Raw genomic sequence first — 489,334 nt, 5'->3', positions numbered from 1 at the left:
ATCAGCACATACTTATTGAGTGCCTACTTTGTCACAAGGACTGTTCTGGTCATTGGATAAATGCTGGTGAGTAAAATAGATTGGTCCTTGGAACTTTATAGAATTTATAGTTTAAAGATAACCTGGGAAATGGCTACAAAATAATGTTGACTATTCTAATGAGGATGAAATGGAGTGATAAGCACGTATGGAAACCGGCTGATGGCTGTGTGCTGCTCCTCAAAGTAAAACCTGCTCTTGACTGTCTACTAGACTTGAGATCGGTGCTGAGTTGGGTCTGTTTTTTAAAACAATCACCAACTTACAGAAAATTTGGAAGTCCTGTATGAAGAACATATTTTTCTCTGAGCCATTTGAAAGTAAGTTGCCAACCTGATGCTTAGCCCTAAGTACTTCAGTGTGAATTTTCTATAAACAGGACTTTCTCCTACTGAACCATAACACACCATCAACATGAGGAAGCTGACATGAATCCTCAGAGCCTGCTATGGTTTGAATGTATGTGTCCCTCCAAAATTCATCTGTTGGAACCTAAGACCCAATGTGATAGTTTTAAGATGTGGGGCCTTTGGGAAAGTGGAAAGTCCTGATGGTTCTGCCCTCATGAATGGATTAGTGAGTGCCCTTGTAATAGGGCTGGAGAGTACTATCTAGTAGGCCCTCTTTGCCTCTTTTTTTTTTTTTTTTTTTTTTGCCTTTCTCTCGAAGTCACCATGTGAGGACTCAGTGTTGTGGAGCCACTGGAAGCTGAAAGGGGCAGGGAAGGATTCTCCCCTAGAACTTTCGGGGATTATGGCCCTGCCAGCACCTTGAGTTCAGACATCTGGGCTCTGGAACTGTGGGAGAATCAATTTTTGTCTTAAGCCCCACAGTCTGTGGCAATTTGTTACAGCAGCCATAGGAAATGAACATACCATCTACCTAGAAAACCACCAGTTCAGATGGGTGCGTCAGATACCAGCTCCATCTGTAGGGGTCATTCCAGTTTTCTCCCTCCCCATATTTTTAACTCCGTTTTCTGACAAGAAACCTGGCTTCTGTGATGCTTAATAGATTGACTTCTTTGGTCAGTACCCCATATGACAGTGAACTCCCAGCTCCTCTGCCACCCTTGCCCCTGAGGGGGTCCCTCCCGACCTCCCCACTGGACTCAGGGCAGTGTCCTGCTCTGGGCACACACTCATATCCTCTGTCTTACCTAATGGCTAGACACGCATTACTCAGAGGGGCAGGGAAGGAGAAGTGTAGAGGAAGACCAGCCCTAGTTTATGCTCACCCTTCCTGGAGCACCTCGACTCTTGGGACACTGCCCTGCTCCCCTGGGAGGTGCCAGGTGTCCACCATGCCAGGCTGGAATGCGGGTGCCCCTGCAGGAGGGGGAGCCTGTATGTGATCATGCAGTGGCAGGGCTCAGGCTTCAGTGAGAGAGTGGCAGGAGTGCATGTCACTGTCTTACCCTCTCCTCCTCAGAGCGTCGTGATGCACCTGCAAAACCCAGTGTGTCTTTCTACACATGTGGTGTCATCAGCCAGGCCAGGGCTTGGTTCCCGTGAGTGGTGCTGTAGGCAAACTGGGGAGAATTGAGATCCTTCATTTCATTTAGGATGAGGCATGCACCTAAACGTCAGGCATTTCCTGGTGGCATAATGGATATTTTCCCCTATTAGAAAGGAAGCAATCTGCACTAAAGAAGCCTTCAGATTAAATTTCAGGGATGAAGCAAGATTCATCCTGACAGGTATATAGATCCTCAAAGAATAAGTCCTCATAAAACAGCCTAAAAATATTCCTTATGGCAGTTAGATACTTTGTAAAGAGCCCTTATTATTTGTGCTTGATAATGTACTGAGTTAAATTTAAGAATTGTTTAATACAAGCGTGTACGTTCTCCCTAAAGTGATTCACTCATTCATTCATTCAGTCACACAGATTTTTCTAAATATCTAATATTGCCCAGACACTGAGCTAAGCATAAGCTAAGTACCCTGTTTTTAGAGAGCTCAGTAGGCTGGGGAACACAGATTGCTAAGTCAGTAGTATAACGTTTATCGATATGGGCACATCAAAAGATATGATACTTGGTGCCCTGGGTACACAAGGTGGGAGGCTCTCCTTTGCACAGGCTTTCCTGGAAAGGCTCTGTTGCTCTATAAATCAAACAGCAGGACATAGACAATCTAAGCAAAGGAAAATGCTTGTAGGACTTCCAGGAGTGATTAGATATGGACAGCAGGCTTGATAGTGGGGAGGAGCAAAGGCTATGCTGCAGGGCTGCCCCTGTTCCTTACATCCTGTGGAACTCTGACAGGATCCAAAGTCCGGAAGACAGCATCTACCTGACCAAGCTTAAGTCATATGTCTGCTCATAAGCTTAGGGATGGGGGAGGGAAGGGAAGGGCAAACGGAGAGGTGAAATCTGTTTCTTTCGCTTTCAGTAGAGATGAGACTGGTGCCTGGAATAATTAACTTCTTACTAAGATTAAACACAGTAGTGAGTTGTTCTCCAAAAGGAAAATAAACTCAGATTAGGAATGAAGAATGGAAGCTGGACAAATCTTTACAATGACCAATGACTCTTACCTGGACATTCAGGCATGGCGAAGAATATGGGTAAAGGCAAGTCCTTGGTAATATTGCTGAACTGGTGGATCAAGCCTTACCTGAAACTAACTGACTTTGGAGCTTTCCGGTTATGTGAACAAGTAAGCATCCCCTATGCCCTCCCATTTTTTGCTCTAAGCCCATTTGAATTTGGTTATCTGTCAGTGTAACTAAAATATTTCTAACTGATAGATCCCCAGAATGTTTTTTAATGAGATTCTAGGCAGTCTTTTTTTTAATTTCCTATGAAATTGATTTTTACTCATTTTTCAGTCTCTGAGTGACATTTGTGCTGCACATTTATAGCTCATATCAGATGAGTGATCCAGCTGATAATATCACATTTTCAAGTCATTTATCTCAGATAGGTAGTATACTATTATAATGATGTTTGTACCATGTAGGCTAATTTTTAAAATTGTTTTTGTAGAGACTAGATCTCACTATGTTGCCCAGGCTGGTCTTGAACTTCTGGGCTGAAGCAATCCTTCTACCTTGGCCTCCTAAAGTATTAGGATTGCTTGTGTAGGCCACCAGGCCCCGCCACATTCTTGTTTCCATAATTAATCTGAAATTTGTTTTATGCTTAAGAGTTGTTTTTAGGTAATTTTAAGTGCAGAAATTCAGCATAGTTTATCAAAATATTTTTTGTAAAATGGAACTTTATTCTAAAACGTATCCAAAATTGTAAGACACAAGTACCATTGAAACAGGTAAAGGTTTATTATATAGAATGGTGAAACATACAGAATATAATTTTATTCTTTTTAAAGAGCCTTCATTAAGAAAACCCAATTTAAAGCTATTTGTTTCCAAATAATTTATATATATTAGTTGTAGCATAATTCTCCAAACATACCTAATGTAAAATACAAAACTATTTGAAACTGAATTCAAATATAAAATATATATGTGTGTATATATACACACATATGTATGTACATATATGTACATGCACACATATATACATATATATGTATAATAGCTATACATGACTGTGCTAAAGATGCAGAAACCTGCAGACTCATCAGTGTGTCCTCAAATCAGGCAGGTTGGTCAGCCACCAACAAGCTTCACCTTTTCAAGTCCTTGCCCACCAATTAAGCAAAAATGTCCATAATGAACCATAGACTAACAAAGATTTTATAAAATGACTTTCAAAGGATTTTTTCCCCAAAATCTCCTGTGTGATCTGGCAACTGCCCCCTTGTCCTCTTTTTCCCCTACCTCTAAAATAAATCAGATTCTGTGACGTTTGATGCTAAACCATAATTAGGCTTTGGGCATTTTAATTAAGATATTTTGTGAAATTCACTTGTCTGTGACATCTTTTTTCTTCTTTTTCTAAATTCATATTCTAAACATTTGAGGAACTAAAACCTCAATACTACATCAATGGTATTATTATGCTAGCTTTCTTCCTTTTAGTGGACATTTAAAGTTCTCTTCAAAGAAATGAAGAAGAATGGCAAATAATCTCCACAAGAATGAGTTCATATGAATATGTTTTGATATTTCAATACCTCTGTTCTTGAAATACTACTAGCAACTCACCGGGTCAGTCTTAGAGCTTAGACAAAGTAAAGCTCAGACTGCAATCAAGGGGACAAAAGTCCTGTAGACTAGGCATTAAAAAAACCTTTTTTTTTTTTTTTTTTTTTTGAGACAGTGTCTTGCTCTGTTGCCTAGGCTGGAGTGCAGTGGCGTGATCCCGGCTCACTGCAACCTCTACCTCCTGGGTTCAAGCAATTCCCCTGCCTCAGCCTCCCATAAAAAATATTCTTGTTAGTTAGTACGTGAATGGGATAAATTCACTGGGCAGATGACATATTTTTTCACATTACTCCTGTCATCATTCCTTAGTTGCTTTTTTCTTTAGGATCCTGGAGTTGTCTGAAAAGACTGACATTATTCGACTATTTCTCTGGCATTTCAGTGAGAATTGACTATTAATAAAGGAAAGTGAGCTCAAAAATAGTAAATTAGACCCCTTAACTTGCTTGTATCAGCAGAAAATAGATTAACAATTATTTTTTCAGGTTCTTTCTCTACACTGATAGTTTTCCAGCTACTTATAAGATCTCATCTTGATATCAACAGTGTTAGATATTAACAAAATACGATAGCATTAAGAAGACATATTTCATCATTCCACTTTATTGAGAACCTAAACAACCAGTTGAGAGTTATGTAGGGAAAGCAAGATTAGAACCCACATTTTCTGTCTGCTGATACTGTGCTTTGCCATTCTGTGACACTACACTGCTTCTAATAAAAGCCTTTTTATTTCTTAATTTTTAAGAGTATAAATATATCTTAAGCAAAATTAATATGTTGAAAACAAATCTCGTGGGGGGTTCTTTTTTTTTCTTTTTGCTAGATGTTACACATACTTCTTATTAGGAATACATTTCTATCTTTCTGTTTGGAGTGAATCACATTTGAATGTTTTGTTTCAGTATTTGAATCTGGAGGATGAATGAAGATATAGTATGGCATAAAGGCTAAACAGAGCTGTTAATGCTGATGCTGATAATCCCCTGGGAATATACTAGTGCTGAGATTTATGGAGCCCCTTAGGCTCCTACAGACTCTCAGCTTCAGGGAAAGGAAGGCTCACTCCAGAGAACAATGTGCATCTATTAATTCTGCTGCCCCGCAGCACAGCCCAGCCTGCTAACCTGGTCCCCTTCTGCCTCACTCTTCAGTCTTAGTTTTTGCGTTTACGTACACATAAATCACTTGGGACACAGAGTGGAAACACAGTATTTCATCAGCATACTCACTGGTCAATTTTACTTGCCTCCTTGCAAAGAAGCAGGTCTTATTTCAGAGCTCTGAGCTGTTAATTATTGTAAGGGACCCATCAAATTCGCAGGTTTCTGAAATATGTTGGACTATGATTTAATTCTTTTCCTCAATTTTATTTTCCAGTATTTTAATTTTTGAAGGCCATAAAACTAATCAGTTATAACTGGGTATGAGCGCCTTTCCACCAATTCATGACCCCCAGCACCTGCATCGGATGCGGAAATAATGGGATAAATGTGTTTGGATGAAGAAATACTGTGGTGGCATGTTTGGAAGAATCAAGTTCACAGAAATGGTAAAATAGATGGAATGAGCATGCAAGCTACCATAGATTTATATTGCTTATGTTTACAGATTTGTGCAAGTCTTAGAAGCCTAGATACATTTACTGTGCACTGTATTTAAGAACTGTTGATTGAAGAGGTGGACAGTAAAACAATCAAGTCATATTTCCTGCATGCAAAGGACCAGTAATTAAGGATGAAGGGGCATGTTCTCTTCCTCCTCTGCTTTCCCCTATTGTTACCAAACATTAAATATTGAAAAGCACTTGACTAAAAATGTCACTACACATTTATAATATTCCATTAAAGCTAATATATAAAATATTAATAGACATTTGTTATGGTATTATAGCATAAAAAAGCTGCAGCATAAAAAAGCTGAGCAAACTCAAGATCTAACACAATCAAATGTCTACCTAATATGACATGCCTAACATTTATCAGAAACCAGTTATTATGTTTAATAAAAATAATCAGCTTGTTTTTGAACTATCATTTTCTATCATTGAACACTTTCTTGTTTCTTCCTTTAAAAACTGCTAAAACTCAGACAAGTAAAAAAAAATTTTTTTTTTTTTTTTTTTTTTTTTTTTTTGAGACAGAGTCTCTGTAGCCCAGGCTAGAGTGCGGTGCCTCGATCTCGGCTCACTGCAAGCTCCGCCTCCTGATTTCACACCATTCTCCTGCCTCAGCCTCTGGAGTAGCTGGGACTACACGTGCCCGCCACCACACTGGGCTAATTTTTTATTTTTTAGTAGAGATGGGGTTTCACCGTATTAGCCAGGTCTCGATCTCCTGACCTCGTGATCCGCCCGCCTCGGCCTCCCAAAGTGCTGGGATTACAGGCGTGAGACACTGCGCTCGGCCTTTTTTATTTTATTTTATTTTGAGACGGAGTCTGGCTCTGTCGCCTGGGCTGGAGTGCAATGGCACGATCTCGGCTCGCCGCAACCTCCGCCTTCCAGGTTCAAGCGATTCTCCTGCCTCAGCCTCCCGAGTAGCTGGGATTACAGGCGCCTGCCACCATGCCTGGCTAATTTTTTGTATTTTTAGTAGAAACGGGGTTTCACTATGTTGGTCGGGTTGGTCTTGAAACCTGACCTCGTGATCCACCCACCTCGGCCTCCCAAAGTGCTAGGATTACAGGCGTGAGCCACAGTGCCCTGCCGCCAAGTAAAAAATTTTAAAGAAAAGCTGAGAACACAAACTATAAAATTTCTAATACGTTGATAAAGAATTAGAAGTTGAAGGTAAAATTTGCAATAGCTAAAAGTTTCATGGGTCTCTATAGAAACCAACAGAGGCAAGGGGATTGTTGCAGGGGAGCCACCCTGGTGGTTCCTTCTTTCATTCTAACTGCTACTGCGTGCTATATTGACTTGAGGAACCACCTGTTGCCTATTCAGTGATAAGTGTTTACTAACACTGCTCCTGTAAAAGGACTCCGCGGACCAATGGGGAGAGATAGGAGAAGGAAGAGATTGAGAAAGATTGCGGCCAATTGTCTTGAATGCGAACAACAGGTCTTATGGTAGAAATGAGGAATATGGTTACCCTAAAGCAAAATATAAGATTGTTTAATGGAAAAATAGAATTCTTTCTTATGAAATGTAATCATTCATTACAGGAAAGATTATAGTAATTGTGAGATGCCATTACCACTTGCTACAGTAGTTTAAGCTATGTATTGACTTGGCTTTTAGTTACCTATGTTTTCCTGGAGTCTTTTTGTCTTAATAATGTTCCAAAGACAATTGGACTCTGTTCTTAACCAGTGCGTAAGTTACTCCTTAACGAATAAAGTAGGTGTTTCAAGAGCCACATTAATTGTTTTTAAGCTAATAGCTGCTTATGAAGGTGAATTAAGTCTTCAATAATTCTATATAGTACCATAACTATGAGAGAGAGAGAGAATGTTACATTGCTCTAAGGAAATATCTGAGATTGGGTAATTTATAAAGAAAAGAAGCTTAATTGACTCACAGTTCTTCATGGCTGGAGAGGCCTCAGGAAACTTCCAATCATGGTGGAAGGTACCTCTTCACAGGGTGGCAGGAGAATGCGCGTTAGCAGGCGAAATGACAGACGCTTATAAAACCATTGGATCTCGTGAGAACTCACTCACTATCACCAGAGCAGCATGGGGGAAACTGCTCCCATGATCCAATCACCTCCTACCAGGTCCCTCCCATGACACGTGGGGATTATGAGGATTACAATTCAAGATGAGATTTGGGTAGAGACACAGCTGAACCACATCAGAGAGAGAGAGAAAGAAAGGGAGGAGGAGGAGAAGGAGGAAGGGGAAGGGGAGGGGGAGGGGGAAGGGGAGGAGGAGGAGGAGAGTGGGGGAAGAGAAGAATGGGGGAGGAGGAGGAGAGGAGTGGGGGAGGAGGAGGAGGAGGGAAAGGGAGAGAATGAATTTGCACTCACAAAAATTATGGAAATTTCTTATTGAGCATGTTATGTTTCAGTTAATCAAGATAATGCATGATTGGCTAATTTCTTCACTGACTTCTAAGAGTATTTTCCATGTACTCTTTTCATTGTGAAACGAAAATGGGCCTTTTTTGGTCCCTTTTTTGAAGTTTTCATCCTGTCTTCCCATGATAATTGAAGTTCTTTTGCCTTAAACATGGCTTAAGAAATGAGTTCTTGTTGTGATGCAGGTTGTCAAACTTACAGCTGCAGGAAAAGGAGTGTTGTGCTTACGTTGGGTAAGCAAATAGAATTCTTGCAAAGGAAGACAGGGGAACCAGCCCTGCAAATAAATGGTCCTTTGCAGCAAGATTCCTCTTCTGGCCTCATCCTTTCTGAATTTAAAGGTCAGAGGAAGCTTCACACAGCCACTTTCATATCTCAGTGCCCTGGCTAAATGTCTCAGGAGAATAAAGATACCCTAATGGGAAAGCAATTTTATAATTCTGGGCTTGCATTCCAGAATCGTGCAGACTGTTTTCCAGTTGAAACAGCTCTACATACAAACATCCTTGGAAGCAAGTTCTTTTACCTCTCTGATCTGTCTTATAATTAAGTCTGAATATTTTAAATATGCTTTTAATACAATCACTGAGAATAAAAATCTGTAGCCAAGTAACTAATGAATGTCTTGAACGCTAAGCAAATTCTGAATATTTAATTATCATTTAAACAAATGAGAAAATATAAATTCAATTTGCAAAATAAGAAAATATTTACTCAAGAGTTTGAAAATTGAAATATATTAATCAATCAGTGCACATACATACTGTCTCTCCAAACTCAAAATTACTGAGTTTTTTTTTTTCTTTGCAACTCTTTTGGTGAAGTCCCTACGTTCTCAACTCTTACACCTTTTGTGTACAGTTTTTTTTCTGCCAGAAATATATTTGAAGTGTTTTAGTTGTCATTTGTATCTGAAAATGGTTGGAATCATATAGCTTATTTTTGGCAAGCAGAATCAAGATGACCACAAAGGGATCTATAATATAAAGCCTACAGCATAAATTTTTATCTTCAGCAGGAAGAAATCCCCCAAAGTAGGTTAGGAATTTACTGCATGCATTTAACTTCTGAACTGGAAATTTATGTGGCAGTTCAGTGATTAATCATTAATCTTGGTAAATGTCAATTTCTACTCATTAGGATGGAAATGATTTCTGATTTAATCACTTGTCTGCTCCAAAGCTCCTCTTCAATTGGATAAGTTCACATATTTCCAGTGCCGCTTTAATTTACAAGTGGGGTGAACAGAACCTCATATTTTGAGGCCTGATGTAAGCGCTCAAGTCATAGTGAACTTGATGAGAATCAATACTGCCAAATAAACCAGAAAGATAGTCAAATGAATGTGAAAGTTTTCTGAAACATATACCTTTCCAATCTGTATTTCATGTCTTCTAAAGTGCCTGTTTCCAGGGCAAAACAGCAAAACACTTCTGGTTACTTGAAGGAAAAAATTTCACATTAGTTACTCATTTTTGCAAGTGCATAGTTCAGTAACTCTCTTGCACATAAACAACAGGCAAATCTTTTTACAACTTGAAAATACAGTAGTTAAATACCTTTCCAAACAAGGTTTTAAATAATCTGGGAAGTGAAGTAACCAGAGATAGCTTGTCAGATTTCTGTTCACCCTGGACCACTTCCCATCTGAAATGATTTAAGAGGCTGATTTTAGAGATACTCATGACATTCAAGTTCTACAGAGATTTGGACTTTGAATGCTTTATATTCTACACTGAGCTTCCTATGACCATGTAATTCTGCAACCAGATATCTTCTGGCAAGATGACAATTTCTGAGAAGAGCCTGAGGTTATTGTGCTGCCTATTTGAAATGGTATTTTTGCTAAATGGATGGAATTTTAAACTCTTAGGATGCAGTACTGAGAATTTCATTATAGTCTGATTTTTCAGAGATAACTAACTTAGAGATACTGGCAGTGGGTTTACTAATCCACCTTTGTTGTAAATTAGATATGGCCTTTATGTTAGTTTTGGTTTTGGTTATTTGGTTCAGTAGATTTCTTCTTATAAGTACCTGTCATACTGAGCATTTTAATTTTGAATTTGGGCATTACTTTGAAAACTTTTGTATGAGAGGGATCTCTTGCAATAGCTAGTGCTTCTATTTTCATTAACACTTTTATATGTGGCATATACATACATACATACACATACATACATATTTTATGTATGTATATGCCACATATAAAAGTGTTGTTTTTTATGAAATGTTATGTTTTTTTATCAAATGTTCATGTTTTCTATGACAGAGGGTCTTGCTCTGTCGCCCAGGCTGGAGTGCAGTGGCACAATCATAGTTCACTGTAACCTTGAACTCAGCGGGCTCAAGTGATCTTCCTGTCTCAGCCTCCCTAGTAGCTACTACTACAGGCACAGGCCACTATGCCTGGCTGCCTTTTAAAAAAACTTTGGAGGGCGGGGGTGGGGTGTGACCAGGGTGGGGGCTCCCTATGTTGTCTGGGCTTGTCTTGAACTCCTGGCTTCAAGCAATCCTCCTGCCTCGACCTCCCAAAGTGCTGAGATTACAGGTGTGAGCCACCGAACCGAGCCATGTTTTATATATTTTTAAAAGTGTTGGCCGGGCGTGGTGGCTCACGCCTGTAATCCCAGCACTTTGGGAGGCCGAGGCAGGTGAATCACGAGATCAGGAGATCAAGACCATCCTGGCTAACATGATGAAACCCTGTTCTACTAAAAATAGAAAAAATTAGCTGGGCATGGTGGCGGGCGCCTGCAGTCCTAGCTACTCGGGAGGCTGAGGCAGGAGATGGTGTGAACCCGGGAGGCGGAGCTTGCAGTGAGCCGAGATTGCACCACTGCACTCCAGCCTGGGCAACAAAGCAGACTCTGTCTCAAAAAAAAAAAAAAAAGTGTTAAGTGATTTATCTTTTTGCAAATGGATTAAAGTTCAGCTCTCTGGGTTTTTCATTGAATCAAAATATATGCCTAGGTAAGTACTTCTCAAATAAATATTAAGTAAATACTGTGTATAAAATGTGACTAGTAACTACTTGTAATAGTATGCTGAGTTCTCTAAATTAATATTACTTTCAATGATAGGTGTGTTCTGTTGAAGCAATTTTGAGACCATTACGTCTGTATAATATCCCTTCAGTCAGAAGTGAATAATGGCTAACCTATGACAAAACAGTAGCACTGTAATATAAAAGACTATATAAAGAATACATTTGACTTTTCAATTCATAAACCATTTCTTTCTCTGCAACAAATACGTACATAAGTAATGCTGAATTCCTTAATATAACGAATACTAATTTACATAATACACATGATTACTGGTATTTTATTGAAAGCACATTTAAAATTAGCAATGTTTTCCATGGGACATGACTAAATATAAAGAGTTCCATCCCTATTCCCATCAAGAATTGTGAGTTGTAGGATGCAAAAGCAATTTTGTGAGAAAATTTGAGGTTATTCACTGAGAAACGCAGCTACAGCCAAGCAGCGCCCAATATTTACTTCAAGGGAAGCTTCCCAAACTGAATGTGACAACTAAACATTTACAATGTTGACTCGGCAGGGCGCGGTGGCTCATGCCTGTAATCCCACCACTTTGGGAGGCCGAGGTGGGCAGATCACCGGAGGTTGGGAGTTTGAGACCAGCCTGACCAACATGGAGAAACCCTGTCTCCACTAAAAATACAAAATTAGCCAGGCGTGTTGGCGCATGCCTGTAATCCCAGCTACTCGGGAGGCTGAGGCAGGAGAATCGCTTGAACCTGGGAGGAGAAGGTTGCGGTGAGCCGAGATCGCGCCATTGCATTCCAGCCTGGGCAACAAAAGCAAAACTCCATCTCAAAAACAAACAAAAACAAAAAAACAAAAAAAAAAACCCAAAAAAAACAATGTTAATACAGAATTTTCTACAAGGCTGCACCATATTCTCAACAATTTGTGTAGGGAATAAAACATCTAGAATTTCTTTCATTTAATTTTTATGACTCTTTGACATTAAGAGTTTCTTCACTTTTAAGGATACACTGAGCTATGAGAACAAACCCTTGATTATTCAGATTGCTTGGGGGCTGGGTCTGCAGACACTCTCATCTCTTTTTCCCTTCATTTTGGAATCTTTCACTCTTTGTTATCTCATTCACCAAGAGGAGCTCACAGGGATTAAACCAATTCTGTTGGCTTTTATTTATGTATGCTACGCCTGCCCTGAATCTACATAATGCTACCACCACTAAGAGTCATTTTTGCACAATTAGAAATAATTTAAATAATAAGTAAGTTCCAGCAAAGTTCTTAGTTATATGACTTCTACCTGTTTTAAGGTCAGGGACTTATCAGCTGCCTTGCTATCTACCCTCTATCCCCCAGTAATCCAGATACCTTGCGAAAATTGCCTGGCAAGTTATTTGAGGTAATCTGGCTCAAACTGTCTGGCCAATGGAATTTATAAATTTTTGTTTCTAATCATTATGTACAAATGTGCTTGTGTTATTGGACTAGAAGATTCCACTTGGATCAAAGCCATAATAAATAATGTGGAACCATTATTTAAAAACTGATTGAAAAGATGATTTGTTTCCATTGATATCTAAGGATGAATCACTAATCGCAATTGTAGACCCTCCTCCTCCTATATTCTCATTTATCTATATACTAGCATGCAGCACTTACTTCAGAATCTTAATTTGGGCAAATGTTCATGGTGAACTGAGGCAATCATCTGTATAGTTCATGGGAAAGATGAACGTAATTGACGAGAAGCATAGTTTTGTATGAATTACCTGGATAACTGCTTCAGATAACCACATTATGTATAGTTATAGTCATATTTGGAGTAAAATACCAAAGTTTAATTCATTAACATATCTATTTGCCAATAACATTAGTAATTTTTTTGGCATTCCATGTTTAGTTATCTGACCACATAGAGCCAGCCATTCATATATACATTGTAGCCTCTTCTTCAATGCATATACATCCTTTGATATTAGAGCCTCCTGAATTTTATATAAGGCATGTCTAATTCAATTATATACGCAGATGTCCATGTTAGTTATATTTTGACTTTATATTTTGATGTTTATACTGGCTTCATACAAACTTGACTTTTTCAATAAGTAATGAAGTACAGACTAGAAATGAAAGGGTAGAAACTGTGTATGAAAAGCTGTATTTAAAAAAATTAAATGTGTAAACGTGCCAAATTAAGGGTCATTTATGTACATCTTTATGGCAACTTATCCCATTACATGAATAGTTCAAGTACTTGTACAAAAGCACTAAATTATAAATCCATCTGAGAATAAATGCAGTAATGTGCACATGCACGCACACACACATACACGAACACACATACACAGATACTAAATTTACAAAATGTGGCAGGTAGCTGGTGGCCATCACTGAATTAAGAATAGTAGATTACTAAGAGTCATCCCAGATTCCGATTATATTTATACATAAATTGTGCATTTATAAAAACCTTACAAATACTTCTATTTTTCCAGGAAGATATTATAGGTAACAATTTAACACATGTAGTAAGAAAACATCTTAAATTCGGAAAATCACAATTAGGTAAATTAAACAATTCAATATGTAGATGGCTATCATAAGTATTCTATTTATAAAGACTTTTCCATTTTTTATGTTGAAACAACAGGATGTCCTTTAAATTATTCATCCTAACATGTAGTTTGTGTCTTTAATTGCCTTAATGCAAGGAAAGTAAAACATTTTGAAATATGATAGAAAGTATAAACACATTTCAATCAGTAGTTTATATTACGAAAATTTCTAAGGTGGTGCTAAATTTAAAGTAATTTGTTGTCAAATTATGGTAACTGTACAGATTATTTGAATTCTTTTTTAATAAGTAGATGGCCAATTACATTTAACTGAGCAATTTTACCAGGACATGATGGAAAGTTAGCTGACAAATATCATATTGTGTTCTGAGAGTACTGTGAGGAATCCAAATTTCACTCTCTTGGCAATGTACTGAGGCCATTTGGTGGAAAAAAGAAAGTGGGATTAAGTGTTAATATTGACTGGGAGGGAATAAGTCCTTTACATCACTGTTTCTGGGAACATTAATAGTTACCTTTGTTATGATAATGGCACATTTCATTTTAAAAATGAAATGCTAAATATGTTAGAAACAGATCATAACATTTTAATGACTGAGATAAGCAAAATGAGTCCAACCTTTGTTCTGCTGATAGCCAGTAAATGTGCAAAGAGAGAAGAGACAAACTGTAATTGTATACATAAAAACACCTAGTCCCACTTAAAAATTTTAATATCTATATAAAGTACTGTAATTTTTAAAGATGAAGACATCAAAAATATTCACATTAAAATATCTTACAGAAATCATTATTCTTCTATTCAAGAAAACCAATTATACTAAGTTAACAGGGAAAATTTAACAGAGGAAATTCTCCTTGGGACACTTATTTAACTGAGGATTTCACTTCATAGTTTAAAAAAGTAAACGGGCCTCAAGTGTCTTTTTCATGGGTAGGTCACCTTATCAATCTGAATTACAGTTCATGGGTAAAGCTAACTTATTTTTTTGTAATAAGTTAATAATGCCAATTCAGTTTCTTGTAAACAAATGTCTATATCAAACCACCATAATTACTGTGTAACTCCTAGTAGTATCAGTGAAGTGGCTGAGAATTAAATGATCATTTATGCCTTTATCTTTAGATACAGAACCTTCAAAAGAAGGCCTAATGTGGACAAGCTAACATGGGTGTGCTAAAGCTAGGCATAGGAGACTCCATCTGCTTATGTCTTGTATTACTCTTTCCATCCCAAATAACTTTCATCAGCTGTTTTATCACTGAAATGAAAAGCAGTCAAAGGAAATCATTATATTTAATCATTATTGGTTGTGCTACAAGATAATGTGAATCACAGTGGGAGTGTTTTGTGAGCAAACTTCATATTACTATTCCCAACACACACACACACAGGTACACACAACATATTTAGTATGCAAAATGCAAGTATTATTAATAGCAGTTCGCCATTTTTTCACTTTTCTAGTTATTTCTCAAGGTATGGTTCACAGACCCAGGGAGACCCTTACACATGCTTAAGATTGGGTACCGTTGCTTTAAACAAACACAGACTCTGGCTCCACATAGCAAACAATAAACGTATTCCACCAGGAGGGAAAAATAGAAATAAGATTAATTTGCTTTTGGCAAATATATGGCAACCTTGTCCCCAACACTGGATTTCTCCCTCCCATACTATACATTCACTGGCCACTTGTATTGATTAGTGTTTTCAAAGAGAACTATAGTCGTCCCTACGCATCCAAGGGAGACCGGTTCCAGGACGGCTGCACATGCCAAGATCCACAGATGCTTAAGTCCCTTACATAAAATGACATAGTATAACCTATGCATATCCTCCAATATACTTTAAATCATCTCTAGATTACTTATAATACCTAATACAATGTATTATAAATGCCATGGAAATAGTTGTTATAATGTATTATTTGTAATTATTGTTGTATTATTGGTTTTTATTGTTTTTAAATTTTTTCCCAATATTTCTGACCAGGAGTTGATTGAATCGGGGATGTGGAACCTGCGGATATGGAGGGTCGACTCTGTTTTACAGAAGACATAAAAAAAAGAAAGGAAAACTTGGGCTGGGTGCAGTGGCTCACGCCTGTAATCCCAACACTTTGGGAGGCCGAGGCAGATGGATCACGAGGTCAGGAGATTAAGACCATCCTGGCTAACACGGTGAAACCCCTCTCTCCTAAAAATACAAAAAATTAGCTGTGCATGCACCTGTAGTCCCAGCCACTCAGGACGCTGAGGCAGGAGAATTGCATGAACCCGGGAGGTGGAGGTTGCAGTGAGCTAAGATCACACCACTGCACTAGAGCCTGGGCGACAGAGTGAGACTCCGTCTCAAAAAAAAAAAAAAAAAAAAAAAAAAAAAGAGGAAAACTTGATCAGGCATAGCGGCTCACGCCTGTAATCCCAGCACCTTGGGGGGCTGAGGTGGGCAGGTCACTTGAAGTCAGGAGTTCCAGACCAGCCTGGCCAACATGGTGAAACCCTGTCTCTACTAAAAATACGAAAATTAGCCTGTGATGCATGCCTGTAATCCAGCTACTCTGGAGGCTGAGGCAGGAGAATCGCTGAAACCTGGGAGGCGGAGACTGCAGGATTGTGCCACTGCACTCCAGCCTGGGTGACAGAGCAAGACTGTCTCAAAAAAAAAAAAAAAAAAAAAAAAAAGGAAAACCAGTGTCAAAACACTAAAATGCATTCCAAAATCAAGTGGCTATGATTTGTGGCACTCCTTCAAATTAGCAGTGATAATCAAGAAATGAAAATTGCAATTATTTCTCCTGGGAAAACCATTCTTACTACTATACACTATATGCAGATGAAAATGGTAACGGCTGAGAAGGTAACAGTGTTCAGTTGGTATTTATTCCTCCTGGAAGATGCAGGGATTGGGAGGGAGGCAAGGATAAAGCCACGGAAGAACTAATCAAGACTTCATAGTATTAAGGACGGTGGAAAACTTCCCCAGCCAAGGGAGCAGTTCTGAATGCTTTGCTATACATTCCTAGGACAATATGATGAAGAAAAGATATAGACAGATGTGGGACTTCTTCATGCCCCAAACTGAACTTACTTATTTTCATTTGTTGTCTTTTAAACCACAGAAGTGCTAACTGAATAACCCTATGAAATGCAATGGAGTTCAGATATCTTAGAGAATCATAAAAATAGAAATAGAAGTTTTCTTTATTTTATTCTGGAGGGAAAGGGCTGTTTTGGGCACTTTTCATGGCTGGAGGAGCAGAACTGATTTACTTGTTAATCTTTTGGCAATTGAGAAATCTTTTTTATTTTTGAAATGGAGTCTTGCTCCATCACCCAGGCTGGAGTGCAGTGGCACAATCTCGGCTCACTGCAACCTCCATCTCCTGGGTTCAAGTGATTCTCCTGCCTCAGCCTCCTGAGTAGGTGGGATTACAGGCACCCACCACTACGCCTGGCTAATTTTTGTATTTTTAGTAGAGATGGGGGTTTCACCATGTTGGCCAGGCTGGTCTTGAACTCCCAATCTCAGGTGATCTGCCCACCTTGGCCTCCCAAGTGCTGGGATTATAGGCGTGAGTGCCCAGCTGGCAATTGAGAAATCTTAACCTCGGATTCCTACCTGTGAACTTCCTCTTCATCAGCAACTGAGTCCACACTGGAACATATTCAAAGGAGTACTAGTAAGATTCACCCATCAAATATGTGGTGTATTACAAGATCAGTGACACCCTATAGCTTTTGTTCCCATGGGCAACTTTGCTGTAAGACACGTAGTTAAGGATCAAAAATACCTAAGAAAGAATCTGACGTGTATTTTCAAATGCAGTGAGTTAGGCAGAATGCAAAGCAGAGTAGCAAGAGTTAATGTTTTTACCTACTGCTTACTTTTGCCTTTTACATGTGTATTTAATATGTTCAATGTAGCAAGAATTGCTGATATTATTACTGTGAGGTGACATATGTAAAAAATAACCCTAGGAACAGGTAGTATACATCAAGACCAACACAAATGCATTGATAAAGATGGAAAACACAAGAGAAAAACATTAAATAGTCTTATTACAAGGAAAAAGGACAAGGGTTAAATGATTCAAAATCTAAACAAAAATTAATATACAGATATACTGTCCTCCATTCAGTGCATGAAAGAATTATCTGGTTCTAAAAATCAAGTATCCTTATATTCTGGGTTTCTTGGATACAATTTTCTCCTCAAAAATAATTTTTCAACTATTCCAGGAAAATTTTAAATCTAAAATAACTCTTTTTAATCTGGGCTCCAAGAAGAAAAAAGAAATAAATACTTACAATGAATTGACTGCTCTGCCTTGAAAAAAAAAAAAAAACGAATTTTACTTTTAGGTTACAAATAATGGGGATCATGATGCAATTCATATTTTAGTATTACCCCCAAAATAAGGGCAGATAAAATCAGATTCATCCTTCTTTGTGATAAGAAATAATACCTTCTCAGAAGGCAAAGAAAAGAACTTCAAGATCAGTAATAATGGAGAAGAGTTAACAAAATGTTTGAAAATTCTAGCATTATAAGATTAAACTTAATAATCAAAGGACTGTCAGTTTTTATACGATTGTCATAAAAAATGAAAGTCAAAATTCTTCTTGGTAAAGTAAGGTGTCTGCACAAACTGTCACCTTCATTCAGGTTACCTTCGCTTGAGGTAAAGACCTTTTCATCTGAATTTGCATGAAAGGTTTCTGCAGGTTGACAGCATGAGGCTCTTCTCCGGTGTGCACTCCTAGGCATCTGAATGCTGTGTGTGATTAACTGAGGCTCATTTTATTATAGTTTAAATCTGCAACATACACTCAATTCAGCTTTTTTTTTTTTCTCAACAGTTCTGCCTAGTATCCCTGTTAGGCACAGGCAAAATCTTTATTTTTACAAGGACTAAATCATTATGAATTTGAGAGAAATAAGTCATAAGGAACCAGCAAATACAGTCATGTGTTACTTAATGACAAGTATACATTCTGAGAAATGCACTGTCAGGCAGTATTTTCCTTGTCCGAACATCACAGAGTGTACTTACACAAACCCAGATGGTATAGGCTCCTACACACCTAGGCTATATAATATAACTAGTGCTCCCAGACTACAAACCTGTACAGCATGTTACTGTACTCAATACTGAAGGCAACTGTAATACAATGGTATTTGTGTTTCTAAGCATAGAAAAGATACAGTAAAAATATGGTATTATCATCTTATAGGACCACTGTTGTATATGCATTCTGTGGTTGATTGAAATGTCATTATGAGCTACATGACTATATACTGCCAAATTTTCACTTTAGAGACTATAAGCCAAAAGGAAAGAGAAAGTCTCTTACCTCCGATTAAACAATGCTTTTCAGTCGCTGGAGTTTGGATTCATAGTTGGTATTTATCAACGGTTGCTTGTATCACAATTTTAACATAAAGGATCAGTTATCTTTCAGAGTCTAAAATTAAAGTCTTCATATCATTCTATTGTGATTTTGGTGTATGTATGTATTATTAAGCACAAAACCCCAAAAGATTTGGAAAGTGCCATAGAGCAAGGTGCTTTCATAAGGGAAGTAGATTTTTTTTTTTATTAAAATATTTACTCATTCTTTTTTGAACAGGCAGTTACACAACGTAGTTTTAGCCTGCTGAAGTCAGTGGCTAGATAAAGCAAAGTTACTATCAATGATTTGCTTCTGAATAAAAGCCTTATATCCCAGGAACAGAGCAGGCGCTCCCTGGCCAGTGAGAACCAATACCAGTCAATTCTGCTGGTAGCAAGCAAGATACCTGGATAGAAAAGTAGCACTCCAGAGGCCTCAGGAGTGCTAACAACTCTCTTCTCCCTTGTGCTCAAAGTCTCATTCAATGTATTTACTTCTAGTGTCTACATGAATATGCTCACAAAAAGTCTGAATAAAAACCAGATACCATTTAACATTAGTATGTTATTAAAATTTTACCTCTAGTATTCCTGGTGAGAAGTGACAAATTCAAGCAAATGGTTTTGTTATCACTTTGGGGCTTCATCGTGTTAAAGAGAAAAGATGTTGCTAAAAATACGACAACCCCTGTCACTTTATTGCTATGGTCTAAGTGATTTGGGCTATTTAGTGATTTCTGTATCATCTAAGACAAACAAATCAAGAACTCCGTTTAAAGCAGTTATTGCAGAAATACACTGTGTGAGGCCCCAGTTAAGCTTTTACTGATTTGAAGTGTTTTTCTCAAATAAAAATTAAAAAAATACTTTTCACTGAAGGTAACTGAGAAATTGTTTGATTCAACATAAAGACAAAGACACATTTTCTTCTATTTTTTGAGACAGTACACTTTGTGATTCACAGGATAACTTGCATCAGACGCAATTTAATGAAAGCTCTCAAATAAGCGATTTTATTCCTATCCATGATTGCAGACATTTACAAAACCATAACATCTGAGTTCACCTTAAAAAATAACTTATATAAAGCAGTGATATACACAGCACAAAATAGTTCAGGGAGGGGGCAGGAGCAACTTGTAATAATTAAAATGTAAACGTGAAAAAAAGGATGGAATAAAAGTCCCTACTTATTTCTACTTAAGATGTCATGTGATAATATTTTACAATGTCCTGTGGGTCAATGTATGTATGTGTATATGTCTGTATAACATACACATATACAGTACATTCTCTTTCCCACACATATACATACACACATAACTATTTGCAGTTCAGTTTAGGGCAATTCTAATATGCCACTCCGTACAGTTGTTTGAATCACGTTTGGACCCGCTTTCTTCACAAAAGAGGGGAGAGAGCAGGAAATAAAAAGGTTGGTTTGGTGTGACTGAGATTCCTTTGTTTAACTGTACACTGTGATGAATAATTTTCTTCCGTAGTAGTTCTGTGAAGGGCTGACTCACTGTGGTTTTCATGAGGAGACTTGGTAATGGATCACACGCTCATTGTCATGCTAGGGGAGTACTAGAAAGAAAGAAGAATCCATATTTTAACAACAATTCTTTTAGAGATCACTAAGGTTCTTCTTGGTACAACAGAAATGAAGAATTCTAATTTCTTATCATCTTTTATGTGCAAGCTTTTCATCTCATACAACATAAAATAAGAAACTATAAAAAAAGTAAACTGATACAGACTTAACCTAATAATGAAATTTTAAATATTTCCCCTGTAAAGCATCAAGTCCTATTCTCTCCCTGAACCCAGAAGGCTGATCATTACCCAGTCCCTCTGCCTCCTCCTTCCAGACAGATTTATGTTTTGCAGGCACTTGTAAAAACCTTGGGTAAATTTAGTCCAAGGCTGGATCATAACTAAGTATGAGGACTAGTCTTTGCTACCTACTAGGTTGTAAACTGAGGAGGCTACCTAACCTGTCTTGACTTCAGTTTCCCTATCTGTAAAGGGGCTTGGGGAAGATGAGATATAAAATCCCTAAACCAAGTATTTACTGAATACATAGAAAGTGCTCAGCAAGTGTTAGGTTAATATTGTAGGGAAACAAAACAAAAACAACTGCAAGCTGGCCCTGGGAAGCTCTCATTAAAGCACTGAAAATACTTAAGAAACTAATTTATACTGCAGCATTTAAGCATCTTGCCCATAATCTGTGACTGTAATCTTTTTTGTCTGAAACAGGGTCTCACTCTGTCACTCAGGCTGGAGTGCAGTGATCTCAGCTCACTGCAACCTTGACTTCCCTGGGCTCAGGTGATCCCCCCACCTCAGCCTCCCTAGTAGCTGGGAGTACAGGCACAAGCCACCACACGTGGCTAATTTTTGTATTTTTTGTAGAGATGGGGTTTCACCACGTTGCCCAGGCTGGTCTCAAACTCCTGGGCTCGAGCATTCTGCTCGCCTTGGCCTCCCCAAAGTGCTGAAATTACAGGCGTGAGCCCCTGTGCTCGTGACTTTAACTGTAATCCAGTCATTTTTGCACGTGAGTAGGAACATCATTGTTACATGCTGACTTGTCAGTTGGATGAGGCTGACAAATGATAAAAGGTGAGGGTTTCAGAGGTTTGGGAAAAAATGGTTTCAAAAATGATTTAGAGAGAAATAAAGAGCAATTATTTTGCTAATTGTGCCACTGTACCCTCATATTCTTGGGGAATAGACTGTGACAGAACAGTTCTACAGTAGCACCATGCAAGAGAACTTTCTTCAACGACGTATCTGTTCTGTGGTCTGTGCCGTTCCACTCGGAGGTCACTAGCCATATGTGCCTACTGAGCACATGCCATGTGATTAGTGCAGTCAAGACACTAAATGTTTAATGTTATTTACTTTTAATTTATTTAAGTTTGAGCATCCACATGTGGCTAGTGGTTACATTTTGAACAACACAGCTCTAGACTATCTGAGCTGTGGGGAGAGGCATCTAATCCCACATGTGGGATTGAAGACTCTTTGGATGAAGACATTTTCTAAATTAAAATATAAATGTGGACCCTGAAATGGGAAATGTTTTAAATGTTTTATTGGAAACTCATGAGGACCAGGGTAAAAGGCAATTCCTTTCAACATGCTAATAACAATTGTGCCTCCCGGAAAAAGGCAGATAAAGGCAAAGGGACTGGTCCCAGGCTCCAGGAACCTAACCAGAAGCTGTGATAATTCTGGGTAGGGGAGCACAAATTTTTCAGAAAGTTGGCAGAAAGAGAATAAAATGAAGTGAATTCTAGACAAGCTGAGACCGGCTGCAGAAATCAGAAAGGACATATAGGTGTATACTGATGTAAGGACGGATTATAGTGTGGAAGCAGGACTCCCCAGGGAAAAGCACAGAGGGGCAATGGCTCAGCACATGTGTGGGCCAGATGTCATTAGGGCTCAAACCAAAAGCATGCACTGTTCCTGAGGAAAGGTGGGTGATTAGGCCTGGAAAAGGGTCACTGGACTATAGGAAGAGGATTGTTTAATCCTTTAAACATGCATTACATCAAGGAAAATCTATTAATACTTGTTAATCACTTCACAGCCTACAGTGTTTCAGTACAGGAAAGTGAAATTACATACTTGAACTGATCCTGTAGGTAGGATTATAGTGAGTATATGGTGATTAAAAGGGCAAACTTTTAGACAGATCATAGGAGAACAAAAAAAAGAGGGAGGCTACCAGAAACAAGAAAACAGATTCAGTTTAGACAATCTTTCCCCTTGATCATAGCAGCAGAAAAGCAAAGCAAAGCAAACCCCCCAGTTACAGACAAATGCTGATGACATGGAACTGATCCCTGACCCTGTGTCAGAGGGGAACTTACTACCATTTCATCACATCACATTTCATCCTACCATTTCATCATCACAAACATCATACCATTTAATATGTTTACTCAATTGATCCCATGCACATAATGTGATTCCACGTCTCATTATAAACAATGACAGCACGCTTCAACTATCTAGAGCCTGTGGCTAAACAGAACTATATTTTGGTATTTAAAAGTTTAGAGGCAAGAATAAATAAAAAGAAAATAAGTGGATAGCAAGGTTTTATTAAAGTAGAAAAAATCAGATAATATGGCAAAATGGGCACAGATCAATTTAATCTATGCTTTCTGCAGCTACTGTTACTTACAATAAATACTGGTGATTCCATCAGCACTGTCTAATATAACTTTCTGTGATGATGATGTTCTAATTCTGTGCTGTTTAGTGCAACAGCCATTGGCCACACGTTGCTACTGAGTCCATGAAATGTAGCTAGTACAACTCAGGAACTGAAATTTTTGTTGTATGTAATTTTAGTTAATTTAATAGGGTAGATAATAAAGATAATCATTCTTTTAAAACAAAGATTTTTTTGAGTATACTGTGTCAATAATATAAAACAGTAAAAGATACTAAGCATTTCAGAAAGGACCTCAAAGGAAATGCTTTTTAAAAAAGTTTCTGGGGCCAGGCGCGGTGGCTCATTCCTGTAATCCCAGCACTTTGGGAGGCCAAGGCAGATGGATCATGAGGTCAGGAGATTGAGACCATCCTGGCTAACCCGGTGAAACCCCATCTCTACTAAAAATACAAAAAATTAGCCGGGCATGGTGGTGGGTGCCTATAGTCCCAGCTACTCGAGAGGCACGAACCCGGAGGTAGAGGTTGCAGTGAGCCAATATGGCGCCACTGCACTCCAGCCTGGGCGACAGAGCAAGACTCTGTCTCAAAAAAAAACACAAAAAATTATTCCAGTTAATTCATATGTCAGGTAATGTTAGGAAATAGCGTTGAAAATATAGAATCGCCTTCATTCTACTATACATTGTTAAGAGTGTGTATATATGTAAAGCTATGCATATGCATATACTCTATTATCAAGCATTTTTATTTGTTGTTATCATCTCAACACTGGCAACTGTTAACATTTTTTATCTGTGATATTTCAAATGTTTTAAGTCAATCTTACAGAAAAATGTTACTTTGTTACTGATTTGTTGGGAAGTTAAAAAGCAAGGTTGCCCCACAGAGGAAACTGAGTGAAAAAATAGAGAAAATGAGGGCCCAATTCAGTCAAAATGGAAGCATCAGCTCCACGCAATACAACTCAGAAAAAGGAGTAACCGGCCAGGCATGGTGGCTCACGCCTGTAATCCCAGCACTTTGGGAGGCTGAGGTGGGTGGATCACCAGGTCAGGAGTTCGAGACAAGCCTGACCAACATGGTGAAACCCCGTCTCTACCAAAAATACAAAAATTAGCCAGGCGTGGTGGCACACACTTGTAATCCCAGCTACTCAGGAGGCTGCGTTGGGAGAACTGCTTGAACCTGGCAGGTGGAGGTTGCAGTGAGCCGAGATTGTACCATTGCACTCCAGCCTGGGCGAGAGAGTGAGAATCCGGTCTCAAAAAGAAAGGAAAAATGAGCAATCATCTAATAAAGTCTAATTTTTGAGTAGTACAAATAACTATAAGATGGTATGCTAAACGTATTTGGTACAGTAAAATAGTTTGTATTTATGCCTGGGTGTCTACATATGCAAAGTGTTATTTACACTCCTAAGGCTGTAAACTGCTCATCTTCGGCCGCCATTACTGAAACTACTTCAAAAAATGAAATAAGGGGAAATAACAAAGTTTCTAGGAAAACTCATAGAATGGGCAAGTAAAAAGGAATTTTGCTATAGATTACTATTCTTCAAAGTAGTAGAAAAGTGGCTTACAATTTTCCAGAAGTAAAGGAAGAGTAGGTGTTAAATGGAGTATCATATTTAGAGACATAAAATATTCATGGTGTACTGTACTGAGACCACACTTCAATGTTTCTATTGTACTGCTGCATCAATATGTGATGACATATTGTAATGTTTATGCCAAAATGCTATGATATCAGGTTGCCCTGTTTCAAAACTATTCTGTGAGTCTGGCTCTCCTTAACCAGATGGTAAAATGGCTCTTACAAAGCAGTCAACAGCATTACAGTTTGATTTAGTTAAAAATGTAACCCTTGAAGATATTATTTTAAATGTACATCAACTTATTTTATCTTTTAATGTGAAATGAGATAGCATGCCTTGCTGTGAACTTGTGATTTTTTCCTTATTATGCCAAGTTCATGTACCATAAAATCCAGAGATTTCCATGAAGTCTTTGAACAATGTGTATAAATTTCTGTTTATACATGTCAAGAACACTTTAATTCTTACTATATTTCTGTTTAAGCATCTGTATACTTTATTTTCTTAATGAGAGAGAAATAAAGAACAGTTCCTCTACCCTGAGCTAAACAAAAGTGAAATAAATTTAGTATTTATATGATTACGTACAAAAATTGGGGCTGATGTGACTTCTTTACAATAGCAGAAAATGGCAAAGGGAGGGTAAGGGAACAAGAGATAATCTACCATCTTGTTTGTAATTCCTATTTGATGCCATTATTTTAACATCATGTTTACTCAATTGATTATATTTCAGTGCCATGGGAAAATACTTTGTTAAATTAATTCAGGAAATAAGACCAGCTACTTTCTTCACTTGAGAAGCATGAAAAACTATTTTTTTGAACTAAGGTTTTTTGTAGTCTGTACTTTCCAAAACAAACATTTTACAGTTTGAACACTAGGGGGCATCTTTGTTTCTTGAAATAAAGGGTCTTGGTTGTGATTTAAAAGAAAAAAAAACTAAGCAGTGAAATATTTTTTGATTCGCATTTTGTTTGTCAAGCATGTTGGCGCCGCAAGGTTTATGACTTTGGGCTGGGCATTTTTGTTTCTATATTAATTGAATGAAGCAGCATGTGTGAGTGTGAAGAGAGTAGGATAGTATCTAGTACATAAAGAGTACTCAATAGATATTTGCTCCCTTCTCAGGCCTCCTTCTGTGATTTAACTTCAAGATAAAACCCGACAGATCCTTAAAAGGCAGACTGCTCAAAAATATGTGCTTTCAGACTTATGTGTATTAAACACTAGAACTTGCATGTTCATTTATTGAAAAATGTTTTCTTTCTGAATTCATTAAGGGTTCTGCTTTTCCTTGATTATAGCAAAGCTAACTTATTGGGGATAACAAGATTATTTACTTCTTCAAAGCCTTACATTTGTCAGCACCAAATCTCTTTTGCCTTTCTTCCTCTCTCCTCTTATTGCTTGACTTTATAAAAAGGTCTAAACAAAAATGTATGGTAGTATGACAGAGAAAGCCACAGATAACAATGATATCATTCATAACAAGTCCCTTCTTCTCAGGAGACAGAAGAACGGAGAAGCCAGTGTGGACCTGCTTCCAAGGCTGGACTACCTTCCAGCGTGGTGGTGCAGTTTCTCAGTCCACCATCAAATTATTTTTCCTTTTACAACGTTTCTGGTGGGGACTGGAGACAAGGAGGGAAGAGAAAGCAGGGAACTTCTGTTTGCCGCTAACTCTGCTGGCAGTCTAGCATTGAACCCACTTAGGTTCAGGGGCAGGGAGGGTGGGCCAGACGTTATGGGTGGAAGAAGCCCTGTTCCAGCTGTTCTCGTTTCTAAATACACATAGTCACAAGAATCTGTTGTCTGCCATGTGCATAGTTCATTAGGGATTGAAGGGAGAAGCTGGTGCTTATTTTGTGTAAGGAAGTTCTCCACATCCTGTCATATCTGATTCTTTGCCTCAGTGAGTTTTCTGATGCCAGTTCTGAATTGGCACCCCTCTTTCAACTGTTAAACAAGACAGCAGTCACTAATGACAAATTTGGGAAGGAAGGAGAGGGGAGAGTTCCCTCTTTTCACTGCCCATAAGTGAAAGTCATGTGGAATCTTTTTTAAAAAGTTTTTTTCCAACTACAAATTAATCATTTCCTCTGACTTTTAAAATACCTGGCTTATATGTACATTATAGCACTCATTAATCTGACATGTGTTAGTTAAATAAACATCTGTTTTTCCTATTGGGTTGCATTCTTTGAAAGTAGGTGTTATATTTATTTCAGAATACCTTGGTCTTAACCTGATGCTTTGCATATAATAGGCTCAATAAATGTTAAACTGAATTGAATTATCAAATACCTCACTGAATTATGCCATTTTATTGCTGGTAAAATTACTTGAAAAGGAAATCAATGGCTTTAATTAGATAAAAGTGAACATAGGAAAATTAATTTGTCCATAGTTTTGAAGCAAACCACTCAAAGAACCAGGATCTAAAAAATAATTCCCATAATCTTAAGCATTATGACTTAAATTATGCAGCTTCTCATGTTTTTCCTTATCACTGACAGACTAAATTTTTTTTTACTGTAAATTGTTACACATAAAAAAATTATTTGTCCTCACTAATCATATATAGCCTGCAAGTAAAACAAACTACAGATCAGCATAATTTTAACAGAGATGAAGTCTAAAAACAGGGGAAGCCTTGTCCCCAGCAAAGGTCCTACGTGGATATCAGAACTAAAAGAATCCACAGAGCACTCCATCTTGTGTTCTGTTTTGGGAATGGAACAGTTACTCTGTATAAAGCAGCCACTCTGTATAAATGTAGACGTGCTATTAGCCAGTGTTTTAAATTCTGATGGTATAACCTCTGGTAAATGCTGAGTTAGGCAAAATGAGGGTAGTCTCTCTTCTGATTCTGACTGCAGTTTGGTAGGTCCTCCCCCATAAATTTTAAGGATGGCATGAATCCTATGAAGATGAAATTCATTTGGGTTTCAAAATCTTTTATGCTACATTCCAATTCAGTGGTTCTTAGCAGAGAATGTACACCAGCTTCAGTAACAAAGCTTTTCCACATTCAAGTATGCCCAGCCCCACTCCTGGAAATTCTGATTCACTAAGTCTAGGGAGAGTTCTGGGAAACTGTATTTTAAAAAATTCCTCTGGGGTTTCTAATGTGAAATATTAATGTAAAAAAATCATTACATTATGTAGAACTCCTTGAGAAAAGGCACCATTTTGTCTTTTTGGTCTCTGCAATACCTAGCCTATTGCCTTGGCATGTGGTAAGTGCTCAGTAATTGCTTGTTAAATGAATGAATTTTATTGCTTCTCTTTTTGGTTCTGTCTACTTCTATGGAGAAATGGAATGAACTTTTGTGTAACAGTACAATCACACGCAAGCAGTGACTTGGGTATTTAGCTCAGGTTAACAGACCGCCAATTTGGCCCTCAGTCCAGTGAGGTCTACTATATAAAGTAAGAACAGACTTTTTAGACTTTGAGGACAGCGCTGAAACAGACCTAGTTTTGCAGCAACCTGAGACACTTTAGTAGCATGAAAACTTATAAAAAGTATCAAATAGGCAACCTGTTTCCAGTTTGTTCCTTTACAGTGGAGGTTCTCAATGAGAAAATTGTTATTATGGTTTTTCTAACTATGTACACAAAATAGAAGTAAAAAAGTTTGTTTTAAAAATTATTTTCAAAGATATTCCACTTAAAGGTTCTCCTGACTTCTAAAAGATAAACCTGTTGAACTCTAGATAAACAGCAGTAAAAGTGGCTTTATGCATTTATTCTAGCAGAAGAGCTTCAGAAATAAAATCTGGGTATAATATAGTCAAGGGAATACTTACACTCTCACTCTGAAAAGGATTTAAGAAATTTCCCCCCATTTCGCCATCATCCCTTGGAGTGCCCGGTTGATTACTCAGGCTCATATTATTGGGAGAATTCTGTAAACAAGATTTAGAAAACAAGGCATTGTTGAAGATTTTAATTTCCCTCTTGCATTGTACTGTTTCGAATATTGAATCTATAGCAGCATCCCTAAGGACAAATCATACTTATAATTTTAATCTTAGACTTCTACCACGTATTCTATTTCATTCTTTGCACTTTGACAAGTACTAATGCCTTCCCAAATGAAAATCTAAAAAACAAACAAAAAAAACCCCAATAACCTACCACAACTATTTTCTTAGGTTCAGAATCAATATTTATTCAATTTCCCACCCTCAGCTTATACAGTTCCTAAAACTCTGGAGAGTTTAAAACATTCCCAGCAGGGGCATGATGAAGAGATCCTACCCACTGATAAGACAAGATGGAACAATAACTCCCTTAGTCATTTCACTAACCAAACTTTGAAAGGTCACTGTTTTAATAAACATTTCCTTTTAATTCTACATGCAGTATACAGATAACACTATTTCAACCATTTTTACATGAACTTTAAGGAAAAGAGAAAGATAGCTAACAACTGTAGTTAAGAACAAGAGACACCTTAGGACTTGAAAATTTATTATGTACTTTTAGAGGAAAAGGGGGCTCAAAACAAAACTGCTTTAGAACATTTTCCTATCATTAGTTTAAGAGTAGATTTACTTTGGAACTTTCCTTGAAGATAAAATGACTGCTATTAGCAATCTAATCAAACACCAAGTTAGCAGTGCATTGCTTCATATTCTATTTAAATTTGCTAGTCTCACTACTACTGCACAATTTTAGCCATGGCAGGATACCTGATACTCCACATCAACAGGAAATATAGAATAACATTGGACTATAAACCATGTTTACACAGTAGTATAACTGTAATTCTTTCAAGGTCCAATTTATTAACTTGTAAAAAAAAAGCTTCAGAGTTAAACATTTTTATTTATTATTTCAGATGGAAGAAAGAGTTCAGATACTTTTTCCTAAGCTATTCCTATTTATATTGTTTCAGAATTAGTTTTTAGATTTTTTGTTTTAAAGAAATTTGCTCAGAGAATTTTGTCTTAACCACAATAATTTGCATCACAAAAATTAACATTTCATGAATGAGCTATTCCCAGAAGAAAATGGTTAAAATGTAAAGCAGAGACAGGTAGATGAGCTGGTAGAAATGCACTGTGTCTTGTCTTGCTGTGTACCCCGCAGGGAGGATCTGAGAACAAGGATCCTCTGAAGTCCATTGGAGCTCTCTATGTCAAGAAACCCCAAGGACTTGGGAAACATACTTTAATAGCATAAAGAGGATTCTGGTTTTTTTGATAAATTTTTCTCTGAAAATGTTAGTTACCCAAGTATATAGAAAAGCAACTATACGTTGAAATGAATCTAAATATCTTGATTTCCTGGGAAAAAAATTAAGTAAAATTTAACTAACTGCATTATTTTAGAATTCATTAATTATTAAAGTTACTAGTTAAATAAACTGTACCTTGAAAATAGGAATGATAATGCTTACTCAGCTCAAAAAGGAAACTGAATTTATAAAAAATATTATAAGATTTACTCATAATTTATAAATTCTTTTGGATTTCTGTCATTTTATATATAATGGGGAAACTGGTAATACTACAATAAAATACAATCTAATATATATATACATATATATAAGAAAACTCAAGGATGCAGTCGGAAGCCGCATATTTTACACAGTCAAACAAAAGAGTGAAATGAACCCTCTTATGCTTGTGTAACATTCATACCCCCTGTGGTATACAAGGTGCCACGAGAGAAGCAGCATACCTCAGACTCAGTTAGGGTGCTTTAAATCTTTGCTGCACATTTGCCATGTATCATTTCTTGATTTATAATTCTGAAAGTTTGGCTAACTTCAAACCTGATTCCTAACTCAAAGTGTTTATTTTTAAATATTTAGAATTTGAAAGTAACGTTGCATTGCTAATATTTAAATACATACAAAATACTTCCAATGTTATTATTTCTGTTTTACATGCAACCTCTTCATAGCATGGTGGCTCAGCATTATACTCTTTTGTGTGTGTGTGTGTGTGTGTGTGTGTGTGTGGTGGGGATGGGTATTTAAGGACACTGAGAGGAACATTAAAAGGATACATTCAACATACAAAACTGAGATAAAATCAGATCTCTGAAACCTATTCCTATTCAGCCTACTGGACCATATTTGAAAAGCTTGAAGTGATAGGACAATCGGGTTTTTTTGGTTTGTTTGTTTTTAACTAGAGTAATCTTTGCAAAATTGGAAAACAACAGAAGCTCCTCAGTGGGAAGTCTTAAGAAAACTGTGCTGTCCGTAATCACTGAGTGACATGATGATACGGGCTAAAGGGCACATTCAATATTGGCATCTGAGGGACAGCTAAGATAGTGGTACCAAAAACCATCCCAGAACAGGTTAGGAGGGTGGGTGGCAATGAATTGTGTGTATGCTTCATTTAACTGTAGCTGTATTTGTGTAATATGTCCAGTAGGTTTCATCAACAAGGCAAGAATATGATGTACAAAAAGGACTTAGGTTGGTCAAAAAGTCACTCTACTTGCTTCAGCACAAAAGAGTAACAAGATTACTTTTAGATACATTAGGCTCATCGGTTACAGTTATTTCAATGAATATGTACTTTATTCCCTACTTTAAGAGTTTTGCTTGAAAAAATATGGTTAGGATTATACTGATTCCAACTTCAAGAAATTTTATTACATTCTCACTAATCATTTCTTCAAGCTGGAAATTCTTTCTCTTAAGCTATGATGTCATACATGAATTATACACACACACACACATATGCACACACATACACACATAATACACTGCAAACACAATTTCCTCTGACTGCCGTGTTTAACCCTGTTAGACTTCCTGGTCTGATTTCATCTAGCAGGTATTTCATATCTTCTTTTTTTTTTTTTTTGAGACATGGTCTCTGTCACCTAGGCTGAAATACAGTGGTGAGATCATAGCTCACTGCAGCCTTGGACTCTTGGGCTCAAGTGATGCTTCTGCCTCAGCCTCCTGGGTAACTAGGACTGCAGATGTTTGCCACCACATCTGGCTAATTTTTAAAATGTTCTGCAGAGATGAGATCTCACTATGTTGCTCAGGCTGGTCATGAATTCCTGGACTCAAGCAATCCTCCCCATTTGACCTTCCAAAGTGCTGGGATTACAGGTGTGGACCACTGCGCCCAGCTCATATCTTCTCTTAATTAGTAAGTTATTATCCCTTCTCCCATCCTTAAAAATTGTTCCAAACCTTCTAAAACTTTATAAATTCTAAATTTTTCCATTTTCAAATTTAAAAAGTGAACATTTATAGAAACTGTGGCTCTGCCTATAATTAGAATAAAATAATAATGACATTATTCTAAGTAGTGGATTTTGAACTGCTTTCTCACAGGCTGCCAACAGTGAGTTTTCTAGAGTGTTGTTTTGACTCTGCTAGCTCCCTCAAAGAACAAACTGTCAGTCATTCTCCCAGTGAGTACAACTGAGCTAGAACTCAGGTCAGCACACCTGAGATGATGGTATAGATCTCTAGTCATCTACCAGCTCCCTTGTGAATGGCGTAGGATCTCTAACTGGAACCAAAGTTCTTGAGGTCAGAATGCTTCAGGTTGAAAATACTTTCTTGATAATTTATTAAACATGATATGATCAGAGCTTGTCTTCTCACATACATGTTTTTTTCAAACTCAAAAATATAAATGTGAGATATGTTAATGTGAACTGCAGAATTTCTTTAGCTGCTTTTCTTCTAAAAAAACTAACCGGCTGGGTACGGTGGCTCATGCCTGTAATCTTAGCACTTTGGAAGGCAGAGGCAGGTGGATCACGATGTCAGGAGTTCGAGACTAGCCTGGCCAGCCTGGTGAAACGCTGTCTCTACTAAAAATACAAAAATTAGCCAGGCATGGTGGTGCATGCCTGTAATCCCAGCTACTCAGGAGGCTGAGGCAGGAGAATTGCTTGAACCTGGAAGGCAGAGGTTGCAGTGAGCCGAGATTGTGCCACTGTACTCCAGCCTGGGCTACAGAGTGAGACTCTGAGTCAAATAAAAAAAAAAAGAAAACAAACCATATACTTCTCTCTACCCTCAACCCCAACTCCAAGGAAAAAGATTTTTTGTTTCATTGATTAAATGGGTGACCCCTCAGTTATTAAAGGCATGAAAGGAATTTCATATATCATCTTTAAAAGTCTTCTAAATTAAAGATAAATTCTGCATTCTCAGAAAGAGGCACATGAGTTTTACTAGGTAATGCTCAACTGAGCAAGAAATAATTTTGAAACTTCATTGGAAGCTTTGAATTCATTTTGCTTACTGAAACAGTGCCATCAAAGTACAATTGATAGTGTGAGTTCCTAGCCTTGTCCACAAAAGATTGTGTAGCTAATGAGAAGAAAGATATTCAATGTCTGCATAGCACTTCATAGCCCTTAACATATGTTCACACTCGATTCTCAACAATTTTATGAAGCAGGCAGGGAATGAACTACAAGTTTTATGTTACAGCTAAGCAAACTATGCCTATGAGAGATTAAGTAATGTGTTCCTGCAACTTGTAAGTACTGTAGTAGCACCAGGCTTTCTGATTCTCAATTCAGTACTCTATCTCACATATAAAGTGGATAAAATAGAGTATCTATGCAATAAAAAGTAGAAAAACAATTGAAGTAGTACTTATACACAACATTTAAAATGGAGTAAAAATTTTTTAAAAAAATATGTGATACTGGTGCTGACAAAATACAGATTTAACTGGAGAACTACAGAGCTGTGGCTAGAGACCTAAGAGGGACTTTAAAAATTACTAAGTGATGGCTGGGCGGGGTGGCTCACATCTGTAATCCCAGCACTTTGGGAGGCCGAGGTGGGTGGATCACCCAAGGTCAGGAGTTTCAGACCGGCCTGACCAACATGGAGAAACCCCATCTCTACAGGCACATGCCTATAATCCCAGCTACTTGGGAGGCTGAGGCAGGAGAATCACTTGAACCCGGGAGGTGGAGGTTGGGGTAAGCTGAGATGGTGCCATTGCACTCCAGCCTGGGCAACAAAAGCAAAACTCCAACTCAAAAAAAAAAAAAAAATTACTAAGCAATAATGGTCAAGGCTGTCTTTTTGATTCACAAATAAAATTACTAGAAAAAAACAGGATGGAAATGAACGATAATGAATGATGCCAGGAAAACAAAAGGAAGAAGAAAGCTTCTTGAGATAGGTGAACATGTGTTGGAAAAGGAAGAAATGTGGGAAAAGCAGAGTTAGACTGTGACTATGCATACCTCAGAGTCAAAGACTGAAAAAATTAGGCTGGGAGTGGAAAGAGGCAGGGAGAGAAAGAATCTGGGGCAGCGGGTATACAATGTGCACGATGCTGCCAATGCATCTTAGGAGAAAAAATGACTATGGTGCGACAGGCACTAATGGTACCATCACCCAGGGTCGGCCAGCTTAGAGCCCAGAGCCAATGAACCTGGAGCAGATGTGGTGTAGAAATGAGATGCATAGGAACTCATTTGAAGGCAGATTTAACTAGTCAATTCTAGCACATTGTTAAGTGGCACGTTTATTACTGGGGGATAAATCTTATGTTAATTTAAATGCATATTAACTTTGCTTTATAAAAGTTTTTATTTATCCTATTTGTTCGAGTTCCTCTGTTAAACTGAACTTCTTGAGGGCAGAGAACGTATCTTGTTTATCTTTGGACTTTTAGAGCCCAGCATAATGCCTCAGTGCATCAACATTTACTGAATGAAGGAACTCCTGCCTAAGAATAAACCACCTGAGCATAGAAATCATGTTTGTTGTTAAAGAAGTCTTTTCTATGTCCCCATAGTGCGGAAGGCAGCACCCAGCACACACAGGTACACACTGGATGGTCAGTTACTGCTTAGAGCACAAGCAATGTATCATTAGGTAAGAGAGTGTTATGAGGACTGGGCACGGTATGGTGGAAAAACTTGTATCCAAAAACAGGCATGGGAAAGTAAGCACAGAAGGAATAGCAACCGATCTGATATGAGGGCAGATTAGAAGACGACATTTAATTCACCATTATGACTTTAAAAATTTTTTAAACTTTTACAAATTATAAAGTACTTTCCCATATAGAATTTTGTTTATATCTATCTTATGTAAAAGGTTTTAGGTAGTTAGTAAAAATTTTAGGAAGATGGCCTAAAACTAACTGGATGATTCTATTTTTCTGTAATTAAGAATCCATCTGTAGATACAAGAATATGCTTCTCAAATATGGCATCAGAAATTTCACTGGTGACCACAAAGCACAATTCGGCTAATTAAATTGTTGGAAATACCTGAGATGCTGGGTGCAGTGGGTCATGCCTGTAATCCGAGCACTTTGGGAGGCCGAGACAGGTAGAGTACCTGAGGTCAGGAGTTCGAGACCAGCCTGACCAATATGGTGAAACACCATCTCTACTAAAAATACGAAAATTAGCTAGGCTTGGTGGTATGAGCCTTTAGTCCCAGCTACTCAGGAGGCTGAGACAGGAGAATTGCTTGAATCCAGAAAGGGGAGGTTGCAGTGAGCCTGGATTGCACCACTGCACTCTAGCGTGGGCGACGACAGAGCAAGACTCCTCAAAATAAAATAAAATTAAATTAAAATTAAAAAATAAAAAAAAAATAAAAGAAGTATCTGAGAGCCAACACATTCATGGTAATCTGACTTGCAAGGTCCAGAGAGAATGCTCTAATAAAGTTACATAGGGAATTCTGTTTTGAAAACCGGCTTCATAAATACCATTTCTCACAGAGGTAAGCTAGTATTCATTATAAATATTTATCTATTTTTAGAAAAGAAAAAGACCTTTCTGATTTTTTCTAAACATGATTGTTTCTAAACATAGACATCCAAAATACATGTGGAGCTTGTGAGGCAAAGCAGCCAGGCAACAGAGTTATAATGCCAGAATTCCAATTAAATATTTTTTAAAACTTGAAGTCTTAATTTAAAATGTTTTTTAGCTCAATCAATCTTATTTTATTTTTCCTGGCAGCAGGAATTTTACACTATTACACATAAATATAAAGTCATCCCTTAATGAATTTCTCTATTTATTGATATAGAGCAGACTTCTAAGAGAGTCATTCTGGTGGTAGCAAATAATTAGTTCTCATCAGTTAGTAGATATATTTGACTCACTGAGAACTATTTTAAATTCATCATGACCTAAATAGTATTTAGATACTATTCTTCAAAAATATAAGGCATTTTAGTAAAGGATTCACTTTAGATAAACTATTGAAAGAGGGAAAATGCAAACACATACTAATGGAAGGCTCACTTTCCTGCTTGTACTAATATAATTTTCCTCTAATCACTTTCTTACTCTATTTTGGGAACTAGAACAATTATTGTGGAAATCAGCATTTCCTAATGAAGGTTTGCAAGATGAACTGGATATGTAAATGCAATGTCCTTATGATATATAATAACCACTTTTTCAAATTTATCTCTCCTCACATTTCTTTAGACATCTTTACATTTTCAAAAGATTATCTAAATTCTGTAAGTTTGCTTTACAAATAAGTAACATCTTAATGTGATTAAATCTGTTATTACTTGAGTGTCAATTAATAATGTATAGTATGTCCTGTTAATTAATCTTAGTATATTTAGAAATATTCTTAAAAGACTTATTTTACCCTTTCCTGCAGAAAATATGCATTAGTATTCTTAACTTCCAATTAATTATACCTGGTCTTCTACTTTCAAACTATTGTCAAAGAACAAAATTCTGATTAAAAACAACACAGAATATACAGCACTCACCTTGGAAATACTGTCCATATCTCCTGAGCCTGAAACAAAATATAAAAATAAAGCCTTTATTAGGTAGGATTTCATTTATAAATTAAACACTCCTTTAATTTAAATAAGTGAAGTATATTATATGTATTTTCCAGTGTATAGCTCCTGAGTTTTTAAATCTGAAAAAGTTCCTCTTCTTTTATGCAGTATAGTGAATCAGTACCATCTGATGGAAAATGCAAGGAGTTCTTTCTTTAGTTCCCAATCATTTTTTTTATGGAAGCATGAAGAAAACTGTTGTTATCATAGAACCTGAATGTGAAATTTTAGAAAGACCATTTATATACCCTACCCAATTAAAAATATAAAATGTATATATAACATATAGATATCTACATATATTTTTTGAAAATGATGCTGTAAATCTGATAAAATATAAAATGAACACTTGCAACAATGTTTGACAATATTTTAAACCATACTTTACTATAATAACCAAAAGCTAAGTATTAATATTAAAAAGTTGATAGCAATGAATATTCATGACAATTCTTCAAAATTAAAAATGTCTTTAAATATTATATTTTTATTTTGATCCTTGGAAGAAATAAACAATCAATATTATTTTCTTTTCTTATGTAAGAAATAGAGACCGGGCACAGTGGTTCGGGTCTGTAATCCTAGCACTTTGGGAGGCCAAGGTGGGTGGATCATTTGAGGTCCGGAGTTCGAGACGACCCTGGCCAAACATGGTGAAACTGCACCTCTACTAAAAATACAAAAATTAGCTGGGCATGGTGGTGGGCCCCTGTAGTCCCAGCTACTTGGGAGGTTGAGGCGGGAAATTCATTTGAACCTGGGAGGCGGAAGTTGCAGTGAGCCGAGATCACACCACTGCACTTCAGTGTACGTGACAGAATGAGACTGTCTCAAAAAAAAAAAAAAAAAAAAAAGAGAAATAGAATCATACATTAGGTAACAGAACAATAATCAGATCTTTGCCACAATATTAACTTTATTTTAAACAATTTTACTTCTGACAATTTTCCTAGCATAAAAATAATATAACATTTTAGTGGCACAGCATCAGTCAGCATTACTAATAAAGCTAGGCCTTATTAACCTAAGTTGCAAATAAACAGGCATAATAAATGATTAAATACTGAATGCATATATGCAATCATATATATGTGTATATATAATATGTACAGTAATGTTCATTATAGAAAGCAATGAGCCAGTTGCCAAGCATAGGTAAAAATCTTCTGAAAATTATATTCTGGTGACTAAGATAACGAGAGCCTTTTAACTATACCAAATATCTTTTTGTGAATAGTTCTACAAATAACAATATTGCAAAGTGAATTATTTTGCAATAAATTGGAAAATAAAATCCAAGAATGGTGCTGTCCAACAGAATTTTGTGCAATAACTGAAATGTTTCTCTGTGATGTTCATTAAGGTAGTTATTAGCTACAAGTGGCTGCTGTGTACCTGATATGTGGCAGTGCAAATGAAGAACTGAATTTTAAAATTTTCTTAATTTAAAATCAAATAGTCACACATGGCTAGTGGCTAATGCAATTGGACAGTGCAAATCAAGACTTTGCAATCTAGGCAAAATAAGTACGAATTCTTAAAAGCTCAAAAGTCTCTTAGTGTACTGCAAATAATTTCTTGATTATTGATTTTCCAAGTATCAGAGGGAGGCATTTCCTGACCTTAGGTGGGGAAGCGAAATCTGTATATAACCTAAATTACTCATGAACATATTTTTTCCAACTCAAGTAAAAGATGAACATTTTCCAAAAGAAAAAAAAATCTTAACTCTCACCCCCATTGTCAACTTTTAAATTAGTTTATGGTCATGTTACTTAAACATATACGAACATAAAAAGTGTTTTTTTTTTGGTTTGTTTTGCATCTAACTTATGTGAATGCAAAACAAATATAACTATAGTGTGTGGTATGACCCAGTCAATTTTGCAACACTTGTCTGTATTTCTCACTAGTGTTAGAGTTTTCATTCACCTTGTAGCTATTTAGATTCACATGGTAAGAAGGCATCGTTTATAAAGTATGTTTTCTTTTTCTTTTTGAGATGGAGTTTTGCTCTTGTCACCCAGGCTGGAGTGCAATGGAGCAATCTCGGTTCACTGCAACCTCCGCCTCCTGGGTTCAAGCGATTCTCCACCTTACCCTCTCGAGTAACTGGGATTACACGCACCCGGCATCCTGCCCAGCTAATTTTTTTTTTTTTTTTTTTCTTTCTTTTTGAGACAGAGTCTTGCTCTGTCACCCAGGCCGGACTGCAGTGGTGCGATCTCGGCTCACTGCAAGCTCTGCCCCCCGGGTTCACACCATTCTCCTGCCTCAGCCTCCTGAGTAGCTGGGACTACAGGCACTCACTAGTGTGCCTGGCTAATTTTTTGTATTTTTAGTAGAGACGGGGTTTCACCGTGTTAGCCAGGATGGTCTCCATCTCCTGACCTCGTGATCCGCCCGTCTCGGCCTCCCAAAGTGCTGGGATTACAGATGTGAGCCATGGCGCCTGGCCTATAAAGTATGTTTTCAACCATCAGTCACATACTTGAAATGGTCTTTATCACGAAGACAATGTAGGCAGTGTTCTCTTAAAAGAGAATCATTGAAATTATCCAGAATATGAACAACAATTTTATGTTAAAAAGGAGGCAAACATAAAAATTCAAAAACAAAATTAAGAAATTCTTGGAGAGAACTGAAGTTCTTCTGAGACTGTGTCCATAGAACTCTAGAGACAAAACAACAACAACAACAAAACAGCTGCAAGAATACTGCAGCCTTCTGGGTTGGGCAAGCATGACACGTGCCCACAGCAGCAATGTCTCCTTTTATGGTGAGACATGAGATTTCTATAGGTTAAAGTAAATAACTGTGAATATGAACTAGAACAATTCTCACACTTCTGATCTTCACGTGATCTATAGTTATAACCAATAAAATGTTGATTAAACTATCTGTTTGAGGTAAAAGCTGAAGTGTTTAAAAATGAGTATCTGGCTATGGAAGAACTTTGGAAACTGTAATATCCACTATGTAGAATTAAGGTTTTCTTCTGAATTTATTCTAAACATCAAATTGAAAAGCCTTACCTAAAGAGCCATTCATGTGATGTGACTCCATTCCTCCTAATCCACCCATGGGACCATCTGACCCAGGGCCCATTGGAAACTATTTTAAAAATGAAGAAAATCACTGTAATCACACTGAAAACAATGGCTTATCTCAATTTTACAATATATTTAACATTACAAGACACTGCCACAACTTATTTTTACTTTCAAGCTATGGAGATCTTTTACTTGATGTTTTTCAGCCTTGTGGATTCTCTAACTGGACTGTTCACCTCTCTCATATCATTTTCTCTGTGTTCCACATATAGATGTTTAGCTTAATCCTCAATCGTCTCCAAATTTTTCTTCTTCAGATATACTCAGAAACTGTATAAATTCCAGTGCAAATTAGAAGATAAGCATTTTCCTCTATGATATTGACAAATTTTCTATTGAAAACCAAAAGTGGTTCTTAAGAAGCTGTTAAGGATATTGGCTTATTAATAAGAAAAATTCAATGCCATTATGACAACATTAACATTTTTCTTAGCAGGCAATCTGTCTTTGTTTAAATGGACATAATAAATAACTTCATCTTATAGGTTAAATACATTTCACTCCTTGGGGATGGCTGAATATAGCTAATTCTTCTTGGCAGTCTCAACCATGTTACTTCAATGACACTCAGACGTTCCACAGCAATTCTGCTTAACATTTTTTAAAGTAGTGGAATTCTTTTCTTCTTTCCTTTCTTTTCAGGTGAAATATTACATTAGAAGCCTGGTACAAAACAGGTGTGCTATGATGGGGTTGGTGATAGAGAACCCATGGCCCGCCCACTCAGTCTTCCTCTCATCTCTCTAGAACACTGAGGAAACCTGGAGCCCAGTTCAAAGACAAGTTACCCATGATTACCTTACACTTACAGGTAAGACAGCCCACTGAAAACACTTTCTCTTCAAATTTCCCATGCCAAAAGCATTTTTACCATGTTGTATGGTGCAGAATATTGACTATGGTGTGTGGATGGAGTGGTGGTGGTGAGTAATCATGAAGGCTTTTAGGGAGAAATAACTGCCTTTGGCAGGCAACCCTGCACTTCACCACCTCTGTGTGGGAATAAAATGGCCTTCTATCACTGTGGGCAATACAAACCACATGCTTATAACATTCCCCAAGAGAATGCCAATTTTGCTTGGTAAAATGGAGTATCTAAAAGCACACAGGCTGGTGTTCAGTAAACAAATTGGAATATGTATGCCTCACTGATGTAAGACATATATAAGTCAAAGAAATTGATTTAAACTTATTGCTATTATTTAGCTTTTATCAAAAGCATAGTTTAGATATGGGTTGAGAAACTGGTGCTGGTAGGCCTAGTAGACTGTGAACTTTTATCTGGCTCCTACAGTGTTTTAAAAGATGCTAAAACTATAGGTATATATATTTGGTCAGTTTAGCATATAACATATATATCTTCTGATTTTTCTTTGATTTCTGCTACCCTATATACACATGTATATATGTATTAACTATAATCTGTTATAAATATTTTTGTAAACATGTAGGCCTTATAGATAAATAAAATGTTTTCCTGTGAGCTTCTGTGGAAAAATCACAACCATACGCTTTATTAAGAACACCCAAGTTCTTCCTGTAATAACTGCTTTAGCTCCATATTTAAACTCTAGATTTCATATTCTTAAAAAAACAAGCATAACCAACTTCCTCCTTTATTTTCAAGTTTATCAGGACAAAAAAGATCACAATGAAAGAGCTTAGTGGTGCTAAAAATGAGGTTAATATAAATGATTATATATAACCTGTCATTTTCAAGTAGTATATATCATTATTTACAATAAAATAAGATGAAACTAACGTATAATTACTTTTAAATTATATTGATATAAAGTCTCTGTTATATATGTGTACTATTTTTTTAACCGAGCTCAGAGAAAAGAATTTGACTTTTTGAATATCTAATAAGCTCTTGGATAATAAAATATAAAGTTTAAACAATATACAGGACATGGAATGCACTCAGAGTTTGAAAGTCTTCAAATATATTCCAAAAATTTAAAAAATTCATATTTACATTAGGTCTGTTAGGTCCAGGAGGTACTGCATTCATTAAAGTATACATGTTATCGCCAGAGTTGGTTGAATCTGAAACAAAATATTACTTAATTAAAATATTTCTTCAGAATCTATACCCAATTCATCACAAAGTAACGATCAAAGATGGTTTGCATACATACACTCTCTATATAAGCTGCAACACTTGAAACTGTCATTACTAAAAACAAATACCCAGTCATTTTCTGACCCCAAAATTATCATTCTGAGGCCATAAATTAGGTATGAGGAATAATCACTTCAATAATTAATGTAAAAGGAATATTAGAAATTTTAGTAAAGTTTTTCTTTTAAAAAAAAGATACTTCTTCACTTCAAGCAATTATATGTGTGTGTATGTGTGTATATATAATATATAATATCTCTTAAAATTCAGATTCAGTCGCTTTTCAGTTTTGTTTCCTTAAGTTTCCTATATACAAATTTAAAAACCAGCTTTTTTACTTAATAATTAGTGAAAACTGGTGGACTATCCTGGCTTAATTCCAAAAGAAAAAGATTAGAGTAAGAGTATACAATTAGAATAATGTAATTCTCTTGCTTGAACTAAAAGCCAGCTTCTTCCAGCAAAATTTCTGATGAAATGTTTTCACTCACTTTATTTTTGATTTATTGTAGTAAAAATATCTGTACTACATATCCATATAAATATATGTAACATTGTGCAGTATTTAAAAAATTTATGTTTCATGCCTGTTAGCTAATTCTAATTAAGTCTCTGAGCATACATGTTTTTATAATATAAAACCTAGAGTGAAAGGCTAAATATTTTACACTGAAAAAATATAAATGATAAATTATGGTGTTCTATGTTTCCATATTATATAATTTTCTTAAATATAATGTAGTAGGCCTATTTTATTTTGTTTTTTAGACGGAGTTTTGCTCTATTGCCCAGGCTGGAGTGCAGTGGCATGATCTTGGCTCACTGCAACCTCTGCCTCCCGGGTTCAAGCGATTCTCTTGCCTCAGCCTCCCATGTAGCTGGGACTACAGGTGCGTGCCACCACATCCGGCTGATTTTTTGTACTTTTAGTAGAGACGGGGTTTCACTGTGTTAGCTAGGAGGGTCTTGGTCTCCTGACCCTGTGATCTGTCCATCTCGGCCTCCCAAAGTGCTGGGATTACAGGCATGGGCCACTGCGCCTGGCCAGTAGGCCCATTTTGAGAAAAAGATGTGTTTAAAATTTTTGTGCTGATTCGAGACAGAAGGTAAGTATCATTTACTTTCTCATGGCAGTAACCATAGAGTGGCAATTACTTTTCCTTTTACTATGTGATTACTCATTAGACATTAATACGTTTATTATTTTAGTGTGCACTACTTACAGAGTAGGTCTCATGTCATTTATTGGTTGGCTGTCAACAATGACCCATAAATCTAAATACTGTATTTTACTTCTATTTGAATACAACATAATGTTGAAAAAGTTGGAGTGCCCACCTCAGGTTGACCCTATTTGTTTATTCTAAGGAAGTTCCCAACCTACTTTTGTGGCCTTAACTGTTTTTACATCCTTGTGTGTGCTGTATTCCTGTCAACCCAGGCTACTGGTTTTTTCCTGCAGGTGACCAGCCTTTCCACCTCCATGATTTTGTTCTTTCTTCCTCCAAACAGCCCAGTCTCTACACACTGCAATTCTACTCACTGCTGAAGGGCTATCTCAAATGTTATGTGTTCTGTGAGGTTTTTTTCCTGGTAGTTGCAAGTGCATGAGTGCTCCCCTCCCACTGAGTTCTGCCTTCCATTATAGGAATATTTTACTGCTTTATTCTTTCCTCCTGCTTCCAACTAGGATATAATAAGCTCATAGAGAGAAGGAAAGGGACCATGCCTTACTCATCTTGTGTACTAAAGACAGTAAGTACTGCTAACTTAAATTTAACTGTTGGATCACACACACGATTAATTTAAAAAAATCTTGGATTGCTTTTTAAACATAGGAAATCTTCAAATGGGTTTTCAACTGTATTGGCCTTACTCTTGGTGAAAGGAAGATGGGTTATGTATTTTAAATATGCAGAAAGAAAAGAAATTTATCATTTTAAAGACTAATCAATAATATAATTTCACCTGCTACAGAAAAAATTTGAGAGGGATAAGATTGGCATTTATGGCCGGGCGAGGTGGCTCACACCTGTAATCCCAGCACTTTGGGAAGCCAAGGCAGGTTGAATCACTTGAAGTTGGGAGTTCCAGACCAGCCTGGCCAACATGGTGAAACCCTGTCTCTACTAAAAATACAAAAATTAGCCAGGTATGGTGGTGCATGCCTGTAATCCCAGCTACTCGGGAGGCTGCAGCAGGAGAATCGCTTGAATCCGGGAGGCTGAGGTTACAGTGAGCTGAGATTGTGCCACTGCACTCCAGCCTGGGTGACAGAGACTCTGTCTCAACAAAGAAAAATATATGTGTGTATGTGTGTGTGTATATATATATGTGTGTGTGTGTATATATATATGTGTGTGTGTATATATATGTGTGTGTGTGTGTATATATATTTACTGGAAAATGTCTGACTTCTTTTTATGTACAGAAAAACTTTACAATAAAGTGGACCTCCTGGGACCTCTTTTCTTGTGGGTGGGGTGCTGGCTGAGTATTATAGGAGTGACTGTGACACAGGATGAACACATAAAAGAGTACGCAAAAAGACTAGGAAGATGTACTTGTGGCAATTTCTGGTTTGAAAGGAAGATGTAGTAAGATTACTTATTGCCTGCAATGTTCAGTGTTGCTCCAAAAACATGTTTTTAGTCTTGTAGTGAAGCATTTATTATTCACATGCTACCTTCATAAATTAAACATTAACTTCACCATATAAGAATGTAAATATGGGCAAAATGATCAGGTGATATAATTCTATCTTCAATGAATTGTATCATTTTCAATGAAGATGCCTTCAGGACACAGACCATTAAACATCCAAGGAGTTAGTGAAGCAAAGTAAAATTTTGTATTAAGTTTTGTTTTTTCTAAATTAAAAGGGCTCAAAATTAAAAATTTTTATTGGTATGATCAATGATACTGAATTTCAAGCTTCCATCTTAATTTCAACAAGCCAGTTAAAAACATATGAGTTTAACAGTAAAACATCATAATCGAACATATTTTATAATTATTAATATTCCCCATCTACTTAATCATCCCATATAATAACTGATAGAGTTTTAGCCTATTTCTTTGTTTTCTACTTTCTAGATTTGTGTTATAGTTTCAAATGAAACTGTGATTATATTGCTGAATCATGAGATTTTATTTTTCCATGTCATTACAAATTCTTTGATAATAATAATAATGGCTCTATTATACTCCATCTTACACCTTAAACATTAATTTAATAGTTCCACTAAAATTGAATTAGGCATGAAGTTTGTGTCTACTGTTTTATTCTTGAGTATAACAAATAAACATTCTTCTACATAAATCTTGGGTTGTATCTCTGTCTAATTTCTAGTATTAGAATTATAGAGTCACATGGTATGAACCTTTTCATGGCTCTTGACACATTTTATCATAGCACTTTCTAAGAGAGGTGTGCCAATTTAGTCTACTGTTAACAACCTCAAAACACATTTAATAGTCTGTGTTAAAGTCTCAAAAATAAAGGATAAAATTATTTAATTATATAAAATGATTATGAAAACATTGATGTTTCAGTTTAGAAGATAAAAAACTTTTATTATTACACAGTGAATTTATTAGCTGACTAATAAATACTTATAGACATGTAGGGTAAATAATACTGTAAATACGTCTTCATCCTTCATTCATCTTAGTAAGATAATAGATCTCATGACTCTGATTTGGCATTTGAAACCTAACGAATCCATGTATTTAATGTTTTATTTATTCAGAAAATTTTCTGAATTCTAGAATATTTGGATAGTTTTCTCAGTCTCAATAAATCTTTAAGTTTGACACATTTTGGGCAATTCGTATAGATCAGCAGTTTTCATCCTGATTAAATCTGACACCCACACCATAGGAATTTTCTAAATGCTTAACTGGATAATAGTTATTTAAGAACACTATATTTCTTCCTACCCTGCTGCCTCTACTCCTTTAACCATCATGACAACATGACTACTACTACCTTTATTTCATGCACAATTTCTATAGTCTGTGATTTTATTCTAATAATCAAATACCCATGTGGCTAGTTTGATTACAATACCTGCTGGACTAGGCATGATGGGTGTTCCTGGTGGTCCTCCACCTCCTGGAGGACCCTAAATAATTACACAAAATTTCAGTAAAAATAAGGCATTGCATAAGAAAAAACAGAAGTTAGACTTATATCTATAACAATCCAATTTGAAAATAAGAACAGAAATACATTTTCTCTATACTTTATTTTCTTTGAATGCACAATCATTTAAATATTCTACAAAACATAATTTAGCTTAAATATGTTGAGATTGTTTTGACAAATTTCCAAAAACAATGAGCCTGTAACATTAATTCATTATTCATGACTTAATTATATCAGTTACAATGAAGTTAAGAAGAAACCATTCAACAGGGCCTTTAAAAATCCATACAACAGAAATAATTCATATGTATTTTTAGTTTTATAGAAAACTAAAATGATATTGACTCAGAAAATATCTTTAACAATGAAGATATCTGCTTATTGATTCATATTTTTTTAAAAATGCACAGATGTCATTTCTTTCTTCTGTCAGCATCAATTGCAATGTTTCTGGAGCACTGTACCTTCCACTATCACATCAATTAGAAATGAAAGGCAAAGTTGACTAATGCTGTGGGTTACTGAGGCTGTAGCTACACAATCAAACTGAAATGGAGATTAGGTAATTCTAAAGTTAATTCAATAATTTCACATAACCAAAATAGATAAGTCAGGCAATGGGTTTTAGGCTTTTTCAGATGCTCTATATACAGCAATCAAATTAACTTTTAAATGGCAAAATTTTAACTTAATTCTGAAGGAACAGATACAGCCTGCCAATTATTTCAGATGAGATTGGGCACATTCAGGGTGGTATGGCTATAGATCTGCCGATTATTTCAAATAATATCTGTATTTGCACAACTTAAAATTTATTTTAAATAAATGTCTATAATTTCATAAAATGATGTATCAGCCTTATTCATTAGTGACTTTAAGAAAAAATAGGTTTTATACAAATTTTCTTACTTTCATTTTTATTTCATAGAAAATGCAAAGAAAGACTTGCTTAATTTTATAGCTTACATGAACACCGAACACTAAGTTCACAGGTCCAAAGCAGTGTGTGCTTTTCACTATGTTAATAAAACACTATTTCCATGGAGAGTGACATGCTCACTGATTTTCTTCTTATGCATTCCTTTTTTCCCCTCCAGCTAGCCACCACTTCTGAACATTTCTGTAGGAAAGATTTCCCTTGTTATCATTTTATCCTTGTTTCCCTGTTAGGCGTTTCCCTCTAAATGGTGTAACATATTTTCCTCTATGTTGACCTTGAGATGTGGCTAGGATCATAATGTGATGATGATTAAAAGGTCACTTGTAAGCTCAGGAGGCCATATAAAACTTGTTAATTTGGCTTCACACTGATATGAATTTTTGGAAACTTTTAATGTGTACTAAATAGTAATAATGACAAAAATAAGTGTTCTCAATTTCAAAGAATGACCAAAAAATGAAATGATTCCTCTAAATTATTAGTCACTATTCTGCCATCTAATTCATTTGTGATTGGGGGAAAGTTTAATGTCTTAGACACTACGTGTGGTGCATAGGGTTGCATGGGGGTGTAGATTATTCTCCAGGAGAACTGCAATTTCAAGCATATTATTGTGTAACTAGGGATTACTCTCTTCATGATTGGACAGAGTGTATTGTACTGGTTTTCAGAAACATATGCTGAAGTAAAACACAGTACTCAGGGCAATTCTGGCCAGATTGATAACTGTTTCACTAATGAACATCAACATATGTACTGAGGTTGGCAGATGAAACAACTCAAGATGTTCACTTCTTGGCCAATACACAGGGGTCTTCTTAACATCTGGACAACTATTTCATTGCCCAAATAAAATGTAACATCAATTCTTATGAGCAAACAAACCCAAATGTACTTACTACGTAATTCCCAGGAGATGCTGAGGAGTATGGTATCTGGAACACGAATAGGACAAAAACATTTTTGATTCATGTAGCAATATGGACACTGACCTAAAATGAATTTATTTCATGATTTTTTTTGTCAAGTTTTAAAATGTATCACAAAGCATAGTAAAGGATAAAAAAATTTATATCTGTTTAAGTACTGGAAAACTGAATAATAATAACTTGGATTTACACAAAAGAAGATAGATTTTAGTCAAGAGGATTTTAGACAGAATAACTGCTTTAAGTTACATTGGTTTCAGGTAAGTTGTACACATTGCATGATACTAATTACTTATTCTGTAAGTAGAAATATATATATATATATATTTGTGTACATAAAAAATGGGAAACCAGAATTTTTCAAATCAGTAGTCTTTACACACACAATTTCTAAGCTATGTACTTTTTTTTTTTTTAAGACAAGTTCAGGCTACTACATTCATGCAGTATGGGTCAATACTTGATAAACAGCCCTTACCACTTCTCCATCCTTTTCTAATTAGATACTAGAAAACAATATAATAAATGCAAAAAAAGTTTGTTAATACGAGTCTCCAAAGACTATTAATTTGTGGGGATCAGATGTGGGTAACGAACTCCCTCTTTCTCTTCAAATCAAGCTTTTCACCAAGCTCTTTTCTAGAGATGATAAGGTATTAGTACCACATTGCTGTGATAATTTAAGAAATGAAACACCAGAAAACCTATGTTTAAAAGTAAGCCCTTGAGTGTGTATGTTAATAGTGAAAGTTAAATCCAACTATTTTCTTTTTTCACACAAGCTCACTAACTCACTTGCATGAAGATGCTGTATATCTATAACAGATATTTTTGTCTTATTCTGAAGAACACCAATAGATTACTCTCTACTTGAAGTCAGACAGCCAGGGCCAGAACAGGACCCTTAGAGTAGTGAAAAGATTAGTGCTTGTACTATTTTAAACCCTCTATCCCAATACCTGCCATATAATTAAACATAAAAATAATATGAAACCATAAAGTAATTATAAGGAAGTACAACCAAGTTGTGATTTCCTCTTGATAAATAATTACTTGATTTTTTGGAAATATTTAATATTAAGTTATTTGAAAAGCTTTTCTCCTCCGTATTTGGTGTTCCTGCTTTGCCTTAAGCACAGAACACATATCCCCGAGGCCCTGCTTGGTCTGCCTATGAGTAATTCAGCACTGCAGATGGCCACTGATAGAATGCCCAGCATTACTAGGGATGAGAATTAATTCTGCTGAGTACCGAGATTTTTTTAAGGCAGTAAACGTTTACTTCATTTAGTGAATGAATACAACTTTGCTCTCTTGGGTCCCCTTCAGTTCATTATCTACCTACCATTCATCCTCTGCTTCTTATTTTTTTGGAGGGGACAAGGTCTTTTTTGTCACCCAGGCTGGAGTGCAATGGGACAAACACGGCTCAATGCAGTCTCGACTTCCTGAGCTCAAGAAATCCTCCTACTTTGGCCCCACAAGTAGTTGGGACTAAGGCGTGCTCCACCGCACCTGGCTAATTTTTAATTTTTTGTAGAGATGCAGTTTTTCTATGTTGCCCACGCTGGTCTCAAACTCCTGAGCCAAACGATCCACCTGCCTTGACCTCCCAAAGTGTCAGGATTATAGGTGTGAGCCGCTGTGCCGGGCCTACTTCTCCTTATTTAAATTTGAGTCTGCCTTTTCCAAATCACCAATTTATCTATTGGCTCCTGGGACCAATTTCATCTCTCTCTGTTTTTAGCACTTGGCTCATGTTCTTCTGTCACTCTATATTGCCTATCATCGTTCTTAAGCAACTTTAAGATACAATCTAATTAGCCTTTAGATCTTTGGAATTTACAGTTCACTACCTTCCTTAACTTTACAGTATACTCCCCTCTCCTCCATTTATGAGTATGGTCATATCCTAGGACTCTTTACTGAACATCTAACTCCCTTGCCTGACATCTTTCTTATTCCTCATGACACTTACAAAAATTACTCTATATTCCAACCAGGGTTTTCTAGGATCACAATTCCACCATGTTTACTTAGTACATTATTTCTCTATTAGTTTATGACTAAATTGCCTCTGCCCCTGCTTTGTGGCACTGTCAACATTTTATTTCTCACTCCAATGTCTTAAATTTATATCATAAAGCCTACTTTGTTAATTTCCATTTCTTTGATCACCCTCTAGCCAGCCAATCTTTCTGTTTTAAAGCACAGATTTCCTGGAGAGAAACACAGAACAAGGTTGACAAGATCCAAAATGTAATCGTGCTCTCCAACTTCCACCTCATCTTAACTAATATCTGGAAGCATTTTTGGCTCAGCCTTTATGAAAGCCTTGAAGCTTACTGGTAATGTGTCAGTAAACCCAGTAAACTTCATGGGGGACAAAAAGCCCTGATTTATAGTATTTGCCAGTTACTGTGGTATAAATATTTCCACATGGCAGATTTTAAGCTAACAGTGGTTTAACAAACAGCTCATGAAATTCCTGAATATTTAACAATGGACTCTTGTGAGCTGGCACTCATGGTGATGACACCATCCTGAGTAAATATTCTGTCTTCCTGTCATACACTGAAGCTATTGCGCTCTTGCTTTACTTTCATTTTCAGCTCAACATTCCATTATTTATAGATTTAAATTTTCAAGTATTCATCCCAGATAGGAAAAAGCAAACTTTCTATTTATTTCCAAAGGTAGCTTTTTCCCAAGTATTTCCTTCTTAAGTCCTTGCTCCTTTTATATTATTTATTTTATTCTTTTCATTTATTTTTTGAGATGGAATTTCGCTCTTGTTGCCCAGGCTGGAGTGAAGTGGCGCGATCTTGGCTCACTGTAACCTCTGCCTCCTGGGTTCAAGCAATTGTCCAGGCTCAGCCTCCCAAGTAGTTGGGATTACAGGTGTCTGCTATCATGCCCGGCTAATTTTTGTATTTTTAGTAGAGATGGGGTTTCACCATGTTGGCCAGGTTGGTCTTGAACTCCTGACCTCAGGTGATCCACCCGCCTTGGCCTCCCGAAGTGTTGGGATATACAGGCATGAGCCACTGCACCTGGCCTCCTTTTATATTTTTAATTTCTCCTTCTTCATGATTCCTTCAAACAGTTAAATATAATAAACATTTTAAAATACTTTTTAAAATGTTATCTCAACTAGTTGTTCAATTTCTTTCAATTTTTTGCCCTGTCAAGCTCTTTAATTTTGGCATATGCTGTTTCTATTTCATAGTCTTTGATGTCTTTATTAAAAATCAGCATTTGGGCTCCTAGCCCTAGGACTAGTAGTGTAAAGGACGTAAAATATAACAATATAGGTAGAAGTACCATGTGGGTACAGAAGACATATTTGAGCTGGACAGCTGGGACTTACAGAGAGTAGATGCCCATCAGAAAGACAAAGAGAAGAACTGCTATAAAAAAACAAAGAAAGAAAGAAAAGAAATCATGGTTTATTCGGAAAATGCTATGCTATGGTATATAGCTGCTATAGTGTGGGGCTTATAGGGGGTTGTGGTAAAGGGTGAGGCTGCACAGTCAGACTATGAATGAATTTATGCTGTAGGAAGTAAGGAGTCATGGGTTTTATAGAGACACGTTCAAATGTATGTTTTTAACATCTTTTTTTTATTTTTAAATGTTTTGTACAGACAGAGCCTCATTTTGTTGTCCAAGCTGGACTCAAACTCTTGGCCTCAAGATATCCTCCTGACTCAGCTTCCTGAAGTGCTGGGATTATAGGCATGACCCACCACACCTGGCCCTAAATTTATGTTTTGGAGAAATAAATCTAGAGGCATCATGGAATATGAATACAAGTTAGAAGACCATTGGAAAAAATCCAGGCAAGAGATGATAAAGAGTGATAGGCAGTGCTGATGAAGATAAGCAGGAGTAGGAGAATCTGAGGGTCATTTCACAAAGTACTTGGCAGAGCTTGGTGATAGACTGGGTATGGCAGACAAAGAAAGGAAGAAGTTAAGATAATTCCTAGGTTTTCAACTTGGTGACTGGGTAGATGATGGTGCTACTCATTTATACATAGGGAATTCAGGAAGTGGGGCAGGTTTGGGGAAATGTCTGATTATTGGATTTGAAGGCACCAGTAGACACTGAGGTAGATATGATAAACAAACTTTTAGAAACACAGGTCTAGAACATACCAGAGACCAGGGCTAAGGATACAGCTTCAACTGAATAAATTTCTACTTTGTGCTGGACAAGATACTTGATCTAGGATTCAACTAGATTTTTGGTAGTTGAAACAACATGGTAACATTAAAAAAAAAAAAAAAAAAAAAAGCAGCCAAGAAATATAATTAGAAAACATTGCCAATTAAGAATGGGTGGAGACCAGGCATGGCAGTTCACACATGTCATCCCAGTATTTTGGGAGCTGAGGCGGGAGGATTACCTGAGCCCAGGAGTTTGAGACCAGCCTGGGCAATATGGCAAAACCTTGTCTCTGCAAAAAAACAAAACAAAACAAAAATTAGCCAACCATGGTGGCATGTGCCTCTAGTCCCAGCTACTCAGGAGGCTGAGGTGGGAGGATTGCTTAAGCCCAGGAGGTGGAGGTTGCAGTAAGCTGAGACTGCAACCACTTGCACCACTGCACTCCAGCCTGGGCAACAGAGTGAGACGCTGTCCTGACCCACTCCCTCAAAAAAAAAAAAAAAAAAAAAAAGAGAGAGAGAGAGAAAATGGTGGATATGTGATTGCATGAAAATCAGGAGAAATATAAAAAGTCAAGCAAGCTAGATTTTTTAAGAAGGAGGTGGATGCAGTGATTAGGAAATATCTAAACTGGGTTTATTCTTGAACGCTAACAGGCTTTTAAGCTTTTTACGTTTCTGTGATACACCTAAAAGTAAATAATAAAAAAGTAATAAATATATGGAAAACTAAAGAAACATTATTAAACTGAAAAAAGAAAAGATATTAAGACAAAACCAAGGAGTCAAATATCTCAAAAGTTCGGTACGATGAGGACAGAAAGTAAGTCACTGTGTTTGGTTGGGAAGTAGAAAGTCACTAATAACCTTCAGAATAGGACTTTCATGGGAATTGAAATGGGTTGAGAAGTAAATTCAATAAACTTCCATTCATTACCTGTTATGTTTCAGGCACTTCATTGCCACATGGTGATGAAAAAGATAGAAAGGCCAAGAAATTAATTATCTAGGAGAAGGTGGTGAGGGAGTGGAAGTGTGGGAGACATGGGATGGTGGCTGGAGACTGAGGAAGGGTTGAGAGAAGTTTTGTAGTGGTAACCCCTCCCAACTCTAGAGGAGTGGAGAACTAGGGCTTTCAGGTTGTCTTGGGATTTTGTTCACGGCACGGCACTAGAGGAAAGTTCCAGTCAATGGAAAGGAATATAGACTAAAGACTCATCTGAAAGAGTGAATGAGTAGGATATGCAAAGAAGTAACAAGAAATAGAATAAAGAGAATAGATAGGGACAGGCGTAGTGGCTCACATCTGTAATCCCAGCACTTCGGGAGGCCGAGGTGGGTGGATCACCTGAGGTCAGGAGTTTGAGACCAGCCTGGCCAACATGGTGAAACCTTGTCTCTACTAAGAATACAAAACTTAACTGGGCATGGAGGTTGGTGCCTATAATCCTAGCTACTCGGGAGGCTGAGGCAAGAGAATCGTTTGAACCTGGGAGGTGGAGGTTGCAGTGAGCCGAGATTGTGCCACTGCACTTCAGTCTGGGTGACATGAGCAAAATTACATCTAAAAATAAATAAATAAATGACAGAGAGAGAACAGATAGAAGGGTCAGAATTGAAAAGAAAAAAATATATATATTTCTATTTCGGAGGTAAGAGGGAAGAAGGGTGACTAAAGGTCTGATAACATTGGAAGTAAGGGGCAGAATCTGAAGAAATTTGGATCTAATGGTCTCTTCTCCTCTGTAAAATATGACACAATTTTAGCCTATAGAGAAGGGGCCAAACATAATGTAGGTGCAGAATGAGAATAAAGAATTGCAATAGTATTCACTGAGGAGGACAAGAAAAGTAGCTAGGGAAGAGTGAAAAAAACAAACTGCTGGTAAAGCATCAGGGAGGACCTGGCTGAGGTTGAACATCACAGATCCTAATTATAACGTGTCAAGCATAAGGAAAGAAATACGCATTAGACATTGTGGAAGAAGCAAAGGTGTCCTACAAATACTTCAAATTTAACGTTCAAAAAAACAAAAACCAAAGCCCCCAAACCTCATTGCCTACCTCTACACCTGCTGCTTTTCCTATGATCCTAGCTCAGTTGTGTTATTCCCATTCTCCCAGCTACCTGGATTCAAAGAGTTGAAATCACCTTCAACTCTTTCCTTCTCTTTATCCTAAATCCTCCTTCTAACCCTACCCTATACTTTATATCAAATACCCATTAAGATGAAGTGAAAGGTAAAAATGAAGATGTAGAAGATAAGCAAATTTAGAGGACTAGAAAGTCAGAAACACAGAATTTGAAGAACTTATTATTTGACAGAGAATAAAATTAAGGGCCACACATACTGTCTGGCTAATCTAGACAGATCACTCAAAAGCTGTGATGAGAATCCAAATATTCTGAAATGTTCTGAGTCCCAATACCCATAATTGTGGTGCTCTGGTAGAGGGCAGAGGGCTTTCATTTTGTTAAATGATCTGTAACATTTTAGATAAGTGCCTTTCTTCAACTGTGAAGTTTAAAGCTATCTCACAAGCACTGGTGTAATTACTAGAAATAAGGGAAGATAATATCAAGATATTATCTGTGCCACATGAAATTAAAAAATTCTACTACATTTTAGTGCTTTTTTAAAAAAATGAGCACGTATTTGTATAGAGCAGAGCCTACTTGGAGTAATGTGTTCATATTTCCTTTAGGCTTAATCACTATTAATAGATTCTTATATTTTCCTTAAAGGAATTTCTCTTTTTCCTCTGACAAGTAAGCGAATTAATGAATACAATGCTACACTGAACATTCGTTGTTTCTGCCTATCCCCTCTTTTACTATCCATTCCTTTAATTTTCTTTGGTGAACTATTTCTGCCTTATTTTTTCTCCATGTGGCTTGGGTGGGACTCAGGATGACATTATTTAAACTTCTGGAACCAAATGTGCTCAAAACCAAAAATATACCTGGACTTTTCAGAGATATGATCCAGTAATACTCTTTTTCAGTACAAGTCTAGTTTGGTTGGTTTTCCGGACCTTGTAATCAAAAGTGTCTATTTTCAATAAAATGCTTGATAATGATCAGAACCTGCTGCTTAGCCAAACCAAAGATCACAATCCTTTGTAATAAAGATAAAAAATGAAAAGTTATAATTAGGGAGTTTGTAAATAAACCTCTAAGTAAGAATCTGAGACCAATACTGGCTATAATGCTCAGAGGTAAGAAAATTAAAAATAAAAATCATAACTTTTATTCGGAATTAAAAATATGAGTTTGCCCTTAAAAATGTTTTTCCTGCTGTCATATAAAAGAGTGCCAAAAATATTTTTGACCAAAACACTTTTATATGACAAAATTGTGGACAAAGATTAGGCAATAAACACATATATTATGGATAATGACAAACAGGTTTCATACTTTCAGAGAAGTGACTTATAAACATGGAAAGTAGAAAGGCTAGACCGAACCCTGTAGGGATGGACTGAAATGGAAGCATCAGTGTGCACTCATGCACATTAGGTAAAGGTATAGATATGTGTGGCTATGTGTATACACATAGATATATTTCCTAGTTCTGTTAGTTGAGAGGGTCTAAAAGTTGTATTACTCTAGTGGGTTCTAAATACCAATATCCACTGAAAGAACCCCAAGCTCCTTAAAGAAGTGGCTGTTTCCAGGGCTAAAACTGGGAAAATATAAGAAGAGCTTCAAAGTGCTCAGAAAATAATAGGGACATGTTAAAAGGTTAAGTGATCCAGCTTAAAAGGGAAAACTTGGAACAATTTTAGCATCCTAAACACAGAGAATAAAATAATTCATGAATATATCTTATATACATAAATGAATATGAATGGAAAAGAAAAAACAACTGTTATAGTTAGCTAACTAATAAATGGAGAAGAAAAGACAGAATTCAAAATATCCATTTGACAACCAATGAAGTAAAAAAGTGATTCAGGTAAGAATCATCAATAGATGTCCAAAACAGCAGATGAAAGTATAAGGAGGAAGAGGAGACTTACTATACATTCAAAGTGTGTCTCTAAGTTAATAAGTATAAGAGGAAAAATAAAATAGTGATTTTATAGTGGAGAAGCCTGACAAGCACCGCCTTAACTAAATGATCAAAATTAAGATTAACAATAATGGGACAAATCATCATGTGTCTCCTGAAATGATGAGAAAAACACATTTTTTTTCTTTTTTTGTTGTTGGAGACGGAATTTCACTCTTGTTGCCCAGGCTGGAATGCAATGGCAAAATCTCGGCTCACTGTAACCTCTGCCTCCTGGGTTCAAGTGATTCTCCTGCCTCAGTCTCCAGAGTAGCTGGAATTACAGGCGCCTGCTACCACACCCGGTGTATTTTTAGTAGAGATGGGGTTTCACCATGTTGGCCAGGCTGGTCTCGAACTTCTGACGTCAGGTGATCCACCTGCCTCTGCCTCCCAAAGTGCTGGGATTACAGGTGTGAGCCACCGCGCCTGGCCAAAAACTACAAAATTACTTCTGTAGTATCCCTGACAAATATGTATAAACTAAATCTAATCAGGAGGAAATAGATAAAACCAAATTATAGACATTCTAAATAATCTTGCTTGGAGTTTTTTAACTCTAAGGTTAAGAAAGACCAAAACAAACAAACCTCCCGCCCTAAACAAAAACAAGCTGAGAAACTGCTCCAAGTTAAAGGAGACAAAGAGACATGAAGGATGAATGTAACAAGTAAATTTAGATTTTCTTTTGTTAGAAAAGATTATTGGGCCAATTAGTGAAATCTGAATAAGATCTATAGATTAGAAAATAGCATTACATCAAAGTTGATTTCCTGGCCGGGCGCGGTGGCTCACGCCTGTAATCCCAGCACTTTGGGAGGCCGAGGCGGGCGGATCACGAGGTCAGGAGATGGAGACCCTCCTGGCTAACACGGTGAAACTCCGTCTCTACTAAAAATGCAAAAAATTAGCCGGGCGTGGCGGTCCGCGCCTGGCTGGGAGGCTGAGGCAGGAGAATGGCGTGAACGCGGGAGGCGAAGCTTGCAGTGAGCCGAGATCTCGCCACTGCACTCCAGCCTGGGCGACAAAGCGAGACTCCGCCTCAAAAAAAAAAAAAGTTGATTTCCTTATTTTGATCATTTTACTGGGGTTATAAAAATTATGTGTTAGTTTTTTAGGAAATATACATGCAAGCATTTAGGGATAACGTTTCAGGAAATTTAAACAGTTTAAAAATATGTTTATGTAAAGAGAGAAAATCATAAAGCAAATGTGGTAAGACATTAACAATTGGGAATCTGGGTGAAGGGCATATGGAAATTCTTTGTAGTACTCTTGCAATGTTTAAATCTGAAGTTATTTCAAAATAAACATTTAAAAGAGAAAATAGTAAACAAAACATTTGAAAACAGCAAAAACAAAACAACTACTTTAATATGCTGCCTTGAGGAGTCAGAGACTAACTGTAGTGATAGAAACTGAAAAGTGTCTTAATATTAAATATGGGCAGGAAGTCTAAGAAACTTGGAATTCAACATAATTTGGATAAGTTGTCACCACAAAATGATCAATGGTTTTGGGGGAAAAATACCTCCTTAATACTTTTTGCTTCTGTTTCATAGAAGCCCTATGTCTTTGCTAGAAAGTCATCCGTTATCTATGATTTTTTTTTCCTTGTTCTTATAATGGTCATTTTCAGAGGCATACTTTTCCTTTGCATGCTCAGAATGATGACTACTTTCTCTTTGTAAAAGAAAACGATAGGCCTCCCTCACTTCTTTTCCCTATTCACATACTTTGAGTAAGGGTAGATGTTTGCACAGTTGATATATATTCATGGAGGAGACTGCTTTCAGCTCCATTACTTGCCTACACGTGTGCTGATCAAATGCCCATTTCAGACTGGTGGACAGCAGGTGGATGTGTACAGCTTTTACCCTAATTGCTAATGTTTCTCAGGGTCTAAAATAATGCAGAACTGCTAATGTGTTACAGCGCATTCTCCTACTTACAGTGCCCAGCGCTATGAAATCCTAAAGAGATGGAGTACCTAAAAAACTAAAAGTCATCAGAATACAGAGCTCTCTTCTCATTTATACTGTTTACTTGGATAATATACCCCATTGGTACGATGCAACATCCTTGTCAATATCAACTGCTCAAACCCTGTCTACCTTCCTAGGTGCCTTGTGGGAGATATAATCTTTGGATGAGTATGTAAAAGAAAGTACTTATAGAGGTGGGTAGTGGTGGGTGTGATTTGTACTCTGGTTGCCTGCAATGGGCAGTAAAGCGATGACTGGCTGATCTGACAATGAGGAATATGAGAAGGGTTTTTGTGCTTCTAGGTGGGAAGATTTACACAGTTAAGGTGAGCCACTGGTTGTGCTTTTCCATCTAGCTTCATAAGACATGCAGATAATGGATATTCTTTCCAGATTCTGGCACTGGGAAGACTGTTGGAGCTTTCTGTGTTACAAAAAATATTTTCTCGAATTCTTATTATGGGTATTTAAATACGAAGTTAAAATAAATTATCTTGACCTGCTAGACACTTTTCATTTTAAAGTGAAATCTTGAATGAATTCGTTAAGTCAAATAGTAAGAAGCTAACAGATAGTAAGAAGCAAACTCTTCTAAAGCATATAAGCAAACTAAAAGAATTTTGAAGGTGTAAAGGTATTCTATTCCAACACAATCTGGCAAGACACTATTTTAGAAGAAAGGTTTGTTGAAATTAAATAGTACACTGAAGACTCAAATGGAAGCAACATCATTCTTTTCACTTCAAATAATTTCAGTTACTTAGCAAACATCACAGCTATTAAAATTAAGAGAAAAGCAGAGAACATAAATTAACATTTTAAAAAATATATGACAGTTATTTATTTGAGCTGAAAGTGATTCCCGCTTTAAAATAGTAATGGATTTAGGATGATTCTTCCTATACCCTAACCTTAAACATTGGATCAGTTTGATATTCATTTAACATGAAGGCCACTGCTAGCCAATGAAGATACCTTTGTACATATTAGCAAAAGGCATCCTCTTTGGGTAGATGACCACTGACTTCACAAGGGGATCACAGGTTGTATTTCATTCTCCTACTGACTCCCTTGACCCAGGAACCTTTGTGCAGTGCACATACTACACAGATGTACACGGCAGGCTTCTCTCACATATCGAAGAACTCAAGGTTTAAAGACAAGAAGGAAAAACATCTCCAGGATCACAACATTAAAATCGTATTAATTTTAAGACCGATAGCTTAATTTTCAACCTGTGCATATATTTCTGTGACATTATTAAGATAGATAAATATTTGTGCCATCAAACCACTGCAACAAATATATAAAGAAAATTCCCAAGATATCAGGTATACATAGAGATGTACAAGGATGGCAATTTAGCTAACAGGTACAAGGTAAATGTGCGAATGCTTTCTGGGGCAACAAGAAAGTAAACCTAGATGTAACTGATATAGCAAATGAATTCATAATAATTTGACTTCTTGTAACAGAAGTTGATAGTATTTGGCAACTTAGTGATTATTAATAGTTATTTTAGGAGATGAAACCATTTTGTGACACAGATCGCTATTTATAGGCTATTGTGGTATATACTTAAGTCACACTATTTCAATTTTTATTTTTGAAAGGCTTGTTGACAATAGAATGCATGTTTATATTAGACCTTGAAGTGAAAGAAAATTATGTAATTTCAAAAAATTATGCATCTTTTTCTAAAATATATATTAAACTTCTTTTTGAATGATTACTTAAAAAAAGGTTACTACAACCACCTGCAAGGTTTTCAAAAAGCAAAATGTTTTTGTGATTTTTGTTAAATGTTACAAAATGCAAAATACTTTAAAAAATATATATATATATACTCACTGAATTGGCATTTGTTGGGTTTGGCCAAGGTCTACCACCACCTGGACCCCTACAAAACAATTTGATAAATGAAATTTTAACCTATGCTTTGAATGTTTCACAATAATCAATGACAAATCATAAAATATTAACATTTACAATTCGGTTACCATACAGTTCTAGTTTGGCACTGAAATTACTCTCTTTATATTTATTTTAATAGCTTTTTATATTAATTAAGTCCCCCAATTTTATCCTCCCATGGAAAAAGTTTTCTTCCCAAATTGAACTGCTTTTAGAAAGCCCAGTCTTATTTTAATATTAAATGGTTATTGTTATAAAGATGGTAATCACTCATAGGAGTAAATACATACATATATTGAAATTATAAAACACACTTCTGTAGTGAAAAGTGTTATGAACTAAATATAAACTATAATCTTGTGATATCAATATAAGAGCTTCCTGTATCTCATTCAAAATAAAATTTGTAAAACATCAATATATGTGAAATGATTGCTCTTATTAAGCGATAAGCAAATAAAAATACATAAAAGGTATCTAAAGTTGACACCTTTTAAAAAAACCAGAGTATCACAGATTACTTTATATATTTATTAATCTATCTTTCAATGCTACTGATGATTTAGTTACTATTAAATGGGAAATCTCATTTCTTGTTCTCATAATTTCAGTCCAGATAGTGGCCAGAGTAAATCCTAGAAAAAATGGGAGATAATCTACGCCAATATATTACTTCATTTTAGAGTAAAGGAGAATGTTCTGTATTCCACAGCTTATAAGGACACAGAGCTTTTGAAGCAAAATTAATGCCCAATTAGTTAAATCAAAAAGGTCTCTTGTCCTCATGCTTTAGTACTAAGTTGTGTACCTGAATAAATACTGTTTTATGAAAAGCAGACTACTGTCAGTCTCCTCTAATTAGGGTCATTTAAAATTCCCCTTCCTTTGAATCACTATGACAATGAAAATTTTTAATTAAAAAATCCCTTGATTCTAGAGACTTTAAACCTAAAATTCTAAATCAGGAGTGTCCAATCTTTTGGCTTCCTTGGGCCACACTGGAAGAAGAATTGTCTTGGGTTACACACAAGATACACTTAACACTAATGACAGCTGATGAGCTAATAAAAAAAAAAAGAATCACAAATAAAATCTTGTAATGTTTTAGGAAAGTTTAAAAATTTGTGTTGGGTCACATTCAAAGCCATCCTGGGCCATATGTGGCCCACAGGCCACGGGTTGGACAAGCTAGTTCTAAATGTTAGATAAAGAGGCTGTGCAAGTTAGTTATTATATTACCCATATTTGCATGGAATATTTAGAACTATTTTTAGTTTCGTTTTGAGATTCCCTAGGGGTGTGAGCAGCAGGGAAGGGAATGAGTCCTGTCCCTGGGCTCTATTAGGAAAGCCCAAGTGGAATTTTTTCCCAATTCAGTTTAAGGTATAGAAGATACCAGTGGGGACTTGATAAAATTTTGTGCATAGGGAGAAAGAAGGTGAGGGGCATTTGTATTGATTTTCTTTGGAAATTGTTGCCTCTCCAAGATGATGATGATGATGATGATGATTTTACAATTAATTACTGGAACACTTTAGAAAAATGATTTTACCTATAGGATTCAGTGTCCTAATGGATAGAATCTAAGGTAAAACATAAGATATGTGTTGACCAAGTAAAACATTTGGGTAGTAAGGTACATTCATATGATTTCTTTAATGTTAAATAAAACACAGTAAAAAAAACTTGAGAACATTTATCTTAAAACAACATAAAAGTACACCATATGCAGATCCTGGCAAAATTTATATGTAATAATGTTATGTAGATAACCTTATAATTTTGAAATATCATAACCAAACAAGTACTGTATGAATAAGATGCATAAATATAATAAAGTATTTTTATTTTCAAATTTGTCTAATGTTAAACATGCTAACCTAAATGTTAAAATATTAAATATTTAATTTAATTGTATTAAATTAAATGTTACATTTATGTCATAACATTATATATTTCAATTTGATAAATACCAATCTAGTTCCAACATACTATGTATTTCATAATAAATTTCATTTTACTATTAAGTATTAATAATTCACATGGATAAGTTAAATTTCTCCTAACATTATCATTGTGTTTGAAAATACTTTAAGTTTCACAAGTGTTTTATATAAAGTGAGGGTTACAGTAGGGAGCAGTTCTATTAGAACAACTACTTAAGCTCAGTAATTCCCACTCCTTTTGAGGGCCCTCAGTATTATTAAGAAAGTAATTTATAAACTATAACATAGGAATCATTTTGAATGAAAATTTCTATATAAGTATGGTTTGAAGTAGAATCATGTTAGCCTCATTTAAAAATGAAGAGAGGCTGGACATGGTAGTTTATGTATGTAATCCCAAAGCTTTGGGAGGCCGAGGCGGGTGGATCACTTGAGCTCAGGAGTTCAAGACCATTCTGAGCAACATGTCAAAACTCCATCTATACAAAAATACAAAAATTAGCCGGGCATGGTGGCACATGCCTGTGCTCCCAGCCACTCAGGAGGCTGAGGCAGGAGAATTGCTTGAACTGGACAGGCAGAAGTTGCAGAGAGCTGAGATCGTGCTACAGCACTCCGACCTGGGTGGAGAAGCCTGAAGTTTTTGGTAAGGAGGTTGATTTTGATGAAACCAAATCAATCACTATTACCAAAGAGAAAAATTCTCTTTTCTTTTTTTTGTTTTTGGTTTGGGTTCTTTCACCTAGGCTTGAGTGCAGTGACAGGATCTCGGCTCACTACAGCCTCCACCTCCCGGGCTCAAGCTATTCTCGTGCCTCAGCCTCTCAAGAAGCTGGGATTACAGACACCTGTCAACATGCCTGGCTCATTTTTGTATTTTTAGTAGAGATGGGGTCTCCATATATGTTGCCCAGGCTGGTCTCAAACTCCTGACCTCAAGTGATCCGCCTGTCTTGACCTCCCAAAGTGCTCGGATTACAGGCATGAGCCACCATGCCTGGCCTGAAAAATCCTCTTTCTTCTGTTATTCATTATCATTTTATTTCAAAATGATAACTACACAACCTTCATAATTCTGTAGGATATAATACAGAACAAGAAGATCCTCTGAAATCCTTTTGGCTTCTTAGTATTGCTTAATAGAAACGTATACAAAGTTGAGTTAGGGGTGCTTTAATACTAAATCCTAACTTCTTTTGCAACTTGTAAAAATGTATTTAATTTAGAACTACATGATTATTCAAATTTCCTTTAAACAATTATCTACAATGCATTAAAAATTTATATTTTGGTCATAACTTATAAATGCTACTTTAAATTACTTAAATTTAGCTTTTGCTTCTAAGATACTAGTTACTAGTAAGTTTTTAAGTGACACAATATAATTTATCCTAAGTTTAGAGCATGAAAACAAAGTTTTTTAAACAATAAAGTTACCAAATTTAGTTCCAAATGATTTATTCTGCAATAAACAAAAACAGCTGTCAGTTAGAATACAGTATTTAATTACTTTAGTGACCAGGGTTGGGAATTTTTTATTGTCATCCTACTTTTATGGCAAATGAGAAAAAATGACAAGCTAAAGAAAAATTATCCAGATATGAGTCTCTGGCATGTTCCTCCTAACTCCTAACACATACATATTTTTGTTATTTAAATAGTTTAGTTAGTTCAAGACAGAGCTTAAGGTAACACCCTTCTAATGCCTTTTTCTTCAATTTTTAAGGAATATGCAAAATTCCTTAATGACATGAAGCTACAAATACGTTAGGAATACTGTGTGTATGCATTACAGTTAGACTTTGTTTTAAAGATAATAAATTACAAAGTGAATTTCAATAAAGCTTACCCTATTGAGTGCAATGGAGATCATGTGTTTCACTTTTTATGTCTCTAAACAAACCTTTGCTTTTTTGGGGCCGATATCAATATAATAGTTATACTCTTATAGAGCGTTCATGCTTGAGAAGTTTCCCTACTAGAGGAAAATATTTAAAAGTGTAAAAATGTAAATATTCACATTTCATTGTCCTTGAAGGAATCCTGATTTATAGAAAACTAAAAATGGTATATAGAACCTTACATAAAAGAAAATAGTAACAAAAAACGGAGATCAGAGTCTGCCAGGCTTAAAGGTTCTTTACAAAGAAATATTATATTAATAGTAAAATATTATGTAATCAAAAATACTTAAAAGTATCTGGGCATTAAACTTAAATAAGACACCCAAACCTAAATATCAACAAAAAGTAATATTAAAAATTTCGGCCATATTTTTAGTCTCCATAGTCTAGGAAATTAAATGCATGTACATGTATATGCTTAAGTATATCTGAGAAAGAAACTAGACAGTTGGAAGCAGTTATTTTAATCTCTCAATGGTCACATAAAAACAATTTTTTTTCTCTGAACAAGCAAAACTAAGTGGATTTAAAGTTGGCTGTATGACCAATTATAATGCAGAGTAATGTACAAATGATATTAGATACATTCTTATTGAATGATCATTCTGGGGTGATCATGGTATTCAAAATACATACTCCTTACATTTATACCTAGTATTCAACATTATACCCCTTAACATCTGCATTTTAAAGTAAGAATCTCAAGTGAGTACATTTTATATATATCTCCATCCTATTGGTAAGAGCTTCAGCTTTTGACATAATAAGCAGAAAATGCCACTCACTCTTTTTTGAAGCAACCATTAATACAAGGCCAAGCCTTTGAGGAATTTAAGAAGAGTCAGATTTCATGTGTATCCATTTTTACTTTAAAAGTAAAAAGACGTGATAGGAAAATCTGACCTACTTTCCCCCTGTTCTGTTAGTTTTAAGCCTAGCTGGTACCCACCTATTAACCTATTTTCTATTTCAGGCAAATTTGCTTTCCATGAAAATGGTTTCAGAAGCTTAAAAAAAATCCTACATAGATCAAAAGCGCTTATTTCACAGTGTATCTTCAATGCCATTAAATGATGGCAGAGTTGTTTAATTTGATATATAAGTAATCAGAACACGAACTGATGGAAACATATTTGAGGAGACACCCACAAACATATATGGAACACTTTCCTTATTTTTGGTAAATTTTCTTTAGGCCACAACATGAAACTGATCCTCTTGTGAATTAATGAAAGTCACTAACAAGCACCTTGTGTATATAAGACTTGGAGGGCAAGCTGGAATGAAAAATAAAAATTTCTTAACAAACTACATTATATTGGCTGATAGAAACAAACTACTCTCTTTGGGTTGGAAAGACGATTCCAATAAATATTTTAGTTTACTCCTTATCTAAGTGTGTCTGGAATTTTTCAAAACAAAATTCATCCTATACTATGGAAAGTTCTTTAATAGAGATTATAGTATATCACCAGAGAGAATTCTTCCTGTGTTGACAGTAGTCCCAACAAAGCAAAAGATATATAGATATATAGATAGATAGATAGATAGATAGATAGATAGATAGATAGATATAGATATAGATATATATGAGTTAAAATCCCCACTCATAGAATCACTATGTATCTGTTAAAAATGAGGATAACGGTATTCAATTATCTACTTCTACAGAGTTAAGTCAAAGTCCTGGTGTCAGCATCTCTTCATACTTTATATAATATATGGAGACTCTGTACTTATCAAAATGAAATAGACTAAAAGCTGTTATTTATAGCACTTGAGATGAAAAAAAGTAAAGGTTGCAAGGGAATAAAGAAAGCGTAAGAGATTATATTGTGAAAATGAAGCAAACACTACAGCTCATGTTTAGTTCATTTTTATACCACACAGAGACTGAGGTGCTTAAATTGTTTTACAAATTAATGTCATTTTAGAAGTTAGAAAATAGAACACTTTACTAAATAGAATAATATGGTATTATTTATATATATAAAAATCATCTACATAATAATGTAATATATAATATAACATTGCTTACATGTTCATTCCAGGCATTCCAGGGCCACCTAAAGCATTCAGTGGGGGTCTCATTGCACCTCCATAGTTCTGTAATGATAACCAAGGGTCAGACTACCACAAAACAAAAAAACAAAACCAAAGAGGAGGGGGGAAAGAAAGGAGAGCACGTTAATGATTTCCCTACATAACTCCAATTGGATAAGGCCTGTGTAATTCATTCTCTGAGGGGTCCACTCTTGTATTTTTGCTTGTATTTTAGCAATTACTTTGGTCTACGTCTTTTTAAAATCATGTGAATATGTATGACCACTGGAGCATGTTAAATGATTAAGGTATAGTTGCAATTATATTTCGATATATTTTATTAATATCCTAAGATATGTACAATAGTAAACATTTTCAAATGAAAAATATCATAAATCCAAAATTCAATTTTGAAAGAAAAGATTTATTCAATGTTTGAAATTGTCAGACCCAGAACAATGACATAAAGTCTGAAAACAAAACAAAACAGGTGAACCCAACACAAAAGAGTTAAATGCAAACTTCTATTCACAAAATAACATGTCCAACACAGAAATGCATTAATATACAAATACACAAAAATGTATAAAAACTAATATATACTCAAAATATGTATGCATGAATTATATGACTCAATCAGCTTCTGTTAATATCTATAATGTGTATTCAACAGATAAAAACATTTTAATGTTTTAACATGTACATCTTATTAGATTAGTTTAGTTGCCATAGGGACAAAAAAGTTAATTTTATCATTATTATCTTAATGTATTTTGACATTATCAACAACTTTCACACTTGGCTTTCTGATACCAATATTCCTCCAACTCTTCTGAGTACTCTTTTTCAATTTCCTTTGCTAGCTCTTTTTTATTTTGCTAACCCTTTAAATGTTGCTTTTCTCCAAGTTCTAGCTATAGCATTCTTTTTAATAAAACACATTTATGAGTAATCTTATCTGCCACCATTTGTTCAACAACTACTTATATGTGAGGAATCTCAGATCTTTATATCTTATCATGTTGTCTTTCCTAAGCTCCCAGATAACTCATACATTGAACTTCACAGGATTTGTTTCCAACTGGATACCATCTTACTCACATCATATCTAAAAGTAAACTCAACATTATCTTCTCATGACTGAGTACTTTGTACTGCCTTCCTCAGTGACTTCTGTGCTATCACCTTCCACACAATAGCCCAAGCTAAGAATTTCCAGGAGCTCCTTGATGTTTCTTCCTTTTCTTTCAAATTCCCATATCTAGTCAGTTACCAAAGTCCATTGATTCTACTTATGAAATAGCTCTTGAAATAGTTCTCTCCTCTTGTTACTAATCTTTGTCACTTACTGAGACTACTGCACTGTCTTAATTGGTCTCTCTGATTTAGTCTCTCCTGGTCCCAATCTATTCTCCAAACTGCCTCAAGAGCTATCTTTCTAAAACTCAGTCTTCTTCAAGTCACTTAGAAGCTGTGATGACCCACACTACCTGTCAAGTAAATTTAAACTTCTCAGCATGGCTCTATGAGGTTATTGGAGGCTCAGCCCCAGCCTATCTTTCCTGTTCTCATTTTCTATAATTTTCACCTTTATTCCCTCCTCCCAACCATACCCTACAGACTACTGGATTTAAGTTCAGAAGCACATAATAGACTTGTATACTCATGTTAACTCATCTTCCCTGGCCTTTAAGTAGTAGGTGCTCAGATGATAAGGAAATAAATCAAAGAGAGCAGGTCTATTGACTCCAGAGTGTAAGCCTCAATTGATAAATGACATTACCTAGTTACATGCTATTCTCATTATTTATTTACTTTTACTTTAAGGAAATCTTATTTAAATATCCAAATTTGTGAGCTATGGGACAACAGAATGATTTCTGTTCACACTTGAGACACTGGTTAAAAGGATAGCTATTTCCCCTAACTTCTGGATCAGGCATGGTGGTGGCAGCAGCAGTACGAGCAAGGGGTCTCTGAGATAAAGGTTAGTCATTGGAAACAAAATCTGAATGGTAAAATATAATAGAAATGCTTCACAAGGAAAGTCTCCCCTCTTTTTTGGTCTTAGAAGATCTCTGTTTTATTTCCCCTCATTTTTGATCTTAGAAGATCTCCGTTTTATTTTATCAAGGAAAACGTTAATTTTCCTTATAGCTCTGGACACAGGTAGACAATGGTTTCAATCTCTGTTGCCACTGCCCCATTTCCTCTGCACCTCTCTCTCTATGTGTGTGATCTTGGACAAATGATTCTCCCAATGATTTCCTAATCTTAATTTCCTTATTTGTAAAGTGATAGTATTATCTCCCTTATAGGCTTGTTGGAGAATAAAATGAAATATAAAGCACCTGTCATAGTACTTAGTGAATTAAAAGCACGGTATTTGGTGCTCAAAAATTGTAACTGCTAATTCTTTTTTTTTCTTTTAGCACTGTTAATAGGAAACCAACTTAAATGAGTCCTCTTTTCACTAGCTTCCATAGCCCTCAACTCTAACAGAATTACTTGCCTCTTTATGTAATGGCTCCACAAAAAGTATGTATAGTTATTATCTAGAGTTTTCCCATTATGTAACAGTTTTTCTTTGTGTATCTACACATCCTGCTAAACAATAAGTACCTTGAAGGCAGCATATCTAAGTTACTCATCTTTGTATACCCAGTGTTCAAGTATGGTGCCTGGCACACAGTAGGCCTTCCATGAATGATGAGCTAGTTGAACTGAATTGTCCCAGTAAATGAGTAAAAATTTTTCAATATATGCTTGATAGATTTGCAAAATATTTTCATTTAGTGAATAATCTAAAGCAAAAAGAAAGAAAAGAAAGAATAACAACTTGCTTTCCAAGTGCTATCAACAAAGGCAGAATGGGAAGACCTAATTTAGAATCACTGAATTTTAAAAGCCGATGGCAACTATACAATTCCATCTGGTCTAATCTCTCTCCCACTGCAATGTTCCTGACAAAATGGCTATTCAGATTCTGCTTGGAAAGTTTATGAAGTCTTTCCATGGTTGGACAATTTAATTTCTAGAAAGTTCTTCCCTGTACTGAGCTAAATTCTACTGCCCATCATAGATCTGAAAATACAGAATCAGTTTACTCTCTCCTTACCTGAGAGCCTATCATACATATATTGCCACCTCACCATTTTTCCACTCCAAGTATCTTATTTGGAAATCATATGTTCCTAGTTGTATATAACTTCTTTATCCTTCAGATTTCTAGAGAAACTAAAACTAGTTGGGTAGTTTTGGTTAATCACACGGCACTTACTGCCCGTAAGAACACAGGTTAGCTAAGTACGTCTTATTACAAAACCAAGTAGAAAACTGGTTTCATACATGACATTAGAAAAGATATTTTTCTTGATTAAATAGGTAGTTTTGTTTTTTTATTGAAAGGATACTAATATACTTTCACTTTAAAAATAATGTTGCACCACTGTATTTAGATTTAAAACAGATTAAGGGGTAGGGAAAAATATGCCTAGATTTGGAGCAAACCTTTTTTTCTTCATACATGCAATAAGTATTAATCATATGTTAACTATATTCTATGTATGCACTTTGCTCAAATCAACATAATCTAAGAATAATTAGATTTACATATTTCTTTGTTTTAGGAATTCAGTTGTTCTAATAGATAACTACTGTCCCCCTGTACCACACTGATCTTAAGTTCAAAAAGTTATGGAAGTAATATCTATGATAAAAAAGAAATGTGTATTTTGTTTGTGCATAAATCTAGAGACAATATTTCAGAGACTTTTTCTACAATACAACTAAAAATAAGGCAGATATCTTCTGCTCTTGGACAGCATCGGTATGATTAAATGTCTGTTATGACAGTTGTTTTTCCATTATCTCTCAAGAAACACAGCTAACCATTATTACAAATTTCATAGTTTATAATGTATATGTTTACATGTTTTATATACCAGGTCTTACGAAATAAATACGTCACAAGATTCTCCTGATTCCAAATTATTTTACCTGACCCTTTTTTATTGTACCATCATATAAATATGACTCCTGCTTTCACTTAAACATGATATGTATGTATAAATAATTTCCTTTAATCCTTATACTTTTTGTATTGTGATTTTAAAAAGTTACTGTAGGCATTTCTTATTTCTGAGGTAAATTCATACCAGAACACTTAATTTCCATCATATTATATAGAAATAGTAAGAACACTGCCAATCCACATGAAATAAACCACTCTCTCTGGTTTTAAAAATCCAAAAAATTGTCATCAATAAGAGCTTACCAGAAATAGAAACTTTCTTATTTTCTATTGTAATTTACTGTGCTGTAAATACTGTAAAACTGATTTTTAAATCAGACTCTAGTTTTTGAAGTATTAAAACCTAATACTAATAATAGAGGTATGATAACAATTTAAAGAGCAGCTAGCTGAAAAATAAGTGAATAAAGAATAACAAAATTAAAGGCATGAAGTTTTTGTGTATATTTAAATGTATTTATTAAGAAAATCTTTTGGAAAAAAAATCCTTTAACAGCCAGATTGGTTGGCTTAGTTTATTAAAGACTAAAAGTATACTTAGCCAATAAAATGCCTATAGAACTTATAAATTCTTATTACTAATAGCTTAATGATGATTGGTTAACATATATCATCATTCCTAATATGAATAGAAATAGGTAAGAATAATTCAAATATCTAAATGAGAGTTTCATTAGCTCTTAAGAAAATCCATTGAAAATAACTGAGCGTAAATAAAAGAAATTGGTTTCTTTTGGCTTTGAGGCTGCCACATATATTTATGTGACACCATTTGTTCCTCTTTCCTTGGAACTATATTTATATAGTGGGTTTTTTTCATATAATATGGCATCTCCAAAAAGTCTGGCTAAATGAACCCCATGTTTCAATATAGTTAATATATATAATTATATGTTGTTAGAAACAATACATATATACAATACGAACACATAATACAACATGTACTATTGTATGTAGGTCTGAGTCACATTATCTGGGTGTTGAGTTCTCAATTTTTTTAGTCTGTTGGGAGCACAGCAAAACATCAACTTAACTTTTAAAAAGTAGATAGGCCGGGCGCGGTGGCTCATGCCTGTAATCCCAGCACTTTGGGAGGCCAAGGCGGGTGGATCACCAGGTCAGGAGATTGAGACCATCCTGGCTAACATGGTGAAACCCCGTCTCTACTAAAAGTACAGAAAACTAGCTGGGCGTGGTGGCGGGCGCCCGTAATCCCAGCTACTCAGGAAGCTGAGGCAGGAGAATGGTGTGAACCCGGGAGGTGGAGCTTGCAGTGAGCTGAGATCGCGCCACTGCCCTCCAGCCTGGGCAACACAGCAAGACTCTGTCTCCAAAAAATAAAAATTAAAAAAAAATAAACAGTAGATATACAAAACAAGCTCCAAAGTACTGCTCATAATGCTCTTTCTTGGAAAGGAAAAATGAGTAAGTTCATTCTTTTAACCAGCTTTATGACATGTTAATCTCTGACCCACGAGGTAGAAATTTAAAATTCTGGATTTTAAATTAGTTTCTTTGAAAAATGACATTATAAAATTAATTTCTACCCCAAGCAATTTTCCTAAGAGAGACAAAAGGATGTTTTGGCTAAAATGGATGATATCCTGGAACAGCACACTTAAAATGTCACCAACAGCTAGAACAGGTTCAACCTCAGTGTATACTTCTGGGAAATTTTATAGAGAAGTCATCTAACATCTGATATATACTGAGAGTATTATGCTTGTTCAGTAAGACTCATTTTAATGTTTATTTCTAAGTAGTCTTCTACTGTTTTCCCATTCTACAGTGAAATGGTTGTACAGAGCAAATTGTCAATGACAATCTTTAAGATTTATGGAAATATATTTTATACTTACTCTTTAATATTTTCAATCAACTGGGTTTTATTTATTTATGTGTTATTTTTATTATTATTTTTTTGAGACGGAGTTTTTGCTATTGTTCCCCAGGCTGGAGTGCAATGGCGCAATCTCTGATGACTGCAAACTCCGCCTCCCAGGTTTAAGTGATTCTCCTGCCTCAGCCTCCCGAGTAGCTGGGATTACAGGCACCTGCCACCTCGCCTGGCTTACTTTTTGCATTTTTAGTAGAGACAGGGTTTCACCATGTTGGCCAGGCTGGTCTCAAACTCCTGACCTCAAGTGATCCGCCCGCCTCGGCCTCCCAAAGTGCTGGGATTATAGGCGTGAGCCACTGCGCCCAGCCAATTGGGTTTTATTTAACCTGACCATCTCCTCAGCATAACTAAGAAAAGGGTAACAGTTACCTTTTGAATAGTAATTATTATAATGTATTTCCATACAGTGTATTTTCTCAAATAAATTAAAGGCTTCAATGATAGCACGCTGTTAAAGTATGGTTTGCTGTTATATTGATTTGGCATGTCACAAATGTTATGCCCTCATGAGTCTAACAACTATGTTATATGAAGCCTATAATGCATATTATCATAGCCAGCAAATAATATAGTTTGTTTATATATATGAAGGAGGCAAAAAGCTCAGCATCTAGGTTTCTGCACTAATTTTTTTTCAGTGTTCAGTTTTATTATTTATTTATTTATTTTACTTTAAGTTTCGGGATACAAGTGCAGAACGTGTAGGTTTGTTACATAGGTATACGTACACCACGGTAGTTTGCTGCACCTATTAACCTGTCATCTAGGTTTTAAGCCCCGCATGCATTAGTGATTTGTCCTAATGCACTCCCTCCCCTTGCTTTCCACCCTCCTGACTGGCCCTGGTGTGTGTTGTTCCCCTCCCTGTGTCCATGTGTTCTCGTTGTGAGAATGTGCGGTGCTTGGTTTCCTGTTTCTGTTATAGTTTGTTGAGGATGATGGCTTCCAGCTTCATCCATGTCCCTGCAAAGGACATAATCGCATTCCTTTTTATGGCTGCATGGTATTCCATGGTATATATGTACCACATTTTCTTTACCCAGTCTATCATTGATGGGCATTTGGGTTGGTTCCATGTCTTTGCTATTGTAAATATGCACTGCTTATTTACCTGTGGTCCTAAGGGCACCATTCCTCTTGGAGGAGTCATTCTCTGCATTGGCCCACCCATATTTGGATGTCCTAAAAAAAGTATGAAGATATTAGCCAAGTAATGAGCATGACTACTAAACCAGAGGCTAGCAGCTTCCTCCCTCCTGGGTGTTATTGTCTCATTTACCAAGTGTCTGAGTACTGACACCATCTTACCTTGCATTCCAGACCACTTTTCCACCTCTTACCACTACCTACCCACACTCTCTATTAATGTCTTCACTGAAATTTTCTCCCTATTCTGTGGTGAATCAATTCTCTAACACCATTTGCTCCTCTTTCCATGGAACAGTACAGCAGAGCATTACATATCTGTGGTTACTAAGTATCTCTGGAAGGATTTGATTTTTAAGACTGTTAAACTAATCAAGCCCCTTGCTGCTTAGCACCTTCTTTCCTTCTGCTCATCTTTCAGATGGGCTAAAGCCTGTATCTGAAAAAGGCAAAAGAAATAATAAGTGATATTATCACTTAGCTTCCTATTTGTTAGATGTTATATAAAAGGTTTTAGAATTATTAATTAAAATATGGATTTTTGGATCTTCATGTATTCTTTTTCTTATGTTATCACTACCCTCACTATCATGCATAATTAAGTGAGCTGGAAATATAAATCATTTGGTCATGTTACCTAGAAAAATGCAACTGGTATAACTATAGGAGATTTACTTATACAAATACAATTTTCCTTAATTCCACGCTTCTGCACATCAATTTCCCTTTTACTTTAGAGTAGTCACCTTGTTGTCGAGTTGGATCCATTCCACTGGGGAGTAATGGCTGACTTCCTGGGACACCTCCAAGCGCCTAGCAATTTTTTAAGAAAAATAAAGAGCAATATTTTAAGTATTTATAAAATAAGTGCTTTAACAATTTCCTTTTAAATGCTTGTATGATAATTACAAGAATGCATTTGAGCATTTCTCAAGATTTCTTATATTTCACATTCATTTATGAGTTTTGCAGGTTTATATACCTTAAATAAGTTCTTAATTCTAAAAAGATTCTACTTTGTCCAATTTTGTGACAAATAAAATAAGCATTTTGAGGGAGCAAAAATCTATGCAAAAACTATCCTATTTCTTGCTGAGAAGTATTATGCCTTTTCCAAAAATTAATTTACTAAGAATACTGGAATAACTAAATTTTCCTTCTTATATGTAAATTCCCTATTTCTACAGAATATCTTAGTCACTTGAGATTACATAGCAGCAGGACCATTGAAAATTGTTTTGTAGTCACATTTTCCCTAAGAAATTATTTAGTGAAATAATACTTAAAAATAAGTTAAGCAGGCCGGGCGCGGTGGCTCAAGCCTGTAATCCCAGCACTTTGGGAGGCCGAGACGGGCGGATCACGAGGTCAGGAGATCGAGACCATCCTGGCTAACACGGTGAAACCCCATCTCTACTAAAAATACAAAAAACTAGCCGGGCGAGGTGGCGGCGCCTGTAGTCCCAGCTACTCGGGAGGCTGAGGCAGGAGAATGGCGTGAACCTGGGAGGCGGAGCTTGCAGTGAGCTGAGATCTGGCCACTGCACTCCAGCCTGGGTGACAGAGCGAGACTCCGTCTCAAAAAAAAAAAAAAAAAAAAAAAAAAAAAAAAAAAAAAAAAAAAAAAAAAAAATAAGTTAAGCAATTTGGGTATATGGAAAAAGGAAAGTAGAACTGACAAAGGTAGATATGAACTTAACAGGGTTTGTTTCCTGGAATATATACTGAACCATAAGTTTCTAACAGTTGTCTCAGCAGCACTTAAAGCTGGATTAAGGTATAAATGATTTAAACCTACTGATATTAAGTATATAAGCATACACATATATGAAAAATCCTGACAACTGGTGAGAATTTCCAAAAAAATTCACTAATTTAACTTAAAGCATGAAAGTTCTATCTAATTAGTTAACATATTCAACTATTTCAAAAGAAATTTAACACTAACTAATTTACATGGCCAGATCAGAACTGTTTCCTAACTTGTTATCACTTGGGATGAAGTAGATAGCTTCCATTTCCCAAGCTATTTGTGTAATTTTTCAAAATTTTTGTTTATAAGCACACCAAATACATATTTCTTGAGACCCTACTACATTGTCTGTTCCCGAATTACCTCTCCAGCCTAATTTCTTGCCACTACCCCACTCATGTTCTAACTTCCAGCCATACCAAACTTCTTTCAGTTTCTTTTTTCCTATTCATGCATTCAGTCAACAACGTTTAAATGCCAACCACTAACAACAAGACAAAATAAAAACTAAACTGAAAAAAATCTCTCCTCTCAGGAAGCTTACAGACCCTTAAGTAGTTATTGGTGACATTGTTTAGATCTCAGTTTAGGGATCACTTCCTAACAAAATTATTCCCTGTAGCCTCAATCTGGGATAAGTCCTCCTTCCATTTGTGTGTTTGTATATATACATACGCAAGTTACATTGAACAAATAACTACGCTGATTGAATAATTGTGTGTGTATACACATACACACAAAGAAATAATCCCAGATTGTGTGTGTATATATGTGTGTATACATATGCGTGTGTGTGTGCATGCATGTGTAATTTCACATGCATAATTTCAAACTTCCAGAAACTGCACAAAAAATTTCCAAATACCTTGACTCAGATTGCCAACTGTTAACATTTTTTACTGCATCTGCCTTATCAGCCTTTTCTCCTTTCTTTCTCTCTATAAATATATACCTATTATCATAAATCTTTTTCAGAACTACTTAATAGCAAGCTGAAGACATGATACCTCATTACCCCTAAATACTGCAAAGTATAGTTCCCCCAAGAATAACATTTCCTACATAACCACCATACAGCCTTTCAAGTCAGGAAATCAACATTGATAGCAACACGACCCTCCAAGTCCAAGGCTTCATTTAATTTTGCCATTTGTCTCAATGTTTCTTTTTCCTTTCTGGTACCAGAACATCATGGAAGACATGTTAAATTTAGCTGTCCTGTCTCTTCATGTTCTTCTAAGCAGGAATAATTCCTATTGTTGCTATCTATGTCTGTTCTATCCCTACCTGTCATGTCCTCGACTATTTTAAAGCGAACAGGTCTTAAATTCTACAGCACGGTGTCTGATGTTTCTTTATGATCTAGACTCAAGTCGTATTTTCTTAGCAGGAATACCAGAGAAATGATGCTATGCCTTTCTCAGTGTATCACATCAGAGGGCAAATGATGTTGATCTATCCCACTACTGGCTGATGGTAACCTTGATCATCTGAATTGTGTTGTTGTCTGCAGGTTTCTACACAGTAATTGATTACTTTTAGTATAAGAGCTATTCTGAGATTGTCAATATTCCATTCCTGATCAATCGTTTATCAGCCCATCAGCTGTAGCCTCCACTAACAACTAACCACTATGATAGTTGTCAAACAGAGATATTCCATGTCCATCATTCTTTTTATATTTATTAGTTGGTGTTTCACTATAAGGAAAAGCTTTCCTTATTTATTCACTTATTTACTCAGTCATAGATTTCTGTATTGTTCAATGGGTTGTAATCTATTACTATCATCATTTATTTCAATAGTCAAATTATCTCAGATTTAGCAAGAAGTCTTTCAGGTGTGTGTGTGTGTGTGCATGTGTGTGTGTGTGTGGTGTGTGTGTTATAACATACCCACATCAATTTTTGAGCTTTCCTTAATTTATGGCATAAGATGTTCCAGGTTCACCTCATACTTCTTCTGACCTAGTCTTGGAATCAGCCCTTTCCCCAAAAGGCCCTAATTCCTTTTAGTGGAGGACAGCATTTAGGTATAAAGATCTTGCATCTCAGGGTGTTCTTGTTACTTGGGTGCATCATTTTTAGGCTCTCTCAGTAAACACCGAGCTTGAAAATCTGTGCAGGTGTATACGTACATGCGTATATGCACACACATGCACCTGTGACTAATTCTATATCTATTTGTGTGTGTATAGCATATACATCTACCATAAATGCATACTTTCCAACATCAATGCAACAACTCCAATCTGATACTTCAGGATTATTTTTAGCCTTCTTCCTTTCTAGGTTTGTAGATACTTCCTTCTTCAACAGTGGGAAATCTGGCCTATGTTAATTATTTATTACCCCTCAATACAATTACTTATTTATTCAATCAGCGTATTTATTTGTTCAACATAACCAGTCTCTCAACCACACTGGCCACTTCATTTTGCCATCTCTGCATGGCTACCCCCTGCCCTATCCCCCACACCTGCCATGTCTTGGCAATGCAGAGAAGGTAAGGGCTTTTTACGTGTTTTTATAGGATCATATACCTCACTTTCATAGAACTTAAATACTACCATTACTTGTTTTCTTCTCTGTATCTCCAGACTGTAAACTCCGCAAAAGTAGGGATCCTATCTGTGCCTTCTGTCACAGAATAATAAATGTGTACTGAGGGAATAGAGAAAAGGAATAGGGTTTAGACTGACAATTTTAGGAATCATTAGTGATAAAGTCATAAGAATGAAACAGAGTTCAAAGAATGAGAAGATAAAAGATTTAATTCTTTGAAAATACCAAGAAGAAGTAAAAAAAGAAACTGAAATTGAATAGGCATGAAATTAGCAAGGAGACTAAGACCAACATCTCAGAATGCCCCAGGAGAGTTTCAAAAAGGAAAAAGTAGCCAACACTGTCAAAAGTTATAAATAAATGATGTAGGAGGAAGACTAAAAATGTATGACTAGTCGATATTATATTCAATTGTGAACCTAAAGTTCTTGCTTTCTAAAAAAATTAATTTTTTTTTTTTTTTACTTTTCAGAGGAAAAGTCTCCCTCAGCTGCCCAGGCTGCAGTGCAGTGGTGTGATCATAGGTCACTGCAGCCACAAATTCCTGGGCTCAAGCTATCCTCTGCCGCAGCCTCCCGAGCAGCTGGAGCTACAGATGCATGCCCCCACATCCGTTTAATTTTTAATTTTTATTTATTTATTTTTTCCAAGACAGAGTCTTGCACTGTCACCCAGGCTGGAGTGCAGTGGTGCAATCTCGGCTCACCGCAACTTCCACCTGCCAGGTTCAAGCGATTCTCTTGCCTCAGCCTCCCAAATAGCTGTGATTATAGGCGCCCACCACTGCGCCCAGATAATTTTTGTATTTTTAGTAGAGACGGGGTTTCACCATGTTGGCCAGGCTGGTCTCAAACTCTTGACCTCATGATCAGCCCGTCTCAGCCTCCCAAAGTGTTGGGATTACAGGCGTGAGCCACTGCACCCAGCCTATTTTTATTTTTTTATGCAGATGGGGTCTCACTATGTTGCTCAGGCTGGTCTTGAAGAAGTCCTAGCCTCAAGCGATCATCCTGCCTTGGGCTCCCAAAGTGCTGGGATTATAGGTATAAACCACCATGCCTGGCCAGATTCTTGCTTTTTTTAAGTCTTCAAATGGTTAGAGTTATACACTCTGAACTTTGACACTTCTGTCTCATTATAGACAATAATGATTTATCACTGGCAGCAACCATTTTCTTCAAAACTTTACTGTTTCTAGCTTATCTTGGAATATCAGAACAATTGACCACCCTTTCTTATTTCTGTTCATCACTTAAAAATATGACATAATCTTACAGAAGTCTTAACCAATATCAAATTGGTTTTCAAAATGAATGTTTTAATCTAAATTTAACTCTTCACTCATCACTGTTTGTCTTTTAGAATAAGTCAAATCTCTAACTTTTAAAACATTTTTATCAGCCTTGGGATGACCGGATAGTAGCTTTGTGCATCAATAGTGATGTAATCACTGCATTCTTTAAACCTTTAATATCAGAAAAATGTATATATCTGTGACATCTTATTTCTATATTTATGACGTTAAAGGTATTCCACTCGGATTCGTTTAGTCACAAATTTTGGCATTCATTCTTTGTTTTTGTTTTTGTTTTCGAGACAGTGTCTCCCTCTGTCGCCCAGGCTGGAGTGCAGTGGTGTGATCTTCACTCACTTCAACCTGTACCTACCAGGTTCAAGTGATTCTCCTGCCTCAGCCTCCTTAGTAGCTGGGATTATAGGCATCCACTACCTCGCCCGGCTAATTTGTGTATTTTTAGTAGAGATAGTGTTTCACCATTTTGGACCAGGCTGGTCTTGAACTCCTGACCTCAAGTGATCCACCCACCTCAGCATCCCCCCCAAAATGCTGGGATTACAAGTGTGAGCCACCGTGCCCAGCTGCATTCTTTATTTTATAAAAGATCTACACACAGGAAAAAAATAATACTAATGAGGAGGGTACTTAATAAAAACAAACAAAATCTACATGGTAATATACACTTGTGAGCCAGTGCATTTGCGCCAGGAATTGTGCTAAGTCCTTTAGTATTTCTTTCAATGTTTATAAAAATCTTATAAAGTTATTATTATTCATCCTTTTTAATGATAAAAAATCGAGGTTTCATATGTCACTAATTAGTTAATTTGTCCATGGTTATTCTATTTTTAAAAAGGTTTTATTGATGCATGATTTACATACCACAAAATTTGCCCATTTTCTAATGTTAGAACGTTGCCCACCTACAGTCATTTCCCATTCCCCATGACCAGTACCCTTCAACAGCCCTAGGCATTCACTAATTTTCACTAATTTCACCATTTTCTGTCTTCCATGGTTATACTATTCACAAGTAGCAGTGTCAGGGCTCAAGACTGGATTAACATATTGCAAAAGTTCTGAAAGATGTGCCTTAAATCCTAGGATTTAAAATAAATGAAATAATATAAAAATTTATTAAAACAAATAATTAAATGTGGGAACTGCCTGCTTCATAAAAGAATTATTTAGTTCAAAAGAATTTATCGTAACTTCAATGGCAAGACCCTCTAGGCACTTATGAACTGATGTACAGGCACACCTCAGAGATATTGCTGGTTTAGCTCAAGACCACTGCAATAAAAGTGAGTATCACATTAAGTGAGTCATATAAATTTTTTTTTTTTTTTTTTTTTTTTTTTTTTTTTTTTTTTTTTTTGAGACGGAGTCTTGCTCTGCCGCCCAGGCTGGAGTGCAGTGGCCAGCTCTCAGCTCACTGCAAGCTCCGCCTCCCGGGTTCACGCCATTCTCCTGTCTCAGCCTCCCCAGTAGCTGGGACTACAGGCGCCCGCCTCGTCGCCCGGCTAGTTTTTTGTATTTTTTAGTAGAGACGGGGTTTCACCATATTAGCCAGGATGGTCTCGATCTCCTGACCTCGTGATCCGCCCGTCTCGGCCTCCCAAAGTGCTGGGATTACAGGCTTGAGCCACCGCGCCCGGCCAGAGTCATATAAATTTTTTGATTTCCCAGTGAATGTTTTGTTTACACTATACTGTAGTCTATTAAGTGTACAATAGCATTATGTCTAAAAACACAATGTATATACCTGAATTTAAAAATATTTTATTGGTAAAAAATGCTAATAATCATCTGAGGCCTTCAGTTAGCTGTAATCTTTTGGCCTGTAGAAGTCTTGATGGCTGCTGACTGATAGGGGAGGTGTTTGCTGAAGGCTGGGATGGCTCTGGTAATTTCTTATAGAGACGGTTTTACCATGTTGCCCAGGCTGGTCTCAAACTTCTGGACTCAAGCAATCCACCCGCCTCGGCCTCCTAAAGTGTTGGGATTACAGGTGTGAGCCACTGTGCCCAGCCAGCTGTGGCAATTTCTTATAATAGATAACAATGTTTATTGCATTGATGGACTCTTCCTTTCACAAATGATTTCTCTGTAGCATGTGATGCTGTTTGTATACCATGGTAGAACTTCTTTCAAAATTGGAGGCAATGCTCTCAAACCTTGAAGCTGTTTTGTAAACTAAGTTTATGTAAAATTCTAAATCATTTGTTGCCATTTCAGCAGTGTTCATAGCATCCTTACCAGGAAAGAGTAGATTGCATATCAACAAATCATTTTTATTGCTCATCCATGAGAAGTAACTCCTTATCTGTTAAAGTTTCATTACGAGAATGTGGCAATTCAGTCACATCTTCAGGCTCCACTTCTGATTCTAGTTTTCCCTCTGTTTTTACCGCATCTGTAGTGACTTCCTTCACTCAGGTCTTGAACCTCTCAGAGTCATCAACAAGGGTTTGAATCAGCTTCTTCCAAACTCCTGTTAATGCTGATATTTTGACCTCTTTCCATGAATCACAAACGGACTTAATGGCATTTAGAATGGTGAATTATTTCCAGAAGGTTTTCAATGTACTTTCCCCAGATTCATCAAAGAAATCACTACGGATGGCAACTACAGCTTTATGGAATATACTTCTTAAATAATAAGAACTGGATGGGTGCAGTGGCTCACGCCTGTAATCCCAACATTTTGGGAGACCGAGGCGGGTGGATCACCTGAAGTCAGGAGTTCAAGAAGAGCCTGGCCAACATGACGAAACCCTGTCTCTACTAAAAATACAAAAATTAGCCGGGCATGATGGTGGGCGCTTGTAATCCCAGCTACTGGGGAGGCTAAGGCAGAAGAATCGCTTGAACCTGGGAGGTGGAGGTTGCAGTGAGCCAAGATCGCGCCACTGCACTCCAGCCTGAGTGACAAGAGCAAAACTAAATCTCAAAAAAAAAAAAAAAAAAAAAAAGTAAAATTACTCCTTGATTCATGGGCTGCAGAATGGATGCTATGTTACCTTATACACGAGAACTCTGATGCAGTTGTCCAAGATTAATGAAAACAACATTAATGAAAACAAAATTAATCTTGGACAACTGCATCAGAGCTCTTGGGTATAAGATGTGTTGTCAAGGAACAGTAAAAAAGAAAGGAATCTTTTTCTCTGAGTAGTAGGTCTCAACACTGGGCTTAAAATAGTCAGTAAATCATGCTGTAAAAAAGATGCACTATTATTCAGGCTTTGTTGTTCCATTTATAAAGGACAGGCAGAGTAGATTTAGTATAAATTTTTTTTTTGAGACAGGGTCTCACTCTGTTGCCCAGGCTGGGGTGCAATGGTGCAATCTTGGCTCACTGCAACCTCTGCCTCCTGAGTTCAAGCAATTCTCCCACCTCAGTCTCCTGAGTAGCTGGGACTACAGGTGTGTGCTAACAAGTCCAGCTAATCTTCTGTATTTTTTGGTAGAGATGGGGTTTCACCATGTTGGCCAGGCTGGTCTTGAACTCTTGATCTCAAGTTATCCATGTGCCTCAGCCTCCCAGAGTGCTGGGATTACAGGTGTGAGCCACTGCACCTGGCCAGATTTAGTTAAGTTTTAAGGGACCAAGGATTTTTCAGAATGGTACATGAGCACTGGCTTCAACTTACAGTTAGCAGTTGTATTAACCCCTAATAAGAGAATCAACCTGCCCTTTAAAGCCCTAAAGGAAGGCATTGACTGAGTATGGCTATGAAAATTCTAGATGGCATCTTCTTCCAACAGTTTAGTGTAGTCATCTCCATCAATTATCTTAGCTAGATTTTCTGGGTTACTTTCTGCAGTAGAATCATCAGCACTTGCAGCTTCACCTTGCATGTATATGTTCTGGAGACAACTTCTTTTCTAAACTTCATGAACAGATCTCAGCCTGCCGGCTTCAGGCTTTTCTTCTGCAGCTTTCTCAGTTCTCTCAGTCTTCACAGAACTGAAGAGACTAAAGACCTTACTCTGGGTTAGGCTTTGGCTTAAGGGAATATTGTGGTTGGTTTTATCTTCTATTCAGACCATAAAAACTTTCTTCTCTCAGCAATAAGGTTGTTTTGCTTTCTTATCATTTCTGTGTTCACTGGAGTAGCACTTTCCATTCTTTCAAGAACTTTTCCTTTGCATTCCTAACATGGCTGTCTGGCACAAGAGGCCTAGCTTTTGGCTTATCTCGGCTTTTGACTGCCTTCCTCACTAAATGTAATCATTTTTAGCTTCTGATTTAAAGTGAGTGATGTGTGACTCTTCTTTTCACTTGAACACTTAGAGGCCATTTTAGGGTTATCAGTTGGCCTGATTTCAATACTGTTGTGTCTCAGGGATTAGGGAAGTCAAGGAGAGGAATAGCGATCAGGGAGTGGTTGGTTGGTGGAGCAGTCAGAACATACAGAATTATGAATTAAGTTCACTGTCTTGTATGGGCATGGTTTGTGGCACCCCAAAACAATCACAATAGTCAGATCAAAATCAGTGATCACTGTTAAGAGATATAATGAAAAAATTTTAATATTATGAGAATTACCAAAATGTGACACAGAGATACAAAGTGAGCACGTGCTGTTGGCTAAATGGCACTTACTGACTTGCTCAATGCAGGGGTGCCATAAAACTTAATTTGTAAAAACCGTATCTGTGAAGCATAGTAAAATGAGGTATGCCTGTGTATCTCCTTGACTACCATTATATAGTTTACTCATGGAGACTAAATGCTCACTGATGATGAAAAAATGGTGAATTTCTCAAAGCTTTAAGATTTAATTTAGTAACAATTTTGAGGTAACAAATTCTTTATGGGCCCGTGATGATATAAAATGGAGGAGAATCATTTAATCAATAAATATCAGAACTAGAAGAGACTTTAGAAACACCCACATCCACTCCTATTTTACAGGTAAGAAAACCAAAACCCAGAAAGTCTAAGCGACTTGTTCAAAGTTATACATTGCTGACTTTTTGAACCTAAGATGCTGGACGCATTTAGGTCCTTTCAACACCACTGTCATTTTATTCCTCTAAAACAACAATATTAACACAAAAGATATTAAATTTAGTGTAGGAAGATGTTTGTCTCTATAACACAGCTCACCATTTGACATATATATGTGTGTATATATACACACACACATTTATACCTTTCTTTTTTCTATATTTCAACAACTGCAACTGTGCTGTTCAAATTAATAGCCCTTTACCACACGCAGCTATTTAAATTTAATTAAAATTAATTAAAAATTTAGTTCTTCACTAACGCTAGTCCTATCTCAAGTGCTCAAAGTACTAAAACTACTGCATATGATAAATGCAGGTATAAAATATTTCCATTATCCCAGAAAGTTCTATTGGGCAGTGCTGCATTAGAATGTCAGTTCCACAAGAGAGATTTTCATTAGTTTGTTCACCAGTGTATCTCCCACATCTAGAATGGTACCTGGGGCACAGTAAACCTCAACAAGTATCTGTTGAATGATTCAGTATTTCGGAGAGTGATTTTGGATAGCCCTGTGAAGTTTCTATCCAAATACATGGCAATGTATTCTATGTATTGACTTGCCCAAAAAGGGTATATCTATGATGAAATGACTATAAGACAATGAGGTATGTTTTGGCAAAAGAAGTGAACGTTGTATCAAAAACTTCCATAAAACTATAACTTAATTGTATCATAAAACCTCCATAAAACTGTAACTTAAATTGGGTAAGACTGAATAGGATTCACTATGCAAAATTTTCTTGGTTTGAGAAGGATAAGAATAAATTTGTTAATTTTCTTTCCCTACAAAGGTAGAACATAATTAGAAAAAGATATATATCTCAGGATAAACTCAAAATTCAAAGTTATATTAAGAAAATAATATATTTTAATCTTGCCTTGTTGGATTTGAAATAGTAACTTAAATATATTAGTGTAATTATCATTAAAAACAAAAAATAAGGAGCTCCCAATGATAGAAAGGGGTATTCTAAACCGGCCAAAGAGGCTACTTTATGCCTTTAATCATTAATCACTAACATATTAAACAGGTACAACATTTTATCGTCTCAATAAATTTAACTCTATAACATGATTTTTAATATGTACAAAATATTTCATCATTTCAGTATACCATAATTTATTTAACCACTCATCTATTATTGGACAAATATCTGAAGATTTCAGTAGAATGGTCAGATGTAGTGTGTTCTTTCCTTAGAACACCAAATTTAGCTTTAGAGTACAAAATGGACAACAGAATTAACAATGTTTTTCATTCCATATATCTGTTGACAGTGTTTCAGGAATCTTAAGAAACAGAGGATAAAGTTTCTAAATCCTATAGGATCAATAGATCAATAGTTAAATTATTTTTGGTGTCACTCATATCATTAACATTATCTGTATTTCTGGCTGTCTTGATTTCCTCAAGATAGTGTTGAACGAATACTGTGAATTTTTCTGATTGGATATTTTATCCATGAGAAGGATAACGACTTGCTCTGTTCCAGGTTATAGATGCTTCAATACCAAAGACCCCTTCTGTGAGTTGAACCAATTCCAATGTAAAATGTATAGTCAAATATAGATTTAACTTCTATGTTTCATGTTTTGTCACATATATTTATCCTCTGCTACAATGCACAGTTTTGTAAGTGTATTTTCCTTTCATCATTTTAGACACTATTACCTCTTCCTATATTTTTACAACATAATGACATTATACCATATTCCAATACCCGGTACTATACATATACAAAGAATATACACCCTTATGGATTTAATCCAGAACTATAAAAATGGTTTCAGGGGAACTCAAATTTAAATCTGTAGTCTAATCATTAGTAATTACAAGTTGAATAAAATCCGTTTATTAAAGAGATGTCTTTTACATATTCAAAATGATTAGTCAACACTGCGGAAGAGGTTACTATTTCTGTTTCCTTAGATACAAACTCTTAATAAAGCATAATTTCATTAGTTTATGACCCATTAACATGAAAACCAAATTAAAAAATAAACACAGTTGTGGATTTTAAAATTTTATTATTTGTTTATTTTTTAGAGACCAGGTCTTCCTATGCTGCCCAGGCTGATTGCAACCTTCTGGGCTCAGGTGATTCTCCTGCTTCAGCCTCCTGAAGTGCTGGGATTACAGATGTGAGCTACCATGTCTGGCCACATTTGTGTTTTTATCTACATCATTCCAATTAATCACCAAAAACAGTTTTGCCCATTCTACCTTAATGACTACATAACAAAATTGAGAAACCATGTTTTATGCTTGAAAAGTTTATGCTCTTAAGTAAAACATTTCCTAAAACAATATTATATTATTAACACAACTCTTTTTTTTAAAAAACAGGATAAATTATTATAAGTTTGGATGATAGCTGTTTGAATTAATGAAGCTTAACTAAATGTGTATGTATGTGTGTGCATTGGAGTGGTGGTGGGAATGGACAAAAAGAATCCCTGAGAGAAGAGTACAATTGTTTTAAAATACATTTTGGTAAAGACTGCTTACGATTCTTGAGGAAAGAGACCCTATACAAAAACTTTCTATTATCTTTAACTTTTTTCTACTTTTTTTTTTTTTTCTTTTTTTTTGAGACGGAGTCTCGCTGTGTCGCCCAGGCTGGAGTGCAGTGGCACGATCTCAGCTCACTGCAAGCTCCGCCTCCCAGGTTCACGCCATTCTCCTGCCTCAGCCTCCCGAGTAGCTGGGACTACAGGTGCCCGCCACCTCGCCTGGCTTGTTTTTTGTATTTTTTAGTATAGACGGGGTTTCACCATGTTAGCCAGGATGGTCTCTATCTCCTGACCTCGTGATCCGCCTGCCTCGGCTTCCCAAAGTGCTGGGATTACAGGTGTGAGCCACCGCGCCTGGCCTATCTTTAACTTTTTAATTGTCTCTAGACATTAAATACCTGTTCTTAAAATTTGTCAAACTAGATTGGTTTACAATTTCACATTCCCACCACCAACCTCATCCTGAAAGTGTTCATTTTGTGAGTCTCTACGGAACCTAGGATAGTATCTTATATATGGCAGGCATTTCAATAATGTCACTTGAATGCAATTCCAATAATTTTATCACATTTTCATCATTGGTACACAATATATGAGGTTGAAAATTCTAATAACACACTTATACTACAATTTCACATTTCCCTAATTCAGATTTTTAGGAACTTCCTAGACTTATATAATATACAAAGCTATGGACGGAATGTCTAAAAAGCCATGAAGCCTCCAATAAGAGATGCATATTTCTTTAAAAAGAAATTTAAAAGACTTAGGCACCTATATAAGTAGATCTGACTGTCAATATATACAGGTTTACCCACAGAGAAAATAAAATTCCCATATGTTGTAACACTTGGCATCTGTGCACTTCCCTCTCATATTTCATGCCATCTTCCCCTGGCCCGGGGTACTGAATGCAGATTCACTCTACAGGAGAAAAATGCTCCAGCTGTAATGTGAGGAGGACTGCCAAGCACTGTCATCATGAGATGACCCAGCACTGCTTCCTACTGAAAGTTCTCCCCTGGGGGTGAATCTGGATGCTGGCACTTTCTGCTGTGCACTACAAGCAGAGAGCACCAGCAGATTGAGACACCTCAAAGACAGCATAATTTCAGTAAGAGTTAGGAGAGGAGAAGCAGAATTCTGCTGCCGTCAAGTAAATTAGTAATTTTAACTTTCTTGTTCCATTTTTGGTAGGGAAGAAATTGGAAATGGAAAGAGAGTATGAATGAAAAAGAAAACTTACTGTAATAACAGGGTTTACTTTAAACATAGGATAAAGCTAGGTATACAAATAAGAGAATCAGAGAAAGTGACAAGACAATTATCTTGACACAAGTACTCCATAGTGTTAAGCATTTAATTTCTTCTCGGGTTATACACATGCACACAGTGCCTATATCCTAAAACTAAACTACAAACTCTTTGTGAGTAAAAATTGTATTTTATTCTCTTCAGTAAATAAATACTTACGATATTAATAAAAAGCTATTTGAGAACAAAACATTATGAAATTTTAGAGCTCTTGTAGATTAAAATGTTGGAAGATTTTTATTGTTAAATATTTATTTATTAACAGATCTATCTCTTCCAGAAGCAGCTAATTATTTGCTTAATCTGCCATTATAACTGGGTAAAATTTATATGAATGCTAGAGTCATGATATTGAAACTATATTATATGAAAGTAAACAAAAATATGTTCATGGAAAATTTTATTGCCATTCTTTAAATGGGAGGATAATCAGCATTTACCAGAACTGTACAAGTTTTTAAAATTAGGTTCAAAGTGTAAGGTAGACTCCAAGAATGGGCAAACATTTTTCTGTAAAAGATCCAAATAGTAAATATTTTAGGGTTGCCGGCCACATATGGTCTCTGCCATGACCACTTAAATCTGTATTGTAGTGTAAAAGTAGTCACAGACAATACATAAATGGATCTGTGTGGATGTTTTTCAGTAAAACTTTATTTACAAAAAATAGCTAGCTATGAGCTGTAGTTTGCCAACCCTTGAAGCAGATGATATATGACTAGAAATAGCATTAAATGGGACAGAAAAAGGAAAATTTCGTATTTTTATAGGATGATAAACATATGTGACATTTTCAAGATCTTTGAGTCTTACAAAAACTTAAATAGCACATAAATCTTACCTGATTAGGTATCCTCAATGGGGGCCTTGGACCTCCAGGGTACCGAGGTGACATAAAAGGCTATTGAAGTAAAACAAACAAATAAACAAAACAAAAAACAGTAAAATGTAAAATACAGATCTGAAAATAAACTACTTAAAAATTTTAGAATTAATCAAATCACAAATCAATGTACTTTGGGCTGCTTTCAGTATAATAAATACTTTTAAGAAAAATTACCATCCCATTATTTATTTTGCAGATTATCTAGAAAATTTTCCAAAGAAAATGTAAAAACATAAAAGCTGACTAAAGTAACTGTAGCAACATCTTTTAAATATGTGAATTATTAAGGCAATAATATCTAGTGGCAAAATATAAAGTTAAGAAGCAGGCATTTTAATCTTGAAAAGGACCTCTGGATGCAGCTAACTGCCTGTGTTATTAGGTTCTAAATAGATACTTCTGATTGAATTGTTTGGTTTAGTTATCAATTCCTTTAATAATTTTAAAATTGCCAAATTTCATCTTTTATATCTTTGTTTAAAATGATAAATAAATTTCTTTTCCAAGGGTCATTTGTAGTCAAAAAAGATTTGGCTTTTCCTCATCATGGGTTTCTTATAGTTCAAAATGGACTCTATGGGTGTGGCAGCACACACCTACAGTCCCACCTACTTAGGAGGCTGAGGCCAAAGGACTGCTTGAGCTCAACAGTTAAGAGGCTGTGGTGCATGATGAGCATGCCTGTAAATAGCCACTGCACTCCAGGCTGGGCAACACAATAAGATTTCATTTCTTTAAAAAAAAAATTGGCTACAAATTTTAAAGTTGAAATTTCTTTGCATATTTTGACCCTAGTTGATTATGAAGTGTATATTTTTAACACAAGAAAAAAATGATCTTGTATTAAAAGTCAAGTTAATTTATGTTGCTGGATGAGTCAGAGGCTCCTAAGATGTACTGAATCTGTCAGTCTGGAAATTGTCTGAAAAGTACCCTAAAAGCAACATTGTAGTGAAATGTTTAGGTAAAAAGAGACCATTTTGATCATCCAGACTTAGGCACCAAAATTTTATGTTTATTAAATTATTTAAAATTTGATTTATTTATTTTTCTAGAAACAACAGAAAGATTATAATTTTAATTATGTCTCAACATATAATTACTTAAATGTAAGATGTTCCTTACATGTAATATAAGCAAATATCAAATCTAAAGGGTTGAGTGTTATTAAGATATTAAGAATGAATTAACATGAATTAAGAATATATAGCAAGTAGACAAAGATTTGGGGAAATCACATTTATAGTGCATTACAGAATTAAATCCTACATGTAGAATGTATTTTCTACAAATATTTTTAGAAATTAGGCTTGGAGGACATGGCTACTCATGTTTTCCAGAGCTATTTTAAAAGGAGCCTCTAAAAAATAAAATCCTAATTAATGCTGTATAGATTTTTCCTATTGTATCTTTTGTGGAGCCTGACAAACCAACAAAAGGAACTTCACAATTAAGCGATCAATTTTGCTTTTTGCTCACTGTGTTCTTATACGTAAATGTGCTCCCAGCAGTTCATTTTATATGGACAGAAACAGATTATTCAGGTAGTACTGTCACCTCCACCTGATAAAACTTAAGTAGATTTTCCAATTTTAACAAAGTTGATTTTTAAAATGTTTAGTTTTCACATATTTGATTAAAGTTGTCTCTATCATTTTAAACTGTACCGTAAACTGGTAAGTTAGTTATGTACTGTCAACTAGAAGCTTATTCTAATATTCACACTCTCCCTGTTTTTTTCTCTTTCCTTTATAAATCACCTAATTTCACCTATGAAGCTGTCTTTTTAATTCTGGACTCATTTAAAAAATTTAATAAATATTGTGTCATTGGTTTTGTAATGGCTGTCTTTCTTTTACAAAATGATGTTTTATGACATAGTCATTAATTCAAAATATAGTATCAATTTAGTTTTTGAAACATGGAGACATAAAAATAGGTTGCTAATAATTTTTGTCTGTAATACAACCGCTTTGAAGTAGAATACAAGGTAAAATTATGTGAAAAATATTACTAAATACCAAATGTTGAGATAAATATTTAGAAGGGCCTCACTTGAAATAGAACACTTGAGATTTGCATGTTGATCTGAATGTAAGAAGATGATATAGTGTTCATTTAATGGAATATGTGAAAGGAGAATTTTTTTTCCCCAAATGAATGGCATTGTGAATGAGCGTGTTAATGGAACTGTCTATACCTTCCTACCTAACTGAGGCCCTATGAAGGAGCTGCTGTGAGGAAGAGTCAGTGTATGTGCTAGCTGGGAACCTGCAGGTTACTACAAAATGAGATTGAGAGAAAAAGACAGATTCTGTTTTTAGTCAATTTATTGCTCTTATATGTCCTCCTTTAAGAAGTTCAAATTTGTATGTTTTTTTGGAGGCCAAAAAAACAAAAAAAACCAGAAATAGAAAACCGCTTACAAACTCTAATCTTTACACAAAGCACCAGAAGACAAAACAATCGGTTAATATAGCTAAAAACTACTACCTTTACCTGAAATATAAGATTACTATGGTTAAAGTATTTTTAATATAAAATTAGTGCTATTATAACATACGGCTTAGTATTCAGATTGATCCTTACCTTAAGTTATCTAGATAACCACCTAAGTCCTCAACTGCCTAGTGAATTAGCTTGTATAGACACAGCAACAGAATCCAAGAGTCTGCATACTAGCAACTGAGAATAATCTGCACTAATATCTGTACTTCACTATTCAGAAGTCAATTTGCTTTCAAATGAAATTCAAAATGTTAACCCCAATTTTAATTATTTTATGGTAAAATGCTAATCTAAGAGATTATGCTAATATAAATTATATCTATTGACAGACATGTCAGTATTCCCTGCTTTAGCAATCTGAGAAGAACAGGTTCTTTAAGAGTCTTTGGGCTGGGCGAGGTGGCTCATGCCTGTAATCCCAGCACTTTGGGAGGCCAAGGTGGGCAGATAACTTGAGGCCAGGAGTTTGAAACCAGCCTGGCCAACATGATGAAACCCTATCTCTACTAAAAATACAAAAAATTAGCTGGGCTTGGTGGCACATGCCTGTAATCCCAGATACTTGGGAGGCTGAGGGAGGAGAATTGCTTGAACCCAGGAGGCAGAGGTTGCAGTAAGCCGAGGTCGCACCACTGCACTTCAGCCTGGGTGACAGACCAAGACTCTTTCTCAAAACAAAACAAAACAAAACAAAACAAAACAATAGACAGAAAAGAGTCTTTGGCTCTTAAAATGTGTTTACTCTTGATGTTTGGGGCAATATTCTTTTTCCTTTTTTTTTTTATGTTTGAGTAACGAATACTTGCCTGAAGGTATCATGATGGTGAATCAGTGTTTTAACTGGAAAAAAGCCTTCCCCAGAAAGGATTATTTGTAACATGCGTGGAAATAACATTTGACTGGGAGTCAAATACCTGGGTTTTAGTTTCTGTACCTCTATTAATTAACAGTGTCCCTGAGCTAATCATCTTTCAGGGCTTTAGTTTCCTCAACCTTAAAATGAGAGAGTTAAACCAGGTGATTTCTAAAGTCCCTTTGAAAATAAGGGACCCATGGTTCTGTGTTAATTATTTTTAGTATTACATTTAAATATAAAGATTAGTATAATGTAGATAGCTATAAATATTTGAAGTGTGTGTGGGTGAGGCAGGGAGTAGGGATAAAGGCATATGTTCCTAAGGCACAAACCATTTTCATCAAGGCGCTGAAGAAAATTATTACCATGCTTCATAGAGAAAAAGAAAAACTTAAAGATTAAATACCCCAAAACACAACAGTGCTCTTCATTGTGTCAGATTAAAGGTCAATTAGGAGAATAAAAAAGCTACACTTATCAATGAGAAAGTATGGTAGAAATTTGTTCATTCAAAAACAATATATATATATGTTTGAATGTACAAAACAGATAGGTAGATAGATAGATAGATAGATAGATAGATAGATAGATAAACAGAGTCTTGCTCCATTGTCCATGCTGGAGTGCAGTACCATGATCATGGCTCCCTGCAGCCTCAACCTCCCAGGCTCAATCCTCCCACCTCAGCCTCCTGAGTAGCTGGGACTACAGGTGTGGTACACAACACCACACCTGGGTATTAAAAAAAAAAAAAAATTGTAGGCTGGGCATGGTGATGCACGCCACGGGCAGATCATGAGGTCAGGAGTTCACACCTGGGTGTTAAAAAAAAAAAAAATTATTGGCCGGGCATGGTGACTCACGCCATGGGCAGATCATGAGGTCAGGAGTTCAAGACCATCCTGGCCAACATAGTGAAACCCCATCTCTAGTAAAAAATTCAAAAAATCAGCCAGGTGTGGTGGCACGTGCCTGTAGTCCCAGCTACTTGGGAGGCTGAGGCAGGAGAATTGCTTGAACCTGGGAGGCAGGGGTTGCAGTGAGCCAAGACCACGCCATTGCATTCCAAGTCTCGGTGACAGGGTGAGACTCCGTCTCAAAAAAAAAAAAAAAAAAATGCAGAGATGGGGTCTTGCTCTGTTGCTCAGGCTGGTCTGAAACTCCTGGGCTCAAATGATTCTCCTGCCTTGACCTCCCAAAATGCTGGAATTACAGACATGAACCGTCATGTCCTGCTCATTAAATATCTATTAAACACCCACAAGGCACTGTTCTAAGTGGCTAGATACATCAGTGAACAAGGCAGATAAAAATGACTGCCCTCTAATTAGGATTTTTCAAGATTCATAGTCTTATAATTAATAGGAAACAATTTTCTATAAAAATTGTTTTCTACATCAGTCCACTAATCTGAGACAAATAGAATGTTCTCCTCACCAAATGGCGAGATTCAATGCAAACCTAGGGAAAATAATATTTCAATCTGGTGTCTTTCCTCAAAAGTCATATTACATCATCCCTATTTGATAGAACATGTAGTGCTATGAATACTGAAGATCAAGGCTATGCTTTTAAAAAAGTTTCAAAATTAGGAAAAACTCATAAGGTAAGCTTATTTACTTTATAAGAGAAATTGGGTAGCATAGTTAGTACTCTGACATACGGAAACTACATTTATAGGTATAAATTCTCATTTCTACATGTTCTAGTGATCTGTGTATGCTATGGACCGAATGTTTATGTCTCCGTAAAGTTCATATGTTGAAATCCTAATCTCCAAAGTGATGGTATCTGGAGGTGGGACCTTTGAGGGGTAATTAAGTCATGAGGGTGGAGCCTTCATGAATGGGATTAGCACTCCTATAAAAAGACGCACAAGAGAGATGATCTCTTTCTTTCTGCCATGTGAGCATTATGGCCATCTGCCAGCCAGGAGGAGGGTCCTCTCCAGGAGTCAAATTGGTTGGCACCTTGATCTTGGACTTCCCAGCCTTCGGAACTCCAAAGAATACATTTCTGTTGATTAAATTTCCCCATCTATGGCATTTTATTATAGCAGCCCAAACTTAAACAGTCTAAAATAAACAGAATAACCCAAAGTAGAAGAAATAAAAGTATATACAAGTCAAGAAAATCAATAAATATTTGGTGACAAAATGAAAAAAAAAATTCTCCAATAGAAACACAAACCAAATGTTCAGAACAGCTCATTTCCTCCAAGTAGTCTTTTGGAGAAAAAAATTACACCACTTAGAATCATAATTTACTTCAGAATAAATGCCATTATGGTTTAAATAATTATTTTTCTATTACATCAAGAATCATTCATGGAATTTTAGACTTCTATTTTCCTAAAAGAGAGATTTTCCTTTATTTCTTGTCCTTTCTGCTAGCACAAAAGCAGTAGTTTCCCCTCCCCTTATTTTGAACTTTCATAAGCCCTTAGCTTTTTATCTCAATTCCCTAAGAATTAGAAGGAACCAGCTCTTTCTCATCCTCATATTAGGTAAAGGTAGATCCGTCAGTCCAAATCTTTTCCTTCTGAAGGTCCCAGACCCCTTAATGAAACTGTTTTATAAATTATTTACCTGAAATTACTGGTGATACAAACTATTTTAAGCCCTAACTGCTTTTTAGATATATATGATAAAACTGTACATCTTAAATGACACCTTGCTCAAATGTTAATTTTGTTAATATTTTCTAACACTGTCAATAGAATCTGAAAATCCCATATAAATATGATTCTCCAACACCAGAATATTCTTTATTCCTTGAGATTACACTGTACTCTCCTTTCTCTGCCAAGTAAATTAATTCCCCAAGGGCCAGTTTTGAAATACCCCTTTCTCTTTAAATAATTTCAATAGGCTCCATTTCCCCTATTTCCTCAGCACTTTATACCACTTATCATAGAGGATTTAGTACACTGTGGTATAACATATACTCCGATATGAAGGCACTACACTTTAGAGGAAAGAATACAAAATACTATCAGAGCAACAACTATCTTAATGTCAAGATAATTAATTCTTAAAATAAGACCAGCATTTCTTGGAATACCTAAAATTGATGTAGCAATACATAAATCACCTTATATCTCATTATATCTTACCTTATATCTCATTATATCTCACCTTGTATCTCATTATATCTCATCTTGGCTTTAAAAGTTCTTTAAATCTTAATCTTTCAGTATAAATTAATAATAAAGAAAATTAAAAATCATTAAAAAGTAAAAAAAACCCTCTAAAATGTCAATCGCTAAGCATTTTCTATATTCTATCTTTTATTTTAGAGCACAATTTGGAACAATCAATGATGAAGAAAAGAGTAACACTAATTTCGTTAGAATGAACAAATTAACATTTAAGACAGCTTACACATCAGAAAACTTAGAAGTCTGAGGTACAATTCTAAAGCACACAATTATACAGGACTTAATTAATTTAAAGTAACTTTGGACTTTTTTGAGGATAAAATTATTCATGTGAAATTAGCTTCTAAATTTGAAAACCTAGAAGTTTTAAAACTTTTTTTTTTTTTTTTTTTGAGAGAGTCTCACTCTGTCACCCAGACTGAAGTGCAGTGGCACAATCTCAGTCACTGCAACCTCCGCCTCCTGAGTTCAAGCAATTCTCCTGCCTCAGTCTCCCGAGTAGCTGGGACTACAGGTATGTGCCACCACGGCCCAGTTAATTTTTGTAATTTTAGTAGAGACAAGGTTTCACCATGTTGGCCAGGCTGGTCTCGAACTCCTGACCTTAGGTGATCCGCCTGCCTAGGCCTCCCAAAATACTGGGATTACAGGTGTGAGCCACAGCACCTGGCCAAAACTTTTTTTTTTTTTTTTTTTGAGACGGAGTCTTGCTCTGTCGCCCAGGCTGGAGTGCAGTGGCCGGATCTCAGCTCACTGCAAGCTCCGCCTCCTGGGTTTATGCCATTCTCCTGCCTCAGGCCTCCCCAGTAGCTGGGACTACAGGCGCCCGCCACCTCGCCCGGCTAGTTTTTTGTATTTTTTAGTAGAGACGGGGTTTCACCGTGTTAGCCAGGATGGTCTCGATCTTCTGACCTCGTGATCCGCCCGTCTCGGCCTCCCAAAGTGCTGGGATTACAGGCTTGAGCCACTGCGCCCGGCCGGCCAAAACTTTTTAAATGACTATAAGAAATATATAATTACCAGGTTTAAGAAAATATAAACTTACAAAACAATTTAGCAAGTGACCATTTACTTAACAAAAGACTTCTTCACAAAATTACTCATTTGAAGTTTTGCAAGTTCTGTTATACATATATAATAAAATACTATTTATGCAATTTTATTTGAATATGCCTTTTAGAAACATGTTCAAGAAAGAAGTTTAACTTTTTAAAGTTTACTAGATCATCCTCCTGATTTTATGTAAAAGAAAACCAAAGACCAAATTTCTTAACCGCCATTTTAGTCTTCTTTTCTTTATAACACCCTGCTATAGGAATACCTTTAGAATAATGGCAGGTACACACTTAGGTACCGGGCGCATTTTATGGTCAGTTGGTCATAAGAAGTATGTGGTACATAAATAAATTGCTTGATCTGGCACTTTCAGTCCCCCAGCAACTGTGCAACCATTTATTAAATACTTAATGTGGAATTCTTTAGTTACCACTCAAACACGAAAGGAGAAAAAGTAGTGGCATTTCAGGAAAGCAAGCTAATTTGCACATAAAGCACTAACTAGCATATGCTCTTGATTCACCAGACTAAAAAGAAATGCAACAACTGAATAAAATAAATTTCAAAAGCTCTATCTCTCTTTTCTTGAACATTTTTGGTGGAGTTTTGACAATATATGCAGTCTTTAGTCCACTTATTTGTGTTTTTAAGGGAATAGTAGAGGATGAGTAGAGAATGGTGGTCAATGGGTACGGTATTAAGTATTATCATTATAACAAAGCTGTTCATTATAATGTAGTTCATGAAGAATGGAAGAAAGCAGTTAGCACACTCGAAGAGAGAATGTATGAAGCAAATGTTCAGTAAACATTTGGTTGGTTCAGTAGCTGGCCCATTGATCAAGTGATCAACAACCCTAATGGAAGACTAAAAGCCTGCAAAAGATATAATAAAGCTTGGTCCTCCTGTATAAAATCTCACCTGACCAATTTATTTGTCTTGTTAAAAATAGGCAGTATCTGTTGATGTGGTAAAGAGTAAATCAGACTATTGGTATAACATATCTGGTTGTCTGATGAGAAAATGCTTATAACATATGTCTAGAGGAGGAAATCCTGCTTGCTTAACTAGGATAAATTGTATCTTCCAGAGGTCCTAATAAGAGTAAGTAAAAAACAAAGAGCTGGGGACGCCAAATATCCATACTAACAATATACAAGAGAACTTACAATTTAGATGACTAATAAGGCCCTTCATTCTCTCCTGCTTTCAGGTTTCTCTTATTGTTTCTGGGGTGACAGGGTTGAAAATAATGAGTCTTAGGTAGTTTTACAGAATAGCAGTATTTAGTAACCATGATTTAGAACAAAAGGATATAAGGTTGATTTATATACCATTTTGTAAGAAAAGTGTGGTAACTTATTGATCTTTTTCTGAAGCATACACCAGTCACAAGAACTGCTAACAATTCTATATAGCAGTTTGCCTCTCAGGTGTGTCTTATATAAGGCCATGTTTATACATGGGATCCTAACGTTTTAGGTTGAAATATATTTTAAAAACTATAATCTTCAGGTCTGAGAAACAACTTATTTTAGTTGAAATATTTTCTTTCCATTAAGAAAAGGCTCAGCGTTTGAGTAAAAACATAAAACATTCTGCTTTCTTAATACCATATTGTCTTTAGCACATATCCATCTTTACATTAAAAACCTGTAAGTAAATGGTTATTTGCCAAAAAGTAATTTTCTTCCCTCAACATTTAGGTAACAACACAAGGTATAAAGTGAAATACAGCCTGGAAAAATATGGGTTATCTTCAGTAATTATATTAACTACATAAACACCAAATCTATCTTACGTGGACTTGTGTAAACATGGCTTTAGACAGATTTAATCTTTCCTCTGGTATTTTCTATGCACTGTTTGAAACAGTGTTGAATTCTGTTGAAGACAGAATTCCATGACATAAAAATTATTCTAGAATCTAAAACATAATTTTAGAAAATGATAAAAATGACTGTAAAATTATTTATTCATAGTTCTGCAAAAGTAATAAAAATACATTTGCTATAAGATTTAACCAAAAGCATAAACATTCTTTAAAAAGGTAGTACTTATTATTCATGATGTACCCTTTTTTAGTTAAATTATCTTTACCGTATATGATTTTCTCTATATAGATTTCTATTCTGTATGTTGCTATTCTATATTTTACTTACAAGCAAATCATTTTTTAAACTTATATGTGTTAACTCTCTTGAAGTCATATGCTATCAATAAGTATTAAATAAACAATATTGAGAATATTACTTTGAAAAATCACTGGAGTATTGTGACATCCTTATTTCAGCCATCTTTCATTAAAGAATGTTCACATATTTTTAGTTTTATCATTCCATGAGATACTTCATACATTTTCTGTAGAAAAGTAATGATGCATAAATTATACATCAAATGAATTTTGTCAAAGTTACTTTACAATTCATATATCTTAATTTGTTTAGTTTCCTTTCTGTTTTTCATGAACATCTCCATCAGACACTACTGACACCCCAGTGGATAAGACATTCCTGATTAACACATTTTAATTCCAACTAGTACTAAACTAATTTAGCTCATAAGATGACATACTTGTGCTGGCATATTCTGCTGATAAGCATAAGTATGCAGTTTATCTCCCATACATCTTAGATATTCTATCATCAACACTTAATTAAAATAACTAACATAAAATAACTGTAAAGCAATGACAGATCGTTTTCTTGACGTTATTTTGGCAAGGCTAACCCAACAGAGCAGAGTTACAAACAAGTGGATTCTTCTATATGGATTTAGTCTAAGCATCAATATTGGTCACTGACATTATGAGCCTTTTCAAGAAGATGAGACTTTTTCTCAAGTCTTCATTACTATGTACTCATTTGATAAAGGTGTGTAGCAACAGAGAGTAGGATTGTGAATGGCAGACTAAGCTGTCTGCTGGTCTAATAAACTGTGAATGGTTTAATAATATTCTATAACAATTTTAAATTGTTTAAATCCATTTATATTCAGAAAAATTCGGTGTGAGGCAAGTATCTGGAGTTACTGTGCTCCTGTGCTGCCTCCTACTACTGATTAAAATGACAGTGACAGATTAACTGATATTTAAAAAAATACCAGTTTGGGTAAGAAAATAAGGATTTGAGATTTATAACTTAGGATAAAATATCAGGCTGACTTAATCAAAAAGAGGCTAAAACACTAATTCTTAAAAATCACCTTAACTTTTCATTAAAGAATGCAAAATTATTCCTCTTGTCTCCCTTTTCCCTACTTTATATTCCTACTTTCATGTAAACTTGCTCCAGATGAAGTCTGGAAGACAGATACTTCAATTTATTTAAATGTATCACTGCAGAAAAGCACAGCATTTTGTTCTTAAGTTTCTGATATCTTGATATGCTTAGGAAGTTTCTACTGATTAAGTGGTAGTCCTTTCAAATTCCCATGCAGAGATAACAGCATTTGTTATAGAAACTGGCCTGTGGGCTTGGTCTTCTGATATAACTGGCTGGTTATATATATGTTTTTACTTATTTAGGAATGAAAAAATACTCTCACATTCATTTGGTTACTTACAGACATGACGTTTATACTTAAAGCCACTCAACTCATATCTGAACTATGTAACACGGTATTTCTATAAAACAGTTTTTTTTTTTTTTTTTTTTTTTGAGATGAAGTATTGCTTTGTTGCCCAGACTGGAGTACAGTGGCACTCACTACAACCTCCACCACCCGGGTTCAAGTGATTTTCCTGCCTCAGCCTCCCAAGCAGCTGGGACTACAGGCACCCGCCATCACGCCCAACTAATTTTTGTATTTTTAGTAGAGACAGAGTTTCACCATATCGACCAGGCTGGTCTTGAACTCTTGACTTTGTGATCCTCCCGCCTCAGCCTCCCAAAGTGCTGGACTGGAGTCTCGCTCTGTTGTCAGGCTGGAGTACAGTGATGCAATCTCGGCTCACTTCAACCTCCGCCTCCTGGGTTCAAGAGAGTCTCCTGCCTCAGCCTCCCAAGTAGCTGGGATTACAGGTGTGCGCCACCATGCCCAGCTAATTTTTGTATTTTAATTTTTTTTTTATTATACTTTAAGTTCTAGGGTACGTGTGCATAACGTGCAGGTTTGTTACATATGTATACTTGTGCCATGTTGGTGTGCTGCACCCATCAACTCGTCAGCACCCATCAATTCATCATTTATATCAGGTATAACTCCCAATGCAGTCCCTCCCCCCTCCCCCCTCCCCATGATAGGCCCCGGTGTGTGATGTTCCCCTTCCCGAGTCCAAGTGATCTCATTGTTCAGTTCCCACCTATGAGTGAGAACATGCGGTGTTTGGTTTTCTGTTCTTGTGATAGCTTGCTAAGAATGATGGTCTCCAGCTGCATCCATGTCCCTACAAAGGACGCAAACTCATCCTTTTTTATGGCTGCATAGTATTCCATGGTGTATATGTGCCACATTTTCTTAATCCAGTCTGTCACAGATGGACATTTGGGTTGATTCCAAGTCTTTGCTATTGTGAATAGTGCCGCAATAAACATATGTGTGCATGTGTCTTTATAGCAGCATGATTTATAATCCTTTGGGTATATACCCAGTAGTGGGATGGCTGGGTCATATGGTACATCTAGTTCTAGATCCTTGAGGAATTGCCATACTGTTTTCCATAATGGTTGAACTAGTTTACAATCCCACCAACAGTGTAAAAGTGTTCCTATTTCTCCACATCCTCTCCAACACCTGTTGTTTCCTGACTTTTTAATGATTGCCATTCTAAATGTTAGACCTAATACCATAAAAACCCTAGAAGAAAACCTAGGTAGTACCATTCAGGACATAGGCATAAGCAAGGACTTCATGTCTAAAACACCACAAGCAAGGGCAGCAAAAGCCAAAATTGACAAATGGGATCTAATTAAACTAAAGAGCTTCTGCACAGCAAAAGAAACTACCATCAGAGTGAACAGGCAACCTACAGAATGGGAGAAAATTTTTGCAATCTACTCATCTGACAAAGGGCTAATATCCAGAATCTACAAAGAACTCAAACAAATATACAAGAAAAAAACAAACAACCCCATCAAAAAGTGGGCAAAGGATATGAACAGACATTTCTCAAAAGAAGACATTCATACAGCCAACAGACACATGAAAAAATGCTCATCATCACTCGCCATCGGAGAAATGCAAATCAAAACCACAATGAGATACCATCTAATTTTTGTATTTTTAGTAGAGTTTCACCATGTTGGCCAGGATGGTCTTGATATTTTGACCTTGTGATCCGCCCACCTCAGCCTCCCAAAGTGCTGGGATTATAGGCGTGAGTCACTGCACCCAGCACAGATTTTTATATTTTATAGAACTGAGAAATTATTACAGTGTCCGGAGCCATGAGGCCCGGAAATTGCCGCGGCCTCTGTTGCTTAAGCTCCGCATTGTGGAGACAAGATGGCGCACTTCCTGGTTCTTCATCATCAACTTTTCCCGCCCGCGCGAACTTTTCCCGCACGCCCTAGATAACTTCCCGCGCCTGGGAAAGACTAAGTCTACCTAGCATGCGCCTGGTGACTTCTCTCATTATTCTCCTCCCCGCCTGCTCTGCCGCCCTTCCTCTTTCTTACCAGCCTATATAAGCTGTACCAACGCCCTCAATAAACGAGACTTGATCAGGATACTGTCTTGTCTCCATTTCTTGTGTCTCTTGTCTCTCTAAATTCCCACCCCCTCCTCCAAGGTCTGTGTTAACGATCCCGCTGGACGGGACATTACAGCACCAAGAAGTCTGTTTTGACACTAGAGCTTACTAATTTGACCAATGCTAAAAGTATAAATATAAGCAAAATGAGAATTCAAATTGCACAAATTAAAGTTATTTCTGAATCTCCATTTAAAACACACATCTTGAGGCCAGGCACTGTGGCTCACGTCTGTAATCCCAGCATTTTGGGAGGCCAAGGCAGGGAGATCACCTGAGGTCAGGAGTTCGAAACCAGCCTGGCCAACATGGTGAAACCCCATCTCTAGTAAAAATACAAAAATTAGCTGGGTGTGGTGGCAGGCACCTGTAATCCCAGCTACTTGGGAGGCTGAGGCAGGAGAATTGCTTGAATCCGGGAGGCATATGTTGCACTGAGCTGAGATCGTGCCACTGCACTCCAGTCTGGATGACAGAGGGAGACTCCATCTCAAATATATATATGAATATATAAAAATAGATATGTAAATATATTTAAAATATATAAATACATATGTAAATATATAAAATAGGTATAAATATACATAAAATATGTATAAATATATAAATATATACATATATAAATATATGCACATACACACACACGCATACATTTTGAAATATATGCATCTTAAATACATATATACACAATAGTTGATAAAAATCCAATGGATGTCAAAGGTATTTGTGATATTAGAGATTATTTATAGAATACAAAAATGACATAGAGAAGGTAGTATTCACATTTGCAGGCATTCTAAGTAATTATACTTTACTCTTTTTTCCTTTCTTTTTCTTTTTTTTTTGAGACGGGGTCTCACTCTGTCACCCAGGCTGGAGTGCAGTGGCCGGATCTCAGCTCACTGCAAGCTCCGCCTCCCGGGTTTACACCATTCTCCTGCCTCAGCCTCCCGAGTAGCTGGGACTACAGGCGCCCGCCACCTCGCCCGGCTAGTTTTTTTTCGTTTTTTTTTTTTAGTAGAGACGGGGTTTCATCGTGTTAGTCAGGATGGTCTCGATCTCCTGACCTCGTGATCCGCTCGTCTCGGCCTCCCAAAGTGCTGGGATTACAGGCTTGAGCCATCGCGCCCGGCCGGGTACTCTCTTTTGATAAGCATCTTACTGTGTACAAAGGGTATTCAATTACTGTATTCTCTATTCCCTGGTGGTGTTTCTTTTCCCTTTTTTTTTTTTTTTTTTTTTTTGAGATGTTGTCTCGCTCTATCGCCTAGGCTGGAGTGCAGTGGCGCGATCTCTGCTCATTGCAAGCTCCGCCTCCTGGGTTCACGCCATTCTCCTGCCTCAGCCTCCCGAGTAGCTGGGACTACAGGTGCCCACCACCACACCCGGCTAATTTTTTGTATTTTTAATAGCGACAGGGTTTCAACGTGTTAGCCAGGATGGTCTCGATCTCCTGACCTCGGGATCCATCTGCCTCAGTCTCCCAAAGTGCTGGGATTACAGGCGTGAGCGACTGCGCATGGCCCCCTAGCACTGTTTCTTATACTGAAAATGGTACGCGATTGCTTGGGAGGATGGGAATAGCAGATACTCTTTTCCCACAGTTGCCAACAGGGCCGTTTTTCTCTGTTCCTCAATATAGTTTGTAAGAGCCAACATTTCACTCCTAGCAGCATTTCTCTGATCTCCCTTGACTTCTCCCTCCAGCTACTGCCTCATGTCTCACTTTCCTTTAAAGCAAAACTCCTTGAATTGGCCATACTCATTGCCTCTAATTTCTCTCTTCTCAGCTTAACCTAGATGCACTTTTATGAGGCTTTCACCCCCAGCACTGCATTGAACAAGGCCACTAATGACTTCCTTATTGTTAAATCCAATGGTCAACTGTGAGTCACTGACTCATCTGACCTATCAGCAGTACTGGACACAGCTGATCATTCTTCTCCTCAAAGCATTTTCCTCATTTGACTTCCAGCATACTTCCTTGCCTGGTTATCTTCCTGTCTCAAGGGTTGCTTTTTTTTGGCTGGTTCCTCTTCATTTTCCTAATTTCTTAACATTCGAGTGTCCTGGGATCCATCATTGCACAGCTTCTTGTTCCATCTATGCTCACTATCTTGTTGATGTCATCCAGGCTCATAGCTTCAAATATAATCCATATGCTAGTGACTCTCAGAGTTATATCTCTAGCTCAAGCCTCAAACATAAAAGTCCAGCCTCTCACATCTTGTTCCCTACTCAAAACCTCTTGCATGTCTAACAGCCATCTCAATTTTAACAAGTTCACAATCAAGCTTCTAATAGTCCATCTCACACCTCCTCTTGAAGTTTTATGCACATCAGTAAACAACTCCATTTTTCCAGCTGCATAGGACAAAAGCCTTGCATTCATCCTTGACTTGTCTTTTTACCTCGCCAACACATATCCAAACTATCATAAAAATCTGTTGGATCAAAATTGACAAATGGCATCTAATTAAACGTAAGAGCTTCTGCACAGCAGAAGAAACTATCAAAAGAGTAAACAGACAACCTATAGAATGGGAGAAAATATTTGCAAACTATGCATCTGACAAAGGTCTAATATCCACCAGCATCTATTAATATACGGTATTTATACAAGATTACAAGGAAAAACAAACAACCCCATTAAAAAGTGGGCAAAGGACATTGACGGACACTTTTCAGAAGAAGACATACATGTGGCCAGCAAGCATATGAAAAAAAGGCTCATCACTGATCATTACAGAAATGCAAGTCAAAACCACAATGAGATACCATCTCACACCAGTCAGAATGGCTACTATTAAAATGTCAAAAAATAACAGATGCAGCTGGGCGCCGTGGCTCACGCCTGTAATCCCAGCACTTTTAGAGGCTGAGGCAGGCGGATCATGAGGTCAGGAGACCTCATGATCATCCTGGTTAACACGGTGAAACCCCATGTCTATTAAAAATACAAAAAATTAGCCGGGTGTGGTGGTGCATGTCTGTAATCTCAGCTACTTGGGAGGCTGAGGCAGGAGAATCGCTTGGACCCAGGAGGGGGAGGTTGCAGTGAGCCGAGATCACGCCAATGCACTCCAGCCTGGGTGACAGAGTGAGACTCCATCTCAAAACAAACAAACAAACAAAACAAACAAACAACAAAACCATAACAAAAACCAAAGGATTTGTGGCCCCATCCTCCCTACCCCCAAGAATTCTAGTCCCCTAAGAGTTGGGTGGCTCCTAGGACTCTCGTATTAGTATTCCACAGAACCCCCTTAGAGAAACTCTGGTCCTTACCCTTTGGATCTCTCATAGGCTACCTTTTATCACATTCATGTAGAACAGAAGTAGGCAAATTATGGCTCACGGGCCAAATATTGCCCACAACCTGTTTTTTTTTTTTTTTTTTGTAAGTGAAGTTTTACTAAAACACAGCCATGCTCTTTAATTTACATAATGTCTTTGGTTGCTTTTATGCTACAACCGAGTTGAGTGGTTGTGAGAAACCGGGTGACCTGCAAAGCCTACAATATTTTCTATCTGGCCTTTCACAGAAACATTTTGTTGACCCCTGACATAGAACATAAGACAAATTGTTCCTGAACACTACCTAGTAATAAGTTATTCTTCTAAAAAGCTAATGTCTTTCTAATACATGCTTAAGACAAATCTATTCCCCCTAAATAGGTAATTAATAATATAGTTAATAACCTGTTCCTTATCTTTAATTCCCCAAAGAATGTGGAGCATTTTTGTTGCTGTAACCAATACTAAAATAAAACCTAAACTAAACTGTGTTATAAATAGCCTTTGCATATTTACAATTTGCTCTCTATATACATTTTTTTTTTAATCAAGAAACTTCAATAAAAACTACAGCACTCTGGGAAGAATTTTCAATAATATTTTCAAAAGAAAAACTATAATTTCAAATGATCTCAACAACAGCTAAGCTCTTAGATGTGATTTTAAACTATGATGCTTTATTGTTTCATACTAAATGTCCTGGACATCTTTGGCTTGCAGGAGTAGCATGAAAGTGAAAGGAAAACCTAATACTGGTCTAGAATGACCAACCTACGTTTCTCCTAAATACTCGGTATGGCAAACAAATAAAAAATAAAAAATTGGGTTTCTAATAGGAAAGTGTTTCATTTGATTCTAACTGGAAAACCCAAGTAAAGACTCTGAATAACTGACACTCCCTTCTTTGCTCTCTGTCCATCCAGTTACTACTGTAGGGTCTTTAGTTGCCTGAACTGCAATTTTTTAAAAAGCTTACTTAGTTACTCAAGCTGAGCAGTTTTAATGTGTTCTAATAGTTGAGGCCAGAAAAACTATTACCACAACTGTAGGACAGCATTATCAAAGCCAGCAGCTGTTAGGCACCTTTTTTTTTTAGTTGCTTTTATCTTTATAACAGGGAAAGATTTGCTCGATTTTCAACATTTAGAATCTCTGTTCTTTAAAGATTCAAAATTATATTTTTAAGAAAATTAAACTTAGTTTTTATTTCTTGAGGTTTGATAAATAAGCCAACTTCCTCACCTCCACTATCTAAACCCTGGGTGTATTTAATTCTGAGAAATACTATTTCTAATGTCTGAATTTTTTGAACTATATATATTAATGCTGTTAGATATTCCAGTCTAATAAATTAATTCTACTTCAGATTTTCAGTACCCTACTCATTCAAACTAAGAAGGATATAACAAGTAATCTTTTGGTTCATTTATCTAAGATCTAAGATGGTATCTATAACTTCCTGAGAGGGAAAGGGAGTTTCTCCTGGCTCAGAGTACTTTCTGAGACTAATTTCTGAAACAGCCATAGTGAGGAAAGATAAGAGGAAAGGCAAACCACTGGAAGTGAAGGTAATGCCAAGACTAATAACAGAAGGAAATTGAGAAGCCATGTAGATTATGTAACTATATGTATATAAATGGCTGGATTTACAAAGTCTGAATAGGAATAGCAGAGTAGATGAATATAGTTACTAAGGTATCTTCAAAATGCAGAATTTATTTTCAGAAATAAATTAAACATCTATCTCCCAAAAACATTTAACTAGGACTTGTAAAACCATATATTACTGGTTTTCTTTTTCAGTTTCGAGTGTTATATTAAATAATTATTTTTCTCATTTTTGATTCTTTTTCTTTTAAAATATCAAAAATATTGTACACTATGAGCTTTTTGTCCTTGTTGCTTTATGAATGTCATTTATATTGAGCCTTTCCTAGTCAATAATACCACCACAGAGAAAAGAGGAAATTTTTACTATTTTTTTTTCTTATTGCGTTATTACTATGTCAAAGCATTAGGTCAGCTTGCTACAGTGCAGCCTTGCTAAAAATAGAAATTCTGGAAAAAGGCCCTGAACAAGTGGAGATATCTGCAAACTACCACTAGATGGCAAGGCAGCTTTACCACTGCCAATCTTAGGCCTGCAAACAAAATGTGACTTAAAACCTGCTGTCACATATTTTCTACTATATCCGAGTTTCATTCTACTTAGATTTTAAAATATGAATGATCACCTTGGTCTGAAACTAAATTACTTGGTATCCTTTATCATTAACATGTATTTATAATCTTATCCATGTCAAAGTCTTAAATTTACAACCCAACATCAACATATTATCAGTTTTTCAACAGTTTCAGCTAATAAAACTAAAGATCTAGTGACTAAAATATAGTAAATATAGCCAAGATAAAAATCAAAATACATGATAAAAGAGAACAAAGGTCTATACAGAGTTCAAAATTACATATTTATGAGTATATCCCAGATTAGTTACAGACTCAAAGATATTATCCACATTAGCACCTATTAAAAGATTATGTTGTGTTTTTATATAAAGGATATGAATATATTTAGTTATTAGAGTGATAAGTTATAGTTTCCTTCTTAAAAGTTTTCTTGTAGTAAAGAATATAAAGTAGGAAAAAGCATTTTTACCCGCCTCAATATTTTTTTGGTTAAAATAAGAAATGTCCATTGCATTAATGTTCTATAAGTTATAGTAAATTCACGAGAGAAGCTTCCTTGTTACTTACTCATCCATAAAATTATAGAACTTTACAAGGTAACAGAGTTAATACTCTAATTTTTTAAAGAAAAGAATTAGTACTTTTGTGTTATTTAATGCATTTTATTAGTAGTAAATTATTTTGATCATTATACACAAGTGAGAAGAAAATCCACTTGGTATAAGGAAGGCTGCTACCTATTTATATTACAGGACTCAAAGTCCTTTGCCTGTCCTTTTGTATGAATGCCATGAGAATGAATAAACAGCAGATCAATGCTTTTAATACATAACTCAAATTTCTTAGCATACTATGAAATCTTTGAATAAGACAGGGATATAAAAGAGTACAAACTCAGTTCTGGGTGCCCACAATGGATGTGTATTCACACCACATCAAGATACTTGATTCCACAAAAACTGCCAAACTTTTAGTTAGATCAATGGCCATGTCTACTCTCTTCCCTCTGGATCCCAAAAAGCAGGACTTCCCAATTTAAGTGAACAGGCAACCTACAGAATGGGAGAAAATGTTTACAACCTACTCATCTGACAAAGGGCTAATATCCAGAATCTACAAAGAACTCAAACAAATTTACAAGAAAAAAACAAACAACCCCATCAAAAAGTGGGCAAAGGATATGAACAGACATTTCTCAAAAGAAGACATGCATACAGCCAACAGACACATGAAAAAATGCTCATCATCACTTGCCATCAGAGAAATGCAAATCAAAACCACAATGAGATACCATCTCACACCAGTTAGAATGGCAATCATTAAAAAATCAGGAAACAACAGGTGTTGGAGAGGTTGTGGAGAAATAGGAACACTTTTACACTGTTGGTGGGATTGTAAACTAGTTCAACCATTATGGAAAACAGTATGGCAATTCCTCAAGGATCTAGAACTAGATGTACCATATGACCCAGCCATCCCACTACTGGGTATATACCCAAAGGATTATAAATTATTCTACTACAAAGACACATGCACACGTATGTTTATTGCGGCACTATTCACAATAGCAAAGACTTGGAATCAACCCAAATGTCCATCTGTGACAGACTGGATTAAGAAAATGTGGCACATATACACCATGGAATACTATGCAGCCATAAAAAAGGATGAGTTTGCGTCCTTTGTAGGGACATGGATGCACCTGGAAACCATCATTCTTAGCAAACTATCACAAGAACAGAAAACCAAACACCACATGTTCTCACTCATAGGTGGGAACTGAACAATGAGGAAACTTGGACTCGGGAAGGGGAACATCACACACTGGGGCCTATCATGGGCAGGGGGAAGGGGGGAGGAATTGCATTGGGGAGTTATACATGATATAAATGATGACTTGATGGGTGCTGACGAGTTGATGGGTGCAGCACACCAACATGGCACAAGTATACATATGTAACAAACTTGCACGTTATGCACATGTACCCTAGAACTTAAAGTATAATAAAAAAAAAAAAAAAAAAAAAGAAAGAGCAGAAAAAAAAAAAAAAAGAAAGCTGCTCTAAAGTCATTCATCAGTTCCATGGTGTCACTCTGAGGACTTACAGGGTTTCTTATACAAATTATTCATTTGAAAACAGACTCCAAGTAAATAACTACATGTCATACTTTAAATGGCTTTATTTTACTAACTTTATACCTCCTTTTGCATGTCTGACTAGTCCCACTGATTTTACTTAATTGGTTTCCTGCTCAGCAACAGAGGCTCTCTCATTTCAATAAAAACATCAAAGTTTAAGTACGAACAATGTCACAAATAGAAAGACACTAAAGACTGCCTTTCAGAATGGACTTATTAAGTGTATGAAGTCATATCATAATTATTTATTTTAGAGTTTAATTCATTGTATTTTTCAAATGTAGTTGTTATGGATTCACAAGTTCAGAGTTTGTGATCATTCTACTTGGTAATGAATTTAAGTCTATACTTACAGTCAAAGAGGGAGCTTGTTCTGTAATGTAAACAGGATAAAAGGGAGTATGTTTGTCTATTTAGGAGAAATGTTTCAATGTAATTTTTACAGTACGATCACAAAGTAAGGAGAGCTCGGAAATACTTAGGTGGGACTTCATTTGCTAGTTATAAATTCTTCTTTACTTTCATTTATTCACTAATTCTAACAGGCTAAATTCTTTTTCGGTCTAGTCCATTCAAGCTATCTCCAAATAAGCTTTGCATTTACTAAGAATATAAGTTACAAAATATTATCATTATCTAAAAGTCAAAGGCAATAGGAGGTAACCACCCTTCATAATTTCTAACTGCAACGAGGAGAGGCTGGAAAAACTATTTAACACCATTTTGACTAAGTTTCTTTTGAACCAGGAATTCCCTGATATCCAAGTCTGGCTTTTTGGAGAATCTGAGTCTTTATCCCAGCCAGCCTTCTGGACCTTGTCACTTGAAGGAGCCACACCCAGCTCTTTTCCAGTTGCTTCTATTCCTCTTTGCCTTGTCCTGAACTAATAATCAGGATTGTGCCTGATCTTGGGTATTAGAGTTTATGAACTATGAACTGATACTCCATTACAGGTTCTCCAGATTTGGATCATTCTTGGAGATCAACATCTCTTTGGAATTAGATTAGAAACGGGGGTCTGAACTTGAATTATGATTGTCTGCTGCTATTTCTACTCATGGAAGGCAGCTACTCCTCACTAACTATATGTATTTTGACATTACGGCCAGAATCACACTGTAGTTCAGCAACTGCAGGAAACCAGTGGATATTTAGGACATACTTGAGTCATTTGATCCCATCATTATATGTACCAAAAGATAATAATATCATATGTCTTTTCTAAATTTTTGGTACTTTGAGTTAATACTTTAAAGAGGCATTTATAGGGAGACATATTTAAATGTTGAATAGAGGAAAAAAGTACTTGGGATTAGCTGAAATAGTCTGCCTAGAGAAAGAGAAATGACTTGTGTATCAAATTCAAACATATCTGAAACTTTTCCAATCTCCTGTCTTTCATTACTCAGATAAAGACACTAAACTTATCCAGAGACCCAAAGTAGAAATCTCAGAATCATCCTTGATTCTTCTCTTTCTCTTCTACCCCAACTTTAGTTAATTAAGGCCTATCAAACATAACTATGAACTGTTTATTCCTTTCTAATTCTACTGCCAATGATCTTGAATCAGTTCAGAAAGTCTCTTCCTTGAGCTGCTATCATAGCCAACCTACTAACAGGGCTGCATCTGTAATGGATTCTTCTTTTTAAATATTAGTGTTTTTGGTAGTTCAGTTGTATATTCTCTTACCCTCTCATTCTGTACTTTCTCCCCAGACAATTCATCCACCCCTGAGGATTCAAGTACCCTTAATATGATATGGCCCTGCAATTTTTATCTCTAGTTTAGATTACCATCCTAGAACTCAAACCTAGGACAGGTCTATCAGCTTAATAGATATGTCTAATTGGAGGACTCATGGGAACCTCATCTGTACACCTCAAACGTATTCCCCATTCTGTAGTCTGTAGCTCAGAAAATGGTACCTACATCTGCCCAGATTAGAGCCAGAAACCAGAATTATTATCCTTGAATTCCCTTATTTTGCATTATCCTGCATTTATTTCTGTCTCTCAAATCTATTTCATATCTCCCCATACTTACTACCACTATCTTAGTTAAGGCCACCATTACGTTTCACTTGGAGTACTGTAAAGGCTCCTAAATTCTCTCCCTATCTTCAGACTTGTTCCTCTGCAATTCTGGCTACACAATGTAGCTGGACTGATTTTTCTAAAAATGCAAATACGAACATGTTTGTCTCCTGCTTAAAATCCTCCAGTAGTTTAGTACTGCCTTTAGGATCAAGTTCAAACTCTACTAACCTACAAGGGCCCTACAGTCCCTCTCAAGCTTCATCACCAGCTACTCTCCCTTTAGCTAATTAAGCTCCAGTTTTCCTTGGTCTCTCTCTTCTCTCCTTTTCCCGCTGGATCTTTGTAAATTATTTTCCCTCTTCCTAGAAAGTTCTTCCCCTCTTTTCCTTTGCCTAACTCATAACTCATCCTTAAGTGCCAAATTGGATTTCATTTACTATTTTGACAATACTTTTTACGCATCTCCCAAGATTTGGTTTGGTGGCCTTCTGATTTGCTCTAAGAGAACACTACAGCCATTTTCTTTCTATGCTGTAACGGCCTCTTCTCTCATTCATCACATTGTAGGGCTTCTTGAGGGCAGGGATTTTGGATACAACTCTCTCACAGGTGCCTACGAGAGCCTGAATCTACCATTTAGTATGAATTCAGGTCATTGCCCTTCCTAAGGATCTCTGATGGCTCCTACTGAATAAAGACTCAAGTTCTTAACATGTGGCATGCTAGAGCATATCTTTCCAATTTTATGTCTTGGAACTCCTGCCTACCCTCCCCCCTACCTTCTGTATGTATTACTCTGAACACCTCTGCACAGATCATTTTGATGTAGTCACACTTTTGCTTATACTCTTCTGACTTTCTGAAATGTAATTCCCCTGCTTATTTTGGTGGACAATGTTTTCCATACTACTCTTATCTCCAACTCAGGTAGATTTAATGGCTCTCTCATCCAGGTCATCACAGAACTTTAAACTTTACTCTGTTAAAACACATATTTCACTGTATTATAGTTATTTATTTTTAATAATGCCTCACGGACTATACAATAAGCTTCAGAAAGGTACACACTACACCTGCTCGTTTTTTAGATGCCTACTACAGTGCCTGGCATACAGCAGTACTCAAATATTTATCACGTTGGAAAAACTAAAAGCTAACTGTTTCAATTACCCTTACCGAGACTGAGACAAAAGATAGGGAAAGGGAGAACAGTTCATTCTACAAAATGTGAAAGTGAAAATGTATGGATTTATACATCTTCGCTTAACCCTAGAATGAAAGAACGTGGCTTCCTCCCCAACCTGCTCCCTCTTTTAAAAGTGCCTCTTAGAGACTTTCAGTAACTCTCAAATATACATTATTCTGATTTACTCTGTTAACTCCTACCCATCTTTGGCAAGAGAAATAAGGGGATGAGGAAAAAATAAAATGAACTGGAAATATTTCATGAATAACAATCAACTACGAGACTTAAAAGATAAATTCAATGGCAAAAGTCCAGACTACTTTGATTTGAATGCAAGCCCTGTAACTTTCTGACTTTGTATAAATCACTTAGCTATCAATGCCTTGGTTTCTCTATCTGTACAGTGGGAATGATAATAATACATATTTTACATCTAGGGATATTTTGAGGATTAGAGTTTATATATGTAAAGCATTTAGAATGAAGCATGGCATGTAGTTAGCAGTTGTTAAGTGTTAGTTGTATTATCAATATCTGAAACGGTGGTGGTTTAATAAATAATCAAGAGTTATAGTCTATTCCTAGATTATAAGATAGGGCCCCCATGACAGAATGTGAGCTCTAAGAAGACTTTTCTGGACTACTTGGGTATTAATACAGAGTAGTTGAATAAATAAGCATGTTCTAAAGGACTACAGCTGGAACTCTGTTTTAATTAAGACCTTTTATTCAATTGATATATTTTGGAAAATTATTCATAATTTTATTTCTTTATTTTCACATTTATAAGTACATTGATGACCCTGCAATGATGGTGTGAATTAGCTAACAAATGATTATGAAGAACTCTGAAAATACAAAACTGAGCCGACAAATTAGTTTATAAGTACCTAATGTAATTCATTAACAATACAGCATATTACCTTAGGTCCTGTAATGCCTTTCAACTCTAGTTCTTAGTTCCTAAGTTCTTAATTTTCTTAAAGGGTATCATAAAATTAACTATAATTAATTTAAAAATAAATTTTGGAATTTATGTTGGTTTGAGTTAGAAAACTGTCAGATTTAAGAAGTGGATGCTGTGAAATTTTAAAAAGTTAAATACTGTATTGTCATTATAAAATTGTTATCATCATTGCTAAAATAAGTGGTCTTGTTGAAATTTAAGAATACTCACATATATTTGAAATCTGGTCTTAAAATGTTATATAATATTAATAAAAATTCCAGCTTAAAAGCCCCAAAGATAATTCTCAAACATATTTTGATATAGCCTGTAATTCTTGATAAATTAATGTTATAATTTAGTTATATTTTGAAAGTACAGCCAAATCTTAATTATCTTGTCTATGGAGATATGAATAGCTTGTATAGTTAATATCCGTTTCTTTTCAGAACCTCATATTTAGTCTGTTCTCCCACAAAATATTTACCACAGTTAATTTAATGTGCTAATTTGTATTTCTCAACTCCTTTTCTTTCTTAATTAACAACAAAATGACTAAGTAAATAAATACAAAATCTAACAACATATAAAACATAAGAAGAAAGGGATATAATTGATAACCAGTCTGAATAATCAAGAGTTGGCTACACATTATTGTTTACCTTAAGAATTAAAATAGCCTTATCTTCCTTCATATCTTTAATAAAATCAAACAGGAGTTCCTATGCCTTAACATTCCTAGTCAGAGTTTCTCTGAGTACCTGAAAGAACCCTGGTGGTACAGGACCTACTGGCATGCCATCTCCTGGGGGAATGTTTCCTAGCACTGGACTGGGAGCTGCTGCAGCACTCTGCAAAGAATAAAGGAGAAACAAACCTATATCATTACAGAGAAGGCACAAAACCAAAGACTAATGATAATAGATTGCAGGACGGGATGCTCTTTCATGCCTGGGAACAAATACTGGTAATTTTCCCCATCCTAGAAGTAAACTAAGATACAATAGTTTAGTATATGACTGGTTTAATTAGTTGGTTTTAACAAGTCTCTTTAAACTTTGTGAAGTCAAATAACTTTAATAATGGATATTTTGATGATATAGTAAATGCAAATAGTACTATGACAAAATAATAAAAGCCTTAGTAAATGCTTTAATACTTTATTTTAAGGCACAGGCATCTGAAATGGCAACATCAAAAACACATAGGTGAATAAATTGGTAAAAAGTTTGCAGATGGTGAGGTGGATTGTAGGAGTTGACAAAAATAATTCTCTTTTTTTAAGATTATGCTTTTATGTCATAAACAAGTATAATTAAATTTCCTGCCCATAGGTGGCAACACTCACATTATTCACTTTCCGATATACTGTAACTGGTAGCCAAAATATATAGGGTGGTGAGGACAAAAAAGTAAATAAAGGATTGAATAGGAGAAAAAAATTAGATTTGGAGAGAATAGTCTCATACAAATTATGAAAAAAATCAAATTGAAAAATTCAAAGTCTGCTTCACTTGCAAATTATTTCATGGAATCCTGGCATTTTATAAAATAGGAGTATGAAAAACTTTGGGTTAGACTCTTTGTAATAAAATCAACATTATAGATTTAATACTTACATAGGGAAGTTACACATACAACTGTTCTACAATCATAGATTTCATCCCTCAACCTGATCAGACATATTACAAATACTAAAAACAGTCAAGAAAGGATCAGAAATATGCTGAAGATAGATCAGTTTGAATTGAACAGTTCTGCTATGAAGAGAAATCAAAGCAAAACTTGTATCTAGGGTATCTCTTGCACTATTTTCACCTATATTTCAGTGTATTCATTCATGCATTAATATTCCATTATAAGATGGAAAATCTCAGTATGTTTGTAGCACTCATTTCCCAGTATATAAATTGATAAAAAATACTAAATATGTTTATTTTATAGTACTGACAGTTGTTAATAATTAAGGCCAATGATTTTAGTATTTCCTGATGAAGTCTAGATTTAAATGTGATTATCTGAAATGTTGCTTACCTATCAATGTCAAAATTTTAAACTTCTGATAAGGCATATGAATATAAAAGAAGAAATAGTATTTCTTAGATTTTAAGATGAAACATGAGTCTATTATTCTAAAAAAAACATGCAATTTCAATTAGTGCACATTAATGGAATACCTACCATTTGTCAGTTATTGCTCTATTGAGCTTTATATAGAAACACTCATGTTTTAAAAAAATGAGAAGCAAATTGCTTTTTTCATTTTAACTAAATTTGTGTAAAATTTTAATACAACAATGTTAGGGTAAGAAGGAAAAAGTATCATCGAACACAACCTCTTTCAGTTTAAATAAATATCATTACAGCCAGATCTAGGAAGAAAGATTTGATCTGTATCTTTGTGGCTGAAATTACTGTCATGTAGAAGTTGCTCTTAGTATGAAAAGCTAGACATAGCCTATCACTATTGTTATAATTAACTGCAGAATAGAAAATTGTTTTGCAATAAAAAGACATATTAAAAAAGACAAATTTGGAAATCACACTCACCTGTACTTTCAAATGTATACTATAACACTGAGCATGTGTACAAAGTGACAAAACAGAATTTACTGAGTTACTAAAACTTTTTAGTGTAGTTCAGAGATATAATTTCTCCCTCAATTCCAGTTGCCTAAGAAGTACATAAAATATGTTTTTTTCTCTATTCAAAGGAATAGGCATTTGTATTCATTTGTGCTGAACTAAAATTCAACAGGTAAGGATGCTGGTAAAGAAACATGTAAAATTCACAGTTAAATATTTGACTGATTGCTTATTTATTTTTTTCTTTTTTGGCAGGCTACATTGTTTAAAGGTATATCATATGCTAGGTAGGTAGGGTTTTCTTCAAAGTTCTTAATTATATATGTTTCCTGGGTTTTTTTCTTGCTATTATGTAAAAGCAAAATAAAATAAATCATTTGGATAAAGATTTAAGCAAGTTAAACCTTTAAAATGGCGTCTGAATTTTCATCTTATGCCTTTAAACATATTTAATAAATTCAATAAGAATACTGAATTTATTCTCTCTTCTTACATGTAGTCAAGGATTTTTAAGTTTTGTAATATAGTAGTTAATGTAATAGGAAAAAAAATCTTTGCCCTCATAAAGTCAGCATTCTAGTGAGGGAAGAAAGACAATGGGTACAACAAACTAAATATATTTATCCACGATCTAAGAAGAAAAAAGGATGGGGAATAGAGAATTCCCAGTAAAACAGGCAAGGATTGTAATTTTAAATAGGATAGTCAAGCAATCAACAAATCAAACAAATGAATGAATCCAGTTACAGTGACTACTAACTGATTTCCCTTCCTACATTTCAAGATGTACCACATTTTTACAGTTTGCACCTATTCCTTCACAGCGGCATGATAATTTTGTGGAAGTTCCTCTTTCTTAATATTCATACTTTAGGCACAACAATAGAAGTGTCTTGAAAATAAGGATTTTTATAGCTAGATGATTCATCGTATACAACATGATGAGTTATCTGATGTGACAGCAACTTCTAGCCTTGACCTAAGGACACAAAGTGAAGTGTGCTGAATGCAGGTAATTATCCAGTATACCCAGTACAAAGCACTAGTCCACAGCATTTTGGCCCAAACTTCACTTTTTGGACCACATTTTTTTAAAAAGCTAAATTATCCATTCACTCTGCTGGGATTTATTGGCAAAAGATAATTCCCTCTTTACTGTATTATGCGGACTCAGCTTAGGGTACCATTTGGTTGGCACACATTGTTGATCATTAACATGTGCTGATAATAAACACCATAGAGGTACACTAAATGGTGCTCTCAGCATTGTAAAAGAATATATTTCTCAAACTGCCTAAGTTGCTAATTTATATACAGTAGCAAATAAATAATGCATGCTTTGAAATTGTAAGGTAAATAAGAAGTTTTTGGAATTAGAAATTTATTTAGATGGGAGAAGTACCACATTTCTTGGGTTATATTGCTGAAATTTCTGAGACTTCTCTCAAGTTTACTTCCAACTCATGAGTCAAATTTGTGCGTGATCCACAGAAAGTTGTTGTTGGGCCTGAATCATAAAGCATGTATTATTACTCTAAGATGTTGTGACAAAATCACAAAAGGAGAGCAAACAGTTTAATTATAGTTAAGAACTACTAGAAAGCATTAGTTTCACTGAATTTATGTGAATTCCCATTGGAGTAGCATAGAAAATCCTTTACTATATAATATATCCATGACTACTTAGGATTGAGTTTTCATTATAGCTCTCTCTTGAAAGAGAAAAACATACAAATAATATGGGTTTACAATATTTCCTCTAACTAAACTGAATATATAAGACTTCAGTGCAGATATAACAATATTATCATTAAAAGTGTTTTGTTTCTTCTAACAGATCAATTTGCATGCTTTTATCATGCACTGCCAGATAATGTATTTTCTAACTGCTCTTGAAGCATTTACTTAGCCATCTGTCCTAAATTTCAAGTTTCTTTTTTTTGTGTGACAACTTTTTTATTGCTTTTCCATTTTCCCAAATCACAAATATAATTTTACTGACTTTTTATAAATCCAATATTTTAAATTTGGTGTTCTCAAATCAACTAAAGTATGGAACAATTACTTGTTTTCTTATTGTTTTCTCAAGGAAATATTAAAATGAACTTACAGAGCTATGAAAGTTCATATCTTTCTTCATGTTTCTATGTAGTTACATTTTGTTCAGTTTGTGTGATCATCTTCTTCTCTGGAACTTTTGGCACTTACATCATTCTACCCTCTAAGAAGGCATAAGTCAATATGTTTATGTTATTTATTTCATCATTTCCCATTTTCCTGTTTCTCTGAAATGCTATTATATGACTGATTTTTTAAAAATATTTTATTCTAATTCCCTATTTTCTGAATTTCAAGAACACAGAAATATACTCTTATTTTATATTTTTCTCCTGTTAAATAAAAACTTGAAATAAAAGTTAAAAACCTTCTTATTTTAAATTCAGTTATTATCACTGTTGGTTTCTGGTGGGAAAAAAGTTGTATATACTCTGTATGAAAGTTTCAAAGCAACAGGCATTAAATACAAATTTGTTTAAAAATAAAATTAGGATGCAATTTATTACTAAACACAATTAGCATTTATCAAGATTCTACACATTGAATAACAATTTATTTACTAAGAATGCTAGAGAACTGTTTGCCTAATTATACAGTGAAGAATCAAGACAGTCTATATTTGGTAAAATAGGAAAAATAATTTTATGTGTATGAAAAGCATTTTAAGTACATGAAGATAATAATATATTATTATTCACATATATGAAGATAATATGTTATTATTCATATATATATGAAGATAATAGAGGAATTAAAATAGTGCTATGATTATTAGAAACTGGAAAGGGGATTAAAGGGAGGGGTGAGTAGGAAGAGGCTGAGCAGGGGATTACAGATTTTCCTTATTTAGCCATCTGTACTGTTTTTAAGCTGCTATGGTACGAATGTGTCCCCTCCAAAATTCAGGTGTTGCCAGTGTGATAGTATTATGAGGTGGGCCCTTTAGGAGGTGAATAGGTCTTGTGGGTTCCACCCTTGCGAATGATATTAGGTGTCCTTACAAAAGGGCTTGCTTGATGGAAGGAGTTCATTGTACTTTCCCTCTGCCACATGAGGATGCTGCAAGAAAGCCCTCACCAGATCCAGATGCTGGTGCCTTAATCTTGGACTTCCCTGCCTCCACAACTATGAGAAATAAGTTTATGTTCTTTATTTTTATTTTTATTTATTTATTTTATTTTATTTATTTTTTTTTTTTGAGACGGAGTCTCGCTCTGTCTCCCGGGCTGGAGTGCAGTGGCCGGATCTCAGCTCACTGCAAGCTCCGCCTCCCAGGTTCACGCCATTCTCCTGCCTCAGCCTCCCAAGTAGCTGGGACTACAGGCGTCCGCGACCTCGCCCGGCTAGTTTTTTGTATTTTTTTAGTAGAGACGGGGTTTCACCGTGTTAGCCAGGATGGTCTCGATCTCCTGACCTCGTGATCCAGCCATCTCGGCCTCCCAAAGTGCTGGGATTACAGGCTTGAGCCACCGCGCCCGGCCAGTTTATGTTCTTTATAAACTACCCAGTCTCGGGTATTCTGTTAGAGTAGCACAGAATGAGCTAAGACATAAGCCATAGGTAGGTACTTTTTGAGAAACATTTAAAATAATGATAGTAGGTATCGTATGTTGGCAACTTTAGTGTAAAGCACAGTAAAATATTTTGGCTATTGGTTGAGGACATATTATTTATCATACTAAAAAATCATCCTTTGCCTAGTACTATAAAAAACAATTTTCAAAGAGACCAGGAATAAGAAAAGATGCTTTTGCCTTTTCATTTTTTGAGTAGTATTATTTAGTATTTCTTTTGGGAAGCATGAGATAAGTAATCACATATTGATAGTTTTCTTAAATCATCATTGTATTTCTGAGATAAGTCATGCTTGATCATCATGCATGATGCATTTAATAGGCTACTGAATTATATTTGGTAACATTTTATGTAGGAGTTTTACATCTCTATTCTCAATGAGACAGGTCTAGAATGTCCTTTGATGTATTATATTTTTCAAGCTTGAGCATCAGAATTATTCTACCTTTTCAAAAGGAATTGATGGCAAATTGTTTTTTATAATGCTTTGAAGAAGTTTATATAATATGGTATTTATCTACTTATTGAAAGTTAAAAGACACAGCAGTAAAGCAGTAAAACTGCCTAAGACAAAGGCAATTTTGGAAAGAATTATTATCTTTTTATATTTTCTACCTCTCTTTTCTTCAATTTGGTTCATTTACATTTTCTCAGAACACTTCATTTCATTGAAATATTTATTTTATCCATATATACACTACTTTTACATAATTTATAAAAGTCCTCTGTAGCAGGTGTGAGAGACACTGCTAAGTAGACCACAAAAATATGTTTTTCCTTTCTTCTACCAGTCAGGCACATGGCATCCCAGCTGTATTACATTTCTCAGTCCCCTGTGTTCTCACCAAATACCAGGTTCTTACTGATGGAATATAAGCAGAAGAGACACATGTCACTTCTAGAACTTTGGTCGTAAGATCTGGTTTGTAATGCTCCCTCCTTTCCTTCTCTTCCTATTGTCTGGAACACAAATGTTTCAGAGATCTAATTTCTGCCACACAGACCAAAAAAAAAGGATGCCTTATACAATGGCAGAGCACCTGTTAGTTTCAATCTCTGGGTGACTTCGTGGAACAGAGTCTGCCCACCTGCCCTGGACTGTCTTTCTGAATTGTAGGCCCCCAGAAATGATTATTTATTTTCTCCGTCCTAAACTGAATTAGCATTCTCATCATCTTTGCCAGGAATTGGTCTATTAATTTACTTTTTATCTGTTTCATTAACATGTTTACTTCTCTTTAACAAATTATTTGCATTCTCCTGCCTTTTTAAGGTTTTATTATTTATTTTCAAACATCTTAATTAAATTAGTAGCTATTTTCCCCCCTCTTTTTTTTCTTTTTTTGAGATGGAGTCTCACTCTGTTGCCCAGGCTGGAGTGCAGTGGTGCTGTCCTGGCTCACTGCAACCTCTGCCTCCCAGGTTCAAGTAATTCTCCTGTCTCAGCCTCCCAATTAGCTGGGACTACAGGCACCTGCCACCACACCAGCTATTTTTTGTATTTTTAATAGAGACAGGGTTTCACCATGTTGGCCAGGCTGGTCTCGAACTCCTAACCTCAAGTGATCCACCCACCTTAGCATCCCAAAGTGCTGGGATTATAGGCGTGAGCCACCACGCTGCTCTATTTTCCCCTCTTTTTAAAATCCAAAGAAAATAAAACTACAAATTTGGCTCTGGATCTACCCTTGGTTGCATCTGCAAAGTTTGACATTGGTGTTCACAATTTTTTTCTTAAGCCATCTAATGATTATAATTTATTTGCCAAATAGTTATTGAATGCAACTAGCAATGGATATTACCGTAATTCAATGATTTACAAAAAAAATGAGAACACCAATATCAAGTTTGCAGATGTAATAAAAGATGCACTTTAATTCACAAATAGTTGAAGGTTTTATTTTTTAATTTGCTTTTTCCTAGTTTTCCAGTTGTGGCCAGGTAAGACGTATTATGCAATTTTTGTATTTAGAAATGTATTGAACAATTTTTGTGGTCTAATCAATGATTGTTATAATTTCCCATGGATACTTAGTAAATATCCTTATTCTCTGCCTACATTTTTATCTATTGGCTTAATATCTTCATATTGCCTCTAATTTTTGTCCCTTGCTCTTTCAAATATATATACAATGCCCACATTGTTGTCTGTCCATTTCTCCTTGTGCTTCTACCAATGTTTGCCTTACATATTTTAATTCTGTGTTCATTAGCACAATGTTTATCTTTACTGTGGATTCTATCCTTTATTAAAAGTCACTTTCTTTTTCATGTTTAGTAATCACTGCCTTGAATCTATTTTGTCCAAAATTAATATTGCAAGCTCAGCTTTCCTTTTGTGTTTGCATAATAAATCATCTCCTATCCATTTATTTTTAAAATTTATGGCTATATTTTATTTAACTGTTTTACTTCTTAGTAGAAAAATTTCTAAAATGCATCTAATGAGATGTCCTTTAAAATTAGAAAAAAAAAACTTTCTTTATCCTAAGCTTTAAAGGTATTAAAGTTAAGACAAACAATATTGTATGCCTTTCCCTATGAAAAATGAAGAAGCTAGCTTATTTTTCCTATTCTACATCTCCCTGTTCCGCTTCCCAATCCTTATTATAAACATCTGGTGTTTTAGGCATACATTTTTGTTTTTATCATCTCTTCTTCATTAATTTTTAACTTTTACCTTCAGTTTTGTAACCATACTCTTAGCATCCAAAATAATAACTTCAATTTTATCTAATTTTTTAATAACGTAACTTCACTATGCTTGAGTTTTCATTTTTATACATTTCTTAGTTGGACAGAGAGTGTATGGATGTTGTTTTCCAAATCCTTATATGCAGGCAAGTGTCTTTGACGACTTTCATCAACACTATAGTTAACTACTGTTGTCTAGTCCTTAGTGGTACAGAGAAGTCTGATACCATCTTTATTTTCGTTCCTTGGGATATAATCTGCTTTTACCTTCTAAAGATTTGAAGGACATTTTCTTGATACTTTTAATTCTCAAATGTTTCAATTCTGTATCTAGGTATTGGTCTCTTTAAATTACTTGCCTGGAATAAGGTGAACCTTTCCAGTGTTCATACTTAAGTTTCCTTTTTGTTGTAATGTTGGAAAGTTGGGGAAAAATCTTTTTAGTTAATAGGTGTAAAGCAAAGATCTGGTAAACCTCAGAAGGGTCATCTTTTGCAAATGTTATTAACAACTAGATAAACAGTTGCAATGTTATTGATGACTGGGGAAATATGCTTAAGAATCTTGCCAGAAGGATTTTTACAGGTTATTGGTATCATGGGAAACTAGTACACTTGTAGATAGAAATCACATTACATATATATATATAATGTGCTATAAAATATTAATAAATTTGACTAAGTGACCCTTCCTTTCCGATACTATCCAAATATAAATTCTGAACTATGAGAAAAACAGTATACATAAAGTATGTTCTGTGATATATTTACAGTAAGAAACATTCAAAGTAACCCAAAAATTCAGTAGTAATACAACGCTTAAATTGAAGTACATCTAAATTATGGAACATGATTCAACCATTACAAATAATGGTTACAAATGGCATTATTTGAGAAATGTGGGAACCCTTTGGTGATACAATGCCGTGGGAAGCACACCAAATACAGAATTGAGTGTAACATGATTTTAATTATGCAAATGATAAAAGGTAATATATAAAAGAGTGAATACATAGTATTAGCTTAGAGTAATGTACCTGAGTGATTTTTAAAATACAATTTTAATAAACTTTCTGGAATGTCTTATTTCTAACATAAATGAAAATGACTGTTTACTCACATACACCCACAAACCCAGTTTTGTCAAGAGCTAGAAAATATGACCACATATTAACTTTACTTCAAATAAACCCAATCCCTAAAATTTAAGGTTAAATAAAATGCCGATATTTCTAACTTTAAAATAACTCATTTCAATAAAGTAAGATTTGAAGCATTTTAATTTTCAGACTATGAAAAACAAGTTTTTCTATTTTGGAAAGTTAGGTACTAGAAATAACCTAGAAATCATTTACATTATTCCTGGGCATTTGTTTGCACAGGGACACAAGTTTATTTTTAGCACCACATACTCTACCCTGGGCCACCTCACTTAGTCACCCACTCACAGTCTGGAGAACCAGCATCATTGACTGTGCTACTTTTTTTGGTCTGTTTTTAGATCACAAAAATATTTTACATGTTATTTTCACAAAGTATCCACAGAATAGTATTCAATCCCTTAGGCTTCCAAAAGAGCAAGAGAGACCCAGAAATAACATCAAAAACAAAATCAAATAAACAATACCAAAATATTCCATGAAGAAGTAGATCCTGGGCATCTAAAAACATGTAAAGGGCCAAAGATTTCGTGACCTAAATATTACAGCTGATATTTGCCATGCAGAAGAAAAAAAGAATGCTCTGATTGGCTGGTGATTTCTACAAAATGCAAACTTTTCATATGGAAGCCATGAAGCATGGGAAGTCTGATAGATAAGAGAAGCAACCACTCTTGCCAAATAAATGTTTTAATGGCAAGAGAAAGGCAACAGGACTCTGATAAAAACAATTAAAATTTCATTAAAAGAATGAAAACACTGTAGGATGTGGCCTTTGATTTTCAGTGTTAATTTTCAGAATAAGCAGCCATGTTTCATGGTGCAGAACCTGGGCTTCTTGCATTCTGTATTCAGCTTAATCAGAAAAGGCAGATAACAAGAAAGAGTGTAACATTAGCAATTTGTTTCGAGAAAAAAAAAATCTCTGTGTGATATATTCACATTTGTACATGCAACCCAAAGAGTAGGTGCCTTCTATGTGCCTGAGGCTAAGACGTAATGATTCATTATCGCACAAAATTCAGAATTCAGTGCAATTACCTCTCAAAATGAGTTATTAAAAAAGTTAAATAGCATATAAAACTTTGTTGAAAAATGAAATATAATTGAGATATTTTCACATTCATGTTATATATTCAGCTCTCAAGAAGCACTTATTATCTTCATATGAATTTCAGAGGTTGGGTAAATTTTTACTAGAGCAATAAATCAGCGTTATGGCCACATGATCAAACTCTAGGTCTATATGTGAGCTTTTCCATTAAACACTCCCTACCGCCCACACACAGACAAATAACATTTAACCAAATACTTAATAAAATAACCTTAAAGAGCATTTCAAAATACCACAGTTTAAAGAGAAACACAAGGAAAAGGTGTTAGAAATATTAACATTGTCTCCACTTTCACAAGTTGTAAACCATTACATATTCTGGTCTTTCCCTACTTTCTCCTTTTTGACCTAAAAGATGGAAGCCTTTGTCTCTTTCCAATAAACAATTTGATTCATTGTAAAAATCCCAGGGCTTCTATTTGAGAGTCTAGGTACAGTTCTTACTATTCTTACTACCACCTAGTAAGATAAACTGGATAATTACAGTCATCCCTTAGGAAAATATTTTTTCCCCTCTGTGGCAGGCAGAATGGCCCCTCAAAAGATATCCATGTTCTAATCCCCAGAGCCTGTGAATGTGGGGCTTCTAAATCCCCTAAGCCTGTGAAGCTTAGGGCAGCCCCCACTGATTTCTACAACTACAAGAAACTGAATTTTGCCCACAACAAATAAATAAGCTTGAAAGAGAATTCTTCTCAGAGCCTCTAGGTAAGAGGCTGGCAGGCCCACACCTTGATTTCAACCTTGTGAAACTTGGAGCAAAGAAATCAGCCCAGCAAACCCAGACTTCTGACCTACAAAACTGTGAGATAATAAACTCATTGTTTTAAGCTGCTAAATTTGTGGTAATCTGCTATGGCAGCAATTGAAAACTAATATTCTCCCACTCCTGCTCCTAAATGACTATTTCATTTTGGATAATATTTTTTCATGAGGCATCTAGAAACTAGGAAACTATGGATCCTAAAAGGTTACTGTACTTGGCCTATTGAAGAGTATGTACTTGCCAATTCTATCATTTTGATTACATCAACTCTCCTTCTGGTTAAAAATAATCCCAGGTTTTACAAAGCTAAGTTTTGTGGTTCCCCTGGTCTCATGGTTCTTTTAGTGGCTTTGAATTGTGCCTTGCATGAATCAGTTTTTTCCCTTCCACAGTTAAGAGGAGGGAAGCACAGGGAGGGGAAGAAGAATGGCACATACTGCATCTTTTCTTTGGCTGTTTTGCCAGCCAGGCCTCTAACTCTGCCTTCCTCTCATTCACAAAGGAATGACTCTTTAATCGTTGACAAGTTCCCACCAATTCCATCTAGACTGTAGCGAAGCCAGTTCCTATGGCAGGGAAAATATACATACAACTGAAACCATAATTGAGGATTCATGATTCATATCAACTTGCTGATGGTCTCTATTTTGACCTTGTACTCTAATTCAAAGTAATCAGGATCTAGCTTTAATCCTTGTGCCAAAAGAGGGTCCATTTCTTTCTTTTATTTGTTAGATTCCCTGAGTCGGTTCCCATTCAACTAGATCTGAATGTCTCAGAGACTAGTGCTCACATTAAAAAAAAAAAAAAAAAAAAAAAACTTTTAGGTGCAGGGGTACATGTCCAAGTTTGTTATATAGATAATTTCATGTCTCAGGGGTTTGTTGTACAAATTATTTCATCACTCAGGTACTAAGCCTAGTAGCCAGTAGTTATTTTTTCTGATCATCTCCCTCCTCCCACCCTCTACCCTCAAGGAGGCCCCAGTGTCTGTTGTTCCCCTCTGTGTCCACATCTTTTAATCATTTAGTACTCACTTATAACTGAGAACATGTGGTATTCGGTTTTCTGCTCCTGCATTAGTTTGCTAAGGATAATGGTCTTCAGTAGAGCTAACATTCTTGAGAGTTCTTTCCTCATATTAATTCTAAGGGACTGTATCTGCCACTGGACTTTCATTTCCACTGCTGAGTCTGCACTACCTGCAGTTGGATTCCCTAGATATCAATAGTTAGTTCAACTGCCTAGATCACCACTCATTTTTTTTATTGCCATCTACTCCCGGTGCATAGTTTTTCCTACCTGTAAAGCATTCCCACTGTTCATTTTATACCATCCTAATGGTGACTACTTACACATACCTCTGCCTATTACCTGTACCAGTCTATAAGCTCTCCAAGGCAGATCTACTTCTTGCCAATGTTCTGCTGTGGGACCTCTCTCATCTGCTTCCTCTGTCATCCTAGAATGGCCCTATATTAGACTCCAAAGCACATTTGTTCTGATTGCATAAGCACAGAACTTCTATTTAAGAAGTTCTTTAAAACATCTTTGTTACAGAACAGATTACAATCATGGAGGTACAGCTTTGCATCAATAGCATGAATCATTGTAATTTTTGTTTGTGTGTTGATTTTTCCAGGAAGAAGGTCATCATTACATACTCATCTTCTAAAAATATCATATCACCTATACGTCAGTAAAAAGTTTACACAAAAAGGTACATCTCCTCTGAAAGAACTTAAAACTTCTGCTTAAGCATATTTAACAATTTGTTTCACTGTTTCACCTTTTTCTTCTGAAATTTACAGAAATTAAACCCATAAGAAGAAATTTAAAGTCAAAAAATTCAGTTTTTTTCCCTTAACACTATTGTTAGCACAGATCTGAAACAGTATGCATCTAATATAACAGATTTCAAAAAGTTCGTAAATTTTATCTAGAACAAATTGTTAAATATTAATATGTTTCACTAAAAATTTTAAGTTATTTCACTATATCATAATATTTTACTATTTTAGGGTGATATGCCTTCACATACTGCAGTACATTCTTTTGGATATTCTCAAAATAATAAACCTTCATCCTAAAAGAGTTAGTTTATTTTTTTGGAAACAGACAAAATTCATTTGGTATGGTGTTATGAAATACTGAGTAATAAGACTGGATAAAATATTTTGAAGTAAAAAATTTAAATATGACAGTTATTCATATAAAATGGCTTTGAATTTAATTTCAAAAATCATAGCATTAAAAATTATATAATTAAGATGTTTTAGGTCTTTATATATTTTTAAATCAACCTTTTGAATTCATTATTTTCATTAATTAATGCAAGTTTTTTAATCCAACAAATATTTGCATCTACTATAGATGTGACATTGTGGTGAGCAGACCTTGTTCTTGTTCTCAGGCGCTTATAATCTTAGAGGTGGAAAAGACAATGACATATATATTTGCCAGTGTGATAAAAATTAGAAAAAGGAAGAATAAGGTGTTCTTTAGAGGGTTAAAGAAGGTTTCCTCTAAGTAACAAATATTCTTCAGGCTGAGACCTGAAGAATTGGTCATAAGGAGGCCAAAAAAACAAACAAACCTACAAACAAAAAACAAAAAAACAAAGAAAGAAAAAGTAAGGCAACAGAATTAAAAGTATTACAAATTAAAATAATTCAAAAGTAAAGAGCATAGGGTGGGGAGGGGAGCGACACAATACAAGATATATTAAGAAAAGTCAATGTGGCTAAATCACAGGGATTTCAAAGCATGACCTGAGATGATTTTATTATAGGATCAATATGAAGTTATCAAAAAGTTTTGAGAAAGTAAGCACATGATCATCAGATGTACAATTTTAAATAGATAACTCTGGTGGCTCTTTGAGAAAATGAAATAGATAAGAGATAAGGCAAGAGAAGATGCCTTCTGGAGTAGTACAGGTGAAAAGTGAAGGAACTTGGGCAGTAGTGGAGAAGAAATGCAGATGGACTGAAAATGTATTCAAAGTAAAAACTGCCAGGATTTGATGAAGGCCAATCAAAAGGGGGTTAGGAAGCAGGATGTATCACGGATGGCTTCTGGATTTCTAGCATAAGCATTGCAGGCTTCTGGATTTCTAGCGTAAGCACTGCAGTAGTGCAATGAAAAGGTAACAGGATATGAATCAAGTCTGAGGGAAGGAGTGAAAGACAGGCATGGGAGAAGCATAAGTTCAATTTAGAATATGTAAAACATTCAGCAAGAATATTTACTAATAACTATTTTTAGAAGGTATTTCCAGAAAGGAAATTTCACACCCCCTAATTTGTTTAATAGCTTTATTGACTTTGTGTGTTAAATTAATGTGTTCTAATGAGAACACATGGACACAGGGAGGGGAACATCACACACTGGGGCCTGTCAGGGGGTGGGGGACAAGAGGGAAGGAGAACGTTAGGACAAATACCTAATGCATGCAGGGCTTAAAAGCTAAATGATGGGTTGGTAGGTGCAGCAAACCACCATGGCACATGTATACCTCTGTAATAAACCTACGCATTCTACATATGTATCCCAGAACTTAAAGTAGGAAAAAAAATAAAAAATCATGTGTTCTAATTTAAGTCCCTCTTTTATATTTTTTTCTGTATTACAGAAAAAGCAATTGACCACCATCTTAGATATGTAATTATAGCAGCACCATTAGTAAACTATGAATAAGAATGTATGGTTTCTGTAACTCTTGCATAAATTCTATTGTGTTACCTACCATATTATATTGAGATTTTGTTTTCAGTCCGAAAATAACACTAAAGGGACAGGCCCGCTTTCTTCCTTTGTATATATAGTGCTTAGCAGTGCCTGACATGAGATCAGTAGAAGCTGGCTGAACTTAATATATTATGATGATATGTTTTGTTTCTGGCTAAAATAAATGGTATGTCATTTATAGAATTATTAAGTGTCTTAAATCTAAAGTAGCTTGTGCTATTTTATGTCAAGTAAGTATATCAAGTTCTCAGAAGACAAAGTGACAGAAGTCAATGTAGTTGATACTTGCTTCACTATCTTCTAAACAGGCTTGGATAGTTTTAAAGGACATTAAACTAGAATAAATTACACAACCTTTATGTTAACATTCAATGTTAAGTGATGAACATGAATCAATGGTGCTATTAAATATGAAATGTCAACTGTTTTTAACATCATTTCATCTGAATAGCAATTTGACTACTGTAAGATGCCCACATAATTCATTTTCAAGATCAAGTTCTAATATATGGTTGCCAATCACATATACCCACTATGTTAACATGGTTTTAAACACCATTTTGAAAATGGAGCCATAAAATAATCATTTCTTTCATTGTGAAACCACTACTGATGCGTACTTAATTAGATAAGATTAGATGCACTGTTTAGCAAAATAAAATTTAAGGCAAAAGGCATTAGTAGATACAAAGAAGGTCTTTACTCTATAATGAAAGGAACAATTTACAAGCAAGTTATAACAATCTTTAATCCATACAGCAATATAACTTCAAGATTCATCAAGCAAACCTGACAAAATTGCAAAGAGAAATGAACAAATCAATAATCACAGTGAGAGATTAGAAGACCTCCTAGAAACTGATTTATTAAATAGACTGAAAATCAGATTTTCCCACAATTAATAAGCTTCATTTAATGGACACTTATAAAGCCCCGTACTCACAAATTAAAAATACACATTCTTTTCAAGCACTCTTTTAACCTGAGACTTGGCAAGTGCCAAGTTGAGTGGAGTGGAATGTAAGATACTATTCCTAAATTTTTGGTAGTACCGAAAAAGAAAGAAATTATTATTTAACACTGTAAGGTAATATGTAGAATCAAGTATAATATAGAGTAGTAAAAACATAGCTATGGGGTAAAATCAATCATATGATGGTCTTTCTGACTCCTTAAATTGCATTTATTGGAAAGTAAAAAGAAATCTCTCTGAAGGAAATAACATTCTGGTTGGAGGTGAAGTTATCATAAGTTGTAGTACATTTCATTGCCTTGGTAAAAATATTACATATTCTTTATATGTTTGTGAGAAACTTGCATATTTATGCCTAAGCAGAGACATTGCCACCTATCCTCCACACACTAACAGCTTGATGCAGCTCAGGTCAGTTAAGCTGGTCATGAGGGCAGGCTCAACCCTCTTCATATTACCTGGGAGACTAGTGCTCTACTAAAGGCATAGATAGGTCAGAACACACCTTATTATAAGTGGTGAAGAATTCACAGAAAGGGGAAAACAACCACACATTGGTTTAATTTCATGGAAGAGAGTCTTGGTTAAGCCACATCTTGAAGAAAAGTTGAAGTGATGGAAAAGAATAAAAAACAATTCAACTTAGAACAACACAGATATGCACAAAGGAAGCAATGATTTTGGAACTACAGAAAAAAGGAAACTGTTCTCTCCTTGGTAATTTGGGGACCGTAGAGTTGGATTCATGATATGAGCCCAATTACTGGGAATTCTTGAATACTATGACATATTTGATTCAATGAGTGATAGAGAATTATTACATCTTTCCAAGACATGAATCAACTCAATAACATGATGATAGTGATATTTCTCTGGCAGTAAAAAGAAGAGGAATAAGGGAAAATTGAAAGCAAAGAAACCAGCATTTAAAATGATGCAGACTGCCAGGTTAGGAAGAAAAGTCGACAGTAGAGATAGCGATACAGAGAAATGAAGGCAAATAGGAGAGAAGGTAAGATAAATGATCAAGCCGGGTTTCAGACAATATAGCATTATGCTTTTTAAAAAACAGAGGAAGAATAAGGGTTCTGTGTGACACTGGTCAGTTACTGAAACTCTACAATGGTTCCTTCTTCAGATAATGTGTATATTAACAGCACCTGCCTTATAGAGTTGCTGGGGGATTAAATGAGTTAATATAGATAAAGCAATTAGAACAATGTCTACCACAAAGTAAGGTATCAATAAATATTGGCTATTATTTTCATTACTTAGTTGAATTTGAGTTGATATATAATTAGAGGTATTTTAGAGACCAGTGAGAAACATACAACTGAAACATGGATGAAAAGACAAGGCTGGATAAATATCTTTGGTATTTTTGCCATCCTTGCCCACTGCCACTATCAAAATCAAGTGTTTTCATCATCTTATTGATGACCGTTACACAACCCTGTTTGTTTTTTTTCTCCTGTTTCTTCTCCCTCAGATCTATCTTTCAGGCTGCCAACAGTTATCTTTTCATAAGCATAAATGTATTCAAATCACTTCTTCAAGTGAACACTTTAAAACAAATGAAGATACCTTACTTCCTATAGGAGAAAACACAAACTATTCAGAATAGTATAGTGTACATATTACAATCTTTTGAGTGTTCTTCTCTCCTTTGAGTCAATGAAAGAGCTGTGCCTTATTCCTCCTGGAATCTCTTGCACCTAAGTGCACAGTAGCTGTTATAGATGCATTCACTGAAAGCTGTATAAACATACAGAATCATAATTTTATGGTGCCAAACACTTGCAAAAAGTAGGTTTTCCAAAAAGAGTTTGTGGACATAAACCAAACAAGTGTAGAAGTCAAGAAAGAATATAATTTCAGGCTGCCCATGGTGGCTCACGCCTGTAATTTGGCAATTTGGGAGGCCCAGGTGGGAGGACTGCTTGCATCCAGTTCAGCCTCAGAAACATAGTAAGAACCTATTTCTACAAAACAAAAATTAGGTAGGCATGGTGGTGCATGCCTATAGTCCCAGCTACTAGGAAGGCTGAAGTGGGTGAATCACTTGAGCCCAGGAGGTCAAGACTGCAGTCAGTGAGCCATGGCTACGCCACTGCACTCTGCCTGAGTGGCAGAGTGAGACCCTGTCTGGAAAAAAAAAAAAAAAAAAAGAAATAAGATAATTTCAACTGGAAGATTAAAAATCTTGAATGATACACTGATCAAATTTTTTAGAGAGGAAAAGATAATGAATTTCAGTTAAACTAAAAAAAATTAATTGTGGGCTTATATACCAGACACTGGCAGAATATAAATAAATAAGACAAGATTATAGTCCTAAAGTAATTAATATAGAGCGGGAACTGTATATAAACTAATCAAAAGAGAGATTCACAAGGAGCCCATCCTGGAAGTTTTAAGGATGCTTCTTGGAAATTATTATTCTAGAGCTCAGTGTTTAAGGTAAGAATTAACCAGGCAAAAGTGGAATGCTTATTGTGAGGCTTCAGTGTCAAAGCTAGATTACAATATGTGAAGAATAAAGTAGATTCCAAGGACACAGAGGAAATGGCTATGGACCATTCATTTTAAAATGCTAGATAAGAAAGACAGTAAAGAAATCAAAAGGTAGTTAAAATGAACAAGACAGTAAAGTGGAGGTTTTGTCCAGATTTGGAAAGAGTGCAAGAGAAAGATAAATTAGGAGATCAGGGTCCCTAAGAAACATGAAATTCTGAGCATAGCGCAGGGGGTATGTTAGGAAAGGAAGAGGGCATCTCTTCTGAGACAGCAAGGAGGATGAGATTATCATCACCTATTGGAGAAGAAAGCAGAAATGAGTTGAGGTGAAAGCAGTGTATCATGCATCTCATTCCAAATGTTCTCAGTTTTCTCTGTCAAAAGAGATATGAAGTTATCAGCTGTTATTGAGAGGAAATGGAATAGAGAGCATTTGGAAAGAAGATATTTGAAACAGATGCTATGAAAAGTTATCAATTGATGAGTGAAGAGCAGTACTGTCAAGGCATATACAGAGCCAAGTTTACGCTGGAAATGTACACCTAAAGGAAAAAGTGTATTTGATGAAAAAATGTTCCTTAGGGTGGAGGAAGAAGTGATAATAAAAAGGCCAGATGTGAAAATTAATACTTTATATAGTACTATTTTATAAAGCAGTATTCATTAATTTTTGTTTTAAAACTACCATCTTCAAACTACAAAATTCAGTGACTGATTAATCAATTTATCTACACAGTCCACATCAGCCACAATTTTCTAAGTCTGAACGTTGTTTTCAAGGAAAATTATATTGCAGATATTTAAGTTCTAGAGCAATTGCTAAAAATAATAAAGAAGTATACCTAACAGTAGAGAGAAAATGAAATAGTAAAAATTAATACTAAAAGGGACAAAGATTAGAGAATATAAATAAATGGAAAACAAAATGAAAGATAATTCAAAAATAAAGATTTTTAAAAAGTAAATATAAGTGGTCTAAACACTGCAACAAAATGTATAGATTCATAGTGGGTTACAAAACCAGATCCAACATATGCTGCTCTAAGAAACAACTTTACGTATAAAGACAAATAAAAGTTAACGTTAATGGCATAGAAAAGAATATACCTGCAAATATTATCATAAGAAGCAGGGTACTTGTATAAATATCAGATAAATTAGACTTCAGGACAATGAATAACAGAAAAAAATAAAGACAGTTTTAGAATAATAAGAGAGTAAACAGACCAAAATGACAAAACAATATTAAATGTTTTATATCTAATAAGGTTTAAAGTGCATGAAACAAAGATTATCAGACTTGAAAAAAGAAATAGACAAGTTTGCAATTACAGGTAGAGATTTTAACATTTCTCTCTCAATAACTGATAGAAGTAGACATAAAATTAGTAAGAATATAAAATACTAGAATCAATCTATACATCAACTAGATCTAGTTAAATTTACAAAATATTACACTCATAAATAGCAGAATACACATTCTTTTCATTGTGTATTCTTGAAGCATTCACTAAAATAGACCATATGCTGTGCTATAAAACAAGTCTCAATAAATTTTAAAAGACAATACACAAAGTATGTTATCTGACCATAATAAAATAAAACTAGTAATAAAAAACATAATGCACCTGAAAAATCTCCAATCATTTGGAATTAAAAAATACTCTTCTAAATAACATATAGGTAAAAGACAAAATTGCAAGGGAAATTTTAAAAAATTACAATGCGTAATAATGCAAATATATCAAAGTTTGTGGGGTAAAGCTAAATCCTGGCAGAGGGAGTATTACTCTGACAGTAAAATCAGAAAAGGAAATATAAGAAATGAAAACACAGATCAACATCCCTCATAAATGTAGACACAAGTATCTTTAACAAAATATGAATTTAGAATCCAACAACATATATTTAATAAGAAGGATAGCAGGGTTCTGGTATGCCATGTAAGTACTTGAAAGTCACCACTCTGACCTAATAAAAAGTAAAAAGCTGAACAAACTGAAAACCCAACAATCCTGTCTTAGATCCAGAGGACAGATGAGGTCACAAGGCAAACCACTGCCCCCACAACTGGAGAGACAAACAGGCAGATACAGACAGGCAATTTACCTGAGCAAAACTCATGAGAACATCCCCTGGAACCAGTGCTAGGTTAGGAAAACCTAAACTGTAACTGATTAACTGCTGGAGGTTCATTGTAGACAAATCTGAGAGTCAATAATTCCAGGGTAACTCAGTCATAGGGGGACCTCTAAATGGTTGTGTTTTGTCTCTGGGGACTTGACAAGGTTCTCACAGTAAATATTGGAGAATACTCTCCTTGCTTCCAGCAAGGGAAAAGGAAAAAGAACCATTCTGAAATACTCCAGAGCATTCTATTCTTTTTTTTTTTTTTCCTTTTTGTGGAGAACGGGGTCGCGCTATATTACCCAGGCAGGTCTCGAACTCCTGGGCTCAAGCTATCCTCCCGCCTCTGCCTCTCTGAGAGTTGGGATTACAGGCGTGAGCAACCGCGCCCAGCCCCAGAGCATTCTATTCTTAACAAGGCCTGCCCTCAAGAGAAACTAACCGGATCCTCACCTGCTATGGTTTTATCAGAGCCTAATTGCCTAAGGGAACAAAAATACTCAAATCCAGCCCACTCTAGCCAGTCTTCCCCACCTATGGAGTGGCATGAGGTCCACAGAGAAGCACTTGTAAATTTCACAGTCCACAGGCACAGGCTCACTAAAACACTGAGTCCTAATCATAGGACTATGAAGAACAAGTTACCACCACATTACTGAAAGCCTATTTACAGCAGTTCCTTTTACCCAGGATATAATGTCCAGCTATCAAGAAATAATCATAAAGCACACTAAAAAGCAAAAACCACGTTTTAAAAGACAGAACAAGCACCAGAATCAGACTCAGATAAGGCAGCGATGTTGGAATATCAGACTGGGAATTTAAAACAATTATGACTAATATGCAAAGAACTCTAATGGATAACACAAACAAACTGCAAGAACATATGGACAATGTAAGGAGACAGACGAAAATTCTAAGAAAGAATAAAAAAGAAATGCTAGAGATCAAAAACACTGTTACACAAATAAAGAATGCCTTTGATGATTTTATTACTAGATGAGACATGCCTGAAGAAACAATCTCTGAGCTTGAGGATATGGCAATAGAAATTTCAAAACGGGAAAGTCAACAGAAAAAAGGCTTAAGAAACACAACAGAATATCCAAGAACTGTGGAACAACTACAAAAAGTGTAAATATGTATAATGGAGATACAACAGGAATAAAGAGAGAAAGGAACAGAAGCAATAATGACTGAGAATTTCTCCAAATTAATGTCAGACACAAGGCCACAAAACCAGGAAACACAGAGAATATTAAGTGGGATAAATGCTCAAAATAAAGCAAAATTCCATCTAGGCATGTCATAATTATACTGCAGAAAATAGAAGATAAAGAAAAAATCCTGAAAGAAGCCAGAGATACGCACACACACACACACACACACCTTACTGATGGAGAAACAAAGTTAAAAATTACATCTGAATTCTCAGAAACCATGCAATCAAGAAGAAAGTGATGATAAGTAATTACAGTAAGGTGTGAGGATACAAGGTTGATACACGAAAGCCAATTGCTTTTCTATAAACCACCAAAGAACAAACAAAATTTGACATAAAAAACACAATACTATTTACATTATTACCCCAAAAGATGAAATACTTAGGTATAAATCTAATAAAATTATGTATAAAATTTTACATGAGGAAAGCTACAAAACGCTGATGTGAAAGAAATCAAAGAACTAAATAAATGGAGAGATATTCTAAGTTCATGAATAGGAAGACTCAATATCTCAATATTGTCAAGATGTCAGTTCTTCCTAATGTGACCTATAGCTAAAACACAATCCCAATAAAAATACAACCAAGTTATTTCGTGGCTATTGATGAACAAATTGTAAAGTTTATATGAATAGGTAAAAGACCCAAAATAGCCAACACAATAAAAAAGGAGAACAAATTTGAAGAACGGACTATAACAGTAATCAAGATAATATGGTATTGGCAGGAAAAAAATAGACAACTAGGTCAATGGAACAGGAGAGAGAGACCCATATAAATATAGTCAACTGAATTTTGACAAGAGAGCAAAGGTAGTAGAATGGAGAAAAGACAGTCTTTTCAACAAGTGTTGCTAGAAAACAGGGATATCCACATGCAAAAAAAGAAAAATGAATCTAAACACAGACTTTACACCCTTTAGAAAAATTACATCAAAATGGACCACAGATATGTAAAATGCAAAACTATGAAACTTCTAGATAATAACATATAATAAAATCAAGATGACCTTTAAGAAACAATACCAAAAGCATGATTCCATGAAAAAAAATTGTAACATGGACTTCATTAGAATTAAAGAACTTCTGCTCTGTAAAAGACATTGTCAAGAGAGTGAGAAGACAAGCCACAAACTGGGAGAAAATATTTGCAAAAGGCATATCTAACAAAGAACTGTTACAAAAATATACAAATAACTTTAAAAAATGCAATAATAATAAACAGCCCAATAAAAATGGGCCAAAGACCCAAACAGACATCTCAGCAAAGGAGATATACAGATGGCAAATGAGCATATGAAAAGAGATCCTACATGATATGGTATTGGGGAAATGCAAATTAAAACAATGAGATTCCATTACATGCATATTAGAATGGCCAATATGTAGATCAATGACAACATAAAATGCTGGTAAGGATATGGAGCAACAGGAACTCTCCTTCAAAATGCAAAATGATACAACCACTTTGGAAGAAAACCTGGTAACTTCTTTTCTTAACTTTTATTTTAAGCTCGGGGGTACACATACAGGTTTGTTAGATAGCTAAACTTGTGTCATGGAGGTTCATTGTACAGGTTATTTCATCACCCAGGTATTAAGCCTAGTACCTATTAGATCCTCTTTCTCCTCCCAACCTCCACCCGTCTGATAGGCCCCAGTAACTTCTTAAAAAACTAAATATATTCTTACCATAAGATTCAGCAGTTGCTCTTCTTTGTATTTAGCCAAAGGAGTTGAAAACTGTGTCCATACAAAAGCTTGCACATAGATGTTTACAGTAGCTTTATTCACAATTGCCAAAACTTGGAAGTAAACAAGATCTTTTTAAAAACTTCACCTATGCACTTAACTCTATCACAGGACAGGAAAAATTACCTTATTTTCAGATATTGTGGTACTGAAACAGTGTGTGTTACTACATGGTAAAAATATTGTGCTTTGGGAGGCTGAGGCAGGCAGATCATGAGGTCAGGAGATCGAGACCATCCTGGCTAACATGATGAAACACCATATCTACTAAAAATACAAAAAATTAGCAGGGCGTGGTGGTGCTTGCCTGTAATCCCAACTACTTGGGAGGCTGAGGCAGGAGAATAGCTTGAACCCAGGAGGCGGAGGTTGCAGTGAGCCGAGATCCTGCCATTGCACTCCAGCCTGGGGGACAGAGCGAGACTGTCTCAAAACAAAACAAAACAAAATTGTAGCACTTGATTTCTATTTTAGGAAAGATTAGATTCATTTTCTAAAAGGAATTTTGAAACATTTTAAAATTTCATTTGTTGACTTTCTCAAAAAAAGTGAGGGACTGTGATTAATATCCTTAACATGCTCTGATCTCACTGGGCTTGTCTGACTTTATTGCTTAATAAAATCCAAATTTTATTGGGGGATTTCTATGATGAACAGCTAAAGGTTAACTTACCTAAAAATCTTCTTAACTATTGATGACCTATTTTTCTTCTTATGGGAGGGAGGGATGCTTTTAGTTGGACTGAAGACAATGCTGATGAGATCTGAGACAATTCTCATATGAATTTGCCTGTTCTGTAACTAACCCACAGATGGTATCCTTAACTCTAGAAAGACATTTTGAAATTTCAGTGACCATCATGAGAAACAGAAGACAGCTTATTTTGGGATTTAAAAAGTCCATCATCACTGAATAGAGACGTACCTCACTTTATTGCACTTCACAGATATTGTGGTTGTTTTTGTTGTTATTGTTTGTTTTTACAAATTCAAGGTTTGTGGCAACCATGCCTTGAGCAAGTCTCCATTCATCATTTATCCAATAGCATGTGCTCACTTCAGGTCTCTGTCACATTTGGTAATTCTTGTAATTTTTTTCATTATCATTATATCTGTTATGATTATCTGTTATCAGTGACCTGAGATGTTACTATTGTAGGGCACCGTGAACCATGCCCATACAAGACAAACGTAATCCATAGATGGGTGTGTTCTGAGTGCTTTACCTACTGGCTGTTCCCTGTCTCTGTCCCTCTCCTCAGGCTTCCCTATTCCCTGAGACACAACAATATTGAAATTAGGCCAACTAATAATCCTATAACGGACTCTAAGTGTTCAAGTAAAAGGAAAAAGTTGCACATCTCCCATTTGAAATCAAAAGCTAAAAATGACAATAATATTAAAAGTAGGCCATTTAATAACCCTATAATGGCCCCTAAGTGTTTCAAGTAAAAGGAAAAAGTTGCACATCTTTCACTTTAAATCAAAAGCTAAAAATGATCAAGTTCAGTGAGTAAGGCATGTCAAAAGCCAACAGAGGCCAAAAGCTAGGCCTCTTATACCAAACAGTCCAGTTGTGAATGCAAAGGGAAAGTTCCTGAAGGAAACTATAAGTGCTACTCCAGTGAAGCAAAAGCAAAACAGAAAGCAGAACAGCCTTACTGCTTATATGGAGAAAGTTTTAGTGATGTGGATAGAAGATCAAACCAGCCACAACATGTCCTTAAGACAAAGCTGAATACAGAGCAAGGCCCTAAGTCTCTTCAATTGAGAGGTAAGAGAATGGCAGACAAAGTCTGACATTGGCAGAAATTGGTTCACGAAGTTTAAGGAAGGAAGCTGTCTTCAGAACCAAACGGTGCACAGTGAGGCAGTAAGTGCTGATGTAGAAGCTGTACCCACGTATCCAGAAGATCTAGCTAAGATCACTGATTATGGTGGTTACACCAAACAACAGATTTTCAATGTAGATGAAACAGCCTTCTATTGAAAGATGGCATCTAGAACTTTCACAGCTAGAGAGCAGAAGTCAGTGCATGCTTTCAAATATTCAAAGGCTGATTCTCTTGTTAGGCTGATTCTCTTGTTAGGAGCTAATGCAGCTGGGGGCTTTAAGCTGAAGCCAATGCTCATTTACCATTCTGAAAATCCTATGGCCCTTCAGAATTACTCTAAATCTACTCTGCCTGTGTTCTATAAATGGACAACAAAGCCTGGGTGACAGCACATCTGTTCACAGCATGGTTTACTGAATATTTGAAGCCCACTGTTGAGACCTGCTACACAGAAGTCCTCTGCTGTTCATTGACAATGCATCTAATCACACAAGAGCTCTGATGAAGATATACAAGGAGACTGATGTTGTTTTCCTGACTGCAAACACAACATCCATTCTGCAGCCTATGGATCATGGCATAACTTTGACTTTCAAGACTTAGTATTTAAGAAATATATTTAATAAGGCTTTAGCTGCCACAAATAGTGATTCCTTTGATGGGTCTGGAAAAAGTAAACAGAAAACCTTCTGGAAATAATTCATTATTCTAGATGGTATTAAGAACATTCATGATTCATGGGAGGAGATTAAAATAGTAACATAAACTAGAGTTCGGAAGTAGTTGATTCCAACCCTTGTGGATGACTTTAAGAGGTTCAAGACTTGAGTGGAAGAAGTCACTGCAAATGTGATGGAAACAGAGGGAGAACTAAAATTAGAAGTGGAGCCTGAAGATGTGACTGAATTGCTGCCAATCTCATGATCAAACTTGACAGATGAGTGTTTCTTATGGATGAGCAAAGAGAGTGGTTTCTTGAGATAGAATCTACTCCTGGTGAAGATGCTGTGAACATTGCTGAAATGATTACAAAAGATTTAGAATATTACATAAACTGAGTTGATAAAGCAGTGGCAAGGTTTAAGACTAAAACTGACTTCAATTTTGAAAGAAGTTCTACTGTGGGTCAAATGCCATCAAACAGTAGTGTATGCTATAGAGAAATCATTTGTGAAAGGAAAAGTCATTCAATGTGGCAGACTTCATTGCTGTCTTATTTTAAGAAACTGCCACAGCCACCCCAGCATTCAGCAACTACCACTCTGATCAGTCAGCTGCCATCAATATCAAGGCAAGACCCTCCAATAGCAACAAGATTATGACTCACTGAAGGCTCAGAGAATTGCTGGCATTTCTTAGCAATAATTTTTTTATTATACTTTAAGTTCTTGGATACGTGTGTAGAATGTGCAGGTTTGTTACACAGGTATACACGTGCCATGGTAGTTTGCTGCACCCATCAACCCATCCTCTACATTAGATATTTCTCCTAATGCTATCCCTCCCTTAGCCCCTCACCCCGACAGGCCCCAGTGTGTGATGTTCCCCTCCTTGTGTTCATGTGTTCTCATTGTTCAACTCTCACTTATGACTGAGAACATGCGGTGTTTGGTTTTCTGTTCCTGTGTTAGTTTGCTGAGAATGATGGCTTCCAGCTTCATCCATGCCCCTGCAAAGGACATGAACTCATCCTTTTTTATGGCTGCATAGTATTCCATGGCATATATGTGCCACATTTTCTTTATCCAGTCTATCATCGATGGACATTTGGGTTGGTTCCAAGTCTTTGCTATTGTGAATAGTGCCGCAATAAACATACGTGTGCATATGTCTTTATAGTAGCATGATTTATAATCTTTTGGGTATATACCCAGTAATAGGATCACTGGGAAAAATGGTATTTCTGGTTCCAGATCCTTGAGAAATCTCCACACTGTCTTCCGCAGTGGCTGAACTAATTTATACTCCTACCAATAGTGTAAAAGTGTTCTTATTTCTCCACATCCTCTCCAGCATCTGTTGTTTCCTGACTTTTTAGCGATCGCCATTCTAACTGGCATCAGATGGTATCTCATTGTGGTTTTGATTTGCATTTCTCTAACGACCAGTGATGATGAGCTTTTTTTCATGTGTTTGTTGGCTGCATAAATGTCTTCTTTTGAAAAATGTCTATTCATGTCCTTTGCCCACTTTTTCATGGTGGTGTTTTTTTTTTCGTAAATTTGATTAAGTTCCTTGTAGATTCTGGAACTAAGGTATGTACATTGTTTCTTTAGGTATAATGCTATTGCATGCTTAATAGATTACAGTATAATGTAAACATAACTTTTATATGCCCTATAAAAGAAACAAAATATGTGCGTGACTCAGTTTATGGCAATATTCACTTTACTGTGGTGCTCTGAAACCAAACTGTAGTATCTCTGAGATGCACCTGTAAATCACTCAAAAAGCATGACATGAAATGTAACTTGATTCAATATTAAGGGTTAAATATTAGAATTCCTGGAGGTCCTAACCAGAGCAATTGGGCAACAGAAAGTTAAAAAAAAAAAAAAAGCATCCAAATAGGAAAAGAAGTCCAACTATCTCTCTATGCAAATATGATTCTATAGCTAGAAAATCTTAAAGACCCTGCCAAAAGTTTTCTGGAGCTGATAAACCACATCAGTACAGTTTCAGGACGTAAATTCAACGGAAAAAAATCAGTAGCATTTCTATATACCAATCATGTTCAAGCTGAGAGCCAAACCAAGAATGCAATCCCATTTACTGTAGCCACACAAAAAAATAAAATACCTAGGAATATATCTAACCAAGTAGGTGAAAGATCTCTACAAGGAGAACTACAAAACACTGAGAACAGAAGTCATAGAAGACACAAACAAATGTAAAAACATCTCATGCTTGCAGATTGGAAGAATCAGTATCATTAAAATGGTCATACTGCCTAAGGCACTTGATAGATTCAATGCTATTCATACCAAACTACCAACGTCATTTTTCACAGAACTAGAACAAATGATTCTAAAATTCATACAGAACCAAAAAAGAGTCCAAATAGCCAAAGCAATCCTAAGTGTAAAAAACAAAGCCAGATACATCACATTACCTGACTTCAAACTATACTGTAAGGCTACAATAACCCAAAACAGCATGGTACTGCTCCAAAAAGGGACACATAGACTAATGGAACAGAATAGAGAACCCAGAAATAAAGCTGCACACCTACAGCCATGTGATCTTTGACAAAGTAGACAAAAATACTAAATGGGAAAAGGACTCACTATTCAATAAATGGTGCTGGGATAGTTGGCTAGCCATATGTGGAAGAATGAAACTGGGCCCCTACCTTTCACCATATACAAAAAATAACTCAAAATAAAGTATAGCTTTCAATGTAAAACCTCAAATTATAAGAATCCTGGAAAAAAAAAAAAACACTAAGAAACACCATTCTGGACTTTGTCCGTGGCAAAGAATTATGACTAAGTCCTCAAAAGCAATTGCAACAAAAACAAAAATTGACAAGCGGAACCTAATTCAACTAAAGAAGTTCTGCACAGCAAAGAAACTATCAACAGAGTAAACAAACAACCTACAGAATGGTAGAAAGTATTCACAAACTCTGCACCCAACAAAGGTCTAATATCCAGAATCAATAAGGAACTTAATTGAACAAGCAAAAAACATATAGCCTCATTAAAATATGGGCAAAAGACATGAACAGACACTTCTCAAAAGAAGACACACAAGCGGTCAACAAACACATGAAAAAATGCTCCACATCACTAATCATCAGAGAAATGCAAATCAAGACCACAAAGAGACACCATCTCATACAAGTGAGAATGACAATTAATAAAAAGTCAAAAAAAACAACAACAAAAAAACACGTTGGTGAGGCTATGAAGAAAAGAGAATGCTTATATACTGTTAGTGGGAATGTAATTTAGTTCAGCCACTGTGGAAAGCAGTTTAGAGATTTCTCAAAGAATTTAAAACAGAACTATCATTCAACCCAGCAATCCCATTACTTGGCATATAACCAAAAGTCAATAAATCACTCTACCAAAAAGACACATATACTCATATGTTCATAGCACCACTATTCACAATAGCAAAGACATGGTATCAACCTAGGTGTCAATCAACAGTGGACTGGATAAAGAAAATAGATGTATAGTATTCCATGGTGTATATACATGGTATATATTCCATATACACCATGGAATACTACGCATCCATAAAAAAGAACAAAGTCACATTGATATGGTTTGGTGCTGTGACCTCACCCAAATCTCATCTGGAATCGTAATCCTCATAATCCCCACGTGTTGAGGGAAGGGCCGGGTGGGAGGTGATTGGATCATGGGGGTGGCTTCTCCCATGCTGTTCTTGTGATAATGAATTCTCATGAAATCTGATGGTTTTTGTAAGTATTTGACAGTTCCTCTTTTTTTTGAGACACAGTCTTGCTCTGTCAGCCAGGCTGGAGTGCAGTGGCACAATCTCAGCTCACTGGCAACCTCTGCCTCCCGGGCTCAAGCAATCTCCTGCTTCAGCCTCCCAAAGTGCTGGGATTACAGGCGTGAGCCACTGTGCCTGGCCAACATGCTCATACTCTCTCCTACAGCCTTGTGAAGAAGGTGCCTGCTTCCCCTTTCACCATGATTGTAAGCTTCCTGAGTCCTCCCCAGCCATGCGGAACGTAAGTCAATTAAAACTCCTTTGTTTATAAATTACCCAGTCTCAGGTAGTATCTCTATAGTAGTGTAAGAACAGACTAATAGAAGTGTCCTTTGCAACAACATGGATGCAGCTGGAGGCCATTATCTTAAGCAAATTAATTCAGGAACAGAAAACCAAATACCACATGTTCTCACTCAGAAGTGGGGGCTAAACAATGGGTACTCATGATCATAACGATGCCAGCAATAGACACTGGAGACTACCAGAGTGGGGAGAAAGAGAGGGAGCAAGGGTTGAAAAACTCACTATTGGGTACTATGCTCAGTACTGGGGTGATGAGATCATTCATACCCTAAACCTCAGCATCATGCAATATACCCAGGTAACAAACCTACACATGTATCGTCTGAATCTAAAATAAAAGTTGAAAAAAAAAGAATTCCTATCACAGTGATTATGGATACTCATGTACAGCTTCAACTATACATGCTATATCCTACAAATAGTAGGCATTCAATAATTATCTGCTAAACGAAAGAATGAAGAAACAAACAAATGTCATTTAAAACAAGACATCCAAATTACTAATTTTTTTCTACCCTTTAAATCAAATATAACTACTAAGTATATCTAGAGTTTTCCAAAACAATGTAATATAAATAAAATGGATATGCTTGCTGTGCAATACTGAAACAATATATAATTATAAACAATAATCTACTTATATGCTCACTGACTCTATTTTCATGATGCAATTCTTTCTCTTCGACACCAAACTTCCACCTTTCTTTCTTTCTCTCTCTTCCTTTCCTTTCTCCTCTCTCTCTCTCTTTCTTTTCTTTTTATGGAGTCTTGCTCTGTCGCCCAGACTGGAGTGCTGTGGTGTGATCTCAGCTCAGAGGCAACCTCCGCCTCCTGGGTTCAAGCAATTCTCTGTCTCAGGCTCCCGAGTAGCTGGGATTACAGGCGCCCACCACCACGCCCAGCTAATTTTTGTATTTTTAGTAGAGCAGGGTTTCACCATCTTGGCCAGGCTGGTCTTGAACTCCTGACCTTGTGATCCACCTGCCTCAGCCTCCCAAAGTGCTTGGATTACAGGTGTGAGCCACTGCGCCTAGCCCACCTTTATTTCTTATTGTCAAGTGAAGCCTCTTTGACTCTGGAAGGCAATCAGGCATGTTTTCATTAACCAGCTGTATAACCGGACACCCTGTAACATATTTCAGGACAAGAAATGAGCAGGTCTGTCTCTTGAACTTTGCCTAAACATGTATTAACTTGTATTTTTTGGAGAAATAGTACCACTCATTTTGATGATTCCACAGAAAGACATAAGAAGGGAAGTTTAAAAGGAATCATTGTGATTTTGTTTGTTTTTGCAGGGGAGAACAAAACTAAGAGTAAATGTGCTGATACCCTAATTGTTCAAAACGAAAAAAAAAAAAAAAAAAAAGAAAAATAAAAACAGTAACACTAATGCCACTGATTTAGTGAACAAAGAAAGGAATATGGTAGAGACTGGATGCTCACTAAACCTGTTTTTGCTTCTTGGACTCACAGCCAAACTACATTTCCCAGCCCTCCTTTATGTGAGCAGAGGTCATGTGACTGAATTATGGCAAATATGTACAAAGTGGGTGGAAGTGATAACAAGGTGCTTCCAAGTTTGGCCCATGAAACCTCACACACAATCCCCCATATATTATGCTCTGCTGTTCTCCACACATGGACTGAACATAGAGGAGGATAAGACCCAACATATGGTAGGACTATGTGAGGGAAGGAGTATGAGACTCTCACTGACTGTATAAAGTAAAGCCACCCACCTCTTCTATCCATCATCACTCCTCTATACTTTAGGGTGGCCAGCTTTAACAAATAAATATACAGAGAGCATAGCTGAAATTGAATTTCAGATAAACACATACTTTTTTAGTATAAATATGCCTTATGCAGTATTAAAGACACACCTATATATGTATCCAATATTTAGGATATACTTACAACAAAAATTGTTTATTGCTTATTTGAAATTCAAATTTAACTGGGCATCTTGTATTTTATCTGGCAATCCTACCCATAGTAGACTGTGACATAACGTAAGAAATAAACTTTTATTGTATTAAGGCACTGAAATTTGGGATTTTTTTTACAACCACTTCCCTACCTTGACTAATAAAAAACACACAAATACTATTTTAAGGAACAGTAATAGAAGTAATTAGTAGTAGTAATACTAACAATAGTAATAAAAATAATTAGTTGTGTGAATAAAGTCTGAAAATATCACCACATAGCTGATTTTTGGTCAAGCTGATAACAAACCAAGTTCTTCTGCCTCTCAGGCACAGTACACACAACAACTGAGATTCATGGAATTCATATATACTTGTTGATTACATATTAAGTGTGATATACTCTGGGATATATATACAATGAACAAGACACATTTCGCGCTTTCAGGAGCGTAGCAGGTCAGCTTAGACAAGTGCTAACCCTTGCATAATACAAAAGACAATATATGGCAAATTAAAAGGGAAAACTGTGTTAATAAACAATCTTTAATTCTGATATCACAAAAGTTGTTACAGAAGTGGCATGAAGAGAAAAACTGATTTATAAAAAGGCAGACAGAGTATTTTAGTTTTAATTTCTTTGTCATAGGCCTTTGCTCCCCGAATCCAATGTCCACTCCATTCTTGGTGAGCTAGATGAAATTCCCTTCCCTTCCTTTTCCCTTTAATAGTTTTAAAGGGAATGTTTAAGCACAAGCTAGTTGATCAGATGAAATTCCCCTTCCTTCTTTTTTCCTTTAATAGTTTTAAAGGGAATGTTTAAGTACAAGCCTGGCTGATCAAGAACAATGGCTACCATTTATTAATCACCTACTGAGCATTAGGCATTGTACCAAGTACTTTACGTAATCTCATTTAATCATTATAATAGCAACGAATAGGCATTATCTTTCCTACTTTACAAATAAGGAAGCTATGCCACACATAACTTTACACAACTTGTCCAAGGTCACGTGTTACTAAGTAGCAAAATCACAATTTTAAATTCAGTTCTAATTCCAAAGCTTGCATTCTTGATCGTTAATTTACATTGCACAATGATCCCTTTCAGACTGATTATTCTATACTTCAACCCAATAAAATGTTTACTGATATAAGAGTAATTTTTAGGTGAAATTTGCAAATGTCTATTTTTTTCTTTATGCCAGGGGACTAACTAGACAAACAACAACAAAAAATGCTGCTGCCAGAAGGCATATAAATACTTTCTCGGTGTCTTCAACTTTAACTTTCAAGAGATTTAGTCTTTTTTAGGCTTGAGTTACTCTTACATCTTTGAGGTCAAAGGGAAAATATTTTTCATTAGAACTGTTCACATATATCCAAACATAAAACTACTAGCCTGGTTAAAATACTAATTTTCTTAGAACAACTATCACTTCTAGTTTTCCTCTCCATTAATTTTAGTAAAATATTATGAATCCATAACTTTTGGACAGGCTACTGGAGAACAGAAAAGTCAGTGAATTTATTGATCAACGATTTCTAGAAAAAATGACTTCTCAAAAGAAATCTGCCTTCTAACACAATGCCAATCTTATGATTGTTAAAAGTTTTCACCAAGACTGATAATCATTCATAGTTTGGGCTTTTATAGTAAAGGGCAAATCTTGGCCAAAAAAAAGAAATACATGTTCAGGCCAAAATCTACAACACTTACAACACCATAAAATGCTGGTGGGGATTTGAAGCAACAGGAACTCATCCATTGCTGGTGGAAATGCAAAATGGCGCAGCCACTTTGGAATACAGTTTGGCAGTTTCTTACAAAACCAAACATACTTTTACCATATGATCCAGCAACTGCTCTCTTTGGTACTTACCCAAGGAGTTAGAAACCTAATCCCAAACAAAAATCTGCACATAGATGTTTGTAGCAGCTTTATTTATAATTGCCAACACTTAGAAACAACCAAGATGTTCTTCAGTAGGTGAATAGAGAAATAAACTGTATCACATCCAGACAATGGAATATTATTCAGTGCTAAAAAGATATGAGCTATCAAGCCATGAAAAGACATGCAGAAAACATTTTTTTTCCTTTGAGACATGACCTCACTCTGTTGCCCAGGCTGGAGTGCAGTGGCACAATCATAGTTCACTGCAACCTTCAACTCCTGGGCTTGAGCAATCTTCCCGCTTCAGCCTTCCAAGTAGCTAGGACTACAAGAATGTGCCACCATGTCTAGGTAATTTTTTTGTTTTTATTTTTTGTAGAGACGATGTCTTGCTATGTTGCCCAGGCTGGTCTCAAACTCCTGGGTTCAAGTGATCCTCCTGCCTTGGACTCACAAGATGCTGGAATTACACATATGAGCCACTGTGCCCAGCTGAGAAAACTTAAATGCATATTACTAAGTGAAAGAAACTAATCTGAAAAGGCTACATACTGTATGATTCCAACTATATGATATTCTGGAAAAGGCAAAAGGAGACAGTGAAAAAAGGCCAACAGCTGGAGGAAGGGAGGGATGAAAAGACAGGACACAAAGATTTTTAGGGCAGTGAAACTATTCTGTATGTTACTATATAAACCCATGGAATATACAGTAACAAAAGTGAACCCTAATGTAAACTGTGGACTTTGGGTGATAATGTGTCAATGCAGGTTCATTGATCATAACGAATGTACCACTGTGGGTGCAGCATGTTGATAAAAGAGGTTGTGTGTTAGAGGCAGAGGGGTATATGGGAAATCTCTGAACTTTCTACTCAATTGTGTTGTGAACTGTTCTAATAGTAAAATATACTTAAGAAATATATGTTCAGACAGCACTATACCAGTTCTTGATTTCTTAAGAAAAATATTCTAACTATGGATCTAATGTATATTACTTCTGCCCAAGTAGTATTTCATGACATTTGCATGAATTAAAGTGAAATGACTCAAAACTCCTACCTCTTCTCCAGTGAACTTACTAAAATGGGCTACGGAATATATTAAAAAATGTACAATACTGGCCAGGCACGGTGGCTCACACCTATAATCCCAGCACTCTGGGAGGCCAAGACAGGTGGATCACGAGGTCAGGAGATCAAGATCATCCTGGCTAACATGGTGAAACCCTGTCTCTACTAAAAATACAAAAAATCAGCTGGCAGGCACCTGTAGTCCCAGCTACTCGGGAGGCTGAGGCAGGAGAATGGCGTGAACCCGGGAGGTGGAGCTTGCAGTGAGCAGAACAGAGATCACACCACTGCACTCCAGCCTGGGCAACAGAGCAAGACTGTCTCAAAAAAAAAAAAAAAAAGGCCTGGCGCGGTGGCTCAAGCCTGTAATCCCAGCACTTCGGGAGGCCAAGACGGGCGGATCACGAGGTCAGGAGATTGAGACCATCCTGGCGAACACGGTGAAACCCCGTCTCTACTAAAAAATACAAAAAACTAGCCGGGCGAGGTGGCGGGCGCCTGTAGTCCCAGCTACTCGGGAAGCTGAGGCAGGAGAATGGCGTAAACCCGGGAGGCGGAGCTTGCAGTGAGCTGAGATCTGGCCACTGCACTCCAGCCTGGGCGACAGAGTGAGACTCCGTCTCAAAAAAAAAAAAAAAAAAAAAAAAGAAATCATAGACAAAGAATGTTCATGTTATTATTATAACTAACTAGGAATCAATTGCTTTTCACTATTAAAACAACAAATTATTTGGCCTTTAAAATTTTTTCCTGTATTATTTCACTACACTAAAAATACATTCGGTTTTAAGAATTAGAAAAAAAGACCTTATTTTTCTTAAGTATATGTATCTGCTTGATAACAATAAATCTGATTATTTTATTTGCAGAGGATATTCAACATAAGCAAAATCATAGTTTTCCTAATTAATGGTATTTCAAGTGAAGCACCTTAGGTATCCATTTTTGGAATTTTATCATACTCATGATTTTAAAGTTTTAGAAATGCAAATACTTTTATATAACGTTAATCTCTAAAATTCTGACAGTCAGTCTAGAATCAGTCTTTCTCAATGGGAAGGCTTGAAAAACAAGTGATTCCATGGGGGAATTTTCCACTTGCATTCTGTTATTTATTAAAATAAAAGTATTTATTACTTATTTACCAAAATAAAGAAATGTAACTGCATTTCTTCCAGTAAAGCTCTCAACGTAAATCTTATTTAAATTGTTTGCTGGTCACCTGACATTTAGTAATTATATTTCAGTGCTAAAAACAATTAAGTTTTGTAGAATGTAAAAATGAATATTTATTAAATCTAGAAATGATTACAATTTATGCTTATTTTTATGTCATTGTCCTGGTGCTTAAAAAATATCTACAAGACTATTGTTTTAAAATGTTGACAACTATTAAATAGATCTAAAGTAATTATACATTTTGAAGCTCCTTGTACATTTCTTAGGGAATTTCTAAGAATTTGAAGAGGCTATTTTCTGAAAACATTTAATTGAATCATAAAAGGTATCAGTGTATCAACTCACACTTCACACACTGTGATCTCGCTTACATTCCTTTTCTAGTTACACTCACTTGACATTAGGAAAATATTGGATATGGCTTATTTTGCTTTGCAGCATAAAATTAATAACATTATCTTGGTAAATGAGTATATCAATATTTGTGCTAATTCTTGTATAGAGAGATACATAAGCAAACAAGAGCCAAAAGTATGTTTAATGCTAGTTCTCAAATCCATATGACATAGCTGGGTTCCTATAATATATATTTAGAATAAATACCTATACTTAAGAGTAGAGTGAACCTAATATTTAATTATCATCAGAAACTGTATTAAGAAACCAGAAATTTACAGAGTCAAAACAAAGTAAAGGTCGGGCACAGTGGCTCATGTCTGGTAATCCCAGAATTTTGGGAGGCTCAGGTGGGTGGATCACTTGAGGACAGGAATTTGAGACCAGCCTGACCAACATGGTGAAACCCTGTCTCTACTAAAACACAAAAATTAGCTAGGCGTGGTGACACATGCCCGTAATCCCAGCTACTCGGGAGGCTGAGGCACAAGACTCACTTGAACCTAGGAGGCAGAGGATACAGTAAGCTGCGATCATGCCACTGCACTCCAGCGTGGGCAACAGAGCAAGACTACATCTCAAAAAAAAAAAGAAAGAAAGAAAGAAAAAAGAAAAAAAAGTAAAACAGGATTTACAGAAAATAATGTAAAGGTGTGCATGTGAAGAGGAATTAGTAGAACAAAAATACAGTTGGGATTCTTTAATTTTTTTAGTTAACCTGTGACTCAAATAGTGATAGACTTTTTTAGTAATTATAAAGAGCATGAAAATGCTAAGAAGGTCTGGAGTTTATAAATTCTTCTTCATCCATTTATACAGCAATGGATAATATTACACAGCATGTAATATTATCTCTTTACCTGAAAAAGCAACATTAAAAATAGGTCACAGCTTCTGACGGAGGATACAAACTGTCAGGAGCACTTCCAGCACAGTAGCGGTTCAGGAAATGATGATGATAATCAGACTCCATGACTGCTGAGAATCGGAAGAGGAGGTATGAATTCTCATTCAACCCTAGCAGTCGCCTATTGTCCATGAGGCCTTGGGTGAGTCACTGAAGCTCAGTGATTTAACAGCAACACTGAATTTACCTTCCTCACTATGGATTATAAGGTTAAGGAGAGCCAACATGAAATGTACATGCAAAACCTATTATTTCACTCGTGACCCTGGTCTCTGTAACTACCTTTTATGTCTTATTTTCTCTAGACAAGTTAAATATTTATACAAATTTCAAAGGCTGAGAGATCAAGTCTACAAATATAAGAATCTTTCAGAAAGAGTTTATTTTATAAGGGAAATAGCGAGACTGTGATACACTCCACCCTGCACCTCTCCACACACTACATACCAGCCACTCCCCAAAACCCAGACTTGGGCTGGACATTTTCTTGACTCATAGCATCAAAAAAAAATCATTACTGAAGTAAACTTATAAAGTTATAGAAATGGTTATTTTCCCGTGATCATATAAAAACTCAGAAAAATTTATAACTAGAATAATTCTCCTTTATGTTTAATTACTTAGAAATTCAGTAACAAACATCATCAAAATAAACATATTGCTTCATATATTTATATATAAATAAAATATGATCATCAGGGCAGCAGGAAATAGAGGCAGCAGGGAGTAGAAATGAGATAAGGACAGGATGTTGCTGTTTTAGCAGAACAATTTACAATGTATTTACTTTTTATACAAGTGAACTAAATGTTTGTATAGTTAACTTTCTTTTCCTTTTTTGCTTTCTCTTCTTTTCTTCCAAGCCTTTCCTCCCTCTATCCTTTCCTGCTTGCTTTCCCTGCTTCTCTCCTACCCTTTTTTATTAATCCTTTCTTCCACCCAACACTGGTTTTTGGCTGAGACCACAGTTTCAACAGGAAATAAAAACTGCATTACTCAGGAAGGAACTAATAAACTTCCCCTCCCCCAAATGCCATTAGAGACTTCCTGAATAAATGAGAAATCCATTAATTAATTTAAAAAAAGAGAGAGTGCTTGCATAAGTAACAAAAACAGATTCCGGTCTACATTATGATTAAAATGAACTTGAATAATAAAAATTAGATATAAATAAGATCCATGAGGACATCTGACACATCTATGGCCAGTGATGTTTGGTCCCAACAATGTGTGTAGGCTTTTTCAGTCCACTGTTAAACAATCAGAAGTGGGACTTCTACCACTTCTCCTTAAAAAATTCCGTAACATAATGGATTTAATTAACATGAAATTTCTTGTAAATATACCTATTATCGACATTCTTTCATTCAAAATCATTTCATTATTCGTGGTCATACTGGTTGGTGGAATGGGTGAATAAAATAATGCACAAGCATATACAATTTTAAATATATAATTATATTAATTTAATTTTAGATAATTATATATTTAATTAACACAAAGGCTCAAATTTTATATTTCACATAAAAACACTACGTATATCCACATATAGTCTTGCTCTGAGGCGCATTCTCTATTGAATTAATTTGTTTTTAACAATGGTTACATAAAAATTCCTCCTACAAATTATATTTTAGTTATAGCTAATAAACTACTAGCCTTTTTGACTCATATTTAAAGGACAAATAGAAAAAGAGGTTTAGAACTGTTATTTGCTTTAGTTTTCTGTTTGTTTGTTTTGCATGACAGTTTATGGGCAAGCCAGTAATTTGTATCCTAAGCTTCTATATTCAGATAGCTCTCAACAACTGATTTGGTCATTATAGAGATAATAAATACCATTCATGATGATAATTTAAATAAAAATATGTTGACTTAAGAGATAAACTTTGGTAAAATCTGATTTCTCTTCTGTTTCAATGACTCCTAACATAGTACAGCCACTGAAAGGAACTTAATGCTTGTCAGGAGCCACTGAACTTTATAGTGAGCATCTGGGTAGTGCCACAGTGCAGATGTTGCAGTAGAATACCACAGTAAAACTACTTGAAGTTTCATCTAGTTAATAACAGTACCTCACTCAAGATCGCTTTCTGTAATTTCTGATTATTTTTGACCAAATAAAATTTCTTTGCCTTGTTTAAAGAAATAATTGTGATTTCTTACAAAACAAGGTCCTCCACTTCTATAATAAAGTAGAGACTTTATTTATAGCAAAATAAATTTAATTTTTCTAATTAAAAATAAATCACTAATATAAAACATTATCAGTAAGTCATAAAACTAAGAACATCTGTATAAACTAAATTTTAAAAATCTGTGTCTTTGGAAATAAGGAACATTTATAAATGTTCCTAAATGTGATTTATAATTTATATAACTCATTTTGGTTGTTTTTTATGGGAAGTCATTTTTAGAGACTACTCATATACTCATAGCCTGTGTAAATTGTGGTTAAATATAAAAATTAAAGAAACCGAATGTGTTCTTAGTAGCATTATCAAAAACATCTTCCAACTTCTCTGGCAATTTGAGCATTTTCCTATACACCTTCCAGGATGCCTCATCCTTGCCTGACCCTGCCAAATTGTCTTCACATTCTAATTAGCTTTGTCTTCTATGTTGTCACCCTGGTCTACTATTAGTTGGCTTTATTACTAACACAATAATATATGTTCATTGTACAAAAATCAGAAAACACACAGAACCAGTAAGAAAATAAAAATCAAATATGACAATTGCTGTTAACATTTTATGTAAATCATTTAAATAAAAATGAGATCAATGTACAATCTATATCAGTTTGCAAAGTGATTTTCCCTTAAAAATATATTCTTAGTATCTTCTAGTTCACTACGTCTCCTCATTTTTGGTATTTTTCTCTTTTTCTCAAAACATTTTTCCAAGTTTTTACTGCTTTAGTATTCTAGAAAAGAGGTCAGCAAACTTTTTCTGAAAATGAGCAGATAGTAAATGTATTAGGCTTCGCAGGCCTTATAGTCTCTGCTGAAGCCATTTAGATCTGATATTCTAGTACAAAAGTAGCCACAGACATAAGTCAAGAATGGGCATGGCTATGTTCCAAATAAAACTTTATTTACAAAAATTGGCAGGAGTTTGCCGGCACATATTCTAGACAGTTGCTTATAAAGAGATATTGTATATCATAATTACTATCACCCCTGCAGAAAATTGCATGTATTATCTTTATATATTATCTTTATATAGCAACCTTTTCCTATCAATACAGATTTACCCCAACACACAATATCAAGGGCTATGTTCATTTCCAGTGGTCATTGCAAATGTGAATCTTCAAAAGCAGTTAAAAACTCTCCAGGTTTTATGGGTACCAGAAAGACTTCCTCAGCTCAGTCTGTATCTTAGAAACCTATATTTCAATAGCAAAGAAAGAAGGATTCTCTTCTTTCTCCCCTATCACCAAGAAAAGTTGAAGTTAAATGAGGTTAACTTGCTAACACAGACAATTTTAGTCCCTGTTTTGAATCCATGAAAGAGAAATTGATATTGAAGGAGTTGTGATTAGCAGGAAACCTCAGGTTTATATGCATGCACATCCATGCTCTGCTCCTTCCACACTGTGACAATGATAGAGGTCTTTCTCTTCCTAGGGTCCTTTATTTACTTTTACTATGGATCCTATTCCCTACTGCCTTTTCATGAAATCCTTATTGTTAAATCCAAACACCATTTTCATTCCTTGCCTTGCTTAAAAGGCAGCATGATGTACTAGTTAAGAGCACAAATTCTATTATCAAATTGCACGAGTTCAAATCTTGATTCTGTTCACTTATTAGCTATGTATTTTCTTGGGCAACTCACTTAACTTCTCTATACCTCATTTTTTCATTATTATATAACAATTCTGCAGGTATCTAGCCCAAAGGATTGTTGTGAAAGTTAAATTAATACATGCAAAACTGCTTGTACCAATACCTAGTCCATAATAAGCTCTACAAAAAGCTGTACATAACTTTTGTGATGACACAGTCTCTGGGTTTTTCTCTTACCTCTGTGATTCATCCTTTCTAATCTCACTTTCATGCCTCTTCCTTCATACTCCAGTACTCCTTAATGTGGATAAAAAGAGCCTTTAAGGTCTAGTCTCTATTTAACTCTTGACAATTCTAGGTTGATGTTTGTTTCTTCTGTACTTTAAAGATGTTGTTCCACTGTCTTCTCATTTGCATTACTTTCAACACAAGGTTTGCTGAAATCTTCATCATTTTTCCTCTATACATAATGTGACTTTTCTACAGACTGCTTTTCAGATTTCCTCTTTGCCACTGGTTTTGAACAATCTGATTATCACGTGCCATTGGTGTATTTTTCTTCATGTTTTTGTGCTTGAGTTCTTTGACTATCTTGGATCTCTAAGTTTATAGTTTGCCTTAAATTTGGAAGACTTCTGGAAGTGATTTATGTAAGTATTTTTTCTGTTCTCCTTGTCTCTCTCCTCTCCTTTGGGTGATTCTAAGTATATTAGGCTTTTTGAGGATATCCCAGAGCTCACTACTGCTCTACCCTTCTCTGTACTTCTTTTAAATCTTTTTTTCCTCCACTCTGTATTTCATTTTGGACAGTTTCTATTGCTATGTCTTCAAGTTTACTCATCTTTGCTTCTGCAATGTCTAATCAGCCATTAATCCCATCCAGGGCATTTTCCATCTCTAGATGTTGGATTTGGTTCTTTCTTGATATTCCATATTTCTACCTAACATGTTCCATTTTCCTCTAATTTTTTGAATATATGGAACATTATAACAACTGTTTAAAAATATTTTCTAGTTCTAAAATCTATGTCAGTTATAGATCGGTTTTGGTTCGTTTTTCTCCTCATTATGGATATTTTCCTGCTTCTGTGCATCATCTGGTAATGTCTGATTGAAATCCAGACATTATGAATTTTACTTTGTTGGGTGCTGGATTCATGTTTCTATATATGTTCTTGAGCTTTGTTCTGGCACACAGCCAAATTATTTAAAAATTGTTGGAACCTTTTGGATCTTGCTTTTAAGATATCTTAGGTGGGACTCAAGCAGCATGGAGTAAGTATTCCATGTAGCAAGGCCCTTCTAAGTATACTATCCAATACCTTGTAAATTACGAGGTTTTGCATTCCTTCTGCCATATACTGTTATAGTACCCTGTGCTTTCCCTAAATAAAAGCACCTCTCATACTTCATTGAAATCAATTATCTGGTTGTTTTCTCAAAATATACCTCTTTCTCCATACTGTTGCTACATGTCTTAGTCAGTCTGGGTGGCTATCACAAACTAACAAAAACTGGGTGGCTTAAACAATAAACATTTGTTTCTGTCAGTTCTGGAGGCTATGATGTCCAAGATCAAGGTGCTGGCAGATATGGCGTCTGGTGAGGGCACACTTCCTCGTTTGCAGATGGCTATCTTCCTATTGTATCCTCATATGACAGAGAACAGAGAGAGAGATTTTATATTCCTAACACCTGGTGCAGTCCTGGCACAGTAGGTGCTACTTGAATAAATATGAACATTAATAGATGAATGTCGGCAAAATGTAAAATTGTGCATGTCTAAACCAAAGTTGTGTCATCAATGCCTTAAGATGAACTATGCTTTTTCTAACTCACATGACTTGTCTAAACATAGTGGTATTCTTTTATTCTTTAGGAAATCAGAACAACCTGAATGTTTGAATATAAAACTTGGTTCCACTTGTATTTTGCTTTCTATCTCTTCTAAAATGTTTTTTACTTTCTTTCTTATCTCTTTGACATAAAGCTCCAGGACAAATTAATGGTCAAAGCAAAAAGATTTATTATGCGGAAGAGTAGTACTATCTGTATTTACTACAGTTTATCAGAATAGAACATCTGATCTCTTAAACAGTGTCATGATGCCTAGCATTATCAGAGGAACATCTAAGAAATATCTTCCTCAGCATGCTTAGAAAGATGTTTTTAAAAATTATTCATAGGCTTGGCGTGGTGGCTCACACCTGTAATCCTAGCACTTTGGGAGGCCAAGGTGGGTGGATCATGAGGTCAAGAGATTGAGACCAGTCTGGCCAACATGGCAAAATCCCATCTCTACTAAAAATACAAAAATTAGCTGGGTGCTGTGGCTCATGCCTGTAATCACAGCACTTTGGGAAGCCAACCAAGACAGGAGTATCATGAGGTCAGGAGTTCGAGACCAGCCTGACCAACATGGTGAAACCTGTCTCTACTAAAAATACAAAAAAAATTAGCCAGGCGTGGTGGCGCATGTCTGTAATCCCAGCTACTCAGGAGGCTGAGGCAGGAAAATTGCTTGAACCCAGGAAGCGGAGGTTGTAGTAAGCCAAGATTGTGCCACTGCACTCCAGCTTGGGTGACAGAGCGAGATTCCATCTCAAAAAAAAAAAAAAAAAAAATTAGCTGGGTGGCGCATGCCTGTAGTCCTAGCTATTTGGGAGGCTGAGGCAGGAGAATCACTTGAACCCAGGAAGTGGAGGTTGCAGTGAGCTGAGATTGCACCACCATACTCCAGCCTGGCAACAGAGTGAGACTCCGTCTCAAAAAGGGAAAAAAATTATTTATAATATTATAAGAAACAAATAACAGAAATGAACTGCAAACTAGTAGGTTTCTACCTTAAATTTTGTGAGTTATTGAACTTATAATTAATTTTCCTTCTTATAAAAATATCACTTAACCACATTTCTAAAACATATCCTTTATTTCAATACAAATGACTATACTAATAATTTGGTCTTGTATATATTTAAGCAATTTTTATTCAATAACAATGTCATTACATAAACCAACTGTCAAAATCTTAAATGCCAAAAAACCTAAAAAAACAGTGATTTTGCAAAATATAATCTATTCTGATAGACTATTACATAAGGTATCAGAAGTCTAGTTTTATTTGTCCATAACTAATCTCAAATTATTAAATAAGCTTTTAATTTACTTATTAAGCAAAACTATACTGAATATATAATTTCAATTATTTTGCAATTTCAACATATACAATATAATTTTCACAATCAATAACTGAAAAATATGATTGCTTCCCCAGAAAAATAAACTTTAACATAAACTATATTAAATAACAGAATACAACAGAATATCAAGTGTGCTATTTACTGTGTGCCACAATTAATTGTATAACACTTCTTATTTGATTAGGAAAAAAAGAGGCTGCTAGATTCTCATGTCATTTCCAATTTTACAAAAAATATTGTGTTCAGATTTCAAGAGTATGGGTAACTTTCATGGGTCTTAAAATATCAAGTCCTTCAAACTAACAATCAGAAGTCTTTTTTAAATTTCACTGCACTGCTCTCTATTTAGATAGGAACAGTCCTGTGGCTATAAACTCTGTACTGCCAAAGGGTTGCAGGAAAAAAAAAAGAAAAGGTAGTAATAGCTTTAGCTTTCCATGCCAAAATAAGGAAAAATAATCCTTGGAAGAAGCGCAGAATCAGTTTATAGGGAAAGTGGGTGTTTTAGCAATGCACATAGCAGAAGTATTATTTCAGACAGACATGGATAGAAAGCCACCTCAAGTGCTTATTTTCCCACCTCTACTCTTTCCTACCCCTTATTCTCTTCAGACTCCATCCAGAGAGAAGCAGCTCTGGAATGGCTAAGAATATTCTTAGATTTTGTAAAGGTGCATTTTAACAGATGTAATTATGAAACTATGTTCCATGTCTAAGTAGTTTTCCTTAAGTATTCTAATTCATAACAATATTTTTTCCAGCTTTAAGTATAATTGACAATAAAAATTGTATATATTTAAGGTATTAAATTGTATATATTTAAGGTATATATTTAATAACGTGATGTTTTGATATACATACACATTGTGGTGAGAACATTTAAGACCTATTCTCTTAGCAAATTTCAAGAATACAACACAGAATAATTAATTATAGTCATGTTTAAGTACAGGATTATTAAGTACCACTAAAATTGCTATAGAACTCAAGAAAAAAGTGCTCATGTCCTACAGCTGCTGACTTTAACACCATCCTATGATCAAAGGAGTTTCTCCTAGTACCAGAAATCTTTCCCTGTAATTAACGTTTTCAGAAATTAGTTTTCTCATTTACTTGAATAAATAAATGTCTAAAAAACTAGAATAAACTATCACAAAAAATAATGTAATCCCCTGATAAATCCTTCCCCAAGAATGTTTCTTTTTTGTTTTATTATGGGAACATCCTATGATACTGAACAAGGAAAATAATAGCCAAAGAGACTGAGAATAGAAAAAGAAAACAATATTTTTGCTAACGGTCCTTTAAAACTTAGAAAACAACAATGAGCTTATCTCTAAAATGTGGCTATTAAGTATCTTAAAAAATTGTGTCTCATTCATGGAAGAGATGGCAATGCAGTGTCTGAAAAAATACAGTCTGTGCTTCTGTATTTATTAATCTTAAAAAATAATTCTATTTAATGACTTCTAATCCAAACCAGTGCCTCAGGTTATATGTACCACAAACAAATAAATAGATAAGCAAAATTATCAATTAATTCTCTTCTACTAAGTACTAAATGTAGACAAGTATTTTTAAAAAGACCATTTGGGGATTAAGACCAAAAGGGAAAAAACAGAGCTAGAATCACCTTTGTTTTCAGTGACCCTATATTACTTAGAAGAAATCTTGAGTTGTGGCAATGAAAAAGGGAAGAAATCGATAAAGCCCCACAGAGTAGAAATGCATCAAGATAGCAATTGCATACTGTAAATGCCTCTCATTCATCATAATCTGCTGAAATTAAAGATTCATTTTTAAGGTCTTGAAAACTCACTAAAGCAATGTCACAACGTAAAAAAAAATCACATAAAACATGAAGGCAGCCTTAAACATGATTAAAATGCTAAGTCCTTTCTTTGAGATGGAGTTTCTCTCTTGTCACCCAGGCTGGAGTACAATGGCACGATCTTGGCTCACTGCAACCCCCACCTCCGAGTTCAAGCGATTCTCCTGCCTCAGCCTCCCAAGTAGCTGGGACTATAGGCACGAGCCACCACACATGGCTAATTTTTTGTTGTTGTATTTTTAGTAGAGATGGAGTTTCGCCATGTTAGCCAGCCTAACATGACCTCAAGTTAGATGGCCAGAACTTCTGACCTCAAGTGATCCACCGGCTTCGGCCTCCCAGAGTGCTGGGATTACAGGCGTGAGCCACCACCCCTGGCCAAGACCTTTTTATATTCATATAACAATAATGACTAAGCAGTGTAAAAAGAAATATAATTCTAGAAAAAGATATTTTCCAATGTTATTACTTATTTTAGTTGCCTACCATAAGTAAGATACACATTCTTTCAAATTCCATTGAGGGAGAGGAATATAAAAATTTCCCATGTGCTATTTTTCATGGAAACATATATCATAACTATGCAAGAGTATTGCACTTTATAAGAGATAATTAAGTTGGTCCTGATGCCAAATTATTGGCACTAAAAACAACCAAATAGAAACCAAACAAACTGTAAGAACAATCTATACAATGTAAATATGATATAAAAAAGAACCATCTAATCATACGATATGTATATAAGAGCAAACCATGTCCTAAGGAACTCATGAGTATAATAAAATAAAGTGTACTCTTTTTTGAAATCCTAAAGGACATCATTGTCTACATATAAACTCCAAAGAAAGTTTATTAAAAAGCAAACACAATTTAAAAGTTAATTTAACAAGATAGAAAACCAATATTTCCATATATGGGCAATGAATAATTGGATATTCAAATTTTAAAGGTACCATTTAACTATATCACAAAAATCATTAAAATGTTTTGGTGTAGAGCTAACAAAATATGTGCATGAGCTGTGTGCTGAAAATTATAAATCACTAATTAAAGAACTTAATGAAAATTTAAATAAAAGGAGAGATATATAGCTTTCATGAAGGGAAAGACTCAGTATTACTATTTCAATTCTTTCAAACTATCTATAGACTCAACACAATTCCAATTAATATCTCAACAGGATTGTTTTGTAGAAATCAAACACTGGAAATAGAAAAGAAGTTGAATAGCCAAAATAATTTTGAAAAAGAACAGCAAAGTTGAAGGTTTCACACTACCTGATTTCAAGATTTACTATAAAGCATAGCAATCAATACAACATGATAGTGGAAAAAGAATAGTTCAATGATACAGAATAGAGAATCCACACATATATGGCGATTTTCAACAAAGATGCAAATACAATCCAAAAGAGAAATGAGAGTCCTTTAAATAAATAGTGCTGGAATTGGATATCCATGCCAAAATACAAAGTAAAACAAGAAAATCCCTAACCCAAACTCTGGACCATATATAAATCTCAAAGCAGACCACACAGAACAAATGTAAAAACAAATTCTAAAGGTTCTAGAGAATATATAAGAAAAAAATATCTGTGATTTGGTTTAGACAAGAACTCCTTAGATACACCACCAAAAGAAAGACATTGATAAATGAAACTTCATCAAAAGTAAAAGCTTCTGTTCTTTAAAGGACCCTGTAACAGTATAGTACTATACTGTAGACAGACATGTAGACTAACGGAACAGAATAGAAAGCCCAGAAATAAGCATATTCAGTCAACTGATCTTCATCAAGAGTGCCAAGAATATACAATAGGGAAAGAAGAGTCCTCTATTAATGGTGCTGAGGAAATGGAAAAAGAATGAAATTAGACCCTTATCTTATGCCATACACAAAAATCAATTCAAAAATGGATTAAAGACTTAAACATAAGACCTGAAACCATAAAACTACTAGAGAAACATGAGGAAAAGCTTCGTGACATTGGGTAGCAATGATTTCACAGACATGACACAAAAAACACAGGCAACAAAAGCAAAAATAAGTAAGACTGTATCAAACTAAAATGCGTAGCAAAGGAAGCAATCAGTGAGTGTAAAGGCAACCCATGGAATGGAAGAAAATATTTGCAAACCATATATCTAATATCTAATAATGGGTTTATCCCCAAAATATATAAGGAACCCCTACAACACAATAGCAAAATAAAAACACAAAATGAATGACCCAATTAAAACTTGGGCTAAGAAACTGAATAGATATTTCTCCAAACAAGATATACAAATGGCCAACAGATACGTGAAAAAAGATACATCACTAACCAGGAAAATACAAATCAATGCCACAATGAGCTATCACCTCACACTTGTCAGGATGGCTTTTATTAAAAAAGCAAAAATGTTGATGAGGATGGGGAGAAACTGGAACCCTTGCACAACAGAATGGAAAAAGGGAGGGAAGGAAAGTGGAAGAATATGTTTGCCTTGAGAGTGCCTGACTGAAATGACTGGCTGATAAGATGCTGTAAAAGCAGCCAGAACCTAGAGCTGCCTCATTATCTCACAGTTTTCCAGTTTCAGTTGAGTACTTGTAATAAAATTCCTTCTTCTAAAAATGGCATATTACACATTTTCATTGTCTATTCTACCCTTAACCACTTTCAGAAGAACTTTCTCCAAGAATGGTCATCCCTAGGACTAAATATAGCTGATTAGTCCAAAAGAAGTATCTTATCCAAAGCAGCCTACCTATCAGATTATCTCAGGACTGTGAACCAAATTACCCATTCTCATACAGACACTGGCTGATGTTTTAGCTAAAAATTCGTGCCGGGTTAGTCTTGTAGTCAGCATCTTAGGCAAAGTCCCATGCAAAATAAAGTTATGAAGTATCAGAAATCAAGAGAAAACTGCACTAAAGAATGAGTCAGACATTTACAAGCTTTGGTATTCAAAAGCTGTCTCCCAGTTTCCTGCTCCTTCTAACACCAAACATCACCTTACCAGATCATTTCACTTCAAGCAAGTAAGTTCTAAAAACTGCTTGCCAGCTACTGCTAAAGAAGCACAACTTTCTATCTTTACATTTTTGTGTTCCCTGTCCACTTAACATTCAAAAGCAATACCATGACCTTGCAAAGAACCAACTCCTATGATTCCCACCCCCACGCCATTGAAGTATAGTTTGCAAGAGGATAAAGCATTTATGCATAGTTTTCTGTGTACTTCTTCCTTTCAACATCCCTTTTCATATATGATGCTTAATAATTCATTATAATAGAAGCAATTTTATTAAATTCTTCTGCTTCTCCTAGAAATATATTTCTAAATTAAAAAAAAAATGGGACTGCTTTTCTCAAACAGTCCAATAACAGAGCACAATATCTGAAATGAACCTCTCTTTAAAACATCTAGACAAAGTCACTTAACTAGAAATTAATGCCTATGAATTATCTTGTGACAGTGACTGTTTTAAAGTGGGTTTTAAAGACATAATTTTAAACATATAGAACATAAAAAATTTTTAAAGCTGTAATAAATTTACGTCCTCACATACTTAAAAAGCATTCGCCTAAAATTTTTAAGATCAAAAGATAAGGTTTCAAAGTTTCCACAAAGATTTTATAAAGTGCCAAAATATATAAATACTATAGGTGTAGTTTTCTAGTATTTTAAAAGTGTTTCCCTATCCCATAATAATATAAATCTATCATTAACCACAAGTTTGTCTGGGTTCCCAAGATCCTATATACATACTTCCATTATAGAATTATCGAGTCATACTATATTGAGTTTGTCTTGTCATAGATCATAAGCTCATCAAGAAATAACCAACCATATCTTTTATTTTGGGGTTCTCAAACCTAAAATAATGCTTATTTCAGAGTAGATACTTTAAAAGAAAATGATAATTGAAAGAAATACACATTTCATTGGAAATATCAGTAAAATGATTAAAAAAGTTTTGTCTGCTGAACCTTAAATTTATAGCTTCTCACATGTTCACAGAGGAAATGTTTCTAGTCACCATATTTTCTCCTAATCTGGCTAAAATGGAGACCTCAATTTAAAACTCAACTTTCATTCTTTAAAAATATTCAATTCAGAATAATGCTTTCATTTCATCAATCACTTAGTAGAAAGAACTCAAAGGACAAAATATCAGACTCAGGGAAGACCATGATAAAGAAAATTCCTTGATGACTTAATAGCAGGGATTTCTGCTTTTGCATCTTCCTTATTCTCTCTTTGCCTGCTGCCATCCATGTAAGATGGGACTTGCTCCTCCTTGCCTTCCACCATGATTATGAGGCTTCCTCGGCCACATGTAAGTCCAATTAAACCTCTTTCTTTTGTAAACTGTCCAGTCTTGGGTATGTCTTTATCAGCAGCCTGAAAACTAATACAGTAAACTGGTACCAATAGAGTGGGAAGCTACTGAAAAGATATCCAAAATGTGGAAGCGACTTTGGTTGGGAAGAGTTTGGAGGACTCAGAAAAATACAGGAAAAAGTGGAAAAATTTGAAACTTCGTAGTGACTTGCTGAATGGCTTTGACAAAAATGCTTATAGTGATATAAACAATTAAAGTCCAGGCTGAGGTGGTCTCAGATGGAGATGAGGAACTTGTTGTGAACTGGAGCAAAGCTGACTCTTTTTATGTTTTAGCAAAGAGACTGGCAGCATTTTGCCCTTGCCCTAGAGATTTCTGGAACTCTGAACTTGAGAGAGATGATTTAGTATATCTAGCAGAAGAAATTTCTAAGCAGCAAAGCATTCAAGAGGTGACTTGGGTGCTGTTAAAAGCATTCAGTTTTAAAGCACAAAAGTTTGGAAAATTTGCAGCCTGACAACGCAATAGAAAAGAAAACCCTATTTTCTGAGGAGAAATTCAAGCTGGCTGCAGAAATTTGCATAAGTAACAAGGAGCCAAATATTAATCCCCAAGACAATGGGGAAAATGTATCCAAGGCATGTCAAAGGTCTTCACAGCAGCCCCTTCCATCATAGGCCCAGAGACCTAGGAGGAAAAAGTGGTTCCATGGACTGGGCCCAGGGTCCCTGAGCTGTGTGCAGCCTAGGGACTTGTTGCCTGTGTCCCAGCCGCTCCAGCCATGGCTGAAAGGGACTAATGTAGAGTTCAGACCATGGTTTCAGATTATGCAAGCCCCAAGCCTTGGCAGCTTCCATGGTGTTGAGCCTGCGGGTGCACAGAAGTCAAGAATTGAGGTTTGGGAACCTCTGCCTAGATTTCAGAAGATGTATGGAAACTCTTGGATGCCTAGGCAGAAGTTTGCTGCAGGGGCAGGGCTCTCATGGAGAACCTCTGCCAGGGCACTGCAGAAGGGAAATGTTGGGTCAGAGCCCCCAGACATAGTCTCTACTGGGTTACTGCCTACTGGAGCTGTGAGAAGAAGGCCACCATCCTCCAGACCCCAGAATGGTAGATCCACCCACAGCTTGCACTGTGCACTTAGAACTTTTAAGTTCAAAAGGTAAGTTTTCAAAGTTTCCACAAAGATTTTATGAAGTGCCAAAATATATAAATACTATAGGTGTAGTTTTCTAGTATTTTAAAAGTGTTTCCCTATCCCATAATAGGGAAGGAGGCAGATTGTACCCTGCAAAGTCACAGGGGCAGAGCTGCCCAAGATCATGGGAACCCACCTCTTGCATCAGTGTGACCCGGATATGAGACACAGAGTCAAAGGAGATCATTTTGGAGCTTCAAAATTTGACTGCCCTGCTGAATTTTGGACTTGCATGGGGCCTGTAAGCCCCTTTGTTTTGGTCAATTTCTCACATTTGGAATGGTTGTATTTACCCAATGTCTGTAACCCCTGTATCTAGGAAATAACTAGCTTACTTTTGATTTTACAGGCTCATATGAGGAAGGGACTTGCCTTGTCTCAGATGAGACTTTGGACTGTGGACTTTTGAGTTAATGATGAAGTGAGTTAAGACTTTGGGGGACTGTTGGGAAAGCATAATTGGTTTTGAAATGTGAAGATATGAGATTTGGGAGGGGCTGAGGCAGAATGATATGGTTTGGCTGTGTCCCCACCCAAATCTCATTTGAATTGTACTCCCACAATTCCCACGTGTTGTGTGAGGGACTTGGTGGGAGATAATTGAATCATGGGGGCAGTTTCCTCCAAACTGTTCACGTGGTAGTGAATAAGCCTCACAAGGCTGATGGTTTTATTGGGGGTTTCCACTTTTGCAGATTCCTCATTCTTTCTTTGCCTGCTGCCATCCATGCAAGACAGGAGTTGCTCCTCCTCGCCTTCCACCATGATTGTGAGGCTTCCCCAGTCACGTGTAATTTTAAGTCCAATTAAATCTCTTTCTTTTGTAAATTGCCCAGTCTTGGGTATGTCGTTATTAGCAGCGTGAAAATGGACTAATATAGTTTGGATTATAAACTGAATCCTTATGAGAGTAAGACAACTTTACTCTGTCCCATAGTTTACTCCAAAAACGTATGCTATTATTCAGAAGGAAGAATAAATGAAATAATGTAGATGTCTTTGTACAAATATCACTACCATTATAAAAAGAACATAAGGTTTTTACAAAGTGAGCCACTCACATATATATTTTTTTAATACAAATATTTAAAATGTTCCCTTTGTACATATATGACAGAAGTTTTCTCTGTAAGTAACAAGCCAAAATTTGAAGTTCAGTATTCGTCTTGTGTAAATGATCATGAGATCTAGCTTGTAGGACAGTCTGTTAGAAATATAAATATATGTGTGAAAATACCATAAACGAAAGTACGTAGAAAAATGTGAATGGTAAAGAACAATGGAAGGAAGGGAGAGAGGGAGGGAAGTTGGCTGGATTCCTTGAGTAGAGCTCTTTCAATGTCTTAATGAAATATCAAAGTTTTCTGAAGCCCATAGAGAGAGAGAACTGGGTGAAGGTTCCACTTGGACATTACTAATTTGAGTCTTACAGCAAAAGAAAGGAAGGTCAGAAGGGCAGCAAATATCTTTAATCATATCTAATGAATTTTCTGAGTGGTTATATTTTTAAATTTTCATCTTATTTTTAAATTACATACAGTAAAATTCACTTCTGTTGTATATATTTCTATGAGTTCTGACAAAAGCATAGTGTAACCACCACCACAATCAAGACATAAAACAGTTCTACCACCTCAAAATTCCCTTGTGCTGACCCTTTACACCATGAGTCTTATTCCAACATAACCTTTAAGCTTGGTTATCCTTGGGTTAATGAAACAGTTTAACAAAAGTAGACTAGGGAGTGGGGAATTAACTACTTTTAGGGAAGTTTTTAAAAATAATACACATAGTATATGTATGTATTCCTATCACCATGTATAGATGCATAAATACTCCATGCCTCCATGATATTACAAAGCAAAATAAAATACAGAATCAGACTAGTGATTTTCCCTCAACACCTCATGCTCTCGTATGCTGAGCTTCCACTGCTGGTATCATCATGCCAAATCTATGTCATTCCACTGAAATAAATCAGCAATATCCTTTTTAAAAATCCACAAACAACTAAACTCAATCTTTACCTATATAAGCAGCAACTAATACAATAATAATTTAAAAGGCATATCAGACTGCTTTTTGCTGGCAGGTTTTTAAAAAAATCTTCTCACAGGTAGCTGGAACAACAGCTGTTGGTGAATAGTCCTAGTCACTAGAGAATTTCTTTTAGCACAGTTTGATATCATGGCCTAAATTCAAAGTGACACCAAATTAAAGCTTGTTATGGTAATAATCATGGTAGTGTAAAGTGGTTTTGAAAAACCTACAGTCTGAGTCTTCAGAATTAATTTTGATTTTATCACCCTTGATTGTCTAGTTTTATCTTACTTTAAGATAAAACTTACAAATATTTAGAACTCTGATTTTAAAAAAAGACATCTCATGAATGGATAATAAATTAACAGTAAATCCTTATAATTAAATGATATATTACTTGTCTAACAGAGGAATAAGACAAGATAAATTTCTTTTCAGAGTTAGGTAACTTTACAGTTTTGCTCAAGAACTGTAAAACACTATAAAACATTTGCCAACAGTTAACAAATAATATACCTACACACATAGTCCCCCACATATATGTGGAAGGAAGAAGTCCCTGCAGCTACCTCTAATGTTAATATAATTGATTTTAGAAATATTATAATCAAACACAGTGGCTCAATTAATATTTTCTGGTTTATTAGTAATAGGAATAGTGCCAGAATTCTTGAAAATTTAATCTTTGAGGTATCTGAAATCATACAAATTATAGACCTTTTGCTAAAAAGAACTCCACTTAATTCAGAGGAAAGAACTATGAGTAATGAGCAATCATAAATATGTAACAAGATCACATTGCACCTGAAATCAGTCAGGAGAGAAATGCGCTAAGTACAGTGACCACCAATCAGAGATGCTGTGTATGGCTGTTCAAGGTAAGCACATCATTCCCCCAACAGGGGCATCTGGCTGAGGAAGCAGAGGAGCCTGGACTTGAGCCCACTTCACCAGTTAAATCATATTCCTGCAGGGTCACCCACAGAAAGTATAAAATACTTAAATTTTTTTCTGGAAAATATTATATTTCCCGTTGTTAAAGCAGCTCAATGTAGAATTACCAGAGGGAAATCTCAGTCTCAAGATCAGAATTAATCTTAGGTCATTACCCCTCCACATGCCCCTAGTGAAGTCCATAATACAACCTTCCAATCTATATTTGAGTCCTTCCAATATAGGCAGTTCTTGGTAGCAAGTCAAATTATGCCTGCCTGAAACTTCTGTCTTTTACTCCTACTGCTCTTCTACATTACAGCTCTAAAAGATTTTTGAAGACAACTATCACATCTGTTTTTTGTCCTCTTCTCCATGGCAAATAAGTTCATTATCACATGATATATTTCTAGACAGTAGATACTTCAGAATTCCTATATATGACAGGTTAGAGGAATTGTCTTGGTTTCTTTTGTGGAGCAAACATACAGTTTCTACTTAGCTTTTATATGACACTATTTTTGTCTCCCTAATAGTTGTCCAATTATTCAAATTACAGCATTTACCTAGGTTCTGCCATAAATCCATAAATCAAACTCTGGCACAACTGCTTATAGGTTTTGAATATGTGCTTTGCTGATTTTCCCTTTTGATTTTCTCTTTCTTTTCCCTATTTTTTTGAAAGCTTTAGCAAGACACTGGAAGGTAAGAGTGCAGTGGGCAAAAATGCATTTTGCAGCCTTCTAATGGCATCTAAGCTAGTCAACATTCTCCTTAAAAGGTTATGTTCAAGAGGAAATCAAAACAAACAGAAACATATTACTGTGGAACTATTCCTTCTTACAGTACTGTGTAGCACAATATGTTCAACTTATAATGACCTGAAACTCCCCATTATAATTTCCCTAAAGTGCCACTGTTTAGTCAGGTCTCCAGATTTGTACGTTTTATTTTTTAACTCAAATATAGAATTGATTTTATTTATGTAACTGGCTAGATTATAAAATTCAGATACAAAATATTAATGAGGTACGTGAAAGATTCACTTACTTTTTAAAATACCAGAATAAAGATTCTAAGACCAAATAAAATACACTAAAATATTCAATAATATTATCTGGCAGAAAGTCCTGAAAGTAAATTTTCCTATTCTTCTGGCTGCCTTTTCCCATTAGAGTTCTAACAAACCAAAAGGAACTTCAGTTTCAGTGATATTACAAATGAAAAGTGCCTTAGAAAATAAGTGGGCCTAGTTTTTAAATAACCATGGTAATCCAACTAATTCAAAATAAAGTTTTATATTTTCCATGCCTTCCAACTCTTCTACCTCAGTGAAATTGATTAGCTACATAATAAAAAAAGTTATTAAATGTTTTTAAATTAAAAAGCTCCAAGAAATAGCAGATCAATTTGGAAAAAATCAACTACAGGTCTCTAACTATAGTCCACACCAGATTCTTAATGAAAAGGGAATTTTACTTTCACAGCATTTTGATGGCCTACTACATATGTACTTTCTAAAGAATATAAATTAATGGGTTTCCTGAAAAACACTGAAAAGCCAATTAATCTGAAAATAAGTCTGAGTAATTGTAAGAATGTTTTGAGTTTATAGTAAAATATTAGAGCTTCTGAGACAAGAATTGAGAAATAAATCTGTTTTGGTTTCTAATGACAGTATTCCTTTGTGACAACTTTTAAACCACAGGAATTATCCTATCGGAGAATTTAATTCTCTCATAAGATGTGCTTCCAGTTAAGAACTACATCATGGAAAGGCATGTCAATAAACGTTCTGACTCCATGGATAAATCCAGAGGGAAGATTGAAATAGTCATCAAGAAGGTAACTTATTTACATTACATTTACCAATCTGCAAATAAATTCTAGCAGCAAAGGAATGGCCCATTGATATTACGAATATAGCAAAAGCTTTAGATGAGCCATAGAATTAATGTGTTTTGGAATGGAAAAAGAACTTTAGAGATTATAAAACAGGTATGTAGAAAAATCTTCATTTTACAGAGGTAAAGTAATTTGTCCAAGGGTATGACCATAAGCAGGAAATTTGACTTCAGCACTCTTCCTCTTTAAACTTACCTCATCTCTAGCATCTTTAAAACATCCTTTCTGATGATAAATGTGTTCATGCCACAACCCCAAAATTGTTGCTATAGGATATTTTAAAATTTTGAGGGAAACACAGAAGATTCAACATACGCTGAATATCATGTGAACTACAGCTCAAGTGTGCATCTAATCAATGTGAAATAGGAAATGAGGGTCATGGTGTCCAGTCTGATTCTAAGATCTGAGCAAATGTGCAGTGTCCAACAGTGCTCATATCCTATAATTAATATGGTTACTTTAAAAGGATACTGAAATATCTTTTATCTTTCAATTTATATGTAGTTTTTTCAAATGACATTAAATGTTATATCATGGACACTTAAGTTGTTTGGACCTTCATACTCAATAAAAAGATCTATTGGGGTTTTGTTTGTTTACATATTTTTGCTGAGGGGCCCCATGAAAAAATAACTAATCAATTAGGGTTCTGTATACTGAAACAGTTTCAAAAACTCTGTGCTAATGTACATGTGAGGTACACGTACATGGAATGGCTTAAAGGTTCCATGTGAATTTGATAATGAAATGAAAAGATGCTCTGGTTGTAAACACAGATAAACTCAGAAGGGAAGTCTGTTACTGGCTTTTGCCAATGTCGAAAGCACGGCTGAGATGCTGAGAAGGGAAGCAGAGGTTTTTAATAAACTTATAATGCAGAGCAAAAATTAGCATTCAGAGCCCATCAAGGAGAACATAAAACCTAGTGAGGTTTGGGACCTCAAAGGGTTATAGTCTTGGACTAAGTATGAAAACAGGCATAGACATCACTCATAGGAAATAAAGGTCATTTTAAGTCATCTCACTCCCTTGGTTGGTTTACAATGATCTGAAATTGCTAGTGCCCTTAGACTTGCTGCCTGCCAGGGCAAATACAAATCCTTTTTGGAATATTATTAAGATTGTCAGATTATCTCTATTATCATGCATATACAGCATTTGGGACACAATTAAAAAAATCCAGGAATATAAGAAAATAATAATACCATACATCTGGAAACAAAGAGAAACAAAAGAAATAGAAACCAGACCCGCTGTGGATTTACATAATGGAGATGTAAGAGCTGAGCTTAAAAATCATTATGCTTAATATGACCAATAAATTAAGCATCAACACTGAGAACATCAGCAAAAAGGTGGAATAACATTTAAATTGAAATTCTAGGACTAAAAAACACAGTCACCGAAATTAAGACTCAGTGGAGGGATTTAACAGAATATTAGCACAACTGAAAAAAATTAATGGGCTAAGAGGTCAGAAGAAAATATAAAAATTAAAATATGGAGGAAAGAAAAGATGGAAAATACAGAAAAGATCATAAATGATATATAGGATATGGTAAAAATATCTAGGATACAGGTCTTTGTGAATCCCAGAATAAAGGAGTTAAAAAAAAAAATAGAAGCAGAAGTATAATATTTGAAGATATAATGGCTGAAAACTTTCCAAACTGATTAAATTTTCCACAACTGATTAAAAACCCTGAAGTTAAGAAGCACTACAAAACCCAAGATAATTACAAATAAAACAATACCTAGTCACAGAAAGGTAAAACCTGGTGAAAACCAAAGGGAAAAAACCCCAAAACCTTAATACCAGCCAAAAATAAAACAAACAAAACTGCATGTATAAGACTGACAGCTGGAACCTAAATAGAAATAGCAAAAGCCAGAATACACAGGAATGATATCTTCAAGACACTGAAAAAAAAATTGTCAACCTAGAATTTTAAATCCAGCAAAAACATCCCCTTCCCTCAAAAGGCAACATAAAAATATTTTTCCCAACAAACAAAAAATGAGAATTTATAATCAGCAGATCCACATACATTATCATCTGCTAACTGAAGTGTATTCTGCAGGAGGAAAGAGAATACTTGAAGAAGAAAGCTCAGGCCAGGCACGGTGGCTCATACCTGTAATCCCAGCACTTTGGGAGGCGGAGGTGGACAGATCACAAGGTCAAGAGATCGAGACCATCCTGGCCAACATGGTGGGTGAAACCCCGTCTCTACTAAAAATACAAAAATCAGCTGGGCGTGGTGGTGCACACCTGCAGTCCCAGCTATTCGGGAGGCTGAAGCAGGAGAATCACTTGAAGCCAGGAGGCAGAGGTTGCAGTGAGCTGAGATAGTGCCAGTGCACTCCAGCCTGGGTGAGAAAATGAACCTCTATCTCAAAAAAAAAAAAGCTCAGAGGTGCAGAAAGAAATGTTTTTTGTAAAAATAGTGATAATGATGCCTCATGGAGTTTTAAATGCATATAAAATTAAAATACAGAACAATAACATTTAAGTTGGGGGAGGTTAAATGCATTAAAGTACAAGGTTCTTTCATAGCACAGGAAATGGTAATAGTATTATTTTATATCAAAATGTTAATAAATCAAGGATAGTGATGTAATCTCTGGGATAACCATAAAAAGAACAATAAAAAGCTAATTGTGGGAGGTAGGAGAAGGATGGTAGGAAGAAAAACTTCAAACTAAAATAAGACAAAACAAGGAAGGAACAGGTAACAGAAAATGAGAAGTATATATAGAAAATAGTAAAACCGTAGATTTAAACCCAAATTTATCAGTAATTACATTAAGTAAAAACGAATACTTCGTTAAAAACAAAAGATTATCAGACTAGATAAAGGCTTAAATATGAGGCTGTGGAAAATTTGAAAGTAAAAGGACAGAAAACAAGATATATATTGTGCAGATATAACCAAAAGAAAGTTGGTGAAATACCAGACAAAGGAGACTTTGAGGCAAAATACAACTGTTGGATGCTGGGACAGTGTTCTACAGATGTGATGGGAGAGAAAGCAGATAAAAGGAGAATTTACACAAAAATTCTTTTTCTTCACATTATTGTCAATTCAATGCACTCACCACGTATCTTACTATCAGACTTTAGATTATAGAGATGCTTTAGTTCAATTCCCCATATGTAAAAGAAGAGATAACTGAGGTCCAGCGATATAATCATATGCCTAATTTCAGATTACTTAGCTAGCTTATGAATAGTTTAGTTCAGAGCAGCATTCAGACTCCCCAGTGCCAAGCTGCGCAGTCTACATCTCCTTCTTCCTCTATCAGCCTTCTTTTTTTTTTTTTTTTTGTCATTTCTTGTTAAAGAATAATTGTCAGTTTTTTCACTACTACTCCCCAAAACTTAAAAATTCAAATGCATTATGTTTTCTGGACTAATTTTATATGCAAGTGAAATATCTGAGGTTAACCTGCTAAAACAGCAACATGTAAAGTATATCATAACTTACATATAACACTATATGTTAGGCACTATTCTAAGTGTCTTATATTAACTCATTAAATTCTCTCAACTAGAAAATAGTGTAAGTATCATTATTATCCGTATTTTATCAGTGGAGAAACCAAAGCACAGAGAGATTCAGGAACAAGATCGCCTAGATAATAAAAAGGCTAGAATTGAAACCTAGGCTTGAGTCTGTGCACTTACTTAACCAACTAAAAGCTCTTGACTGAGATGTAGGTGGGTTCTACCACAAACTAGATGTCTGACCTTCACATTTCTAAATTTCCTTCCTCAAAAACAGAAATGAGAAACTTTACCAAATATTACCTAAAGCTTACTTTAACTTTCAATCTGATTTCCAGTAGTAAAACTACATTGTATAATTATATCCTTAACTCTAGATAAATTAAAGGAATCCTGTGCCTTTCAGAGAGTGCATCAAGTGCAAACTAAAGGGCAGAAGAAGTTCAAGGTGATTTTTAAAAGTACAGCAGTCTAATCAATAAAATAATTGTATTCAAAAAGCTATTTTAAAGAATATATAGTTTTAGCTTTCCTTGGCTGGGTTTTAAGATAGTAAGAGAATCTACATCATTACAAAAACAAATAAACAAGCCAAACCTCCTTTAAATTAAGTTCCGGGAAGGCAAGCAAACTTATTAATTAAATGTTTAGTGCATATTATAGATGGCATGTTAGTTTAGGTCACATTTATGATATACCATATAAAATTATGCTACATGTATTTTTATATGTTTACATGTAGAGGTTATAAGAGCCATGTATAATCAATGTGCAGAACAGACTTATGTCTTTTTATAATATAATAATGTATTTTATACGGTGAGAGTTTAATGGTAGTATTTTAATTTTGCCTTTTTATTGTACTGTTGGCAGTATTTTTGTTATGAACATCAGCTCTATATAATCAATTTTCCAAAGCCTCTGTAAGTCAAAGTAAGTAATAAAATATAAATCTTTCCTTCTGAAAGACTGGCTTGTCCTGGAGATATATGAAACACTGTAGATTTGTAAGCTCTTGGTGAGGGAAGTGGAGAGTTAGGAAGAACATTTTCTGGGTCTTTTAAAACTACTAAAGGTCCCCTATGTTTCCTGTTATTTAATATGAAGCCAGAGCAAAAAGGAATACATTAGGAAGCAACTGTTTTCTGGACGGATTACAAGGAAATGGTGTTCCAAAGCACCACTGCTTTGGAAATGGTGTTCCAAAGCAAAAAAATGGTGCTCCATACCAAAAAAATGGTGTTCCACACCAACTAAGAATGAATGTAGGATGTATAATAAACTGCAAATAGAATAAGGAAAGCAGAAGTACAAAATCAGAAAGAAAGCAAGGTCATTTGTCCTGAAAATCAATAAAACTCATTTATACTTTCCCATATAAAAATTACAATTTCCACATAACTTGGTAAGCAAAAAAAAAAAAAAATATGGTAACCCTATATCACATAAATCATTACATCTTTTTTCTACATCTTTTGCCCTATGTCAAGATTAACTTTCATAATGTGATACAAGAACTTACTGAAAATAGTAGAAGCATTTGTTATTAATAGCAATAGTAGACATAGCAGTTAACATTATTAAGTGCTTACTATATACCAGATTGTGCTAAACACATTACATGTATCATCATATTTAATTCTACTAACACCTCTATTGGATACACATTATTACTAGTCACATTTTACAGAGTAAAAAAGGTTTAGAGGAATTAAGTGATTTGCCCAAGATCAGCAGCTTATAAATGGTTCAGCTGGAATTTAAACCCAGGTAGATAGACCAAGAGCACACTCACAAACTTTTAAAAAATATCATAAGAGCACGTTATAATTCCATAATTATTCACACAGATTCATATTTTCTTTTAATCAGCAATTACACATGTGTGGATTAAATATCAAGTCAACAAGATCATGTTAGTGACTATTTCCAAGTAAGAATCAGAGTATACTTGAATTACAGAGCCACTGAAGTCCCATACTGACAGCACTTCTGTAAAATACCCTCTTCTCATTGTTCCTTCTTGCCATTCCAAAATCCCAGAGAACTTCAGTGCTTGGAAAGGAGAGAATGGCACTACAAAAACCAGACTGACCTATTATATTAATTAGGAAAAATTTTTACTTATAAAAAGTCATCACATAATTGAATTTAAATTGTTTCTGGATTTCAAAATATGTACACAATTTAACAAGAACAGGGGAAAGGGTCAAAGATTTTTAAAAAGTATCAAAGGAACAAAAAGCAGTAAAAAGGAAAAAAAAATGAGTAAGAGGGAATGCAGAAAAGGAAAAAAGAAGAAAATTGATAAAAGTGAAAAGGATAGTGATTAAAAGTGAGAAAGATTAAAAGAAGTAAATTATAAAAGTTATAAATTTATAAAAGTAATTTACACTAGTAAAGGTAATTCACAAAAAGTAGACTGGCAGCAAAAATGAGAAAAAAAGCAATTATCAATTTACTATAGATCTCTTCATTTTTTTTCTAGACTTCTGTTCTTTGGTAGCTATTCAGACATACTGCTTGCTATTTTGTAGTATGGGAAAATACTAACAAAATACCACATTCCCTAAGTAACCGTCTATCCTTCTCTGTTAACAATTTTTTTTCTTTTTGGAGTACATAAACTAAAATTAAAGAACCTAGCAGGTAAAGAAATCTGGATTTCTTCCTGAAAGTACTAGGAAATCACTGGACATTTCTGAGTACAGAATAAAAGCAGCATTTAGGGACTATTACTCTGGCAATAGGGAGTAGCAAGAGGCAAAAGATAGTTTGGAAGATGCTGGCAGATCAAGAGGGGGTTGAGTCAAACATCAAAACTGCAAGTCATAGAAGAATACAAGGAAAATGGTATCAGGAATAGAACTATGAAACCCACATGGAGAAAACAAGTTCTTATTGTTCTTTTCGTAAAGTTTTTCTTTGTTTAAATTTGGCTGGGGAGGAATGATTTATTTTCAAAACATTGAATTTAAAGTGGCAGAATGACATCCAAGTACAAATATCCAACAGATCAATTGGAGAAGCAAGGCTAAAGCTTGAGAGTTACTGGGGAATCATCCCAGTAAAAATGAGAAAGTGAATTATGAGGGCAAAAGAGAAAAATTAGCCGCTGGCTGCTCTAAGTGCTAAGGTCTAAGAAGAGTTCATTAACAAAATAAAAAGGACAGATCACATCACAAATGTACAGACCTCATTCAGGATTATTTAAAGATGAACTACTTCATTATGAATCTTAATCTTAGCTGCTTCTGTCCTCATCCACTACAGAAACAAGAATGGAAATATTCTGGTTGTGAAACCTATGGTTTCTACTGAATAATTTCAAACAGCTGACAGTAAACACAGCACTCAGCCCTTCCACATGCACACACCATGTAATCAGATAAAAGCTTTCACAATAGGAAACTGAAGCTGTCAAAGAGCCCCTAGATACTACCCAGTGAATGAGTACTTTTGCCAGTTCCTGTCTGGACCAATTGCCAATGACAGTTTTCAAATTAATTAAAACATATGGTTATTAAATTCATACCTAACATGCTTTACAAATAGACCTCTTTGCACCATATATGTATTCACAAAAAGTTGCAGTAAATATAAATTTAAAATTTAAGAGATGCTTTATCTTAATTTCTGATTGTACTCAATTTGTTAAGGAGTTAATGTTCTATAGGTAATATTTAATATATTAATGAAACATACTGTTTCAATGGACCTTGCAGAAAGGTTCCATAAAACAAAAATTACCATCTCCTGGTTTCTGGTTTGAAAATGTGAATTGTGAGGAATGGGAGTGGTTGGGAAAAAGGGCTTTCCTGTAGGATAAAAAATTCCTGTATTTCTATTAAATTATGGTCTTTCGGAGGCAAACTATTAAGGCAGAACTATAGAAATTATTTAACTACTGTTCAAAAAACCTTAAGAGATATCAATCTAACTGTATAGCAATTAGATGGTATTCACCTGTTTGAGAAAAAAAACAGGGGTAGTACCCCTGTACTTGTGGGTAGAAGAAACAGAATCACAATGGTTATATCCTTGACAGTGGAGAATCATGTTAATTCCAAATTCAACTCAACCAAATGACAACTCAGCCAAGATATCCAATATGAATCAAAATAATACTGGTTTTCTATGTTAGTTCTAAGTTTAAACTATAAATCTTAATTTTGGTTGGGAAAAGTCACCCAACCCCAATGTTTATATTCCCAGGTTTTTATTGCTTTTATCTGCCTTCTGTTAAAATTATTATTTGACCCTAGTAGATCATTTCCATATGAAAGACACATAACTTATTATCAGTCCTCATACAGTCTCAGGCCTAATACACTACATTAACTATGTATCTATTCAATGTCAAGGTACCTATAACGGAAAACATTTTAACTGCAACATTCCTAAAAATTTCAGTGTAGGTAAAAAAAAAAAAAGCTTTGCTAATAGAAGGCAAGGACATACAATGACACCATATGTTAACACCAAATGCTGATTTCAAAGTGCTCAGCTTGTAGTTCCACTATGATCCCAGTACCTTATTCTTCAGGCATAAGATGATTAAAGATAATCTTCAATATAATTATGTTCATTATGGAGGTCTTTAGACCACGAAAAATCTCAGATCTACAATGAAGGAAAAAATATAGGCCAAATACAAAATATTCTGCTTTTCTAATGATAGCATCAAAGAATCCAAGATAAAGTTAAGTAAAAGCACAGGTTTCATAGGTCAAATAAACAGTCCACTACTCTGGTTCTATAGGCATACTAATGGTCTGCTAACTGATAGGCAACCATTAATTACAATTCAAGCTTTTACTGCCTATTCTGCCAGGAACACAGAGAAGAAGAACAGTGGGCAAGGTATGCTGTAAGTAAGATCAAGTCCCTTAAGGCCAGAAATGCCAAACTGGAAATAACCATGAGCATATAATCCCTGAGGACATGTAGAATACTAAAGAGGCGACAGGACGATGGAACGCTTGAGCTTGAGCGGCATTTGGGTTAAATGTAGAATGAAGGTGTTTGACTAGGTGATCCGAAAAGTCACTGTTAGCTCTAAAAATCTGTTACTTTATACCTTACAATTTTGTGAAGGCTGTATCATGCTAACGGAAACCTGCAGAGCCAAGAGGAAAGATCCAATAAGAACAAGAATAACTCTTAAGTTGAAAAATTCCATTTCAAGCTTTTAAAAACAGTAGAGAAAAAATGGTAACTGTTTCTCATAGAAGACAAAAGAAAATGTTTTTGCTGGGAGAATCTATCCATTGTAGCTCCTTATTGCTTAAAATTAAGCATAGTACAATGATTATTTAAAGTATATGAGTTTATGAGATAAAGTATATTTTATATTATGCAGGAAAAAAACAGGCAGAATAGTCTTGTTTTCCTAATGGAGGCTCTGTGTTCTGTCTCCTCAAAATTTCCCACTTGACTGTCTCAATTTAAGCAAGGATATGTGCAGAAAAATTATATTTAAAAGATGAAAAGGTCATATAATTGCTTCAAAAAGAAATGTCTTGATTGGTTTAAACTTTAACTATAAATTCTAACCATAATTCTAACTAAAAATATAAAAACATTCAGAAATTTAGATTTAAAGCTTACTATATTAAAAAATATAAAAATGTCCTTATCGATAGTAATCAAATTATATCTCAGCTAAGTCTTTTTCCTTTCACTCAGTTTTTCAAAAGCCTTCTTAACAAACTGAGCCTTAAAGTAAATAGCTTTTCCCTTGGTATAGAAGCTCAGTTTGTCTAAGTATTAGATTAAAGCTCTGGTTGTTTTGTCTAAGAAAAGCCATCTTTACAAAATAAAAGCATTTATCTTTGTTTGGGGTTGACATCTACGAGCTGCTGTTATTTTTCCCTTTAACAAACTTGAAAGAAATACTAAAAGTAAAATAAATAAAGCATTTAACAAGACTATGCTTTCTTTCTTTTTGTGAAATTCATGCTTTTAAGAATTCAGGATACAAAGGATGACAGATTTCCATTTTAATAATTTAGAAAATTACTAGTTCAATAATTATTCTCATTAACTCACAAAAAGAAAGCATTCATTCTCCTGAAAACAGTTCATATTGAACCTAATGCATACGTACTCAATTTTTATATTAGATTTGCTACTACACAGTAAAATTAACTTTATAATATGTATTTTTCATTTATAGAAGACATATTAATGATAAAAATCTGAAGAAAAATCTTCAATAATTGCTGAAATTTGAGAGTAAACATATCATAATCAGAGAGATTACTGTGTGCTTTTGTTTTTTTTTGAGATGGAGTCTTACTCCATCACTCAGGATGGAGAGCAGTGGCACAATCTTGACTCACTACAATCTCCACCTCCCCAGTTCAAGCAATTCTCTTGCCTCAGCCTCCCGAGTAGCTGGGATTACAGGCGTGCATCACCATGCTCAGCTAATTTTTGTATTTTTAGTAGAGATGGCTTTCGTCATGTTGTCCAGGCTGGTCTCGAACTCCTGACCTCAGGTGATCCACCCACCTCAGCCTCCCAAAGTGCTGGATTACAGGTGTGAGCAACCCTACCTGACCTTACTGTCTTACTTTAACATACAGATTTCCTAAAATATAAATAACAGGCCAAGCATAGAGGCTCACATCTGTAATTCCAGCACTTTGGGAGGTCAAAGCAGGAAGATAACTTAAGGCCTGGAATTTGAGACCAGCCTAGGCAACACAGTGAGACCTGGTATCTAACAAATAACATAAAAACAAACATTAGCCAGGCATGGTGATATGCACCACCATGGGAAGCTTGAGGTAGCAGGATCCTTTGATCCCAGGAGTTGGAGGCTGCAGTGAGCTATGATCATGCCACTGCACTCCAGTCTGGGTGATCCTGAGTGAGATCCTGTCTCAAAAATCAAATCAAATCAAATCAAACATAAATAATAAACCAGTATAGGAACTATTCTGAAAAGTAATTACATCAAATAAAAAAATAGATTCCACCCACATGTATGCTTCTACTTCATTTTCAAAAGTAGCCATTGAGGCTGGGCAAGGTGGCTCACGCCTATAATCCCAGCACTTTGGGAGGCCGAGGTGAGTGGATCACGAGGTCAGGAGATTGAGACCATCCTGGCTAACACGGTGAAACCCTGTCTCTAATAAAAATGCAAAAAAATTAGCCAGGCGTGGTGGCAGGCGTCTGTAGTCCCAGCTACTTGGGAGGCTGAGGCAGAAGAATGGTGTGAACCCGGGACGCGGGAGCTTGCAGTGAGCCGGGATCGTGCCACTGCACTCCAGCTTGGGCGACAGAGTGAGACATTGTCTCAGAAAAAAAAAAAAAGAAAACGGAGCCATTGAGACACATTTCCCATCAAAATGTGTCTTTCCATTGTTGACCCACTAGTTGCCCAACTAGAATATTTTAGATCACTGGTGACATATATAGAAGTTATTTCTAATGAAAAGCTTCTTCGTGACCGGGCGCGGTGGCTCAAGCCTGTAATCCCAGCACTTTGGGAGGCCGAGACGGGTGGATCACGAGGTCAGGAGATCGAGACCATCCTGGCTAACACGGTGAAACCCCGTCTCTACTAAAAAATACAAAAAAACTAGCCGGGCGAGGTGGCGGGCGCCTGTAGTCCCAGCTACTCGGGAGGCTGAGGCAGGAGAATGGCGTAAACCCGGGAGGCGGAGCTTGCAGTGAGCTGAGATCTGGCCACTGCACTCCAGCCCGGGCGACAGAGCGAGACTCTGTCTCAAAAAAAAAAAAAGAAAAGCTTCTTCGCTTTCAAACAGAGATGAAAATTTTGTTCATGTTTACCTATCAAATGCCTGTATCATTCCAGAAAGGTGCATCCATAATTATTTTCTAGCCTATTTCAAATATATCTTCATCAAATGTAGTTTTCTAACTAGTGTTAATACCCTAGACGTTAAATGTAACAGCACTATTGTTGAATTTTTAAAATACAATGACTATATTACAACAGTTTCTATATTCAAAAACTAGTTTGATACAGGTGAATTATATAGTTAGAAAATATAGCATTGATATGTGTTACTTAACAAACTTTAAAGATGTTTCTACACACATCATAAATCTGGAGAGAAGAAAATAAGCCAATTATAGAGCTATTCATTAATAGGTAAGTAGGTTTTTTTTTTATAGTGATCAGTGAAATATTTAAATATTTGGCCTAAAATTTTTAAAGCTTCATCTAGATGTTTTTCAAGAATTCATTCTATTATCAGATAATTATAGATTAGTTGAATTTTTAGTAGTCCTAGTAATACACATTATATTTGAAAGAATTAGAGAATACACATAATTTTTCACATTAAAGCAAATACTTATGCATACTTACAATATGCTAGGCTCCTTTAGGCTAAGTACTAGGCATTCATAATTTTTAACTCTTATCAGTACAAAGAAACAATTTATAAAGCTTTGCTATCCTGAATCTGGCAACATTTTAAATTCTATTTTAACCTTCAAAAATGTTGCAAGAGAACAAAATACATCAGATTCATTCTTATAAAAGTTGCTCTCCAAACTGTTCAGTAGTATGCTAGAGGAAAACACAGGAAACAAAGGCCAAACAAGTATCCTACGTGATATGAAGGAAACAGGAAAACCAAGCCCAGCACGGATATAAATGCTCAAAGTCTAAACTACAAAATAGAGGAACTATAATGTTTAGCAGCAAAAGGACTCTCTCCTGTGAATAGTAAGTAAGGTAGTAGAAGAACAGACAAGAGCAAACTGAGGAAGATACATGATATTTCTATGTGCAGAAATTCTACACAAGATAAAAATTATGTTAAGTATATTCCTAATTCACTAGGATGAGACAGTTTTAATTTTTTTAAATCATGGCCTTAAATACTTCTATATAGCATATAATGCTGTCATTTAAAAATTAACATATATTTTCTCACTTAGCCTTCATAGCAACTCTATGAGTTAAATAGTTTAAGATAAAGAAATAATAAAAGAGAAATACATAATACTTGTATTTCATATAAACTATTATGTAAGAAAAGTAGGTCTTCCTATAAATAGTTTTAGAATCCACAAAAGCAGAAAATATATGGGTCAGGAATCTGAGTCTCAACAATACTGGTGAAAAAACGTGATTGTGAGTTTATATTTGCTTCAGAGTAATAACGTACAATTATTTCTCCCCACCAACCCACCCCATACTCAGTCCTCCCTTAGTCACATTATTCCGTCTCTCCGGCATGTCCTTTGTCCTTTTTTTCTACCTTTCCTTATACTACCTATCTTCAGTTTAATTCCAGTCTTCGCCTGAAAGCATTCCCAAGTGAATTCAATCTATTCTCATTTCCTTCTTCTCTGCATACTGAATTTAAGATAATCCTAGATAAAAGATATAAGCTAAATCTAGGTCTTATTCTAAAATTTCATTTGCAAATCAGTTGTTTGAAACTTGAAATTTTACATAAGGAAGCATGTTATAAAATTTTGTCACATTTCCAGCCTGTGGTACAAAGGTATTAAAAAAATTTGCAGTTGACAAAAATTGTATATATGTATGTTTTACAGCATATTTTGATAAATGTATACACTATGGAATGGCTGAGTCAAGTTAATTAACATATCTATTTCCTCACATATTTATTATTTTGGTGTTAAGAACACTTAAAATCTACTTTCTTAGCAATTTTCAAGTACACATTATTAACTATAGTCATTATGCTGTACAATGGATCTCCTGAATTTACTTCTCCTGTTTTAACTGAAAATTTAGATCTTTTGACCAACATCTCCCCAGTATCCCTCCCCACCAGCCTCTGGTAACCACCATTCTACTCTCCGTTTCTATGAGTTCAGTTTTTTAGATATGAAGTCATGTGGTATTTATCTTTCTGTGCCTGGCTTAATTCACTTAATATAACACCCTCTAGGTTTATCCACATTGTCACAAGTGACACAATTTCCTTTCTTTTTAAGGCTGAATAGTATTTCATTATGTATATAATCTGCATTTTATTTATCCACTCAACCACTGACGGATACGTAGGTTGATCCTATGTCTTGGTTACTGTGAATAATGCTGCAATGTACATGGGAATGTAAATATCTCTTTGACATACTTATTTCATTTCCTTTGGACATATACCTAGAATTAGAATTTCTGGATTATATGGTAGCTCTATTTTTAAATTTAAAGGAACTTCTATAATGTTTTCCATAATGACTGTACTAATTTTCATTCTCACCAACAGTGTACAGTATAAGGGTTCCCTTTACTCCACATCCTTGCCAACATTTGTTATCTATTGTCTTTTTGATAATGGCCATTCTAATAGGTGTTAGGTGATATCTCATTGTGGTTTTAATTTGCATTTCTTCACAACAGTCTTTTAAACAAACAATAGTAGAAATACTATTTGAAGTGAAAGGTAATAAATTATTTCATAATATTAATTATTAAGCCAATCAGTAAAAGGAAGTAAACTAAAAAAAAAAAGAATAGCTTATTACAAATGTCATAACAGAACATGAGGAAACATTCCAGTTCTGTACTGATTCTAAATAGAACTTTTGGATGTTTTCTATAAGGATCTTCAGAGTCTAACTGCAGTATGCAAAAAAAAAAAAAAAAAAAAAAAAAGTGTAAATATAGGAGGCATGAGATTGCTATCCTTAAAAAACCTTGCATGCAAGGTTGGTCTTTGGCTGGCTTTGAGGAACTTTGATTTAGGAAGGGTTCCTGCCATTCACAAAATGATAAAGGTGCCTCACTGTGCCTACCCGATCTGTTTTTATAAACAATATGGTTTATGCTAAACACCTGCTTCCCTCTAGGAGTCTAAAATTCTGGCACATACTAGATAGAGGGCGCCTACACGATCAGCCCCAGTAAAAATCTTGGGCACTGAGTCTCTAGGGACTTTCCCTAGTGGACACTTCACATATATTATCGCAAGTATTTTCTGAAGGAATTAAGTACATCCTGTGTTATTCTACTAAGAAGGGACTCTTCTAAGCTTGCATCTGGTTTCCTTCAGACTTTCCCTTATAAGCTTTTTCTCTTTTCCTCTAGTTTTTCCCTTTGTTCTTTCCTTTTACTTTCTTTTGCTTAATAAAGTTTCACTATAATAAATCACAGTGAATTTATTCACAGTCACACTATATTCTGAGTTCTGTGAGTCCTTCTAGCAAATCACTGAATCTGGGGGTGATCTTGGAGACCCCTGACACAAGCTGTTACTATATTTTGTCTCATTTACATTAAATGTATGAATATTTCATCCTTTGTACAAGTAAGCTAGTATGAGTGTATACTAAATTTTCTCATTTATGATTAGGGTTGTTTGAGGTTCTTTGTATGCAAAATAGTGAACAAAAAAGAAAGGTTTTACCATAACAACTAAGCCAAATTTAGAAAAGAAGTTAAATAGGGTATCAGTGTGTACATGTGGGGAAAAAAACCTAATGCTTGGGGTTGGGCACGGTGGCTCATGCCTGAAATCACAACACTATGGGAGGCCAAGGCAGGCAGCTCACTTGACCAGGAGTTCGAGATCAACCTGTCCAACATGGTGAAACCTCATCTCTACTGAAAATACACAAATTAGCTGGATGTGTTGGTGTATGCCTGTAATCCCAGCTACACGGGAGGCTGAGGCAGGGGAATTGCCTGAGCCCAGAAAGTTGAGGTTGCAGTGAGCTGAGTCTGTGCCACTGCATCAAGCCAAAGCAACAGAGCTAGATTGTCTCAAAACATACACACACATGCACACAAATGCTTGAAACAGAATAAACTGAGATGTAAGATAGGGAAAGGGTATACAAGAAAGGAAAGAAACGTGAAACCTAACATTTCTGTGAAGATGATGGTAGATGGAGACACTGAGCCCAATCATTTTCTGGGCTTGCCACTATATTGGTGCAAAACATCTTGGCTGTTAAAGCCTTATGAAAGACAAATATTATTTTTTGAGACAGGATCTCATTCTGTTGCCCAGGCTGGAGTGCAGTGGCACAATCGCAGCTCACTGCAGTCTCAACCTCCAGGGGCTCAAATGATTCTCCCACCTCAGCCTCCCAAAGTGCTGGGATTACAAGTGTATGCGAACATGCCTGGCTAATTAAAAAAAAAAAATTGTAGAGATGAGGTCTCACTATGTCGCCTAGGCTGGTCTCGAACTCCTGGGCCTCCCAAAGTGCTGGGATTACAAGCATGAGCCACCATGCCTGGCTGAAAGATATTTATTGACATCCTATAATGTGCACCAGACACTTTGTATACATTATCTTATATATAAAGACGTAGATCACAATGATTCTAGTAGGGAGATATTATTTTCCTACCTAGGATACAAACTCAGAAAGTAACTTACCCGAAGTTATTACTAAATGGTAGAGATGGTACCTGAACCTAGGTCTTTATGATTTTAAAGCATATGTTCCTGCCAGTAGTCCATACTGCCTCAGTATGGGGCAGAGGTTTTGACAACTCAGCCAAGATGTTCAGACTATCTTTTTTTTTCTATTTCCCATATAATATATCTATATAACCAGGTTGGAAACCTATGAAAGTTAACTTTATCTCTATGTGTATTTGATAAAAGAGCTAGATGAATGTTAAGCACAAATTGGGTGAGTGCTCAGTAAATACTTTTTCATCAAACTCAACTTTCTCATGAAAAAGCTATAGAGTCACCAATTTTCAAAAACTTATAAATAAATGAGATACGCTTTTTGAAGAAAGGCTTTTTAAAAAACATTAATGGGCCAGTGCAGTGGTCCATACCTACAATTCCAGCACTTTGGGAGGCTGAGGCAGGTGGAACTCCTGAGCCCAGGAGTTCGAGACCAGCCTGGGCAATGTGATAAAACCCTTTCTCTACAAAAAATACGAAAATTAGCTGAGCGTGTTGGCACATGACTGTAGTTTCAGCTACTCAGGAGGCTGAGGTGGAAGCATTGCTTGAGCCCAGGAGGTAGAGGCTGCAGTGAGCTGTGACTGTGCCACTGCACTTAGTCTGGGCAAAAGAGTAAGACCCTATCTCAAAAACAAACAAAAAACAAACCAATTAATGACAAGCTGCCTGGAAACTTTCCAATGAACTTACTAGAAACAAACAAACAAAAACAAAATGAAGGTCACGTATCAAAAAGTTAGGACTTCAAAAAATATCAAACTAACATGGGCAACTAATAAAGTAAAAGAGCTTTAAGGGTAAAAGACATATTCTGAGATATGACAGTTCTGACTACAAAAGATAAACAGTGAAATCTATGAAGTACAACATGAGAGGTTCAAATTGGAAATTAGATAAACCAAAAGACAAAGCTCTTACAAAGAGACTTTAAAACCAATAATAAAAATTGCTTTAAATAAATCAAAAACAGGAAGTCAGATTACAGCTGCTCCACTTAATCTTGGTAAAAATAAATGCTCTTTTCACCCAAAAAGTATACAGTGAAAATATACTTTTTAAAAATCACAATTTGTATAGTTTTATATTTTTCAGAAATTGTTTATATACAGTATCTCATCTGAGTCTTTCAGCAACTCTGTGAATAAAGGTCTTAAAATGTCCTTTTAAAAATAAATAAAAAAGGTTTAGCTAGATATGTGGTTCATTCTAGATGAATCAATAATAAAAGAAGAGCGAACACTGTATCTTAGTTCACTTTGTGTTGCCGTAACAGAACACGAGACAGTATTTTATAAATAAGAGATATGTATTTTGGCTCATGGTTCTGGAGGCTGGAAAGTACAAAATTGAGGGGCTATACCTGGTGAGGGCCTCCTTGCTGCAACATAACGTGGCAGAAGGCATTACATGGGTGAGACAGCGAGAGAGAGAGCGCGAGAGAGCGCGAGAGAGCGCGAGCTCAAACTCACAGCCCCCTTTAGCCCCCTTTATGGTTAGCATTAATCCATTCATGAGGGTGGACTCTCGTGATCTAAACACCTCCTCCCCATCTCCCAACACTGTTGCATTGAAGATTAAGTTTCCAACACATACTTTTTAGGGGATACATCAAATCATACCACACGAGGACCTAGATTTTTCTACTTCTGAAAAATGGAGTTTCCTTTCCCCATCAATGATTTCAAACTGTCTTGCTCACAAGTTACCTTAGAGATGTTTGAAGTGGGGAGGGGTGTGTTGGAAAGTAAAATTATGAGACTCTAGTCATAGATTTAAAAAAAATTATAAAGAAAACCAAAGTGGGAATTGTGGACCTTTCAGATCAAATGTATAACCCAGTAAGTAACATATGCAACACAGTTTAATAGTGTGATTATGTATTGAGGAGCCTGTTCAAATACTTTCCAAGTAAGAGGTAGAAGGCTGGAAACAGCATCACTCTCAAGCTTACTACAACAACAAAAAGGCGGCTTATGTGAAAAATCCCATATTTTCTTTAACTCTATCAGAGAGCTCATCAAGGACAAACAGGACATGAGCACTTGATTATCTGAAGCAGATGCTAGACTGAATACAAACTGGTAGGAACTCCACTAAAATTGTTAACAAACTGAAACTAGCATGAGAATACAAAACCCCTGAGAGCCAGAAACGCTGGGGGAATGCTCATCCATTCACAGGCTGTTTTCCACATACTTCACAAGGTGCTCATAAGAAAAACTATTGGACAACAAGAGGCTGGAGAGTCTCCGTCAAGGACATGACAAATAGCTACTTTGACAAAAGCACAAAGCTCTCTTGGGTCCCCTCTCCCCCGAGAAGCAAGAAACCTTAAACCACTAAAGGAAGAGCAAAAAGCCTCGTAGCCCTAAAGGTATATAGGTTAAGACCCAATACAGCTGGGGGAAGAGAGTAGAAAAACCTCCAGCCCTGGGGAAGAAGTAGGAAAACATTCTAAACCAGGACATCCCCTAACGCTGGGATAGGACAGTATTACTAAGAATGTGACACCCCTGAGACCCAGGGAAACAATCCTTGCCTAAGACTGAGGCTGAATCAGAGCAACAGAGAATGTGGTGTCCTATGCTACCAGGCTAGTAAGCATCCAGTAAAAAATAATGTATTCAGCTTCAGACAGAGGGGCAAGATAGTGAAGAGACCCTCTTCAGAAGCAAATCAAGAAGCCGGAGTTGAAGGCAGATCACAGATTGAGTAAAACCCTCTAGGAAACCAGCCTCCATCTAAACACAAGATAATGCTAGAGAAATTTGAAACTTGTGGTACACTGATACTAAAGCAACAACAAAACCCAAGCCCAGCTCAGCCCTTGACTAGATTAATTTAACTGCTCTCCTCACACAGTTAAAGAACCAGAAAAAGAGGAGGCATGCCAATTTCTAGGCATAAATAAAATTTACCTTAGTTTCTACTGCTATATAGAAGATGTTAATCTTTCAACCAAAAAGTACAAGACATATCAAGAAAGCACAAAATAAAAACCATACACTGTCAACAGACAAATACATATAAACACTGATATGACAAAGTTATTGGAACTATCAGATAGGAGGCTTAAAATATTTACGACTAATACATTGAAGATTCTCATAGAAAAGGTGGACCACAAGCATGAATAAATGGGAAACTTCCACAGAGAGAAACTGTAAAAGAAAATAAAATGAAATGATAGAAATAAAAAATACAGTAACAAAGATGAAGACTGCCTTTGACAAACTCATTAGTAAACTCAACAGAGTGAGGAAAACATCAGTGACTCTGGAAATAGGTTGATAAAAAGTACTCAAACCGAAACACAGAGGAAAAAAAGTGAGAATTAAAAAAGGGCACAGATCATCCAAGAGTTACAGGACAACAGCAAACAGACTAACATAACTATAAACAACAACAACTAAAAAGAAACAAGAGGACAGAAAAAATATTTGAAGACATAATAGCTGAGAATTTTCCAAAATTAATAAAAGATGATAAACCACAGATTCAACTTACTCAGAAAATATCAAGCAGGGAACAAAATGACACCTAGATATTTCATATTAAAATCCCCCAAGACAAAAAGAAAATCTTATTAGTCAGAAAATTTTTCAAAAAGACGTATTACATACAGAGGAACAATGATAGGAATTACCACAAACTTCTTATAAAATTTGCCATACAGAACACAATGGAGTGATACCTTTGAAGTACTAAAATAAACAAAAAGGTTAACTGAGAATTCTATACTCAGGGAAAGCACCTTCAAAAATGCAGAAGAAATATAGAAGTATCAAATATCATGGAGAAGAGACAAGCCTTCTCTACTACATCCTGTCTGAATACCTGGACCAAAGAACCCATAAGCACAAGAAATGATTACTTTACATCATTACTATTTGGGTATAATTCGTTATGCAAACATAGTAAGTAGAACAATGGTCTATACAACCTTACCTCTAGTTTTGCTTCCTCCAACCCACCCTTCTTATTGATACTGGAGTGAATTTTTATAAAGCACAAATCTGATCATGTTGCTCCCTCTGTGAAGTCAAAATCCTTATCTGTTCCCATTTGCCATCAAGGAAAATCAAAACTTCTTAATTGGGTCCTCAAATCCTCTCTGATCCAGGCTCTGCCTGTTTATCCAGTCTTATCTCACAGCATTCTCCCTCATACCTTTTGTTCTAGCCATGTCAAGCAGCAAGAAAACCCTTAAAATGGCATACTTACTCTTCATTCTATAATGGTTTATGAATTACCAAAACTAGATATGCTTTCCTCTGGGCTAGACCCTACTTTGATTCTTAATTTAAAAAAACTAACTCCTCTCCTGTGAAAAATGCAAAAAATCTGACTCTGTCTTTATTCTGTAGTGCAGCATGAAGACTAACCTAGTATTACCATTGCTGCTTTTATAATTCTGAGAAGAATAATAGTCTTAAATCATCTAAGGGCGCTGAACCCCACAGTGGAACTGGCATTTGGGGATGTATAACAAAAGGACTACCCAATAACTGAAACTGAGCCTCTGCCAGTGGGACCACTGGGAAGGATGACGAATACCCAACCTCTTTTTTTCCCAGGCCAGAAATCGTAAGCTAAGCTTGTTAGCCAATCACAATACTCACATATCATTAATTAAGAGTCAATGGTGAATCCAATTATATCATTCTTAGGCTCTTCAGCTCTGAAAAGAGCAAGTTTCTATTTTTCCCCTATTCTTTGATAAAAACATTTTAACAAAAGAAACACGCAATATTTTTAGCCCAAGGGAGTCTTTTCACAGATATTTTTAAAAATACTATATGTTTTATTATCTAGCTTCTGGGAGGAGCCACAGAAATCCTTGCAGCAATTTGCTTGGAAACAACAGACAGTAGTCACAGTCTGCTGATCCTAGAGAGAAAGAGGGAGAAACTGATTGAGATTGATTGTCCTTGGTAAAGTCTGAGGGTCTTAGGCTCAGGAAGGGATTTTACCAAAGACACGTGCCTTTTGCACCCGCTGATCCCTCTGTCTAAAACAGCGTTCTTTCACTCAACTGACTCCAAAACCTTCCTTCAAAATTCAGCTCTGACATCTCTGCTTTTCAAATAATCATTAAATATGTATCAAGGGCCCACTATATTCTGGCCATTATAGCAGGTAGTGTGGATGCAGAGGGGAATGAGGCCTCAATTTTTCTGCATTCATGAAGCTTAACAAATTCTGAACTCCTCCTAAGCTCCTCCTGGAAGCCTTCCTTCACCTCTGTAGGCTAAATTTAACTAAAGTTCACCCTCAACAAATGTTTCCATAATATGCTGTGTTTTTCTGTTAGGGCACATTTTATTGTAATTATCTGTTGACTTGTCTCCCTTATTAGAGTCTTGTTAAAGTCTGGACTCTGTTTTATTTCTGTCTCTTTGACACCTAGGCTTGTGCCCAGCAATGCCAATAAATGTTATTTTTTTAATTAAAGAAAAAGCAAATTTTTAAGAGGGTGGTTAAGATGATCTAACTGCCTTGTTAAATGTAACAGAAGATGTAGCTTAAATGCTAGAAATAAGATAAATAACATATAATAATAATTTTTAGATATTTCTACCTGTGGATCACAAATAATGCATACAACACGCTAAAGCTTTACAAAGCTAAAGATCCTACACACATTTTAGTTAGAAAATAAGGCCGGGTGTGGTGGCTCACGCCTGTAATCCCAGCACTTTGGGAGGCCGAGGCGGGCAGATCATGAGGTCAGGGAGTTCGAGACCAGCCTGGCCAATATGGTAAAATTCTGTCTCTACTAAAAATACAAAAAGTAGCTGGGTGTGGTGGCACGCACCTGTAGTTCCAGCTAACTCAGGAGGCTGAGGCAGAAGAATCGCTTGAACCCAGGAGACAGAGGTTGCAGTGAGCTGAGATCACACCACTGCACTCCAGCCTTTGCGACAGAGCAAGACTCTGTCTCCAAAAAGAAAGAAAAGAAAATTCACACTAATATTCCATAAAAATTCTGGCATTGTGATAAATAATTCAGAATCACAGGAAAAAATTGTAAAGAACAACTGAATACCTAAGATAAATGAAAAAAGGAAAGGAGAAGCCAGAAATAATTTGATAAAAATTTTAAAATAAAAACCATCTAAAGAAATAACACTAAATTCCTTACAAGTGATTTTTATCTATTTTTCTTACTATAGCAACAAAATAACAGAGTAGAATAAATATTAAAGTAATACAGAAAGGCAATTCTTTCCTTTAGAAATGCCTCCTTTATAACTTTTCAGAGTTGGTTACCTTTGACTGAATATGCTAAACAATATAGAATAAAAATTTCATCATTTAGGGTATAGTCTTATATATGATAGCAAAAGGCATTACACTATTACCCAATCTACCTATACAACTGACATGAAGTACTTATATCAGTGCTTTAAACCATCCTGAACAGCAGCAAAAAATAGTAAGCTTAATTAGTCTTTACCAATATACTAGTTGTTTACTAACAGATAAATTCTCAATTTGGAAAAGTCAACCATTACATATCTCTAAATGGAAGGGCTTTTTGGTAATTTACATGACTCAATTTAATAACACACTCCTGTATATAACATACATTCCATTTTTTTCTAAGTGTATCTACATTTATAATGTGAGCTAATGCTGTAATAAAAATCAATCAGGTAGGGGTTAGGAACAAGTTGGTAAGGCGGCTGTGAATATAAAAGCAACAGGAGGATCCTTGTGGTTCTGTATCTTGACTGAGGTAGGGGATTTATAAACCTACATATATGATAAAAATCACACAAAACTAAATACACACACACAAGTACAAGTAAAACTGGGAAAATATGAGTAAGATCAGTAGATTACATCAAAGTCAATATCCTGGTACAGTTATTGTACTGGAGTTTTGCAATATTTTACCATTAGGGGAACTAGGGAAAAGGTACATGAGATCTCTCTGTATTATTTCTTACAACTGCATGTGAATCTACAATTATCTCAAAGTAAAAAGTTTAATAAAACATGTCAATTTGGCACAATTTGCTCTGTGACCACAATAATTCACAACCCTCCCAATATAAAATATACTCGCCCCACCCCCATAATCGCCTAAGCATCTTCCTAATTACAGCATTAGTTCAAAGTCCAGGATCTAATCACCTAAATCAGGTTAAGATGCAAATGAAGTTCTTGGGTACTGCATGTGAAGTACCATTCCTCTCAATCTGAAGACCAGTGAACTAAAGAGACAAATTCTCTGCCTCCCACACATCCAAAACACCTACTTATTCAGGGACAAGATAATTGCAATAGAAACTCCCTTTCAAAAAGGTGACTGGTGCATAGGAGGAAACAGGAAGCATGTCAATGTTACCAGTTTATAATAATTCTGATATACAGAAGGACACATGTAACCAGTACCTTGATCAGAGCCCAGTCCTACTCAGTGAAAGTACTTCTCTGTGTTCTGGGCCCTGCTTGCTAGCCTCTTGTTTCCTCCATCTGAGTCATGCTTCCTTTTCCATAAAAAAAGTAGCCCATGTTTGCGACTGAGTTTCTCAGCTTGTTTTCCACTTACAGAAGTTTGGGTATCCAAGAGCCTCTTTTCAATTTGTGTAGTCTTGGTCCCTCTTAGTCCAGGCTAATATAATTCTTTTAAAAACTTTATAGGTTTCTATGCCTCAACTTATAATTATTTTAAAAACTTTATATGTTTCTATGCATCAATTTATAAATCCACTCATTCAGGCCAAAGTCCTTCTCTACCTTGGGCTCCCTGTGAGGCTGCTGTGGAATAAAGCCCTTAAGATTATTAGAAGCCCTTTTGCTTAACAGAGAGGAACTAGGAGGCATGCCCTAAAGATACTTGGATGGCCTTTTGTGTGTCTGAAAGGTTCTATGAGGCACCACCTCACATCTCTGAGGACTTAACAAAGGTTTTATAGTTACACCTTAGTTTCATCTCTGCCCTGAGACCACATTTTCCTAACTCTGCTCTGCATTTGACCTTTGTTCTGAGGCCCTTTTTTGCTTTGAGAATCCTTTGTTTGAAAACAAGAATTCTGTTTGTAGTTCAGTTTTCTCTATCCATGTATCATGAGACAAGACTAAAAGAAACAGCTGACACTTTAGATATTCTGCCTGGGAATCTCCTTTGCAAATCCATAATTTCATTAGTGGTCCACTGGTTCATTTTCTATTTTCCATATTACCCTGAGTGACGGTTTTGCAAAATTTGCTACCACTAGATAACAGAGATCTTCTTACTTCCAGTATCAAGTAACACTGTCATTACTGTCTTTCAATCTCTCACCATCAGTCTCCATGAGTCCCTTCCAAGCTTCACGAACAGTCTTTCCACCCACCAGCTGGTCCCATGCACTTTAGGTTTTGTTACAGCAACACCCCACTTCCAATATTAAATTCTGTTATGATTATCTATTGCTGTATAACAAACCATCCCAAACTTAGTGGTAGAAAAAAATAACCTTTTATTATGCTCATGGGTTCTCCAGTTTAGGACACTGGACAGTGAACAGAGATAATAATGACTGTCTCTGCAGACTCCATAATGTCTGCTCATTTGTGAAGATGCAAGGGGTTTCTCCACTCAGGTGGCTAGTGCCCAGGCTCAGATATTAGAAGGCTAGGCTCATGTTACTGGAAGGCTTAAACTGTTTATTTGGGACTGGACTTACCACAGAATGGTGACATGGTTTTAAGACAGAGCAAGAAGGCACAGCCAGAAAGCATTCCAAGAGACCAAAGAAAAAGCCTCAAGGCTTCTTCTGACCCAGCCTCAGAAGTTACATACCATCACTTCCACTCCATTCTATTACAAGCAAGTCATTAAGACCAGCCTAGATTCAGCAGACTGGCATGATCACATTGCAGAGGAGCATGTTGCATGGCAAGTACTCTCACCATCTTTGGAAAAGGTAAAAAGCCACAATGGATATGAAAATACTGATCAGGCTCAAGGTAAAAACTGTTGAGGCTTAAACTAATGACAACTATTCTAAAGTGACAGTAATACATACCATAAAAACAATGTACTAAAATCATTTCTCAAAAGATACTAGAAAATTATGACGGCTGGGTGTGGTGGCTCAAGCCTGTAATCCCAGCACTTTGGGAGGCCAAGACAGGCGGATCACGAGGTCAGGAGATCGAGACCATCCTGGCTAACACGGTGAAACCCCGTCTCTACTAAAAAATACAAAAAACTAGCCAGGCGAGATGGCAGGCGCCTGTAGTCCCAGCTACTGGGGAGGCTGAGGCAGGAGAATGGCGTGAACCTGGGAGGCGGAGCTTGCAGTGAGCTGAGATCCAGTCACTGCACTCCAGCCTGGGCGACAGAGCGAGAATCCACCTCAAAAAAAAAAAAAAAAAAAGAAAATTATGACAACTATTCGTTATTAGGATTCACCTCTTATGATGAATTATCTGAATCCTTATTGTGTTTTTACTAGTTAAATTTTATAAAAAATAGTTCTATGGTCTCTACTACATTATGCTATAATTTTGAAAAATACAATGAGCATATACAAATAAGGTTCTGAATGTCCTTCTGAATAGTTTAGCGTTTCTAAACAATTTACACAAACAAAATTAGAGCCTAATAAGAAAATATATGTGGCCGGGCGCGGTGGCTCAAGCCTGTAATCCCAGCACTTTGGGAGGCCGAGACGGGTGGATCACAAGGTCAGGAGATCGAGACCATCCTGGCTAACATGGTGAAACCCCGTCTCTACTAAAAATACGAAAAACTAGCCAGGCGAGATAGCGGGCACCTGTAGTCCCAGCTGCTTGGGAGGCTGAGGCAGGAGAATGGCGTGAACCCGGGAAGGCAGAGATTGCAGTGAGCTGAGATCCGGCCACTGCACTCCAGCCTGGGCAACAGAGCGAGACTCCGTCTCAAACAAAACAAAACAAAACAAAACAAAAAAAAGGAAAATATATGCAAACCGTCATTGAAAATAATTGACCACATTGCACTGAGGGAAAAAATACATGTTACTCTGTACTACTGACATTCCAAGAAGTGTAACAGATGAGCAGGCTACTTAGAAAAATACAGGCTGTGAAAAGAAAATGTTATTAAGAAAATCATAAAGAAAAAATTATATATTTACTATGCATTAAGGGGAAGTGGATCATTGTAAAGTTCTTTAGCAATCTCATTTACACGAGATAAAAGGTTTTCAGGCCTGCTGGCATAGCTATAGTGATGGCCTCATGACTTTTCTTTTTTTTTTTTTTTTTTTCTACAGTGGTCCTATGCTCTTTATACAGCAAAAAAGAACAAGATTTTTCCTAGCAAATCACTTGCCATGTAACCTGAAAAGAAATTCTTAAATGTTTACACTCACTCTTATCAAATCATCATTAACTAAATTAGCCAAAAAGTGGTGTACTTTGTACTGACCACATCACAGTAATGGTAGGAAAACCCATGAGAAAATCAACTTTAATAAGAAAATGGGACTGAGGTACTTCTTCTTATTAAAAGAAAAAGTTTTTCTTTTCTTTTCGTGGACTGAGGACACGACTAGTAGGGAGCAAGTTCCAATTTATCCTTCTGCATTCTAAAAATTTTTAGCTGATCTAAGACAAAAAGAAATCTTTCATTCCCCCTGGAGAAAAAGAAAGAAGATAGGTATGGTAATTTAAACTATATGAACTAATTATCTGTCAAATATAAACATGATGCATCAGCTTGCATGTCTTGCTTACAGTTTTAATATCCAGAATAAGTTCAATTTGGCCACAAGGCTACCACGATGTCACTTCCAGATAAAGTGGCAGCAAGACCTTAAAAATTAAGTGTTTCTATTCATAATACAAAACAAAATGTTACTTTCTTTAAAACTTATTAATGTTTCATATGTTTTAGAGGCACTAAGGGATAATTTTAGATGTTATTGAACATGTAACATGTTATAAGATAGTGTATTTTCCATTGAAACTGAAAATACTACTTGAGAAATTTGTTAATTGAAACTCCCCAAAGATTTCAAATTTCACAAAAATTTACTTTTTGCTTATTTTTAAATATTTTGGACCAGTTTAATTAAAAAGTATTTTTCCCTACTAGCTTAGACTATCTAAATTACAAAAATTAAAACCTTAAACTGAATTACTGTTTACCCTTATAAATCTGTTTTAACTGATTCAATTCACTGACTCCCTCAACAGAGTTCTTATGTTCTTATTCTTGACAGCCCTACTATAGTAAAATAAGTACAGAGTCTATCTTCTTATACTTTACTCAAGAAAAAATATGCACAAATTTTTTCTCTAGAAATATTTAATGACATGATAAATTATTCCTTCTTTAGATTTCTAATTAACTTCCATTGTCAGTACAAAAAAATTAAAAGGGCTTCATAGGAACTGCAGTTCAACTTTAAAAGTCCTAAATGTCTTTCTTTTAACAATCTAAATTAAATAAATCAATTCTAGTTCCCTAACCATCTCCCTTTATTACTATTCTAGTCTTTCAATATGAGTGAGGTAAGCAACTGCTGCCCTTTGCACCAGACAGGGGCTAAAAACCCATAAGAACTATACATATGTTTGAATTACTATATGCAATTATCACTTCATAAACTTCCTAAAATAAGGGAAAAAATCCTACTAGGATTTTTTAACTTCAGAGTAATTTACTGAGATAATTTATTTGTTTCAATTCAGTCTTGCTATTACTTTAACACTTTGAAAATTAAGAAAAAAGAAGGGAAAAGCATTTTAACTTAGTAGTTTGAATGAAAAGCACACCAGGCAAAGCACTGAAAGCCAGTCTCACAATTTCACTGGGATAGTACTCACTAAGAGGCAGAGCTTGGTTTTTCCCCTGAATGACGGGAGAGCTTTCAGAGGCAGAAGCAGAAATATTAGAAGAAAACCTAACTTTTCTCCCTGGTGGAAACTGTCAAGGTTGACTACTGTTTAACAGAATTTAAATGGGGGAAAAAAGGTTGAGAACAGATTCAAAGAGTATTTGGGAAACAGATCCAAACAGGTTGGTCCCTGAGCAAAGGCACAAATCATTTTATTCTGGAAATGAGCATCTCCCAGATAAGAAAGAGAAATTCATCCAACTAGATGCACAATTTTGACCCAGGAAAATCTAGGAGCTGACTAAGAGTAACTGAAGGAAACTAGTATTAAAAAGCAGGAAAGTTCCCTAAGTAACACCTGCTATTAAAACCTCAGAGGCACTGAAGAAACTAAACCCAAACATTCAATAACACAAAAGCCTAGTTTCTCTCAAAGGCAGAATTAGTCTGAAAGTCCCAGCAAGTGAAAAGCTAATGAAAACTAAGCAGTAAAAGGCAGCTGAATAGCTGGGAGAACTTCTGAGGCCAGCTAGGAAAGTGCCCTCCCATTCATTGTGACCTCCCAGAGAGACCATTTAAAAAGTGAGAGGGCTCCAAGGACACCACAAGTTTTACCAGACATAGCAGTGGTGCCAGGTCAATCCTGTCGTGGTCTGAACTCAAAGATGTCTGAACTCTCATCCAGACAAGATAGAAATTAAGCAAGAAGGTATTCTAAATCATTCTTACAATGATTTGGGAACTTACAATGTCCCACCCATTTGACTCTCCCCATAACTTCCTAAATAAATAAGAATGTGAATGTGGAAACAAAAACAGGTAGCTTCCATTTACATTCCAAATGTAAAATCTTGTTGAGCTTCCCAATCCTCTTTAGCCTTCCCAGTGTTATTGTTACCTCTTGTATTTCTCTGTAGTGAATGAAGTTAGAATCCTACACATAAAGAAAAGCATAGGCCTCTGAGAGGAAAAACTGACAATGGAAAGAAAAGATCACTGGTTATATTACTGGTCTGGAAAAGATAAGGCTATATAGGTAGGTGGCCTATGATGAAATAGGTCCCACAGATTTAACTTACAGCAAGCTCCCAATGTTGTTTCACAAGAATATTCCAGGCTAGAGAAAAAAGTAAAAAGCCAGCCTTGTGTATTATGGCTGTGATAAGATTTGCATATGGAAAATATCCTCATAGTTTCTAATATACACACTGAATTAAGGCGTACTATTATAAAGAAGACAGACGTCATTTTGTGATATCTGAAGACTTTCTATTTCCTTTATGTATTTGGGTTTTTGTCCATAATAAAAACTATAATATGACCTCATTTCTAAGGTATTTTCCTTTATTTTCCCTTCTCATATCTCTCTTAGGGATGGCAAAAATAGGATAATGATGAGAATGAGGGCTGAGCTAAGGTGATAAGCAGGACAAGACAACAATCAAAGGAAAGCAAGAAGTAATACTGAAAGAATCACATAAGAGTGGTACAATGTTCCCGCAGAATTGGGGGCACCTCATTCAGAAATAGTATGCCTGAAGAAGGTATATTCTTTCATTTATCCAGCCATTCTTTCATCAAATATTTATTGAGTGCCAACTAAGTACAAACCACTAGGCTATCAAATTGAACATGATGTATTTTTACAATCTTTAAATATGCTTACCTCCCTAAGGTATGAGAATTTTTACACTGCTCTTTACTTAACTGGTAATTCAATACATGCTTGCTAAAATACAGCTACAATGAAGAAAGGGCTAATACATTGAGAGATTTCCCTACCTATTAATTTAAGTTTCCAAAACTTCTGGAAGAAGCCATGAATCATTTAAGTCCATTTAATTTTTTTCCTAAATTTGAATCCAATTGTCCCCCTTATACAATACTTGACTACCTTCTAAAATGAAATTGTGCCCTATAAAAATCATTCAGCCATTGACACTAGTTTGAGTTTCAAGTCTTGCTTCAACAACCACAAACAGCTTTTAAATATCTTAGATATTCAAAATAGTATGTTCACACCAAACAAATTAGTTGCCCTGGGATGCAGAGTTCAAGCTGGAAGCATTCTGAAACAGTGAACAGCTTTGGGAAATGTACTGGGTTACAGAACATAACAGTTATGCTATCTACGTCAGTCTACCTAGTGTGGTAAGTATTTACCTCTCACTGAGTTGTATTTTCCCTTGTTTTCATGCTAGTCTCTTCCTTCCTATCACCCCTTAAATGTGAGCCTTTTTCGCACCTTTCTATCCCCAGGCCTCAATTCTTATTTTACCTTTACTACTTCATTAATTTAATCCACTCTTATCCCTTATTCCACTTTCTCTACGTTCTTCCTCCCTAATTTCAGATTTCTGCTAAGCATATCACAAGTCCATATCATCAGCCACATTAATTACAAATTATTTTTAATCTTTCTCTCTTCCTCAGTACTTACAACTAGACAATCTCTTTTCTTCTTCATTTTCATTCATTATTTTTCATTTTATCTGTCACCACTTTAATTCAGGGGCTGAATTTTCAGCGTATATCAACACTATTAGAATAGCCTCCTCACTGCGTTGGCCTTTAGTCCTTGTCTTTCTTCAGGCTTCATCATGCCCTCAGATTCATGATCCTAAAATATAATTTGCTATTTTTTGAATATGCTAAAAAAATGACTATGGCAGACGGAGCGAAAGTTTCATCCAGTGTAGTTGGAAAAGTACTAGATGAAAAATTGGAAAACCTGAATTTTTGTGGTTAAACCACACTCAGTCTTTAAATAATGACATGTCCTTAACCCCTCCAGGTACCAGATTTCTTATCTATTCAAATGACTAAAATAAGCAGTTTTCAAACTTTTTTATTTAAAGTTTTTGAACTGTAATAGATTGAGATGTTGTAAATGAATAAAAGAGATTTTTTAAAAATGAAAATTATTACTCAAGAGTTTACCAAGAACCCTTAATTCTAGAATGGGGGTGGGGGTTTGAGTCAGATGCAGAAATAGCTATTGTAATGCTTTTGGAAACGATGAAGACGTTACCTAAGGCATCCAAAGTGGGATTACAGAGGAAAAGACAGTGTTCAGGCAATGATTTGGAAGTTTTGATAACTAGTTGGAGGTAAAGAAGAACAATAAAGAGGATAAAAAGAAGAGTCATTTATGTCATGGGTAACTGATTATATGGAGATTCAATTTAATTAGAAAGAGAAAATAGAAGGAATTTGGATAGGGGAGAACTGAAATGCTTTGGTTAAAAGAGAAGGAAGCCAAGAACCTCTATGATTGGGTGTTCTCTCATTCCTAGGCACCATCTATGGCCCTTCCACAATACTCCAGGGATTCAGGGACTTCAGCATGAAACCACTTTTAAGTGGGATAATTTCACAATCTCCTTACAGTTTTAAAATTCTACCATCTGTTAGCTAAGAACTGATCCTGTGTTTGATTTTTCTACTCTAGTTAAACAGCTCAGCTTAGTGTTCCTTAAATATACCTTATATTTTTCCAACTTCATCCAGTTTCTCTGATACACCTTCCCCAGTACTTCTCTTATCCAAATCCTAGTCATCATTCAAAAGCCAGTGCACATTTGCAGCATTTAAACCTATATAGTGTAGGGTTATTATCTGTTTACACTCATAGCAGTTAACTCTTCATGTACACAGCTCGTGTACATTTCCAAACAGATTATGAATCCCTAAAGGGAGAAATTTTTATAAATCTTTGCACCTCCCGTAGCTTCAATCCAAGTAATTTGCACATAAATAGTTTTTCAAAAAAAGTTAATAAACAAATGATAGAAGTGACAGTGGGAGGAGGCAGACAAATGCCTCCTCCCTGGTGCATCCCTGGTGAAACCCCACCTCCAAGACAAAGACAGTTTAAAGCCTGAAAGCCAAGCTAAAGGTCAAACCCACAGACTAGATTGAGAATCTGTCTTCCCATTTGGTACATTTTTCTCTGCTTGATTCCCAGCATTTAACTATTTTACATACACCTATCCTACCTGAATTGGTTTTTTACACGGTTGTGCCCCTCCTTGAGTGGTGTCTTTAACCTTTTTTGCATACTCACAAACCAATCAGAATGCATTCCCCTATTCTAAGCCCGTAAAAGCCCTGGGCTCAGCCACACTGGGAGAGAAACCACCTCATTGCAGGTGTTCAACCACCCTTGCATACTGTCTCCACTGAGAACTGTTTCATTGCTCAACAAAATTCTTCTCTGCCCTTCTCACCCTTCAATTGTCAGTGTATTATCATTCTTCTTGGATGTGGGACAAGAACTCAGGAACTACCAAATGCAGGTACAAGCTATAACACAGTTGGGCTGGGGCATGCCCAGACCAGCCACAGACTGAGCTGGTGTGCAGGCAGGCCGAGTGGGTGGACCACTTCCTGCGGCAGGCAGCATGGTCAATCAAGACCTGGCGGGGAGGTGGCATCACCAGCCAGAGGTTCCCAGCTTGCAAAGTGACTGAGGAAAATCTGTGTCAGAAGAATGATCCTAAATTATGTCTACCAAAATCACTTCCCTCAAGGATAATCTTCCCCACAGCATAGTTACATTTGTTAGTAGTTGTGCCCTTGTCTTCTTTAAAAAGATATTAACAAATGTATGCATTTTTAAGGTTAAGTTTGACTTTGATAAGAAAAACTTTAAAACCACCTTGAAAATATCTGTACCTTCTTTTACAAGAGATTTTGAGACTTTCCTTCTAGAGAGTATAAAGCACCTGATCTTCAGGAACTGATAATATCTATCTACTGTGGCTGGCTGCCAAAAATTCCTTGTATTATAAGAGTAGTTGTTTGTGATTTTAAACCCAAGAGACAATGGAAAGCATATGACATATATGTAGAATAAAAGAAATTAACACTAAAAATAAATGCAACAAAATTTATAGACATTTCATGAAGTCTGAAAATAGATAACCTAAGCGGGGCGTGATGGCTCACACCTGTAATCCCAGCACTTTGGGAGGCCAAAGCGTGCGGATCACCTGAGGTTGGGAATTCGAGACCAGCCTGACCAACATGGAGAAATGCCGTCTCTACTAAAAATACAAATATTAGCCAGGCGTGGTGGCACAGGCCTGTAATCCCAGCTACTCGAGAGGCTAAGGCAGGAGAATCACTTGAACCCGGGAGGCGGAGGTTGTGGTGAGCTGAGATCATGCCATTGCACTCCAGCCTGGGCAACAAGAGCAAAACTCCATCTCAAACACACACACACACACACACACAGATAACCTATTCTTGTTAGTACAAAATAGAGTGTCACATCATTATAGCTCTATCTATTATTTCTGGCTAAGTAACTATTACTTATCTCCTTGTATACATTCCATCAAAGACACAATACTTGAAATTGTGAGGCCTTTGTTTATTTTAAAAAGATATAAACCTCTAATCTCAGTTGCCAACCCCCATCAAAAACAAGAGAACACAATAATTCAAATTTATAGTTTGGAGTAAGTGAAAGGTGAGTTTTGCTAATGATATTTTGTTTTTTTCCTTCATACCCAAGGGAAAAGAATAAAAGCAAGAGATATATTCACTTTTCCAAGTTGCCCAAAATACAATCATTTTAAATGAAGCTGGATAAAAAGTAAAAAGTAAAGAAGTGGCTATAAAAATGTGGCTCTACAAATCTAAGGTATTTAGATACATTTTTACTTAAAAAAAAGCTTTAACTTATTTTCTATGATTTCTACATTTTCCATAGTAAGTTATAAATTTTATGAATCTTACATCTCCAATTATAAGTTAAAAATGCATGCTATTTTTGAAAGAATATCATGTTTTTTAAATTTTTTGGTACTATTGGCAGCAATCACAGGCAGTGTAACATCAGCATGAAAATAGTAAGGAATAAAGATCTTTCCATTATCATCTTTTCACATTTACCAGAAACTAGATTATAATTTTAAAATATTTCAGTGAGAGAAAGGGGCTTATGATGTTTGTTTAAAATACACTTTGAAAAAAATATATTATTTTTACAATAAAATGAATTTTAAATAAAGTCATCCTGTTCTGTTTCTCTCTTTTCCACATTAGTTTCTTCATTTATTTCTTTATGGATTTCAGAAATCCATATCTATATAAAATTCTAGTCTTATAATATAAATAAATTCTGGAAATCCATTGTACAACATAGGGCATATGATTAACAATACTATATTGTATACTTAAAAATTTCATAAGAGGGTATATCTTATGTTAAGTACTCTTACCACAAAAGGGAAAAAATAAAGCAAAAAGGGGAGAAGAACTTTTGGAGGTGACAGATAAGTTTATGGCATTTGTTGTGATGATGGTTTCATGGGTGCATACTAATCTCCAAACACATCAAGTTTACACATTACATATGTACAGCTTTTTGTATGTCAATCATACCTCAGTAACGTGGTTAAAAATAAATTTTAGAATGGCTCAAAATTACAACTATTCAGTTTATGGATGTCTCTCAATATGTGCACATACAAAAAACAACAGATGTCTTTCATAAGAAATGCTAAATGCCTGTGCGTGTAACATGGTAAATTTAAATTTTATTTCATTAAGTTTTTAGTTTCCAATCTCAGAAGAGTGATTAGAACTCACTGAAAGATGAAATTTAATCTGTTTTAAAGTAACTTTCCTGAAAATGAAATAATTAATAATTGCAGATATTTGGAAAATACAGTAATATATACAGACAAAAATAAAAATCATGTATCCCAATATCAAAAGATAGTCATTTTAACATTTTGGCCTATTTCAAATTAACATAATTATTTATTATTTACCTCATTATGCCTCCAGTAATTCTTTTAAAATGTAGTTTATTTGTCAATATTCATTCAATCTTATAGATAGGAAGTAACTATAAAATAATAAGACTAATTTTAAACATTTATACATGCAAGTGAACATTCTGCTAAAAATGCAGCTACTGCAGAAAGTATTTTTTAGAATGCTTCCTTGAGTACTTTATGTTAAATTATTAAAGTATTTTAAAATTCAGGAGGTAAACATATTAATTACCATTTTAGAAGTAATTCTGTAATAAATTCAAATGCAGAATATAACATTCTAGAATTTTACCAGAATCTTGTTTGTTCCTGTGTTTTCCATTTTCTTCCCCAAGTCTTTCAAACTATTATATTTACATGTTAGAAATAAATTTGTTAATCATTTTCACAAATTATCTACTATTAAGAATTTAGGAAATCCTATTCATGAAAATTACCATAGAAGAAATTAATGTATTTTTTAAAAATCCAATTGTAATATAAAATCATGTAAGTCAAACTCTATCTTTTCACCAACCTGCAATTAAAAAACAAATCAGAGATGTATTACCACGAAAAGAAATTGGTTTTAAGATGTAATAAAAATGGCATCCAAGAATAAATCAAATCTCTTAAAATATTTAAATTAAAATTAAACATCTGATACAATGTGCTAATATTCATGATGAGTTATAAAATTCAAATACTGATTTTTTTCTAAACTATATTTTCTAAGGACCAAATTACATGGTAAGGGTTTGTTCCTCCTTTAAAATCTACTCGAATTTTACTCCTACCTCTGGCTAATGTTCATTTCCAAAACTTATTTAAATGTATTTCTAAAGGAAATAAATGTGAATACTTTGAAATTTTCAAAGTGTCTCATGAATGCAAAATGATGATGATGATGAAAGTGACTATGACAACAATGATGATCATTTATCTAATGCTTTTAGAAAGAGCTGCTAAATCAGTTCACTTTTCCCCTTAAGATCTCCATGTTGAACAGTAGGGCACATCTTTCTACAGAATGTAATTTTGGAAAAATATTTATATGATTAATTTCTTAAAATGTAGGCTATCAAATATTGTATCTCCTATAGCACTCTCTAATGCCATCAAAATTAGTGGAGACAACATCTCCCGTAACTGACAGGCCAAATCAAGGCATGCATCTCTTAGTGTAAGGAATAGATGAGATGGGGTACCCCACTCTATCCAATTCCTCATATTCTTCATGGGTGGATCTCTACTTTATTTCTTCTGTCAATCAACGGTAAAAAAAGAAAATGAGGTTGTTCAGATAAATCCTATGTCCTGGGCCCTGCCTTAACTACTTTTTCTCTACTTTTTATTTGCAGTAGCATCCCTTTCACTCACATTGTTCCCAAGAGCTATTGTTCAGTGCCTATCAAGCTTTATGAGTACAATCAATGTCAGATGAGGTAATCACAAGCACTCTCACTTGAATAAGGTTAGTATACATTTAAAAAATTGCACAGTCCCTGCCAGGTAACCAAGATTTTCACTTCCCACAAGTCTGCATGCTCTTCCTCATGCTATTTTGGAGGGCATAATTCTTCTGGCCATTTCTACTCTTCAGTCTAAGGCTGAATTATTTTCCTTGGAGGAACAACGTCTTTTTTCCCTTTTGAGTGCTGGTTCTGGTTTTTAATGCTTTTTACACAGAATGATGCTAGCCTCTACAAACTTGACAAGTATCCCTATGGTTAAGTTTTAGGTACTTACTATCAGTTATTTCCTCAGGCTCCAGCCCCAGTTCACTTCCTCTCAACCAGGAAAACTGGATTTCCTCCATCTTAAACTCAATCTGTCATTCTTTTATGGTTAGTTCTGCAAACATGTTTTCCCAGCCCCTTCATAATACCATCTACTCATTCTTATCTTTACTGTTTTTTTTTCTTTTCACAGTTCTACTTTCTGATACTATCAGCTCTCTAAAATCAGATTTGCAGTTCTTCTAAAAACAATGCTTAAGCCAGAGACACTCCACTGCTGTTCCTTAAGAATTAAAAAAAAAAAAAAAATTACATTTTCATTTTTGTACAGAATCTTCTACTCTCTTGTCTGGTACTTCCTTTAATCCACAATAAGTTTTATTTGGGGAAGTGAATTCAGTAGGGAAGATATTTAGCCTTATGATATACAACCAAAAGTTACAAAAGGAGAAGAACAGAGTATTTCTATATTTAATCAAAAATCTTATGTGTCAGGGAGGAATTTATCATTTACAGAAATCTTATAATGAATGTTTTCATAGAATAAAAAAATTACTATATATTTAATTTTCATAAAATCTGAAATTTCCCAAATCAGACATGCTTAAAGATGAGAAATTTCTTTAATAGCTTAGAATTAGGCCTACACTTTATCCTAAGCTTTAACAAGACTCAAATGCCCCTTTCTATTTCACATTTAAAGTTATGAGCCTACTTTTCAAGAAAAAAAAGACCAACCAATTTCTTAAGTACCAAAACAACAGATGAGCCAGTGTATTTTTTAAGAGCAGTGGTTACAAAGAAAAATGACAGTATAACTTTGTAAAATTATATGTTAACTTACATAATCATGGAAGGCTTTTGCTTCACTTGAGTGTTCACATGTTTCACGTCTCTCTGGAGCTGCACAGTAGAGATCCCAAAATACACTAAAAAAGTAATCATGGTAACATTAAGAAAACCATACAACACCAATATGAGAAATCACAATTCCAAAAGTAGAAGACATGTTTTTCTTTATACAAAATGTTTCATCTTCAGAACAGATATTTATTTGAAAGACTTAAATGCAGGCAAGTCTCTTCATGCAATAACAGTGTTAACATCTAGTCATCTTTCAGAAATGCTAAGTAAGACTTTCCTAAAAAAATAATTTTATAGCAATAATTTAAAAATTGTCATTCTTATAATTGGCTGTTTATGTGATATAAAACACTTGATTGGAGTAGCTGTAATACTTTCCACTATTTTCCCATGAAGAATAGAAACAGTAAATAATATCCCAATTTAATAATTAAGGAATAAAGTGGTCCATTGATGTTTTTAAAGATAATTTTGTTGTCCAACTCATAGGCCAATACCTTGACCATTAAATTACATTGTTTAAGCAAATATATTTTCTTAAAAATGGTACATTTCCCTGCAATTACCAAAATAGTTTAGTAACTTTGAAAAGACATCCTAATACCTCTTTTTTTCTCCTATTCAGGAACAGTGGGAAGTGAAGCAAACTATGGGGGGAAAAAATTATGCTCCTTACAAAACATATGGCTCTGGTCATCCTTCCATTACTAAATTAATAATGAGCATAAGCAAGGATTCTAAAATCAGAAAAGTAAATGTTTTAAAGTGTTGGTTATAAATAAAGGCAATTATAATTATCAATAGAATTATTTTTTTATTCCACATTTCCCACTCTATAAAAGTGGAAGGTAGATTAAGACAAGTAGTTAAGAGCACAGGCACTGGAGCAGGACATATCTGAGACAGAGTCAGACCTGCTGATTACCAGCTGTGACAGCCCTTAAGCAAGTTGCTTAAGGAAACACAATTTCCTCCTCTATAAAATGGGGTTTTTGAGAAGATGAAATTATGCCATATATGCACAGTGTCTGACATATAACAAGCATATTATCAATAATATCATCAACACTATAATTAGTTTGCATAAAAGCTTAAAATGCATATATATTTTTAAGGCAGGTCACTGTGGTGAGGGCACACACGATGAGGATACAACAAAACTTGGTAAATTGAAGCCAGACTTTTTGTTTCGACCTTCAAAGATTCATTTAGTCTGGATCTCTCTCTCTTCTCAGCTAGGAGAAAACATTCTGCAAGCCTTACAATGCAAAGTTAAGTTCATAATTCAGTAAAGTAAGATTACCCTCAGCGGGGAAAAATGTGAAAAACTGAGTATCAACATTATTTCCTTTTCAGTTTCTATAATAAGCAATAAATAAGAGAAAATAATAAAAATAAAATTAAGTAAATTTCAATATTTTCAGGAGAGTGAAAGTAGTGAAAGTTGTAACTGAAATCCTTGCAGTCCTACTGGGAATAATCAGAACCATAGATAAACAAGGATACAGCTAAAAGTTTTTCACCTAGATCAGGTGTGTTATGCATTACAATGTATTGCAATCATGTTCTTAAAGAACTTCAAAGATCTTAAAACCAAAGTTTTGTAATGTGGTCTTTAAACTGTATTTAATCAAAGAATATTATATGCAGTATTACATGACAAACAATATAGTATCTCTGCTTCTTTCCTAATTTCCCTAATTTCCACTCAAGTAACAGAAGACCTCTCTTGAAAATTATTCCAATTACATTACTTTTATAATTCCATTGTAGTACTTTTAAAAGATTATCTCACACAATGGACTGAGGGAAAATAATTTATTGATTTATTGTTGGAGTATACCCTAAGAGTTATTAAATAAACATCAGAAATAATTATTTCTAAATATATAGTTAAATTAAATATTTATCTTATAATAGTAACATTGTTCTACTTCTATTTTTATGTTTGCCTTTATGGATTTAGTGGAAGATCAAATGTTTGTAAGATCAAGCTTAGAGGTTATAAAATAAGTGACTAAAACAGGATAATTTTATAGGTGGTGTTTCTGAGAATCCTGTATTGCTTATACATGATCTTGTTTTACATAGGCAAAGAAATAACTCCTTTAAAAATATGTCTCATGGCAAGCCTTGTGCTAGGTAGGTCCCATATTTTAGTATCTAGGACAAGTGTGTATTCTTTTCCATACATTTACAATGTCTATTCTATCATTTTAAAGATCAGTAAATCTTCAATTTTAAAAAAGCCCTACTCATCAGCAAAGTTTCATAATTAAGTCTATTATAATCTAGGATATGTTACGAAATTTAAATGATAAAATTAAAAATTAAATACAAATTTAGTTTTAGTGCTATGATATTCAAGTTTTAACACATGCCCCATCTATTTTATTAAGCATATGTATGTTCTTCCTTCTAAGAATCACAGGTAGGAAAGACATTTCAAAATTTCATCCATTTTAGAAAGTTCAATTATATTTTGCCTATTTATAAAACAAGGTTGAGAATCCCTTATCTGAAATTCTAGATAAGGACTAGAAGTGCTTCAGATTTAATTTTTTTTTTTTTTTTTGGATTTTGAAATATTTTAATTATACTTATACTTAGTGGTTGAGCATCCCAAATCTGAAAATCCAAATTCCAAAAGGCTCTAATAAGCATTTCCTTTGAGTTTCATGTTGGCACTCAAAAGTTTTAGATTTTAGATCTCAGGTTTTCAGACTAGGGATGCTCAACCTATATTGTGACTGGTATAATACCACCCTAATATTTGAGAACAATTGGCCTTAACATAACGTCAACAACAAAGGCTGTAGTAAGACCAAAACACATGATTTTAGTCCACATTCTGCAATTAATCCATACTTGGTTTTGTGAGCTAGTAGACAAATCACTTAATTATAATGTTATAGCCTTATTTCGAAAATAATGAGGTTAAAATCAGAAGATTTCTATAAACCCTTCACGAATAAAAAATGTAAAAACGATATTCTTCTAGTAATATTCAAATATGCATTAAATACCTGGTCTATATAATATGCTGCCATACACTACCCGAGAAAATAAAAAGATATGTAATCCATGGCACAAATGTGATTGCTGGTCCAAAACTAGTGATGAACTCAAAATTGCTTGCGCACTTGCCCGAAACTGCTCACTTCACCTAGATGTAGAAGTTATATAGCATATATAAAAATTTCACTAATATTTTTAACAAATGCTTTTAGCTGATATCATGACAATGTGATGATTAGTATACAAAAATGTAGACTTATGTCCTAGAGAAAGAAGTAGGCCTTTTAGTTTAGGTAAGTTTCATAGCAATACTTGATTTGTGCTTACGTCGAAGGATTTTACTGATGTACTTTAGTAAGCTATTCTGATGATCCCCTGTACTTGTTCCTTGATCTCCAAGAGGGCCAAGGTCAGAAAATTTTGAACCTCCCAAGATGCAGACTTTGCCCCTCTACAACCTGAGACTTAGGAGTTTCTCAGTTCCTCTAATCCTACAACGATTAAACATGAAAACAGGCCGGGCGCGATGGCTCAAGCCTGTAATCCCAGCACTTTGGGAGGCCGAGACGGGCGGATCACAAGGTCAGGAGATCGAGACCATCCTGGCTAACATGGTGAAACCCCGTCTCTACTAAAAAATACAAAAAACAAGCCAGGCGAGGTGGCGGGCGCCTGTAGTCCCAGCTACTCGGGAGGATGAGGCAGGAGGATGGCGTAAACCCGGGAGGCGGAGCTTGCAGTGAGCTGAGACCCCCAATGCACTCCAGCCTGGGGGACAGAGGGAGACTCCATCTCAAAAACCAAAACAAAACATGAAAGCAAATATTATCCTTGAAATGTATTGGGTTCATCATCATGAATAATACTGCAGAGTTTTATACAGTCTCTTTATTCCTAAGCAGAAACAAGTGAAATTTTTATATTTTACAAATGAAGACAGAGACTGAACACAGAGAAGCAAAACTTCCAAAGTATTGAAATCTCTGATCTTATATAATTTATTATCATTAAAATCTTCCCCTCATAAATCAAGGGAAAATACTGCATTCCCAAGTTGAAGATTCTCATCCAAACACTGTATCTCCTTCTATTCCTGAGGATGTGAGTTGAAATGACTTAGGTAGCTTGTTAATATCTCAAGGGAACACAGAAAGTGAAATGGTTGTCAGAGAAGTCTACAAGGGTGAATAAACATGCCAGATGTGTCCCAGAAGATGGAATGCTAACATAATTATACAACTTATGCCACTGGCCAGATCTAGGACTACCTGAAAACAAAAATTTTTTAAAAGACAAAACAAAACAATAAAATGCCATGGAAAACAATTTTTCTGAGGAACAAGCCATGCTGTTACAAGTTCAAGTCTTAATAACTAAGGAAGTCATTTGTCTTTGTCCCAAAAATATATCAATGAATGTTAGTTACTGACAATCTCTATTAAAGAAAACTATCCATTCACAAGACCGAAAACAGTTTCACATGAAATGTGTATGTACCTGTTCTTCATCTTAGAACCTCCCCAAATGTATAACTTGTATTAATATTATAATACCTTTAAAAATTGAAGTATTAAATTTTGCTTCATTTTTATAAAATTCTCACAATACTCCTGGATTAGAAATAAATTTCTATTTTAAAATATAATAAAGATAGTTACCATTATTGAGTAAGTACTATATTCAAGCATCGTACACAAAGTATCACATATTCAGCATCTAATCCTTCTAATTATTATCCCCACTTTGTAGATGAAGGAATTGAAGCTTAGGTTAAATTAGATTAAATAATTTGCCTAAAGTCACACAGTGGCAGAGCTGGGCTTGAGCCTTTTAATTATTACAGTATTTTGCTTCTAACGTGAGTGTGGTTTTAAGAGTTCTTAATGCAAGACTCCTTATTCTGATTGTGGGCAGGTTTCTACAGTTGTGGCAGTCTGAGCAGCATCAGCTGTTACAAGAGTGGGATGGATACCTGTCCCAGATAAGACAGTGAGCACATTGTTAGCCTACCTTTGACCCCATGCCCCAACTCATTTCCTGACTATCCTATGGCAACCACCCCCTTACCCTACATGCAGCTGCCAGGGATTCGTGGATGCCTCAATATAGACATGACTCAGAAAAGAAAACTTCTGAGTCCCATTTATATACATTGCCTGGAATTAGCCACTCACAATGCTCAAATGGGAAATGTAATTAATGACTTATTAATAGTGGGACACTGAATTCTGCTCTGTGATTAAGAAATATCTGTTACTGAGATAAGCACTGGTTACAATTCAGGAACTTGAATTCTAACTCGAAATGTGACCTTGGGCAAATAGTTTTTGATTTATGTAAAAAGAGAAAATAAATGTTATGTATTTTACAGTGTTTTATACAGAGACAAAGACATGACATACACAAAAGTAATTTTAAAAGAAACTTAAAGGTACTAAAAATATTACAGAAAAAGTCTCATATAGCTAGTATTGCGAAATAAAAAGAAGTTTTCTAATTAACTTGAGTAACATTTGCCTCATTTTTCTTTCGAGTCCTTCACATTAAATGAAGATTCCCTCAGTTTTTTACAGTGCTCTCTCCCCACCAAATTTTCCTCTGTTTTCCACATGCCTTCCTCTTCTTCCACGCTGAATTTTAGTCTTATTCTCTATGGCCTATGTTTTTCGCCTTCTCTCTTGCTAATACTTTTCCTCCCTTCTCACTCTTATCAGCCTCCTCCTTAGCCCCGTTGTTACCTACAGAGTCTTACATGATGCTTAGTTTACCTCAACTCAAACAGGTTATACCTTGCCTGTTATAGGAAAGACATAGCAGATGAGTAAAAACCAGTAAGCCAATTATAAATATTATACCATTCTAGTAAGCTAACTAACGCCATTACACTTGTTTTCCTGTGGGTATTTGGTTATTCTTAGCTATACCTGATATTATTCATTAGGTTCTAAAAAACTAGAGTGCTAGCATACTACAAGATTCAACTTTCCACTGCCAGGTGAAAAAAACAGAATTCTTAGGATAATCTTACATTTTAATTTATTTTCTCTACAATGTTACATATATTTGATTTCAAGATATAAATACAGGGGACCAAAGTCACTTTAAAAGGTGCTTCATATTTTTATTTCATTAAATAAAAATGAGATATCGGCTGGCATAGGCTGGTTGCAGTGGCTCATGCCTGTAATCCCAGCACTTCGGCAGGCAGAAGCAGAGGCAGGTGGATCTCGATCCCAGGAGTTTGAGACCAGCCTGGGCAACAACAGCAAAACCTCATCTCTACAAAAAAATACATTAAAGTAGCTGGGCATGGTGGTATGCTCCTGTAGTCCCAGTTACTCAGGAGGCTGAGGCAGGAGGATCACTTAAGCCCAGGAGATGGAGGCTGCAGTGAGCTATGTTTGTGCCACTACACTCCAGCCTGGGTGACCCTGTCTCAAAAAAAAAAAAAAAAAAAAAAGGTGTATTTGTCTGCTTTCAAGCTGCTAAAAAGACATACCTGAGACTGGGTAATCTATAAAGGAATGAGGTTTAATTGACTCACAGTTCTGCATGGCTGGGGAGGCCTCAGGAAACTTATAATCATGGCAGATTCACACGGTGACAGCATGGAGAAGAATGAAAGCTAAGGAAAGGGAGAAGCCCCTTATAAAACCACCAGATTGTGTGAGAACTTACTATTTCTAGAATAGCATGGGGGAATCACCCTCATGATTCAATTACCTCCCACCAAATCCCTCCCACCACACGTGGAGATTATGGGAACTGCAATTCAAGATAAGATTTGGGTGGGGACACAGTCAAACTGTATCAAGAGATATGAGAGTTATAAAAGGCATCATATCAAGAGTTACAGTTTCTGCAATTAAAACTTTAAATAGAAAGTTTTTAAAAGCCTATGTTTTAAAATTGCACAAGTGAAAAAACATATTAACATCAGAAAGAAGAAGCTTATTGGCATTTTTGTTTCTGGAACTAATGTAAGAGTTGGGAATGTTTAACAAAAAGTACAAACAAGAACTAAGTTTTCAAAGGGGATGTGATTCAGTTAAATGTATTATAAACTGGGGTACTGAGCATGGGGTAAACTAAAAAGGAAAAGAAAGTGATTAGGGAAATCACATTAGAAATAAGGGAAAAAAGCTCCACAAAGTAAATCACATAAATTTCTCTATCCTATATTAAAGGCAAAAATTCCCTTCTTCCATTCTGAGGTCTTTGTCTCTCGTCTCGCTGGTACTTTATTCTGCTTATTTTGCATAGGTCATATGTATCTCTTTTTCATACATCTTCAAACACTCCCACTCTTTGCCAACTTTTCCCCCAAGTCTACTAGAGTCTACTAGTCTCTGCCTCTTTTCTCAACCCTCTTTAATCCATCTTTTTTTTTTTTTTTTTGAGACAAGGTCTTGCTTTGTCCCCCAGGCTGGAATGCAGCGGTGCAATCTCGGCTCACTGCAGCCTCCGCCTCCCAGGTTCAAGCAATTCACCCACCTCAGCCTCCCAAGTAGCTGGGATTAGAGGGGCACACCACCACACACCCAGATAATTTTTGCATTTTTAGTAGATGGGGTTTCACCATGTTGCCCATGCTGGTCTCGAACTGCTGACCTCAGGTGATCCACCCGCCTTGGCCTCCCAGAGTGCTGGAATTACAGGCATGAGCCACCACGCCCGGCCCCTCTTTAATCCATCTTTATGTTGATGCCAAGTGAGTGTCTAAAGGCACAAATCTGATCACATCAGGGCCCGAGTTTAAAATCTTTGGGCTATAGTCCCAAATCCTTAATATATGCAGGACTTCATAATCTGTCCCCCGCTTTTGTCTCTTTATATTTTATCACTTCCTAATACTGGACCTATAGATGAACTGGTCCATACCAAACTACCTGTCATTACTTGAGTGTATGATCATCCCTTTTGAGATTTCACATGATTCCTCGCCCCAATTACCCTTCTCTCACTCAACTTTCAGCTCAGCTCAGATTCACTTTCTCTACGATGCCTTTTCTAACTCTCCCAAGCTGAAGTGAGTATTGCTCCTGTGTTGCTATTATAACCAGTACATATTTCTTTTTTAAGTTTATTTCCAGCTTTATAGAGGTATGATTGACAAATAAAAATTATATATATTTAAGGTGTACAATGTGAAGTTTTGATACACATATACTTTGGAAAATGATTACCAAAATCAAGCTAATTAACATATTCATCATCTCTCACACATAATTTGTGTGTCTGTGTGTGTGTCTGGTAAGAACACTTAAGATCTACTCTTTTAGCAAATATCAAGTCTATAATACATTATTATTAAACCAATAGCTATTTCTGCTTTAATACTTCTAAATTGTTTATCTTTCCTACTATTTATTTCCTTGAGGGCAACACGGTTTTGCACTCTTAAATATTTGGTGAAAAGGCTTAAACAACAGAACAATTCTAATTTAAAATATTCTATTAAAAAATGGAAATGAGAAGAAGTCATAAAATTAACAACTGGTCCATCCAGCAGGGACTCTTAGGTTGAGCAAATGAGCAAGCAGTAAGTTCTTGAAGAATACATGTTATCCAAATCATGTAGACCTCAAGAGCAGCAACAGCTTTCCTGGGCAACTTAAAAAGGCAACAATTATTATAGTCCTGAATCCCTAACCTAGAGCACAGATTATGAAGTCCAGGTCAAAAGAGTTAAGGATAAGAAGGTCAGGCATCTGCTGGATTTAAAGCCTATGGTAATGGCTAGCTAAACACAATAATCAGGGAAGCTTAAGATCTGGGCATTTTTCTGAAAGATGAGATCCATAGCTCTCATCAGTTCTCAGAGGACCCCATGACCAAAACTATTCAGAATCATTGATTTATATAGATGAAGGAGGCACCTCAAAGACTATGTCAGTAGCTTTAGGGGAAAAAATATAAAACATTAAAAAACTATACCTATATATTTTGTATGTACTAGATTTAAATTGAACAAATATAATCTAAAAATACTTATGTGCCCATTACTTATTTATTTGATATCTCTGGCTAAGTACAAATTAGGTTACTTAAAATACCAACTTCATGAAAGAAGGGATCCCCTGAATCTAACAGACACAGAAAAAGGAAAAAAAAAATGGCACATTTAAAAGCTGCACCGTCTGACAGCTGAGGTTAAAAAAAAAAAAAAAAAAAAAAAAAGCTACAGAAGCAAAAAGCCAAAGTATTAAGTTATTATCAAACATCTACAGCGTAAGAATAAGTTAAATTCATGAGAAAGCATGTAAAAGAGAAAGAGGTGCAAGAAACAAAAATTAATGCTGTAATAGAAAACTCTTAAAATCCTCACTTTGTTAATCCACTGATCCAAGAGCGTCAGACTCCTAAAATGGTCTCTTATCCCATTTGTAGACTTCATTGGAAACACACAAAATGAAAAGGTGTCAACAGGTGAGGAGACTCAATTACATTTGGAAAAAAAGTTAAGTATTGACTGGCTAGATTTGGATATCATAAATACTGTATAAAAAGAAAATTTGACTTTTATATTATTATACAAAATGCCAGTCTTACACCCCAGGAAAACAGCACAATGATGGTGCTTAACTGTAGTGAACCGTTGGAACAACTCCGAACCAAGAGACCGCACCTGTTCCTGCCCTACATACATGAGACAAACAGGGGAAACCCACAACCACAACTGACCAAGTGTGGGTTCCACTCACCACGGGACTTCTAGTACGGCATGCTTTCAGGAGAAAGATTAAAAACACGACGGCATTAAATAACGTTCCAAGGAAACCACGTGCACGGCACTCAAAGAGAGCTTTTTTTTCTTTTAAAGATGCTAAGAGATGAGTGTATATGGTATTGAGTAAGAAATTCTTTAATAGAAGAAATAGAAAAAAAAAAAAGAAACCCACCTAACTGGTCCACGCAAATACATGGACTACCAATTGCTGCTGCAGAAAAGTCACATTCCTGGGCATACTGGCGTCACAATGCATTTATAAGCTACAATATTAACTAGGATTTAAACACTGCCTGGCAATATTTTGTGTGTGCTCTACTCAGTTATTTATCTGGGTCTATTTAGAATTATTTCAAACTTTTCTTTAAAGACTATCCTTCACTCTCTTAAAAATTCATCATTACCATCATCACCACCACCACCACCCTCAGTACCCTCATGTCCTATTTTGCAGAAGAAAAAAAAAGCTATCAGAATAAGAACTAATTTTTTTGAACCCTAGATCAATTTGACTCATCATCATTTTACAGATGGTAAAACTGAGACTGAAAACAACAAAATCTTGCAGAAATGATAAGTAATGGAGCTGAGATACTGAATCCACATGTTTTCCTTTCTCCTTGCCTCATCCTGCATCTCCACAAACACCATGAACATATTGAAGAAAATTGGGAAGATAGAAGGCAAAGATCTACTTACAAGTAATAGAAATACTTGCAGAAGGCGGCCGGGCGCGGTGGCTCAAGCCTGTAATCCCAGCACTTTGGGAGGCCGAGACGGGCGGATCACGAGGTCAGGAGATCGAGACCATCCTGGCTAACATGGTGAAACCCCGTCTCTACTAAAAATACAAAAACTAGCCGGGCGAGGTGGCGGGCGCCTGTAGTCCCAGCTACTCGGGAGGCTGAGGCAGGAGAATGGCGTAAACCCAGGAGGCGGAGCTTGCAGTGAGCTGAGATCCGGCCACTGCACTCCAGTCCGGGCGACAGAGCGAGACTCCGCCTCAGAAAAAAAAAAAAAAAAAAGAAAGAAATACTTGCAGAAAAAAAAATTTCATCTGTAATCCCACCATATTAAAACAAAATTATTTTTCTTTGTTGTTACTCTTAATGCCCATTTATGCTACACTGTACATGCAACTATGTCCTGCTTTGTTAAAATGTCTTAAACATTTCTTTTGTCATTATATAGTGTTCATCATTATTAAATGTGTAATAACAGCCCAAGAACAAATGTACTATAATTTTTATAACCCTTCCTTTTATTTGCACATTACCTAAACTTCTCTTTCATTTCTATTCTGTCTTCTATTCCAAACTCTCTTCTAGTCAAATGCAAAATACTCCATGGGAAATTCCTCATGCATTTAGACAGTTAGTGGCAGGATTGAGGAAGCTACGATATTAGGATTAAGGACCTTAATCTAGGTTCCAGAAATTGTTCAATTCAGAAGGAAAGCCCTATGCAAACATTCCAGATTGGCAGGAGGCAGGGACATATAAGGAACAGTATTTTATTAGGAATAGAAGAAATGAACTTCTTGATACCAAACCTACAAACGTCCCTGCATCTCCTCTTGCCACAAGGGTAGGATGGTCCTCTTCCCTCTCACTTCCCAGCATTTGTGCTTTGGACCTCCTTCTCTCAGGCCTTGTGTGGGGTTTTAAACCACTAAACATCTCCTCTCCCCTTGTATCTTCAGACTCTGCCCCTCTACTGACTCCTTCTCTTAAACACTAAACATGCAAATGTCTCTCCCATCTAAAATGAAAAACTTCTCTCTCTAATCTATACTATTCCTCCAGGTATCATTTCTTATCACAGATGAACCATTTTAAAGAAATGACTATATACCATTTCCCATTTCCTACCTTCAAAGTCACTTCTCGATCTGAAACATTCTTGCTTCCTAGCCCATTACTCAGCTTTATAAGTCATTGATGGCCTTTCCCTAAATCCTAAAAGGACATATGCGTTCTGATTACTTTACCTTGCAGTCACCATTGTCACTACTGACCTTTCTTCTTCCTTCTCGAAACCCTCACCTATTCTTGTTTTCTATTATGCTACACTCTCCTGATTTTCCTCCTACCTTTTTAGGTGAGCCTGTCTCTCTCTTTTTTTTTTTTTTTTTTTTTTTTGCTTTGTTTTTGAGACAGAGTCTCACTCTGTCACCCAGGCTGGAGTACAGTGGCATGATCTTGGCTCACTGCAACCTCTGTCTCCCAAGTTCAAGTGATTCATCTGCCTCAGCCTCCTGAGTAGCTGGGATTACAGGTGCCTACCACCAATGCCTGGCTTATTTTGTATTTTTAGTAGAGACAGGGTTTCATCATGTTGCCCAGGCTGGTCTCAAACTCCTGACCTCAAGTGATCCACCCGCCTCCGCCCCCCAAAGTGCTGGGATTACAGGCATGAACCACCATGCCTGGCCACTTTCTTTCTCCTTTACAGCCTCTTCTTCCTCCTTATTCCTTGGATGTTAATATTGCAAGGTTTCTGTACAAGGCTCATTTTCCTCCCCACTCTTGGGTAATACCATTCAACTATCTCTCTCTCTCTCTTTCTCTTTTTCTTTTTTTAGAGATGAGGTCTCACTATGTTGCTCAGGCTGGGTTCAAACACCTGAGTTCAAGTGATCCTCCCACCTCAGCCTCCTGAGCAGTTGTTACTATAGACATGCACCACTGCACCCAGCTTCATCTCTCTCTCCTTTAAACATCAGATCCATGTAACAAGCTGCCTGCTCAACATCTCCACTTGGATGGCATGTATTTCAGTTTCAGCACACCTAAACAGCTGAACTCTTCACCAAATCCTACCCTTTCTACTTCAAGCTTATATCCCTCAAATCCTTCCGCTTCTCTTCCTCCCCACTGATTATACACTAGTTCAAGTAACCATTCTCTACTCCTTACCGCAAGAGCCTTCTAAGTGCTCCTCTATTTCTGGACTTATTCCTGTTTCATCCATTATCTATTCTATAGAACTAGAGTGATATGGCTACGGTTGTAAACCTAAAATAAAATTCTAAGTTCCCCGAACCATCGGAATGGACTTCCTCCTTGGCCAGGGCACTCTTAAAATTTAACCTGAAAGACTGCTTCAGGCCATGACAGGAAGTGGGAGTGGGACTTGCCTCATTATACTCTCCAGTGTTAACATCAACACAGTCCTTAAATCTGATAAGAAGCATTTACAATCTATTCTCTCTGAAGCCTGTTACAGGCTTCATCTGCATAATAAGAAATTTGCTTTCCATAATCACTTATCTTAATCCAGACAGTTCTTTTCTATTGATCCCAGGTCTTTAGATAAAGTCAACCAACTGCCAATCAGAAAATTTTAAAATGTATCTATAATCTGGAAGCCCCCGCTTTGAGTAGTCTTGTCTATCTAGACTGAATCAATGTATTTCTTACATGTATTTAATTGAAGTCTCGTGTCTCCCTAAGATGTATAAAACCGAGCTGCACCCTGACCACCCTGGGAACGTGTTCTCAGGACCTCCCGAAGGCTGTGTCAAGGGCCATGGTCACTTATATTTGGCTCAGAATAAATCTTTTCTAATTTTTTAGAGTTTTACTCTTTTCTTTGATAAGATATAAATAAACAGTATTACTCTCCTGCTTAAAAATTTAACTGCATTGTATTCTCTTTATAATTAAATTCAAATTCACAGTTTACAAATCCAGCCTCATCTCTAATCACTCTATCACCCCAATTTCCAACATAATGAATTTCTTTTCTTCCCATGTGCTATACTCTCTCTGTCTTTCACCTCTAGGTCACCGCAAATGGTATGGTTGATCCAAAACATCCCCCTTCTCTATCTCTCCATGCCTTTCTGGCCAACTCTTATATCTACTTAATGCCTTGGCTTAGGTATCAGTTCTTCCAGGTGAAATGTATTTGGCATGTGCCTATATGGGACTCGGCATATCCCCTTCAAATACTTCTTTCTCATTGCTTACTTCATTATTTGTTTTCCCCATAGACTGTTATCAGCAAGAGGATAGGGATGTGTGTGTGTTTTATTCACTGGTGTGTCCATAGTATCAAGCATAGTATCTGGCCCATACAAGACACTCAGTAAGTATTTATTGAGATAATGCAATAAACTTTACTAGGTTTGCATGGAGAAACATGCTCAAAGCCTATGAATAAATGAAACTTTAAAAGATACCACAATGTGGTAGAAATACAAAGGAATATAAACGTATGAACGTTACTTCTTCCAGGCAAAAAAAAAAAAAAAAAATCTATTTGATTAGTTCAGTATCTGTTGAGCACAGTATCAGGTCACTGTTTCTCATGAATATGCTTTTCCAGTGCAAGAAAATGAAGATAAACTTATTTCACTAACTGCTTATTTGTAACTTATTCCCCTCTTGTTCTCGGGAGATTTGAGTTTGATGAGTAGCTGTTATTCTGGAACAAAATTGACCTATTACAAGATTGACCTATTACATAAAAGATGTCAATCAGATTATTATCTCCCATTCCCAATCCCTCCAAAAGGAGAAGTGAGGGTTTGAAGAAGCTATAATGGCATGCCAACGCTTATAATTACCTATATGGTGGTCTAACATTGACAACTTGATAGCCCACTTTGTAGAAAGCAACCTTATAACTAGTTCGACAATCAGAGAGTCAAGAAAAAGTGTCAACCTCATTGGCCACCTCAAGACAAGAAAATTATCTGCTATGAATGAATTGTATCCTCTCCTAAATTTTTTTTTTTTTTTTTTTTTTTTTTTTTTTGAGATGGAGTTTTGCTCTTATTGCCCAAACTGGAGCACAATGGCCCGGTCTTGGCTCACTGCAACCTCTGCCTCCCAGGTTCAAGAAATTCTCCTGCCTTAACCTCCCAAGTAGCTGGGATTATAGGCATGTGCCACCATGCCTGGTTAATTTTTGTATTTTTAGTAGAGACGGGGTTTCACCATGTTGGTCAGGCTTGTCTCGAGCTCCTGACCTCAGGTGATCCACCTGCCTTGTCCTCCCAAAGTGCTCGGATTACAGGCTACCTGGGGTGAGCTACCACACCCAGCCCTCTCCCAAATTCATATATTGAAATGAAGGGTTGGGTTTTTAAATAAATTCCTGATTTGAGGGGTGGGCATTACCAATGTGATGGTAGTTGGAGATGGGGTCTTTGGGAAATCCTTAGGTTTAGATGAGATCATTAAAGTGGGACCCTCATGATGGGACTAGTTCCCTTGTAAGCAGAGACACAAACAGCTTGCTCTCCCCAATATGTAAGGACACAGCAAAAAGGTGACTGTCTACAAGTCAGGAAGACAGCCCTCACCAGAAACTGATCATGCTGGTACTTATCTCGTACTTCTAGCCTCCAGAATTGTGAAAAATAAAATTCTGCTATTTAAGCCACCTATTCTATGGTATTTTGTTATGGCATCCCAAGCCATTATAGAATCGTACTTACAGTTGGAGATTCCACACACTGGTTCCAATTCCAGTTGAACTCAACAGTAGTATATTTCAGTTAAATTACACTAGTGCTGGTTTTTAAGGGTCTTTTAAAAAGTGCTACCTTCCAGAAAATTTTAGAAAATGAAAAAATAAAAAGGAAGCATGAAACCATAAACAGGCCTATTGAAATGCATCATCAAGCCAGTAAAAATGGAATAAAGGATACTTACCACCACCAAGAATGTAAGAATCCTGGTGGTTCCCCCAATGTGATGTTTTTTTCCCATCTTATCTAAAATGAATAAAAGAGATATTACTTTCCTAATAATACTTTTTTCCACACATATTACAAAGTAATAATATTTCCATTTAAAATACTATGGTAATATCTGAATTTTTCATCATTTTCATATTATTTTTTACCCAAGTTTTCCAAGTACTCATTTTACATAGTGAGTTCTTGACTGGATTAGTCTCAGAGAGATGTCACCATTATTTTCCTGAATTTGCTTCATACTGTGCCAGTTATAAACTCCAGTCTTTCAGTTTCAAATTCATCTTTCTGTGGTCTTTCAGATGCTGAGACTGGAGATCCATACACTACCTTTGTCCTTCATTAAACGGCTTCCTGTTAGGTCCCATAAACTAAGAGAGGCTCTAGAGAGAGCCTGGAAGTAAGAAGAGGGGAGAATGGATTTGTTTCCTGTTAGCTTACTATTCCTGTCAGGGTGACCCCAGTGGCAGTTCATCCAGTGACAATAGCTCTGACAATAGCTGGTTCCATTCTAGCTTTATCCCACACAACCAGAACCAGTCCCTCTGTGCCGCTCAGAAGCATCAGCACAGCTGGGCAATATCTCTCTTCAGAAGTTAAAGGTAAATTTCAGCTCTTCAAGTACCAGCAGTCCCACACCTCCCTCTCCTGAGAGGTCTAAGATTCAGCTCTGAGGTTTTTGAATTTTTTTGATAACCGCAAGCTCTTCCTTTTGATGCCTCAGTCCTAGTGACTGCTCACTGCAATTATTGATTTTATGTAACTTCTGTGCGCTGTTGTGGCTCTCTTTTAAATCTGTTTAGCTATTTCCACATATTACATTCCCTGTTGAAATGCTCAGTATGCTTTTAATTGGTGTGGCTGTATTCTGATTGATACATCACTTCAAATACCCTCTCATAAGGTAAAAATAATAAAAAAATCTTAATTTTAAGCAGAATGGGACATGGGCATAAACTTTAACTTTCTAACATACTAGCTGTGTGAAGTTAGGAGAGTTACTTAAGTCTTCTGTGCCTCAGTTTCCTCATCTATAAAATATGGTTAGTAATAGTCACCTATATCACAAGGTTGTTGTGAGGAAAAAACTGGTCAGTACATGAAAATCACTTAAAAGAGTAACTGACAGGCCAGGCTCAGTGGCCCAGCTACTCCGGAAGCTGAGGCGGGAGAATCACTTGAACCTGGGAGAGGGAGGTTGCAGTGAGCTGAGATTGCACCACTGTACTCCAGCCTGACAGAGCAAAATTCCGTCTTAGGGCGGTGAGGGGTGGGGGCGTGGAGAGTGGGAAGAAAGAGTAACTGATATGCAGGAAGTGCCTGGTAACTGTAAGGTGCTAATATTTTTTTTCTTTTACCTAGGAGGGTATTCCTGTAAAACTTAATTACATCATCACTGTCACCAGCACCCACAAAATTCCAGTGATATTCCATATAAAAATATTCAAAGTATTTAGGGTTGTGCCAAGCAATTTTAACTTACTAATCAGAATAGTTTTCATCTTGCTGGAAACCATACATGTAACTAGGAAAAAGGAACAATCAGAGTTGCAACTAAGGAACAATTGTCTATGCTCCTAGCATAAATGGAAAAAGTAAAAATGAATCATTTAAACAGAAAATTAAGCTTCTATTTAAAGTCATTTCAGAATTAGTGTCCTGTTACACTGAGTTATCATGTATACCAAATTCAGATCACCATTAAAATCCCATAATGAAGATAACTCAATTTTTGAGGTTTTTCTTTTCTTTCTTTGTTTCTTTTATTGAATCAGAAGGTATTTCAGGATCTTAAGGCACATCAAAACCACCATTATTAAATAGGAACATCAGTTATCACCACTCACCCAGAAACTTGCAAGAGATTACGCTTAATATGTTGACTTCAAATTATATCTTAAGGGTTGAGTTTTTAAATACATTCCTGATTTGAGGGTGTAGGCAGAAGACGACACAGGTCTCTCATAAAATAAGAGTTTTTAAAAGATGCTGACATTAACTTTCTAATTGTTTCCATTTCAGCTAAGTTAGAGTTTACTATAATAAAAATTTAAAACAAGATCAATATCTCTAAAAAAGTAAAAGTTCTGACTAAATACTTTTGGATGGGTATCTGGTTAAGTATTCATACAGTGCCTTTTCTAAGCACTGGATAGCAGTAAACACAAAAGACAGAAATCCCTTCCTTCAGGGAGATTACACCTTAGTAAGGAAGATAGACCATGAACAAAGAAACAAACAAAAAAGTAAATTGTGTTTATATGAGAAGGTGACAAATGCAGTGAAGGAAAACTAAGCAGAGAAGGGGGATAGAAAGAGCAGGAAAACAATGAAGTGGAATTACAACTTTAAATAAGGAGATCCAGAAAGACCTCAAAAAAAAACCTCTGTGTATAATTAAATGCCTTAGTTTTTTTTTTTAGCTTAAATAATAAAAATTATGTAACAATACCCCAATCAGTAAAATATGCCCAGAGGCCCTTAATACTACTAAGAAATGAACAACTGTAATTACAGATTTCAAAAAAATTCAAGGAATTCTTTCCATCATCTACTATGTAAGAAGTTAGGAATTCTTATCCCAAAAGGACTTTTTAAAGAAGTTTTAAAACAGGAACTCGGAAAGTAGTCCTAAATATAGAAACAACCAAAAATCTTCTTTAATAAAAAGATGAAAAAAAGTTAAGTGCCATTAAAATCACTGAAATTGGTTGGAGTTTTAGAGTTCTTAAGTACAGAAAGTATAAATAAATGGGAACCTTGAAGTAAAACAAGTAATTTGTTCTCAAAAAATAAAGAGAAATTTTTTGAAGATTAGTAATGTGGCCAGGACGGTAGCTCATACCTGTAATCCCAGCACTCTGGGAGGCCAAGGTGGGTGGATCACTTGAGGTCAGGAGTTCGAGACCAGCCTGGCCAACATGGTGAAACCCCATATCTACTAAAAATACAAAAATTAGCCAGGCATGGTGGTATGTGCCTGTAGTCCCAGCTACTCAGGAGGCAGAGGCAGAAGAATCACTTGAACCCGGGAGGCGGAGACTGCAGTGAGCCGAGATAGCACCACGGCACTCCAGCCTGGGCGACAGAGTGAGACTGTCTTAAAAAAAAAAAAAAAAAAAAAAGTTAATAATAATAATGATAATAATGTAATAGCCACTTTGAAGGACTAAAAGGAAAAATTCCAGGAATTAATGAACTTGAAGTTAGAAAAACTACCTATGAACAATAAACCAGAACACATCAAATAAATGTAAGCCAGATCCTAATTTTAATTATCCTAAGTGGTAATACAAATAATTTGTATATCTATGCCACCATTTATCTGATAATTTCAGTTCATCAACATTTTATATTACCTTGGTTCGTAAAAAATAAGAAATAGTACTTAATGAGATTTATGAGAAACAAAACTCTGATGTCCTGCTAAAATTATAATTTAGTCAAAAACCTATGTCTCACCCTTCTATCAAACTTTTCTCTTACCACTTTTTCACTAGTTGGTATCTTCTTGAACGAACATAAGAATAAACCCTCACCGATGTACCCAAACACACTAATATTCCTAATCACTAGAACTATCATAATCATATGACCAGCAAAATTTTCAAGGTACTGTCCTTATGTTTCATCTCAGTTCATCTTGACTTTACATAATATGGCTGTGAAATAAACAGATTTTACCCTACTCAGTTAAAAGAAGAACGTGACATGACTTATGGAGGAGTGAAAATGGTATGACTAGGTTTCAATGCTAAGGTGTGCTGCAGGTAGGATTAGACTCACAGTCTATGAGACCCACTGCCCCTCATCCTTACTAAGCAGCTTCCCCTCACGTACTTCCACAACTTCCACAGTCCATTTCCAGCTATCTTGGGAGATAAAGGACTATAGGAAACTACCTATATGGCTTATATTTGATACGGTCTTTTATGAGAAGAAGCCTGAGGTAATACATTTGTTTTAAACAGTTTTACATCTTATTATTCCTCAGAGAAACTAAAAAAGCATCACATATATCATCATTTTATGCTCACAATATTTTTTACTACATAGTATTCATCCTTCTGTCCTCAAATTGCAAGTCTGTGCCAGAAGCAGGTAAAACTTCGGTCCATCATACTGAAGTTAACATAAAATCCACCCTTTTATAGTTATTGAATGAACCACACTCAAAGCTGTGTTTTAGGTAGGTCCACAGAAGAGACGGTCTGTGTTTACACAGTGAATATTGCTAAGTCCAAATGGATCACTATTCTAGATACTACTTGCTTATAGAAAGCATAAAATGGTGCTCAAGAAGAGCCGAAATAGAATCCTGACCTGTAGAAAACTAAACCACATTCACTGTAGCATTGTTAGAAAAAAATTAAAATTAGAAACTGTGTGCTATCATTAAAAAGAATGAAATACAGCTACCTGGAAAGAGAATCATGCTCTACTGGTTTTTCAAGATGGAAATTTGGAAGGTTGGAGAACATTATGTATAGCATAAAACCTTTCTGCTTGGAAAAAGAAAAAGTATGTATACATACATATGTGTGCTTGTAGGTGTGTATCCATTTTTAAAAATCACATCAAGCCTACAACTATTATCTGTAATAGGGAAAAGGAGGACTTTCATTTTAAATTATATGTAGTTTAATTTTGTTTTTTAGCAAATATGAATTAATGATGGGTGGTGTTAAGGAATGGCCAGAAAATATTCCTAAATGTCAGCAGTCATGTTAAAAACAAATTTTCTGCTGTTTCGGAAGAGGCATTTTCTGTTGTATTGAGTTTTATGGGCTTCAGGCCTATTCAGGTTTTTGGGTAGCATCTTTGCCAATAACATTTTCTCTTTATTCTGTTTTTTCTTCTTCCATTATCCCAACATCAGTGTGTATCTGCCAAGTCCTAAGGCTTTTTGCTGCTTAATTATCTACCTCACTTCCTTCTGTCATTTGACCAGCTAGGGTTGTATTCTCCTGTAACTTTCATGTAAATCTCAAGGCCCATTCCTAATCCCATATTCTGCATTTGATGGCCTTGTCTATGAATACGCTGTTTTTATCATATGATCTAACATTTTCAGCATTTCTTCATAAATGTAAAACCAAACATTGAATCATGAGCAAAAGGTCTATCAATAGGAAAAAGATGTCTCATGGTTTAATTATGAAATATATACTATCTGATGGTCACATGTGCAAAATTTTACATATATATATAACAATTTTCATTGAAGCATTGTTTTAATTGAAAGAGACTGGAAACACCTAAATGTCCATCAGTACAGGGCTGGTGAACTATATCATGGCACATTTCATAGAATGAAATATACTACAACCATAAAAAGAGAATTATGACATTTCATGAACCAATATAACACAATTTCCAAAATCTAACAAGTGAAACAAAAATTAAAGCACAGAATGGTGTATAAGCTAACATTTGTACAAAAAAGAAAAAAAGATATAGATATATATACATAAATGTATACAGGTATACAAACACACATTTGCTTAATTTTTCATACTTATTTGCTTCTGGCAAGGTATACTGGTCATTTACCTACTATCTCTCAGCCCTACACCCACCCTTCTATACTCCGTTCTATACTTGGGGCTGGGACTCTGAAAATCACATTTCCTAGCCTCCTTGCCATTTGGCTTCCTGTCAAGTTCTGCCATCATGAGACACTAGCAAGAGATCAAAAAACAGGAAAAAGAGAAGCTTCCTGCCTCTGGCTCCAAAAGTGAAGCTGGGGTAGCACAATTCTGGATGTCAGCAGTACCTTTTTAGGGGTTCTAGTCTTGTCAATGTGGGACCTCTTCAGCAGATCCAGACCCACTTCCACAGTATCTCCAACAATGCAGCAGGAGGTTTGAAGGTCATGGGCTCCAAACTTTTCATAGTACCCATAAATCCTTTCATAATTTTTAATTTAAACAAATATCCAAAGAATAACTTTTAATACTATAAAACAATAAAACCAATTCCTGTGTTAAGAAAATAACCTGTATACCTATGTGTAAGTTTGTTTCTAGACTAAATTCCTGAGACTTCTAATTTAGATATAACCTACTGTTCCCACCAATTTTCTAAAATCTCTCATGTATAGAAGCATGAGTATATCTATACACTAAACTACATGTAAAAAATATTGAAATTGAAGTAAAAATTTTTCCTTTCCTTCTTTTTTTTTAGACGGAGTTTCTTCTCATCCAGGCTGGAGTGCAATGGCACGATCTGGGCTCACTGCAACCTCCACTTCCCGGGCTCAAGCGATTCTCCTGCCTCAGCCTCCTGAGTAGCTGGGATTCCAGGAGCCCACCACCACACCCAGCTAATTTTCACATTTTTAGTAGAGACGGGGTTTCACCATGTTGGCCAGGCTGGTCTCGAACCCATGACCTCATGTAATTTGCCCACCTCAGCCTTCCAAAGTGCTGGGATTACAGGCGTAAGCCACCATACCCAGCCCAAATTTTTACATTTTAATTCAAAAACTTCAAGGCAATAGATGTTTAACAGGAAAAAAAAAAAAAAAAGCTGACTATACTTTGAAGCAGATAATCTAAAACTGTGCTATTCAACATGATACCCAGTAGTCACATGTGGCTATTTCAGTTTAAAATTAAGTTAACTGAATGTTCCTCAGTTGCACTAGCCATGTTTAAAGTTCTCAATAGTCACACATAATTAGTGACTACCTTATTTGACAGCAAAGATCAGAGACCATTTCCATAATCACAGAAAGTTTTACTGAACAGTGCTACTTTATCTTAGAAGAATGAAAGAAGTATTCCTAAAGAGGACCACCTCTTACTGGGAAAACTCCTTAATGGATCCTTTATATTTTTGTTTTTATTTTTTGATACAGAAAGACAGAGGCCACTAGGAATGGTGTGAAAGGAAGAATGCAGACAGGAAAACAAATAGTTCACTTTCTATGTAACAAGAATTTAAGAAGTTGCTAATGGTCTCTTGCGAAGAAGCTCAGGGGTCTGGAAGGATTCAGAAAAGGAAAAAATGAGAGAGGTTATGAGAAGTCAACAAGATAGAAGGCAAAGGCATGCTGAGGAAAACAGCTAGTGAAAAATTCCCTGTGGCAATGAGACCAAAGAATTTAAGGTAACTTATGTCTAGTATTCAAGTTAATGTTGGTGCCTATACTGTACAATGCTTAATCTTTTTGGTTATCCCTCAACCTTACATGAGAATCTTTCATACAAAAGAGCAACGAATTAGTGGACCTCTGAAACCATGAGAAAAAAAGAAAACTTCAGGCATAAAAAAGGGATAGACCGTAAGAGGGAGAACCAGAGTGGGGCTATAATCACTCAATAGGAGCAAGAAACTACAGCACAAGAACCCTAAGCACCCAATAAAGTCTCACAGATACTGGGGAAGACTCACGACAACCTACAATATTAGGAATTAGAGCTGGAGCCATTTTCATAGAAAGGGTAACACCAAACAGTAGGATTATAGGCCATCCAAGTGACAGACACTTGGAACACACATGTACATATCAGGCATATATTTATGCCTCTATTCTTTTTAAATAAGAAACTATACAAGATAGAAAAAAGTTGGTCAACACTTTTTAAAATGACACTTTTGAGCATTTACTATATGTCAGGCACTATTATAAGCAACGTACATCTACTAACTCATTTGAACCACAGCATAACTAAAGTATTGTCACAATTATCATCATCTTATAACTAGGAAACTGAGAAAGTAAATAAGATGTAGAACATAATTTAAACCCAGGATGTCTGGACCAAAGCAATTGCTTTTAGCTCCTATACTATATTGCCTCAAAATTAAAGTTCAAGTGACCGGTTAGGAAATACTAATTAATATTTTCTCTCCTCATATACGTAAAAGACAAACAGAACAGAGTTTTGGAGTCTATGATGCTCAATAATTTAGCAATCCTAATAAAATCTGAAAAAGGAATCCCTTAGATGTGTTTAAACTTATATTTCAGGCTAACTTGTTGGCTAACTTATGACAAATAAGGGCTAGTAACAATGCAAAAATGTTAAGAAAGGGAAAATATCTAGAATTGTTACAAAACTCTAATTCTTAATTTCATTTGTTAAGGAGCTTGAGCCTCATTCTGAGACATGAATACCATGCAAAACTTCAAGGAAGAGCAGCCATTATCTTTGTATAACTAAATGATATTACCAGAAAAAGGATGGCTTCTAATGAACCTAAAGTAAGGCCGAGACGGGTGGATCACGAGGTCAGGAGATCGAGACCATCCTGGCTAACACGGTGAAACCCCGTCTCTACTAAAAAATACAAAAAACTAGCCGGGCGAGGTGGCGGGCGCCTGTAGTCCCAGCTACTCGGGAGGCTGAGGCAGGAGAATGGTGTAAACCCGGGAAGCGGAGCTTGCAGTGAGCTGAGATCTGGCCACTGCACTCCAGCCTGGGCGACAGAGCGAGACTCCGTCTCAAAAAAAAAAAAAAAAAAAAAAGTAACAAAAGTTAATGTAGTATTGGAAAGAAGATTCCTTAGCATTCTGTTTGTAATTATTAAATTTTGAAGAATAACAAAGAGGAGAGAAAGGGCTTTGTATTGAGAATATTTCTAAATAATATTCAGTCTTTCCCCCTTGGGAGTAAAAAAAAATGAAAAGTCACATAAACTACATTTTAGACTCAGACAGTAGTTTAAAAATCTATCATGAATCAGAGGTAACACTGAGCTAGCTGGCACAACCTAGTTAGAGAAATGTTTTTATTTCTATTGTTAGTCCATTTTTTCTTTTAATTAAGAAAAAAAAATGACTGGGTTAAGAATAATGTGCCCCACTCTTCTGACTGATAACAAAAGCCACCAAGAGCAGTCTGATTTCTGATAGACCAGGACAAGGGCATTTTTAGAAAATCAAGATTGGGCAGCTGAGATACACATCTTGCTTGTTCAGATAATGCCTGGAGTTCTAGTTGGCCTTCTCGCAACTTCACCCAAAAGAACAAGCCCATACTAATGAAAGAAGTGACCAGCACAGTAAAACCTGATTCAGAAGAACTCATTAACATCATGGTCATTCTTAGCCTCATCCATTCAGAGGGAGAATGTCAAATTTGGAAGAAGTAGTCTACTTTGCCTTGAACCAGGGTGAGAACATTGGATAACGTTATAATAATTGATAACAATTGGTGCCATTTCAATCATTTCCTTTTTATTATAATGATCAACTCAAATAAGTAGGTCTCCCTATTTTACGTTCCAATGGGACTATTTTGATTTCAGTAAAAACCTGGGGGTAGACTAGGGAGGGTTTAGGTAAGATTGTTTTTTTACTACTCAGACTAGTTAAGAAGTCATTCAAATAAGCAGCCTTAAATTTTCCACCTGATCCAAGAGAAAATCAGAGAGGAAGCAACCCTCAACAGGGTACAGAGCTCTAAAATATTATATTCTCCTTTTTTACCATCCATGGTTAGGGGGAAAGGGAACCAAGACACCAGAGTATAAACCTAATGATGTCACATATTTTATATCTATATCTATATCTATCTATATCTATATATATATATTTTTTTTTTACTTGAAAACTTTCGAAGGCTCCCTTCTGCAAAAGATAAAGTCCAACTTCCTGGCATGGATGCAAAGGTCTTCATGTATAGGTGCCTGTGGATTGTAATATCACCTTAGGTGAAACCCCAGGAAAACCTTTCTAGGAAAAGCTACTTCTAAGGTGGAGAGGGGAGGAGAGTTTAGGCAGAGGGAATATGCCACTGAGTAAAGCCCATATGACAGAAGCCCCAAGGTATACAGGAAAACCCAAGCAGCTAGATACTGAAATTATCAAGAACTCTTAGGATGTACTCAGCAATGGCTTATCACAAATCTATCTCCAGGCTTCCATCTTTTAAGCTCAGATAATTTAAGAGAATGGATTTTCTCTTCTTTATTTATATTTTTAAATAACTGCACAAATAATATATGTATTCCTTGTTTAAAAGAATTCTATAACTAAGGATAAAAACCCTTTGAACCCTTTAATATCCCCACTCCCAGAAACAACTAGTCTGACACGTATATTCTTTCAGAATGTTTACTATACATTCATAAATATGTACCCACAAAAATATATAGTATTACTTTATGTTCTAGGGTTTCCAGATACATGGCATACTTCGGCTTTCTTCTTTTACTAGACAATGTTATAGAAGTCCATCTACGTTAAGTCCAAATAGATCTAACTTATTATTTTACATTATAAAAAACTTAGAGCTCAATTAATTTAGCTATTCCCCTACATTGGTTATTTAGGTGTTGAGAATGCATTTTTACAGCACCATTCAGAGTTTGGCAACCTAGATAGGAAAGAATAGTTCTGAAAATCACATACACTCATCTCCAAAGTCGAGAAATAATGTGTCTTCTTGGTGATAATAGTTTGTTTTCAGTGTGACGCATCTTGTGAAAGTGAGTTAGACTAATAATTAAGAGAAATCCTGTTTTTGGATTCAAACTGCAGCCAGAGAAAACGAAATAATGATAAATACTTGTCAATATGTGTGAATCTCTTCTGAAATTCTAATTTCATTTCCACCAAACAGTCCTAGAAATTCTGTATATACATTTTCCACTGAGCTCAAACCCTAGGAGTCTAGTATCTAGTGATTTGCTCAATTCACATAATCCATTTGAATCCAAATACTTGAACTTCCTTGAATAAGTTAGCAACATTTTTCTTTTTTGATGAGGTTTAATAATCACTGTATCTAATATCTTACAATGCTGGTAAGAAAATATAGTTTTGGGAACCCTCGAGGATTAAGTGAATTGGGCTAGTTCAAAATGGTCCTTGATAAAAGGAAGGAGAGATCATTAAGGAATCTTTTCATTAAGTTTCTACTGCATTAAAACAAAAATTTAAAATTTCCAGAGTACACTATAGGTTCTTTTAAAACACTGTAAGTTGACAGTGGTTAAGAATACAAAAAGACATCCTTCTTGCAATCTCAATCACTTCTTCCATAACATCAGTGATTACAACTTAGAAAGGTCATAGCCCTTAGTCTTCTAATTAATGATTTAATGAAACATAGATACACCAAATGTTTGTTTTGATTTGAATAAACTTTTGAAATCAAATTTTTATTATACTGCATATATTCCTTCTATAGTAAAACAACTGAGTTCTTACATGTTCTGACCAAACCTCTAAAATTCCTTATCTGCAAATAAGCCCTACCAGTTCACACATACTAGCTAATTAAAAATCAGAGTAGGGGTTGTGTGCATTTGTTTACTTCGAGGAGCAGCTGGAACTCAAGAAGGCTATACCTCAGGCAGGGAACTACTGGCAATGAGTTGTCTGTTGTGCTCTCGATGTGCTGGGGACCAAACTGGCGAGCTCACCAGAGGTAGTATGATTTCAAGCAGCACCGTCTAACAGAAATAGAAACGTGGGCCACAAATAAGAACCACATGTATAATTAAATTTTTTTTTTTTTTTTTTTTTTTTTTTTTTTTTGAGACGCAGTCTCGCTCTGTCGCCCAGGCTGGAGTGCAGTGGTGCAATCTCGGCTCACCTCAAGCTCCGCCTCCCGGGTTCACGCCATTCTCCTGCCTCAGCCTCCCGAGTAGCTGGGAGTACAGGCACCCGCCACCACGCCTGGCTAATTTTTTGTATTTTTAATGGAGACAGGGTTTCACCGTGTTAGCCAGGATGGTGTCTATCTCCTAAACTTGTGATCCACCCGTCTTGGCCTCCCAAAGTGCAGGGAGGCATGAGCCACCACGCCCAGCTAAAATTTTTTTAATTTTTAATTTTCATGGGTACATAGTAGTATATATATTTATGGGGTACATAAGGTATTTTGATACAGGCATATGTGTTATCCAATTTAAAACTTTTAATAGCCATATTTAAAGAAAAGTTAAAATTAATTTTAGTAATATGTTTTATTTTACCTAATATACGCAAAATACTATCACTTCAATGTATGACCAAAATTTTAAAATTATTAATGATATTTTATATTCTTTTGTTCACATTGTCTTTAAAATACTGTGCTTCACACATGTAGCACTTCTTAATTGGATCACATTTCAAGTGCTCAAAAATCTATATATGGCTGGTGTTTACCATATTGGACAGCACAGATATAGAGGAAAGACCAAAAGCATTGGGATTAACATAGACCTAAGTCTGAATTCTAGTTCCATAACTCACTAAGCTTTGTGACCATTAGCCAGTTATAAAAACACTCTGAGCCTTGTTGTCCTCATCAGTAAAACAGAAATAATATAACCTGTTTTGCAAATTTCTTACAAGAATTAGAGATAATATATGTAAAATACCTTGGCACACTGTATGCCTGGCACATAACAGAGCTCAATAAAATCCTCATCATCCTCATATACATAGGAGACAAATAAGCATCACTGTAAGAAAGGTCAAATTCCAATCAACCTAGGCGCCTATCAGTGGTGGATTAGATGAAGATGGGGTACATATACACCATGGAATACTACACAGCCTAAAAAAGAATGAAATCATATCTTTTAGGCAAGATGGATCAAGCTGGAGGCCATAATACTAAACAACCAAATACTGCACATTCTCACTTATAAGTGGGAGCTAAACACTGAGCACACATGCACATAAACGGGAACACTAGACACTATGGACTACTAGAGGTGAGAGGGAGGGAGGGGAGCATGAATGGAAAAACAACCTATTGGCTGCTAGCTTACTACCTGGTGACAGTATCTATACCCTAAACCTCAGCATCAAGTAACATGCCCATGTAACAAACCTGCATATATACCTCCTTATCTGAAATAAAAGTTGAAATTTAAAAAAAAGAAAGAAAGTGAAGGTGGAGAAGAAAAAGAGAAGAACTTGAAATAAGGTTATCAAAATGTTTTCTAACTAAAATCAATCAGCAGTCATCCATACAAAATAAAAACAAAATCCACATTTTCCAAAATTACTATATTGTTAGAATGAGAGATATGGTGGAGGGCTTATAACTCACAAATTTTTTAGAGCAAATTTTAAAAATTTGCTTTCTTGATTATTGTTGCCATGCTAATATTACTTTCCATTTCTAAAAGGAGAAAACGGCTGGAAAGGTGACTAGAAAATTGAGTGGCACAGAAGTGGCATGGGGATAAAAACGCTTATACATAATCTATAAAAACTATACTATGTATACTGATAACTAAGAATTCACTATATAATACATAACAAACTTTCTTCAAATAATTGTTATAGTATGTTTTCCATTCATTTATATAAGATCAAAATGCAATACAGAAAATCTATAAAACATACCTCTGATAAAAATGTTTGAGCTGATTTCTGAGCTCCTACATGGAGCAGATATTCATATACGTAGAGTGCTAACCTGGAAAACAAATAAAACATTTATTGAGAAGAAGAATATTAAAATTCATTCTTTAAATAATGCACATCTTTCCATTGCTGAAATATCTTACACACTAACAGTGACCAAAAACAAACCCTTCCTATGCTATTTTAATAGGAATTATTAATAATACATGTATGTTCAGAAAGAACTTAAAGTAATTAAAAGTAGTACATGAAGAAAAAGACAAATGTATATTTTCTTGGCAAGAAATATATAGAGATTTTTTTCTGGAATCATCTCACTTATCATAAGCTCATTCCCACTGCTATATCTACTATTAATAATCTCTAAATCCCATCTGAAGGCATAATAACCTTTCATTAATAAAAGAAATGAATTAAGTTAGTGAACTTTCCCAACACTTTATGTCCTTCAATCTTTTTGGCGAATGTTAATGTAAACTCTAGCTGTTTGTAGAAACATATGCCAACACTGTGTTGAATATCATTTTAATATTTGCTCAGCAACTTCTCCTTATTCTTTAGATTTGATTGTTAAACCAATAATACTTTAGTTTACAAGGCATTCAGATTCACAGCAAACTACAGCATTATGTAAACTTTAAAGATATCAGATCATATTAAGCATATGGGAGCTTACAGTTTAAAGGTTAACAAAATTATGTATAAATTTATCACTCAAATATAGAATATTGAATGTGTTGTATACACAAACTATTCTCATTATCTTGTGGATTCAGAATTTTCAAGCTACACCATGTGGCTCAATTTCAGTTGAGCTGTTAACAAAATATTATTCATAAACCCAAATTAGTCTGAGGCAGTATTTTTAATGATATCTTGGCCCAATGCCCAGATAGCTCACAACAGTTCAGTTTCTGCTACACTATATTTACCAATATTGAACCAGGTTTACAGTAAACAATACAATGTAACAATAACCACAGTTCTGTGGTTATAGTTGTACCACTTCTCTTGCCAAGCAGATTTTCGACTTTTAAAGATTGATGGCATTTACAAAAATGAGTATTTTCTTTATTTTCATGAAAACATATAATGCATCTGTCATGAAAAGAGAAAGCTGGTACAAATTCAGTTGCTCTGTCCATTTAATTCTTTCCCCATTCCAAAACTGCCAAATACTGTAGCTACTAAGCACCTTGAGAGAGTAGACCTATTAAAGTTACTCACAGAAAGTAAGTTATTGACAGTGAGGATGAATGTAATTTAGAAACATCTCCTAACATATTCAAATTGAATGACACTTCCTACATCAGTGCTTCTCAACTGCTTTTCCTACCCTAACACAATAAGCTATATAGCATGCTCCCTTCAGTAGCAGTATCTCCCTGTGGAAGTGTGGCTTATCACCCAAAGTATATCATAAGGGATACGGGAAATTGGAATATTCCTGTAGTTTCAAACAAACAATCCTGCTGGTGATTCTTATCACATATTCTTCAAACACATACCCCATACCTTTTTCCCCCCACTAGTGACTCTCAACTCTACCACATGATTCAGTGCCCATGATGGCAAATTGTACCTTGGAAAAGGATAATATTTGTAAAATCTTCTTGGATAGGCTGTGGAACCTCAAAATTGCCTGCCAGTGGCAGTCCTGCCCCACTGCCTGAAAAAAACAGACTCAGGTAATTCCATGCGGCTTGTAAAACCTTGGGCCTAGAGCCAAACCAGTGGTTAGCATAGGAAAGAAATCCCCACCTAAGTAAAAGGCTGAACAATAAAGCTGGTCCACGAAGCTTGGGGAATTTGAAAGTGAGAAGCAGAGAGTGAATAAAGCAGGGGCACCATGTTATGGTGAGAACTTGTTATGAAGAGAACAGACCTCAGAACAGTCAAGGCTGTGTCCTTTCAGTAAACCCCATTCTTAAGTGAGTTACCTCCTTGTAACGTCTTCTTTTTCATATTAATGGGGATAATATAGTTCTTCTAAGTTTTCTTTAGTACCTAAGAAACAAAAAGCTTACCTCTTTACAAGTAAAATTAAAAGTGATAGTCCCCACTTTCTCCCTCTGTAAATCTAAAATAGTGATTCTAAAAAATGTATTGGAAGGGACTTAGAATAATGGGAGGTAAGGGTTTCAACTGGAGATTCTGAAGTATCTTCCAAGGGTGTGAGCCCATCCTACTACTATTAGAATCTGCTGTGGCAGCTCATTGTTACCAACAGGGTGATGAAGTGGGATCGGGCTGAGAAAACCTATCTATAATGCTACCTCATATATTCATGTTCTGCAATCTCCTTTGAACAAAATTAACGGTTCTCAGGCCATCAGAATCTATGCTCCAAAAAGGGTGTCAGGGAGCAACGCATTGGTGAACAACTAATTAAGTCTACTGCCATGATGACTCCATAATACATGATCAGCAATCTCCAATTTTTTTTTCTTTTTTCTTTTCATAGGTTTTTTGGGAACAAGTGGTGTTTGGTCACGAGTAAGTTCTTTAGCGGTAATTTGTGAGATTCTGGTGCACCCATCACCCAAGCAGTATACACTGTACCCAATTTGTAGTCTTTTATCACTCACCCTTCTCCCACACTTTCCCACAAGTCTCCAAAGTTCATTGTATCATTCTTTTTTTTTTTTTTTATACTTTAAGTTCTGGGATACATGTGCAGAATTTTCAGGTTTGTTACATAGGTATGTATACACATGCCATGGTGGTTTGCTGCACTCATCAACCCCTCATCTACATTAGGTATTTCTCCTAATGCTATCCCTCCCCTACTGCCTCACCCACCGACAGGTCCCAGTGTGTGATGTTCCCCTCCCTGTGTCCATGTGTTCTCATTGTTCAACTCACACTTATGACTGAGAACATGCGGTGTTTGGTTTTCTGTTCCTGTGTTAGTTTACTGAGAATGATGGCTTCCAGCTTCATCCATGTCCCTGCAAAGGACATGAACTCATCCTTTTTTGTGGCTGCATAGAATGCCATGGGGGTATATGTGCCATATTTTCTTTATCCAGTCTATCATTGATGGGCATTTGGGTGGTTCCAAGTCTTTGCTTTTGTGAATAGTGCTGCAATAAACATACATGTGCCTGTCTTTTAAGTAGAATGATTCATAATCCTTTGGGTATATACTCAGTAATGGGATTGCTGGGTCAAATGGTGTTTCTAGTTCCAGATCCTTGAGGAATCGCCACACTGTCTTCCACAATGGTTGAACTAATTTACATTCCCATCAACAGTGTAAAAGCGTTCCTATTTCTCCACATCCTCTCCAGCATCTGTTGTTTCCTGACTTTTTAATGATCGCCATTCCATCTGGCATCAGATGGTATCTCACTGTGGTTTTGATTTGCATTTCTCTAATGAGCAGTGACAATGAGCTTTTTTTCATGTTTGTTGGCTACATAAATGTCTTCTTTTGAGAAGTAACTGTTCATATCCTAGACCCACTTTTTGATGGGAGTTTTTTTTTCTTGTAAATTTGTTTAAGTGCCTTGTAGATTCTATATATTAGCCCTTTGTCAGATGGACATAAACAATCTCCAATATTTTAATTATCACCGCTGTGTATAGGATTTTCCAAACCTATCTCTGTAGTGCTACCCTCTGTCCCAAGCTCCAAACCTGCTTCTCCAAACTAAACTACTGTCTTAAGTTTGGTGTTTATTGTTCTGTTTTTTTTGAGACGGGGTCTTGCTCTATCATTCTGGCTGGAGTGCAGTGGTGTGATCAGAGCCATCATCCTGCCTGCCTCAGCCTCCCGAGTAGCTTGGACTACAGGCACACACCACATCTGACTAATATTTAATGTTTTTTGGTAAAGACAGGGTCTTGCTATTTTGCCAAGGCTGGTCCCGAACTCCTGAACTCAAGAGATCCTCCTGCCTAGGCTTCCTAAAGTGCTGGGATTACAGGCATGAGCGACTGGACCTGGCCAAGTTTGTTTCTAAAAATATGTTTCTCTCTTAAATTGACCACATCCAAAGTTAAATTCACCTTCTCCTTCTGTTTTCATAGTACCCGTGCTCACCTTGAATGGAACACAATTTCTCTGAATGTCAGTTCTTTCATGTGTCAAATAGGAAGAATAATATTTTGCTTGTATTGTCAAAAGGATTAGAAAGCACAGTAAGTAATAACAATTGTTATAATTTTGGCCAATTATCAAATCATGTATTGGATTCTAAGGCACTATCTCTCCCACATTTGCCACTCCTCTCTTTCCTCCTTCCTGCTCTGGAGGAACCACCGGGAGTCACAGCAAGAGCAGGAGCTATATTTGCTGTAGCTTCAGATTATGTATTACCCATTAGCTCCCCACAAAAGGACACTGATCCACCAGAAATAAGAATGTCCAGAAAGTTCTGGGGGGAAAGCCCTGTAATAAAAGATACTGTTTGAACACAAATGATTCCGGCAGAGGGGAGTGACACTGTCCATCCATGCAGGTAAATCACAGCTTGGTGCCATGTCTAGTAATGTGAGATCACCAAACATAAGAAAGCAACATTTTGAGCAGGGCATAGTGGCTCACGCCTGGGAGTAATCCCAAGAAGTGGAAAGCTGAGGCAGGAGGATAGCTTGAGCCCTGGAGTTTTAGACCAGCCTGGGCAACACAGCAAAACCCCATCTCCAAAAAATATATATATTTATATATATTTTTAAAATTAGCCTGTATGGCTCACACCTGCAGTCCCATTGATTTGGGAGGCTGAGGCAGGAGGATCACCTGAGCGCAGGAGTTCAAGGCTGCAGTGAGCTATGATCGCATCATTGTCCTCCAGTATGAACAACAAAGTCAGATCTTATGTCAAGAAAGAAAGGAAGAAAGGAAGGAAGAAAGAAAGAAAAGAAAAGAAAAGAAAGAGAGAGAGAGAGAAAGAAAGGAAGGAAGGAAAGAAAGGAAGAAAGAGAAGGAAAGGAAGGAAGAAAGAAAAAAAAGAAAAGAAAAAGGCAACATTTTATTTGGATTACTCAACAGTGAAAATTTAAAGATAAATATTGAATATACAAATATTTGAACGGTAATACTTTTGAATTAACATTTTCCTTTTTATGATCGTTAAGAAATTTAAGTACTTTATTAAAATACAGAGTGGCGGCCGGGCGCGGTGGCTCAAGCCTGTAATCCCAGCACTCTGGGGAGGCCGAGACGGGCGGATCACGAGGTCAGGAGATCGAGACCATCCTGGCTAACACAGTGAAACCCCGTCTCTACTAAAAAATACAAAAAACTAGCCGGGTGAGGTGGCGGGCGCCTGTAGTCCTAGCTACTCAGGAGGCTGAGGCAGGAGAATGGCGTAAACCCGGGAGGCGGAGCTTGCAGTGAGCCGAGATCCAGCCACTGCACTCCAGCCTGGGTGACAGAGCAAGACTCTGTCTCAAAAAAAAAAAAAAAAAAAAATACAGAGTGGCTATTTAGCAGAGTAGCTAATGTGATCTAAATACATAGAAACAAATTAACAAATACAGTAAGAGTCAGCTGCAAAAAGTAGAACCAATCTTTCTTTAAAAAACATTGATTAATGAAAAAGCCTATCAGTGATTCATAGATCATACATCTTCAAATTATCTTCATTTCATTCTAATTTTAAACTGAATATCAATGACCAAGTTATCAAAATGATGAACAACAATTCTAGAGAGGGAGCCAAAGCAGGAAATACAAAATATATCTGGTACAGCTCAGCACCTTCTTTACTCCTTGGTCACTACAGGCGCCTAAACTTTAAAAATAAGAACAGAGGTAGAGATTAAGATGAGAAGAACACAGAGAAGAGCCAAAGCCTGAGGTCATTAGATAACACCTACACATGTGATGGACACTAGACTCACTGTCCCTCAACTACACACACATGTACTCACAACCGCAGTGGAAGGCAGACCGGAAACATCAACCAACAGTGATAAAATTCCATAATTGGAATTGTATCGATCTCCGGCTCTGACAGTCAAATCTCCTTCAACTAGGCTTCATGAATTCAGTATCTATAGTAATTTGGATTAGAACAGGTCTTCGGTTTAATCTTCTAATCTATTTTTTAAGAGTGGGAGGTCCCCACTTACTCTTTATTTTGCATATGCTTCTAACAAAGGGGTTTTTTTTTATTTAAAAATTATACAATTAGAAGGAAATTAAAGATACATAATTTTTTTTTTTTTGAGATGGAGTCTTGCTCTGTCGCCAGGCTGTGCCAGGAGTGCCAGTGGCATGATCTTGGCTCACTGCAATCTCTGCCACCCAGGTTCAAGTGATTCTCCTGCCTCAGCCTCCCGAATAGCTGGGACTACAGGTGCCACCACGCCCAGCTAATTTTTATACTTTTAGTAGAGACAGGGTTTCACCATGTTGGCCAGGATGGTCTCAATCTCTTGACCTTGTGATCCGCCCACCTCAGCCTCCCAAAGTGCTAGGATTACAGGGGTGAGCCATCACGTCCAGCCAGATATATAAAAATTAAAAAATAGATAAAAGTGTTCAACTGTTGACTGTCCCTACAAAAATTAAATTAAGAAGCAATAAAGGACTGAGAAAACAGCATCTGTAATCCTATTTTCTTTATACATTAAACATATTAGCCTTGACATAACATATAGCCTTATGTCAAGGTCAATATGTTTAATATATAAAGAGGTTTTGGGGAACAGGCAGTGTTTGGTTACATGAGTAAGTTCTTTAGTGGTGATTTGTGAGATTTGTGACATAACATATAGCCTTATGTCAAGGCTAATATGTTTAATATATAAAGAGCACAAATAAAATGACATGTCAGAATATGAAGACCTATGAAGATCTTAGTTTTTAAATAATAAGCAAGGTAAGAGGCCAGGCGCGGTGGCTCAAGCCTGTAATCCCAGCACTTTGGGAGGCCGAGACGGGCGGATCACGAGGTCAGGAGATCGAGACCATCCTGGCTAACATGGTGAAACCCCATCTCTACTAAAAATACAAAAAACTAGCCGGGCGAGGTGGCGGGCGCCTGTAGTCCCAGCTACTCGGGAGGCTGAGGCAGGAGAATGGCGTGAACCCGGGAGGCGGAGCTTGCGGTGAGCCGAGATTGCGCCACTGCACTCCAGTCTGGGTGACAGAGCGAGACTCCGCCTCAAAAAAAAAAAAAAAAAAAAAAAAAAGCAAGGTAAGAAAACGAAAATTCAAATAAGAAGAATGGTTACACATGGCCAGTAACTCCAAAAAAAAAACTGTTCAACCCCTAATCATAAAAAGTATTTCAAAATTTCACTAATGAATGTAGCAAAGACTTTAAAAACATTAAAGCATTCAATGCCTATAAGGGTGAAATGTGGAAGTGTAAATGGTGCAACTTTTCAGGAAAATACCATGGCAAAATGAAAAAGTCTTGTTTTTTTTTTTTTTAAGTGCAGAACAGTTTGTATAGTATGCTCTCATCTGTATCACAGAAATATTCTCTGTACATACAAGCACTGGAACAAGTCGCTCCCATGCTTCCCACGCTCATGGAACCATTGGAGTTCAAACAGTATCTTTTATTGCGGGCCTTTTTTCCTAGAGACTGGGGGCCTGGAAGAAGAGGGAGACTTTTCTAACTGCATAACTTTTCTTCTGTTTGATTACTTCCCCTGAGCTTATATTTCCTATTTAGAAAGAAAGAAATAAGCAATAAAAAATTAAATATTAAACCTTTATATCCTTTTATTTCCCAGCAATTTTTATTCTAAAATACTACAATAAAGCTTCAGAAAGCCAAACAATTTATAATGATGCCTGAGGCAAAATTATAGCAGTGAAAAACTGGCAATCTAAATATCTGAGAAAAAATAAATCATTAGATTATGATATATACATGTGATGGGGAAATATATTTTTGCTAAATGTTTAATGATATTAAGAAATGCTCATAATTCACTGTTAAAATTTAAAACTCCCAAATACATACAATGTATGCAGAAAAAGGGTAGAAGAAGTAAGAGTCACGGCTACTGGCAGAAACAATAAAAATAAGAAGTAACAGATGAAGTCCAACTAGTATGAATGGGGCAGAAAAACTAAGTAAAGCAGTGAAACTAGTATGGCCAACTTGGAGTTGGGCCAAATATCCCTGTGCCTCCCTCAGAAGGCCTGAGGGCAACTCTTATTATAGTACTGTTTTCTAATCAACCATCATAATGGTAGCTTTATGTCTCCAGTAAAAGATTAAACTTTGTGGCACTCTAAACAAATATCGAAGGTATTCAGCTATATAAAAATACTAAATCTCTGGTTTATTTTCTGCAAATTATTTTCCCAATTAATTCTGACTTAATTTTAGTCAGGTTTTTTGGAGGGAAGGAGGATTTAGCTATTTAAAATAAAATTTTGACAACAGAACAAAAACTTTATTTTTGAATTTGATAAATAAAAAATGTATAAAGTTTTCTCATATAAATATTCGTAATATACAACATGATGTCTTGATACATTTATATATTGTGGAATGACTAAATCAAGCTAATTAACATATCCATTGCCTCAAATATTTCTCTTTCTGTGTGTGGTGAGAACACTTAAAATCTACTCTCTCAGCAACTTTCAAATATACAAAACATTGTTATTAATAATAACTACAGTCACCACATTACCACACTGTACAATAGATCTCTTGAATGTATTCTTAATATCTAGCTGAACTTTTGTTATTTTAGACAAACATCTCCCAAATCCTCCCTACTGCCTACCCGATGACCACCACTGTATGCTGCTTCTATGGGTTCAGTGTTTTTAGATTCCATACAATCGAGCCTCCTTATCTGTGGGTTCCACATGGTTGGATTCAACCAATCTGGGATCAGAAATACAAGCATCCCCCAGTATCCATAGGGATTGACTCCAATACCCTCACAGATACCAAAATCCACAGATGCTCAAGTCCCTGATACAAAATGGCATAGTATCTACATATATCCTATACACATTCTTCTGTACATGTTAAATTATCTCTAGATTACTCTAATACCCAGTACAATGTAAATGCTACATAGTTATACTGTATTTTTTATGTTGTGCTATTTTTTATTATTGTATGACTTTTTCCAAATATTTTTTATCCTTGAATGCAGAACCCACAGATACTAAGGGACGACTGTATAAGTGAGATTATACAGTATTTGTCTTTTTCTGCCTCACTCATTTCACTTAATATAATGTCCTCCAGGTTCATCCATGTTGTCAAAATGACAGGATTTCCCTAATGAACATTGATGTGAAAATCCTCAATAGAATAATGGCAAACTGAATCCAGCAGCACATCAAAAAGCTTATCCACCACAATCAAGTCGGCTTCATCACTGTTAATGCAAGGCTAGTTCAATAAACGCCAATCAATAAACGTAATCCATCACATAAACAGAACCAATGACAAAAGCCACACAATTATCTCAATAGATGCAGAAAAGGCCTTCGATAAAATTCAACATCTCCTCATGTTAAAAATGCTCAATAAACTAGGTATTGATGGAACATATTTCAAAATAATAAGAATGATTTATGACAAACCCATAGCCAATATCATATTGAATGGGCAAAAGCTGGAGGCATACCCTTTGAAAACTGGCACAAGACAAGGACGCCCTCTCTCACCACTCCTATCCAACATATTATTGGAAGTTCTGGCCAGGGCAATCAGGCAAGAGAAGGAAATAAAAGGTATTTAAATAGGAAGACAGGAAGTCAAATTGTCTCTGTTTGCAGATGACATGACTCTATATTTAGAAAACTCCACTGTCTTAGCCCAAAATATCCTTAAGCTGATAAGTACCTTCAGCAAAGTCTCAGGATACAAAATCAATGTGCAAACATCACAAGCATTCCTATACACCAACAAAAGCCAAATAGAGAGCCAACTCATGAATGAACTTCCATTCACAATTGCTACAAAGAGAATAAAATACCTAGGAATACAACTTACAAGAGATGTGAAGGATCTCTTCAAGGAGAACTACAAACCACTACTCAAGGAAATGAGAGGACACAAACAAATGGAAAAACATTCCATGCTTATGGCTAGGAAGAATCATTATCATGAAAACAGCAATACTGCCCTAAGTAATGTATAGATTCAATGCTATTCCAATCAACCTACCATTGACTTTCTTCACAGAACTAGAAAAAACTACTTTAAATTTTATAAGGAACCAAAAAAGAGCCCGTATAACCAAGAAAATCCTAAGCAAAAAGAACAAAGCTGGAGGCATCATGCTACCTGACTTCAAACTATACTATAAGGCTACAGTAACCAAAACAGCATGGTACTGGTAGCAAAACAGATATATAGACCAATGGAACAGAACAGAGGCCTCAGAAATAACATCAAACATCTACAACCATCTGATCTTTGACAAACCTGACAAAAACAAGAAATGGGGAAAGGATTCCCTATTTAATAAATGGTGCTGGGAAAACTGGCTAGCCATATGCAGAAATCTGAAACTGGACCCCTTCCTTACACCTTACACAAAAATTAACTCAAGATGGATTAAAGACTTAAATGTAACACCCCAAACCATAAAAACACTAGAAGAAAACCTAGGCAATACCATTCAGGACATAGGCATAGGCAAAGACTTCATGACTAAAACACCAAAAGCAATGGCAACAAAAGCCAAAATAGACAAATGGGATCTAATTAAACTAAAGAGCTTCTGCACAGCAAAAGAAACTAGCATCAGAGTGAACAGGCAACCTACAGAAAGGGAGAAAATTTTTGCAATCTACCCATCTGACAAAGATCTACCAGAATCTACAAGAAACTGAAACAAATTTCTTGTAAGAAAAAAACGAACAACCCCATCAAAATATAGGCAAAGTATATGAACAGACCCTTCTCAAAGACGACATTTATGTGGTCAACAAACATATGAGAAAAAGCTCATCATCACTGATCATTATAGAAATGCAAATCACACAATGATATACCATTTCACACCAGTCAGAATGGCAATTATTAAACATCAGTAAATAATAGATGCTGGCGAGGTCGTGGAGAAATAGGAATGCTTTTACGCTGTTGATGGGAATGTAAATTAGTTCAACCATTGTGGAAGACAGTGTGGCAATTCCTCAAGGACCTAGAACCAGAAATACCATTTGACCCAGCAATCCCATTACTGGGTATATACCCAAAGAATTATAAATCATTCTACTATAAAGACATATGCACGTGTATGTTTACTGCAACACTATTTACAATAGCAAAGACTTGGAACCAACCCAAATGACCATCAATGGGTCAAGAAAATGTGGCACATATACACCATGGAATACTATGCAGTCATAAAAAAGAATGAATTCATGTTCTCTGTAGGGACATGGATGAAGCTGGAAGCCATCAATCTCAGCAAACTAACACAGGAAAAGAAAACCAAACACCACATGTTCTCAGTCATAAGCGGGAGCTGAACAATGAGAACACATGGACACAGGGAGGGGAACAACATAAACCAGAGCCTGTTGAGGGCTGGGGCACCAGGGGAGGGAGAGCATTAGGACAAATACCTAATGAATGTGGGGCTTAAAACCTAGATGACAGGTTGATAGGTGCAGCAAACCACAGTGGCACATGTATACCTACGTAACAAATCTGCACATTCTGCACATGTATCCTGTAACTTAAAGTAAAATATTAAAAAATTGTTTTTTAAATGACAGGAATTCCTTCCTGTTAAAGGTTGAATAGTATTCAATTGTGTATATATAGTCTGTTTTCCTTCATCTGTTGATGGACACTAAGGTTGATTCCATATCTTGTCTATTGTGATTAATGTGGCAATGAATACGGGAATGCAGATATCTCTTTGACATACTGATTTCATTCCCTGTGGATATATAGAGTGGGATGGCGAGATCATATGGTAGTTCTATGCTTAATTTTTGGAGAAACCTCCATACTGTTTTCCATAATAGCTGTACTAATTTATATTCCCACCAACAGTGTACAATGGTTCCCTTTCATCCACATCCTTAACAACACTTATCTCTTTTTTTTTTTATTACAGCCATTCTAACAGGTGTCAAGTGATACCTCATTTTGGTTTTAATTTGCATTTCCCTGATAATTAGTGACACTGAGCATTTTTTCATATACTTGTTGGCCATTGGTATGTTTTGAGAAATTTCTATTCGTGTCCTTTGCCCACTTTGTAACTGGGTTATTTGTTTTCTTGCTATTGAGTTGTCTGAGTTCCTTTATATATTTTCGATATTAACCCCTTATCAGAGGTTTGGTTTGTAAGTATTTTCCCCCATTCCCTAGGTTGTCTCTTCACTCTGGGATTATTTCTTTTGCAGAAGCTTTTTAGTTTGATATTATCCCATTTACCTACTTTTGACTTTGTTGGCTATGCTTTTGGGGTCATATCCATGAAATCACTGCTAAAAGCAATGTCATGAAGCTTTTCACCTATGTTTTCTTCTAGTAGCTCTATGGTTTCAAGTCTTACGTTTAAGTCTTCAGTCTATTTTGAGTTTGATTTTTGTCTGTGGTATGAGATGAGGGTCTAATTTCATTCTGCATGCAAATACAATACAGAACTTAGATATATTCATTCAAAAAGCACTTAAGTGACTTCTCTCTGCCTAATACATGAATTTTAAAATCTGAGAAAATGTCATTGCCATACTGACAAATAAAATTATTTCCAACTGGCCAGGTACGGTAGCTCATGCCTCTAATCTCAACCCTTTGGGAGGCCGAGGTGGGTCAATCACCTGAAGTCAGGAGTTCGAGACCAGCCTGACCAACATGGTGAAACCCTGTATCTACTAAAAAGACAAAAAAGTAGCCAGGCATGGTGGCAGACGCCTGTAATCCCAGCTTCTTGGGAGGCTGAGGCAGAAGAATCACTTGAACCTGGGAGGCAGAGGTTGCAATGAGCTGATATAGGGCCACCATACTCCAGCTTGGGCAACAAGAGCAAAACTTCATCTCAAAAACAACAACAACAAAATTATTTCCAATTTACCTTATGAAAATTACAACTTCTGCCCCAGTGCAGTGGCTCACACCTGTAATCCCAACACTTTGGGAGGCTGAGGTGGGTGAATCACAAGGTCAGGAGTTCAAGACCAGCCTGGCCAAGATGGTGAAACCCCATCTCTACTAAAAATACAAAAATTAGCTGGGCATGGTGGTAGATGCCTGTAATCTCAGCTACTCAGGAGGCTGAGGCAGAGAACTGCTTGAACCCCGGAGGCGGAGGTTGCAGTAAGCCAAGATCGAGCCATTGCACTCCAGCCTGGGCAACAGAGCAAGACTCGATCTCAAAAACAAAAACAAAACAAAAAAAAAGAAAATTATAACTTTTAAGAAAGAAACCTGAATTCTTTCCATTCATATGAACAAAATCCATTACATGCTTGCCAATAGGTATCATCTAACAGTACTAGGACAGATGAACTATTTAACTAATTAGGTATCTACAACAGAGACTGTTACTTAAGTGTCTAATTACAGATTCTGAACCATTCTTGTAAACGAATGAATGTACAGTCTGGGAAAGGAGTAAAGATTTTACTTCACTCAATTCTTTCTATGGTCTAGTTATCTAATTTGAGGTTAAATACAACGCTCTACAATTAAGAATTGGTAGAAAATAAGAAAGATAGGCAAGATATTAAAGGTAAGTTTTCTAAGACAGTATGGTTGATTCGCAAACAAGTTTATCAAGAAACACATAAATAAAAGGTAAATACTGCTTTTTAATTACCTATTAGCTCACAGCTAATTCCTAACTCTCTTTCTACATATATACATGTCCGTATGTATGTATATATGTATAATACAACTATATATAACAAATCATTAACAGAATTCAGCTAATAAAATGACCTAATTTTAAAATCCCAATTTATAGAACAGTTAAAGTAGATATGACTTTGTATCATAGAAAGGATTTTTCAACTTTATGAACAGGATTCATCAAGTGTTTCCTTTACATTATATGTGTTGGTTATAAAATCATATAAAATCATATTAAATTAATGTCCACAAAACTTTTCAGATAATGTACTATATATAATGTGTGCCAGTTGTAGACAACATTTGATTATGCCTCACAATATCGAGGTACACAGAGTTATGAACTATGCATAAGTATCATTAGATAAGTGCCTATACAATGAGAAGTCCAACTACCAATAAATGGCCACATCTGTCAACCTGACCATAATACCCTATATCTACTTTTCTACTTAGGTCTGTCTATTACCTATTAAAGAACCTGTCTTCTGCAACCTATCCTTTTAATATTCAAAAAAAATGTAAGGTTGAAACTGAAAAGTAGCCATTTAATATTGGAAAACATCCAACTTTAGCAATGACAAATGATTTTGTTGGTATTTTGCCATTTTCTAACATTTAGCAAGTAAAAAGATTCAAATAAAAATAAGGCATGCAAATTAACGCATCCCCATTTGTAATTTTAAAATTCTTTGAGTTAATTCACTATATGTGCAAAAAATGGCTCTTCCTAGTTTCTCTTGAAATTAAACTACAATATACATTTTCTGTCTTGTTTATCTCTGCATATACTTTTTAAATTTTAACTTCAGTTTTTTTGTTTTTTTTTGTTTTTTTTCGTTGAGACAGAATCTCACTCTGTTGCCCAGGCTGGAGTACAGCGGCAGCATCTTTGCTCACTGCAACCTCTGCCTCCTGGGTTCCAGTGATTCTCATGCTTCAGCCTCCCGAGTAGCTGGGACTACAGGCGTATGCCACCATGCCTGGCTAATTTTTTTGTATTTTTGTATTTTGAATAGAGATGGGGTTTCACCATGTTGGCCAGGCTGGTCTTGAACTCCTGCCTTAGCCTCCCAAAGTGCTGGGACTACAGGCGTGAGCCACCGCACCCTTTTTGGTCTTGTTAATCTCTGTATCTTCAGCTCCTAAAATAGTAGGTAACTAATAAATATTTCTGAATGCATTAATGACTCTCTCAGACCACACATAAGGCATTTGTAGAATCTTTTGGTTTCTTCTATTCAAGGCATTCGAGGAAAAAGTTTAAGATCTCCCCTTAGATACCTATCTTAGCACAGCATCCTCTCCGTATCCTTATGATTCAGCCTGTCAACTAAATACCATACTGTTTGACAACATGAAAGTTACTAAACAATTCCTTCACACTGATTTCTAATTTCTATACACAAAGAGGAATTTTTTAGAAAGAAATAAATTGGTTTGTTTAATTGTGGGTGACAGATTTTTGGTGGTTTGTTATTTTACTAAAAAGATCCTCAAAAGCATCTTTCCTCCTTATTTCCTTTTAAAAGGAAATAAAGGAAGTCTGTCAAAGATCAGATACTTGTAGCAGTCTTATTTCAGGATTATCTGTTCTGTTCCACTGGTCTACGTGTCTCTTTTGTACCAGTGCCATGCTGTTTTGGTTACTGTAGCCTTGTAGTATAGTTTGATGTCAAGTAGCTTGATGGCTCCAGCTTTGTTTTTTGCTTAGGATTGCCATGGCTATTTGTGTTCTTTTTTGATTCCGTATGAATTTTAAAATAGTTTTCTCTAGTTCTGTAAAGAATGTCAATAAAATTGCTTAGGGCAGTATGGCCATTTTAATGATACTGATTCTTCCTATCTATGAGCATAGAATGTTGTTCCACTTGTTTTTGTCATCTCTGACTTCTTTGAGCACTGGTTTGTAGTTTTCCATGTAAGCAAGGTTAGAGAATAAATAATAAAAGGAAGGTAGAGGGCTATGCAAGGGGTATTTTAGAAAGAATGGTCTATCTGCTGCCACACAGCACTGATAGATGGATGTATTTAAAATCCTGCATCTGAATTCCACTTCTTATCCTACACCCTTAAATTCCATTATCAGTCACTAGAGAAGCCTCATATACAGACAATGTAGAATAGATTAGGTTTTCCTAAAGATCTTCCAGAGTCTTTCTTTTTAATTGAGACAGAGTCTCACTCTGTCGCCCATGATGGAGTGCAGTGACACAATCTTGGCTCACTGCAACCTCTGCTCCCAGGTTCAAGCAATTCGTCTGCTTCAGCCACCTGAGCAGCTAGGATTACAGATGCCAGTCACCATGCCCGGCTAATTTTTTTATTAGTAGTAGTAGTAGTAGAGACAGAGTTTTACTATGTTGGCCAGGCTGGTCTTGAACTCCTGACCTCAGGTGATCTACCTGCTTTGGCCTCCCAAAGTGCTGGGATTACAGGCGTGAGCTACCGCGCCCAGCCTCGGAGTCATTTTAGATCTAGAAAAGAACCTCTCTTATTCCTGTATAATTCCAGTGTGGACCAATGATACTTATCAATGTCCAAATGTGATTCCTAGGTGACAAAATGCCAACAGTTAGCTGGATCACAGCCAGCTGAAGAGCAGTAAGGAGCATTTGGCAGCCTTTGAAAGACTGCTCGTAAGACTGTGAGTAGTTATTAGCAGTGAAACAGGATCAGCCTGATCAAATGTTCAACGTGCTTGCAACCTGCTGTTAAGGAGGTGTGAAAAATTAGAAATCTGTTTTTAACATTGTCTTTTTTAAGTTCCTCATTATTAACAGTTAAGCTAAAAAACATATTCAGAGTGTCAAAATCTCTGCCAATGGAACCAAATAATAACACAAATACCCAGCCTTTGTTTTAAACATACTTACAACATGTATTCTTTATATTTTCAATATCAGTTTTAGAGAAATAGGTAACTGATATACTACATACAGATACTGAAGATACTGAACTGAGCATTAGTAATGTTCTAGAACAGGAATAAATTGCATTAGTTAACACACAGACATCAATGAAAGATTTAACAACTAGATGGATAGTTGGGCATAAAAAAGTACTACTTTGCTGATATTACTGATGTCATATATTATAAACAAGCAATACTGAGCACGTAGGTTTGGGATTAAATAATCTGGTGTGGCCAGAAATGTAAATACTTGCCTTATACAGAAAGCCAATTTCAAAATTAAAATGACTACTATCAACTTTGGAAAACTGAAAAGAGCAAAGGTATAAAAATGTAAATTTTTAAAAACTAATTAAGTCAACATTATATTATAAATAATTATTTATAGAGTTTAGTAAGAATTTCCATCCAATCTTGCTTAGCAGTATACATTGGTATTACTGTGCTCGATGCACTTGTTAATAAGATTTGCTCTACTTCAATCCAATTTGAAGATTATCCTTTATACTCAGGCTCCCACTTTCTATGGAATCTTGATATACACAGATTGTCATAATCTTTACTTTCTGTCTGTGTTATCCTCACAGATAGCATATTGTCCTTTATATGCTCCCAAGACACGGGTAGCTTCTTAATACTTGTTGACTAACCTTGGAAGTCTTGCTGTACTCTATTTCAATGTTTTCACATAAAAATTAACACCAGACACCAGACTTCCACTCATGCCAAGGAGAAGAATGTGGGATTTGACCTCTTGCTGTAAACAACTAAAAACTGGATATATGAAACAACTGTTTCTAGACACTGGACAAAAGGCAATGCATCCCTGCAATACCTGATAAAAGGGGAAAAAATAGATGGAGTCCTATCATCATCCTAGCTTTCTGCCTCAAGGCAAACTGCAGAACACAGTACAAGGATGGAGAAACCCAAATACAGAACAACAATCTCTTCAGCTGAGACCAAGAGATAATATTTGGAGGAGGTTGAGGCAGCTGGAATTTATGAGGCAGAGTACCAGACAAAAGGAACACACAGACACACAGACACACACACACACACACACACACACACACACACACACACACACGCTCCAACAATCCATAAAGGGGTCCCTTTACTATAGCAGCCAAAGAACCAATACTCCCACAGGGCTGGAAAACCACTGACTACTCAGTAGAAAGACCTGACTGAGCACCAAAAGCATTCAGTAGAGACCAGTGGGTTCATACTTCAGAGGTAGGGCTAACTTAGTACTATATAAAGTAAAGCTATTATATAGACTCACTGTAACAATTATGGGTAACTTTTAACAACATATAACTATAGCCAGACTAATGTGGCTAGAAAGTAGCTTAAAGATACTTTACAGTACCATTACCGTAAAGATAAGTTACCTCCCTCAAAAAAAGGTGATACTAGGAATGAAGTATAACTTATAAGTGGGTGAAAGACTTGACAAAATTCCTAATTTGTATTGAATTGTTACCTCTACAGAGAAAACAATATGAAGCCCAAAGAAAAAACAATATAATAACAAATATTTTTTTACCATATTTTCTTATTAAGCATTTTTATTCTGTGACACAATGAAGAGTTCACAGTTTTCTAGCAGGTTATAGCTCTAATTTTGAACTAGGATCAATGGAAAGGGAAAGGATTGACTTATAGAATTCAACTGATGGCAAAATGTCCTAGAACACTTACTTTCATCAATCAAAGGATACTGTAGTTATATTTGGAGTCAATCAGACAACCATAACTTTTCCCACCTGAGAGAATAATGTTGTAACAGGTAATGAGTTACCTTTCCCAAATTGAGAAAATTAGTACTGCTTCATGCTGGGAGGACATAGTGGGTATCAATACTTAACTAAGATACAGTTACGGTTGATAGAAATTTCCTGGGAGCTAAATGCAAACCAATAAATATAATCCATCAATTCAGCACTACCCAGTAGATTTAAAGACAGAGATTATATGGAGGTTAAAAAAGAAAAAGAAAAAAAAACAGGAAAAAGGAAAAGAAAGTTTTTTTGAATAAATTTTAATTTTTCAGTTTTAACACAGAATTAACATCTCTTCGTGCATTCAAATACGAACAGCCAAAACACAGTGACTCTAATCAAATATTCATAAGTAGCTTAAAAATGACTCGGCTGTAAGATTTTAGCCAGCCTACTTATCTTAATCCAAAGTAAATTTTCCTTAAAAAAAGAAACTAAATGTAATTATAAAACTGTATTTTCACTTCTGAAATTAACCATGTTAAACCCATGTTTTAATTTATAAACTATTTCACGTTTAATATTCAGTGCTGGTTATTTTTAACCAGTTGAATTACTACTTAAATGGCCTTTCCTCAATTTAATTGTGTAACAGCATTACCACCAGGCAATAGGTAAATAAAGCATGAAGTTTACTAAAATCAGTCAATAATATTCAATCTTTTTACAAAAATTTTGGAATATTCATTTGAAATTAATGTCTTTAATAAAGGTCTTGTTACATTTTACATTATATTTAGTAAAGGTCCTCATCATGTGCACAGAAAATTTAAAGACAGAAAACAAAATTATCTTTACAAATTACTTCCCAAAGGAATAATTTCAGCCATGTTCAAAGTGTTCTTAAAATTTTGAAACTTAAAACCTATGTCTCTACCATCTCGGTACAGTTCTACCTCTGGAATTTATTCTAAAGAAAAAAGTATATAAAACGGCTTATATAAAAGATTTTTATGATAGGGTTTTACTGACAGTAAAAGACAAAATGGAAGTAGCCTCTATGTTCAACTAAATAGAAATCATTAAATTATGGTACACTATTTTGCATATGTGTAAAAACTAATGAAAGTATATAGAATAAAACTTTGCAAAGTAATTACAACAAACCCTGACAACACTAAATTCTGGCAATGATGTAGAGTAACAGAGACTTGCCTTCATTGCTGGTGGGAATGCAAAATGGTCCAGCCACTTTGGAAGACAGTTTGGCAACTTCTTACAAAGCTAAACATATTCTTATCAGGAATTGTACTCCTTGGTATTTACCCAAATGAACTGAAAACTTATGTCTACACAAAAACCTGCACACAGATGTTTTTGGCAGCTTTATTCATAATTGACAGCACTTGGAATCAAGCAAGATGATTTCAGTAGGTGAATGGAGAAATAAAGTGTAGTGCATCCAGAAAATGAAATATTCCGTACTAGAAAGAAATGAGGGGACATGGATGAAGCTGGAAGCCATCATCCTCAGCAAAGTAACACAGGAACAGAAAACCAAACGCCACATGTTCTCACTCATAAGTGGGAGCTGAACATTGAGCACACATGGACACATGGTGGGGAACATCACACACCAGGGCCTGTTGAGGGGTGGGGGATGAGGGTTGACGGGAGGGAACTTAGAGGATGGGTCAATATGTGCAGCAAACCACCATGGCACACGCATACCTATGTAACAAACCTGCACGTTCTGCACATGTATCCCATTTTTTTTTTTTAAGAAGAAACGAAGATGAAAAGAAGGCAGAAAAGAAAAAAAAATGAGCTATCAAGCTATGAAAAGACACAGAGGAAACTTAAATGCTTATGACTAAGTGAAAGAAACCAATCTGAAAAGGCTACATACTGTATGATTCCACCTTTATGACATACTGGAAAAGGCAGAAGTATAGAAAGATGGTAAAAGGATAAGTGGTTGCCAGGAGTTAGGGGGTCAGAGGGATGAAAGTCACAGAATGCAGGATTTTTAGGTTAGTGAAACTACTTTGTATGCTACTGCAACGGTAAACACATGCCATCATGTGTTTGCGGAAACTCACAGAATGCACACCACCAACAGAGAACCCTAATGTAAACTATGGACTTCAGGTGATAATGAGGCTTCAATGTAGGTTCATCAATTATAACCAAAAGTATCATTATGGTGGAGGATGTTGATCAATGTGGAGGCAATGCACGTGTGGCAGCAGGAGGTATATGGGAAATCTCTACATCTTCCACTCAATTTGCTTTGAACCTAAAAGTTAAAATTTATTTTAAACCTTATTACAATGGGTAATGAAGCTTCTTACTCCTCTTTACTTTTCTATATTTGGCAGTTTTTCTGTAATCAAGAAAAAAATTTATAAACTTAGTTAAGTTCCTATCTACATCTCCAATCTTACTGTAAATTATCTACAAGTAACATTTTCCTCAAGTACAGATGAACAAGTTTACTGTAACAATAAGTTATGTCAACATACTATAACCAAGAAAATATCTTCCTTCTAAATAATGTAAATTTTATATCCCAAGAAAATACTTTAAAGCTTTCTAAAGTTTTTTTCCTCTGACAAGGAAAAGCACTGAAAATAACTTATTTATAATTTCTTCCTCACTTTACCACTATTTTTTTCTTAATTCCCCCTGTTAATTCTCTTTTGTGATCTTTATATATGCCATTTTGGCACTTACATCTATTTTACTTTACATCTGCTTTCCTTTCCCATCCACTTTACCTTCTTTTTTAATGTTTCCCCTATTCCTTCCTTAATTCTAACCAAATCTCTATGCTCATCTAGCTGCGACACATTTGGTGATATCTTTAGTTATACCTACTTCATCATTGTCATATTTAAGTGTGCACATTAATATTCACCATTAAGTGATACCAGTGCTTATAATACATTTTCCACTTTCTCCAAATGAATTCTGAGTTTTTCTCATTGCAAATTTCAGCAATATATCTGATCTGTACTCCTTAGGACACAAGTAAAACAGAAAAGAAATGCTTCAGACAAATACACCTATAGACACCAGGGTCCACAAATCTAATGCCACTGAAGGAAGTGGGCAGGTGGTTAAAGGAAAATCCCAACTCATGAAAAACCCAGGATACTCTTTTTCCTCTGATTTTAGAGGACATAAATGTATGGTAATCATTTTTAAAAAACATTATTTGGAAGCATTTTTCAAAGGCTCCAAATAAAATAATCAGAATCACAGGATATTTTTTTTTCCTCTGGGCATTAAGCCACTTCTTAGCCCTAGTTCAATATATTAAGATATCAACAACATTTGCTCTCTGAGGCTATTTATTCATCTCTTCATTAGTCAACTCTTAAGCATCTACTTTGTGTAAAGTACTGAGAACCAATGAAATGTAATTAATATAAGACACACTAATTCAGAATTTGTGGCAATATGGTCAGGGAATGCATCATTACTCCAAGAAAGAGTTTAACAATTCAGTAGCATAAGGGTAATTCTAGCCGGGCGCGGTGGCTCACGCCTGTAATCCCAGTACTTTGGAAGGCCAAGGCGGGCGGATCACGAGGTCAGGAGATCAAGACCATCCTGGCTAACACGGTGAAACCCCGTCTCTAACTAAAAATACAAAAAAATTAGCCGGTCGTGGTGGTGCGCGCCTGTAGTCCCAGCTACTCGGAGGCTGAGGCAGGAGAATGGCGTGAACCCGGGAGGCGGAGCTGGCAGTGAGCCAAGATCGTGCCACTGCACTCCAGCCTGGGCGACAAAGCGAGACTCCGTCTCAAAAAAAAAAAAAAAAAAAAAAAAAAAAGTTAATTCTAAACATCCAATGTTAGAAACAAAAACTATATTCAAACATCCTGAGAAAGTTAACAAATACACACTTACTATGCTAACCACCATCAACAGTTTAGTAAGCTTCTATTAATGTTCCAGCACTTAAGAAAAAAAAAAATGAAGATACAAATCTTGCCCTTAAGTAATTTTCAGATTTGCTAATGGGACAAGACATATAATTAAAATTAAGATCAACAATACAAAGTAGCATGTGATAGGTGTACAGGCAATAAAAACATCAAGAATTTTGAATAGGAAGAAACCACGGAAGAGGTTCTTCACAAAAGGGCTTTAACAGGAATTAAGGGAAATGGGATAAGCAGAGAGAAAAGGGGATTTTTAAGGAAAGAATAATAGCATGAAATAATTATCTACACTATATGTGAGAGTGGTTGCCAAAACAAAATTCTCTATGTATTTGAAAGTAATAAAATGGTTTCATAAAATATTCTACTATCGAGCCACATTTCTACACTATCAATATGCAGAAGAAAGATTTTACTCCATTATATTATTTTTACTACAAAACAGTAATAGCAACTTATATTTATAGTGTTTTATAACTTATATAATGCTTTCACATATGAAATTATTAATTAGTAGCAGCTTACTAGGAATTTTTCATATAGTTCTCTTATTTTTTAACTTAAATTAAGCCTTCTATGCACTTATAATTGAAAAGATATTCATCTACATGGCATTTCCTAATTAAAATTTAGGTTACTATGAAAACTGCTGGAACACAAAAACTTATTTAGTAGCCAAAATCATAAGCAAATACCCAGAACTTTTTTTTTTTTTTTTTTTTTTTGAGACGGAGCCTCGCTCTGTCACCCAGGCCGGAGTGCAGTGGTGCCATCTCCACTCACTGCAAGCTCTGCCGCCTCCTGAGTTCACACCATTCTCCTGCCTCAGCCTCCCTAGAAGCTGGGACTACAGGCGCCCACCACCATGCCCGGCTAATTTTTTTGTATTTTTAGTAGACACGGGGTTTCACCGTGTTCGCCAGGATGGTCTCCATCTCCTGACCTTGTGATCCATGCGCCTCGGCCTCCCAAAGTGCTGGGATAACAGGCGTCAGCCACCGCAACTGGCCCAGAAAAATTTTAAATACAAGAAAATAGACTGCATGTTTTTCAAATTTAGATAAAATTATTCTGATTCTTTCACTATTTTTGTCTAAAATAAATGTTTTAAATGATCTCCACATATGAAGCCAAAATAATCAATAGATAAAAGAGAAAAATAGACAAGGGAAGAAAAGATTAAACACAACATATGCTTCAACTAAATTAATCTCCAGATACTTTCTTTCTCTCATTCTCTTTTTTCTTTTTTCTTTTTTTTTTTTTTTTTTGAGATGGAGTTTCGCTCTTGTTGTCCAGGCTGGAGTGCAATGGCACGATCTTGGCTCACTGCAACCTCTGCCTCCCAGGTACAATTGATTCTCCTGCCTCAGCCTCCTGAGTAGCTGGGATTACAGGTGCCTGCCACCATGCCCAGCTAAATTTTGTATTTTTAGTAGAGATGGAATTTCACCATGTTGACCAGGCTCATCTCAAACTCCTGACCTCAGGTGATCTGCCCGCCTCGGCCTCCCAAAGTGCTGGGATTACAGGCATAAGCCACCGCACCTGGCTTCTCTTTTTTTGTGTTTTGTTTTTTGGTGTTTTTTTTTTTTTTTTTTTTTTTTTTTAGAGTCTCGTGCTATCCCTCAGGCAACCTCTGCCTCCCAGGCTCAAGCAATTCTCATGCCTCGACCTCCTGAGTAGCTAGGACTTACAGGCGCCTTACCACCATGATGGCTAATTTTGGTATTTTTAGTAGAGACAGGGTTTTCCCATGTTGGCCAAGCTGACCTCAAACTTTTGACCTCAGGTAGTGATCTGCCATCCTCAGTCTCCCAAGGTACTGGAATTACAGGTGTGAGCCACCACGCCTGGCCCAGATATTTACTTTCTAATCACTTGCACTAAGAAGCATTTAGCACCCATGGGTGACCAAATAAAAAGACAGTAAGCTAAGAGGTCTTGACTTCCCTAAGTCCAGATGGAAATAATCAGACTAACTCTTTGATTTTGGATAAGCAATCACAGCATAATCACCAAATTTGAAAATAAAACTAAGGAGCTAATATATTTCTATTCCTGAATTAGGATCCCAAAACAATAGAGAACTCTGAAACACTACACTAAATCTGTTAAGACTAACTTAACAAAAATCAATGTAAAATCTTGTGCTTGAATCAAAAAAACTTGTACAGGATGACAAATATGACTTAACAACAGCCCATATGAAAAGACAGGTTTTAGTTGCCTGCAAATTCAAGATGAATTAATCGTGTATTTGCCCTGCCAAAAGAGCTAATTTTATCTTAAAATGCATTAATAGACTATAAGAACCAGAAAAAAAAGAGATAATAGTCCTACAAAGATGAGGTGAAAAGAGACAAGTCATGAGCAATGGCTGAAAGTGTCAGTGATGCATAGCCTGCCAAAAGAAAAGGCCCAAATACTTAATAGGTTGTCAGGTATTAGAGGGCTTGGTCTTATTTCACATGGCTAAAGATGTTGGAACTAAATCAATGAATTACAATGATAAGAAGGCAAATTTTAACTCAATACTACATACCAAAGACCTTCTCTGTAACCGTTAGAGCTATTCAAAAATGTTACAGACTGAAAAATGAACCATTTGGGAGTTGGGATATAGAAGTGTCCAATCACTGAAAGAGTAAAGATACAGTTTGAAGCCAAGCAGATTGCAGGAGCTTTATATCCACTGAATAGAAGTTTGAACCAGATGACCTTTAAAGTACCTCCTAAGTACAAGATTATTTAATCCTATCATTACTAAAATTTGGACCAAAGGGAATACATGATTTCAAGACTAACAGAACTAGTGAGTAGAAGAGTTAAGGATATATAAATTCCTGAAGCTTAGTCTACTATATCTAGAAAAATACTATAAAACATGAGGATTCAGTATTTTCCCTCAAAGAAATTATATTGCCCAGGAAATCTCACTTTGGGACCAAGTAAAGGACCAAAGAAGTGGCAAGCTCACACAACAAAGTTAAACCTAAGGCAACTGCTAGCACAGCCGCTCACTCTCACCACCAACCCCTCCACTCAAATATTAAGAAGATAAACTCCATTTCTTCACAATGTAAGTCTGTGTGGTTTCCCATGGCTCACTGTGGACCAATGTTCCAAAGTTTCCAAGTCAATTTATACCTGTGGGAAATATGTGGTCCTACCAGTCAAAGCTTATTCAATTGACTGAATGACAGTTGGTTAAACGAGCAAATTCGGAGCAACTAGAGTTAGAATCATTAAACAGTAAGAGGTATATCAGTATAAAACTTTTCTCTAAAATATTATGCAATTTCTAAACATATTTATTCCTTCCTAATTCTCCCAGATGTTAGCTTTTCAAAGAGCAGATAATTTCTACATTTTATACTAATGGAATCCTTTTAACCTAATCTACCCTATAATTTAAAAAAACATACTTTTATTCCAAAACGGTTGAAGGGGATAAATTACACTAATATTGACAATTACAAAGTCATCTAAATAGAAAATGTGTTATAATAGGCTCATGGTACTAAATCAGATTACTATGCCATTTCAGTGTTTTCTTGGCATATCAAAATGTAATTTATAGATTGTAAGTAAAATATTTTAGTAAAGGCCTACTTTTCTTAATTGACTGCCCTAAATATTTGCAAAATTAAATGTATTTGAAAGCAGAATAGATTGCAGATCAAAGCACTGTTGTGTGCAGAATCTATTCCTATATCTTTTAACAGTTCCCTTTTGATTATTCACAGTAATTTCCAAGAGAAATACCACAGAAGCTCCAAAAGAGCAGATTAATCAAACGCACAGAGCCTTAATAAGGTATTCTCTTCCCCAAACACACATACTGAGCACAAACATATACACATGCATGCATGTACACACAATTTTAGTCCCTTCTATTGCAGAAACTAGAAGTTGCCTCCAGGGTCTCTCCACTGAGTGGTAAGAAACCATATTTTTACCTAGATACTTTGTTCACCAGCTAAAAAATAACATTCCCCCATCTCCCTTAAAGCTGGGTATGTTCACTTGCCTGAAGTTTGGCCAAAGAGTTGTAGATGGAAGTGGGAAGACTTAAACAGGGGGTATACTCTTCTACATTCCTTCATCCAGCTACCAGTCTGTAAGACAGGTGTGATGGCTAGAGTTTCAGCCTCCATCTTGGGTACAGGAATATACCATTTTAGGGATGCCAAAATAAAAAAGTACAAGTGGAACAGACACCTAGAGAGCTTCATGAAACTGCCAGCTTATCTCTGGATTCTCAACCTTCAAACTTCATTTATTTAAGAGGAAATCAATTGCAATCCTATTACTTTTTAAGTTTTTCGTTATATGCAACCTAATCAAATCGTAACTAGTAAATGTGCTGATAAATCAGGGGTACTTGCTAGCCTTCCCATAATATAAGTTCCACACAATTCTACCCAAACTGACAGATGTGCAATCCTTGTCTTAGTTTACTTCTTTAGGGCATTTATCATTATGACTCCCGCAGAGTTAAAACATCAAATCACTCCCTACTTGTTCTCCCCCATATCTTAAATCATTCCTTTGTTTTTCCTACATGCTTTTCTCCTCCACGTAGACCTAAAATATCAACATTCCCTAAGGTTACCTCATGGTCTTATTCCACACATTTTCCTCAGACCCACTACGTCAGTCAATAGAAAACAGTCAATCTTTACACTACTAAACCTCTGTTCAACTCAATTTGCTAAAAGCTGCAGATCTATTTATTAAACTGTTTACTGAGTATATTCACCTGGAAGTCCCTTAGGCAACTTAAATGCCATCCTCTTCTCTGTTCTGCCTCTTAGTTAATGACCCCATATCCACTCAGCTGCCCAAACCAAAAACCTGATAGTTACGCTCAATTTCTTACTCTTAACTGATATGCAACCAGTCACTAAGTATTCTGAATTTTATAGTCTATGGCTCATAACCATCTTATTTGGCAATGTACTCACTGTCACTATTACAATAGTATTTGAATTGGTCTTCTTTTCTCCTATTCCTGCTCCTTTCCATAGTGAAGTCAAAACATCATGCAAAAGTATTATTCTCTTCAAGTTGCCTCCCCGTCATCAGTAGACCTTCATATCTACAGGAGAAGGGCCAGATATGTAAATATGCAAGCATGGTCTTCCTAGATTTGGCGATGGCTCTTTCTACAATCTCATTCCCTATCTCAACCCACGTAACACATTCATGTTGAAACCACACTGAACAGTCCCCCAAATGAAGAGCACCTTTTCACAGCTAATTACCTTTACAGATGCTGCTGCCTAGAATTTCCCCTCCTGCTAAACCAGGAAAGTGGCTCCTCCTTCTTGAAGAGCCTAATCCAGTATTTCTTAACTGTGAAGCCTTTCCTAACTACCATCCTCTCTTACCCCCTCCCTCCCTCTTTGTAGAACTACTGTATATTTGTTATAGGAATTATGCAAATAAATAATTATGACTGAGTATAGTAGCTAGTTCTTATTTTCAAATTTAATACTAGAAAAAAATATTAATCATCTTTGCATCCCTAGCAATTCTTTGACACCTGGTAGATGTTAGTGGAAAGAAGAAAGGAAGGGAAGAATAGGGAAAGGAAAGGAAAAGAGAAAGAGAAAGGAAATAAAACGAAAAGAGGAAAGCCTGGCTCTTTAGTCCTCATAACTCTATCAGAAAAATTAAGAGCCAGGAAGATTTCAAAATTTATTCAAGGTCACTCAGTAATTAATATGCAGGGTAAAGTGTTATGATCTTCCATCTGTTTCTCAAATTTACTTTAGTCTCAGATAATGATATTCCTTTAAGGCCTACTCTCCTTTTCCCCCAAATTTCAATACTCTTCTCTTAAGAGTGGCAGAAAAATTATTTACAAACCTAGTGTGCCCCAAAGCATAAAAAGTTGCCTGTTGGACATCCAGTTTCTAGTCCAACATATAAGAAGCTTAGAAGTCACCAATCTATCCCAACAACAAGTAAAAAGCTGAACAAACAGAAAAATCAACAGCTATTCTTAGCTCCATAAAATAAGTGAGGTCACAGGGCAAACCACTGCCCTCCAAAACTGAAGAGACAGGCAGATATAGAGAATCACAGCTTACTATAGGAAACAAACAAAAAGCCCTGAGCAGAAATCTCTGCAGGAATCAGTGCCAGGGTAGGAAAATCTAATCTGTAATTGATAAATTGCTGGAGGCTCAGTGGACAAGTCTAAGAGTGAAAAAACTCCAGGGGGAACCAGTTATTGGAGAGGCCTCCACACTTTTGTAAGTTTTATTTCTAAGAACCCAATCTGGTTCTCACACTAATTATCAGAGAAGAATACCCTAATACCTCTATCAAGGGGAGGAATAAAAAAACCATTTTTAAATACACCAGTGTATTCTGTTCTTAACCAGGTCTGCTCTCAGGAAGAACTATTTTCCCACAGCATAATCCGCTGGGTTTTAATCCGAACCTAACTGACCTGAGGAAAAGGAAATACCAATTGTAGCCCCCTCCAGACATCCTGTCCCACCTTAAGGAGAAAAAAAAAAAAAAAAAAGCACTAATGAAGCTCAGTCCAGGGGCACCAGCTCACCAAAAGACTGAGACCTTATCATAGGACTACAAAAGGCTTTCCCTCCCCCAACACAATACCACTAAACTATAAAAGGCCTATTTACAGCAATTGTTTTTACCCAGCACATCATGTCCGGCTTTAAGAAAACATTATATGGCATATGAAAAGACAAAATGTACAGTATGAAGAGACTGAATAAGAATCAGAACCAGGGTCTGATATGGCAGGAATGTTAGAATTATCCAATCAGGAATTTTCTTAAAACTATGATTCATATGCTAAGGCTTCAATGAAAAAAGGAGACAATATGCAAGGACAGATGGATAATGGATAATGTAGGGAGAGATGGAAATTCTATGAATGAATCAAAAAGAAATTCTAGAGACCACAAACACTGTAAAAAAAAATGTGGAATGTCTTTAATGGGTCTATTAGTACACTAGATGTGGGTGAAGGAAGAATTTCTAAACTTGAGGATATCTCAACAAGAACAGTCCCAACTGAAAAGCAGAAGGAAAAAAAGACTGCAAAAAAAAAAAAAAAAGAATAGAATATCCAAGAACTGTGGGACAACTATAAAAATTTTAACATACATGTGATGAAAAAACCAGAAGGAGAGGAAAGAGAAAAAGGAACAGAAGTAATATCTGAGCAATAATAACTGAAGTTATCCAATTTAACGTCAAACACCAAACCACAAATCTATAAAGCTCAAAGAACACCAAGCATGACAAAGGACAAAAAACCTACACCTAGGCATATCATATTCAAACTTCAGAAAATCAAAGATAAAGAAAAAAATCTTGAAAAAAGCCAAAGGAATAAAACACTTTACCTATAGAAGAGCTAAGATAAGAATTATATCTGACTTATCCTCAGAAACTATGTATGCAGGAAGAAAGTAGAGTTGAGAGGAAAAAAAATAAAAGAACACCAAACCTATAATTCTATATCCTGTGAAATTATCTTTCAAAAGTGAAATAAAGACCTATAAAAATTGAGGAAATTTGTTGCCAGCAGACTACTTTGAAAGAAATTTTAAAATAAGTTTTTCAGAGGTAAATTAATATCAGTCAGACTTGGGTCTACATTTTTAAAAAAGGAACATTATGGAATGAATAAGTAAAGGTAAAATAAAATTTTTTATTTTTCTTATTCTTTTTTTTTTTTTTTTTTTTTTTTTTTTTGAGATGGGAGTCTCACTCTGTCGCCCAGGTTGAAGTACAGGGGCACAATCTCACCTCACTGCAGCCTCCACCTCCCAGGTTCAAGCGATTCTCTGCCTCACCCTCCAGAGTAGGTGGGATTATAGGCACGCACCACCACATCCAGTTAATTTTTGTATTTTTAGTAGAGACAGGGTTTCACCATGTAGGCCAGGCTAGTCTCAAACTCCTCGTCTCAAGTGATCCAGCCACCTTGGCCTCCCAAAGTGCTGGGATTACAGGCATGAGCCACTGTGACTACTTTTCTTATTCTTAATTGACCTAACAGATAGTTGGTTCAAAGTAAAATATCAACAATGTATTTGATTATGTATGCTTATATACATATCTTTATGTATAAGTATAATGAATGATAGCAATGATAAAAAGAATGAGAGGAAGGAATTAGTAATATTTCGTTATTATAGGGTACTTACACTAACCATATAGTAGTATAGCGTTATCTGAAAGTGAATTTGGGTTAGTTATAAAAATATATGTTGCTAACTTTAGAGCAACCACTATAAGCATAATTGATATGCTAAAAAAGGAGAAAAATGGAATCATGTACCATGCTTAACTACAAAAGGCAAACAAGTATGTGAGGCAAAAATAAGAACACAGAACAAGTGCAACAAATAGAAAACAGTAACGAATATGGTAAATATTAATCCAACTACATCAATAATCACTGTGATGGTTAAGTCTTACAGGTCTGGGGTAAGGGATTCCAGATAGGTGGTAAAACATCATACATTTCTGGTTATGTCTATGGTAGTGTGTCTGGGAGAGATTTGCATTTGAATTGGTAGAGTGAGTAAAAAAATTGCCCTCACTAATATGAATGGGCATCATCCAATCTGGTGAAGGCCTCAACAGAACAAAAAGGTGGAAAAAAATAAAAAATAAAAGAGCACATTTTCTCTCTCTGCTTGAGGTGGGCCATCTACCTTCTGTCCTCAGACACTGCTGTTTCAGTTCTCTGGACATTGAATTCAAACAGAGACTTACACCATCAATCTGTCCCCAACACCCGGCCCTGCCACCCCACCCTGTGCTTGGGCCTTTAGACTCAAACTGGGACTTACACCATTAGCTCTCATGGTTTTCAGGCCTCTGAGTTTGGACTAGAACTGTATCACCAGCTTTCCTGGGCCTCCAGCTTGCAGATGAAGGATTGTGGGACTTAGCCTCCATAATCATATGAGCCAATCCCTCATAATAAATATGCATATATATGTGTGTGTGTATATATATATAGTATATGTAATATATAATTATGTTATAATATATAATTTATATTATCTATAACATAACACAATCTATATAATTACATATAACCTATAGGTTCTGTTTCTTGGAGAACTCAAACTAATACAATCACATTAAACGTCAATGGTGTACCTACACCAATTAAAAGAGATTGTCAGAGTGGATCAAAAAAACAAGGCTCAACTGTATGTTGTCTACAAGATACCCATCTTACATAAAAGACACCCATAGTTTAAAAGTAAATGGATGGAGAAAGATATATCATGCTAATGCTAATCAAAAGAAAGTCACAGTAGCTATATTAATTTCAGACAAAGCAGACTTCAGAGTAAGGAGAGCTATCTGGAATAAGAGGGACATTATGTAATGGTAAAGGATCATTACTCCAAGAAGACATAAAAAACCTTAATGTGTATGCACTTAACAACAGAGTGACAAAATACATGAGGTAAAAACTGATAGAACTACAAGGAGAAATAGATGAATCAACTATTGTATTACAGTTGGAGACTTTAACACTCTTCTATGAGAAATGGATGGTTCCAGCAGGCAGAAAATCCATAAGGACCTACTGGAACTCAACAGCACCATCAATAAACTGGATATAATTGACATCTATAGGCTACTTCTTCCAAAAACAACAGATCACACATTCTTTTCAAGCTCATATGGAACATTCACTAAGACAAACCACATTTGGGGCCATAAAACACACCTTAGCAAATTTAAAAGAATAGAAATCATACAGTATCTGCTCTTAGACACAAAAGAATTAAACTAGAAATCAATACCATAAAGATAACTGGAAAATCCAAAAATATTTGGAGGTTAAACAATGCATTTCTAAACATACACAGAAGTCAAAGAAGAAATCTAAAGATACATTTATAAATATTTTGAACTAAAATAAATGAAAATATGGCCAGGTGCAGTGCCTCATGACTGTAATCCCAGCACTTTGGGAGGCCGAGGCAGGCAGATCACCTGAGGTCAGGAGTTCAAGACCAGCCTGGTCAACATGGCAAAACTCCATCTCTACTAAAAATGGAAAAATTAGCCGGGTGTGGTGGCGAGCACTTGTAATCTCAGCTACTTGGGAGGCTGAGACAGGGGAATTGCTTGAACACAGCAGGCAGAGGTTGCAGCAAGCCAAGATCATACCATTGCACTCCAGCCTAGGCAACAGAGTCAGGTTCCACCTCAAAAAAAAAAAAAAAAAAACAACTTACCCAAATTTGTGAAATGTAGCAAAAGCAGTGCCTAGAGAGAATGTTATAGCATTAAATGAATATATTAGAAAATAAGAAACTTTTCAAATCAATAATCTTAGCTTTCACCTTAGGAAACTAAGGAAAACAAGGGCAAATTAAATCCAAAATAAGCCAGAGAAAAAAATCTGAGTAGAAATCAATGAAATTGATGAAAACGAAACCAACAGAGAAAATCAACAAAGCCAAAGGCTGGTTGTTTAAAAAGATAAATAAAATTGATAAGCCTCTAGCAAGCTAACTGACAAAAAAGAGAAGACAAATTACTAATACCTGAAATGAAAGATAAGACATCACTAGAGATCCCATGGATATGAAAAGAAAAATAAATACTATGAACACTTCTATACTCACAAATTTGATAACCTAGATGAAATAGACCAATTCCTTGAAAGTCATAATATACCAAACTCACACAAGAAGAAACAGACCATCTAAATAGGCCTATACCTGTATTAGAAAAATTGAATCAATAATTAATAATGTTCCAAAACAGAAAGAGCCAGGCCCAGATGTGTGGACTGGTGAATTTTCCCAAATATTTAAAGAAGAAATTATAACAATTTTTTGTATCTCTCATAAAATAGAAGCCACAGGAATACCTTTTAACTAATTCTATCAGTCCAGCATTACTCTAATGCCAAAACTGGACAAAGACATTACAAGAAAAGAAAACAACAGACCAATCTCTCTCATGAACATAGATGCAAAAATCCTCAACAAAATATTCAACAATGTATAGGAGGAACTACACAGCACAGAACCAACTGAGATTTATTCCAGGTATGCAAAGCTTGTTCAACATTCAAAAATCAAATAGTAGAAGTGGTCACATCAACAGGCTGAAGAAAAAAATTACAATTATATCAATACATGTAGCATTTGATAAAAATCCAACACCCATTCATGATAAAAACTCTGAGTAACCTAGAAATAGACAGGAACAGGGTGGGGCACCAAGATGGCCGAATACGAAGAGCTCCAGCCTCCAGCTTCCAGCGTGAGCAACAAAGACGGGTGATTTCCGCATTTCCAACTGAGGTACCAGGTTCATCTCACTGGGGCATGCCAGATAGTCGGTGCAGGACAGTGGGTGCAGCCCAAGGAGCGAGAGCCAAAGCAGGGCAAGGCATCATCACCTCACTGAGAAGTGCAAGGGGGAAGGGAATTCCTTTTCCTACTCAAGGGAAATGGTGACACACAACACCTGGAAAATTGGATCACTCCCACCCTAATACTGCGCTTTACCAAGGGTCTTAGCAAACGGCACACCAGGAGATTATATCCTGCAACTGGCTCGTAGAGTCCCACACCCATGGAGCCTCCCTCATTGCTACCACAGCAGGCTGAGATCTAAACTGCAAGGTGGCAGCGAGGTTCGGGGAGGGGCACCCACCATTGCTGAGGCTTAAGTAGGTAAACAAAGCAGCCAGGAAGCTCGAACTGGGTGGAGCCCACTGCAGCTCAAGGAGGCCTGCCTGCCTCTGTAGACTCCACTTCTGGGGACAGGGCATAGCTGAACAAAAAGCAGCAGAAACCTCTGCAGATGTCAATGTCCCTGTCTGACAGCTTTGAACAGAGTAGTGATTCTCCCAGCATGGAGGCTAAGATCTGAGAATGGACAGACTGCCTACTCAAGTGGGTCCCTGACCCCCGAGTAGCCTAACTGGGAGACATCCCCCACTTAGGGGCAGACTGACACCTCACACCTCACACAGCCAGGTACACCTCTGAGACAAAGCTTCTAGAGGAACAATCAGACAGCAACACTTGCTGTTCAGCAATTCTCTCTTCTGCAGTTTCCGCTGCTGATACCCAGGCAAACAGGGTCTAGAGTGGACCTCAAGCAAACTCCAACAGACCTACAGCTGAGGGTCCTGACTATTAGAAGGAAAACTAACAAACAGAAGGGACATTCACACCAAAACCCCATCTGTACGTCACTATCATCAAAGACCAAAGGTAGATAAAACCACAAAGAAGGGGAAAAAGCAGTGCAGAAAAGCTGAAAATTCAAAAAATCAGAGCACCTCTCCCCCTCCAAAGCAACGCAGCTCCTCACCAGCAACGGAACAAAGCTAGATGGAGAATGACTTTGACGAGTTGAGAGAAGGCGGCTTCAGTTGACCAAACTTCTCAGAGCTAAAGGAGGAACTGCGATCCCAGCACAAAGAAACTAAAAACCTTGAAAAAAGATTTGACGAATGGATAACTAGAATAACCAATGCAGAGAAGTCCATAAATGAGCTGATAGAGATGAAAACCGTGACACAAAAACTACCTGACAAATGCACAAGCTTCAGTAACAACTCGATCAACTGGAAGAAAGCGTATCAGTGATTGAAGATCATATGAATGAAATAAAGTGAGAAGAGAAGTTTAAAGAAAAAAGAGTAAAAAGAAATGAACAAAACCTCCAAGAAATATGGGACTATGTGAAAAGACCAAATCTACGCCTGATTGGTGTACCTGAAAGTGACGGGGAGAATGGAACCAAATTGGAAAACACTCTGCAAGATATGATCCAGGAGAACTTCCCCAACCCAGCAAGGCAGGCGAACATTCAAATTCAGGAAATACAGGGAACGCCACAAAGATGCTCCTCAAGAAGAGCAACTCCAAGACACATAATTGTCAGATCGACCAAAGTTGAAATGAAGGAAAAAATGTTAAGGACAGCCAGAGAGAAAGGTCGGGTTACCCACAAAGGGAAGCCCATCAGACTAACAGCAGATCTCTCGGCAGAAACTCTCCAAGCCAGAGGAGAGTGGGGGCCAATATTCAACGTTCTTAAATAAAAGAATTTTAAATCCAGAATTTCATATCCAGCCAAACTAAGTTTCATAAGTGAAGGAGAAATAAAATCCTTTACACACAAGAAAATGCTGAGAGATTTTTGTCACTACCAGGCCTGCCCTACAAGAGATCCTGAAGGATGCACTAAACATGGAAAGGAACAACAGGTACCAGCCATTGCAAAAACATGCCAAAATGTGAAGACCATCGAGGCTAGGAAGAAACTGCATCAACTAACGAGCAAAATAACCAGCTAACATCATAATGACAGGATCAAATTCACACATAACAATATTAACCTTAAATGTAAATGGGCTAAAGACCCCAATTAAAAGACACAGACTGGCAAACTGGATAAAAAGTCAAGACCCATCAGTTTGCTGTATTCAGAAGACCCATCTCATGTGCAGAGACACAGATAGGCTCAAAATGAAGGGATGGAGGAAGATCTACCAAGCAAATGGAAAACAAAAAAAGGCTGGGGTTGCAATCCTACTCTCTGATAAAACAGACTTTAAACCATCAAAGATCAAAAGAGACAAAGAAGGCCATTACATAATGGTAAAGGGATCAATTCAACAAGAAGAGCTAACTATCCCAAATATATATTATTCCAATACAGAAGCATCCAGATTCATAAAGCAAGTCCTTAGAGACCTACAAAGAGACTTAGACTCCCACACAATAATAATGGGAGACTTTAACACCCCACTGTCAACATTAGACAGATCAACGAGACAGAAAGTTAACAAAGATGTCCAGAAATTGAACTCAACTCTGCACCAAGCAGACCTAATACACATCTACAGAACTCTCCACCCCAAATCAACAGAATATACATTCTTCTCAGCACTGCATCACACTTATTCCAAAATTGACCACATAGTTGGAAGTAAAGCACTCCTCAGCAAATGTAAAAGAACAGAAATTATAACAAACTGTCTCTCAGACCACAGTGCAATCAAAATAGAACTCAGGACTAAGAAACTCACTTAAAACCGCTCAACTACATGGAAACTGAACAATATGCTCCTGAATGACTACTGGGTACATAGCGAAATGAAGGCAGAGATAAAGATGTTCTTTGAAATCAGTGAGAACAAAGATACAACACACCAGAATCTCTGGGACACATTTAAAGCAGTGTGTAGAGGGAAATGTATGGCACTAAATGCCCACAAGAGAAAGCTGGAAAGTTCTAAAATTGACACCCTAACATCACAATTAAAAGAAGTAGAGAAGCAAGAGCAAACACATTCAAAAGCTAGCAGAAGGCAAGAAATAACTAAGATCAGAGTAGAACTGAAGGAGATAGAGACACAAAAAAACCCTTCAAAAAAATAAACGAATCCAGGAGCTGGTTTTTTGAAACAATCAACAAAATTGATAGACCGCTAGCAAGACTAATAGAGAAGAATCAAATAGACACAATAAAAAATGATAAAGGGGATATCATCACTACTCCCACAGAAATACAAATTACCATCAGAGAATACTACAAACACCTCTACGCAAATAAACTAGAAAACCTAGAAGAAATAGACCAATTCCTGGACACATACACTCTCCCAAGCCTAAACCAGGAAGAAGTTGAATCCCTGAATAGACCAATAGCAGGCTCTGAAATTAAGGCAATAATTAATAGCCTACGAACCAAAAAATGTCCAGGACCAGACGAATTCACAGCCAAATTCTACCAGAGGTACAAGGAGGAACTGGTACCATTCCTTCTGAAACTATTCCAATCAACAGAAAAAGAGGGAATCCTCCCTAACTCATTTTATGAGGCCAACATCATCCTGATACCAAAGCCTGGCAGAGACACAACAAAAAAAAGAGAATTTTAGACCAATATCCCTGATGAACATCGATGCAAAAATACTCAATAAAATACTAGCAAACCGAATCCAGCAGCACATCAAAAAGCTTATCCACCATGATCAAGTGGGCTTCATCCCTGGGATGCAAGGCTGGTTCAACATATGCAAATCAATAAACGTAATCCAGCATATAAACAGAACCAAAGACAAAAACCACATGACTATCTCAATAGATGCAGAAAAGGCCTTTGACAAAATTCAATAGCCCTTCATGCTAAAACACTCTCAATAAATTCGGTATTGATGGAACGTACCTCAAAATAATAAGAGCTATTTATGACAAACCCACAGCCAATATCATACTGAATGGACAAAAACTGGAAGCATTGCCCTTAAAAACTGGCACAAGACAGGGATGCCCTCTCTCACCACTCCTATTCAACATAGTGTTGGAAGTTCTGGCCAGGATAATTAGGCAAGAGAAAGAAATCAAGGGTATTCAATTAGGAAAAGAAGAAGTCAAATTGTCCCTGTTTGCAGATGACATGATTGTATGTTTAGAAAACTCCATCATCTCAATCCAAAATCTCCTTAAGCTGATAAGCAACTTCAGCAAAGTCTCAGGATACAAAATCAATGTGCCAAAATCACAAGCACTCTTATATACCAATAACAGAGAGCCAAATCATGAGTGAATTCCCATTCACAATTGCTTCAAAGAGAATAAAATACCTAGGAATCCAACTTACAAGGAATGTGAAGGACCTATTCAAGGAGAACTACAAACACTGCTCAATGAAATAAAAGAGGACACAAACAAATGGAAGAACATTACATGCTCATGGATAGGAAGAATCAGTATCATGAAAATGGCCATACTGCCCAAGGTAATTTATAGATTCAATGCCATCCCCGTTAAGCTATCAATGACTTTCTTCACAGAACTGGAAAAAACTGCTTTAAAGTTCATATGGAACCAAAAAAGAGCCTGCATTGCCAAGACAATCCTAAGTCAAAAGAACAAAGCTGGAGGCATCACGCTACCTGACTTCAAACTATACTACAAGGCTACAGTAACCAAAACAGCATGGTACTGGTACCAAAACAGAGATATAGACCAATGGAACAGAACAGAGTCCTCAGAAATAATACCACACATCTACCACCATCTGATATTTGACAAACCTCACAAAAACAAGAAATGGGGAAAGGATTCCCTATTTAATAAATAGTGCTGGGAAAACTGGCTAGCCATAAGTCGAAAGCTGAAACTGGATCCCTTCCTTACACCTTATACAAAAATTAATTCAAGATGGATTAGAGACTTAAATGTTAGACCTAAAACCATAAAAACCCTAGAAGAAAACCTAGGCAATACCATTCAGGATATAGGCATGGACAAGGACTTCATGTCTAAAACACCAAAAGCAACGGCAACAAAAGCCAAAATTGACAAATGGGATCTAATTAAACTAAAGAGCTTCTGCACAGCAAAAGAAACTACCATCAGAGTGAACAGGCAACCTACAGAATGGGAGAAAATTTTTGCAATCTACTCATCTGACAAAGGGCTAATATCCAGAATCTACAAAGAACTCAAACAAATTTACAAGAAAAAAACAACCTCATCAAAAAGTGGACAAAGGATATGAACAGACACTTCTCAAAAGAAGACATTTATGCAGCAAACAGACACTTGAAAAAATACTCGTCATCACTGGTCATCAGAGAAATGCAAATCAAAACCACAATGAGATACCATCTCACACCAGTTAGAATGGTGATCATTAAAAAGTCAGGAAACAACAGGTGCTGGAGAGGATGTGGAGAAATAGGAACACTTTTACACTGTTGGTGGGACTGTAAACTAGTCTGACCATTGTAGAAGACAGCGTGGCGATTCCTCAAGGATCTAGAACTAGAAATACCATTTGATGACCCAGCCATCCCATTACTGGGGATATACCCAAAGGATTATAAATCATGCAGCTATAATGATACATGCACACGTATGTTTAATGCCGCTCTATTCACAACAGCAAAGACTAGGAACCAACCCAAATGTCCATCGATGACAGACTGGATTAAGAAAATGTGGCACACATACACCATGGAATACTATGCAGCCATAAAAAAGGATGAGTTCGTGTCCTTTGTAGGGACACGGATGTAGCTGGAAACTATCATTCTCAGCATACTGTCATAGGAAGAGAAAACCAAACACCACATATTCTCACTCAGAGGTGGGAACTGAACAATGAGATCACCTGGACACAGGAAGGGGAATATCACACACCAGAGCCTATTGTGGGGTGGGAGGAGGGGGGAGGGACAGCATTAGGAGATACACCTAATGTAAATGACGAGTTAATGGGTACAGCACACCAACATGGCACATGTATACATATGTAACAAATCTGCACGTTGTGCACATGTACCCTAGAACACAAAGTATAATTTTAAAAAATGAATCTTATACCCATATGAAAATGTAAAACAATAAAACTCCTAGAAGATAACACAGGAGAAAATTTAACCGACCTTGGATACGGCAATGACTTTTTAGATTCAACACAAAAAGCATGATTCATGATAGAAATAATTGATAAGTTTGGCTTCATTAAAATGAAAAACTGTGTGAAAGGCACTGTCAAGAGAATGAGAAGACAAGCCACAGAGTGAGGGGAAATTTTTGCAAAAAACATACCTGATAAAGGACTGTTGATCCAAAATAAGCAAAGAACTCTTAAAACAACAATAAGAAAAAGAACAATCTGATTAAAAAATGAACAGAAAAGTCTTTCACCAATGAAGATATACAGATGGCAAGTAAGCACACAAAAAGATGCTCAATATCATACGTCATTAGGGAATTTCAAGTTGTATCTAAATACTACAATACAAATATTTGAATGGCCAAAATTCAAAACACTGGCACCACCAAATGCTGACAAAAATGTGAAGCAAACAAGAATTTTCATTCATTGCTGGTGGAAATGCAAACTGGGACAGTCACTTTGGAGGACAATTTGGTAGCTTCTTACAAAGCTAAACACATTCTTAACATATAATCCAGCAATTCGTCTCCTTAATACTTACTCAAAAAACTGAAAACTTATTTCCTCATGAAAACAATGCACACCAATGTTTATAGTAGCTTTACCTACAATTGCCAATACACAGAAGCAACCAAGATGATCTTCGGTAGGTAAATGAAGAAATAAATCGTAGTACATCCAGACAATGAAATATTATTCAATACTAGAAAGAAATGAGTTAGTCATGTAAAGACATGGAGGAAGCTTAAACACCTATTACTAAGTGAAAGAAGCCAATCTGAAAAGGCTATGAACCACATGCTTCAAATTATATAATAATCTGGAAAAGGCAAAACTATGGATACAGTAAAAAGATTAGTGGTTGCCAGGGATTCAGAGAGACAAAGGGATGAATGCGCAGAACACAGGGTATTTTTAGGGTAGTAAAACTATTCTGTATGTGTCCAAGGCCTTGGGACCCACCTCTTGCATCAGTGTGCCCTGGTTGTGAGACATGGAGTCAAAGGAGGTTATTTTGGAGCTTTAAGATTTAATGACTGCCCTGCTCGGTTTTATACATACATAGGGCCTGTAGTCCTTTTGTTTTGGCCAACTTCTCCCATTTAGAACAGGAGCATTTATCTGATGCTTGTACCCCCATTGCGTCTTGGAGTAACTAACTTGTTTTTTATTTCACAGGCTCATGGGCAGAAGGGACTTACTTTGTCTCAGATGAGACTTTGGACTGTAGACTTTTGAGTTAATGCTGAAATGAGTTAAGACTGGGGGGACTATCGAGAAGGGGTAATTGTGTTTAGCAATGTGAGAAGGACATAAGATTTGAGAGGGGCCGGGGCAGAATGATATGGGGAATTGGAGGAGAGGCCTGGTGGGAAGTGATTGGATCATGGGGCTGAATCTCCCCCTTGCTGTTCTTGTGATAGTGAGTTCCTACGAGATCTGATAGTTTAAAAGCATGTGGCAATTCCCCCTTCACTCTCTCTCTCTTTCTCTCCTGCCGCATGTGAAGAAGGTGCTTGCTTCCCCTTCACCTTCTGCCATGATTTTAGGTTTCTTGAGGCCTCCCAGTCATGCTTCCTGTTAAGTCTGCAGAACTGTGAGTCAGTTAAACCTCTTTTCTTCATAAATTACCCAGTCTCATGTAGTTCTTTAGAGCAGTATAAGAATAGACTAATACAGTATGATACTACAATGGTTAATATATGATACATTTGTCAAAACTGATAGGATATATAAGAATGAAACCTAATTTGAACTATATATGATAACGATGTCTTAATGTATTCAGCAATTGTAACAAATGTACCACGGTGGCACATGTAGGATATGGATAATCAGGTAGGTTGTGTGAAGGGAAAGAAGGTGTATATAGGAACTCTCGGTGCTTCCCACTCAATTTTGCTCTGAACTTTAAACTGCACTAAAAACTAAATTTTATTAATTTAAAAGAAGTTGCCCTATTTACAGAACTAGAGAAGGGGAGGCTTATCTGTTAATACTTGTAGCGCTTGTAGGTGGGCTATATTAACTTCTTTTGTTCTTCAAGTAGGAAGAACAGGTGTTTTCACCACTTAATGGAAAGAGGTTCCAACTTTACTGAATAGACAGCCAATTCCAAAACCCCAACAGATGGGGTTCTAGATACCTAAGCAATAAACAGCCAAGGGCACTTTTAGCCACTGGGTGGTCCACAAAACAGACTATCCAAATCACATTTGCCTAATCTAAACCTAGAAAACCTTCCATTTATTTTAGAAAGAATGCAGAAAGAATATCATTATTTGCTTTGTAAATAATTCCCCAGGAATACCCAAAAGTACATTAACTGGAATCTTCTTTAGATCACTATGTAAATAAAATTCTTCAAAGCACACGGGATTAAGCCTTGACATTTTTCTCAAAAAACTTCCCAAAAGGTTATACAGTAAGAAAGGTAGGAATCAACTTCAACAAAAGAAGAAATCAACTTAATCCATTTAGGTTAATTTTTAATTGAATCCAGAAAGCCTCACTATTTCACTGAACCAGTTATTCCTTTAAAATAAAGAGTCACATTTATCAGCCAAATTCCCAATAAATGTCACCAAATGATCATCTCATATTGAAATATATATGCCTTACAGATGAAATGAAAATCAATCCTAGTTACAATGATCTCAAGTGAAGACCTGTTGGATATTTTTAACGTAAATCAAATTCATATTGTAAATTTACTAAATAAAATGTAATATTTACTAAATTAATGGCCCTTTAACATGTATATGGCTTTTCACTTTATAAACAAATCTAAGAAAGAAAGTACTTAAATACCTAAAATCAACTTGCAAAACCTTAGGAAATGTATTTTTTATATTAAGAATTATTTATTCTGAGGTTATAGTTTCATAAGACATAGTGAATTTAAAAAGCCAGTAATTACTGTATTTAGTAAATGCAGAACAAGTCACTAAAAAAAGTGACAAAATGGGGCCAGGCACGGTAGCTCATGCCTGTAATCTCAGCACTTTGGGAGGCTGAGGCAGGCAGATCATGAGGCCAGGAGTTCAAAACCAGCCTGGCCAGTATGGTGAAACCCCGTCTCTACTAAAAATACAAAAATTACCTGGGCGTGGTGGCACACGCCTATAGTCCTAGCTACTTGGGAGGCTGAGGCAGGAGAATCTCTTGAACTCAGGAGGTGGAGGTTGCAGTGAGCCAAAATCATGCCACTGCACTCCAGCCTAGGCAACAGAGCGAGACTCCATCGCAAAAAAAAAAAAAAAAGTGACAAAATGGGAGGTGGAGAAAGATGGCCAAATAGAAGCATCCACCCATCGTCCTCCCAGCAAGAACACCAAATTGAATGACTATTCACACAAAAAAGGACCTTCCTACAAACCAAAAATCAGACGAGTCATAACAGTACCTGGTTTTAACTTCGGATCACTGAAAGCAGTACTGAAGAGAGTAGAAAAGACAGTTTTGAATTACTGATGTCACCCTCCCCCATCACCCGGCAGCGGCCACATGGTATGGAGAATCTGTGCAATTGTGGGAGGGAGAGCACAGTGACTGTGGGACTTCGCATTGGAACTCAGTGCTGCATGTCACAGCAGAAAGCAACACTGGGCAGAACTCAGTTGGCATTCATGGAGGGAGCATATGGACCAGCCCTAGCCAGAGGGGAATCCCCCAGCCCAGTGGCCAGAACCTGAGTTCTGGCAAGCTTTACCACCACGGCTAAAGTGTTGGGTGCTAAATAAACATGAAATACAATCTAGAATACAAGTACTACAATTCCTGGGCAAGTCCTGATGCTGTGCTGGACTCAAAGCCAGTGAATGTGCAGGGCATATGACCCAGTGAAACAGCAGCCAGGGTGGCCAAGGGAGTACTTGTACCACTCCTCCCTCAACCCCAGGCAGCACAGCTCAAAGCTATAGGAGATACTCCTTCCTTCCACTTGAGGAGAAGAGAGGGAAGAGTAAAGAAGGCTTTGTTTTGCAACTTGAAAACCAGCTCAGCCACAGTAGGATAGGGCACTGGGCAGAGTCGTGAAGTCACCATTCCAGACCCTAGCTCCTGAAAGACATTTCTAGACACATCCTGAGCCTGAAGGGAACCCCCTGCCTTGAAGGGAAGAACCCAGTCTTGGCAGGATTCATCACCTTCTAACTAAAGAGCCCTTGGGGCCTGAATAATCAGCAGTGATAGCCAGGCAGTACTTGCTATGGGCCTTGGATAAGACTCAGAGATGTGCTGGTTTCAGGTGCAACCCAGCACATTCCCAGCTGTAGTTGCTACAAGGAGGAACTCCTCCTGGTTGAGAAAAGGAGAAGGAAGACTAAAGGGTCTTTGTCTTATAGCTTAGGTACCAGCTTGGCCACAGTAGGGTACGTACTTGGCCCTGGGTCCAGGCCTTAGCTCTTGAATAGCATTTCTGGACCTGTCCCGGCCCGGAAGGAAGCCCACTATCCTGAAGGGAGCAGTAGCCAGGCAGTACTCACTGCAGGCCTGGGGTAATAGGAGCCACATGATGAGTTTCCTCTGCTCAAGGAAAGGGGAGGGAAGACTGAGAAGGATTTTGTCTTATGGTTTGGGTGCCAGCTCAGGCACAGAATAGAAGACCAGGTAGATTCCTAAAGTTTCTGACTCCAGGCCCTGGCTGCTGGATGGCATCACTGGATCTGCCCAGGACCAGAGAAAACTTGCCACCCTGAAACAAAGAACACCAGCATGGCTGGCTTCGCCATCTGCTGATTATAGAGCCCTAGGGTCTTAAGCGACCATAGGTGGTAGCCAGACAGTGGTTACCACAGGCCTTGGGTGTGACCCAGTGCTGGACTAGCTTCAGGTATGACCCAGTGGTGATAGCGACGGGGGTGCTTGTGTCACCCCTCACCCAGCTCCAGGCAGCTCTGCACAGAGAGAAAGACTCTGTTTGTTTGGAAGAAAGTAAAGAAAAAGAATAAGAGTTTCTACCAGGTACTCCAGGGAAAGCTTCCAGGTCTTATCTAAGACCAACAAGGCAGTACCTCTACAAATCTGCAAGAACCACAGTTTTATTGGGTTTGGGGCTCAAGTCCCTTCAAATACCTGAAAAGCCTTCCCAATAAGAAAAGGCACAAACAAGCCCAAATCGCAAAGACTACAATAAAGGCCTAACTCTTCAATGGTCAAACACTGATGAACAACTACATGCATCAAGATCATCCAGGAAAACACAACCTCAATAAACAAACTAAATAAGCCTCCAGAGACCAATCCTGGAGAGAAGGAGATAATGTGCACTTCCAGACAGAATTTAAAATAGCTATTTTTTAGGAAACTCAGCAAAATGAAAGATACCACAGAGAAGGAACTCAGAATGTTATCAGATAAATTTAACAGAGATTGAAATGTTAATAAAAAGAATCAAGCAGAAATTCTGAAGTTGAAAAACACAACTGACAAACTGAAGAATGTATCAGAGTCTCTTAACACCAGAATTGATCAAGCAGAAGAACCAATTAGTGAGCCTGAAGACAGGCTATTTGACAGTACACAATCAGAGGAGAAAAAATAAAAAAGAATAAAGTATGCCTACAAGATCTAGGAAACAGCCTCGAAGGGCAAATCTAAGAGTTATTGGCTGTAAAGAGGTGGTAGAAAAAGATAAGGGTAGAGACTATTCAAAGGAATAATAACCGAGAACTTCTCAAACCTAGAGAAAGGTATTAACATTTAAGTACAAGAAAGTTATAGAACACCAAGCATATTTAACCCAAATAAGATTATCTCAAGGCATTTAATAATCAACTCCCAAAGGTCAAGGATAAAGAAAGAATCCTACAAGCAGCAAAAAAGAAACAAATAACATACAATAAAGTCTAATACATCTGACGGCAGATTTCTCAGCTGAAACCTTACAGTCCAGGAGAGAGCACCTAAAGTGCTAAAGACAAAAAAAAATCTTATATTCTAGAATAATATATCCAGCAAAAATATCCTTCAAACATGAAGAAGAAATAAAAACTTTCCCAAAAATGTTGAGTAATTTCATCAACACCAGACCTGCCCTACAAGAAATGCTAAAGGGAGTTCTTTAATATAAAAGAAAAGAACATTAGTGAGCAACATAAAATCATTTAAAGGTATAAAACTTACTGCTAATCGTAAGTACACAGAAAAACATAGAATATTGTAACACTGTAATTGTGGTGTTTAAACCATTCATATCTTGAGTAGAAAAACTAAAAGATAAACTGATCAAAAACAAGAACTACAACTTCTCAAGATGTAGACAGTACAATAACATATAAATAGAAACAAGAAAAAGTTTAAAAGCAGGAGATGAAGTAAATGTAGAGTTTTAACCAGTTTTCTCTCTGTTTATGCAATCAGTGTTAAGTTTCATTAGTTTAAAAATAATGGGTTATAAGATATTATTTTCAAGACTTCTGATAACCTCAAATCAAAAAACATACAACAGATAAACAAAAAATAAAAAGCAAGAAATTAAAACATAATACCAGAGAAAATCACCTTCACTAAAAGGAAGACAGGAAGGAAGAAAAGAAGAAAGAGAAGACCATGAGACAACCAGAAAACAAATAAAAAAGTGGCAGGAGTAAGTACTTAACGTATCAATAATAATACTGAGTGTAAATGGACTAAACTCTCCAGTCAAAAGTCATAGTGTGGCTGAATGGATATAAAAACAAGATCCAATGATCTGTTGCCTACAATAAACACACTTCACTTAAAGAGACACACAGACTGAAAATAAAGGGATTAAGAAAGATATTCCATGCAAATAGAAACCAAAAAAGTTTAACAGGAGTAACTATACTTATATCAGACAAAACAGATTTCAAGCCAAAGAAGGCCATTATATAATGATAAAGTGATCAATTCAGTAAAGAATATAACAATTGCAAATATATATGCATACAACACTGGAGCACCCAAATATATAAAGCAACTATTAGAGTTAAAGAGAGAAATAAACCCCAGTACAATAATAGCTGGAGACTTCAACAACCCACTTTCAGCATTTGACAGATTGTTCAGACAAAAAACATCAACAAAGGCCAAATCTTCACTATAGGCCAAATTGACCTAATAGATATTTACAGAATAGTTCATCCAATAGCTGCAGAATACACATTCTTCTCCCCACATGTATCATTCTCAAAATAGACCATATGTTAGGCCACAAAACAAGTCTTAAAACATTCCGGAAAATCTGAAATTATATCAAATAACTTATTTGACCACAATGAAATAAAACGAGAACTCAGTAACAAGAGGAGTCTGGGAACTATACAAACACATGAAAATTAAACAAATGTCCTCCTAAATGACCAGTGGGGTCAATGAAGAAATTAAGAAGAAAATTTTAAAATTTATTGAAACAAATGATAATGGGACTCAACATACCAAAACCTGTGGGATACAGCAAAAGCCATTCCAAGAGGAAAGTTTACAGCTATGAACACCTACATCAAAACAGCAGAAAAACTTCAAATAAACAATCTAACAATGCATCTTAAAGAATTAGAAAAGCAGAGCAAACAAAGCCCAAAATTAGTAGAAGAAAAGAAATAATAAAGATCAAAGCAGAAATAAATAAAATTGAAACAAATACAAAAGATCAATGAAACAAAAAGTTGTTCTTTTCAAAGATAAACAAAATCAATAAACCTTTAGCCAGACTAAGAAAAAAAGAGAGGAGACCCAAATAAATGAAATCAGAGATGAAAAAGGAGACATTACAATCGATACTACAGAAACATAAAGGATTATTAGTGGCTACTATGAGCAACTATATACCAATAAATTGGAAAACCTAAAAGAAACGGCCAAATTCCCCTAGATACATACAAACTACCAAGACTGAACCATGATGATATCCAAAACCTGAACAGACCAGTAACAAGGAATGAAATTAAAGCTGTAATTTAAAAAAAAAGAAACTGCCAGCAAAGAAAAACCCGGGACCCAATAACTTTACTGCTGAATTCTATCAAACATTTAAAGAAGAACTAATACCAACTCTACTCAAATTATTCTGAAATACAGAGGAGGAGGGAATACTTACTCATTTTAGAAAACTGGTATTACTCTGATACCAAAACCAGACAAAGACACATCAAAAAAAGAAAACTACAAGCCAATATCCCTAATGAACATTGATGCAAAAATCTTCAACAAAATACTAGCAACCAAATTCAACAACACATTAAAAACATCACTCATCATAATCAAGAAAGATTTGTTTCAGGGGTGCAAGGATGGTTCAACAGATGCAAATCAATCAATGTGCCTTTCCTCTAAAATCTGGCAATCAACAAGGATGCCCACTTTCACCACTGTTATTCAACTCAGTACTGGAAGTCCCAGCTAGAGCAATCAGACAAGAGAAAGAAATAAAGGCATCCAAACTGGAAAGGAATAAATCAAATTATCCTTGTCTGCAGATGACTTTATCTTATATTTGGTAAAACTCAAAGACTCTGCCAAAAAACTATTAGAACTGACAAACAAATTTGGGAAAGCTCCAGGATACAAAATCAACATACAAAAATCAGAAGCATTTCTATATGTCAACAATGAACAATCTGAAAAAGAAATCAAGAGAGTAATCCCATTTATAATACCTACAAATAAAATAATATACCCAGGAATTAACCAAAGAAGTGAAATATCTCTGCAATAAAAACTATAAAACACTGATGAAAGAAATTGAAGAGGACAACAAAAAAAATGGAAAGATATTCCATGTTGATGAACTGGAAGAATCAATATTGCTAAAAATGTCCATACTCCCCAAAGCAATCTACAGATTCAATGCAATCCATATTAAAATGCCAATGGCATTTTTCACAGAAATAGAAAAAATTCCTAATATTTATATAGAACCACAAAAGATTCAGAATAGGCAAAGCTATCCTGAGCAAAGAGAACAAAGCTGGGGGAATCACATTACCTGACTTCAAATTATACTACACAGCTGTAGTAACCCAAACAGCATGGTACTGGCATAAAAACAGACACACGGACCAATGAAACAGAAAAGAGAACACAGAAACAAATCTATACAACTACAGTGAACTCATTTTTGACAAAGATACCAAGGATATACACCAGAGAAAGGAAAGTCTCTTCAATAAATGGCGCTGGGAAAACTGGATATTCATATGCAGAAGAATGAAACAAGACCCCTATCTCTCACCATATACAAAAACCAAATCAAAATGAATTACAGACTTTACAGACTTAAATCTAAGACCTCAAACTATAAAACTCTTAAAAGAAAATATTGAGGAGTCCAGGTGCAGTGGCTCACACCTGTAATCCCAGCACTTTGGGAGGCCAAGGCAGGCGGATCACGAGGTCAGGAGATGGAGACCATCCTGGCCAACACAGTGAAACCCTGTCTCTACTAAAATACAAAAAAAATTATCCAGGCGTGGTGGTGCACACCTGTAGTCCCAGCTACTCAGAAGGCTGAAGCAGGAGAATCACTTGAACCTGGGAGGTGGAGGTTGCGGTGAGCCGAGATCGTGCCACTGCACTCCAGCCTGGCAACGGAGCAAGATTCTGTCTCAGAAAAAAAAAAAAAAAAAAAAAAAAAAAAAGGAAAGAAAATATTGAGGAAACTCTCCAGGACACTGGACTCAGCAAAGGTTTATTGAGTAATACCCTACAAGCACAGGCAATCAAAGCAAAAACGGTCAAATGGAATTACATCAAGTTAAAAAGTTTCTTCATGGCAAAGGAAACACTGAACAAAGTTAAAAGAGACAATCCACAGAATGGGAGAAAATGTCTGCAACTATCCACCTAACAGGGATCAATAACCAGAATATATAAGGAGCTCAAACAGCTCTACAGAAAAATAATCTAATAATGTGATTATAAAATGGGCAAAAGATCTGAATAGACATTTCTCAAAAGAAACAAATGGCAAACAGGCATATGAAAAGGTGCTCAACATCACTGATTGTCAGAGAAAAACCAAACAAAAGTTCAATGAGGTATCACCTTACCTCAGTTAAAATGGCTTTTGTCCAAAAGACAGGCAATAACAAATGCTGGAGAGGATGTGAAGAAAAGGAAACCCTCGTACACTGTTTGTGGGAATGTAAATTAGTACAACCACTACAGAGAATAGTTTGGAAGTTCCTCAAAAAACTAAAAAAACTCAAAATACTAAAACTACCATATGATCCTGCAATCCCACTGCTAGGTATACACCCAAAAGAAAGAAAATCCATATATTGAAGAGATACCTGCACTCCCATATTTATTGCAGTACCACTCACAATAGCCAAGATTTGGAAGCAATCTTAGCATCCATCAACACACAAATGGATAAAGAAAACAGGGTACATATACAGAATGAAGTAGGCCATAAAAAAAAGAATGAGATCCTGTTATTTCAACAACATGCACAGAACTGGAGGACACTATGTTAAGTGAAATAAGCCAGGCACAGAAAAACAAACTTTGCATGTTCTCAGGTATTTGTGGGAGCTAAAAATTTAAACAATTGAACTCATGGAGATAGAAAGCAGAATGATAGTTATTAGACTCTAAAGGGTACTGGGGCGAGGGAAAGTAAGGATGGTTAGTGGGTACAAAAATAAGAGTTAGAATGAGTAAGACCTAGCATTGGATAGTACAACAGGGTACCTGCGGTCAACAACAATTTATTGTACATTTTAAAACAACTAAAAAAGTAGAATTGTATTGTGTGCAACAAAATAAAAGAATAAATGTTTGAGGTAATGGATACCCCCATTTACCCTGGGATTATTATGCATTGTATGCTTGTGTCACATTATCTCAAGTATATACACCTGCTATGTACCCACAAAAATTAACAATTAGAAATACTGACTAAGTAAATTTGGGGACTGACTTTTCCAGATAAGTCATCCTCATTAATCTGGCGTTAGAGTTTTTTTTTTTTTTTTTTCTATCCGCAATAAAAGTACTTTCTATTTCAATTTTTTAAAAACCTCTGTCCCTTTTCCCTGACCCTCATTCAGTCTCTATCCTCCACCCTCACCCCACCACCAGCAAACTAAAGTGACAGTGCCCTTTCAAAATTCAAAGAAGGCTTGGCGTAGTGGCTCATGCCTGTAATCCTAATGCTTTGGGAGTCCAAGGTGGGAGGATCACTTGAGGCCAGCAGTTCAAAACCAGCCTGGGCAACATAGTAAGACTCCATCTCTACAAAAAAAATTTTTTTAACTAGCCGGGCATGGTACATTCCTGTACCACTAGAAGTACAGGGAATGTTCCTGTACTTCCAGCTACTCGGGAAGCTAAGGCAGGAGGATTTGTTTGAGCCCAGGAGCTGAAAACTGCAGTGCGCTATGACCACACCACTGAATTCCAGCATGGGCGACAGAACAAGACTCTGCCCCTAGGCCGGGCGCGGTGGCTCAAGCCTGTAATCCCAGCACTTTGGGAGGCCGAGACGGGCGGATCACAAGGTCAGGAGATCAAGACCATCCTGGCTAACACGGTGAAACCCTGTCTCTACTAAAAACTACAAAAAACTAGCCGGGCGAGGTGGCAGGCGCCTGTAGTCCCAGCTACTCGGGAGGCTGAGGCAGGAGAATGGCGTGAGCCCGGGAAGCGGAGCTTGCAGTGAGCTGAGATCCGGCCACTGCACTCCAGCCTGGGCGACAGAGCGAGACTCCGTCACCAAAAAAAAAAAAAAGACTCTGCCCCTAAAAGAAACAAAGAAACAAAACTCAAATCACCAGTTCTAAACCTTGCAATGTAGCTTCAATTACAGAGAATGTTCAAAGGAACATATTTTGAATAATTAGGAAAATACTGATAACATGCCACTGTAACAGATTTCATTCTTGAGTATATACGTATAAACCAACTATAAGAAAGGATAAAATTATGTATCTAAAACCACTTACTAAAACTGAGAAAAAGTATCTGCAATGTTTATACTTAAAACTTTTTTATTCTAATGTTGTATTTTTACAATATATCCCAGATTAGGAAACCAGTAATTACATAGTAAATGCAAGATAAATTGCACCAAAAAGTGATTAAGAATTATTCTGGTTTAGTCTTTCAAGGATTTTTTTTTAATTATTATTATACTTTAAGTTCTAGGGTGCATGTGCACAACGTGCAGGTTTGTTACATTTGTATACATGTGCCATGTTGATGTGCTGCACCCATCAACTGGTCATTTACATTAGGAATTTCTCTTATAATGCCATCCTTCCCCCCAGCCCCCTCCCCCGACCCCATGAGAGGCCCCAATGTGTGATGTTCCCCGCCCTGTGTCCAAGTGTTGTCATTGTTCAGTTCCCACCTATGAGTGAGAACATGCGGTGTTTGGTTTTCTGTCCTCAAGGATTACTTTTAAATATCTACATTTTATGTTGAAAATAAACTTTGAAAACTTAGATATTACTAATGTCACTTTTCTATATTTGCTTGTAATCCATAAGTAAATCTTGTTTCCTTTTTAGCTTATTATTGCTAGGAACTTCTCTTTTTGCTTTGACTAAATGAGGTTTAATTAGCAGATTTTATTTAATTGTGTCTTCTCTCTTTAAGGAATTTTATTTTACATTGATTTTAAATTATGCTAAATAATATAATTTTTATCTTGAAAAGATTTCAAAGATTCTAATACTTCATAGAAAATTTAATAAAATGCATAAAAGTAGTATTTTAAAAACTGGTCCATGTGCTCTATAGACAAATATTTCCTAATGGTATTATTGATAAAAAGGAAATGTTAATATAAGGAAACAGAGTACAGGCAGAACCTGACTTGCAAATATCCATCCTGCACATCTGCAGCATCTGAGAAACTCAAGGCCCTGGTTAGGCTGACTGCAAAGATTCCTGTTCCCTACATGCCACTCTGGTTAAACATTCCCCTCTAGTTCCAACCTACTCTTCCCTACTCCTGACTCCACCCCAATACTATTCCATTTCCCCTGAACTCCAATCATTCCTTTTCTAGACGTGAAGGATTCTCCATGCCCAGAATGAGCTTTTATATATACCTGTCTCCAAGTATAACTACTTCAATCCATTTCTTTAACTACCAAGATCCTGTATCTTCTTCCTGTCACAGACGCAGAGGACACTCATTTCTCTCTTGTCCTTACCACTACCGTAATAGGTGAAGGAAGAAATTCCCTCTTACTGCCAATGAGTTGGAAGAAGAAATGGAAAAAATCCCTGCTCCTCAAGGAGTAATGGAAGTTGGGGGTGGGAGAAAGAAAACTCTTCTAGGCATTGGACTTGCCTGTAAAGCTAAGTATATTCTCTATATTTTAGATTTACAGTTGAAACTCATTCTGAAAGACAATGGGAAACCATAGTTGTTAGTTCTGGAGTTCAACTATATTATGGGTACCATCTGGGAATGTAAATACAATTCATAATATGTTATCTGCCGGGGATATGTTCCCTGTATGTACCAAACAAGCTAATTTACATACCACCTTTTGAAAGGCAACCTATTTACACACTGGGTGGGCAGAGGGGGGCAGCATACAGCATGATTAATTCATATTTCCTACACTAAGAAACAGAAAGTATGAGGAGATGAAATTATACACTGCTACGCAGCAGGAACCTTGCATGCCTTGTGCAACACTGTATTCCTCACCTGGCATCTGGCACACTTTAAGCACTTGACAAATATCTGTGGAAAGAAAGTGGATGGAGGTTGGGCACAGGGAGAAGTCCAACATCTCCAAGAATCCCCATCCACGATGCACATGTACCTGTCATTAGTTAAGAAAGAATACAGGGCATTTCAGAGGTCAGAAAGAAAAGTGCCTTCTTTATCCTTCAAGTAATATGAGATGAGTGGGATTTTCTTTTACAATTATTTTAATTTATCAATGGCCAAAAATCTTATCTACCCAAGACAGGCTGTCAAAAATTAGGCTGTCCAGTTGAAGCTTGAAATGTTACATCATCTTTCACTGGTTTCACCATAAGATAACTTAAAGTGATAAATGCTTTCGACTTAACCAGCTAGAAAAATAAAATGGAGGGCTAAGGACCTTTTTTCTGTATGAAACTGCGGAGCAGGGAAAGGAAGACTCACTCTAGTAGAAATGCTTTCAGACTGAATTGTCTAGATTGGTTGTTTTTAGTTGGTGGTTTATTTTAATCACTTAAATAGACATATTCTTAAGTATGTTTTTATCACAATAGTCTATGATTGCTTGTATTGGAACTTATAACCTAGTATTTATTTATATGGAATGCTTCATTAATATTCCTTACCCAATGTTCTATTTTAACCAGATTAACATCAACAGAAATAAAACCATTGTTTCAAGAAATAAAGCATAAAAGGCAAATATAATAGTTAACTACTAGATTACCAGCTCAAATATTTTTAATCTTATTTTTCTCTAGAACTGCTTAGGACAAAATTTTGAAGAACAAAGTAAAACAGGACCTGGGCTTTCAGCTCTACTATCTAATTTTCTGGAGACCACAAAAAAAAGCTCTTTAAAAAGGAATAATGTTCTCCAAATAGGCAAGGTAAAACACTGAGTAAATATTTTATTGTTGTAAGTACTAAGCCCCTAAATCCAGTAATAATTACTCAAATATCCAAATGATGCTCAAAAGAAGAAACATATCAACTGAACAAATATTGACTTTATGAAAATATAAGTATAATTATCTGCCTCTATGGTAAAATAATCTAAAATCTCATCTACATATTCTTTTGAAAAATAACTTCTTTACACTGTGTTTTATATCCCAACTAATTTTATATTCAATTTCTTTTTTTAAGACACTATTTCCTCAAATGTTATAGATGATACTGGGAAATTTATGTGACCATTTAAAATAATCAGACTATGACTAACATAGAATATAAACGAACTACAAAGAAAATACACTGAAAGTAAAAGATTTGTAATATAAAATGTACCAACCATAAAATCAGATTACAGTAAAAAAAATTTTAAGATTTTTTGGCATATCAAGCTTAATTCTTCTACATTATGTGTAAACAATAAAATAGGCAACCTAACGTAGACTGTGATGCTATGTGCACTGCATGGATTTAATAAATCATTTTTATCTGAATGTACTACCTATTTTCACATTTCTTAATTTATACCAGTTTCAAAAAATGGCACAATTTAGCACAAAACAAAAAGGTGAGAGGATGAACACCAAAAGTTTTCCTATTTTTAACAAATAACCCATTTTCAGCAATAAAGACAGGTTAAGGGATAGCAAAGAGATGGGTAAAGAAGCATTGATTTTAAACTGCATGTAGGCCACGCGTGGTGGCTCACGCCTATAATCCTAGCGCTTTGGGAGGCTGAGGTAGGCAGATCACTTGAGGTCAGAAGTTCGGGACCAGTGTGGCCAACATGGTAAAACCCTGTCTCTACTAAAAATATAAAAATTAACCATGGTGGTGCATGCCTGTAATCCCAGCTACTCAGGAGGCTGAGGCAGGAGAATTGCTTGAACCCAGGACGGGGAGGTTCCAGTGACCCAAGATCGCACCACCATACTCTAGCCTGGGCGACGGAACAGGACTCCGTCTCAAAAAATAAAAAACAAAAAATAAACTGCGTGCGTTTGCCAGGTTCCAATAAATCTAATTATAAAGTTTTTGTATTTCACTGCCCATCCTTGATCAATCTGAACAAAATCTAAAGAAAGATTTCTTTATTAAGCAACTACAGGCATACCTCACGGATACTGTGGGTTCAGTTCCAGACCACTGCAGTGAAGTGAATACTGCAATAAAGTGAGTCACATTAATTTTTTAGCTTTGCGAAGCACATAAAAGCTATGTTTACACTATACTGTAGTCTAAGTGTGTAATAGAATTATGTCTAAAAAATGTACATACCTTATTTTAAAATATTTTATTGCTAAAAACGCTAATGATCATCCACGCATTCAGCAAGTAGGAATCCTTTGCCGGTGTAGGGTATTGCTTTGATGTTGATGGCTATGGGCTGATCAGGGTGGCAGTTGCTGAAGGCAGGGGTGGCTGTGGCAAATAAGACAAGGAAGTCTGCTGCACTGATTGACTCTTCCTTGCAGGAAAGATTTCTCTGTAGCATGCTATGCTGTTTGACCCACAGTAGAACTTCAAAATTGCAGTCAATGCTCTTAAACCCTGCCACTGCTTTATCAACTAAGTTTATGTAATGTTCTAAATCCTTTGTTGTCATTTCAACAATGCTCAAAGCATCTTCACCAGAAGTACATTCTATCTCAAGAAACCACTTTCCTTGCTCATCCATAAGAAATAAGTCCTCATCCATTTAAGTTGTATCATGAGATTGCAGCAATTCAGTCACATCTTCAGGCTCCACTTCTAATTCTGGTTCTCTTGCTATTTCTACCACATCTGCAGTGACTTCCTCAACTCCAGTCTTGAAACCCTCAAAGTCATCCATGAGGGCTGGAATCAACTTCTTCCAAACTCCTATTCATGTTGATATTTTTACTTCCTCCCATTTGTCACAAATGTTCCTAATGACAACTAGAATGGTAAATCCTTCCAGAAAATGTTCAATTTACTCTGCCCAAATCCAACACAGGAATCACTATTTATGACAGATAGCCTTAGAAAACATGTTTCTTTCTTTTTTTTTTTCTTTTTTTGAGACATGGTCTGCTCTGTCACCCAGGCTGGAGTACAGTGGCACCATCAGGGTTTGCTTCAGCCTCAACCTCCCAGGCTCAGGTAATCTTTCCACCTGAGGTGGCTACAGGCACCTGCCATCACACTTGTCTAAATTTTCTTATATTTTTTGCAGAGATGGGGTTTCGCCATGTTGCCCAAGCTGCTTTCAAACTCCTGGACTCAAGTAATCCTCCTACCTTGGCTCCCAAAGTGCTAGGATTACAGGTGTGAGCCACTGTGCCTGGCCATGAACTGTATTTCTTAAATAATAAGACCTGAAAGTCGAAATTACTCTTTAATCCATAGGTTACAGAAGGGATGTTGTGTTAGCAGGCAGGGAAACAATATCAATCTCTTTGTACATCTCCATCAGAACACTCTTGGGTGACCAGGTGCACTGTCAAGGAGCAGTGAAAAAGAAAGGAATAGTTTTTCCTGAGCAGTAAGTCTCAACAGTGGGCTTAAAATGTCCAGTAAACCATGCTATAAATAGATGTACTATCTTCCAGGCTTTGTTGTTCCATTTATAGTGCACAGGCAGAGTAGATTTGGCATAATTCTTAAGGTTCCTTGGATTTTCAGAATGAGCACTGACTTCAGCTTAAAGTCACCAGCTGCATTAACTTCTAACAAGTCAGCCTGTCCTTTGAAGCCAGGCATTGGCTACTTTCTCTAGCTGTGAAGCCCTACATGGCATATTCTTCCAACAGACGGCTGTTTCAACTACATTGAAAATCTCTTGTTTAGGGTAGCCTCACTCATCAATGATCTTAGATCTTCTGGATAATGTGCTGCAGCTTATATATCATCAGCACTTGCTTCTTCACTTTGCACTTTTGTTATGGAGACGGGTTCTTTCCTTACAACTCATGAACCAACCTCTGCTAGCTTCAGATTTTTCTTCTGCAACTTCCTTGCCTCTTAGTCTTCACAAAATTGAAGAGTTAGGGTCTACCTCTGGATTCAGCTTTGGTTTAAGGAAATGTTGTGGCCATATCTTCTACCCAAACCACTCAAACTTTCTCCATATTGACCATAAAGCTATTCCACTTTCTTGTCATTTGTGTGTTCACTGGAGTAGCCCTTTTAATTTCCTTTAAGAAGTTTTTCTTTGCATTCAACTTGGCTGTTTGGCACAAGGGGCCTGGCTTTCAGTCTATCTTGGCTTTCATGATATCTTGGCTATCATGCCTTCTTCATTAGGCTTAATCATTTCTAGCTTTTGATTTAAAGAGAAAGACATGTGACTCCTTTAACTTGAACACTGAGAGGCCACTGTAGGTTATTAATTGGCCTAATTGTAATACTTTCATGTCTCAGAGACAGAAATAGAGATGGGAAACAGCTGTTCGGTCAAGCAGTGAGAACACATACCACATTTATCAATTATATTCTCCATCTCCTATGGGTAAGGTTCGTGGCATCCCAAAACAATTACAATAGTAGCATCAAAGATCACTGATCACAGAACCTTGTAACAGATACAATAATAATAAAAAGTTTGAAATAGAAGAATTACCAAAATGTGATGTGGAGACACAAAGTGAGTCCATGCCCTTGGTAAAATAACACCAACACACTTGCTCTATACAGGGTGGCCACAAACCTTCAATTTGTAAAAAACACATTGTCCACTGAGTATAATAAAGTGGAGCACAATAAAACAAGGTGCACCTGTACTATGTGCCAAGCACTGTGCTAAATTATCCCATTAAAGATGTCTCAAATAAAGTGAGAACATTTTGAGTAGGCTAATTTTATAAGGCCTTTTATTTTAGTTATACCAAAACATGCCCTCCAAAATACAAAAGCACTAAAGGAATAGACATCTTTGTCACTTTATTCTATCCTTGGCACCCAAAGAAACTCCTGGACTGAACATAATTATTTACTTCAGCAACTCTAAGTATTTGATATTATAATGCACATTATAAATCTCTTAAGAAGAGATTAAGTACGCACCATACCATAAACCTATCCGACCTCAGAACCCTGCCAAACAACAATGCCAATTTATTAATATATAGTAGTTAATGAAAAGTTTAGAAACTATTGCATTAATGTTTTCACAGATTATTAAAATGTATTTTAACTGTATCATTAGTAGGGATTATCTGAAACAAAGTTATATGGGACTAATAAGGTATACATTGAAAGAAATCACTATTGTAATATTTTTAATTAAAAAAAAGATTCAGCTCACGCCTGTAATCCCAGCACTTTGGGAGGCCAAGGTGGGCAGATCACGAGGTCAGGAGATCAAGATCATCCTGGCCAACATGGTGAAACCACGTCTCTACTAAAATACAAAAAATTAGCTGGGCGTGGTGGCACACACCTTAGTCCCCGCTACTCAGGAAGCTGAGGCAGGGTAATCGCTTGAACCCGGGAGTCGGAGGTTGCCGTGAGCCAAGATGGCGCCACTGCACTCCAGCCTGGCAACAGAGTAACACTCCCACCTCAAAAAAAAAAAAAAAAAAAAAAAAAAAAAAAATTCTGTAATATTTAGAAGAGAACAAAAGCTATAGATAGAATCTGCCTACCACTCAATCTCACTTATATAGGGGCTCTCATGCAAAGCGACAGAAGCACAATAATGGAAGCTCCAAAATAGGCATTTGAAAATACAAAGTAGGCCGGGCGCGGTGGCTCAAGCCTGTAATCCCAGCACTTTGGAAGGCCGAGACGGGCGGATCACGAGGTCAGGAGATCGAGACCATCCTGGCTAACACGGTGAAACTCCGTCTCTACTAAAAAATACAAAAAAACTAGCCGGGCGAGGTGGTGGGCGCCTGTAGTCCCAGCTACTCGGGAGGCTGAGGCAGGAGAATAGCGTGAACCCGGGAGGCGGAGCTTGCAGTGAGCTGAGATCCGGCCACTGCACTCCAGCCTGGGCGACAGCGACAGAGCGAGACTCCGTCTCAAAAAAAAGAAAAAGAAAATACAAAGTATATGAAACACAATGCCATAAGTTCTGAAAAAATGCAGGAATGCTAATTTGTTTTGAAACTGAACTTCTCAATTTTACACTTTCACCCAGACATTTGAGCGTGAGCTCTCCGCTAATGCTCAATCCCAACAGAAAGAATCCCTACGTCAGAGAATCCGAATGCCAGTTTAAACTGGGTCCCTACATTTTCTGTCATTTTATTTTAGGGGGATAAAATCGAGATTTATTTTTGCCACTTTCCACTATGTCCCCCTGAAGAGCTACATAGTATCTTCAATGCCTTTAGCCAACTAAGAGATCTGTGACCTACACTAAGTTGCCAATCAAGCCTTATATTAAACTATAGCACAGTGAAAGAACTCTGATTTCTCACGCTGTGGCTGAATCTTAATGTACCCAAGCTCCAACAACTGGGAAGAAGAGCAGATATTACACACACTCTCCACTATCCACAACAGACAAGTTGGTCATTTTAAGGTGGGATTTTTGTCTGTTTTATTCTTTTTATTCCTTTTTACACATATTCAGTATTCTTTGTGTGGTGGCTACTTTGTTAAAGTGGTTCAATATTTAATTAAGGATTAAATGGTAAAGCAGTTTGCCTATTAAATTATAAAAACCTTTCGTGTTTACATAGCCTTTTCTAATTAATTAAATAACTTAATAGAAATTTAAAAATTAGATTTTAAAGTGAGCTTTGAGAATACACAAGTTATTTTGAAGATACTCAGCCATGAACACAACGTATGTCAGTCATGGTATTGCAGAACATACAGATAGTGCCAGCAACCCAGGAAAATCTCCAGAGCTCAGGCAGCCTGAGCTATAGTTTGCAGTGCTTGTTAGATGGACACTCAAAACTGGGCATTGGAATAGTGATTCCCTGAGACAGGAAAAGCACATCAGGTTATCCAAGGAGGTCCAGAGGGAAATACAATATATGTTTTCAAGAAAAAAAGTCAAAATAACTTTTTTAAACTTAGCTGTTTAATTCAATTCATCTTTCACTTAATTTATTGAGTTTAAATATTTGTGTTTATTTTCCTAATAGATAACATTGTATTAATTATTGTTCACTAATGATTTCCCTTGAAAGAGAAATGCCAAAAAGAAGCCTAATAAAGTCAATTTATTTTACATTATCTTTCAGTTTATTTTAAACTAGTGTTTTCCTTTTTTTTTAATTCACAGATCCAAAATATGGTGACTACTTTTTCATTGTACCCACTAACAAATTCTAGGTTGTTTCCTTACTGTATTTTGTTGTATAGTAAATAGAGGCAGAGCTGAAGATACTTGCTACCTAAAATGGGTAAGTCAAAGACATCTGACTACGGAGCTTTACTGCTGCTTTAGTCCCTTGGACATGACCACAGAAAACCAGGAGCTGAGGAAATTGGCCAAGCTGAGCCATATGGAACAGTCACATGATCGTTACTGTCCAGAGTTCCACTGGTATTTGTATTACCCAACCAATGAGGTAGAGGGTTGGGGATTCTTCTTAGTTATGTGATGCTCTTTTATCCTCTTTTCTCAATCCTTTCACCGAGGCATGTAATTAATGATGGCATGATTACGATTGTGAGGAGTATGGCAGGCTTTCACTATCTCTACTTCACTAACTAATATAAAAACTCTAATTTTACATATGCTTTCCAAGTTACCTATGAGTCTTATGAAATACCATCACTGGCTCCCATTTCTCTGACATACCACCAACATCTGTTCAGTTCTACCGCTTACATTATATAAAAACCCATTCATTCCCAAGTTTTGAATGTACATATGCATACAGGCCCACATGTTCGCACGCAGATACACAATATACACAAATGTTCAGGGATTTAAAAAGCATTCCCTGGCCAGGCATGGTGGCTCAGCCTGTAATCCCAGCACTTTGGGAGGCCGAGGCAGGTGGATCACCAGGTCAGGAGTTCAAGACCAGCCTGGCCTACATGGTGAAAGCCCATCTCTACTAAAAATACAAAAATTAGCTGGGTGTGGTAGCACACACCTTTAGTCCCAGCTGCTTGGAAGGCTGAGGCAGGAGAACCACTTGAACTCGGGAAGCGGAGGCTGCAGTGAGCTGAGATCATGCCACTGCACTCCAGCCTGGGCGACAGAGCATGATTCCATCTCAAAAAAAAAAAAAAAAAAATGCATTCCCGATTCACATTAGTTATTGAAATACTAGGCTAAGTTTAAATGAGTTTATTTCTAGACCATTCAGAATATTTAATGTGCTAATCTATATTAAGAATTTCTTGACATAAAAATAATATATCACATTTCCAAATCTATTTGGCTATGGAGACCTTTTTGTGCAGAACGTTTTTATAGCACATACTTGGGGAACCACTTAACCAAAGTATTCAAAACACACAAAATATATACATATTTGCTTTTATGTATATTACGTGTATATAATAAACAACAAATCTGAATATATTATTTACTCATCCACTTACCCATTCCGTCAGTCATCCAACAAATAGTATATATAGTGCCTATATATGTGAACATTCTTGTGCCTAGTGATAGGGGACAGGAAAAAATCTGAAAATATGTTTAACAAATTTTTCTATCCTCCACTTATTAATCTGCAAATAAAATGTTAGAGTTTTTAAAAGCCAATTAATATAGTATAATTCTTAAAAATCTATTAATGGAAACCAACAAATCCCCCTTAAAAAGTGGTAAGTAGCAAACCAAGGAAATGTTATATACTTTACAAAAGTGCTTTAATATTAAAGGACACATATATTTTGAGTTATTTTTATTCTACACGATTTTCCAGAAATGACTCAAAAAAATAATTAACTGATCCTTTTAGGTACTTAAATATATACTTTAGGATTAAGAGCCATAAACACACCAAGCCAATTAAATATATCGTAATTAGATGTCAACTAATCAGTAATTGTAAAAAACTAATTATTTTAAGCCTTTCTCTTGTATTTCAGAATTTTTGGAAGTCAAGTCCTTCCTTTAGCTCCCTCATCTTATTCCTGACTTTTTATATCACAAACTCTACGAGAAATCTAAAATTATTTGACTATGAATACTGGTATCAAGTAAAACTTAAAATAGTAAAACACTTTAAATTGGACAGGTTGGGAACCAAACATACCCACCCTGAGTATGTTTTATTAAAAAGTCAAAAAGCAACAGATGCTGGCAAGACTATGGAGAAAAGAGAACACATACACACTGTTGGTGGGAATGTAAATTAGCTCAGTCACTGTGGAAAGCAGTTTGAAGATTTCTCAAATAACTCAAAACACAATTACCATTCGACCCAGCAATCAAATTACTGGATATATATCCAAAAGACAATAAATCATTCTACCAAAAATACACCTGCATTTAAATGTTGATCACAGTACTATTCACAATAGCAAAGACATGGAATCAATCTAGGTGCCCATGAACAGTGGACTGGGATAAAGAAACTGTGGTAAATATATACCATGGAATACTACACAGCCATAAAAAAAGAATGAAATCAAGTCCTTTGCAGCAACATGGATGCAGCTGGAGGCCATTATCCTAAGCAAATTAACACAGGAACAGAAAACCAAATGCTGCATATTCTCATTTAGAAGTGGGAGCTAAACACTGGGTACTCACAGTCACAAAGATAGCAAAAATAGGCACTGGGGACTTCTAGAGAGGAGAGGGAAGGATAGGTGAAAGGGATGAAAAAGTGTTAGGTACTATGCTCACTTCCTGGGTGACAGGTTCAGTCACTGCCCAAACCTCAGCATCACATAATATATCCATGCAACAAACCTGTACGTGTACCCTCAAACCTAAAATAAAAGTTTTAATTATTTTTTAAAATTACTGTTTTCTTCAATATTAATCACTGTCCTATCCTGGTGATACATATGACATATAAGTGATCTGGTTAAATGCCTACTGAACCAGAAAAGACTATTTTGTACAAGTTATTTCTTCCGTTTAAAGTATGATACAAAAAGGAAAATCCAGTAAAAACGGCCAGTTATCCAACAGAATTTAATCTAAATAACAGTAACGAGTTCCTTGTTTCCCTCTGAATCTTACTGTTCAGGAAATCTTCTCACTATTTGTTTACGGACTATGCTCAAAACAAAACAGAGTTAGGTACTTGATAGTCTGATTAATCTCAACTTTCCTTCAGAGACTCTTCTATCATCTGTTGAAGTCCTCTAGGGAAGTGGGCCATTTAGATGCACAGAAAACAGCTGGAGCACGAGGTGACACACAGACTTACTTTAAGAGATTAGCCCCAAGAGAAGAGCTTAGTTCTCAGTTAATCTTATGTATTCTCACTTAAGAAAATTTCAGGGAAATAAAATTATAAATACGGGTTATTTCCACAAACTAATCATTAGATAACTCTATGGCCCTGAGGACCAGAACAGGAATGATTCTGCCAAAAATGCCTTTCATGGGTATTAAATTAATTTCCTCTGAGAGGTAACAGAGCAGCAAGGATCAAATGAGAAGTTTCTATTAAGTTCTTGGAAAGACAAGTCAACATCTCCAGTAAGGCTTCGTTTACTAAAAGGTAAATGTTATAGGTAAAATTGTGTGTGTTCCTGCCCCCTATCCCCAGAAAGATATGTTAGAGTCCTAGCCCCTAGTACCTCAGAATGTGACCTAATTTGGAAATAAGGTCACTGAAGATATGATCAGTTAAGACGAAGTCATACTGGAGTTAGGATTGACCTCTAATCAAATATGACTGATGTCTTTATAAAAGGGAGAAATTTGGCCACAAAGATACTTATAGAGGGAAGGTGACACGAAGAGACACAGGGTGAAGTTCGTCAGTTCATCTATAAGGCAAGGAGAGACACCCGGAACAGACCCTTCCCTCACAGTCCTCAGGAGGAACCAATCCCACCAACACCTTGATTTTAGACTTCTCACCTCCAGAATCATGAGTCAATAAATTTATGTTGTTTAAGCCACCTACTTTGTGGTACTTTGTTACAGCAGCCCTTGCAAACTAATACAACAGGCAATAGGAAATGACTTTAAAAGTGGCTGTAAGGTAAACACAAAACAGAACTGAACTAGAAATTCAAAAGTCCTAGATTCTAGGCTTTAAACTCATAACCTTTGGCACAAATCTCTTCCTCAGTTTCCTTAACCATACCTCTTCCAGGTTGTTGTGAGGATAGAACTTAGTAATGTGTGGGAAAGTGCTTGGAAAAATACAAAATATTAAGCAAATAGAACATGTTATCACCAAAGATTTTCAATATACTTAACACACTTTAAGAAAAAGAGCAAAGAGTACAGAAAAGATATAAGTGATCCTCATGTTTTTCCTCAAAAAGAAGAGCTAATGACCAGATGTTAAACACTAAATACACATAGAAGTTAAAGCACCTTATGGTCAATATTTACTTATCTGTTAATTTTTAAAACTACAACCCCCCACTAAAAAATAGCTATTACTGATAGCTTACATAATAATTAATTCAGCCAATACTTTATATTCCAGAAACTGGCTAAATCTAAAAGATACAGAGCTCAAAGACAGGGTCTCTGCCTTCAAGGAGCTCTCTCTACAGAAAAGGAAATAGGAATTGATTAAATAGATTCACATAAGCTATGGAAAAGTTATGCATATAGTACAATAGAGCAGATACCTATCTTTGTACCGGAATAGAGTTGACTTTAGATTAAATCCTGATATATATGTTTGAATAATGTTTAAATTCTCTGGAATTGATAAAGCATTAAACAATATACTATAGAAACACTTTAATGAGTTAATTGAAAAGTTGTTCAATTTTCCTTATCAACTCTTTGCTGACCAATACGCCATGTCAGAGAGAGAGAACTTCATCTCTCAGGTTTTTTTTAAAGCAAGCTTAAACAAAAATTGTTTTGTGTTTTTTAAATTCATTACATTTGTATTTTATCATTTACCATTCCCTTGTGTGGGAGAAGAAAAATACAATTAAGGCTAGCTAGCTGGATTTTTATTTTCATCAGAGACAACCAGAAAATTAATGTTGCAACTCTCCCTGAAAATCCTTCTAAAATGTACCCTTTCTTCTTTAGTCTGTATGTATGGGCAATGTATCCCAATTAAAGCTGTCTTTTTTGGCTAAAGACTTTTCCAAGTCTTTAGGAGTGAGCTGAGTATCAATGATTCAGGTACGGTACTCTAACGCTAAATACAGAAGAAACAGTATAGTGGGTTGATCTTTACTCCCAAGGTAGAAGACACAGGGAGAGGTGGGAGGGGGATAGTAAAAGTCAATTTAAAGACAATTAAATCCACTAGAAAAACACTTATTGTGATTACATTTTTTATAAGAAAAAATATCTGAGATAACTGATCTATGTTGAATATAGACTAAAGGTTCACTGAAAGTAGTTTGATGGAAGAATCAGGCTACACAGAAGCATAAAAGTAAGCATGAAATAGTGAAATAACTCAAAAAGTCTTTATCATCCTTTGTTTACTTATGCCAGTAAGAGCTTGAAAGCTGTATTTGCAAAGGCTAAAACACAAAGCAGATAATCTCTCAATGGATAATTGAGTTGACACTATTAAAGTCTGGGAGTTTTGAAGGCAGCAGATGTAATGGCCTCCATTTCTAGAATTTTAAAACTCAATGAGAAAAGAACAAGTAAAAATAAATAAATTGAAACAGAAGTCAATATATAACCCACTATAGCTATGCAAATAATTCTTTTTCCATTTTCTTCTGATCTATTTCACCTTTCTTTTCCATATTTTACCCCTTCCCCTTTCCCGCTTTCTCTTCTATGTCATTAAGCAAATACATAGCTTTTTCCATCTTCTCTACCTATATGTAGTTCCTAATAATTCCTGAATAATATCTTAATCACAACTCATAGCATATCAACAAATCTTAATCTAGCTCACATCTCATAAAAGACACAAACACATAAAACTGTGACCAAGAAGGAAAAAGAGAAAGCCTAGACACCTGAAATACTCATGTCTAATTTGAGCTCCAAGAATTTAAAGAATCATATGTATAGAAAGAAAAAAACAGACTTCTAAATAATCAGTCATCTCTAAGAACTTGAGATTTTTCCCTTTTAATTTAAAAAGGGGAATTTTAAAAATATATCAATTTTTGTGTTAGACAGTTTCTTTATAAACCTTTATTTTGAAAAGAAAAACACTTTAAAAGTCCAATGAAAATAAATATATAAAAGCCATCACAGCAGATGTGTAACACCTGGAGAACTATTCCTCTGCATGCTATTTAGAAGTCAGTTTGTCTGGGATGCAGTCTTCCCTCAATTCAATATTTTAAATTTAAAAAATTAAAAGTATATGAGGAGAAGAAAAATAAGCAAATTATTTTCAATACTTTTGAATATCTGAATTTTATACTTAACAACTCAAATATTCAACTACAGATGGTTCTTGCACAGTGTCCTCAAATTCAGCAAACTTACTGCTTATTAAATTAGAAAAGAAAAAAATCAAGACACCGAACTCTATTTTAAAAACTCAAACTGTTGATAAAACTTCACTTGATCCCACTGCCATGAACTGGCAAGCTTACAGGACACAATGGTAACTATGGTCCAATTATAATGAGTGTAAAGGGTAAATTAAGTAACGGTAGTAAATAAATGAGGACTGTCTAATAGATACCTCGGAAGAAAAATGTGGCTTCTTCACAAAGGCAGTGCTTTCTGATGTTCTATCCTAATATAAATATGCTTTTGTATCTTGTGTCAGTTTTAGCTTCCAAATGAATCCCAAAGAAGGAATCTCGTGATCAAGAGTAGCTTTGGTAGTGTTCCTCTTGGTTAGAAATGGGCAGATGATGAATTTTTAAATGTCATAAGGACCTATATAGTTACAATATTTAGTCACACTTTTCTATGGAATTCCTGTGTCCAATATATACTAGTCTTTTAGAAGCCAAAGTATAATATGAGGGGCTGACAGGTAGAAATAACTAGAGGACTTCAACTGAAAATAACTTATTCTTAATTGACAAGTGCAAACCTACAAAGAGGAAACTAAAAAGCACATTTCCATAGAAACAAAACACTACCTCCAATATAATATGAATGAATACATGAGGGCTGAGGGGATCCCAAGCATCACCCTTACAAGAGTGAATTGGAATAAGGCACAGACGAATTCTAAAAAGAAGTGAGAGAATATGTTTTAATATAGGGAACAGGCGAAAACTGGCAGGAAGGAAAGAACATTACAGTCATGGAAGCACGAATAAAGAGAAATCTGCAAATCAAGTTTAAAAAGTACATCTTTTTCCAAGATTTGTTAATATAAACATGTAATTATTTTTAGCACCTTTAACATATCACCATAAATAAATCCTAAAGAACCAGGCAAGGAAATATATGTTTGTGTCTACATTGGAATATAACTACTGTATCTAATGCTCTTAAAGTTCATTTAATAACAATAAAAATAACAAATCTGATTCTTTCAGGCATAAACTTAAATAGTTAAGAGGGTATAAAAGCCTAAAGTAGGGCAAGTTTAATTCTATAATATTAGTAGTTTATTCGTATCTTGATGCAGGAAGGGAATTAAATAATCAGGTGCTTGTCTTTAAGAGCATCTTTCTGCCGGGCGCAGTGGCTCAAGCCTGTAATCCCAGCACTTTGGGAGGCCGAGACGGGCGGATCACGAGGTCAGGAGATCGAGACCATCCTGGCTAACACGGTGAAACCCCGTCTCTACTAAAAAATACAAAAAACTAGCCAGGTGAGGTGGCGGGCCCCTGTAGCCCCAGCTACTGGGGAGGCTGAGGCAGGAGAATGGCGTGAACCCGGGAGACAGAGCTTGCAGTGAGCTGAGATCCGGCCACTGCACTCCAGCCTGGGCGACAGAGCGAGACTCCATCTCAAAAAAAAAAAAAAGAGCATCTTTCTTAGAACTAAAACAAAAGAAACAATAGGCTTTTATGTTTTTAAAGATTAAACTCAGCTAGTTGATTCTGCTCAATAAGTTATCAATGAAATATCTATTCCAAATATACTAAAATATAACAATTCACCTTCAAAATAATTAGTATTTGATTTTATCTAAAAAAGAAACATTTTCCTACAGCTCATCACTTTGCCAGAAATTTACCATATGCTTAAATAAAAGCATAAAAAAGCAGGAGGCAATCTTTGAGAAGTATGAATCAATGACAGTTCAATAGGAGAGAATTATCAGAAACATATCCATTGTATAAGGGGGAAAGAAAGTCGAGCCTTTTAGGACATGCCAGAAAAGTCTAAGGTAACAACTTATCTTCAGATATATCACCAATAGTAAGTCTGCATACTATTTATGATAAATAATGCTTAAAGAGATAATAAATTGTAGTAAACAAAATTGATCATTCTACATGATAAAAAAAATTTAAAACTTTATCTCATCCAAAATAATCCCAACAGTATACGGAGGTAGATTAGCATAATGGTTAACAGTGTGGGTTCTGGAGCCAGACTATGGAGATTTATATTCTTACTCCTCCACTTCCTAGTTTAGCCATGCTGACTATGGAAAACTACATAATCTTTCTGTGCCTCAGTTTCCTCATCTGTAAAGGGAGGAAAATAAGAGTTCCTATTCCACAAAATTTGTGTGAAATTTTAAAAATTAATACAGGCCTAGCACTTAGTGCACAAGTATAAGCTATTTAAGCTATTTTTATTATTACTGTTGCTATTATTATAGTTTAAACACCATACTGAATCTTCAGACATTTCTTTGAACTACCTATTGTAGCTATTATTAACCACTAGCTCTTCAGTTAAAATATCAAAAATTATGGTCTAAGTAAGTCGTAAGAGATCTAACCTGAAACAGAGCTTGCATATTACAGATGGATATTCACAAAACCTTCTAATAAATGGGCAAAAATTAAGAAAAGTTTATGTGTTTCTGCTCCTGCTTGGATTCCAAAGCACTGCTGGCTTATGCCCTCCAGCCACATAACAGTTAGGAATATGCCTTTGTCATCAACTATATGTTAGAAAAGGGAAAGGATCATGTCTTTAAAAAAAATAAAGATTACAGATTTCTGGCTAAGGATGGTAGGTTGAACTTACATTTACAGGCACACTGTCCCACCAAAATGAAAAGTAAAGGAATTTTTTGTTTTTGTTTTTTGAGACAGGGTCTCACTCTGTAACCCAGGCTGGAGTGCAATGGTGCAATCATGGCTCACTGCAGCCTTGACCTCCTGGGCTCAAACGATCTTCCTACCTTAGCCTCTGGAGTAGCTGGGACTACAGGTATGCGCCATCATGCCCGGCAAATTTTTTTGTATTTTTTTGTAGAGATGGAGTTTCACCACCTTGCGCAGGCTGATCCTGAACTTCTGGGCTCAAGCTATCCACCCACCTCAGCCTCCCAAATTACTGAGATTACAGGGGTGAGCCACCACACCTTGCCTAATGGGACGTTCTTTTAAGGCTTACATTCGCAAGGATGAAGAGTCCACAAGATGAAACAATAATAACAAAATTATGGTAAACCACTTTTCAAACCTGAGAAATCTGAATACTAAACAGACAAAAGAGAAAACAGGGTTAGGGTTACACAATAGAATCTTCAAATGGCTAAAATGGCAGTACCAGGTACCTCTGGAAGTAGAGAAAAGGTTTAAAAAGAGGATTTAAAAAAAAAAGCTGTTTAAAAATGTGTAAGCTTCCCAACTCCCCACTCCACCCCTTCACACCCCTCCCTCACCCCAGCAAAAGACGAGATTTATTCTCTGGGTGGAAATGTTTTTAATGGTCTCATTATTACTAAAAAACATAAGGCAAGTATAGAACAGACATACCACACTAAAAAAGAAAATAAAGACAAAGTTTATGTGTTTCTGCCCCTGATTGGATTCCAAAGCAGGCTTATACCCTCCAGCCACGTTAAGAGTCTTCTCTAAGGAATCTGACCAGCCTAAAATAAGACACTTAAAAGATGTACATCGCCAATGAAACAGCCTACCAGATTATCCTAAACAGAAACCCGTAAGTTGACAAGCCCTATCCAGAGGCACAGAACTACTACTCCACTCTTTAGAACTTTTTTTAGAATCCATCAGTGAACAACCACCACCACACACATAAGGAGAACCTGAAACAGGAAAGACAGAGACCAAAGCGAGCAAGCAAGCAAACAAACAAAAAAAGAGTAACTTGGAAGAAACAAATAATAGGTAAAGAGAAGAAAATTTCCAAAAACTATTCTTAATAACCTTCAAAGAGATAAAAGAGTATAAGCAACCACGAAACAAAAACTGGATTATTATTATTATTAAAGTTCTGAGATACATGTACAGAATATGCAGGTTTGTTAGACAGGTATGCATGTGCCATGGTGGTTTGCTGCACTCATTAACCCCTCATCACATTAGGTACTTCTCCTAATACTATCCCTCCCCTAGGCCCCCATCCTGCAACAGGCCCCGGTGTGTGATGTTTCCCTCCCTGTGCCCATATGTTCTCATTGTTCAACTTCCACTTATAAGTGAGAACATGAGGTATTTGGTTTTCTGTTCCTGTGTTAGTTTGCTGAGAATGATGGTTTCCAGCTGCATCCATGTCCCTGCAAAGGACACGAACTCATCCTTTTTTATGGCTGCATAGTATTCCATGGTATATATGTGCCACATTTTCTTTATCCAGTCTATCACTGATGGCATTTGAGTTGATTCAAGTCTTTGCTATTGTGAATAGTGCTGCAATAAACATACGTGTGCATGTGTCTTTATAGTAGAATGATTTATAATTCTTTGGGTAAATACCCAGTAATGGGATTACTGGGTCAAATGGCATTTCTGGTTCCAGACCCTTGAGGAATCACCACACTGTCTTCCACAATGGTTGAACTAATTTACACTCCCATCAACAATGTAAAAGCGTTTCTATTTCTCCACATCCTCTCCAGCATCTGTTGTTTCCTGACTTTTTAATGATTGCCATTCTAACTGGCGTGAGATAGCATCTCATTGTGGTTTTGATTTGCATTTCTCTAATGACCAGTGATGATAAGTTTTTTTTCATGTTTGTCGGCTGCATAAATGTCTTCTTTTAAGAAATGTCTGTTCATATGCTTCAACCTCTTTTTGATGGGCTTATTTTTTCCTGTAAATTTGTTTAAGTTCTTTGTAGATTCTGGATATTAGCCCTTTGTCAGATGGATAGATTACAAAAATTTTCTCCCATTCTGTAAGTTGCCTGTAAAGTAATGGCAACAAAAGCCAAAATTGACAAGTGGGATCTAATTAAACTAAAGAGCTTCTGCACAGCAAAAGAACTGGATTTTTTTTTTAAAGTAGGGGGTCCAGTAACAAGAGAATTATTTCAATCTATGGAGGGTTGGAAGATAAAACTGAGAAAATCTCCCAATAAAGGAAAACCAAAAAGAAAGATGTAGAAAATACTTAAGAAAAAAGATAATAGAGGTCCATATTCCTACTACATCAAAGAAAATGGGGATTCGAAAACACCCACACACCCATAGAGAGAGACAGAGAGGAGCGGGTGGGGAGACGGGGAGAGACAAAATCAAAACAACTAACTCGATAAAATTGCCAGAACCCAGTAGGATTTTCTAGGTCAAAAGAAGCCACCAAGTACTCAGGCTGCTACTTGAGAGTGTGCTACACCAAAATAAGGACCTAACAAAAAGGAAAGCAAGCAACAGGGGGTCCAACACAGGAAAGAAATTCTGAAGATGATGAGGATACTAAGGAAAAAAAAAAAGAGTCCAAGAAAACAACTATGCCAAAACCAGGTAAACAACCAGTACAGATTAGAACAAGTCAGAAGAATCTGAGAGCTACATCATTAAGAACATGAAATTAATAGAATAGTTAAGAGGGTATTTACAAACAGAATAGAGTTTGGAGATACACCAATGATATGTTCATAGAAAACAAACCTACCTTTTAACAAGTATATGTATTCCATTGAAAATAAAACTGTGTACAAGAAAGAAAAAGTAACCACAGAATACTACTACATGGCAAAACTATAAATAGCATTTAGTCATAATGATGAAAACATTAAATACTGATATAATCAAAATTAGAATAACTGTACTGGGAGGATGGGAAGACGAGAAATGTGTATGTGACTGCATTAACAAGACAGATGGCCAGGTGTAGTGCGGCTCACACCTGTAATCACAACTCTTAGGAAGGCCGAGGGAAGAGGATCACTTGAGCCCAGGAGTTCAAGACCAGCCTGAGCAATATACTGAGATCTTGTCTCTACAAAAAATTTAAAAATCAGCTGAGCATGGCAGTGTAAGACTGTAGTCCCAGGTACTTGGGAGGCTGAGGTGGGAGGATCACTGGGCCCAGGAGGCAGAGGTTGCGTGAGCTATGATCATACCGCTGCACTTCAGCCTGGGTGACAGAGTGAGACCCTGTCTCAAAAACAAAACAAAACAACAACAACAACAAAAAACAGGACAGGTAAGAGGACAGAGTTCTTATCTTCCACCGTGGGAAGTCACAGGTAGTGTAAAAAAAAAAAAAAAATCAAGTAGCAGCAATATAAACTTACTTGGATTTATGACAATAGATACCAAAAAAATCAGCTAAAAGTGTTGACGTTGTTTGTCTATAAGAAGCAGGAAATGAGGGCCGGGCGCAGTGGCTCAAGCCTGTAATCCCAGCACTTTGGGAGGCCGAGACGGGCGGATCACGAGGTCAGGAGATCGAGACCATCCTGGCTAACACGGTGAAACCCCGTCTCTACTAAAAATACAAAAACTAGCCGGGCGAGGTGGCGGGCGCCTGTAGTCCCAGCTACTCAGGAGGCTGAGGCAGGAGAATGGCATGAACCCGGGAGGCGGAGCTTGCAGTGAGCTGAGATCTGGCCACTGCACTCCAGTCCGGGCGACAGAGCGAGACTCCGCCTCAAAAAAAAAAAAAAAAAAAAAGAAGCAGGAAATGAGATAAGGGTAATAGTAGCCACCGTCGGGGGCAGAGCAAAATGGCCGAATAGGAACAGCTCCAGTCTCCAACTCCCGGTGCAAGCGACACAGAAGACCGGTGATTTCTGCATTTTCAACTGAGGTACTGGGGTCATCTCACTAGGGAGTGCCGGACAATCGGTGCTGGTCAGCTGCTGCAGCCCGACCAGCAAGAGCTGAAGCAGGGCGAGGCATTGCCTCACTTGGGAAGCGCAAGGGGGAAGGGAATCCCTTTTCCTAGCCAGGGGAACTGAGACACACAACACCTGGAAAATCGGGTAATTCCCACCCCAACACTGCGCTTTCAGCAAACGGGCACACCAGGAGATTATACCCACACCTGGCCGGGAGGGTCCCATGGCCACGGAGCCTCCCTCATTGTTAGCACAGCAGTCTGCGATCTAACGGCAAGGCAGCAGCGAGGCTGGGGGAGGGGCGCCCGCCATTGCTGAGGCTTAAGTAGGTAAACAAAGCCTCTGGGAAGCTTGAACTGGGTGGAGCTCACAGCAGCTCAAGGAAACCTGCCTGTCTCTGTAGACTCCACCTCTGGGGACAGGGCACAGCTAAATAACAACAGGGGAAGCAGCAGAGACCTGTGCAGACGTGAACAACTCTGTCTGACAGCTTTGAAGAGAGCAGTGGATCTCCTAACATGGAGGTTGAGATCTGAGAACGGACAGACTGCCTGCTCAAGTGGGTCCCTGACTCCTGAGTAGCCTAACTGGGAAACATCCCCCACTAGGGGCAGTCTGACACCCCACACCTCACGGTGGAGTACACCCCTGAGAGGAAGCTTCCAAAGGAAGAATCAGACAGGTACACTCGCTGTTCAGCAATATTCTATCTTCTGCAAACTCTGCTGCTGATACCCAGGCAAACAGGGTCTGGAGTGGACCTCAAGCAATCTCCAGCAATTTAATAATTGCTGGGTATGGCCAGAATGCAAGATCCTGACCACTTGTTACCAGGGCCGTTTGTCAGGGTTGTGTCTGCTGTGAACAACTTTGAAAAATGAGGTAGTCACCCTCCAGGACAAAGAGCAGCCTTGCTTACTATAAAAGCAATGGATCCTCCACTGCCCAGAGCTCCTCAGCTCCAACTCACTATATGTACAGCATCTATCCGTAACATATTCTATCATCCCCATAAAACTTGGAGGTGAGGAGAACTGAAGAAAATATGCTAATGCTCATGCTGTTTCTATGCCATGAGTAATAAGGTCCTTTGCCTCTGACCTAGAAGTCTCATGCCTTCTACATGACATGTAGAAGCATCTAAGAAATAGTAAATGTTTACTTATAGAGTTAAATCAAATTCCAGACCCATTAACCTACCTCTTGGCAATTCAGACCCCAGGGATCAAATATATGACATTTAAATAATTAAATAATACTGTCATGTCTTCTTTCCTACCCATTTTAAATAAGCGTAATATATGAAAATCCAAGTTCCCCACAAAATTTAACTTACCGTACATTTGTTCAAGACTTTCTACCAGCTTATATTAACCTTTTTTGCTGCTTCAATTCATCTGTCCCCAGCCAAATAAGCTTCATGATTCTACTTACATTTTCAATACTTTTTTTCATTCTACATACTCCCTAAGAAGAGTTTTCTGGCATTTTATCTTTCCAGCCATAAGACATAAAACGTGCACCTAAACAATTCACAAAGCCTACCTAAAAGGTACCAGAACCAATCAATGGAGCATACATGGTTGTGGTCTCTCCACGTAAAACAAATGTTGTCAATATATAACTGAAGCATGCTGGTGCCTCTTCAGACTTCAGTTCTAACCTTGTAAGCCCTGGGAACTCTCTCGTACCGCCATTAGGATGCTAGGTGTGGTTTTTCATCATTTATTTATAAGACTTTTTTCTTCTTAATCATAGACCTTAAAACCCTTCCAGACTTTTAAGCAAATAACAAGAAATAATATTTCTTTAAAAAGTAGGGAAAGAAGCTCATAGCAACACATTATGCGCAGGGAAATATGTTTTAGGGATTGACATAAGAAGGAAGATGGAGGAGGAAACTATCAGGGTTTTTCACTGTAGCTATAATACAAACAATGTACCACAGAGATAGGATTCAGAGGGCTAAGAGGAATGAGTAGACCCAAAGTGACTGCTAGCAAAGAAAAACTCATACAAATGCTGAGAAAAATAGCAGATAATAGTGATAAGAAAAAGAAAACAGAGAAAGATCTAGTAGTTTTGAAAGCAGGCAAAGTAGGCTAGCTCATGTCAGAGGTTATCCAGCAGTTACCAATCAACCTCCTACCGGAAGCAGAGGTCAAGCTGCTGAGGCGGGAAACCTAATGAAAAAAACATCCCTACATTCAAAGGAACGTGACTGAGACTTAAGAGATTAGGAAGTTGGTGGGGGCTGAGGGCTTCACCAGCTTCACTGAGAAAGCTCTGAACTGATACTGTTCTACATTAGTTAAATTTATTAACACAAGTAAGATAAGACTATAAGTTTCGCATTTCAGTTATTCCCAGGAGTGCCACATCTGAAAAGAGAGTGTTGATTTATCAATATTCAATGAGACTATATCCCTGGGGAAATCTAAGTAAGAAATGCACTGATAAGGGTCTTCCATGATATTTAGCTACAAGTAATGCTACTGCAAGTAAGTCTGTAACTTCCTTAACCAAGAAAAGCAGTTTGGACCACAGAAATTGTAATGTAAATTTCTAAGGACATTTCTAACCCAGATATTGCTATGAACCTCTTACATAAATATCTCACTTAAAATATAACTAATATTTAACGAACACTAAATCTGTGGGAGTTTGTCTGTTTCCCCCATTTACTTTTTTTATATTAACAAGTACATTTTTGGTAGAATTATACAGTATCACTCTTCAGTAAATACTTATTTTATTCCTAAAATGTTTCTTTTTTTTTTTTTTTTTTTTTTTTGAGACGGAGTCTCGCTCTGTCACCCAGGCTGGAGTGACATGGCACGATCTCGGCTCACTGCAAGCTCCGCCTCCTGGGTTCACGTCATTCTCCTGCCTCAGCCTCCCCAGTAGCTGGGACTACAGGTGCCCACCGCCGTGCCCGGCTAAGTTTTTTGTATTTTTAGTAGAGACGGGGTTTCGCCGTGGTCTCCATCTCCTGACCTCGTGATCCACCCGCCTCAGCCTCCCTAAGTGCTAGATTACAGGCGTGAGCCACTGTGTCCGGCCTCCTAAAATGTTTCTACTGAAACATCCTTGTTTATGCATTAGGATCCAGATGAGGTTGCCACAGGTTTCAACACAAAGTATGACAATAAACTCCTGCTACAGAAATTCATGGGATGTTTTCAAATCATAAGCAGCAGAAGGCTCCACGCCTGCTGCAGCCATGAGCAGCTGCTGATGTACTTCCCACTGAGGTTATCCAGCTCCCCTTCTCCAGGACTTACAGCCACCACTGTTTGACCTTTCCCCACGCCGATCCCTGCTTCCTTCAAGAGCTAAAGCCAATCCTGAAAAAGGAGAGGACTGATGATTAACTTCATCCAGCCAAACCTGTTACTTCTCAAAAGAGATGTCCTGTATGGGCTTCTTAATATCCATAACATGGTGTGGACACTCAGAAATTACTGTGACAGTGGAATCACTGTGGGTGCCCAAGATTTCTATCCATCTTGATTATGAGCTTGAATTGAGGCTTAGCCAGAGACAGCAAAGGGTACTCCAGAAGGAGGCTGGCTCATGTCTTAAAATGTACCCAGGTTTTGTTTTCTTTGAGTGTGATAAAATGACAGGCACAGAGACAACTGCATTGGGAAGAAGAGTTTATTACTCGCAATTCTAGGAGGAGGAGGCATGCCATGAAGCACAGGTCCATATGGGAAGGTACCAGGTCAGTCAGGAGGCAGAATGAGAGAGGGGAAAGCATGGCACAAGCTTTTATTATGGTTTTCAGCAGAAAAGGCCAATGCAGGGCATGGTAAACAGTTTAGAATTGGCTGGTTTGAGTAATTTCAGTGGGCTCCAGAGTGTAAGAACCATCCCTAGCTGCCTGTTACCTGGCCCTGGGGTGTAAGTTAGGGTAGGGGGATAATGGCTCAATCTGTGAAAGCTCAATAAAGGAGGTGGTTGGCAGTATGGGCTCTAGACTGGCTGTTTTACACATGAAAATGCTCACAGGAGAGTCATTTGCTATCTCTGGGAATTTTCCAGCCCTGGAGGAGTAGTCTGCCCTCAAGCCAGCAAGGCCCCAAGATGTCAAAGCATCATAAAATATAGAAAATAAAAAACACGAATAATACAGCTCAGATTGTACTTCTGGGCTCAGAGCCCATCCAGATTTTTACTTCTTTTATAAACTCTGGTAACAACCACCATTCTCAGCTCCAGAATTTCCCTAAATTAAAAGCCTTCTTTGGCCCTAGAAGCACTACCAATCCTACCTCCACACTGTCACCATTACCATGCATTGGTGATAAATGTAACAGAGCATTCATTCTGAATGGTCTTCCCTTGGTTTACTGACTCTTTGTATCATAATTTAAAATCTGTATCACAGCCTACCAAAATAATGATATGGCCTTTGCTACAACTTCTGAGAAAGTCATACTACTGCTGTCAGAATCTTTCAGAACACTAAAGCTTCAGGTGCTAAAACAGCATTCAGGCTAGGCTTTTCAAGTTTTACTATTAGCTTCTGTTTAAATGTTTGCATAAAATTTCAACAAAAGGAACACAAAAACAATGCTTCAGGATTTCAAAGACATCACTAGTGTTTATCACCTTACAGACGAAAAGCAAGGAAGCTGACTAGATAAATATCAAGGCATCTGCCCCTCTCCCTGCCTCTAAGCTTCTCAACAAAATTTTTGCTCTACTTTAAAATGTCATCAGTTATGCATTTTTAGGAATCACAGTTTGGATTTGACATCATACAGTACAGTAGATATTTAAGCAGAGGAAAAACTTGAATCTCTGTATTGATATTGTAACTGTTAAGATTCATTTCACTGTTGAACTGTTACACACACTTTCCTGATTATTCCACATAAAAGTAAAACTAGGTCTGCTTAAAGGACACACACAAATATAGCACATCAATAACCTGGGGCTTTCTTTTTACTATATTGTTTTTATAATCACAGACATGCTTGCTAGGTAATACAATCAACATGAAACAAAGTATTAGGTAGAAGACTGGTTTAAAAACAAAACTGCATGGTAATAAAGCTATAGATATACAGATTTTCAGGGATTTTTACAAACAGCCATTATAGTAGGAAACCTAAAATCTGTCAACTGTTAATCAAGTCTGGATGCATACCATAAAAAATATAAACCTACTACTGCTTGATGAGACGTTTAGTCACAGCAGCTGAACATGGCAATCCAATCTGTACGCTTCATACTAAGGCATCTATTTAATCCTTTCAGATCAGGCTTGAGAATCACATGACCTAAAAATGTTCCCGAATATCCTTCCTAACTTCTATTAAACTCTTCCAACACAGACAACAAGCAAAAACAAAAACAAACAAAAATCTTAAAGGTAGTTACTTCAGATTGACGTCCCAGTGAAGCACCCAAATGAAAAGATCCTGAACCAGTTCACACACTAAGCAAAATACAAAGAACCAAGAACAATTAAGGTTAAGTTCCAAGTTACACAAACCAAAGAGTTTTATAATGCCAAAATCTGTAACAGAAATCTAATTTTTTAGCAGTTCAGTATCCAGTGACTGACTAATCAACATGGAAACTGAAAATAAAAACAAAAACAAAACCTGGGCAGCCATGAAGCCTTTTCAAAAATTGGCAATCAAAACTTCACTATCCTGTAGCAAATTCAAAACCTGAACTAAAGTCTCTAAAACAACAGAACTCTCTAATAGATTATGAGATCACTGACATGACATTTAGTTTCCTGAACCATTTCATCAACATCATTATAAGGAATCAAATGCCTTCGTAAAAATGAAACAAAAAACCTCTAAGTTCACTGAAGAAAATGGATAATTTGTCCAAAAACACTGGACTCTATGCACACAGTATCACCTCCTTATTAGGGTTTTTATATCTTCTCTGCTGCTTCTTCCCTACACTGGTCCTTTAGGGCACCCTGATCTTCACTGAAAGTTACGGTCTAAACCAGAAAAAACAACAACAAAAAATTTCCTTCCCTTAGTTCTTAGCACTGCTGACACACTCTAGCATTCCTTCAACTAACATCTACTGCCCAAATGCTATATGCCAAGTCCTATATTATTCATTTGAATTTTCTAAAATATTTTACAAAATATTAATGAAAAATAAAAGGGAAATAAACAACAGCAAAAAGAATATAAAATATCCTGACTTACATCTGAATTAAGCATTAGGATCTTACTAGATTCCTGCCCAGCAGGTATTGATGGCATGATGAAAGCCTTGTCAGAAATACTGCTAAGATAACTATACTACAACTCTCGAAAAGTGAAATATAACTATACAGGCACATTGTGAAAGTTCCTTGCTTTCCAGCTCAAGGTCAGTCTCCTTACTCTCTTCAGTATAATTTCTTTTTTTTCCAAAATGAGGGCAAAGAGAACAGTTCTAATCTTGTCACTTAATTCTCATGTCTGGGCTAGGAGGACTTATCTTTCTCATATTTAACAACTATAGCATTCTTTTACAAGAATGGCATGCCCTGCTAAAGAATTCTGGAACCATGCAGATAATAGCTAGCCAATGAAGATCCTAAGATTATTGCAACAGAGAAACAACTTGAGTCCCTAGTTACATGACCTTGAGCATGCATTTGCTTCCTCTAAGCCTTTGTTTCCTCATCATATGTTAGTAAGATTAACCTCACATGGTTGTTTTAAGTATAAAGTACACAGTGTAATGAAGAGCCTAACATAATGTGTGCTACATGGCAGAAACACATAATAGGTCTCTTCTCTTTAAGTATGCATGAAAATCCAACATTAGAGAATGGACAAAACTGTGACGCACCATCCTCTGGTGTACATGCATAATCACAGTATCAAAATTCTACTTACTTCCAGCTCAAATAAATCCTTCCCTGATTTATATCTAGCACAATTGCTTTCTTTCCTTTTTGATGAAACCTCAGACACTTTACCAGTATCTATTAACCTGATACTGTAATTATTTGTACATATATTCTCCATGTGAACAATTAACTTAAAGCCAGAAACTCTTATTCTTCTCTCCTTTCTTTATGCTAATAAAAGAAGTATTTGAAAGTAAATTAAAACAAATCTTTCGGCCGGGCGCGGTGGCTCACGCCTGTAATCCCAGCACTTTGGGAGGCCGAGGCGGGCGGATCACAAGGTCAGGAGATCGAGACCATGGTGAAACCCCGTCTCTACTAAAAATACAAAAAAAATTAGCCAGGCGCGGTGGCGGGCGCCTGTAGTCCCAGCTACTCAGGAGGCTGAGGCAGGAGAATGGCGTGAACCCGGGAGGCAGAGCTTGCAGTGAGCCGAGATCGCGCCACTGCACTCCAGCCTGGAGGACAGAGCGCGACTCCGCCTCAAAAAAAAAAAAAAAAAAAATCTTTCAATGCTTATCCATTTAGGAATAAAAGGACTACCTTGAATAACAGAAGTTTCTATACAAGTTACAAATGAGTAGTTAGCATCTTCTTTGAGATTACATAACTTCTTCCCAAATTGTTATTCATTGTTCGTAAGAGTTACATATTTAGTAATTTGTCCCTTGAGAAGGTTCTTGGTTCTCTGGAAGAGGAAAAATTCATAATGACCAGTTAATGATGTCAATGTAGTTGATTACTGTCGGTAGTAGAGTGTGCAAATTAATTTCTCCCAACTCCATTTTTCTCTTGCGTCTAGTCCCCATAAAAACATAAAGAGTAGGCTGGGTGCAGTGGCTCACACTCATGCCTGTAATCCCAGCACTTTGGGAGGCCGAGGCGGGTAGATTACGAGGTCAGGAGATGGAGACCATACTGGCTAACACGGTGAAAACCCGTCTCTACTAAAAATACAGAACATTAGCCGGGCGTGGTGGTGGGAGCCTGTAGTCCCAGCTACTCGGGAGGCTGAGGCAGGAGAATGGCATGAACCTGGGAGGCGGAGCTTGCAGTGAGCAGAGATCGCGCCACTGCACTCAAGCCTGGGCGACAGAGCGAGACTCAGTCTCAAAAATTTATTTATTTATAAATAAATAAATAAATAAACCATAAAGTTTTATTCTATCTGCAGCTTGTAAGTATTCACAACGGTACGTAAAAGATACACACCGAGTAAAAGTTTGACTCTGAAAGTTGGGAGAATGAGTAGCTCTGGATACCTCCAAATTGATGCGCACGTAACCCAAGTGCAGGCATACCTTTACCTGTTTTTTATTGAAACTATTAACACCCATTTCTCTGCCTCTTTAAACAAAACATCAAGAATATATTTAAAAGTCTTCCTGATTTCTCAGGGTCATCATTATTTATGTAAGTATCAATTAATTGAGCTACATCTCAGAAATACCTGCTATAGATACTATTACTCCAGACAGTAAGTACTCCATATAGACTGTTGGACTAGACATGGTATATATTATCAGCAAGACATAGCAACAGGGACAATATTACAGACAAGTGTTTGTCCTCTGTTCCTACCTATTCATTTCCCCAGAGTTGAGGAAGGAGTATGTATTTATCCAGCAACCCCTCACTTCTTTTTTTTTTTTTTTTTTTTTTTGAGACGGAGTCTCGCTCTGTCGCCCAGGCTGGAGTGCAGTGGCGTGATCTCAGCTCACTGGAAGCTCCGCCTCCCGGGTTCACGCCATTCTCCTGACTCAGCCTCCCGAGGAGCTGGGACTACAGGCGCCGCCACTACACCCGGCTCATTTTTTGTATTTTTTTTTTTTTAGTAGAGACGGGGTTTCACCGCGTTAGCCAGGATGGTCTTTATCTTCTATCTTTTCTATGCTTCTTTGCTGAGGTGCCACTTGCCGCTACCAGTACAATTTCTATCACTTCTAACCAAAACACTTATCTCTGCTGCTCTCTTCTGTCTTCTCTGCTGCTTTCAATCAACTGCCCATGCATCAGAATGCAAAAACTAATTACTAAAAACATAGCATATTATGAAAGCATACATTTATTTTTTAAATCGACATATATTTATAAAAATTCCAAGTAAACTTTATTCTAAAGTGTGTTGAGGTATGCAAAAAATCTTACTGAAATTTTTATTGCAGTTGCACTGAATACACAAATTAATCTGGGGAGAACTGGCATCTTTAAAACATTATGTCATCCCATGGTAATTCTCTTCTATTAGTTATGTCTTCTTTTATATCCTTTAATAAGCGAGTTTCATAATTCCTCCATAATGGTCTTTTGCATTCTTTTTAAAGGTTAGCTACTTGATTGTTGCTATTATGAATGTTGCTAAGTCAATTTTTTAAAAGGGGGAGGACTTGCCCCACCAGACTTTAGAGCATAGTGCAAAGCCACTGTAATAAAAAACAATAAAATAAAATAAAAGTTTGTGATACTAAACACAAATAGACAACTGATCAATGAAATATGAGAAATAATTCATATATAGTAAGTGTGTACTACCAATCAGCAGGAAAAGTGTAAACTGCTTGTATTCTACAGGAAGAAAAATAAAATCACCCCCTACACCTCACAGCCTACATAAAGGTAAACTCCTAAGAAATTACAGGCCCAAACACAAAATATAAAATTATAAAGCAAATAGAAGAAAATGGAGATATGTGATACTGGGTTAGAAGAGCATTTCTTCAGAACATAAAAACCAACACCACAGTGTGTTGATTTACATGTTGTGATGTGATGATTTAACCACTTGAAAATTAAGGATTCCTTATCAAAGGCAGCTATGATGGACAGAATTAACAGTTATAACAACGTCTAAAACCAACACAGATTAATGTCTAGAATATTCAAGACACTCCTACTGAGTAGGCAAAATGGACAAAGGATATAAACAGTCAATTCGTATTTATTTATTCAACAAATATTTATAGAGAACCTACCTTTTTAAGTGCTAGGGATACAGGTGTGAACACAGATAAGGTCTCTGCCTTCAAGGAACTTGAGCAGAGAAAATAAATAACTATATAACATAATTAATATAAGGTTTTGTTGTGATAAAGACAATGAAGAAAGATAAAGCAGAACTCTCTGGGGACATGACATTTAAGAAGAGATCTGAATGAAGTGAGTGAGCTATGTGAATAAGGGGAAAGAGTTTTTTAGGCAGAATAAAACAGCAAGAATAGGAGGTCTTGAGAATAGAAAACAAATATGTGAAGAGATAACTAACCTCACTAATAATCAGAGAAATAAAAATTTAAATTATATACCACTTTACAAATGAAAGATTGGCAAAAATATAATGTAAGGGAGTACGGAGTGTCACTGGAAATGGAGGAAAAGAGAACTACCATGTACTCCTACTAAGAATGTAAACTAATACAGACATTCTGGAAATCAAGTTGACAAAACTTAGTGAAATGAAGCATATGTATATATACCCTATTATCCAGAGATGCCACTCTGAAAAATCAAAGTTCTCCCAAAAGCCCGTAAGAGGACATGTATGAAAATGAAAATCAAAGTTGTCTGTGGTAGCAGAATATTACAGACAACGTAGGTGACCATCACCAGAGGGCCAGAGATGTGGTAACTACATTCACTGACGTACGTAGAGTAGTTACAAGTTATGAAACAGATATACAGAGATCCAAATGGATAGCGGTTTTTTGATGTTTTTAGCACTGAAATACGATAAAAAAAAAAAAAGTCTCAGATTTGCTTCAAAATAATACAGTTTGCAGAGATGGAGTTGTGGGGAGGAGGTACTAGGGGAGGAATAGTTAATAATATGAAGCAAGATTAGCTCTGAGCAGATAATTGTTGATGCTGGATGATGGACACATGGGGGGTTGGTATTTTCTCTACATTTGGATCTGTTTGAAGTTTTCTATCACAAAAAGCATTTTAACATGTTGAATGAAAAAAGAAACAGAAGATCTTTAGCACAAAATCATCTATATAAATTTAAAATGTGTACATAAAACAGCACCATATATTTTTTAAAGAGACAGACATATCCAAAAAAAATTAGTATGAACATGTATGTGGGCAAAGAATTAAAACACTGAGGATAAATGAGAACTATTTTAAATAAAACAAGAGTCTTGCCAAAAGCTGATAGTTTGTCATTATTTAGTCTGTCATTAATCTGAAGAGTTTGATTAATTCAACTTTTTGCACCTGAGGTCAGAAAAGAAACAGTAAACAAATACAGAGCCCTCCGGGACCACATAGGAGATGTAACTAAGTCTGATTTGGGAGAAGGGGGTATTCCTTCCCCATACCTTAGACCCACTGAATCATAATCTCTGGCATCAGGCCAAAGGTTCTACTGTTCAATTTCCATTTCAGAGGAGAAACAACAGTACAGTAAGTGAAATAATATTGCAAACTCACAAACCAGCAAGTGAAAGGGGTGGAATTCAAGCCCAGGGTCAGAACTGCCACTGTTATTCACTGTGCTACCAATGCTGCACTATCATACTTAAAACCTGCATACTGTTACCAGACTGAAGTTCCTAAAGTGTTATTGTATCCCACAATGACACTGTTCTTAGCAACCACAGAAAAAAATTTAAATTCTATGTAGTTTATATACCCCCAATCATCCTCATCTACTTTTTCAACATATATCCCACATTTCTCCAAGATAAATCCTCTCTTCCAGTCACACTAGTCCTCCCTACTGCTTCCAGGATACCCACAACACTTCTAAGCAGTTTCTCCAAACTAAAATACCCTCATTTCCCTTCTATATTTATTTATATCCCATCTATCCTACAAGGTCCTGTATGCAGAACACTTTCATAGCATTAATTGAATGAACTAAAGTCCCAAAGCTGCTCCATGAGGTTTCCCTGATGACTTCAGCACATACCTTTTCCTTCTTTAATTTCTTTTGCACTTACTCTGTATGCCATTCAATTAGCACCTTATTACAGTAACACCTCCTTCATCCAGCATCATTGGGAAAGCAAAGTATTCATCAGAAGCAAATCTTCCAGAGAACTTAAGCATTAATTTAGGAAGCAGCAAAACAGAGTGAAAATAGTGCTGACTTTAGTTACAAACAGACCTAAGTTCAAATCCCAGTTCTGCCACTTACTAGCTAAGTGTCTTTGGGCAAATATCAACAAACCTTTCTAACTCTGTTGCACTGCCTATAAAGTGAAATAAACTACTAACTTCACAACATTGTTGTGAGTATTAATCATATATGAAGAATCTGGGCCGGGTGTAGTGGCTCACGCCTGTAATCCCAGCACTTTGGGAGGCTGAGGCAGGCGGATCATCTGAGGTCACGAGTTCGAGACCAGCCTGACCAACATGGAGAAACCCCGTCTCTACTAAAAATACAAAAATCAGCCAGGCGTGGTGGCATGTGCCTGTAATCCCAGCTACTCGGGAGGCTGAGGCAGGAGAATCACTTGAACCCAGGAGGTGAAGGTTGCAGTGAGCTGAGATCATACCACTGCACTCCAACCTGGGCAACAAGAGCAAAACTCCACCTAAAAAAAAAAAAAAAAAAAAAATCTCACGTAATATTCTTTAAATCATGACTATAACTATTAGGTACTAATGCATTAAAATCATTCTATGGAAATATTCATCAAATGCATATACTTTGATATTTTTCTCAGAGGACAGTGAATATAAATTGAGCATCTCTTGATAACTCGTAATTCATTCAACATTTGCTCATTCAATAAATATTTAACTAGGGGCAACTATGTGCAAAGTGACTAAGGATTCAAAAGAAAACATGGTAAACATGGTCCCTGCACTCATGGAGTTTAGAGTCTACTAGTAATTAAATAATTTCACTTTGGGTTACAGGACACAAGTGAAACAAGGTACCGAGTGGAGAATATGGGAGGACCTACTTTAGAAAGGATGGTCAGGGAAGGCACTGGGACTTGACAGATCAAAAGGAGCCAGTCACAGAAAGGGCTGGGGAAAGGGAACACTGTACTGAGGTGTCACAGTGTTAGCATATTCAAGGACTGAAAGGCGGTTATGGGGGATCAGGAATAAAAGGGAAAATAGCAAGACATGTGTCTGCAGAATTAGGCAAGGACCAAATAATTCAGTGTCCTGTGGACCACTGTTAGTCTGAGTTTTATTCTAAATGTAATGGGGAGTGACATGACAAGATAGATAATGTAAATGCACCAAGCATTTCAGGAACAGATGACTTTTTCTTATCCCTTTTTGGAGTTACCATTGACAAATTTGACTTAGCGCTTCCATCTCAAAATAAAAACAGCGACAATAGAGTGCAATGATTTTCAAAGTTTTACTTAAAAGAGCAGCACCTTTTTTTAAATAAATAAAACATTTCATCTAAGATGGCCTCTCTGGTCCTTATTTCATATGATGCCACCTCTTTCAATTTCTTCTATAACAGAGTTTGAAAACACTGGTATAAATAAAGAATACTGGTGTAGGAGTCAGAAAATTTCAGTTATAGTCCTGACTATGACTTAACAGCCATATAACCTTGTGCAGGCCATTTAATGCCTTGACTCAACTTCTCCTTTACTAAAATGGATATAATGCCTGACATGCTTACCACACACAATAATAGTGTGGATCAGATGCAATAATTTGGGCGAGGAAAGCTGTCAACATCTAGAATGCAAACTAGAAACTACATATCTTACTGCTTTTGTAATAAATTCTGGTTGCTTGACTGATGTCCGAATCATTTTAAAATATTAAGGCTCCAAGCATGAATTAACTTGCGCAAATGTCCAAGCCAATTAACAAATTCGTGGGTATGGCGTTAAATGAAATAAACATATCTACTGAATCCCTACTAAAACTGATGTCCTATGCAATGCTATAACCAGTAGCAAAGAAAAACTAAATTTGGTGTTTAATAGAGAATGAAGTTTATTCTTAAATTACTTATTGAGTTTTAAAAGTCAGTATTATATATTTTAAAATGAAGAGAATACCTTTCAAATGTCGCACCATAAAAAATGATAGGTAAGAGAGGTGACAGATATGTTAATTAGCCTGATTTAATCATTCCTCACTGCATACATATATCAAAACACCATATTGTACCACACAAATGTATATAATTTTTCAATCAAAAACATTAAAAATAAAAATTATAATAAGTCAATGGGTTAAAAAATAAATATGCTGTCCTCAATTTCTCAATACTTTCAAAGTGTTACTCATTTTCATGAATCACTGAATTAGGTTATATTTGCGCATTAAAAAGTTTATCTAAGGCCGGGCGCGGTGGCTCAAGCCTGTAATCCCAGCACTTTGGGAGGCCGAGGCGGGCGGATCACAAGGTCAGGAGATCGAGACCCTCCTGGCTAACACGGTGAAACCCCGTCTCTACTAAAAATACAAAAAAAAAACTAGCCGGGCGTGGTGGCGGCGCCTGTAGTCCCAGCTACTCGGAGGCTGAGGCGGGAGAATGGCGGGAACCCGGGAGGCGGAGCTTGCAGTGAGCTGAGATCCGGCCACTGCACTCCAGCCTGGGCGACACAGCGAGACTCCGTCTCAAAAAAAAAAAAAAAAAAAAAAAAAAGTTTATCTAGCCTACATTCAAATAGGTTGGCTTCTCTCTTTAAAAAAATATAAAGAAGGCCGGGCGCAGTGGCTCACGCCTGTAATCCCAGCACTTTGGAAGGCCGAGGCGGGCGGATCACGAGTTCAGGAGATCGAGGCCATCCTGACTAATATGGTGAAACCCTGTCTCTACTAAAAATAAAAAAAAATTTTAAAAAGTTAGCTGGGCGTGCTGGTGGGTGCCTGTAGTCCCAGCTACTCAGGAGGCTGAGGCAGGAGAATGACATGAACCCGGGAGGCGGAGCTTGCAGTCAGCCAAGATCGTGCAACTGCACTCCAGCCTGGGTGACAGAGCGAGACTCTGTCTCAAAGAAAAAAATAAAGAAATAACGTGAAGATAGGAATTTTCAAGCAGTTATAAAACAAAGCAAAATAGTAAATCCCCACTGTGGCAGTTAGAAATAGAAACTGGATATACACACAGCAAGATGGGTAGGTCTAAATGATTTCCTGTGGGGCTGGGGGTTGTAGAAATGAGGAACAGGAATAGAGAATAAACAAGTGAGTAAATGAATTAATGTCAATTAAACAGCAGAAAGGCCTGACACAAACCAACGATGATATCATGCCATGAACTGAGGAGTATTAACTCAATACTCTATACTTAAAGGCTTACTCTCATAGTATTAAATACTATGAGAGTATTAGGTTGTGATTCACAAAAATGAATACGTTTCACACTTTAAAAGCACTGAGAAATTTAGGATGGCACACTTTTACTTTTTTAACTTTAATTACAATTATTCTTAATATTTTTTATAATTGTATACATTTATGAGTTACAACGTGGTATTTTCATATAACTTATAAGTTATATATAAGCTAGACTTAGACATCTACACTTACAGAGGGTTGACTTAGAAATAAGTAGTTACATAAATAGGTCAAAATAAATAGTTATATAAATAGGCAAATACACTAGATAGAGTAAATCACATAATTTAAAATACCTAAAGAATTGACCCTATATTATTAATCTTTTTAATGTAAAAGATAAAGGGTAACAATTTCAGAAAATACAGATATACAAAACAAATCTTGACAGATATTGGAGAAAGGAAAAGATTGGATTTCACCAGTGGTTCTTTTTTTAATTAAATGAGATGAGCGATTTCTATCCCGTTTCATGAAAATAAACCGCAAGTACTTTTTACTCTATTTTTAAAACAAATGCTTCATCATTACCAAAATTACAGAATAAGTGTACCTTTAAAATAAACTTTTTTTTTTTTTTGAGATGGAATTTCGCTCTGTCACCCAGGCTGGAGTGCAGTGGCGCAATCTCGGCTCACTGCAACCTCCACCTTCCGGGTTCAAGCAATCCTCCTGCCTCAGCCTACCAAGTAGTTGGGATTACGGAAGCCCGCTACCATGCCTAATTTTTGTATTTTTAATAGAGGCAGAGTTTCACCATATTGGCCAGGCTGGTCTAGAGCTCCCAACCTCAGGTGATCCACCTGCCTCAGCCTCCCAAAGTGCTGCAATTGCAGGCCTGAGCCACCACACCTGGTCTTTAAAATAAATTTTTACATAGTCAAAAACATCTAAAAATCTAAAAATCTAAAAATCCAGTTTTACTTGAGCTTTCAGAAAAAAAAAAAGGCGGGAGATTCTCAGAATGACAGATATGTTTATTCTTTGTATAATATAAGTCACATAATATAAATTGTAAGTCATAATTCTGATTTATATCTTATCTTGACTAGATTTTAAAAAGAAATACAATCTAGTAAAAAGGAAAGAAAAGACTTTGCTTAGTCCAAACCGAAGTAGAAACTCAGGTTCCTTTTAAGTGATGAAATTGAAGCAGTTTCATATTGGATAAGAGATGAGCCAAATGATGAACATTTCACCTCCAGAATATTCTTCACTAAAAATGTACTTAATAAGCAAACGAAAATAATTTCTAATAGATTTTTTATTGTGCACATAGAAAATTTACGATCTTAACCATTTTTAAGTGTACAGTTCAGTAGTGTTAAATGTATTCACATTGTTGTGAAACAGATCTCCAGAACTTTTCCCTCTTGCAAAACTGAAACTCTATACCCATTAAACTACAAATGTTCAATGAAACAAGTGGGTTCCAATTTAGATTCTATAAATACTGAAATGTGTGCCCTTAAGTTTCTAACTGCTTTTGCCTCAGATTCTTTGTCCACAATATAGAGTACAATATCTACCTCACTGGGACAGCAAGATGATGAATGAAGTCATTAGCAGAACATCATTATGTTCCTTGGGTCATTCAAACATGTTAATAGTTTACTAAGAAATTATACATTGGCCCTTTATCTTTTTTAGAAGACCAAAGATTTTTTTAAAAAGTAATAATAATGACTAATATTTTCATGGGGCAGAATTATTGCCCTCAAAAGCAAACACAAAACAATCCATGCGACTGCCAAGCCAAATGAATCTTTGGCAATATCCTATGGAAAAATATCTTTACTTATGCCAAGTAAGAGAAAAGATTTCCTGGCTGCCTTAACAAGCTTCAGGCAAAAATGTTTATCTACTTCTAGTGTTGCAGTAGCCATTTCAGTAAAGAACCCTAAACAACACAAAGTCAATTACCTTACTCAAATTAAGTTCAATTAATAGGATTTTCTTCAATTTCCAGGTTTCAACACATCTATAGAAGAGATTATCATCCAAGTTAAAAGATATTCTTTTCTTTCCCTTAAGAACAACAAACCGGCCAGCGCGGTGGCTCAAGCCTGTAATCCCGGCACTTTGGGAGGCCGAGAGGGGCGGATCACGAGGTCAGGAGATCAAGACCATCCTGGCTAACACGGTGAAACCCCGTCTCTACTAAAAAGTACAAAAAACTAGCCGGGCGAGGTGGCAGGCGCCTGTAGTCCCAGCTACTCGGGAGGCTGAGGCAGGAGAATGGCCTAAACCCGGGAGGCGGAGCTTGCAGTGAGCTGAGATCCAGCGGCCACTGCACTCCAGCTTGGGCGACAAAGCGAGACTCCGTCTCAAAAAAAAAAAAAAAAAAAAGAACAAACCAGTAATTTGTAGATTACTTGGGAAGAATCATACCCAAAATTTTGTTTCTCTCCTCCGTTGCTTATGTAAGATATGACAGTGATAAGATAAACCCCAAACAGAATTGTCTTTTATTATAATACTGCTATAATAAATTATATAATGTAATTGATAGTATAATATTAAACAGAGAAATGAAAAGTTTTATCTTCATTTCAATTATGTCAGGAGAACAAAAACTTCCGCTGCTTCATCACTGCAGTGCACTGAGGCACTGGATTTCAAGGCCTTAAAATGGGCTTCAAAAGATGGTCTTTGATTTGCTGCCTTACATCAAATCAAGGTTACCTCTAATATCATCCACCTATGTGAATTAGAAGGTCTTCATAGTAATCCTTGAAATGCTACATTAAAAGGAAAACATACTCAATCAGAACCATAATGTACATTTATTTCAGAAACTAAAATATGCAAAAATTAATAGCATATGATGTTAAACCATCTGGTTCTTCAATTTTAAAAAATCCTTTCTCAGTTTCTAAATATGAAAACTATAATTCTCTTTTTTCAGAATGAAGTGGTAATCCATGATCTATAATATGAATAAATACTTCAATATAAACATATATTAAAAATTAGTAGTCTTTACGGAACAGAGTAACAATAATTTACAGTCTGGAATCCAACACGTCCAACAAATAGTAATACCAATGCACTCTGTAAATTTACTGTCAGCATCTTTTCATAATGTTTTAAATAAAATTATTTTGCTTTTACACATTGTTATCAAAACTCAGTACTAAGATTAAATGGAATCGCTCTAACTTAATTTTTTTACCTAAATTCTAAATCATAATCTACAAGAAATGACAATTTGCTTGTTTTTCCTATTTTTTTGCTTTTTATAAGAACTTCCTTTTTTCACGGGTACAATAAATTACATATGCAAATAAATAAAAGCAAAACAGGCATCTGAATGTTGCTTTTATATGTGGTATAATGCTTTGCAGCCTGGTTACTCCGGGTGGGTCACACAGAAGAAATCATGACTACAGGTTAAAATGAGTTTTGTGCAAGTGCACCTATCACAAAAGCAAAGTATCTTAAGCCCTTTCTAGTAAATATACTTTTTTAAAAAAGCATACCGATACCACCACCACCACCACCACCCACGCCCCTTCTAGTCCCTCACCCCCTGCTCAACTATTTTGGAAGTCTTGTGCACTGCTGGGTAAGTGATCGCTTGTCATTTTAGACAATTAGAAAGCAGTACATTTTATAAAAATGATTTCTGCCTTTTAAAATGTTGAATAAATAAGTTTCCCATTACTGGAAGGAAAGAGGTCTTAGAAAGTAATTCAAAGTTACAAGGCCCTCCAATTTGGGTAACGTCAAAAGATTTAAAGTTCTAAAATATTTCAATAACCTTGTTTGTTAAATATTGTAGCCTTCCTAGGGAAAACAGATAGGCCTGGAATCCTCCAATAATAGATAAAAATCTTATTAAGCTCATTTTAGTGTCAAGCAGCAAGATGACTGACAGGGAAAAAAATATGAAGGCTCCAACAATCTCAGGATTTCACTCAATGCAAAATGCACCTTGGAAGTCAGTTATATTGACTAATAGAAGAGAACTAATCATACAGTAATAAAAAAGTATAGAGGGAAAAGAGAGATACTTCTCTCTCTAACTTTCAAACAACAGAAAAATGAGTGTCTTAGCCATGGTAACTTATGGTCGTAGGGATTCCCATCAATACATCAACAGCTAGGAAAAAAAAAAGGTCAGAAACCCCCATTAAAGCCACACTGGGGGAAACTCATTGGTCTTAAAACTGAAATAGTCTCACTAGTAAGCTACATATTTCAAAAAATATGTATTATAATCTATCCAGATTGGATTACTTAAAATCAAACAGCCCCAGGAATTGTTCTTTAATCCTCCAACTTTGTTGACAAATCATATCTGTTATAAAATCTAAAAAATGATTAATCCTATATTTGATTCCCTTTTCCTTTCTATATAACTCACCTTGATCGGACCAAATGCCATAATTAGACAGTACTGTAGTTCTTTCTCAGTACAGTGGCTATAGCAATATAACTTAGGAAATTGAAAACTTCCCATAAGCCTCAGTTACAGTCACTAGTTTTGTCTGAATAGGGCCCTGAATACTAAATAGCACTTATTTCAAATAGTTAAATGTCCATGCATTTAAAAAGATACGAAACTATTCTCTTCTCTGTCAAAGGAAAGGAAGTCCAAAAATTTTCAAAGTATCATCAGCCTTGCAATTATCCGAAAAAAATCAAAGGTAACTACAGAAACAATCAGAAATATGCAAGTTGTACCACAAATAACTACTTATTTAAAGTAAATGGACAAAAGGATGACATTTTCTGATCAGAATCAAAAGTCAAGACCCTTTTATTTGGGTTAAAGCTACTTAAGTGAATTGGTAGACATGGAAAATTGACATTAACTTATACCTGTTTCTTTGCCTTCTATAATTCCTTAAATACACAGATAAAAACACCATTACTTAATTTGTCATATTACTTCCATATTAACAAGAAAAAACTTCCATACTAAGAAAAAATGTGATAAGTAAAGTGAGTAACATAACAAAGTATCTTTAAGCAATCTTTAATACCTTAAAGGGCTGGCAAAACTAAACTATTTTTCACTTTGGTTTCAGTTTGCAGTTTGACACAATTTCTCAGGTATATTCTAAATGACACCAGGCCACTACAACACATACACAGTTCTTAAACACTTCAAAGCTCCTAGACTTGTCAGAAAAGAAGCAAAACAGACAAGAAGTATATATCCATAACATAAACAAATCCCAGTACACACCATATAGATAATCAACTAGCAAAGTTTAATGGAAGCCAGTGCAATCATTGTCTCTCCTACCAATAACTAGCTAATTTACAATTAATACCAAGATCATTACCTTTATTGAAGATTTTTCAAATAATGTCACTTTATTCCAGTTACCAAGAGAAAAATCAAGTTGACCTGCATATGCTCCTCATTGCCGATTTTAAATGAATATAAGCATGCTAAATTAATGATCAAAGCACTTAAGAATTTTGCTTAGAACAGCAATGGCTGTAAACTGTACTTAATTCCTCTCATGCTGGATGTTGCAAATTATATTAAATACATAGAGATAAACCTAATTTATTGTATCTTTGATAACTACAACAAAAAATAAATAGCCCTAAATACTATCAGTTGCATTTCAAAGCTCTGATAAGACAATCACGAGATTTGTGTAAAAGTCAAATATACTATTAGTAATATATTACATAGAACTTTGTTTTAATTACTTAAATTTTAAATTTAGATACTGTCATCCTTCCATATCCATAGGGGGTTTGTTCCAGGGCTACCCCCTACCCACTGCAGACACCAAAATCAATGGATGCTCAAGTCCCTTCTATAAAGTGGTGCAGTATTTGCATATAAACTATGTACATCCTTCCCTATACTTTAAATCATCTCTAGATTACTTATAACACCTAATACAATATAAATGCTATGTAAACAGTTCTTATACTGTATTGTTTAGAGACTAATGACAAGAAGAAAAGTCTACACTGATCAGTGAACATGAAACCATCCATTTTTGATTTTCGAATATTTTTGATCCACTGTTGATTGAATCCTCAGATGTAGAACCTACAGATAGAAAGGACTGATTGTGTATTTTTAAATAATAAGATAATTTTAATAAAGAATTCATGCTTTACAAATGATAATTCACAACATTTTATAAACTTCCCTTATTGACAGAGAAAAATATTAATTTTATCATAAAATAGAACACCGATAATAAACCATACTTTATATCACTTCTATATGTACATTTGCTTTCCTCTGAGGTTAAGCTTATCTTCTTAAAAATGACAAAAGGAATTTAATCAATCCATCTGTGTTTTGTTACACCTGGGTAAAATGAAATGAGTATTTCAGATTACTTGTTTCTTGTTCTCAGGTTGGTAGAAAACAAACTCTGATCAAGTTGCTTCCCAATCTTAGAGTGGGCCCCACTGGCCTCAGGATGAGTTCAGAATTCTTAGGCTGGCTTTCAAGAATTGGTCATTGCTTATTTCTGTAGCCTCTACCTCTTTTCCAAAAACATCCTACTACCCTGAAACACACACACACACGCGCGCGCACACACACACACACACACACACACTACAGCACTACTGAATACTTTGCTTCTAGAAACCATCACCATCTCTCTCACTTCTGGACTTCTTCCAAGCACAAAATTGGCCCTATGCCAAAAGCCCTGTTTGCTTTTCTGGCAGGGTTTACCTTGCCCACTGCCTTATACAGTGCCTGGCACAGAGCAGGATGCTGAAAAAAGTAGTTAATGAATAAATGAACAGTAAGTGAATTTAAACTTTTTTGAAAAACTTGTTTTTGAGGGAGGTATTTATTGGAACTTGGAAATCGATACATGCTCACAAATGTTATCTTTTGTTGCCTTTTCTCCTGGTATTTAAAAGGGTGCTTTTTGGTCAAGTGGCTTTGATTTTTTTCTTATTAAATAATATCAAAATCTGTATATGCATGTATGGATATTAAAAAGTCTAGAAGGGTATATGGTTATTTTTATTTTCTTCATTTTTGCTTATCTGTATCTCTAAATTTTTCTTCTTGGAATATTTATTACTCAAATAATAAAAGGTATTTTAAAGAGTACTAGTAAGCTAATCAAATGGACTCAATTTGTGCTCTGTAAATATGGACTTTATTCAGGTATTCTCATTTGTCTCTTCTACCAATTTAAAAAGTAGAAAGGAAATTTAGAGATACAATTCTAAAGAAAAGTTAGAGTTGGCTAACCAAGGGAGAGTTAAAAAATAATTTCCCATCAAATTTTTGCTTTACAAGCTAATAGCCTGATTGGTAGCGAGGGTGAGCAGCTATTAATTTAGTTTTCTTCATTGTACCACAAGTTATTTTCTAGTCATCGCTTTGAAATGATCCCTTTAATTCTAATCTCCTACAATTCAAAAAGTTTTTAAAAATCAGTTGACAAAAGGTAGCAAGTGTAATCCATCCCAAAAATCACTTTTTAAAAATTCATACACTCAGTCACTTTCAACACCCATCTAACTAAAGCTAAAAACCACTTTACCTATTGGCTTTCCTTTCCATGTCCCCTGTAGCATCCCATTATGGTCATCCTTTAATGATAATAAAAGTGGTTTAAAATACTTTGGAGTTCACAAAACCTCTTTACAACACAATAAAACCAAAAAACATTCCCTCAACTATTGCCCCTCCTTGCAAAATTCTCCAAGTTAAAAAAAAAAAAAAAGTATGTCCCCTTCCAGTTAAGTCTTCTCTCTATGCTTCCTTTCTCCAATGAAGGCTGTCCACATTTGACATCTCCACCACCTCATCTTATATCAATTTCCCAAAACACTGTATGCTAACTTGAGTTTACTCCACTGAAACTGTCCTCCCTGAGGTCACAGATGGTTTCTTAAAAACTCAGCCCTGTTTGGCAGGGTGTGGTGGCTCACACCTGTAATCCCAGCACTTTGGGAGGACGAGGCAGGCGGATCACGAGGTCAGGAGATTGAGACCATCATGGCGCTAACACGGTGAAACCCATCTCTACTAAAAATACAAAATACACACACAAAAAAATTAGCTGGGCGTGGTGGTGGGCAACTATAGGTCCAGCTACTCGAGAGGCTGAGGCAGAAGAATGGCATGAATCCAGGAGGCTGAGCTTGCAGTGAGCTGAGATCACTCCACTGCACTCCAGCCTGGGCGACAGAGTGAGACTCCATCTCAAAACAAAACAAAACAAAACAAAACTCAGCCCTGTTTAACCTTCTTGTTCATTCTACAAATCTGGCATGGTAGCTCACCCTTCCATTCTCAATACTCCCTTTTCTTGATTTCTGTTGATGCCAGTCCTTTATCGTTTCCCTCATATGTCTCTGTTCTTTTCTATCCCAATTTCAAACTCTTATTCCACCTATACCTTAAATATTCCCCGAACTTCCATCTCTAATTTCCTCACACTTTCTCCCTGCACATTCCCATGAAGAATGGCTTTATCCCCATTTTGTGCCTTCAAATGGTATAAGATGCAAAAACAAATAGGCCATACATAAGTAGCCAAAACAAGCAAAACTGATCTTTGCTGTTAAAAATCAAGCAAGGTGGGTAGCACATATGAAGCTTCCAGAGTGCTGGTAATGTTCTTTTTCTTGATGTGGGTACTTGGTTACACTGGTGTGTTCAGTTTGTGAAAACTCATCAAATTTACACGTTTAGGATATATGCACTTTTCTGTATGAATGTTAGATTTCAATCAGGTTTTTTTTTTTTTAAAGAGAGAAATAATAAACTAAACCTTGAGTTCAGATTCCAGCTTTAACATGTGTGTTTTGGCTAAATTACTTACCCTATTAAAGCCTTAGTCCTTACACTTACCCTTTCTCAATTCTTTATCTCCAGCCTAGACTTCTTCCATGAACTCAAAAGCTACATATCCAAGTTCCTCCCAAAGTTCTCCATGGCTAGGTCTTAATGGCATCTCAAACTAAACTCAGCATCTTCCTCCTTACACATTTAAAATTACCTGGTCCTCCTCCTGTATCCCAAAGTCTATGACTAAAACTTCTACCAACAATTGCAGCCGTCTTTAAAAATCCCGATTTTCACACTTAGGCCACTAGGTCTGATCTATTCTACATTCTGAAATGTCCACTGTATTGGTGTAGAAAAATGATGACACTATAAGCATTTGTATTGTTACAGTAATAGTTTCCTAATGGATCAATCTCCCCTTTTACTCCACGCTCCACATGATTTCCAAAACAATTCTGCTAAAATGTACCTCAGACAGTGTAACTTTTCTGCTTAAAATTGCTTATCTCGGGGTGGGCACGGTGGTTCACGTCTGTAATCCCAGCAATTTGGGTGGCTGAGGTAGGTAGATGACTTGAGGTCTGGAGTTCGAGACCAGCCTGGCCAACATGGTGAAACCCCGTCTCTACTAAAAATATAAAAATTAGCCGGGCATGGTGGCGCATGCCTGTAGTCTACTTGGGAGACTACATATTTGGGAGCTACTTGGGAGGCTGAAGCAGGACAATTGCTTGAACCCAGGAGGTGGAGGTTTCGGTGAACCGAGATCGCACTATTGCACTCCAGTCTGGTGACAGAGTGAGACGCCGTCTCCAAAAAACAAACACAAAAACAAAAATTTGTTTATCTCCCAGGTCAAGTTGTCATTTAAGGCTGTTCTTGAAATAGCTCGTATTCAATCTGCCAGATTGATCCCTACAAGCTTTATTGCAGTTCACCAAATATATCATACCTTTGAATGCCTTCATGTTGCTGTACATGCTTCTCTCTCTGGCTAGAATACCCTTTACTTGCCCCATCTTCCAAGCTGACTAATGCTAGCCTCTCAATAAACATCCTCTTAGAAATATTTCCTGACAGTCTCACAGCCCTAGGCTAGATTCAATGCCTTTTTTCAGGAATCTCATAGCACCTTCAGCATACCCATTATAGTGCTTGCTACCCAGTGTGGTAGTGGCTGATAGTGAGGCCCCTCTGAATGGGGAGTTCCTGATGGGCAGATTGCCAGGTTATTAAGATCTAACTCAGGAAGGCTCAACAGAGGCTGACATATAACAGACGGTTAACATTTTTTTAATGAATAACGGAGTGGGGAGATAGCAGAATAAATATGATTCCCATCTCATAAAATATATATATACATTTACAGTATAAAATAGTTAACAAGTTTTAAAAACATTTTAAATGCTATTTTGGCAAAATCCAGCCTTTTAAGAAGCTCTATTTTCTTAGGCTATTCTATACAATTATTATTCTGTACAATTCTATATGATTCTATACAATTAACCCTTCAAGGGAGCCATTCTGCTATTCTGCTGGGGACCTAATACAAACCCAACAGCATTTTGTCAGCCAGCAGCATTTTTGCCAGTACTTTCTATGTTATCTTGTCAATGATTACTCTTGTCGATTATACTCCTATCTTATAGAAAAGCATCAACAACCTTTAATAATTCAGTAAAAACTTGCCTATACCCTAATCTTTCTGGCACTGAATTCGTAAGTCCAACTCACTTACTTACATAACTGACTCAGTAAAATCTGAATTCAAAATTAATTACTAAGTCATTCCCAAGATGAACACCTACCTGAAAACTACTATCAAGATATACACACATACACATATGTGTGTATATGTATGTGTAATGTATCTGATAGCAAGAAAATCACTCAAGTTTTTCCATTACAATATTGCTAAGTGAAGGAATAACAGTATCAGTCACTAAGTTTAATCCAGGGTAAAAAAAAAAAAAAAAAAAAAAAAATGTACTGAAACACCTTAATAGCTTCCCAGGATAGCTATCGCTTAAATATACTGATAATGTATAATCATCAAATAATTTTAATCCAATTATAAATGACAAATAGCATATAATGATGTGAAAAAAATAAAACAAAGAAATTATTTCTATTTTTTCTAATAGCCAGTATTACAGAAATGACTAGGTAACAGAACCAGTATGATTGCACTACTACTGCTCCCTGTATCACACGGAGTTTCCCAGGTGCCCTCGTCCAAAAACAAAACAAAAAAAGTCCAACAGGCTATATGCTGCTTGGAAGAGACAACAAAAGAGACTCATAATTATAGGATCCTTTTTTCCTAGATATCACATATTCCTGACTCCAAAGTTTAAAGTAACTTATGGTCGGGCGCGGTGGCTCAAGCCTGTAATCCCAGCACTTTGGGAGGCCGAGGCGGGCGGATCACAAGGTCAGGAGATCAAGATCATCCTGGCTAACACGGTGAAACCCCGTCTCTACTAAAAAGTACAAAAAACTAGCCGGGCGAGGTGGCGGGCGCCTGTAGTCCCAGCTACTCGGGAGGCTGAGGCAGGAGAATGGCGTGAACCTGGGAGACGGAGCTTGCAGTGAGCTGAGATCCGGCCACTGCACTCCAGCTTGGGCCACAGAGCTGAGACTCCATCTCAAAAAAATAAATAAATAAATAAAGTAACTTATGCCGGATTACTCCGCCTCTAGTTACAGAATGAGAAACAGCTCTATCTGAAATTATAACCTGAGTTCCTAACTGGCATCTTCCTCTCTGGTGAGCACCTACATCCTTGCGGTTAAATCTCAGATACCAGCCAAAGAATCTGTAGCTATCTGTGGGGCACTTTTGGTACCTATAATTCTATCCCCCTTTCTAGCAGATACAAAATGCTTCTAATCTTCCCTTAACTTCTTAACCTCTATTGCCTCCCACCCCAACTAAAAATGGTGAATATGTACATTCCCCTCCCATCATACCTTTAAATGCCTTCGTGTTGCTGTCATGCTTCTCTCTCTGGCTAAAATACCTTTTACTTGCCCCATCTTCCAAGTTGACTAATGCTAGCCTCTCAATAAACATCCTCTTAGAAGTATTTCCTGACAGTCTCACAGCCCTAGGCTAGATTCAATGCCTTTTTTCAGGAATCCCATAGCACCTTCAGGCCACCTTCCACAACTTCCATTACAATTTCTCCCCCATGTTAAGCGATGAAACATACTGAGTCAAAATAGTTAAAATGGGCAGTGCAGTCAGAAACCTGAGTTTGAATCCAGGCTATACAATTTACTCTGTGGCCCTGGACAAAATATACAACCTCTGAGACTCAATTTCTCCATATGTAAAATGGGGATTATATCTACGAAGCTGCTATGGGGATTAAGCTATCAAAAGCAGCCAGCCACAAAAAGACAAATACTGTATGATCCCACTTATATGAGATAACTTGACTAGTCAAATTCTTGGAGACAGAAAATAGAATGGTAGTTGTCAAGGGCACAGAGAAGGCGAGAGTGGGGAGTGATTGTTTAATGGGTGCAGAGTTTCAGTCCGGAAACATGAAAAAGTTCTAGAGATGGAGAATGGCGATGGCTGTACGATAATGTGAATGCACTTAATGCCACCGAACTGTACACCTAAAAATGGTTAAAATGGTAAATTTTAGGTTATATATATTTTACCACATTAAAAAAGAAAAAGAATATTCTCTCAACAATTCATACTGAAAGACTTTTCCTCCCTTGTTAGAGAGAGGTATAAAAGCAAAAAAAACCTTACCTTTCCCTACCCCTAATCCAGTACTCCAAATTGAAGCTAAATGGCAAAGGAATAAAGAAGAGTTCACTGATAAAAATTAGCCTGTCTTAACAAATTCAAAACCCAAAACTATCCTAAGTCCCGTACCTATCCACTTAAGTAACAAAAGCATAAGGATTTCAAACAAAAATCAGCGTTTAGTCATGATGTGGCACTTCTGGAGGTAAGTAATTTTACAGATTGTGTTTAACACACTGTAACAATATTTTTTGTTTAATGAAAGTACTGACATAAACTTTTAACTATCATCTAATCTATGGTTCTCTGTTGAATCAAATCCACACTTAAACCTTCTTAAATATATATGAATCTCTCATCATAAAAGAGGCAGCTGTAGCATAATGAAAGAAATACTGAACCAAAAAACTCTAAATATGGCTCAGGTCTGCCACATATTATCTGTATTACCCTAGCTGCATAAGTCAATCTCCATTTATAAATACTACTAGTCAATGGAAATACCACCTAGCTCATACAATTATAGTGTGACTTAAGTAAAACAAAGTACTATACATTAAAATATTTTGAAAATTATAAAGTACAATTTCATTTATATTAAATTTAACACAAAGAAAATGAAAAAAAATCTGTCAAAAATTCACATTAAAAATATACACACATTTCATCATAATATAATCTTCCATAGTCCTGAAATTCACAGAAAGAATACTAAACGTCCATATTATAGAAAAATGTTTTTTAGAAAATACATTAATTTTTACACCAAATACTAGGCGTATTGGGGAGAAAATGAGCTAGATATGGTGATAGACTATTGTGACACATTTCCAATTCATTACATCCTTAACTCATTTATTCCACAAATACATAATCACAAAACCTTGCAACCACTGTGCTAAGCAGTGGGAATATGATGGTAAAGAAGACACCATGGTCCTTGCCCTCCTGGAGTTTCCAATCTAACTGGAAGATGAGGCATTAAACATCACACAAATGGCCAGGCTTGGTGGCTCATGCCTGTAATCCTAGCACTTTGGCAGGCCGAAGCAGGCAGATCATCTCAGGTCAGAAGTTCGAGCCCAGCCTGGCCAATATGGTGAAACTCCCTCTCTACTAAAAATACAAAAATTAGCCAAGTGTGGTGTTGCATGCCTGTAATCCCAGCTACGAGGGAGGCTGAGGTAGGAGAATCGCTTGAACCCAAGGGGTGGGTGGAAGTTGCAGTGAGCCAGGATTGTGCCACTTCACTCCAGCCTGGGCAAAAGAGCAAAACTCTGTCTCAAAAAAATAATAATAATACAAATAATTCGTTATTTATAATAAATGTAAGAAAGAAATAAAAGAGTCTGCTATGAGGGTATCCAATCCAATCTAGAAGGTTTAGGAAAAATAATGCCAATTGTACCAACCTCTGTTAACCCAGTAGGCTGTAAGTGTTCAATAAATCTTAGTTATTTCTATTATCATTATTATAAAAGCCCCACTGTCCTTTAGAAAAAGTTTATCCTTAGGGTTTGAAAGATAAAAGACATCAACCCTATTATCTAGGAAGATCAGATAAACTGAATCCAACACCCAATTCCTCCATTTTCAAAACAAAACAAGGGAAGTATAGCTTCTTCATCCCAATTTTCACTCACATTTAACATATCCTTGAGCAATTATTTTGATGCTGAGAAGTTTCCTCACTAGTTTAGACATGCCTGATATCCCGTAACCTGGTCTTTCTATGGCTGGTTCTTTCAAAATTACTCAGTTCTCCGCTTAAATGTCCTCTCCAAGAACCTTCCCCTGAGTACCCAATCTAACATAGCCTCCCAATCATTCTCTACACTACATCACACTATTTTATTATAGTATATATGACTATTTGAAGTTGCCTAGTACATTTATTTGCTTATTATTATATATTTCTCCTTCAAACTTGAAAGTCTCATGAAAGCAGGGATTCCTTTTATTCTCCTTATATCCTCAAAATACATCTTCCTTGCTAAAGATCCCAAGTTTTGTTTAGGTAGTTCACGTGAGCCAATTATGGTAATCCCATTACATCTAGCCTAATTTGTTTAGGGGAAGAAATTTTGTAGTTCTCTCTAATAAGGAATAAGAAGATGTCTCCTAAGCAACTTCAATGGAAAGTTTTCCTCCCTGATTGATAAGACACAAAGAAAGAAAAACCCTGTCCTTCCTCCTGCCTTTACACTTGAGTGTGTAAGGGAGTGATGCTGGGAACCTGAGGCAGCCTGCTACATTCTTGAGAGGAAGACCAAGAGGATGGCAGAGAACCCGATCCTGAACCCTGATATTCTTGACTCAATGAATCAACTCTTACACTCCACCACTTCTAGACATCCTGTTATGTGAGATTTATTTTAAACCTGATTAATTAAGCTGTTTTCTGTCTCCTGTTTTGATACCTGAAGCCAAAAGCCTAATAAATTCAAGCCTCTGTTTCTTCTACAACATTAAGAGAAAACAGTACCTACAGCCTACTGGATTTGAGGGGATTAAACGAGATAATGCAGACAAGTGCCAAACAAACAAGATACTCAAATGATAGCACTGCTGTTAATGTTACTATTAAGCAATAATTTTCTATGATAAAACTCCACGAACTCTTTATATACTATTTAGGACTTTGTTATTTTACAGAAAATACTCACTTTAATTCTATTTAAAATGAGATCATTTTTAATAGATATTTACTTAGATTTCTTCCATTAATAAAGCAGCTCTTGGTTTTTTTCTCATCTAAAATAGATAAATAAAAGGAGAATCAGGCAAATATCAGATCACTAAAATAAATCATATTAATTTCAGGTAAGAGCCTTTTTCTGGCATCAATTCCTCTCCCAACTTACATGGACAGAGCCACATATATTTTCATCTATTATTCTTGCCTTTACAAATATTTCATCAGTATTTTAATATGCTGTAGATTCAAAACTAATTAAAAATTAAAGCTATATTTGTAATTACAACCATACTCTTTAACACCTACAATTACAAAAATATTTAAAACTAGAAAAAAAAAACAAAGGGCTATAGTTTAGCCTCTACAATTTTTTTTCTGTGCTGTACTACTTGTTTGACATTATAGCCATGAAGCAAAATTAACAGAGAAGATCAAAAATAGGAGATTGCCAGGTCATTCGTTTATGCTCACTCTAGCTGAACTGTGATTTAAAACGTTAACAATGGCTCATTATTGTCTGAAAGCTGTTTAGGGTCATACATGAAATGTAATTAACATTCTTAAAGGAAACGATGAGAGTAGTTTTGTCATTTCTAAAGAAGTGACACCGACTGAAGTTTGTCTTTAAAAAATGAACAAAACAATAAATATTAATTACTCCACTGCATTGAGACTGCCCAGGCTGATTTGAGTTCAGATGAATTTCTGGTCCTATAATTATTAGAAAAACATTAATACTTCCACTTTTCAAAAATTCCTAACTATTAACCTATATGACAAAAATTAGCGTTTACCAATTATGACGAATCAGAAATGTTAAAGTTATCTGGAAAAACTCTATTCTTCCCTGGGTAGTCCGTATTTCCACGTGTTTTTTAATGTTCTCACACAAGGAATAAAATACAGTTTGTAAAAGAAGAGCCTCTGCTATTTCTCTAACTACTGAAAACAGGCAAGACATTAATCTTGGTGGACCACCCTTCAGATCACCTTTTGTAGTATGTATAGGGTTTTAATCTAATAGTCAAGTAACTCTCACAGTCCAAGTTATGCTAGGTTATATACTCATGTTAACAAAACCTTGCATGAATACATGTTACATTTGTAAAATACACACAAAGTTTGATAACATTTAAAATCAGAATATTACTTATATTCCAAATGCTTCAGATATTAACAAATGAATCTTATTCTATTGTTCCAACACTATTTTAAGTCCACCCTTTCAGAAACAGTAAGTTCTTAATAATATTAATATTTTAGCATACGTTTACAGAGGCTCACGTCACTAGCATGCAAATATATAATCTGTAATTCCCACACCAATGGCAAAGCAATAACATACACACAATAATAGAGAATAACCTCATGTGTTCCAAAATAATTTTGAATTCCTATTTTTAAATTACATATTCCCAGTAATTCCATGTCTTTCAAACTCAGTACTTTTGTCCTAATCCTATGTCCCAGGATTAATGCAATGGTTGCGATTTCTATGGAAGAAAGAAGATTCTAAATTTGAATTGTTTTTCCCCCAAATTTTTCTTTTAACTCTCAACTACTGAGGCGAAATATTAATAAACATTAATAAACTGCAACCTGGGTATTCCAGCCCCTGCTCCACAGAGTATGCTCTAATTTTAAAACAAAATAATTCTAGTAGTGATTAAAGATGAAAGGCATATTTGGTCTATTACTGCAGAACAACTAAAGTGTAGTGATTTTGTCTGCATCCTAAATTAGTTTTATGTGGCAAACTGGCTTTGAAAGGATGAAACTAAAAACTTTCAACTTTTTTCTTTCACAGCTCTGAAAAAAAATTACAATATTACTACTACTTCTAAGAATCACAATTAATCTCTGGATAAACAATACTAAAACTTAACTCTGAACATCTTACACAGATTCTTTCTTTAGATACATTCCTTAAAAATAGGGTTTTTTTTGATACTTCTAAAACAACAGAGAAAGATCAATCAAAAGCTAACATGACATTTTGGATACAAGTTAAACAACTTGTATTTTGGGGGAACATCCTAGAGACTGAAAGGGGGAGGGGCAATTTAATATTTTATACAAAATTTCATTTCCATAAGATACTCCTTCATTAGTTTTGGAAATCCTGAATTGAGCCAGTTGCTGTCAAATAAGTTTCTGAAAAGATCTCTATTACTTTTCTCGCCTTATTCCTTCTGAAAGGAAGAAAGGTTTGTCATTTTTCTTTGTAGGGGGTACCTGAATGATGGGAGAATGCTTTAATTACTTTAATGGTAGAAGGGGAGAACAAGGTGATGCTGGCAGATATTAATCCCTATAAACTCTTTTATATGACGTGGCATTTAAATGTTCATTACACTATAATTACTTTGAAATAAGCATATGGTATTTGCTTCTTGGTATATTCAACTAAGATTGAAAATTTAAAAGCCAAAGTTACTTTTCAGAGTTCAAGATTAGATAGTTTGATTCTTGTAGTTTCTGGCTAGTTTACTAAATAAAAGTCGACACATACTATGTGTATCTTCTATGTCCAATTTTGCTTTCTAGCAGATTCATCTTTCTGTGCTATTACATAAAGAATCAAATTAGTTTAATAAAAAATTAATATCACTACTCATCCATTTGCAGGTACCAGTTACTCTTTCTGCAGTGTGGCATACTGTGTGGCTTTAAGTTTAGCAACATTTCATATAGGAATTATTCACAACTATTATCTTTAACTTTAAAACAAGTAATCAAACCAAATTCCTGGGGGGAGGGATCTGAAGAAACAAGTTTTCCTCATTATGTTAGGCTTCCAACTTTCACTCCTAAAATTTCTGTGCCTTCTCCCACACCATACACATATCTGCAAAGCATCAGGGTGCACCAGTGGTTAAGATTGCGTATTTGATCAAATCTTTAAAGTCTGTTACATCTGATTATGTAATGCTGTTCCCTAAATCTGTAGCATCCTACCCTAGTTCAGGAAGACAATCTGGTACACTGAAAAATGTATCTTTCAGCTTCAACCACAGGTTCTAAAGTTAGAGAAATCTGTGTTAGAAACCCAGCTTTCCTATTTTCTAGCATGGTATCCCTTGGTGAGTTCTTTAACCATTTAGGGCCTTAGTTTTCATATTTCTTTAATGGAGAAAAAAAAAAAAGCACCTGTCTTGTAGATTTGTTGGGAGAATCAGAAAAAAATATACATAAAACACTGAACATAGTGACTGGCACACAGGATGGCAAATATATAATAGTTATTTTTGTTGTGTTGTTGTTTAGGGGTATTTCTGAAATACAACTAAGCTAAAGAATGTGAAACTCAAACTTACAAGTCTTTATTTTGGAGGTCATTGAAAAAATTCCTTTGAGTCTAACATCTTCAATAACAATTACTGATGCTTTTGATATTAGAAGGCACCTTAATCTTCAAGATACCTCAGATAAGAAATTTCTCTAACTTTAGAACCTGTGGTTGAAGCTGAAAGATACATTTTTCAGTGTACCAGATTGTCTTCCTGAACTAGGGTAGGATGCTACAGATTTAGGGAACAGCATTACATAATCTCCTACCCTCAAGAAACTTATATTTTAGGGAAAGTAAGACCTTAACAGCCAACCACAGTTACTTAATTACAACTGCGATTAGTGTTATAAAGCCTGCTAAAGGAAGAAATGACCTAACAAGAGCAGAATTACAATTTCTACATCCCACCTCCCTCCAAGGGTTTTCAATCACTCCCTCTATAATTAAGACTTGATCTGCTTTTCTTAAAATGACAGAGTAAGTAACTCATCTTACCCTGGTCATTTTTATGTTCAGAACTGTATACTGAAATTACAGGAATTATGTCAAACCAAGAATTCACTTCAAGTATTTCATATAGTAACTTCCTAATGAAAGACAAAACAAAGATCTAATACAGGTAAGCACTTGTCAACTATTCACTGTGAACTCATGTTAGAAAACACATTGCTTGATAGATTACAAAACCAATGTGCTTATTTCCTAAGCATGCCATTATTTATAATAATGACTCCTTTTGCAGAATGTTTTTGTTAAAATGCATATTTGTTACAGAAACAAATTATTTCTGTGATTTTCAAGATAAGAACAGTTCTAATTTGCTTACTAAAGGTGAATTCTTCACCTTTTAAAATCTGTTACCTTAAAAATTAAGAACAAAAATCTGGTGACATCCATTTTAATGACTTCAAGATTCCTACCTTCAGATGTTAGTACACTGTTGCAGAATAGTGCCATTAAAGTCCAAGTAAACATAAAGAGAAAAACCAAGAGATTAGATCAACTCTCCCACCAAAATGAAATTAAGTTTATTCTATAAGACAGAACCTACGTCGATGTTTGTCTTAGATTCAAACAACATTCACCTAGAAATTAATGCAACGACAATTAACCCAGAACAGTCATTGTCAATTCTCCAAAAGCGGCCTCTTCACCTATATTTAGTTCACAAGGCAAACCAGTCAAGAATTCCTGCTGCCAACTGAAATGAATGGAAGAAACATATTTAAATCAAATAGCACCATCTAGCAGAACCCTCATCTGCTCACAAGAGTAGATCTTACTTGGTGTTCAGTTTGGTAGATTTGACAGCAAAGTGGCAATTACTTGTTTTCCTGATGGGAAATCACAGAATCAGAGTTAGAAAGGACCACAGTTATACAAGTTCCAACTTCCTTGTTATTATCTGAGAAACTAAAAAAACTAAAACAAAAAAAAAATAATAAACAGTCATCAGGATACTGAGTGGGATTCAGCTAAAGTTCACCCCTTCCTGGGAGTTCACCTAAAATCTAAAATTACTTTGATTCTCAAATTCAGTCACCCCCAAAATATTATGCCTCAATACATTTCCATTCCTTCACTCTGACTAATGTGAAATTCAAATATTCTGTAATCATTAAAACATCCTCCTTCAGATGTTTTTATCAGGCACATTATAACAAAATGATTAATGCACACAAATGAGACAGCATTTCAAAACTTCAATTCTAGTTAACTGCCGTTTCTTAACCAGGCTATAACTCTATGTCTTTTATACATTCCTTGTCACAGCAACAAAATCCTGAATGCAGCTCAGAAAATATCTCTTGGGAAAAAAACAAACCAGTCTCTCTAAATTTTTGTTTTGTTTTGCTTTGCTATATCAAGGCCTGATACCTCTAAATCCTATGGGAATTGAGTGTGTTGCTGCCAATACAAAGATTAGGAAATGTTCCCATCCCTAGGGCACACGAAACTTTCAGGGGGAGACTGACTGCCTAAAGCAAGGAGGGAAACTCAGTCGCCTGCGCATTCGGTTTTTATTCACGCAGCTATTTCCGTGCGCAAGGTAACCAAAGTACCTTTCAGAGATGCTCTCAGACTTTTTCTCTGGTCTGAACCCCCTCAGAAAGACGGGTGCGTTCAATGACAAGCATAACCCTGACTCTCAGAGTTTAAGTGCTTACTGGGAATCACTGATCTGTTGCACAGTTTTTAAAAATTAAAAAAAAATAAAAAGAAGGGGGGTTCTTCCTCAGTGGTCACAGTCACTATTCGTTCTCATTTTTAGTAACAACCAAATCACCGTTACAAGTGCACAAGAATAGCAGCAAACCGCTCTGCTTTGCAGTGTGCCGTGACAGTGGTATCCCGGGCCGGGAGGGGCTGTGTTCTCGCCAGCCGCCTCTTGGGCTCCCACCGAAGTTAACACCTGTATCCCCCCACAACTGTAACCAAGCGGCTCCTTCCCACCTGAACGCTTCTCCCCTCCCACAAACCCCTTTTCGGACCACTGCCCCTCCCCGCCGCAGCTGCCCTCCTCGGACGCCCCCGGCGGCTCCCACAACTCCCCTTCGCGCGCCCCCGACCACCGCCCTGCCGGGGCCGCCCCTCCCACCGCTCGGGGGCTGCCAGCCTCACAAAAAGTTCGCCAGCCGCTGCCGCGGAGTTGGGTCCGCTGCGAGAGGCAGAAACGCCAGCCTCCTCCAGCGGATCCGGCTTCTCGTCAGCACACTTTAGCTCCCCGGGAACTCGGTCCCTCTCCGACTCCCAAACTTCTGCGGCGTCTCCGGCGCCCACCCGCCCCCGCCCCAGCTCCAGCTCCGCGCCGCGCGAGGGACTGCGGGCGCAGCGTCCGTAGCTGCCCAGGAAAGCCCGGACGCCCACCCAGCCCACGCCCTCCGCGCCCCGCGCGCGTCTCCGCGCCCCGCGGGGCCCCGCTCGGCCGCTCCACGCCCGGCTTCCGCCCGCCGCGCGCCCGGCACCGCCGCCCTCGCCTCGCCCCGCGCTCGCGGCCCAGAGCCCCAGCGCCCAGGCCCCCGCCGCCGCGCTCACCGCGCGGCCCTCCCCGAACCCGGCCCCGACCCTGGCCGGCCCGCCAAACACCCACATTCCCACCGCGCGCCTTCCTACACGCAGCTGCCCCTCCCGCCACTCCCGGCGGCTTCCCGGGTCCCCGCAGCCCCGGACCCCAGCTCTAAAGTTACTTTGGAAGGTGAACCCGCGGGTTATTTCCCTCAATCACCCAAACAAGTTTCCATCCTCGCCACCAGCACCACCGCCGCCCCTCAACACACCCGCTCCCTCCCGCCGACAGCCCCCTGCGGCCGCCCGCCCCGCGCCCGCACCTCCAGGGAAAGCGCGGCTCCCCGCACCACACGCCCCCATCGCGGTACCCCTCCCCCTGCCAGCCCACCCCCGGCGCTCCCCGGGCGGAGAGTGTCTGTGTCTCTCAGAGTGTGCGAGTGCGTGCGTGAGTGTGCGCGCGTGTGAAGGCGGAGGTGGGTGAGAAGCGGAGACACTTACTTCTCCCGGGCCTGGCTGTCGGACGGGACGGCGCTGCTGTTACTCTTGCCTTTGCCGTACATGCTTGTGCCGAGAGCAGCTCCCACTGTCACGCACCTGTCAACCCATCACAGCCTCCCCGGGAACAGCCCCGTCCCCATGGCGACCCACGCAGCCACCCCCACTATTGGCCGCCCCACGCCAAAGCTCCGCCCTCTTCGCCCAGGCAACGCGCGAGACTGACAGGTCTCCCCCTCCCTCCGGCCTGCCGAAGCGCGCGGTGGCGGCTACAGCCTCAGCGGCAGTCTCCTCCCTCCTTCCTTCCCTCCCCGACTCCCTCCCTCCCTCCTTCCCTCTCCGCTCTCCTCCCTCCACCCGCTCTCCTTCCCCCCTCCCCCCTCCGAACCCGGGCGCAAGGGGGGAATTAGAAACTGCTCTAGAAGGATTTTAAACAACTGGCTGTTCTCTCCGCCGCCACCCCTCCCCCCGCGCCGCCCGCGCTCGGCTCCTCACTGGAGAGAAGGCGCCGGGAGGAGGAGAAACTGCGGCCTGGAGTCTCCAGCCGGAGCCGGCGGAGCTGGAGCTGTGGCCGCCCCAGACTTTGGGGCGCCCGCCGAGTCCACAGACAGAGCCACGGCCCCAGGCGCCCTGGGGCCCCCATCAGCCCTCTCCCGCTTCTCTCCTATGCGTGACCCCGCGCCGGTACCCACGATTGATTTCTGCCGTCCTCAGCCCTACCCCCTGGGTTGTCGCCCTCGCCTTGTTCCCAGAGGGCCGGCTGGCGAGGGACACCCGCGCTATTCCCTCGACCTTCTGACTGAGCGGCCGGTAGCGACTCGCCTTCTCTCCTGGGGAAGGACTGCACCTCCGGCCCTCGGCGCCGCTGCGGTGGCGGCGCCCGGGGCCGCACCCTACGCCTCAGGGGAGCACCCGGCCTGGGGTCTGCCTCCTCTGTAAGAGGTGAGCGGACCTCCCTCCCGAAGAGGCCCGGTGACTCCTGCGGCCGCAGCGGCCCCTGCCCCAACCCCTCCTTGCACGGAGCCCCGCGGCGCCCTGGACACCCCGCCAGATCTGCCGCAGAAGAGGGCCCCAGGCTTCCCCACCCGGCCTGGTTTAACAGTTTGGGTCGGTGATGCCTATTCATCCTGATCCCTGGAGTGGAAAAGGCCAGAAAGGGTCTTGAAAGACTTCCCTGTCCTTGCCCGTTAGAATAGGCCCCAGCGCGCCCCAAGGTGTACAAAGCTGTGCCAGGGCTGAAAGGCTGCCCGAGAATGTTTCTGTATCCAAATCCCTAATCCCATTTCAGTAAACGCGCAAAAGTTTCAGAAACACACACAACCTGGTTCCTAGTATAACTCTGCATCCTTTATCTTGTTGAAATGTTTGTAAAATCAGAAGGGTGCAAATGGGGTTAGAAAGAAGATGGGCTTCACACGGGGAAGAAGGGGACAGATGGGGGTGGGACAGGGCGACATCTGGAAAGGATGAATAGACAAGTAGCTATGAGAGGAGAGGGAAATAGGATTCGCGTGGAGGAAAGTGCAGTTCTATTCCACACACATACAGCTTTAAGCATTTAGTAGTAGGATCATAAAATGCATATGGAGATATAGAGATAGATGGAAAGGAAAGAAATGGGTGTGAGCATTGACAGAAGTGATAGGAATAAAACATCAACACAAGATTAAGGAAGGGCCGTTAGCAAAAATGAGAGGTCGAGAATCAAAAACGGGTTGAAAAACAAACATAAAGACGGGAAAATGAAGAGGACGGAGTTTCTATACTGTTGTTAAGGAAAAGGAAAAAAAATGGGGAAAGTGAGGTATAAAAAGATGAGAAGACTAGAAGATACAGGATTAAATGAAGAAACCATAGAATGTGATAGCAAAAGATTAAAAGTAGTAGAGGACAAACATTATCGTTAAAAAAAAAAGATATAAAAAGCAGTTTTATTAAAAGGACAAAAATTAAGCCAATAAAGGAAATGAGGGGGGGAAAGTGGGGGGAAAAATACATTGGCTTAAGTAGATTAATTTCCAAGAGATGTAATTTGCCATTTTTAACTTAAGAATTCTCCTGTCTGTTTCTTTTTTTTTTTTTTTTTTTTTTGAGGCAGAGTCTCACTCTGTCGCAGGGGCTGGAGTGCAGTGGCCGGATCTCAGCTCACTGCAAGCTCCGCCTCCCGGGTTTACGCCCTTCTCCTGCCTCAGCCTCCCGAGTAGCTGGGACTACAGGCGCCCGCCACTTCGCCCAGCTAGTTTTTTTTGTATTTTTAGTAGAGACGGGGTTTCACCGTGTTAGCCAGGATGGTCTCGATCTCCTGACCTCGTGATCCACCCGTCTCGGCCTCCCAAAGTGCTGGGATTACAGGCTTGAGCCACCGCGCCCGGCCTCTCCTGTCTGTTTCTAATGAACTACAGTGATTGGGTGGTTGGGATATGGCATTCATACTCTCCTTTTTGTTTCTAGTGACCTGCAATGATTGGGAGATTGAAACGAAGCTGAGCCAGTCAGCCTCTCTTAATGAACTTTTTCTCAAAATGCTCTAATGTGTATAAGGTTGCCACAGTTTACAGACTCAACTTCAAGATTAGCATTATGTAATTTGTTGTTCAATTATCTACTTCCATTGGCTTTAACCCAGAAAATTTTTAGTATCTCAAGGCTCCGTCACTCATAGAATACTCCCTAGAAAGGTGCTGCTCAGAGAATGCTCTCAGTTCTCAGAGAGCTCTGGCAGCTTCTCGGACACCCTCCTGAAAAAACGAACTAAGGGTGGGCTTTGTCCTAGTATCCAAAAACAAAGTAGATATTATCCTTGCATTGGTGTTGGGACTCTCTTAACTATGGTTCTCAATCATGGCACATTAGAATTGCCTTTATTTTCATTGTTGTTGGTTTTTGTTTGTTTGTTTGTTTATATACTAACTGGATCAGAAACCTCGGGGATGGACCCAGGTACCTGCATTTTTTTTTATAAGCTCCAAGTGGTTCTTGTGTATAACCAGGGCTGCCTGCCTTTGCTCTTCAGTATCCATTTAAAGAGAGCCAGTGGTTACCGTAAGAGTTTAGTACAAGACTTTTAGATTGGGCTGTGCATTAACAAATGACCCTACTCAACTAAGGCATTAAGGTGTCTTTACAGTGTACTTTACTTTCTGCCACCAAGCCAACAAACTTGTTTATAGGATGAAAATGTGTGCGCATATGTGTTCTCATAGTACAAGACCACGAATAGCCATGGTTTAATTTGCTATTTCCTATAGAGAAAGGAAAATGAAGAAAGAGAACAGGAGAAACTGTTTGCTGTCTACTGCTGTAATTTATTCATTTGATTGGTTTTTACCCAGATTTGTTACATTTAGAAGTCCTATGGGTAATGGCATATTTTCTGATGTTTAAAAAATAAATACATTATAGATCTGCACAGTGGGGTATGCAATTGAGAACAATTTGGTTTTAGTCTCTGAATAAAATGCTAAACGGTCTTAGTTCAGAACTTGCCAAGTTAATGTCAGAGTTAGCTTTATAAGAATGTTCTCATCTGACAAATATACAAAGTGAAAACATGAGTTTTATATGTGTATGTATCCTGTATATAGTAACCTTGAAGCTTAAGTAATCAAATCAATTATCATTAAAACAGCTCAGCAGCTACCTGAACCATCTCTGTTTTATTTTCCTCTAAATGTTTACACATGTAAATAAAATGCTTCTTTGCCCTTGTTCAAATTATTTTGAGTACAAAGAGTGTTCTTTGCATCAGCAACTGTATCTCCTGGGACCAATATTGTAATTAATGAGATTTGAAACACATATTCAGAGCCAAATTTAAGATCCCAGACACAGAATTGAAGATCCATTGTTTTGTTTTCATTTTTTAAAAAGGGGGGAAAGGTTGGAGATTTAAAGCTTCCTAGTGTAGAGAATCACAATGTATTTTTAGAGAGTTTTTTCTTAACCCACATATAAGATTGATTAATTTGGGGAGCCTGGATTTGGGATAGGGGAACCCCTACCAGCAATGTCACCAGAATGGAACATTTGGATTTGAGGTTGATTTTTTTAAAAAACTTTATTCTTTCAGATCTAGAACATGACTATAACTCAATCATTAGGTCTCCCTCATCCCTACCCCCATTTCGTTTGGACACGTATGCACAATTTTCTCTTTCTGGAACCTACATGTAATTCTTGGAAGTCTTTATCACTTTAAAAGAGGCAGTTCATTATGCCACCCTGCTCAAGCTCTAGATTGACTATACATTTCTTTGATCCTAAATTTTTTTTCAATAGAACATTAAGGTTAATAATGTCTACATTCTTACAGTGCACAGGACCTCAGAAAAGATTTATATACAACAAAGTATATATATATAACAAAGTATTTATATATAACAAAGTGTTATATACAACAAAGAGACCACCTCTTTATGTTTAAATGGAAGCTAATCATGGATTTAATTATGTGCATCATATAGAACATTTAGCTTATTAACTTAAAAAAGAAAATCACTTAGAAATAAAAATATTTAGAAAAATATTTAAACATTAAAATAAATTTTCTTGTTTTAGAGTAATATTCTCCAAAAATAAAACTGTTCTATTATTTATTTGTTTCATAAAACTAATCAGTTTATACAAATAACTCAGTTGCATTCATACCACTTTTCATTTCATTTTTTTTTTTTTGAGACGGAGTCTCGCTCTCTCGCTCTGTCGCCCGGGCTGGAGTGCAGTGGCTGGATCTCAGCTCACTGCAAGCTCCGCCTCCCGGGTTTACACCATTCTCCTGCCTCAGCCTCCCGAGCAGCTGGGACTACAGGCGCCTGCCACCTCGCCCGGCTAGATTTTTGAATTTTTTAGTAGAGACGGGGTTTCACCGTGTTAGCCAGGATGGTCTCGATCTCCTGACCTCGTGATCCGCCCGTCTCGGCCTCCCAAAGTGCTGGGATTACAGCCTTGAGCCACCGCGCCCGGCCTCACTTTTCATTTCAAATCATTTAACAGATATTCATTCATTATTACTCAATACATCTCAGTTAATTAGATTTCCCTAACCAGCTTTTTAAACTGGGTAAACTGAGTTCTAGATATATTCGTTAGCCTTAGCTGATCCAAAAAGAAAACAGAACTAGTTCCAGAAGAAGAACTCCATGTTCCTGGCTGGCAGTCCTTTTCCCAGACCACGAAGCCACACCTCTTTCTCTCAAAAGTGACTATTCCACCAAGGAATGTGAGCAAGCTCTGAGATGTTTGTCATTCAGACTACCTTGTGAAACTTCACTCACAGGCAGAACAGACCAGCATGCTCAGATTTCACAAAATGCTGAAGTGCCATGTACCAAAGTAATGAAATGAATAGTCATTGCAACTATACTACTGTGCAATTTACTCACTTACACCAGAATAATAAATGAAATTGGGCCTCAAATTAACATTTTTTGACACACTATTATTGGTTTAACATCAGTTAATCTGAGGCAATGACTATTTCCTTAACCTATTGCCCTGGCTTTTTAAAATCCCAATTTACATATTCATAAACACTTACCAATGTGTTAGGAGCCATGGGGTGCAGATCTACCAGTTCCAAGGAGTTCCAGCCCTAGAGTGTCTAGTCTTTTTTAGCACTACCAAGAATGTAAAGTTTAGTGACTTGGAATAAAATAAAATTATCCTGATACAAAGAATTATACATAAGCTGAAGATGAAAAATGAAAAACCAGGGCTACCATGTATGGCAATTTCATACACTGTAGCATTTTGCAAAACAAATTCCAAGTGTTGTCATGTTCACTGGCTGGATTTTTGTCATTAAATGTTGAGAGTTATGTAATAGGAAGTGTGCCAAAGAGTGTTCTTTATTCAAAAGTATTACTATTTTTTTAGTGCATTCCTAAATCTTCACAATGGTTTTTCACCTAGTGAGGTTATGCCAATATGATATCTTTGCACTCACAGAGCTAACAAAAGCCCCAGTCTCAAGAGGGAGGCTATGCAACATTCCAGACAGTGTCATTTCCTTCAGTTAGAAATGGAAACAGAGAAAAAAACACCTACTACATTTGCTTTTCATAATTTTCCAACATAATCAGATCCTCTTAACCAAGTATGGCAGGAAAGGAAGGTGACGACACCTTATACTACTATTGCATTTTGTTTGCCTTTAGATAGTTTTAAAATAAGTGGTTAAAAATATATTATGCCAAGTAATATCTGTTTAAGACAAGAGCTGAGTATTGCCATTGCCAATCATAAGCTATAAGGTATAAACAATCTTATCATGGTCATATACACTTGTCAAACATATAGAGGACAGTTTAAATTTTGGGGGTGAGGGCTGGTTCCTCAACAAGTCTTTGAAACCAACTGGGCTATGTCCAGTACAGTACGTTTTTTAAGAATTATTTGTATTCTGTGGTGGCAATTGCCACCTGCCAGCACCATCATATACCATTAGGTGATACATGTACAGTCAGATTCCTCATCAGAAAATTAATTTTACAGTGTCATTGTCTTCAAATGCTTTTCAAACCCTTCAGGTTTTTTCTTTTCTTTTCTTTTTTTTTTTTTTTTTTTTTTTTTGAGACGGAGTCTCGCTCTGTCACCCAGACTGGAGTGCAGTGGCCAGATCTCAGCTCACTGCAAGCTCCGCCTCCCGGGTTCACGCCATTCTCCTGCCTCAGCCTCCTGAGTAGCTGGGACTACAGGCGCCGCCACCTCGCCTGGCTAGTTTTTTGTCTTTTTAGTAGAGACGGGGTTTCACCGTGTTAGCCAGGATGGTCTCGATCTCCTGACCTCGTGATCCGCCCGTCTCGGCCTCCCAAAGTGCTGGGATTACAGGCTTGAGCCACCTGCGCCCGGCCATGGTTTTTTCTTTACACCTAAATTCTTCAGGCAGAGAGCAGAAAGATCCACCTGCTATATGGTGCTGAGGTATTGACAGTAACAAGGCAAATTCCCACCAGCCTTGCCCAACTTCTAAGACCCATGTTGTCTGTGGTTTTGGAGGCCCACTTAAAGGAAGATAAGAAAGAATATATTTCTGTCTAATGGTCAGTCTTCTACTATTCTGTGCTTACCTCCTGCACTGTTCTCCCTGTAACTCTCATGAGATTTTCAGTTCTTTGAGGAGAACCTTAAACAATGTCTACAACTCTATGGATCCGACCTGAAGCTAAAGTTGCTGCAACTCTCTGGGTTAAAGATAGTTTTTGCCAAAGATACTGACCTTTGGAATATTCCTCTGCAGTACTATTATTGACCCTGAGGTGCCCAGAAATTAGAGACTCAGGGGCACTATATCCATTTATCCTGGCTTTTCAGCCTAGTCTGGTTTCTGGAAGGGAGATATCAAAGAGCACACTGTGGGAACGGATGTGGGTAGTCTGGGGAGTAGTGTGGCCCGGGCAAGCCAAAGTCTGGGCACACTCTCCTACCTCTCTGAAAGAGTTGTCCCTACACCCCAACTTTCCAATACTGCTTCCTTTGTTCTTGCCTTGGCTTTTGTGTCCTTTTAGAAGATGTCAGTTCTGTTTTATAGTTTGGGTTTTTTCTTTATTCTAAAGAAGCATTGATCACTTGTTATACAAGGAGACACATCCATGCCCCCAGAAATTTTCTGAAGACATAAGGAGCTTACCAAAGGGTAATGAGCAAGTGAGGCACAGTACTACATCTTATCACCTTATCTCCTAGTTTATATATGTTACTATATATATTTCATATCATATATATGTGTGTCATATGTATATAAGACATGTAATGGATATATATAATCTTTCATATATATGTAAGATGTGTAATATTTTATATATATATATATATGGAAGGAAGAGGAAAGTTTAGTGGGAATATATGAAATTGGCCAGGTGCGTGGCTCACACCTGTAATCCCAGCACTTTGGGCAGCCCTAGGCAGGAAGATTGCTGGAACCCAGGAGTTCTAGAACAGCCTAGGCAATGCAGAGAGACCTTGTCTGTACAAAAATTTAAAAACTAGCTGGGCCTGGTGGCACACGCCTGTAGTCCTAGCTACTCTGAGTTTGAAGCTGCAGTGTACTATGATTACACTGGTGCACTCCAGCCTGGGCAACAGAGTAAGACCCCATCGAGAGAGAAAGGAGGGGGAGAGAGAGAGAGGGGCAGAAAGAGGCAGAAGGAAGAGAGGGAGGGAGGGAGGAAACAAAGATGAATAAAATCACTATTTTTGTAAGTCAAAGGTAGTGACTGCTGGCAACATTATATGGTTCAACCATGCAATAATTTCAGTTCTTGCATCCCATGCTACAGACTTCTTATGTGTTAACACGAACTAACATGTATTAAGCTCATACAATGTGCCGGGCACTGAGTGTTTTACCTACAGTGTCTCAATGCTTTTATCAACCTTTTGAGGCCAGGCACAGTGGCTCACACCTGTAATCCCAACACTCTGGAAGGTCGAGAATCACTTGAGCACAGGAGTTACAGAACGGCCTGGGAAACATAGCAAAAGCCCATCTCTACAAAAAAAATGAAAAATAAAAAATTAGTTGGGCATGGTGATGTGGACCTGTAGCCCTAGCTACCCGGGAGGCTGAGGTGGGAGGATCACCTGAGCCCAGCAGGTCAAGCCTCAAGTGAGCCGTGATTGTACCACTGCATTCCAGCCTGGACAACAGAGTGAGACCCTGTCTCAAAACAAAACAAAAACAAATGAACAACAACAACCAAAAAAACCACAATCCTGTGAGGTAGTTATCATTTGCACATTTTTTTCTGGTTCACACAGCCAGTAAATAACCAGATTGAGATTCACATGCAGCCTCCCTATCTCATCAAGCCTTTCAGGAATCTGATACACAAATTCTTCCAACCACCCTTACCCCTTAAAGTTTACTCCTTCATGTACTATGATTCTAGAAGGACAAGCTTTTCTGTGAATTCAGGTTGGGTTAAATACAGTTGGGCCATTCAAATAGGGCTTATGGATATTCATTTCAGCACAGTTGGCCCCTAAACCTCCTGATTAGGCAGAATCAGAAACACCAAGCCATATCCTGCTTTATTGGAGACTCATCTTTCCTCAAGTCCATCATTTCCTCCCATTTTCACCACTATAAAGTGAATATTTTGGTTCCCTATAGGATTCAATGGGGAAGAGAAATGATTTGGTGTGTATCCATTTCTCCTTCAATATTTAAAAGACGTGTTTTCCGGCCGGGCACAGTGGGGCTCATGCCTGTAATCCCAGCACTTTGGGAGGCCAAGGCGGACGGATCATGAAGTCAGGAAATCAAGACCATCCTGGCCAGCATGGTGAAATCCCGGCCTGAAAGTACAAAAATTAGCCAAGCATGGTGGCGTGTTTCTGTAATCCCAGCTAATTGGGAGGCTGAGGCAGGAAAATCGCTTGAACCCAGGAGGCGGAGCTTGCAGTGAGCCGAGATCTCACCATCGCACTCCAGCCTGGTGACAGAGTGAGACTCTGTCTCAAAAATAAAAAAAAAGAAAGAAAAAAAAGAAAAAGAAAAAAATGTGTTTTCCTTACTCCTACAAAATTGATCAGTTCATGTCTGCTTTCCAATCTTGGCTGTATTCATTCTCCTTCAAGTCGATCACATTTCCCAGTTCCATGTGGTTGTGTGATCTGTGGTATATAAAACCTGAAAACAAAGAACCTTGTTTTAATTCACATTCTGCGTAGGAAAAGGGAAACTTGGGCAGTACCATCCATTTACCGGATCACTGCAAATAAGAGCCCTACCTTTGGAAATGGTCAAAAACGGGTCCTCTGCATCTAAATCAGCAGGTTGCAATTCCCTTTGGGTTTTTTGTTGTGTTGTTTTGTTTTCTGTCTGGTTTTCGTTTCCTCACGGATTATTGTAGTTCACTGTTACTTTTTCTTCTTGCCTTGTTTTTCTGGCTTCACTTCCTCCTTCTATTGTTATAGCTGTCTTTTTCCTCTCATCACATTTCCTGTTGCCTTTCCAGTTCGGTGGGGCCCCATCAAATCACTCACTGCCTGGCTCCAGAGTCGTCTTGGTCTTAGGGGAAGAGCAATCTTATGCCAAATAGTTCCACTCCCTGGGACGTCAGAAGAAGGATCCCAGAGACTCCGTATCCCAAAGTTTTCCTTTATTGATTTCATACTAGAATGAAATCCAAGTATGCCTAATTAGGACAAGAAAATACTCATCCTCTTGGCTTCCTAGCCCCAGACCGTTCTGAACTCTGACAGCACCAACATCCATCAAATCCAACAATGAAATCAACTTTGGTTACTTAGCATAATAGAAATAAACTTGTAATATTCTATTAGTGAAGGATCAATGTCTCCTGTCTTGAAAATAAACATCAGAGCTTGGCCTCAACATTTATATAGCAGCAGGAGACCATTATTTTGTGGCAACATTCGATTACATTGACATCAAGACAGATTTATTAAATTAATAAATAGTACATGATTTTCAGCCTTTCATTTCCAACCCTCACCAACCACTATTACTCTCCCCAAGGTGATCTTCTGAAAGTCTTTTTTTTTTTTTTTTTTTTTTTTTTTTTTTTGAGACAGAGTCTCTCTCTGTCCCCCAGGCTGGAGTGCAGTGGCGTGATCTTGGCTCACTGCAAGCTCTCCCGGGTTCATGCCATTCTCCTGCCCCAGCCTCCTGAGTAGCTGGGACTACAGGCGCTCGCCACTGCACCCGGCTAATTTTTTGTATTTTTGGTAGAGACGGGATTTCACTGTGGTCTGAAACTCCTGACCTTGTGATCCGCCCACCTCGGCCTTCCAAAGTGCTGGGATTACAGGCGTGAGCCACCGCGCCCGGCCTCTGAAACTCTTTATCCATTTTGTTGACTTTTTATTATTTATAATCTCTATTTCTTTTTTGCTATTTGTCAGTTTATAACCAAAAATATTTTAAATACCCATTTTTAGATAGAAAATTTAAATTGGTTATTAAGAACAACGTTAACAAGGAGTTTCATCAAATTGTTCATTGTTAAAATGTTTCACTGGCTTGGTATTTGAAGAGGTATTATTTCAGATGTGCTCTTCCGAGTCCTAAATGTGGCTAATGGCAAAGCTCATAGTTCCTGCTGCCTCTTTTTCTAACTTCCAGCCTCAGGGCCTTTGCCCTGGCTATTTCCTCTGTCTGGAATGCTCTTCCCTCTGCTCTTTGCATGGCTGATTTTCTTTCTCCTTAGTCAAGTCTTCTGGAAGGTCAATTCCACAGAGACATTTTCTCTGAGAGTCCTTTCTAGAGTGCTTAGTGCCTCATCCTCAGTCACTCCTCATCCTATCATTTCGTTTTATTTTCTTTATAGTCACATGTCACTATCTGAAATGTTCGTAGTCTGAATTACTCATTAGCTCGCATACTTCACAGAGGCAGCAGTCTTATTGTTCTTCTCTGGGGTACTAGAGTCCCAAAACCCAGAATTGTACCAGGTACACAGTGGCTCTCAATAAACAAATATTCATTGACTGAATGAATAAATGGATTACTCTAAAAATATCACACAAAATTGACCTGAGACCTTATCTCTCTTAGATATTTGCAGGATGCAATCTTTCCAGCCCTCTACCCTACCCCCATCATGTGGGGGCTCCTTGTATTCTTAGAAACAACAGTGATTGAACAGAAAGTGTCAGCACACATTTAGATTTTAGGCTTCTGCTCTTACTCCAATTTATTGTTCCAGCATCTAAACCAATTTGGCAGTGTTTTGGTGAGCAGGACATGAAAGAGAGAAATATTTCCTCTCTTTTCTATCATCGCAGATCTAACTTGCTTGAAGTTCCACGTGGCTTAATGTTGCTGACAATAAGGAAACAAGTAGCACAGAGTCAGCAGATTAAGTTTTCAGTAATAAGCTTTCATCATGTCACTCTCCTGCTCAAAAACCTCAATGCCTCCCCACTGCTTATAGGATAACTTCCTCTCTCCTCAGATTTGTATCCAGTATGATCCATCAGCACCTACAGCTTTGGGGAGATTATAGTTACTTAGGCATGTCTGTCTTCCCTACTAGAGTATGTACTCCTTGAAAACAGTCTATTCATTCAAAGGCATTTCCAGCTTACCTACATGTTGAGCTTGATATGGGGAAAATACATGGTTGAGGAAGACATGTCACTGCTTTCAAGCCCCAAAATTACCAATTCAATTTGTGCCTTGCTTTTGGGAGCTACTTGCTAACGTTTCTAGAATTAAATTTTAGTCCCATTTGCTGAAGTCTGATAACCAGATTTGAATGCCCCGTTCCACCAATTATCAGCTGTATGATCTTAGGCAAGTCATTTAACCTCAGTTTCATGAACTACAAAGTGAGATGATGTTGCTACATATTAGTGTTGTCATGAGGATTAAATGAGAAAATGCACATACTGGGTTTAGCACAGAGCTTAGCACATCATAAGTGCTTAGTAAATATGAATGTTTTCTTCTCAATAGAGCTTGTCTATAACCTATAGGGTCTGTAACCACACAAACACATACCTGATGCATACAACTCTCCTTACCTTGAATGGCTTTCCCTGTTGCCCTCCGACTCTAGCTCCTCTGTTAGCCATTCTCTGCACTTACAATTTGTATCAGATGAGATCCGGTGTGTTCAGGATGGTATGGCCGTAGACACAATCTGTATCATACAGACAAACTGCCTTTTAGTAGAACTAAACTTTTCCTGTGTCTTTTTGTCCCAAGACATAAAAACAGGGATATAAGAGCAGAGATAATGCTGTGATTTTCCAGCAGTGCCCAAGATAGTCTTGTACTCATAGAATGTACCCGCTAACCCATTTTTGAATGTAGTGAATAGTATATGTAACACCAAGTTCAACAGACTTTTTATGGGTAGCAGTTAGTCATTGTAATGATATCCTTTTGAGTTTCACAGATTCAAGGGTGAAAACTGGAATTTTGATGTCATCTAGTAACATCTGCAAAGGAGTTTCCACAATGTCCCTAGATTCCAGTAAAGAAATTCTTTCTTACCTTTAACTAGTGATACAACTTAAGTACTTTTCCTCATTGAATCAGCTGTAGCAATCGGGGAAAAATTAGTCATCATTCTCCTAATAATAAGCCTACATATACTTTAAGACAGTCATCAAGTAATCCTCTTCTCCCAAATGTACAATCAAAATATTTATTTGCATAACTAATATCACAAACTGGTCTAGGCAAACAGACAAAGTCGCTCTCCTGTGAATATTATTAGCTTGTAGTTCACGGTTTAGGTGACTGTTCTGGAGTGAAATAAAAACATCTTCAGAGATTTCTACCGGTCAATCAACACTTCAAATATTTTTCTAAGCTGCCCCTGGTAATTGCAGTCTTTTAAGCATTTATTGGTGGTAGAATGGAAATACAACAACAGCAGTATAGTCGTCCACTCAACAAACATTCACTGAGCACCTACAGTGTGCAGTATTCAGCGACACAGTGTTTGCTAAGCAATGAAGGGCATGCAAAAATGTATAGGAAGCAGAAGCAACTGTAAAGAAGTTTAGAGAAAGGCACAAAAATGTCCTGAGTACCTATTATGGGCTGGACACTGCACTAAGTCTTGGTGTGTACAGATAAAATTTCTGACTGAGAATTCGGTAGTCTAGAGGTGAGTGTAAGAGTCTTATATGTTCAGTATAGTCTTATAAGTGCTGTGAAAGATGTTAGTGGCAGTGAATATTCTGGGCCACAGAAGAATACTCCCACCTAGAGCTTGCTTTGTGCTTGAGTGGAGACTTAAAGGAAGAATATGACTTACCATAAAAAAAAAAATGGATAAAAGTAGAGAAGGACATTTGAACAAAGGGAACATCATGTACAAAGGCAAAAGGGGAAGAGAGACCATGCACATTCCAGAAGTTACAGGAAATTTGCCTGGAGTGGGGTGATTGTGAGGCAGTTGTGCAGAGAAAGCTGGAGAGTAAGCAGACTGATTCATGAACAGCTTTCTATAAGTACCATGAAAAAGACTGGGTTTTAAATCCTTGAATAGCCTTGGGGAGCCACTGGAGGATTTTAAGTAGAGAAATGACCTGATCAGATTTGCAATTTAGAAAACTCACTCTGAAAGCTGTGTGGAGAGATGGAGAGAGAGAGGAAGCTAGTGGAGGGGACAGCACAAGGATCCAAGTGAGAACTGATAAAAGTATGAGCCACGCTAGGTAGAGTAAGGAACGGAGAGGAGAGGATTGCATGCAATCTAAAGATTTCAAAAAGCTGGGACTAGTGTGTGCCCATTTCAAAAGACTGGGCAAAGATGATCTATTTGACCAACGTCTAGCAAGATAATATTAATTAAACACCCATAGATTTAACATAGGCAAAAAGCATTTACTTTTATTACAATGCATTTACTTATATCGCCTATACATGTCCTTTAAATTATTTCACATGATAGAACCAAGTACCTTTTGCAGAACACATCTTTTTAATAACAATGGAAGTCGATGAGGAAATCAACATTTTACTTTCTTCAGGTTTAATTCTCCCTAAAAACACAAAAACAACAAGAAAAAACACAGACAGACAGACAGACAGACAGATACACAAACACAAAAAAATTAAAACAGCAACCAAATGAAAGAAAAAAGTATTTTTAAAAAGATAGATAGATAGATAGATTAAAGACAAGCAACATCTCAAAATTCTGACTTAGATAATTCAGACCTTGGCTGGAGAAGCCTCCAGATCCCATGCTACTCACTTGCTGTCTTGGTTGGGTTTTCAAAGGCAGACTCTGAGATGAGTATGGAATACCATACGTTTATTAGGGATCGACCTTGTGAAGAAAAAGTGAAGGAAGTAGGATTGGACAGAGAAAGACGTTACGTGGATTACAGGCCTGACAATGCATAAACCAATCTGGCAGAGATCTCTGGAGCAAACACTGGCCATCAGAGTGTCCTCTGTCTGGCCAAAATGTCCTGGTCTTTACATCCCAGCCTCATTTTCCAGCTGCAAGCTGCCTCAGGGAGGATGTGATCTCTCGAGAGGTGGTTTTTTGCAACTGAGGCAGACCTTGAAGATGCTGGCACTCCCCAGAGCAGAGTAGCATGTTTTTTCTTAAAAGAAGATCTCTGTGTCTCCCACACCTGCACACCACTGTTTGGATGGCGCTCAAAGATAGAACCAGGCCATATTCTTGGCCTTGGTAGAACTATATCTAGATTGCTCCAGCCAGATGGCTATATCTCCTATACTTAGAAGTACTATTTTGGAGTTATAGAAACATGAAAATTGTGTTGAGAAAAGAATTCAAAATTGAGTTTAAAATCATTTATTAATAATAAGATACCAGTGGGAATGAAATGAAAAAAAGCAGAAAAAAGTTAATACTAATATGAGGTTATTGTTTTCATACCTTTCAGTGTATATAGTGGAAATCACAAAATGAGACATACAAAGCAAGCATGTAGGTTCGTAGAACTAGAAGGCAGATTAGAAAGGGGTACAGAGCCCTCCTGAACGCTAGGAGAAAACTGGTTTCCTTCCTCCATTCAGTCAGTTACAGCCTCACCTGAGGGACCTTTACCAAGACATTTAAATTCTCTTTGCTTGCATCACTAATACCTGAAGGGTATTTATAACAGGAATACTATTATGTAGAAATATGACACAAGGTACAGGATAGAAGTGGAGATAATTTTAAAAACCAATAGAATGACTAAATAAAGATTAGCTCATTAGAGTTTAGAATATCAGTCTTTTTTAACATCATGGTAGAGTGAGGCAGAAAATAGTGAAGATCTTTAATTGTGATTCCTGTAACTTGGTACTATGCACTGAGTTCATAAATTCCTCATCCCCTGGAATTTATCTCTATGGTTAAAACTCATTGATTTAGATCCCATAAATTTGTAATGTTGCAGTAATACAGTTGTAGTATGTCATTCTGGCTGAGAAAATATTTTACAATGGTTTCCCCCCTTATAAAGCAGGGGCCTACTAATCTCCTTCGAGCATACCTTCAGATTCTAAGCCCAGCAGTTATTTCCATAGTGTCAAGTGTGGTCATGATACATTATCATGGCCCAATAATGACTTGTATTTTTTAAACTAATTGACCTATTCTTAGAAAATATCATTTTTTCATAAAATGCAAATTATTTAGAAAATTACAAGTAGCATCAACTTCAAAAAATGTATTTTTCACCAAAATTTGGATATGGGGTTTTCTGCTCCACTTTCACATCATAGGTCCCATTGTAACCCCTTTCCCAACCCAACTAATGGAACTCTGTCTACAGGCCATTCTGTATTTCAGAGAGCTCTGTCCACTCAGGCCCAGAAAAAACAGATTGGTGCAATAATGCTAGGGTGAAAAGAGAAGGAAAAAGGAGGAAGGAGGTTCAGAAATGGGTAAATTATAATATCTAAACTAAATATAAACCCATATGTGCCCCCAAAATATCTCAAGAGTAACCAGACCAGGCCAGTTTCCCACAAACACTTCGGTCCTTGAGTTTCTTTATGACAAGCTGTATTACTTGCCTATGGAAAATAATGCACATAAAAGCTACTGTCTTAATAACTTTTAAAAAATCCAACAAATTAAGTTAAATGCATTTATTTTAAAAGTGTCTATATTTAATGAACAATTACATTAGATGCCTGTAACTTTTTTTAATTGTAAAGAAAATCTTGGTCTTAGGCACAGTATCCATCATGAGTATAACAAGAAGACCCCTGTGGCCCTCCCGCTCTATCACGATGAGCGCTGCTAACACTTGGCACTGGATGCCAGACCGTCTGCCAGTGTTGTCCCCCACAGCTAGAAGCTCGACTGTCACCTTTGCCAGAAAATGGATTTTGTGCAGCACCTACTTCCTCTTATTGTTCTCTTCCAAAACAATTTCTCCAACTAAGGTGTACTGGCTGAGTCTAGGTCACATGTGTGCAAAAAATATATATATATATTTAAGGGTGCAACTTTGCTATAAGAAAAGCTTGGAAAGTGTCTTTGGGGCTCATACTTTAGAAAGACCAGACTCCTGCTGTGGGGGATTCCTGAAACACAGCAAGGGTGTTCAAAAGGTAGTAAGTGGCCACAAAAACCTAGGCATGTATCTGTAAGAGTGAAATGCAACCAAATACAGATCCTGAAATGTGTGCATCAAATTACCGGTAGTGGGTGTTAAATTTTCCCAATCATGGAACTAGGGGAAAAATACTGGTATTCCCAGGGGAGCTAAAGAGTCATCTGAGCACCTTTTGCTGACATCTTTCCTTGTGTCCCGGACAATTCCAGATGGCAGGAAGTTCCTGCTCAGGCCTCTGGCCGGGCCTTTCTCCACGAACTGACCCTTGCTACTGTGCAGGGGTAAGCTGCCAGGCCAGCGGGGACAAGGACTCACCTACACAGGCATAACCTGCTCTCCATTAACAATCTGGAAATGTAACTGACACATAGTGGGGTAAAGAAGAGGTTTCCAGCCTTGTTACTCTATATCTCCTAATTATTAGGTAAAGGAGAACATTATAATTGAGTTATGAAACAACTAAATAAAAATAGAATACCTGACAGAGAGCTGCTTTACATGACATTTCTACATAAGAATAAACAATGCATTCTTTGTGGAGCTTAAAATAAAATAAAAAAAGGTTAGCTTTATTCTATAAACTACAATCTCTTGTTGTAACTAGACTAGTGCTTGTATTTGTTGACATCTTGATTTATAAAAACCTGAACAAGTTCAGTTTCAATAATTCTTTGTGTTCAAGGAGCACAAGAGAGGGGGGAAAAAGATTGATGTCTGCCCCTAAAAATGGCATATGCAAAAGATTTAGAATGCTCTTTGTTCAACTCTGGGTCAGATTTCATGAAAAAGGGATTGAAATTCCTTTTGCTCCCATTCTTCATGCATGTATGGAGGTTTGTGTTCCTAATGAGCACCAAGAAGCTTCCTTGCACAGACTTTGTCTTTGAAAGATAAAATAACCTGTTTCCCTCAACTCTTCTCCATCCTGTTTCTCTGTTATTGACACACCCTCCTCAACCACAACAAAGAATGTGTGTTAATTGATTCCCTGTTGAAAAATTCAATTTAATGCCTAGAAGTGGCGGCATGTGCTAAGTAATCAAAGTTGGACCTGAGCAGGGGAATAAAGGGGAGACTGGGTTCTGTTATCATTTTTTAACACTGAATCACTATGGGGAGGTAAAAGCAAGAGTAATTGTGTTCATGAAATGGCAAACAAGTGGTTCACCATACATTCAGATTAATGAATTTGGTGTCGTAATGTGCTTTGAGACTCTTTGTTTAGAAAGAAACATAACAAATGAAAGTGGTCATATAAAAATAAAACAATTTGGAAAGAATCCCATGTAAGCCATGCTTTTTCATAAAATGTTAGTGTCTTTACATCAAATGATAAAAGTAAAAAAAAAATAAAACAAAGGAATATTCAAAGTACAGGTTCTAGTAAGGAAAAGCAAGCAGATGAGTTAGAGAAAAACTCTCTATTTGTGTTATGTACAGAGAAACTCCCCTTCTCCAAGTAGCCCCTTATCCTAAACGCATGTGATTCTTATAATGCAGTGCCCCCCTTATCCATAGTTGCATGTGTAATTCACTTTCCTACTATCGTCCATGGCTTGTATCACTAGAGTAACAATTACAATTATTTTAAAATTATTATTATTATTATGAGACAGGATCTCACTCTGTTGCCCAGGCTGGAGTGCAGTGGTGCAAACATGGCTCACTGCAGCCTTGACCTTCTGGGCTCAAGTGACCCTCACACCTCAGCCTCCTGAGTAGCTGGGATTACTGGGATTACAAGCTTGTGCCACCATGCCTGGCTAATTTTTGTATTTTCTGTAGAGATAGGGTCTCACTATGTTGCCCAGGCTCGTCTCAAACTCCTAGCCTCAAGCATTCCTCCTGCCTTGACCCCCCGAAGTGTTGGGATTACAGGCATGAGCCACCACACCCAGCTGAGATTATTTTTTAAATGCTCTTTTCAGCATAGCACATCACTTTTGCTACAGGTTCCATTTTCAAGCAAATATAGCAAGGCATTAAACCTAATTGCTGATTCAGGCTTAGCATACCAAAATCTTGTAGATAAACAATACTTTACAGATTACTCAGAGTCCCCCTTCTCCAAATCAGTTTCGGAACCAAAGAGGATGAATAGGGCTCAAGAATACCCACAAAGTTGTGAGATGATTTAATGGATTATTCCAGTCCCGGAGCTGAGAGGGCCAAGAAACAGTCCCATGTTGCTGTTGCCTGGAGACATGTTCTGCCCCATCACATGACATGGATGATGGAGAAATATGGTAACTAACATTTACTGCTCTTCCTGCTCTTTTTTCTTGCTCTTCTATGGAATCAATGACTTATTTTTATTTATGGCATTACAGAGGCAATAGATGACATTTCATGCTTTGTCAACAGAGGCATGCCCTTCATTTTTGCCAGTAGGAATGTCAAGTAACAGCTAATATCTTTGAACCCAAAGTTGCCAGGAAATGTGAGGGCAAAATTTGCCCCTATTGCACTATTTCCAAGTCAATCAGACACCACCTGGAGCTCAAATGTGACCATGGCCTACTGTATCCTGATTATCCAGTCTATTACATTTCAGAGTTCTTTTTATTTCCCTCTGTCAATCCCATCTTTCTCTTGGCCACTGCACTGCTCCTCCACCTCACTGAAGATCTAGAAGGAGAAAAAAAGTGAAATTAGTTTATTAATTGTGCTTAATGTTGGGGAAAATTATTTGGATCAAAGTATTTTGCACAAAAAGTAGGGTTTGAACGTTATCTGTGGGTCTGCATCTTTATCCCTATTAGAAAACCAAGTTAATTAAGAAATAAGCCCAGCTTGGTGGTTCACACCTGTAATCCCAGCACTTTGGGAGGCTGAGGCAGAAGGATCACTTGAGGCCAGGAGTTCGAGACCAGCCTGGCTAACATGGTGAAATTCTGTCTCTGTTAAAAATACAGAAAGTTAGCCAGGCATGGTAGCGCATGCCTATAATCCCAGCTACTTGGGAGGCTGAGGCAGGAGAATATCTTGAACCTGGGAGGTAGAGGTTGCAGTGAACCAAGATCACACCACAGCACTGCATTCCAGCCTGGGGGACAGAGTGAGACCCTGTACCCAATAATAATAATAATAATAATAATAATAATAATGGTACTTTTAGATGTACTTACTAACAAAAGCCTTACTGTTTTCAAAGTTCTTTCACATATTTATTTTGATCTTCCTAAAATTCCTGTGACATATGTTGAGCTGATATTATTTATTTTTTATTTTAATATCATCATGAATTGTCTCATTTAGTAGATGAAAAAACTGAGGACAAAAATGGTTGAAGCTTGCTTGAGAATACCTAGCTAACAGTTGTGAAGTTGAGACTAGATACCAGCTCTTCTGACCCATGGTCCTAGATGCTTTCCGCTGGATCATCTGCCTCTGCTCTCTGGACAGTCGCACAGTTCTTAGCTGGAAGGGTCTTATATACAATTGTCCCCTTCACAACCTTCTAGGTTCCAAAACTGCTGTTGTAGAACTTAGAATGCATTGTCCCACTAGAGCAATCATGCCTATGTTCTATAAACCCCTGTGTCCATTCTCAAAAACCTATGATTGATCCACAAGAGTTAAGTACGTTACTTCAAAACAAAATATGCTTCACAGAACAATATTCCCTCAAAAAAGTTTCAAGGAAAAAAGTTTCAAGGTCAAATAAGTTTGGGAAGTACAGCATAGCATACATCCCTCTCAGAGATTCATAATGTACATTTGCATATTAAAGGCTTTAAGTTTTCTTTAAAGAAAAGAAAACTGCTTAAAATGGTTCCATTGAGAATTCATCAACTTTCTTTGATTTTGAAATCTTTTTAGTGAGTAAAACCTACGAACACCCCAAACTACAGTTGCCCAAAACACGTTTTGGAAATCGCTGCTATAGAAAAATAAAACGCATGACGATTTAAGATATTTGGAGCACTTTTTCTGCTGTGAGATTAAGGGTTACCCTGAAGGCAAGAGGGATGTTGGTGATCATTCCCTTGATATCAGTCAGAGACTAGAATTAGTGATGGGTGTTATTGGGACATACAACGCAGAGCCAGACATGGAAGGATAAGGAACACAATGATAAAGGTGAGGAATGATGCCTTGGAACACCGAGACGAGACTAGGAGGACAGGCTGGAGACACATAAATGGTGAGTGCCAAGAGAGCGGCTAGCTTGGGATTTGTCCTGTCTTCCTCGTTCTTCTCCCTCCTCTGGTCCTGCCACTACAGACACACTCCTGGACAAAATCAAGACTGGGAAGCAGGGATGTGGCAGAGGCACAGAGGGGTGGACCCAAGCACTGAGGGCTGCCATGGAAGGAGAAGACCAGAGGAGAGAAATGCCAAGCAGCTGGAGCAAAGAGGACATCTAGCAGTAGTAACTGGCTTCCAATTGTTCTTCTCAGGAAAGGATGAAAACCAGAGGCTGCTTTTGTACCCTATGTCCTCCGACAGTCGGGTGACCATCCAATTTGTCATCCATACAAAGACATTTTTGCACTATTAATCACCATGTGAGGACAACAGATGTAAACTGAGCCTATTCCAGGCATGCAAAGATATGTGTTCACCTTATCCAATATTAAATGATAGTTGAAAGTATGGAGGAATTATTTGGAGATTGTGGTGGTTCCTTTTTGAACTATGAACCATGGCATTCAGAAAAAAGAAAAGGAAGTATGTATTGATAATGTTAGTTATAATGACTTCCACTTCAAATAATTTATTTAGCCAAAAATGTTTTCATGACCCCATTCAGCAAATATGTATTGGGCATCTGTGATGGGAAAAGCACTGTGCTCCGTCCTATAGGCGATGTGGAGATAAGCAATACACATTATGCTCCAAAGGAGCTTCTGGTCAACACAGTGAATTAGGGGATGTGCTCAAATACACAAGTTGCAAGTAAATGATCACAGAAGGTTATCAGAGCACTAAGAACAAAATGCTGGGAAGTTCTGAGGAGGGGAGGCTACAGGACACTTTGGAGATTTGACCATGCTTGAACTAGGCCTGGGGGGACAAGCTAATTATTCACAGTCTGGGGGCACAGGGAAGGGGAGATAGACCTTTCCAGGTGACAGGACAGCAGATGCCCAGAAGAGTGTGTTTGAGGTGCTAATGGTGCAATTTGGCAGCAGTAGAGGATCCGTGAAGAGGACAAGTGGGAGGTGAAGTTCAGAAAGTTAAGCTGGGCAAGCCGGTGTAGGTGACTTAAATGCTAACATATAGCAAATGGATATAATAAATTCAAGAAATAATTGAAAACTTTGATTATATAGTAGCAGACTGGGACAACCACAAAGTAGAACGGCAGCTCCTTACTGCTCTGGAAAACTTTGGAAATGTTGGGGCCATCTCCGCACCTTTACAAGGTTGAAGCCAGAAAGCTGAGGGACTTCAAAACATATGAGTTAAATATAAATATAAAGATTTTTATCAAATCTGGTTTAGGCACTCATTTTACCTTTCTATTTCTGCTGTAAAACATTGGCCGGGCGCGGTGGCTCACGCCTGTAATCCCAGCACTTTGGGTGGCCGAGGCGGGCGGATCATGAGGTCAGGAGATCAAGACCATCCTGGCTAACACGGTGAAACCCCGTCTCTACTAAAAATACAAAAAACTAGCCGGGCGAGGTGGCGGGCACCTGTAGTCCCAGCTACTCGGGAGGCTGAGGCAGGAGAATGGAGTGAACCCGGGAGGCGGAGCTTGTAGTGAGCCGAGATGGCACCACTGCACTCCAGCCTGGGCGACAGAGCGAGACTCTGTCTCAAAAAAAAAAAAAAAATTATCAGAGGTTTACTAGCCTAAAACAATACAAATTTATTCTTCTACAGCTCTATGGGTTAGAAGCCCAACATGAGTTTCAATGGGTTAAAATCAAGGTGTCAGCAGGAACATCCTTCCCTCAAGCCTCTAGAGAAGCCTCTTGAGGCCTGAGAAAAGTCTCTACAGGTCTGAGGGAAGAATGTTCCTGGGTTTTCTCCAGCTTCTACAGACTACTCACGTTCCTTGGCTCATGGCCCCAGTCCTCCATCTTAAAAAGCAGCAATGGTGGGTGGAGATTTCACACATCCTATCACTCTGACCTCCTCTTCTGACTTCCTCTTCACTTTTAAGAACACTTGTGATTATATTTAACCCATATGAGTAATCCCAGAGACTCTCCCTGTCTGTTGATTAGGGACCTTAATTCTCCTTTGCCATGTAAGTAACATATTCACAAGTTCACAGGTTCATGAGATTAGGATAGGAACATCAGGAACATCTTTTGGGTGGGGGGCGGCTACTATTGCTGCCTACCATAGCAACCTAGCAGTCAGGATCTTCCATGATTTTTTGACTGTCCCACAGCTCCTGCCCCAAGCATAGGCAAATTGCCTCATCCTGTATTCCTCAAGGCATCTGTAATACCCATTGCTGTATAAAACAGACTTCTACTGAAGATGTGTGGATCACCAAGGGTGATCACAGTATCACAGAAAAGCACTCACATTTGAATATCATGTATTTTTGCTCTAAGATTTTTGGGAGTTTTTTTTAATAATTATTTTTCCCTTTGGTCTGCCCACTCTCCCCATCTCCAGGGAATTTTTCCCTCTTATTCTCTCTTCTCCAAGCCCCAGGCCTGCCAAAATACCTCCCTCCCAATCCTCACTGGAAATGGAAAATTCCTGTTACTTTATTATTTAAAGCAATTTGGCTTGGTTTATCTTAGCTTTTCCTATCCAGGCCAAATCCTGGGCCTTCCCCTTCATAACCAAAAAGATCCATCAACATCTTCTGAAACAAATTCTGTGTCTGCAGTCTGTTTTAATTCTTTTTAATAGGTACTCTTCTTCTCCCTACATGCTATCAGAGAAGGCTTTAATACCAATTTTAGAAAGAGCATTCCCTTTCCATTACAGGCAGGTGACCTTCTGAAGTATGGGGACTAATTGGACGGTGGTTTACAAAGTAATGAAACTAACAGGCAAGTGATCACCTGGGATAGTGAAACCAGCCTGAGTCTAGGAATCAAGAGAGCTGGGTATTTTCTCCAGTCGTGCCTCAAGTGACCTGGGGACTTTGTGCAAGTCACAGTCTCTCTGAGTCACCATTCTGTCATGTGTAAAATAGGAAAGTTGAATTTGATGTTCTCTGGGTTCCAAAATTCTAGTTCATTAGATTATGTGTTTTGCACTTTCTTGACGTAGAGTTTGGCTCTTGGAGAAATCAGCTCTAAGCAATCTAGGTAATATTCAGCCTGTAGGTCACTCGTAAAAATTTGGAGGACTTTGATGAAATGATGAAGCTGGAATTACATATTAAAGACATACTTTCTAGTGCCTTAGGGATCTCTGATCATACTGTAAATGCCTCATTGAATTAGTGGAGTTTATGTTTTGTTTGTAGCCGGGGGAGTTTGACATAATAAGCAGTTGAAAACAACCATTGTCACATGGGCTTCTGAGACCACAGAAACTCTGCTACTGTGATATCTGGTGTTTACACTCAATTTGGGGACCCTAAGCTTTTTCCTGTATTATTAAAAGGGCTGTTGGGATGGTAGCCAACCTGTAGAAGCCACAGTGACTGACTGAAAAGAGAAATATGACAAGAATCAGAGAGTTTTGGGGCAAAGATTAATTTAGAGGTTGCATATAGGATGGAACGAAATAGTGGCAAATAGGCAGCAGGAAAACCAATTAAGAGACTATTGTAAATGTTGTCATAATAAAAATGTAACAGGATGCTGGATGGGACTTTTCCTGTTGTCTCAGGGTTTCCGCTGAAGCACCAGAGCTGGAGACAATAGGCAGTGGGAGTCTGTTCATTCTCATGACAATTCCTGAGCACATCAATGCGGGACTTGCTCACCAGGTTTTTGACTGTGTATTCCATCATGCTCTCATCCTATTTATATGGGAAATTAGTGACTCATTAAAGAGAAGACTCTAACGTGTAAGGGAGTTTGGGAAAATGGAAAGTGCTGTGGTTTCTCTCTCCCCTCAAATCACATGTTCCCTGGAGTTTAAAGAACAGAGGCTCATGCCTGACCCTTGACTAGAGGTGGGCAGGGACAGAGAGGACAGCAATGGGAGAGCCTGATCTTCCAGAATTTGACAGGGAAAGGCAGGTGAATTTCCTATAAGTTCAACAGATAACCTGGAAGGTAGCTGAGTTCCAGGACTGCACGCTGGACCAGAGAGTATTGCTTTCTTGGGAGAAGAGTGTGGTGTTTGACATTCTTAACAGTGACCAGATGGAGGGGTGAGAGTCTCAGAAGAACCCACAAAAGTGTTCCATGAAAGGAAAGGCCAGCAGATGGACAGTTGCCTGGATGGAGGCCGTTTGAGAGAGTCCATCAGGAGAGAACCGAAAAAGAAGTACAAGGACAGCAGCTATCATCTCCCTTGGTTGTCCATGCTGCCCCCCAATCCTGCCCCATGCCACTATCCTATCCTCAACCCTAAAGGGACCAGAGGCAGGTGACAGAGAAGGTAGAACCAGGAGGGCCAAGGAGCAGATCCCGCGCTGCTGCCTCTGTGGATCTGTGGGATCCCTGGCCTGGCCTGAGCTGAGGAAAGGGGAAACGCTTTCAAATGGGTGGAAAATGGAAGTTTTGATTTAGGTTGGACTAGATGTTTTCAAATTCTAAAAATGAACTGTTGTCTAATATCCTCAAGTAACAGGAAAATACACAGAATCTGCCTGAGGTATCATTCAGGAGTAGGAAAGGGAGGTAAGACAGAGCATGTTTGAAGGCAATGAAATTTAAAAATAAAACTACTTCCTGTTCGTACCTCATAGAGTCCAGATCCAATAATGACATGATATGAAAGCAATAATAAACAATGAAAATAGCAGCAATAATAAGAAAAACCATCTGTTGAGCATTTATAGTTGTGCCAGACTGTTAGATGCTAAAGATGCGTTAATTTACTTAGTCCTTCCAATAATTCCGTGAGGTACCCGCTACTATTAAATTTAATCCCATTTAGCAGATTTGAAACTGAAGCTCAAAGAGGTTAAGTAATCTGCCACAAAATAGAGTTAATAAGTAGCTAATTTCATATCCCATAATCCATTTAAAACTAGAATAGGGTGGCAGTTATAAAAGCAGAAGGAAGCAAAAAGTGAATGAAGTCTATGTGTTTATCATTCTAGTCAGGGTATCATAATTGGCAAAAAGTGGTGATGGTAACACTTTAGTTATTATACAGCCCACAAGTAACATTTGCTGCTAAACATAAAACTAATAAATGCACACGTTAGGTAATTTGCTTTTGTTGGGTTGTTGTGTTTGTTTTGATTTGATTTGTTGTTTGTTTTTGTTTCTTAAAAAATGTTTCTTGGTCATCTTGAAATTCCTTGTCTGGAATGCAACTAATATATTAATTTGTCATTTATGCCATGTAGATGTTCTATTAGGGTATTTGATGGAAATAACTGAGCGCATGTTCATTGTTTTAGTGATGATGTAGCAGCTTAAAATAGACACCTAAATTCAAGAACCACTTCTACCCTATGAACTCCTTGAAGTAGGGATCTTATTTTCCTCCTCATTGAGCTCTAACCTGCATACTCATGAGGTATCTGGCACACTGTGGATGCTTATTAATCTAGGACCTTTTCATTGAGAACCTGCTGGGTTCCAGGCACTGAGTTGAGTTTTCTGTGCATATGCCAGCGCATACCTCTTTATGGGTGTGTGTTTGCAGCCTTGGCCACACCCTTTCTGCCATCTATAGAGAATTCTGGCTTTTGCTCTGCAGCTTCTCCTCTTCTCTGCTCTGAGGAGAATCAGACTTTTTCCAGGTTCCTAGGCATTTCTGATGCAGAATTAAGAGACCTGGAGCCAGAGGGACAGAACTAATGAGGTGAGAGGAAGGGGAAGGAAAGGAAAGATTAGCTCTAGGAGAGCAGAACTTTGGGGAGAAGGATGAGAGAAAGGCGTGGCCATTCATGTTTCTCCCAATCAATTTGTCATAGATTACAAACAGGGTATCCTTTATTGTGCTCTAAGAAACCCAGGTAAAGAATGTGATTTACTTCTGTTTCCAGCCTCTGTCTCTTCTCCGAGAGAGGACCAAGTAGGTCCCAGTTTACATATGTATTATTTCTAATACTTAAAACACCCTGACAGTGTAGGCATTATTGTTTTTAATATCCAAGTGAGGAAAGAGCCTTAAAGCAGGCCAGTCATTTTCTCAGGGCTCCCCAGCTAAAGCTAGGATTTGAATCCAGTTCTGGTGAGCCCAAAGCCTGCTGTCCTTCTGCAATGCCACACTACGTCCCCATAACCATCTCTTGAATTGAGCTGAATCAAAATGCTTCCCTTGTGAGGGGCCTCTATTTATTCTGGTATCATACACAAATGAGAATGGCTTATTTCTGATATTTGATTCAGAAGAGAAAAGCTTAACTACTATCCTGGAAAGCAGGCCTGTCTTCTGTACTAAGCTTGCCTGTGGGCTTGATGGTTCATTTTGGAGTCCAATCACTCTGCACCTAGGAAATGGCAATGTTTACCACAAAAGGTTCAGCAAAGACTGTTGCTAAAATTGCTCTGTGGCCATTCATGTTTCTTAAAATCATTTTTTTGACCAGGTAGCTGCCTGATGCACAGAAGTGAGAAGAAAAAGGTTTCTTGAAACTGCCAACCAAGTTACCCCAGACCTTTCAATGGCTGGATAGTAAGCAAAAATATATGCACTTGTTTTGGTGAATTATTATCTTAAATGGCTTGAAAGAATATTCTCATGCTCTATTGCCATAGAAACCATGATAAAATTTCTTATAAATACTTCAGAAACAGGACTACCCACTCCCATGGAAAATGGATAGTGTATACAATGGACCTCCAAGGAAATAAGTGACTGTGTGACAGAAGATAATATAACTCATTAAAAGAAATCTTTTTATGATCCAAGTCGTAATGGATGAACTGTGTATATGAACAGGAAAGGGGAAAAAAATGAATCTGACAGTCATATGAGGTGGTTTTGGACTGGTGTTCAGACACCATTTTCCAAAGTTGCATAAACTTTCTTTCTTACTGAGGAAACATTCCATAGCCATTAACAGTGAAGTGACTGCATCTATATTCAGAGAGGACATGCACAGAGCCATTATGGACCAGACAGGAATTGTATAAAAATGATTTGACAAAAAAGTCAGTGTGCTATGCCAAAATCCAGAGTGCTCTACCTCAAGGTGAATCATATTCAATTCCAAAATGTCAAGTAGATTTAGCCATTTTAATCTTTTTATTAGATTAAAACTTGATACCTTTATAAAAGCTAAAGAAACTGACTGGAATTACAGACTCCAGCACTGATAAACTGTGTGATCTTGGGCGAGTTGCTTGGATTCTCTAAGCCTCAGTTTCCTCATCTCTAAACTGAAGGTGGTGCTTATATTTATGGCAGGATTAAGTAAAATAACCCAGGCAAAGCTCTCCACACTGTTTTCAGCACTCAGTAAGCACTCAATGGTGTTAGAAATTACTTATCAAAAGTAATAATAAATATAATAACTGATAAGTTTGCACAACTCATGAACACATAGTGCTAATTTTTTCATTTTGTTTTCCCCTTGAACTCATAGACAATATCTGATCTTAAATAATTGAAAAGAATGTGCTTAGAGAGGAAGCAAACACAGATCTGAAAGTCACAGTCCATGCAGTTTCTACATTGCTCTGACCTTTCTGATATTGGTGGATCCGGAACATTCAAAGTGCCATGGGCATCCTTCTTGCAGTATTTCCTCCTGATGTTTGAAAAGAAAGTCTGTTTTCATAAGACCTTGGGCCTGATTTCCAGTGGGAAAAGGGCTGAAAAAAATTTGGCTTCATTTCCAAGTATCTTTGCACATTTCCCCAATTGCACAGAACCTCCAAGCTTCCCCAGATTACCTCGTTTCAATGACATCGAATCTTTCAAAGGGAATGTAATAATTCCACAGAGGACTTAGCATTTCTGACAGCCTACCTCCCACTGTCCTTAGAGCTTCATAAATTATGCTGCCTCTGAATGTGAGCTGGGCAGCACCATTTTCCTGGCCCCTTGCGTGATTCATGGTTTCTCTTAACTATGTCAGTGCCTTGTCAGCAAAGCTGTTCCTTTTGGACAGAGTGTGATGCGATCTGCTTCTTGGAGGACAGCTTGCTAATTACGTACTGATTTTATATACTGATGATTTTGTTTTACAATTTCAAGGTAACTAATAACTATTAACTTTAGAAATTACTTCCAAATTCAGAAAACATTACCATTTAATTAACAATCTGCTCTCTGCAATACACTGTGACCTGAGAAACCACTCTAATGGTAATACACTGTTATCATTAAAATTAACCAACAAACCAAAAGAATGGTGCTGTTAAGGTCAGATATGGAGAGACAATAATTAAAAGAAAGTGAAACTAAAAACAAGTATCAGACCAAAAGATCAACACGGCACAGACAGCCACTGCGCCAGCTTCCCTGTTTTGCGCTGCCCAAACAGCTCCCTCCTGACCTGCAGTTCTGCAGAATTCCAAACCTAGGCCCTTCTGGAGCTCAGGGCTGAGAAAATGTGTTGTGTGGTTTAGTAATGGAGGCTCAAAGCAAAGTGGATAAAACATTCCTGAAAATGACATGCCTCTAAAGTTCCCTCTGAGGTATCTATGATCTTTACGTAGGAGAATGAGCTATACATTTTTATGAATAAGTTTTATCTTTTCCCAGCCTTCAGAACTTCTCACAGGTCTTTCAAGCTACACAGGCTCTTCCTGACTTAGGAAGCTTCCACTCAGGGACGTTTGGTGGAGGTTGGTCATCCCAGCACTTTGGGGGCCTTCCCAGCATTGCCCTTGCCCCTGGGTCCACAGGGAGCGTCTTGTTATTGCCAGATGCTTCTTTAGAGCTAGGGAATGCAGAATTGGGAGAAAGAGGAGAAGAGAAGAAGGAAAAGGGTACAAGGGATATATCTAGGAAAAAAGGTTTTCAAGATTTAGAGAATAGAATTCTTGAAAAGCTACAGGATGAAGTCAAGAGGGGTACAAAAGGAGGTTGTGGACTGTGTGCTGACAGCATGGTGTTGGAGAACGGCAAATAAATAACTCAATCAATTATTTTGAAATTACCTTTTAGGTATTGGCTATGTTTCTTGGTCAACATGACTACCTTGAGATTAGACCTCTTGAATTTCAGCCTCAGGAGAATTTCTTTGGGAATGATTACCACAGACAAAAAGTTGGCACTACTCCGTTCTACTGCCAGAGTCCACCTGACTTCCGAGGCTTAGACACAGAAACCCTAGAGTCAGTATCCTACAAGGCTCCCTGCCCAACTCCCAGCTTCTGCTGTTGCTCAAGCTCCTCCACCAGTTCCATCCCGGGTCTTTCTCCTTAGAGTGTGTTAAGAGATCCAAGGCTTACAGAGAATAAAGGCATAGGGATTGTGCTTCCTTAGAAGGTTTTAAAAGTTGGCCCAGGACAGGCCGGGTGTGGTGGCTCATGCCTGTAATCCCAGCACTTTGGGAAGTCCAGTGGGGAGAATCACCTGAGGTCAGAAGTTTGAGACCAGCCTGGCCAACATGGTGAAAACTCATCTCTACTAAAAATACAAAATTAGCCAGTCATGGTGGCGCATCCCTGTAATCCCAGCTACTCGGGAGACTGAGGCAGGAGAATCACTTGAACCTGGGAGGTGGAAGTTGCAGTGAGCTGAGATCATGCCACTGCACTCCAGCCTGGGCAACAAGAACAAGACTCCGTCTCAAAAAAAATAAATAAATAAACATAAATAAATAAATAAATAAAAATTGGCTCAGGACAGAAGGCTAAAAGCCATTATGGGTTAAGTAGGGTTTTTTCGGGTTTTTTGTTTGTTTGTTTGTGCTTGGCCTGATAATCTACCATTTTAAACATTGTTTCTGTTGGAAAAAAATGTGTTTTGATATCCCCAAAGTGACTATATACAGGGATTTTTAAAACAATGCCCAAAGTAGGTCTAGGATTGTCATTCAGTGCTTCTTAGGTTACGTTGATGTTGATTTGGCTTAATTTTTATTTTCAAAGGACAGAGTCACCATTTATATTTTTAAAATATGTGTATGTAGGTATGAATATAAATAAGAGTATTGGATATACACCAAGATATTAATAATAATCTTTAGGTTGTAATATTATAACTGATACTTTCTTCTGTATATCTTTATATTTTCCAGAATAAGAAAACAATGAGGATTTTTCATTTTTAAGAAAGCAAATAACATTGAGAAACAAAATTTACAATAGATTCCAAAAACATTGTAAATACTTAGGAGTAACTTAATAAATGAAGTGCATAACTTCTCTGCTGAAAAAGGATACAATATTGCAGAGAGAAATGAAAAAAGATTTAAATAAATAGAAAGATAACATGTTCATGGATTGAAATACTCAATGGTGTCATAATGCCAATTCTTTCCAAAGTGATCTATAGATTCAATGCAATTTCAGGCAAAATCCCAAGAGGCTTTATTGTAGAAATTCATAAGCTGATTCTAAAATATGCAGTCATGTGTCACTTAATGATGGGGATATGTTCTGAGAAATGTGTCACTAGGCAATTTCATCATTGTGTGAACATCACAGAGTTTATTTACACAAACCTGGTATAGCACACTATACACCTAGGCTATGTGGCGTAGCATATTGTTCCTAGGCTACTACCCCGTACAGCATGTTACTGTACTGAATACTGCAGGCAACTGCAACACAATGGTAAGTATTTGTATATCTAAATCTGTCTAAACTTAGAAAGAGTACAGTAAAAATAAGGTATAAGAGATAAAAAATAGTATTCCTGTATAGGGTATTTACCACGAATGGAGGTTGTAGGTCTGGAAGATGCTCTGAGTGAGTCCGTGAGTGAGTGGCAGGTGAATGTGAAGGCCTAGGACATCACAGTACACTACAGTACACTATGGTAGACTTTTTTTTTTTTTTTTTGAGACAGAGTTTCACTTTGTCACCCAGGCTGGAGTGAGGTGGCACGATCTTGGCTCACTACAACCTCCACTTCCTGGGTTCAAGCGATTCTCTTGCCTCAGCCTCCCAAGTATCTGGGATTACAGGCACAAGCCACCACACCTGGCTAATTTTTTGTATTTTTAGTAGAGATGGGGTTTCACTATTTTGGCCAGGCTGGTCTCGAACTCTTGATCTCAGGTGATCCACCTGCCTGGGCCTCCCAAAGTGCTGGGATTACAGGCGTGAGCTACTGCACCTGGCTCACTACAGTAGACTTTTTAAACACTGCACACTTAGGCTACGCTAATGTATTAAATATTTTTTCTTTCTTCAATTATAAATTAACCTCAGTTTACTATGACTTTTTAATTTTATGAACATTATAAGGTTTTAACTTTTTGACTGTTTTATAATAACAGCTTAAAACACAAACATATTGTACAGCTGTACAGAGTATTTTCTTTCTGGCCAAGCACAGTGGCTTATACCTGTAATCTCAGCACTTTGGGAGGCCAAGGTGGGTGGATCACTTGAGGCCAGGAGTTCAAGATCAGCCTGACCAATACGGTGAAACCACATCTCAACTAAAAAGAAAATGCAAAATATAGCTGGATATGGTGGCACACACCTGTGGTCCTAGCTATTCAGGATACCGAGGCTTGAGAATTGCTTAAGCCTGGGAGGCGGAGGTTGCAGTGAACTGAGATCATGCCACTGCACTCCAGCCTGGACGACTGATCATGACTGTCTCCAAAAAAAAATTTCTTTCTTTGTAAACTTATTCTACAAGCCTTTTTTATTTGTAAAATTTTCTTTTTTTTTTTAATTGAAATTTTTTGTTGAAAACTAAGACACACACACACACATTAGCCTATGCCTACACAGGGTTGGGATCATCAATGTCACTGTCTTCCTCCTCCACATCTTGTCCCACTGGAAGGTCTTCAGGGGCAATAACAGTCATGGAGCTGTCATCTCCTATGATAACGATGCCTTCTTCTGGAATACTCCCTGAAGGACCTGCCTGGAGCTGTGTTACACTTAACTTTGTTTTTTATGTTTAATAAGTAGAAGGTATGTAAAATAGTAAAAAGTATGGTATAGTAAATGCATAAAACAGTGACTTAGTGGTTTATTATCATTACCAAGTATTATGTACTGTACATAATTATACATGCTAGACCTTTATATGACTGGCAGCACAGACGGTTTGTTTACACCAGCATCACCACAGACACTTGAGTAATGTGTTATGCTGCACTGGCTATGATGTCACTAGGCCATAGGCATCTTTCTGCTTCCTCTATTATGATCTTATGGGACCACCTTCTTATATGTAGTCATTGACCAAAACGTTTATCTATGGCACATGACTGTACAGAAAAAAAAAATGTTGATGTTTCCTAACTTTCCATTCCTCGCAGGTTATGACTCCTTCTGCTGCTTTTGACTGGGCCCTGCCTTCTTCCTCTGGTTCGGTAACAGGGCTCCCATTTGGAAACTGGTACAAAGGCCCCAGTTGCCTACCCAGAAACAGCCTCAGGTATTGTACGGGCAAACTTTACCCTTTGCCTCATGTGGGTGAGCCTATTTGAGAACATCTTAATAAAACGTTTCCTGATCACTATGGACAGAGGATTTTTATTGTTGGGGTGGCCCAATATTTTCATGCCCCCAGATTCCTCGTTTATTGTTTCCCTTTCTCTGATTCCTTGTACACCATCTGCTCCTCTCTCATGGCTGTGTGTTTCTTCTTTAACGGTTGGGGGTCAGGTTAGCAGCTGCAGGAGAACTTGATTAGTGCCTTGTCTCTGTGCAGAAGCATTTCCCTGACAGCATTGATCCCGGTTTCACTTTGCAGGCAGCTCCACAGAGAGGCTTGTGCTGCAAGGGAGGTGGACTGTTTTCTGGTCAAGGTGAGTTTGGGGCAGTCTACTAATTCATTCCTCTTTGCTCAGCTGTTAATTTTGCTTAAATAAGAACTGCCTGCAAGTTTTCATTTAAAATCCACTGCCTGACTGAGACCTTGTGATGGCAAGATTCAAAGACAATTTTTATTGCTAAGTTATTAGTCCTTTGAAAGAAGGAAAATTTGATGTTTAATATTTAAACAGTTTCTATTTTGCAAAATTATTTGATATCTGAATGTTAACTGCGTAACCATTTAAGGTCCATTTCCATAGACTTTTCCAGACATTTCAAGCATACAGGAATTTATTTGTAATGTTCCTGCATGAAAAATTGACATCTATTTTCTGCCATGGTGGCCACTGCCAACAGATATGTCCATTAGGAATGAAATAAAGAAACACTTTATATTTTGATGCATTTCAATTTGTCCATTATACCAGATTGTTCCTTTCTTGAGGAAAGGAACAAATTCCTTTCATCTTTAAAATGTTACCACTTTTTTAAGTTTTGGAAAATTTAACAGAATTTAGCACAGGGAAATTGCATTATCTCTGGGCAAAAAAGAATAACTCTGAGCATTTTCATTTCATTTTTTTTCTTGATTTTTGGTTTGATGTTCAGGAGTCATTTTAAAAAATTGGCATAAATGTGCTCAGGTGTAGACCTGACTAAGGGTTAATTTCTCTATGCATTTTAATGATGTCTTTTAGTACATCCCCACTTTTATGGAGCTGGTGCTTCCCTTAACCAAAATGTTCCATCTCCAAACACTGCGCGTGATAATTTAAAGGCATATTCTATTACTGTACAAAATTGAACTCAATTACTCTCCAGCCCAAAACAAACTGTTCAACTTTTCCTTTGTGTAGTAGCCATAATTCCTACAAGTTGGTACCATACCAATATAAGAAAGTGAATTCACAAGCTTCCAGTGGAGTACAACACAAATATTTAAGTACAACACTGAAGTGTGGTACTAGGAAGAGAAGCCAAAGTCCACTGTGGTTCAAATTAACAAATTCATTCATGAATGCTAATTATGAATTAAACTGTAGATTAAAAAGAACAAAACAAAACAACTTTCTTCCATAAATTGTGTACATTTGCGTAGACAAAGAGGCAGCCTAATATGGTGGAAACTAATCAGGCAGAAACCTAGGCTTTGGTCTCTAGTTTACTTTGCCAAATGAGCTTGGGCAAATCATCCAACCATTGGTCATAGTTTCCTTACGTATAAAATGGGGATAAATTATTCCAGATCAAAGATTATATGAAAACATTCACAAAACTATAAAGCCACATTTATGTATTTTTGGTTTATGGTTGGAGATGTATTTGAAGGGTCTGCATTACTCAGAGCCCCTTTCTCCAGGAACTGCCCTTACCTAAAACCTTTGCTAAAGTGGTAGGCATAGCAGTCATGTTTGTGCCACCCTCCCTAGTGACACTGGTGAAGCAGGGATGGACACCTGAGCAAGGACACTCAATAGCAGTGGGGACTCAGATCTTCTCTTGAAATTAAAGAGACTTAAGAGTGTCCTCAGATAGCAATATGCTGATCATAAGAAATTGAGATATATGGTAGCCATGTTCAACCATGAGCATGCTGATGGCAGGCAGAAGGCAATGGAGAGTGGAGCAGAGGTACAGAGAAGAGCAATAAGAAAAGAAGCAGATGTCCAGAAAAAAGGAAAAAGTGCCATCGGGTGGCAGGGGAGACAAAGGAAGTACCTTAGTTCTAGGTCCGGTCCTTAATCCAGCCCATGGGCCGTACAATCATTTTTTTTTTCCTAGGATGGCCAGAAGATGGCCCATTGTAACCTCACAATAAACTCCCTTGGAATGACTCTTCCTCGTAACCAATAGAGATTAAACAATAATACCACAATTGAAAAGGTCATTACCAAGACCACTGCAGATTTTATTGTACAAAAAGCAGAAGTTTCCAACTGTTCTTTGTAGCTACCAGGATGAAACTCTTTCCAGATATGCTTTTCCAGATGTAAAATACAGATGGGACCATAGACAACAGAGGAACAGGCCCACTTTGCAGCACATAGATTTACTAAGTAGGTTTGAAAATCTACTTCAAACAATATGAGATATTTTCCTCCAAAGGAATTCTCTCCCTCTGAGCCCCCCTATATGAAATTTCATAATCCACAGAAAGCAGCACACTATAGTTGGAAACACCATACACTTTAGAGTTAGACCCAGATTAAAGTTCTGGCTCTTCTAAATATGAACTTTGGACTTGGACAAGTTATTTAACCTCTCTTTCAGTTTTCTCATCTATACATTAAGAGTAACAATATTTCCCTTCCAGTTTGTTGTAAGGAATAAATGAGTTAATTTATGAAAAAAGCTTGGCACATATTAGGTACTCAATAAATGTTAATCTCCTCCTTCCTCTGACTCATGATGTGAGTCCTATTACTTTACAGCCCATCACAGAATTTTACTCCAAATCAATAAGCATTATTTGGAAGAAAACAGAAATCTCTTTTTGACTTCTTGATCTAGTCAGCCAGAAAGTCTCCTACTATGTAGGCTTAAAATAGCTGTCTTAGTCCATTTGGGCTGCTATAAGAAAATATCATAGACTGGACAGGTGGCTTATAAACAACAGAAATCTATTTCTCACAGCTCTGGAGGCTGAGAAGTCCAAGATCGAGGTGCTGGCAGATTTGCTGCCTGGTGCGGGCCCGTTTCCTCTTAGATGGTGCCTTCTGTCTGGGTCCTCACGTGGTGGAAGGGGAGAATAAGCTGTTTGGGGCCTCTTATAAGGGCACTAATCCCACATAGGAGCTCTGGTCTTTTCACTTAATCACCACACAAAGGCTCTACCTCCTAATACAATCATCTTGGGGGTTAGGATTTCAACACATGAATTTTGTGGAGATGTGAACATTCAGACCATAGCAGATTAGAATTGAAAAGAGCATCACAAAGGCCTCCCTCCATTCAGATATGCATATTTCGGTCAACAGATCACTTTCTCAGTAAAGTAACATCCGATGCTAATACATGTCCAAGCCCGTGTGTGCTTGTGTCTACATGTGCTAATAACACACAGTCAACAGAGTGGCTTGTTTCACCAAATAGATTCAAGATTGACTTGTTAAGTGTATCTGCTCATTTGCATGAAGAAAGCTAGAATGCTTCATGTACTGGGCACACTACTTTAATGTTCAGCTATAAAATCTATTAAGCTCCATAAGTTATTATTTTGCTTTAAAGAGGAATATTCTTGACAAGGAAATCCTAGAAGAAATGCACTGCATGATATCACAGGAAATGATTCTGGAGGACTGCAATGAGTCCAGCCAAATCATTTCAGACATCTCCACAGCCTGTCAGTCCACGTAACACTACAGGAAAATACCTGCGTTCATTAAAATGTCTGATTTCGTACATGTTAGATATAGCAAAGAATCTGCTGGAAGCTGGACTTCGGTAGCTATGACTAGTTTGCACTTTAAGGATTTAGATTGCATATTTTCAACTGAGGAGCACAAAAAGAAAAGAAGACAAGGGAATCATGCTCTACTAGCTACATACAAGCAGAATTAGTCCTTAAGCAACCTGATGAAAAACATACAAGAATCATGAAACCCTAAAGGGGAAGACCCAGACTCTTTCCACCCATCCATGTCTAGTCCTGGTACCAGCCCAAATTACCTTGCAGCAGATACAAAATACAGAGAAATATTTATATCCTAAAAGAAGAGTTTTATTAAAAAGGAGTCAAAATACTAACTATACCCTAATACACTATATTCTTATGTTAATGTTCTTTTGTGGTTATGAAAAACCATAGCTCCATAAAGAATAGGAACAATGCACTTCCATTTATATTATTATTCTTACACTGTGCACATTACACGCTAATTCAACATTTGTAAGAGAGGTATCAACAATGACAAATCAAGTTTAATCAGGTTATTTAAATAGAAGATTTTATAGCACCAAAATTAATAAGTCATAATCCATCAATCCATAGTTTTATACCAGCCTCTGTCTATTTGAGGTCAATTTGGAAAAGTTTTCAAGCAACTACTCTAAACCTAACCCCCTTTTTCATTTTGTTATTTGGTTAGTGTTTAACTAAATAAGTTTATAATATAAGCATTAAGACTCTCTAAAAAAGCATCCCCCCAGCACCCCCCCCCCAAAAAAACCCACACTAATTTAGGTTAAAAACAAAGTAATGGCAGCAAAAGTGTCTTTAAGTTTTGCAATAATCCTTCCAGTACTTTTGCATCCCAAAAGGCTCCAGATGTGACCAGCCACTGCAAAATGGTAAGTTGTTTATCAGCATTCTACAATGGGAACTGGCACCTGTAATTTTACTCTTATTTTGCATCAGCATAATTAAAACCCGTAAAAAAATGACCAAGTGAGGGTTTTGTGTAATCACACGTACACCTTCGGGGTGAAATGCTCTGTTGGCTGCCTGTTGTCCTGAAGGTGACGGTTGTACCAAGCAGCTTCCTTCTCTGTTGTCTGTGTGTAGCTCCTATGAGCCTCCTTCTATAGGGAGTTTCTGCGGGTAGCAGTGACTGGAAAATAATGTTGAAATGTTGTTCTCATAGCCTTTAAAGAACCGACTGTTGATCACTTTTGATAATGCAAAGGATCACAGTGCTTTTCTTTTTCATTCATTTTTTTCTTGTCTTCATTTTTCTTTCTTTCTCCCTGTTGGTTGCTAATAGTCATCTGTAATTACAAAGAGGCCCCCTGTCCGCCGCGGTCTGGAGTGAAGGTTTAAGAAATAAACATATTTGAATCATGTGATGACAATTAACCACTTTGTTAAGCCATAGATCCCACTTCACCCTTACCACCTCCTCTTAACCCAGAGCTCTGTTCCATCCTGCCTAAGGTTTTCCTTACTGCTTCAGCCTGCTCCCATCTTTCCAGTTGTTTAGAAGCATGACTAGCTGACTTTTGCTTGTTGGCACTTCAACAATGTAGATTATTGGAACTTCGCTTTTGCTTGACTGCTGATTTCCAACCCTATATAGCAACAAAGTGTAATTTGTTACTGATATAAAATCAACAGGAGCTAGAAATTTGCTTTTTTAAAAAGTTTCTTTTCTTTGTTCCTGTCAATTACCCACTCAGACGCTTGAAAATAGGTTTTTTGTTTTTGTTTTTGTTTGTTTGTTTGTTTGTTTTTGAGACGGAGTCTTGCTCTGTCACCCAGGCTGGGGTGGAGTGGTACAGTCTCGGCTCACTGCAACCTCCACCTCCTGAGTTCAAACGAATCTCCTGCCTCAGCTTCCTGAGTAGCTGGGATTACAGACGCCCACCACCACGCCCGGCTAATTTTTTGTATTTTTAGTAGAGACGGGGTTTCACCGTGTTAGCCAGGATGGTCTCAATCTTCTGACCTTGTAATCCGCCCGCATCGGCCTCCCGAAGTGCTGGGGTTATAGGCGTGAGCCACCGCACCCGGCCGAAAACAAATCATTTTTAAAAAGACTCTTTCTGCAAGTCCTTTGCATACATGTGAAGAGAGACGAGTTGGGAAACTGAGGAGCAGAGGATTTAAGTGACTCACCTAGGACAGCAGAGTGAGTCATCACCAAGCTGAAGTGGGGACTCCGTGCTCCTGACAGCTGATGGCCAGCACGATACACTCGATTATACGGCCTTGGGAGTTAGAGCTCCACAAAATTCTCATTTCTGGTTTAAGCTGGGCTTTGACTAGTTTTGTTTCTGCTTCTTATTAATGGCAATTAAACATGTGGCGATACATTCAAATAACCACAAGGCCAGGGATGCTCTACGTAAGGCCATCCAGGAACTTCCAATTGCTGTTTGCCTTGCACAGGCATACTGAAGTTTAGCGTGCTAAGAGTATCCAGCAAAACCTAGTGCTATGTTTATTTCCCTGAGTTAGTTTTAAAATTGTCTTGGGCAGATGCAGTGGCTGACGCCTGTAATCCCAGTACTTTGGGAGGCTGAGGCGGGCGGCGGATCACCTGGTCAGGAGTTTGAGACCAGCCTGGCCAACATGGCGAAACCCCATCTCTACTGAAAATACAAAAATTAGCTGGGCGTGGTGGCGCACGCCTGTAATCCCAGCTACTTCGGAGGCTGAGGCAGGAGAATCGTTTGAATACAGGAGGTGGAGGCTGCAGTAAACTGAGATTACCCCACTGTGCTCCAGCCTGGGCGACAGGGCGAGACTCCGTTTCAAAAAGAAAAAAGAAAAAAAAAGAAAAAAAAAAAAAGGCTGGGCGCAGTGGCTCACGCCTGTAATCCCAGCACTTTGGGAGGCCAAGGAGGGTGGATCACGATGTCAACGATGTCAAGAGATTGAGACCATCCTGGCCAACATGGTGAAACCTCTTCGCTACTAAAAATACAAAAATTAGCTGGGTGTGGTCGTACGTGCCTGTAATCCCAGCTACTCGGGAGGCTGAGGCAGGAGAATCACTTGAATCTGGGAGGCGGAGGTTGCAGTGAGCTGAGATCAGGCCACTGCACCACTGCACTCCAGCCTGGCGACAGAGCTAGACTCCCTCTCAAAAAAAAAAAAAAAAAAAAGATGGATTAAAGAGGGCTGAGAAAAAAAGGCAGAGACTAGTAGACTCAGGTGAAAAGTTGGCGAAGAGTGGGAGTGTTTGAAGATGTATGAAATGCATTGCAGCCTGGGTGACAGGGCAAGACTCAGTCTCAAAAAAAAATTGTCTTTAGTGTCAGCATGATCAAAATGTTTACATCCATCCAAACAGCTTATTACAAAACAAATACACCCAGCAGTTGGCCAATCGAGGCTTAATATTAGGAGAGTCTCATTAATATTAAATGTGCAAGGCTGTGAAATGTGTAGGTGAATGGGAAGATAAAAAGATGCAGAGTGGTCACATCCCTATTCGAATGAAAGTGAGACCTCATGCACGACTGACCAGATGAGAGTGACCACGGTGCCCCAGTGACAGCTGTGTCAGGATCCATTAATGTTTCATAACTCACGGGGCCCATTATTAAGCATGCTTCTCCTCAACAGCGTTTGGGGGTTTGACCCCAGTCCTCTGCATGTCACTTCATTTTAAAAGGCTATTTTTCAAATCTGGAGCCATCATCAAAGGTCTCAAAAGATAAGTTATTTAATGGATAACAGAGTATTTTCTAGTAATATTAGTTATTTTAAAGAAATAAGGTGAGACTCCTAAAAACTGGAGCCAAAGAATCCTTCTGACTTGAGTGTGGAGGAAAAGACCCTCTTCTCCACCGTAAGCTCTCAGTGTAGAAGAGTCCCTTGGGCGAAGGCAGAATCTGAAGAGAATCAAGATCTCCCCCTGAACTTATCAGAAGCCCTTGGAGAAGCCCTGGAACCACCTGTCTCTAATTAATCTCTCCTGTATTCCCTTAGCACTTACACCTCATAATTATATTTATGATTGTAATTGTATTATATTACAGTTCAGATCTCCTTACAATAAATACCATCATAATGAAAACTTCACTATTATAAAAAGATTCCCCAGCCTTAGCCAATAACCTACTTATTTCAGAAATCCAATACAATAAGATTGTATTGAAATACAATCATTTGGATGTTCCTTCAATTATGTTGTAAAGGAATTTGACCTCGCAGCCATATTCTTTGTCATGTGGGAGTGCACAGACCCTTCCACTAGGTCATAAGATCCTTAACAAAATAGTCCCTAAGACAGTTTCATACATAGTAGATGCTTAATAAACACTAGTACAAGTGAATGATTTGCAATAGATGTGTAATGGAAACTGGATCCCCCACTATATAGCAAAGGCATCACTAAAATTATTGAACTGCTATTAGCATGGCCTTCATTCTTCATTACCATTTTTATCATTATTTGAATGAATTAAGTGTGAAACTGTAGCCCTGATGTGAAATCTTCTAGACTCTTTGTTCATCCCTGATGCGTCCTTCAAAAAACAACTAGTTTCGTATCAGCCAGTAACAGAAGACCTATTTGTGCCTACATGACTCTGCCATCACTGGCATTACCTGGCTGGTAGTCTTCTGGCCTGTGATATTTATTTCCCTACAGCTCTGATTATAATATTGATACAAATTCTTCATTCCTAGTGGAAGACAATTTTACATGGACATTATTGGTCCATTGTATTATAGTATTATCTATATATATAAGCCATGGCACATATTTGTCCACTCTTTCAGAAACCGACGTTTTTAAAAAGATAGTGTCATAGTGGCTACACTGAAAGTAAAATATTTTAAATCAAAAGTTTAAATATGATAAGCAAACACTAATTTATTCTTACTAAATGTGAACAGGATCTTTGAATCAAGGAAGCAATATGAGTATTAAAACTCCTACCTCTACCTGATGAGAAAAGATCATATTAGAAGATGACGGAGTAGGGGGCTTAATTTTTACCCTCTGAAAGGAGGTTTTTCTGGGCATATGCTGTACATGCTTATCAAGAGAAGTATACAACAAGCAAATGGCAGAGCTGGAATTCAAAGCCAGAGTTGCCCTTTACCATTGTGCTACCCTCCTGCCACTCCAGGAACGCCCTTTTGACAACTGAAAACAATTAACGTTGGAAGAAATACTCAGTCCCACTTAGCCAATAATGCCCCACGGATTGACAAGAATAGAAAGCAATGCAATAGGGCAGAGTTGTACAAATCTAGGAAAAATAAGTAATTTAGGGCCATATCCTATATCCTTCAATAAAGATGATAATGTGCTGATGGAAAGGAAGGCTATAGAGGTTAATGTTAATGTTAAATTATTGAATCATTGGTGATTATGAGATTATTAAACAAGTTATCCTTTCTGTACTAGTCTCCTACTTGTAGGTCTGGTCAAGTACCCACAGCTGAAATCTTATATCTAGCCCAAAGGAACGGGCTAAGAGCCCCAAGATCTCTAAGAAAAAGAGCAGCAGCCATGCAATGAAATATAAACTTTGGAGACAAATTCAGTTTTCAATCCCAGCTGTGGTGCTTAGTAACTGCATGACTTTAGGCAAGTTATGTAACCTTTCTGGGCCTCTGCTTCTTTGTTAATAAAATGGAGATGATGGTTACCGGCATGTGGTTTACAGGACTATTTTGAGTAATAAATGACAAAATGCAAAAATCACACTTGTGTATACTACTAATTGCTCAATATTGTTTATTTTAAATAGTTCTTTGTTGACAAACAAAAATTTGACTTTCACTTCCATCAAAATTATCTTTATACATGATATGCCCAAATCCCTTTAACTAGATTCAATTTTTTTTTATTTTAATGCTCTCATTAGAAGAGAGAATCTATTTTGGCTGGAAAAAGAGCTACACTAATGATCATGCAAACGTCATTCTTCAACTATTTTTTGTAAAATTTTTGTAGAACATACAGGAAATAACACCAAAATTCGTTTATGGTGCTTAGCATTATTATTGTAGTTTGATGATTTTCCTTGAAATTGAAAATTTTATGATAATTTATTAAAGAATATCATCTGGGCTCTAAAATTCCTTCAGATTCATAGACCTGACAAGAAAGAAAGTCATCAGGAGTGTCGGATAAATAATAAATGGGACTGCGGTTTTAGAAGGTGCTTGAGTAATACTGTCTTCAAAGTTCTCAAGAATGAAAGGATGTGCATTGGAATCAAACCAACACATTTAGAAGGTGGGGTATTTGCACTGTTGAGGTGCCCCCCTCACCACCCAGGCCACCTGCTCTAGAAGGCCTTCCTGGGCCCTCGACAGCCATGGGGAGGCACCTGGCCCCTCAGGGCTTTTGCAGTACTTTGCGCACAGTTCACACATAGCCGTTATCACACATATGCCTTATTTTGTTTTGTTTGGGTTTGGTTTGGTTTATATTGCATCCATTGAGATTTTTCTTAAAAAATGAAATCTAAATATGCTGCTGGCCTGCTCAAAATCTCTCTCGCTGATTTTAGGAGAAAAAAAATCATGAACACTTCCACGTGGTGTTTGTTACAAGTCATTTATGGTTGGCCATGCTTCCTTCTCCAGTCTCATCGTTTTCCACTCTTCTGCTCCTCACCCCACACCCCAGAGAACTGTGAACTGTCGCCTGAGTCAGGCTGTGCTCCCTGTCCCCCTGAGCTTTGGACCTGCTGCTTCCTTGCTGGAACGCTGCCTCGGCCCTCCCGCTCCCCCAACACCAGTCATCTGGCAGGCTGCTGCTAATATCACTTTCTCTGGAAAGCCTTCCCAGACCTTCCTCCCTCAGAACTGGGTGGGCTGACTCTTTCATATCAACCAATATATACCCTAATATCACACTGAAGACTTGGTGATGAAATGCCTGTTTTCTTTTCCTTCTTCCCCACTCAACAGGGAGCTCACTGAGGGCAGGCATCAGGTCTTGCTCACTGGTGTAGCCCCAGCTTCTAGCCCATTGCCTGGCTCATAAAAGACCCTTAGTAATTATCTGTTGAAGAGATTAATCTGAATCGACACACTTAAATTCAACAAAAACATAATATTATCTTTCAAATAACAAGGGATATATAACATATGGAGAAAACGCTATCTTCTTGGCAGCTGGTGTGAGAATTCCTTTGTAGGAAGAGGCTTGCTCTGTTATAAACAGCCTCTGATAAGCCTGCTATGAGGTAGGAGCAAGCTTCCTGCTGGGGTCCAGGCTTTGTGCAGAAGAAGAAGACTCTGCCTAATAAAGGAGAGAGAGCAACCAGGTGCAAGGCCAAGGGCTTCCCCAGGGAAGGAAATCAAAGAAAAGAAGATTCTAGCTTACGGCCCAGCTAGAAAAAGACTTTGGGGAAAAATGCACAATGAAGGCTTTATTAAGTTGTTTCCTATGTGGTGTGTGATGGAAACCTCTTCTCCATCCAGCCTAGTAAATCTTCAATAAGCCTCCTTTATTTTTTTTTTAACTTTGATAATTAATGCTTTTATACAAAAAAGAGTTTTGTGATTTTGGAAGCTCAAAGAGGACAAGGGGGAAATCAGCATATGGTTATTACACATTTTTTAAAGTACGTTTCTTCCTGAGTCTCTCTACAGGCTTCCAAACAAGTCAGGCTTCTAAGGTCTATAATGTGAAGACACCAGCGATCAAAAGTCTTCGGATCACATAGATCTATCCTCCTTCCTTAGGAGGTAGAATCCAGCAAGGAGCTGCTGGCTCACTTGGTTACATCTTCAGTAGATAAGCCCATCCCAGGCTGTCATCCAAGCAAGCTAGGAGGAAGTGAAATCTTTGGAATCTTTCATTCTAAACCTAGCTTTCATTCTAAATCTGGCTTTGTCTCTGTTAGCTTTGTCATTTCATGCAGTCAATTAACAAATTAATAACTATAAAATTAGGCGTTATAAATGGAAAATGTGTGCGGGAAATAATTGGAAATGGGGTTGTTATTCATGAATCCACCTACCTCTCCCTTCTGAGGGTTGCTTTGGGGAATTATTTTGTGCTGAGCACCTGCATGTGGGCAGGCAAGTTTGGGGAAGTGGGAGAAGTTTGGTGAAATGGCTATGCATAAAGCACTTGGAAGGGACTGGGGAAGAGGGACAGGGTCTGGAAGGCTGAGCATTACACTACTGGGGGAGGGAGGAAGAAAAGAAGAGGAAATATTCTGTGGTGTGTGTCTAGTGCAGGCCAGAGAGACTTGGGAAGAGAAGCCCTGGTGAATAAACGGTTTATGAGAGTGTATCCCATGGACACTGTAAAATCATCCTTCATTTCCCTTCCAAAATCCTTAGGAAATTTTACATTATGGACTAATGTTTTGGGTGTGAGTGGATTATATCTGACACCATGGGTGTTTATAAGTGACTTGAGAGTGACTGTAGAGGCTACACAGAAATCTCTGTGAGGGGCATGTAACTGTATTCATTCAACAATTCTGCTGTGCTTCTCAGATAGCAGAAAAATCACTGCTCAAAAACCCACTTGTCAACTTATCCTTAAGACATTTTTCACAGGAGCTCTGATCATCATCACCCCACACTTTGTACCAGGGCTGTTTTAGAAGCAGTGTTGCTCTTCCTCCCACATTCAGTCCAGCACAGCAGGTGGCAGTCGGCAGACCTTTGATGTTGGAGACCTTTTAGGCACAGGAGATGTGTATGCTGGAACTCTTCTAAAGGGGAGAATGAAGCTAAATATCTTTTGCCTGAATTAAAGTCCATGTTTCTGCCATATTTCTCCTAGCTTTCTCATATTCCAAATCCTCTCAAGAAGGAATAAAGTAAACACTAATATATGTTAAGTGTCTATGAGCCAGGTACTGTGCTATAAATACTTAACGTGAGTTAACCTCAGGCCCACATTTTTCCATAACTATGTACCAAGAAATAATGGGCTAAGAAATCTTACCTGATGATGGACCATCCAGACCACTGCCTGATTCTACAACATCCCTGCCATAAAGATTATTTGTAAGCAGACTCTTTGAGGTACAGGGAATGGTCTTGTTTAGAGTGGGTCTAAACTACCATTTTGATTTAGAGACATTCTGGAGTACTCAGTTCAAGTTTATATCAATCACAAAGATTCGGTAGGGGAGGGGGTTATATTTATTAAAAACTTCCTAATTGACGTTATAGACTATATACCTTAAATACCGTCTTGAAACCTGCCTTCAGGATTTTAGTCAGGTTAGCATGCTATCTGGGGAACAGAAAGAGCTTCAGAGAGGAGAGCTAGCATCCCTCTGTCTCAGATTATTTGGAACTCTTAATTTTAGGATGAAAGAGGGGTAACCTAGACTTATTTTTTTTTCTTCTGTCCAAGGGCTTTCTTGAGTCAAAAGAAATTAGCTTGGGTGATTCTAGATTGCAATGAGTTGTCTGGATTCAAATGGGTTCAAATTCAAAGCATCAAATTCAGAGTCATCAAGTGAGTAAATAGGTCACAGCAGGTCAGGACACACTCTGACACTCTATGGCTGCTAATTTTATTGGTACCACTTAGAAAGAGACAAACTGATACTCCAATTTAATGTTTTCAAGTATGACTTGAGTGACTAACACTATTAGAAACTAAAGTTTAGATTCAAAGCATATCTAGAAATGTTAAAGATCTTTTACTTTTCAAGACAAGAAAGAATTATACCAGGGTTAAAAGACTTATTCTTGGGGGAATAGCATTAAAACATAGCTCAATGTTAGAAAGAGGTGATAGTTTACTTATAAGAAAGCCGAAATGTAAATAGCTTTGTAATTCATTACCATTTTGGGTTCGTGGTGTTCAATACAATTTTCATTCTTAAGGAGATGGAACATCAAGCATCCAGGATAAAAATAAAATATGACTCACTAAAATAGTGGTTTTTGTTTTGTTTTGTTTTTGAGACGGAGTTTCGCTCTGTGGTGCCCAGGCTGGAGTGCAGTGTTGTGATCTCAGCTCACTGCAACCTCCGCCTCCTGGGTTCAAGCAATTCTCCCCGCTCAGCCTCCCAATTAGCTGGGATTACAGGTGTGTGCCACCAAGCCCAGTTATTTTTTTGTATTTTTAGTAGAGATGTGGTGTTGCCATGTTGGCCAGGCTGGTCTTGAACTCCGGACCTCAGGTGATCCACCCACCTCGGCCTCCCAAAGTGATGGGATTACAGGTGTGAGCCACTGCACCCAGCCAAAATAGCAGTTTAATGAAAGGTTATTTGTTTTAAAATCTTAAGTACATTGTAACATTACCTTGTATAAACATTGCTATTAACCTTCAGCTGTAAAGTGATTTTCAATAATAAGAGGCATAATATCCAAGAAAATTGTCTAATACAAAAAATGTTTAGAGAGACTAAATAAAAGGTGAGACTCTTCACTGAAACTGGCCAAAGCAAGATGCAAATTAAGAATTTACCCAAAAAAGCCGGGCACGGTGGCTCAAGCCTGTAATCCCAGCACTTTGGGAGGCCGAGACGGGCGGATCACGAGTTCAGGAGATCGAGACCATCCTGGCTAATACGGTGAAACCCCGTCTCTACTAAAAAATACAAAAAACTAGCCGGGCGACGAGGCGGGCGCCTGTAGTCCCAGCTACTCGGGAGGCTGAGACAGGAGAATGGCGTGAACCCGGGAGGCGGAGCTTGCAGTGAGCTGAGAGCCGGCCACTGCACTCCAGTCTGGGCGGCAGAGCAAGACTCCGTCTCAAAAAAAAAAAAAAAAGAATTTACCCAAAAAAAAGTAGGAACCCATTTTATTAGAAGTAAAGCAAAATAAAGGCTTCAACCACCCGAAGTCACACACCAGTGATTTAATTGGAAAGGTCTTTTCTTATAAACAGGATTAATTCCAATTAATGGAAAATTCAAATTATGTTTATAAACACTAACAAAACATTATCATTCCATAGCATATTACTTGCACAGCACCTACCCTATAAGACATTTTATGAAAGACAAGGGTTCATTAATTTTGCTAATTCCCTATTTTATAGATGAAGAAACTGAAGCATAAAGCATTTAGAAGGCTGCAAGTTTCCAGAGAAGCTGAAGAAAATCCTTCCCTTGCCCGGCGCGGTGGCTCAAGCCTGTAATCCCAGCACTTTGGGAGGCCGAGACGGGCGGATCACAAGGTCAGGAGATCGAGACCATCCTGGCTAACCCGGTGAAACCCCGTCTCTACTAAAAAAATATAAAAAACTAGCCAGGCGAGGTGGCGGGCGCTTGTAGTCCCAGCTACTCGGGAGGCTGAGGCAGGAGAATGGCGTAAACCCGGGAGGCGGAGCTTGCAGTGAGCTGAGATCCGGCCACTGCACTCCAGCCTGGGCGACAGAGCGAGACTCCGTCTCAAAAAAAAAAAAAAAGAAAAGAAAAAGAAAATCCTTCCCTTAGTCCTTTGTTCATGATATTCCTGTAAGAAAAAAAAATTAAAAGCAAGCCCACGTAGCACAAAATATAAAAAGTGAAAGCTTGGTAAGGATCTATTGCAGCAACCCTGAAGAGATGTGGAATTGAAAGTGGGAAATAAATACAGATGCAAAGACTTAAATTCCATCTCTCTGGCCCTTCTAATTAGGCACGAATACAAGGGTTCTGCCTCACCCAGGGGAAGAGAGAGGTTCTTGATACACAGCTCTTATGCTTGCAGTTCTTGACATCTTCTTTAGCACTTTGAGAACATTTAGCATCCTTGAAGCAAGAAAGTTCATGCCATTGTTGACACTATCAACCACATTGTGACCTGGTGATGTGAGGTTTCCTTACGGAGGCCTGCTCTCAAGTTATAGGGCTAGGTCAACTCCTGACTTGCTGCTCCTGGACTGGTAGCTAAATTATAAAAAGCCCACAGCCCAGGAAGTAGTAGCTAAAAGCTATCTGAGCAACCAGCAGAGAAATGTACCTGCTAAGATTCTCTATGAGCAACTCAGAAGCCACTGTTGTCATTGTCCCAGGCTGTGTGTGTATGTTTGTGTGTGTGTGTGTGTGTGTGTGTGCATGTGTGTGAAAGAGAGGGAGAGAGAGAGAGAGCAAAAACAAGTCCCGGGGGACTTTGGTTGTTGCTATCTGTCTTCTGAAGGAGCTCTGTAGTTACCCAGCAGGGCCCAGGGTGGAAGAAGAGCAGCAAAAGAAGCATTTGGAGAGGAAGGAGGGGTTGGTTACAGAGGGCCTGCAGTGCTCTCCATACTATAGAGCTCAGATTTCATCCAGAAGGCATTTGGAGGCTGACGAAGGTTTTTAGCAGAGAAATGCACTTTAGAGCCATGGTTCTATTCTGGCTGGCTGCAGTGTGGAGTAAAGTGGGCAAAAATTGCCTTGCTTATCATTGTAGCACAGTGTCCGGTACAAAGTTACTAAGTAGGTGCTCAATAAATATCTATTAACTAGATGAGTGAATGATTTAAATGAATAAATTTAGTAGGGGAGAAACAAGAGTCTGGCAGAGTTCCCTGTGTTGAAGGTTACCAACAGTATCTTAATCACGAGATGAATGAGATTTCTTAATGTGTAAAAAGGAGGATTACACTATCTGCTTCATAAGATGATTATGCCTTTTTGGAGTAGGAAGAAGAGAGGGGGAAAAAGCCTCATAATAATGGTGGAGGCAGAAAAAAGGACAAACTACTAACGAATTGTGGTTGGTATCATGAAAGAAAACAAAGACCATTCTAGAGAATAACAACGAAGGTCTATTTTGGAGAGTATAATTGAGAAAAAAATCTTCTTAGAATGTGATATTCAAGCTGAGCCCCAAATGTTGAGAAGGAACTGACTATTTGAAGAAGTGAGGGAAGAGTTTTCCAGGGAGAGGAACAGCTTCTGTAAAGGCTCTGAGGCAGGAAAGAGCTCATTTTGTTCAAAAAATGGCAACAGTGGTGACTGGAGTTCAGTAACAGAGGTAGGGGCCAGATCACTCAGGGCTGGTAGATGGTGATCCTGCCAACCCACTTCCCTGTTCCAGCAGGAAGGATGAAAGGAGTCTAAGCAAGGTAGCAGAACAGACGAACAACTGGAAATGCAAGGGAAATGTCAGGCCATGTTTATTCTAAACCTTCTCTAAAGGGACCACCACAGCCTAGAGGCACTCGGAAGAGAAAGAAATACATATGCTGAAGACAAAGTTTTCCAACTTAGTCAAATAAGATGCTTAGAAAGTCCGAATCCTGGACAGCCATACTTTCTCTTTCCCTCCAGAAGAATCACAAACCTGAGTCATGGAAAGAAAGGGTTTTTTTTGTTGGGTTTTTTTCTTTCAATATTATAGCCCATTCCAAAGTAAAATTGACACGAGGAAAACTGTGTAAGAAATGAGTAGGGAGTGGAAAAAGCTGCCAAGACAGTGCAGAGAGTGGGGAGGTGGGGAAGCAAGTCGGTAAAGGAAGAATTGCTTTTCTGCTTTTTTTGTTTTTTTCCTCCTGGCCCACTGCTACCCCTTCATCCTCATCCCAAAGGAGATGGGACTGGCTGAGTGTGGGATTAGATGGCCCCGAGGGAAGACAGTTTTTACCTCTTGACTTCCTGAACTTGCTGCATGTTAGATTTTTCTCCCGCACAAAGGTACACCTATATAGGTAGTTCCCCTTCTAGTGGGGAGAATGTCCTTTTTAAAAATTTTCTTTGATAATTCCGGATTAAAGTTCTTCAGATTTTGCCTGCAACTTAGTAGTTCCATAACTTGTCTAGGAAGAAATATTTTGTAGCTGAAAGCAGAGGGGATCCCAGTATTAGGAGGGGGAAGTGTGTATCTTTTATGAACTGGAAAAGTCTGAGATGAAGGACTGGTTGTATCTTGGGTACCTCTGACTGCTGGGTGGGACTTCTCTCTGGGCTCATTAACACACAGCATAACAAACATGGGGTAAATCCCAGATCCACCGCTTCTACTACAGGACCCTGAGAGAGTTACTTAGATGTGTCAAAAAATAAATCTCCTGTAACTCTGTGTTTTTCCAAAGTTGGTGATCATTAATAGGCCATGAATTAAATTTATAGGATCAACAAACTTTTTTTTTTTTTTTTTGAGACGGAGTCTTGCTCTGTCACCTGGGCTGGAGTGCAGTGGCCGGATCTCAGCTCACTCCAAGCTCCGCCTCCCGGGTTTATGCCATTCTCCTGCCTCAGCCTCCGGAGTAGCTGGGACTACAGGCGCCCGCCAACTCGCCCGGCTAGTTTTTTGTATTTTTAGTAGAGACGAGGTTTCACCGTGTTAGCCAGGATGGTCTCGATCTCCTGACCTCGTGATCCGCCCATCTCGGGCTCCCAAAGTGCTGGGATTACAGGCTTGAGCCACCGTGCCCGGCCACTTTTTTTAAAAAAGAAATAGAACAGAATAGAAAATGATAAAGTGGCTCACATACATATACATATGCAAGTTATATATATATAGTCCTGCTTATGAGAATGCATGTACATGTATGTGTATATATACATACACATGCATTGTTTATCATGGGTAATCATCATGGAAATTTGGAAAATACTGATAACTTAGTTCTTAGCTTCCATTCCCACTCAGAAGTCGGAGAAAAACTTAAAATTGTACATTCAACACTGCTCAGCATCTTTTAGTTTCCAATGGTCTATTTTGGGAGTTGGTATGTCCGTTCCTCTCCTCCCTTTTTACTTCCTTCTCCTTCCTATTGGGCCACATTCCTCCTCCTTCCTTGGGGCAGTCTGCCTCAGTCTCAGTGGTATTAAAGCTTCAGGAAGACAAACCAACCAACAATAATCCCCTAACGTCCCAAGACTTACCAAGAGGAGGGAAGACAGCAGGAAATGCTTCTAAAAATAATATCCCACACTACATATATAACTTACCTGAGACTCAGTTTCCTTATCTGTTAAATGTGGTGAAGATGAGAATAATTGTTTAATATTTAAATGCTTACAACACTTTAGGTACTGGATAAATATGAATTCTTTTCCTCTTTAGGCTCTTGTATTGTTCATGTTCTGTGCTAAAAGAATTTCTCCAAGCCAGCCTTTGCTCTCTGGGAACTTAGCTGGGAGATGGATGTGTATGGTACATGGAGATAGCAAAATGAAAACAAATCAATACATCGATAGGGTGGAAGGTATTCATATCACACTCAGTCAAGTGTGTTTTATGGCCCACAGCCAAGGGTCTAAGATACCTCAACTGATGAATCCCCTAAGAAACTAGTTAAACATATTCAGATTGGAAAAAAAAAAAAAAAAAAAGGACTGTACCCAATTGCAACAGTGTGGGCACAAGCAGAGTCAACCAACCCTAAGCAAATTTGAGAATGGTGACATGTCCATTCCTCAGCCCTGCTACTTGCCTGTCCTGCTCCCTAGTTCAGAGCCTGGTGACAGTCCTCTGATTGAGAACTTGGTTGTCCTCATGCTGCTTTTATTTTTTATGTATTCATTTTTATTGAGATGGAGTCTTGCTCCGTTGCCCAGCTTGGAGTACAGTGGTGCGATCTCGGCTCACTGAAACTTCCACCTCCCAGGTTCAAGCCATTCTCGTGCCTCAGCCTCTTGAGTAAGTGGGACTACAGGTGTGCACCACTATGCTCAGCTAATTTTATTATATTTTTAATAGAGACAAGGTTTTGCCATGTTGGCCAGGCTGGTCTTGAACTTCTGACCTTAGGTGATCCGCCCACATCGGCTTCCCAAAGTACTGGGATTACAGGCATGAGCTACCGCACCTGGCCTCATGCTCCTTTTAAAACACACCCCCACCAACTATCCTGAGAAGATTCTAATGGCATGTAGAATAATTGACACTTTAACCAAAACCCAGTCCAACTCAAGGTATCTGTGGGGAGAGTTATACATATATATAAAAATAGACCTTTTTATATAAAACATATGATATATAATAAAGTAAACAATAATATAAAGTAAATAAATATAAAAAATATATTCATATATAAAATACATTTTTCTCCCTTTTCTCCCTGAAGAACCTTAGCTTAGCCTCCCCAATGTGGCATAGTGGGTGAGTGAGGAACGGCTTAGAAGGGGAAGAGGGCCCATGATCTTGCCTGCCCACAGGGCATGCCCTCTCTAGCTGAAGACCCCCCGACCAGTTCCTAAAGCAAATGAAGTAGAGAAAGATGCCTCCACCGGAACTAAAGCTTGTCCATGCAACAGGCATGGAAAGACCTCAACCCCCAGGTCATTATGCCCTAACCTGTCCCCTACTATTAGGGTTTTCTAGAGAATTAGAACCAATAAGGCGTATGTGTGTGTGTGCATGTGTGTATGTGTCTGTGTGTATGTGAGTGGAGAAAAAGAGAGACGGGGAGAGGTTTAGTTTAAGGAACTGGCTATTTCAATTATAGAACTTGACAAGTCCAATATCTGTTGGGTAGGCCATAAAGCTGAAGATCCAGGGAAGAGCACATGTTGCAGGTGAAGGCCACCTGCTGGAAGAATTCCTTCTTGCCTCGGGGAGGTCAGTCTTTGTTCTATTCAAGCCTTCAACTGATTAGATGACAACCACCCACATTATGGAGAGCAATATGCTTTACTCAAAGTTCAACAATTTAAATGTAAATTGTATTCAAAAACACTGTCACAGAAACATCCAGAATAATGTGTAATCATATATTTGGGTGTCCTGGCCCAGACAAGGTGACACATAAAATTAACCATCACAGAGTAAGTCTAGGTCAGCAAGATGGCTGACTAGAGATGCCTGGCACTTGTTTCTCCCACAAGAAAGGACCAAGGTAATGAATAAACATAGAAGATTTGACTGGAGTGTCAAAAGGAGAGTAGTGGAGTGCAGCAGGGGTGTGGAGATACACCCGTGGTGACTGGAAATCTAGGAGGTCATTGTGGAGGCACCCAGCCTCTGCAGCACCGTCTTCCCTGGCTGGATCAGATCTACCTGGAGTCCCACTGTGAAGGAAAAGGTAAGCAAGAAACTCCACCAGCCCCCATTGCCACCACAAATACCTAAAGTCCCTACTGCAGTAGAATCCTATTGTCCTCACAAGCCCTGAGCCCCGTTTGAAGAGATGGTGGGAATTCACACTGCTGCATTTCCCTGCATTAGAAGCATAAAGTGTGCACTCTCCACTCCTCACCCACCCGCTCTGAGCCAGGCTGTGCAGCATGGCACCATCTTGAGACCAGAGCCACTCTTGGAGGCCAGTAGCCACAGCCCCTCTCCAGCACTAGGGTTCCATATTCATTCCACTAGCCCACACAGGTGGCTGAATGCCACAACTCCAGCTGCATGGAGCCTAGGCCCAGGATCAGCTGTCACTCTGGTCCTGTTTAGCAGGGAAACCAACTCCCACCGCCAGTTGGAGGAACAGTCGTCCAGTTGGAGGAACAATCTAGCAGTCCTGCCCAGGGAAAACCTGCCCTTGAGCTAGCCAAACTGTTGCACACGCTCTCCCTGAGCAGGAAAGGCCCTCAAGCCTCCAAGCAACTGACATGCTCTTGGGCTGATGGAGTGGCTACATGTCACTGCCCAGGGCCTGGAAAACATCCCCACAGTGCCCAATCCCCTGCAGACAAGCCCCTGGCCTGCCCATTGCCCCGTGCCCACAATGGTAATCCAAGAAACAGCTCCATGGGCTGCCCCTGGAAGGCACAATCCCCAGGCCAACTAAGCAGCCCAGGACCCACATCCCAGGCCTTAGAAACAGCCCCATGAGCCACCTGTGGTGGGCACACCTCACCGCCAGCCAAGCAGCTGTGTGCCTGTTTCTCAGGCCTGAGAAGCAGCCCCACAAGACACCCCCGGGAGAAATGCCCTCAGGCCAATAAAGCAGCCATGCACCTGCATCTTGAGCTTGGGAAGCAACCGTGTGGGCCACCACCAGCAGACATGTCTCCAGGCTAGCCAAGAAGCCATGCAAACACATCCTGCACCTAAGAAACAGCCGCATGGTCCGTCCCTGGCAAACATGTCCTTAAGCCAGCTGAGCAGCTGTGTGCCCATGTCCCAAGACTGAGAAATTGCCCCATTGGCTGCTCCTGCCAGGGACACCTCTATGCTGGCTGAGCAATGGCGTGCAGCTGCTCCTGGCTAAAGTAACAGCTCTATAACCCGTAACCTCAGACCCACTGTATGCACGCACACACCTCTGACATAAGAAATAGCCCAACAAACACCTCTCCTCCTGGCAAAGTCACACCACCCTTACCACAAACTGTCTCATCCTAGGCTACTGGGGCACTTGAAAACATAACTAGTGTGGATTACAGCTAAGAAAACTACATGGAGACTATGCTAGTGCATCCAGTTAGAACTAAAGCCAATGCATCCAACTAAACCAACACCCTAAGGCCCATTTATATACCTAAGTCTTTCCCTACAAAATCAACTCCGTAAAACTGGAAGAGGTGACTCTTTCACCAGATGCATAGAAACCAACATAGGGAAACATCAAACACGAAAAAGCAAGGAGTCATGGCATCTCCAAAGGAACACAGTAATTCTCCAGTATTATTCAGGGTTATTATTGACAGGAGAGGACATACTCTCCTCACTGAATCTCCTCACATACTCACTGAGTTTCCTTAAGATTATTATTTTGCATTCTTTTTCTGGCATTTCATATAACTCCTTATGATTAGGTAACAAGAACCACCATCATGAAAGCATGCAAAACTATAAAACTCATTGATAGAACCAAAGGAGAGAGAGTAAGGAATCAAACCTTATCACTACAGAAAACTACTCAGCCACAAAAATAATCAGAAGGAAAGAGAGGAACAAAGGATATACAAAACAACCATAAAATAATCAATAAAATGACAGGTGTATGTTCTCCCCCTGTCAACAATAACCCCAAATGAGCATGGATCAAATTCCTTTAAAAGATATAGACTGGCTGAATGGACTCAAAAAAAAAAAAAAAAAAAAGCAAGAGCCATCTACATGCTGCTGGCAAGAAACTCACCTCACCTGTGGCTGAAACTGAAGGGCTGGAAAAAGATATTCTATGCAAATAGAAACCAAAAGTAAGCATGAATAACTATACTTATATCAGATAAAACAGACTTCAGGTCAAAAGCGGTAAATAGAAACAGAGAAGGAAATTATACAATAATAAGAGGATTAATTCAGCAAGGGAATATAACTATTCTCTTCATATACATGTACCCAAGACTGGAGCATCCAGATATATAAAGCAAATAATAGTAGATCTAAAGGGAGAGATAGACCCAATACAATCACAGCTGGATACTTCAATGCTTCACTCTCAACATTGGATAGATCATCTAGGCCAAAAATCAACAAAGAAATATTGGATTTAAGCTGCACCATAGACCAAATGGACCTAACAGACATTTACAGAACATTTCACTCAACAGTGGCAGAATACACATTCTTTTGGTCAGTAAAATGTAACATTCTCCAGTATTGACCATATGTTAGGACAGAGAACAAGTCTCAAAAATTTTTAAAAATCAAAATCAGGCCGGGCGCGGTGGCTCAAGCCTGTAATCCCAGCACTTTGGGAGGCTGAGACGGGCGGATCGCGAGGTCAGGAGATCGAGACCATCCTGGCTAACACGGTGAAATCCCGTCTCTACTAAAAAAATACAAAAAACTAGCCGGGCGAGGTGGCGGGCACCTGTAGTCCCAGCTACTCGGGAGGCTGAGGCAGGAAAATAGCATGAACCCGGGAGGCGGAGCTTGCAGTGAGCTGAGATCCGGCCACTGCACTCCAGCCTGGGCGACAGAGCGAGACTCCGTCTCAAAAAAAAAAAAAAAAAATCAAAGTCATACTGAGTGTCTTTGCTGACTACAATGAAATAAAACTAGAAATCATTAATAAGATTAACCTTGAAACTGTATACACACATGGAAATTAATATGCTCCTGAATGACCAATAAATAAAGAAATTAAGAATGAAATTAAAAATTTTTTGTGGCCGGGCGCGGTGGCTCAAGCCTGTAATCCCAGCACTTTGGGAGGCCGAGACGGGTGAATCACGAGGTCAGGAGTTCGAGACCATCTTGGCTAACACGGTGAAACCCCGTCTCTACTAAAAATACGAAAAGCTAGCCGGGTGAGATGGCTGGCGCCTGTAGTCCCAGCTACTCGGGAGGCTGAGGCAGGAGAATGGCGTAAACCCGGGAGGCGGAGCTTGCAGTGAGCTGAGATCCGGCCACTGCACTCCAGGCCGGGCGACAGAGCGAGACTCCGTCTCAAAAAAAAAAAAAAAAAAAAAAAAAGAAAAGAAATAATAACTACTAGAATAAAACACAGGGGAAAGGACATTGGCCTGAAAGAAGATATTCTGAATAAGACCTCAAAAGCACAGACAACAAAAGCCAAAATAAACAAATGGGATTATATAAAACTAAAAAGCTTCGGGCCAACAAAGAAAAGAATCAACAGAGTGAAAAGAAAACCTACAGAGTGGGAGAAAATATTTTCAAACTATTCCCCCACCAATGATTAATATCAAGAATATTCAAGGAACTTAAACATCTCGATGGCAAAACAATGAGCAATCTGATTTAAAACTGGGCAAATTATCTGAACAGACATTTCTCAAAAGAAGACATTCGGATGTCCAACAAATATATATATATATATATTTTTTTTAGACGGAGTCTTGCTCTGTCGCCCAGGCTGGAGTGCAGTGGCCGGATCTCAGCTCACTGCAAGCTCCGCCTCCTGGGTTCACGCCATTCTCCTGCCTCAGCCTCCCGGGTAGCTGGGACCACAGGTGCCGCCACCTCGCCCCGCTAATTTTTTGTACTTTTTAGTAGAGACGGGGTTTCACCGTGTTAGCCAGGATGGTCTCGATCTCCTGACCTCGTGATTCGCCCGTCTCGGCCTCCCAAAGTGCTGGGATTACAGGCTTGAGCCACCGCGCCCGGCCAACAAATATATTTTTAAATGCTCAACATCACTAATCATAAGGGAAATGCAAATCAAAACCACAATGACTTCATCTCACCCCAATTAGAATAGCTATTATCAAAAAGCCAAAGAAAAAAAAAGTGCTGGTGAGGATATGGAGAATAGGGAACTCTTTTTTTTTTTTTTTTTTTTTTTGAGACGGAGTCTCGCTCTGTCGCTGTCGCCCAGGCTGGAGTGCAGTGGCCAGATCTCAGCTCACTGCAAGCTCCGCCTCCCAGGTTCACGCCATTCTCCTGCCTCAGCCTCCCGAGTAGCTGGGACTACAGGCGCCGCCACCTCGCCCGGCTAGTTTTTTTTTTTTTTTGTATTTTTAGTAGAGATGGGGTTTCACTGTGTTAGCCAGGATGGTCTCGATCTCCTGACCTCGTGATTCGCCCGTCTCGGCCTCCCAAAGTGCTGGGATTACAGGCTTGAGCCACCACGCCCGGCCAACAAATATATTTTTAAATGCTCAACATCACTAATCATAAGGGAAATGCAAATCAAAACCACAATGACTTCATCTCACCCCAATTAGAATAGCTATTATCAAAATGCCAAAGAAAAAAAAAGTGCTGTTGAGGATATGGAGAATAGGGAACTCTTATACACTGTTGATGGGAATGTAAAATAGCACAGCCAGTCTGGAGGACAGTATGGAGGCTCCTCAAAAACTACAGATAGAACTACCCTGTGATCCAGCAATCCCTCTACTGGACATTTATCCAAAGGAAAGAAAACCAGTGTATTGAAGAGACATCTGCACATTCACGTTTATTACAGCACTATTCACAATAGCCAAGATATGGAATCAACCTAAGTGTCCAACAACAGATGAATGGATAAAGGAAATGTGACATATATACACAATGAAATACTATTCGGCCATAAAAAAGAATGAAATCCTGTCATTTGTGGCAACATGGATGGAAGTAGAGAACATTATGTTAAGTGAAATAAGCCAGGAACAGAAAGTTAAACACCACATGTTTTCAGTCATATGTGGAAGCTAAAAAAAGGTTTATCTCATAGAAGTAAAAAGTAGAACACTGGATGCAAGAGGATGGAAAGGGTTGGGGGAGGGAAGGGATAGGAAGAGATTTGTCACAGGACACAAAATTACAGCTACATAGGAGGAATAAGTTCTAATATTCTTTTCTTATAAGTTCACTGTAGGATGACTGTAGTTAACAATAATACATAGTTTCAAATGGCTAGCAGGAGACTTTTTAATGTTCCCATCTCAAATAAATGATTAATATTTGAGATGATGGATATGCTGACTACCCTAATCTGATCACTATAGATCATATGTATTGCAATAACACTATGTACCCCATAAATATGTACAATTATGAGGTATCAGCTTTAAAAATTAAAAATATAAAACAACTTTATGTTTAAAAAAATTAACCATCACAATTGCTAGAGCCTAAAGCAGACCCAACACACCGACATTAACCCAAATGTTTTCAACTCCAGTACTCTTTCAAAATTCCCTGAGTCAAAATGGTACATTGTAGTACATTTAAAATTTTAGGGCTGGGCATGGTGGCTCACGCCTTTAATCCCAGCTCTTGGGGAGGCTGAGGCAGGCAGATCACTTGAGGTCAGGAGTTCAAGACCAGCCTGACCAACATGGTGAAACCCTGTCTCTACTAAAAATATGAAAAATCAGCTGGGCATAGTGGCATGCGCCTGTAATCCCAGCTACTTGGGAGGCTGAGGCAAAAGAATCGCTTAAACCCAGGAGGCAGAGGTTGCAGTGAGCCAAGATCGAGCCGTTGCACTACAGCCTGGGCGTGACGGAGGAACGCTCCATCTCAAAAAAAAAAAAAAAAAAAAAAAACTTAAAAGATTTTAAAGATTGCTTATGGTTGTAATTCCTTCTTATCTGACACACAGAAGCATTGTAATATATTGGGGTTAGGGGACAGGAAGGTTTCAAACAGTTGTTCTCAAATTTTTTGGTTTCAGGACTCTTTTGCATTCTTAAAAATTAAAAATGCAAAATAGCTTTTGTTTATATGGGTTATATCTCTAGATACTATGCTTTAGAGAAATATATATAATATTAAAAATGAAAAATGAGACATTTTTAAAATATTTATTTAGAAATTTATTTTATTTTATTTTAAGACAGTCTTGCTCTGTCAACCAGGTTGGAGTGCAGTGGCGTGATTCTGGCTCACTGCAACCTCTGCCTCCTCGTGCCTCAGTCTCCTGGGTAGAGATTACAGACCTGCGCCACCAAGCTCCGCTAATTTTTGTATTTTTAGTAGAGAAGGGGTTTTGCCATGTTGGCTAGGCTGGTCTTGAACTCCTGACATCAAGTGATCCTCCTGCCCCAGTCTCCCAAAATGCTGGGATTACAAGCGCAAGCCACCGCGCCCAGCCTAAGAATTTATTTTAAAATAACAATGAGAACAAATGTTAGCACAAATAACGTATGCAAAATAAATGTTTTCCAAAACAAAACTAATTGGTGATGTGTATCACTTTTCTATAAATCTTTTTAATGCTACCTTAATAGAATATGGTAAGATTCTCATATCTGTTTCTGCATTTAATAGGTTATGCTCTGTTGTTTAAAAGAAATCCAGTGTCACACATATATCAAGTTGGAAAAGAGAAGATTTGCCCTGGACTCTTTGGACCAGACTTTGAGAATCACTGGTTTCATAGAAATACCTCTTTCTGCGAGTCACAGCCCTAGGTTTTTGTCTCTGTTGTCAGTAACCATTTGTGCCACCTTGGGCAAGTCACTAAACTATTCTGGACTGCAGATTCCTGCAGTCCAGATTATTTTGTTTGTTTAAACAAACAAAATAACTAACATTGTTGGATACCTACTAAGTGTCAGGCACAAGTACATACATTATTTAATGGAATCTTCATAACAAGCAGTTGTGTAGTGGGTAAGTATTTAACCTGGGAGGAACTGGTTCAAGATGCTAATGTGGATGCAACTGATATTGCAGAATGGAACATGGAGCCCCCAGAATGACATTCACCAGTTTAATTCACACTCCGATTACTTCTTTCTTTTTGTTTTGTTTTCTTTTCTTTTTTATTTTTATTTATCTATTTATTTATTTGAGACGAAGTCTCACTCTGTTGCCTAGGTTGGAGTGCAGTGGTGTGATCTCAGCTCACTGCAGCCTTCGCCTCCCAGGTTCAAGCAATTCTCCTGCCTCAGCCTCCCGAGTAGCTGGGATTACCGGCACGTGCCACCATGCCGGGCTAATTTTTGTATTATTAGTAGAGACAGGGGTTTTGCCATGTTGGCCAGGCTGGTCTTGAACTCCTGCCCTCAGGTAATCTGCCCGCCTCGGCCTCCCAAAGTGCTGGGATTACAGGCGTGAGCCCCTGCCCCCGGCCTGACTACTTCTTTCTGATGAAGGGTAGCAGTTTGGTGTGGGATACAAAACCAGTACCCACTTTCCCCATAAGACCCTCTACTGCATTAGTAGAATTCTTTGCTGCTGTGTGCTGTGAAATATATACAATAAAGTGTGATTGGCATTAAATCGCTGGTTTCTATTTTCACCTCTCCTATTCCTCCACTCCAGGACACGTGGGAGGGATGAGGGAAAGAGCTGATATCTGGGAGATAAGGGTAGGTAAGGGAGGGGAAGTGATGTACCAGAAGACGAGGAACCCAGTCTGAATTTGAATATTGGTGGATGGAAGTGATGTTGGATACATGGAAGTGAAATAGGATGGATTAGGGCTGGTCATGCCCATGAAGGTTAGGGTTTCGGGTTAGGGTTAGCTTGTGGGCCCAAGGAAACCCTGATTTGTAACCTTTGCCAATTTCCGAGATACAAATACCTCCACCATGGCTATCTTTAAGTTACCAACATCTGAACAAGCTTGGAAGAGATGCACATGAGTGGCTTTCAAGAGCCAGTGCCAAAGTAAGCCTCTTCTTTACACAGCAGAAGGAAGAAACCAAGGCATAAAGAGATGAAAAAACTTGCCTGAGAACATACATGCTTTCTAAAGCATAGGAGTTCACATTGTTTGGGAGGATTAAATGAAATCATCAGGTAAAAGGGCAATGCCTGGCACAAATCAGGTGCTCCATAAATGCTAGCTTTATTATCATTGTTATTATTGCCTTTTGCTACTATACCTAGGATGCCTTTCAACTCTAACTTTATAGAAGGTGAATTTCTAGGGAGTGGCTTATTTAGAAGTGCATTGGTGTACAGTGTGCTACAAGAATATATAATCTGTTTCTAAAGCCATTATTTTACATCACTATCCCAGAGTTGGAAAGATCATGCCCATCTGCATTTATGTCTTAATTGATCTAATCCTTCCCGTGAGGCTTTCTGAATGAGGCTGACGAAAAAATAATGTAATTCTTCAAGGAAACTTAGCAGGCTTTTGACTAGCAATTCTTCTTCTAGGAATCTATTCCATAAGATATTCTGTTTAGTCAGTAATACCAGTGATAGCAAAAATTTGGAAACACCCAAAAGTATACCAATTAAAAAATGGGTTATGTAGATTTTGTACATCTACAAAATAGAATATTATGCAGCTATTTAAAAGAACAAGGCACTTGTCTATACATACTGACATAGAACTATCAAAGTAAATCTGATTATTTTTAGGATGAACTCAGTCACATTAAAAAAAGCAAGAAAAAATCCATGTATAAATTCACTGTATATAAACAATAGAAAAAGGTCCAGCCAGCTGTATGACTGTGTACAAACTATGAATGGTAGTTTATCTGGAGGGAAGAAATAAAATGGGAATGAAGGTGATAAGCGATTTTTATTTTTAACTGTATATCTATTTTAATTTTTTTTTAATGGTAAGCCTGTAATTGTGCATTCTTTGTATAATTTTAAATAAAACACTTTTTAAAGAGAATCCAGGATGTGATTAGATATATAGTTATATAGCCTTAACATACATGATTCAAGGTTTTCAATAGCAGACTTTGGAAGGGTTAGAAAGTCTCAGAAAAAGAAAGAGATTGAAAGAAGAAAAGACTGTATATTGATGTAGTGTCTCCTCTGCCAGGTCTCTTAGCAGTTCTCTTTTCAAATAATTTTTCTCCACTGGCTAAACTTGAGTTATGGAACAGAAATTGTCCTTTATTCTGTGGCTAATTGGAAAGACCAGTAGCTCTTTGAGTAGACTATATTAAAATTAACCTTGAATCCCATACATAAGCCAAGGCTCAGGTCTTAGTTTGTCAATAGTTACTGAGCCACTTAGCTCAATTGGTGAAATCTGGGATCAGCATAAAGCAAATTTCAAATTGTTAACCTCTGATTCTTCAGGGATGTATTTGTGTGTGTATGCATGTGTGTGTATACGTATGAGCTTGTGCATATGTTGGAGTAAGGGAGCTTTTGGTGAGCTGGGCCATGTAAGGAAGAATAAAAAGGTATTGCTCTAAGATTGTTTGTTCACATCTTCTACAAAGTAATGATTAACTTGAGCTGATAAATTATTCTTTTAAGGATAAGAGTCATCAATACCTTAGCATAAATTAATTTAGTTAGGCAATTGTTTTTCTTTTTCCTGACAACTAAGATGGAGGGAGTAAGAAAACTAATTAGGGAGAAGGGGGAATAATTTGTTGTATGGGGCACCAAATTTTATGTGGGGAGGGATCTCTAGAGAAGCATGTGAGAAAAAGGCAAGCCTTTGAATCTGGGCTTGTCATTTACCAAATTTTGCTTCCTAGGACAAATTTTTTAACCTCTCAGATACCAAATTTTCTCAACCATAAAATCGGGATTGTATAAATTACTGACTTTTGTAAAGACATATATGTAAAAGCACCTAGCATAGAGACTAGTACATAGCGACTGTGCAATAGATTGTGGCTATAATTTGGATAGCAAGAAAGGTTAGCCAAGAACACTTGAAAGAAACTCTATGAATTGAAATCCATTTAAATAAGTGTCAACAAATAAATAACCTTTAAACACCTATGGTTTGGATGATCTCTCGGGTGTCAAAAGTTTGAGCCAGCCACTTTCTGGAAATAGGTTGCTTACTAATAGGAATATCAGGAGCTGAGGGGTACAGGAAGGGATGTCGAAAGAAGCCAAAGGAAAACATTATTCCACAGTGACAGAGGGGAGCTTCTCAAATGTATTCCTGCTTCTCAAATGTATACCTGCTTCTCAAATGTATTCCTGTGGGCAAGACGACAGAGGAGAATATGTGTAATGACTCATCCTCATTCTCTTTAAACTCAGCAGACAACCCCAGTGGGCATGTTAGGAGAGTCAATCCCCCATACCATCTTTCTAGAGCAAGAATCTGGCATGTTAATGCCTACTGTGCCTCACCCATAAATAGCAATGATGCTACAAATAACGAATTAGATGAGGGAAGCCAGTCCTCTGATGGAACTCTCAATTTAAATAGAGGGCATTTGCACTGAGAATGGAATTTGCGAAAGGCAGAGCCAACTGAAAGCAGGGAGGGAGATTAGTTTCTGTCATCAGTCATCGCTGACACTGGGCATTTCTGAGATTGTTGTGATGGTCAAGGAAAAAGCCTTAGAGGAGAAAACGAGTCTTTTAGAAAGATATGAGGTTGCTTCATCTGGAAGACAGAGGAGGGGTTTGAAGAAGGAGGAGAATAAGACTGGAGTGAAAGGAGAGAAAGGTTACTCGAAGAGGATTTTGAACTGACTGAGGCAATGTGAGGAAGAAAAATGAGTTTGCAATAGTTGAGATAAGACTTGACACTGGTAAGTGTGGTGGTGGTGATGCTGAGGACAATGATTACAAAGATTATAAAGATTATAACATTAAGCTACCCTTACAGTTTATACATTACTTCCACATCTACTCTTTCACATAATTCTTCCTGTGATACCTTGGGGAGACAAAAGATGGTAAACAAATCGTCAAAATTCACTGACTGAATTCATTTGAAAAGCTGTCAATATCACAACTGGGGAGTCAGATGCTATGTTTCTAAATTATTTCAGACTCATCACAACTTTAAATGTGTTCTTAAGTGTCTGACAAATCAAAGATTTTGCTATTAAACAAATTAACGATCCTGCTTTTCTAGGACTCTGAATTAACGATCCCAAAAAGGGTCTTATTATCGCTCAGGTAGATCCTTCACCTTCCACAGAGCAATGGTGAAAAATCCAACCGACTCAAAAATGGTCATTCAATCTCAGTAAACTTTCTGTACACACTGAAAAATTTCCCCCTCTACCAAACATTATTGTAAAATACTTGAAAATCTAAATTGAAATAGTTTCTATAAGAGCAGATATAAAGGATTAAAATAAAAATGGCAAGGACAACTGCAAGCAAAAGCATTGTAGAGTCAGCAAATATTACATTTAACTCCACATTAATTCTCAGAAGGAATTTAATGCAATTTCCTTCATTCTAACTCAAAAATTAATTTCTGTATATTGTCCTTGAGATTTGGATTGGGAATGAAAAAGAGAAAACTATTGAAAGTATGAAGATTTGACATGAATTAATCAGCCAAGAGTTCAGACACTGAGGACTGAAGATTAAACTTTATGGTTTAGAAACCCAAGGGCAGTACTTTTTCTTCTGAGTGTACTTCACATTAAAAAAAAAAAAAAAAAAAAAAAAAAAAAAAAAAAAAAAACCTCTACTAATAAGTATATTTCATTTACAACATTCAAGTGAGGAGGTAATTTTTATGACATTCTAAAAAGAAGGCTCAAAGAGATTAAACAACTTATAGAAAAGTCAAGGAGGAGTCAACGTTAGAACAAGATGGCCCCAATCCCAGCATTATCGGTATTTTAGACACGACGATAATCTCATTCCTCTACCCATTCATGTTAAAGCCTATGGAGGGTGAGACATTTCAACCTTAAAGACTCAGAGAAAGTTGTCATTGTCCGTGGGGTTTTGGCACTCAGAAAGAAACCTTGAAGGTCTTAGCTATTGCTGTGTTATTCCAGGAGTGATGGTGGTTGCACAGCCCTATGATCATCTCCATCCACTGCTGACAGCCTGGTGAAGCTATCAGTCACTGCCTGAAAGAATTCCGTCCAGAAGATTAAAGTGTGGGGTTAGCATATAGGTTCCTCTGCCCTGGTCTTCCCCAGGGAAGATGAACACAAGTACTCTGTGGGGCTAACATTCAGTTTAGCCTACATGCTTCTGTGCAGTAAAGAGCTTAGTTTGTAAAAGTTGCCTAATCCAGATATGTAGAGTATCTCTGCCTTTTCCAGAGAACAATCTAAAAAAAGTGTGAGCAAATGAACCTATAGAATCTGCCAGCCTTCATCACGTTCAAGCCCTAGTCAGCTTATGAAACAGCCTAAAACACCACATGCTATGTTTAGGGACTGGATTCCACATCTCATAGAGTGAGCGAACTTTTCATTTTTGTCACACAAAATCAAGTTGGTGCACTTGATGTAAAGGGGAAGCCAGAGATAATTCATTCTGTGCTAGACTTTAAGGCCCTTAAGGACATGGTGATTTTGTTTCCCTCCACATCCCTCTAATATCTCATATTGCTTGGTCTGTGGAAGATAGTCTTTTATGTGTTCAATCAACGATTATTAGCCACCTCCTGTGTGGGTAACCAGACTGGAAAATAAAGCGTAAGATACAGTCTTTGCCAAAGAATTGGAAAAACTGGACTTACACGAAACAGCTGAAAGCATGGGCAGTGTATAACATGATACCAGGAAACTAAGTATGCACCTAAATGTTAAGAGACGGTCAGCATGACTCTGAGACTGGAAACCTAAGAGGGATGTTGCTTGCTTTGCTCTTTGGAGCTTTCCAAATATTCCATTCCCTCATTCTTCCTATTAGTGGAAAACCCCAAATAAAACAGAATTTGTTCACACTTAAAGATGTAATTTCCCACTTCCGGGAAGATAGAGTAGGTGTACTTTCCCTATTCCTCTCACTAAGTACAACCAAAACCTCCAGACATTATGTATATAACAAACGTAAGAAGACTCTGAAAGGTGGCGAGAAGACGTTGGATTGAGTAGGAACCTCAAGACCTAAGGAACAATACGGTGGGGAGTGCTCTGGTTTTCTTTTTGCTCATTTTTCCCAGACTTGGAACTAAAGAAACGAGCAACCCAGAAACACCAATGGGCACAGACAAAAACTGTTCCAATGAAAGCCTGCTCTCTAGCCAAAGGACCAAGAAAAGGGCAATCAAGCACAGAGAACTGTAGACAATAACTGCTCTACTCCAGCCAAACACCAAAGAAAACACTGTGACTCTGTCCACACCCACCAGCAGGGGCCAATAGGGACCCTACATTTCCAGTCTAATGAAGCTGCAATGAGACACCCCCATACTTTTGTTGAAAAGGCAATGCGGGGAGCCAGGACTTTGATCCCCACCAACTGGTAACAAAACCTCATGATAGAGCCCTATCTTGTAAGATGTAACCTCATGCACCCTAGGTAAAAAGTAGACGGGGCCCGGCACGGTGGCTCACACCTGTGATCCCAGCACTCTAGGATGCTGAGGTGGGTGAATCACTTGAAGTCAGGAGTTTGAGACCAGCCTGGCCAACATGGTGAAACCCCGTCTCTACTAAAAATACAAAAATTTGCTGGGCGTGGTGGCAGGTGCCTGTAATCCCAGCTACTCGGGAGGTTGAGGCAGGAGAATCCTTGAACCTGGCAGGCGAAAGCTGCAGTGAGCCAAGATCGCGCTACTGCACTCCAGCCTGGGCAATAAGAGTAAAACTCGGTCTCAAAAAAAAAGTACATGGGATCTCTCTGCATTGTTTGTTACCATTGTGTATGAATCTATATCTTAAAATAAAAAGTTTAATTAAAAACAGTAAAGGAATTAAGGCATCTGTGACCATTGAAGTGCCTCTACTGAGAGAGAGCATTTCACCCTAGGGTAATCCACAAGAATAATCTAAAAGTTAGGAGTGCATATTCACTTCCTGTGGCTGCTCTAACAAATGACCACAAATTTGGTAACTTGAAACAACAAAATTGTTTTTCTTTTTTTTTTTTTTTTTTCTGAGACAAGAGTCTTGCTCTGTCACCCAGGCTGGAGTGCAGTGGCCGGATCTCAGCTCACTGCAAGCTCCGCCTCCCAGGTTCACGCCATTCTCCTGCCTCAGCCTCCCGAGTAGCTGAGACTACAGGCGCCCGCCACCTCGCCCGGCTAGTTGTTTTTTTTTTGTTGTTGTTGTTGTTTGTTTTTTTTTGTTTTTTTTTTTTTTGAGGCGGAGTCTCACTCTGTCTCCCGGACTGCAGTGGTCGGATCTCAGCTCACTGCAAGCTCCGCCTCCCGTGTTTACGCCATTCTCCTGCCTCAGCCTCCCTAGGAGCTGGGACTACAGGCGCCCGCCACCTCGCCCGGCTAGTTTTTGTATTTTTTTTTTTTAGTAGAGACGGGGTTTCACCGTGTTAGCCAGGATGGTCTCGATCTCCTGACCTCGTGATCCGCCCGTCTCGGCCTCCCAAAGTGCTGGGATTACAGGCTTGAGCCACCGCGCCCGGCCTAAAATTGTTTTTCTAGTACAGTTCTGGAGGCCAGAAGTCTGAAAGCAGTGTCACTAGCTGGAAATCAGGGTGCCCAGCTTCTGGTGGCTGTGACATTCCTTGGCTTGCAGCAACATTATTCCAATTGTCAAGCCTCTTTCTGCTCCATCTGTGTATTACCTTCTCGTCTGCATGTATGTGAATTCTCCCTCTGCCCCTCTCTTATAAAGATACTTGTGGTAGCATTTAGGACTCACATGGTAATCCAGAATAATCTTCCTTTCTCAAATTCCTTAATTTAATCACAGCTGTAACAGCTCTATTTCCAAATAAGTTAAAATTTACAGGTTCTAGAAATTAGAACCTGACATCTTTGGGCAGTCATTACTCTGCCTACCACAGCATGCTAAGCAGTCCATTGTGCAAATGTGGTGTAATTTATTTAACAAATCTACACTTAGGGTGTTTTGTTTTCTTTACTATAAACATGAACAAGGACACTTCTGCATTAACAAATAGTTTTGGAATATCTATGCTGTGTCAGCTTCTCTTTTAGGCACTAGGGATAAAGCAGTGAAGAAAACAGACAAAAATACCTCCCTTATGGAGATTATCTTCTAGTGGGAGAAGGCAGACACAGACAATAAATGAATGAGTACAATATATAGAATATTAGTTAGTGATCATTGTCATGTAGAAAAACGAAGCAAGGAAGAGGGATACGAAATACAAGAGCGTTACATGTTGCAATTTTATTTTTATTTTTTGAAACGGAGTGGCACTGTGTTGTCCAGGCTCAAGTGCAGTGGTATGACCATGGCTCACTGCAGCCTCTAACTCCTGGGCTCAAGGGATCCTCCCACATCAGCTTCCCAAGTAGCGGGCACCACAGGTTCATGCCACCACACCCAGCTAATTTTTTTGTTTGTTAGTTTGTTTTTGTAGAGACAGGGTCTCCCTATGTTGCTCAGGCTGGTCTCAAACTCTTAGGCTCAAAAAATCCTCCCACCTTGGCCTCCCAAAGTGTTGGAATTACAGGTGTCAGCCACCATACCCAGCCTGTGCTGCAGTTTTAAATGGGGGATCAGGAAGACTACAGTGAAAGGGTGACAAATAAGCAAAGGCCTCAGTGGGATGGGAGATCAAGCCCTCTTTATCTGGAGGCAGAGCAGTGTGGACAGAGCAGTTTCAAATACCAGGACCAGAAGAACAGCACAGAGTCTGGGTGCCTGGAACAGAGTGAGGGGAAGAGTAGTAAGGACCGAGATAAATCTCTTAGAACCCTTCTCTACTTATTTTTAGATGGGATTAATACAAGGATTACTAATTTGTGTTTCCTTTCTGTACCTCCACAATAGTTTTGGTCTCTCCTCCTCCTCCTGTACCTTTGGGGAAGACGCATTCTTGGTCCAAAGCGGGAGAGCCTAGGTCAGAAAAGGAGGAATACTTTGACAGAGAATGTTTGAGGATCACAGCTACCATGTACAGGGATAGTGACTTGTGGGAGAGGGTGAAAAGGGGCCTACTGTGGTATGTAATTCTGTGAGTCCATCTGACATTGTTTGGACTTGCGTCCCCGCCCAAATCTCCTGTTGAATTGGATGAGGGGCCTAGTGGGAGTGATTGGATCATGGGGGCGGGCTTCTGCCTGGCTGTTCTTGTGATAGTGAGTTTTCACAAGATCTGATTGTTTAAAAGTGTGTGACACTCCCCCGCCTTGTCTCTTTCTCTCTCTCCTGCCACCATGTGAAGAAGGCGCTTGTGTCCCCCACGCCTTCTGCCATGATTATAAGTTTCCTGAGGCCTTCAGTCATGCTCTCCGTTAAACCTGCAGAACTGTTAAACCTCTTTCCTTCATAAATTCCCCAGTCTCAGGTAGTTCTTTATAGCAGTGTGAGAACAAACTAATACACTGTGCTTTCCATGGGATAGTGCTTGAGTTATTCTGAAATTATTCTGAACTATGAATTTGCTTCAAGTTACATGAACTGTATATTCCAAGACACCATTTGGGGACTCAGCTTCATGAGTCATGGTATTTGTTCAGGATAAATTCTGACAAGCAAAATTGCTGAGCCAAAAGGAATACTTTCCATTTTGATAAATAGTATCAGATTTCCCAGAAAGGTGATATTATATTACATACCCAGCAACAACTTGCTCCCCACAAGCTCACCCCACTGAGCATTAACTCTCTTTTTATCTTTGTATATTATGGGAAAAATGATTTCTCGACAATATATGATGAATCTGCATCTTGGCAACATGAGGGCAAAGGTCTTTTTCTATGCTTGCTTGCCATTTGTATTTCGTCTTTGGTGAATTGTTTGTTCATATCCTTTGCATTTTTTCTATTGGACTATGCATCTTTCTTTATTGGATTTGCTAGAGCCATTTATATCTTCAGGATATTTCACTTTTGTCTGTAAAATGCTGCAAGTAGACTTCCCAGTATAACAGGGGTTCTTGAATGTATGCAACGGAAAGTAACTGGCTCCTTCCAGCAGAAAATGAATGTATTGAAAGAATATTTGGTAGATCACAGAATCACTGGAAAAGCTAGAATCCTAGACTTCAAAAATAGAGCAGCACCAAAGGAAGCAATGCCAACCACAAGCCCAAACCACACTGTAGGAACTGTCTGATGAGGACCCCACCAATACTGACACTGGATGCTGAAAGCCACTCCTGGCACCTCTGCCTACCTGGTCTTGGAGATTTGATGCTGATGCCACAAAAGTGGACTGTCCTCTGTCTTGATTCAAAGTCCTGGGTCAGAGTGTCTGATTGGTGGAGCCTCCATCACAGCCTGCATCCCCATTGCAAGGATCAGGAACAGAGAGAGTGACTATCAGAACTGTTCATCTCCAGTGTTGAAGAGTGGACCTTGCTCTTCATCCAGAGTCACACAGTGGAGAACGCCCCATATGTAAAAGGGGAAGCAGAGGCGAGGCAGAAACTGACAGCCTGAGAGCCCTATACTCAGCTTGTTTAAATTTAAATTTTGTTTACAGTGATTTTAGCTTCACAGAGAATTAAAGTTTCTGGGTGAGTATATGAAAATATTTCCTTTATGATCTCGGATCTTAACAGCTCTGCTGTCTGCATACCCTCTCCCACCTTCCTGAATTCTCCCAGCTGAACCAAGTAGGCCTACATTTTTTCTTTTTAAGGATAGTCTGAGCTTGTATCAAGGGCTTTGCCGACTATTCTTTGAGTTTTAAGGCAGCTCTGGTGCCCTAGGCCTTCCTCTCATGTCAGAGATGTCCTTGACCCTAAGACATGTGCTCTGGAGGCTAATTATCTCAGGTGGTGGCCTGTCACCTTCTAGGTTGGAGATCTACTACCTCTGAAAATGTTTAACTTTCAGCCTTTTAGACAGGGGACTTTTTCTGACCTGTTCATCAAAGTGTATTTTCATGACTAAGGAGTCCCCTAACTCTCCAACTGCTGTAGGTATATTTTATTACTCAGTTAATTTCAATTGGCCTCGTATCATGGGATACTTGACATTTCAACATCTTAGGCATTAAATTGAAAAACACCTAGTTGATCATTTTCATACAGTAAGTTTAAGTTTCCCTTTCCTACTCAAAAGAATGCAGCGTAGTCTTGGGGACACTTGAATATTTTCTACTGGTCTTTGAGGGGCTCAGTCACCTTTGCTCTCTTTGTCTACATGGTTAGAAACCTGTCTGTACATGTTGAGCAGACTGGTATGCTGATCACATGTTAAAGGAGTTTCTGGAGGATTCTCTGCCTGTTCTGTATCTTTCAAGAAAGCCCAGATGCTGGTTCCCTATCCATGGCCCTCCTCCAGACTCAGCTGTGGAAGGGGGATGGGGAATGAAGCAGGTGTGAAAACAATGGGGCCACACTCTTCTACAGCCAGGATGCTCCTTGCAGAGAAGGCCCAGCGTGGCATCGTCAGGAATGGAGCTTAGGCCCTGGTCCTCACAGCTGTCCTGGAGGGGCTGGAGCCCAGATGTGGGACATCCAGTGTAGACAAGCAAGAAGCTTGGATACCAAAGTCCCTATGGGTGGTGGAGGGAACCTTACCAGAGAGATAGCATCTGGAATGTTCAGAGACAGGCATTTGGTGGCAGCCCAAGGAGGAGTCCAGGGCAGAGAGGCCCAACATTGGAGGAAGGGGGAAGACTCCTGGCCTAAGACTCGGGGGCAGGGCTCCTGTCCCTGGGAGGTCTGCAGTGAGGACCTGTGGCCCCAAGCATCACCATAAGCAATCAGGCAGATAGAATGAGTCAAATATGTGATCTTTAGAATGGGAGAACAAGTTGGGGCTGAGATAGAGAATTGCCTGGGTCAAATCCCAGTTCTATCACTTATCGCCTATGTAACTTTGGTCAAGTAACAGCCTTTCTGTGCTGCAGTTTCCTCATGTAAAATGAGAATAAACGCCTGTAATCCCAGCACTTTGGGAGGCTGAGGCAGGCAGTTCGCTTGAGTCCAGGAGTTCGAGACCAGTCTGGGCAACGTGGCAAAATCCCGTCTCTACAAAAAATACAAAAACTAGCCAGGCATGGTGGCACACGCCTGTAATCCCAGCTACTAGGGAGGCTGAGGTGGGAGGATTGCTTGAGCCTGGGAGGTCAAGGCTGCAGTGAACCGTGATTATGCCACTGCACTCTAGCCTGGGTGACAGAGCAAGACTCTGTCTCAAAAAGAGAGAGAGAGAGAGAATAATAACAAAGCCTACCTCATAGGATATATATATATTTTTTGATGGGGTCTTGCTCTGTCGCCAGGCTGGAGTGTAGTGGCGCAATCTCGGCTCACTGCAACCTCCACCTCAAGCGATTCTTATGCCTCAGCCTCCTGAGTAGCAGGGATTACTGGCATGTGTCACCACGCCCAACTTTTTTTTTTTTTTTTTTTTGAGACGGAGTCTCGCTCTGTCGCCTGGCCTGGAGTGCAGTGGCCGGATCTCAGCTCACTGCAAGCTCCGCCTCCCGGGTTCACGCTATTCTCCTGCCTCAGCCTCCCGAGTAGCTGGGACTACAGACGCCCGCCACCTCGCCCGGCTAGTTTTTTGTGTTTTTTAGTAGAGATGGGGTTTCACCATGTTAGCCAGGATGGTCTCGATCTCCTTACGTCGTGATCCGCCCGACTCGGCCTCCCAAAGTGCTGGGATTACAGGCTTGAGCCACCGCGCCCAGCCAGGATTTTTATGAGAAGCAAATTAAATAACATATGTAAAGCGCTTAGAAAAGAGTAGGTGTTAAAAACGTTAGTTATTATTAGTCAATATTATTATTAGCACAGATGAGATAATCAAAGCACAAGAAGCCTTAAGGCGGTCTTGATGTGGAATCACCAAAGTGCTTGAGTTATTCTTCAGTTCCCTCTAAATAAGGACAAGATTGGTCACACGACTGGGGTAAGGCTTTAAACTACAGACAGGGCTCAAGTGGTAGAAGAGAGCTGCAGAGGCAAGGAGCCAGGAACATTCTTGCAAATGCAGTTGGGAGAATCGCATTTTATTTTCTGGCAACTCTGACACATAGTCATTGTGCCCTATGGCCTATCCAGAATCTCTGGGCTCCCTGGGGCTGGTGCTAGAGATGTGAGTCATGAGAGAGAAGAGTCTGGAAGGCACTCTGCCACCCCGGGGCCTCTGCTGTAGGCTGGCTCCTCTAAATCTCCAGGGTGCACAGTTGCCATGAGAGAGAACTCACACCTCTGGCCTCATGCCGGCCCTCTTCGTGGACCTGCAGATCACCAAAGTGCAGATGGAGTTTGAGGCATCAAAATACATACCCTATTTCACAAGTCATGTCCTCATCAATCCCTCTTATACACTTGAAGGCAAAAATATGGCATTAAAAAATAGTTATTTACTGATAAAAACTTATGAACATAAAGAACGAAACAACAGACACTTGGGTCTACCTGTGGGTGGAGGCTGGGAGGAGAGAGAGGAGCAGAAAAGATAGCTATTAGGTACTAGGTTGAATACCTGGGTAATGAAATAATCTGTACAACAAATTCCTGTGATGCAAGTTGATCTGTGTAACAAACCTTCACGTGTACCCTCGAGCCTAAAATAAAACTTAAAAAAAAAATTATTTACCATCATAATAATGGCTACCATCATTGGCAGCTTAATCATGTGCCAAGGTACTGTGTACTATGTATGTAGCTAAGTGCTAAATATCGATTGCTTTTATTGCTCAGTTAATTTCAATTACTTCAGTTGGTCTTCACAACAACCTTAAGAGGTAAGTTACTGTTCCCATTTTGCAGATGAGGGCACAGGCTCAGCAGGGTTGAGTAACTTGACCACGGTCAAATGGCCAGTAAGTAAATGTAGAGCCAGACTCCAACTCAGGTAGTTCAGTATGGAGCCTGAGCTTTGAAGAAGAGGGGAGGAAAATGCTTTGGAGTAATGTTTCTAAAGAAAATACTGCATTTTTGACAGAAATGAAATATGTACTGTCTGCTCCCTTCCTTGGTGAGCTGACACCAACTTGAAACAATTGCTCCCTCCCCAGGCAGCATCTGTTTTGGTTCTCCAAGGAAATTGATTCACTCTGTGGAGACTCTCTTTGGGAGAGGCCAAAGTTCCTTACAGCTTCTGGGATCACAAAACCCTTTTCAACAAGATCCCTTAGGCCCAGGCTCCTAAAAACTATGTAATAAATTTACCATCAAAACAATCTCATTTGATCCCACTGAGACCATCATGCTACAAACAAAGGTAACATGATATTCCAATAAATATTTCTCCTGTGAAGTCATTAGAGTTTTTTCCCCTCCTACACTAAACTGTATTCTTCAAATTTAATATAATTTCATAGTTCCCCTAAATCATTCATGGGTATATATACAACATTCAACTGTTCTACATCCTGTCATTTGAATAAGAATGATTATTAAAGTTTAGGCTGATTCTAAAATGCAAAAGCATTTTACTGTTTTTCTTATTAAAAATGCCATAATGAAATATTTTTAAATGTTATAGCAATTATCTTTTCACCACACAAACCTGCATTGTCAACTATGCCACATTAAAATGTTAAATCACTATTTTAATATCAAATTACAGGAGGAGAGAGAGAAAAACCGCTAAAATTCATCTTCTGTGTGGTGGATTTTTCCACAACTTAGTACATGTGGTCTGTCATGGTTGAGAGGTGCTGCCTTATACAGGAAACACCACAGATTTTGGAGGTCTTAGACTTGAAATAACAGGGAAGTCTAGGGATTGTGTATTTCTTCATCATGTAAAAAAAAAAATTAGGGGCTGGGCGAGGTGGTTCACGCCTGTAATCCTAGCACTTTGGGAGGTCGAGGCGGGCGGATTGCCTGAGCTTAGGAGTTTGAGGCCAGCCTGGGCAACATGGTGAAACCCTGTCTTTACCAAAATACAGAACAAAAAGCATGCGCTTGTTGTCCCAGCTACTTGGGAAGCTGAGGCAGGAGAATTGCTTGAACTCGGGAGGCGGAGGTTGCAGTGAGCAAAGATCGCGCAGTTGCACTCCAGCACTCCAGCCCTCCAGCCTGGGCGACAGAGCAAGATTCGGTCTCTCCAAAAAAAAAAAAAAAAAAAAAAAAAAAAAAAAAAAATTAGGATAATCAGCTATTTTTCTGGGTTCCCAGACCCAAGCCTGCAGGACATTAATGGGATACAAGCAAACCTGAGCAACTGGGCTTGCAAAAATAAAATGACTTGCAGAAGCCATAACGTAGGTTGTATGTTTTGGGCATCAGTGGTGTGATCTGCTCTATTCCTGCTGGGCCAACTGCATTGGGCTCTCAGTGATGGAGGTAATGGTAGAACATTAGGACAGTTCTTGTTGCCCTGGATAAGTGTTAATGAGGAAGAGGCGTGGATATGAGATACCACATTCAGGCTCTTACCTCTCAATGAATCATGCACAGTTCTCACAATATTATCTATTAAACTCAGCTGAATGTCTTGGTCACACTGAATACAATCATTACACAGAGGACTTTGACCTGTCCCATTAGGTGATTAAAAAAGAAAATGTACATTTTTAATAGATTTCATAAAGACCCGATTGTATATGACTCTCTGGCTGCTTAAGAGAAGCTATTAAATGAAGTCTACATTGGGTCAGTACCTCACTTTTAAGCCCTTGAAATCACATGGTCTTATTATCTATGAAGTTTTCAAAAATGAGCTTGTTAACATCAAAACTGAAAATCCTCTAAATAGTACTCCAAAAGTTTGAATATTTGTCTCCCCAAACCTTATGTCAAAATTTGATCCCCAGTGTTGGAGGTGGGGTTGAATGGGAGGTGTGTTTGGGTCATGGGGATGGATCCCGCTTGAATGGCTTGGTGCTATCTTCACAGTAATGAGTTCTCATTCAATTTATTCCCACAAGAGCTGGTTGTTAAGAAGACCCTGGCACCTCCCCATCCCCCACTTCTTCTCTCACCGCTTGTTCTCTGCACATACCAGCTCTGCTGTGCCTTCTGCCATAAGTGGAAGCAGTCTGAGGCCCTTGCCAGATGCCCAGTCTTCCAGTAAGCAGAAACATAACCAAATAAACCTCTTTTCTTTATAAATTATGCAGTCTCAGCTATTCCTTTATAGCAATACAAATGGACTAAGACCAGTACCAATAGGTTGTGTTATAAACAAATTGCATTGCTTCTCAGCCTTTTGACTAAGATCAAGTGTGTAAACAAATTTCACTATTCATGAGGATTTTCAGTCAGAAACGAGTTACCTAATGGGTGCTTAGTAAATATTTGACTAACTGATTTTTGCTACTGTTATCTCTATTAATACATCAAATCAGCCTTAAGGGATGCTACAGATTGAAGACCTGTAACCTACAATAAATTTACTTTGTATTAAGGTGGACTTAAAGTAAAAAAGTAATGCTGTGAAATTGGAACCCTTGCACACTATTGGTGGGAATGCAAAATGGTGTGACCACTATGGAGTATAGTATGGAAGCTCCTCAAAAACTTAAAAATAGGACTACCATATAATTCAATAGTCCCACTTCTGTGTGTATACTCAAAAGAATTGGAATCAGGATCTTGAGGAGATATTAGCAGTTCCATGTTCATTGCAGCACTATTCACAATAGCTAAGAAACAACCTAGATGTCCATTGATAGATTAATGCATAAAGAAAATGTGGTATATGTATATATACAGTTGAATCCTATTCAACCTTTAAAAAGAAGGAAATTCTGCAATATATGACAACATGGAAGGACCTTGCGATGGTTAGTATTAAGTGTCAGCTTGATTGTATTGAAGGATGCAAAGTATTGTTCCTGGGTGTGCCTGTGAGGGTGTTGCCAGAGGAGATTAACATTAGAGTAAGTGGACTGGGAAAGGAAGACCCACACTCAGTGTAGGTGGGCACCATCCAATTGGCTGCCCATGCGGCTAGAAAAAGCAGGTGGATTAAGGTGGAATAAGCTGGCTTGCTGAGTCTTCTGGCCTTCATCTTTCTCCCGTGCTGGATGCTTTCTTGAACATCAGATTCCAGGACCTTTGGCCTTTGGACTCTTGGACTTACACCAGTGGTTTGGCAGGGGCTCTCGGGCCTTCGTCCACAGACTGCAGGCTGTCCTGTCAGCTTCTCTGCTTTTGAGGCTTCGGGGCTTAGACTGAGCCACTACTGGCTTCTTCCTGTCTTCTCAGCTTGCAGATGGTCTATTGTGAGACTTCATCTTGTGGTCGTGTGAGTCAGTTCTCCTTAATAAACTCCCCTTCATATACACATACATACTGTCCCTCTATATACACATACAGCTCTGTCCCTCTGAAGAACCCTCACTAATACAGACCTTGAAGACACAATGCTAAGTGAAATAAGCCAGTGTGAGAAAGACAAGTACTGCCTGATTCCATTTCTTTGAGGTATCTCAAATAGTCAAATTCATGAAGTTTAAGACTAGAATGATGGTTACCTGGGACTAGGGGGAGAGGGAAATTAACAGTTGGTAACCAATAGGCATAAAGTTTTAGTTAAATAAATTTAGTTAAATAACATGAATACATTTTAGAAATCTGCTGTTCAACATCGTATCTATGATCAACAACATATTGTATACTTAAAATTTATTAGGGGGGTAGATCTCATACTAAGTGTTCTCACCACAATAAAATAAAAACTAAAATAGAAAAAGAAGTAACTCCTTTTACCTCTTCACCTCCCTCATCATCTTAACATCTTTGTTTAGTTTCGGGGTATCCTAGGTTTAACTCCTCCGGAAACAGATTGAGATAAAGATATGCATGCAGGGATTTGATTAGGGTATGCTCGGGAAAACAACACTTGTTAGTGGGTGAGGAAAGCAGGATTGGGCAGAAGGAGATGTTGAGCTGTGATGCAGTTGCAACAAGGCCTCAGCCAATCCCCCTGGGAGTCTGAAAGGTAGATAGCCCCTCAGAGAATCCCTGGATTAAGGCAAGGGAGCTAGGACTTGGTATCCCTCATCAACCGGTCAATGGTTGTGACCTACCCCTAGGGAAAGAGAAATCACACTGGGCAAGACACTTCCTTTTGTCTAAGGGCAATTCCTGGACAGGGACTCAGTTATGAACCTCAACAGGTAACACCCTAATAGTTGGGGGAATAAGTGCCTTGGTCCTGAATGTGGAATTTGGATGGCATATGACAGAGCCCACTACACTGGATCACACCACAAATTCACCATGCGGGAACTAAAACTCAGCCTCCCTCAGCAAGTTAAATTTTCCTTCTTACTTTCCTTTCTTTGTTATCAGCATCACCATTTTCCCTTACCCAAGGTAGTAGATGAGAAATCTAAAGATTTCTAAAAATTGCCTTGGGCGATTTTTAACAGTCTGTCACATTTAATTTCCAGCATATTTATCCTTTTAAACAATTTTTAAATAATTCACTACAAAGTGAAATCTGGCATAAGTCCTATCTGTCTTTTACTCCCTGAATTACTGAAGAAGCCAAGACAACAGATTTCTAGGCAGTTTTTAGGGCCTGGGTTGGGGACTAGTGATATAACCAAGAAATGAGGAAGTGGCTGGTCTCTGCTGTTTTTTCTATTTTAGAGAAGAAAGCTTGAATCATTGGTCGGGCAAATAAATACTCAACTACTCTCTGGAAAGTCCTACTCTGTTTATAAGAATGCAAATGAATAACCTTGAAAAAAAGTCTTGTTATTTTATATATATATAAAAATTTAACATGAGCTAAATGTTTTCAGAGATTGAGATTTAAAAAAAAACCTATCCAGTACTTGTGGGTGCAACCTCGTCTTCCACTAGTGTAAGTATTCTGTCAAAGACCTAGTTGCCACTCTCAAACACTATTCTCAAAGCACTCCCAGGGAAACACAGGAGATATTAAATTATAGTCTAATTAAATTAAATCATCACTTTGCTATCCCACCAATAAGGCTGAGACGGCTCTTCTGTTATGAATCTTTGCTTGCAAATCCTTTTACTTTGGGATAAAAACTCCTTCCTGGCAGAAGCACTTTGGGCTTAAAGGTGAAGTTGTGGATTAGAGGATTGTACAAGGGTTCTTGCGCCCAGAAGATTCTAAGGACAAAAATTAAAACTCACTTCTTTTGCAGATTTTTGGTCTTGGGCTTTTGAATAATTTTACTTATCTGAAACATGAATCTATATAGTGTATATTGGATGATTTTTGCATTCTAAATATAAAGCTTTTTGAAATCTAAAAACAGCCTTTTTTTGTTGAGTAGTAAAAGGAATATTTTAATGTTAGGAAATTTTGGATATGCAGACAAAATCACTACTTCTGAATGAATGGGCCAGAAACCAGTACTGAGGATCTGAAGCAAGAGCTGTAGGGTCCACCGGAGTTTATCTTCTCCACATCTACTATATACACAGCACTTACGAGATACCATCATGATGTTCACAGTGTGAAGAAAACAAAATCTCAGATTTGTAACAATATAAAAAAGAAAACAAGGCAGGAAGGCACTTGGGACTCAATGTTCCTCTTTTTAAGTCTTTAAGATTCTCAAGCAATTCCCATTGGATACATGGGGAAGAAGAGTTTCCCCTAAGCACCATTCCTAAAGCCTCTGGGGCCACAAGAAGACTGTGAAGCTGACACAAAGACATGCCCCCAGTATACTTTAGATGCATGTGTTTCTGCCTGCACATGTAAGTGTACATTCTGATTGTATTAGGGTCCTTCAGAAAAACAGAATGAGTAGGAGAGATAGATAGGTAGGTAGATAGATAGAGGTATAGAGGTATAAGTATAGATAGAAAGAGATCTATTACGAGGAACTGCTGCACACAATTATGGAGGCTAAGTTCCACAGTCTGCCATCTGCAAGCTGGAAACCCAGGAAAGCTGGTAGAACAAATCCCGGTCCAAGGGCAAGAGAAGACTGATGTCTCAACTCAAGGAGGCTGGTAGGAAGCAAAAGGCATGGTGTGAATTCTTCCTCCCTCCACCTTTTTGTTCTATTCAGGCCCTCAGCAGATTGCATGATGTCCATGCACACTGGGGAAGGCACACTGCTTTACTGAGTCACTGATTCAAACGCTAGCTTCATCTGAAACCCCCTCATAGACATACTCAGAAATAATGTTTAATCTGGGTACCCTGTGGTACAATCAAATTGACACTATCACACTCATTGCAGGAGGACATTGGCATGAATGAACCATATGTGAAGACCCTATGGAATGGTTTCATCCACCCTCCCCTTACCCTTCAAACTCGCTCTGGAGTCTACCTGGGGGACCCACATGGCATCCAGGTGGCAGTGGATGAATGGATAGCGCCAACCGCAAGAAGCCTGTTGAGACACGTGTGATGATAGGCCAGCATCCTTGGCCAAGAGTCTTTATTCAGACATGTTTTGTAGAAACCCATGTAAGCAAGGGACTATTGAAAGAATGGCTTAGGCCGGGCGCGGTGGCTCAAGCCTGTAATCCCAGCACTTTGGGAGGCCGAGACGGGCGGATCACGAGGTCAGGAGATCGAGACCATCCTGGCGAACACGGTGAAACCCCGTCTCTACTAAAAATACAAAAAAAAAACTAGCCGGGCGAGGTGGTGGGCGCCTGTAGTCCCAGCTACTCGGGAGGCTGAGGCAGGAGAATGGCGTAAACCCGGGAGGCGGAGCTTGCAGTGAGCTGAGATCTGGCCACTGCACTCCAGCCCGGGCGACAGAGCAAGACTCTGCCTCAAAAAAAAAAAAAAAAAAAAGAAAGAAAGAAAGAATGGCTTAAAGCAGAAATTCTCAAACTTCACCCTGCATCGGAATCCCCTGAAGGGTTTATTAAAACATGGATCCTTGGGCCCCATCCCATAGTTTCTGATTCAGCACATCTGGGGGAAGGCCCTCAAATTTGTATTTCTAACAAGGTAATGCTGATGCAGCGGGTCCGGGGATTCTGCACTGAGGTCCTGTAGCATAAAGAAAAGATAACTTCTATGGTCTTCTTCTGAGGTTTTCAAATTCATTCAAATTACTGGGCTCAGTTGTAAGGATGACTGTCAGGTGGAGGTGGGTGACTGTCCTCAGGTAAATGATTCTAATATCCTGAGATGAGCCAATGCTCTGAGGTGGGAGCAGGGATTGTGCAATAGCTCTTCACCAGGGCCCTTGGAAACGAGACACAGAGAATTGATTTGCTCCTCTGCTTCTTTGTAAACAGTACAACAAAGTTATATAGCTACACCTCTAGTCATACATGCGCCTGTTGTCGTCTGCTTGTTCCTGTTCCCTTGGGGAACTGCTCTTCCCCCACTCCAATCATACACTTCTGATGAGCTTAGAATCATAGCATTACTCTCCTGGGCCACAGTGGTTAAGTATGTGACCTTAGTCTCTTGGCAAATATTCCTTTGGCATTTGACCAAAGCCCAGCCAATCAAAGGTTTTTCCCAGGAAATTTCTGAGTTTTATTGGTGGGGAAAGTTCTCATTCATTTCTGATCACAAAGCTTTAAGAATGTGTTCAACAGCGGCTGTCACTCATGCCCTTCACCAGGTAGGTTGTGTGAGAGAATGAAAAAGACAAAAGGCAAAACAACAAGTGGAATCAAACTTTTTCAGCAATAAGTCTTTTCTTCTAGTCACTGAGAGCTTGGAGCTACTTGGGTTCTGCAATGATTTCTTCAGCTCTGTGTTTTGTTTTTTCGTCAGTATCTTTCAACCTCTATTCCTCTCCCATCTCCCCATGCTGTTCCTCACCCTCCCCCTGCTTTTTTTTTTCTTAAAATATTTTAGTTGGATTTCTGTCACTTGCAAAGAAAAGAATCCTGACTAGTATGGACTAGTCCTCTAGTAATCAAACCCATCAAGGACAAGGCAGGTGGGAGGGTGGGGTGAAGAGAAGCCATGAAAGTAAGTATGTGATGGGATTTCCTATGTACCCATATGGCAGGCTCTTAACAGCTGCAAGGAACAGAGCCTCCCTCAGGTTTCCTGAAAGAAAATGGTGGGACTAAAAGTGGAAACCACCAAAAAACAGATGGGCCTTAGGGCCAGCTCCTGTCTGGGTCATGCTCACCACCTCTCCTCCATGTCATCTCTGCTTCTGAGAGTGTATCTGCTGCATTCTCCCTTTACTCCTGTGTGGCCAGTACTCTCCCCATTTTCTAGTCCAAATCCCAGGAGGTCAGCTAATTACATTGCTGTCCCCATTGTGCAGAGTTCTTTTTTTTTTTTTTTTTTTTTTTTTTGAGACGGAGTCTCGCTCTGTCGCCCAGGCTGGAGTGCAGTGGCCAGATCTCAGCTCACTGCAAGCTCCGCCTCCCGGGTTTACGCCGTTCTCCTGCCTCAGCCTCCTGAGTAGCTGGGACTACAGGCGCCCGCCACCTCACCCGGCTAGTTTTTTGCATTTTTTAGTAGAGACGGGGGTTTCACCGTGTTAGCCAGGATGGTCTCGATCTCCTGACCTCGTGATCCGCCCGTCTCGGCCTCCCAAAGTGCTGGGATTACAGGCTTGAGCCACCGCGCCCGGCCCAGAGTTCTTTGTTCTTGACCATTGCCGGTTGCTAGATAACCTCTTTGGATGAGGCACCATCTCTGGGCCTATCAGGGCTTCCCCCAAAGAACAATGGCAAAGGCTGGGGAATGTAGGATGAGGCAGACACTCCATTGTGTCACAGAAGATGTGTATCCCAGAACACCAGAAAGAAGAGTCAGAGTATGACATGTCAAACAAATGCTAAATAAAAACATTCACCAGAAAGTCTAAAATGCATGAGAAAGGGGTGGGTGCAGAGAAGTTATAGGACTTTCTGAAGTGGTCTGGGCTAGAGCCAAGTACTTCAGGTCCTGGAGAAAACAGTGTCACACAGATGGGTGCTTTGCAGCTCAGAAGCACAAGGCCCCTCAGCCACAGCAAGCCTACCGGCCTCTGTTTGGCTTGACTTCTACGACCTGACTAGGGGAAATTTGGGAGAGTCCTCACAAGTTCTACACTTTCCACCATGATTTCAGAAGGACAGATGGGTCACACAGACCTAGGGTGGAATCCCAGTAAATGACTTTGAGCAAGTTTCTTTGCTTTTGAAGCCCCAGTTTCCTCATATCAAGATGAAATTACCTGCTTTCACAGAATTGTTATGAAGAGCAAGTAAGACAAGACCTGTGGATCACTTAGCCTAGCTCCAGGCACAGATAAAGTGCTCATTAAATGCTAGTCATCATTGCTCTGTCATCATCATCATCATCATGCTCATCATTTTCATTAGGATACTTTCAAGGTGAGTGAGTGTAATATGCCTCCAGGGATGCATTTGTGAACAAAGCTTATCTCCCTACCTGTTTGCTGATACTAGTCGTTTTTCTAATAAACATCCCCACTTACAAATGAAATTGAAATCTAAATGTATTTCAACTGTAAAGCTATATGTCCAAAGTGAACACTGTGTTATACAACTTAGAAGGTTTTTATTTTAAAAATAAAGAGATGAAGGAAGGAAGCACGAATGGACGGAAGGAAGGAAGGGAGGGAAGGAAGCAGGGAAGGAAGGAGAGAAAGAAAATGCTCTTGTAAAAGTTCTCTTCCACGCATAAGATTTTATACTTTATTATAAAGGAGATTCTTTTTGTTAATTAAGATATCAGTACAACAATAAAAGCAACAGAAAGAGATACCTAAAAATCTTTTCATTCTGTACAACAAATATCTGGGTATATTTACCTTATGTAAAATCATTCATTTGGTCTAACATGCCAGTAGAATTATCAAAAGTTTCCTTTAAAAAGATATGAAAAGGTTGGGAGGGTGTGGCTTAATCTACAATTTTAAAATTTAATTTCACATATTGCCATGCTGTTCTATTACATATGCAGGAACGGGAAAGGCAGTGTTCTTCAGACTTCAAAAAAATTAATCCACAGTTCTTGGCATGGACAACCAATGTTATATTTAAAATATACATATATAATGTGAGACCCATTATCTAATAAAAATCATGAAATCTAGCTTATTCACTTTGTAACTTATAATAACTGAAAGTTGATCAAAGAAAAGCAATTCCATTTTTATTACATTGTTACTATTTTTATGGGCAAAATTTAAAATGTATGATAAAAATTCAATATACAATAATTGAAACATACAGTCTGACCTCACATTGCTCTGATAAATCTGTTCATTTCTGACCATTTTCAGTGTTGCTATAGTGAACAGTGTTGACAAGTGGATGAAAAAAGCTTATAAATGGAATTCAGATCATAGATAAAACTGAACATAAACTATCTCCCAACGTTTCTGCATGTTGGGAGGCCCAGTTTGTGCCACAGATGGCCATCTCCCAATAATACATAAAACATTTCTTGCTGGAGCTCAGCACACATTGTTGAATGCACAGGTCATTTGAACAGAACAATAATTCAATTCACTTAATAATGACCTCACTGGGAACAAACACAGACACGGGATGATGCTGTTAGGAGAACAAAATTGTACTAGAGTTTTAAAAATGAAATTCTTAAATAGCCGCCATGCTCTCTTGTCAAAATAGCACTTAAATGTATTCAGTGTTTAGCGACCAGGCAGGCTCACTGAGTTTATTTTAGTCTCTTGAATTTTACTGCTGTGTCTCTGTGCCATGTTCCTTCAGTTTTCATGCTGGTAGCTTTCCTGGGCAGGTCGGTGGTGCTCACTGAACTCTCTATTATCTTACAGACTGAGCTCATTGATGAAGAAGCCTTGAGTTCATCATTTTTTCTTCTCTAACAGCTGAGATGGCAGTCAATGAGAGTGACTGCAGAAAGTTTCAGAAGGACACATGGGAATCATTTAACTAGGCCAATAAAATCAGCTATTTATGTAAGTAACAGTTATTATAACCTCAACCATCAAGACTATATTTCTCTAGAATAATTTTTATTTGGGGGCTAATTTTATTCCTAGCTTCTAAGGCTTAAAATCCAGGATTTCCTACTTTGGCAGTAATGAATGAACTCAGCCAGGAGAAATCAGGATCTAGATGCTCTCTTTTCAGCATTTAGATGCTTACACAACTGATACACGTGGGTTCAGGTACTACCTACCTAGAATTTTTAACCATGAGGTTCCTTTCTATATTTTAAACCCAAGTGCTATTGAAATTAGGCACCTTATTGCCATAGGCTTAACTATTAATATCATGTTCTCTTTTGTCACTCATGTTTACTGTAAAAGAACACTTAATAAACAGCAGGGACTTTAAATATGTTTTGTTTAATATATTTTATTAAAAAGATCTTTAACTTTTAGGATCAAATCATAAACCTACAGAACAGAGGGGATTAAAAAAAACAGAGAATTGAGATATAACCTATTCAAATCAAGATTAATTTAATAATGGAGAGAAAAATAATATAGGCGTCTCGTCAACAATTGTTTTATAGTTTAATTATTTTATCTTTTTTCTTTTTTTCCCTTCCATCTGTCTTAGTAGGCTTGAAAAAACTCCATCTACTTTCCGACAAAATAGTGCTTTTATGCTTGGGAAACACATTTCTCTATAGGAACTAACCCATTAGCTTATTTCTGTACCTGCTTCATCAATATCAGCTGGAATACCCTGTAATAGTGGCAATTTATTAACCTCTGCTGTAAAAGGCAAGAGAAAGAACACTCATGCTATTTTTCCATGAAAATGGTGGTCAGGAGAAAGGGTGTTTTAGAGAGGTAGTGTGATACAGGGAGGGGAGAGGGGAAGGCATTCATAAGAAGCAGAGCACATTTCCCCCTGACATATATATAATTCTCAAGACTTAAGAGGTGTCTATAATCCAAACAGGACACCCTCTTTTCCTTCTTCATCTTCCCCTCCCTCCTTTTACAGACACTTCCCCCAGAAGAGATAGCCCTTGCTTAACTGTCTGAAGGAGAGAAAATACAAAAGGTAAATAGATAAATATAAAAGACAGCAGGTAATTTAAGGACCATATTGATATTATAAGAGTTCAGAGAAATTGAGATTGGGAAAGGTTGTTGAAGAAATTGCAAGGCGTGAGTGCAGACCCTCTGCTCCTGTGAGGCTGAGGGGGAATTTTCCTTCCTCTCATTGCCCCCTGGGGTGCTACGTTCTTGTCCATCTCCCAGGATGAAGGAGATCCTCTGCAGTGAAGCCCACCATTAGCTGAGCCCAGCAGCTCAGCTTCTCAGTTTTCCAGGCACCTGCCTGAGGGCAGGGTAGGGCTTGCAGACTGAGCAGGATGCTGGGCATCCACTGTGCCTTCTCAAGGGAAAGGGAGGGAGCTGGGCCACAGAAAGCCATACTCCTCTCCAGGTGGAGGCACTAGGGAAGCAGGAGCAGGAGGGAGGAAAAAGTCCATTGTGTGCTGCTAATAATCACAATAATAACATTGAAACAGCACCTACTATGTCCAGAATAGTTTCCAGCAAATTACATGGAGTATTAACCCAGGTAATCCTCACAATAACCCTATGAGGAAGTACTATTCATATGCCCATTGCACAGATGAAGCACAGAAAAACTAATGAACTTGCCTAACAACACACAGCTACTTAATTGGCATAACTGAGACTTGAGCCCAGACATAGCCCAATTCTAGCACCTCTGTTACATGGTTCACAACTCAGGCTGCACATTAGAATCACTTGGAGAACTGTTAATCAATACTGATACCTGTCCTTCACCCCAGAACTATAGATTTAATTGATCTGCAGCCGGGCCCAGGGCATGAGGACTTTTTAAATGTCCCCAGGTGATTCAAATGTGCAGCCAGGACTGTAAGTCACACTATTCAGTCTCTCTCTACAGGGTTATCTCAGGACCTCAGTGCCTCTGCTTTCCTCCCTGTTACTCAGACTATTACATTACACCTTGATCTTACACTCTGCCACTCTCCATTTTTCTTCCCTTGCAGTGGTTTTAAAATATGTCCACAAATTCTTGAACACTCATCTCTTCAAAACGTAGGGACGACTCCCCTCCCCTTGAGTAGTGACTCGCTTCTAAAGAATGGAATTTAGCAGCAGTGAGGGTCTGTGACTTCCAAGACCAGGTCATTAAAGACGTTTGCAGCTTCTTCCTTCCTGGTAAGTTGTGGACTGCTCCCTCTGGGGGAAGCCAGCTGCTATGTCATAAGATCACTCAGCCCAATGAAGAGGACCTCCTGGTGAGAAACTGTGGACTCCTGCCCACAGCCAAGGAAGAATGGAGGTCTTCCAGCAAGTAACCACTGAATGAGCCAAATTGGGAGTGAATCTTCAAGCCCCAGGCAATTCCTAAAATGACTAGAATCCTGGTGGACCTCTTGAATGCTACTTCATGAAAGACCTGAGCTGGAACCATCCTGCTAAGCTGCTCCCAGATTCCTGACCCTCAGACACTATACGAGATCATAAATGCCCATTACTTTACACTAAAAAATTGTAGGGTCATTTGTTATGTAGCAATAGATAACAAATACAGCCATCTTCAACCCCCACCTCCAACTCCCAAGTCTTCCCAGATTGACTTGGAGCTGGGAAGTTGCCAGTGCTGCAATAGAAAAGTGTCTGACATCCCAAGGTAGAATTCTGAATGCATTTACCATAGAAACATAGCTGCATGAATATTTATATATGTACATAAATGTATGTAGATGCATAGAAGAAGTCTGGAAGAAACAAGTCATACTGTTAATAGTTGTCAAGCCTGAGATAGGAAGGGGAGTGGGAGCAGGGGTGGGGGAGAAAACCAAAGGGAATTTTTCTTGCTGCTCTGCAGGATACTGTGTCATTTGGATGTTTCTTACCAAGAATATATCCATGCATCACTTAGGTAATGAAACATATTTTTCCTGCGTAAAAGTGAGGGAGGTTTAAAAAAATAAGAGCAGCATAATCATACCCGAGGCTGGGTTCTGTTGGAAGTAGAATACTAGAAAGATCTGCAAGTACATTACGGAAACAGTAGTAATTTTGTAGCCTGTCCTGAGGGCCTTAATACCAGGTAGAACACTGTGAGAACAATAGGCCTTGAATCCCCATCTCCACATGTGCTTAATTCTTGACTCTAACACTTAACCAGCTCGGCAAGTTATGAAACTGTTCTGAGCCTGTTTCCTCATCTGTAATGTTGGGATAATGATTTGAGAATTAAGGAAGCTAAATACATACATCACCTCATACAGTGAATGGTCTGGAGGTTGCATTCACCAAGTGATAGCTGTCATACTATGGGAAATACGCTGCTAGTTCCAAACACCTACATTTTGGGATCATTATCTGTAAATAAGTTAAGGCTTCCATGAATTATATATTTTTGTCAATTCCTCTTTTTTGGGGGATGCAAACAAATTCATGACACAAAGTAGACTTTCAAGACTCATTTACCACATGAATTTTGCAAACATTCCAGAGGTCAAATATTTGTTTTCTATTTAAAGTGATAAAAGCCTGAAAAAGTCATATTCCTCAGCTACAGGAGAGAAACTGAGGACAGTGGAGATGAGAATAAAATCCCCAAAACTTAAAGGATGCTGGATCTGGATTCTACTGGATGTTGGTGCTGGAGAGTAAGACTGTCCCATCCTTTTCACATATGTTAGAGGTCACACACAGGGAACCCGCAGACCCCAGCATGCCAATAAACATGTTTCTTGTGACCCATACGATGTTTCTGAAAAGCATTTGAATTAGTTATTCACATTTAAATTTGGAAGCTTTCACATAAAAATAAAAGTTTCATATTGCTCTTAAAAAAACTGACATAACTGGCTGTCTGAGTCAGCTGGCTAGAACTGAGTCATGGATTCCTCTTTAGTTAGGGTGAGGGTTCTTCAAGAGGCCATAAACTGCAGTTGGACCGGCCCGCATCCCTCATTAGGATTATCTACTTGTCCTTTAGGCATTCAGTTTGCTCCACTGAAACTTTGGATGTTTATTCCTATCTAGTAAGAGTGTTACTGGGATGGGATGACCACATGCTTCTATAGTTATAAAAACTGCCCAACCACGCCTGCAATGTAGAGATCCCAGAAATGGAGGCCATCTTTCTCTGTTTACTTTTTATTGAACCAAAGAAGAGGAAGAGGAATGTGGAGCTCTCCAAAAAGTTTCTGTGAGAAAATGAAGAGCTGTTATTTGTAATCTACTATACTTCTACAGTGAGCTAATATTTATCAGGAAGACCTCCAGCCTCTCAAATGGTCTAAAGTTGTGTGTCATTTCAGCCAAACCTATCTGCATCATCTTTTCCATTTGAGTAGTCTGGGATTCTTTGCCTCTGCACAAGCTCAAATCCTACAACTGGAAGAAAAAGCTGAACTATGACCCTTGCCTTTGATATATATAGAGAGAGATACTTATCAAGTTTGGTGATATTGAGTTCATTTTTAATATCATGGAGTCACTTGTGAATCAATACCTGTCCAATACCTGTCTAATAAATGTTCCTGTCTGACAGTTATTAAAAACAAACAAAAATAGGTTCTATTTCCTTAACTCTGCTTGAAGATCTTTCAATAGCAAAATTATACCCCTTAATTAACAAAAGCAAATATGAATTTGCTTTTAAAAGAGTCATTTGCTAGTAATTTTTTTAGTCTAGGTCATTTCTGACCTAGGTTATTTTTTAATATTTTATTAAAAAATTTTTCAAACATACAGAAAAGTTGAAAGAGTGGCATAGTGAATACCCACATATTCAACAATGAACATTTGCTATATTAACTTTATCACATATTCATTTATTCTTCTTTTAACCTATCAATTTTGATACATCTCAGAGTAAGTTGCAGACATCAGTACGTTTTACTCCTAAACACCTCAGCATTCATAGCACCAGAGTTCAATATTTATATTTTTAAAAGTTTTAACTGTGGTAAAATATTCATAACAGAAAATTTACCTTTTTAACAATTTTTAAGTGTACACCTCTGTGGCATTTAGTACAGTCATATTGTAGTAAAACCATCACCACCATCTATCTTCAAAATTTTTCCTTTTCCCCAGCTGCAATTCTGTACCCGTTAGACACTAATCGTCCACTCTTCCCTCCTCTCTGCCCTTGAATACTACCATACTACTCCCTGTCTCTATGAATTTGACTACTCTAGATACTTCATATAAGTGGAATCATACAATATTTGTCCTTTTGTGACTTTCTTATTTCACTTAGCATAATGTCTTCAAGGGTCATCCATGTTGTCACATGTTAGAATTTCCTTCCTTTTTAAGACTGAATAATATTCCATTGCATATACATATCACATTTTGTGTAACCATTCATCTGTCTGACACCTGGGCTGCCTCCACCTTTTTTTTCCAAGACTTTCTTTTTCAGAGCAGATTTAGGTTTCTTCCACTTTTTGGCTATTGGGAATAATGCTGCTGTGAACATGGGTGTACAAATATCTGTTTGTGTACCTACTGTCACTTATTTGGAGTGTATACCCAGAAGTGGAATTGCTGGAGCATATGCTAATTCTTTTTTTTTTTTTGAGGCGGAGTCTCGCTCTGTCGCCCGGACTGGAGTGCAGTGGCCAGATCTCAGCTCACTGCAAGCTCCGCCTCCCGAGTTTACGCCATTCTCCTGCCTCAGCCTCCCGAGTAGCTGGGACTACAGGCGCCCGCCACTTCGCCCGGCTAGTTTTTGTATTTTTAGTAGAGACGGGGTTTCACCGTGTTAGCCAGGATGGTCTCGATCTCCTGACCTCGTGATCCGCCCGTCTCGGCCTCCCAAAGTGCTGGGATTACAGGCTTGAGCCACCGCGCCCGGCCGCATATGCTAATTCTATGTTTAATTTTTTTGAGGCATCTATGGTTTCTTTTTTATATAACATTTATACCTAGTGAAATGCGCACATCGGAAGTGTATAGATTTTGATAGATTGTGACAAATGTATACTCTAGTGGATTATTTTTCTTTTCTTTTTTTAGGTCCATCAATATATACATATAAGAATTTTTCCATTAAAATGCTACACAGTCAGTGGCCAAAAGCCTGTTGGAAAGAGTGTGGGCTTAGATGACATCAAGACATACAGTTTTAGAACCTACTGGCCTTATCTTTTCACATATTTTGAAGTCTAAAAAAGGATCTCATTGTCCTGAAATCAGAAATTTGCAAAAATCATCATCTCCATCTTCTACTACTGACTATAAACATTTTATCTTGTGTAAGTAATGACCACAATAGTTTCAAAGAAGGAGTTTTAAACAAAAGAATGCATGTGGAGCTCAATTTCTAGCTCCCACCCATTACCAGAAAGAGATGATCTCTCCCTACATCCATCATGCAGATTTTCCAGAGTCTAAAAATTCTAAGCAGATAGTAGCAAATTTGTCATACAGATCAATAGTTTATAATATTGAAATTGAAAACAACAATTAATATAGCATGATTTTGCTATCAGATTAACAAAAAGTGACAGTTTCACTGGGAAAAGTGTGGAGAAACAGGCATTGGCAGATGCTGTAGGTGACATAAAATAGTAGGGCAATTTGCTAATAATCTGTTAACATTTTTAATATACATTATTCCTAACCCAGGAGTTTCATCTCCAGGAATTTTTCTTACAGAAATACTCATATGAGTGCACCAAGGTATATTTGTACATGGTTGCTCATTGCCACGTGGCTTGTAGGAGCAAAAAATTGGAAACGACCCAAATATCAGTCAGAAGGTAGCCGCTAAAAATAAATCCTGATATACACACATTTAACTGGTATAACTTGCTTTACCAGCTTGGACACAAATGAGGTTACATCTTTTTTATTTTTTCAAATTACATTAGGCCCAAACATCTATGTGCCAGATTAGTGCCAGAGGAAGTCCACTGCCTGTCTCCTCTCTTAAGGCCTCTTCTCTCTCCCTGAATTGTCCAAACACCCTGGGGCTTTTACTCCTTGCAAAGCAGCCAGTCTCGCTTCTAAATGCCTCCTGGAGAGAAGACTAGAGAATCTGATTAGTCTATTAGGAGCCTTATTTTCAACGTCTGTTGCTTCTGTTTGCCATACTGTGACTGTTGAAAGCTGCAAAAGTAATAAATAGGGAGTAGTGTTGTAAAATAAAGATGGGGAAAAAAAAGGCTTTACTGAGTCTGTTTCGAAAAATAAAAGTAAAGATCTTATTTGTATTTAAACATGAGCTATCTTTGACTATATATGTGTGTGTATATATATATAAATTTAGCATATACTGTAGTTGCAACAATGATTTAATTTTTTGAGTAAACGAAGAATGAATCAAGTGTTGATTTGGTGCTGGGGGGATAAATTTTCTAACAAAATTATTTGAAAGCAAATTTTGACACCCTTCACTTCACACTGACTTTCATAAATAGCAGAATGACAAGGGTCACTTTGAGGAAAGGTGTGAGGGCTTAATCAATTTTTCTGAGACCCTCTCTTAATTCTTCGATATTCAAGTAATTCTCCTTTTGAAAAACGTATCCTGTTATCATTCTTGTTTTTCTCATCTTTAATTGTTAACTGGTCTAACACTACTAGATACTCATTTGCTTATGGAACAGTTCTCCAAAATTATTTTCAATGGCTTTATAAAATCGTGTATCTTTTGCAAGAGTAGCAGTTTTACATTGCAACTGAAATGCATTTTATTTACATTATATTGTGGGATGTTTATAACATCTGCAGTCAGCAAAATTGACTGGCTGAGTGGGGATAGATGCTGATATTAAGTTGGGAGGGCTATTTAAGTGAGGGCTAATTTAGTAAGTGGTCAGTTCATTAGTGGATATTTTCCTGTTATGACCAATTTCTGCTTTCCTACACAACTTAGCAACTACTTGGATTCAGATAATAATGAATAGCTGGATAATAAGAAACTTCCGTACTACACAGTACTAGAAAGGAATTAGGTGTGTATTGACATGGAAAAACATTCACAATGCATTGCTAAATATAAAAAGCAAGTTCCACATGAATAGTATAACCATGTTTCTATGAAATAATAACAAATGTTAGTATATGCATAAGAAATATAAACAAATAAAACAACCTGAAAGATACTTTAAACTATTAGCAGTTACTTCTGATGAATGTCTGGGCAGTGGGGAGAAGTCCATTTTAGCAGCCTTATATTTTAGTGAACATTTACTACATTTTTGAATATGATAAAACCTAATTTAAAATATTCTTAACTAGTGGACCAGGTATGATGGCTCACGCCTGTAAACCCAATGCTTTGGGAAGCTAAGGCACGAAGATCGCTTGAAGCAACATAGCAAGACATTGTCTCTACAAAAGAATTTTTTAAAGAATTAGCCGGGTGTGGTGGCACATGCTGGTAGACTGAGTTACTCAGGAGGCTGAAGTGAGAGAATTACTTGAGCCCACAAGTTCAAGATTACAGTGAGCTGCTGTGATCACACCACGGTACTCCAGTCTGGGTGACAGAGTCAGACCAATATCCATAACATACATACATATATTTAAGCTAGTGTAGCTGAGATAGAACCAAAGTTGAAGAAGAAGAAGGAAGAGGAGGTTGAGGAAGACAAGGAGAGGAAAGAAGAAGAGGAGGGTGAGAGGGAGGGAGACAGGAAGGACAAAGCAAAATGGGCTGTCGTTTGATTAGTGTCCAAACAGGGTACCCCTAGAGTTTTTATTAGGCTATCTTGAAGGGATGTAAAAGGTTTTTTCAATTGCAACCTATTGTGTTATAAATACCCCAGAGCTCATTTTCAAAATAACCAAATCACAAACATTTGTTGAGAATCTGTTATTTTCAAGGTACTATGCTGCACTTAGTGCTCAGAGGAATACAAGAATCTATAAGACTTCTAGCTTCTCTCAAAAAGCTAACAATTTAGTTAAGAATTCAGGAAAATCTTCACTTGAGATAGGAAAACGCATCCAGCCTTCAGTGACCAAGATGGCGCAGCTGTGTGATGGTGGAGAAACTGAATAGCTGATGCTCAGTCTTTGCTGCTGCCTAGTATTCTATGGGTTTAAGCATTAGATGAGAGTCAGGACTGAGTGCAAGACATTTACCTTCAGAGAAAAAAGTAATTCTTTATTTATCATGGGAGGGGAAGCCCACAGGTTGGTTCAAAGGCCAATTAGAGCTCCACTCAGATTTGATGAGAGTATCAGGGGGCTTTTCACGTGGATACTCATGAAATGTGATGGTGAATACTAGGTTATGTATTATTATTATCGCTGCCTCATTTTATAAACAAAGAACCTAAGATTGACTCAGGTACATTCTGCTGCTAAGGGCAGAATCAGGATTTAAACCCAGTACCTCTGACTCTAGAGCCTGCATTCTTAATTTTTCAGACCCACTCCTTTACCCAAATGTACTGTGTAACTGCGAGGGTCTGAGATTAAAGGATGACCAGATGGTTCTTGTGCAAGGAAGAGATGTTCAGCATGGTACTCATCAATGTATATATCTACTGTGTAGTTTACCCCAGAAGAAAAGAGGAAACCGGCTGCATAAATGGAATTTGGAGGAAGGTAATACCTCCTGCCAAACAACATCACTATCCGTGAAATCTCTATAGTCTTTCTGGATAAGAGGTTGCCAAGATTTCTGTAGACGTGGTCTTCCTTTCCACTCCTGGAAATAATCCCTTTAGGGCAGAACTGAAACACATTAACAGAGTAACACTTTCTGCCTTTGTTCTTGTTGTCGAGTGAAAAGAAACTGGCCCTTATATCCACTGTTGGGATGGTACTGAAATGCAAACTACTCCTCTTTCATGGAAAATTTCTGGAAGACATTGCCTTGAAAAGTTTTTAAAAAGTATTCTCAATATCCTAAAATAATGGAAAATAACTTGTGAATAATCAGTACTACAGTTTAAATATGTCCCCCAAAATGCATGTGTTGGAAACTTAACCCCCAATGCAGTAGTGTTGTGAAATGGGCCTAATGGGAGGTCTTTAGCTCATGAGGGTGGAACCCTCATAAATGGATTAATGCTGATTATAAAAGGGCTTGAGGCAGTGAGTTTGATCTCTTACTCTCTCTTGCCAATGTGATGCCTTCTACCAAGAATTATGCAACAAGAAGGCCTTCACCAGATGCAGTTCCTTGAGGCAAATAATCTTCTATTGTTTATAAAAATTACCCAATCTGTGGTATTCTGTTATAGCAGCACAAAAGGAACTAAGACAATGAGCTATAAATTCTTTTCCCCCTTCTTTGCTCTCTTTATCTCTGAGAATGTGAGAACTTAGCATTGAACATTGCACTGATTTATGGACAATGTCAAAGGTCTCTGAAAAATAATAATTTGCGGTTTTGCTGAGGCAAGCATCAGAATCCTAAACATTATTGTCTGAGAACAAATCACTTGATTAGTGAATGGGCCCAGCCCTCCACCTGGTATCCACATCTCATGCAAGGTCTTACAGCTTTCTCTAATTGTCATGTCTATAATAAATCCTGTGAAGAGATAATAACTTTGTTTCTTTGTGAAAAATGGCCCTGTAAAGAAAGTCAACTGTTAATGCTTGTGTTGAAAAGGGATGGCATTTATTAATTTGCATGATTATATTTAGATAATTACATGATTAGATTAATATTTAGAGTACAATTAGGGGCATGATGTTGATGGCCTCTTGATATACTTAGAAATTTGGAGGGTCTCTGTGTACAGAGACATTTCTCTATAGCCTGGCACATGTCTTCTTGGAAAATGGATGGCAAGAAAACTTCTGGCTTTACCTGTTGGTTAGGGGGAAAAAAAGAATATTTTATATTACTATGATCTTTTGGGAGGCAGGCATCTTTCGTAAACCAAACGTACTTTGTTACTGCCAGGGTCTGAGATTGCTGTTTGGCAGCAAAAGCTGTCTCGGGTCAGGGAAGCGGTTGCTTTTCCCTAAATTTTTCTTTTAAAAAATCCTCTGTAGTTGACCTCATTGTTCACCATTCTGCAGATGAGAAAGGACTCAATTGTTTTCAGCTGAGTGTTCCATATAGCAATCACAATAATGCCAGAATCATACAAACCACTAAATTCAGGTGGCTCCCCAACCAGATATCACTAGGCTGTTAACAGGCGAAGAGCTGAAGCCATCTTTGATATATATTTCCCATCCCCTCTTCCCTGGAATGTTATTAGGCACATTAGGTTCTAACTGGAGCACTAATCATTGAATCATTTATTATTCTGCACATGCCCCTTACTGGTAGTCAGTGAAACTCAGACGAGAATACCCTACCCAGGATTTGATTGTGATGACACATGGCAAGATGTCAAGCATCTCCAGAGGCCTTAGATGTTTGGCCTATTGCCATTTGAGAAATGGCCTCTGATTTTCATTTAGACTTCATGAGGATGTTTCAAGACTTGTTCTCATAACTGGTGCTATCTGCAGTTCTTAATGGTAGTCTTGGAAATGTGGTAGCATTGTACAGTTGGGCTTATAGACCCTGAAGAATCTTTGCTGTCTCAGAAGAACTCAAGGAAACTGAATTTCCAGACCCGGCAAAGATCCATTTTTAAAAACTACTTTTAAAAACTACTTGTTTAGCCTTGTTGCCTTGAGTCAAATAAAGCAAGTTACTTTATGAAGCATGAACAATGCCAGAAACATATCATTAAAATGTTAATTTAATTTGACTTGTTGAGGTAAGAATTCAGACAGTTTGGTTTACTGAGAAGTGGTAGATCTGGAATGAATCTGGTCATGTGAATGAGAGTTCTAAGGCAAAGAGAATGGGTGTAGTTATGAAGACTTTCTACCTTCGCCGTAGGTTCAGGACTCAAGTATAAAATGTGCTTTCTTCAGAGTTGTTCATTTCGTACTTTTGGCACACGTTAAATCCACTTTTAGGAGGTAGGTAAAGTTAATATGTATTTGGCTGATAAGTTTAAATTTGTCATCATATGTTTTTCATTTATTCCTCCCTTTTCCTCACTTCCTCTGAACCAAAATGGGATGAATGTCTCATTCTCAAATGCTATGATCTTGTTTTGCAAATCACCAGTGGGTCCATCGTATAAGTTAAAACTTTGCAGGCCCAGGTGTCACAAGAGTATTCTTTTCTATTTGCCAAGATAAAATCTCAACTTATGGCTTGGGACCATATCGTAAAATGTAAATAACATTTTAATGAGTACTATAGAGGAAGAGTTTGCTGGGCCAGTTGCCCACCACTGAAGGGCTGGATTTAAGTGTACCTTGGGTTATAATGAAACTAGTTTGGTGGTCTTAGCCTCCCTAGTAGACATTTTCCCACATTAGAAAACCAGCACGGGATTTCATGCAATTCCGTACAAAGGACAATTGCAGCTCTGCTCAAAACCAGAACTGGAGTGTGGATGGGGTAACTAGAGGAGAAGCTAGAGGAGGAAAAACAGGGAGCCTTTCAATCCAAAGTTAAACTCCTGCCTAGATTTAGGAGGAAAAGGGAAGGGGAAAAATAATTGCGTATGTATTTTTATTTCTGTCCACATTCTGTAATCTCAAATACCATCTGAAGATATCTCCTCCTTTCCATTTCCTGCATTGTCCATGTTCTTGACTCTGCGAGAATATATATTTCAAAAACTTTGACTAAAAGCATTGTGTTAACCTCTCTATACTAATAACTCCAGGTCCTGGAGCAGTAGGACTAAACACCCACATTTCAACTAGATTCCACAGAAATTGTATTCATGTGTTTCTTACCTCTCTCTGATTCCAAATTCATCTTTTCTGACTAGCTGCATCTCACTTGTCCTTTAACCAAGGTGCAGTCCCAGTTCCTGTAGGGGGCCCTTTGTAATGATGAGTACACACCTTCATCTCTTCGTTTTTGCACCAGTCTATATGGAAGTTAATGCCTAATCATATACATTTCATACTCTATTACTGTTCTAATTGACTGACTGAAAGTATAAGCGAACATTTTAAAGCTGGAGAAAAAAAACCCAAATGTAAGATGCTACACTCCTGACCTCACTATACTTCAACACAAGAATTATTCAGTCCTTTTTCTCTTTGGAAAAAGACTCTGGCTCTAAATCCCTTAATGATTCTACCTGATTTAAATCTGACTATAATCCTGCATGGTAAATTAAGATTCTGCACCTTTTCACCCTCGCTTTTGGAATAATGTGTCTAACCCAACACCTGCCTACAGAGATCAGATCCTCTAAATGATCCAAAGGCATTCTGCTTGGAAATGAAAACCACAGCATCAGCTCCAAGAGAAGCAAATGGTGCTAACTCCCTCTGACTTGGACAGTGCTTCCACTCATGGGGGCTTCACAAGTGGTCGCATTTAGATACCTGCTCCCTGAAGAAAAGGACATCTGTTTCTTCCAATTGCATGTAGAGTTCCCTGAACAGTCATTGCAGGTCTCTTCCAGCATCCCCTTCTCTTCGATGTCCCCCACCCCCATTCCCACTCCCAGTAAAATTCGACAAGCCTATATTCTACCTAGAGGAAGAAGGCATTGTCCCTGGGAGGTTCCCAGGTTCCCGGTCATTAGAAGAAATCTCCAGGTCTGTCCCAGCACAGTACTTCCCTGTAGCAGGATACTGTGCCCTTCCTGGAGCTGGGCTGACTTTGCCCTAAGGTTACATTTCTACACAAATAAGCCTTTAAGGGTGCTGTTGCAGGCCTCCACACTGGAGGTTTATGTCTGTCAATCCTAGAAAAAAAAGGAGGCTGTCATAAAACTGCAGGAGCCAGCAGTGGGGAATTATAACGCCAGGATCAGAGGAGGTCTGTCTCACAGCCCCGCTAGATGCTGAGGTTGGCCTCTCTGAGGATGGAGAACAATAAAGCGGAAGGAATTGAAGTCAATTGGCTGCTGGATTGCATTAGCAGGACTCAGAGAAGGGGCACTTGCTAAGGGTGGTGCCTGGATTCTTGGCCGCTGCCCTTGTGCCAACTAAGCTGGGAGATCCAGAGTCTGAGGGAATGAGAAAAGTTCACCCAAGTCCAACAAGTTGGGGAGGCCCGCGACATGCAGACACCCAAATTGGAGACTGTGTGTGCTGCAGCCATTGCAGCTCCAAGTGTAATTTAGTTGATTTACGGCTAATATGTGCAAATATTAATTAAGGTTTCAGTGAGTGACCATGATAGGCAGAAAAACAGGAAATACATCAGAAGGTGTGCTGGAACACTTTGCAAAGAAAACAGGAGGAAAAGCAAAAGTAGTGGCCTCTGGCAACTGGGCAAAAAGAGTATTGGGGGAGTCTCAAAGTGGACCTGCCTGGTGGAAGGCATGGAGGTGGGGGAGGTGGAGTAGAGAATAGAGAAGAGAATAGTTGAGACTAGAGAGGGCATCACTGACACCTGCCCAGCAGCTCTGCAGCCTTGAATTTGGCAGTGTGGTCCCGATGCCTGCATGGAAGGCTTGTTGGACCCAGCTTGAGAGCTTCCTAAAATATCCTTGGGCCTGGTGCAATATCACTTTGTGATGGCACTGCATTGCGATGTGGTGACAGGATAACCTGGTGGTGGAGAGGGAAGGCCTTTTATGTCTTCATATAATTTCATCTGAGAGAGGCCAAATGAGCCCAGCACTCCCAAAGGAGAATAGGTGGGTTAGAAGACTGGTTAAGCTCTCTGATGTGGAAGGAATAGAGTTCCCATCCACCCACCCCCACGACAGAAGGCTAGATGCCTGGGAGATGCTAGTCAGGAGAAGGGAAACTCCAGAGGACAACCCCAAGGGGCCTCTCAGCAGTTCACAGGGGCTCTAAAATGCTAAGGGGAGGAAGGGCGGTGTTAAAATCAGCCTTCACCCTGGAGAAGGCAGTACAAAAGAACAGGGCAGCTTCCCCCTAGAATATGCCCTCTGAGTAAGGGAAAAGGAGTTGGACTGGGAAAGGAGAGACGACACAGGCCTGGTATGGTGAAAGCCACCAGGAGCTCCAGCACTCTCCAAGGTTTGGCCTAGGTCATCTCCAAATAAAAACAGTTTGCCTAGCTCTAGGCAAGCCCTTGTTCTGCATAATGATTTGAATTTTAAAATGTGACTTAAACCTTGCAAAGGAATGCAACTCTTTTCTCCCTCCCCCAGGCCATTCTATCTTACTTAGAGGGCCAGAGGTGGATCAGAGGGAGGAGGGTTTAAAATTTAAGCCCCTTTACCAAAACATGGAAAGTGTCAACCACTAACTCTCCCGCCATCCCCGCCCCCAATGCTCAAAGTGTTCAAAACTAAAAGCTACAGCATCTTTTCAGCAAGTAATCAGCACAAGTTGAAAGGCACATGCTGTTGCATTTCTGATCAGATTGTATGTTAAGCAAGAAAATATACCCCCACCCCAATCCTTTTTGGATAAATGCATGTCTGTTTAAAGAAGCCACCAGGCAGTGCCTCTCACTTTGTCTTGGCAGGGCACAACCATCAGACGAAGTGGGAGGAAGAAACATTAACTTCAACAGCTGTTTCTTGACCCCGGCTGTCAGTCTTCCCAAGAATAAATTTTGGAGAGTCCTATTTGAAACAAAGAGGGAGTTTTGGGGGAGAGAAAAGTTGGTTGGTTCCAGGGCGGCCGCCCAAAGAAGCAGGGAACAAGATGTTTGCAGTTACCACGCAGCCTGCAAGCCTCTGCCGGGTGCAGGGATGGAGCAAAGTAACTTGAAAGCTCCCCTCTCGGCGCCCTGTGCCTGCAGCTTCCCCCCCTAACGCGCGCCCAGATCCAGCGCCGGTGGTAGGAGCCGTAGCTCGACTACAGTAATTCCCCAGCTCGGGCGGCTTGAAACTGCTCGGGCTGAATAGCATTTGCTGTTCCGTCCTGCGGCCGCCTCCCGCCGCGGCTGCCGCGCTCCCTGCAAAGCAGCTCTCATTATCCCGGAAGTTGTGCTGACACAGTCTCGCTGCCACCAGAAGTTTGTCAACATCAAACTTCTCCTGTGTGGGGTACGTTCACCTTCCACGAGTATTTAATCGAGCCAACAAGCAAACAAACAAACCCAAATAAACCTGCCCGTGATGTTATGGTCTTTTTTTTTTTTTTCTTTCCTGGAAAGCTGGAGCTGTTAGGAATGTGCTGGTGGGGTCTGAGAGTGCCTGTGGGGTTGGTTGGGGGCGGGGGTGGGCGGGTGGCGATAAGGGGGACGGCCCCCCGGGAAGGGAGTGAAGAAGGGGCAGCGAAGGCGGCAGGCGGGCAGCTAGAGCTGGGGCGGGGAGGGGGCTGGGGTTAGGGGCCGGCGAGTAGGTCCTGCAGCCTCTTGGCTGCCTCTTGTTTGGAGGGTGTACGGACAGGGGCGAAGGTGGCTTTGGGTCCCCCGACCCCGCAACATTTGGAAGTGATGGCGAGGCAAAGCTGGGAGGGCCGGGACGCCCACTGTGCTCTCCACAGTCCTGCAGGACATTTCTGCAGACATCTCATGGCATCTTTCGGAATAAAGGGCATTGGGGCCATAAAATGTATTCTGAGACTTAAATTGCAACATAAAAAAAAAAAAATCCATAGGATTGGAGGGCTGGGGTATACCATCATTTCTGTCTTTGAGAGGTCTGTTCTGAAACCTTGATTAAGACCATTTGGTCTAAGCTTAACTGACTCCCTCAGCCAGGTCTCGGCGTTTAGTTCAAGTTGCAGCAACACAGTTTGATGTTTGTGGTTTCCAGTTGCTCCCCTGCTGAGATGCTCCAGGTGCTCCCCCATGCGCCTGGGGACTCTGATTAACCCTTTCCATTCCATAGTTTTACCCGGATAGGGTCAATCCCGCTCAGATGATGGAGAGGACAAGGTCGGCCTTGCAGAGTTGAGACACAGGCATTCATGAAGTGGTGCTACTTGGGGGCCACAGGCTTTTGTGAAGGAGCTGGAACTTCAGACACTGAGAATAACTTTGTATCTGCTTTGGAAAGCCACTTGTACTGCACTGAAACAGGGGAGAACAGAAAGGGGGTTGCGGTAATGCCCCACGTGATATCAAGGCAGATGGGGCGGCTGAGAGAGTTCAGTATCTGTCCACTTGTGGGTGCAGCAACACTTTTCTCTACTCTTCAAAAATAAGTCGGAGTGAGTAAATATCTCTGAAGAGATTAATATTACTCATTATCCCACTATGATATTGTGGGAGTGGGGAGGCAGGTTTCATCCATTTAGGAAGCCAGGAGCTGAATCTTCTCTTCTTGTTGGTCGTCTGTTAGTGACTATGTTTTTAGAAAAATTAGGTCTACAGTCATGTATCTTCAATAACAAGAAGCAAGATGCTTTCCCCTCTTTTTCAAACTGCCCTAAACTGGAATATTGTACTAGTCCCAAGGGGCCAGCTTACCTTAAACAAAAAACAAAATCTGAAGAAAATGTAACCGGGGCATTTCTTGAATCTGGAAGGTACTTTGGACAAACAGAAATCAAAGAGATTCAAATACAGTTATAGGGCAGGCAGTCCTTAAAAGCGCGCGGGCGCGCGCACACACACACACACACTCTCACACACACGCACACACGGTGGTCGGGGGTGGTGGCAGGGAGGAGAGAAATGTGTTTTTTGAAAGTTTTGCTATTCACTACAGTAAAATTTTCCCCTTGGCCATGCCTCAAAAATTTCCCTTAATTATTTATTCAGACTCCTGTTCTTCGGGTGGTATTTCTATTTACTTATTTTCTTATAGTCCACAAAGTACTACTCCACATATTGGACCTCATGTGGACAGGTGAATGGAGGACATGCGGAGAATTCCATTTCCAACTCCATGTCCATGAATTATTTGCCCTGGTTGTTAATCTGTCATAGTGTAAAAAGCCTGATTTACAAAGACTGGAGGACTTTTGCAGAACAAGGTATTGTGTGGTTCCTATGGTTGGGCTTATTTACAAATAAACCTATTTTGCATTTCTGTCTGAAATTTCCTACTTGCACAAGGATAATTTTCAGAGTTTTCAGTTTCTAGTTCCGGGATGGGAGTGGGAAGCATGAGGAAACAATTTCTTTTTACAGTGATGTGAGCTCTGTGCTCATCTGGATTTAGTTACTTCATAAGGTAAATATCACTAAATGTGCATGGGGATCTTCAGAGATCTAAGGTGCTGGACGGGTGAAAATAGTCTACTGTGAAATGCTGAAGAATGTCAAACAACTGAATTCATTTGCAGAACTAATTGGGTCAACTATGGTATTCTTTAAAGTGGAGATTAATCTGAAAAATTTGTAAAGTATTTTCAGTTTAATTTCGGTTGCATTTAGGTTATTTTAGTCAGCATGATTTTTAGAATTTTATCCTAGAAATTCAATTAAAACAGATCTTTCTGAAAAATATATACTTTCCAGTGAATAATGTCCACTAATGAAAACGTAGGTTTTGCATTTCATGCTAATTACATTTTTAAATAATGAAGTTCTTGTCATTATTTTTATTTAAAGGCAAAATATCTGCATAGATAATAGCCAAAGCTAACCAAACTGCTTTAAAAATTAATGAATATTAATGAAGTTCAGGAATAGCACAATACTGCCCCTGCCTGCCTCAGGAAAACAAATGTATTGACTTCATTCTTCTAAAATAACAACCTTTAGTTATTGATGGTTTAAATAATTTTATTGCTAAAAAGATGGTAGATAATACAATTTTTGCAATTCATAAGACTTGGCCCTGTTGAATACACTAAGATCTTCCCCCGAACTAAGGGTTTTATCACTTTACATATCTGAGTGCTATTTCTTTTCATTAATTTGCTATCTTAACATATATCTTAACATTTTTCTAAGTTTTCCTCCTCCCTCGTTTTAGTAGTTCACGTGAGCGACTCAGAGTTTTCAGGCCTTCTTCTATATTTGGTATATAGATAATAGCATCATTAGTCAGCGCTTTCATTCATCTAAATTTGTCTAAGCATATTGGAAGCTGCCCATGAAATTTTCCAATGAAAGTGACAAATGGATGTCAATCAAGCGGCCCCACCCATTTCAACCTTGTTTTGTATGATGTGTGAATGTTTGTGTATATTTCTTCCATAAAGATAGGCTAGGCTATTTTTTGATCTGGACATCTGCCTGCTAAGGCAAGTTTCCCAGGCAGATCACTGGTTGGCATTAGACTAAATTTGCAAAATTTAACACCAAATAAATGACAAAAGAAAAGAAATAGTATATGAAATTAAATAATGGCAGAATTCATTCCCTTAAGATAATATTTGATGCTCTAAATTTCAAGATTCTACAGTTTTACTTTAAATGAATTTGTAATGAGAAAGGTAAAATCATTTCAAGTAAGCCAGCAAATTTGGGTCAAAATGAAAGCAGTTCTGTGAGAGACAGAGATACCTGCTTCCTATAGGGCTGTTAGGGGTTTTCTGTCTACTAAAATAAATATGTATTTTAGTACCTATGCATACTATATTCTCTCTCGCTTGCTCTCTGTGTGTGTATTTGTATTATGCTATATTCATGCTCTATTTCTATTTTCCTTCTTTGTTTTTAATAACCAGTCCAATCTCTAATGCTATTTTTTGGGTGAATGTGCTTATTAGGACTTGCTGCCAGTTTTAATCTGAGATTACTTTGACTGCACTTGAAATCTGTTGCTGTTTTATAACCTGTAACATGTTTTTACATGTTTGGGAGTGCTGCTGCTGCTGCTGTAAAAAATTCTGTGTAGAAATTATAATGAGTTTATGTATTTAGCCAAAAAGTACCGTATGCTAAGATGAGACAGGAAAGATTCTAAAATCCTAAATGGGCTAGTAAACCCTTGATAATAATTGTAGTTTTATGGATAAAAATATCTTTAACGTTTTCATACAACATAGAATAGGCTTTTTTTCCTCAAGTTGTTATAGAATCTCTTTGTCCATAAGGAATATTAAAGAAAAGTTTATCATTTGAAGTTATTCTATTTGGGAATGCTTTGGAGTGAAGCTAATCTTTACACCCAGGACCACAGATTGCAATTTCATTTACCATTATCCATGGCAGGATGTTTAATTTTACTCCTGCGACCCAAAGAATTTTTAGTGACTTTTTAAAAGTGGAATGTGGAAAGTATCTCCAGCTCATTGCAAATGTGGGATTTAGATAAATAATGCTCTAAATGACCATTTATTCTATGACTTGTTATTATAATAAGTAGACATGAAAAAAGTTAACTAAACTGTGGGTTTAAAAGTTGAGAATATCTTTTGACTGTGGCTATAGTCAGAGTCATCATGGCAATTACATTTTAGCGTTTCATGATTTCTTTGGTCCACAATTGTTTTTCTTTCTGAATGTGCTGTATATAAAGGTAAAATTGAGATTTTTTTTCTAATGGCTTATTCTGCAAGTTAAACTTGTTTTCTAGAAACCTAATCAGACATCTCTTTCTGTTTATATGGAAATAAAAAATCCTGAATTAGGAAAAGAACCTGGTTCTCTTGCTTATGATTTTGGAAACAGCAAAATTTTTTAATATATAGATTTATGTTATAGGGATAACTGCCTTTTTATGGTGGGCGGTGGGGGGTACGGGAAGAAGCCTTGGTTTCGTTAATAAACAATACCAACCTGGCTTGGAACTACTACTAAGAATTAGATATGGAAGGGATCAAGGTGTTCTGACTTAAATTTCCAGTAACATGTGCGATGGCCACCCACCTAGTGGCAAAATAATATGCTTACTTTCCTACAATTTTCTGAATGCATCCTACTTTGGAAATGTACATATAGTGGAAATCTCTGTGTTTAGGAGCCTGGTGAAGGAAATCTGACCTGCCAGGATTCTCCAGCCTTACCAGCCTTCCCCCTAGCTGGTGGTTCCTTCTTTATGCCACATGCCTGATTCTTCTCCTCCAGTCTGTATCCTGTAGTGTGCCCCCATCAGGCCTCCTGTGGCAGAGCACAGATAACAGGTTCAGCCTCACAAGCTCTTTCAAGATAAAATTAGCCAGGTTTATTTCCACCCCCACCCCCAAAAAACTGTTTTTAGTCAAAGGATCTTAAGGATGAAGAAGTTCTAGAAGAGGCCTGTAAGCGGAGGCTGCTTTCAGATTGTGGTTCCTGGAGAACCCACAGCCCGGGGCCCAGAAGCTCTTTACAATATTTTATGACCACTGGAGGGCTTCAGAAGGAATCCCTAAATGCCTGTAAAAGTCCCAGAACCCTTCCCATTTAGCCCGTGCTTGAAACCATACTGCGCCATTCCCATGACAAGGGCATGAAGAAGATTTTGGGTAGGCTTGGAAAAATGACAAGGATGGATGTGTCCCATCTCACTGTTCCAAGGAGAAGATTGGAGGACAGGCAGCTGAAGGGACAGATACCCTCTCCAGACACTTGACAACTCCTGGGCAGTGAGCCAAGCAGTGGGCCTAGCACTGGGCACAGCTCCAGAGGCCGGGCCTATGCCCAGGGCACTCAGTGATTTAAAGCTGGCAAAAGAGAACACTCCTGTCGGCAGGAAACTGCATTGAACAGATTGGGAAAGAGCAAAAACAGGCTGCCCAGGACGCTGTCTCCCTGGACTCAGTTTTCAGTTGTCAGCGGCAACCTGGGGTAGAGCAGATTCTGCATTTCCTCCTTCCTAGGAAGCTGGTGGAGGTGGGACCAAGTCCAGGGACTATGCAGCACGTGAGGACCCAGCACAGGGAGGCACAGAGGAGACGCCTGGCACATACCCCACTGGGGAGAAACATTGGCATGGCAAAGTCATCAATTCAGTATTTTCCAGGCTAGCTTTGCCTGGGCTCTGGAGTGCCCTTTGAAAATGAGTGTTGGGATAAGAACAGGGTTTTCCCTGTGAGTCTCAATGCTTTATAATTTCTGTAAAATGTTAGCACTTCCTTGCCCAGGGATTTATCTCAGAAAGTGTATTTAAGTGAGTAAGAGGAAGAACAGGATTTTCTCAGCCTTTTATTTCATTTCTGCTTTTTAGTGCTTACCCTAATTTTATAAGAAAAAGAAAAATTGAAGGCTAGGAGAAATCCCCCCTCCTGTTGCTATAGCATACTCGTGCTTTTGATGTGCCAAACCACTGCAGCTATTTCTCAAGGGTTAAATGTTGGAAAGTCAGTCCTACTTCCCTACTCCTAGAGGAAGGCAAAATAGTTAGTTTCAGAGAATTCTGGACCTGGGGGAACCTGGGCATTGGGTTGGAGCCAAGAGAACATGAGAGAGAATGAAACTTTGGATTTGCAGAAATCCAAATGGGCTTCAGGTTAATAGTGGGGGATTTGAGCTGATGGCTCACATAATTAACAGGGGGAAAAAACCTCCAGATTTGTTTCCCTTTCTCTTTAAGTAAGAAATGACAATAAAACTCAGTAGTCATCTCAGACCTCCTGAACCAGCATCTTGGGTGGGGAGGGAGTGTGTTCAAGAATCTGCAGTTTCAACTGGTTTCCTAAGTGATTTTTATATATGCTGAATCTTGAGAGCTACAACCACACAGCTTAAGAATAATGTCATCCTTCTATGGTCCCAAATCATAAAGGGAAATAAAGACTTCGTCTGAAATCATTTCTCTATTGTTTTTGGAAGCTGTAATCATTTCATAGGACATTTATCTTTCTAGTTGCCTTCATGTAGGGCAGATTTTATATTGGTAGTACTTGGCAGCAAAGGGTTACTGAGTAATTTAGTCTGGCCATTAATAATTATAACAGCAAAAAAAAAAAAAAATTGTGCTGTAATAATTGTAACAGCAAAAAAAATTTTTTTTTTTCTGAGTGTTCACATAGAGTATCCCCATTGTACAGATGTGGAAATTTGGGCATAGAGAAGTCAGGCAACTTTTCCAAAGTCAAGATGAGTGGTAGAGCCAGGTTTCCAACTAAGGCATGTGGGGATTAGAGATTGTTACGTAGGTAAAGCCCCTGACACATGATAGTCACTCAGTGAATGATTGGTCTTGTTATTACTAGGCAATGGAGTACAGAAGATGGTGGCTCATCCACACAGAAATAACCAGGAATTGACTGGACTTTCCAATCAGCTCCATGGTTGCTCTTTTTTTGAGACGGAGTCTTGCTCTGTCGCCCAGACTGGAGTGCGGTGGTGTAATCTCAGCTCACTGCAACCTCTACCTCCTGGGTTCAAGTGATTCGCCTGTCTTAGCTTCTCGAGTAGCTGGAACTACAGGCATGTGCCACCACGCCTGGCTAATTTTTACATTTTTAGTAAGGATGGGGTTTCGCCATGTTGGCCAGGCCGGTCTCGAACTCCTGACCTCAGGTGATCCACCCGCCTTGGCCTCCCAAAGTGCTGGGATTATAGGCGTGAGCCACCGCATCTGTCCTCTGTGGTTGCATTTTGTTGGACTTGCCCACCTAGTTCATCCTTACCCTGTATTCAGATGTCATTTTGTGGTCTCTATACAGTGCTCTGATTTAGGACCACAATGATTAGGTACTGAGTAAACCACAAGGCTAGAAACCTGTTACCGGGTTTATCTAGTGCCAATCTGGATAAAATTTTAAATTGTGTGTAAATACCCAAGACAACTGGCTAAATTTTTCTTGACTAACATATACAACATCTAAGGAAAATTTCTTTAAAAGGGTAAGTAGCGATGATGCTGCATGACATCTCCAGAGCTTTGAAGTCAGTTTTAAGAAATTGACTTGGTTACATCATTGCTCTGTGAAGGTCGTAAAGTCTGTCAGTGCCTCCTGGTTCATCTCTCCAGACAGACATTCCAACATGCCTCTCATATGTTGTTCCCTGTGCTCGGAATAGACCTTCTTTTCTCTCTTCCTGGAATGCTCCAATTCATTCTTCAAGGCCACATCTCAAATGTTACGTTCTGTGTGAGGTCCCCTCATCCCAGTTCCCCAGAGAAAATTACTGTCCTCTGTGCTCCCACAAAACACAGTCACACTGGGTTACAGCACTGTTACAAAGCACTGAATTGGAATGATTCGTCTTTTGAGTTCTTTCCGGCCAAGAACTTTGATTGACTCATCTTTCTGTGTGTCACGAACTTGCACAGTATATGGCACAATTTTCAGTGTTACATAAATGCTAATTAAATGAATGAAAAGTTTTAAGTGGTGTAGGTTTTTTATTTTTATTAGCCCATTTATGCCTAGTGTTCCATTATTGGAACACTAAGCATGTGGGAGTTATTTATATCCTGCTGCTCAAGGTCATCGCCAAGATCTGATTGGAAAAATTCAAATCTTACAGCCTCAGGCATAAATGGGTTAATAGGAGTTTGATTATACAAAGTTATCTCACTGGTTTTCAGTGGGCTGACCTAGAAGTTCTTGGTCATTCACTGTGATAGAATAAATGATCTCGAAGAAACAAGCCTGCCTTCATGCACTTACATACTTTCTGCTGTCATCTGTAGTGGCAGAAGTCATACTTAACAATATGATCTGGGTTAGGTTAAAGAAAACAAACACCAGAAGGAACAATGCTGCAACTGTGTTGCTGGGGATAGAAACCCGGTGTAGATGTCCTTGGTTTAGCACCCTAAGTTTGGAGTTAAAGATGGACTTGGAACATTTTAAAACCAATAATGTCTGAAAACTGAATAATTTTCAGTTCTTCCTTGTTCCAAACTATGCTATATTTTCCCCTCCATTATTCCCTACTTTTATGTAAAAATTCTGCTCTTCATGGCAGTCTCGAGCTAATGTATATAGGGAATTAAGAGGAAAGTAAAGTGAAGTAAGGTCTTTCCATCATTTCTCTTTGGCTAAGACCAACACCTTGCCAAGAAAGCTGGTATCATAGTTCCAGTGGTGACCAATGGTAGAATGCATGAAGATTGTGGGCCCCGTATGCTGTGGCCACCACCTTTCTTTCTGGCGTTATCTAACACAACAGGGTCTCTGTATCTTTCTCTTCCAACCACACATGTCTTATGCTTGATGTGTTTCTTCTTAGAGACACTTTGCATATGCTGTTCCCTTTGTCTAGGGAGCTCTTCCATTCCCTTTATGTCAAATTAATTTTTTCTCATCCTCAGCTTAATCATCATTTATACAGGGAAACCTCCCCTACCCTCCCTGATTAGGTAATATCCTTTCGGTAGCCTCTCCTTAATGGCAAGCATCACAGTTAGAGTTTTACATTTATTTGTAAGACTATCTCATAAATGTCTACTTCCCCTATAGTTTTTGTTTTGTTTTGGTTTTGATATGGAGTCTCAGTCTGTCACCAGGCTGGAGGGCAGTGGCGCAATCTCGGCTCACTGCAACCTCTGCCTCCCGGGTTCAAGCGATTCCCCTGCCTCAGACTCCTGAGCAGCTGGGACTACAGGCATGTGCCACCATGCCCAGCTCATTTTTTGTATTTTAGTAGAGACGGGGTTTCGCCATCTTGGCCAGGATGATCTCTACCTCCTGACCTTGTGATCTACCCGCCACGGCCTCCCAAAGTGCTGGGATTGCAGGCGTGAGCCACTGGGCCCTGGCCACCCCTATAGTTTTAATGAGGACAAAGACCTCATCCACTTTTGCACCATTATATCCCACTTCATGGCAAAGGGTCTGATGCAAAGTGGGCCTCAAATAATATTAGTTCAGTGAAGTCAGACACAGAAGCAGGCTTTGGTGTGAACTGAACCAGAAGCAGATATGAGAAAAAAAAAGTTTTCCCCAGATACACTAGAGGTGGGAGACTCATGAAATGGAAAGCAGCGGATGCTTGGGTTGCATATCCATTCACTAAGTATCTCTGATGTGCCAGGCTCTGAGCTAAATGATAAGGATACATGATGAATGAGACACTGAGCCTTGCCCTCATGCTGTCTTTAAAGCGTCTCTCAACTATGTACAGGCTAATGATAATGATGTTGATGTAGTAATAATGTAAGACTGATAATATGTATAGTATATTGAGCTTCTACTATATACTATAAATAGCATCATGTAGGTGCCTTATATTTATCAATTCATTTGATTTTCACACAACAACCTGAAGTAGGTATTTTACAATCTCTAGAGTATAGTGGAAGAAATAGAAGCCTCAGAGGATTTCTTCCTCAATATTACTCATGTAGAGCTGAAACTTAATGAGAGACTCTGGTACTTAGAAGTTGTATTTTCGAATATTAGAGAGGGGAATAAAAGTTGGGCAGAAATGAATCTGAAATCCCCCTAGATTCTCAAACTGTAATGTTCTATCCTCTGACAACAGCCTCCTGTCCTTCTAGGTCTGACTTTCTCTCACCCCAACCTCAATCAACCCAGCAGAGATCCTTAGAGCCTCAACATTTTCCTTCTCCTGTCCGCTGGCCTCCTTCCAGCCCCACTTCTGTCATTACTTTCACCAAGTCTTGTTCCCATCATAGCCCTCTACTTCCACTGCATCCATCAGTGAAACCTCAATGCTTTGATCAACTTTCTCTGCTCCTGCACAATTTGATCTTCTCATCACCCTCATGGAGTTGTTAGGAGGATTCAATGAGTCAATGCATGCGCTCTCTAAGAACAAGGCCTAGCATTGTTACATATTATACGTGGCAATATTGTTATTTACCCATGAGTAGCTAATCACAGTTAGACGGAATCTTGGCTGTGCTCTTAGTAGACCTCAGCTGGATCCTAAATGGTTCTGCCTGTCGATATTGTTACTTGGCAAAGTTAAGCTCCCAGATATTTTTGAGGATGATTCCAAATCTCTGCTCTTCACATATTTTCTACCCAGCTCCCAATACCCTTGGTGTCAGCAGATAATCTTGGCATCAGACATCTCTTATGTATTGTTCTGCATCCATTCCCCTTTTATTCTGGTAATAAAACCACTCATGCACCATTCTCATGCCTGTGGTTTGGGTGAACGATCATATCCTCTTGGCCATAGTGACTGTTTCAGAGATAGGCATTTGACCCAATGTGAGCTAATGAAAATTTTTCCTAGGACCTTGAAAGTATGACTGCAAAGGAGACACTCTTGGCCAGGTGCGGTGGCTCATGCCTGTAATCCCAGCACTTTGGGAGGCCTAGGCAGGCAGATCACCTGAGGTCAGGAGTTCGAGAGCAGCCTGGCTAATACGGCAAAACCCTGTCTCTACTAAAAATACAAAAATTAGCTGGGTGTGGTGGCGGGCGCCTGTAATCCCAGCTACTCAGGAGGCTGAGGCAGGAGAATCACTTGAACCTGGGAGGCGGAGGTTGCAGTGAGCAGAGATCGTGCCACTGCACTCCAGCCTGGGCGACAAGAGTGAACCTCCATCTCAGAAAAAAAAAAAGAAACACTCTTTCCTCTTGAGATCATTGCTGCTAAGTAGTATAAAAGAATGGAGATGTAACTGGCCTGGAAATAAAATAAAATCAACAGAAGAAAACAAAGCCAAGAAAAAGGACAGATTCTTTTATGCCATCATTTGAATCTCTGGCTCCAGCTACACCTCATGACAATATACCCCTTTTCAGTTATGTGAAATAATACACTTCCTTTTTTGACTAATATACTTGCCTCATAGTCACTGATAAAATGGGGGGGGGGGGGGTATTGCCATTGCTATCACTGATGCCTGCTTCATCAGTACGTTTCTCTTCTTGGCTCACAGAAGGAGTGCCCCCCCCCGCCCTTATTCAAGGCTTACCCCTGTTCCTTTGCACCCATCTCACATTCATTGGTGCCTTCCAGATTTTATCTCATAATTCATCTCTCTCTCTCTCTCTCTTCTATCTTCAACTGTTCTCTTTCTACTGGTCCTTTACTTTTAGTCTGAAATGTGTTCATTTTCCTTTTTACCCAAACTACTCAGCATTAGCTTACATCATTCTTTTCACTTCCTTACCTTCTATTCTTTTCTCTGTTTACTGCTTTCACCTTCCCCCACATATAGGTCACCAGTGATTTCATACTGGCAGATCTGATGGCATTTTTAGACTGAAGCTAATGGGACCTATCTTTTACATTGGACAATGTCAGTCACTTTACTTCTTAGAGCTCTCTATCTCGTTCCTAGGTTCCAAGACACTGCTCTCTCCCAGCCTCTTCCTGGTCACTCTTTCTCTGTCTCCCTTAAAGGTTTCCCTCCTGTCCACTGCTCTTCTCATGCTACATATTCTCTTTGGGCAATCTAACTACTCCACAGTTTTATTTTTTTCTCATATACTGATGACACTCAGATCTATATGTATCCAATCCCATGCTCTACTTGGAATTTCAAATATTTGCTGTATGTTTACACCTTGATGTTCCAAAGGTATCTCAAATTCAACATAATAAAAACATGACTTACTATCTTAATAGAAACATAACTCCCAAGTCTACTTTCTCTGCTATGTTCTCTATTTCAGTTTGCAGTATCACAATTTCAGCCATGCAAGCCAAGTTCGTGTGTGTCATTTTTGTCTTCTGATCTTCACTCTCAAGCATTGTTGATCTTCCAAAATATTCAGTGAGTTGATTTCTCTCCTTGTAGCAGATGCTGATGGCCATCTACCCAACTAACATTCTCCTTGCCTTCTCTGCTCAAATATCCTCATGACTTGTAAAGTTATATGCTTGAGGGAAAGCTGGCATTAGTCTCAGTCCCAGCTCCAAAGAACGAGTCTTGATTTGTCTACTATAAGTCAATTGTGATCATTCTTGTCAAATTTTTAGTTACTTAGTTATCTATAAATAAATATTTGACTCAGATATGAGGAAAAGAGTCATCAGATTTTTGTCAATTAACAAAGGCAAAAGAGCAGGAATTATAAGGTTGGGATGAAGAAGGAAAAAATTCACATTCTGGGAACAGTAAATCTTACTTTATATTTTGGGTAAACTGATTAGCCTCCAGCTGCTTTTGTTCATTCTGCTTCCACATTTTGCAAAGTCTTTTACCCTCTCCACCTTCAGCTAACTCAGGTATTACATTCTTTAGGAAAACTTCCTAGCAAACTCCCAACCCCTGCTACACACCAGATGTATTAGAAACCCTTTCTTTGTTTAGGAAACACACACACACACACACACACACACACACACACACACACACACACAGTTTGCATGCTAGATACTAGATTACTCTTTTTCTAGTTGGGGTCTTAGGGGCTAACATTTAAGGAAGCCAAGAAATGTGCTACCACTAAATGCAGACCTAGTTGGGTATGGCGGGATTTTTTTTAAAAGGACAGAAAAGGCCATATTAGTTGCCTCTGATTAGTTGTGACTAGGAACTTTGGTATTCTGTCATTCTAGAAGTTAGATTATCTAATATATATCATTACTAAATGATGTATATGATGTGATTACTAAAGTTGAACTCCTAAATAACTGGAAAGAAACTCTCCTAGGAAACATACACAACTGGATCTGTCATTTATTTAGCATTTTGTTCAACTGTTATAAGTGCTTCATAATAGCCTTGTTAATTAATATTTGCCCAAAGGTAAATTAATAATTTACTGGACAGAGTATAAAGGTTTGCATTTTGTTTATTTCCTCTACATATTTTGTATGGAGGACAACAACCCACAGACCTTCCATTTATTTTTTCCTTTTCCTTTTGCAAGTTTTCAAGCATAATGAACACTCATCATACCTTTCACTTAGAGTCACCAATTATTAACATTTTGCCATATATGCTGTCTCTTTCTCTTCTCCCTCTCCCTTTCCCCACATGGACACATACCCCCTGCTTGCTTTTTTTGGCTGAACAAGCTGAAAATAAGTTGCAGACATCATCACTTCACCCCTTCATCCTTAAGCATGTGTCTTCTAAGAATAAGGACTTTCTCCTACACAGCTGCAATATCGTCACACTCCAAAAATTTAGCATTAATACAATAAAATGATCTAATATACAGTCTATATTCAGATGTCCCCCACTGTCCTAAATCTGATCTTTTAGCTGGTTTTTCCCTCTTGGATGTTATCAAATATTGCATTTGGCTGTTATGCTTCTTTAGTCTCCTTTTGTCTAAAACAGTCCCTCCCCTTTAAAGAAAAAAATCTTTCATAACATTGATGTTTTTAAAGAATCCAGATCTGTCATTTTGTAGAATGTTAGACAATATATATCTGAGTGTTGCTTTATGGTTGGATTCAGGTTAGGCATTTTTGCCAATACTGCAAAAGTTGTATTATTTTCTTCTCAGTGCATAGCATGAGAAGGTTGTTTCATTATTGGTGATATAGAGTTTGAACATTTTTCTTTTTTTGTACATTTACCAACTGAATTATTTATTATGGGAACCTCATAGAGAAGAGACCAACAGTCTTCGTTTATTGATCACTTAGTAAAATAAAATGGAGAATAAGGTAATTATATTTTTAAAAACCTTAAAATGGTCGGGTTTCAATTGTCTGGGTATTTTCATTAAAACATTTTTAGAATCTTACGAAACAGAATTATCTTCACAGTTGTCTCAAATCTGCAGTTCTCTTTGTTCACACAGATCTAGCCAGCTAATGGCATCTATTATCTCCAATTCACAGATCAGCACAAAAATTAAATGGCTTAAAGGCAACACAGTGTAGTGGTAAGAAGAGATTAATCCAGAGTCCAGAATCATCAAACTTTTCTCATGACGTTAAGCAAATCATGTGCTTTTCCTGGGCCTCAGTTATCTCTTCTGTGTAATGGAGACACAGGGCTTCAGGATCTTAAAATTTTTTTTATCATTTTAAAGGTTCATTCATATCCATAGTTAACTGCTATATATTCAGAACTGTATTGACTCCTAATTATAAGCGCTTATGCCTTGTGCAAGATCAAATTAATTATTTTTACCTGGAGAAAATAATAGAATTTTGGAAATAACTAGGAGATACAGAAATGATGCCAGCCTCCCACTTGATGTAGGAATCCCATCTGATTGGTGGCCATTTAGTCTGTGCTTGAACATTTTAGGTGATATGGTGTATGTGCCTGACTCAAAGTCTGCAAGTGTGTATTCTGAAGTTCTGCCTTAGACATATTAGGTCCTCCCTGATGCTCTGTGAGGTCCCTGGTCTCGCCTTCTCTTGACTCCTCAAATCCCTTCCTTCATTCTTCTTCAACAATACACCTGCATATCTATCCCTGGAATTGACAGCTCAGCTCTTCTTTGCCTCTGTTATCTGGGCTTTTGGTCTCCCCTTTGACACCCCTTCTATCCTTCTTGTTGTTCTTGAATAACACTGGGAGACAACATCCCTGGGCAATTCCCTTACCTCCTATCTAGTCCACGAGTTTCTTCTGACTGTATTTATCTCTTGCCCAGCATGGGCAATCACTTCAGTGTTGCCCTTACAATTTCCTCAACGCCCACAGCATTTCTAATTATACCAGGTATACTTGAACATTTATTTATATGCCAAATACTGCATAACATAGTTGCATAATATAGAACAGCTGTGCAGGGACACAGAAAAAAATCAACTTGTGAAAAATTCTGTAAGGTAAGTGTACACTTTTGAGAATGAAAATGTGTATTTTACTATATTGTAACCTGACCAAGTACATACCACTGACCAAATCATATACCTTACACATACAGAATAATAATAGCAACTTTTCCAGGTGAAATGCGATAATTTGCCAGTTTGCTAATGTGAGATCGAAGATGCTACATACATAATCTTGAAGGCCTTAAACAAACTATCAAGGGCTGCAGACATACGAGGTAACAAATATTTCCTCTGATGTGTAGAGATGTGTTATGATTTAAGGTGAAGATGGAATATAATGATTATAGATCATGAAATGTGACCCTGAGGTATTGGAAATTTTCAAGAATAAATAAATACATCATATTTCAAATCAACATACATTTAGTGCTAATGTAAATCATGGGCATCTTTCTTCATGCTTTACTGTTTACATATTTTATAAAGACTGCTTTCCAGCTGGGCGTGGTGTCTCATGCCTGTAATCTCAGCACTTTGGGAGGCTGAGGTGGGCAGATCACGAGATCAAGAGATGGAGACCATCCTGGCCAAAATGGTGAAGCGCTGTCTCTGCTATAAATGCAAAAATTAGCTGGGTGTGGTGCTGTGTGTCTGTAGTCCCAGCTACTTGGGAGGCTGAGGCAGGAGAATTGCTTGAACCTGGGAGGCAGAGGTTGCAGTGAGCTGAGATTGTGCCACTGCACTCCAGCCTGGTGACAGAGCAAGACTCTCTCTCAAAACAAACAAACAAACAAACAAACAAAAAACCCAAAAACGAAGACTTCTTTGCAAGCTCTTAATGTGAGTGGTTATATCTGGAAATCAGAGTAAAATATTAGTTCTAAGAGGTGAATGATCTGTGTCAGAGATCATTCATTCATTCTATAAGTGAGGAAATTGAGACCCAAAGGGGCAAAAATCACTTTTCCAAAGTGACACAGCTCTGCTGGAGCCACATCCAGAGCCTGGTTTCAAGGTCAAGGTACTTTTCCCAGTGATTTTCAAACTGTCTTTCTGGGAGTCTTAGAGGTCTCTGGAGGTGCCTTCAGGCCACTTTGGGGAAGATAGTTGATTGTTTCTCACTTTCTTCAACTAGAACCACACTACTTTTGAGTGTTTTATATATTGTGGTTTCATTTAAAGATTTGAATTACAGAAAAGCTTCCTAGTGTTAAAATATATGCATTTTAAAAAATTGGTAACCATGTCTAACTCATCCAAATGTTGATTGGAAGTTTTTTCCCTATAGTCATTACTCAATATTAGTATGAAGTTCTAAATTATTTGCACTTCATATATTTTTGTTTAAATTGGTTCTTTAAGTAAATGCATCATAAATGGTTTTCACAGATTAAGATGCAGCAAAGAAAATTGAATAAAACTCTCTCTTTGCTATCTTCATAATCAGCAGTCTTCTTGACTTTGCCAGCAGGCTACTTAGTGATTTCAAAATAAAAAGAAATAAAATACGGTAGAGGCCATGAGATGAAATAAAAACCAAGCAAGTTTAGATTTCTATAAACTCACCCAGCACTCACTTGGTGAGAGCATGATGTATTGTGTATAAATGGCTAGAAGACTATCAGATTCATACTCCTATGTAGCAGGAACGTTGATTTTCACAGCTCTCTTCCTTCTCAAGAATTTTTTACCCCAGGAACACAAATGTTGATGAATATCAGGTTAATAACAGCATACATTTCCCCAAGTTTTCTTGCACGTCACTGTAAATAGCAAGATTCCCCTTTCAAGCATTATGATGATAGTAGCTATCCATGTCTTCTTTGGGTCATGGAATGGCTTATACTTTAGCCCCCATGAACATTCTGATTTTCTAGTTAGCTGATGTTTGTGAAGTTAATTCAGACTATTTAGTGACTAAAATTTTTTATTGATGATGTATCTTCCTTAAATTCTAAAACGGTTTTGATCACCAAATAAATTTGAATAAACTGCTAAAATAAAATCCAAGCATGTACATTTTTTGAAGACGTTGCTTTCTCCTTTGGGATAAACCTAGTTTGCACAATGCTAATTCACAAACATTTTGGATTTCAGTTATGGACCTCTTTCCTGTGTAAGAGAAGTTAAGTTTAATGAAAATGCAAGCATATTTCAAAAATACCAGGAACATGGATTTCTCTTTAAAAAAAACACACACACACACACACCTTTTCCAAACTTTCACAGAAAGTTAAGATTATCTGAGCTATAATTTCACTCTTTTGGCACTTTAATAGGCATATAGCTTTCCTCAATCCAGTTGTTTCCCTTCACTACCTGTGGTGATGTTGTTGCACTATTAAATGCCAAAGATGTGCACTAAACTGGCAATAATGTCTCTAAACTAATCCAGCAAGGGAAGAAAAGTGATTAGAAAGGAGACAGTTCCCAATGGAAGATGGATAAGCTATTTCTGGAAACTACTATTACTACTGAAAAAACTAATTGCTTTCCTCTCATTTGGGAATATTTCCTCCAGTTCAAGAAGGAGAAAGTGTGAAGAAACCTCACCTTGCTTCTACTTATAATGTTTCTTCCTTGAAATTGCAGACAGCCTTGGTTTCCAAAGCAACTTTTTGAGACAATAAACTATCTGTGCTTGAGAGAAGAAAGCTTAGAGTGTTTCTGTGTTTATGAGTGATTAGATCAGTAAGTCATTTGTTCATTTAATAAGTATTTATACTGTGCCTACTATGTGGCAGACACTGTGCTATACAAAAATAGCTAAGATAAAGTCTCTTTACTGGGTGAGTTTACATATTAATTCTACTATGACTCAAGTAATAATAGATAATAAGAAAAATGACTATGGAAGTCCCAGGAGAAGATGCACCTTTATATATCACTCTGGTGCCTTTTTAGGGCTTTGCAAAATTTGTTTTAAGCCAATTCTACCATAACTTACATTGTTTTTGCTTTTTAGGCTAACAATTTATTATGGACGTGGCAAATATATCATATATTTTAAGTTCTGTAAAGTTCAATGTAATATACTAAAAATGCATCATAAGATCTGGGGATTTTGGGGCTGAAGATGGAAAACAAGAGCCTCACAGTTCTCTAAGTTACTGTTCTTCATGGCATGGTGCTGTGGAAAGAACAGGCTTTGATCTAAATCCAAGTTCTTCTAGTCATTAATTGAATTAGTAAGAGCAATCACTTAGTTTTCCCCAGTGTTGGTGTCCTTATCTGTAAAGCAGAGCTAAAAATAATATCTGCCTCGTGAGGTTGTTGTGAGAAGCAATCGAACTAATATGTGTGAAAGCACTCTGCAGAATTTAAGGTTCAATAAAAAATTACTTTCTTAGACCAAACTTACAACGACGTCCATTCATCAACATGGAAACAATATTGCATTCATAGTATGAACCTTTCCATAGAGCACTTGTCAGAATCCCTAATTGCAAATGACTGCAGTGCTATGAGTATTCTTGGTAATGGCCATGGGGCTAGTTAACACTTTTAAGTAATAATTATTAGATTTCACAGAAAGACATTTCTATTTCTTTTCATGAGGAGGTTACCAACTATTTAAAATTTACATAAAACTGGCTAAATATGCTACAAATGCAAGCTGAAGAAGAATCATCTCAAGGATGATGTGACATGGTAATAAAAACTTTTGTCCTGAAAGGAAAGGAATTGTATTGGTTGAGATGTTTTGGGTTGCAAATATCCAAAGACCACATCAACATTGGTTTAATTCTAAGAGATATGTATTATTTATTTAACAAGAGTGTAGGCCATTCTAGGGCTTGTTAAGTAGCTTAACAATATCAGGGCTCTAGGTCAACATCTTTGTCATTATCTTCATCTGTCATGCTTGTCGCCTCATGGGTAACAATACAATATATGTGTTTCAGCTCCAGGCCCAGACATCAATGTCTCAGACAGAAGAGGAATGAAAGGGGCACCCTACAAAAAAACTCCTTCAATATGTACCTATTCCTTTTGTCAGAAACCAAAATATTACCCAGAAAGACCCTTGAGAGTTGCTCTAAACTGATTGGCCAAAACTGAGTCATCTGGCCACCACTAACTGTATGGGAAGCTGAGAAAACAAATATCTAGCAAGAGGGATTATGGCTGTACCATTAGGGTCTTAAACATCATGATTTATTTCCAGGGGCTAGGCACACTGTAACCAAACAAAATCAGGGTTTTAGTAATTAAGATAAAGAAGGGTGAAGGAAAACTATTGGATAACTGCCTAATGGTGTCCTTCTGAGATATTTTGTATGTGTGAAAATATAGGTAATAAGCTAGACCCTATAAAAAAGAAATATTGTCCTTACTCTTTAGAAGAGAGATTTTAAAAGCTATAGGCTTAATTGTAAGGTTCTTATAAAGAAAACCTAGTAGGGCAGCAAATAACAGTATTATATATGATAGCAAAATGTATCTGAGTAAAAGCCAGTTGCCTCATACCTCCTCTGAAGCACAATTACTCTATGACATGGTGGTTGTTTTCTTTCCGGAGAAGTACTGATCCTTTGAAATGGTTATTTTCATGTTTTGGCCAACAAGTTCTTATCCATCCAAGTATGAGTTCTGTGATTAATTACAAAGTATACAGCTTTTGTCAACCCATCAGCATTTTCTCTGGAACCATTTAAAAATTTGGTTTCTAACCTAGACTGAGCTTTGATAATACAAGCAGAAACAGTTAAGAACCAACTCATACCTGCTAATTCCAGTAAGGGCTGTTGTAATTTGCCCCCATTCATGTTATATTTCACTGATAACTGACATTATATTGCCCTCTCTTCCATTAAATATTAGATGTAAGTTGTGATAAATTGCGGTTTTATAAATGCCATCTCTTCAGCCCCTGCTAGATCTAGCTAGAGACACAGTATCTCATGATTCCGCTGAATAGCTTCTGAGATGGAATGTTAGTTTCAGACAGAACACTAGCTGAGGAATAGTCTAGGAAGATGATGACGTGTGTTAGTTCAGACTTTGGATTCCTAATAAATGTTAGAGTCATCAGTCCTAAGGATGACCTCTCTCAGCTGTTAAAATAAAAAACTTTGCATTTTACTCCCTCACAATTTTAACAAATTACAGTAATATTTTTGTTACACAAAATGGATGAAATGAGCCCATTGACAAACAGACAAGACATATATTCAAAAGAATAAGTTCATACATTTACAACTTTTCCCCTGTCCTCCTCCTATTTAGCTTATGCCATCTCTCAGTCTGGTTTCAGATATTAGTAAGTAATGAGATAATACACAGGAAATGAATAGCCCCTCCTCTGTCCTGTAAATCACAAAAGTCATTTACAGGAGCTGAGTGAATGGAGAGAGAGGTCTATGGCAAAAGAATTGAGTCTTAATGGCCCCTCAAGAGCTGTAACTGTCTGTCTCTCTACTAGTCTCTCTCTCTCCCCCCAATCTCTTCTTTCTCAATATCTTCCCACCCTCCTTCTCTTTCCCCCCCTCTCTCTTTCTCTTTAGCTCCTTGTCTCAGCTTACAAATCTCTTAAGCCTGGGAGCCTGTTGCCATAGTAGGAAGTGGTTGGTCAGTGTATTTTAAACATTGAATGAAAATTCTCCAAAGTATTTAGTCACTCCTTAGGGTAAACTTTACTCTTTTTTTATGCCATGGGGCACTTGGTGACTGATCCTTCTTGGTGGCTCCTATATTTTTTTGTTTTTTGGGTGTTTGTTTGTTTGTTTTTTGAGACAGAGTCTCACTCTGTCACCCAGGCTGGAGTTCAGTGGCGTGACCTCAGTTCACTGCAGCCTTGACCTTCTGGGTTCAAGCGATCCTCCCACCTCAATCCCTTGAGTTGCTGGAACCACAGGTGCCACCACCACACCCAGCTAACATTTTGTATTTTTTGTAGAGGCAGGGTCTCACTATGTTGTCTAGGCTCGTCTTGAACTCCTGGGCTCAAGTGATCCACCCACCTTGGCCTCCCAAAGTGTTGGGATTATAGGCATGAGCCACCATGCCTGGCTTCTGTTTTTTACCTGTGCAGCGTTCTGGAAGATGTTAATTGTGTGCTTCAACTCCATATTACCCATGAAAGAGGTCAGAGTCATGGAAAAACCATGATGACTAAGTTAAAAGGTCATCAAAAACATTACTTTAAAGTGCATTTTCTACTTACATTTAAATCAGGCCACTATGGTAAACTGGGAGTTTTCAAAACTTCAAGATGGATAATGGATAGCTCTATCAACTTCTAAAGCAAGAGACACGAGGAGTTATTCTTCTTTATCAACTTTACTACTTTCTACTACCTGCTTTTCTTCTTTCAACTTTAGGCTGGAATGAACTCTATCACTTTTTCAAGATACCAGCAGATCATCGCCATCTAAACCTTGTTTAGACATTAGAATCACCTGGGGAACCTCAAAAAAAATTGATGTTTGAATCTTTTTTTTTTTTTTTTCTTTTTTTTTTTTGGAGACGGAGTCTCGCTCTGTCGCCCGGGCTGGAGTGCAGTGGCCGGATCTCAGCTCATCGCAAGCTCCCCCTCCCGGGTTTATATGCCATTCTCCTGCCTCAGCCTCCCGAGTAGCTGGGACTACAGGCGCCCGCCACCTCGCCCGGCTAGTTTTTTGTATTTTTTAGTAGAGACAGGGTTTCACCATGTTAGCCAGGATGGTCTCGATCTCCTGACCTCGTGATCCGCCCGTCTCGGCCTCCCAAAGTGCTGGGATTACAGGCTTGAGCCACCGCGCCCGGCCATGATGTTTGAATCTTTCACAGAAATTGTGACGTTATTGGTCTGAAGTAATCCCTGGGCATCCAGATTTTAAAAAACATCCCAGCTTATTATAATATGCAACAAAAATTGAGAACCGATCTAGTCTTAACATTCTACAGTCTCTATTAGCCTGAAGCCATGAAATATGTAACTTATTGGTGCCATTTATTCCAGGGACAGAGAATCAATTTTTGTCTTTAACACTTCCTTTTAAAGCTTCTGCTGTCCCAGAACAAACAAGGCCTGTAGTAACCAACTGTGTTAGTCAGGGTTCTCCACAGAAATAGAACCAATAGGAGATACATTATATATTTAATATTTATATAATATAATACTTATATATTTATATATATGTAATTTATTTATTATGAGAAATGGGTTCATTGATTATGGAGGTTAAGAATTCCCAAGATTGCCAGGCGCAGTGGCTCATGCCTGTAATCCCAGCACTTTGGGAGGCCGAGGCGGGTGGATCATGAGGTCAGGAGATTGAGACCATCCTGGCCAACATGGTGAAACCCCGTCTCTACTAACAATACAAAAATTAGCCTGGCATGGTGGCACATGCCTGTAATCCTGTAATCCCAGCTACTCGGGAGGCTAAGGCAGGAGAATCACTTGAACCAGGGAGCTGGAGGTTGCAGTGAGCCAAAATGGCACTACTGCACTCCAGCCCTGGTGACAGAGCGAGATTCCGTCTCAAAAAAAAAAAAAAAAAAAAAAAAAAAACAGGAAAAAAAAAAGAAGTCCCAAGATCTGCAGTCGACAAGCTAGAGACCCATGAGAGCTGATGGTGTGCTTCCAGTTCAAGTATGAATGCCTGAGAACCAGGAAAGCTGAAGGCGTAAGTCTTAGTCTGAAGGCCATCAGGCTTGAGAGTTAAGAAAAGCCCATTTTTCAGTTCAAGCCCCAAAGCAGGAAAGGATTAATGTCCCACCTCAGCAGACAGGTGGGGTTCCCTCTTATTCACAGGAGGGTGAGCCTTTTTGTTTGATTCAGGCCTTCGACTGATTGAATGAAGGCTACTCATATTAGGAAAAAACAATCTGCTTTACTGAGTTTACGGAGTCAAATGTCAACCTCATCCAAAAATACCCTCACAGACACACCTAGAATAATGTTTGATGAAATATCTGGGCACCTGATGGCTCAGTCAAGTTGACATATAAAATTAGCCATCACACCAACATAGTACTTCAATAAAGAGGGTGAATGGCAACTTTAATGGGAAATTAAAAGCAAGTTAAGCCAGAGATAACTCTTATGTGTTTATAATCTGCAGCAGATAACAGAGATAATTGCAAAATTTTCAGCTTGTTCTAGTTCCAATTAGTTGTGCACATCCTGTTGAAGAATTCTACTGAGGCACAGGAAGAGAACAAATTACTCTTCCCAATCAGTTAACTAATTATCTACTATTGGTGCCTTCAGCTGCCCCTTAGAATAAGCTGAAAGGAAAGAACAGAGAAAATAGAAGAGCTTAGATTGTAATTATAAGTCTTACGAAATTTCCTTCCAAGGGCTTGAATTATCAATGTGTAAAAGTACTTAATAAATATTTTAGAATGAATGAATAAATAAAATTTAAAAATGGGACTCAACTGTGACTTTTTCAGATAACTTTTAATTTAAGGAGATATAGGACAAGGCAAGAAGGGTGGAAGAAGGCATAAGAGATCTTCATGTGGCCGTATCAGGATAAAATTTGTTAATGTGTAAGTGTTCTCTTCTTCCTCACTGTAAGGTTGAATACTCTGCTACCTTGATTTCGGGATCTTTTGAGCTGCAGAATTGAGAGAGTGCATATGAAGAAAGAAGACTCAGTAGATAGGAAGGAATAAAGGAGAAGGCTATAGCCAAGGAAGTTAGGATGATCATAATAGAAGGAAAATGGACAGGCCATTTTGTGGGCTCTCATGGAGTGGTGTTTTAGGATTTGGTGACTGGAAGATTTCAGAATAGCTGTGGGATGGGAGAGAATTAGAAAGGAAAGCGAAGCTGATCTGGAGACATGGTTCCATAAACTGAGAATTAATTCTCCTTTGGAAGATTGAGATTAATAACAGATTTAAACAAATTCATTTTGGCATCAGGATTATGCTTCTTTAAATACAGCTCGGTTCAAAGGTAAACCACATGCAGCTCTAGGATTTATTCAGGTTTCGTGTTGTAAGTCTAGAATCCTCTCTATAGCACTTTTCTCCCTTTAAATTATGTGATCTCTTAATGACTCACACAATCCTAGTTTATTTCCCTTCTTAGAGAATTGTCTATTCTTAGGGCTTATTTTTTTTTTTTTTTTTTTTTTTTTTTTTTTTGAGGCGGAGTCTCGCTCTGTCGCCGGGGCTGGAGTGCAGTGGCCAGATCTCAGCTCACTGCAAGCTCCGCCTCCCGGATTTGCGCCATTCTCCCGCCTCAGCCTCCCGAGTAGCTGGGACTACAGGCGCCCGCCACCTCGCACGGCTAGTTTTTGTGTTTTTAGTAGAGACGGGGTTTCACTGTGTTAGCCAGGATGGTCTCGATCTCCTGACCTCGTGATCCGCCCGTCTCGGCCTCCCAAAGTGCTGGGATTACAGGCTTGAGCCACCGCGCCCGGCCTTCTTAGGGCTTATTTTTAATTTAAAGATGGGGGTTAAGAATCACCTTAAGATAAATGAAGCATCTTTTCTCATTGGTGGTTCACATAGTATGAATATGAGAATACAAATTAAATAAGAATCATTTATTCTTGTAAATAAAGGTGGAAGGTAGGAGGCTAACCTTAGGTGTGCACTGGGGTTCTAGGCCCTTTATATCAATTATTTTTATTTTATTCTCATAGCAGTCATGGAAGACAGGTATTGTTTCTCTTATTTTGCTTAAGGTTACATAGCTATGAAGTAGTGGAATTTGGATCCACACTGTAAAATTTGCTGTTCTACTATACCCTGCATAATGGAATCTTTATTATCTGGCCAGGTATTTATGTATGTATGTATGTATGTATGTATGTATGTATGTATGTATGTATGTATTTGAGACGATTCTCACTCTGTTGCCCAGGCTGGAGTGCAGGGGTGCCATCTCGGGTCACTGCAAGCTCTGCCTCCCAGGTTCAAGCGATTCTCCTGCCTCAGGCTCCCCAGTAGCTGGGATTACAGGTGCCCGCCACAACAACCAGCTAATTTTTGTATTTTTAGTGGAGATGGGGTTTCACCATGTTGGCCAGGCTGGTTTCGATCTCCTGACCTCAAATGACACCCACCTCGGTTTCCCAAAGTGCTGGGATTACAGGCGTGAGCCACCACGCCCGGCCCTCTGGCCGGTTTTTTAAAATTCCATTTAAGAAGTCATTGGTCTGAGGCCGGGCGCGGTGGCTCAAGCCTGTAATCCCAGCACTTTGGGAGGCCGAGACGGGCGGATCACGAGGTCAGGAGATCGAGACCATCCTGGCTAACACAGTGAAACCCCGTCTCTACTAAAAAATACAAAAAACTAGCAGGGCGAAGTGGCGGGCGCCTGTAGTTCCAGCTACTCTGGAGGCTGAGGCAGGAGAATGGCGTAAACCCGGGAGGCGGAGCTTGCAGTGAGCTGAGATCTGGCCACTGCACTCCAGCCTGGGCGACAGAGCGAGACTCCGTCTCAAAAAAAAAAAAAAAAAAAAAAAAAAAGAAGTCATTGGTCTGGCTGGGCATGGTAGCTCACGCCTATAATCCCAACACTTTAGGAGGCGAAGGTGGGCCGATCACCTGAGTCAGGAGTCTGAGACCAGCCTGGCCAACATGGCGAAACCCCGTCTCTACTAAAAATACAAAAATTAGCTGGACATGGTAGCGCGCGCGCCTGTAATCCCAGTTACTACGGAGACTGAGGGAGGAGAATTGCTTGAACCCAGTGGGTGGAGGCTGCAGTGAGCCGAGATGGCGCCACTGCACTCCAGCCTGGGTGACAGAGCAAGACTCCATTTGAAAAAAAAAAAAAGTCATTGTAGATTTACTGAGAGTTACATCCTTAGGTGTCCCCTGCTTTCTCTAGTAAAACTATAAGTGAATGAAAGTAATATTTGTGAAAGCCTTATGAGGCATATAGCTACTTTACCCTCCAACAAAACATCAAGCAAACAACTTTTTTTTTTTTTTAACAAACCATTTTCCAACTCTTTCATTCTGACCATTTTGGAGGCAATGCCAGTTACTTGGTAAATCCAGAGATGATACAAGCCATTCAGATTGTAGAGGAAGAGACTATCTCTATTAGCAGATGACATGATCTTGAATATAAAAAATTCTAAGGAATACACATGCACAGACAGACAGACACACACACACCGATGAAAACTAATACGTGTTCAGCAAGGTTGCAGGATATAAGATCGATATAAAAAATCAGTCATATTTCTATGAACTAGCAATGAACAATTCAAAAATTAAGAAAACAATCCATTCACAATAATATCAAAGCAATGGAACAAAAGTACTGAAAGAGTGTTGATTCATACATTAATGTCAGCCAGAAGAGAGTCTTCAGTAGTACTCCACAGATCTCAGTTCCTGGCTCTTGGCTAAATATTTTTGGTCAAAAATTTAAATGAAGATATAGCTAACTAGAAGATATTAATATAAGATATCAGATAAGCAAACGAAGCAAGCTGGAAGAAATGAATGGAGTGAATATTTGGAGTGAAATTTAGCTTATACATGAGTATGTAAGTAAGAAAAGAGAAAGGCTGAGTGTGATGGCTCACATCTGTAATTCCAGCACTTTGGGAGGCCAAGGTGGGCAGATCACTTGAGCTCTAGAGTTTGAGACCAGCCTGGGCAACATGACAAAACACTGTCTCTACAAAAGTTACCAAAAATTAGCCATGTGTAGTGCCACATCCCTGTAGTTCCAGCTACTGGGGAGGCTAAGGTGGGAGAATTACCTGAGCCTGGGAGGTTGAGGCTTCAGGGAGCTGTGATTGTGCCCCTGCACTCCAGCCTGGGCAATGGCTGAATGAGACCCTGTCTCAAAAAAATAAAATAAAATAATAAGGAAAAGAGGAAGAGAAGAGAAAAGAATTTTACATTCATTTGAAATTAAAGAAAGAATTTCAATTCATAATGTAGATTTATATAAATTAAACTTTATGACAAAAGTCAACAGTCCTCTTCTTTGGGACATTATGTAAGAATCTTGAATGGACAGAAATAGTTTTTACTCTACAAAGAGTTATTACACAAAAACTATAAGCTAGGTGCTGAACTTGACAGTGGGGTGGAGAACATCTTAGTCCTGGTCTTTGCCCTCAAGGTTGTCATAGTCTAGTGACAGTCTAATGAGGCATAGTATGGGTCGGGTTCCCAGGAGGAAATAGATGACACTCACAAAGGTAATTTGAAGAGTATTTAATTGTGGAAACATTAATAAATGAAGTGCTAAGATTAAGAAAACCACAGATGTGATGAAACACCCAGAGACCAGCAATAACAAGAAGCTGGTACTGCACCAGCCTGGTGAGACCTACAGCCACGGGCCAGGGCTGCCGGAGAGGAACTGTGGCCTTATCCAGGTTCCAGAAATCCAGAACCTACCAAATTGTGGCCTGGCTGAGAAGAACGTGGGAAAATAAATACCTTAACATCTTTTTCTCCCCACCTTCCCCCATCTCCCGACTTCCATTGGCCAAATCCACCTGGAAGCCAGAGGGCAAAGGACTCTGGTTTGGGCTCTAAGGTCTGTTAGACATCAGCCCTGCAGGTTACAGAGCAGGATGGAGAGAGAAGGGTGGAGAGTGAATTTAGAGAGTCAAGGAGAGAATACACTGCATTGACTGGTAAAACAGATAATTACAATTATCTGTAATCATAAAAAGACCAACATTCCTGTATTTAAGATGGGTCTTGGAAGTTGAATGAGGGCTTGACACATTGAGATATTGATCCAGAAGGAATAGCATATACAGGCAGGGACATAAAAGAGAGTGCCTTGCTTGGGAAAAGGTAAGAAGTTTCATGTGCACAGAGAGTTGAGTATGAAGGGTGGAGACTGCGGAAAAGTTGTAAAACAAGGATAGAAAAAGATGTTTGGTGGGCAGGTCACCTTGGGAAGGACTGTCTAAGTTAGGCTATAGATTTAGCGGCTGTGTCAGAGATCCAAAATAACAGTGGCTTAAACACAATCAAAGTCGTTTCTCTCTCATATTTCAGGCTGAGCTCGTGGGCATCTGTGCTCTGAGAAGTCAGCAGCAGCCCAAACTCCTTTTATCTTGCTGCTTTGCTCTCATCCACATGGTTCAGGACAATGTCACTATGCCCACATTCTGGTCAGCAAAATGGCATACTCTTTCCTTTTATAGAAACAACCTAGAAATTGTATATGCCATTTCTGCTCCCATCTTACTGGTCAGAACTTCATCACAAAGCCACATCTTACTGCAAGGGAGGCAAGAAAATGCAGCCTTCGATCTGAGAAAGCTTTGTGCCCCGATAAAACTTGGGCCTTCTATTATTATGAGGAAGAAGGCAAGGTAGTGAAGAAAACCGGCATTCTTTGCCATAAACATCTTATTGTGTTTTCAAGGTGAGATCCTGCAAGTCATGAAGAGGATGGGTTCAGCGGGAGCTGGGGAATGGTAGGTGAGAAGGGAGTAGTTTCTGTGTTCCAAGTGTTGGATTAGGAGTCTGCTTGAGTGAGTCGAGTGGTAGGAGATGAGATACTTAGAGAGAAGGACATTCAAGGGCCATGGGCTCCATGTCTCATATGTGGAAACCACTGAAACATCTAGAAGGCTGCTGTCACTTGATCCTACACTGTGGCTGCTGTTGCTTTTCCCATCCCATGTATGTAATAACTAGAATAAAATGGGAGCTATTCACTATGGTCATATTCTGATCCCTGCATGGGCTTAGAAGGGAACTTTTTTACCGCATAGGATTGCAAAACTTGGTGCTGGATGAGGGATTTACACCATCCCTTCTAACACGGGCCACTGCTGGTAGGCATAGAACACTGGGTGTGTTGATTGCTAACGTGATTTATGGCAGTCCCTGTGTATTCAGCTACATTCAATGACCTTTCTTCCACAGTGTCCTCTACCTTGATAAAATCGCTTCATTCTATGTCAGGTCCTTTTAATCCATTTTCAGAATCAAGTATGAAACAATTTCCAATGCATTCAACTCTAACTTTCTTTGCTCATTGTTTATTCCCTGAAGGCGGAATAATAAATTTAGAAGTTAAAAAATTGCAAGCTGCTTCTTTGTACACAGTATCTTTAACTTTTTTTGTCCAGGTTTTCAGTCTGGCCTCAAATGAACCTTTCTTTTTTTCATTTTTTACATGTAACATTTAGCTCCCCAGAGTTAATCACTTGTGTCTTCAGTTAATCATTTACGTCCCCCAAATCATGTGGAATCATCTAATTGGGCACAGGAGGGAACAATTGTACATGGAAGAAAGAATGGTAATGAAGCAGTTATGCATAAAAGTGGTATTTCCAAAAAGGGAGGTGACATAAGAAAGTACCTAGAACTTTGGCCTCTGGTAGATGCATCCATGCATCCATCCATCCATCCATTATTCATTCAAAATTCCCTTCAAAAATCTTGCAGTCAATCTCTAGAGAACCTACCAGGGTTCAAAGATTATTTTCAGATGTTTCCAGTTCTTGAAGAGTTTCTATGTCATAACTGGAGCACACTCAGTTTTGAAGCATGGCTGAGAATAAATGAAGGAAGAGGGATTATGCACCAACTGTGTCTTAACTACTATGCAAAATATCACAGATTTGTAGTAGAAGAAAGATGCATAAATAACTGTATGCCTGTGTCATCCGTGGTATTAGATTGGTATTGTGGTTTAATACAATATAATAAAAGTAAGAGCCCAGAGAGGGGACAAGTTGACTCTGCCTGGGATGGAGGAGCAAAGGTTTTCAGAGAAGCTCAAGTTTCACCCGGGTGCTGATGGCTGATCATGAGTTGCTCAGATAGGATGGTAGAGAAGACACTGTGGGTAAAAGATCAGTGTACACAGAAGTATAGAGACAGAAGGAGCAGGGCAGTTTTGGTCAATGTCAAAGGTTCCGTGTGTCTGGTTTGTAGGTCACGGGAGATGAATACTAAGAGGAAAGACCTTAGCATTCTGGTCTTTGGGATTCTGGGTTGAGATTCTGTATGCCAACCTGAGGCATTTTAATTGTATTCTGTAGGTAATGGGGAGCTATTGAATGTTTAAAAACATGAGAGTAACATGATCAGATTTATGTTTTGGAAAGATGGCTGGAGAAAATAAACGGGGGAAGAAACTAAATTCATTGTTTTCGTCTAGCAAATATTTATTGAGTACCTACTACGAGCCAGGCATCTTCTAGGGGTTAGGCATACAGCATTGAATAAAACTGGCAAAAACTTTTGCCTTCACGCAGCTTCGAGTGGTGGAAGGAGACCGTTTATAAACAAAAATATATAATCATTCAGGTGGTCATAAGTGCTATGGAGAAAATGAAGCAGGGAGGGAAGACAGAAACGAGTTTTGCTCCTATGTAACTTCCCACTGAGAAGGAAGGGAACATTTGGGCAAAGACCTGAAGGAGATGAAAGGGCAAGCCACGTACACATCTCTGGGAAGAACATTTTAGACAGAAGGAATTGCAAACATAAAGTCCTTGGTGTATTATGAGAGCTCTGCAAACCCCAAGGTGACAAAAGAGACGGATTAAAGACTTGAATTCCTGTGTTTATATGAACGGGCACTGAGCCAAAGAAATACTGATCACCTTTTATATATCATTGAGAACCTCCAGTCATTTGTTTAAAAGTATTTGAGTATGACAGGCTAGAACAAGATTTTCTTTCATAGGTCATTGTTGGGCCAGAATTTTGGAGAGAGGTAACTATGTTTTCTCCTATCACCATAGACCAGCAGGTTTTCATTTAAGCGGTAAAGCCCAGTTATTATTCTGAAGCCAACAAAATGTATTTGTGTCATTGTAGTTTTAAAGCCATTTGTTTCATTTTTAGATGCTCAAAATCTTACTTGATGACCACATTTAAGGGAAATTGCCTCCAAACATAAGAGATACACTGGCTTGGATGGCACACGTGGAAATTAGCAAGATGAGTGCAATTGGGAATGTGTCTGCTGATCATGATCTAGCTAAGTGTACTGCACACACAAGAGATAAAAATGAAGCCAGAATCTGGAATGAGATAATTAGTGTATACCATCCTGGTACTGTAGTCAGACCACACACATATTTAATGCACTGAACCCACCTTGAAATGCCCTCAGCCTTAAGAGAACAAAGTACTAGAAAAAATAAGGGGGAGGGGAGGATGCTGAGTGATCCATAATGCTGTCAGTGTCACAATCCATCCTGAACAGCAGAATAAAGTTAATAGGGAAAGTTCTTTAGTGCTTGTTCAGCTGCCTGCCACCCAACTCTGTGGCAGAAAAGCAAGGAGGAAATACATACATCATTATAGAATGTATCAATAATAAATTATAGAAAAGCCTTACATATAAGGAGTGTTCCCTATATTTATTTGAAGTATCAATCTTTAGGATTGTGTATTTGACCACTAACTGCCAAAAATGTAGATACAATCTTAAATAATTTTTAAGGACTATTGATATTTTAGTAATAAATTAGATTAACAATGTGAGTCAAAAATGTTGAAGACAGAAATTGTAAAATGTCAAGAAAAAGAAATAATATTTTTCCTTGTGTCCAATAAATAAAAATTGCCTTGGAATAACACTAACCCTATTTATAGCATACATTAAGAAGCATCTCTGCAAGTCAAATAGTCTATTTGAATTATGTTTCGGCTCAGAGAATTTCATGGTTAGAGTAGAACATTTTCATTCCAAATCTATGTACCTTTTAGTTCCTACAAATATTTCCTAAAGTCTTCCAGCATTACACTACTTGGTTCTAGAGTCAAGAACTTATATAATTCAGCTAACAGCTATCAAACATTTACTTAAAGATTAAACACCTTCTATGTGCAAGGTGCTGACTAGGCAAGGTACTGGAGAAAATTCAAATTGAGCAAAACTTAGTACTTGCCCCCAAAGAGGGTAAGGAGGTTGGCAAAAAGTGGGCACAAAGGGTCAGAATGTGCTCAGTGGGGTTCAAAGGAGGGAGAGATTACCATGCCTTAAAGAAGTCAAAGAAGGCTTCAAGGAAAAGTGATATCAGATTTTCATAGGCAAAAATGAAGTGTTTTGAGTGGGGTTGGGGAGGCAATTCCAGTAAAAACAAGGGCTTATCTGAGAAGAGAAGCTCCCATTTTGCTGGAACGTGATGTATCCGTATGAGAGTTGTGAGACAGAGCTAGGAAGGTGGACTGCAGGCATGGAGTCTCTGGGCTCAGATGTCAGCCTGAGGAGTCAGGACTAGATTCAGTCGGCAGTGGGACTCCACCAAAGTCGATGTGACATGATGTGACATGACACTGCTCTATTCATGCTCTGATGCCCATGCTTTTGTACTCAGTTGCATTTGCCAGCTGAAAGGGCGAGGTTGGTTGTCCAGCCCCGGGGGGAGAGATTGGTTCTGTACTACAGATTTACTTAGAGGACAGAGCACAGTAGGGGCCATTTGGGTCTACCTCCCCCTTTCCCCCTTGGGCTTGCCTTGCACACACACAGGCAGTCTAGCTGCTGAGTGTGGTCTTTGTGTCCTGGATATTAGATGTCATCTGAGCTCCTTAATATTTTTCCTAAGTGAAGAAAAAAAAAGTCACCCACAAATATTTATTTAGTGCCTATGAGATGAACAGCGGCAGTTTGCCCTGCTCTAGGTCGGTGGTAAAGTAGCAATTCCAGTCAGAAGCCAAATAAAAGCTGGAGCTCCTGTCAGAAGAGGAAAGGGCTACAGATGTACACCCACTAGACAGGCCATGGACTCTCTGTCTCTGCAGTACTGAACTATTGTATGTTGTCTTCTCAGCTAATTTTTTAAAGGTCTAATTTAGGAAAAGCAGGGAACAGTATTAGGTATTTAGGGAGATTCAAAAGAAATGATAGCCATTCCCGAAATACAGAAATTCAATAGAAACTTTAACCTATAAACAATATGCACTATATAACATATGATATAAAAGTAGCATATAGCTGGGCGCGGTGGGTCAAGTCTGTAATCCCAGCACTTTGGGAGGCCGAGACGGGTGGATCACGAGGTCAGGAGATCGAGACCATCCTGGCTAACACGGTGAAAGCCCGTCTCTACTAAAAAAATACAAAAAACTAGCCGGGCGAGGTGGCGGGCGCCTGTAGTCCCAGCTACTCGGGAGGCTGAGGCAGGAGAATGGCGTGAACCCGGGAGGCGGAGCTTGCAGTGAGCTGAGATCCGGCCACTGCATTCCAGCCTGGGCGACAGAGCGAGACTCCATCTCAAAAAAAAAAAAGGTAGCATATAAAGTCCTAGAATGTTTTCTGCTGTTCCTAGGGGATGTTCAGCACATATAAACCTTGTTTAGGTGTCATCTTACTGGTGGGCGACTGTTACGATCCATTTGTCTGTTCAGAGCACCAGAAGCTTGGCTGCAGTGGACAGTGGTCAGTTGGATCTTCCTAGTCCAAATACAGATTTATTTATTTATTTATTTTTTACAGAATCTAAAACAATTCTTTAACTTGAGACTTTTTAAAGATACAGAAATCTTAATTAGGAATGATTGTAGAATGAAATCTTTACAGTAGAAGCTCATATTTGATAAGACCAAAACCAGTAATGAGCCAATTAATCAAAATATGTGGTTAAAGTCCCAAATTCTAAAAACTATAATAACATGGCACATGCAAATTCATTTGACAATATTTAAATGGAGAGTCAAGACCTCCCCTCTAGTCTAGTATAAATCTGTATTTTGAAGTCTTTTTTTGCATAAATCACATCCATAACACATCTCTCTCCAGTTTCAATTTATCTAAAGTTAATCAGACATTTCTTTTTTTTTTTTTTGAGACGGAGTCTTGCTCTGCCGCCCAGGCTGGAGTGCAGTGGCCAGCTCTCAGCTCACTGCAAGCTCCGCCTCCCGGGTTCACGCCATTCTCCTGTCTCAGCCTCCCCAGTAGCTGGGACTACAGGCGCCCGCCTCGTCGCCCGGCTAGTTTTTTGTATTTTTTAGTAGAGACGGGCTTTCACCATATTAGCCAGGATGGTCTCGATCTCCTGACCTCGTGATCCGCCCGTCTCGGCCTCCCAAAGTGCTGGGATTACAGGCTTGAGCCACCGCGCCCGGCCAATCAGACATTTCTGAGACATTCTGAATCTAGACCATGTTGGGGTTTTTATGATTCCTGTTCCAGTCTTTTAAACTTTTCTTACTAACACTTATTGTAATAGTCATTTTTTACAATTGAGACTTTCCAGAGCATTCAACTCTGTTGCAGAATAACAACTATACTCTTTTCTGCATGTCTAGTTTGATAATTTTCATAATATTTAATTAAAATATGCCTAATTTAATTAATTAAAATACTACAATCACAAGTCTAATTAACCCAAACAGGCCTGGGAACAAACACAACAGACTCTTGGTTAGTAAATAACAGCAGAAGTGGGAGCAGAAGTCCTTGGATACATTGGAGAGTAGTTACTGCCCTCAAGTGCTCAGCATGCTGTGCATATCAGAAAATTCGGTTCACAGAGGGAACAGAGAGCATCTGTGAATCTGGCAAGTTGTTTAAGTTGAAGTCAGTTGAGAACTTTGGTATAAAGTTAGCTAAGCCGGGCGCGGTGGCTCAAGCCTGTAATCCCAGCACTTTGGGAGGCCGAGTCGGGCGGATCATGAGGTCAGGAGATGGAGACCATCCTGGCTAACACGGTGAAACCCCGTCTCTACTAAAAACTACAAAAAACTAGCCGGGTGAGGTGGTGGACGCCTGTAGTCCCAGCTACCCGGGAGGCTGAGACAGGAGAATGGCGTGAACCCGGGAGGTGGAGCTTGCAGTGAGCTGAGATCCGGCCACAGCACTCCAGCCTGGGTGACAGAGCGAGACTCCGTCTCAAAAAAAAAAAAAAAAAAAAAAAAAACAAATAAAAAAATAAAGTTAGCTAAGCAGTTAATGTGTATTTAACTACCCAGTACATACTGTGTGCTTCTGGATTAACATCACTAAAGGACCAGTTAAATTCACATGGACATACACATACCTAAAAGCAGAAATATTTTTATCAGATATACATAAAGGAAAGGTTAATTCTGGCCCTGTTGGGAGCTTCCTTTTCTCTGTGAATATTCTTGAGTGTTCTATCCTGAATGTCTATTTGTGGTGTAATATCTATATATCAGCATTTTCATATTAATCACAGAAGTTTAAAATATCCCAATAAAATGTAGATAGTATTTACTTTGTAGGTTTTTATAAGAATTAGTGAAACAATGCTTGCAGAGTGTTTAGCTTTAGCCCTCTCTGTCCATTTTGCTTTTGAGTACAATTATCCAATGTTCAGGATTTTAGGACAGAGTCTACAACTAATAAATGTAGAAGGAATAATAGAAACAGGAAATTATTATTTCACAACCACCATAATAATTACTTATTTCATCAAAAATGATTAATGGATGCTAAAACCATTGGATGAAAGAACACTGAAAAATGAAATGTTCAAACAATTTTACCCCATAGATTTTTATTTATTACTAAGGGAAAATGTAGGTTTAACAATGGAGAAATCTGTTGACTACTACCTTCACCAAGAGACATACTTAGCGCCACCACTGAGGTACAAACTCACTTTGAGAGGTCCCTAATTTGATGCACACAATGTCATCTGCCCCTCCTGAAAAAAACCAAGTTTACCCTAAATCTAAGTATGAGAAAACAGTCAAACCAATCAAATTGAGAAACACTTTGCAAAACAAAACATCAGTAACAAAATATGTATATCAATGTTGCAAACTAGAGAGAAAGACTGGGAACTGATGTTAAAAGAGACTGAAGAGGCCAAACACGGTGGCTCACGCCTGTAATCCCAGCACTTTGGGAGGCCGAGGTAGGCAGATCACCTGAGGTCAGGAGTTGAGACCAGCCTGGCCAACATCGAGAAACCCCTCTCTACCAAAAATACAAAAATTAGCCAGACCTGGTGGTGGGCACCTGTAATTACAGCTACTCGGGAGGCTGAGTAGGAGAACTGCTTGAACCCAGGACGTGGAGGTTAAAGAGACAATTGAAGAAATTTGAATATGGCCTGTAATATGTAATGGTATCATATCAATGTTAAATTTCCAGTCTTATGGTTATGTAAGAGAATGTCTTTATTATTAGGAGAAAAGTGTCAGCAAAATAATGTGTATGCGTATAAAAGCATATATATATATATACACACACAGACACACACACACACACAAATACACACACCTATATATATGTACAGAGAGAGAAAGCAAATGTAACAAAATGTTTACTAATTGGGAAATCTAGATAAGCGTTATATGGAGGTTCATCTTACTATTCTTGGAACTTTTCTGTGGCTTTGTAATCTTTCAAAATAAAAGCTGAGGGAAATAAAGGCATATCTGTAGCTTTAGTACTGCTTTTCTTAATTTGCAGTTACACAGAGCTGTGCAATGTTAGACCAGCCAGTACGGAATCTGCAAAATTTTCCTCTGCTATTATCCAGAAATAGGTTTGCTTTGTGATGTGCAGTCTCTCCCATAGCCACCACCCACCCATACTAGAACTTGCAAAACCAAAAATTGCCTCTTGCAGAATAAAGCAGAAACAGCCTTGAAATCTTTAAGTAGATTATATGCAGATTTTAAGAAAACTTGCTAACAGCACAAGATATAGTAAAACGCTGGACTTCTCTCAGGGCCTCAGGGGTGCTTGCCGGAATCCCCACTAACTGCACGGAATAGCAAGCTAGTCACCGGAGTTCCCTATGCGATGTATCTATACATCGTTGAGAAGATTAGGAAAAATAAACTGACCAAAAAGCCGACATAAGAAAAGAAAGGTTGATGGCATTCCTGTGAGACATGTCACCACTGAACTAATGAGGACTCATTCAGGAGAAGGTATCTGACTACACAGGCCAGAAGCAGCTTGCTCAGCTGGAGGCTTCTCGGTGGAGATTCCAGTGCCCAGGAGCAAAGGGTCAGCCCTGCCACCCACCAACAGAGTAACAAGGTATGCACAGAGGTGCATTGCCACCATGGAAACTTGGCATTTCCTCACCTCACAAGCAGTCTTGTTGGCAGGATCCAAATATAAGAAAGGGAGTCCTAATAGTCAGGAAAACTACCAAGGTAAACTCCAGATCACAAGATGAGAAAATTCAGACAGGCAAGAGGTAGGAGGGAATGGTGGAAGGCTAACTTTCTGTCTGGAGGGTTGACTGTGACAAGCTCAGTTCTTAAGAAGAATACTTGAGAGCTACTGTCTTAGAGCTTGACAAATTTGTGTTTAGTGATTCTCTTCTTTTTCAACCTAAGGGCATACTTTTCTTTTGGTGGTAGAGAAAAAGAGAAGCTGAAGACAACAAATGATAGTGAAGAGACTGCTCCCCACCTGTAGAGGTTATGCCCTGTAGTCTCAGGATCAGAGCAATGAGAACGGTATAGGAAGATTATAGAGCCTCTTGCTTTTGATGTGTGAGAATGGTCATGTTTCTTTGAGCCAGACTTTAGTAGTCTAGAAGGGAAAGACATTTTGAACAACAATGACAAAAAAGTCAGTCTTAAGGAGAAATGTAGACATAAACAAGCCATGGGAAGTAGTAAACATATGCACAATTGTTGCTACTCCTACTTTATTACATGTGGATTTTCTTCCTCTAGAATCACGTTCTTCAGGAATCACAAACATTCTCAAGAATAGAAAACATCAAAAAATAAAGGAATGCTTTAAATATGGTAATACACAGGGAATAATAATGTCTAAACTTTTTGAGTATTTACTCTGTCCCAGGCACGGTTCTAAGTACATTATCTCATTTACTCTTGAATTCTGTGTGTTAGGTGCTATAGGTCCCATATTACTGATAGAGAAACAGAGGCATAGAGCAGTTAAGTAGTCTACCCATGGCAGAGCCACGGTTTGAAGACAGGTAGCCCACATGCTCTTCACTCACCATGTTTGCTTAGCCTTCTAAGCAATATCTATGAAATCATGCTTTTGCTAGTCTATAGGGTTTTTTTAAATTTAAACTAAAACAAACGCATAACTATTAAAATCTCTTGGGTTGCAGCAGTATGAATGGCCCACTTTGGGAAAGAATATGAGGCTCCTATTTCTGGCTGCAGAATCACTTGGGTGTAGTAGCGGGAAAGGCAGGTTCCTCGGTCACACCATAGATCTACTGAATCAGAACTGTAGGTAAGGGGCTGCCTTTTAAACAGGCTCTCCAGGACATTCTTGTGCAGCCTAAAGTTTAAGAACAATCCCATTATGGGTCCCCCTAAAGGACGTATAATGGTCAAGGGTTCGCTATTGAATCTGAGATAATTAAAGAATTTAAGCAAGATAATGGGGATGAAATCCAGGACCGTGCCAGACCACCCTAGGAGAGAGCTGTGGAGACCATTAGAGATAACCTGGATGATGGTGGAGGAGAAAAGCTAATGGCTGCAAAATAAATGAAATCCGTATTTCTTTTGTACCAAGAATGATATCCCAGGAGAGTTGCTTTGCGGTCTTGTTTGAGTGACAGTTTTTACTGCTGATAAATCTTATCAGAGAATGTATTAAGGTAACAGTATGTGATGGTCAAGGTTAAGGTGCCTAGAAAGGGAGAGACGGAAGGCTGCCAAAAATCAGAAGTCCACAAAGAAGAGGCGTGACTGCAGCTCAGGGCCCAGTAGAACCTGATGGAGGGAGCCAGTTAAGAATTGGAGCTGTGGGCAAAGCAGAAGTTGGCTGACCCACGGAAATCAGAGGTACAACTGGAGTTGCATAAAGAAAACTTTCAATTTTGTATCTCTGCTAGGAGAGAATTTCCATGTATGGAGAGGCCCAGCCTTTGTTGAGAAGATGTTTTGCTAAGCCAGCGAGTAAGGAAGCCTTAGGGCTTAGTTTCAAGGTAGAGAAGAAAGCTCTTCTGCATACTAAGCAGGCAGAGTTGGAAAAAGCCTGTGGGAGGGGTAGCTGTCAGAGGAGGGGTTTCTGCAATCTCCTGAGGATAGAGAAGAGGTGTCTATATGGATGTCTCCAGTGAGGTGCTGACATTGTGTGATTTGACCTTTTTGCACAAATTACCAGTAAAGCCACACATAGCAACAATATATGGGTGACTAGATTCCTGGAAGCTGGGGTCTGGGGTGATACAGTTTGGCTCTGTGTCCCCATCCAAATCTCACCTCAAATTGTAATTCCCATATGTCGAGGAAGGACCTGATGGGAGGTGACTGGATCATGTGGGCAGTTTCCCCTTGCTGTTCTCATGATAGTGAGGGAGTTCTCATGAGGTCTGATGGTTTAATAGTGGCAGTTTCCCCTGCACCTCTCTCCTACTGCCATGTAAGACGTGTCTTGCTTCCCCTTCACCTTCTGCCATGATTGTAAGTTTCCTGAGGCCTCTCCAGCCATGCAGAACTAGGAGTCAATTAAACCTCTTTGGTTTATAAATTGTCTGGTCCCAGGTAGTTTCTTTATAAAAGTATGAAAATGGACTGATACAGAGAATTGGTGCTGGCAGAGTGGGGCACTGCTATAAAGATAACCTGAAAATGTGGAATGAGCTTTGGAACTGCGTAATGAGCAGAGGTTG

General features: G+C 37.7%; 1 protein-coding gene across 6 annotated transcripts; it reads right to left on the bottom strand.

The window, feature by feature from the left end:
• Positions 1-13,386: 13,386 nt before the first annotated feature.
• SSBP2 (single stranded DNA binding protein 2) lies at positions 13,387-347,979 on the bottom strand. 6 transcript variants are annotated; one of them, XM_010386032.2, is made up of 17 exons: positions 347,706-347,979; positions 236,950-237,022; positions 223,600-223,661; positions 208,166-208,250; positions 114,312-114,401; positions 88,438-88,497; positions 73,878-73,944; positions 73,097-73,167; positions 66,048-66,139; positions 60,097-60,145; positions 48,004-48,039; positions 46,087-46,141; positions 41,868-41,938; positions 39,812-39,890; positions 36,699-36,727; positions 28,779-28,877; positions 13,619-20,756 (listed from the first exon to the last, which is right to left on the bottom strand). In XM_010386032.2, the coding sequence occupies exons 1-17, from the start codon at positions 347,765-347,767 to the stop codon at positions 20,727-20,729; spliced, it is 1,110 nt and encodes a 369-aa protein (XP_010384334.1). In that variant the 5' UTR covers positions 347,768-347,979; the 3' UTR covers positions 13,619-20,726. The 6 variants fall into 6 exon arrangements, with proteins under 6 accessions (XP_030783191.1, XP_010384339.1, XP_010384334.1 ...); XM_010386033.2 differs by having other exon boundaries at positions 66,048-66,115; XM_030927331.1 differs by lacking the exon at positions 28,779-28,877 and having other exon boundaries at positions 13,387-20,756.
• Between the last annotated feature and the right edge of the window lie 141,355 nt (positions 347,980-489,334).

Source organism: Rhinopithecus roxellana, chromosome 3 (assembly GCF_007565055.1).
Source record: "Rhinopithecus roxellana isolate Shanxi Qingling chromosome 3, ASM756505v1, whole genome shotgun sequence".
Classification (NCBI taxonomy): Eukaryota; Metazoa; Chordata; class Mammalia; order Primates; family Cercopithecidae; genus Rhinopithecus; species Rhinopithecus roxellana.
This window is presented reverse-complemented; position numbering and strand designations above follow the sequence as displayed.

Coding starts and splice junctions, on each gene's coding strand:
- SSBP2 (XM_010386032.2), bottom strand. CDS start 347,767: ATGTACGGCAAAGGCAAGAGTAACAGCAGCGCCGTCCCGTCCGACAGC. Junction 88,498..114,311: donor TACCACCAGGGTTCTTTCAG/GTACTCAGAGAA, acceptor TTACTTCAATAG/CCTTTTATGTCACCTCGGTA. Junction 41,939..46,086: donor CATCATGCCTAGTCCAGCAG/GTATTGTAATCA, acceptor ATTTTGTTTCAG/ATTCAACCAACTCTGGCGAT.